Source organism: Sciurus carolinensis, chromosome 19 (assembly GCF_902686445.1).
Source record: "Sciurus carolinensis chromosome 19, mSciCar1.2, whole genome shotgun sequence".
NCBI lineage: Eukaryota > Metazoa > Chordata > Mammalia > Rodentia > Sciuridae > Sciurus > Sciurus carolinensis.
In genome coordinates this window covers 14,449,047-15,022,698 of record NC_062231.1, presented here as the reverse complement: position 1 = coordinate 15,022,698, position 573,652 = coordinate 14,449,047, and the positions used below count along the sequence as shown (strand labels likewise).

Here is a 573,652-nt window from a genome sequence, read left to right as displayed (position 1 = left end):
CAAGACCCTAGGCAACTCAGTGAGACCTTGTCTCTGAATAAAATGTTAAAAGGGGCTGGGGATATGGCTCAGCGGTTAAGTGCTCCTGAGTTCAATTCCTGATATCACAAAAAACAAACTTCTCTAACCAGATCTGAAACTGATTTTCTCATTCCTAGTCCAGTGCCTTTTCACTATACTCAGATACTTAAAGCAGTCACATATCCATGCAAGTATTATTAACCTCCACACTGTCATTCTTTTATTTGGCTTGGGATGAAACCCAGGCCTCAGCATGCTAAGCATGTGCTCAACCTGAGCCACCCCTGCCTATCCTCATTCATTTTGTGAAGAAGTTTTCATGAATTTTCCTTGCAGAATCTGTAATACTGCTTGCACTGGTGGTCTAGTTTCACTTCTGCCAGCTTTCTTTTTCTAGAGGTGTAATCGTATGCTGTCTTTTTCTTTTTGGTGTTAGGGATAGAACCCAGGGCCTTGCCCATGCCAGGAAAGCGCTCTACCTCTGAGCTATAGCCCCATCTCACTGTGTTGTGTTTTCTGAAAGTCTTGCCTAGGGAATTTAATCCATTCCAGCACTTCTGTAGCTATCTCTGAGTTACAGATGCTTCTGGAGCAAAAAGCAGCAGCAATATTTGGTTGGGCTCCAGGATCTGGGATTTTACTCACAAGTTACATCTTTGTTCCCAGCTTGTTGCAGTTCATAAATAGTGTTATGCTAAACCACCATTTATTTTTGTCCCCAGTATGTCACTAATCAGTTTTTGCAGGCATGGTTTTAGAATACTAACATCTCACCCTCACTGAGGACAATAAAATTGCTTTTTACATTTTAATCTAAGTTTGTTGAACTGTTCCTTTTTCTCTCTTTTTAAACATTATTATGTCTAATCCTTATAGCAAAGCTAAGATGTTGACAAGATGGTTATTTTAAACTAAGGAGACTGAGTTTCAGGGGTTAAAGTGTCTAGAGAGATTCTGAATTCTGTTATTCTCAGTAGCTTCATCATAATGGAAAATTGGATTGAGTTTCCTTTTCCTAGGTCTGACAATATAGAGAAGTGACCCACATTGTGCCTCTCTTTCATCACAAAACCTTAGTGCTCTCTGAAGAAAAAGATGCTAAAAGACTTTCCTGTTTTCTGCTGTTAAATGAGAAATGAGCTAAATATAAAAAATTAACCATCCGGTTGGGTGCAGTGGCACATGCCTGTAATGCCAGTGACTCAGGAGGATTGCAAGTTCAAGGCCAGCCTCAACAATTTACCGAGGCCCTAAGCAACTTGGAAAGACCCTATCTCAAAATAAAAAATAGAAAGAGCTGGGGATATAACTCAGTGGTAAAGGACCTCTGGGTTCAATCTCCAGTAACAGATGAAAAGCTGGGCTTGGCGGCCCATGCCTGTAATTTTAGCAATTCAGAAGGCTGAGGCAAGAGGATTGCCAGTCTGAGTTCAATCTCAGCAATTTAGTGAGAGCTTTAGCAACTTAGCAAAACTCTGTCTTAAAACAGATGGGATATAGCTCAGGAGTGGAGCGCCTCTAGGATCAATCCCCAGTACCCACAAGAAAAAAAAAAGCTTGAACTAGATTTTAGAAAGCAGGAAAAGAGGAACTGATCATTTGGCATTAGAGGAAGTATCTACTTCTCTGCCCTCTCTTGTTACTCAAGCCTTTAACTACATCTTGCATCAAGCTAAAGAAGTATACATAGGAGCCAGCTGCCATAGCGCACGCCTGTCATCCCAGTGACTTGAGAGGTTCAGGCCAGGAGGATCACAAGTTCAAGGTCAGCCTCAGCAACTTAGCGAGACTGTTTTAAAAAAGAAAAAGGACTAGGGATGTAGCTCAATGGTAGAGTGCTACTGGGTTCAATCCCTAGTAAAGCCCCTCGACCCAAAATATATATATACATACACATGTAATTTTTATCCTATGAATGGTATATACTGTAAGTCATACTAAATGGGGTAGAAAGTCTGTTTATCTCTAAGCTCCTTCCACACATTCGTGTTCCATTTCAAGCAGTTACCTGCAAAAAAAAAAAAAAAGTTTGCCCCCACTTGTCTCTGGAGAATGATAGAGGAAACTTGTTCTGGCAGTTTGTAGACAGTTGCTGCCATTAGTAACTATAAAAATGGCTGGTCTGAAGGTGTAGTTCAATGGTAGAGCACTTGCCTAGAATGCTTAAGGTTTTGGGTTCCATCCCCAACACCACATAAGAAACAATAGAAGAGCTACTGTTACAGTCAGCTTTTCCATCAGTGTGACCAAAAGACCTGATGAACAATTTTAGAGCAGGAAAAGTTTTATTTGGTGCTTAGTTTCAGCAGTCCAGGGATGCCTGGCTCCATTGCTCTTCACCCAAGATAAGGCAGGACATCACAGGAGGATTGTGGTAGAAGAAAGTGGCTTAGGATAGCCACCAAAAGCAACACGGACTGGGGCTGTAGCTTTTCATGTGAGGCACCACATGAAAATAAATGAATAAACATATCGTGTCCATCTACAACTAAAAAAATACACATTAAAAAAAAAAAAAAAGAGCAACACAGGGAGAGCTCTCACCAAGGACAAAATACAAACCAGAAAAGGAGACCCCCAGTGACTTACCTCCTCCAGTAACACCCCATCTGCCCGCAGTTACTAATACACTGATTAGGTCAATACTTTCAGAACACAATCATTTCACTTTGAACTTTCTTGCATTATATGAGCTTTTGGGGGACATCTAATATCTAAACCATAACAGCTGCTTGCAGACTAAGTTGTCAAAGTTTAGTATTAGCTACAATTAGAACATTATGGCAGGAAAGAGTAACTTCAAGATAATTTTTGTTTCTATGAAAAAAGCAAACCCAGATAGGCCAAGTAACATACCCACTGCAATGGCAAAGCCAAAACTAGAACACTGTCCTTATTCCCAAGGTCAGCGCTGAGTCACTCATGTCACAAGTGAGTTTTCTGTACCATGCTGGTCATCTATGAGCCTCTCCCTGGATCTCACTGACCACTTGAGAGCAAAAGGGCAGTTGTCCATGGCATTTAGCCAAGTGATGTCCATTGGCATAGGCATTTGCATTTGAAGGTATCTGGAACAAATTTACCTTTGGCACCTTTGGGCTTATAGAGATTAAGGGGAGGTTGGTATTGTGTCTCACTCTGCATCTCCCAACCATAATCTATTTTAAAAAGTAATTTTATTGTGAAGCATTTTTCAGAGTTAAAGAAAAGTTGCAAGAACAGCACAAAGAATATCTGTATTCATCACAAAACAGTTTTGAATTGAGATTATCCTCAATCTGAACTCATTCAATGTGTTTCTATTCACAGTGAACATGGGCCAGGCATGGTGGTATACATGTGTAATCCTAGCGAGTCAGGAGGTTGAGGCTCGAGAATCACAAATTTGAAGCCAGCCTCAGCAGTTTAGCTAGGCCCTACGCAACTTGGCAAGACCAAAAGATAAGTGTAGGCAAGGATGTGAGGAAAAAGGGACATTTTGTTCATTATTGGGAATGTAAATTAGTATGGTCAATATGTAAAACAGCACCGAGGTTCCTCAAAAATTTAAAAATAGAACTACCATGCCATCCATAAGTCTCACTTGTTATGTAGATGGTCCATGACTTAGGATGGTTTTGATACCACCGTTTACCGGTGAGTTCTGCTCCCTCTAATGTTGAGGTTTGAACACTAGAGAAGCACGCCAAGGCAAGCATATTAAGCAGGTTTTATTTAAAGGTAATAATACAGACTTCTCCCAGGAGGGAGAAGGGGGCCATGGCTGATGTTCTAAAGTCCCCAGAAGTGAGGGCACCCTACATCTTTTATACGTTAAGGTCTCATGTGTTCTCCAGTTGTCTCCCCCCTTATCTCTCCTTCCTGTTTACGTGACTAGGCCTGGTTTTGCAGGCGAGATGTATAAAGGGAGAAGTGGATGGGGCAGGGGAGGGCCAAAGTGATTCAGCCAGGCAAGGGCCCAAGGGGCATTAATTAGTAGCTCCTTGATAAAGGCAGATAAATTTGGTAATCAATGGGCTCCGGAGATCCTTGACATTCCATTCTCCCAGGGGCAGTCTCCAACTTCCAGAGGCAGATGGCTTTCATGGCCTTCATTTCCTCCATTTGACCCGATCCCCTATTTCTACACTAACTGCCTGTCCCCAATTCTGGCTTCAGTTTTACGTACTATTTTTCAACTTTACAATGTTGCAAGACAATAGACTTTTCAGTGGAAATTACATTTCAAGTTTTGAATTTTGATGATTTCTGGGCTAGTTATATGCAGTAATATGCTCTCATGGTGCTGGGTGGCAGCACTGAGCTGCAGCTTCCAGTCAACCGTGCAGTCATGAGGATAAACAACCTTTGCAGTGCACTGTATTGCTAAACTTTGTGTGTTTCCAGTAGTGGGGAATGAACCTAGGGACACTCTACCACTTAGCTACATCCCTAGCCCTTTTTATTATTTGAGACAGGATCTCACTAATGTAGTTGCAGGCTGCTAGTAGTTCACTAGCTGTAGTGAAGATTGTAGGCCGCAATCATCCTGCCTCAGCCTCCCAAATTGCTGGGATTACAGGGGTGTGCTACCATGCCTGGTAGCTGTGATATTTGATAGGATAAATATGATTAAATAATTTTCAATTGAAATATTTTCAACTTTGAAAAGTTTATCAAGGTATAATCCTGGGCACAAGTGAAGGAGTATTTGATATACAAAGGAAATGAAATCAGTATGTTGAAGAGATATCTGTACTCCTATATGTAACCAAAAGCTCTGTCCTTGTCAATGCCAATCATTAACGAGGACATGGTTTTGAGAACAGGATAAAGAAGTTTTATGGGGGACTTCTGTCCTAGAGACTGTGATTCTGCCCATCAGGAGGAACAGGGGGCTTTATTTATTTATTTTTTTTCACATTGATAGATCTTTATTTTATTCATTTATTTATAGGTGGTGCTGAGAATCAAACCTACTGAGTGCCTCACACATGCTAGGCAAGTACTCCACCACTGAGTCACAACCCCAGCCCGGAACAGGGAACTTTTTTTTTTTTTTTTTGCGGTACTGGGGATTCGAACTCAGGGCCTTGTGCTTGCGAGGCAAGCACTCTACCAGCTGAGCTATCTCCCCAGCCCGGAACAGGGAACTTTTAACCTGACAAGGCCCCAGGGCGCCCTGATGATGTGTTAAACATTCACTTGTTAATATAGAAGATATTCACTTCCTAGATTCTCTGGCAGGTATCTCCTTCCTGTGGAGACAGACAACTCAAGGTAATCTTGTTCCCACCCCCAGGTTAGGGAGGAGGAGAGGGAAAAAAGAAAAGGGAAACCCTCCCCTTTAAAAATAAGCCTCAGTTATATTCAAAAGGTGAAGTGGACCACTGCTATACATGTGCAGTAGTATTACAATAACCAAGATATGCTCTGGGTGTGGTGGTGCACACCTATGATCCCATTTACTTATGCGCAAAAAAAAAAAAACTTATTAAACTTGTTTAGTTTAATTGCTTTCATATGCTTAAGTATCTTTGAAAGGAAAGCATGCCTGTAATCCCAAGTGGCTCAGGAGGCTGAGGCAGGAGAATCACAAGTTCAAAGCCAGCTTTAGCAATTTAGCGAGGCCCTAAGCCATTTAGTGATCTCAAAATAAAACATAAAAATGGGTTGGGGAGTGGCTTGTTGGTTAAACACCCCTGGGTTCAATCCCTGGTGCCAAAAGCAACAGAAACCGGTAATACTTCTTGTTTCCAGGAACTCTCTTGGGTGACTGGGGGTACAAATCTGGGAGGGAATTTTTTCCCCTTTGGTACGCTGTTGCACATGTTAAATTCTGTAACCCAAAGCAGAGACAAAACAAACGATGAGTTAAAAAAAAAAAAAAAAACACTTTAAATTATATCGCAGATGGTAAGGAAAACGGCAAATACCTCGAAAATTTTAAGAGCGAAAGAAGATTAAGAGAGGGATTGGCGGTGGAAACGCGATGAAGGAACACCGCCCCCGGCTCCAAGATCCACCTGCGCACGCGCATAGTCTCAACCGGGCCATTTCTGCGGCTGCGTGTTCTGTACCTGACCCAGAGCGCGCTCAGAGTGCGCAGGCCTGCCCGGGGGCGAGCACGCACGCCCCGCCCCGCGTCCGGCCCGCGAATCCCGAGGCGACTGGGCTCGGGTTGTCTAGGCGGCGGAGGTAATGCCCCGGAAGGCGGGGAACCGGGAAGAGGCCGAGGAGGCCGCCGAGGAGGCGGGCGCCGAAGAGTACGGCCCTGAGGAGTACGGCCGGGAGGAGTCGGGCGCCGAGGAATCCGGTCCGGAGGAGTCGGACCGGGAGGAGTCGGGAGCTGAGGAGGAGATGGAGGCTGGGCGGCCGCGGCCGGTGCTGCGCTCGGTGAACTCGCGCGAGCCCTCCCAGGTCATCTTCTGCAACCGCAGCCCGCGCGTGGTGCTGCCTGTGTGGCTCAACTTCGACGGCGAGCCGCAGCCCTACCCGACGCTGCCGCCGGGCACGGGCCGCCGCATCCACAGCTACCGAGGTACCAGGCCGGGCCGCGCCGCCCGCTTTGTCCCCGGGGTGCGAGGCGAGCCCTCGCGGGTGCTGATGCTGAGCGGTAACGCTGTGCTACTCAGTCCTTTCCCCATCCTGGAAAGCAGGCGAAATTATAGTTTTTCCTATTCCAGGGTTGAGGAGCAGAAGCCCCAGAGAGGTAGTGACAGATCCAAGCTGATGCTGCAGGTGGAAGAACCTTCTTCTTTGTAACACTGAATGATTTACATTCGAAGGTGGCTTTTCCCCCTTTCAAGTGCATTTATTTCTAAAAATGTACTTCATCTCTAAGGCCTGTCCGTTCAGTCCTGATATCCCCAGTGCTTCAGTTTCAGTGGTCCAGTTCAGCCATCGTGGAGACCATAGTCCCGTCAAGGAGAGATTCATGAATAGGCAAGAATAAGCCAGTGTCATAATTGCTGCGATAGGAACGGAGCTCAGGGGGTTGTGGGAGCGTGGGAAGGGATTGCGGTTTCAGTTAAGAAGCACATCCCTAAGAGAGCAGGGTGAATAGAAGTCAGCCAACCCAAGATATATGAGTTGTAGACAGAGGGAACCACTTGTGCCAAGACTGGGGCCTTGCCAGAAGGGACGGCGGGTATGGAATGGTGGGAAAAGAAGCTCAGAAGTACCCCTGTTGAAGTAGGGCCATTTGACATAGTCAGATTTACATATTGAGAAGCTCACTCAGGTTGCAGAGGGACTGGAGAGGGAAAACTACTGGTCTACCAGTTAGGAAACTGTTGTAAAAACTCTGGTGAGAGATAGCCAGTCTTTACCTAAGGTGGAGTCTATAATCTTCCCCTAGCCTCAGGCAGAGAGTAGTCCTTGTCTGGATTAATTTTCCTACCTTTCCTGTGCTGATCCTGATGAATCTTTTCTTCTTTTAGGGTGGCATAGTTAATAAGATAATGTTTCTCATTTATTTTTATATTTTTTGTGGTACTTGGGTTTGAATCCAGGGCCTCATGCATGCTAGGCAAGCACTGTACCACTGAGCTACATTCCCAGCTGTCTTTTTTCTTTTCTAAACTTATATAGAAAAGAAATGTATTTCTTATAGTTACAGGCTGAGAAATCCTCAGTCAAGGGGCCACATCTGCTTTGCATCTGGTGACAGCCTTCTTGCTGTATTACCATATTAGTTGTGTCTCGGCGTTTTACACCAAACTAATGTGTGAAGAGGAAGAACACAGTGCTTCCAGGGATCAACATTTCTATACAACTTATTTTATATAAGAAATTGTGTGAATTTTGTATTCTTCCAGGTTTGCCGGACTTAATACAAAATTTTTTTTAAAATGTGGATGTACTTAATGCCACTGAATTGTACACTTAAAATAGTGTTAAATTTTATGGTGTGTATATTTTGCCGCAGTAAAAAAAATTACCAGAGTTCTTAAAATTTCCAACCCAAATTATCAAGTAGGCTTATGCCCAAGGAAGGAGTGTGATATTTATTCTGAGGTTCCTTCCTTAAACGGAATCTTAGTTGTCAAGGTTTGCCTCCTTCCCTGTGTGCCCCCCAACTTTTTTTTTTCCATTTTCCATACATTAGTTCCACACCATACATTAATTTTGCCTGTTCATACAGAATGCAACCTTTTCTGTCTCACTTATATCTCACAACATGCTCTTTTTGTACCTCCTTGTTGAGAAACAATGTGAAGAGCCAGTGGCCTATTCTTTTACTATTTCCAATGTTTGGTGTGACTTCCAGTTTATTACTTCCTTGGTTTTGCTTTTCTGACCAAATTGTAGACTTGGAGCTCCAGGTACGTGTTCTGCTTTCTGTCTCTGTTGCCTAGAGCAAGTTATTGCCTTCTTTAACCAGTTTTCTTATCTGTAAGTAGATCCTTTGTAAGGATCACTGTTGTAATGCTGGTGGAAAGATTTTGTGACTTGTAGGTAGAGCAAGAGGCAAGCGCTTCATGTACATCAGGGGAGAGAGAGAACAGGTATGTTAGCTCAGACCAGTGTGGCTCCTTAACAGCCTCTCCTTGTGTTAACAGGTCACCTTTGGCTCTTCAGAGATGCAGGCACATACGATGGGCTTCTGGTTAACCAAACTGAACTATTTGTGCCATCTCTCAATGTTGATGGACAGCCTATTTTTGCCAACATCACTCTGCCAGGTACTGATGCTCAATCCTTTAAAAAAAGATAAGTTTGTTCATTGGAACAAGTAGAGGATAGGTTACTTGAAGTACCATTTCTTTGTTTTTTGCTAGGGGTAGGCGAGCCTTTTCATTCAGTCTTTTTATGCTTTGTTCTCTACCGTAAATGTAATTTTTTCCATATGATATATGTGTGTGTATATATATATGTTGGTACTGGGTATTAAATCCAGGGTCAAATCCCCAGTCCTTTATATTTTTTATTTTGAGAGAGGATCTGACTAAGTTGCTGAGGTTGGCCACCAATTTGTGATCCTTCTGCCTCAGCATCCTTAATTGCCAGGATTACAGGTATGCACCACTGTGCCTGTTCAATAGCATCTATATTGAACAAAGATGTTGTGGTATCTCAAAAATACTTTGGGCTCTTAAAAGATGGGCTAAACTGAATATCTGATTGTAGAATTATGGATGCCTTTTGGAGCACGCTTGTCCCCTACAGTCCCAGAAGAATACAAGAATAAGATATCATGGCTTATTTGTTGACTTCTGGTGTTATATTTTTAATTTAATCCAGTTAAACTCACAGTATCAACCAGGGATTGATAAATCAATGAATTGAAGATTAACATCATAGTTCACTATTTGTTTAAAGCTCAAAATATTTTATTAGGTTGAACCCTATGAAACAAGTTCTTCAGGAAAAAAAACCCAAATACCTATGGGTTCACTGGGTTAAAACTAAAATGTATGTATATGTACTGTTTCAAAGAAGTGGGGCCAGGCTCAGTGGTGCACGCCTGTAATCCCAGCGGCTCAGGAGGTTGAGACAGGAAGATTGAAAGTTCACAATCAGCCTTGGCAACTTAGCGAGGCCCTAAGCAACTCATTGAGACCCTGTCTCTAAATAAAATGCAAAATAGGGCTGGGGATGTGGCTCAGTGGTCCAGTGCTCAAGTTCAATCCCTGGTCTTCACACCCTTCCCCTCAAAAAATAAAGACTGGGGAATGTAGCTGAGTGGTTAAGTGTCCCTGGTGCTAAAAAAAAATGGGGGCGGGGTGTATAAAATGAGTAGTTAAGTTGAACTTCACCTCATATGATACCTTTAAAGAATTAGTTCTCCAGTGAGATTAATATAGAAATTGACTTTCCCCCAAATCTGTTACACACTGGTTTTGATATCTATTGCCATGTGGCAACCACCCCCAAAACTTTTATTAAAAAAAAAAAAAAAAAAAAGAACATTTGTACAGTTCTGCAGTCTATACTGAGTTCAACTTGGTGTTTATTTTGCTAACTGGTAGTGTCCATGTCTTTTGCTGGGCCTCTCTTCCGGGTGGTATCAGGGATTGTCCCTCCGGTGTGCTCTCTTCAGTGTGAAGCTCAGGGCTCCCAAGAGTGTAAAAGCAGAAGTCACTAGGCCTTCTTAAGGCGTAGGCTCAGAGATGCCAGCATTGCTTTATCTGCCTTTGTTTAAGCAAATCACAGTCTCACTTTCAAGGGGAAGTTACTATATGAGGGTATGAAACCTGTGAGGCATCCATTAATGTCACACTACCACAGTAATGCGTTCACCCTCTTCTTTTTTATTAACCTAATGTGAGGTCCACCTTTAGTAAACGTACTTGCTGGAGTTGGCAGAGCTTCTTGCCCATCCCTTTTTCTGAGGCCTAAATCTGCCACTGAGGATTTGGTTTCCTGCCTTACAGTGTATACCCTGAAAGAGCGATGCCTGCAGGTTGTCCGAAGCCTAGTCAAGCCTGAGAACTACAGGAGACTGGACATCGTCAGGTCCCTCTATGAAGATCTGGAAGACCACCCAAATGTGCAGAAAGACCTGGAACGGCTAACACAGGAGCACATTGAAAATCAGCGATTGGAATAGTAGGAGACTGAAGAATTTAATTGAAGTTAGCATTCCTGCATCTCAGCTTTTGATCATACTGATGAGGCTTGATCTAGATATAGGACTGGTCATTACCCTCAGTTTTTGGAGTAAAATAAGCTCCCATTGCCTAAAAGCACGTTAACTGACTTCACTAGGCATTGTGATGCTTGGGGACAAATGTTGGAAGTGTCACTTAATACCTGCTCTTTTGAGAAATACTTACCAGGAGAAAATACTTGCATTTTTGCCTCCTAGTAAGTCAGGAAAGTTTCAGTGTAAGGATGTTTGTATAAGTGATCCAGTGGCAATTGCAGCATGTCCTTTAATTGTAAGAAAATGGCAGTGTCTGCTTTTAAGGGACATGTGATTGGGGATGTGTCCACCTCCCACTTCGCAAGACTGATGTCCTTGAGACAGGGACAGGTTTTCTCCTCTTTGAGACCCCAGTGCCTCGCACACTGTGCGCCTGACCGTGTTTGTTGCTTGAACAAACTGGTGGATGCTTTGGAAGGAAGCTTTTGGACGGTCGGCCTCTTCTCTTGTTGGGGGGAAGGGAGGGAGGCCTTAAAGTGTATGCAGTAAACAAACATCCTAAAGGGAATCATTTCTATAGAAAGCACTTTTTCTAATTTTCTAAGTGTTGCACTTTTCTTTGTACACTCTTGTTGCAATACTGTTTTATTAATGTTTCTAAACCAGGATTGACTTTCCACAGCCACTGTGATAATAGTGTTTGTGCTTTTTGGTTTTGTTTCTGTTTTGTTTTTGGTATTGGGAATTTAACCCAGGGGCGCTCTACCACTGAGCCACATCCCCAGCCCATCTTGTTTTTTATTTTGAGACAGGATCTTCTGAAGTTGCTGAAGGTTTTGCTAAATTGCCAAGGCTACCCTCGAACTTAGAATCCTGCCTCGCCTCTCAAATTGCTGGGATTACAGGCATATGCCACTATGTCTGGCTGATAATAGTGTTTTTGTAACTTGTCATGTATCTAGAAAATAGCAGAAAAGAGCCCTCCTTATGTTTAATTCTAGTATGGAAGAGCTCCTAAACTATAAATAAGTTGTTGCCAGGCATGGACATCTGTTCTTTTCTGTAAATCCATGACATTTCTGTTTGGTTCAGCATTCGCATCAGCAGGACCTGGTCACACTTTTCCCTGGACTGTGGAGAGGCCAAAGCCCTCCATCCTCAGGCCAGTTACTCCCAACAGTGGGATCATTGGAGTAGCCTGGAATGTTTTATAGTTTTATGAATGTTCACATCCTTCTTTATAGACTGGATTTCAATTCAGAACTCAAATTCAAAACTTCAGACTTACGTCTTTGTAATAATTTTTTTAAAAATAATCCAGGAAAGAAAAAGAAAGATCACTGTAGAAACACTACTTAAATACAACCACCATTGACCTTTTCAACTATTTTTCTTCAGCCTCTTACAGGGCGTATTTGGGTTGGTTGCTTTTGACATAGTTGAGATCGTATGGTATATACAGTTTTGTATCCTACTTTTTCATTTAACTTCATAATAAATATTTTTCCACATTATAAGCTTTTCATACACATTGGTATAGTCTTTCTTTATAATTAATGTTAGGGGTATTTCTTGGCATCATTAGTTCTTTTGGGCACAATCCTATGTTCTAAAACCAGAGTGAAGCTAATGAAACAAATGGGAATAGTTTCCCTGTGCCCTTTAAGTGTCACCTAATCTTAGTCCCCTCTTTCAACTTTCAACAAATAAATTGACTTTTTTTCATTCAGTGACACACCTCTAAATATTTAATTTTTTGTTGAAATGTGGGGGTAAGGAAACACATATGGAGGGGGAGAGTTCCCTGTGCAGCTGTGGGTGGCGTGGAGTTGGACTGAGTGGAGATTGAAGGATGTCGGCCAGTGCCACAGTAGTTCGATGTTGGTTTTATTTTTTTAAACCTGTCTTTGGTCAAAATGGCTTTCACATTCCTCTCATGAGAACACACAGATTGAGTACTGTGTTTTTTGTGTTGTCCAAGATTGAAAATGTGTAGCATGAGTCATGTATGTTTTTCACTTGGAATCCTGTGAATGTATTAAACGTATTGTTCTTAAGAGACTGATGTTTTCTATTTTGACTCTTTTTTTTTTTTAATGGAGGAAACAGGTAGGGCGTATTATTTTAACCTGATTCTTCTCTGTGAGTTTTGAAAGCTGTTTGTTTAATGGCTTAGGGTGGAGGGGGAAGCAAACAAGCAACTAACCTCATTCAAGTCTCCTATTCCAACCCTAGATTATATATGTATTTATTTAACATTGCTTCTTCTAGCCTTTTTTTTTTTCTTATTAGAATGAGATACCACTGTAAAAAACAAAATTAAGCACTGCAGAAAACTTTTAAAAGGGACACTGGAAACAGTTTTTCTCCCCCCCCCCCCCACAGGACCCAGAAAGCTAAGTAGTTAATATTTTCACCAGCAGCTACACTGAGAATCAAAGGAGAGGGAGCTGGGCTAGTAATTAGTGCACTGATAAGAAAGGAAGTAGGACCGGGGCTGTACAAATAGCTGAGCGGGGAAGCACCTGCCTAGCACAGGAGGGGCCCTGGAATCCATGCCCAGCAATACACGAAAGATAGGAAATAGAAATCAATGCCTTGCCATCTTGATTCATGAACACCAATCTGCACCTTTTAGATTTTTGACCTTATATTTCTAAATCTTGGGCTGGGGGTGTAGCTCAGTGGTAGAGTGCTTTCCTAATGTGCAGGAGACTCTGGCTTCCATCCCAAGCACAAATAAATAAATAAATAAATAAATAAATAAATAAATAAATAAAAAGTTGGATATGGTAGCCCATGCTTGTAATTCCAGATACTTGGGAGGCTGAGGCAGGAGTACTGAAAGTTCGAGGCCAGCCTGGGCAACTTAGATGCTGTCTCAAAATAAAAAAATAAATTAAGAGGACCGGAGGTGCCCCAGATTCAATTCCCAGTACCACCAAAGAAATAATAATAAAAGGCTGGGATAAGCTAGGTGAGGTGGGCACACCTGTAATCCCAGCGGCTCAGGTGGTGGAGGCAAGAGGTTTGCAAGTTTGAAGCCAGCCTTGGCAACTTAGTGGAACCCTGTTTCAAAATTAAAAAATAAAGGACTGGGAGTATAGATCAGTGGTAGAGTCCCTGGTTCAATGCCTAGTATCACTGAATAAATAAGTAGGAAAAAGAGGGATAAACAGGGAGACACTGCAAATAGAGAAAAGGAGAAAGATGAGGGCCTTGGTTCTCCTTTGTCCCCTTGTGCTGGGTTGTAGGTGCTTTCCCGTTCATCCTGTCAACATCCTCGTCTGCCCCCTTAGAGTTCACCCTGCTGAACACCCTAGCAGGGCATCTCAGCACACTGAGACATACCCCACTTTTTGCCTCAAGGAATAAACTCCTGAGTGATCCTTGGTCCAGCACTTTCAAGTCATCTCCACCATTTTGGGGTCCACTGAAGCCTCACACCAATCCTTCCAAGTGGTGGGGCAGGATACCAGATTTGTAAAAGAAAAAAAAGCCAAGAGTTTGCTCAAGGACTAGAGCCCACGAGGGACAGCTAGGACTGAAATGTCCTGGTTTTGGGGATTGAAACCAGGGGTGCTACCACTAAGCTATACCCCTAGCCCTTTTTAATTTATGTATCTCCACAATTTTTTTTTTCTTTTGGTACAGGAAATTGAACCCAAGGGTGCTTAACCACTGAGATACATCTCCAGCCCTTTTTTATATTTTATTAGAGACATGTCTCGCTAAGTTGCAGAGGCTGACTTTGAACTCCCTATCCTCCTGCCTCAGCTTCCCCAGCTGCTGGGATTACAGATGTGTCACTGCAGCTGGCTCTTTCCACATTTTCAATTGGTGCATTATAGTTGTACATAATGGTGGGATTTGTTACATATTCGTCCACGCACACAATATAACAATACAATTTGCCCAGTATCACTCCCTAGCATTTCCCCTCTCCCTTCTTCCCTCCCCTGGTTCCATTCCTCTATGGATCTCCCTTTGTTTTGTTTTCCCCTTTTTAATTTTTTTATTTTGAGACAGAGTCTCACTAAATTGCCCAGATTGCCTTAGAATTTGAGATTCTCCTGCCTCAACCTCCCAGAGTTTCTGGGATTACAGGTGTGCACTACCACTGAAATCTTAGTAGGAGTCCAAGGCCAGTGGGCTCCCTCTTCAAGAATATCAATGACATGCTCAGTGTCAGCTCAGGGTTAATTGTTCCTGGTTCAATCCTCAGTACAAAAACAAGAAAACAATGCACAACATGAAAAAAAAGTTGAATGAGACAAACAAGAAGAATATCAATGGCAATTACCATTTATTTAGCACATTCACTATACAAGAAAGCCTTAGGTCTTTCTATTTATTTATTTATTTATTTTTTGCGGTGCTGGGGATCGAACCCAGGGCCTTGTGCTTGCGAGGTGAGCACTCTGCCAACTGAGCTATCTCCCCAGTACCCCTATTTGTTTTTTTGTTTGCTTTTTGATGTTATTGGGGATTGAACCCACAGATGCTCAACCTCTGAGTCACATCCCCAGTCATTTAAAAATTTTTTTTTTAATTTTGAGATAGGTTGTTGGTAAGTTGCTTAAGGCCTTGCTAAATTGCTGAGGCTGGCCTCGAATTTGCCATCCTCCTGCCTCAGCCTCCTGAGAGACCAGGATTACAGGTGTTTGCCACCATGCCTGTTTTTTAATTTATTTTCAAAACAAGGTCTTGCTAAGTTGTCCAGACTGGTCTTGAACTTTCAAACCTCCTCCCTCAGCCTCCTGAATCACTGGAGTTATGCACATGCATCATTGTGCCCAGCTTATTTTAGTTCGTCTCTGTAGGACTTCTTTCACTCACAACTCATGGGCTTCTTTCACTCAACAACTCAAAGCAGTAGGGGGAGGATTAATCCACTTGTGAAAAACAAGGCTTGATCAATGAAACTGTTACTGACCTAGTCCTCTTGGACCCAGAGTTGTAGAAATAAACAAAGGACCCTGAAAGAATTTAAACATGCAGGGGTTTAAGTTCTTCTTGCCAGAAGGGAGATAGCTTTTGGGGGAAAGAGATCCCTGGAGGGAAGAGCTTTTACGGCATCTGTGGGGCATGCAGAGCTCGGCCACTTGATGTCATTGTGCATATAGGTGGCACTGCAGTTACATATTTGCACATGATGTTACATCATCATACCTGCATAGAGGCATTGTAAGGAGTAAGTAAAATAATCTGGGTGCAGTCTGTATATGGTAAGTGCTCAATAAGTACTAATAATTATTAGTATAAATTCCATTCCTCCTACTGTTCATTTAAATAAATTTTTAGTATCGGGGATTGAACCGGGGACACTCTACACTGAGCTACATCTTTTTTTTTTTTTTTTTTTTTTCACTTTGAGACAGGGTCTTGCTAAATTGCTGACACTGGCCTCCGACTTGCGATTCTCCTACCTCAGCCTCCTGAGCATCTGGAGTGACAGGTGTGTGCCATATGAGTACTGGATGAATGCATGAGGTGGTGTAGTGCCCAAAGCCCTGGAAGTGGAGTCACAAGGCTTCCCGCGACTGGCACGGAATGCCCACGTGGCCTTAAACGTGTTCCTTCTCGTGGCTGGCCTCAGTTTCCCCGGTGTCAGCCCCTGCGTCGGCCTGAGCAAGGACGCGCTGTGCCGCTGGCGGCCGCTGGGGGGTGCTGGCGGCCGGCGCGCCCCGCCCACTTCCCGCGCCGCCCGCCCGCGCAGCTCTAGAGACGAGGCGTCCGCGGCTCCGGGCACAGTCTGTCCCGTGCCCGCCAGCCGGCCCGACATGGCCTGCTACATCTACCAGCTGCCCGCCTGGGTGCTGGACGACCTGTGCCGCAACATGGACACACTCAGCGACTGGGACTGGATGCAGTTCGGTGAGTGAGGCTCCAGGAGGGCCGCGGCCACCGGCCCCTCTAGCCAGCCCGCTGTGAGCCGCCACCTAGCGCACTCCCGGGCTCCGGCCCGAGGGCTGAGATTCCTGCGCCCGCGCCTCGCCGGGTGGCCCCAGGCAGGTCCCCCGCCCCCGCCCCGGACCTCCTTTTAGGCTTCTGGAAGGTGGTGTGGCCTTTGAAGACTTGTCGTTAGGTAGTCATCGCCTACAGTTTACAGTAAAACAGTTCCCGAGTGCTTACTTTGGGACAGGCGCTATTATCTCATTTAATCCCCACACCGCCGATGAAGTGCGTCCTTCTTACCCGGAGTTACAGATAAGGTGGAGCAACTTGCCCAGGGGTGCCGTGGCTGAGTGGCAGAGTGCGTGGGATTGGGAGCCAGGGCTCACTACCTTGTAAATCCTTGTGTTTTGCTTGTTGTTGGCGGCTTTTGATTGGCTGAGAGGGTCCTGGCAGCTAGGAAGAAGATACCTGTGTGGTCATCTCAGCTTCCAGGCTCCATCACTTGTCAGCTGGGTGACCTCGAGCTGGTTGGTTAACCTCTCAGAGTCTCAATTTCTTAATCTGTAAACGGAGATGATAATTACGGCTTCTTTGTAAAGTTGTTATAAGGGAAGAAAATACTGAAATACTGTGTAGAAAGCACCCAACACCTTAGTGGTATTCTTAATAAGGAAGTGAAAAGAGCAATTGTTATTCTTGGCTGTATGATTTAAACCAGTGTACAGTGGCACTTAATTTTTAAAATAGTCATTTTTTTTCTTTCCAAAATTTTTATCGGTGCATTATAGTTGTACATAATGATGGGATTTGGTGTTACATATTTGTACATGCACACAATATAACAATGTAGTTTGGTTAATATCCCTCCCCATCCCTTCCCCCCACCTTCCTCTACTTCTACCCCTTGGTCCCTTTCATCTACTGATCTCCTTTTGCTTAAAATGTAGTTATATATTTTTAATTAAAATTTTTATTTTATAAAATACACCATTTATCCAAAAAAGTATATAATGCATATGTACTACACACACACACACACACACACACACACATGTCAAAATAATAATAAAATGAATAAATAAATGTGTTATCCATCCAGATTGAACAAATTGTATATTTTAGGGCTGGGCATGCAGGTCAGTGGTAGAGCACTTACCTAGAAATGCAAGACCCTGGGTTCCATCCTCAGTAAAACATAAAAACAACAACCAAAAAGAAATAACTTGTATTAGAACCTAGTGGTTCTTACTTAGAGTCACTTTTGCACCCTAGGGGACATTGCTAATGTCTGGAGACACTTGGGTTTGTCACAGCTTGGTGAGTGCAGTGGGTCGACACTGGGAATGTTGGTGTCTCCCAACATCCAGCCTAAAGCATCTATGGTGCTGAGGTTCAGGAACCCTGTTCTAACCCAGTAAAAGCAATACACACCTCTTGCAAAATACTGTGGGAAACAAGCAACAAAAATATTAGCTCAGACTCAGGGATAACCACCCTAAGTATTTGGTGCAAATAGTCACAAATAGCAGCTAAGGTTTCTTGGCTTCTTACTGTGTGCCAGCAGACTGCTAGGGATGTTAAACCTGGTCATTTTGTAAACATTTATATATATGTTTGTATTTTTCAAAAATCTCCACTTTGTACATTCATTACATGTACTAGACTTTTTTTCCTCCCCCACTTAAAATGTACCACACTCATTTCTCCTTGCCAGGCAATAATCTAGAGCAGTGTGGATGTAGGTTTTTATTTGCAGCATGCATTTTTATTTAGCTATTATTAGTTGAAAAGCAGAAAATGCATAAGGTTAAATGATATGGGTACCACACTTAGGATGGGGAGGTGTCTTTCGCCTCCCTGTTTCTCATGCTTCCCTCCCTTGAAGGCTCTGCCTAAGGCTGAGGGCACCTGTGAGGATATCTTGCACCTAATTTTCTAGGTGACTCAGTGTCCCATTTCTTAGGTGACTTTATTTGAATGTTTACTGGTCAGTGACCAGCTGTGGGTCGGACTCCTTCTCATTTCTTCCATGTTAGTCCAACTCTTATTTGCAAGCATTAGAACAACTTTTCTTCCTAGGAAGTTAATTTAGAAGGCACCTGTATGACTAAAAAAAAAAAAAAAAAAGAAAGAAAAGATTTATTATGATAAAATTCACAATGGTTCATACCTGTAAACCCAGCAATTTGGGAGGCTGAGGCAGGAGGATCACAAGTTTGAGGCCAGCCTTAACAACTTAGCGAGGCATTAAGCAACTTAGCAAGACCCTGTCTTGCTGGGGAGATAGCTCAGCTGGTAGAGTGCTTGCCTTGCAAGCATAAGGCCCTGAGTTCGATCCCCAGTACCGCAAAAAAAAAAAAAAAAAACCCTGTCTCAAAATAAAAAGGGGATGTAGCTTAGCAGTACAGCACCCCTAGGTTCAATCCCCAGTACCAAAAACAAAACAAAACCAAAAAAAACCACCATACAATTCACAGAGCTGAAGCACAACTTAAATAGAGCATGTACTTTGCATATGTGAGGTCTTAGATTCAGTCCCAGCACCAAAAGCAAAAATAAATAAATAAATAAATAAGAAGGCATAATTTACATTCCATATAATTCACCCATTTAAAGAGTATAGGGTACAGGTCAGTGACTATCTCTACAGTCTTAGAATATTTTTATTACTGCAGAAGAAACCCTGTACCCCTTAAATGTCACTCCAAACCCCTCCCTCATTTTTTTCCCAGTATGCCTATTCTGGATATTTCATATAAATGGAATCATATAATATTTATTGTCCTTTGTGATTGACTTCTTTCATTTAGTGTGTTTTAAAGGTTTATCCATGTTGTAGCATGCGTTAGTATGGAATTCCTTTACTTTTTACTTTTTTTTTTTATTGCAATGCTGGGGATAGAACCTAGGGTCTTGCGTATGCTAAGCAAGCACTCTGCCCCGGAGCTACACCCTCAATTTCTTCTTAAAACCAAATAATGTTGCCAGGCAAGGCACATACCTGTAATCCCAGTGGACTTGGAAGACTGAAGCAGGAGGATCACAAGTTAAAAGCCAGCCTCAGCAATTTAGCAAGGTCCTAAGCAACTTAGTGAGACCCTGTCTCAAAACAAAAAAGGGAGTGGGGAGGAAAAAATAAAAAAAATAACAGAATGAACCAAACACCATTACCCTATGTAAATGAATGATTACACAAATGGTATGCCTCTACTTCATGTACAGAGAAACAAGATGTATCCCATTTGTTTACAATAAAAATAAATTAAAAAAAAAGAGGGTTGGGGTTGTGGCTCAGTGGTAGAGCACTCGCCTGGCATACGTGAGGCACTGGGTTTGATTCTCAGCACCACGTATAAGTAAATGAATAAAATGAAGGTCTACTGACATCTAAAAAATATTAAAAAAAAAAAAAAGAAAAAAAAGAAAAACCATGACTAGGATGTGGCTTAGTGTGCCCTTAGGTTCAATTCCTGGTATCAAAAACAAACAACAAACAAACAAACCCCCACAAAACAATCACTAAATGATGTGGGGATACAGGGGTGCATGCCTATAATCCCAGCAACTCAGGAGGATAAGGCAGGAGAATGGCAGGTTTGAGGCCAGCCTCAGCAACTTAGTGACACCCTGTCTCAAAATAAAAAAAGAAAAAAATGACTGAAGCTCAGTGGTTAAGTGCCTCTGGGTTCAATCCCTAGTACCTGATAATAATGATGGTAATAATAGTACCACGGAGTGATAGTCCATTTATGAAAGTACCACATTTAATTTATCCATTTACCAGATGATGGACATTTGGGTTCTTTCCACTTTTTGGCAATCATGAAAAATGTGCTATGAACGTTCACATAAGTATCAGTGTGGATGAACTTTTTCATTTCCCTGTGTCTGTGCAGTATGTACCTAGGAGTGGAATTGTTGAGTCATGTTGACTCTTTTGAACCATTTGAGGAACTGCCAGATTGTCTCCAAAGTGGCTAAACTGTTTCACATTCCCACCAGCAGTGGAAGAGTGTTGGGATTTCTCCATGTCCTTGTCAACCCGTTATGGTCCTTCTTGTTCTCACCATCTGAGCAGGTATGAGGTGGCATCTCACTTGTGATTTTGATTTGCATTTCAAAGATAATGTTGAGCATCTTTTCCCCTGCTTATCAGTCATTCATTTATCTTCTTTGGAGAATACCTCTGGGTTTGCAGTCCCTGGAGATACCAGAATTTCCCACAGGAATTAAGGATGTAGTTCACCTTCCTCACCTGATCTGCCAGCTCTGGCCCCTCTGACCTCTCCTTCCACTCCCTGCTCTCTCTTCCCTGCCTCAGCCTCACTGGCTTCCTCTGTCTAGACTACTCAGGGCCTTTGCACTTGCTGTTCTCTCTGCTTGGAACATTCTCCCTCCCTGCCTTCTCTATGCCTGGCATTCTAGTCTGTATGAGTTTCCTCTTGCTGCTATAACAAGTCACCACAATTGAATGGTAACTCAAAACTGCACAAATTTATTATCTGATAATTCTGGAGTCATCTTTTTCACAGCCCCTCCCTCCAATCTTCAAAGCCAGCAATGCAGTATCTTCAGATCTCTTTCCAACTTCTGCTTTTGTCATCACTTCTCTGAATCTTACACGCTTTCCCTACCTCTTATACTGGGAATTACACTGGGCTGATCTGGGTCATCCAGGATGACCTTCACATCTCTAAATCCTCACTTCATCTACAGAGTTCCTTTTGCCACTCTGGGTACCACATTCACACATGTCTGGGAGTTTAGGACATTGATGTCTTTGGAGTGGGCATTTTTCTGCCAGCCGGTGCCCTGTGGGTTAGCTCACTTAGAGAAGCCTTTCCTGCCCCCACCCCCCACGTAAGCTCTTTATCCCATTGTGGTTTCATTTCCTCCATTCCTCTCAGTGAGCTGTGCATTACCTTGCTCCTGATATATTTACATCTGTCTGTCCCTGTGAGGTAAAAGTGCCACCAGGGCAGGGACCTTGCCTGTTTATTTCACTCCCATATCCCCAGAGCCCAGGACAACATCTGGCAAGTGAGCAGGTACCCAGTGACTGCTTGAGTGAATGGTGACCTGAAGGACATAGGTATTGATCAGGACACAGGGCATGTCCGCTTCTCACCCTGCAGAGACTGCTTTGAGCCCATGGCTGGCTGTTTGTCTTGGGTCAGAAGTCACTGGTTGGGCACTGGCTGAGCAGCCCAGTCAGTTCTCTCTCTGGGTCTCCAGACTCTGTTTTCCTCATTAGCAAAACAAGAAGTCCCTCTAGTCCTAAAAAGTCTTTGCTGCTGTGAGTCATTTTAGAAAGAGACAGTCCCTCTGAGATGACTGTGGTCCTGGAAGGAGGGTGTGGGGGCGTGGGAAGAACGCTAGAGTGAAGCCAAAAATCCCACAGCCACAAATATGCATGCGCTTCTGGATTCAACACTCGTTGCCTCTTGATCATTTTTCTGTGATTGCAGCTGTGGCCCTTTTTGCTCTTGGAGAAATAAATGCTGGAGCCTGAGCCCGTGTAAAGTGGGCATCTTGCAGCTTCACCCCCGAGGGTGTGTGCAGGGGGCCGTTTATTGGACCGCCCTCTGTCTTGTTTGCTGTGACAGCCTTTCACAGCCTGCTCTGCCTCACCCAGCTGGGTGACTTCAGGCCTCTCTGAGCCCTTACTTCCTCCTCTGTAATGCCGCCCGCACAGTCCTGGAGAGGTGGAGGGACGCCATGGTTGCAGAGGCCCTTGGGGCTTCCCCTCCCCCTCCCCAGGGAGGTCTGGTTGGTCTGGAGCAGGGGGCATTTGACTCTAGGACAGGCCATTTCAGGAGGCTGTGACATCCCTGTTGGGGCCTTTGAGGAAGGGCAGGGTTTCCATCGGATTCAGGGCCTCGGACATGAAAGGACAGCGTGATGGTCCATGTGGAATTCCTCATTGGCTCGATGACAGGCCTTCCCAGAGCCTGGGTGGTTTAACACTGAGAGCTGATGTAGGTGTCATCTTTACTTCAGGTGCTTCTGTTCTTTTTATTATTATTATTATTATTATTTTTATTGTAAACAAATGGGGTACAACTTGTTCTCTGGTTGTACATGAAGTAGAGGCATATCATTTGTGTAATCATACATTTACATAGGGTAAGGGTGTTTGATTCATTCTGTTATTTTTCTTTCCCCCCACCCCTCCCAGCCCTCTTTTCCCTCTATACAGTCCTTCCTTCCTCCATTCTTGAAAAATATGGAATGCTTCACGAATTTGCGTGTCATCCTTGCGCAGGGGCCATGCTAATCTTCTCTGTATCGTTTCAATTTTAGTATTATATGCTGCCGAAGTGAGCACCAGGTGCTTCTGTTCTTAGAGCTCATCCCGTGCTTGTTCAGCAGATGAGGAAGCCGAGGCCAGGGGGAGGCTGGGGTTCACACCTGGCCTTGGAACCAGGGTTTGGCCTCTGCACCGCCTCGGTACTGTCCTGCTGACCCTCGGTGTCAGGCAGTTTCAATTCCCGTGGCAAGTGCCTGCAATCATTCACTTAGAAGTAGAAAAACTTATTTTAACTCATGTTTTCAGAGATTGCAGTCCACGGTCGGTTGGCTCCATTTCTTTGCGTTCCAGGCAGCACATCTTGGTGCTTAGCCTGTGACCAGGTCTTCAGACACACTTACAAACTATAGCACTATCCTTTTTTACCTATAAGAAAAAGGTCTAGAAGATGCGATGCTAAAATGTAACCAGTGGTTTTCTCGGGGGTCTTCCAGGTGGTTTGATTGTGGGTACTTTGATTTCTTCTGTTTTCCTAATTTCCCAGTGACCAGGTGTTACTTGCTCATGCTGAGAAAAAAATCTGTGATTTAGCAGAGGCCTTAGTGACTCATCTCCTCTAGATTTCTGCCCTGCCCTGACCCCGTTTCAAGGGTGTTGATAGAGGCTAATGGGCCAATACCTTAAGATGTGGCATGTTCTTGGAAACTTAAATGTCCAAGCCGAGGGCTGGGACAGTGCAGCCCTCACTCAGCACATGCAAGGCCCTGGTGTCCATCCCCAACACTGCAGAAGAACAAAAGGAAAGAAAAAGAAAAAAAAAGTTCAAATTGGAAGAACCCCAGAGTTTAATTCCTATTTCTCCTGGATTAGTGTGTGTGTGGGGGGGGGAGGGGCGCAACCAAGGAGGGAGGGTGAGGGCGGAACACGAGTTCCCACTGCGGGCAGGGCAGCCGCAGTGCGGGTTTGTCTTCCCCATGATTTGGGGTGGGAGGTGATCAGATGACAGGAGCTCTGTGTGAGGACAGGGTGCTAGAGAGGGGTTCCTTCCTCTTCCCTCTACTCTTTTCTCTGTAGGCTGGAAGCAGCCTCTGTCCCCGCTGACCTCACTTCTCACGACCAGGATTCTGGCCTGGGGTTTCCAGTGACTAAAGTTGTAACTCCAAAACTTTCCGTTCCTAACAGGGCACTTCTTCTGGGGGCTTTCTTCCTGTGGGAGGCCGTCAGAGTTCTTCCTCATCTTCCAGAGAGGAGAGAATTATAATCTAATCATGTTACTCCCTGACTTTTGATTTTCCATGATCACCCAAGGCTCTATTTTCTTTTTTGGTACTGGGGATTGAGTCCAGGGGCACTTAACCACTGAGCTACATCCTCAGCCCTTTTTATTTTTTATTTTGAGACAGGGTCTTGCTAAGTTACTGAGGTTTTTTTCTAAATTGCAGAGGCTGGCCTCAAACTTGCAATCCTCCTGCCTCAGCCTCCCGAGTCTCTGGGATTACAGGTGTGAGCCACTGTGCAGGACTTGATTTTATATTTTCCAAGCAGAAAAGCTCCATGGGGTTTCAGTTTACTCACTACAATATCTCTAGGTTTGTCACAGACCAAGTATACGGCACAGGCTCAATGATATTTTATTGAATGAATGAGTGAGTGAATGAACTTCTCGATGTTCACATAGATTTTTGCTCCATGATTTCTGAAATCCTGAAACTGAAGCTTTAGTGTTCTATCCCTCAGTTTTTTTTTGTTTGTTCTGCCGTGTTAGGGATCACATGTTGGGCCTTGTACATACTAGGTCAGCACTCTACCAGTTAGCCACACCCCCAGGCCATTTTATTCTTGGTTTTAAAAAGTGACTCTTTCATGTCAGTAAATTTAATGGAATAGTGGTTTACCATTAAAAATGCCATTTATGAAGAGCAGTAACAACTTGCCAAAAGTTTATGCCATGCTGTTAATAAGAGCAGGATTGAGGTCCGGGGTCATGGCTCAGTGGTAGAGCGTTTGTCTAGCATGTGTGGGGCACTGGGTTTGAGTCTCAGCACCACAGAAAAATAAATAAATGTCCATTGATAACTAAAAAAAAAAAAATACTGGAAAAAGTTAAAAAAAAGAAAAAAAAAAGCAGGATTCAAAATCTTGCCTACAGTCTGGCTACAGTCTTAACCTACAGTCTGCCTACAGTCTTAGCGCTATGCCTAAGTAGCCGGGGTGATTTTTGGAAAGGAAGAGAGTACCCGAGTGGCCCTTGGGGGGAGGGTGGTAGGATGCTGTGTGTCTTGCCCAACCCCCTGCATTTTCCATATTTTCTTTAGTTTTCAACTGTTAATTATATGAAAAATTTACCGTTACTAGCTAATGGTGGCTTCCTACAGATTTTGTATGGTACTTTGGAATTTAAGGAGGCACTTACTCTCAGCGTCCTGCAAGTGCAGGATGAGTCCTGAGAGCCAGGGCCATCTCAGGGACCTCCCTTGCCCCACCTCATGCTGACCCAGCCCAACTCTGCCAGGCAGTGTCCTCTGTACAGTAAATAGGATGAATGGGGCGTCCATTCTAGAAGGGAAGGTAGGAGGAGTTGTGTTCCCCACTGAGGTTCCAGAGGGTGAAGTGACAGTCCCTAGCAAAGAAGCAGCAAGCATTCAAGACTCCTGTCTGTCTGCCTTTCGTCCTGCGATCTTTCTCCTGCCTTGGGCAGCAGCCACACTGATATTTATGTGCAAGTGCCCATGTGCCAGTGCCCTTGGGTATTCAGCAGGATCAGCGTGGAGAGTGGCAGGTGGGGCAGTACTCTGCATGGTGGGAGTGGCTACACTATTGTGGGGACCCCTTGGGAGGGATTGCCGCTCAGACTTTAAGCAGAATCCTTTCTCTCCCTCCAGCCTCCAAAGTGATCCCAGACCTGACCCAGCTGCGGAAGATCAAGTCCATGGAGCGGGTGCAGGGCGTGAGCATCACCCGTGAGCTGCTATGGTGGTGGGGCATGCGTCAGGCCACCGTCCAGCAGCTGGTGGACCTCCTGTGTCGTCTGGAGCTCTACCGCGCTGCCCAGATCGTCCTGAGCTGTGAGTAACCAGGTGGCTTCTGCAGAGTTTCGGCATGGCTGCACTCTGGCCTTAGACCCTTTATAAGCTCCCCTGCAACCGTTGGTCCTGGGAATAGAACCCCAAGCCTTGTGCATGCTAGGTAAGCACTTCACCATTAGCTCAGCCTTTAAACCTTTTTAATTTTGTGATTAAAAAAATTGAGAACTTAGCACTAGAGTGCTTATCTAGCATACATGAGATCCTGGGTTCTAGCATCAGTACTGCAAAGAGAGAGAGAGAGAAAGATGGGTTATCTATTTTAAAAACAAGTACTGGGCACGGTGACACATGCCTGTAATCCCAGGGGCTCAGGAGGTGGAGGCAGGATGATCGCGAGTTCAAAGCCAGCCTCAGCGAAAGTGAGGTGCTAAGCAACTCAGTGAGACCCTGTCTCTAAATAAAATACGAAGTTGAGCTGGGGATGTGGCTCCGTGGCTGAGTGCCTGAGTTCAATTCCCGGAAGGTAGGTAGGTCGGTAGGTAGATAGAAAAAGGTTCAATAGCTGTTACACAAAAATTTGAAAAAAAGGCATAGAGTAAAAGTGATTCACATTGTCCTGTTTCCCTCTTTTACATCTAAGTGGTAATCACTGTTAAAGCTTCTCGTCTGTGATGGTAGAAACTGACTGTCTGCCTGGACAGCCCCTTTTAACACTGTTGTGCACCGATGTTTCAACCTAGCGCTGGACTTTGGAGAATGTTCCATGCTGAAGAGTCTTTTGTGTATTTATTTATTTTTTTTGTAGTGCTGAGGATTGAGCCCAGGACCTTGTGCTTGCTGAGCTATATCCCCAGCCCCTGACATATTCTTTTATTTGATTGTTAATTTATTTATTTTTTGTGGTGCTAGGAATGGAACCCAGGGCCTTGCACATGCTAAGCAAGCCTTCTCTCACTGAGCCACATCCCCGGCCTTGACTTATTCTTTTTTTTTTGGGGGGTTGGGGTGCTGGGTATCGAACCCAGGGCCCTGTGCTTACAAGGTAAGCACTCTACCGACAGCTATCTTCCCAGCCCCGTGACTTATTCTTTTTTTTTTTTTTTTTCATTTGTTTATTCTTTTTTTTTATTGTAAACAAATGGGATACATGTTGTTTCTCTGTTTGTACATGGAGTAAAGGCGTACCATTTGTGTAATCATAAATTTACGTAGGGTAATGTTTGATTCATTCTGTTATTTTTTCCCTTCCCCCCGTGACTTATTCTTTTTAACAGTTAAGTGTTTGGTTTGCTTCTAGCCTTTTCCTTTTCTATCCAGCATTGTGATGCACATCCCTGGATGTAAGTAACTGTGTTTTGCACACGTTTTGAGTGTAGCTTTAGAATGACTTTCTAGCATCAGGGTAGCTAGGTTGGAGCTTTGCATATTTAATTTGCTGTTGATATCAGTATTACTAAATTGTTCTCCTGCAAGAGGCTATAATCATGGTGGGACATATTTAGCAGTAATGATACCTCCCTGTTTTGAAGGGTAGCTATGGAATCGAAGGGTATAATGTGACAGGTGTCTGGTGTTGAGCAGAAGGCAGTAGGGATGGGGGGCCTGGTTACCTGCACCCCTCTTTGTATCCAGGGACACCCCTTCCATGTGGGCCAGGGAGCCAGTCTGAGCCCCTGCCTGGTATCTAGTGCTGTCTTTAGTTCTGGAAATACTGCATAGGTGACGCAGTTGGTCCTTTGCCCTCAGAAAGCATTGTCTTCTGAGGAGGCAGTTAATAAGAAAAGAAGTAAAAGTAGATAAACCAGTGAAAGAAAGAGGCCAAGAGGACAGAGTGACTAGGTAGGGGAGCCTCCTAGGACAAGTGGTCAAGGAGGGCCTATCTGCTGAGATGAAACTGCAGGAGTAGGAGGAGGACAGTCACGTGGAGTTGGGGTAAGAGAGCCCAGGGAGAGGGACCAGTTTGTACAAAGGCCCCGAGGAGCCTGGGCTGTGGAAGGAGATGGAGCCGTCTCACGTGGGGTTCCTGAGCTGGGGATAACCTGGCTGGACCAATAAACCCAGGTTCAGCACTTGTCTGAATGTCTCTGAGACCCTTCTGGAATCAGGGAGGGCTTCCAGAAGGAGGGACTTAGAGCAGGGGACCAAGGGTGGGGGCTTAGAGCACCAACCTCAGATAAACTGGGGGCATCTAGGACTGCAGCCCACTTGGGACTTTCAGGGCTACCACGAGCCGACCATGCTGGGTGGGGAGGCCTGGCAGGGCTACAGGATTGTCACTACCCTTCAACTGCCAGGGGACTTCCCAGGATGTAGTGTGCTGGGGGGACCCAGAGCTTTCACACACTAAGACTTCCTGTCAGAAATGGGGACAATCCTGCTTCCAGTGGGTGTGGCACCCCAGCCTGAGAGACTCCAGCCAGGCTTGTTTCTGCACAGGCCTGCCATCTATAAATCAGGCTAGTGCTCTTCCCCAGGCTTCTGCCTGGCCCACCTTGCCAAGCGTCTTCCTCAGCTTGGGAAGTGAGCTGGTCAGCACACAGCCTGCCCACCTTCTGGAACCCACCTGAAGCCCCTCCCTGCCCTGTTCTGGGGCTTTGACCCATGTGCCGGGTTCAACCAGAGAGGCTCAGGTGCTTTGTGACCAGTGCCGTTTGCTCTCTGGTGACTCTGGGCTGGCCGTGCTTCCTTCCCCAGGGCCTCGGCCCACACCTTTTTCCAGTGAGGGGGCTGGGCTGGATGACGTGCAGAACCCCCGCATGGCTCCTGGTGGCCTGGTCCCCATTACCACTGGTGCCACATGGCATTTCAGCGTGACCAACACCGGGGACCGCCCCCAGCACTAGCTTCTCTGTGTTCCCAGAACCTGGCATGTGGCAGATACTGAGAGGTGACCATGGACTGGATGAGCCCTGAAGTGCTTTCCACATTTTGAGAGAATGAATGGCAAACTCCGAGGAAGTCTGAAGGAGGCAAGGAGAGGGCTATGGGAGACGACAGGAAGAGCTGCGGGCTCACGTGTGGTCAGGCGCGCAGGGCTGGAGGCCAGGCCATTGTACTTTGGGGAGGGGGCCAGTGAGGTGAGGCCTGCGCAGACCCCTCTGTTGCCTCCAGGAGTGGGCTGAGGTGTCCCAGGGTGTCCTTTGTGTGAAGGCAGTTCTCTGTGGACTGAGATGCACGTCCCTGCTGGACACCCCCTCATGGATGTCAGAGTCTGGCTACTGACTAATCTGAACAGATTTTTAACCATTTGAGGTCAAACAACAGCACAGCACAAGATTTAGGAAAAGACACACTTATGTTACCAGGACACTTAAGCTAACACTCAGAGCCAGTCACAGTGGTGCACACCTTTAATCCCAGTGGCTCAGGAGCTGAGGCAGGAGGATTGAGTTCAAAGCCAGCCTCAGCAAAAGTGAGGCCTGTCTCTAAATAAAATACAAAATAGGACTGGGGATGTGGCTAAGTGGTCAAGTGCCCCTGAGTTCAGTCCCTGGCACATCCCCCCACCAACAAAAAGCTCCCACTCAGGAGCATTCTCGAGGTGCCTGGTCCTCTTTGGGGTACTTGGCTCCCTCCAGTGGCCCTGGAGGGTCTCAGGATCCCTTCTCTACCCCAGGAATTGAGGCCCTGCATGACTTAGAGCCTTTTTTTTGTGGTATTGGAGATTGAATCCAGGAACTCACATATGCTAGGCAAGCACCCTACCACTCAGCTACATCACCAGCCCTTTGTCTTGTTTGTTATGAGGCAGGATTAAGCTAGGTTGTTGAGGGTGGCTTGGAACTTGCCATCTTCTTGCCTCAGCCTCCCAAGCAGCTGGGATGACAGGAGTAGCCATCTATCCCACTGACCTCCAGGGATTCTGTTGCTCCTTATAGTTTAAGGACATCTCAGATACCTGGTTTTGTGGTTTCTGACTTCACCACAGTGGGCAGCAAGAGTGAAACTTCCTTATTCTTTACTTCCTATAGTCATCTGAAGTGGAGCATATGCTGTTACTGAGGACTCCTTGACTTTCACTTCCATTTCCTGCAGTTGTGGCTTTGAGGGCTCAAAGGGGGCTGCAGGGGCCAAATAATCACAAGGTTTTTTCTTTTTTTTGAGGTACTGGGGTTTAAACCCAGGGGTCCTTTATCACTGAGATATATATCCTCAGCCCTTTTTTATATTTTTATTTTTTGAGACAGGGTCTTGCTAAGTTGCTGAGGCTGACCTTGAACTTGGGATCCTCTTACCTCATCTCCCAAGAGACCCGGATTACAGGCGTGTGCCACTGAGCCTGGTTGTTAATCACAAGCCTTTATCAGAACAAGCCTGTGGTTTCTTTGGTAATACAGTTCTCACGGAAACTAGAAGCCTCCAGTCTCTTGGTTTCTAATCATTTCTACTGCGGTTATCGCAGCCAAAGATCCAGTTTAGACATATGTTAGTACTAAACCCTGACACCCTTTGTCTTTCCTGCACTGGCTTCTGGGCTCAGCTTGTCTGCCTGTCCTAATTTAAAGCACTTACCAGGAGCCTCCCTTGATGCCGCCCAAAACAGTTGGATGGAAAGTGTTAGAGGACAAAAAGCATAATTTAAAGATTTACCTGACTTAATTTTTGATTCTAGAGTTGGACATCATTTACTCTATGTAATAGCATAAATATACTTATGAGGATAGCGGAAGGTTGGACTTGAAGACAGACAAAGCTGAGCAAAAGAAACAGGGAGCTGGGGGTGTGGCTCAGCAGTGGAGAATGTACTCTGCAGGCATGAACTCTGGGCAGAACAAGAATTTTTTTTTCCCCCCTAGTACTGGGGATGGAACCCAGGGCCTTGTGTGTGCTAGACAAGCATTCCACCAGGGTTACATCCTCAGCTCTTTTTTATTTTTGTTTTGAGACATGGTCTCACTAAGTTACCAAGGCTGGCCTCAGACTTGGAGTCCTCCTGCTTCAGCTTCCCAAGTTGCTGGATTACAGGCGTGCGCCATCATGTTCAGGGTAGGGTAGAATTTCTCAGACCATGCTCTCTACAGGAGAGGTGTTCCCCACTGCAAACAAAAGGTTTATGTGTAAGAAAATGTGGGAAACTCAGCCTGCTTTGTCACTGCACCCTGCCTTTAGAGATTCACTGTGCATACCAGCACATCAAAGCTCTGATAAGTTCTGCAGCAAAGAAAACTGTTTAGGCCATTGTTTTCCACTTATGGTAAAGCACAGAACCCCTTTCATTTGATTCTTATTAATATATTCACGAAACTAACAATATATTTTGGAAATTCTGACGGTGGGGAAATGGAGACCATGGCGAAATGATTGGGCGTCTCAGGGGAGCCCTATGATGGGAGAGCCTAGGGGATCAGGCAACTTTGGGTGTTAACCTGGGATTCAAAAGATGATGGTCCTGCTGTGTGTGATAGCACATGACTGTAATCCCAGCAGCTTGGGAGGCTGAAGCAGGAGGATCGAGAGTTCAAAGCCAGACTCGGCAACTTAGTGAGGCTCTAAGCAACTTCGTGAGACCCTGTCTCAAAATAAAAAACAGAAAGGACTGAGGATGTGGCTCAGTGGTTAAGCACCCCTGGGTTCAATCCCTGGTACAAAAAAAAAAAAAAAAGATGGTCCTGCTCCTGAGAGGACTTTATCAGGTTCCCAGGCCTAGGTGATGACTGTGAGGTAGCTCTAAGCCTATGAGCGATATCTTGGAAGCTTAAGAGCAAGAATTGGGGCAGAGGCCATGGTATCCCACAGTGGCTTCCAGTGAAAGAAGAATTCACAATGATCAATGCAGAGCTCCAGATGATTGACTGCCACCAAAGGAGGTGGTACCACCGGCCTAGAAGCTGAGCCTGTGAATGGAAGTGGACAGTGGTTCTGGCTGTGAAGGTGGATGCTGAGACCTAACGTGAGGTGACCTTCTCCATCATGTCTCCTACAGGGAGTTAAATCTTGGAAGCCTAAATGGAGAGTTAATGCTGAACTAACAAAATACTTACCAGTGCTTACTGGGGACACACCCATGAAACCATAGACAGGGTCCCAGGCCTCAGGCAGCTTTTGTCTGGTAAGAGAGACAGATACAATAATCACAAAGATGCACTCAAGCAGCCACAGTGTAAGGACAAAGAAGTGTACAGAGAGTGGTTTGGGTAGGCAGGACAGAGGGAAAATGGAGGACTTGATCTGTCAGGGGACACTTCCCCAAGAAAGTGGGACTCGAGCCTCCAGCTGAAGCCTGAGTGGGACTGCTGAATGGGGGCACCACAGACATTTATTTTTAGGCAGCGGCACAGGATGTGCACAGGCCTGGTGGTGGCAGGAGGCATGTTTGAGAACCAAGGGAGGCTGTGGAGGCCTCTGGCAGAGGACAGTAGGGAGTGTGATACCGAGGCTGGGCAGAGGGCAGGCCCAGCGTAGGTTCGACATCTCCGCCAAGGTCAATTCCTTCCTGGCGCAGGGCTGTCTTTGAGAGGGGAATTCTGGGCTGCTGATGAAATGAAACAGAATGATACCTCCATTTCCCAAAGAGGCTGGGCTGTTGCAAGGTCCAGAGGGTTCCTGGGTTTGCTCTTGTAGAAGGTTCTCCAAGCAGGCCTCAGTCAATCAGTCAAGAATTTGCTTTCTAACTTTGAAATAGCTAATCTGCTTTTTGTTTTTGTTTCTACTTTCTTCAATGCCTTCTCTGGCTATAAAACCAAACTCCTTTACTTGGACCCTCAGAACACTTATTCTTTTTTTTTTTTTTTTTAATATTTTTTAGTTGTAGATGGAATCAATGCTTATTTATTTTTGTGTGGTGCCTAGGATCGAACCCACTGCCTCACATGTGCTAGGTGAGTGCATTACCGCTGAGCCACAACCCCAGCCCCAACACTTATTTTTTATTTATTTATTTATTTATTTGTGGTACTGGGGATGGAACTCAGGGCCCTGTGCTTGCAAGCCAAGCACTCTATCAACTGAGCTATCTCCCTAGCCCTATTCTTTTTTATAGAATAGAGTATTGTTCAATTCTAGAACCCGAAATGAAGCCATTTGAGATTGTTTAAGGCTGGGCACAGTGGTGCACACCTGTTCCCAGTGACTCAGGAGACCACTGCAGGAGGATTGCAAGTTTGAGGCAGCCTCAACAATTTAGGAGGACCATGTCTCGGAAAGGGCTGGGGTATAACTCAGTGGTCGAGCACTTGCCTAGAATGTGCAAGACCCTGTGTTTCCTCCTTAGCACTGTGTACATATACATGCAAAATTATGATATGAAAATTTAATACCACTGTGTGACTCTTAGGTTTCTGATGCTTCAGGTTGCTAAAGGAACTTGGGAGGTGTTCAGATTTTTATCTTCCATCTGTGGTTACCATCTTCCTGGGAGTTTTGCAATTTTCACACAGTCTGTTGTTGGTTGTGCAATCCTGACGGTTTTAAACTTGGGTTTGGTGTCTCTGCCAATGTCATTTCCTTCCTGGCTCCGGGCTCTTTTTGAGAGGGGAATTTTGGGCGACTGCTGACATGAAACAGAATGGTGCCTCTGTTTTCCAAAGAGGCTGGGCTGTTGCAAGGTCCAGACGGGGTTCCTGGGTTTGGTCTCCTGTAAGGTTCTGCACATCCACCTCTTTCCAGCCTGTAGGGAACAACAAAATGGGGAACAGATTCTGACCCTGGGGCTACCAGGTCGTTGCTACTAGAGCCGGAACTGAGTTGGGCCAAGACTCAGCAGGCAAGGACTCCAGGGTCTCTAGATTCTAGGAATAACTTGTATTTAGCACCTAATGTATGCCAGCAAGCATCTTTTCTTGTTAGCTTTATTTTATAGTTTTGGAAACTGAGACTGAGAGACAAGGACCTTGCCCCAAACCACATAGCTTATGAGAAATGGGCCTGAGATGGGAAATGAGGTCTGCTTGACCTTAACCCGTATTTGAGTAAGTTACTAGAGGACATGATTCACTTTTCCCTTCTGAAAAATGGGTACAAACATTTCCCTGTTTACTTTGCTTGTAAACCAGAAAGCTTCACACTGGCAAAAGATAGTAAGGTCTGGGGCCAAGATTGTGGCTCAGTGGCAGACTGCTGGCCTAAGCACATGTGAGGCACTGGGTTCAGTCCTCAGCACCACATAAAAATAATAAATAAAATAAAAGCATTGTGTCCATCTACAACTAAAAATATTTTTAAAAAAGATAGTAAGATTTTTTTTTAGTTATTGTCTTGACACTCAGGACAGATCACCTGACTTTTCCTTCCTTGTATTAGTTCTTCCATGGGGGTGGTTAATAATAGGGCTGGGGATATAGCTCAGTTGGTTGAGTGCTTGCCTCGAAAGCACAAGGCCCTGGGTTTAAATCTCCAGTACTGCAAAAATTTAAAAAAAAAAGTTTTAATCATTATTGGTTTCTTGGGAGTGGTGTGATAATGAACAGAGGGGCATGTGCAGTGTATTCAAACTGGTTCCCAAGTTTTCAGAGGGAAGGTAAGGTGAGCGGCCATTTATTTATTTTATGTTTTTTGCAGCCCTGGAAATTGAACGCAGGACCTCCCGCATGCTAAGCAGGCGCTCTGCCACTGAGCCAAATGCCCAGCCCAGCTGTCACTTATTGAACTGCTGTGCACTAAGCTGCCTGACTGGGCTCCTCTGTGTTGCAAGTTTTGGACACAGATTATGCATTAATCAGGGCAGGCTAGGTTATGCTGCAATAACACAACCCAGGAAATCTCAGTTGTTCAACACAATAAAGAATGACCTCTTACTCCTGTGGTCTGGTATGGGTCAGGCCACCCCCTGCTTTGTTGTGTAAGTGACAGCATCTTCTCTTAAGGCCTACTGGCCAGACCAATTATGGGCTCCAGTCTAATTGCAAGGGGAGGCTTGAATGATGTGAGAGGGAAATGAGTGGGTGTTTGGTAAGCATTGTCTCAGCCGCAGGTTATCTCACTGCAAGGGGGTTTATGAGAAAGTCCTGCCTGGGACAAGGTCCCCTGGGTCTAACTCTTGCCCTTCTTCCCCTCAACTCCTTCAGCCCTACCACTAAGGTCTTTATTCAAGGAGATGTGCCAGACTGTTTTCTGTCTCAGAAAATAGAACCTTTGGACATGCTGCTCCTGCTCCTTTGAACCCTGGTCTCTCCCCACCTCTTCTGCATTCTACCTGTGACTGGTTTTCTTCATCTGGGTCTCTGCTTAAATGGTACCTCCTCACTAAAGTTTTCCCTGGCCACCCTATAGAAGTAGGCCAACCACACCACCCTCCCTGAAGTCTTCTACCACTGAACTATACCCGAGCCCCTAGAGAGCTTTTATTTAGCCAGCTTAATGTAGACTCTGTCCATTTTGATAAAGGGTGGCATCCCCAGTCCCTAACAGCGAATGAGTGAGGCACCTTGGTCACCTTGGCCGTGAATGAGAGTCTCTGGAGAATTAGGGTGAGAGCAATCCAGGAAGACAGATCCTGCCCTCATATTTGCCTGATTTTGTATCTGGCTTGAGCTGGGAGTTGGGGGTTGTGTGCCGTGTGCAATAGACTGGGGATACCCAGGAGGATGGAGACTGGAGATGCGGAAGGGAGGGAAAAGCAAGGACCCAGAAAACTGCCTTTATCCCTGACATGGGCAACTGGCCCCCCGGGATTAAGCTGTGTGCTTGGAGGGATCCATTCCAGCCAGGCGTCAGCTTCAGGATTAAAAACAAATACACAGGTATTGCATCACTGTCTAGCTCGAGGGTGAAGGGTGGGGGATTTCCCCCGAGTGTGCTCACCAGAGAAGGACCTTGTGACCTACTGAGCCCCCTCTGCCTCAGTGAGGGGGCCTGGATTTGCCATTGTCCTAAGTGTCCCCAAGCAGCAAGTGGGGGCCCTGGGGTCACCTAAGTCCTCAACATGCATAAACCTCCTTCATTCCTTTCCACTGAGGGAAGTGGGAATAAATACCAACTGTAAGTCCCTATTCTAGCTTCCGCTTTCATGGAGTAAAAGACAGACCTTTGCCCCAGAGCTACCATTTGAATTAAGTAGGCCACACTTAGGGGAACATGCATAAGAAAAGAAGGCCCACCTAGTTGGGGAGGGCCTATGATAATTTTAACTGCAATAAATAATAATAGCTCCTATGGTTGCTAAAAACTCTGTCCTGTCCCCATGCCAATCCAATAATGAGGACATAGTGTTGAGAAAAAGGAAAAAGACACTTTGCTCGCAGAGGAGAAACACAGGGGACTGCTGGCCCAAACATTGTGATTCTGTCCATCATGGGGAACAGGGATTTTTAAAAGTGATTCAGAGAAAATGAGATTAGGGAGGAGAGATCAGGAAGATCAGGGAAAAGAAGATCAGGGAGAAGTTTAGGGAAAAAAAGATCAGGGAGAAGTTTAGGGAAAAAAGATAAGGGAGAAGATCAGGGAAAATATTGGGAAAAAGAAAAAAAAATGTAAGTTTCAAAGCAATAAGGGATATGGTCAAAGCATCAAGTGAATGTCTGTTACAGTGTCTCTATTTTTTTTTTTTAACTCAGGGGCACGTGACCACTGAGCCACATCCCTAGCTCTAGTTTGTATTTTATTTAGAGACAGGGTCTCACTGAGCTGCTTAGCGCCTTGCTTTTGCTGAGGCTGCCTTTGAACTCGAGATCCTCCTGCCTCAGCCTCCTGAGCCGCTGGGATAACACTCGTGTGTCACCGCGTCCAACTTAGCTTGTATCTCTTGAGCATTTATTCATCTCATGGCAGATCTCACTTGGAGGAGGGTCCAGTTCCTTGTCTGATTGTCAGAGGAGGGAGCTGAGACTGGGAGAGGCCACCTTGAGCAAGCCCAGCTGCAGACTACATGCCAGAAGGCTGGGAGGCCAGTAACTCAGTAATTGATTCATGCTCATTAGAGAGAGAGAGAGAATGTGGGACATTCCCAAAATACTAAGGAGAGAGAAGGAGAAACGCCCATCAACCAGCCATAGTGAGCTGTGACTGGGACACCAAGAAGCGTTGCTCCCTCCACCCTCTGTTTTCCTGCTGCCCGTGACTCCACTGCTGCTCTGGGTTAGGTCTGCTGCTCAGCCTCAGCTGTCAAAAGCACCCGGATCTAATCTGATTGTCTAAGAACCAAGTTGTCAACCCCTTCCTGCTCACTGCCACCAGCATCCCCCTTACTTAGGGGTCCCCAAATGGCCTGACCTCCTGAGTGCCACAAGACTGGCCACAAGTGCACAGGCAGGGGGGAGCAGGTCCCTGCCTGACTCCTATGTCACTTTGCCCCCATGGCCACTACCTCTGGGGCCACCCACCAAGTTGCTGCCCACCTGGATTCAGTTTCGAGGAGAGCATTTAAAATGTGGAAAACCCTTCTCTCTTCCATGACTGCCTCAGAGACCCTAGCTGGGAGCCAGAGGTGTGTTTCAGGTAGTGAGAAGGGACAATCCATGACTGCTGTCTTTACATTTCTCATCACACTGAGCCCAGGATGGGCCCTGGAGGAGGTGGGTTATCATTTATTCCAGCTCCTCTGAAACGGGCAGGAAGCTCAGGGGATTAGGAAACTAATGCAGACATTCAGCTGCAGCCATAGAGGCTAAGGTGGCTCAGTCTGCAACAAAAGCTTCTTGTTTTTAGTTGTAAATGGACACAATACCTCTATTTATTTATTTATTTTTATGTGGTGCTGAGGCTCGAACCCAGTGCCTCACACGTGCCAGGCAAGCTCTCTACCACTGAGCCCCCGCCCCAGCCCCTCACTTATTCCTTGAGAGGAAAAAAAGTGTACTTCTAGAAGTGTGAGGCTGTCCTGTGTGTCAGGATGAAAACTCTCACCAGCCTGCTTCCTTCGCCTCATTCTGCCGTTGCTGTTCTATTTTTATATTACCAGCATCCTGGGGTGGCAGCTTGAAAGAGTGGGCGTTGTATCTGCTTAGCAATCAGAGAGCTAGTTTCCAGAGAACAAGGGCAGAGAGGCCACATTTTCTCTGTCTTGTGGTTTTTTTTTTTTTTTTTTTTGGTACCAGGGATTGAACCCAGGGGTGCTAAACCACTGAGCCACTTTCCCACCCCTTTTTATTTCTTTTGAGAGATGGCCTCACCACATTGCCGAGACTGGCCTCTTACTTGTGATCCTCCTTCCTCAGCCCCCCACCCCCGAGCCATTGGGATTGTAGGCGTGTGCCACCACGCCCGGCTGTCCTGCAGCTTTGATGGTAGGAAAAGAGGCAAAGACCTGTCCTGCCTCTTCCAATTCAGACATATATCAGCAACTCCAGGGCAGAAATGAAGGTGTTTAATAATTTTTGCTTTGGTTTCTTTTTTTGTGTTGCTGGGGATGAAATCCAGGGCCTTGTTGCTTGCTGAGCCACACCCCCAGCCCAAGTTGTTTGATGTTTATTCATATTATTTATTGTTTGCATTTAAAAGACATTTAGCCAGGCCTCATAATTCATGTTTGTAATCCCAGTTACTCCAGAGGCGGAGGCAGGAGGATTGCGGGTTCAAGGCCAGCCTGGACAGTTTAGCAAGTTCTGTCTCAAAATAAAATAAGAAGGGCTGGGGATGGAGCTCAGTGGTAGTGTTGTACCTTACTAGCATGTATGAGGCCATGGGATCAGTCCCCAGTATTGCAGGAAAAAAAAAAAAAGACATCTAATCCCAGAGCACACTGAGGCAGGGGTTTTGAGAAACTGAAACTTCTCGTGGGGCCTGACATTGGCTGTCAGCTGATGTCTGTGGCTGGGTGTGGCCCTCCAAGTGTGACTAGGTGCCTCCTGTGTGGGAGGATGGCTGTCATCCCAAGTGAGCCAACCAGGTTCCCTTGAAGGCTGAGGCCCTGCCAATGCAACTCCTCCCCATGTGTGTCCCCACCTCCGTGCCCTTCGGTGTGACCCAGAGTGCCAGGTGTAGGCTGCTGTGTGTCACTGAGGAAAGAAGAAGAAAAAAAGAAGAGCTGGACTCTCCCTAGGATGAAAACATAGAGAAGGGAGCTTCCTGTATTCCACACGGGTGGAGCCCTCAGAGGTCACCAAAGGGTCTGGTGGCTTTGATGTTCCTGACGATTATGACTTGATAGAGGCAAAGGTTTGAACTGAGCAAAGCCGTCATCAGTGGGTGGGACACTGAAGATAAGCGAGGCCGGATGGTCTCCTTCCCCCAGTGGAAATTAAGGCTCATACAGACAGGGCCAGGTACCTCGTCTGTGGCGGCCAGGGCTGTGCCCAGTGCAGATGTGACCCTTGGGGAGCATCGCATACTGTGGGCCTGGCCTCTGTAGGTCACTGTTGGGACCCTTCCTCAACCAGTATCCGGGAGCCACCTCTGCCCTTGGGCTTCACACACAAGGTCCCAAGGATGCCACCAATGTGGCCGTTGGAGGAACATGACATTCCCACCTGACATGGTCTGTGGATGGCAGTTGACAGGAGAGAGGCAGTGTCCCTGGAAAGAGAGCCGAGGCTGGGAAAGAAGAGGCCTTGGAGCAGCATGAGGTAGGAGCAGGCAGCTCTGTTGCAGACCCGCTCTTGAATCACTATTCTGCCGTAATTGTTCTTTGTTTTCCTGTTTGGGGACCCATTGTTCCGAACGTGGGGCCAGGTGGCTGCCGGGAAGGAGCTGCTGCTAGAGTCCCCTCTGCACTGTGTGAGGACCCCAGGGGAAGGATGACGTGCTGCTGCCCACCCTATTCTGGGAGGACCCCACTTTCCTGACTCAGGGCCTCCTCCTTGCCGTGTCCCTGGTCTGCTCTCGTGACTTCCCTGATTGTTTCCTTACATCAGATGTCAGGTTAGTGTGTGTGTGGGGGGTACTTGGAGCGAAAAATAGAACATACTTGGAGAGGTGAAGGTACAAGTTAGTCAGATTGGAGTCACTGGAGGGCTGACTCACGAGCTTGCTGGCTTAGGAACTGGGCCAGCAGCGTCCCCAGGCAGGCTGCTCACTGCAGTGTGGAAGATCCATCCTAGTCATTATGTGAACTCACTTGCTCACTAGTTTTTTTCTTAACAAATATTCTTTACTATGCAAATAATGCATGATCATTGTTGAAAAATTCTATGATATGAATAAAGCTAAAAGGAAAAGAAAACATACAATATGAAATCCCTGCTACTCTCTCCACCCAGAAATAATCACTGTTATAATATTTTGGTGTGTATTCTTCCGGCTCCTCTTCTCCTTTTCTCTTTATTTTGTTTATTTATTTTTATTTTTTGAGGTACTGGGGTTTGAATCGAGGGCCTTGCATATATGCTAGGCAAGTGCTCCACCACTAAATCACATCTGCAGCCCTTTTTATTTATTTTTATTTTTAGGCAGGGTTTTGCCAAATTGCTAAGGCTAGCCTCTAATTCATAATCCTCCTGCCTCAGCCTCCTGAGTGGCAGGGATTACAGGTATGGCCACCATGCCTGCTCCTTTTCTCTTCATATATAGATTTCTTCTATACTTTTACACATATTTTACCCCAAACTACTAACATATGACATATGCTTTTCTGTTACTTTTACTCTTTTTATTCAACAGTATGTTCTTGGCACCTTTCATGTCAATGGATACAGTCATACGTCTTTTAACTTATTATTATCCAGAGTTCAGTGAACTATCACCCATATTCCAAATCTGGCCTGCCTCTTGTTTTTATAAATAAAGTTTTATTGGAACACGATTAATTTACATAGTGCCATGGCTGCTCTTGTTGCTTTGATGGCAGAGGAAAGTAGTTGCAGGAGAAACCATTAGAGGCCCACGAAGCTTCTAGTATTTTCTGCCTGGTGCTTGTCAGCCCTTGCCCTATTTCTCGTAACTGATTTGGTGGGTTTCATTCTTACTTCTGTGACTGCGTCAGCACCCCCTCACAGTACCTTTGGGGTTTCCCAAATCCATGCCAATGGGAAGTGATTGCTCGTGAGAAGGCAGGAGGCTTCTGCAGCCAGCCCTGCCCGCCTCTGGCTGTGTGATCGTGGGCAAACACTTACCTGCTCAGGTCTCCCATATTTAACAGGGATGAAATGCAAAGACATGAGGATTTAATGTCTCTGACGCTGGGTCTGGACCTGGCATGGTTGGTGCTCTGTAGACATGCTGCTGAGTAGTATAGTAGTATAGACTCCCATCTACAAACTGGGGAAGGATACATGTGTTGCATGAACTGTGGAAGGGAAGCTGTAGGACAGCAAGAACTTTTATGCCTCTGGGTGTAAGGAGCAACTTACAAGGACAGTTTTTTTTTTTTTTTCTTTAAGTGCTGGCGTGGAACCCAGGGCCTTGTGCATGCAAGGCAAGTGCTCTACCACTGAGCTACATCCACAGCCTGGGAATGGGTATTTTTAAGTTGCTCATGTGTTCAGGGGAAATGGCTAGTCTTCAAAGCCTTTTCACACCTTTGTTCTTTTCTTGCTTACAAAAGTCCTGCAAGGGAGGCAAGTGGATATCATCATCATCATGATCTCCCTTTTATAGGTAAGGAAGCAGGGCCTCAGGGATGGAAAGTGACTTGTCTGAGGTCATACATCTGGCATGGTCAGAAACCAGGTGTGTGCAACACAGAACGTCAGAGCAGCGCATCACCAGGCATCTTCGTGCATTGACGTGGTCCAGAGAGAGGAAGACCCTTCTCCCCAGGCCTTCTGTGACTGTAGGGCAGAACCAGCCTCTACATGGCTACCCTACGTCAGGAAACCAAAATGACCTTCTTTCCACCTTGTTTTAAGGGAAACCAGTTCCTGAAACCAGACCTTCTCTCCCAGCCTCCCCAGAGATGGTGAAACCAGGACCTGTGGCAGCTTCTGTGAGAAACACCCAGGATGAGCAGGAAAGGGGGCAACCCATGAGGCCTGCCACCTTCCCAGGCCCAGGTATCCTCAATTTAATTTGAATTTTTAACAAAGCAAATTTGTTTAAGGAAACAAAGGTGTATCTAGAAGGATATTCAACTCAGCCTGTCAGATCAGAACTTTAGCAGTGGGGGATAGAAAACTGACAGACTGTCACAGTGATAAAGTATGGTTCACGATGACGCAGACACGTGTATACACATGGAGATGCAGTCAAATGTGATGAGTTAAAAGTGGGGGAAAAGCCACCCCTGTCATCCCAGCCACTCGGAGGCTGAGACAAGAGGATCTTGAGTTCAAAGCCAGCCTCAGCAGCTTAGCAGGGCCCTAAGCAACTTAACGAGACCCGGTCTCAAAATAAAAAGGGTTGGGGATGTGGGTCAGTGGCTAAGTCCCTTTGGGTTCAATCCCTGGTACCAAAAAATAAAAAATAAAATTGAAAAAAAAAATTGAAAAAAAAAAGCTGTAGTCCCAGCACTTGGGGAGGCAAGACTGAAGGATTGCTTGAGCCCTGGGAGTTCCAAACTAGCCTGGGCAAAACAGGGAGACTCTATCTTAACAAAAACCAAAACCCCAAAACGAACAAATAAGAAACAAAAAGTGCAATAAATCGGTAACAACAACGACAACAACAACAAAAATATATACATGTGTAGATGGCCTGGTGGTGTAAGTCAATGATAAAGCATGTGCTTAGCATGTGTGAGGCCCTGGGTTCCATCCCTAGCACCTAAATAAATAAATAATCCAAAAGGGCATATAGAATTCGCTCCCGTATTGTGTGGTGCTGGGGATGAGCCAGGGCCTAACAGGTGAGGCAGGCACTCCACCGCTGAGCTACATCCCAGCTCTTGTTTGTTATCATCTTTGTCAAAAAAAATAACAGCTCAGAAATTGAGGACCTTCTGTGTGCCAGGCCCTGTTGTTGTAAGATGCTGACTTATTTACTCCTCAGCCAGTGGTGTGAGTTAGGTATTGTTCTTACCTCCACCGATGAGGCTTTGAAGCTCCGCCTAGCCAAGGTCAGTTGCTGCCGTGTTTTACTGGTGGCCTTCCCAGTCATCGGCACAGGTTGCCTCTGCGTGCGGGCCGTGGGCAGGGTACCTGACTCTGTTTTCGTCCAGAGCCCAGCTTTCACAGCCCAGCTGTGGGGAGAGGTGGGGTGCCACTCCCCAACCCCTCCCCTCTGTTAGTCACAGTTCTGCTGCTTTGTCTTGAAGTCCCTGAGACAGAAGGAGAGTGACTCCCTGAAGGGCACGTGAGTAGGAAGAAGTGATGGAGTCATGGGATCTGGTCGCACATGTCCCTAACTCCTGCACATACTGCTGTCCCAGAGCCTGGCAGACCACTTCAGATTCGTCTCCATCCCTTTGTGTCCAGACAGGGGCTGGGGGACAGTTCGCCAAATGAGAAAAAGGAAAGGGAAACCCATACTTGGCCTCTTGGTCTCCCTCTCACCCCTGGAGCTGAATCTCACCTCCTCTCTCTCCTGTGACCTTCTGAGTGGCACGCCAGAGATCCCAAATCCATAAAATCTCAGTTTACTGACCCAGTTTCCAGAGGCCAAAGAACGCACTGGCCAAGAGGAGCAGGTTTGGGACATAAGGCAGGCTTGTCTTTGAATCCTCTTGTATCACTTTCTAGCAGGAGAATGACTCAGCCTCCCATACCAAAGTTTCTTCTGTAAAAATAACAGAACCTATTCCATGCTGTCAAAGGATCATACGCTTCAGTGTTGTCACCTAAATCAGTAGTGCTCACTAAATGTTAGCAGATACTAGAAACATTCCAGACACTCTAGCTAGGTTGAATATGGGAAGTTAATTTCAGACCACTGAGTCTGGATAATTTCCTGTAACTAAACATATATTTTTAAAGTACGTCTAGGTGTGATGGCACCTGTGTTCCTAGCAACTTAGGAGGCTGAGGCAGGAGGATCACAAATTCGAGGCCAGCCTTAGTAACTGTGCAAGACCCTCAGCAACTTGGCAAGACTCTGTCTCAAAATAAAATAAAAAGGACTGGGGCTTCAGTTCATGGTAGAGCATTTGCCTAGTATGGGCACAGCCCTGGGTTTGATCCCCAGTATCTGTGCCGCCCCACATATACACACACAAAAGAAAAGAAAGAGGAAAAAAGTGCAGACCTTTGACCAGCAATTAAAAATAAGGGGACCGGTCCAGTGGCCAAAGGGAAAAATAGCAATAAGATAGGGGAATTCTAGGGGAGCACCCATCAGAATGGAGCAGGTAAACAGGTATAGCAGTTCCTTTCAGGAATCATTATCTGAGTTACTATAAAAGCATGCGTCACCTGGTCACCTTCACTACCAGCCTTTGCAATGTTTACTTTCTTGCATGGCCCAGGGAGCAGATGTGCCTGGGCAGGACCGGGTGATCACTGCATTGTGAGACAGGAAGTTGATGGTCTGTTTGCCCAAACTGAAAATGGGAGAGTAATCACTCACGGCATCAGATCAAAGCCTGCCTTGGGAAAACCCCAAGGTTTCACATCAGAACAGCCACGTCAGGACCTAGCACAGAACTTGCGCCACCCTACTTACACCGACAGCAGGCGAACCTGCGTTCTACCCGCAAAAGCAGGTATTCTAGAAAGAGTTCTGAAAGAAGTGTCTGCTGTTTTTTTTTTTTTTTTTTTTTTTTGGTGAACAGTTTTCAGAGGGTGAACTCTCAGTGTTTCGGAGACACTTCACGTAGATGGTGCCTCCCCTGGCCTTGCTGGATAAATGAGGCACAGAAGTACATTCTGGTCCTCAGGCCTTCCAGGTCCTCTGTGAAGCTCACAGCAGATGCCAGTTGCTTACTAGCTGTGGCACACACCAGCCCTGCTCCCCAGCCCACAGCCACAGTGTGTGTGCACATACACAGGCACGTACGTTGCTTTTCTTGCAGAAGATCTTCAACATGCACAGATTCCATGAAAGCAGCACAGCAAAATCTCCCAACCCCCAAATCCCGTACCTATCACCTACCCACAGGTCACCCATGGCCCATCTGGCATGTCTGCTATTTTGACCTCCTCTTCTACTTTTCTGTAGATAATTATTTGCAAACTCTTTTTTTTTTTTCCAGTACTGGGAATTGAACCCAGGGATGCTTTACCACTGAACCACATCCCCAGCCCTTTTGATTTTGATTTTGAGACAAGGTCTTGCTAAGTTTCCCAGGCTGGCCTCCACCTTGCCATCCACCTGCCTCAACCTTTTGAGTCACTGGGATTATGGGTGTGTGCCACTCTACCTGGCTTAAAGCATTTTCATATGGGAAATTCCAAACACTGAAAAAACAGTTTAATGACCCTTCCTGTCCCCATCAGCTCACTCAGTGGTGATCAACGGATGATGAAACTTCTGATTACAGTTGTTCCTTAATTACCATGGGCTTGGTTCTAGGACCTCCATGGCTGCCAAAATTGTGGACAATTACAGTGGTGTTTGCAGATAACTTGTGCAGGTCCTCCTCCTTTCAATCATCTCCAGATTACTTGTAATACCTAATACAATGTACGTGCTGTATTAAATAGGTGTTACACTATTTTCCATCTGAGCTTGATTGACTACATTGGTGCAGAACCCACAGGCATGGAGGTCCCGCTGCGCTTCCAACCCAACCCTCGTGGCAGGAGAATCCCTTCTCCTCCTCTTCTCCCTGCTCTTTAGACATAGAGGGGGGGTCTTTGAAGATGACTGTTCTGGGGGCTGGGAGTGTAGCTCAGTGGTTGAATGTGTGCTTAGCACATGCCAGGTCCTAGGTTCCATCCCCAGTTCCATCTCTTCTACCACAGTCACCCCTGTGAGGAGCTAAGACTAAATCCCAGAGGAGGTGAGGGGAGAGCAAGCAGAGATGCGGGCTGAGAGCTAGCGCTCCTTGTCTAAGTCACCTGTTGTGGTGTTGACCCAAACCCCATTGCCTTTTCCCAAAATCACCCGGATAGAGGCAGCCTCTCCCCCAGCTAGTAGCCCTCTTGGCGTGGGGACAGACCTCAGTGATCCACCCAAGTCAGGAGATGAATTACACATGTGAAGCATTTAGAACAGGGCCTGGTGGATCCACTGTGCTGGGCCCGCCTGCTGCCCTGCCTCTGCATGGTGGATCCACCGCCTCAGTCCCCCCCACCCCACATCCACTTACCAAAAACATTTCCCTATGGGGTATTCGGAGCAACTTGGGAGGCCGAGGCAGGAGAATCCCAGCCTGGGCAACTAGTGAGACCCTGAAGATTGTTGTTCTTGGGGCTAGGGCCATAGCTCAGTGGTAGAGCACCCCTGGGTTCATCCCCAGCACTCCCTGCCACCCCATAATATAAAGCTTCCCATCTTTCAAGGACAGGTTGAATGCCTCTTCCCCCCTGAAGCCCTCCTTTCTCCCAGCCCTCTGTGGTCTCTTCAGCCTCCGACAGCACTCTCCCATGGGCTTTGTCCTCAGAGGTTGCTCACTGCCTTGTGAGCTGCTATGGAGGTTTCTGGAAGGCATGCTTGGCAGCTGATTAGCCTGAGTGGGCGTTGGCACAGGGCAGGGGGATTTCCAGCTCCACCGCACACCAACCATGTGTCCTAGGTGTGTCCCCACCTCTAGTGCTTCCGTGTCTCCACCTGTCAAGTGAAAGGGTAAATAGCACCTGTGTCACAAGTTGTCACATGGCTTAAATGAGGTATGTTTACTGTCATGTGGTGAGTGGCAGGAAGTGGCAGCACTGAGAGAGCTCTGGGCTTGGTCTGGGTACTAGATGGGAGCCTACCCCTCAGCTCCTCCTGCTCCAGGCCAGTCCTGACCCTAAGTCCTTCCTTTCCAGGGTCCGATCCAGCCAGAGACCAGCAGCAGGCCTCTGTCCCGCTTTCTTCTCAAGAGGCTGTCCTTCATTCCTTACGACCTCAACTCCCCACCTCCCTGGATTCAAAGGTAAATCCCCCTCTGCTTCTACCTCGGCCTGCATCGCCCAGTTCATTTCTTTATCCAGAGACCAGTTTGGGGGTGGGGAGGAGAAAGGGGTCCCATCAAACCCATCAAATTACTTGGGGCCTCCAAGACTACAGGCATAGGTGGGCGACAGAACCTGCAGGGTGAAGATGAGTGCTCTTTGCTGAGTGCGTTTTTCTTTTCTTTTCTCTTTGTGAGTTGCCGGGATGGATCTCAGCCCCTCACACATGCTGGGCAAGCCCTGCACACTGAGCTACTCCAGCCCCAATACATGTTTTTAATGGATTTTCCCATCATTTGTGTCTGAATGAGCTGAGTTGCTCATTGGCATCCTTCCCCCTCCAAATGTGTGGGCACTGCGGTCATTTGCTTATAAACCCTTGCCCCTGACTTTTTCAACTCAGTTGTCCTGGGTTGAGTAACTCAGTCTGAACTAGCCTGTATTTTGAATGATTTGGGTTTTAGGATGCACTGACTTGGGTGGGTCTCAAGGACTTTTACCTTTATGGGCCCCTTCCTTTGTTAAAACAAAAACAAAAACAAAGAACCAGAATTGCTTTTTCTGACAACATTTATATTCAGATAAATATTAATCCACATTGGATTAATGAAAACATTGGGCTGGGGATATGGCTCAGTGGTGGAGTGCATTCTTATGCATGAGACTCTGAGTTCCATCCCAGCTCTGCAAACAAAACAAAACGAAACAATTTTTAAAATTCTGACTATAAATTTATTTTCTTCTAATTTAAAAGAAATTAGGGCTGGGGAAACAGCTCAGCTTGTAGATCGAACCCTGAGTTCGATCCCCCAGTAACCGCCAAAAAAAAAAAAATAAATAAATAAATAAAATAAAACAAATAAAATAAAAGAAATTAAAATGTTTTCATGGTCCTTGAAAGTATTACAGGCCCAGTGTCTTGGGTAGGAGGCAGCTGCGTGGATATGGCTAATGAATCTCTTCCGTAATGAACTCTTCTGAGCAGGGTTTTTCATTTTTAAAACTGTTTTTAAGCCTGGTGCAGTGGTGATGCCTGTAATCCTAATGACTTGGGAGACTGAGGCAGAAGCATCACAAGTTAGAGGCCAGCCTCAACAACTTAGCAAGACCCTGTCTCAAAATAAAAAATAAAAAGAGACTGGGGGTGTGGCTTAATGGTTCAGTGTCCCGGCACCCCCCCCAAAAAAAAAGTTTTCCAAGGTGATCTAATCCCTCAGGAGAATGATCATGGTATAATATCAAGAGAAAAAACCAGAAATAGGAACTTTGAATAGTGTAGAGGAAAATGGGGTGGGAGAGGATGGGGGACAGAAAGAGTAGAATGAAACAGGCAGTATTACCCTATGTGTATGTATGAGTACATGAATGGTGTGAATCTACATCGTGCACAACCATAGAAACGAAAAGTTGTACTCCATTTGTGTACAATGAATTAAAATGCAGTCTGTAAAAATAAAATATTTTAATAAAAAAACAACAACCCCTCCCCCCCAGAAATCCAAGCTATATTTGTGTGCAGCCAAGTCCCATTTTTGCTAAATAAATCCTGTGTATTTATCTGGCAGGAAATACACTAAACTTTAATAGCAATTAAATAGATAATGGGTTTATGGAGAATATTGTGCCCCTAATTTTCTAAAACTGTTAATAAGAGCATGTGTAACTTTATCAAATTTCAATTTATATGTACTTTATTTTAAAAAGCGGAGGGACTGAAGCAGAGCATCTTTTTATAGGCTTCCATGTGCACCAAGACTCCGAGACTCTAATTAAAGAATTGTGCTTGGCTTTATGAATTCATTTCCCACTTCCAGAGGCCTGGGGGCCCAGCATCATACTATGTTTAGGACTGAGAGCACCACGCGTGGCTGTTGACCGGATGTGTGACCTCACTTTAGTTCTTTGACTCTCTGACACTGATATCTTAGTGAATCTTCAAAATGACCCTCCGGGGTACTATTATTAGCTTCCTTTTTACCAGTGAGGAAATTGAGGCTCAAAGGGGTTGAGTAATTCATTCAAGGTCACAGAGCAAGTTCAAGGTGCAGTTGGGGTATGAGCTCAGGCCCATCTGTGTCCTTTTTACCACTTCCTCCTGAATAAGATAACCACTCCACCCTCTCAGCTCTGGTTTCCAGGGTCCCTGGAGGTAGCAGGGAAAGCCAGCTTCCATGGTAATCTCATTCTCTTCTCTCTGAATTCTTAGGACTTCAGCACCTCTGTTCCACAGCAGGAAAAATGTTTGAGCATGACTGAAGAAAGCCTTTTCTGGAGTGAGGAAGATGTAGTCCAGGCAACCGATGACTTTGACCAAAGCCACAGAATCAGTGAAGGCACCTTTGCTGATGTCTACAGAGGGCAAAGGCATGGGATGCCCTTAGCCTTCAAGAAGTTCAGAGAGGTGAGCCTGATGGGTTTCTAGAGAGGAGTGGAGGCTGCCCAGGGGAGGCTAGGTCTTCATGTTCCCGCATGTTTCTCCACAGACAACCTGCTCAAGTCCAGGGTCAGTGGAGAGATTCTTCCAGGCAGAGGTGCAACTTTGTCTTAGGTAAGTTCCCCTTTGGAAAATATTTGTTCAGTTATAATAACTGGCAGTCCCTATATAGTGCTTCCTATGTGCCAGGCGGGTGTGGTGGGAAGCACTCTGTTTTCTCTCTTCCTCTTATAAAGCCTCTAATGCCATCATGGGGTGGGGGTGGCACCCTCCCGACCTCATCTAGTCCTAATTACCTCTCAAAGGGCCTACCTTCAAATACCATTACCATGTGGAATTTGGGGATTAAGTTTCAAACACATGAACTCTGGGGGACACATTTAAATCAATATATAAACTCATTCAGTCTTTGCAAGAACACTATAACATAGCTACTGTTATCATTTTGTTTTATAGATAGGTCAGTGGAGGCACGGAGAGGTTAGGTGTCTGGTCCACAATCACAAAGCTAATAAGTGGTAGAACCAGGATTTGAACCTACGTGGTCCGTGTCCAGAGTCCATGCTTTTCCTATGTAGCAAGTATGTGCATAGGTTAGAATTATAGAGGAAACCTGGCTCACTCCATACCCTTCTTTTCATATGGGAAGAAATATGTTTCTATCCCATTCTTTGAGATAGGCAGAGAGTTATGAATTGCAACTCTGATAAATCCATCTTAAAGTTGTAGCCCAGAAGAACTAAGAATGGACTTTACAATTTTAAATGGTTGGGAAAAAATATTCTATGACACAGGAGTATTATATAAAATTCAAATTGTGGTGCCTATAATAAAGTTTTATTGGGAACATAGCCATGCTTACTTATTCCTAGATTATCTGTACCTATTTTTGTACTACAGGGTACAACTGAGTAGTTGGAACAGCGACCGTATGACCTACAAAGTCTAACCTATTTACTAACCAGTCCTTTGCTGGAAAAGTCTTCTGAGGGACTGGGTAGTGCAGTGGTAGTGCATGTGTGAGACTGAAAAAAAAAAAAAAAAAACAGATTTACTGAACCCCAGTGAAAAGTAATAAAGGTCTTCAAAAGTTATTTTCAGGGGCTGGGGAGATAGCTCACTCGGTAGAGTGCTTGCCTTGCAAGCACAAGGCCCTGGGTTCGATCCCCAGCACCCAAAAACAACAACAACAACAACAACAACAACAAAAGTTATTTTCAGCTGGGTGCAATAGTTCATGCATGTAACCCCAGCTACTTGGGAGATTGAGGCAGGAGAATTGCAGGTTTGAGGCCAGCCTCAGCAACTTAGTGAGATTCTGTCTCAACATAAAAAACAAAAAGGGCTGGAGATGTAGCTTGGTGGTAGAGCATCCTGGATTCAATCCCCAGTACCACAAAAACAAAAGTTATTTTCAAATCTGCTCATTTTGCAAATGGGTAAACTTGGCCAGAGACGTGAAATGGGCCTTCCAATCCCAGAGCTGGGTGGGGACTGGGAAAGCTTGTTCACAGTCCTGGGAACGTTGTCCTGGCTCTCCCTTCATGAATTGATGAATTTAAATGCATATTGACCCCCTATCACATGCTGGCCACGCGATGCATGATTATTATGGAGTAATGCATGATTACAATGGCGTATTTTAAGAAATACAATTTTGAGTACTGGGTGTGTAGCTCCATGGTAGAGCACTTGCCTAGCATGCATGAGTCTTTCCATAGGTTCTATCCTTAGTATAGAAAAAAATCTATAAATAAGAAAATATAAAGTACATGTATTAACATTTTATTTTTTTATTTGTGATAGTGGTGATTGAACCCAGGGTCACTGTACTACTGAGCCACATCTCCAGTCCTTTTATTTCATTTTTGAGTTAGGGTCTTACTACATTACCCAGACTGACCTTGGAACTCATGATCCTCCTGCCTCAGCCTTCTTAGTAGGATTACAGGTGTGCACCACTGTGCTCAACACCTTTTTTCGTTTTGCAGTGCTGGGGATGGAACCCAGGGCTTTGCACATACTAGGCAGGTACTGCATCACTGAGCTGCACCCCCAAGCTTTCTAAAAATTTTTATTTTGAGATAGGATCTTGCTCAGTTGCCTAGATTGACCTCAAACTTGTGGTCCTCCTGCCCTTATCTCCCAGGTCACTGGAATTATAGGCAGGTACTGCTATGTCCAGGATTGTTTTAATATATCTTTCATTCTTTCTCTTTTCATTTATGGATGTGAGTGCACACATACACATACACATCTATACACACACACTTCATCAAAACTGTAAATATAATTCTGCTTCCACTTTGGCAGAGTGCCTCAGTGGAGTCGGCAGTCACTCCTCATTCACTGATTGAGATAACGGGAGCTGTCCAGCCCTTTCCTGGGCTCCAGGGCGTGCAGACTTGAAGCTGTCAGTCCCTGCCTTGGAGAAGTTAATTCCAGTGGGGGACTGACCTGTAAATAACTAAAGGTCATGATAATTGTGGAAAGGAAATAGAGGAGGGTGGAGAGATCAGGCTGCGGGGAAGCCGGGAGGCGATGGGATGGGAAGGGGTGTGACCCAAGGCAGAGGAGAGGGGAATGAAGGGGACATTCTGAAAACTGCTGGTGGCGAATGGTGACGCATTAGATGCAGGACGTAAGAAAGCATCCAGGAAGTTGGATGGGTGGTATGCCCACTGCAGACATAATAAATAAAGGTGGAGAAGCAGGTTTGGGACCTGCTGAGACTAAGATGACATTGACTTGAGCATCAGGATACAGTTAGACATTCAGGTGTGGAGCTGAAGATGGGGCCAGGAGTTTAGGGGTTTGGGATTGTTCCTAATAGCAGCAAATGGAGGCGCTCAACTGCAATAAACTCTTATTTCAGAGAAAGGCAAAAGAGGAAGGTCTTAGTAAAAAAGACCAAGAAAGAGCAGCCAGAGAGGAAGGAGGAGATTCAGGAGGGAATGGTGACTGAGACCCAGGGGGAAAGGATTGTGGGGAAGTACCCCAGTCTCAGAGTCAAACTGACGTGGACCTGGGTCCTGGCTTCATGGCTTGCTGGCTGTGGCCTTGGGCACGTTCCCTAACCTCGAGGCCCCTGTTCCTGGAGATTGGGTGGTGAAGGTGTCACACTGCAGAGCAGTGCAGCAAGGCGAGGCCCTTAGGGGTTGGAGTGAGTGTAAGGCCCCTGGGCGGTTGCTGGTGTCCTTGTGGGTGGAGAGGGCAGAGAGGGCAGGCGGTGGGGATCCGTCTTTGACTCTTCTTGCTGTCTGACTCGTCACCCTGCACTGACGCCTGATTTCAGATGTTGCCACCCCAACATCTTACCTCTGCTGGGCTACTGCTCTGGAAGACAGTTTCACAGCCTGATCTACCCCTACATGGCAAATGGTTCTCTACAGGACAGACTCCAGGATCGGGTAAGGGACTGGGTCACAAAAAGAGATCAGGAATAGGTAGCACCCAGTTAGGGAATCAAGTTTAAAGACTTACAGGAGGCCAGAGGGGAGAAGGTCACTCATGGAAGACCAGGGAGGTTCAAGAAGAGAAGATGGGTCAAGGGAGAGAAGATCGGAGTAAATATCTTCAGGAAAAACCTGCGTAAAAATTATTTGACAAGAGGCAAGTCAAGAGCAAGCCAGAGGTATCCCATGGTACTAATTATGTTCATCATTGTTCTGGAGGTATTAGCCAATTTAGCAGGATAAGAAAAATAATTAAGAAGAAAGAGTATGGAAAAGTGGAGGTGAATTTTTATTACAAATGTTCATCCAATATATACCTTTTTGCTTATGTTTTAATGGACTGTAGATGTAAGAAAGATGTAAGAAACTGGTCTGACTCTGGGTAGGATAACTAAGCAGCTGGGACACAGAATGGAAGGAAAACTTACACCATCTTCCCTTTGATACCTATTACGTCATGTGAATGTAACACCAGCTAAAATTTATAGTTGCTTATAAGATCCTCAGACAGGTTAGGGAGTTCCTCCACAACCCAGTTGTTGCTTCCTTTAGCAGGAACCAGACGAAACAATTAATCATGGTGTACAAAGGGTCGCCAACTATTCTGAGCTCTCACTGTTTGCCAGACATGTGTCATTTCTTTTTGGCCTTGCTACAACCAAAGAGGTCCCCCCTTGCCCCCATTTTCCAAAAGAGGGGTCTCTGGCACAGGTACAAAGTGACTTGCCTGAAGAGGCACATTGCTAGGCCAGTTGTTAGGAGATGTGGAAGCCAAAACAGTGATTGAAAAACAAGTGGTGATTTCACCTGGGAGACTCAGGCTCAGAGTGGCAGTGGCAGCTTCTGGGAGCAAGTGGGAGGCTTCAGCCCATTCTCCACTCCTCTCGGTGCTAGTGAGGTACACACGAGATGGGCGTAAGGCCCATGTGCGTGGCTTGCAAACACCCTAGCTTCTTTTGCAAGAGGGAAATCTGAGTGCTACCCCTGTCATCATAAAAATGACTGCTCTTGATTGAGCACCTACTGTAAGGCAGGCACTATGCCTTGCAGTCCTTTGAATCCTTAAAATGGTCCTAAAGCAGGGTAAACCTTTCCATATTTTTCTTTTTCTTTGCTTTTCTTTTCCCTTCCTTTCTTCCTCTTTCCCTCCCTTCTCTCTGTCTCTTTCTTTCTCTCTCCCTCCGTTTCCCCACTTGCTTGTGTATCATGGTGATTGATGACATCTTCCTTCCTTCCTCCCTTCCTCCCTCCCTTCCTTCCTTCCTTCCTTCCTTCCATCCATCCATCCTTCCATCTGAACCCAGGACTTTACACACACTAGGTGAGCACCCTATCACTAAGCTACACCCCCAGCCTGACATTTCTATTTTTACCCAGGAAACAACCTCAGAGGCATTAAATGTCTTTTCCAAAGTCGCACAGCTAGTGTGTGTCTGCAGTGGGATTTACACACAGTTCTGTCTGATGCAGGTGTCATAGTTCCATGTCAGTGGATCACATGGCTGAGCCCTGTTGTGAGGATAGACGTGAAGGACTAGGGGAGAGAGGAGACTAGGATCAGGCCATCAGGACCTTAGGAAGGGGCAGGCATGACTGTTTCTACTCCTCTTCTTTCTTTTAGGGTGGCTCGGAGACCCTCCCCTGGCCCCAGCGCATCAGCGTCTGCTCGGGGCTGCTCCGTGCTGTTGAGCACCTGCATGGCCTGGAGATCATCCACAGCAACATCAAGAGGTGAGAGTCAGGCTGGACCTGCCAAGGGCCTGGGCTGCAAGGCGGGGCCCAGCTCCTGTTCTCGGGTTCCCCTTCCTCTCTCTGCCTCTCTTCTCTTTGCTTTTCTTTCCCCACCTTTCCTCCCCTGGGTGTCTTCTTTCTCCTTGTTATACCCTCAAAGACCATTGCTTCTGGGCCGTGCCTGCTGGTTGCCCTCTACACGCATGCCTGCCTGTCTCCACATTTGTCTTTCCGAGCTGCTCTTTTCCCAGCAAGCCCTCTGCACCTCGGTTCATTTCTCTCTCCACTCAGCAGCCAGTGTGGACCCCATCCTTGAGCTTTGGGCCATGTCTGCCAGCCCCTCTGGAATTTTGAGTTCCCTGATCAGGCTCTTCTTGGAGACCCATGCCCTGCTGCTTGTGTATCATGGTGATTGATGACATCTTGTCAGGAGAGCTTCCTGCACCCCAGCATTTCAGGATCATGTGTCCAAGAATAAGAGATCACAGCATGAGTTTCATCATGGGTGTGATTTCAGAAAATCTGACAGTACCAGCTCTGGAACCACAGACCTCACAGTTCCTCAAAGGTTTCTTTCCATTTGAGACATGCAAATGTAGAAGCCCTTTCCTCTTTTCTCTCCCCTGATTTTCATGGCATTGCATTAGCAATTGTATTATTAAGGAAGGAACCGGAAAGGCTAGAGGTCATCACTGGCGTACTACCCTGACTCATCAGTGGGCCTGTGGTCTTTGTTTCTTTTCTTTCTTTTTGCAGTGCTGGGAATGGAGCCCAGACCCTGGCACATGCTGGGCAAATGTTCTACCACTAAGCTGCATGCCCAGCCCAGCCATTTTTTAGTTTAATCCCTTCCTACATAGATCCTTAGCTGTAGGGTGACAGTTGCCTGGTTGCCAGTTCATCTTCTGTTCCCCCTCTTTATTTAAACATGGTGAATATCTCCCCACATTGAGTATCATCCTGGTTTTAGTGACTACTTAATCTTCCTTTGAAGGGAAGATTTGAAAATATACACGTAGCCTAACTTATCTCCCCTCTTTCAAATTCTTTGAGTTATTTCCCACCAATGCCCTTTTTATTCCCTTAGGATCTGGGTGTGTTCAGTCCCAAGGGATGCTGATATTTTGACTTGCATCAGCCAGGCAGAACTGGGGTCAGAAGAGGTTTGGAAGGGACCAAATTGGCATACTGCCTGGGCTTGGCAAGCTGAACTGATCAGAGTTGACAGGCTCCACCTCTGTGGCCACTTTCCTGGGGCAACCAGACTAATTCTTAACTCCATCCCCATTTGCTAGAGGAAGTGGGTTCTCAGCACCCTGCCTTTGCCTGACTGATCTGGCTCAGGAGCTCTGTGTTGAGGGTCTTCAGTGACCCCCCACTTGCAGGGGCTGACATTGCCCACCACTAAGTCATCTTCCATGGCAACCCTCCAGGTCAGAATGAGAAGAGTCTCTCTGCTTTTCTACAGCTCCAATGTTTTGCTGGACCAAAATTTCACCCCCAAGTTGGCTCATCCAGTGGCTCACCTGTGTCCTGTCAATCAAAGGTCAAAATACACCATGATGAAGACCCACCTTTTCCAGACCTCCGTGGCTTATCTGCCAGAGGATTTCATCAGGGTGGGGCAACTGACGAAGAGAGTGGACATCTTCAGCTGTGGAATAGTAAGAACTTCCCTCTCTGCTCAGACTTGGGCCGTACTCATTTGTCTTCCCACAGCTCCTTTGTAAGCCCAGGACATAGTGGGTTCTACCCCTGGCACGGGGCGGGGTGGGGGAAACCTATGTGACAGACTGTATGTGGTTCTAAAAGGCTCAAATATTCCCTCTGTGGCCTGTTAGAAAAATATTTGCCAACCCTTGAAGTAAAGGCATTCCTGATTGTCGGGGTTCTAGAAGGCTACAGACATTATCTCCTGACTTCCCTAATTCTATGTCATTCATCCAATTGTCTGTGGGTTTTCGCTCATTTGTTTGTCCACTGTGCAATCTTCTATCCTGTGTCCAGCAGTCATTCAGTGTCCATTTACCCACCTAGCATCCCTCCCTGCCATCACCTCCAGACTTGCTCTTCCCGACTGTGTGGCAGGCCCGTGAAGTATAATGTAACTACAACACATTTCCTCCCCCAGGAAATATAGCAATCCCCAAGGTATATCTCTGTAGAACACACCCCAGTTCCTTGAGATCTCTATAGAATCCATGTGTGAAAAGGGTTTTGTAGCCAATCATGTTTGGAATATACTGGGTTAAACAAAGTCAAGCAAGTTTCTTTATCATTGTGAATTCATCAGAGAAAGGGGTCGGGGTTTCCTGAGTTCACTGGACCTTGTTTCCTCAGAGTTATCTGTCAGCATCAGTATTCCATGGAACCCAGTCTGGGAAACACGGACTAGAAAAGCGGCAGCCCGTTTGACCTCAGCCAAGCACAGACCTTGGGCCTTGCCCTCTCTTCTACTCCAGTCTTGAAGTCTGCATTTCCTGTCTCTGATCATGGTGTCTTACCCAGTCACATCTGCCACCAGAGCCCTCATCCGAGCCTCTGTGTGCCACATGCAGCTTCCTTCTGCCTTCAGCTTGTCCAGCTCTGCCGACTTCCTTCCCTCCCTTGGCCCATTTTGAGTTTTCCTGCTCCTTTAAGAACCAGTGGGCCTGGCATGGTGATGCATACCTGTAATCCCAGCTACTCAGGAGGCTGAGGTGGGAGGACTGGAAATCTAAGGCCAGCCTGGGCAACTTAGTGAGACCCTGTGTCAAAAAATGAAGAGTGGGGTGGGTGTGGGGGTTAGAGCTCAGTGGTAGAGCACCCCTGCATTGAATCCTCATTCCTGTAAAAAAATTTTAAAAATTACAAAAAAAAAAGTAAAAAAAGAACCTCTAAGACCAGACTGCTAACTGCCAAGTACCTAGACTAGCTGTTACTTTCAGTCCTGTGGCCTAGATTACATCACCCTTATTTCTGGGCCTCAGTTTTGTCTTCTGCAAAATGGAAGTAATGGTACCTATGGAAAGTAATGGAATTATATACATAAACTGGTTAGCACAGTACTCTGCACTCATCAAGGTATTTGTTTATTGATTTATTTATTTATTTATGCTGGGGATGGAACTAGGGACCTTGTGCATGATAGGTAAGTGCTGTACCATTGAGCTGTACCTCAAGCCCTCTTCGTTGTTGTTTCTTTCCTTTTTCCTTTTTTTTTTTTTTTTTATGTGGTACTGGGGATTGAACCCAGGGACACACTGAGCTACATCCCCAGCCCTCTTTCAAGGTCCAGACTGGCCTCCATCTTGCGATCCTTCTGCCTCAGTCTCCCAAGTAGCTGTGCCACTGGGACCTGCTCTCAGCATTTTTTGTTGAGCACCAAATGACTGCTGGAAAGGGCTCATCCATTACATCTGTGCAAGAGGCAGAGGAAATGTTTGCTTATTAATTTCCCCTTGTTCTCTCTCTTCCTGGAAGGACCTGGACTTTCAGTTGACTCCAGTCCCACTTGCTGTGGTGGTGCCCTCTTCTGCACCCCCGCCCCCGGCCACGTCCAGTCTGCTTTTAACCCTCTGACCCTGGGTCATTCTGCCAGTAAATGGGACCCCATTCCACCTTGACTGGAGAAGGGTTTTGGGAGAAAGATTTGACCCCGAGGGTCGAATGTTCATTCCTGTAACATTCACATATGCTTGATCCCCATTTCACAATGAGGACACCGAGGCTCAGATTTTAATTGTCCAAAGATCACCTGAGCATGTGAGGAACTGTCACAGAGTTTGAACTCAGGCCTGTCTGACCTTAGAGCCCTTTACCACCACACTTATCTCTGCTGCAAATTGTTGTTCAAAGGTTTCCTGTTTATTAAGACACTTGCCACAGTTTATCAGTTTTGTGGTAGCTCATACTGGCACAGGGCTGCGCTTGTTTGCAAGTAGATGCCTTAGTGAATAAATAATGGTAGTAAGTTCCGTGGAAGAGATATGTCCCTAAGACTTTCTGTGTAGAGCAGACACCTGTACCTGGATTCCTTCTCTCCCTGAGATTGACACAGCAACGTCAACTGGCCATTTCTGGTGAGGTTTTTTGTTTTTTGCTTTTTTGAGAGTTCTGGGGATTGAACCCAAGGATGCACTACCACTGAGTTACCTCCAAGCCCTTTTTATTTTTTATATTTTAAGACAGGGTCTCACTAAATTGCCCAGGCTGGCCCCAAAATTGCATCCACATGCCTCAGCCTCCTGAGTCACGGGGATTATGGGTGTGTGCCATTGTGCTTTGGTGCTGATGGCATTTTTTTTTATGGTACTGTTTTTTTTATTGGTGCATAATAACTGTACATAATGGTGGGATTTGTAATTACATGTCATACATGCACACAGTATAATAATTTGGGCAATACCATTCCCCAGTATTTTCCCTTTCTCTCCCTTCCTCCTTCCCCTGGTCCCTTTCCTCTGCTCTACTGATTTCCCTTCAGTTTTCATGAGACAACCCCCTTTCTTTTCCTTTTTCTTCTCTAACTTCTACATATGAGAGAAAACGTATAGATTCTTGACGTTCTAAATTTGGCTTATTTTGCTTAACATAATGGTCTCAAGTTCCATCCATTTTCCTGCAAATGACATAATTTCGTTTTTCGTTATAGCTGAATAAAACTCCATCGTGTATGTATACCACAGAATGAAGTGATCTTTAACAATAGCAAGCTGGAAGCCAGGCAAAGTGGCACATGCCTGTAATGAGCGACTCGTGAGGCTGAGGCAGGAGGATCTCACGTTTGAGGCCAACCTCAGCAACTTAGTGAGACCCTAAGCAACTTAGTGAGACCCTCTCTCAAAGTTAAAAATAAAAAGGGTTGGGATTTAGCTCAGTGGTAAAGTGCCCCTGAGTTCAATCCCAGTACAAAAAAAAAAAAAAAGGTGTATTCGAGATGGGCACAGCATCATACACCTGTAATCTCAGCTAGTTGGGAGGCTGAGGCAGGAGGATCGAGAGTTGGAGGTAGCCTGGGCAAGATAGCAAGATGCTATCTGCCAAATAATACACACACACACACACACACTTGACTTTGAATTTCATCCTCCCTGTTTTGCTGCGAGACTGCTAGCAGCTGGGTGACGTCTTTAGTTGGAGGAGTATTCAGTGATATTCCCACGTCCCAGACTGAGCAAGATGCTGCTGGCTCAGACTCCACTACAGAGAAGCTTCTGTTATGGCCAGGTTCTCCTGCTGACCTCGTGCATGAGTGTCAGAGCTGAACCGTGGTAACTCCCTGTTCTGCTCTTTGCAGGTGCTGGCCGAGATCCTCACTGGCATCCCTGCGGTGGATAAGGACCGCAGCCCAGTTTACCTGGTAAGGGACACAGTCACTTCTGGCTAGCAGGCTGGTACCTGTGGGCCTCACTGCTGCGTGTACAGAGGTCTGGGTCCTTTTTATACCCACTGATGAGGCCTCAATCCAGGGTTTGATTTGCATTTGCGCAAAATAGCTTTCACTACCCACCCCCACCAGCCAAACAATTGCTTTCTCACGATTGAATTTAGGATGGGTAGGAAAGGCCCATTTCTTCTCCACCTACCAGGCAGTTAGATAGGGTTTGTCCTCAACTTGGTCAAAGTTAATTTCTGCCCCTTTAAACAGGTTCCTATAATAAAAGCAATACTTTTTATAGGTTGAAGATCACACAGAGACACACAAACACACTGTCATTCCAAAAAGGTGCCGGCACAGTGTGACTCTGCTCTCTGCTAGGCACTTTACATGCGTAAGCTTTCAGAATCATCTCAAAATCCCCACAATGGGGTCATGATGTTGGTCTATGGATGAGGAATGTGGGCACTGAGATCTACCTGGGACCTCAGAGTCCTACATGTCAATGCCACAATCCTGAGTTGGGTCCTCTGTGCTCCAGATCTTAAGCTCTTGACCGTGACCCTTGGCCGACTGTTTAATTCTGGTGACAGTCCACCCACCCAAACTTGCCATTACCATCCCCACCTTACTGCTGAGAAAGCTGAGGCCAAGGTGTGGTGCCCCACAGAGGTCATGGCAGGGCTGAGATTTGAGTCCTGCCTTCCACAGCATTGTTCAGGGTGCTGCACCAACCTGGGGCTCTTTCCCTGCCCAGACGTTGAGACGATTAGAAAACCAGCTGTGTGTGTGTGTGAGACCCCAAAACACCCTCTGGGATCTGGGGTGGGTAGCCCGCAGACCTCCCTGTCTATACAGAAAATCACTCCTTGTCCCTTTGCTGAACTCTGTGGGCTCCGCCCCTTTGGGCTCTGGATCCCGGATGCTGCAAAGAGGGCACAGCTTTGACATGGATGTGGTTTGGGGCCCTTTAGGGGTGATTCGTTCTTTCCTGACTTTTCTCAAGACATAGTCTCTAGCAGTCCTCTGGGACTCCCTGGAGAATTTCATATGAGGAGGGGGGTATTATGGAGGATATCATCTTTTAAAAATGTAGTTTCAGCCGGGCATGGTGGCACACACCTGTAATCCAGTGACTCAGGAGACTGAGGCAGGAGGATTGCAAGTTTAGAGTCAGCGTCAGCAACTTAGCAAGGCCCTAAGCAACTCAGTGAGACCCTGTCTTTACATAAAATACAAAAAAGGACTGGGGATGTGGCTCAGTGGTCACATGCCCCTGGGTTCAATCTCTGGTACTGAAAAAATAAAAGTAGTTTCAAAAACATATTTTCTTTCTCCTCTCTAGACCAAGTATGGGCTCCCCTCATGTCTCAGGGATGGTACATGCAAGTCGATAGGTAACCGAGATTCAGTCAGAGTGAGACTCCCTGACACTATGGTGGGAGGAGATGGCCTCTCCCGGTCCTTGCTCAGTTGCTCAGTGGCTCAATGGGGTGTTAGACATCTTAGTATCCAGAGGGCATTTGGGGTTGGTTTCCATAACAATTTAAAATGTACGTGCTGGGCTGGGGTTATAGCTCTGTGGTTGATGGAGCGCTTGCCTTGCTTGTGGAGGCCCCAGGTTCCACCTTCGGGGCCACCAGAAGGAAAAATAAAAGTGTGTATCCTTTGATGTAACTATTGAATTTGTACTCAAGAGGGATATGCACACGTTTTAGGAAAGACCTACAACAGGGACATTTGTTGTAGCTGTGTTTTATATAGTAAGGCACTGTAGGCTAGTGAAATATTAATGGGGAATTGGTTAAAGAAATTATGATGCAGTCATATATACCACGGAGTACTATGAAGTTATTTATATATAACTTTAAACTATAAATTTATAAATATTTATAATGAGAACAAAGAATACGATGATTTTTTTTTTTCTGTGCTGGGGATGGAACCCAGCCTCATGTATGCTAAACATGTACTACCACTGAGCTGCACTAGACCCGTAGCCCAAATATGATTTTTTTTTTTTTTTTTTTGGTGGTGGTACTGGGGATTGAACCCAGGGGTGCTCTAGCACTGAGCTATGTCCCCAACCCTTTTTATTTTTTATTTTGAGACAGGGTCTTGCTCAATTGTTGAGGCTACCCTTGAACTCACGATCCTCCTGCCTCAGCCTCCTGAGTTACTGGGATTACAGGTGTGTGCCAGCACACCCAATCCTGATATGATACATTTTGACATACAAATGAATACCTGAAAGGGCAACACCAAATCAAGATGATGAACATATCCATTTCTGTCCTCCTTTCTGTCCTGCTGCCATCCTTGGCAGCCAGAGACCCGCTTTGTGTCAACACACAGAGGTTTGGAATTTTGCAGTTCTGTATAAATAAATCACATGCTTGTGCTCCTAGTTTGTCGTCTTTTCCTCGCTTGGCAGAGTTGTTTGAGCCTCACCTGTGCTCTGTGTGCCTGTTGTGCACTGAGTTTGTGACTGAGCAGTGTAACTGGATGGACATGTCAGTTTGTCCATTCATTTATTGATGGGCATTTGGGGTGTTTCCAGTTTTTGACTCCTGCAAATAAAGGTGCCAGATGCAAATAAAGGTGCCAGATCCATTTGTGTGTAGGTCTCTGTGTGGACAGGTATTTCTTTTGAGGGTCAATTCATACTTCCAAGGTGGAAAAAATTGTATGAGTTTTGATAAATATATATAGACATGTGACCACCACATGATCAAGATAGCGAATGTGTCCATTGCTCCAGAAAATTACCTCAGGCCTCTTTGTAGCTGATCCCTCACCCCACTTACAGCCCTGGTGAATACCAGTCTATCTTCTGTTCATACAGATCTGTCTTGTTTCAGGGTACCATACAGATGGAACCATAGCCAGGTTCCAACTCATGTCTGGCATCTTTGGCTTGGCACAATGCCTTTGAGATTCATCTGCATGGTGCATGCGTCAGGGGTTCATCCCTTTTGATTGGTGAGGAGTGTATGGATGTGGGAGTTTTTTGTTTTTTTTTTCCCCCATTCATTTAACAATTGCTGGACATCTGAGTTGTTTCTAGGTTGTGGTGATTTTGAATAAAGCTGATAAAAGCATTCTCATTAAAAAAACAAAAGAGAACATGAGGGTCTAGAGATGTAACTAGTGGTAGCTTGGCATATGAGAGGTCCAGGGTTTGACCTTTAAAAAAAAAAAAAAAAGGAAGAATAAGAAGAAACAGGACAGGGTGACCCACACTTGTAATCCCAGCGACGCAGGAGGCTGAGGCAGAAGGATCACAAGTTCAAGGCCAGCCTCAGCAACTTAGTGAGGCCTAAAGCAACTTAGTGGGACCCTGTCTCAAAATATAAAAGGGCTGGGGATGTGGCTTAGTGGTAATGCATCTCTGGGTTCAGTCCTTGTACCCCCCAAAAAATAAATAAATAAATAGGGCTGGGGCTGTAATGCTGTGGTAGCATATTTGCCTAGTGTGCATGAAGCTTGGGTTCCTTTCCTAGTGTGCACATGTGCGCACACACACACACACACACACACACAAGAAAGATAGAAATGAATAAATAAAAACTAAAACAAATAATAAACATGAGCAGGATGTATGTTTGGACAGAGACCTATCCCCACATGCAAAAAAGCAAGTTCAGAACAGTATTATAATCCCATTTTTGGTAAAATATAATGATAACATCGTGTCATATATTTTCTTTTTTGGGGGGGGGGTACTGGGAATTGAACTCACAGTCACTTACCACTGAGCCACATCCCCAGCCCTATTTTGTATTTTATTTAGAGACAGGATCTCACTGAGTTGCTTAGCGCCTCACTGTTGCTGAGTCTGGCTTTGAACTCACAATCCTCTTGCCTTAGCCTCCCAAGCTCCTGGGATTACAGGTGTGCCACTGTGCCTGGCTTGTCATGTATTTTCTTAATTGCAAATTTGGGATAAAAATAGGACCTACCTGGTCCTAGGGATATAGCTCAGTTGCTTGTTGCAACCACAAGGCCCTGGGTTCAATCCCCAACACCACAAAAAAAAAAAAAAAAAAAAAAAAAAGAAGAACCTACCTGATAGGTATATTATATATATAGGTATATTATAGTTATATTTTTGTGTGAAATGTATAAAAGAGTGACTACAATGTGATAAGCACAAATTTATGTTAGCTATTGTTTTGATGGCTCTTAGGCTATTGCTCGCCCTTGTTATAAATAAAAATATGATAAAATGTTAGAAGCTGCATAGCAGAAAGTAATTTAATGCAAAATATTCATATATATTGCATTTGGAAAGGGGAAATGAGGGGACAAGTTAACTTTCAACCCCCAAATTTAACCACTTTGTTTAATTTTTTTCTTTTTGGTGCTGGGGATTGAATCCAGGGCCTCTTGAGTGCTGAGCATATACTTTACCACTGAGCTGTACCCTAACCCCTGTCGTATTTTAATTTTTAACAAAAACTTCTTGTAATAATGATACTGCTTCTGTCGTAATGATTTCTACTTAACAACGTTTTTTTATTTCAGTCATTCCACACTTGGCTTAGAGAACCCAGCAGCACAGGGACTCCAGTCTTCTCTCCCCATCATCCCTTCCTGCTGCAGGGATGGTCACTTCTCCAAGCCCCTTGTGATCATGGACAGTTTGAAAGCAAATCCCAGATCTTATGTGACTACACCCATAAAATAGTTATTTTCTTAATTCCTTGCTATGATTTAATAACCACTCCTTATTAAGATTTCCCAAATTGTCTCAAAAGCTTTGTTTTTCTGCATTGCTGGGGATGGAGCCAGGGCCTCACACAGGCTAGGCCAGCACTCTGCCCCTGAGCTGCACCCACAGCCCCACAGTTCCTTTTTTTTTTTTTTTGGGGTGCTGGGGATCGAACCCAGGGCCTTGTGCTTACAAGGCAAGCACTCTACCGACTGAGCTATCTCCCCAGCCCCCCACAGTTCCTTTTGAAAGATAGTTTGCTTAGCAGACCCAAAGAAAGTCCTCAGTGCTATTGTGTTCTCTCAGGGCCCCTCCTGCCTGTGCCTTTTGTACCATCATTGCATTTTTGCATAAAGTGAGTCAACAGTAGACTGCTGCTGCTCTGGTCTTACTCACTGTGTCCTTGTGGTCTCTTTCACTTGTTCCTCTGTTCCCCACATTTCCTTTGCCCTGGGGGCTGGCGCTTCAGAGTTGGTGGAGGTTCATGTCAGAGCACTTCCTCCAGGTGCCCTGGGCTTGCCCTGGGTCCTACTGAGCGCTGAGATTAGTGCTGACTCCTCAGTTGTGAAGTTCCATCATGCTGTCACAACCTGTTCTCAGCACTTCCTGCGGAGGGTGACTAGATAAGATCTGTCTTTCCATCAGGGCTGCTACTCCTATCAGTCTTTCAGTCGAACCACTGGTTCCTTTCCAGTTGGTTGTAACCTACATGCAGTTTCTGGTTCCTTTCCAGATGGTTGTAACCTACGTGCCTGTCAATCATAAGCTTGACTATTGCTTATTCATGTGTCGCCTTTGAACACCATCCTGTATTCAGTTATTTATTTAATTTTGTGGTGCTGGGGATGGAACTCAGGGCTTTGCCCGTGCTAGGCAAGTGCTCTACCACTGAACAACACCCCCAGGCCCACTTTTTAAAAAGATAAACATTTAAAAAGCAGAGCTCACACAAGGGAATTGTGCAAACGTACCCCTTGCCCGCTATAGATTTCTCCCCAGGTGTTGATCCTGTGGCTGTTCCTTAGATCCTCACACCACCCATTGCCTGGATGGGGAGACTGTAGCAGAGTGGTGTTTATTTTGTTTATTTTGAAGTAAGCATCACAACCCATGGCAGATAATCTTTCAGAGTTATTTTTTCTGAATTGTAAATGTATTTGTTGTGGTTTCTTTTGTTTGTTTGTTTTTATACCAGGAATTGAACCTAAGGGTGCTTAACCACTAGGCCACATTCCTGACCCTTTTTATTTTTTATAGAGATAGGGTCTTGCTAATTGCTTAGGTCTTGCTAAGTTACTGGGGCTGGCTTTGAAGTTGCAATCCTCCTGCCTCAGCTTCCTGTGTCACTGGGATCACATTGTGCAGCACAGTGCCCTGACACTCCCCACCAGCACTCTTGTTTCTTTTGATGGTTACAGCCTATGTACTGAAATTCCCAGCTTTTCCATTCATTTCGATTCTCTCTTGGAGAACCTGGTGGCAATGGCAGCGCCCAGGATTCCATCTTCGGCAGGGTAAGCACAGGCAAGGGTTAACTTCCGAGCCTGCTGCTTCCCACCCCTGACTTTGATCACAAGTTTTTTCATGGAGACCCTGGTGGCCATGGAGGCAGAAAGAGCCCAGGTCATTGTTAACAAGGCTTAAGTCAAGAATGTGAATCAAGCGCTCAGCTGGCAGTAAGTGGTGTGCAAATGATAGTTGTCACTGGAGTTTACCACCAATGGGCTATTGAATATTGATTCTGCATCAGGTTCCCACTGTGCTGTAGGTACATTATCTCGTTACTGTTTGTATACTAGGAGTGAGGTATTTTTGTTACTCTAATTTCCTGAAGCAGTGAGGCCTAGAAAGGTCAGGCCCTAGTGGTTGCAGGATGAGTGCACTATGGGATGCCTTAGGAGTGTAGGGAATTTAGATTCTCCAGTTCCTGGGTGTTTCTCTGGTGTCTGGGAGCCGGGCATTGTTTTTTGTTTTTTTTTTTTCTTTTCTTTCTTTCTTTTTTTAAATTTATTTTTATTATAAACGGGATACATGTTGTTTCTGTTTGTACATGAAGTAAAGGCATACCATTTGTGTAATCATACATTTACATAGGGTAATGGTGTTTGATTCATTCTGTTATTTTTTCCTCCCCCCCACCCCTCTTTTCCCTCTATACAGTCCCTCCTTCCTCCATTCTTGCCCCCCTCCCACCCCCCATTATGTGTCATCATCCGCTTATCTGTGAGATTTGTCCTTTGGTTTTTTTGAGATTGGCTCATCTCACTTAGCATGATATTCTCCAATTTCATCCATTTGCCTGCAAATGCTGTAATTTTATTATTCTTTATGGCTGAGTAATATTCCATTGTGTGTGTGTGTGTATGTGTGTGTGTGTGTGTGTGTGTGTGTGTGTGTGTATATATACACACCACAGTTTCTTTATCCATTCATCAATTGAAGGACATCTAGATTGGTTCCACAATCTGGGCATTGTATTTTATTTATTTATTTATTTGTACTGGAGATTGAACCCAGGGGCACTTTACCCTTGGGCTACATCCCCAACCCTTTTTATTTTTTATGTTGATAAAGGGTCTCACTAAGTTGCTGAGGCTGGCCTCAAACTTGGGATCCTCCTGTCTCAGCTTCCGAGTTCCTGGGATTATGGGCATGTGCCACCATGTCAGGCCTGGCATTTATTTTTTAAATGTCCTGTGGGGTGTCTGAGAGGGTATTGGGGCTCAAGGGTAGTCCTGCCGGTGGGCAGGGCATGTGGGTGGCTGCCACAGCCTGCAGCTCACAGGGACCTTTCCACCCTTCTTCCCACAGAAGGATTTACTCCTCAGCGAGATTCCTAGCAGTACCTCCTCACTCTGCTCCAGGAAGATGGGTGTGGAGAAGGCAGTGGCAAAGGAGATCTGCCAGAAGTACCTGGAGAAAAGGGCGGGGGTGCTGCCGGGGCGCTGTGCGGAGGCCCTGGGCGCAGCCGTCGGCCTCTGCCTGCGGAGGCGTCACGCCAGCCTGGCGGAGGTGAGCCTCGCCCTCAGCTGGGCCCCACTTCCCGGGGCTCCCTGGGTCTGCTGCCTGGGTCGGCCTTGCCGGGGCTCGCCAGGGCATGAGCTTATGAACCATAGAAACTACTGGAGCCCTCACAGGCAAAAAGGGGCAGCGTGCGGACAGTGGGGGAGCCTGAGAGCAGGTGTGTTGCTGGACCAGACTCCCTGATGCTTACCCAACTCTGCTTTCTCCAAAGGTACTTCATCCCCTCTCTCCTCTCTGGGTCCCCCTTTCTCTTTCCCTCCGTCTTCTTTGTGAGGGTGGCATGTAGCAGGATCTGGAGGCCTACATGAAAACTCCTGTGTGTTGTGTGTGAAATCTGTAAATTCATACCTGAACATATATATATATATATATATAATATAATATAATATATAAAATATATATATATATATTTATTTATATTTTTTATATGAGTTTATAGATTTCAATACAACACACAATGAGTATATATCTATCTATCTATATATATACACACACACACACACACACACAAATATATACATATATTATTTTGAGACAGGGTCTTGCCAAGTTGCTGAAGGCCTCCCTCAGTTACTGAAGCTGGCTGGCCTGGATCTTGTGATTCTCCTGCCTCAGCTTCCTGAGTTACTGGGATTACAGGTGTGTGCCACTGCACCCTGACCATACATTCAGCTTTTACAAGGCACTGAGGAAATGTGATTTGTTACTATAATTAGAAGTCTGCATGGCCGAGTGTACCCCCCTCAAAAAAAAAAAAAAGATCTTCACGCCCTTTGTGGGTGTGTGCATGTACACACATGAGCATGCATGTGTGCAAAAGATTGCAATTAATGAATTTAGTGGTTCACTTTACCAAACAGCAGAGAGGACCAGTCTTGCTCTGCTTTCAGGGCAGTTAGACCTCTGGTGTGTCACTGTCAAGGCTGTGTCTCTGGCCCTGTCTCCATCTCTTGCTTCTGCTCTGCTCTCTGTTGTGGCTTCGTGTTGTCTTTCTGTAAATGGATTTCCTGTGTTTGGTGGGGACTCTGGTTGTGCCACTAGAAAGCAAAGGGCAGTTTTTGAGCTCTAGGTGTAAAATCCCAAGGGAGGGTTCCAGTTGGTTGGTTTGGGTCATGTGCCCAAAGCTGGACCAGTCAGGTGGCCAGAGGAATGGGGTTCCATGACTGGCCCATCTGGGCTCGTGTGCTGTCTTTCATTTATGGCTGTGGGGTGTGGGAGTCAAGTTCAGATTTTTTCAAAGGCAGGATGCTGTTCTTCCAATAAAACAACAGCCATTTGATGGCTGACTGTCTCCCTCCCGAGGCCTGGGAGACAAGGTTTTTGGCTTTCGATTTTAGAAAGGGTTCTTGACAAGTGCTCTCCTCCCTCCTCCCCAAGGCACGTGACTCTGTGGCTGCAGTGGAAGAGTGGTTCCGAGGTCAGGAGACCTCGATCCCTTGGAGTGGGTTCTCTGAGGGCACAGGTGCTTCCTCCAACACCCCTGAGGAAACAGATGACGTGGATGATGGTAGCCTTGATGCCCCCTCCTCTGTGAGGGCCTCTCCTGTCCCTGCAGAGAATGGAGAAGGAAGGCTGCAGGACACCAGGGGAGTGGAGGCGGACTCCTCTGAGGCCTGTGCTGGCCCCTGGGCTCCCGAGGATGGTAAGCAGGGAAGGTCTTACGCACCGTCATTGGTGTGTCTCTGACTTCCACCCAGCATTTCTTCCTCTGTTGCCCTCTTTCACTCCTTCATTTAGGTATCCACCCATTCACTGACCAGCCAGGTGCACAAAGAGAAACCCAGGAGTTATCCTGATGCTTCCCTCTCTTCCCTGTGCCCTCCTCCAGCCAGTCACCCAGTCCTGTCCATTTGCTTCCTGAACCTCTCTCATCTCCATCTCCCCTTTCCCCCTCCACGGTCTAAACTTCTGTCCTTTTTCTGGGACTGCACAGCCTACCCTCATCTTCCTTTATCCAGTCTAGTCCCACCTTTACCAGTTCTTTCTCTAGAAGCCAACAATAGTGGTTTCTATGTTTATTTATCCATGTATTTATTTCTGTGGGGTTGGGAATGGAATCCAGGGCCTCACATATGCTAGGCAAGTGCTCCAATGAGCTACACCCCCAGCCCTAGAATGTTTTTTTATTTTATTTTGTTTGTTTGTTTGGCACTAGGGAATTGAACCCAGGGGTGCTTGAACATTGAGCTATATTCCTAGCTCTTTTTATTTTTTATTGAGAGACAAGGTCTTATAAGTTTCTCAAGGCCTTTGCTACGTTGCTGAAGCTAGCCTTAAACTTGTGATCCTCCTGTCTCAGCCTCCAGAGGCACTAGAATTACAGCGCTGGCCCTTAGAGTGGTTTTTAAAAACAAAGTGCTCACGACACACCCTTGTTTGAAGTCCCTAACTCAGAGACCCAGTCAGAACTCTTCCCCAGGACCATCAGGGTCCTGTGTGGCCTCTCCGTGCCTACCTCTTCATCTTTACCAGCCACCTCTAAAGAGAGCTTCCATCCCTGCCACTTGAGTCCAAATACCCCAGGCTTCCTTCTGAAATAAAAATTAGGAAGACCTTTTCTATGAAGTGGCCTGGTCCCCTTGAATACCTAGGTGTGGACCACTCCTCCTGCTGCTCTTCCCACAGTGGGGAGAGAGAAGCTGTAGTGTTGTGGACTCCAAACCTTCCACTGTGGAGAGGAGCACAGGAGTCCCCTCCTGTCTGGAAAGGTGGACTTCCCTGCTAAGGAAGAAGCCATGAGCATGCTTGGTATCTGAGACCTGACTGAAAAACCTGATTTAAGGGAGATTGTGATTAAATCTCACTTTCAAAGAATTGTAATAACTTTTATTCAGGTTGCTCTTTTTTAACTTTCCATTGATCTGTAGCTACAGAGACTTCTTGGAAAGTTGAGATCAATGAGGCCAAAAGGAAATTGATGGAGAACATCCTGCTTTACAATGAGGAAAAACTGGACAGCACTGAACTTTTTGGACCTTGATGACTGGAACACAGCGGAGGACCCTTGTCCTCAATTGGAAAGAGAAGTGACCAATCAAGGAAAAGGTCTGAGGCAGACTCCAAGTTCTGCCAAGAGGAGAACATTAACTTTCCATTATGGAAGGGAAGGAAACTTCCATTTCACCAGAGTGAGTGAGAAGACCAGGGACCTCAGCTTTTACAGACACAAAAATCCACAAAGTGTTCTTCCTGTCTGGGATTTGTTAGTCAGAGCTGGGTATCAAGAGATGGAAGCTGAGGCCTGGTACATGTGCCCAGGATGTGGGTGATTTTGTGGTTCTGGGGAGCCCATGACGATATCCACACCAGTAAAAACTGTCACCCCAGCAGCTCTCAGCGCTTGGCAACTGTCAGAGCGATTCTGCAATGCCGATATTGATTTCCAGAGCTAAGACCTGCGTGTCACATTTGCCAACAACCACCTGCAAACTTCCATACCCTGAAAGGTATTCAACTTGTGTCCCAATGAAGTTCTTGACTCACTCTCAAGGTCTCAGATGTTACAAATGCCAGGCACTTGGCAAAGGACTCTCTGGGCTTTCTACTTCCTCCCGGTAATGTTGTAACTCGCAGATATTTATTAAGTGCCAGCTCAGTACCTGTACTCTCCCCATCTTACTAATGTTTGTATTTTTAATGGAGCTTTTATTCTGAGTCTTTGTGTTATTTATGACTGGATGAAGAATCAGGAGAAGTAACCTCATATTTGATTCTGCTGCTATGGAAGTCAGTTTCTTTGTAAGTAAGACACCACCTGTTCATTCTCCCTGCCTCAGTTGTAGGGAGGAACAGATGCAATGGCTACAGAAGCACTTTGAAAATGCACTTGTCCTATTTTATAAAATAAGTAAAGTATTAAGTGTATATTTCTGCCATGTCTCCAATGTTTATGCATTGGGTATATTTTTGAAAAATCATGTTGCAAATCTGTCCAGGAAACAAATGCTATTTTTACTGCACTAGGAAAAATGTCATATTTAAAATAATTCTATTTTTTTTTTGTAAAATAAAAAATATTTGTAAAAACAACATATATCTTATAGTTGTTTTTGTGTCTGGATGAATTTAAGGTGCTTGCCTTAATATTTTCAATTTATTTTGGGTTTAATCGGATGTAAACCTCACCATAAGTCAAGGAATATTTATATAACCAATTCCTCAGTGGATATTAAGGTTGTTTTAATCTTGCTGCTTGGGTTACCTTCCAAGGATCTTGTACTAATATACACATCTATCAGCTCTGTAAGGGAGGGAGTGCATTCCCCCACATCTCAGCTCTAAAGTATATCATGCTTTGATCCCTGCCAGTCTAATGGGTGGAAAATTGTAATTTTATCCATAATATTTATTTATTGTGGTACTGGGGATTGAACCCCGAGTACCCTATCACTGAGCTACAGTGCCCCCAATTCCTTTTGTTTATTTATTTAAATACTTAAAAAAAAGTTTTTGGACTTTTATTTTACTTATTTATATGCAGTGCTGAGAGTCAAACCCAGTATGCTTCACACATGCTAGGCATGTCCTCTACCACTGAGCCACAACCCCAGCCCTCACTTTTAAATGTTTTATTTCGAGACAGGGTCTTGTCCAGGCTGGCCTCAAATTTGCCATCTTCCTGACTAAGCCCCGAATCGTTGGATAGGTGTGCACCACTATGCCAGGCTTATTTGTAGTTTTTAAATGACTGAAGTTGAGCCATCTTCTCATGTTTAAAAAGCTGCTCCTAATTTAATCATTGGTTATCTTATGGGGAGTATTTCTATCTAGTGTGAATATCAGCCTTTGGTAATATGATGCAAATCTGTAAATTTGCCTCTCCTTTTGAGATTTTTGTGCCAGGCGGATATTCTACATTTTTGTGTAGCCCCTCTCTCTCTTTGTTTGAGATTTCTTATGCTAATCCCAATTCTGTCACCTTCTGTGTGTGTCACTTGATCTCTCTGAGCCAGCTTCCTGCTTCTGTAAAGTGGGTGATGATGCTTAGGGCTTGATGTGGGTTCGATGTGCGAATCCGGATGTGAAAGCAGCCGGCCAAGGGGGCCAGCGCTGAGACGCGCGGCCGGGGTTCGCGGACGCCCCCTATCCGCAGAGGGCTGGCCTGAGGAACTGCGGCCCGGCCTCAGCTTCGCGCTTTCCGGGCCCACGTGAGCGGCCCCGCCCCGTCTGGCTTAGGACCAGTGCGCGAGCTTCGTAAGGCGTAAGGTCCCGCCTCCGCGCCGCTTGGCCAAGAGGAGCGCTCGGTCTTGCTCGGAGTCCCGCCCCTTGCCGACTCGAGCAATGGGCTCTCTCCGTTCGGCGCAGGCCCCTCCCCCGCCGCTTGCCGGGCCGCGGGCCGCAGGGCTCGTTCCGGGGGGCGGGCGCCGCGGCGGCCGGAGTGGTCGCAGCGCGGGCGGAGGCCGGGCCTGGCCGCAGGACCAGGGTGGGGGGCGAGTGGGCGCCCGGGCGGCGCGGCCGGGCTGGCGTCTGAGCCGCGGCGGCAGGGACGGCTAGGCGGCCGGGTGGGGTAGGGGTCTGACCTGAGGCGGCGGACGGGGGCGCCGCCGGCTGCCGAGCGGCGGCGGCAGGGGCCCTTTTCGGCTCGGGGCGGGTCGTCGGGGCCGCTGGAGCAGGGCGGGCTGTCGCGCGGGGTCGGGCCCTGCCCTCCGGCCCGCCCTCGGCCGCCAGGGCCTCCGGGCCGCGCGCCCGGCCCGCGGGCTGCGGTTCCGGCCGCCATGTGTGGACCTTAAAGCGTCTTTGGAAGCGCTTTGACATCTGTGAAGGGCTTTGTATTGCAAACTAAATTGAAGCGCTTAGCAGTCCCGGAAGCGCTTTGAGGTCTCCGAAGTAGCGCGGTGCAAACAGAAGCGCTTGGTGATCACGGAAGCACGTTGTGGTTTTGGGAGCCAAACCGAAGCCTTTAGTCAATCTCGAATCGTTGGGACTTCTCCGAAGCGCTTTGGCATCTCTGAAACCTTGAGAACTGTGATGGGCAGTGGAAAGAAGAGGGAAAGGTCAGTGAGGCCAGCCCCTGGCCTTGACCTTCTGGCTTGCTTTCCCCAGAGGGTCGGGGGTGGCGGGAGGGCTGGTGTTAATCCAGGTCCCCTTTGCCTTGCAGGTGCCCATGGCGTCGGAGCGGCGCAAGGTCAAGTACCACTGGAGCAGCACTTCGGAAGGGTGTCCCAGCAAGCGCAGCTGCCTCCGGGAGCCCAGTGATGTGGCCCCCTCCAGCCGGCCAGCCCACAGCTCTGCGTCGCGTTCACGAGGGGGCAGCAGCTCCAAGCGCCTGAAAGCTTGCAAGGAGGACGATGTGGCCTGCTCGCCGAGGTTATCCAGGAGCTCATCCCGCCGCAGACATTCCTCCTCCTCCTCCTCCTCCCATTCCTCTGGCCCAGGTGTGGGCGGGGCCGCCTCCAAAGGCTGCCTGATTCGGAGCGCTCGGGCGTTCCTTTCGTCGAGGGGATCCTCTATGCGCCCTACCAACCCCTCCCTAGAAGAAATGGCTTCTCTAGAGGAGGAAGCCTGCAGCCTTAAGGTAGGTGGCTGCCACGCTGTGCAGTCGGCAAAGCTTCTTCCACGTGGCTTGAGAGGTTGGGAATGGGAACTTTGGTGGGAGGAGACTGAGAAGGATCTTGTCCTTCAAGGTCTCTGGGTCTTCCCTACTCCACCCGAATGCGGAATACCAGTCTGCCAGGGGTGGCCTGAAGTTCCGTAAAGAGGTACTTTTCAAACTTGGTAGCCTCGTGGAACTACTTGGAAAGCTTTAAAATACTTGTGCTTGCTTCCCACCCCAAAGAAAGAGATTTCACTAGACCGAGGTGGGGTCTGGGCTTCCACATTTTTTACCTGCTCCTTAGATAATTGTAAATGTGGCTGAAGAATCACTGCAGTAGGAAGTGAATTGCATGCTCAAGAGGCAGATGAATCTGTTTTGGTTGCTCATTTTAAGGAATGGTTCCTTTGTACTGGAACCACTCTGAAGAGCAGAGCCAAGGAATTTGGTTGTTTTCTTGGTTTTGCACCAGAGTCGTGGTTTCCAGCATTTGGGGATTTTGCTTGAAGGTGTTTTTTTTTTTTTTTAATTTTTAAATTTTTTTAAATTAAAAAAAATTTTAATGTTATAGATAGACTCAATACTATTACTCCATTTATTTATTTATGTGTGGTGCCCACGGTTGAACCCAGGGCCTCACATGTGCTTTTTTTTTTTTCCTTCCCTCTTTTGGGGGAGGAACTGGAGTCTAGTTCCCCAGGGGAAATACACAAGAGGGTTTCACATGTGCTGGAGGCCCAATGAGTGCTTGAAACAGACTTTGAACAGGTATTTATGGAGGGCCTAGTTTGTGTGGTGCAGTGTCATAGGTGTGTGGGAGTCTCCTGTAACAAAGACCAGTCTCCAGTTTGCATTTTAAGTTTTGGATCTTCAGGCTTGAAAGAGGGAGGACTTTGCATGTGGCAGAGCAGAAAAAGTCTTTCTGGGGTGAAATGGATTTCCCCTGGAGAAAGTTGTTATACAGAAACAATAATAGCCCCTAAGGAAATTAGGGTCCCCCTCCCACCCCCCAGAAGACTTATAGGGGAGTTTGTTATGAGGGGCTGAGAAATGAGACCGTATTTGGCTGTTAATCTTGGGGGGCCCTTTGCCCAAGTACCAAGTTTTATCTGAACTTAGCATGTGGATTTTTTTTTTTTTTTTAAATACTAGTTAATGAGTTGAAAAGCTGTCTTTGGCATAAGAATATGAAATATGATTTAAATGTAAATCAGGTAAATATGGGGCTTTGCTCATACCACTTGCCATTAATTCCTCCAAGTGGACTTGGAGGCACATTGTCAAATAGTCGATTACTGACAAGCCTCATGTCAGGTGGAGAAATTTAAGTCTTGCCAGGTGTGCTGACAGGAAACTGGTGTGGGGCAGGAATTTATCTTAGTTTCAGGTGTGCTGTATCCCGGGCTAAGGCTGTCCTGATTGGTATTTAAGACTGGAGGGTGTGGCCAGGGTTGGAAGTGCACACCTGTAATCCCAGCTACTCTGGAGGCAGAGGTAGGAGGATTCCAAGTTTAAGGCCAGCAATTTAGTGAGACCCTGTCTCAAAATAAAAACTAGAAAGGGCTGGGGGTTTAGCTCTGTGGTTGAGTGCCCCAGGTTCGATTCCTAATAAAGGGGAAGAAAAAGTTGAGGGTGTGGCCTTTGATCTGGATGGGTCTAATCCTAGGGTGAATCCACCTTTTTCTTATTAAAGTCAAAGGAGTTTTAGCCATGCAGGGCACACCTCTAATCCTAGAGACTGAACAGTGAGGCAGGAGGATTGCAAATGCGAGACCTGCAGCCTGAGCAACTTAGACCCTATTTCAAAATAAAAAGGACTGGGATTGTAGCTCAGTGGTAGAGTGCTTGTGGGTTCAAACCCTATTGCTGTTTAAAAAAAAAAAAAGAGAGAGAGAGAAAGAAAAGTTAAAAGACTCTTGATGGCAGAACCCAGTTCAATAGTTTCAGTAAGCACCCGAGGGTAATTGTTTGTCAGGTGCCATTGGATCCCTGAACTCTGATCACACTGTGGTGGGAGGACTGGAGATGAGGTCATGTGACTATCCCACAGTATTGCTGCAAGATTTTATTAGCCAAGGGAATTTGGATCTTATTCTAAGCAAATTTGGATTGTATTCTAAGCCATTAAAGAGTTCCTGTAGGGTTCTGTACAGAGGAAAGGCAAATTGGCATTGTAGAAAGATCGTCACGTTGAGGGAACGTATTATCAATCTAATTGTCCATTTCTCGCACTGCTGAGGTCTCTGTAGAGTTGTGTTTATGCCTCTGGTACCTGTCTCCTCTGTCCACACCTTTTGTCTTGCACTGAGGTCCTGCGGGAACTCGTTTGTCTATTAAGTCTAAGGTTTCTGAGCAAGCACACCTGAGGGGCACTGATGGAAAAAGCACACGCCCTTCCAAGATCACCTTGCCACTGTCCTGTCTCTACCTGCCCACCTGTTCTCCTGTGTCTGTTCTGTAAACTTCGAGGGGTACATATTTGGCTTTTAGTGCCAGGACATGGAACATTCAGAAGGGACAAAGTTTGAATATTTTTAGCGGTGCTGGGCATTGAACACACAGCATCATAACTGATAGTTTTGGCACTGAGCCAAAACTCAGCTCCTGGGCATTTCAGAATCACTAGAGATTCCTGATGCCCAAGCCTCACTTTGTTCCTTTGTTGGCTCTAGGACAATTGAGAAGTTTTCTCAAATTCTGATGTTCATAATCTTAGTTCTTACTTTTTTTAAAAAAAAATTAACATTGGCATATTTATGGGGCAATTATAATATTTCAGTGCATGTGTACAATATAAAATGATCAGATCTGGGCAAATGACATCCATTGCTGCAAACATTTATCATTTCCTTGCGTTGGAAACATTTAGAATCCTCTTTCTGGACTGGAGATGTGGCTCAGTGGTTGAGTGCTTGCTTTACCTGTGTTCAATGCCTAGCATTGGCCAAAAAAAAAAAAAAAAAGTAAAAAAGAATTGTAGACCTTACATATTGAATTTTAAGTTTATCAGCCATACAATGTAAAGTAAATAGGTGTTACTGAGTGATAGAACACATGCTCAGCATGTGCAAGGTCCCGGGTAGTAAAAATCCTCTTTACTAGCCACTTGGAAATACACAGTTGTTAGTCAGGACCTTTCTTTATGCCCTGGATGCTGGGGAATTGGCAGAAAGGTGGAAGATGATGCTGAGAAGTTTGGGATTTATTCTACAGAAAAATGCAGTGCCATCGAAGGGTTGTAAGCAGAGGCAGGACATTATGGGATCTGCTGTGCAGAGCTTCTGCCATGCTGAAGGGAGCTGGTTAGGAAGCATGGAGATTGTTCTAGGTCAGGAACGTGGTAGCCATGTCTCCAGTCATCTTGCTTCCTGTCTTTGGAGACTCTCAATTCACCATGCATGCTGCCAGGAAAAACAGGAATTGCTCCTTTTTGACGCCAGGTAATTTCCTCTTTTGCACTTCCTGCCCAGGGTCTGCCTTATCCTAACCTTCATGGGTTTCTGTCACCTGTTGAACTTGCCCAGTGACCCTCATTGGTTCTCCTTATCTCTTGCCTCTGCAGCCTTTGTTAGGGTATCTCACTCTTATAGTTTTTCTCCTTGGCTTCCAGAGTGTTAGGAGAACTTGAGTTTGAATCCCATTTCTGCCACCTACAAGCCATGTAGCAGTTTTCCTCTCTATAAAAGAGGGATGGCAGCCGTGGCAGCTCTGTTCATTATAAATCCACATGCTAACTAGGAATTAGCATATTCCTACTTTTTCTTTTTCCCCCCACTATAGTCTTGATCTTTATACCTAGAGTTGGCCAACAGCTGGTGCATAGATTGAAGGTAGCCTACTGTCCTCTCTGTATTTAAAATTTTGGAAGACTCACTTTAAAAATTTAAATCTGGGCTGAGGTGTAGCTCAGTGGTAGAGAGCTTGCCTGGCATGCAGGAGGCCCTGTGTTCCATCCCCTGCAACACAAAACACACATTTATTACTCTGGAATAGGGGTGTGGCTCAGTAGTAGGAAGTGTGCTTAGCATGTGGAGGCCCTGGGTTCAGTCCCCAGCACCACAAAGAACCACCAGACCTGGAACTTCATACTGGGATAATGCTCCCCCTCTAGTATGTATACATGTATATATATGCACATAGTATATGTTTTATTTTTGCTGGGGTCAGGGAAATGGAGCCCAGGGTCTTGCATGTGCTAGGCAGGCGCTCTACCGCCTAGCTGCACCTCCTTTTTTATTTTTCTTCTTAGCACTTGTCACCCTCTGACATAGGTTTTGAAAAGTGAAAAGGCGCCCAGACAAACCACTCTGGACCCGAACTCACGTAAGAGATTCTATTCAGCAGACGAACAGCGTCTGCCCTGAAGACAGAGAAAGCACGCGGGAGAGAACATGGTGGGGGAAACTTCACTTAATAGTTGAATTTCCCGGGCTCAGTACGATCTGGCCAATCACTGAACAGTTAGAATTCGCGGGCTACGGGTTAGCCAATGGCTGCCGAGCACAGGCTGACAGGTGGACCAATGGCTGACTAGGATGGCAGACAGCTGGGTTGCTGTCATGCCTCCTTGTCTTTCCTCTCAGGCGCGTCCTGCCGACCACCTAGGAAGGAGCGCCACAAGGTCGTAGGATTTGCTGGTCTTGGGCAGCCCAAAGCGGGAGCCAGACTGCTGCCTGCGGTAGCAAGCCGACACCTGGCTGGTTCACATGGGCAGAGAGCTACGTCAGCAGTTTTGGACCTGCCGCGCCATATCTGCCCGCCGGGCAGCCCACTGAGCACTACAGATTTCACTTGTTTGTCTTGCCAGTCCTCTGGTTTTTCCTTCCCTCACCAACTGCAATAAGCTCCAGGAAGCAGGCAATTTTGTGTCTGTTATTGAATGCTAACCCCCCAGCTCTGGAACAGTGCCTGCTGGTGACAGTTAATGCTGAGTGTTTGCTGAATGACTGAGAAGTACATTAGGCATCACTGGTTTTGATTGGAAAAACCCAAATCCATAACTCTGCATGAGTTCTCCCAAATGACCACAGTTGACTTGAGGTGAAGAGCAGCTGCCCCTTGACGGGTCCCCTCCAGCCTGCCAAAGACCTCACCTTCTATATTGCCTTGCACCTGTCCTGTGGGGAGGAAGAAGGCAGAAGTGAAGAAGCAGCCAATGGCAGGACGGGGGCTTTAAAGGATGAGTAGGAGTTTATCAAACATAAAATGGGACTGGAGCAAAGGTGTTGACCTCAGTGGAATAGGCATCCCAGTGACAGTGTCTAAGAGGCTGTGATGAGCTAAGGGTGGCAGGGAGCTGGTGATGGTGAGAGATGCAGGTACTGCAGAAGCAGACGTGGAAGTTGGCTGTACAGCAGGCCCAGAGGTCATCAAGTTTATTTTTAGTATTAGATTTTCATTTCATCCTTTTTTTTTTTTTTTTTTTTTACAATGCCCCGAATGGAACCCAGGACCTTGTGCATGCCACACTTCTACCTTTGAGCTGTAGCCCCAGCCCAGGGCTGCTTATTTTGCATTTATTATAGCATTGGCATCAGAGCAGTCTCATGATTTTTCTTTTTCTTTTTTGGTAGTGCTGTGACTGGAACCCAGGGCCTTGTGCATGCCAGGGGTGCACTCTATTACTGAGCCATACCTCAGCTTGCAACCTCATTTAAAAAAACAACAAAACAAAACAAAAAAAACCTGGTATTTTGTAATGTCTACTTATTTAGCCGATTCTGTATTGATGGACATCCCTTGGAATAGATTCCCCTTTTCTGTAGTTAAAGGGAAAAGATTAGTAATTAAAGTATAGGGTTCCTTTTTTTTTTTTAAAGAGTGTTTGCTCTTTAGAAAAAAATTGAGAGGAATTTAATGAGAGTTAGAACTGCAGATTATAGGGGCTGTAAAATGCATTGGGATAATGGTTAAGTCCAGGTCATAACTAGGAAGATTTGGAGTTCTACCCTGTTGGAATGGTTCTTTGGGGGAGATTTTTATAGTGTTTTTTAAAATTTTTTGTACTGGGGATTGAACCCAGGGGCACTTAAACACTAAACCACATCCTCAGCCCTTTTATATTTTATTTAGAGACAGGGTCTTGCTAAATTACTTAGGGCCTTGCTGAGTTGCTGAGGCTGACTTTGAACTTGTGATCCTCCTGTGTCAACCTCCTGAGCTGCTGGTATTAAAGGTGTGCACCATCACGTCTGCCTATGGAGTTCTAACGTCAAGCTGGGATTAGACTGGATCTGGGTTTCACAACAGATTAATATTACAGATAGTGTAGTTTCTTTTTTTTTTTGTTTCTTGGTACTAGGGATGGATCCCAGGGGTGCTTTACCACCGAGTTACATCCCTAGCTTTTGTTATTTTTTATTTTGAGGCAGGATCTCGTGAAGTTGCTAAGGCTGGCCTAGATCTTGTGATCCTCCTGCCTTAGCCTCCTGAGTTTTGGGGATTACAGGCCTGCACCACCACGCCAGGCCAGCTTTCTTTATGACTTCTGGAACGAGTGAGGCCTGAGGCTGAGGTTTCACTTAAGTCTCTAAGGACATGGGCAGGGAGGGTCTTGAGAGAGTGGTCCTCCTTCCAACACCAAGGTTTTGGTTTGGGGGAAGGTGATGCAGGGCTTTAAGGAGGCTTGGGGTATGGTGGGAAAGCTTAGTGAGGACTCCAGAGCCCGGAGTCTGTGAGAAGTTGGAGTTTCTTGGAGCAGCTCTTCTGGAAGCTCACTGGGTTCTCAGGTTTCCTTGGATCTTGCATGTGGACTGGGCAGACTGGTTTCTAGAACTCTTTCAGTGGGGATCCTGTGATCTGCAGTTTGGTGTCTGTTGTGAAGTGTGTGCTGGTCTTGGGCTTCCAGGAGCTGCAGTCTTGTACAGTTTGACTATTCATCTCAGCTTGTTCCTTCCCGCTGCCGTAAGAGGGGATCATCTGATGAGTTGAGGAGGTGGATAGAATAGTCATCCTGCAGTTCAGTTCCTTTTACAGTGGCACTTCTCACAGGGTGGGACAAAACCACCCTCCTGAGAGTGTCCTGTTTTAGCGATGCTCACTTTCTCTTTGACTGGTAGAACCACTACTGATGTGCCATTTACCAACTGCTTTGTGTATGAAATGCTCTTGGGACCACCTTTTCTAAGTCTTTGTGTGTCGCTTTTTCCCCCCCCAGGTTGATTCCAAAGATGGTTCTCGTAACTCCATGAACTCTGAATTTGCAGCTGAAGCTGAGGGTCAGAATGACGGGATGGAAGAACCAAACAAGGTCCAGAAAAGGAAGAGGAATAGGCTTGGGGACCAGGGCTCCACGGTGATCTACCTGAAGGCACTACAGGGCATCCTGGGGAAATCCATGCCCAGGAGGAAAGAAGCTGCCACCCCTAGGGTGAAACCGAGCCCAGGAGTGCGTCCCAGCCGTGCTGAAGGACCAGCCAGGAGTGTCTCGGTTACTCCTCCTCAGAAAGAGAAAGAGTCGCCCCCAGAGGTCAGAGTGGAGGAGGATCAGCTTGACAGGAGCAGCTTCTGTGACAGGAGAGTGATTGTGGACCCTCAGGAGAAGTCTGCTGAGGAGCCACTTGGTGACCGAAGGACAGTCATTGACAAGCCCTCTCCCCCGCTAGAATTTTTGGATGACTCCGACACTCATTTAGAAATCCAAAAGGTAAGTATAGGTAAAGTGTGCACCAAGCATCTGGGTTTGAAGATCTGGAATAAATGAATTTGTTTTTTCTAGTTTGATCCTGCATGATATTTTATTTTTATTTATTTACTTATTTTTTGTGGTGCTGGGGATCAATTCTAGGACCTCAGGCATGCTAGGCAAGCACTGTACTCTGAGCTATGTCCCCAGCCCCTTAAATCTTATTAATTAAAAGCAGAACTTGACTTAACCAAGATGCCAGGAAGCAAGGTGGTGGTTGTCTTGCAACATTCCTTTCAGAGTTAATAATAAACCTCAATTCACTGCTCCCCCCGCCCCCATTTATGTGTTTGTTAGAATATGAGTTTTTCTGCTGCAGCCCAAAATAGAAGTGGCTTTAATTGTAGAGGTTTGACTTAAGAGTGGTGGCTCCCCAGCATTGTAGCTTCTGCTGCCACATTGTCCCATCTTTTGGTGTGAGATGGCTTCTCTGATAGGGCTCAGAGTGTAAGATATGAACACTCAGCCAGTAGGAAGAGAAAAGTACTTAATCCCTCTTTTTTGTTTTTTTTTTGTACCAGGGATTGAATCCAAGGGTGCTTAACCTCTGAGCCACATTCCTAATACTTTTTATATTTTATTTAGAAACAGGGTCTAAGTTTCTGAGGCTGACTTTGAACTCATGATTTCCTACCTAAGCCTCCCCAGCACTGGGATTACAGGTGTTCGCCACTGCACCCAGCCCTTCCTCCCTTTTAAGAGCATGGCTCCGGAGGTGAGGATAGGAAGTTTGAGGCCAGCCTTAGCAATTTAGCAAGGTCCTAAGTAACTTAGACCCTGTCTCAAAATAAAAATAAAAAGTGTTGGGAATATGGCTCAGTGCTAAAGTACCTCTGGGTTTAATCCCTGATACCAGGGGGGCGGAAAAAAGAAGCAAAAGTGTTTTGTGTCACATCTGCTCAGACCTACTGAGAAGAGCTGGAAACCTGGCTAACACCTAACTGCAAGAAAGGCTAAAAAATGATCTTCCTCAGCGCAGAGTCACACCCAGATCAGCTTCTGTGGCTGTAGAAGAAGGGAAGAATGATACTGGAGGGAAGCTAGTGATTTCTAACGTAGCTTATGTAGGGGAACGGGAGCATTCCTCTGTTGTCCCCATTTCTGCCCATTTTTCACCGCTGCTTCTTGGTGGCAGCCTGTTTCAGTTAGCTTTCTGACCGCTATGACCAAAAGGCCTGATGAGAACAGTTAGAGAAGAAAAAGTTTATTTGACTCATGGTTTTGGAGGTCTCAGTCCTGGGATGACTGACTCCATCATGGGGGAAGAGTGTGGCGGAAGGGAGCCCAGAACATGGCAGCCAGGAAACAGAGACAGCCCCCACTCACCAGGGACAAAATAAACCCCAGAGACACCCCTGTGAGCCACCACCTCCAACCACACCCTACCTGCCTGCAGTCACCACACGGTTAATCCCCATGAGGATTAATGCACTGATTAGGTTAAGACTCTCCTAACCCAATCATTTCACCTGAATTTTCTTGCATTTGTCTCATGCATGACATTCTGGGGACTCCTCGTGACTGAACCATAATAGCCCTTATCAGCTCTTCCAGCTCTGTTTTAGAGTTGCCTCATATTTCTAAATAATATTCTCTGTTTACTGATTTTTCAGTTTTAGAAATCTGGATGTCCCCCTCAGGGCCATGGGAATTTAGTTTTCTGCTTCCTTCAGCACCCACACTGCAGCGTCTCCATGGCATTGTTTCTGTGTGTGTGTTTTTTGCAGTATTGGGGATTGTACCCAGTGGTGCTCTACCATTGAGCTTTTTTATGTTTTATTTTGAGACAGGGTCTTACTGGGTTGCGCAGGCTGTCTCCTAATTTTCAATTCTCCTGCCTCAGCCTCCTGACTGGCTAGGGTTACAGGTGAGCACCACTGCGACTTGCAGTTTCTGTCGTTTGTGGTAAGGTCTGCCTGTCTGCCAGGAAGTCCTGGAGACCCAGCGTAGCTGCTGGTGTTCTGGGAGTCAGGCTGAGGGCTGTGCATGAGTTTCACTGTCTAGCAGGTATGTCTTTTCTCTGACTATTGCATGGTTTCCTTGGTCATCTTTCCCAAGTGTGAACCTTACTCTCTTATTGTGTGGAGAAAGGGCAGACACATCTTCTTGGGGAGGACCAGGTAATTGGGGGTCTAACTCCACCGACCAATTTTCCATCTTTACCTTATTTTTCAGGTCTGGTACCTTCTTAGTCTTCTGTAGTCCTGTACCCTTTCTGGATTTTCTCACTCTATTCTTAGATTTCGGCCATCTGTGATCTGCTAAGCCAGGAACCATTAATGTATCTGCTTTCTAGCATCCAGTTTTTGTTTAGTTTGCTGCTTACTCTTTCTGCTTTCTCCATATAGCTTTATCAAGCCTTTTCACATGCATTTCCTGTGATTTTAAAAGTTTTTGGGTGGGAAAGACAAAAACCACATGTGCTATGTATAATTGGAAATCCTCACATTGAAGGTTTTGTAAGCTAATTTCCCCACTACATGTACATGGTGGCTGTGTTTTCTGTCCTATAGATCTTTGTCTTTGGTTGCCTACGGTCTCATCATATGGATGAGAATTTCCAAAGTTATAACCACACTTCTCTATTTGTCCAGTGGATGTTTGGGTGGTCTTCCTTGGGTATAGGGTGGGTTAGCACATGCATGAGTGTCAGGATAGGGATCAAAGCATTTGGATCCAGATCTTGGCCCTGCTGCTTGAATTGTGATACTGAGAAAATCACTCACCCTTTTTGAGCCCTGGTTTCTTCCTTTGTCAAAAAGGATAGTTCTTCAAATGTGATCACAGTTAAAAAGGGGTCAGCATGCTTTTTCTCTGAAGGGTCATATAGTAAGTATTTTAGGTTCTGTGAGCTGTGGTAGCTCTTTAGCTCTACATGAAAACAGCCAAAGATAATGTGTAAGTGAATGGTCTGACGGTCCTAATAAATATTGCCACATGGGCTTGATCCTAAGGCCATCTTAAATACAGGCAGTCCCTTATTTTTCTCCTCCCCAAACCAAATACTTTTTCTTGGTGTACTTGACTATATAAGTCCTTCAGGGGTTTAGATGACATCGTGATAAGTTTGCGATATATGCTTTTAATTAGATTGTGGTTTTAAAAATCACTTTTCCCCCCACTGTGTCATTTTCCCCATTTTTACATTTCCTTAAAAACTTCTTCAAACCTTTTCACATGTCTTTAACATGTGTCTTTGTAGTCACTAGAGTTACTTTTTGAATTATTTAATGTGATTTCCTGAACTTCCTTGAGAGAATGAGAGATTCTGACTCAGACGATCTTGGATGAGATCTGGAAATTTTTCTTTTAAATGGATCCCCCTGAATGATAGGGAAATTTGGGGTACAGTCAATAGATACCGTCTTCCCTTCAATTTGCACATTCCCTTCCCTTCAGCTTGCACATTTATTTTTCATTTGTTTTTGTGGGATAGAACCTAGAGCCTCCTGCATGCTAGGCAAACCCTCAGTCTCTTTATTTTTTAAAATATTTTTTAGTTGTGGATGGACACAGTATCTTTATTTTTATGTGGTGCTGAGGATTGAACCCAGTGCCCCACACATGCTAGGCGGACGCTCCACCCCCAGCCCTCTTTATTTTTTTTGACAGAGGGTCTCACTGTGTTGTCCAGGCTGGCCTCAAATTCCTGGGCTCAAGCAATCCTCCCTTTGCCTCCTAAATATCTGGGATCACAGGCATGTGTCACCATGCCCAGCTGCAGTTTTTTTTTCCATTTTTTAAGTTGGTATATTATGTACATATCAGTGGGATTTGCTGTTACTTTCATACATGCTGACAGCTTAGTAGTGTAATTTGACCAGTATCATTTCCCAGTACTTCCCTGTTCCCTCCCCACAGTCTTCCTTGGAATTCGATTTTTTTTTTTTGAGGTGCTGGGGATTGAACCCAGGGTCTTATGCTTGCAAGGCAAGCACTCCACCAACTGAGCTATATCCCCAGCCTGGAGTTTGATTTTTAACTCTTAAATTTTTAAACCTTTTCCTGGAAAATTTAAAATATTTATGAAGTATAGCTACATACCCATTACTCATCTGCAGTGGAACTCCCTCTAGTTTTGCATTACCATATCCCTTTTCACAAAGTATTTTAAAGCAATCCTATTTCTCATGTCCTTTCATCTATAAATATTTCGGTATGTATTTCTAAAAGATAAAGGTTTTTTTTTGGGGGGGGGGGTACTGGGGATTAAATCCGTGGGTACTTAACCACTGAGCCACATCCCCAGTCCTTTTTTAATATTTTACTAGAGACAGGGTCTTGTTGAGTTGCTAAGTGCCTCACTAAGTTGCTGAGACTGGCTTTGAACTCTTGATCCTCCTGCCTCAGTCTTCTGAGCTGCTGGGATTATAAAGCATCCACCATTGCTCTGGGCTCTTTAGCTCTTTTCTTTTTAAAAAAGAAAAACCCAAAGCACCCTCACAGGCTTATCATACAGATACACAGTCCTTGAACGATCAATCACCCAGTCAGTGATTAAATATCCCATTTTGTTTCAGTTTTTTTGAAACAGGATCCAAATAAGAGCCATATGTAGCAATTTCTAAATATGGCAAGAATTTAGTATCTCTAGATTCTCCCTTCTCCCTGTCCCAACATGTTCTGATTTGTTTGTTGTAAACAACAGAGTCATTTGTCATGCAGAGTTTCCTGTAGCTGAGATTTTGCTGATGAGATGTAGCATTTTTAGAATCTGCATATGGTGCTGTTCCTGGAAATTTTACTCCCTGTTGCTGATAACTGTTCCCATCACGTTGCAGGCAGACTGATTTTCCTTCTTCCTGGAGGTATTTTTGGAATTTTCACAACAGCACCTCCAATTGGTTTTCAGGTTACTCCCTCCCCCCCCTTTTGGTGTTGGGGACAAAACCCAGAGCCTCATGCATGCTGAGCAAGTGCTCTACCACTGAGCTATACCCCTAGCCCACGTTGTTTTGAGTGAATATATTCCTGTGGTTCAAAAGTAGAAAGAATTTAGTGAAAAGGAGCTTTCTAACTTTGTCTTGTTTTCCTCTTCCAGGGTAACCACTGTTAAAAGTTCAAGTATTTTGCTAGTGTATCTTTGTGCTTTGAAAAGTGATGCTTGCTGGGCACTCTGGTGCATGCTTGTAATCCCAGTAACTCGGGAGGCTGAGAGAGGAGGATCACAAGTTTGAGACCAGCCTCTGCAACTTAGTGAGGCCCTCAGCGCCTTAGACTGTCTCAAAAAATTAAAAAAGGGCAGGGGATGTAGCTCAGTAACCCTAGTCTCTATCTCAGTACCAAAAAAATTAAACTAAAAAAAAAAAAAAAGAAAAGAAAACCAGTGTAGGGAATCTTTGTCAGCATCAAATAGACTTGATTAAGGTCTGTTTGGGTTCTTTGTCTTTCTTAAATAAAAGAGGACATGTTGGTGTACCAGAGACTTCAGAAGGATCCAAAGTTAAAGTCATGCCTTATTCTCTCTCTCTCTCTTTCTCTTTTTCATATTTTCAGTTGTACATGGACATAATACCTTTATTTTATTTTTATGTGGTGCTGAGGATTGAACCCGGTGCCTCATGTGTGAGGTGAGGCAAATGCTCTACCACTGAGCTACAACCCCAGCCATGCCTTACTCTCTAGAAGTATAAGTTTTGGGGCAAAATCTGACACAACTTTTGTATCTTGGGCCATTCTAATCACATTTTGTTGAAAAAAAAAAAAAATGTAAAATGTCGGAACTTGAGTTGGAAGAGGTGAGTCTGGTCTCAAAATGGAGTGCCATGATCCAAAGGAACCAGAGCAATTGAGGAAGCTGTTGGTGGTCTGAGCTTTGAAACTACAGATGATAGTTTAAGAGAACATTTTGAGAAATGGGGCACACTCACAGATTGTGTGGTAATGAGAGACCCCCAGACAAAACGTTCCAGGGGCTTTGGTTTTGTGACTTACTCTTGGGTTGAAGTGGTGGATGCAGCAGTGTGTGCTCAGCCACACAAGGTTGATGGGCGTATGGTGGAACCAAAGAGAGCTGTTTCTAGAGAGGATGCTGTAAAGCCTAGTGCCCATCTAACAATGAAGAAAATTTTTGTTGGTGGTATTAAAGAAGATACAGAAGAATATAATTTGAGAGGTTACTTTGAAAAGTATGTCAAGATTGAAACCATAGAAGTTATGGAAGACAGGCAGAGTGGGAAAAAGAGAGGATTTGCTTTTGTAACTTTTGATGATCATGATACAGTTGACAAAATTGTTCAGAAATACCACACTATTAATGGGCATAATTGTGAAGTGAAAAAGACCCTTTCTAAACAAGAGATGCCGTCTGCTGGATCACAAAGAGGTTGTGGTGGTGGATCTGGCAACTTTTTGGGTCGTGAAGGAAACTTTGGAGGTGGTGGAGGTAACTTTGGCTGTGGTGGAAACTTTGGTGGAAGAGGAGGCTATGGTGGTGGAGGTGGTGGCAGCAGAGGTAGTTATGGAGGAGGTGATGGTGGCAACTATGGCGGTGGTCCTGGTTATAGTAGTAGAGGAGGCTATGGTGGTGGTGGACCAGGATTTGGAAACTATGGTGGTGGAGGAGGAGGATATGATGGTTACAATGAAGGAGGAAATTTTGGTGGTGGTAACTATGGTGGTGGTGGGAACTATAATGATTTTGGAAATTACAGAGGACAACAGCAATCAAATTATGGACCCATGAAGGGGGGCAGTTTTGGTGAAAGAAACTCTGGCAGTCCCTATGGTGGTGCTTATGGATCTGGTGGTGGAAGTGGTGGATATGGTAGCAGAAGGTTTTAAAAACAGCAGAAAAGTGCTACAGTTCTTAGCAGGAGAGAGAGCAAGGAGTTGTCAGGAAAGCTGCAGGTTACTTTGAGACAGTCGTCCCAAATGCATTAGAGGAACTGTAAAAATCTGCCACAGAAGGAACGATGATCCATAGTCAGAAAAGTTACTGTAGCTTAAACAGGAAACCCTTCTTGTTTAGGACTGTCGTAGCCACAGTTTGCAAAAAAGTGCAGCTATTGATTAATGCAATGTAGTGTCAGTTAGATGTACATTCCTGAGGTCTTTTTATCTGTTGTAGCTTTTTCTTTTTCTTTTTCTTTTCATTACATCAGATATATTGCCCTGTAAATTGTGGTAGTGGTACCAGGAATAAAAAATTAAGGAATTTTTAACTTAAAAAAAAAAAAAAAAGGTAAACTGTCTTAATATAGAAGAAGATTTCTAAGATATTAAGATTAGTTTATAAGTGGTAAAATGTATATTATATGATTTGCCTGTATCTATACATCAATAAAGAGCTGGATTGCAGTGATACTAATTGTGTGAGCCCATATGAGACACACCTTCTAGGTTCACATGTGCTAAAGCAGAGTGATGATTCCCATGATTCCAGTGTTTCTTTATGGAACATTTAGGAAAAGCAAAGCAATACTCCAAAACTTATTAAGCTCAGGCAAGACTGCAGCATTTCATTATCTAGGTTGATGGAAATTTTTCATTATAGCAACCTAGACTTTGAAGGATTTTTTTCATGTATAGATTAATTTTTAAAACTTTTTTTGTTTGTTTTTTCATTTGGCAGAGCTGGGGTTGGAACCAGGGCCTTGTGCTTGTTAGGCAAGTGCTGTACCACTAAAGCTACACCACCAGCCCATTTTATTTTATTTTATTTTTATTTTATTTTGAGTCAGGGTCTTGCTAAGCTGCCCAGGTGGCCTGGGATTTGTGAGCCTCCTGTCTCAGCCTCTCAAATAAATGGGATTTCAGGCAGGAGTTTAATTTTTATAACTCGTTATGGGAAATGTCAAACATATTCAAAGTAAATAGAATAGTGTATTGAATCCCCAGGTATCTATCACCCACCTTCAGGAAATCAGTTTAAAGTTTAAACTTGCTGCAATTCAAGGTATCTCGCCTTTTTTTTTTTTTTTTTTTTTTCCTGAGGATTGAATCCAGGGCTTCTCGAATGCTGATAAACATGTGCTCTGCCACTGAGCTAAACCCTCAGCCCTTCTTTCATTTTAGAAAAGATTCTAGTTTTGACATTTCTGTTATTCAATAAGGCAATAGCAGGAAGAGAGCTGAAAAGTATAGAATGGGAAATTTATAATTCATTAATTTTTGTTGCCAATATTGATTTCTTTTTGGAGTATACAGATACTGAGAATTAGTTTAGACCATAGAAACTTGTTTTTCTGTTTTAAGTCAATTTATCTGAAATGCTCCTTTAGTAGTGATTTTTTTTTTTTTTTTTTTTTTTTTTTTGGTGGAGTGCTGGGTATTGAACTCAGGGGTGCATTAACACTGAGCTACAGTCCCTGGCCCTTTTTATTTATTTTTTATTTTGATACTGTCTTGCTGAGTTGCCTTGAACTTGTGATCCTCCTGCCTCAGCCTCCTGAGTAGCTTGGGTTACAGGTGTGTGTCATTGTGCCCAGCTAAATTTATTTTATGTGTTATATTTACTTATAGAAATATTAAAGGAAAGGTCTCTTGCTCAAGTTATATGGCACTGGGGTTGTGAATGACTTTGTTAAGAAGAAACTTTGGCACTGAAGTAAAGTACTTTTTGCATGAATTGATATGTTTGCTTAGTATATTTCTTAAAGCCTTGTCTGCATCAAAATTATTGGAGAATTTAAACACAGACTCCTTTGCCTCCTCTAGACCTTTTGAATCACAAAGTCTCAGGGAGGCGTGGGTGTTGATTTATTTTTAAGATGCCTCTGTTGGGCTGGCAGTGTAGCTTAGTGGCAGAGCACTTGCCTAGCATGCAGGAGGTGCTGGGTTCCATCCCAAGCAATGCCAAAAAGGAAAAAAAATGATCTCTGCTGTTGGTGGGGGTGTGAAGCTTAGCTCTGGAACCACTGAAACATTTATTTGACAGATAAGTTCTGTGGATATTTATGGGCATTTCCTGCTTGCCCTGCCCTGTTCCGGGTGCTTGGGAGGCATCAGTAAAGAAAATTAAAATTTCTGACCTTGTGGAGTCTGTGTTCTATTAGGGCTAAATTGATTTAATGCAAGCTATTGTTGGTTGGGTAACTTCCTGGTTAGTGGCTTTAAGTGACAGTTTTATTTTGCTTTCAGTTTTGTGGGTAAGGAATTAAGGACAGTCTGGACTGGGCAGATCTCACGGCGGGGGACAGTGTCTTTCTCGTGTTTTGGGGGCTGCAGCCTCTGGCTTACTCATGCTGAATGTCCAAAGTACTCACTCAGGCTGTCAGCCTGGTTGTAGGCTACCCTCCAACACCTGTGTGCAGGCTTTCTGGCAGGGTCCTCTTAGCTCCTAGGATGGTGTTACTTCTTCAGGAGCAAGTGGAAAGCACCAGGTGGGAGCCCCATGGAGGTATACAACTTCTCTTTTTGCATTCATTCTAGTGGTTTCAAGGGAGTCACTAATAACCCAAGGGGAAGGGTCACAGACCCTGCCTCCCAATGAGGGGTAGTGTCAGATAATCGGGGGTCCATTTTAGACGGCTTCAGTGGTTGTGGATTTGTGTCTTAAAAGTATTGGAGCTGTCTTTTGGTGCTTCACTACTTTTCTCTCAGGTCCCCAACATGTTGGGTGTTATGGAGAGCAGTGTTTCTCAAGAAGGGATCATTAGGACAGGGAGCACAGGTGGAGCATCTCCTTCAGGATGGCATCATGACACCATGGTCACGGTTTATTCTCCGAGCCTTATGTGTGTGTTGCAGCTGCAGCCTGGCCCACTTCTGAGAGTTGTGAACTGCTGAGCCATTGCGAGGCCTCCGGTGGTCCTAGGAAGGAGCCAGAGTTGGTGTTCTGGTGCCTGCATGTATGAGTCTGTTCGCTGCTGCTAATAGCACAGGGCCACAGCCCGAGTAAGTTATAACGAGGCTTATTTTGGCTCAGTCTTCTGGTTCAGGATCAAGGGACCATGTCTGACATTGGCCTTGCTGGCAGAGTCCTGAGGTGGGGCAGGACATCACAGTCACGTGGTAAGAGATGGGGAGCCATGTCTTCCGATCTCTCCCCTCTGATGAAGCCATCATTCCTCCATCGTGGGGGCTCACCCTGAAGACCTCACCTAATCCCAGCCACCTGCCAAAGGCTGCACCCCGACAGTTACGGTGGCTGCCGTGCACCCCCAGCATCCAGCGGGAGTTGTGTTCCTGTGGGAAGGCTGACCTGTTGCTTTTCTTTTCTTTTCTGTAGCATCAAGATAGGGAAGTGGTGATTGAGCAGCCCTCCTCAGGAAGCGACTGGTCTGATGTGGACGAGGTCTCCACGGTCAGATTCTCTCAGGAGGAACCTGTCTCGCTGAAGTACTCGGCAGTTCCAGAGACTTCTTCCTTTCCCACTGACTACGTCATGTACCCCCCCCACTTGTACAGTAGTCCTTGGTGCGACTATGCCAGCTACTGGGCCAGTGGCCCCAAGACTCCTGGCCACCCCTCTGTGGGCAGCAGCCAGGACACAGTGCCGGCTGGGACAAGCAACCGCAGCCTCCTAAGTGATTATCCCCCCAGCTCCGCAGTGAGCTCCCAGAGCACCTCCAGAGACGTGGAGGCTGCAGACGAAGGCAGATCCCAGAATTCCCGTTCCCTGCGCTTCTCCAGAAGCTCTGGAGAGGAAGTGAAGGAAAAAAGAACATTCCGAGAGGAGACGCCACCTCGTCCCTGTGGTGGACAGGCATCCAGCTCCCTGCCACGGAGCCACCGGGAGCCCAGCCTGGAGGAGGGCTTCATTGACACCCACTGCCACTTGGACATGCTGTACTCCAAGTTGTCTTTCAAGGGGACCTTTACAAAGTTCAGAAAAATTTACAGCAGCTCTTTCCCCAAGGAATTCCAGGGCTGCATCTCTGACTTCTGTGACCCTCGGACGCTGACGGACTGCCTGTGGGAGGAGCTGCTGAAGGAGGACCTGGTCTGGGGGGCCTTTGGCTGTCACCCCCATTTTGCACGTTACTATAGTGAGAGTCAAGAGAGAAATCTGTTGCAGGCCTTGCGGCACCCCAAGGCCGTGGCCTTCGGGGAAATGGGCTTGGATTACTCTTACAAGTGCACCACGCCCATCCCAGAGCAGCACAAGGTAACCAGGCTCTCTTGTGGTCAGCTCGTCGCGTCTCTCTGCCTTTTGTTGTTGAGCCCTAACACTGAGGTTTCTCTTTTCTAGAACTAATGAATTTGTAATTCCTAAAAGTTTCTGAGCTCCTGTCCAGATCTGTGGGTGTTATTGGTCCAGTGCTTCACAAGCCATTTCTTAACTTTCAGCCTTTTTTGTTTGTTTGTTTTGTTTTGCGGTACTAGGGATGGATCCAGGCATGGAGCTGCACCCCAGCTCACCAACGTACTTGGGGGCCTGGGAGGAGAAGTGTCTTATGACTTCTCATGCTAACATCAGCATGACTCTTTCCTTCTTGGGAGGCAACCAATTTTGGGTTTTGTTTTTGTTTTTTAAAGTGAAATAGGCCCATTGCAGAATATTTGAAAAATGCAAAAAAACAAAACAAAACAAAAACACCAAAAAATGTGTAAAGATCATTCTCATTCACCCTAAGATTTTGACTTGCTATCGGGATGTTCTTTTCCTCCCAGTGCTTTTTGAGCATGGTGTTGTGGGGGTAAGAGTCCTTGAAGCATTTCAGTGGAAGTTTCTGATTGAGGAGGAGAAAGACTATCTCCCCTGGTCCTACCTGGGCCCCCAGGTGGAGTTTGTAGCTGGACAGTGCCACTGTCCCAGAGCTGTACGGAGGCCTGCTGGGGTTGGTCTGGGTGCCAGCAGGCTCCAGGCCTGGGGTGGAAGGTGCATGGGTCCCCCTGTGCAGAATTTCACTCGCCTGCTTTTCCTTCAGTGCTGTCTGACATCTGACTTGAAGTGTAATTTATTAGCCAGAAGTGAAGAGTAAAACAGTTAAAGGTGAACACAAGGGGAAAATAGGTTTTTAGGAAAGTGAGACAAATATTTGATATTCTGCTTTCCCAACTGGTGTTTATGGTTCAGGGTAGGAATGGTATGGAAAGAGCAACAGTTCAAACAAATACTCAGAGGAGCATTGTACTTAATGGTATAACTCATGCCCAGTGGGTGCTTGCTTGGTGCCAGGAAATGTGCTAAGTATTTCATAGTAATTCTTCTTCTTGAATTATGAGAATCAGTGAGTGTGGTGGTGAATGCCTGTGATCCCAGTGACTCAGGAGGCTGAGGCAGGAGGATCACATGTTCAAGGCCAGCCTCAGCAATTGAGCAAGACTATGTCTCAAAAAATAAAAAGGACTGGGGGTGAAGTTCAGTGGTAGAGCACCTGGGTTCAATGCCCTGTGGGCACCCCCACAAAAAAACAAAAACAAAATACCTAATATTTTCTGGAAGGATTAGGAGGGGGTGGGGAGAGGGAGGGAGGGACAAATGCAAAAGAATTGAAGTTAAAATGGGTAGTTATTTTGCTAACCAGAGCTAACCACTGGTAACTTTTCCCTTGTGTATCTGTATTCTCAGATTTATCTAACCCTCAAGGGTAGATCCTAGACAGTTGATGTCTAGCTTGTATGTTGCACACATCAGCCAATAGGATCATAAGAATTCTTTGTTTCAAAAGCCAGACCAGAGCTTTCTTCCCCTGCCTGGATGCATCTGCCTCCACTTTTCTTGACTGAAATTAATTGTGGAGGTAGCAAGTGTGCATGCGGTGCACTCCTGGGGCTCCCCCTAGGAGAGACGGGTTAACTCTGGATCCCTGGAAATAGTGGCTTAGTTGGAAGCAGAGTCCAGGCTGGGTAAATAACTCACCTGCCCTTCATGAACTCCTTTTTTCAACTGGTGAAGAAAATGCTTATAAAATAGCTCTAATCCAGCCAATAAATTCCTGCTATGCTAGAGAAATCTTCTTCCATCTTTAACATATTTGGATTTTTCTTTTTTGGTACTGGGGATTGATCCTAGGGATGCTTTACCACTGATCTACACCCCCAGCCCTTTTTATTTTGAGACAGAGTCTCACTAAGTTGCTGAGGCTGGTCTCAAACTTGTGATTATCTTGCCCTCTGCCTTTTGAGTTGCTGGAATTACAGGTGTGTGCCACTCTACTGGGCAAAATTGGGATGTTTTATGAAACATTATACATGTAATGTTATTGTCCCTTGGAAAGTTGGTGGACAATTGGTGGCCCTTTTTATATTTTATTTAAAGACAAGGACTTGCTAAGTTGCTGGCTTTGAACTCGTGATCCTCCTGCCTGAGCCTTCTGAGCTGCTGGGATTACAGGTGTGTGCTACCACACCTGGCACATATATGAGCTTTTTTTAAAAAAAATTACAAAAAGGAATAGTTTTAAATTTTTTCAAGTTTTAAGTTTTCCCATTTCATAAACTATTCTTTGAAAAATATACTTTTTGACAACTCTGTAATATTCCACCACAAGGCTATCATAGCTTGTGTAACTACTCTGTGGAATAACTTTTTAGAGGCAACAATTAGAAGGTGGAATTGGAATCTCTTGAAACCTGCCTCTGAATGGTTCAGGGAGGGGCAGATGAGCAGGTAGCAGATGCATCTGGGAGGGATGCCAGCCCCACCTGTAGTTTCTACCTGCCCTTTAAAGCACCAAGTGAGCATTCTATAATTTTGGTGTTAGTGGTTATTTTCCTTTAGTTGAAAACATAGGTTAAACTAAAGGTACATCAGAGTTGGTATTAGCTAGTGTTGCTATTGTAGGAAGAGGTGGCATTGTAAATGTCATTCTCAGGTGGATATCACTTGACTCCATTACCAAAAATGTTTCTTATTTGCTGCTAAAATTCTAAAACATGAATTATATTCCACAATTGAAAAAATTGCTCATGGAAGCATTAGATTCCAGACATGATAATTTGCTCATAATTAATACTTGTGTTCTTAATAAACCTGGCATTGTTATAGGACAGAACATTACATTATTAACAACTTGTGCATTTTACTAGTGAGGATTTAAAAAGTGGCTGGAGTTGAAAAGAATGGAGTGCTGTGTAGGTACTGACCTAGAAGGGTGTGTCCAGCGTGGATCAAGCAGAGAAGGCAAGCTGTCATAAATAGTGTTTGTTTCTTTCAGTAAACATTTGAGCACCTGTTGAGAACCAGGCATTGTGCTGGAGGGTCGTGGGCTTATGGCTCTTTTGTGCAGGGAAAGGTCCAGAATTTGGTTCCTTCCTGAGAGTGGAGGTGGGCACTAGCCAGGTGGAGGACATTAACTGTCCTTTATATTCTCCATCCTTGTCCTGCCACTGCACCCCAAGTAAGCCCTGTGAGCAGTGACTGGGTGCCTGCCTCCCTGTTGGCCCCTGGCTCTACAGCTTCTAGCTGCCTGTCACTTGCCTTCCCTGCCTGCTGGGCCCCTGCAGCGCCTCCTGTAGGAGCTTGTGCACACTACAGGTGTTTGGAGCACTCTCCAGCTCTATAGAAAAACCTAGTACGTGTCTGATTGTCATTGTATGTCATTTGAAAATAAAGAATTGGGAACCACAGGGGTTGCAGAGGCAGTGGGCCTCTGAAGTGCTACTAAGCAGCCGTTGTTGTCCCTTTGTCTCCTCCCAGGTATTTGAGAGACAGCTGCAGCTGGCCGTGTCTCTTAAGAAGCCCTTGGTCATCCACTGTCGAGAAGCTGATGAAGATCTGTTGGACATCATGAAAAAATTTGTACCCTCCGACTACAAGATCCATAGGTCAGGAGGTTGCTGCTTCAGCGGGCATACGAGACTCTTCCCTGTCTGGGATGTTAGTTGAAAAAGAGGAGAGCTTAATAAGGAAAACAGGGGTCATGTGTCTTTTCTTCTCTTTTTTTGAGGCCCCTTTGGGATCTGAACCCATATATGTCTTTATGTAGCATCTTTTCTGGGGAGTCAAGTACTGAGTTGAACCATGTGAAGCTTCTGATGCTTGAGAAACTTACCTGTTGTTGCTTATAAATGATGACTTTGGCCTGTGGTTTGGGCTAATACCTGTAAGTTGCCAGTGAGCAGGAAGGGACTTTCGGTTCTCAGAAATGAGGACCATTGACCCCAGGAGAGGCTGTGGTGGGGTCCAGCACAGCATTCTGGGGCATCAGAATGAATGTTTCTTTCCTGTTTTGAATTTGAAAGCCCTTTTTTCCCCCAGTTAGCATTAAAGTTCAGGATGTGTTTTGTCTGAATGGCGTCTTAAGTTCTTTAGCTCAGTTTGGTAAACTCCCTTGAACTCCTACTACATCTGTGTACTGTGGTGACCTGGTTCAGGGATGTCCTGGAGGAGCTTCCCAGACACACCTGGGTCAGTTGGTGGCTTTTGTGTATGTTGAGTGTGGCAGAGGTGCTGAGGGAGCCATGGCTGGGCCTTTATTTTGCTGTGGCTGCAGGTGATGCCTGAGCTGGCTTTTTTAGGTACTGGGGATTGAAACCAAGGGTGCTTAACCACTGAGCCACATCCCCAGTCCTTTTATATATTTTATTTTGAGGCATGGTGTTGCTGTGTTGCTTAGGGCCTTGCTAAGTTCCCGAGGCTAGCTTTGAACTTGGGATCCTCCTGCTTCTGAGCTGGCTTCCTAATGATGGACAAGAAGGGTTAGTCAAAAACTAATCTGAGCCCAGACTAATCAAGTCCAGAGCCCAGACCAGGCCTTGCTGGAGCAGAAGAGGGGTGGGAATTTCAGGCCTCTGCTACTGCCTTTTGGATGCCTAAGCAAACAGAGCAGGGGTGCACCCCAGAAGAGGGACACAGGCCCTCAGCTCTTGTGGGCGGGTTGGATTTTCATTGCGTCCTTTTGGGCTGACTTTAAGAGAACTCAAGTGGTGGCAGGCAAACCAGTGAGGTGGTGCTGGGGGAAGCCCTGAGTTTCTATGTGGGTCGACAGCATATGTTGCAGTAGGAACAAGAGCAGCTGCATGTTTAGAGAAGAAAATTCTCCAGTGTTTTTATTTTTTCCCAGTGTATCTGACTACATAGTTGTCATTGTTCCACCCTTGGGAGGACTGGTTTTTAATTCTCTGCTCCTTTGTGCTCTGCCGGGTGTTCTTTAAGTGGTGGTTTTAAGTGGCTGTACCGTGTGGTGCTGTGGGAGAGGGGCTGGTGAGCACGGCTCCCCCGGTGGCATCTTGGGTCTTGTGTGTGTCCTTATTGTGGCGTCCTTCCTTTGGATGCGGCCTCTCCAATTCTGGACTCCTTGAAGGGGATGATCAACCTTGGGGCTGCTGCAGAGGGAACTGGGGACAAGCCTGACCCAGAGCTCTCCCCACAGGCATTGCTTCACTGGCAGCTACCCGGTCATCGAGCCCTTGTTGAAGTACTTTCCCAACATGTCCGTGGGCTTCACGGCAGTCCTGACCTACTCCTCCGCCTGGGAGGCCCGGGACGCTCTGAAACAGATCCCATTGGAGAGAATCATTGTGGAAACGGATGCCCCCTACTTCCTGCCTCGCCAGGTAGGGGTGTCTTCAGGCTGAGTCGAGGCACTGAGGAGAGAGGGTGGGGAGGGCGGCGGTCACCCGTAAAGGTTGGCAGGGCCAGAGCCCCAGTGACTTCCAAGCCCTACCCTGGGCTGTGTAGATGTCTCCTTGTTGCTCTGCAGAACCGAAAGTCAAGGGGGCTGAGAAGCTGAAGGGTAACCACTCTCTTCCAGGCAGTGCAAAGCCCTACCCTGTAGAGGGCAGTCCACGGAAGCGTGGGACCCTGCTCACCCAGAGCCCCCCTGACTAGGACTCTCCCTGCACCTGCAGGTAAAGGGGTCTCTGCAGGGCAGCCCCGAAGAGGTCCTTGCTGGGGAAGGGACGGGGGGGAGTCCTGCATTCCGGCTGTGCACAGAAAGCACAGTGATGTTCTGAATGTTTGGTGTCTTCCAGGTTCCCAAGAGCCTTTGCCAGTATGCCCACCCGGGCCTGGCCCTGCACACGGTCCGAGAGATTGCCAGGGTCAAAGATGAGCCACTCTCCCGCACGCTGGCCGCCTTGCGTGAGAACACCAGCCGCCTCTACAACCTCTGAGCAAGGAGGGCGCCCTCAGGAGTCTCCCAGGAAAGGTCATGGAATTCACATGATGTGCTCTGTAAAAATCAGAACCAGCAGGTCTTTGGCTGCATTTTCTTAAAACAGAGAATGTGAACACCTGTGAGCATGATGCCTGACTTGCCCTTAAAGAACTCGGCTTGGACTGTCTTCCTTCTCTTTTCTAGATCCTGCAGGGCGACCAGCAGTCCCTCAGAACGTAGGCTGCGCTCCAGCCCCACCTGTGTCCTGGGTCAAGGATGTTTGCGGAGCCCACTGGGACAGAGGCAGCCAGGACAGGCTGTTTTCCCGAGACTTTTCCTCAAGGCTTCAGCTTCTGGCTGGCAGATGGGTGGCCGTGGAGGGTAGGTGCTGCGGGAACAGCATTGGGCTCTGCCTGCCAGCCAGGCTGCTCCAGGGCAGTCAGCAAGAGGAGAGAGTGACCTGAGGGTACCAGAATATGCCAGTCCAAGTCCCTGTTCTCTGCAGCCTGTGATTTTTAAGCAGTCTGTGAATAAAGTCACCCTGCTACCCACCTAAGCACATGTGGGCGTATAACCGGGTCCCCGCTTCTCATGGGAAATGTCTTGGAAGCTCGCTGGAGTTCTGTCTCCGAGGTTTGTTTCTGGGAACCAGCGAGGCTGCCCCCTTCCCTGGATAGCTCTGGGTTTGCCTGTCACTGTACCCTTGTCAACTCCAGTATTGGCACAAGTGGGAGGACTGCAGTTGTGCTCTGGTTTCACTGCACGTGCGGAGGGCTGCAGAGGGTGCTTGTCGTCCTCGGGAAGTCCTGGCTGGCGGAGGTGCAGGACAGACGGGGGCACTGAAGAAGTGTCCCCACTGACGGAAGCCCCAAGGCTGCTGCTTGGTGCGTTAAAGGGTTGGGGTCAAGTCTGTAGTACAAGGTCCCTGCCAGCTGGGGATCAGGAGCCCAGCTGCCCCTGCTTCGTGTGTGTACCCCTACTGAACCGCTTGGCCATGCAGCCACCTCTTGAGTGCCCTACCCAGGTTGGCAGCTCAATCCACACAGTTCTCGGGGCTCCTGGGGCGTTGCGGCATGAGCAGGCCTGTGTCTTGACCTGCGAAATCCCCCTCTGCCTCTCCTGGCGTCCTTGCCTTTGCCTCCTCTCTGCTCTCTGTTTTAGAAGAGAGCCTCTCCTTGGACTTACAGCAGCTGAATCATCTCAAGTTCAGAGCTCTGCTCTGCTCTGCTCTCTGCTGTGCCTTGGAAAGGTGTGTGCCTCCCAGGCCTCAGAGTTTATGATGGCCAAAGGTCAAGTGTGAGCAGACTCCTGAGCTTTGTCCAAGAAGGTCCTCACCCTAATCTGCAGTGAGACAGGTCACCTGGAGTCCCCTGTTTATTGAAGGCTTACATTATACAATCCGCCCCTTACTGTGGATTCCTCTAGGTGTTTCTGGAAGCACATCTGAACCTGTAAACTAAAATGGGATGGACTTTATATTTCCTGTGTGGAATTTGCACCGTGCCCCTGCTGGCCTAGGAGGCAGGCCTTGGTGTCTATCCATCTCCCACAGGTCAGTTGCTTTTTGTGCCTCAAAGGTGCCAGTGTGGGGAGTCAGGGGGACTTGATCACCTGTTAAAGATTTGGCAGACTGCCAAGTCTGTCCGTGCTTTACTGTCACCCAGGTGAACTGCAGCATAGCCTTGTTCTTGAGGGACAATCCCCGTAAGTCACATTGCCTGCTTGTGAGACAGACTGTGTGACATCTCCAAGCTCAGTCCCCTGCTGAGAAAGAGCACAGGGTGTTGTCCACCCATTTTCCCTCAGGACTTAGGATTGTCATGTGTGTTGGTCCCACAGTGAGACCTTGCCTACGTGGGGCTGACATTGGCTTGACCTCAGGTTCCGTTCTGTTGTTGGGTAGCTGACTTGATTGCTCTCACTTGCTGCCAGGGTGCCTCTGTGCCTCTCCCCGACTTCGGCCATCTCTGAGAATAAAGTGGTGGATCCTCTCGCTGAGTCCTGTGCGTCCATGTGTGTCCAGAGTTCTCTGAGTGTCGCAGCTGGCCAGCCCAGTGTTGGCCAGCTATGTGACCTGGCATCTGATGTTGGGAGACTCTTCAGTACACGCGTGCCTTGCTGTCAAATCAAACCGGATGCGAGAACAGGTTGTGCCTTCCTAAAAGTGCTGCCTGGGAGCATTATCGCTCAGTGCGGCCTGGGAATGCGGATGTGCCGCTGCTTCCTAGCTGTGAAGAGGACATCAGTGACTTTCCCCACCTGGAGAGCAGTGGGAGGGAGACTCCGGGACTTGGGATGTGATGAGTTTGTTTGCTTGTGGGTTTGGCTGTGATCTCCATGCTTCTGGGTGAATGCTGGAGGAAGTTCTCTCTCACTGTTTGCAGGCAGTTGTCTAATTTGGGATGAAGGTATTGCTGGTAGGCTTCATTGTTTGGGTGCTTATTGGCCCAGGGCCTGGAGCCAACCCCAGCCCCGTTCCAGGGTGCTCCCGGGCACAGCTCGTGGCTGGAGGGGAAGCCTGCATGGGCAGAGAAAGGCTCCAAGCAGCGCCACATAGGCCGGGCCTGTGCTGCAGCTCGCCTCACACGTGGTCATGTGTTCTCGGCAAGTTCTGTGACTTTCAGCCTGTTCCTTCCTGGTCAGACACACCCGCTGTCCCGTCAGTGCTGGTCTGTATAGAGCTGGTGATCTGCCTGCGGCTCTCCTGGTGTCTCCATCTTCCTTTCTGTGGTGAGTTTGGGATTGATGCTGATCATGTACAGTTGGCACTTTGCTTTCCCCATCATTCATTTTTATTAAATAAGGGCAAATGGCCATGGGGTTGTGTAACGATGGGACACCAGACTCTGTCAGATGGTGCTCAGTGGTCGCCAGCCTCACTGGTCCCTATCGGTGCTCCTCAGTGGAGTTTATATATATGGGTTCAGCTTAGGTGGGCGCCTGACCTCTGCTGTTGGTACACAGTTTTAAGAGTTTCTGAGCACATACCTCTAAGTGTGTGATAAGTTAAAGTTACATACATGCTGCACTATTACACTGATCATAAAACAATGTACCAGGGTTGAACCCAGGGTTACCTAACCACTGAGCCGCATCTCCAGCCCTTTTTATTTTTTCTTTTGAGACAGGGTAGGTCTTGCTAAGTTGCTGAGGCCGGCCTTGAACTTGTGATCCTCCTGCATCAACCTCCTCAGTTTCTGGGATTACAGGCATGTGCCACCACACCTGGCAAGAAATTTTTTCACAAGGACTTTTTTCCTTTAGCACATAATCTTGCTCACCCCAGGGGTGCTTATACCCCACTTCAGAGACCCTTAAGTTGATGGTATCATTAAATAATACATGAAGATCTGGACATGGTGACACACACCTGTATTCCCAGTGAGTCTGGAGACTGGGGTAGGAGGATCTGAAGTTCAAGGCCAGCCTCAGTGACTTAGACCTGTCTCAGAATTTTAGAAAAGGGCACAAGGTATGTTTAAGAAAACTAACATAGGAACATGCTTAGAGTGATAGGTTTTTATGAGTGTGTCCCCTAACCATTCCTTCAGTAAATTTCATTTCTGCTACTTAACTTAAAACCACCCTCAGCTTACCACCAAGTTCACCCCACATATTGAGGGAAAATGAAAAATAAAAACAGAAGTGGGGCTGTTGCTCAGTGGTGGCAGGCTTACCTAAGAATCCCAACCCTGGGAAACGACAGAAAATGAAACTTCCTCGGGCCCCAGCAGCAGTGCCAGGAAGCAATGCTGATTGGGAGTTGGAGGAATAAGATGGAAGGAACTTGCACCTGAGAGGCTGCTGTCTGTGCTGTGTGGCCCTGGGAAGCTTACTGCCTTCTCTGAACTGTCGATTTCTCCCTCCTAAGTAGGCTTGCTGTTAAGGTGAACTAAGATTTCGCTGATCTGTGCAGATATTTAGAATGGTGCCTGGTGCAGGGCAGGACGAGTCAGTGGTGGCTGTTGCTGTCACCTCCTGTGTGCCAGACCCTTGCCAGCCCTGTGACATTCAGTGTCTGGGTCTGGATCTTGGGGCTGGTGCTCCCCTTCCGGCTGAGTCCAAAGCCCCCAGTTTTGGCTGGGGAGATAGCTCAGTCGGTAGAGTGCTTGCCTTGCAAGCACAAGGCCCTGAGTTCGATCCCCAGCACCACAAAAAAAAAAAAAAAAAAAACAAAGCCCCCAGTTTTGCACCACACAGGGCCTCTGGCCCCGCAAAGAGGGTTGAGTCCAGGTGCCACTGCTTGAATGAGGAACCCAGCAGGTGGGAGAGGCAGGGGCAAGTTCTTGTCTCTGTGGGGAGCATCAGGTGACCAGCAGTGTCCCCAGGGCCAGGTCCCACCCTCCTTCAAGCCCAGGCACTGCACTGTTTTCTTCAGGTCACCTGGTTTCCTGGGCTGCTTGGATCATACTGTGGCCACATCCTTCCTCTGCCCTGGAGGGGAGGGCTGTGGGCAGGCTGCGTGGCAGAGTGTGGGGACGGGTGTGGCTCTCTGCGTGGGTGCTCAGGGGTCCCGGGTGGGGAAGGCCCTCTCCCGACTTCTGCCCTCTGGCCACTTCACCGAAGCCCCAGTCCCTTCAGCTTCTTCACTCGTGACAAAACCTCCCCTGTGGTTGCTACTGAGGCCGAGACAGATGCTTTTGGAGGCAAGGACAGTGAAGTAAGCCACTGGATGTACCTGTCAGTAGGTACTTGCCCTAGAGATGGGAGAGTGTGTGTGTGTTGTCTACCGAGGGGACAGACGGGAGAGATGGGGAGGTGGAAACAGGACACCTTTTGTGTGTGTTCCCAGTGTTGTCGTGGACCTGCAGGCCAGGGCTGTGTCCATGATCACTGCTGCCCCGTGTGAGTAGGTGCCTGGCGCTGTGCTGTGCTGAGCTTGGGGACAGGGCCCACTTGTCTCTAGGCTGTGTTGTGTAAGCCCTTGGATGGGCTGGGAGGTGGTGGAGGTGGTGGAGCCCCAGGGTCTGGTTTCTGAGGCGGTCCCAGATGGGGACGAGGACGCATGGACCACACAGTTCCTCAGTGGGGGTGGCGGTTGGACTGTAGTGTGAGGGGGTGGCCGGGTGTTCCTGGAGTTGGGCGGGGCGCTCCAGGCTGTGCTTCTACCCGACCTGGTCCTGGCAGGGTGTCCTCGTGCTTATTCGTCTGTGTTGGGAGTTTGGAAGGGGCTAGTCTTTGGGCTCCCCCTCCCCTTATGTGGCCCATGTATTGTCACCAGCACTGGGAAATCAGCCCTTGGACTCACACTAAGGTGTACGTGACTGACGGGGACCTTCCTCCCAGGGAGAGTAGGGTCTTCACTGGAATGCAGAGGTGGGACTGAGGTCAGGGCTCATCTCTGCTGCGAGCTGGAGTGGGGGAGGGTTTGGCAGAGCTAGCTGGTCCTGTGACATAAACCAGGTGATGGCCAGCCCTGCCCAGGCCTTGGCCCCAGGGTGAGGAGGAAGAGGGTGGTCAGTCCAGCCCTGTCTGGGATGACTGAGCAGTTGTTAAGCGCTTCCTAGTGTCTGACTTCAGGTTTATTCTGGAACTTTCTCATGGTCCTGTTTTAATCCCCCGGTGACTGATCTTGAATGGGAGTGACTCCTGCTGTCACCTCGGGTTTCTTTGTTCATGGGTGGATGCTGGTTGTGGACGAGCGCCCATGCAGCTCTGAAGCCCGGGTAAGTGCCGGTGTGGAGTCCAGGCCAGGCTCCCTCTTCCCTTCACCCCTCCCACTTCCAGGACCCCGTCCCACGCTCCACCCAGTTTGCCTGCTTGAGTGGGCGGACTTCATTTGGTTTTGTGGGCAGTCGGGTGTTCTTTTCTCTTCCCATTGACCGTGGATTAAAAATTTTCTTTCTCTTTCTTTCTTTTCCTTTTCCTTTTCCTTTTCCTTTTCTTTCCCTTTCTTTTGTGAAATAAATCCCCCTTTTGAGCATTTGGCTTACGTTTTGACATTTATTCACTCAAGCTAGCGAGGGGCACCGGGGGGCGTTGCAGAAGCAATCCAAACGCCAGATTGGGAGGAAAGGGAAGAGCAGGCCAATCCTGCAGTGGTCACTGGTCAGCGGGGGCCTCTGAAAAGCAAGAGGTTGGGTCACCACTCCAGGTCCACCATCCTGCTGGCCTTCCACAGTAGTGACGTGGGAGGTGGCATTGAAGCTGGAAGGTGGCGCCAGAGTGTGGACTGTGGCCCTGGGCAAGTCCCCTCTTGGTGTCCTGGTCTCTGCAGCAGGGGTGAGTGCCACCTGCCTGCCTCACGTGGGGATCGTGTGTGAGGAAGGAGCTTGGTGGGTTGTCCTGTGCTCCTGTGAAGGGTGGTGCTTCTGCCGCCTCGGTCAGGGACAAGCTGGGTCTTTTTACAAGACACTTGGGGATGCAAAAGCAAACTCGAAATCCTTCGCTTGTCTGGCTGTGGAGCCTCTTCTGAATGCGGCTGTGGCACCGACTCCCTTTGATGTGAAGTTATACGGGCAGGGCGCTGTCACCCCAGGCAGTCGTGTGCACTCGTGGTGGGCGCTGGCACCACTAAGGAAGCTGGGGCTCACCTGGCGCCCCAGAGCTAGCCACGGTGCCAGTGCTTGGAACGTGGTGTGCTCTGACAAAGGCTTGGAGCTCACCCCCCTCCTTGTGGCTCGCCAGGACCGGCCTGGCGGCTTCCTGCAGGGATTTGGGGAAGAGGAATCAGGAGGTCTTTCTGAGGGGGATAGTTGAGGAAGGAAATGTCCTGCGTCACTTGTCAGGCGGGCTCTGCTCCCATTTGGGATTTAATGGCAAAGGGATAAACCTGACCCAGGAAAAGACTCACCTTTGGCCTCTTCCCAAAGGATGTCCTGAAGAAACTTCCCCAGGGCCCGGCTGTGCTGCTGGTACTGAGCCCCGGACAGCTTGAGTCCCACGTCAAAGGGCGCGTTGAGCTGGGGTAGAGCAGGGCGCCAGGTGTCAGGGTCTGTCTCAGCCCTGCCCCTCCCCCCACGCCCTCACTGGAGGAGACTGTGGGGGGTCGCGCGCTCCCCGGGGGTTCAGGGTGGCTTTTCTTACTCTGCCTCCTCAGGCCCCTGTCTCTCCACTGCCATCTTGAGGATGGTCACTGGCCTCTTTCATGTGACCTGGCCTTAGCCTCGGGGTTGCTGATAACAGCCGTGGGGTCTCCTAGACTAGGTTCCCAGCCCCGCACAGTTTTGGAAAGATTGATTCACTGTGGTGGTCGCATTTCAGGCCCGTGGGGAGCTGTTGGGGGCAGTGTGTCCAGGCATGCAGGACACTAGCCTGGCCGTGGTTCCAGCCCCACCTTTCTCCTTTCTGCTGCCTCCTGCTCCTTCCTCAGCTGCTCCTCTCCTAGACACAGGAAAGCAAACCGGAAGCTGACTTTCCCAGAAAGATACTCCAAGCCAGGTCTTTTCTTTGCCTCTGGTTCTCCTGCTCCGGGGAGAGTGTCCCCCTTCCCTGTTCTCAGGCGTCCTCTGGGATGGTTTACCGGGGCTTACGCTCAGTAAGTGGGAATGACCTGCTTTTGTGGCTGCATGGTAGGTCTTTCTGGAGAGCAGGCACTGTACCTTTCTCCCTCTTCTGCCAGTGGTCACCTTGGTGCCTGACCGTGGTGGTCACCCAGGTGTCTTAATGGGTGGGGGGTGAAATCTTAGTGCTGGAAGGGAGTCCAAGCTAGTCTGGTCCTTCCTGTCCTCACAGCAGGGGCCCAGACAGACGTTGAGACCCACACTGGTGGGCTGAGACCTCAGTGTCCCAGACCTCAGTGCCCTGGGAAGCAGGACTGGCCCTGTCAGGTCCCATGTGGAAAGAGGCTCTGGGGGTGGCTGCGGGAAGTGGCCGCCGCTTCCCACTGCTGGCTCAGTCTCGCTGCAAAACTGAGTGGGGAGTGGGTTGGTGTCTTTAGGGACTGGAGCCTTCAGTGTCCCCCACCCCACCCGCCGTCCCTCCGGTTGATAAACACCTTTTTTTCCCTACTCCTGTGGCCACAGCATGTGGTCAGGTCACCTGGCAGTCCTCTTGGGAAGCAAGGGGCGCTGATTGTGGGGACTGCCAGGCTGCTGTGACATCAGGACAGTGCAGTGAGGGCAGGTGAGAGGTGGACTGGCTGCATGAGACCTGAGAAAGCCCTGGTGTCAGTCTGGGTTGCCCATCTGTTCAGTGGAGGTGGGGGGCTTGGTCTAAGGGAGGGGCGCCCTGAGGGAGGGCTGGTCAGTCACACCCAGGGCTGGTGGCTGCTCTGTGCTGCCCTCTTCTGGGCGTTCCAGGCTGGGGCTCCAGTTGAGGCGATGTGGGTCCTTTCTTCCAAGACCAGTGTTCACAGGAACTGGACGCTTCCCACTACCCCAGACCTCTTCCCCATCTGCACCAAGGCAGAATGCTCTGCTGGCTGGGTGGTGCCCCGCGGCTGGGGTTGGCTGGGCCACAGGAATGGTCCTGGGCTTGGCCTGAGCATGCATGCCATTCCTGTAGGAGCCTCCTGGGCTGGGGGGCCTCACTGTGTGGCGGACGGGGCTGAGAACACGCCTGGGTCCTGGTGAGGAGCAGAGCAGGGTTTTGGGAGCTCGAGGTTGTCATTGGCCCTTGACCAGAGAGAAGCGTGGGAACAGGGAAAGGAGGCTGAGGGGAGGATGTGCATCTGTGTTTCTTGGGCAGCCAAGGCCACTCCTAGGCCACTGTGTTCACTGTGTGGCCCCATCTCTGCCACTGTGACCCTGGCCCCTTTGGACAAGTGAGTTCATCTGTCTGAACTTCCTGTCTGCACAGTGTGGATTTTAGTGTCACCTTGCTTACCCCACAGGTTGTGGTGAGATGAAATGGCATGGAATGAGGGAGACCATGCCTGGGGCCCTGGGTTGGATCCTATCGCTACAAAAAACAAGGGTAGAACCATTTGTGAAGGAAATTGCGGCTCCCAGGCAAGCTGTGCATTAGGTAGCACCCTTAGGGGAATCCTGGGGTAGCTCCAGAGGTGCCCACTTGGGCACGGCCCCCTAGCCAGCGGGGAGGTTGCACAGACCCACCGTGTAAAATCCCCTTCTCCCTCCTCGCCTGGAACTGTCCTTGCCCTGTGCGAGACTTGTGAGAGCGAAGACCAGCCGCCCTGCTTCCTCCCTTCTGCAGGTGAGGTCATCCAGATTCTGGGCCGGCAGGCAGCTCACCGGTCCAAGGTTCTGTCCAGAGCACGCCCCGCCCACAGCTTTTACTCCTGGTGTCTGCTCCATGCCCACCAGTTGCCTCTGCAGTCACCTGCAAACCTCCAGCACCTTCTCTCTGCAGGGGCTCCTCAGGTTCCCACGCTCTTGTAGCAAAGTTACCTTGAGACAATTTTCTCTTTGACCAAAACACCTTGTAGAGCCCAGTGCAGAGCTCAAGTGTTTTGGTGTTGATCTCTAATTATAGTTTATAATTCTTGAGCCCCTCTCCCTGCCCAGACCCCTTACCCCTGCTTTAGGGCCACAAATGCGTAAAGTGCAGAGATACCAACCCGGATCTCCAGCTCCTCCTCTGCCCCGTCTGCCTGGTCTCTGTCCTCTGGGTGGAGCCAGCCTTCGATAGCTCTGGGCTGCAGCTTGGCTGGTGGCTTCTTAGACTCCTTTCTTTGCTGGAGAGGAGGGAGTTCTGTTGAGTCCCAAGCCCCTGCCCCTGTATACTTCTAGAAACAGAATAAGGCCAGATCCAGAGTCCTCCTTGAGCTTGTGCCTTCTCAAGAGGCACAGCCACTGCCCCAGCTCATGTGGCTGGTTGCTGAGTGGGGCAGGATCCCTCCTCCCCCCAAGTCAGGTTGTGGGGCTTTGTGGAGGAGGGGCTCACCTGGGCTTTCTGATGTTCAGGGCTCAGGAAGCTGGAGCCCGCCATGGCCACGTCCACCCAGAGCACACTGAGGAGCAGCAGGCTGCAGATGGTCCCCGCAGAGAGCATGGCCTCAGCTGGCTGGGACAGGTGGCCCTGGGTGGGGAGAGGGTCTCAGGCCATATGCCTTCATCCCCTTGATTCTGATCCTCAGAATCACTTGGGAAGGAGCCCACCGGACAGGTGAGGACACTCAAGGACCTAAGAGGTGACTGGAGCAGGGAGGGTTTCCCTCCCAGGGTTGGGGAGAACTGAAGGTGCTGTGAACCTTGATGGGGTGGAGGCTTGGGGTGTCCACCCCAGTGCTGGTTGTCCAAGGCCCTGATGATGAAGCTGAACCAGCAGGGTCTCCAGGGGACAGCCTGGGATTGGACCAGCTATTAAACCAAACTTTGTCCCCTAGCTGTCACAGTGACCTTGGTTGTCCACCCTCCCCTTTGTAGAGATGGGTCTGCCGAGCCCAGAGAGGTTAAGTGAATGGCCAGCGGGCACGTGGTAAGGCAAGCCTGTAAACGCACAGACACGCAGAGAGCCTACCTGGATTCCTGGTGAGGTGTGCCCAGGGTCCCTCTGGTCCTTATATAGCAAACCTGGTGTTTGTTTTAATCCAGTGACCTCGATTCAGAGGCAGCTGGCTTCTGTGTGGGCTGATGGACATTCCTGGGGAACTAAAAATGCTCCTGTCCTCTGGGTGGGATCAACAGTGGAGGTCACCTGCCCTGCGAGATTGCAGGGTTGGCCCAGGTGGGTCTGCTCCAGCCGCCCCAAGTGGCTTGGGCTTGGACTGGTCCTGGTGCTCTGTTTTCTCAGCGAAAGCTTCCGTCAACCCCAGGAGCACAGTAGGAGCCAGGGTCACGGAATCCTCCCCAGTGAGCAAGGGTCCCATCGCACAGATGAGGAAAGGGCTGGGCATCAGGCGCTCGCAGCTCTGGGAGGAGCAGGTGTAGGGCGGCTTCATTGGCACTGCACTTGGTGTTTGGCTGGTAGTGCGAGCGGCCCTGGGCTTGGCCTTGGCGCTCCTTTTGTTCTGTGTTTCATTGGTGGTGCTGGGATGGACCCTGGGCCTCCAGCATCCAGAAACGGGCAGCTCTGCTCAACCACATCCAGCTGCAGCTCGCCTTTCCCTGGGGGTGATGGGCACCTGTTCTGGGAGGGAGACAGAATGGACCTAGGGAAGTTCCCAACCCAGTTCTGGTGTGGTTCCTCGTGAGCTCTTTGGCCACAGGCAGATGGTGACATGGTGGGAAAGCCTCATAAAACCCATAAAGCCTCCCGCAGTGGCCACTATTCTGAACCAGGCACACAAGACTTCAAGCAGGGGCCAAGGCCATTGCCTCAGGCACCACCAGCTCAAGGAGTTCCTCACTCCCAGTGCTTCATCCAGATGCTGCAGTGGCTCCCAAGGGCTGGGCCAGTTGTCCTGTCAGAGGAAGGACACGCTTCAGCCTGGGGCTTGGCGGGATGTCGCGGGGTTGTGGGAAGCCTTCCTGGTGGCCGGGGGCTGCCTGGGAGGGAGGTTAGGGCGTCGCAGCAGGCTGTGTGAGAAGGTGCAGAATGGGCGGGGCAGCAAGGACAGGGCTGTGCAGCTGGGAGGACGGTGGCAGCAGGGGTTAGTGATCAAGGGCTGGATGGTGGCTGGGGGTTGGGTTGTGGACAGCCTTGAAAACGGCTCGTGGGAGAAGTTTGAGCTTTGTGGGAGGGCGGCCTTGAAGGCTCTTGAACCCTAGCGTGGGTGAAAGAGTTGAAAAGACTGCAAAGTCCCCGGAGCCTGAGCCCTTTATTTTACTGGGGGAAAAAAAAAAATGGAAGGCAATAGGCCATAGTTTGCCCAAAGCCGTGCAGGTCTGGGATAAAGACAGGACTCCTCCTCTCCGTGCGGCGCTTTCTGATAGCCATCTCCTTCCATGGTGACCGTGGTATTCAGGAAGGTGGCCTTCTCTGAGAAGGACTGGGGCAGGCCATCCTTTTGGGAGGATGAGGACAGCAGAACAGATGATTGCCAAGGTCCACCCTGACTTAAGAGATGGCTCTCTGCTGGGATTGGGCCCTTGTAGAGACTCAGGGGTCACAGTCTGGGCTGTGTCCTTAGGAGAAATGTGGGGGTCTAGGACCTCCTGGGAGATCCAGTGGTGGCCTCTGTCTCCATGTGTCTCCATGTGTCCCAGCAATGCCTGCGCCTTCACAGCCTTGACCTGAGCCCAGAGGGGCCTGAGGTGGAGGTGGAGAGAACTCTGGAGCCCTCGGAGGGGGCCTGCAGGTTTTCCAGAGCCAGTCCCCACCTCCCAAATCCTTCAGAACAGGCAGCACCTGACCATGGTGACCCGGGCACCCGCAGGGACATGAGCCGCCTCACTGTGTTGATCTTAGATAAGGCCACCCCCGAGCAAACACCCCCTGCTGCTGTCTTATCTTTGGGACACTCGGGGGTGGCAGGGGGTTGAAATCCACACATACCACAGAGTCCCGAGAAGACTCAGGAGGAGGGAAGAGTCGAGGGAACGTGGAGGGAGAGGCCCAGGAAGCAATGTAGACGTGGGGACGGAGGTGGGCTGGGGATTGCAGATCTGACCCAGAGGATTTGGGGAAGACCATGTGATGGGGGGACCAACACGTGGCTTATTTTCCTGCTCTTTCAAGTTTGGATAATAACCAAGAGCGGCGAGACAGCTCCCTGAGGGTGGGGACCCGACCTGCTCTTTCTCTGGAACTTCGTAGGGTCGGCGTTTGCTGGTGTCCTCCTCGCGGGCGCTCCCTGGAACCTGTCCTCTGGGAGCCGCCGCTGTGCGTGGCTGCCTTTGAGAACAAGTTACCTGTGCCCACCCCTCGCGGCAGTGTCTTCTGCTCTAATGAGGACTTGGTTTAGCAAGCATTTGTTTGTTTTTTTAACCAATTTGGTCAAAGTACAGTCTGCTTGAGGCTGATTTTTTGGGGTTATAAGAGATTTTATTCTTTGAGTTAGGTTTTTTTGGTGGTTTTCCTTTTCTCCTAGAAGTCTCCTATGACTTCTAGATTGGCATTTTCTAATAGAAACATAATGCTATCCTCAAATAAGAGTTTTATGTGTACTAAGGGCCACATTAAAAAATGCAAAAAAGAAACAAGTGAAACTAATTTTAATATTATATTTTATTTAACCACTATATATAAAATATTATCACTTCAAGGTATAATCAGAGCAACAAAATCATTTAGTTAATTTTTTGGTACTTGGGATTGAATCCAGGACACTTAACTGCTGAGCCACATCTCAGCCCTTTTTAAAAATTATTTTGAGGCAGGATCTCACTAAGTTGCTTAAGGCCTCACTAAATTGCTGAGACTGGCCTTGAACTTGTGATCCTCCTGTCTTAGCCCTCCTGAGCCACTAGGATTACAGACATGCACTGCTGTGCCTGACTCAATGAAACACATTTGTTAAGGTAGTTTGACCTTTTAAAATACTTGTCTTTGAAGTCCAGTGGGCATTTTATTCTTCTGGCACATTTCTTTCAGAGTAGCCACATTTCCCATGGTCAGTGGCTGCACGTAGCTCCTGACTGTTGTGCAGGGCAGTGCTTGTCCTTCCTGTCCAAGCCGAGCCACTGGACTTCCCTGCTCAGGCTGTCTTGGGATTGTAGCCCTAACAATTTGCTTCTGTCCTGTCTTTAGTCTCTTTCTTGCCAGTAGTCTGTGCCCTCAGCCTTAAAATATGTCAGGTCCCCTATCTTGGAAGAGTCTAATTTAACCCCACCTTCCTCACATCACCACCCCAAGCATCCTTTCCTTTCCCTCTGGCTACTTCTGGCCCCTCGCCCTGTCACCTGACTCTTTTCCCCATCACCATATTGAAGTTGTCCTCACAGAGTTGCTGGTGATCCACACCAGGCCAGGGACCCCTGAGGCCATGTCCTCTCACCTGGTGCAGACCTGTGTTGGAACACACTGGGTTCAGGGGAGGGCTTGTAGAAGCCAGATTTGTAAGATCTCATCCTCAGATTTGGATCTAGTAGGTCTGGAGTGGGCCCCAGAATTGATTTTAAGAAGTATCCCAGGTAATTATTATTTTTTAAATTGCAAATGGACACAGTATCTTTATTTATTTTATGTGGTGCTGAGAATTGAACCCAGAGCCTCACACATGCTAGGAAAGTGCTCTACCACTGAGCCACAACCCCAGCCGCCAGGTAATTCTTCTCTGATGATAGAATAATACTTGCTTTCTAGTGGATGATTTGGACACAGAAGACTCTGTGTTCTAGGAAATTTCAGATGTACAGAAGAGCAGGGCAGTGTGAGGAGTCTCCAGGCTTCCATGTCACCACTTTATCTCATCTGTCCCCAGCATGACTGCTTCATTCCCGGGACTCCTACCCCTGGCCATGTGTGCAAGGCACGAACTGGGCTTGGCACAGACTTGCAGAAAGCAGGGATAACCGAGAGGTCCTATTGACCCTGGCTGATAAGGGATGGTGCCACCGACTCCACGCTTTACCTGGATCGGGGACAAAAAGGACCAATTAAAATTCTTTTGAAATTTTTGGTGACTCTAGGGATGGAACCCAGGGCCTTTTACCTGCAAAATTAGTGCTTTCCAGCTGAGCCACACCTCAGCCTCAGAAGCGTTTTTAAAGCAGATACCAGCTTGTGTGTCAGCTCATCCCACAGCAGTGCTGACAGGTAAAGATGCACATGGTGGTTTGAGTGGGGATCCCAGGTTCGTATTTTGTTGAGACACCCTGCCCTCCTCCACCCTTCTGTCTCAAATCATTTATTTAAAAAAAAAAGTTGTTTTTACCATGTCCCACACTTTCTTGTGGTATTAACTTCTTCCTGCCCCCAGTGCTTTCTGGAAACACCTGCTCCTGGACACTTGGATCCAGATGCCCATTTTCTTTTGGTGGGAATACTTCTTCCTGGTGCCGTGAGTTTACTGCTGCACCGCACTGCAAGGCTTTTAATATCTGCTGGTTCCATTTTTCTGATGTTTTAAGGATGATCCAGGGGCATCACCAGATCCATGCTTGTTGAGGTTCTCCATTACCCTTCCCTTCTGTTCTACCTGCCATTGTTGACAGCCACGACTAGGGATTACAGGACCGCGCTCCCTGCCACGTTTATTAGCACTCGTTCCTTCAGCAGTTATTTTACTACCTGGATATACCGTTTGTACAGGAAAGGCAAGACAACTGCTTGATATTTTTTCTGTTTACTAATTTTCAAAGTTAAGGTTGGCCTTCCAGCACATTCTGTCATTTTTCCCATCATGAAGTCATGGATTTTTATGTATGTTGTGTTTCAATTACAGTCACTGGTCCTTTCGATGCTTCCCTATATTACTGGTAGATTCCTGGGTGCCTTTGGAAGTGACCCCAGTCTTTTTTTTTTTTTTTTTTTTGGTGCTTGGGATTGAACCCAGGGGCACCCAACCCGAGTCACATCCCAGCCTTTTTGCTTTTTGAGACAGGGTCCCCCTAAGCAGCTGAGGCTGGCCTCGAATTTACAATCCTCCTGCCTCAGCCTTCTGAGTTGCTGGGATTACAGGTATGCGCCACCAGTCTTAAATAGCCTTTCTTGCTTTCTGTCCCAGTGAGACATCTTGGGCTCATTCTGTGCATTTCCTGTCTCAGACCAAAAACCAACCTTTTTTTTTTTTTCTTCTTTTAAAGAAGTCTTGGTTCTTATCAGTGGGAAATACTTTACAGAAACGATCTAGGTGTCACATATTGGTATTATTGCTTGTAGGACATTTTAGTACATACAGGTTAGAAATGCATATTTCTATGTCATGAGTTCTGTAGTCCGTTATTGTAGTCCCCTCATCTGCAGTTCCACTTTCCATAGTTTCAATCACAAGAAGTCAACTGTGATCTGAAAATACTACATGGAAAATTCCAGAAATGATTTTTTTCCCCCATATTTTTTTGAACTGTGGGGGGGGTCTCACTGTTGTCCAGGCTGGTCTTTCAAACTTGGGCTCAGGTGACCTACCTGCCTCATTTACAGCTGGGACCATAGGCATGTGCACCTAGCTCATACATTTTAAATAACTTTTACTGCATATGTTATAATTCTAGTTTTCATCATTATTGTTGTTGATCTCTTAGTGTGCCCAGATTGTAACTTAAACTTCATCAGAGGTGTTTGTATGGGAGAAAAATTTTGTAGAGAGCTTGGTCTTGTTCGTGATTTCAGTCATCCACTGGGTTCTTGGAACGTGGCCTGTGGTTAAGGGGACAACTGCAGCTCCAGTGGACTTTAAGGTCACAAGTGTAAGATTTTTGCTTCTTGGGTTTTATACTTTCTTTATCCATTATTCCCTGATATTGATTTGTGTTACCTTCACAGGGTATCAGGTTGCTATTTTAAGATAAAGCAAGATAAAAATTTTCAAAATAAATAATACTGCAGTTATTAATAAGCATGAAACTATTGCAGCCACTAGGGGCATATAGTCAAAACATCTTTAAGGTCACTTGCACATTTATCTTTTTTTCTGATGCCATGAGTTTGATATATGGCTTAAATTTCAAGGGTTTTCCAGTTTTAGGGAATTTTTCTTGATTCATTTTGTTATAAAGCATTTATGATTCCAACCTATAAAACAGACATTTGGAGAGTCTGTCTCTGCCCATCCCTTCTACTCTTCCTTCTTTCCCCTGTAACTATTCTTGTTGTGACTTTGACCCACGAGTAATTCAGAAATGTGTTGCTTAAATTTCCAAATATCCAAAGATTTTTCCATGTATGTTATTGATTTTAGTTTTTTTGAGATTTGTTTCAAGGTCCAGAAATTGTAAGTATCCAGGTGCATGGTGTGTGGAGGGCAGTTGGGTGGGGCTGAGAGGTGGGTTTGTGTCTTCTGTAACCTTGCAGTAACCTTGCAGACATGTGCTGAAAGAGGGGTATGGAGATCGCCTCTACCCTCATTTCAACCAAAGCAGTTCTACTTTCTTCCATTTTTATGTATTATGGTCAAAAAAGATTTTGCTGAAGGATGGAGTTGATGGAAGAATAGGGGCCATATTTGCCTGAGCACCGCCACATCACCCCTGCCCTTATTACCACTTGGCAGGTCCTGGTCGTGTGTCAGGGAATTGGGGACAAATGGCTACACAGCAACTCTACAATTGTGACTGCTGGCTCAGCTCAGGCCTCTGGCTGATGGGCCACCTGTGTCTTGCATCACCTGCAGGGCCAGGTCAGAGTCCGTACCACTGTGCTGCCTTCACCGTGAAGCAAATCTTGATGATGCTCACACCAAGGAGGCAAATGGAGCTTTGCCTTCTTAGTGGGGCGGGTGTTAGGAAAATGCAGGAAGAAGTATAAGCAATATGATTTTATTTAGTTTGGGAACAACCTCCCCCCAAATAATGCCCAAACCCAAAGGTACATAAAAATGGCCAAAAGTATTTCAAAATAATGGATTTGAAGTCATTTGTAGGTTCTTCATGACATGAATGCTTTGAGCCAGACAGTAAATTACAAACCTCAGGGAGTCATGTTAAGGCAGATGATCGATCTGTGGTTGCATTTGTAACTGTTCCTGGGAAACTATCCTGGTGGAGCAGGGAGCTCCTCTTCCAACGGGCTTGGAAAGGGGCAGTCCTGGAGTGGCAGGTGGGGGACCAGGCCCCACCTGTGTTGTCACTGCTCGTTCTGCTGGCCCTCTGTGACCGAAGCTGACACGGAGCCCTGGCCCTTGTTGACGTCACTGATGCAGACCCATTGCCCGTCCACAGACTCTTTCCACAGGGTCACCTGCAGGTCAGCACAGAGTATGTCACAGGCTGGCCCCCCCTCATTAGACCACAGGTAAAGGCATAAGTATTTAAAAGAGTGACCCCTCAACACTAATGCAGCTGGCAATCTCTTACCAGTGCTAAAGTTTAAGAACCAAACAAACAAACAAAAAAAAACCACTAAAAACTCTTTGGTGACAGACTGTCTTCCCAGGACACACACTGCAGAACATGTGGTAGGAAGAAGCCTCCAAGTTCAGCACCTGTGCCCCCACTGCCTTGTGAAAGTCACCGAAGACAAGTCTAGGCATCACTCGACTAGAAACAGAACAATTACTTATCCTGGGAGGGCCATCTGAATGCGACCGCTGTGATATGGGACCTCTGGCCAGAAAAAGCTTCCTATAGAAGGTCCCAGACATCTACAGCAGCAGGTGGGAGCAACCCCAGTGTCCAGCACAGGGTAAACAGTCAGCTTTAGAAGGGGAGGTCTGACCCCGGCTATCGTATGGCTGGACCTTGAGGACATTATGCAAATCAAAGTTACCAAAGGACAAATCCAGCATGGTTCCAGTAACCGAGGGTGGTGAATCCTAGGTACACTTGACCGTCCTCTCCTAATAAAGCTGTGTGCAGAAGGGCTGAATAATGGCACTGCCCTCATGCAGAGGACCCCTAATTTTACAGGGAGGCCCAAAGCTTTCTCAAGTCCATTTCTTAGTGTGGTGCCCTTCCAGCCCTCACCACTCTGGCTCGGTGGCTGTCAGAGGGAGACGTGGCAGGAAGGCCTCAGGTATCATACTTAGTTTTACAAATCCAAGTGTATTGGACAAAACTGTTTCTGTAGTTTGAACATCACCATGAAGAGGTAGCCCGATGGTTAGGCTGACAAACCATGAAAGTGGCTGGTGAGGTTTACCCATCTAATTGAGGGACACAACAGTCCTCTAAAGTTCCTTCCACGTCTGTCAACAGCGGGAGTGTCTACAGGGCCCCAGCAGCGGGTGGACGTACCTTATTGTCTCCACCAGAGACAGCCAGGATGTTGGCTGTGATGGACCAGCTCACGTGCCACACGACATCGTTGAACTTGTGCAGTAACTTGGGTGACCACATGTTGCCTGAGGCGTCATCACAGGTCCAAATAAAGACACGTCCATCCTGGGAAGAGAGGCTTTTGAGTCAGGAGGTGGGGCAGGAGCCTCCCATCCCCCCTAGCTTTGGCAAGCAGCCCCCTTAAGCTTGCGTCTACCCCGAGGAACACACCTCACAGGTCCCTCTGGCCCTCTTGGTTTGGGATGGCCCTTGCCAACTTCTCTCTAGGGTTTTCCTCGTGCTACTACTTCAACAGGCACAACTCTCCAAAAACCAAATTAAACATTCTTGTGTTAGAGGAGGCGGCCTTGTTCTCCAGGTGGGGGTGTAACTGGGAAGGGTGGCTAGATAAATGAGTCCAAGGTCCCTTGCTTAGGAACTGCCCCAAGAAACCTCCACCAAGGTTGAACTTGGCCCCTGGGGGTGCTGGGTCCCTTGTAATCGCTTTATCTCAGTGGTGGCAAGCCACCTCTGGCTTCTGACCAGGACTAGTACAGGCATGGTGACTTGACCCTGTGTCCTTCCAACAAGGAAGACGGAGGCAGCTCCCACTAGGCCACCAGGGAGGGCCCCATAGGTCTGGGCAGACCTGGGAGCAGCTGGCGATGGTGCTGGTGGGCAGGCCAATGGAGGGGGCCCAGGCGACGTCGCGAACCCAGTCACTGTGTGCCTCCAGCTTCTGTTCCTCCTTCCACTGGCCGTCCTCCTCCTCCCTGCGGGAGGAGCAGAGAATTCAGCAGGAGGCTGTGCCGCCTCTGTCCCCATCCCACAGGCCTCATGGGACACCTCTATAGGACAAAAAACCCCAACCAGTCCCAAAAACCCTGAGGGGATGCTCTGACAGGTTCTGACGTGTCCTACTGGTGGTGGGGTAGGGAGGGTCCAAGAGTGCCCATGAAGCGGGTCCATGCAAGCCACTCACTTCCACAGCTTGATGAGGTTGTCGCAGCCCCCAGACGCAAACTTCTTGATGTAACTGGGCTTCTGCCCTGAGGGCTGGTCTATGAGGCTTCCGGGGACCACGGCAGGGGCCCAGCTGACGGCATTGCAGCCAATCTGTGAAGAGGGACCCAGGTGACCCTTGTGCCCTGCAGCGAACACGGCTGTATACACCCAAGGCTGCTGGTCACTTCTCTCCAGTTTTCAGGACAAGACGACAAGGCCCATGAGAGGAGCAAGAATTAGCCACTGACGACGCTCCCTCAAAGAAGCTTAACTGCTTCTCTGCGCATGTGCAATTAGGAACCCAAATGTTACCTTTTTCAGGTACCTGAAAGGAGGCCACGCTGGGTCTACTAAAGCCACAAAAAATGAGCACATGGCTTAATGAACTCTAAAGGACTCTGGTCACCCTGTCAAGAAATGACCATCTCGGGCTGGGGTTGCCGCTCTGGCAGAGCACTTGCCTAGCACGTGAGAGGCACTGGGTTCCATCCTCAGCACCACAGAGAAATAAGTGAAATAAAGGTACTGGGAAACAAAAATGGCCATCTCCTTCCTACTGGAGAGGTCTTTGTGTCCCCTCTGAACCATGGCCTTGGCCCTCAGCTCTTCCTCCTCTCCCGACACTGCCACTTGGTGTGCCACCCATGTGCCCATTAGTTTCTTTTTTAAACATCTAATGTGTACAGCCCTTCTGGGTTTTTCGCTTTCCAGTTTTTCAGCTGAAGACCCAGAGTCACTGACCCTTGGTCTCAGGCCAGCTTCTCCGACGCACACCCAGTTCAGGTGCTCCTTTTAGTCCTTGAACACTGAGCTGGAGCCAAGGCTGACCAGGGTGAGGGGCTGCACCCCTTTGCAAGGCCACAGGTCTCCAGCACAGGTCTCATCAGGAGGTGTCAGGCTATTGATATACAGTGACTCTGGTTGGCCACTCTGGGTTTCATTTTAATTTCATGTGCTACTGGATTTATGCATATTTGATTGGTTTTAGTTCACTGTAATTTTTTAAATTTTGGTACTAGGGATTGAACCCAGGGGTGCTTAACCACTGAGCCACATCCCCAGCCCCTTTTAAAAATTTTTATTTAGAGACAGGGTCTGAGTTGCTGAGGCCTTGCTAAATTGCTCAGGCTGACTCAACTCCTGCCTCAGCTTCAAGCTGGGATCACAGGCATGTGCCACTGCATCTGGCTCATTGCAATGATTCTCACCCTCAGACTGCCTATCTTGGCAAGGTCAGCCAGGTCAACTTGGCTCCTCTGATGACCGTAGTGTGTTCAAGTACAGCTCTGACCACTTCTGTAGATGTGACAAGATGTTCCAGGCTCACCCTGCACATTTCCTGCATTAGACCTGGGATCTCTCTGGTTTGAGGAACTATATTTTAAAATTATAATCTGGGTTCTAGGGATGCAGACAGCCGCAGAATTACATGTGATTTTATCTCATTTCACACAAAACTTTCTCAGAATACAACTGCCAACATGATTACTAAAAAAACATTTTAAAAGATTTTGCGAGGGCTGAGGTTGTGGCTCAGTGGTAGAGCACTTGCCTTGTATGTGTGATGCACTGGGTTCAATTCTCAGCACCACATATAAAGAAATGAGTAAAATAAAGGTCCATCAACAACTAAAAAAAAAAAAAAAAAAGATTTTGCAAATGTTCTCCCCATCCTCCCTCACACTGTTCACCCCCAGCTACTGGGGTGGGAACCTAGGGGCACTCCACTACTGAGCTAGCCCCACCCACCTGCCCCACCTCCCTTTAATTGAGATAGTGTCTTGCTAAGTTGCCCAGGCTGGTCTCCAACTTGTGATCCTCCTGCTTCAGATTCTCAGTAGTAGGTGTGTGCCATTGTGCCCAACTCCCTTGAATATAATTTTTTTGGTACCAGGAGTTGAACCTGGAGGTGCTTAAACACTGAGCCCCACCCCCAGCCTATTTTATTTTTTGAGACAGGGCCTGCCAAGTTGCTGAGGTTGGCTTTGAACTTGTGATCCTCCTGCCTCACCCTCCTGAGCTGCTGGGATTAATCTGGCACCACCACGCCCTGCTTAATGTTTTGAATATGTGGCCTTTTCTGGTGTTGGGGCTCAAATCCAGGGTCTTGTGCATGCTAAGCACATACTGTATCTCTGAGCAACACCCCCAGTCCTAAACTCCTTTTTCTTACGCATGAATCATTAAGGTTGAAAAGTCTGATGATAATCTAACTTGGTTTTGCCCAAATAATTTGTTTACAGTCATAATTTTACTAGAATTATGTCTTTTTGTTGGTGACTCTGGGTTGATGTTCTTATTTTTGGTACTGGGGGCTGAACCCAGGGGTGCTCTACCACAGAGCCACATCCTCAGCCATTTCCATTATTTCATTTTGAGACAGGGTCACTAAGTTGTTTAGGGCCCCATTAAGTTGCTGAGGCTGGCTTTGAACTCACGATCCTCTTGCCTCAGCCTCCCCAGCCAATGGGATTACAGGTGTATGTCATTGTGCCTGGCGTGGGTTTATGTTCTTAAATGTAGAGTTAGATCTCTCAATCTCACGTTTCAAATCTTTGTAAAGTTTTCTTGATTTTTTTTAGTATTTCCTTTTTTCAGAGACTTATTTGTATACTTCCTATTTGTTTACTTTTTATCAAAAGCTTTTCTTTTTTTTTTTTTTTGATTTTTGAAAAATTTCCTCCTTTGCACACTATTTTTCTCCAGGCGTTACTGTTTTACCTGTTCTTGTACTTCTGATTTCGTGTTTTCTACTTCTAATTCTTTCCTGAGTTCTGTTTTCTCATTTTTGAGTTTCTCTAGTTTTGACGTTTTTTTGGTACCAGGGCTTGAACCCAAGGTTGCTTAGCTGCTCAGCCACATCCCTGGCCCTTTTTAGTTTTTTGTTGTCCTTTTTAGATACACAGCAGAGTAGATCTTGTTCAGAGCGCTCTCTTGTTTTGGCACGGTGATGGCTCACTCTCAGCAGTTCCTGGCCCTGTTCTTCCCAGTGCTGGTCTAACCTCTTCTGTCCTTCTGTGTCCCTAACTGGCTGAATTCTGATTTCACCCCAGCAGCTTCCCCTTGTGAGGGACTCTGTGCAAGCCCTGGAGGGTGACAGGACTCGCATCACTTTAGTCTTTTGCTCTGGCCCCTTACCTGGCTCAAGAGAGTGCAAGACCCCTCCCAGCCATTTCTCTAAAGATGATGTAGAAACAGAAATGTCCAGAACCACAGCAAAGATGGCCAGCATCATCTTTGATGAGCAAAATGTAAATAAAAACCACAGCAACACACCACCTCACACCCGCCAGGACAGCTCTGACCAAAGAGGTGAGAACATGGAGAATGAGAACCTTGAGCTGCTGGTGGAAACAGAACGACCACGTGGCTCAGCAAGTTCACACCTAGGTGCACACCCAGGGAAACCCACGTGCTGATGCAGAAACCTATCCCTGAATGGTCACAGGAGCCTCTGGTCGTGAGAGCTGAGGGGGTCCATCAGCCGGTGAATGACTAAACTAGACGTGCACAACCACAGGGGAGTATCACTCGGCCACAGAAAGGCACGTGGAGACACGCTGTGATGTGGACAAGCCCCGAGACTCTCACAGCTGCTCGTTCCTTCTTTCATTCTGAGTCTTGTGAGAACAAGGTGTCTCCCCACCGTCCACACCGTTTTCTGGACAGTTTCAAACTTAAGGTTCAATGCCCAGGAGCACAGGGAGCTCAGCCCCTGTGACGCTGCAGCAGCCTCAGTTGCAGGGGTCCCAGTGGCTGCTGCGGGGCGTGTTGACCGAGGCATCCACGGCTAAGGTGGCAGCAGGTAGAAATCCGGGCAGAGGCTGTGCAGCTGCTCGGGCTTCAGAACAGGAGGCTCGAGCACATGATCGCAGCCCTCCCGGCCCACCCCGCAGCAGGGCCGCAGCACCACCCTCGGCACGGAGGCAGGGCTGGACTTACCGTATGAGCGTTGTTGATCTTCTTCACTTCCCACTGGCCCTCCCCGGTGTAGGTCAGCAGGGAGATGGCCCCATCCGAGCTCCCACAGGCCAGGATCAGGCCGTAGTCGTGGGGGGCCCAGCACACAGAGTTCACTGCGGGAGGGAGGGAGCGGCGAGCTGTAGAGTGTCCGTTTCCGGGATCTACCGCTTTAATACATTTCTAAGATAACTGCAGGGATCACTGTGGCAGTTGTGATTTTGTGACTTAAAGATGCTGTTATCTACTAATGTCATCATTTCATAGACCATCTTCAAAAAAGTAGGACAACCACCTGAGAATAAAGGCTGGCACTTAAAGTGAATAAACCTTAAGGAAAATTCACTGTCGTGTTTACTCTTCTCATTTTGCTTTGGACTGGCTTTGGATTTGGGGTCTTAACTGAAAGGGCACGTCAACCAGAGGTAGCCACAGATAGGATGGCAGATGACAGACTAGGAGAAAGCCAACCAAATCCCAGGGACAAACAAGCCCCAGCACAAGAAGGGAGCAGGACATAGACCCTCTTCCCACAAGAGACCTGGTCACCTGCCAGCCCCACGTACCTGAGGAGTCATGTCCTGAGTGCTCATGGGTCTTCTCCCAGGTGCCATTTTCCTCTTTCCAGATAATGACTTTCCGGTCGTAGGAGCAGGATGCCAGGATATTGCCATACATGGGGTGGGCCCAGGCCACCTGCCACACAGGACCCTCATGCCTGCAAGGGGAGGGGTCAGAGCGGCTCAGGGGCAGGTGGGATAACCCAGGGCTCTGCCAGGCCCTGTTCCGGACAGAACTGAATAGACAACATCTCCCTAAGAATTCCATAGGGAGAGTACAGAATGTCACTGTCACAGGGACACTGACTGGACAGTAAGGACCCTAATGCCCTGAGAGGTTGAGCACCTTGAGGTCACAGGGTTGCTGACAGATAGGACTCCAGCAGCCCCCGACAGCCAGGAGAAACCTCACTCCCCGGCTGCAGCCAGCACTGCCCAAGTCTACCACTGTCTACGCCCACAGGTGCTCAGCATTTGCAGACCGAGTCACGACCCACTCTCCACACGTCACCTTCTGAGCAGGCAGTGTGTTTACTTTGATATTTCCCACCACTCGTCATCTGTTCAAAAGGCATCTCCCCATCTGTCCACTCATCTGACGACAGGTACACCTGCACACACACGGTGGCAAGCCTTGCACAGGGACCCTTCCTCTGCTCAGGGAGGGCTGTGTGCTCAGCACAGGAGGCAGCCTGTGGGTGCTCAGGCCCCTGCCAACCCACTCCCCAATTCACTAGCTCTGGACTGCAGGCCAGGGTCAGACCTCCCTGACTTTGTTGCTCTCTTTTTTTTTTTAAATTGTTTTTCGTTGCAGATGGACACAAAACCTTTTTTATTTTTATTTGGTGCTGAGGATGGAAATGGAACCCAGGGCCTCACATGTGCAAGGCGAGCACTCTACTCCTGGGCCACAACCTTGGCTCCCTGACTTTGTCTCTTAATCTGAAAATGAATGTATCAGTAAAACTTCTTTCACAAGGTGGTCATGAGGGTTAAATGTGATAAGTCACACACAGAGCTTAGAAAAATGCTTGGTACAAAAAAGAAAAAGGATGTGGAGAAAAGGTACACTCACACTGCTGGTGGGAAAGTAAATTGGTGTAACCACTCTGGAAAGCAGTGTGGAGATTCCTCAGAAAGCCAGGAATGGAACCACCATTTGACCCAGCTATCCCACTCCTGGGTTTATATCTAAAGGATGTGAAATCAGCATACTACAGTGACACCACATCATATGGCAGCTCAATTCACAATAGCTAAACTATGGAACCAACCTAGATGCCCTTCGACAGATGAATGGATAAATAAATTGTGGTATATGTACACAATGGAATATTACTCAGCCTTAGAGAAGAATGAAATTATGGTATTTGCAGGTAAATGGATGAAGCTGGACAGTATCATGTTAAGCAAAATAAGTCAATCTCAAAAAACCAAAGGCTGAATATTTTCTCTGTTATGCAGATGCTAACTCACAATAAGGGAGAGGGGCTAGGAAAGATCAGAGTTATTTTGGATTAGGTAGAGGGGAATGAAGGGAGGCTCAGGAAGAGGTATGGGGGTAGGAAGGACAGTAGAGTGAACCCGACATTATTACCCTATGTGTATATATGACTACACGACCAGTGTGATTGTACATCATGTGCAACCAGAAGAATGAGAGATTACCCTCCACTTATGTATGATACATCACAGTGCATTCTACTATCATGTATGACTCATTACAACAAATTTTTTAAAATGCAAGTTTTCAGCTCTGAAACTTAAACAAACCCCAACCCCAAATAAGAAAGTGTTAAGAGTGTGTTGAGAGTCCCTAGGTGCACTGAAAGACAATGAGAATACATGAGGTGCTCCTGAATGCCAGCTGTGTGTCACCCATGACCCAACACACCTGTGGGATCCTCATGGCGACTATTTCAGAATCTCACCCTGTGGATTTGCTTTCTAGAGCTACTTATGATACCAATATCTTGGTTCAAGTTCCTCCAAAGAGCAGACCTTAGAAAAGGGCTGTGTGTAGGCAGTTCCTTTTGAAAACAATCCTCCTAGAACTAGGAAAAGTGAGAAACTAGGAAAAGAAAAGGTGAAAGGGAAAACCAATCCACTGTTATGGTTTTGAGCTGATTCCTACAGTGTGGATTTGGGAGTATCTACTACTGGGAACCTTTGCAGAAACATGTGGAATGTACCTCATCATTGTCTAGCCAAGGCAGGGAAGCAGCAGCATTGGTCTATCAGACCTAATGCCATAATTTTGTTAGGGACACCAGTGACCTGGACCTCAAGGTTTACATAAGACTTAGAATGTCGAGATGGCTCATCCCATGATTCATCTCTACCACCCCTTGGTACTTCTCTGAAGTGACACATGCATACCCATGTTTACAGCAGCACAACTCACAAGAGCCAAACCATGAGCCAGTCTAGGTGTCACCAACAGATGAAGGGATTAAAAAATGTGGTACATACACACATTGGAGTTTTATTCAGCCTAAAGAACAACAAAATTATGTAATTTGCAGGAAATGGATGAAACTGGAGAGCATGTGTTAGTTGAAATACACCAGACTCAGAAAGTCAATGGTCATATGTTTTCTTAATTACGTGAAAGCTAGAGAGAAAAAGGGGAGAAAGGATTTCATGAAAACAGAAGGGAGACCAGTAAGGCAGAAGTGAACAGGGGAGGGGGAGAGAAACCGAGGTACTGGTGACTGAATTTGATCAAACGGCGTCATGAGCGTGTATGAAAATCTCACAATGAAACAAACAGAAAAGAAATCCAAACCCAACCCACTTGGTGCTGGGCGAGCCCCTGGTTACTCTTTTGCCCTAGGGCAGCAGCCACTGCCCTCGGGCTGGGACAACACTATAGTCCCAGCGCCTACAAAGCAGCCGCTGATGAAACTGAGCAGACTCAAGCCCCAGCACCTGGCACAGTGCTAACGGAGACACGTTCCACCTGGCATTCCACATCATTCAAGCATGAGGAAAATGGAGCTCCCAGGGAACTCAGCTCCTGCACAGGGACTCTGGCAGCTGGCTCCTCAGTCCCTCCACCCTCAACACTCAGGAAGAGGGCGACTTTTAGGCCCATTTCCCCAAAGGGTAACCTAGTCTGCTTTAATGCAGCTCAACCGGTCCTGTGCACCCGTTGTCAGGGCTCCGCTCTGTGCAGTCTGGCCAGGTCAGGAATGCTCAGAACAGTGCACTGAAGACAGAAGCAAGCTGACCAAGCTGACTGAAATCACAGCTGCTAAACGCACGTACGATGGGACTAACTCTAGTGGCACATCTAGATTAAAGTCATGATATTCTAAGAGCTGTAACTGTAATGTAAAATGAAAATTCCGGTGACATCTACTGGTAACCAAGTGACAGGCTCTACGAACACTACTGTGGTTTCTGTCCCACCTCCGAAATTGAACAAAGTGTGAAATATCAGAGTCACAAAAATAAAGGTGCTATTTTTTCCCTTGCCCCAGTTCCCCAAACCCCAAGTTCTTCCCACAGCACCCTGGGGAGCTCAGGTTAAAATCCACAACTTGGCGAAAGGCAGTGAACTTGGGGTAAGCATAAAAATGAGTCAGGATCTCAGTAAGGAGAAGGGTAAATCAAACATTTGTCAAATCCAATATTCATGCAACACCTGCCACTGGCAAACAAAACAACAGATTAAAAAGTTTATTCTTACAATAATGCTCTGGAGATCACAAGGGCTAAACAGTGTAAAATGGCATTGTTTACCACGTTTTTTTTTTTTTTTTTTTTTTTTTTTGGACCAGGGATTGAACCCAGGGGTACTTAACCAGTGAGTCACATCCCCAGCCCTTTTAATTTTTTTGAGAAACAGGGTCTTGCTAAGTTGCCAAGGTTGGCCTCAAACTTGTCATCCTCCTGCCTCAGCCTTCCAAGTTGCTGGGATTACAAGCAAGTGGCCCCACATCTGGCTGTTTACCAGTTTTAAATGTATCAGTACCTGCCCACACTGAAGGTGAACTGGGGGATGGCTGTGTCACACATACTACTTGGGAAGGAAGCAGGATGAGCCCATCTTGAGGGTAAGCAGATGAGGATTCAAGAGGTAAACTGTCTCACTTGCTCCAGGTCCTCTAGTGGGAGTGTAGGTGCAGAGCTGGGACCCATGGCTGGATCTACCTGGGCCCTTTGCTGCATCACCCCTGGGGACATATGCTGAGGTAAACTGGGGTGCTGGGACCTGGTCATCTTTGCTAAATGTACTTTGGGGTTGCTCTGAATCTGGGCTCCATCCTCCTCTCTCAAGCTCAAGGCAGGGCATGAGATGGCACACGATCCTGGCAGACCTTTCCTGCGCTTGCCCACACTTACCCCCTGAGGTCAGCGATGAGGATCTGCCCGCCGTTGCGCACATCAAAGATTTTGACGGACCTGTCTGAGGAGCAGGTGGCCAGGCGGGTGCCATAGTAGTCCATCTGGGCATCATGCTGCAAAGGGAGGACAGCTCAGGAAGCCTGCAGGCTGGGCAGGCAGGGTGGGGACAGCCACCAGACAGAGGCTAGTTTGGACTAATCTACCTGGAACAAACTTGTTTTTTGGTACTGAACCCAGGGGCACTTTACCACCGAGCCACATCCACAGCCCTTTTTAAAGACAGGGTCTAAGTTGCCGAGGCTGCTTTGAATCTGCAATTCTCCTGCTTCCACCTCCCAAGTTCCTGGGATGACAAGCGTGCGCCACTGCATCCAGTCATCCTAAACTAATCAATCTCATACAATTGCCATCACTAGGCAAGGAGATACTCTATGCTAGGTGACGTCTTTCTGAAAGGGACAAAGTAAACCACACTCAGCTGGTTTTATACACCCTTTACACATTCCCAGGAAGATCCCTTTAATCCTGTTACGTTGGGTGAAGATGGGAAAACAAAAGTTGGGCAGGCCGCCCTGTTCTCAGGCCCCTGGTGTATTGGGAAAGGTACCCTGAGGTCCAGCTCAGCCTCAGAACCCAAGGTTAACACTTGAAAGCAGCCCCAGACAGGTCCTCTGTGCTGTGCCTCTGGCCTGGACACAGGGTTCCATTCAAGATACCTGGGTTCCTGACTCCACCCCAGCCCCTGGGTTGGTTTTACCTTCTCCATACTGGTGTGCCTAGTAACTCTGACTCCCCACCCAAGGGAAATAATACCTTAGGTGTCACTGGCTGTGCCACTCGTGAACCAAATTCCTGATGCTGCCTGACTGTCCAGAGCTGGGCTGGCTCCTGTCCACAGTCCCTTTCCATTTAGGCAATGGTTCTCTGTGACATTGTACCTACTGCCCCCTACCCTAGCACTTCTGCTTGCTGGCTCTCCCTATTCCAAGGATGCTCTTTCCCAGCTGTCCCATGTCAAGGGTTTCAGAAGTGATTAGCTGTCACCCTTGTAGTCACCAGGAGCAATCACACCCTGGGAAAGGAAGCATTCCCTGTGTCTGCCTCAGCGTTCCTTTCTCACCTCCTTACCCAAGGAAAACCGACTCCTCTTTGGGAGTCAGCCCCTCTGCTACTTCAGACTTGGCTTTCTCAGGGGAGTGGGGGACAGGCAGCCTAGTGCATTTCCAAGGCTCTTCTCCAGCAGATGCTACTATGCTGTGGGAGGAAGTAGGGTATAGTACCTAAGACTCAAATCCTAACTCCTTAGCTTATCTGCTATGCAAACTTTGAGTAATGACCTCACCTCCTTGAGCTTTAATTTCCATATTTAAAAATGGGTTAATGACTGTTACCTGCTTCAAAAGTTGTAAGGCAGTCTGAAGGAGCTATGAGTGAAGAGTACTTAGTATGGGGTCTGATGTTTAGTAAGCAAATGTCCATAATTACTATGTTGCCTCACCTGCTTCCTAGATCCATGCAAGTAGGTAGCACAGCCACTATTCCTCCCATGAGGAAATTGAGGCTGGCTCACAAAGTTAAGATACCAGCTATGGAGCCTCAGACTGGATTTTCTTGTCCATGGTGCTGGGCTGTATCCAAGGAGGTGTGTCTTATAGCTAGACTGCTTGTGACTGAAACCAGGAACAGATTAACTCTGTTATCAGGCCAATTCTCAGAAACCTGAAAGCAGCTGTTGAGTGGTCAGGCTGCAGTGGCAACCTGGGCACAGAACACTGTAAGCCTGGTCTTGCTCAAAGGCTGCTTGTACTACTTGGCCCTGCACGAAGCAGCTGGGATTTTTTCCTGCTGGAGACTTTGACCTCTGGACCTCCTCCTCGGTGGTGAGCCTTGCGTTTGCCTCAGGAAACTGAGGAAATGCCCTCAGTAGTGACTTCTGGTTTGAAGGGTCTTGTCTGGCTACCATCTGTGGTGGTCTGACCTGCTCTGCCTCAGGCTTTCACTGCAGCTGCCCACCGACTTTCTACTGAGTCATCTTCCTTCTCTCTCCTCATTTAACCCCCCTTCCAGTGGGGCTCAGAAGTGAAAGCAGGAGGAAGACATAGGCCAGCCTCTGACCCACTCGGCCTCCATCCTAGAGCAAGTTACTGTGTTGGCCAGACCAAGGGCCCTGAGTGACAAACTGCTCCCAAGTACCCCTCAGCAGGGCAGCCTGACTGTCAGCCCTGCTGACTCAGAGGACACTGCTGGGAGAATGACCACACCCCTTGAGGCTACAGCCTGACTGGCAACCACTGCAAAGTCACACCTGGGTTCAGAAGTGATCACTAGAAAAGGGAATGAAAAGTCCAAACTTTGTCCCTCCCACAGAAATGCCCATGCCCAAAGCCCCCGAGGGAGGACTAAATACTCACAATCATATCCTCATGGGAGGTGTCCACGGTGTTAATTACTGACACCTGGAATCAAAGATGGTGCTGGTAAATTAACTGATGGCAGAATGCAATCACCTCATTAAATCCACCTGTTGTTAACTTCTTGACTGCAACTGTTCACTCACTTAGTCAGTGAACATGTGCCGAGGATGGCAGATGGACAAAATCTGTCAAGAGCTAGTTCTTATCTTTGAGAAGTTTGCACGTAAAGAACCCAACATGATAAGATGAATCCTTTAAGATGGTTAAACTATTATAGGGACCTGAGGGGGTGGCGGTGGACATGAACTGGACTTAGATGAGGAAGAGGAATTGGCCAGATTACAGGTTGGGGTGAGGTCTGGGGTTTGGGGGACTACTGTTCAAGCAGAGGGATAAACAAGCAAAGATAGAGGTTTGAGACATCTTGATGTGAACTGCAGAATGGCAAGCAGTCTGCCTTTGAAGGCGAGGCGGGACCTAGAGGGAGTTAGAGCTGATGTTCCCTTCCTGGATGATAGCCTCTGATGTCCTGGGCACTTCATGCATAATAGGGTTATTATCTATGACTTGGAGACTTGATTCAAACTTCTCCTGAGGCAGCTCCCTCATCTATCACTTGTCATAGACTCAGCTGTCACACCTAGTGGCATCCAGGCTCAATAGTTTGAGGGGCTGGTACACAGCTGTCATGGCATCAACTTCTCAAATCCTTGACTGGCTGGACTCTTGTGTAATTTCAGCCCTGCATATCTACAACCCTTTATGCTGTTTCTTCTTTCCACTAAAGGGGAGCTCCCTGGATTCCTGTGCTTAGTCATGAGTAGTTTTGAATCCCTTCAAATCATCTACTACAAACCCAAGGAACTCAGTAACTATTTGCTGAATGAACACAAGAACAAAAACTGACTTTTTCTTTGCTCAATCATTATTCTCTTTAATTCTGTGGATGGAAAAGGGGACTGAAAAGGTTTCATTTTGAAGCTGACATTTTTGCTTTGGTACTGGGGACTGAACCCAGGGGTGTTTTACCACTGAGCTATACCCTCCCCAGCACTTTTTACTTATTTTCATTTAGAGATAGGGTCTAAGTTGCCCAGGCTAGCTTTGAGCTTGCAATCCTCCTGCCTCAGCCTCCCCAGTTGTTGGGATTATAGGCAGGCACCACAACAACTGGCTGGTACTGACATTACTTAACCATTTCATTCTTTCCAGCACAAGCCCTGCAGGTATAAAGTCTGACTTCACTTTTCAGAAAGATGCACCATGGGAGAGGATGGTGGCAAAGCAGGTCAGAGGTGCATACTGACTAAGCACCAGTTCTCAGAAAATTCTACATGCCCCAAAAGTGGGCTCCCAGAGGCTGTAAATGGAAGAAAGGAAAAGGAGCCTCCTGTGGGTTGAGTGGTCAGGTTACAAAGTGCTTTCACATGTGCACTGGGAAGTACCAGGAGCAGTCAATTACAGTCACCTGATAGACTAAGGCCCTGAAGAAACCCAGGGAAGAGGAAACACTTGCCAAAGTCACAGAGCTAAAGGCAGAGCTGGGGATAAAGCCCTCTCCCCTAACCTATCAACTCCCAGCCACAATCCATTCCACCAGACTGCCCACTGAGAACATAAAATAGTTGTTACACTGAATTCCCTAAATCCAATGGCTGAGAGATAGGTAGAGTCAGGAAGAGGGTTTGCTGAGAGAGTTTCATACTGGATTACTATTTAGAAGCAGCATCCATTTCTAACCACCCTCACCCACAAGCCAGGATTGGTGAACGGTGCTTATAAACAAGTATGTGTTTTAAAGCCTTTCATCCTCCCAAGCACCTGAAATTATCTGTTGTTATTACTGTTATAATCACTGTTAAACAGTAAGCAGCACACTCAGAAACAATTCACCTCTTCAGAATCACGAATTATAAATGAATTTAGAATGAGATGAACACTGAGGATAAGTACTCCCAATTCTATTAAGGCTAAAAACCAGAAGCCAAAGGGGAAGAGTAACACCTAGCTCCCTGCAGAACAAGAACTAATCCCAGGGCTCTGATTTTTCGGTTCACGCAGGCTCCCTTGAACCTGCTGCTAAGGCATATCCATTTTCCTAAGAGCATGCATTTACCACAGGGTACCAAGCTCAGTCTGGAGACTGCCATTCATTAGTTCATTCGTTCACTCAATCGGTATGTACAGTAAGCTGTAGATACCCCAGAAATCTTAAACAACGGAGACCTCGTTCATTCAGTTCATCTTTCCTGAAGAGCCCATCATACCTGGAGAACCTGTGCTCAACAACTGTTCAGCCATTTCTGCTGGGAGAGGTAGTAGGAGGCAGAACGGAAGGGTTAGGAAGGTTCGAAATCTCAGCTTTGCCCCTAACCAGCTGTGCAAGAGGCTTCGCCTCTCAGCGTCAGGTTTTCTCGTCTGCAGTGTCATGACAACAGCACCCCTTCACGAGGCGCGGCAGGCGGACATTACGAGCAACACTTGGGACTTTTTAAGGGCTCGGTATACAGTAGCTCCCATGGCGTTTTCGGTTTTCAATGGCGGAAGGAAAAGGAGAGCGACATGAGGGAGGCAGGGTAGAGGCGAGGCCCGCAGAGTCCCAGGAGGTTCCGCGGCCTCACTCCAGTCTCTCGCTCTGAAAGGTCCACAAGGACAGGGACAGAGCACCCAAACCTGCCGGTAGTGAAGGGGAGCAGAACGGTCCCAGTCCAGGCTTTGCGCCTCAAGGTGGCATAAAGGCCGCGAAAGTGGCCCAAACCCTGCTCCGCGACCCCAGTCCCCGCACTCACCATAGCTGCAGCGAGAGCGACTCCAGGTCTCGGACGTGGCAGCTTGAGGCGTAGCGTCCGTACGGCTCACTTCCGGCGCCGGGTCGGCAAAAGTAGCGGCCCGTCGCTCTGAAGCCTCCGGGTAGCAACACGCTCGGCTTGCGCGGAGGTCCGGCGTCTTCCACGGGCCGCGCCCCGCCCTCCTGTGGCTCCGCCCCCTTATCCTGGCGGAACGCGGGAGTTCCACGGGGCGGAGCTCTGGTTGCCTGGGCGACCCGTGAGGAGGGCGGTTGGAATCTGAAGCTGTAGTGAATATCTATCCTGACCAAGCCGTCCCTTTTTCTGAGACCTAGAAATGAAAGCATTAATAATGGCAGCTTCACCGACCTCTCGGCGGTTCTGGGTTCTGGTTCTGGGCTTTTTGGTGAACACTGGAAGATGATTGGTTTTGTGGGAGTTGAGTAGACCCGTCTTAGCTCCTCCTTGTTAGTCCCACCTCAGGGCCAGGGCCTTCCCTAAGCCCCAGGACCTATGACTTTGGAGACTCCAAACTTCCCCTTAAAAATGGGTCCCCCTTGGGCTGGGGATGTGGCTCAGTTGGTAGCATGCTTGCCTCACAAGCACAAGGCCCTGGGTTCAATCCCCAGCACCGCAAAAAAAAAAAAAAAAAAAAAAAAATTGGGTCCCCCTGGTATGGGCTGAGGCTGGCTTAGCAGGTAGATTCCCCCAGGCATGGTGGCACCTCAGCCAAGCTCTTGTATCTGGAGTCCAGGAGCCCAACCCTCAGTATCCCCAACTCCTAGATGCCTGGCTTCCCAAGGGAGGGCAGTCAGGGTCTCCCCACAAGCAAATGGAGAATTTCACACTGCAGGGCAGAGCCTCGGGGCTCCCCTGGGCCACACATGGTCTAGCTCTGGCCCCACTCTAGTATTAGGGTGCAAGTAGCTTACAGTGCAGCCTTGCTTTCTTTAGTGAGTCATAGTCCTTAAGTTTCCTCTGTTGAAACGGGCTAAAAATCCTAGCCTGAGAGATATCGCCAGGAAGATGTTGATAGGCCCAGGATGTCAAGGAACATTGGAGAGGGGGCCAGGGGAGTTCCCTGTTAGTAGAACTAAGTTCCAGGCTTCAGGAAGCAAGCCAGCCTTCCACCCCCACCCCAGCTTCTGAGATTTTCCCACAATAAAGAAATATTGCGGGGGCATGAGGGGGTGGTTCCTAGGGTAGAGCAGGGAACAAAGTCATGGGGGACAGCTTGCTCTCCTGTTCTTCAAGGAATCCCTAGTCTTGGTTAGGTAGTTGCACCACTGATCCTCTGGGTGATAAGATCAAGTCAGTTCTTTCTGAACCTCAGTTTCTTCTAGTGGGAAATAGGCACAGAGGCATATTAGATATAAATATAATGCAGAGGTGTACTTGTTATTAATGGAATTTCCTAGTGTAAACATTGAAGCTGAAGAAACAGATTTGGGACAAACAATGGGTATGTATTTTACTCATTAAGATATTTGGGGGTGGGACTGAAAGACATTGTTATAGAGAGGTTTAGGTGCTGACTCTGGTGTCAAGATGAACTCGATTACTTATTATGTGGGAAAGGTCTTCATTTACCTCTCTGTGCTGCTGTTTCCTCCTCTGGTAAGTGAGAAATATAATACAGGTTGAGCATCTCTTATCTGAAATGCTTGGGACCAGAAATGTTTGATTTTGGGAGTTTGGAAAATTTGAATATTTATTGTGTATGTGTAAACCTCAGCTTTTGAAGCAGCATTGGGAATTGTTTCTTGGTCTGAGAATATTCTTTTTCTTTTCCAATCCTTAGCAGAGGTTCACAAAGCTCAGACTCCCTTTTGCCTTCTCCCTCCCCAGTGGAAGATGCCACCTACATCCTATATTTCCCATCTCCTCCCTCTGACTAATCCCACACCCCAAATCATTCTTAACTTTCTCCAACCTGTGCCCTCCACCTCCCAGTCCCTTTGCTCCAGAATCTCCTGATCCTCCTGAGGCCCTTCCCCCCCACAAAGTCTTCCTCTCTGAGATGGTCAGCCATTTATTTATTTATTTATTTTTTTTTTTGCAGTGCTGGGGATCGAACCCAGGGCCTTGTGCTTGCAAGGCAAGCGCTCTACCAGCTGAGCTATCTCCCCAGCCCGGTCAGCCATTCTTGATGGGTTAATGGCTCATGACAGGTTAAGTGTGCCTCCCTCGTTTGGTGGGTGGTCAAAAGGTGTGACCTGGTAGAGGGAGAGCAAAGTGTCCTTCCCAACCAGGGGCTTGATTTCCCCGAATTCAAACCCGCAGAGGGTGGGGGCCCAGGTGTCCTGCAGAAAAAGGCTTTGTGATGGGAACCGTGCCTGCATTTCCACGTGTGCGTTTATTGTTATTGCTCAGTATAGTGTTGAAAAGGCAGACAAATCCCATTCGTTACAAAGAGCACAAGCCAGAGATACAGAGAAATAAGGAGTGTACAGTAAGAGCACAGTCCCTTCCCAGCCCCAGTTGTCCCAGAGCCCCCCAGAGCCCGGGCAGCTTGTGGAAGCTGGAGGCGGCACCAGTCCCTCACTACTGTTATAAAAGATGTGCACACAAGAGTTAGCAAGTGTGGCGACCCCCGAGAGGAACGGCTCGGGAGGGAGAGCACCACAGACATTACAAAACAGACCGAGGGGCTGAGGGGTGGCCCCAAGAAGCCTCGAATCTCTTGTTTTTGGAGGGGGTGGTGATGGCAGCTGCCCAGGACCTGGGATCCTTTCCCCTACTCCATTCCCTGCCTTGGGTGGTGGGATCTCTACATTTAAAATCAGGAGCGCTTGATTTGGAACCTGGAAAAGAACTGGGGACTTCCTGTTGTCTGATTATTGCCTTGGCTCTGGAAGGTTCCAAAGCCTTCAAGAAGCAGCCCTTTCCTGCCAGATCCTCTGAAGTGGGATTTTAGATGCTACTGCAGGGGAGATTTGAGGGGGAGGCTTGTCAGATGCACCAGGTTGGCAGCCTCCGGTAGGCAGAGCAAGAATGGCGTGAGGGGAGGAAGCAGGAAACCTCCGTATCCCACAGGCGCTGAAACTCTGAATCAAAGAATAAGAGGGGACTGCCCCCAAAACCCCCTGAAATAGAATAACCAAAAACAATTTAAGGAAGTGGAGACAGGAACAAATGTTTCTCCATGAGGATCGGCAGCACAGCGTGGGCCCCATGTTCTCTCCGAGGTCACCCTTGTAAAGCTCTGGGTCTAGGAGAACCCCTTTTTTTCCTTCTGACTGGCGGCAGGCGGAGGGTCCACCTCTGCACAATCACGAAGTGACTTTGGTTCCTAAGCTAAGGCTGGGTGGGGGTTTGGTGGACTCTTCCTCACAACTCCCAGGCCTAGGCAACAGGTGAAATGACCGGAGGGACATCAGGCTTCCTGCAAGATTCAGGATTTTTGTCCCTCCTGACAGGACACACTGTATTTAGCAACCCTTGGGAGCAGTAATTACAATGAGGGGGAGGGGGATGGCACATAGAGTGACAGGGCCCAGAATTGGGTGGGAGGAGGGCAGAGCGGGAGGTCTTGGCAAATTCTTAACATTACCTCAGAAGAACAGGTTGAGAATAACCAGGAAATTTTGTTAAAGCAAAGTGAAGGAGACTTTCCCCACCACATATAAAAAAAAAGTGACAGTAAGTAAAATGGTGTGGCTGGTGCCAGAGGAGACACCCAGATGAGAGAGCAGAAGGGGAATTGCAGAAGGAGGCCCAAGTCTACAAAGGATGTCAGTAGGGGTAGAGTGGCATTTTAACAGGGTTGGGAAAAGAGGGGCTCTTCATTAACAAGGTCCACAGTCCTGGCTCCAGAGCAGTCTGGTCTCAGAAGCAGGGTGCCCTCCCTCTTGTCGGGTCTATGCTGTGGCCGCGACACCGGGCCATGATGAGGGTTGATGGAGCAATGGAGGCTGCTCCAGAGTTAAGGAGAGCTCCAGATTGCAGGAAGAGCCCTCCCTTCCCTCCTCCAAAGGGAGATCACTCTGTAGCATCAGGAGTCACTGAATGGGTCCCCGCTTTTCCTGCATCTCTTTTGCGGTGGGGAGCTTAGACCTCAGAGTTACCCCTGCCACCTTCTCCTGGAGCCCGTGACTAGAGGACAGGACAGAGGCTGGGTGGTGTAGTCCAAACTAGAAAAGAGTACACATTACACAGTATATATTTACTATGTTCCGCTTGATGGTGTTTCCTTTTCTTTTGTCCTGAAACCACATCTCAGAACCACATGGTGGGAGTCAGAAGAGTCGGCAATTGAAAGCATACCCATTGCATAGTATTAAATGAACAGAGACGGTGAGTTCTTTATTTACAATTATTGTCTAGATAAAAAAATTCATAAAAACAGATGAATGGTCATAAATTATTTACCCCCCTAATGGGGTGATCTGCCAAACGTACCCCATGCTGCTAGATATAGGACGCAGAGTGCAAGCTTTGTATACTACAGTGAGTTGTGACAAACCAACCATTTTCTGTGTGTGTGCGTGTGTGGACGTGTGTGCCAGTGTGAAGAGTGAGGGGTGTGTGTGTGCGATCATCCATCCTTCCTGACGAGAGGAGACCAGACGCTAACGTCAGGCCTCCTTGGTGGCTTCCATGGCTCCCATTACCCCAGCTGGGATCTGCTCGGGGTACCCCTCCCATTCGCCTTGCATCCTGGCTCTAGAAGCACAGGGAGCCTGGTGAGCAAGCACGACCATCCTGATATCATGGAATGAGGTCACAGATACATGATTGAACAAAGAAGGGGAAGATGGAAAAACGCGAGAAAGGAAAGCTCCAAAAGAAACCACCATGTTCCAAGGCTGCCCCAAGTTTCACGCGCGCGCTGGTCTCTCCTTCCTCGGAGGAGCGAGTGGGCTGGCTTTGGTGGTGTTTATACTAAAATCCAATAAACACATCCGAGGGCTGTCCCCCAACACTGGGGGTTTTCCTCTGCTGGATACATTCAGAGAGATTTCTTCACGACACTCAGGCAATGCTCTTTCACACAGAAGGTCCTTCTTATAGAAAGGTTTTGCCAGGTGGGATGGGCTGACTCTGAACCCCAAAGCTGTCAGGTTTTTCCATAGCTGTGCAGACACGGGCCCTCCCAGCTGACTATGGCTCTTTTCCCGGTGGCTCTCATCTTGGTAGTGGAAGAGTTCTCTGGGCCTGGAGAAGGGGCAGGGGCCGGGCTGACACAAAACGACTGTGGGAAGGGTCAGCGTGAGGAATGGACTTTGCAAGCGAGGCGGGAAGTGTTTGGTTTTCCTTGAAGCATGGGACATCATCAATCATGGTATTCAAAATGTCTTTTGCACTGTACAAGTTTATGGAAAAAGATTGTATGCTGAAAAGTCTCAAAGCAAACTTTGTATTAAATACAAAAGTTCTTTTATGAAAAAAGCTGAGACCCACAAAGTGCTTAGCAGTTAAGAGGCCGACAGACAATTAAATAAGCTCTTATTAAGTGGGATTACTAGTGCTGTTATTGTCTTGGGGGGAAAATAGCCACCTTTTCTCACCTGTGATATGGGAGGGTTTTCAGAATGGCTTTCGGTCTGGGGAAGCAAGACTTGCTGTTACAGGTTACAGTATATATTGTGGCTAAAGGAAGACAATTTGGTTTAAAAATCACACTGAATACATCTCAATATACACATCATAAGGTTCATTCGGATCTAAATAGTGCAGAGAAAAAGGCTATTCTTCTTCAAAAATAAAAATAAAAGCAGCAAGCCATACCGATCTTCATCCAGTGTGCCAACAGCTCATATGCTGCCATTTATAAAGAAATAAACCTCTAAATTACTAACTAAAAAAAAAAAATCAACACAATAGCATTTATAATATTTCAACACTACCTCAACCTCTGTGCAGACAGTGCCAAAGACAACCTATGTTGGAAATGCTCTTGGTAAACTCAAGCGAGTTTCATTGAGAGAAAAGTCTTGAACCAGTGCTTTGACGTCCTTGGGCTGGGACAGCCACTGGTGTTGCATACCCAGGAAACCTTCTCTCCTCTTCTCCCTTTGTCTACGGAGCATGTGGCTGAACACCTTGGGATGGATCCTCGTTAGCATTTGGCTTCTGTCTGAGCTTCCCACGGTAGTGACATCATTGAACGGAAATAGCAGGCAAAAAATCAGAGCATGGCTATTGTAAAACATTGAGGATGCAAATCCAGGGGAAGTGTCTGTGGGGCTGAGCTATTTTTATAGCATCTCAGCCACCAGTGTTCTTGAACCGTACAAATAGCCAAAGACGTTATCTACAGGTTTGTAAACAAATTACATTCTTCTTTTAGGACATAAATAAGTTAAAATAGAGCAATTTAAGCAGAAACAAGGCAACATGCCGGCAAAGAAACTTTATATATCCATGTATATATATTTATATATATATATATATATATATCTACCTATCTATATGGACGTATACAGTCTTGGAAAGTATACGTTGATATAGATACAAAGAAATGGATATAACCTTGTGAGTGTCTATGAAGTTCTTCGGTTCCATTGGTGCAAATCTACTAGGCAAGTTAAGCTCTGCGATTTCAAAAAGTTATTAAATTAATCTATACAACTGAGACCATGCTGCGCAAGCATTTCAAAAACTCACAGACCAGTGGATTGGATAAATAGTCTCAGAAAAGAGTCCTGTTTGCAGTTCCCGCCTAAGAAAACAAACAAACAAAAAAACCCTCCCCCTCTCCAACCCCCCCCCAAAACCAAACAAGGGGAGGATGGAAAGTGTCCAGTACATTCATGCGGGGGACGTGGTGGCCGGGCGGGTGCATGGCTGGTCCATGTCTGGGCGGGAGCCAAGAGGGGCTCCTTTTGGGAAAACTGCTCACTCCTCCCAGAGGCCCCCGGAAACCCGGCCTTTGCCTCGAAGTGAAAAATTGTTCAAACAGCATCGCAGCCAGAGAAAGGTCTGTGGGTGGAAACGTCGGTTTTCTCTCCAGTATTTGGTTTCCTGGGGTTGCTCCTTGCTGCGTGGGTGAGTCGGGTGCCTGGAGGGGTGGGTGCCCGGGAGCGGAGGCAGCGGGTTCGTGAGGGCGGGCCGGCGGGCGGGCAACAGGGTCCTCAGCTAAAGCGACGTCTCCAGGCTGTGGATGGGGCTCCCTGGACTTGAAGAGGTAGCTGATTTGCTCGTGTCGGTCGTCAGGTTGATCCCGCTGTCGATGGCGCTGTTGTTCTTGTTGAGCGATGACGGCGGGCTGGAGTTCTGCTTGAGCGCGGCATCTTCTTCCAGGTCGGTGTCGTCGATGAGGGGGATGTGGGGCTGTGAATCTTCGATCCGGAATTCAGGATGAGCCATGAAGTTATGGATGGAGGTTCGAGACTCGGGCTTTTCTAACCCTTCATAGAGAGAGCTACGGAACGCCTTCACGACGCGGATCTGCAAGGGAAGCACAGGGCTCAGGAGCAACCCTGGGGCCTGCAGGCTCCAGGGGCTCGGAGGACGGGGTGGGAGCAGGGCGAGGGCAGCAGGCGGCTGCAGTCCACAGTCGCTGGGTGCTATGCGCATCGCAGGGAGGGAAGAATGGCAGAGGGCTAGGGGATATGCATCCATGAGCTGGTTCTTAAAAATGGCTTTGATTTTGGTCAAAACTACAGTATTAGGACAGGAAGGGTCATCAAGCACCATAAAGAGATGCTGGGACACAGTGGTGAACGGAAGCATGGTCCACTCCGACGGGCACCCCGACCTAGTGAGAGACTGAGCCTGGTTAACTGGACAGCAGAGGTTCGACCATGCAGAAGGGGACTGGGGCGAGGGGAAGAAAGGAGGAAAGAGGAGAGTTTTTTTTTTTTTTTTAAAATCTTAAAAATAAACCAAAAAACCACACACGGTTAAGAAACCAAACCACATGGAACAGATTATGTGTCACACAGTAAAGGAACAGGAAGGAGAGATGGCTGGATGAGTGGGGATGGGAGAAGACACACGAGGCCAAACAGAGAACGGGGACATCAAACCCAGGCAGCAAAGCGGACTGAAGCCAACTCAGGGCTTTCTGAGGCGCAGAGCAGAGGCAGCCAGAAAGCACAAAGGAGCTGCAGACCGGTGACATTCAGGGGCAGGGGGCATGCCACAGCGGGTCGGGAACCACACGGCACACACAGACGGACACACGGCTACACTTGGAAGCCTGGACAATGTGAACGGAGGTTGTTTGTACCCAGCGTTTCTTTCCTTCATGCATTGGGAGGTAAACACTCGAGTATAGACTCACAGCCCTGGTCAGTCAGTGGAACTTGCTTTGTGGGGGGGGAGTCCCTTGTTTCCTGGGGTGTTTTGTTCATTTCTTTGTGTTTTGAAAACACAAGACCAAAAAATGAGGCCAGAAGCAGATGGCCACACCCATCTGAGGCTCAGCCTTCTCTGAGGAATGGAAGGAGGTTGGTCATTGGGTCTTCAAGGACAGTGGGTGGGGACTTGGAAGCAGGAAGATCCAAGTATGGGTCTTGGCTCTGCCACCTTTTGTGCCTTGGCTACCTCTCTGGTCATGCTCTGTCCTGCCTCACTGGGTGCAGAGGGGCAGGACCCTCACCTGGGAGAGAGGGGTCCTCTCTCTGGGTTCCTGGGAGAGGGAACACCTCAGGGGACTGATAGGCCTCAGGACAAAGGTGCCTCATGCTCTCTTCCCAGCCCCAACTCAGAGCAGAGCGAGAGGTGGAGAAAACACAGCGGCTGGGTATGGATTGTGTCCAGGGTTGTGGGGCCAAGGGGCAGGGCCTTGGCCGACACCCCCAGGCCTGCAGGGAAGCAGAGGACCGCAGAGACGGTCGTGGGGAGGCCCCGGAAGTCCCAGACTGAGCTCTTGGCTAAACCCAGGGCTGACTCCGCTGGGGCTCTGTCGGGAAAGCCTATTCCATGGAGGTGAATTTTCTGGGTGCCTCTGGTTGGTGAGTCTCTAAGCGTCATAACTGAGGCTCACTTCCCTGTTTCAGAGGGGAGGATTTCTACAGCTCATGTGCTGCTCTGCCTTCTGCAGACAGTGCGCAGGGAGAGTCAGCTCGGGTTTAGCAGTCATCCTTCTTGGTCTTGGACAAGGCCGCGCAGTTTGGCTTTTCCCTCTCCTCTGGAGTTTTCCTCCTTGCTGTCAGCCATCTCTTATTAATGCTGACTTTCACTTGTTTTCCAAAAGAGCATCTCTCTCTGTTCTTGTGTGCTATGGGCTGGAGACTCCAGTCTTGGATCATGCTTTAAATAAGAAGGCAAGCAAGAGTCGACCAGACACTGCGTCAGTGCCGGCATTTGGTGATGGCCACCTTGGGGGCCCTGGCTTCCCTACTTGTGGCTCTGAGAGATTATTCATACTCAGATCTCTGGATATAAGGGCTATTACACTTTGACTGAGAGAAAACAGTGGAACAGAACCAAAAAAGGCCTCAGTTTTCTCATCTGTGAAATGGCCATGGTCATTGGTGCTGCCCTAGTGCGTGTGCGTTCTGAGGCCTCTGCAGTGAGATGCTGGCTGGAAGACCTGGTGCATGTGTGGGGGAAGGGGACGGTGGCAGGCCCCTGTCATGTGACTGACAACAGAGGGGACGACACACAATGAGATGAGGCCCCTCCACCCTCCCCCTGGGATGGAGACAACAGAAAGAATGAACTGCTCTGGACAAGACTGTGGGGACAAGACTTTTCGGGACACCCGCCACGGCCATCTCAAGTCTCCACTTCGGTTCTCTCTGTGGCTGAAATGGAAAAATATATATATACGGGAAGAAAAAAATGCTCTTCCATCTCCCCTCCCTGCCTACTGTGGAGTTGGGACTTGGGGGCAGAAGCCAAGTTTGGGCACAGGGACCGAGAAAGAGAGGAAGGGCCCAGTGTGCAGGATTCAGCTGTTTGGCTTGGTCAGCACAGAGTGCCTGGCACTACAGGAGGGCTCTGGGGGATGCACAGGCCCCGCTCTGTGATGCTTCCGGGGTTCCACATACTCGAATGTTTACCCGGCTTCAAGGAAGCCAAGAGTCTGGGATTGATTCACATTCATTTCAGGCTCAAGGTTAAAGACTCACAACCTGTTTTAATTTCACTCTCTCTTGCTGAACTCTGTGTCCAGGGTTCTCTAGCCCTCTAGGGAAACAAACACATGGCATATTCAGACAGCGGAGAGGTCTAGGGCCCCCCACCCAGAAGCAAGCCATTTTCTCGCCAACCCAAGGTCACACTAAGTGAGTTACCGATGCTAACGAGAGGTCCAGCTTTCTGTCCTTTTCATTATCTTGGTTTCTCTTCCTCACTCCACACTCCTTGCCCTACCAGTCCTCAAAACCAGGAATCTGAAGGGGAGGCAGGGACAGATGGCGCCCTGTCTGTCTAGTGAGGTGTGGTGTCCCGAATGTGGCCTGGGCCTGGCTCAGGAGTGGGTCTGAAGGAGCAGGACGTTCACTGGTGAACATGGAACCTACTGCAGACTTGCTCGGGACAAAGGTGGCTTGAGACGAGTTAGGATTTGAGGGGGAGAAGAAGAGGCTGTGCAGCTTGGTGTTTGGTGAATGAGCTGAACAAGGTCCTGGGTCACGAGTGGGAAGTCAGGCTTTGTCTCAGTCCCTGCCAGGCTGGGGGACTTTTCCCAGTGACCCTGTGGGTGTGGGCACAGGCTGTGGATGGAATTCAGCCTCCGTGCCTCCAGATCTATGCACTTGTCTGGGCGGTGGTGTGATGTGATGGGACAGTGAGGGACTGTGGGGACAGACCTCCTGCTGCTCCCTCGCTGTGGGTCTCTGCTATGTCAGTGTCTCTCTCTGTTCTGTTAACAAGCTGGTAGACTGTCCTTTCTTCCTAGTCATTTTGTGACAGGGCCTTGCTTTGTTGCCCAGGCTGGTGGTCAACTCTTGGTGGCCTAGGGACAGTGGTCTGACTCCTCCAGGGGCACACAGACCCCAGCTCTTTTTTCCTCAGCAGGCACATGGCGCCATCTTTGGCTGAAGAGCCCCCAGCGTGCAGATCCTGCTGTGAGGTGGGGGCAGCCCCTCTCCATCCACCCAGTGGTCTGTCCTGGCCACCTGCTTCAAACCACCCTGTGGGAAGGAAGCATCTGGCTTCTCAAGGGACCTTGCCTCATATCTACAGGGTTCTCAGAGTCCTTGGGAATAGAGGCAGGTGACATTGTTATGGAAACTATTCAAGCAAAGGACTAGGGGATATTTACTTAGTGTTTGCATTGTGACCATCATGATCAAATGTGTATGTTGACACTACAGAGGTTGTGATCCCTCTGGGAGCCAGTGCCCTTGGGCAGGAAGATGGTCAGGTTCTTTTTGGGACCCCATGCCCAAAGAAGGGTCCCAGAAGGGACCCAGTTATAGGCTGGACTCTAAAACAAAGGGTAGGAATGTGAGGTTCCTGGAACAGCAGCAAAGTGGGGTTGGGTGATGGGCTTGGGTAAGGGACCTGGCGTGACCAACCCCACTGGGGCTTCTGGGACAATGAGGGGTCAGGGCTGAGGACTAGTAGGTCAGCTTTGGGACAGCCTCTGCCTAGGCTTCCTTTCAGAGGCTTTTTCCAAAGTTGAAGTCAGTTGGGATAAGGGGGACTGATCTGGGCTGGAGGGAGATCAGCTTAGGGACAGGAGGTTAAGGGTGGGCATAAATGGACATTTGTCTGAAGGGACAGTGCTTTCCTGGGACTTGTCTCCTTGAATGGTTTTACTAATGACACAAAAGAAAAGGTTGAGAAGAAAGTGCGGAGGTGTGAGAGGACTGAGCTTTCTTCCTGATTGTGAGGGCTAAGCTGAGGGACTAAGCCCGGGAAGGTCTGCCAAGGCTGCGTGGGTGCCCAGGAGTGTTGGATGAGCTCTGTCCTGGCTGGTGTGAATTGCTGTGCTTCAAGAAAGAGGCTGAAAGAGTCTGGGCAAGGTGGCACACACCTGTAATCTCAGCGGCTAGGGAGGCTGAGGCAGGAGGATCTCAAGTTCAAGGCCAGCCTTAGCAACTTAGCAAGACCCTAAGCAACTTAGTGAGGCCCTGTCTTGAAAAAAAAAAAAAAAAGGGCTGGGGATGTGGCTCAATGGTTAAAGGGGATGGGAAAAGAACTGAGCTTGCACCCAGAAGTCACAGTCCTGGCAATCAGGGTCACCCAGAGCAATGCTAGAGTCACCAACAGGGGTGTGTCCATGCCGGAGCATTTGGTGACTGCGCTTCCAGACAGGTGGTGTGCTGCGCGAGGCCAAAGCAAAGCAGCTGCAGGGACAGGAAGGCTAGAAAAGTCACCTGGGTGGAGGCCACCTGCTGAGGTAAGGGCTCTGCGGTCTGAAGACCAGAGAGGATGGGACCAGAGAAAGCCTGGCAGTGATCTCCTAGTGACAGTACCTCCCGGGAATGTGACTCAGACACCATCTGCTCCATACGTCTCCATGTCCCCTGGAGTATCTGGTCACCCCATCGCTGTGTTTTTGTGCTAAGGAATGAACAGATTCTGCTTCCTTCCTGCAGTCTTGTGAACTGGGCAGGAGAGCATCACAGAAAGACCATGGGACATGAGCACAGGCCGTGGACAGGACCAGGCTCTTTGTGGGCACAGTGGAAGAGCTCCACACCACACACAAGTCCCTTCCTGCTTGTGGAGGGGTGTGCTGGGCTGTCGTGTTTTGGGTGGGAGGTAGAGGCACTCTCTGAGACATCAAGAGGTAGGCCTGGAGTCTGTTTCTCATCAAGGAAGCCAAGCCTGGCAGAGATGACAAACAATGTGTCAGTTTGGGAACACTGGAACCAGGGACTGCGTGAGTTTGGGGGTCCAACGGGAGACAAAACCAGGGAGGCAGACGGGGAATACGGACTGACTCCTTCTGGGGCCTAAAGTCATGGAGAGGCCCAGGAAAGCCAGAGATGAGAGATGAGGGACTCAGGTCAGAAGGGGTGGCATGAGGAGAGGAGGAGGGAGATGAGGGAGGGGGCTGCAGTCCCAGGCTACCCCTCAGATAAAGAAGGGAAGGATGCCAAGGTTAGAATTGCTCCCTCTGGTCTGCTGGCACGCAGGTGAGACGTGAGGCACGCCCCAAGCTGATGGTCAGGAGCCTGGTCCTTTTTAAGAAGGGGTCAGGACGTCAGCACATCCCAGCTTCTAGTAGGGGAACGGTGGGAACGGTGTTTGTGAGGCCCCTGATGCCATCATAGAGCCAGGGGAGGGACAGTCTGGAGGGGAGATTTCAGAATTTGGGGACTCCTGACTGATGGTGACCTCTGACCTGCAGTGACCTCTTGACTCATCTGTCCCCCTTGGTCATGACTCCCAACACTAGTAGGTATTATCTGATGACTTGACATCTCTCTTGGTGGGGTCCCACTCTGACCCCTGAGGGGCTCTTAACCCTTGACCCACAGTACCCCTTGCTTGACTCTGACTGCAAGATTGTGACCTCCAAGTCAACTCTGACCCTTGTCCTCAAGGGCTAGGCTTTTCCTGACAAAGTATGACTAGACCAGGGGACACTCTGTGGCCAGCTCTATGACTGCCTGTCTATGACCTGTGGTGGACTGGGACCATTTGATCACTGAAACCCAAACCCTCCTGACTGCTGGTGATCCTTTGACTCAGACCTTTGGACCCCCCTGACTGGCTGGTTTTGACCCCCTGGCCCCAGCTGACCCTGGCCTGCTAAGTGACTGGCTATGACCTCCTGACCAACTGGGACCCACTTCAGTGGCAGTGACCCTTCAGCCCCCTGGGCCTGACAGTGACCAGCTGCCCCCCATGTCCTCTGGCACCCCGGCCCCTGCCCGCCCCGGGGGCTGGCGTTGGTGGCGCCAGCAGAGGCGGTAAGGAGTCACACTCACGCCCAGCTGCAGCAGGAGGAAGGCTGGTCGGAGAGGAAAGAGCATTGGACAACGACACGCGACTAGGGCTAGAGAGATTGGCTACGTCCTGGCTCTGGCTGGTGACGGAGGACTGTCTCCGCAGGGCCCCCTGAAAGGAGGCCCCGCTCTTGAAAGTATTGACTACTTCAATCTGCAACGGAGGAGAGAACGAGACAAGTTGCGAGAAGAACAGACACGACAGCTACACAACTGACAGGCGCAACGTCACGAGAACAGCTGCAGCCATGGCGACAATGACAGCGTCACTTAAATCAAAACAAAAATACCAGACACACTCCAAGGCTCTGAAAGATGTCTGCTCAGCTCCAGGCCCATCTGTAGGCCCCAGGGTCCCCGGGAGGACACAGGGTTCTGGCCTTCCCCCGTACTAGGGGCTGGGAGAGGCTGGGGAGGTCGGGTGAGCGTGGTGTTTGGCAGGAAGAGCTGCTGCTTAGCCTTCCTGGGCCAGGCCTGGCGCCAGAGTGATGTGTGGAGGCCCTGGGGTGGGCAGACCTCGGTCCAAATTCTGGCTCTTGTCACTACTAGCTAGGTGACTCTGGGCAAGTTCCCCCTCTGAGTCCTGTTTCTTGTCCTTAAGAAGGGGCAATGCCATCTACCTGGCAGGCTTATCTGCAAGTGGCAAACACCAGGCCCACATTAGTGCTTGGCAAGAGACTGGCACAGGAGGTGCTCTGCTTGTGTCCACTTGAGAGACTACATTCTTTGCTTCCTCCAGCAATCTGGAGATCTGCAGGGTAGTGACAGCAGGGCTGGAGCCGTGGAAATGTCCCACCCCCACAGGAAGTGAGGTCACTGGGGTCCCGATTAGGGAAGGAGAGCCCAGGCCTGTTTAGGCAGCTCTGGGTCTGAAGCCCACTCCCTGTCCCGTCCTGGTCATGCCACCTTGGCAGAAAGGCTCATCTCATGGCCTTAGTGGCTTCTAGACCTGGGGAGGCAGACCCACCTGTTCTCTCTCTCTCAATGAGATGAGGTTGGGGATGGGCACCATGGGGTGAGAAGCAGCCCGGGGGAGGCACCTGCTCCACGGGATAGAAATGAAGTTGCTAGCCCACCTCTGGAGACCGAGGAGAGGCCAGTGGCGCTGCCAAGCTTTCCCCGAGTGTGGGGGAGGGATCAAGATGACCTTCCCAACTGCAGCGCCCCTGGTGGTCTCTCTTGGTTTCTTGGTCCCCTTTTGACCCTGACCTCACAGAGTAGTGACAGCATGCCTGCACATAGCTTCTGACTGGGGGTGGGGGCTGTGTGGGGGGCATGGTCATTACATGCCACATGGGGAGGGCAGCCTTTGCTCCCCAGAACCTCCTTGATACCCTGTGGTGGGTCTGGGGTGTCTGAAGCCCCTCATGGGGTGGAAGATGTGCATGGGGGCATAAATGGCTCACCTTGGGGTCCTGAGAAAACCTGGGGCAACCCTGGCCTGTAGCTTTCACCCAGCCTTGACCTGCCCCTCATTCCCCTCACTCCCCTCAGAGCTGCCCCCTCCACCACCCTCCCAAGGGACTTCCCCTGGAAACCCAGGGTGGGAGTGACCCCTAGGACATCTACAAGTCGAGGTGTGATGGAGTCTTCCCGAGGAGGCTGCTCCCTTGCAGCAGCATGAATGTGCAAGTGGCTGGTGACACAGGAGGGCTGGGCTGGGGCCCTGAGGTGCCCTGTGTGCCCTGTGGTGCCCTGTGTAGGGCGCCATGGAAGCCCCCAGGCCCCTCTGTGGCCACCCTCAGTGCCAGAACCAGCCCTGGGGGCGGCAGGCACACACTGGCCACCACATGCCAGCCAGCCCGGGCCCGCCTGGGGCTTCCTGTACCTGTGTCTGGATCCGATTCAGGCCACGGAACCACAGGATCTGGCCGCGGCGCAGCTCCCTCTCGGCGTGATCGATCTCCTCCACGTCCTCGTTGAGCTCCTCCTCGGGGATCTCCTCCTTCTGTGTAAGCCTGCCTGCCTCCTTCAGGAACTTGAGCCTGCTCGTGGGAATGGTGGCAATGACCTGCAAGGGACACCACCCGACAGGGGGTCAGGGCAGGCTGTCCTTCCAGCTTCTCCTCCACTTCCTCTCCCTCTTCCTCTACCCGCTTATCTAGCCCCGGGGCCCACTCACTCCTTAACCCATCTCTCCCTTTTACAAGTTCTTGTTAACTTGCCTTTTAACTCACTCGTCTAGAGTCTGGGGCACAGTAGGACATCTTGGCCTTTACAAGTTGCATAAATGTAACTTGGAACACATCAGACTGTGCTGGTTGTGTAACCTGGGCAAGTCAGGTCACCTCTCTGAGCTTTGGTTTTCCCATCAGTGAGTATGGAGCCAGGCACGTAAGTTGCTGTGGAGAGCTTTGCCTGTGGCTGGCCCTCAGGTCTCCTGGGTTCATTCCCCCTGACGTCACCGGGTCATGGGATCCCCAAACCTGGGGAATGGAGGCATAGATCTGGGTAGCCTGGGGTCAGCCAGTTTTGGACTGGGAAGACAATACAGGGAAGGGACCTCCTTCTCCGCCTAGAAGGCTTCCCCAGAGGGCTTGTCTACGGGGCTGGGGCCTGAGAGTCGGGCTGAGGTAGCAGATGTAGACCCCCTAAATCCATAAGGACAGACCGGGGCTGACTAAACACTCAGCCTAAGGGGTCCCTGGGAGTTTAGGGTTAACACTGTCCATTGGTATTGCCCTTAGTCCTCATGCATCTGCTCCTCCAGATACTGAGAGCTTAGGGTGTGGGCCCCAGTGTGATAGAGATGGCCTGGTCCCAAGGGGTGCCCAGAGAAGGGGGTTCCTAGGTCAAAATAGGTCTATCAACTTTCCAAAGAAGTTCCAAATTTTAAAGAAGTTCTTCTGAGATGAAACTCCTGGGTGTGATAGTCATTTTGAAATGAAACCAGTCATTCTAGCAACGTGGGAGCCTGAGGCAGGAGGGTTACAAGTTGAAGGTCAGCCTGGGAAACTTAGTGAGAGAGCCTGGCTTGAAATTAAAAATAAAAGGTGCTGGGGATGTAGTTCAACCACAGTTCCAGTATTACTGATAAAATAAGAACAAAAACAAACTAAACTTTCTTCTTTATCTTTTGGTTAATTTTTGTCATTGGCTTCTTACTCTAGCTTGGGGACAGCCATGAAGGAGAGAATGATGTCAGAGGCCCAGGGGGTCCCCACTGCTTGGGTGTCTGAGCACCTTGGAAATCAAGGCCTTGGGTCCAGGATGGGCTCTGGATACCTCCCCAGCACCTGGGTCAGGAGCAAGCTGTCAGAGTTGTGATGTGTGTGTGCGCGCACACGCGTGGATACACCCAGTGTTCATGTGTGCATGGAACTCAGGCAAAGATAGGGGAAGGAACTGGCACAAGAATGTCCTGGGATCAGAGCTGGAGGGGCCACCAGAGAGCATCCCCAAAGCCAGGGAAGATCTCCTGCGGCCCCAGGCACAGCACTGCGTCACACCGCGACATGGCAGGATTTGTCCCTCCGAGTCCTCTGAAGGAGACTGCTTGGTGCCAGCAGGCCATCAGCACCAGGACACCACTGACTAATCTCCCTTTTCAACACGCTGGCTTCAGGCCCTGAGCCTTGGCAGGCCACAGCGTCTAGCTAGCACTTAATAACATTGTGCTCATGACATTAAATTTTTTGTTAGTTTCTATTTATGGCAAGTGACTGATTTTCTAGTCATGTTAGTAACATTGCCTTTTGAAGTAAATTTGTTAAAAAAAAATCCTGAAGTGATTAAAAATATCGATAACAGGAGCAACGGTAAATAATACAAGGCAAAATTCAGAGTGGTGGTAGGCACATGTCTAGGATTTGGGACCTGGACAGGCCCCCACTGCCCAGATGCCCAGAAATGGCAAGGGCCTTGCCCGGAGCGGGCAGTGAGTCCATGGCAGAGCAAGGACCCATCCCTGGCGACTCACGGATTCCCTGTCCAGCGCTCCTCCCCTTCCCCTGCAGACAGGCACCTCCTGCAACCCACTGGAACCCACCTGGCCCCAGACGAGCTCTCCTAACCCGATGAATATGCACCACATCCACTGGTCCAGCTGCAGCGGCGAGCAGCTGAAGGGCTTCCCTCCAAACTGCACGATCACTATCTGGAGGTCAAAGGGAGCAGAGACACAGGGGACAGGCCCTCAGCGGCTGGCACAGAGGGCGGGGTGCTCACTGCCCAGCCCAGCCCAGATTAGGGCAGGGGCCTGGTTACCTGGATGGCGAAGGTGCCCAGCACGATGGTGCAGAAGATGGGGTTCCGGAAGATGCCATCGAAGACGTTGCGCTCGCCGTGGATCTTGCGGGCATTGATCTCATTGAAGAGCTGCATCATGACGAAGGTGTTGAAGATGATGGTGTAGTGCTCCGAGGGGGGCGAGTGCAGGGGCGCGTTCCTCCCGCTGTCGATCTGGAACATCTTCTCGCCTGCCAAGCCGAGAGGGCAGGGGCTGGGCACGGCTGGAAGGGCAGGGTGCAGCCCACACTGCTGCCTGGTCAGTGAGGGAAGGGTCAGCAAAGCCCTTTCTCCTCTAGGGGTCAGGGACCAAAGGCCTTGGGGAGCTGTCTTCCACCTTTCCTGTGGAAAGCTGAGAAAGGTGGAATGCCAGCTACGTTACCAGGTGACACTGCATATAAGAAGTGACCCTAGACTGGCAAATGCATCTGGACTGGGAGGACAAGAACAACTGTGGGAAGCTGCTGTGGTTTGCCAGTGTCCCCCAAAGGCTCATGTGATGAAGCCCATGGTGCCAGTGGAAGGTGGTGGAACCTTTAAGAGGTAGAGCCTAATGGGAGATCTTATGGCCCCTGGGATGTGTTATCAAAGGGTATTCTGAGACCTCAACCTCTTCCTCTTCCTCTCTTTCACTCCCTGCACCCTCCCCACCCGCCCCGCCATTGGGCAGTTTCTTCCAGTGTGTACTCCCTCCATGATGTATTTCCTCACCACAGGCCCAAAAGTAATAGACTGACTATAGACTGAAACCACCAAAACTGTAAACCAAAATAGACATTTCCTCTTTTTAAGTTTATTATCTCAGGTATTTTGTTACAGCAACAGAAAGCTGACTTAACCCAGAGGTCATGGATTTGAGCTTCCTTGAAAACTCTGCTTCTTGGAACTGAGCATGTCCCTTGCTGAGACCTCTGGAAGCTCATGGGGCTGTTACAAGAGATCTCAATTCCTATGTGGAGTTGTGGGGGTTCTAGGCTGGGGTGGCCTTGGAATCATCCCTTGGCTTCATCCTTTCACATCTGAGCTTTTGCTTGGGGTGGGGAAGTGGTCCCTAGATTGCTATATGGATGCCTTTTGGTGACATGTGTAATGCAATCTGTATCATTTTGTAAAACCTCATGCCAGGAAGGTGGGTAGAAGGTGTCCAGCCAAACTCAAGAACAGCAGGTGATGAGGTCGGGGTGGGCTAGGGTGGCAGGCAGCCAGTTCTCCCTTTCTCCCACCACTTTCTCCTAGTGTCTCAAGGTTTTCTTTCATGTGGCTTCTGCAGCTTTTCAGGGTAATTTTTACAATATTAAACTGCATCCTGACAACATATTACTTTCCAAATCTACGGAAGGTGATTGCCCTTTCTGGACTGGGACCCTTGCCGCACCACCATGCACGCTCTGGGCATTGGAGGGCACATGCTCATTAGCACTGAAAACCCTTCTCCAGGCTGGGGATGCTGCACTGGCCTGTCTTTGTGACCATGGGCCAACTCCTTCCCCTCTCTGGGTTAGAGACCATGACCAGGGGTAGGCTTTGCCATGATTATCTCTGAGGCTCCCCAGGAACCAGGCCACTCTTAACCCCAACCAAACCTGATTCTCTTCCCAGGTTCCTCCTCAGACGGGCTGTATGTCCTTAGGTAAGTCACCTCACCTCTGTGAGCCCTGGTGCCCTTGGAAATAATGGGGAGGGGTCAAGGTGCTATAATTTGGATTTGAAGTGTCCACCAGAGGCCCATGTGTTAAAGACCTGGTCCCCAGGGTGGTGCTCCAGGCAGGTGGTGGAAGCTTTGGGAGATGGAGCCCTGTGAGAGGCCCTTTGGTCACTGGTGGCATGTCTTCAAAGGGGAACATGGGACCCTGGTCTCTTCTGCTCTCTCTGCCCTCTGGCTCCTGAAGTGATCAGTTTTGCTCCACCCCATGCTCCTGCCATGAAGTGCTGCCTTGCCATTAACCCAAACAATGGGGCCATCTGACCATGGGCGGGAATCTCCAAAACTGTGAACCAAAAAAACCTTTTCTCTTATAAGTTTTCTCAGGCAGTTCATCATAGTGACAGCTTCCTAACACAGGAGCAAGGGCGCCTGCCTCATGGCGCGGCTGGAAGTCCTAAACAAGGCAGCCTCAGTGGAAGCATTGTGCAAGTGGCTGGCAGTTACACGGATGAATCCATGAGGACGCCTTCCCTGGGGCAAGGAAGGTGCTGGAAGAGGTCAGGGAAGGGGCCCCGGCTTGGATGAGCTGACACAAAGTGCATTCACCAACCTGGATCCACCTTGTGTGATGCACACTCAGGCCTGGGAGTGGACATCGATGGAAAAAATCCTAGCTTTGGGTTTGGCCAGACCTGTGACAGGGACAGGCTCTGCTTGAGGCTCCCTCATGTGACATGTCTCATGTGATCTTGAGCAACTTACTTTACCTCTGTAAGCTTGAGCAAAATAGGAAGGTGACTGTGAACCCAGATGCCAGGTCTGGGCCATAGTGTCCCTGGAAGGTGGTGACTGGGCCACTGAGGATGTGGGTGGGGGGCTCACCAACGAAGAGCAGGGTGAAGATGAGGGTGAGCTGGTAGACTGCATGGCCCAGGATGTTCTTCATCATGGTCCGTGAGATGAGGGGCTTGTTGCGGCCATAGGGCTTCCTCAGAAGCAGAGTCTCAGTGGGTGGCTCAGTGGCCAGAGCCAGGGAGGCGAACGTGTCCATGATGAGGTTCACCCAGAGCATCTGCACAGCCTTCAGAGGGGAGTCCTGGGGAAGTGGCCCAGGGAGAGCACTGTCACAGGAGCCAGCCCCTCCTCTGCCATAAAGTGCGGGGTAGGGTGTGGCAGGGGTCTCAGCAGGCTCCTGCTGGGGCCGTGGTGCTGGCCTGCCCGGTAGGTTCCTGAGCAGGTGCACGGCAGGTTTTCTAAGCTTCTGGAGGACCTCACAGAGCTGCTCACCTCAGCCCTGTCCCTCCACCCTCCTGGGAGGAGGCAGAGCCCCCAGGCCCAATAGCCACCAGCTCCCTGCCTTCTGGTACTCTTAGCTGCATCCCTGCCACTCCCTGCAGCCGCAAGGACATCTCTCCTGGCTCAAGCCAAGCCAGTGCCATGTCTCCAGCACAGCCCGGCTCCTCCCCTTCCTCTGCACCTCCCTTCCTGCCCCTTTTCCCTTAACTGTCAGTGGCTCACGTCTTTTCTTTTCTGCAATGTCCATGACCCCTGTCCCCAATTTCGCCTCTTATTATCCTAAAAAACATTTTTGTGTTTCTATGACTTTAAAAATGACACACTTTCACACTGGGAAGCTAAAAGTCTCTGGGGATCTCAAAGGTTCCCGCTGCGCCCACTCTGGTGTGAACCCCTCCAGACCTCTCTCTGACTGGGATGGGATGGCACAATCACGGCACATGGTCGCTGTCTGAAGGAGCTGCAGCTGCTTGTCGCCCTTCCTCCTCCTGCCCAGCAGGTCTTGACCACAGCTGCAGGCTCGGCCCCCTGTTCCCTCACATGCCTGTCCCTGTCACCAGCCACTCCTATCAGATTGAGCCTCACAGCAGTGTCAGGCCACTCTGGACCCCGCTCTCCTGGTCCGCCCTCTCGGAGGGCTCCTCCTCCTCGCTCCTTTTAAAATCGGGTTCCTGTGGCCCCTTCCTGGGTCTGGCTCTCCTCTACATTCCTGTCTCCCTAGCTTCAGGGACCTACCTCCTCTCATCTGGCCTCTGTCCAGCCCAGACTCCCTGTGGCTTTAGCCTCGCCCATCTGGTGGCCATGGAACACAGCCTTCAGGAAGCCCACCCACCCTGACCCTCTGCCTGCACCCCATGCATTCGCTGGCCTCCTGGGCATTCGTCACAGCCCCTCCTCCTGGCCAGCTCCTGACCTCCGCCCTGGCTCAGCCATCCCTCTCGGGCTTCCTCCTGCCTGTCAGCCTTGTCTGATTAAGTACGCCTCGGGCCGGTCCGCCCATTACCCCTGTGCCCCTGTCCCCGGCTCAACTGATAGTTTTCTTGGAACCTCAGTTTCCCCACCTGGCACCAGTTGGTATCCAAGAAGCCTTTCTGTTACCATGGCAGTGTCCCCAAGCTGCCACTAGAGGGAGCTTCTCATCCACAGGCGAGAAGAGAGGACTCTTCCGAGCAGAAGGGAACCCACTACCCGCATCTCTGCCCTCCACCCCACAGGGCTCTGACTCTCAGTTGGGGCAGCAGTGGCCATCATGAGTGTCCCCCTGACTCAGGATGTAACAGAGGGGAGCAGTGTTCCCAGGGTCACACTGTTGTGGTGGCAGTGCTCCATTCTGGGCCACTGGGGGCTCATGAGGGCAGGGGCTTGAATACTTAGGTGGCTGCTGGAAGGGATCAGGCCTCAGGGGCCGGGGCACCCCGCCCCAGGGCTGAGGACGCCTACCCTCTCTTCCCAGGCCAGGCTGGTTACAGTACCAGGAGGTGTCAGGAGCAATGGCAGGCACCTCTCCTGCTCTGGGCCTCAGTTTCTGCCTCTGTCAAATGGGAATCATCCCAGTTCCTGCCTCATGGTGAGGAAGCGGTGAGGCTGAAGACCTCCAGGTCTTGCTTTCTGCAGGCCCCCGCCTCCCCCCCGCCCAGCTCAGTACAGGGCAGCGTGAGACCCAGAGGAAGTGATCTGGATAAATGGATTACCACTGCCCGTACTGTCCCCATCCTGCCTCTCCCAACACTCACTGCAGAACCCAGGCCCCCAGGGGCCCTGTGACCCTCTGTCCTTGGCCAGTCACGTGATCCACCTTGGGCCCTGCCCTGGCCCTGCCTCCCTCTGGCCCTGCTTTTCCCACCTCCTGGAGCAGGAGTCTGGCCAGTGCCTGGGCCAGGCAGGTGCGGGTGCCCACTTACTGGGCCACCTTAGTCACGCCACCTCTCTGGGCCTCATTTCCTCCACTGCACTGGGGCTGGCACCTGCACAGAGACCCGTGCTGCGGTTCCTGGCAGGTGCTCCATTCACGGGTGCCCCAAGCCCGGGCATTCTGACACAGATAGCTTAGGAAGCTCTCAGTGCTAGGGGTCTCTGCCCTCCCCCAGCCTTTGATATGCCCCCCAAAGACCCACCTGCGTGATGCAGGCGCCCGTGAAGGCCACGATTACAGCCACCACGTTGACAGTCAGCTGGAACTGCAAGAACTTGGAGATGCTGTCGTAGACGTTGCGACCCCACATCACCGCCTTGACGATGCTGCTGAAGTTGTCGTCCGTCAGGATGATGTCTGAGGCCTCCTTGGCCACGTCTGTACCTGCGATGCCCTGGGGGGACAGGGACAGGAGCCTGGAGGGGTGGCCGGGGGAGGTGAGTGGCTCTATACGGCTGTCCCCACCCCTGGCACATCCTCAGCCCGCTGCAACCCCTCCCCTCTGCCCCCACCCGCAGTGGGCCCAGCGCAGTCAGACCACACGCAGGGACACACACACACAGACACCCAGCCCAGAGGAGGCCTTGCTCTGGCCCCTTTCCTCCCTCACCCTCCATCTCCCCGACCTGCAAGTGCCCGTCCTTGCAAAGCTCTCCCTGAGCAGAGGGCCTCTTCCACCCTTCCAGGAAGACCTGGGGCCAGGCGGAGGCTCGAGAGCACTAAACGCACACAGCGCTGAAGGGTCAGCTGGGTGTCCACGGGGGGTCCCACAAGCCAGTTCAAGGCTACGTAGTCCAAGCCCCCCAAAGTTTGCCTACGTGCTCCTGCCAGGTGCTACCCCAGGCCCCGAGAGCGGCTCCTACCATGGCGAAGCCCACGTCAGCCTTCTTGAGTGCAGGCCCATCGTTGGTCCCATCCCCTGTCACAGCCACCACCTGCCGCTGCTCCGTGTGTGTGCTGTCGATGATGCCTGTGGGGACAGGAGTGTGCTCAGGGCCCTGGGCCAGCCCTGAGCCCTGGCCATGGCCTCCTCTCTGGCCCCTGCTCAGCCAGCCCTTCCCGATGTGGCCCCTGCTCAGCACCTGCAGGGTATGCCGGGCACCTGGTTAGCCCAGGGCTGGCCTGAGGTCCTCTGTGGCTTGGGTCCCGTCCACCTCTCCAGTACTGGCTTTGCTTCCTGCAGACTTTGGCCACACTGGCAGCCACCCTAACCGGGAAAACTGTCATCTTGGCCCCCTCTGCTTATACGCAGGGTCCCCTCCGCTTCTCCAGGGATTTCTGAGGTTTCTCTAGGGTCTTGCCATCTGCTCTGCCAGCACCTTCTCCCCGGGGAGTCCAGCCATACCCGAAGAGGGCATGGCTATAACCATTTGCTGGTGACCCCTGCCCTCATCCTCAATAACACACACAACAAAAAAGAATGAGCAGATGCCACATAGTCCCAGTGACTAGGGACCACTGGGCCAGTGGAAGAGGGTAGATGAAAGGTGTCATCAGGGACCTGTGGAGTTTGTAGGACTTGTCACTCATGGAGCTACCAGGCAGGACAGATATTTGGGTGTTGACCTTGACTCTTACTCCCCACAACAAATGCATCACCAAGGCCTCAGATTTCTGATTCCAAAATTCTCCTGAAGTCCTTCCTTTGCTTTCTGTCCTGATCTCTGCGACTGGCATCTCTACCACCCCCTCGCTAGCTTGGGGCTACCTCTCCCACGTTCTCCAGGACCTGGTTTGAACATGTCCCCTGTATCCCTAGGAAAAGCCTTTCTCTCACTTCTTCCCTGGGCCTCTGAACCCCCATGACTAGGCCTCTCCACTCTGATCTCCTCTTGCCCCTGGCCACGTCCATCTCTGCCACATGCCTGGCTCCCACTGGCCCCTGTCCCCATACAGGCTGTTTCCTGGGTTGGATATACTCCTGTCACCCGCCTATAGCTTTAGCTCTGATGCCACCATCCCTAGGAAGCCCTGAGGACCCATCACCCCAAGAGCACCCGGCAGCTGCTGCTTCCCCTACCCCTGCCTGTGCCCTGCAACCAGCAGCTCCTGTGGAGGGAGGGGATGAGCTCCCTTACTCGGGGCACTGTCCCCTCTAAACTGGTCCCCTCAAGACCTCGCTCCTAGGCCTGGTGCCCCAGGAACTGTCCTGAGCTGCTGCCCCACAGCAGCCACCCTCTGCCCTGGACCAGGTCTCTGGAAGCCAGCCCCCCAGGGCCTGTGAAGCCTCTGTCCTCACTGATTCCCTCAGCCTGAGGAATGGAGGTGGACTCCTTTGCTTCGTGGCTCCCTGGGCTGACAGGGGCTTTTCAAAGCCCTCTTCCTGTTCCCAACAGAGCAGAGATCTGGGACAAAACCCTCCTGGGGCTGTCTCTTCTCACTCCGGGCGCAGTGTGACCCTGCCCTGCGTGGCCGCATCTCCATCCGTCCTCCTCTCCCGCCGGCTTCCTTCCTGGCTTTGCTGTCACCCATCACTCTTGCTCCTCTGGTCACTTCTCCATGGTTCCGCTGGCAGTCTTGGCTCTTGCCACCACTCAGCTGGACGCTCCTGGATTCGGAAGCTCCCCGGCTCTCCCCTCTTGTAATCCCTAGCCAGACCTGGATCTCAGCCCCGCACTCTCCTGACCTGAGGGCCAGCCACCTCTGGACAGCTCTGCTCGACTCTCAGAGGCCCCAGCTCAGCCGGTGCTACACTGGAAGCACCAGTTTTCCTCAGATCTGTCTTGTCTCCTGTGACTCCTGGTGCCCAGCTGCCCACTCAGAAGGCACTGAGCCTGTAGCAGGCCCTCCACAGGCAGCGACAGCAGAGATCCCGGGCCCCCACCCCTTGACCCCCTTACACTGTCCGAACACCCTGCTCAGACTGCAATCTGGAAGTGTTTCTCAGATCCCTAGATGGCTGGCTGCCCTGCCCTGCCACCATCATGTGGCGCCTATCGCTCTGGGCAATCCTGGTGGTCCCTCTGCCTCCGGGTCACTCTCCCAAAGCAGGCAGGTTGTTGCCATCCACGTGGCAAATGTGTCGGTCTGCAGGAAGTGGTGCCGCCCGCCTCCTCGTCTCCTCCTCTGTGTTCCCTCTTCCAGGGCTCCCAGCAGAGCAACTGAATTTCTGTTCATCCCTCATGTACTGGGGAAAATTTTTTCTCTGGACATTCCCAGTGTGCTTTCCTGCTCTGCCTGTAAAACAGACCCTTTCCCCTGGAACACCCCCCACTTTCCATGCCCTGTGACCTGACACCCTACCCAGCCTGTCGGAGGCCAGAAGCAGACCCCAGAACAGCCTTCTCTGCCACCCATGCAGCCTTTCACTCTCTGCAGGGACACTGCCCATTAGTGTCCACTGCATGGCACCTGCACCATGAATTCTAGAGGGAAGGACCACACCCACCTAGATCAGGGCCTGGCATATGATGGGACCTCAATAAATGGTTTTATTGAGAGAATGAGTGAATGAATTGATGAGCAAATGAGTGAATTAATAAGAAATGAGCATGGGTTGGAGAACTTTGCTTCAGGATCTGTGTCAGGGGTTGTTTCTGTCCCCAGGCTAGATCTGCCTCCATTAATGTCCCTGGGTGAGACCTTTGAGACAGGAATTCTAGACCGAGGGATGATCTCAGGCAGGAGCCTGTCTCCCACAATCAATTTACAGATGGAAAACTGAGTCCCAGAGTGGAGAGACTTGTCCACGGCCACAGAGCAGATCAGTGGCAGAGCCAGGCCACGAACCAGGAACACCTAGAACCTGGCCCCCAGCACGTGCGTGTTGTGCTCTCTCTGGAGGGACACAGAGAGGGAGAAGGATTATGGCTTTGGGCCTCATCACTCAGATTGCTAAGCTCAGGATAGGCCATCCCTGAGTCTCAAGATGCCAGGCAGACCAAGGGTCTCAACCTCATGAGCTCTGGGGCCAGAGAGCAAGTGAAGGGGGTTGACTTTCAGATAGTGATTAGAAGTAGTCTGTCAAACAAGAGAGAGAGCAAGGCCTGTATAAGTCATTCAAACTCAACATTAAAAAGGCCCCACTGGCCAAATAAAACATATCCATGGGCCCCGTATGGTCCCAGAGCCTGAGTTTGAGACCCTAGGTGGGCCCAATCCTAATGCTCCTTGGAGGAGTTGGAGGCCCAGCTAAGAAGGCTCACAATCTCCCCATCGCCTCTGGGCCCTTAACAGGCATCCAAAGGCTAAAAAGGGTGTATGGACTCCCTCCCCTCCTGTCCAGTTGCAGAGAAACACCAAGTGCCAAGAAAGGAGGATCCAGTTTCTGGCCTCAGAATTTCCCATGACCCCCGACATCTCACCTTTGACCAGGGTGTGCTTGTCAGTGGGGGAGGAGCGAGCCAGCACCCGCAGTTTTGGCCAGATCTTGTCGATTCGCTCCTGCTCAATCTGGAGAGGGATGGGGGAGGGAGAGGGTCAGCAGGATCAGGGAGAGAAACTGAGGCTTGAAGAAGAGCCCAGAGGACACTGGCTGGTCTCTGTCTAATCATGCATCACACGGCACCTGTGCCTCCCAGCTCCGTACCCCACCAAATCTCGTCCCTCTGAGGACCCTCTATCCCGGGCCACGCACCTCCCCCTTCTCGTTGCGGATCCTCCGGTTGAACTCTTTGCCCTCCAGACAGAGGAAGTCTTCCCCGGGATGGATGATACCACACTTGATGGCGATGGCCCGGGCCGTGTTGATATTGTCACCAGTGACCATGCGGACGGTGATACCTGCCCGCTGGCACTTGCGGATGGCTTCCGGGACCTAGACAGGAGGGTAGGAGCCATGGGGGAGGTCACCACCCCTGGCAGGCCCTCCCTGACTTCATGGATTCCAGAGTTAGCCCTTGTAGGCAGCTCCACTGAAAGGGAACTAAAAACCCCACGAGATACTGGTGGCACAGATCCTATAAAGGCCATAGCTTCCCTTCCTGTGCCCATGGCAGACATTGTTAATTGATCACAGTATCCTGATTAAAACTGATGTGGGCTCAGAATTCTTCTCAGCCAGAATTCTGGGCAGCCAGCACCTAGTGCCCATGATAGTCTCTTCTGAGACCAAACCATTTACTCCCCTGAACTGTGTAAAGACTTTGGAAAGACACTAAAAAAACAAAACAAAACAAAACAAAAAAAAACCACTTTCTCAGATCAGGCCCCAGGCCAGAGTGCAGAGTACCTAACAATATTTGAACTTGAGAAACTTCATCCACAACCTCCGTGATAAATCTGTCTGTGTATTTTCAGGGTTTTTTTTGAGGGGGGAATGTTTGCATTTGGAGGTATTTTATTTACAGAATGTGACACTGGATTAGAATAAATCCGAATGACTTATGATGTCACTTAAAATAGGACATTTTGTGGAGAGAGTAAGGACTGCATCCTGCCTCCTCTGACTGTAATGATAGACTGATGTCTGGACCAATCAGGTCAGGTCAGGCCCAGCTTAGCCAATCAGAGGGTGGCAAGGCCCACCACCGGCTCCTCCCCAGGAGCCTCCCCTTGCAGAGCTGTGGATTTACCCAGAAACCAGGATGCGGAAATTAGCCTGGAGCTGTGGCAACCCTTTATACGCAACACAAATCAACTGAATGAGTGATTCTTACCCATGGGCAGTGACAAATAATAAAATAATAAGACCAAATTTGCTGCAAAATGTCTTTGAGGGGGAAAGAACACATCAAGGGCAGTAAAATCAGTTCTACAGAAACTCCAAAGCACATTAGAATTCTGGACCCAAGGGTGGAGTCTTGCACACCCTGGTGGCTGGGGGCTCACTCCTGTGCCTGCTCTGCCAAGCCACTGGTGAACTTGGAGACTGTATGGATTGAATTGTATTTCCCCACAAAGTGACCCTGAAGTCCTAAGCCCCTACACCTGTGAAAGGGACCTTACTTGGAGAAAGGATCTTTATGAAGGTAATTACACCAAGATGAGGTTCTCAGGAAAAGCCCACATCCAGTATAACTGTGTCCTTATGCAGAGGGGAAATCTGGAGGCAGAGACATGCACCCAAGGATATGACGGTGAGGGCAAAGGCATGCCAAAGAACGACAAAGATGGTGGGCAAACCTCTAGAAGCTAGGAAAGCGGTCTAGAGCAGGCCCTGCCCAGACCCTGATCTTGGACTTAAGCCTCCAGAATTCTGAGACAGATTTCCATTGCTTGAGCTGCTCAGTTTGTGGTCTACTTGCTGCTCAACGGGGTTCAGTCCTGATAAACCCATTATTAAGTCAAAAATACCATAAGTCAGCAAGACACCAAATATACCTAACCTAATGAATAGCCTAGAGGAACGAACTCAAATACCATGGGTCGCTTCCCCTCAGATCGTGGACTGACAGGCAGCTGCCGCTCGGCACCAAGAGGTTTTTCTGCCCCATACTACTAGTTTGGAAAAAGATCCAAATTCGAAATTCCAAGAACAGTTTCCATGGAATTGCTTTCACAACTTCATGAAGTTTTAAAAAAAAAAATCCAAAATCTAATCATCGTTAGGTTGGGGACTAGCTGTACTTTGTCATGGCTGCCCTGGCAAAAGGGTACCAAGAGTTAAAACACTGGACCAACTTCTGAGGGTGACGGCTCTTGCCTGCAGCTCCTCTTCCCGCCCTCAGCAATCCTGCAAACGACCATCAGCTTTGGACGTATCTCGCCTGTATCCACCACTCTCATTCTTCCTTCAACCCTCACCCTTGGCCTGGTCCCTCTTTGTCTTGCCCCTGTCCTGGCCACCAGAGATGCGCCTAAGCGCCAGCCTGTGGTGTGGCTCTCCAGGGACTCCATCTTGACTCTTGCAAGAGAAAATCCAGACTCCTCTGCGTGACAACTCTGTGGTGGAGCAAGTAACACCTGCCCTGGGAGAGAGCATCCAGGTCCAGGTGAGGAGCCTGCTCTGGCTACCGGGGTGGTCCAAGAAGCAGCTCTGCAGGGACAGGGAGCGTTGTGTTCATGGGATGAGCACAGGGCTGCCTTGGGGGTTATTTCCAGGGGCTGGGGAAGAGTCTTCCTCTGCCTGTGCCTGGGCCACAGCAGCTGGTGACAGAAGTAAATGGAGCGGAGCAGGACAGAGTGGGGATATGGAATATCCAGGATCCCTTTATGTAATCTACTGCCCACACGGTGGCTGCAGCCTTGGCTGCGGCCCTCAGCTACCTTGTGTTCCACAGGACAGGAAAAAACTGCTGCTTTTCCGATCACACGACTTATTTGGCTTCTCTCCCAAAGGAAAAAAAGGGGGTTTTATTTGTTTCAAAGATGTGTAAGATCCTTGAGTTGGAGCGAACTTTGTGTCGTTTGACTCTGACTCTCCGCTCCCTGCACAGATCTGCTTCTGTGTGTCCCCAGCAGATGTCTGGCCAGCCTACATTGGCCTCTGATGATGCCTTCTAAAATGAAATTTGGCTTATTCTTTCATGCAGCATTAAAAAAAATTTTCCCCCATATTAATAGTGCTACTGTGTGTTAGAACTGTACATGTGTAGGATGACAGGGTATTTGGGATAGCTAGGCCTAGGGCTTTGGGGGCACAGGGAATGCACTCTTACTTTAGAAAGTTGTAGGTGGAGAGGAGAAATCGGGGAGAGCTTCCTGGAGGAAGGGCTGTTTGAGCCAGTTCTGTTGAGGCTCTGATGCTCACCACAGTGCTGGGGCTGAGGCCACAAAGATGAACTAACTCAAAGTGGTCCTGGTTGCAGACAGCCACCTGGGAGGTGCACAGGCAGACGAGGCTTGGGGTGTGTAGGGGTCTGGGGGCATGTAGGTTATCTGGAGGGGCTGGAGATAATGTCAGTGGGGGCTGGTGGCGAGGGGACTGTGGTCGGAAGGTGCTGAAACCAGGGCCTGTTCCTTCAAGTGTTGGGAGCCACACGAAGTGCAGAACTGGGAATGAGTTGGTCGGTGCTGTGTTTTAGAAGGATTCCCACTTTAAGACTATCTCCTGGAGTCAGAATCGGCCACCCTCTGGGCTTCTTCAAACAAGCTGACTCTGTGGGAAAGGGGGGGATTCTGTGACAAGGCGTAAAAAGACTAACGGGACAGGGGCATGCAAATCCTCCACAACCTGGCTCCTAGCTTGCTTTCTAGACTATTTTTTCTCATAAATGCAATGAGGTAGTCACTGGTTCCCACATACTCAGCATCTACTATAGTTTAGACCTTGTACGTCCCCCAGAGGCCTGTGTGTTCAAGGCTTTGTCCCCAGACTACGGTGCTATTGGGAGGTGGTGGAAGCCATAAAGGGTGGGCCCTAGTGGGAGGTCTTAGGTCACTGGGGGCATGTCCTGGAAGGGGACTGTGGACTCTAGGTCTCTTCCTCTTCTTTCTCTTTTGCTTCCTAACTGTGATGTGAACTGCTTTGCTCTGCCAGGTATTCCCACCAGGTTGTGTTGCCTCGACACGGGCCAAAAAACACAATGGGGCCAACCAACCGGGGACTGAAACCTCCAAAACTATGAACCCAAATAAACCTCTTTTCTTTACAAGTTGCTCATCTCAGGTATTTTGTTACAGTAACTGAAAGTTGACCAATACAGAATCCTTTCTCACCTACTTGTCTTTGCCCATTCTGTCCCTTCTGTCCCCCTTCCCTTAACCTCTATGTGTCATATCTTACCCATCTTACATGTAAAATGCTCTCAACTCGCAAAGCCATTCTGAATGCTTCCAATTCAGTGGGCTATTTCCTTAAACTGTCCTCAGTCGTTTCTTGAATCACTCATTCATTCATCCATTCAATAAACAGTTATTGAACATCCTGTTCTGGGCACTAAGGATCCAGAGATGATTAAGACTGAAACCCCAGAAGCATTGATCTGGTTAAAATATGCTTTCCACATAAATAAAATTGCTGTTAATTTTTTTTTGAAAAAGGCTTCATTTGCTAAAATTATCCTAGATATTTCTCACTGAGGAAAAATAGCCAGGAAATGGGTGCTTCCTGTTTTCATTAAATAAAGGCTTTTAAACATCTGTTGTTTCTGGTGACAGCCGTTGTCTGACTCTGAGGGCTCCAAACACCCCCAGATAACCCAGCAGGTCCCAGACCGTGGCTCTCCTGATGGCTTCATCCATCAGCCTCAGTAATGCCTTAGGGTGAGAGTTCTGGCAAATGTGTTTTTAATCGGCTCTGGTCTTTGGTGACCTCCAGGGAGGAGGGCAATGTGGAGATTCACCCCCTGGACAGCTGGGGAAACCAAGGGAGGTAGAAATTGTTTCCCTGCTATTGCAAAACAAATCAGAGCATGTCTAAGGACCCTAGAGGTGGCCCAGGTGGAGGCTGTCCTTTCTGGGCCTCACTAAGCTGGAGGCAGCATGCAGGGCATTTGCCCAGGAGATTCAGGGCAGGGTGACCAGGAAGCTGTAGAACAGAGCCCAGGAGTCTGTAGAAACACACCCACCATAGGTATGGATGCTCCCAGAGGGTCACCCACAAACCTGGTGACAGTGCTGGCGTGGAGGTGGAACTGGGGGACTAGAAGTGGCAGTAGGGTTAGTTCACACTTCTGTACTTTTGTGAACCTTTTGAATTTGGTTCCATGTCCACAGATCACCGATCCTAAAAAGCACATCAATAAGACCACTGTACCCATGGGCTCCTTGGGTCCTGCACCCATCCCCCCGGCTCCCAGGGGGAGACGCTGAATCAACAGGTCTGAGCTTTTCTACTTTCAAGTATCATCCCTGGCAGCCTCGCCAGGTCCCTCAGTTGTGAACATGAGATGGTCCGAGTTTCTTGTTTTTCAGATGGGGAAACTGAGGCTAGAGGAAGGGATACACCTGAGGTCACCTAGGAGGAGTGGCAGGGGCAGAATCAGAGCCCACGTCCCCTGACTCTGCCAGGTCACTGCTGTTAAATGCAGTTTACATCTTCTGAATACCTTTTGAGGGCAAGCCAGGGGGACAGAGAAGGCCAACAGGGGTGCCTTGAGGAAGGAAGGACAAGCAGACGTCAGCATTGGTTTTCTAGGCTGCTGGCTCTCAGTCTGCAAAACCAGAGTCTGGCAAGGAGGCCAACCTCCCATTTTGCAGATGAGAAGACAGAGGCACAGAGAAGGCCAGTGGCTTTTTGGTGGCAAAGTTGGGACTGGCATCCAGGTCCTTTCCCGGAGTCTGTGTCTGAAGCCACTTACTCTGGATGACCATGCTGTCAACAGCAAATGCCAGGGGCCCAGCTTTGCTCCTCAGACCCTGGGCATGGGGAACTCTTTCTCCTTTCCTCAGCCTCCTGATGTAGAAAGATTTGCCCCTTCTTTTTTGTAGCATCCAGGCAAAGGTCCTGGGACAGGAAGGCAGAAAACCTGGTCTAATCTGGATTCACTCAGCCATTTCCAGGAAGCCTTTGGGAACATCCCTGTCCCTCTGTGGGCCTCAGTGTTTCCATCTGCAAATTGGGATGTGCAGGAAGATGTCTGGGTGAGATGAAGGTTCAAACCTCTCATCACTCATCTTGAGTGACTGTAAAGTCAGTTAGTGGATGATGATTGGCATTTGCAAAAAGAAGGTAGGACAGAAAATACTTCAGGACATTGCATTACTTTGTGGAATTCTTAGGTTGGTTAAGTGTGTGTGTTGACTTGAGTCATGACATAAAATAGATTTCTTCTTATTGTGAGTTTTAGCCAGAAAAAGGTTTCCATTTGATCCTCTTTTCCATCCCACCTGAGATGTATTTCCAAAGCATGGTGAAGAGCCAGGAGCTCGGGGAGGGGATGGAAGGAGGCTCTGGAAAGCAAGGACAGGGGAGTCCCTGAGGCACGGGTAGGCCGGCCTTGTACCTCATGGGGACCAGCCTCTGCTGCCTGTTCTGAGCAATTTCCAGTAAGGAGGTAACGCATCGCCATGAGGCCTGAGCCCATTAGCGGCTGGTAATGAGCGGGCATCCCCCGGGGAAGCTGATAAACGGCCTGTCTGCCCAGGGAGAGCTGAGCTCTGCAGAAAAATATATGTGGGCTCTTGTGCCAAGCTCCAGGGGTGGGAGTGTATTTGCTGTTTTAGGATCTGGGTAGGATGAGGAGGCCAAGTGAAAACCCATTGGTGTGTGTGTGTGTGTGTGTGTATGAGAGAGAGAGAGAGAGAGAGGGAGAGAGAGACAGAGAGAGACAGAGAGAGACAGAGAGAGATTTGGTATCAGGCATGGTGTTGGAAGACTTGGGTTCAAGTCCATTCATTCCCATTCATTTCCCAAATCATATCAAGCACATCCTGAAGGCTCAGCTGTGTGTCAGGGGATGCAATGTGTCACTGGATCCAGAGTAATGAATCTACTGGGAAAGGCATGAAGAAAGGGGACCTTCATTTTGGGGCCATCTACCTCATGCCAGAAACTCTGCTTTTGCTCGTTCAAAATGGGGCAAACAGACCCTTCACAATACCCCAGGGTGTGCGTGTGTGTGTGCGCATGGGGGAGGATATTATTATCCAGATAAGGCTCAGAGAGCTTATGTAACTGGTCCAATGCCACACAGCCAACAATTCTGGCACTTTGGATCTAGGGTTGGTCTGATGCCCGAGTTCACTCTGACTCCTCCCCCTGATACCTACATGTGAAAGTCAAGGCCTGTGACCTCCAAGTTTCACTTGTTATTTGGAATGCAGAATCTTACAGCATCAGGCCCAGCAACTTGGAGGGCAACAGTTCTACCCTGTTTCCCTTGAAAGAGGGGAAACAGGCTCTAAGAGAGCAGGGATGAGCAGAGGCCTCCAGAACATGGTGTCAGGGCAGGCGGGGACACTGAGGCTGCCCCTGCTGGACACACCGACCACAGCCTCGCTCCTCCCTGGGCAGCCCATCCTGCCCTTCCTGCCACGCTGCAGCTGGGGATTCTTGTCCTTCTCCCCGCAGGATGCAGGTTCAGCTAAAGGAGACTAAAGACCTACTGTGTGCCGAGTACCTGTTAGGGGCACTCCCACGCATCACCTCCCTCCCTCCATTGTGAGGAAGGTGCTGTCCCCCCTGCCCTACTGCTAGCCTGTCACCTGCCGTAACCTTGCGAGCTCTGTTCCCCTGGACCGTCAGAGGCGTTACCAGGCAAGCCGGCCAGGGGATAGTGATTGCGCAACTGCACCTGGACAGTATAAATACTGATGGGGTCGCCATGCTTTGTGTTCTCCCAGGAGCAATGGCCCTGGGAGTTGTTGGGTGTGTCCTTTGCAAGGTCTGGAACCTGGGCTGAGGGACTTGTTTCCAGAGGGTCTGGTTCCTGTGAGGTAAAAGGCTTCTAAGGCAGGGGGGGTCCCCACACCTGTCCCCTGGGGGGTCAGAGGGAACAGCCCCTGGTGGCTGGGAGGACGGGCTCCACAGCAGAGCAATGTCTGCAGCCAGGCCGTCCCCCCCACCCCCGAGCGGACAATGGCCAGTGCCGACCGCACTGGCCTTACCGGGGTGAATGTTCAGGAGCCCTGAGGGCACTGCACGGAGACTGAGCCGCAGGGAGGTGACAAGGCTTATTCCAAGTCGCCCGCTGGCTGGATTCCCAGCCTTGCCCCCTTCTCCTGATCTCGCTGACCCCGGGGGGCCTACCTCAGGCCGAACGGGGTCCTCGATGCCCACCACGCAGATGCAGGTGAGGTCGTTGAGGATGTCGTTCTCGTTGTCCCAGTCGGGCTCGGGGCTGCTGGGGAAGTCACGGTAGGCCACGCAGATGGTACGGAGCCCATCGCAGGCCATGGGCTCGATCACCTTCTTCACCATCTCGTCCCTGTCTCGGGGCCGGAAGACCCGGGGCTCGCCTGCCCCGTTGAGGATTTTGCAGCACCTGGGGGAGGGAGGGTGAAAGGGAGATGAATAAGGTCCAGTTGAGGGCCCAAGGTAGACCCCTGCCCACTGGGGATGTCCAGTTGGCCACTGAGGTCAGCCAATGCCCACCCAGTCCATCTCCCATAATGCCTCAGGACTACGTTCACCTAGCGAGCCCCCAGGGCCCAGGTAGGGGTAAAAATCAGATGATCTTGAAATATCTGCTCAAGGTCATTCAGCAAGAGCAGTCCTGCTTTGCTCAGATATATATATTGTATCCACAAGGTTTCATTTGGAAAAGAAAAATGGTTTTTAAAAGTCACCATACCTACCTGAGCAGTTTCTAACTCCACTTGCACATTAGGAGGAGCATTCAACAAATACCCACGTGTGCACCCTGCCCTAGGGTTTCCAATTCAGGCTATCAGAAGTAAGTCCAATGATGGAGGGTTCTCAAAAAAAATCTCTATGGGGCAATTCCAAGGCACTGCTAGTGTTGAGAACCACTGAGCTAGATCAATCCCTTCAATGTACGAGTGGGCAAACTGAGGCCCAGAGAGCAGAAGTGACTTGCCTAGTTCCCCAGGCTTATTTCTGGCACAGAGAGTCAGAGGAACTTGCCTAATTAAAAAAAAAAAAAAAAAAATAACTACCATCAACAACCCTATGAGAAGGGAAGCAAAATCTAACTGGGACTGTGGGTAGAACATCCTGAGGAACCAGTCTCTTAGAAGGAAGGGAGGACTCTTGTCTGCAGACATTTTTAAGAGGAAAGAGTAAAAAAAGAAGTGGGCAAGGGGCTGGGCCTTGCTGTGTGACCTGGTGCTCAACGGACTCTCCAGTCCAGGGATGCTGCTAGGTCCAGCCTGGACGATGCCTGGCACAGGCCCACACCTCCCTCTCCAGCTCAGCCCTCAGCCAGTGCCCTAGTGGCCACTTACTTTTTGAGCACGATCTCAGAAGCACCCTTGCTGTACATGCGGAAGCTCTCGTCGGGCATCTTGATGACGGTGCTCATGGACTTACGCACGGAGTTGAAGGTGTACACCTTGTACAGCTTCTCCTCCGGCATCTGGCTGCGCACGGGCTCATAGTCCTGCTTCAGGTCCAGCACGAAGCCCAGCAGGCCGCATTCTGTCTTGTTGCCCACCTGCCGAGGCAGGGCACCCTCCTTCTCTGGGGGCTGTGGAGAGAGGCAGGCGTGGCTCGCACAGGGCAGGGCCTGCCCCAGGGAGCCCCTGCCCTGGCTGCTGCGTGATGGCCCTCGGGGAGGGGGCTGAGCCCTGGGTCCACCTTCTGCACCTGGCCTGGGATGCAAGTCACTGTATCCTAGGTCGAGTCCTGACTCCGGATGCCGATCATCAAGCAAGCGAGCTTTTAATAATTATGAACAATTTCAAACATAAAAGAAGATAATGATAGAAACAGTGACGGACCTCCCACCCTGCTTCATAGACTCTTGACATTATGCCATGTTTGCTTCAGAATTTTCTTTCTTAAGAAGCAAAACACATCCCAGAAAGTTGAATCCCCTCTCTGTATCTCTTCTCATCTGCATACTTCATCCGTGACCCAGAATTAAACTTTATGTTAAATTTGACTTTAGCCTTTGCCATGTATGCATTTGAAATTTTTGTTTTGAGATAACTGTGGCCTTGTGTGCAGTAAGAAATAATACAGAGAGCTGTCTTATAGCCTTCATCCAGTTTCCCCCGAGGTTAACCTCTTGCTTCATCAAAGTACAGTGTCACAAACAGGATTTCCACACCGACACGATCAAACCGGCCTTGTTCAGATCTCACCAGCTTCACTTGCTCTATGTGTGGGCGTGGGCCACCAATAATCTATCTCTACCCTTTCATCATTTTTGTTGTTGTTGTTGTGCTAGGGAGTGAACTCAGGACCTCATGCATGTTAAGTACCACTGATCTACAACCCCAGCCTGCTTCTGTCATCTGACGACATTGAAACATGGAGTTGCACAGTAGGTTAATTTGGGAGATTGGCTTTGTTCACTCGGCATAATCCCCTTGCGATCCAGGCAAGCTGTTCCATGTGGCAATGATTTATTCTCTTCATTGGCTAAGTAGCGTTTCCCGGTGTGGATGTGCCATCTCATGTGATTTCGACTCAGGTTGAACCAGATGAAATGGCTAGTTCTGCAGGTCAAAAATGGCCCAATGGTGGCAGGCAATTTCATGCCGTTTAACCTAATGTCTATCCGAGTAGGGCTCTTTTGCACTCTGAACACTTCATACCAGGAGACTGTACACATTCTTTTGCAACTTGCTCTACTCACTCTGCATTCCACTGGTGAGATTCATTTGTTTTGGTTCTGGTTCGTTCTTTTCAACCGGTTGTGTAGATTTCATTACATGAATAAGGTGCAACTGATTGACTTATCCCTTTTGGTCCCTCCCCTTTTTTCTTCTCACTTGTTCTTTAGTACTTGCCGTGTCTTGGCCCTGTGCCAGCAACGTCTGCTCCACAGATGCTCAGTAAAACAGGGGCTGCTCCTCCCCAGCCCCCTTACTTCCTCATGTAGCCCATTTCTGCCTCTGAGCCTTTGCCTCTGCTGTTCAGGGCAGTCCCTCTCCCGTCCCTGCTGGGCAAAGTCCTTGTGATTTAAGGACCAGCTCAAACATCTCCTGTATTTGAAGACTGTCTCTGGGGGTCCATCTCTATTCCTCTCTGGGTTCTCAGGAGCAGGGCAGAGCCCAGCACCCAGCAGGTGCTTTCCAACTGCTTGGATGGCTCAAGGCAGCCCAGTCTTCTGGGCAAGATGCTCCACAGGGGCACTAAGGTGGGATTAGCCCCTCGTTGTGGGAAGGGAATATCTGCAGGTGTGATCCACTCCCTTGGGTGCTCCCACATAGGTGCACACCCACACATACCACTTGAGATTAATATGCAGCCACTAGATGTAGGTGGCTTTGGGAGCAGGAAAACCCCCCAGAGATAAAACCAAACCCATAGCAACAAACATGCCTGTCCTGCTCCATCCCAGTAGTGACATTTTATGGGTCTCAGATTAGCCTTGAGCAAAGAACCCTCTGGATCCTGGTTGGTCCTCAGTCTCCTTCAGATTGCTCAAAATAGCAGCCTGGGCAGGAAGAAGAGGGATTCCAGAAGAGGCCAACAGAGGCCAGTTGTATAGGGACCCTCCGTGGTCAGTTGTGTCCTGGGCCTATTCTCCCCTTCTGCAGTTAAGGTTCAGGCCCAGGAAGCAGGTCCCAGTCACAAGGGGACACAGGCATTAACATACCCAGAGATACACAGGGAGGAAAGAGACTCAGAACCTAAACATGTCCTCAGTTTCCCCACCTGTGAAATGGATGGGTGGGAGCAGATGGTTTCTGAGAGGAAATCAATGCTTTCCTTAGAGTAGACCTTGGTGAGGGATGGTGGAGTGGAGAAGGTCTGTCAGCAGGTGATTTGGGGACCAGGGAAGGGGACAAGGCTCAGAACATCTCCCCAGGTCCTATAAACCACATTAACCTCCGTCTCAGCATCAAGCGCCTTACAGTGCTTCCCTCTCCACACTCTCCGATGAGATTTCACTTGGAAGCACAGAAATTTCTGATGCAATTTCCCATTTCTGGCATTTAGGAAAACAAATTCTAAGAGCTTTTCTTTGTCTTCACAATATGTTGTGTGTGTGTGGAGCTATATATATATATATATATACAATTTCATAATTAACTTTCTAGAATTTTATGTATTTTCCAAAATCGTTTTTTCCCCCCTCTCTACTAATGAAAGAAAACGACGACACCAAGGACTTAAATAAAAAAATGCCTAATTACTTATTTGCCCAAGAGAGCTGAGCAGTCATGCCTGCAAAACACCCGGCATTTTATTACCCTCTGTGAAATATTTTAATTTTCCTCTAAAAGGATTTCAAACAATCCACGGTTGCAAATGGCAGCGCTGCCTCCTCCGTAATTCAATTTGTTTCCGTGAACTCGAGCTCTGAAATCGCCTACACGCGTTACTCAGAAGCGGGTAACCCTCCCCTTTTCTCTTTCGGTTTATTTTTTTTTATCCTGACAAACTCAGAGGTTCCGCTCCTGCTGTAGGCGTTCCAAGAGCCTTTTCGGCTCCAGGACTCCAAGGCTGTAAAGGAGTTAAGGCGTCGGTATTGTTCCTGTTTGGAAGGACAGTAAACAGCCCAGGAGGGAAGTGTCACAGATTTGCTGAGGGCTGGGCCCTGGGACTGTCCTGGGCACCCTGATTCCACGTCGAAGCTTCATCTGGTACATTTCCCTGCTCAGCTGTGGAGCCCTCTGGGAGTCCTGGCTGCGGCCATGGGCGTCACTTGGGACAATTCATGCTTCTGCTTTGGGACGCTGGATGTTTTGGGAGTGAAATGGGACTAAGGTCAATGACTGATGAGGAATTATAAACCACAAATTATAAATATACGTGATATAAATTATAAATAACACCTGCAAAAATGAGAATATAAAAACCCCATAGCATGTATCACCTCATTTCCGTTAGAATGTCTATTATTTTAAAAACACCACCAGGGGCTGGGGTGGTGGCTCAGTGGTAGAGCGCTTGCCTGGCATGTGTGAGGTCCTGGGTTTGACACTCAGCACCACATAGAAATAAATAAAATAAAAAAAGATCCATTGACAACTAAAAACTATGAAACAAACAGAAACACCACCAGGGGCTGGGGTTATGGCTCAGTGGTAGAGCGCTTGCCTAGCACGTGTGAGGCACTGGGTTCCATCCTCAGCACCACATACAAATAAACAAATAAAATAAAGGTCTGTCAACATCAAAAAAATATATTAAAAAAAAAAAAACCACCAACAAAAGAATCCCAGGAAATAACAAGTGTTGGCTAGAATGAGGAGGGATTGGAATGCTTGTGCCTGGTTGGTAGGAATGTAAAGTGGTGCAGATGCTACGGAAAACAGGATGGCAATTCCTCAGAAAGCTAAACATAGACTAGCCATGTATCCAGCAAGACCAAATTCTGGGTATACACCTGAAATAACTAAAAATAGAGACTTAAAGAGATATTTGCATACCCATGTTCACAGCAGTAGTATTCACAATAGCTAGGAGGTAGAAGCTACATCCGTGCCCATCGACAGGTAAAAGGTAAACCAAACATGGCCTATGCATGCTAGGGAGTATTATGCAGTCTTAAAAAGGAAGCAAATTCTGACATAGGCTACCACACAGATGAACCTTGAGGACATTAGGCTAAGTGAAAAAAGCCAGATTCGGAAGGACAAATACTGCATGGATCAACTTATATGAGGGTTTTAATCAATGTTTTTTTTGCTGCTGTGACTATAGGATCTGACCAGCACAATTATAGAAGAGGAAAAGTTTATTTGAGGGCTAGTGGTTTCAGAGGTCTTAGTCCATAGAAAGCTGGCTTCATTCCTTGGGGCTTGAGGTGAGGCTGAACATCGTGGCAGGAGAGTGTGGCAGAGGGAAGGAGCGCACATGATGATCAGGAACACAGAGAGAGAGAGAGAAACTCCACTTTCCAGATACAAAATATATACCCCATAGCCACGCCCCCAATGAATACTCCCTCCAGCCACACCCCCCTTGCCTCCAGGTACCACTCAGGTAATTCTATCAGGGATCAATTTGCTGATTAGGTTAAAATTCTCACAACCCAATCATTTCTCCTCTGAATCTTCTTGCTTTGTCCCACACGTGAGCTTTTGGGGGACATCTCACATTCACACCATAACAATGAGATACTAAGAGGAGCTAAATTCATAGTCAGAAAGCAGAGTGGTTCCCAGGAGCTGCAGGCAGCAGGGATTGGGAAGTAAGAGTTTAATGTACAGAGTTTCAGTTTTACAGGATGAGAATTCTCTGGATGGGTGTCAAGGTACTTGATGCTACTAAAGTATATATTTAAAAGTGGTCGAGGTGGTAAATTTTGTGATATGTGCATTTTACCACTATGAAGGAAAAAAACCCAAAACAAACCCCATGATAATTGCTATGGTTTGGATCTGAAATGTCCCTCAAGGGTCCATATCCCTTGCTTGGTGCTATTGGAATGTGGTGGGGACTTTGAGAAGTGAGGCCTAGTGGAGGTATTTAGGTTACAGGGGGCATGCTCTTAAAGAAAATATCAGGACCCCAGTCCCTTCTTTTTCCTCTCTCACTTCCTGGTTGTGAGCCGGCAGTCTTGCTCCCCCGAGGTGCTCCTACCACCATGGGCTGCCACAGGCCCAAAGCAATGGTGCCCATGAATCATAGGCTAGAGTCTCCAAAACTGTGAGCCAAAATAAACCTTTTTAAAACAATAAGCTGATTTACCTCAGGTATTTGTTACAGTGACAGAAAGCTGACCAACCCAGTAGGGACCTCCATGGCATGGTAAGCTGCAATGTGAGTGAAGCCTCTCTTGATGCCCAGATTAACCACCAGCCCCACATCAACCGCAGCAGCCACGACCAGCTTTCTGAATGCCTGCTCTGTGCTCACGGCTTCCCTGAGCTCTTCACGTGCATCCTCTCACTGCACCTTCACAGCTCCCAGGGGGCAGGGACGGTTAATCCCTTTTCATAGTTGTGGAAATTGAGGTCCAGCAAGATGAGGTGACACTGCTAAGAAGTGGCTGGGCTAGGACCCAGGTGGTTCCCCGATCTGCACCCCACCGCACATGCTTCCCGACAGTGCCCACCTCTGCTCTCTAGCACTGGAGCCCATTGGTTAATAGCTAAGTGGGGGGGACACTGCAGAGTCTGGGGAGCACAGGGCAATCTGCCCTGCTCCCCTCCACGGCGGACTATCCAATGAGTGTCAAATGAACTGATGAATCACTTTGTGTCCACGCCTGGGCTGCTGCCAACCAGCACAACCAGCAGGAAAGGAATTTGGGGCAAAATTTAGCTCCAGAACTGTCATCTAAGAAGCTGCCTCTGCTGGAGCTTCTCAGGGGCCAGGTCTGAGGAGAGCAAGGTGGCCAAGGTAGGCCAGCAAGTCACAGGACCTTCCCTGGAAGTTATGTAGGCAGCGTGGGTGTCCAGGGTGACAGAATCCCCCTGCAATGTGGAGGACCACGTTGGAAAGTAAACTCTTTGGGGATCTTCCCAAGTTCATGGGTGCATTGCTATGTGGTGTGTGTGTGTGTGTGTGTGTGTGTGTGTGTGTGTGAGAGAGAGAGAGAGAGAGAGAGAGAGAGAGAGAGAGAGAGAGAGAGAGAGAGGAGGCCAAGAGAAAGGGATCAATAGCTCACATCACCCCCGTCTCATGTCTTACAAAGTCCCTTCCAGAGCCTTCCATACAGGTTCTAATGTTCATGGAGAATATAATCAAGCAGATTCTTCCTGCTGTTTTGGTTATTCTTGGGGCTGGGGACCTGGGGTTTCATTTTTGGTTTGTTTATTTGTTTTTTGGTACTGGGGATTTAAACCTGGGGTGCTCTATCACTGAGCTACATCATAAATCCTTTCTATTTTTGAGACAGGGTCTTACTAAGTTGCTGAGGGTCTTGCTAAGTTTCAGAGGCTGGCCTTAACTTTGGGATCCTCCTGCCTTAGTCTCCTGAGTGAGCTGGGATTTCAGGCAAGTGCCACTGCACCTGAAATCTAGATTCTAACTAGATGAATTTGGCTTATCTGTTCAGGAAAACCACCCTTCTAGGGTGATCCTTCCTCCTGAATCACTTTGGGGGTTCCAGGGGGAGATTAGTTTTTCTCTCCATAGTTTATGTTTTTAGATATATGACACTCTCTTTCATCAGTTCAGCTCAACATGTATCCATCCTCATTTTAATAATTCAAAGGTCACCTGCAGGGTCACCTTACTTTATAAGAGGTTTCATAAGACACAGCACTCAAGTCTGCTTGGGTGGTTTCGGTATGCAGGCTGAACATGGGCAGAAAAGGAAACTGTTTTCCCAAGAAAGCTCAGTGTCTCAGGAGTGTGAGGAAGGAGCTATTTCCAGCTAAAGCTCAGCTGTGGCTCAGAAGAGTGGCAAATAAGCAGGGAGACAAGTAGCAGCCAGGAGAAATCTTAGTATACGAAGAATTGGAGGTCACAAAGCAAATCTGAGGCGGTGCCAGGATATCTGAGGCAGGAAAACAATTTTTGACAAAAAGAAGACTCATGCAGGGGAAAGGGAAGTTCCTAATGGTTAGAAATAAGAGTGGAGGGGCTGGGGAGATAGTTCAGTTGGTAGAGTGCTTGCCTTGTAAGCACAAGGCCGTGGGTTCGATCCCCAGCACACACACACACACACAAAAATAATAATAATAAGAGTGGAAAGAAAAGAGCATCCCCCCGATCTCAGAAGGGATGTGCATGGGGCTAAGGCTGGCATCCTGGGCCTCCTTTTCTGGCCTCCCTTCCTGCAACCTTGGCCCTTGCATCCCCTTCACCTGTGCCTGGAGTGCTTCTTTTGCCTAATTTTGCATTATTTTGGCTCCCAAAGAAATAAACCATGAATATTAAGTTATCTGGGTCTTTGTTGGGCTGTGCCTGCCTAGAATTTCCTTTCCTCCTTACCACCATGGCAAACTTCTCTGGCAGTCTCTGGATTCAACTTCATCACTGGTGGTCAGGAGTGACTGTGGTAGTTTACTTGATGTTTTTGCAGCTCAATTTTCCTAGCTGCAAGATGGGAGGGGTTTTATTTGGCCTGATGAGTTGAAAGGGATGTGTAGGGTCAAGCAAGACTGACTGGCAAAGTCAACTACAGAGAGTAAGGCTCAGAAAGAATAATGGTGGTAATGAGAGTAATAACTGACATGGACAGAGAGCTTGTTGCACTGTGCTGGGTACTCTGCCTTGATTAGTCTTATCTACATGTCACAGCTGGCTGGGCTTGGTAGTACATGCCTGTAACCTCAGAACTCAGGAGGCTGAGGCAGGAGGACTTCAAGTTTGAGGCCAGTCTCTGCAGCCTAGTGAGATTCTGCCTCAGAATTAAAAAATAAAAAGTCCTGGGGATATAGCTCAATGGTAGAATACCCCTGGGTTCTTTACCCACCTTTGCAAATACACAAGTAGTTTTGTTCATGTTTTAAAGAAGAAAAGGCATCAGTAATTAGGAGCTCTCTGGTTCAATGAGCACAGTTTGGATGACTGAGGGAAATTGCAGAGACCAGCTTGGTAAGTTGGAGGAGTTGACAAAGCACTCCTGTTGTCCATGGAACTGGACCCAGGTCACCTCTTACCTCTGGCTGTCCCAGAAAGAGGTTATCAGTCCTGTCCAGAGACCCCTATTAATTCATACTCACCCATTCACTTACCTACCCCAACATACACCCATTTATCCACTTATCCATCTACCTTCCATCCATCTCCCCTTCCATTCATCTATCCATCTGTTCCTCCCTACCTATCCATCATCTCATTGATTAATTCACTTAGCCTACCCACCACCCACTATTTCCCAAAAGCCTATGCTGGGGGAACTAGAGAAGACTCAACTGTGTCTCTCACTCTCAAAGAGCCAGTAGCCTGCATCAGATAGCGAACAGAGACAAAGAACTGGTGCTCACACGAAGTGGAAAACACAGTGTGTGTGAGCCTGGCCCTCGCCAGGGTCTCGATTTCCTTGGCCAGGTCCACTTTTGTGTCTAAGCAGATGGGTAGTAAAAGTAAAGGACATTGCGTATACTTCCTGCCCCATCTCCTCTTGCATGATTTCAGCTCATCCTGCAGTCTAGATTTCCCAGCCTGGTCTGGGATGCCTGGATTTTTGCTGTGGACCAAGCTACCTCAGCCTCTTTACTGTCTTCATCAGGACCAAGAAAGGGTGACCCGAGAGTCCCCTTGTTCCATCTGATTGGCAGGACCTGCACGGGAAACTGACCCTGGATTCCAAATCTTGTTTCCAAGACTACGTAGTCTAATGGTGTTGCAGGATTGGTTTCAATGACTAGGAACCTGGCTGGGCCCCCAATTCAACAGCTGGCTTTAGGGTGACCAGATGTTGACTTTGCTACTAATTGGCTTTGGACAAGACCCTTTCCCTCTATCCTGATGTCTCTGCTGTCATTTATTTACTTGTTGGTCTCTGTATTGCCACAAATGGAATCCTCTTTTAATGGGTAATTTTATTGCTGAAAAACTACCTAGTCATCTTGCATGATAATTATGTGCCAGGGCATAGTGCTCAGTACTTCTCACTTACTGATTTTATCCTCGCAATAATCCTATTATTTTCCCCAAGAAACTAAGGCACAGAGAAGTTAAGTAGCTTGTTTATATTCACACAGCTAGTGAGGGATTTGAACCCAGGCCGTCTGGTTCCAGAATAGGAGTTTTGACCACTGTCCACTCATACCATGGGATCTCTTGTCCCTCTCACATTGATGGCTGTCAGCAAAAAGAACCATGTGGTCATGATACTTTCAGGAAAGAGCCAGAAAATACAGGTACACGGGTTCTAGGATCCCAGGGTTCAAAGTTTAGCAACGGGGACCCTATGTGACTTCTTGACTTGGATTACAAACCAAGGACCCCGATTCCCAGGTCACTGGCCTATTCCCAGCTTTAGCAGCTGGGAATGAGTCCACCTTCTCCCCAGGTGGACTCACTGACCCTTGTCTTTTATGCCACCTGGACACAGCCTCAGTCCACCAACATTTGGAAATAAGATTTCAGCTTCCCAAACACCACTGTTCCAAAGATCACCCGATGCAGATTTAACATCATGGTGACGTTTCTGCAGCCCTCCTGATAGATCCCAAGAACTCCCTTTGACTGTAATTGAATAATATACATCTCAACCCAAGCCCACCCCACAGGGCTGTGCCCACGTGTCCGTCCCCATAGCCAGAAGCCTGTTCTGGGAATCGCCTTCTACCCTCTCTGCCACATCTGCAGGACCAACTCGTTCACAGCAACTCGGTTATTTTAGGAAGGACTGCGGAACCAAATAAAGCATCATCGCTGATCTCTTTTGATTCCCAAATCAGGGGAGAAAGAAGACAAAAATGTCATTTCTGGCATCAGCCGCAGGGTTCTCTATCGCTGGTCTGCACATGTTCTCCAACCTACTTTCCCCTTTGTCGATTCTGTCTCCCTTGGCATGCAGCCCCGGGGTGACGTGGGTGGCCGTGAGAGGCAGGGAGCAGCCGCCGCCTCCTCATCCCCGCAGCGACCCTAGGTCCCTCGCTGCTGACTCCTGCTGCTGACTCCCCAACTTGGCGGCTCCCACAAATCCAGCCGGATTATGAAGGCTGCAGCTGGCTCAGCGCAGAAGGGGAAGGTTGGGGCACGGACACATGTGGAGGGGAAGCAGAAAAGCTCAGTTGATTTGCCCAGATGCACATGAGGCAGAAATGCCCTGCATCTGGGAGCTGGTGGACAGTTGGATGAATGATCTCTGGGCTTGTCATCCATAATCCAAATACTGGTTAATTACTAAGAGGCAACCTGTGTTTCTAAGCCAGAGAGGGATCCCAGCATGGTAAGACTAAGCAGTGTGGCTGAGAGAGTAAGGTGGTTTTCTTTTTCTTTACCAAAATGAGTAATTTTGCTACTACTAGTAACAACGATGGTATTGCTGGTGGCAGACTGTTTATGAAAATGGTCACAATTATTTCCTGCTATGAATCCATGTCCTATGTGGCACCTCCCAGCAAGAGGTAGAGTCTCTAATTCACTCTGTGAATCTGGGCTGGCCTCCCGACTTGCACTGGTCAACAGAATGTGTCAAAGTGACCATGTGCCCGTTTAGAGCCCAGTTCTTAGAAGACCCTGCACACCTCAGTTCTAAGATCCCTGTTATCACCATGTGAACAAGCCCAGACTGGCATGCCAGAGGAGGTGAGACCACCGGGCAGAGCAGAGGCAGCCTGGAGGAGGCCAAGCCTGATCAGCCAAGAGCAGCAGAGTCGACCACTTGAAGCTCTGCAGACATGAGGGAGCTCAGCTGAGACTGGAAGAGCCACCTTGCTGAGCCTAGCCAGAACAACTGAATTGCAGGATTGCTAACTAAATATAGCCAACTCTTAGTACCTGTGGGGCATTGGTTTCAGGACCGACTGTAGATACCAAAATCTGTGGATGCTCAGTCCCTTAAAGAGGATGGCCTAGCATTTACATAGAACCCACGTAATTCCTTCCCATATTTTAAATGGTCTCTAGCTGATTTATAATACCAAACTAAATATTACATGTAAAGAGTGGTTTTACTGTATTGTTTAGGGAATAATGACAAGAAAAAAGTCTGCACAAGTGCTGTATAGACACAACCAGTTTAAGTCCTAACTAGAAAATTTTTTGCATATTTTTGACCCACATTTGATGGAATCAGTGTGTGCAATCCACAGACATGGAGTGCTGACCGTGCAGTTTCGTTTTGTGCCACTAAATTTTGAAGTGTGTGTGTGTGTTTGTTTTGGTACTGGGGATTCAACCCATGGTTGCTTAACCACGGAGTTGCATCCCCAGCCCTTTTTATTTTTTGAGACAGGGTCTCACTAGGTTGCTTAGGGCCTAAATTGCTGAGGCTGGCCTTGAACCCTCAATCCTCCTGCCTCAGCCTCTGGAGTGACTGGGATTATGGGTGTGCACCACCACATCTGGCTTGAAGTATTTTGTTTTGTTAAAATCTAATTAATGAAAACTTCTGTTTTGGTCAAGGGGGTCAAGGGCAGGATTTAGAAACAATAATCGATGATAATAATTAACAGTCTTTTCTGTTTGATGACACAAACATTAAAGTTAGCAGAATATCGAATCCAACAGAAATGAGTTGCTTATTATCTGACCATCCGGGAATGTATCAGCAGGGGTTGAGAACACCAATGCCATTGTTTAACCTGCCCACTACTTCTGCCTCATGCCACGGACCAACGCGTCCCCTAGCGGAGGATGCCGCAGGTGCACCCCCTAGCGGAGGATGCCGCAGGTGCACCCCCTAGCGGAGGATGCCGCAGGTGCACCTCCAAGCGGAGGATGCCGCAGGTGCACCCCCTAGCGGAGGATGCCGCAGGTGCCCACTTACCAGAATCTTGGTGGTGTAGGCGCTGTTGATGGCGATGGCGTTGACCAGCAGCTCCATGGTCTTGGCGTTGATGGAGCTGGGATCGGGGATCTCCTTGTAGTGGACGTCGCCGACGTAGGCCTGCACCACCGTCATGCGATTGGTGGTCAGAGTGCCTGTCTTGTCTGAGCAGATGGCCGTGGCATTGCCCATGGTCTCACAGGCGTCCAGGTGGCGTACTAGGTTGTTGTCCTTCATCATTTTCTGGGAGAAGGGGCAGGTAAGAGGGCGATGGTGAGGAGGGACGGTGGGGGAGAAGGGGTGCCTGGGGGCATCGGGTGATATGTCATCACTGAGGCGGGGCTGCCTTGGTTTCTGATGTCCTTCTGCCCATCAGAGGGTCTTGGACGTCAAAGCCTTTTACACCTGGACTTCTTTTTAGTGAACGGCCCTTTCTTTCTCTTTTTTTTTTTATTTGAACCATTTTAAAGATTAATTTCTGACTTTAAGGGACAGAAGTAATCTACACTATGGAAAAAAATAGTGGAAAAAATAAAAAAAAATAAGGTTGGGTCCCTCTCAATTCCTAATATTTTACTCTTAAAAAAATTTTTTTTTAGTTGTTGATGGACCTTTATTTTATTTTTGAAATTTATTTGTATGTGGTGTTGAGAATCGAACCCAGTGCCTCACGCATGCTAGGCAAGCGCTCTACCACTGAGCTACAACCCCAGCCCAATATTTTACTCTTAACCAGACATAAATAATTATTCTTCATTTGGTGATGGATTTTCTCAAATGTATCATCTTCTACTAGTGTCTGGTTTTTACTGTCATTTCAGTTTTGCCAAAAGTAAATAAGTTTCAGATACATGTGTTTATAGGTATAGGGGAACATTTGGAAAACTATCAAAATATTAGTGTCATCTCTTGGTGATAAACTTTTAGATTTTTATTGACTTCTTTTTAAAAAAATCTGTAGATTCAATTTTTCTATAGTGGACACATAAGTTTCACCATAAAAATTATGAATTTCTTTTAAACAAAAATACACAAAAAGGGGGCTGGGGTTGTAGCTCAGTGGTAGAGCGCTTGCCTAGCATGTGTGAGGCACTGGTTTGATCCTCAGTACCACATAAAAATAAATAAAATAAATGTATTGTGTCCATTTACAACTAAAAAAATATTTTAAAAATACACAAAAAGGAAAATTAAAAGTAAACCATAAGCTGCCACCTAGAACAGCTACATCTTACATATCAACATTTTTTTCTTTTTAAATTTATAACAAAATGGAACCCTACTATACATATTATTATTAATATATATATATTTTTGTATAGCCTCCCCCCCTCTGGCTCAGCTCCACACTCCTTGCTTTTTCTAGGTTCTCAAACAAGTGAATAAAATAAAGTAATTTTCAAAGAACCACCACCATTTTTCATGCAGGTGTTCTGACATGTTGACACTACCTGGTAAGGAAGGGTGTGCAAAGCTGCCTGAGGCTGAATCAGATGGAGTCTTAGTCTGTGCCTAGAGATTTTTGTTCTCCCCTTTGGTACCAAGGATTGAACCCAGGGGCACTTAACCCCTGAGCCACATCCCCAGCCCTTTTTGTGTTTCATTTAGAGACAGGGTTTTGATAAGTTGCTTTGGGCCTTGCTAAGTTGCTGAGGCTGGCTTTGAACTTGGATCCTCCTGCCTCAGCCTCTGGAGCTGTTGGGATTACAGGTGTGCGTCACCTTGCCCAGCTGGGCTTAGAGATTTGATTTCCTTTATTTTTGTTCCTCGTTATAATTCTTTATAGCAAGAGTAAACTCAGAGTGCAATTTGAATAATTTTAATAGAGGTTTAAGTTAAATATTGGTAGGATTATGTGCTAATGCATTTTTCTTATTATAATCTATGGTAATAATGCCAATAAATGTATGTTGAATGGTTGATCAACATTTGGAATTTGCAATACACTTTGCAGTCTGCCAAGTCCATTTGCATTTATGTTCTCATATGATGTTGTAAGAATCCCGTGAACCCTGAGAAGATCTGTTTTGGCAACTGAAGAAATCCAGGCAAAGACATTGGACCAGGATCACACACCTGGTCCAATTGGACCTGGTGGCTCCCAGGTCCAGGGAGGTTGAAGGCTGGTGTTTGAACCCAGCTCTGCTTAACCGCACAGCCTGGATCATTCCATGGAGCCTCAGCCCATCTTCTCTCTCTGAAGAGGGTGGTCTATGGGCTTGAGAATTCCTAAGTTTGGGACTGTCCAATAGAGTAGCTCCATGGGGCTACTACTGAGCACTTGAAAGGTGACTAGTCCAAAGTGTAAATGCAAGAAGCACATTGGATTTTGAAGACATTATGAAAAAAGAATGTGTAAAAGAAATATAATGTGTAAATCAAATATATTGATTGCATGTTACATTAATAATAATTTGGATATATTGGGTTAAGTGAATTGCATTATTAATGTGACCTTCACCTGTTCCTTTTTTACTTTTAAGAAAATGTGGCTACTTGACATTTAATGTGGTTCACATTCTGTTGCTCCCAGGCAGCATTGATCCAAGTGGTCATTGCTGGGCTCTTGATGGTGGCTCCCAGGTCCAGGCTGCCTCTTGTGGGCTGGGTGCTCTAAGTTTATCAAGTGACTGCGTAAGTAACACGACCTAAGATGACCAAAGCCAACAGGTGCCAGAGAGACAAACTGTAGACAGCACAGAGGCCTACGATTGTCTAGACACAGGACTCCTCCAAACCCAGTCTGTGCAGGTTTCAAGGGGATCCCCAGCGCAGGGGGGTGGCTGTGGAGCCCCTACTCATGGCTATGTAATGCCGCCCCTCTCTAGTCCCTGGGCTCCCGAGGAGCATCTTCACGTGACCTGTTTGGGCTTTTGTGTGTGGGATGGAGTTTCTTTGAAAACCCTAAAACACAGAGACGATAAGGGCTGTATACTTTTCACAGAACTGCTACTTCCTGGCACCAGCCTGGAGATCTCTTTTCTGGATGAAATTACATCGGAGAGCCCAGCCCAAATTCCAGCTTGGAAACAGATGCTCACTGTGCCCTCCAAAGACCCTGCCAATTTCTCAGAGTGGACACCTTGTTTATAAACACAACCACGCCTCTGCCCTCATGGGGATACTGGGCAAAAAAACCCAAAAAAATAAAAACCAAAAACCCAGAGTCCTGCCCTCTGAGACGGGGAAAGCCTGGGGCAAAGGGAAGAAATGGGCAGGATGTGAGTGCCTTGGAGTGACCCATAGAAGGTCAGACTTGTGGCGTTTGGGACCCACGGATGACCACTGCCTGGGCAGGTGCTTAGGAAAGCCCCCAGACCTGAGCTTCCCCAATGAACATCCACTGCCCAACAGCTCTTCATTTAACTGCTTTTAAAACCTCTTATATTTTCAGTCTATATCCAAGGTGAGGAAGCTTCCACTAAGTTAGGCTTCCTTTTGTTTTCGGCCTACCTCGTTCACACTTTAGATCGCGACCTCTGAGATTAGTTGTGTAAATGCTACGTCTACGAGGGGCCGATTACTGTGGCTGCCAGACTTTGACCTATATTCAGTGGGATGGGGATAGGTTTTAACCTCAAAGCGAGGTCTGGGTTTTATTTAACTTTTGCAGTATACCTCATGCATGCTAGGCAAGTACTCTACTACTGAGCTACAACCTCAGTCCTATTTTATCTTGGTGGGGTGGAGACGATTGTCAATACAAATCTGGAGAATGTATATTAAGTTCAGATTGATTTTTTTATTTTTTGCGGTGCTGGGGATTGAACCCAGGGCCTTGTGCTTGCGAGGCAAGCACTCTACCAACTGAGCTATCTCCCCAGTCCTATTAAGTGAAGATTTTTGACTTCTCTTGAAAGAACTGAAGGTCTGACCACCCTGGGCCTGCATTCCTACCAGGTGACATTTGGCTGGGTGGAAGTGGAGACCCCTGTGGCTGGGGTGCAGCTCTTGGGTTTGCCCCCAGCTTCCGCAGGTGTCTGAGTTTTGGGGACAGCAGATATCTTCTCTGAACCCCTGGTGTGTCCAGATGCTTCTTGGCTCATCTCCCAATCCCAGCACCAACCCCCTGGCCCCCCGCAGGCTCCCCAGAGCTGGGAGGCATCAGCTGACTGGTCCTGCTCTCCCCATCTCACCTTCACCGAGTAGGCCAGCGAGATGGTGACAGCCAGAGGGAGACCCTCGGGCACAGCGACCACCAGCACCGTCACACCAATGATGAAGAACTTGACAAAGTACTGCACGTAGACGGGTGTGCACTCGGGTAGCCACGGCTTCTTGTTGACCACAAAGGTGTCCACGGTGAAGTAGAGCACCAGGATGATCACCGTGATGGCCGACATCACCAGGCCTGCAACGGGGGGACACCTGCTCAGAAGGTTCTGGGCGGGGTGCAAGGGATCCTGGGAAGTGAGGTGTGGACTAAACCCTTGGCTAAAAGGGCCCCGGGGTCTGGAAGACCCCAGATCACCTCCCAGCTCTGCTACTTCCTTGCTCTGTGGCCTAGAACAAGTCCTTGGTCTTCAGCGAGCCTCAGTCTCTCCCTCTGTACAATGGGCATGTGGACTTCCTTCATGCAAAGTGCCTAGCACAGTGCCTGCCTGACACTTAGCAGGTGCTTCAGAAATGTGTGGCAAGGACTGGGTGGTGCCTGAAGAACCATCTGCATAGAGTTTTCACGGAAGAGGGAGGCGAAGTTGGAATCACTTATTTCCTTACTTATTCGATAAATACCTCGTGCCTAGGCTAGGAACTCGGGGCACAGCAGCTACAGAGTTCCTTCTCTTGGGAACCTGATGTTCTAGGGGGACAGGCAGATAAGCAACAGACAACACAGCAGCAAGATGATTTCTGACGCGGACTGATGCTGCAAAGGAAAACACCAGGCTGGTGTGGCAGAAGGTGACGTGAAGTGGCAGTTGCTTTATCCAGGATGGCCAGGGAAGGCTTCCTGGAGGAGGTGACCTTTGGGCAGACACAGGAACAACAGGGGGGAGCATCCATGTGGTGACCTGGGGGAAGAACATTCCAGGTACAAGAAACTACAGGTGGGTATTTTTTTGGAAGAGGAAACTGGGGCTCAGACAGGGAAGTGTCTTGCCCGTGGTCACAGAAGCCAGGAGACACTGTAGCAGCAGGGATGTAGTTGACAACCTCCCTAGATCCTCTGGGGTCCCTCTCGCCCGTTCGGCATGCCCGTCTCCCACCCGTGGCGGGTGCTGCAGAGACTGCTTACATCTGTGGCCTCTGGCAGAGGGAGGTGGCACTAGGGCGATGGGAGGCCCCTTGTCGTGGGACTGTATCCTAATCTGATACCCAAAGCCCAGCCCCTGCTGCAAGGTGGACAGGCCCTGCCGTGTGGCTCATTGTCCTGTGGACTCAAGCGGAGGCCAGGAAATCTCAGGGGCATCTGGCTTCCTCCCCTTACTCCTTGCAGGCTCCACCTGAGAACGTCTCCTCCATAAACCCCTCACCACCCATCTCAGAGCTGCCTGCACAAAGTTCAACCCATTGTCTTCGTAGTCCCCTCCCCTCCCCAGTGCCATGTTCCCATGGAGTCTTGTGCCTGTGACACAATGGTGGGGACAGAGGAAATCCCTGGGCCCGTCCTTCCCCACCCCCACCTCCAGCTGTGGCGCCTCAGAGCCCGGCTCTATCCCTGTCTGACAGTCACAGGGGCGGGAAGCCAAGCTCCCAGCAGCTGGGAGCTATCACCAGGCCCCCGGGTTTAAATATAGACAGCCAAGCCTATAATTTGCCTCCCTTCCCCTGCAGTGGTATCTATAATTAGAGCCAGGGAGACAGCCACGGAGGAGAGAGCAGCCAGGTGGGGAGGCCTTGGCATTGGCTGTATCCTTAACCAGGAGGGGAGGCCAAAGCTGTGCTGGAGGGTCAGGGCTCACCTTGCAGCTGGGCTCAGCTTCCTGGGCCAGGGGGCCATCACCAGCCATCGCATGCAGTCACTACCTCAGCAGGGAAGCCCCACTTGTTCAGTTGGAGCACAGACAATGGGCTTCTCCCTGGACTCCTGGTCCGCCCTCAGTCTCTTATCTTTCCTCTGCACTGCAGCTGGTGTGGTCATTATAAAGCGCACATCCATCCCTGCCCGCCCTGGCTCAAACCTCTTCCATGGCTCCCACTGTCCCCAGGATAAAGTCGGAGCTGCGTAGAACTCCAGGCCCTGCAGAATCTGCTCCCTCTTTAGTCACCGCATGTGCCAAGTGCTAAGTACTTTATATGCCTAATTCCCTTTAATCCTCACAGCAACCTGTCATGTAGGGAAGACCAGTATTCCCATTTTATAGGTGAGAAGACAGATTCAGAGCAAGTTGAAGATACTTCACTCACTTCTCACAGTCATAGATTAGAATGTAGGCAGTCTGCCCTGAGTCCAGACTTTTACCTTCCCTGTTCTGCCTCACTAAGTGCTGAGTGCCTACTGTATACAGGACTCAGATTGGTTACTATGGGCAGGCTTCAAGGATCATCTCTCTCTTATTTATTTACTTACTTACTTATTTGTACAGGGAATTGAACCCAGGAGTGTTAACTACTGAGCCACAGCCCAAGTCCTTTTTATTTATTTATTTATTTTATTTTATTTTTTTGCAGTGCTGGGGATTTGAACCCAGGGCCTTATGCTTGCGAGGCAAGCACTCTACCAACTGAGCTATATCCCCAGCCCCCTTTTTATTTTTTATTTAGAGACAGGTTCTCACCAAGTTGCTTAGGGCCTTGCTAAGTTGCCGAGGCTGGCTTTGAGCATGCAATCCTCCTGCCCCAGCCTCCTGAGCTGCTGGCATGACAGGTGTGTACCACCCTGCCCAGCAGGACCATCTCTTTCAAGGTGGCTGAGGCTCTGCCTGGGGTCTCACCGGACGCTTCCGTCCCTCGCCCCCCACAGCTGCACACTCACCTGCCTTGCCGATCTGCACCGCCAGTTTGGTGAGCTTGCCCTGCAGCACAGACTTCTCCTTCTTGTGCATGTTGGCCTTCTTCTTGTCGTCCGCGTCGCCGCCCTCAGCACTCTTGAGGGGCTGCATCTCCATGGCGGCTGCCCCGTCCTGCTGTTTGGCTGCAGGAGGCAGAGCACGCACACGCACATGCACATGCACACAGACACACAGACATGCACGCAGGTCAGCCTGCAGGGTGGGATGCTGGCACCCACCCTGCCTGCCCAGGGGAGGCGTCGGCTGCCCCGACTGGGCCCCTGCATGGTCGGCACAGAAGCCCAGGAATGGGACCTGACTCTCCTGGTTGGAGTCTCTGGTTCCCAGGGGATCTCACTGCCTCAGATAGCAGGGACTGGCAAGGCCCTACCCTGCCTTCCCAGCAGGAGTGGACTGGGGTCCCCCCGGGACCTGAACAAACCCATAGACTCTACCCCCAAAGGACACTTGGTCAAACAGGAAAGAAAGCCTTGGGCTTTCCCAGCATGTCGCTGGGGCCATGCTATTAGGATATTAAGGATCCAGCGGATAGGAGGGTCAAAAAATAAAAATAAAAAATAAAAAAGAGACTTAAAAAGGTGAAAGAGGGTGAACCTGGTCATAGGTGCTAGTCCCCATCCCAGTCAGTATGGCCTCTTCAGCACAGGAGTGAATGGAGGCCTGGTGGCCCTTTTGAACAGAGATTGGGCCAGTGCTTAATCTACCTTACCCTTTGACCTCTAAGGATCTCAGAGAAACAGTTTTGAGTCTGCAGCTGAATGGGCCGGGAGCTCAAGGGCTGGGGAGACACGGGCCCAGGAGTGCCCTTCTTCTCCCCAGGGACACCTCTTTATTTGACCTGGCACCATGCGTAAGTATCATAGCGACACCCCCAAAGACGCCAGGTCTGGCCGCTAGCCTCCGCCCCTGGTGCCTTCTGGTGTGGGTGGGGAGGGGCCGCGTGGACCACAGAGGCCGGGGCAGAGGTTTACCTTTGCTCTGGCTGGAGTCCACATTGCCATCTTGCATTTTACCTACACGACAAAGAATTTTAACAGACAACAGAGAACAGACAGCACAGGTTGGTCATCACAGAGACACAACAGGCCATGGACATTCATGTCACAGATGGAGGAAGGGCAGAGCTGTTCAGGGTGATGAGGGGGCCTGCAGAACCAGGGCAAGCTGGCCGCCATGCCAGCCACGGGGGGCTGTCAGTCCGAGCGACTCTGGATTCTCCCGGGGGGCCCAGGAGAGAGGGTGTCTGTTGCAATCATCTTGGCCCTGAGCGTTTTATAGATTCAAGGACCATATTTGAGAGTAAAGGGGACAGAGTCTGCTGGCAGGAAGCAGAACTCCAGACCCTGCTAGTGAGGCTTTTATAACTTTTTGATTGTTGTATTTTGTGGGCTTGGAGGAGGCAAAGGGGAAATTGTTCGGCTACAACTTTTTGCTTTCTTGTAAAAGAAAATGTGCAAACACAATGGAGAAAGAGAGAAAGAGAAGTGGGGAAGAGGGAGAGGGAGAGGGAGAGGGAGAGGGAGGGGGAGGGGGAGGGGGAGGGGGAGAGACAGGGGAGAGGTTGATTCTAGAATGAGTGGAGTTTGGATGATGTACTGAGGCCTGTGTCCCTTTGTTTCTGGCTCCAGGAGGACAAGTCTACTCTTTCCTCATCTTTCTGAAGGGCTGAGAAGCCACTGCATGGATGACACCCTGCCCAGTGTTCCTGACAGTGACCAGGGAAAAGAGTGAGCATGAGGTCCCCAGCAGTGGTCTTTGAGGGGCCCTTCGTATGTCTGAGGGCTTCGTGAAGCATCCTCCGTCCCTGGGGAAGCCACTGACCCTTGGTTAAGGGGACTTCATTCTGCAGCTGCGGCCACAGTAGACAGGCTAAATAGAGTCAGTGGGTTCCCCTGGGCACCTCCTTCCATGCCAGGGCCTAATCCTGCCTAGTGCAGGGGAAAGGGTGACTATGGAGGCCCCTGCCCACTAAGCAGGGCTGCCTGGAAGGCCCTCCCCAGCCCTGGCACTGGTGGCTGCTGCCTCTCACCTGAACCCTCCTGTCCCCTGGCCTGTGCTGCCCATCTGGAGCTGTTCCTCTGGACCTTGCCACTATGGGAGGGGTCTGAGGAGGTCAGCCGCCCTTGGACATTTGCTGCCAAGTGCACCAGGTATCAGGCTCATGTGGGCTCCATGATTTCATGTGGTACTCTGCTAATATACCCATTTATAGATGAGAAACAGAGGCTCAGAGAGGGAGATGGCCCAGTGATGTCTCTGTGGGAAGGCGGACAGCTGGCCCCAAAGTGTGTGCGTGTCTCCACTCTCTGCTCTTTTCTTGAAGACCCTCTGAGCCCAGGGGGAAGGGTGTCAAGGTGGGACCGAGTTCCTGAGGGTCCCTGTTTTGGCACCAACTAGTGATGTGACTTCACATCTCCTAACCTCAGCTTCCACCTTCATATTATAGGACCCCATGGTCACCTCCCCAAGTGCTCAAAAGTCACCTTCAGCTAGGCACAGTGGAGTATGCCTGTAATCCCAGCGACTTAGGAGGCTGGGCCAGGAGGCCGAGGCAAGTTCAAGGCTAACCTGGGCAACTAAGGGAGCCCTACACACCTCAGTGAAACTCCACCTCAAAATAAAAGGTAAAAAGGGTTGGGGAAGTGGCTCAGTGGTAAAGCGTCTCTGGGTTCAGTACCCAGTATGTATATGTAAAAAAGTCACCCTCACAATAACCACTTACATAGTTCAGCCTTCTGCCATTTAAGAAGGTTTTGGCAAGGGTCCTCTTTTCAGTCCCCAAGAGGAAGGGCAGGAGGGACTGTCAACACTCATTTTACAGATGAGGAAACTGAGGCCAAAGGATGTTCAGAGGCAGCCTGCATTTAAGTACAACCTCAATATCACCCTGTAGCCTCATGATTAGCTTGTTGCCATTACTGTACCCAGTTTTCAGGTGACACACAGGAGAGACACCCTGCCCATCACGTTCTGTTCCAGTGTCTGTGCTGGGCTGTTCTCACCACCCCTCATGCTCTATTGTCAAAGTCTTCCTACTGGATTTATAAAACAACAACCAGAGAGAAAACTTTTCAGAGCAAACGGGAACGAACAACAATTATTTTCATTTCTTAAAATAATTTTACTAACTAGGCTAAGGGGCACCAGAGGACTCGGCTTCAATAGTCTCTTTTAGAAGGCTCAAAGGGACCTTTATTTGCATTGCATATTATCAGATGTGCTAGCCGGTGTGCGCCCATTACACCCAGCTAGCAATTTCCTCTTTTATTGCCACAATGATCATGTGACTAGAAAAATAATCGCCAATGCATATGTTGGAGGGAGGGAGCTATGTTGTGGGAGTGCTTTGGTGCAGATGGCCTGGTTTCTCAGAAGCAAGGGACTTATTTGGGACTCCTGTTGCCTGCCTGGCTCTGCACTGCAGTGGGACAATCAGCTCTGGCCCCACGTGGGACCAGAAGGGTGGGCTGTATTTCAGGGGAGCTGGGATGTGGGGCGGGATCCGAGAGGGGGGCCAGGGAGGGGTCTCTGAGGCCCTTCTCCTTCAGATGTGGCTGTTTCCAAGGAGTCCATTCTCTTTGAGCATCAGGAGGGATATAGGTGAGAGGAGCACAGGTTTAGAGGAGAGAGACCACTAGGTAGGAGATCTGGGAAATGTCACTTCTCTTCCCTGTGCCACCCTCTCCTCCTTTGTGAAATGGGCTCATATCAACTAAGGTGATGCTCGGGAGGCACCTGCATAAATGTCAGGAGAGTTGATGGCGATGCGTAATGACTCCTGATTATAATGATTTAAGTGGTGTATTACATAGCCAGATGTGGACAAGCATAAAAAAAAAATAAAGCAATAATTTATGGGCAATCCCATCTCCAGGATGCATGGAACACACTGCCTTTGAGATGTGGCACTTGGGGAAGTAGAGTGGGGAATGTTGGTACCCAAGTGTTTTTTTTTTTTTTTTTTTTTTCCCTCAACATCTGAGTCATCAAGATTTGGCTCAGAGGAAGGAGATAAAATTACGGTTAATTCTCTCGCTTATCAAGGCTCGTAATCTTTCCTGGTGCTCTTTCCTAGAGTATGGAAGATTTGCTAAAATTCAGATTCTCCTTGTGTTGGTCTGAGATTCTGCATTTCTAATAAGCTCAAAGGCGATGCCCAGACTTTGGGTCCTCCGGGCACAGGGCGTTTTCCCAAAATATATTTATGGGGCATACTAGTCCCCCACGATTCAGCCAGGAAGGGTCCTGCTGTTAAATCAGCCTGGAAACCCTTTATGAGTCTACAGCCCTCCGCTACCCACCAGCAGTCCTGCAGTGAGGAAGAAATGAACAGATCAGTGGTTCTCAAATGTCTTTGACCACAGGATCCTTCTCTTAGGGGAAAAGACCTCTCCTTGTAAGTTTCACTCCATCAGGAGATCCTGGTTCAGGAGGAGGGTCTTGGATCAGGAGGAGGAGCACACGCTTTGGAGCCAGCCAGGTCTGGGTTCTGGGTTGAAATCCCAGTTCTGCTACTTTCTAGCCCTGTGTTCTTGGGCTAGTGTCTTGGGTCTCCTTGAACCTCAGTCTCCTCATCTTTAAATTAGGGACAATAGAGCCTGTGTCATGGGGTTTAAATAAGATGGAAATCCTGCAACAGCACCTGGAATATAATAGATGATTAAGAAATAGAAGTTCCTTATTTCTCCTGCAGTTTTTTCCTCTGGATGCTGTGGGTTGGGGACCACAATTTGGAAGTGAAATTGACCTTTTTTTTTCTTTCTGGCCTGGATGGGGTCTATATGCTCATCACCTGGGGATAAGGGGTACCAACACCTGGTTCTTTCTTGCCCAGCTGGGGGTTTGCCCATCTCTGTTCTGTCACCTCTCAGCCAGCCCTTCTTGATATGTGACACCCTCCACATCCCAAGCTGTTCTCCTTTCTCATCCTGGGCCTGAAATAGACCCACATCCAAATTAGCACACTGCTTGCAGAAGTGCCTTATCTAGCCCCTGACATCTCCTAGGATCTTCCATCGTTGGTCACTTTGAAGGCAGAGGTCTGGGGCAGAGGTGGGGACAGTGACAAGTCTCCATGCTTTGCAGGAGCAGAGAGGAGTGAAGGACACAGTGGATGAGAGACCTGTGGCCCAGGGCCTGGTGTGCAGTGACACTGGAGAAGAGATATTTCTGTTCCTTCCTGGGCTTCTCGGGGGCAACGTTTTCATGACTGAGCCACAACAGCTCTCAGCAATCCAAGGAGCAGCCTGGTTGATTATCATGTTTGCTAACTTAGAGACAGGGGCAGTATCTGAGTCAACAGAAGCCTCATCTGTCCTGAAGAGAACTAAATCTTGTGGAGGCAAGTGCACGGAATTCCTCCCTGGCCGTGCATAAGGAGGACAGACGCAGACCCCAGCTACATGGGGCACCCCCGCCCCCATCCACCACCCCCGGGGGCAGTAAGAATGCAGAGTCCCACAGATGCCCCAGCACAGGCAACAGCAAGAAACACCAGTCCACATCCGAGGGACAGAACTAGGCCCGAGCCCAAGCAAACCCCCTGCCCATTAGCTCCATGAAGAGAAGAGGAAGAAAACTCTACCAGGGGCTCAGCCATGCTCTGGGGTGGGACCGAGGAGCTGAACCCTGGCCCGGGTCCCCCTGCTTCCAGGGAACTTTAGCGGAGGCTTGGAGCCTTTGCTGGGGACCCGGATGCTGGCTTCAGCTCAGGTCCTGGCCCCAGGCCATCTTCCCAAAGCCAGGGCAGAAATGCGCTTAGGGGAGGGCCACGCCAGGTGGGACACTGCTTCTTGGGAGCCAAATCTGAAGCCAAAGTCATATGTCCCGCTTTGGGCTCCCCTGGGGGTCCAGGGCCCAACAGGAGCCAGCACCTTTGTGTAGCTACAGGCAGGTGTGGAATTGGTTTCCAGCTGTGGCTCTGCTCTTAAGCGCCTGCCCCATGTGAGAGGGTGACTGTCCCAGTGCGAGATCCCATGCACATCCGAAATCTGTGCAGTCCAGAACAGGGAGAGAAAGCCCAGAGTTGGCAGTGGAAGAGAGAGAGGCCCATCCAACCCAGACCAAGACTGGCCATTGCCATCGGAGACGTACCATTGACTAGGCTGGCCCTCGCACTATCTGCAGCGTTTGAAGCTGCCACACCGTCTGCTGCTGCAGGGGGAGGGTTGGGAGGGATGGAAAATGCAGTGTGTCACAATGGAGAAAAGCAACAAGGATAAAGACATGAACCCACTGGCGGGAAAACCATGTGACTCTATTCTTAACAAACAAAAAAACAAACAAAAAACCAAACCAAACAAGTCACCATTGGAAATTAAGAAACTCAAATTTGGGGTGGGGGGGTGAAATGTTGCCACAGGAGCATGTGGGGAGCAGCTCAGGCATGAAGGGTCTTGAAATAAAACATGGAGGATGAGCAGGGTGGCCGGGAGGATGGTGTCCTTCTGTGGTGAAGTCTAGACAATGTGGGCCCCACAGGTCAGGTGGGGCCCAGGTTGGATGAGGGGTCTGGCTGCCCATCAGGACCAGGGGGCCCCATGACTGGGAGTCAGTTCAAGTTGTTCAGTGAGGGGTGCAGCATGTGCACCAGCCATGCAGAAGGGATATTCACTATGACGGCCATCACGGTGACCTGGTGGGACAGCAGTCAGGGGTGGTGACAGCTGTTAGGACCCTGCCTCTCTCAGGGAACCTCTCACCACTATCTCTTCCTTCTCTAACCAGCATCCTAAAGATGGCTCTGATGGTCTTATGTTTTAAAAGGTGGCATCAAACGTGTCACATTTCGCATACAGGAAAAGGCACTAGTGAAGTTTACTTAATTTAGAAATTAAGAATGATTTGAGATGTCGCATCCTGGTGTGCAGGGCTGAGGGGGCTGGGCAGAGGGGGGCGGTACCATATGACCCTGGCCAACAGAGTGAAGTACTCTAAGGCAAGAGGTGGAGTGGGGTGCTGGTGTGTCCTGCTGGGCTGGCATCACATGAGGGCACAGAGGGGCATCTGTAGGGGCAAAGCCTGTAGCAGGCACAGGGCCATTGCTCACTGGGTGCTGGTGGTCTAGGGGCAGGCCTTGGTAGCCAAAGGCTGCAGCTATTTCTAAAAGCCCCATCTACTCTAAGGGGTGTCTTACTGTACCTGGTAGCTGAAGGCCATCCCCCTTCTTCACACCTGTGTGATGATTTTTGAGACATGTTAATGATGGAGAAGCACACGTGGCCTCATCTGCACGCTCACATGCACATACACATGCGCAAACACACACACACCCAGGTCATCCTGAAATGGGAAAATGCAGTTGGCAGGCTCTCAGCCTTGTCTCCAGTTGAGATGATGGGATGGAGGGATGGAGGAAGCTCAGCCCCAGCTGGGCTGCTCATGGTGGCCTGAGATGCTGGACCACCTCCCAGGCTTACTGTGCCATGTCCTCTTTGCATCCCACCTCTTCTCCCTCCATGAAGCTGAGTCTTTCAATATTTCATCTCCTTGGTACATGCTCAGAGAGGGACCTTGGCTACACTTTTGGGTCCACTGAAACCTGCCTTCCTTAGTGGCTTTTCAAAAACACAGGTCTGGCTTGTGGGAGCTTCTGGGTGTTCCTGCCCCTGAGTTGAGACCAAGGAGGTGTGTACAGGCCACAGCATCCTGTGCAGCTCCCTGCATCCTGTGCCAGGCCTGGTCACCCCTGCCAAAGATTCTCCCCTTGGTACATGGACACTGTCCTGATGCCCTCTGGATGTTCCTAGTTAGGACTCTCTCCTCCATTTCAACCTCTGCACCCCCTTGCTCTCTCCAGCCTCTTGACTTCCCAGATAACAGCTCAGATCCACTGTTGCCACTTGTGGGGGTAGGTGCAGAGTCATAATCTCATAATTTTAGGGGGAATCCACTGAAAATGGGTTTTGCCCTCAGGAACAAGTAGCCTTAAATCCTGTCCCAGACTCTGTGCTGAGAGCTGGAGATAGCAGAGTTGCCCCTGAAATCCAGGCAGGGACCATCTGCCCTCTTATCTCTCTTCTTCCCAGGCTCCAAAATTTCTGGGTGTTGGGGATCCTCCCTTGGAGCTTAGGGAAGAAGGTAAAAGACTGAGAATATGAAAGGGAGGCTGATGCTGAGACTGATTATGGGGTCAGATAAGGAGGGAGTTGTGCTGGACTTCTGGATTTGGACCTGGCCTGGCGGGATTGGGGTTTCTCATGAAAGCATCCCTCTCTGTCCTGAGAAGCATTTCATCACAGGTCACATCCATTTCACTGATGGGAGTCTAATGAGTAAGGATTCTTATTTTTAAGGGGGAGGAAGAATCAGAACCGGGGCAAGGTAGCAGCTTGAGGGGAATCAGAGAGGTGGCTAAGAGCAGTATATTTGCAGCCATGCTTTTGTCCACCTTCCCCAGAATATCCTCTGCCCACGTTTGGGACAAATCTATGCTGGGTAGCTTTTCAGCTCCGCCTAGTGGAGTTGACAATGGTGGCAGGAATAAGAGTCAGCAGGAATTTCTACTCAATATCAAGGTGACAAGACCTGTTTGTGCTGGCTGTTTCTACTGCTTGAGACAGAAGACTCAATCACATGCTCAGCATCCTGGCCACAAGGGGAAGGAGGGGCCTCTGTGACATGACTGGACAAGACGGAGACTGGGACAAGACCCTAGAGATGAGACAGACAGAGCCCACCTGGCCCCAGCAAGGCCTTGAGGATGGAGGCATCTGTCGGTACAGGGCGTGGACACAGAAGGCACTCAGGAACTATTTTGCTGACTGAACAAATAAACAAAAACAACAAAAAATGTGGCCTTAAAAGCTCCTCTCCTGGTCTGCAAGGGGGTCGTGCTTACCTTTTTTGTCTTTCTTCTCTTCCTCTTCACCACCAGCCCCTAGCAGGGTAAAGATGATGCCAGTCTGAGAGTTCACACCTACAGCAGTCACCACCATTCGTCCTGAGCCCTCCATCACATGGGTCCCTGGGGAAAGGGACAAAAGCCAAGTTATCATTACAAGCCCCAAACTCCCTTCCCAAAGGAGTAGAAGAGATAAGGTTTAAGTCAGTTCCAAGCTTCTTTGCTAGTAAGATTCAAGGGTACCACCTATGGTTAAGGTTCACACTTATGTGTACAGTGGGTTCCTTAAGATGATTTCAACTCAGGGTAGTGCCAGGATGGGCCTGGGGCTGAAGCACTGCTGTTCCTCAGTCCTCAGTTCTCAGGCCCCCCAATCATCTTCAGGCTCACCACATACTACCCTGGTCTGGAAGGTCACTTTCTTCCTTTGTCTCCCTTTCCCCCTTCCTTTCCCTCCCTTAGAGCTCAAGTGGTGATGGGGATACTCTTTCTTTTCCTTATTGATAGTATTTGGAGCTAAATCACACCCTGCTTAATCCTGTGATTAGTATAGAAGAGCTAACTGAAGACTGGACACTGCTCAAAATGGGGTCCACCTTCCCTCCTTATTTGTGGAAAGAATTCAGAGGTCTTTGGGTTTGGATGAGAAAAAAATATGCCTTTGTTTTCACAAACCTCTGGCTGCCATTTAGCATTTCTTCCCACCACAAATGTAGGAATACTGTGGGTGCCCAGGACAACATCACACACATTACAAAATTCTCGGGGGTTTTTTTTGGTATCATTTCATAGCAATTGCAGATTTTGCGGTTGTTCCTCCCTATTTTAAAACTTTGGTGGTTATTAAGCATCCTGACAAATCTTGTTTCAGTGTGTTAATCAGGAAGTGCATACATTTCTATACCATTCATTTTTATACTTCTTTATTTCAGCATAATTGGTTGTATCCAATGTGTTTTAGGCTATGCACTGCAAAACTTTATTCAGAGCAGAGGTGGCACTTAACAATACCACACTTCCTCAGGGGTCCATGCTGCAAGAAAGATTAAGGACCCTCTTCTCAGAATTCCAGATTTCTCAAACTGGTTTCCAAAAAGGCACTAGAATTCTTTCAAGGATCTGGAGGGCCAGCTGTAAGGGATGAAGCGTCTCTATTTTTCTTCATAAGTTTCATTTTACTACTTTTTCTCTCTCTAGTTTTCACATATGAGAAAACATGTGACCCTTGACTTACTGAGTCTGACTTATTTTGCTTCACATATAATCTCCAGTTCCATATTTTATCTGCAAATGACAAGTTCATTCTTTCCTTATGGCTGAATAAAATTCATGGAGTATACATGCCACATTTTCTTTATCTGCCCATCTGTTAGTGGACACCTAGGATAATTCCATAACTTGGCTACTGTGAATTGTGCTGCCACAGACATGTCAAAAATATGCATGTATTGCTATAGCAAGCTGAAACTCTGTCTATACAACAGAGTATTATTCAACCTTCAAGAGGAAGACACTTCTGACATGTGCTGTAACATGGAAGAACTTTGAGGACATTGTGAACTCAGCCAGTTGCAAATGGACTATAAATACCATGTGGTTTCACTCATGTGAGGTCCCTGAGAATAGTCAAATTCATAGAGACAGGAAGTAGGATGGGGATTACCAGAGGCTGGGGAAGAGGAGCAGGGAGTTCATGTTTAATGGGGACAGTTTTAGTTTGGGAAGATGAAAAGTTCTGGAGATGGATGGTGATGATAGCTGCATGAGAGTGAATATGTTTAATGCCCCTGAGTTGGATGGCTGGGTCCAGCCCGGGAAGCTGACAGATCTGCATAAGTGAATTTTTGCTCTCCAGACACCCATTTTTCCCCCTGACTTTAAATTTTACCACTCTGGGTAGAAACCTTTCTACAATGCAGCTTGCCCTTCCTTTTTAAATGGAGAAGTAAGAACCTTGTCCCAGCCTGGTGCTCTGTCTCAGGCCACGCTGTGCACACAGTATACCACATGGGACTTCCCCTTCCCAGGGGGAGGCTTTGGGGACCTCTATACTGATGCCCGACCCTCCAGGACTTGCTTCTTGAACTCGATTCTGCTTTTTAAAGTTTTTCTGCTTGCCCTTCAACACTGGGTGCCCCTTCTCCATGTTTCCAGTTGCAACTTGTCTCTAACACCCTTTTCATTGCTTGGGATTTGAAACCTAGGTCAGCAAGTTCATTAGAATCGTATCTAAAATACGAGTCGATGCCTTGGGTCATTTTCCTTATGCAAGAAACTACTCTCTCTTTTCAAAGGGTTCACCTGCCTCACCCCTTTCCTGCCAGGACCTGTGATATCTTGAGGTTTTGTGTGTATGTGTGTGTGTGTGTGTGCATGTGTACACACGTGCACATGCATGCCTGTACGTGAGTGAATGTGTGCCACACTAGCATCTTGTCATGTGAATCTCAGGACCTCAAAGTGCTCTGCAGGAAGGCGGAGAGACACTCTCCAGTGAGCTCCCTGAAGACAGGCGAACCTCAGCCTGTCCAGGCACAGATGTGGGAAGCACATCACCGAGGCTCACAGAGTGGGCCCAGTTCACTGTCATGGAACCCAGATTCTCAGACGGGAGAATTCTCCAGACAGGAATCTCATGTAGGGAACGGGGTGGGCGTAACCCAGGAATGAGTTCAGATACCGGCTCTGGGCTGAGCAAGCTGGCCCGGCGACCTCCCATCTCAGGTTGATCCAGGAGCTGCCCAGTCCCCACAAGGCCCCGAATCAGGACGTCGGTCATTGTAACAACTTCTGACAAGACACTTTCTGTGACGGCTTGTGTGGGGCTGGCTCATTGCCTACCACCATTCAAGCAACGAGGAAACTGACATGTGGGGGGCGAGGGGGTCACTGGTGACTTCAAAAGACAGAAAGGATCATGGCTGCATTTACAGAGTGGAGATGGCAGTAACAGCAACCCAGCTAGTTTCTAAAACACACCTGCTGCGTGGCAGGCACGGTGCTGCCCAACACGAGCGATTCTACCTCGTGGAGCTCACGCTGGCCCTCAATTTACGCAGGAGGAAACTGCGGCTGGGAGGGGAGAGGTGATTGTCTAGGGCCACCCCCACCACTGGCAAGGGGCAGAGCCAGAGCCAGGAACTGAAGTCTCTGCCTCTTGTCAGGGTCACACGTCATTCCGTCCAGGAGACAAGTCCCCGGGATCTGAGTCTTCGACGCATGAGTAAAGAAAGCGGGCTGAGAAATGAAGGTGCTGGTCCCCTGGCTTGGGTGGTGACAGGGAGGCTGCTCTTCACCTCCCCAGCACGGACGACGGAAAGAGACGCAGGGGCCAGTTTCCACCCACGATAATCAGACCTCAAATCGCCTTCTAATCTAATCACTCCCATCTCAGCAGGGAACTGGCAGCTCTGCCTCTGTATCCGGAGGCAGGAGGAGGGAGGAGGAAGCCAGAGGCTGACTTGGGGTGACGGAACTGCACACCAGATGGGGCAGGGGAACTGGAGGCCTCCACCTTCCCCTCTGGTCCCCTCCTCTGTCCCCGCAGTCCCCCCAGAGGCCACTCTGATGAGTGTCCCCCAGCTCAGGTACCCTGCTGAGGGTTTGGGTAGCTCCCTGAGATCCGAATCCCTCAGTCAGCACCCGGGGGTCAGGCCCCAGCCTCCTCCTGGTCCTTTACCACTGACTCCTACTGGGTGGCCTTTTCCCGCCGAGCCTGCACAGCTCCCTGGCCTTTGTGTCCAGGCCTCTGCCTCCACTCACCTCCTCCTCAAGGCTCAGGATGAATGTCCCTTCCCTTAGCTGGCCCTCCCTTCCCTTAGCTGGCCCTCCTGACCCTCGCGAGAAGACTTCACCTCCCTCCTCTGACCTGGCTCTGCAGTCTTCCTGGGGGTGTCCCAGGCCTGGCTCCCCAGGGAGCCCCTGGCAGGCAGGGCCTGTGCGCAGCTCCCTGGGGAGCCACTGCAGTCCCCTCCCCGGGACCTCCTTTTTCGGTATCTCCCCTGGGGGGCATGTACTGCACTTAAAATGGAGAGTAGACGCCATGCCCCGCCCCCAACATCAACTTTATGGTCTTACAAAGGCCACATTGGTCCCAGCTTGGCCCCCACTTCTCATGCCTCCCTGGGCGCTACCCTGGTCCTCCAGCAAGGCCCAGAGCACGGGCTGCCCTCCTGCTAGAGGAGGCATGGCGTAAACCTGCCCGTGCTCCCCAGGCTGCTCCGGATCAGCTCTGCAAGTCCCTTGCAGAGGGCGATGCTGAACACCACGGCTCTAAAGGTGGGGCAGCAGGTCTGGAGTTCAAGGTCAGCTGACTGCGTCACTCAGAGGAAGGACTGCGGGGTCTCTGTGCAGGGGCAGAGGCGAGAGCCCTTTGGGTATGGGGGCCCCTGCAGCGGGACCTCACTGTGCATGGCCCCTGAACACTGCCCTGCAGCTCCCGCCTCTTCTCGCTCCCCAGGGAGCCCCCCAGAGCTCACAAGCATCAGGGCGTGGGCAGAGGGCCCTGGGCTGGAGAACCAGTCTGCTGTCTGATTCTGATTTGCTGTGGGGCCTTAGGTCAGCCCCTCTCCTCTCTGGGCCTCAGTTTTGCCCTGTGAAGTGGGGAGGGTCCTGGCTGAGGTCACCACCTCTCAGCAATGGTGGCTGGGCATTCTGGGCCATTCCAGGCAAAGGTGGGAGTGGGTCATGCGGCAGACACTCAAGGCTCACGAAGGGTGGGGTGGCTGAGCGGAGAGTGACGGAGTTGGAAGCTTGGTGTTCCATAGAGGGCCGCTGAAAGCCCTGGGGGGAGAGGGAGGGGAAGGGAGGAATATTAACTCCCGACGTGCCACAGACAATCCGGGCGCCTTTTGTCTGTGAGGTCGCGTGAGGCCAGAGCTGGGATGGTCAGCCCGAGGGTGAGGTGGGGGAGCTGGGTCAGCCAGCCATGCAGGGGGTGGCTCCCATCCACCAGTGAGAGGAAAAAGGGAGCCCAGGGCTGGGGAAACCTGGGGCCACTGCCCAAGGGACTGTCAGTTCTGCCTGACCCTCATCTTGGTCCCCTTGTGGGTTGTGCTGGGGTTGGAAACCAGGGCCTCACAGCCACACCCAGCCCCTCCCCTCAGTTTCTGACCTGGCAGCGGAGAACCAGGCCAGGACCCTTCCCCAGAGCATGCTCAGGCCCACCCTGAACAGTGGAAGCCGGTTCCCCCAGGCTGGCCCAGATGTTGGTCATCTTGAGGTCAAAGCTTCGTGGTTTAGAAAGCGGGGCGCAGTGCACCCTCAGTGGCCAAGTTAGAGGGGCTTTGCTTTACTCAATGGGTCTTCTGGGCCCAGAGAGGGCAAATGACCAATGGAGGTTGCACAGGGTATGCAGAAGTCAGGCCGGGAACCCAGGGCTCCTTGACCTCTTGTTTGACCTCCTAGGTCTGTTTTTGCCCAGGGAGAAGGGAGAGGCAGCCATATCTGCTAAGGGCCTTCTTGGTGAAGAGAGATCGTGAGGAAGGGAGGGCCAGCTTGAGGGCTTAGGATTCACCTCCTGGCACAAGCACCAAGCGGAGCCAAGAGGATTCCCTGCCAAGACACTCTTCTCCCACCCCATGTCATTGACACAGTTAGTAATAACAGAGGTTCACAGAGCGCTAGACAGCTGGCAATGTATCCCCGTCACAACAGCCCTATGAGGTAGGTTTTGATGCAAATGCAAGCCAACGCCCTCTGCCCACTGTGGCCTCTCTGACTCAGAGAGGCTGAGTGACAGCCCAGAGTCACACAGCAGTAAGTGGTGGAGCCGGGACTTGAACCCGTGCTCTATCCACTACACCCCCCGCTGCCTCTCATGGAGAAGAGGCAGGGTAGTGTCATGGAGAGAGCGTGGGCCGAGCGGCAGACGGGGCCTTCTGCTGTCATGGTGTCGTCTTATGCTCCCTGCGGTGGTGGCCATGGTGGCAGGTCTGGCTCTCTGCTTGGCCTGACCTTCAACTTGGTGGGGTGGGCAGTAGGCATGGGATGTGGACGGAATCCCCAGAGGGTTTACTGATGTCCTGTGCAAACTTGTGCTGTGACCACTCTTTGTGGGGGGGATGATGGAGGATGGTGGGGGTCCTGTTGGAGCCAGGCCCTGCTGCCTGTGGAGGACACGCCTCTACCCTGGCCTCCTGACTCCGGCCCCTTCCTCTGACGTATTGACATGGTCTACTGTCTCCCAGGGGAAGCTGGAGCAGGTGCTTCCAAAAGGCCGCGTTACTGGATAACTGTCCATGCAGACCTTGGAGGTGAGCTCGGGCTGGGGAAGATCATGGGGCTGGGGGGAGACCGAGGGTCTGAGTTTATCTCTAGCTCTGCCTCCGTCCTCTGTGTGGCCTGACACTCCTTCCCTGGGCTTTAGTTTCTTCAGCTTCAAATTGGGACAAGACCAGGGTTCTCTAGGGAATTTATGAATCCCCTGAAATGCTGCAAAAATCACAAGTCTGGACATCTCTTTCTTGTAAGAGGGATCGTTGCTTTGGGGGACTCTCACAGGGACTCACTGATGACAAAAGTTTAAAAACAAAAACAAAAACGCTGATTTTCCATGAAAAACAAAGCAAAGGTGAGGGTCTGTTTCATGTTAAGGGAGGCTGGAGAGAGAGGAGACATTCCAAAGTCCATCCTGCAGGCCTGCTAGGTGTACTTCTGTAATCTCAATGATTCAGGAGGCTGAGGCAGGAGGATCGTAAGTTTGAGACCAGCCTCAATAACTTAGCAGGGTCCTGAGCAATTTGGTGAGAACCTGTCTCAAAAAGGAAAACCATGAAGGCCTAGGAATATGGCTCAGTGGTAAAGCACCCCTGGGTTAAATCCCTGGTACCAAAGAAACAAAAATAAAACCAAAGAAAAAGTCCTGTAGGTCCTGCCTCCCACATCCATGCCAGTCTGGGACAGGGACAATCAGTGGAATGTGACTATGGATGGCTCACTAGGGAATCATCTCATATCAATGTCAAGTTTCTTGAATGTGATGGCTGTGGGCACAGTCACCCACGGGAGTACGGTGGTTCTTGGTGATCCGCCTGCAGGGCCGAGGGAGAAGGGCCACACCTTCAGGAAGGGAGAGACTGAAGGGGAGCCAATCACTTGGACCACACCCCGTTCGCCTGGACCTTTCTTGCCATGTTTCTCTAAGTTTGAAATGATCTTAAAATACAAAGCTGAAAAAACAGACCCAGGTCAGGGTGTGCTCTTCAGGGACCATCTGCTGCTTGACCACATGGACGTTGGAAAAAAAATAGAATTTCGTCGATTCTTAGACACTGGGGGACAGTCCCTGCGCATCTGGATTTCTGGCTCTTGCAAGAGCTCTGTGGCCCAGGGAGGTACCAGGAGCAGCTGTGTTCTTCCTGGGTTTTCCCACAGACGTGTGGGTCTGCCATTCCTGAGCCTTCCTCCTCGGGCCAGTCTGCGGATGCATGGACACAGGCTTGCTTAAGATTGTCCGTCGTGGGGGACGGCGCGTGGCTGTCTGGAGCCTTCCCGCTCCATGCAGCACCCCAGGTCTCTGGCATTTGACAAGGACAGTCACCTCCATGCATGCTTGGGGTTCCCATAATGCCCCTGCAGGGTAGGCGACGGGGGCCGGGGTGGGGGACATTGCACAGTCACGGACGTGGAGGCTCAGGAAGGTGAAGGGACCTGCTCAGGGTCACAGGTCAAGTGTGGCTGGGACAACTGACTAGAACCAGAGAGTAAGGCAAACCAATGTGTCCAATGTCACTAGGGGGTTCCTGAGCCACCACGAGGACCCCGTGAGCACCCTAGACTGGTCCTGCTGTTTCTCGGGGGTTCAGCAAGGCCTCTGTGTGTAGGTAAGGGGCTGGTGGCTGTCTGGTCATTCACAAAAATTAGCATCCATATGGCTGTTTTGCAGGGGGCGGGGGAGGGGGTCAGGGCCTGGGGAAGACAGCAACCAGGAAGACCCCCTGGTGGAACCTGGAAACGGGAGGAGCTGGAGGTGGAGCAGAGGGGGCCGCTAGAGAGGCGGGAAAGGGAGAGAGGGCGATGGGTGCTTCGGAGGACTCCACACGACCTCTCCCACTGGGGTTACCAGCCTATTTTAGACACGAGGAAATGGAGGCCCAGAGAGGGTAAGAAGATCGGCTGGAGTCTCCAGCGAAGGAGGGCAGATCTGGGATAGGAACCCAGGACCGTTTTACCCCAAAGTCCGGGCTCCCTTTACGGACAGGGAAAGGAACCCACCGAGGGTTGAAAGGGGCAGAGCCCTCTCAGGTTAAATAGCTCTGTGCCAGTGTGATGCTTGGGACTCCTCCACCATCTTAACACCAGTGACATCCCTAGCAGCCGCACAGGTAAACTGAGGCTTAGAGAAGTGAAGCAACATGCCCGAGGCCACACAGCAGGTTCATCCCACAGGGCAGGAATGGTTAAGCTGGGCCTGGTTCTCAGTTTTTTCTCTAACTCCACACAGCTCCTCTGTCCTGGGAGTCCAGGGGTGAGAGGCTGGGCACGACCTCCTGGCAGGCTCGGGCTCAGAGCTCCTGGGGCTTGGACCTGTCTGGTAAGAGGACCGGTGTAGGAGCACCATGACCATGGCCAGGTCTGTCTGTCTGTGTATGGCCAAGGATGGAAAAAGGCCCTTAAAAGGGAGACTACTTAGATTTGGTTGGGTGACAGGACCACAGTGGATTTTGTTGTTTATTTGGGATGGTTTGCACAGTGCGAAACATAGTCCACCTTACAAGGCTGTGCCCAAATGGGCCAAGCACAATGTGGAATGGCATGAGCTAAAAGATGCACCCCCAGGCAGAAAGGGGGTGATGCCAGGGGTCCGTGGTGGTCAGGGAAGTCTTTGTGGGGGAGGTGAGCAGATGGTCAGGAGTTCTGTGAGCAAAAAGGAAGGCAGAAGAGCATCCGGGACGAGGGTCTGTCCTTTGAGGCAGGTCAGAGGGGACGATCAGGAGGGCCTGCAGGGAGGGGCAGGGTGAGGGCCTGGCGTGGTGAGCCTGTGCCTTCAGGGTTGGAAGGGGCAGTGCCCTCTCAGAGGCCACTGTAGCCCACACGATCGGTGACTGGGAACTCACGGCAGCCTCTGCTGTCCCAGAATAATTCAGAATGTTCTAGAATTACTGCTTCCTACTGGGCCAACTACACCCGCTTCTGCATTTTCCTGGGGAGCCTGGACTGAGCCGCATGCCTTTGACCCTCCTGGAAACTGGGTTTCTGATCGCCAGTGCTGCAGGGTCACTGTTTCCTTCCATCTGGTCCATCCTGCACCTGGGGGGACTCTGGGGATCCTGGATTTTTTTCTTTTTGCCACCCCCCCTGTGCTCATGGGCTCTGGAGCTCGGTGGGCACAGTTTCCACGATGCATCGGGACAGCCCTCCGGACCAGGCTGCAGAAAGGCTGCCAGGTCTCCAACCAGTGTAAACCACAGACGCCGCCGGCCGGTCAGCATCTCCCCACGAGGACGTCCCCGAGACCCTGGCGGGTATCTCCTGACATGCAGAGGCCAGAGCCCCTCCATCTACGTGGGCTTCCAGCGAACTGGACAGATCAAGACCAAAGCCTTAGTTCAACGTGGGCTCAGGGGACGCAAAGTGGTTTCCTGGAGCTCGGTGCTCACAAGCCGCCTCCTCCTGAGCCGACACCAGCCGGAGAGTCACAGGATTCACTCGGATCCCTGCTGAGACCCAGAGCGTGCCCTGGGACAGGGACCCAGTCCCCTGTCCTGGCCCACCCAGAGGGGAGGAGCCTGCAGGATCTCCCAGGGCCTGTAGGCCTCGGCTCTCTTGTGGGATCCCTTGGCCTCTGGGGACTTCTGGCCCCCTTGGAGGTGTCCAGAGCATATCCCCGGCTATGAGGCTCCTCCTAGACAGGGAGAAGGGACACAGAGATGGAGAGATGCTCCCCAAACCTCCTCACGGCTCCTCTTCTGCCTCCTGCCCTGGATGGCCTCCTGGATTTCCCCTCTGCCTCCTCCAGTGTCATGTGTTGGGCTCTCTGTTCCCTTTGGCTCTCCCGCCTCTGCTCAGGGGCCCTGCGGCCCTGTGATTCACCTAGGCTGGCTGCCTGGCTTCCTGTCCGTCTCTGCCCGTCTGTCTTTTCCAGGGTCTCTTTGCACCTGTGCTGACCTCTATGGCTGGTTTGTGATGCTGTCGGTGATTCTGGACATTTACTCTCCCCAGACCCCAGTCAGCACCCTCCCCTCCCACTCCTTCTCCAAACTGTCTGGAATCTTCACTGACATCCACTCAGGTCCATGCCTGCCCTGGGCTCCCACAGAAGAGAGACTCACCCAGATGTTTCCCCCAGGGATGCCCACCTTGCCAACCACCTCATCCCAGAGCTCAGAGCCAGCGCCAAAGGGCTATGACCATCTCTTGAGCTCTCATGTGACCCTGTGTTTCAGGAAGGCACTTGGGACCTTCAGTGGTTGCTTGGTCAGACCCCAGGGCCTTTGCACTTGCTGTTCCTCTGTCATGGATGACATTTTCAGTGTTCTACTTTTACAAAGATAACCTTCTCAGAGAGTCTTTCCCTGAGCAGTTGAGGTTCTGACCTCCTTCCTCAGGGCCTCTTTCTCATTATAATGGTATGTCTTCATCTAATAAATCATTAGCTGAAATAAAATCACCTATTTGTTCCTTTAGTGGCCATTTTTGTCACTAGACTCTCAACTTCAGCACGGAAGGGACCTGGTTTGTCAAATTAACCACTGGCACAGGGTAGGTGCGTACTAGATGTTGGTCGGATACATTCTGGATGAATCAATGCCTCAGCCTCAATCTCACTCCGTTCTACCCGTCCCCCGCGGCAGACCTGTGCGTCTTCCAGGATTCTGCACATTCCTTCGGACCTCTGGGTCTCTGCACATGGTTGTCTCTGCTGGGAGGGCCCTTTCTCCACAATGAGGCTCAGCGAGCTCCTACTCAACCTTCAAAACCCAGCTCAACACCACCTCCTCTGGGTGCTCAGCTCCCATCCTGGCTTTCTCAGTTCTGCTGTGGAATAGAGCTAGGTGTAGGTCTGTTGCCCCAAGTCTGACGGCTCCCTAAGGCAGAAGCCAGGTCTGCATCATTGTCTGTGGGTGTCCTGTGCTCAGCCTGAGCCTGGTCCAGGGCAGGGGCTTGGGAGATGCTTATTGGGCACGCTGGACAACGAGGCCATTTGGTTTCCCTGTAGGAGTGTGTGTTACCTGGCCAGCGCCTCCTCCATGCCGGGTCTCCCCCACCCTTTTCTTGCCCTCAGGCAGCCACAGTAACCTTTTAAAAATGCAAAGGTGACCAGCCATCCCAGGGCCTCCCCATCACACCCAGAATAACGAGACCCGAGACCCGATGGCTGGTCCTTCCACCTTCTCCATTTTGCTCACAATCCTCTAGCATGGCCCTGCCTCTGGGCCTCCAGCTTGCTGTTCCCTCTGCCCGGTGAGCCCTTTCCTGGTAGTCATGGGCCAGCTCCTCCTCACTCAGCTCAGCTCAGCTCGCACGTGGCCTCTGGAGAGAGGCTCTCCCTGACTCCCCTGCCCTCATCCGCGCGTCCTGTTGAGTTTCTTCAGGCACCTGTCACTGTTCACCTGGCCTCTCTCTCCTCTCCGGCCTGTCTGCCTTACCCACTGCGGTAGCCTGGGGACCAGGCGCACGCTAGGTGTCCACAGAGATGGTCACCAAACTGATCCCTTCTCATGCCTGATGAGAAGCTTTGGTGTTTGGCTTTGAGTAACCCAAGTCACTAGAAGGGACATTCCACGGGACGAGGAGGTGCGGTTGACTTTCCGTGTGGTGCCAACCCCGGGGTTCTGAGCACCGCCGAGGGCCCGGGTGGGGGGTTCACTGTTTCCCCGTGTAAAGGGACCGTGTTCTCAGTGAGGCCTGAGCTTCAGAGACCCCAGAGCCCAGGGCCAAGGTCTCTGAGCTCCTTTGGCCTCATGCAGGGGACACTCAGGCAGTGCCCTCCGTGTCGGGGTGGGACCCAGCCCGCTGCGGGGCCCCAGCTCACCTGACAGCAGCATGGGGTCTTTGTCCACCGACTTGCGCACCTGGTCAGACTCGCCGGTCAGGGAGCTCTCATCGATCTTGAGGTCATTGCCCTGGATGAAGAGGCCATCCGCAGGGAGGAGGTCACCTGGTGGAGGAAGGGCAGCCGACTCAGGTGGACAGAGAGGTAGGACATTTCCTTAAAGGTGTGATTGTGAGGGAAGGTTCTCTACTGAGAACCAGGTGCCTAGAATCCCCTGGGTGTCTGAACCAAAATGGCGCCCACCACAGGCCAAGGCGCAGCTCAAGGTCTGGAGAGCAGAGGTTGGGCCCAGGGATACTGCAAACGCAGATGGGCAGGTACCTCACAAAATTCTCCTCTTGGTCTGGCTTAGATTGGGATCCCAGTTTTCCCCATGATTCACTCTTTTCCAGTCTCAGTCATGCTTGGAGAGATTCTTTTGGAAGAGGCCAGTCTGACATGGGCAGGCTGAGGAGATCCCAACCAAGACACCTTATTGGGGAAATCAAGCCCTCTAGGGCTGAGTGAGGAGGGGCACTCCTATCTCTCTTCCCACCATGGTCTGCCTCTACTTACCCAGAACATATCTAGTCCAGACTCTCTTTGGTGGCTCCTGCCCACTCTCTTACTGGTAGTATTTAGGACCAGAATACTTGCTTATCTGCTTCTGCTCCCTCTAACACCTCCACTAGCCCAGCAACCTTCCACCCACAGCCAAATCAGGGATGGGAAGTAGATTTCATCTCATAAACCCATTCTGAGTAGAAACGGTCCTTGGAATGTTGTGTTGAGAGGGCTTCAGAGGCTGTCTTCAGTCTCTGAGCTGTGATTGATTGGTAATGTCTGCTCTGGGTGGGAGTTTGGAAAGAAGTGATACATGTGCTAAGTATTTGCCATTTCTGATCTGAAGTCCAATCCCTTCTAGGATCTAAAGGACCTTGGAACACAGTCTGCCTTGGGATGTGATCAGGGACCCAACCCCTTCCCTGGGTCAGCCTCTCTCTGCATCTGCCTGTCCTGTCCCACCTCTGCCCAGACTCCAGCTTTAGAATGTGGATCTGTGACTGAGACGCTCACCATATTTGATCTGGGCGATGTCCCCAACCACAATCTCAGCCACGGGAATCTGGACCACCTGGCCAGCCCGGACCACGGTGAACTTCTGCTCCTGCTCAATGCGACTCTGCAGGCCCCGGAACTGTTTCTCTTTGCTCCAGTCATTGAAGGCTGTGACCAGGACCACGCAGATGACAGAGAGGAGGATGGCAGCCCCCTCGATCCAACCTGCTTCTGCCTCTCCTTCATCCTCTGCCCCACCCTGGGCCGTCGCACACCCTGCAGAGAGCAGAAGGAAGCGGGTTGATGGGGTCGGCAAGACAGGAGGGGTCTCTTGGTCTGGATTTAAAGTACAGCTCAAGTAACAAATATTAATAATAGGATGACAGTAATCCATGTATTCAGCTGGTGCCAAGCCCTGGACCAAGTGCCTCCTGTGGATCAAATCACAGAGGACTCTGCCCATTTCTCAGATCTGGAAGCCAAGAGTTCTTGCCCAAGCAAGGAAGAGCAGGCAGGGAGCTAGGATGTGACCCCGGGCAGTGTGGCTCCAGGGTCCATTGTCTCAGTCGCTCCGGTTTCCTGCCTCTGTTCGAGCTGTGAGACCCTAGAGACCTGACTTCCCCTCTCCAAACCTCAGCTTCCCTCATCTGTAAAATGGGAAGCATATTCTTTATCTCAGGGGCCTATTACGAAGGTTGAAATTTAATGAAGGTTGAAATCTAGCACGGCCTGGCACAGAGAGGTCCCCTCCTCCACTTGCCTCCAACACGGGGCCTAATTCATGAGAACTTTGAAAAATTGAGGTTGGGACAGAATGAAGGCAACCCCATATTTGCCCCCAAAGGGTGGTTTTGTCCCTGTCCCCTTTTTATTTATTCAATAACTGTGAGACAGGTCCCCCAGAGAGCAGGGCCAGCGGGGTCACCAGGAGACAAGAACCACAGTCCTGGGCCTGCCCTCCAGTGCCCTGGGTCACCCTGGGGGAGTCTTTGTCCTCCCTTGGATTCAGGAGTCTCGTCTGCAAAACGGGGACCACTGAGACCACCTCCCAGGGCGCAGGGGGAGGAAGGTAGGAGCTCCTGGCCCGGGGGACTCAGTACCCGGGGATTCTCACTCAGCCCCTGTCGGATGAACGCAGGAGGGGGCCCATTCCACGGTGGGGACCCCGACTCAGGCTGCAGGTGCTGTTTGACCCGGTGACTCTGCATCCCACAGCCTGGCACCGCTGAACCTCCAGGCTGGGCCCTCGGACTGCTTGAGGTCTGCCCGGCCACGTGGTGAAGAGAGAAAGAAAACACCAGGTGCTCCCAACCCAGGCCTCAGACTCGGGGCTCCAGTCCCTGCTGTGCCCAGCTGCAGTCTCTCTCACCTCTGCTGGTCTGCACCCCGAGAGGATCCTGAGGGCAAGAGGTGTTCCCCCATATACAGATGAAGAAACTCGGGCCCAGAGGGGTGAGCTGCCATAGCCAGAGGAGACTGGGCCCTTCTCCCCACTGGGAGTTGGAGAGTGACAATCTCCAAGGACAGGGCCCCTGAGCAGTGTCCGACCGTCCACCCCTGGGAAACTCCATGGGAGCTAGACAGGGGCTGGGGCAATGTGCAAGGCCTTCGGAGGGTGTGCCAAACATTCACTTTTACCCTCACTGACTGAGAGAAGGAAAGTGGTTCAGAGAGGGACAGCAACTCACCAGGGTTCACACAGCAACAGATCTGGGATTTGCAACCAGGGCTTGGAAAGTGACACCAGACCAGGTCTGCCCACCGCCTGTCGGTCACATGCTGGCCTCCCAAGGGATGGTTACCCCAAACTCCTTGCTGACTGTTTAGAAGCTCAGTTTGGCTCCAAGGAAAAGGTAAGAGTAGTTTCAAGAGACCCCGACAGAAGTTTCTGGAACACCAGCAGTTAGAAGCGATGTGACAAGAAGACCACATGGGAGTGTCTGCTCTGGGGGAGAGTTCTGGGGTTAAGCTGGCAGGCCCGAGCCCATGAAGGTGAAGCATCATATTGTGGCTAGGCAACAGGTGCCGCTGGAAGATTCCAGGTCTCAGGCTGCACCAGCTGCTTCCTGCAGGCTAGTGGATTATGTCACCATGCCGGGTTCTCAAAGCCCCTTGGGAGTTTCAGGCACTTCCAATAACTTTAAACTGCTGGATCAGACCAGCCTGGGGGTAGGGCTTGTCAGGCTGTGCTAACGAGTCTGAGCTGTACCTCGGGGAGGCCTCCATGGGACACCCCACTGCCCGGAGCACACAGCGGGTGTGGCATGAAGCTGCAGCTGCTCGTTTTGCGGCAGATGGGCATGCGCGGCTGCCTGCGGGTTCTGGGGCCCATGAGGGCGGAGCCTCGGGTCACCTAGTCCGGAGGGGGATCCAGCTGCATTTGGGTTTGATGGAGGGAGGAAAGGAAGGGGGTTTGGTGGCCCTGGACCACCACCAATGACATTCGCAGAGAGCTCAAGAACTGAGAAACAGCTGGGCGTGGTGGCACCTGCCTGTGATCCCGGTGACCTGGCAGGCTATGATGGGAGGATTGCAAGTTCAAAGCCTCCGCAACTCGGCAAGACCCTGTCTCAAAATAAAACAAAATAAAAAAGGCTGGGGATGTGGCTCAGTGGTTAAGGACCCTTGGGTTCAATCCCCGGTAAAAAGAAACACAAACTGAGAAACACGGAAGTGCCTTGCTAAGTGAAGCTTGGAGCTCTTGGCCTTCCATGTTGGTGGGTTCCAACCAACCAGAAGGAAAGATAATAAAGAAAAATAATTTGGTCTGTCCTGGATGCTTCGTTGATGTTTTTTTTTTTCCTTGTTATTATTCCCTAAACAATACAGCATAACAACTATTCACCTGGCACTTCCATTTTATTAGGCACTGTACGTCACCCAGGGACAATTTAAAACAGATGGGAGAATGCCCATACTGGGACACTGTACGTGAGAGACTTAGCATCCTTGGGTTTGGTGTCCACACGGGTCCTGGAACCAATCCCCCACGGATCCTGAGGGGCCACTATATTGGAAATTCATTTTGGGGGGCTGAAAGGTGGATAAGGGGAGGTGATACTCTAGATATAAGCCCGATGCTTTGTTTTACAGGACTGATTGTCACTGCCTTTATTCATTCTGTCATGGAGGGGCCACTTCCTCTGCCCCCATGAGAGCAGTCACTGGAGGATTCAGACACCTCGAGACGAGACGGTGGACAGCTCCTGGGCTCTGGAATGGGGAAGACCTGGTTCCGATTCCAAGCTGTACCATGTGACGTGGCCTCTCTGGGCCCTGGCTGGGAAGCCGTAAAGAGGGACGGCCTGGGGATCTGGAAATCCAGGGGCCTACCATAGGGTGGACGGGTAAGTGTTGTCCTCCCCTTCCCATGAGCCCCTCTTCTCCAACTCGCTCATAGAAGGGTACAGTGGTGGGATCTGCACCCCGTTCCTTCCGCTCTCTGCCTTGAAGGGCACTGGCTCTGCCAGCAAAAATGGATCTGCTTTATTTCCCTTGGCAACTGTCTGATGGTCCCATGGTGCCTTGGGACAGCCAGAAAGTGGGTCCCTGAGATAGGCCTTCAGCCACCTAGGATCTGCAGGATCCTGGAAGCAACCCCTTGCTGCCCTGGTGCAAATAGGGGGAGAAGAAGGAGGGAAGAGGGGGTGGGCTGGCCCTGTGGAGTCTCCCCTGGGCCCCTTGGACGGGGGCGGGGACAGGATTTGGGGACAGGAGTTGGAGACGGTGGCCACAGGGTCCAGGAAACTGCAGGTGCTCTCCCTGGAGCCTCCTGTGTATATGACCTTGGGGAATTCACACGGCTCAGTAAAATGGGGAGTTCGCCACCTCCATGGCTGCTAGCGCCCTGCGTACAATAAAGGCCCTCAGAATTGTTCAAGCTGCAAACATTTTATAAGCATGTATTAAATGCCTGTCGCTCTGCTGGCCCTCTGGGAACTATCACTGGCAGGGAGCTGAAGCACTGGGTATGTCCCAGTTCTACCCTTTCCATGAGCATGCTGTGTGACCTCAGACAGGTGCCTAGAGGTCTCTGAGCTGGGTCTCCTTCAGGTATAAAATGATGTGGGTGAGGGAATCACAGGCTGTGGAGTGTCCACAGTGCCATAGCCCTTCCGTTTGCTTTCTTGGTGGTGACCGTGATTGCTTTATGCTGCAGAAGTCATAGAGCCAGCCCTCAATCCCTGGTCTGCTAATCCTAAATCTGGGATCCTTCCAGACTGCTCATTCCCACCCTGGAGGGTGCATCCATCTGGCTTAGTGCCTCTTTCGTGGTTCGGGGGAGAGAGGATAGGAGCCCCAGGAGCCCTGGAGTTGAACATCACGTCAAACGAAGCAGCGTCCACAGAGTAACCATGTCCCTACTGCACAAGGGCTCGGGGGTCAGTCAGCACATCTCTTCTGAGTCCCGACTATGGGCCAGAGGGCGTGTTCCGCTCTCCGCGCACACAAATTCGAATTGCATCCTGTATGTTCACCCTGCTGGGCAGGCAGCACCTGCCCCATTCTGCAGATGGGAGGTCGCTGGCTGGGAAGTCCCAGCGCTGGATTCTAACCCTAACCCTCTGGCACCTAAGCCTCCACTCCTTGCACGTGCCCAGAATAGGCCTCCTTCCTCCGGAGGGCGTGTGGTCTGGTGGGGGACGGCCGGACCCCAGAGCTGCCCCGTATCCCTCTGCCCGCCACCAACCCTTTGCTTGGAAATGATCCTGGACACGCGTGCCTTTCCTCCCTGGCCCTTTGAGACGGTTCCCATCCAGGGAAGCCCAAAGCCTGGCTTGGGGCCACCGTCCCCATCTCTGGGAACCACTCCAGGCGAGTGCCCTCTCCTCTTGGAGGGCTAGTTCCCTCACCTACCCAGAGGTGGCAGGTGGGGACACCCTGTGCCCAGCTACCGTCAGAGCAGGGGGCTGCACCAGTGCATGCTGGGGACTCGGCAGAAGCTGGTGGGCGCCGTCCAGCTCTCCTGGGCGCCGTGTTATAAAGAGCCCTGGCTGCCTTCCCTCCCTCTCCCTCCTCCTGCCTGCACGGCTCCTTCCAGGTCTGCAGGAGGAACAGAGGTTCCTCTCTGGCTCAGGCCGGAGGCTCTGGACTGGGACCAGTGCGGACGGGAGATTTGTGGCCTAACCTGCTCACACCGTCCCTCTCTGCTGTGCCGCCGAGGACCCGTCCAGCTCCCGAGGGCTGACTCTGCTTGGGGCTCTGCTCCAGGTTACTGCATTTCCTCCGGAAACGGCCTCCCCAGGGTGGCTTCTACCCTCTTTTACAGACGTAGACACGGAGGCTGGGAGCGCCGGCTCGCTGGGCCTGTGGTCCCGCGTGGGACAGGCTGGGCTGGGCCCTGAGCCCAGGCTCCCCCTGCCCCTGGCCTCTGGTGCCCACTGAAGTTTGCAGCTGGTGTCGAAGGGAAACTGAGGCCAGAGCACGGGCTTGCAGGAGGAGCACCTCAGGAAGCCCAGAACTTCACCCTGTGGGGCCGCGGTGGACGCAGCCACCTTCAACCCAGAGTGAGGCCTGAGCCAGGGCCCCAGCCAGAGGCAGGCCCTGCCACCTATGGGCTTCAGGGCCCCAGGCAAGTCCTGCCCCTCCAGGGCCCTCGTTTCTGCACCCGAGATGGACATGATGGCAGCCGGGCCTGGAGCTCACTAGACGCCGGTCGGTGCTCCGCCCCTCTCCTCCACCACCTGCCCGCTGAGCTGCAGTCCTGCATGCCACCGGGTCACACGAGGCCACGGATCTGGGTGGCAGTGACTCAGCCCTGTCCCTCTCTGAGAAAATGCAGCCGAGGGACAAGACCGAGGAGCCAGAGCGCCTCGATCTGAGTCATGGTTCTGTCACTTCCTCGCTGTGTGATTTAGCAAGTCATTTAGGACCCCAGGGCCTCAGTTTGCTGGGTAATAATAGGACCTACCCACAGGGCTGTTGTGAGGACTGAGGATGAAATGAACTTCCACCACCACAGCTCCCAAGTAGCGGAAGCTAGAAAAACGTGGCAAGTATTATTATCACTATGTGTCTGTGTTGTGTGTCCTAAGTTTTGTTCAAGGCTTATTCAAGTAGCTATATACAATCTTCTTCTATTTGCTCTAACATTTCTGCAGAGAAAGCTGCTCATTACGCATCTCTGACAATGTCCTGAGTCAAAGTGTGTCCCAGAATTCACTGTCAGGAGAAATGCCATCTTCCTCCTTGTGGATAACCTGAGCTGTGCAAATCATCTGAATTCCCTTTCTTCCCTTGCTGCTGGGAAGCTCATGTCAAATGTAAATCTCAATCATGGTAGCAATTATAGCTGGCTTATTTGCTTCCATCCAATTTCTGTTGGCTTTCTATGAGATGTGTCCCTCTTATGCCTTTATATCCACTATGGAAAAAGTTCATGTGGGGAAAAATTAATTTATTATTATTTTTACAGGGTTGAAGTAGTTGGCCTAATAGATTTGGTTATCCAGTTTCTTGGGCAACTTAGGTTTGGGAGGCGGGAGAGTAGCACATGCTCAAGGGACCTCAGAGACTGCATCTTTACTTGGAGAAAATGAGGCCCATTATGGTTATTTCTTACACACTATTAGCATTTTTTCCACTTGCCTGAAGCAGTGAATGTAGAAGGGTTATCTACGTAGGCAGGAGATGCGTCACCGTAATCATAAGAAAAGAAAGTGTTTGCAAGTTCTTACTGATTGAAAAAGCAGATTATAAAGTGATCGAACAATAAAACACAATCCCACATATCCACAGTGTGTGTCTACCTACCTGCCTACCTATAGGTCTCAGTGGGCTCTCTCTGGGTGGCAGGATTACGGGCGGCTTTATTTTTCTCCTTTGTGTTTACCTACATTTTAGTGAGCTTGCATGGCTTTTGTAATGTGCTAATTATGTGTGTGTGTGTGTGTGTTCTGTTTAAAGAAATGCCCATCAGGGGAGGCTTAAAGTCTTTGCCACCAGGTTGGAGAGCAGTCACGGCAATGGTGAGGTGCCACCGGTTAGCTGGTGCTCAGTGACCATCCTGCAGTGAAAGGAGGCGTGGTGGCCCAGGTTTCCCGTGCAGTCAGGGGTCTTGACTTTGAGGAGAGTGGGGTTTGCTCCAGCAACTCCCTGAGAGCACAAGCCCTTCCTTGGTCCTCAGAGCACCGTCTCTATTCAGGATCCAGGGACAGATTTGGAGATGCCCCCTTAAGATGGAAATTCTGCCTGTGAGAAACGTATTCAGCACCCAGCCCAGGGTGTGTGGTACGCAGGCCAACCTCAGGGACAGGACCACGGAAGAGGAGAGGTGCAGAGGGACCGAGTGGCTTTCCTACAAAGGAAGCGATTTCAGACGAAGACCAGAGAACGAAGCCTAGGGCAGCCACACCTGAAGTAGCAGGTTCAGCACCCGCCACGAGACTCTTGGTCACCTCTGCATGGTGACCCTTTGAGAGAGGATCACTTGTCCTGTTTTGCCGAGGAGGAAACAGGATCAGAGAAGGTAAGTGACTTGGTTAAGCTGGGAAGCAATGGAGGCAGGATTTAACCCAGGGAGGCATGTGACTTCAGAGGCTGAGTTTCATATTTGGTGGTGGGGAAGGGTAACTGGGAATTGAACCCAGGGGTGCTCTACCATGAAGCTACATCCCCAGCCCTTTTAAAATTTTATTTTGAGAGAGAGTCTCACTAAGTGGCCTCTAACTTGTGATCCTCCTGCCTCAGCCTCCTGAGCAGCTGGGATTACTGAGTTTACAGGCGTGCATCACCACGCTTGGCCAGAGGTCATGCTTTTAATCATTTCGTTTTCTTTCCATGCCCAGAAGGGTGTGTTGGGGGCCAGGGCAAGAGAGAGAGAGAGAGAGAGAGAGAGAGAGAGAGAGAGAGAGATATCAAGATAAGAGTGGAAAGGGGAGAGAGAGAAAAAGTGAGAGACAGAGATTTCAAAATTTCCCATCCTGCTCTTCTGGGCAGAGATGGGCAAACTTCTGGAAAAGGCCCAGGAGGAGGCACTTCAGGCTAGCCACTGCCGCTGTTGAGTGGAAGAGACAGGTGCCACAGGCAGGTGGAAGAGAAACCAGAATCATGCAAGACGGGCCGCCCAGACCCGGCCTGTGGAGCAGAGGGTACCAATCCTTGCTCCAGGAGGTGAGGAGCAAGTACCTCTGAAGTCACCCCCAAGAGAGCCGGTGACTCGGGGGTTCTGGGGAGAAACCCGGTTTTGGAGTCTCCCTCAGAGGTTGGCGTGCCCCGAGGGTGGCGATCCAGGGGACCCAAGAGGGATCTGAGAACAGGGCTGAAGCACCATCAAATCAGACCACGCCAGAAGCCCGCAGGGCAGGCAGTTCCGGGGCTTGTCCCCAGCAGTGAGAGCGGCCTGGATGGATGTCAGGTCACCCTCACGGGGGCACTGGTCTGATCCCAGCCTGCAGCACCCACCTTTCTGGACAGTGTGTGACTATCTCAGGAGGAGCCCGGCACCCGCGTCTTAAATGCCACAGCAAAACCCAGGGACGCTTTTGAGCTGGGGGCTGTGGTTTGGAAGCATCTCCCCAAGTTTTTGCTTTTAGGAACTTAATTCTCACGTTCACGTGTTGAACGTGAAGGGCAGGCAGGGCCTCTGGGAGGTCATGATGAGAGGTGGTCATGAGGGTGGGGCTCCCATGTGGCATGAGTGGCTTTAGAAGAAGGGACCTGAGCTAGCAGCTTGTTCTGCCTCACTGTGTGCTGCCCTCCGCCACACTAGGCTGCCGCAGGGAGGCCCTCAGCAGAGGGTGCCGGACTTCTGGCCTCGAATAGAACCGGGAGAAATCGATGTCTTTTCTTTAGAAATGACCTCGTGTGTGACATTCTGCTATGGCAACGTAAAACAGATCCTGGGTATCCTGGAGCAGATTAACCCACCTCTCTGTGCCTTGGTTTCCTTGTCTTTCCAATGGGCACCACCATGGTCCCTTGCTCTTCCAGACACCCCAGCTCAGAGCCCGACATGCTGTAAGTGCCTAATAAGTGCTCACAGTAATTATAATTACTATTGGTCTGATCCTTGCATTTCACATAAGGAAGACTGGAGACGGGTTTTTGAACTGGCCCTCACTGGGGTGTGTGAGGCCCTGTCCCTTAGGCCTCAGCGTCCTCATCTGGAAGGTGAGCCGTGAGCCCTGGGGGTCCCGCGGTGTGGCCCTGTGGCCAGGTGTGCATGCTCCATGCAGGGTGGGGGGCAGGGGTCCGAGGCCCCTGACTTACCTTCATTGCTCTCGCCAGGCGGGTGGTAGAAGGACAGCCCCAGGGAGATGATGGCCGCGATTTCCAGGATGATGAGCGTCACATCCTGTAGCGCTTCCCACACCAGCTGCAGGAAGGTTTTTGGCTTCTTGGGAGGTATAAAGTTTTGCCCAAAAATCTGCTTCCTCTTTTCCAGGTCTGGGGCGGTGCCTGGTAAACCTGTGGACAGAGTGCAGAGAGGGTGGGCTGGGGGCCCCGGAGAGACTCAGGGGTCCCCAGGAGCCGTGGGGCAGAGTCGGGGTGGAGTCGGCAGGAAGGTTCGGGGCACCTGACCCCGGAGCCCAACAGCTCTGTGCGCTTCAGGCTCTTGGTGGGCTCCTGCCAAGGGCCAGAGACACGGGGCAGTGGGCCCAGCGGTGGTCCTCCCAAAGATGCAGACCCTCCTGGGCTCACGGGGGGCTTCCCTCCCAGTCCATGGGATGTTGAAAATACCGTAAGTCAAAATGCGTTTGCTACGCCTGCCCTACGAACACCGGGGCTCAGCCTTGACGCCCTAAACGCGCTCAGAGCGCTGACGTCCGCCTTGAACCGGGCAGAGCGTCTCACGCGAGCCTCTCTTACGAGAGAGGAGTGAGTGTCCCCTGTCGTTTGTGGAAGGCTGAACTGAGAGTGAGAAGGCGTAGCCGGGTGGGTGGGTCCCCGCGCCATCGCCCAGGCGAGAAATGGTCAAAGGAGCCGAGGGCACTGCATGAGGCGATCCAGCATGCGTTTATTAAGCACCTACGGAGTGCTCAGCACTGCTGCAGACCTTGGGACAGGGCTAAGAACAAGACAGACAAAGTGTCCCGATCGGGAGGTGACTTCCCAGCGGCCACATACGGAAGGTGCTGGAAGCCACGTCTGGTGGGTGGGAGATGCTCAGCTGGGCTGGACCAGGGCAGCTGAGGGGCAGCCGGGTGTCAGCCTCACCACGCCGGGCCCGATGGATGGGGTGGCAGGGGTCCACTGCCAACCCACCAGCTCCTCATTTCCGGACGGTTCCTCTGGCCTCGTGAACCCCACGCCCACCTCCAGCTCAGCGGTCTCGGGAGGCACCTCGTTATCTTCAGATAAGTCCGCGGGTCTCGGCCGCCCCTCGGGCCTCTTGGTCTGAACTCTCGCCTAGGTTTGTGACCCCAGCTTTCCGCACCGAGCCTCGCCCCACAGGCCACCTGCTCCTGTCATGATCTGCTGTGCTGCTGGGTCTCCCGTGCCCTCGTTCCTGGTCTCGGGTGACCTCAACTCATCGGCACCAAGACACGGACGACGAACAACTGGAGAGTCCCCCAGATCTACTCCCCTCAGGAGCAGAGCCTGGTAAGGTGACGCTCTCCTGGGAGAACTCAGGAGTGTGACAGAAAGAGGCAGCTCTGGGGGGAGGCTTCCTGTGCCCAGGCCGCTGCCATTTTATTTTTCTGTGACGGCGGTACTGTCTCACTCCTGCCTCTGCTCCCGTGAGCCAGGGACGTCCTTGTCTCCCACCTACCCCGCCATGCCCGTCCTCAGCCCTTCTGAGCAGCTGTCCCCTCTGCCCCAGGTAGAGGGCGGCCCCCGCCCCTCCCCCTCCCCAGTCCTGATCCCCGCAGAGCTTAGGGGTTTGCCTGACCAGCTTGCTTTGGGGGCCACGCCTGGCCTGATGCCTAGTTCTCAGAGCCTGGCACCGTAGGCTGTAGCCGTGTCCCATCCACTGAACGCAGGTCACGTGCCCGAGCGCTACAGCCTGGCCCAGGAGGCAGCTGCAGAGAATGTAGCATGAGCGGCCCTTGCAGGTGGGCAGGCTCGGCCGCGTCTCCCCTGTGGCTTGATGGCAGCTGGATGCAGGCAGGGACGGAAGAAAGGGGTGCCCACCTGTCATTGGACCTCAGGCCTCCAGTCCACTCCCGAGAAGGGAGAACTGGAGGAGCCCCAGGGGGCTGGAGCGTTCCGTTGTATTTATGGGAACTTAGTGGGCTAATCTGTGACAGGGCCCTAGGATTTTAAGTCTGTCGTTCATTGTCTCATTCAACTATTCATGGACTCAGTTCGTCTTTTCTTTCTTTCTTCCAGGGATTGAACCCAGGGGCACTAAGCCACTGAGCCACATCCCCAGACCTTTTACGTTATATTTAGAGACAGGGTCTCCCTGAGTTGCTTAAGGCCTTGCTGAGTTGCTGAGGCTGCCTTTGAACTTGCCATCCTCCTGCCTCAGCCTCCTGAGCTACTGGAATTATAGGCATGGGTCACTGTGCCTGTCTCCGTCTGTATTTCTTTTTTTTTAAATTTATTTTTATTGTAAACAAATGGGATACATGTTGTTTCTGTTTGTACATGGAGTAAAGGCATAGCATTTGTGTAATCATACATTTACACAGGGTAATGGTGTTTGATTCATTCTGTTAGTTTTTCCTTCCCTCCCACCCCTCCTACCCTTCTTTTCCCTCTATACAGTCCCTCCTTCCTCCATTCTTGCCCACCTCCCACCCCCCATTATGTGTCATCATCTGTTGATCAGCGAGATCATTCGTCCTTTGGTTTTTTGAGATTGGCTTATCTCACTTAGCATGATATTCTCCAATTTCATCCATTTGCCTGCAAATGCCATAATTTTATTATTCTTTATGACTGAGTAATATTCCACTGTGTATATATATATATATATACACCACAGTTTCTTTATCCATTCATCAATTGAAGGACATCTAGGTTGGTTCCACAATCTGGCTATTGTGAACTGAGCAGCTATGAACATTGATGTGGCTGTATCTCTGTAGTATGCTGATTGTAAGTCCTTTGGGTATAGGCCAAGGAGTGGGATAGCTGGGTCAAGGTGGTTTTCTCATCTTGGTAACAGAGGAGTTCACTATGATCGGTGAGCACCAAAGATCCTGGGGTTCCAAGGTCCACAGGTCCTGAAGTGGTCTTCCTGGGGTCTGGTTTTACATTTAGGGGCTCCTTGTGAGGTGTGGTAAATAAAGGGCTTTGATGAGAAAAAGATTGGTGGGGGCAGCTCAACTTCTCTCCTTACCCCGCTGATTCACAGAGACACGAGTCTCTGAATCTTCTGAGGCTCTAGGTTCAAATGTGCGGCCGTCTGCAGTGTGGATAGTTGGTAATACTCTCTGTTCTCAAAGTCAGGTCACAGCTCTGGGGGTTTTGTCATGCTGGGGACCTACACACTAGGCCTTGAGATCTGGGGTCCTGGGACAGCACACAGGGCAGGGACTCAAAATTCAAACAGCCATGGGGGCTGGGCAGGTTGGGGAGTGAGAGAAGTAGCTGGGTGGCAGATAGTGGGGAGTGGTGGGAACTGGGGCAAAGGGAACTCTGGCCCTTCTAAAGGGACAGATGTTTCTGAGTTCCTGTGGGGGGATATGTACCCTGCGCATCTTCCAACCTTCTAAGAGAAGATAGCTGGAACTTGACAGAACATCTCCCCACTGAAAACATTTCAGAGCCAAATACAACAAATCTATGGATGGGATTCTGCCCTGAGGCCACCAGTCTGAGACCCCCAGGGCTGTGGGTCAGGAGGAGGAGGAGTCTGGGACCGGAGGGGCCAAAGCAGGCAAGCGTTTGCTCCTGCCTTCCTCTTTCCAGGACCTAACTCCCGGTCCTGTCCTGTTCCTCGCAGGTTTTCTGCGGGCCTCCTGGATTATTCTCATGGTAGAAACTGCCAGGAAGTCTTCGCATCAACAAATTCATTAGAATATAAACCTTCACTCAAGTGGTGAGGCTCATAGGGTCTCAGAGATGGCTGATGGTGGTCCTGACATCTCACTCATGGGAGCTGGGGACCCCCCAAGAATTTGGGTGTGGTTTAGACTTGGATATCCTGTGTTCAAATCCCAGGTCTGAGTTACTATGAGTAAGTGATTTTTGCCTCCCAGTGTCTCAGTTTCCTCATCTGTAAAACGCAGACAACGCCAGTGCCCAGTTCACAGGGTTAGGGTGAGCCTGCGGTCTCCACGTAGGGACCCCAGTGCTGGGCCCGGCACCAGGTAAGCATACTGTACTTATCATCAACTAGTTTTGGGCTCTGCGTGTGATTGGCGGAAAGATGGCTTGGACAGACAGGATTTTGATAGGAGAGGGGACTCGAGGTCAGCTGAGGACAGCAGAAGGGCCTCGGGACTGCAGAGAAGCCACTTCCTCTCTCCAGGCCTCAGTCTCCCCACCTGAGACATGAAGGGGTGGCCTGGAAGGGGGATGAGGGCGGGTGACTCTGGCACCCTGTATACAAAGGCAGTGGTGCTGCCCACCCATCATGGTCGAGCCCACCCATCATGCCCTTCCCAGGGTCTCAGTCTCCCTACCGTCCTGCTAAATACCAACACGCCTATTTTGGGGAGTAGACACATCGGAAACTGACGCGAGAGATGAATGGTGTTAGAGATTCAATTTAGATTGCTGAGCATCTCGCTGCTTAGCATATTAAAAATTAATACAATGTGTCAAATGTTGCTGGACACAGCCAGCAAGAGCCTAAAAATTCGGAAAGAAAATATTGCTCAGGACAGAGGCTGCATGGGGTGTGGGTTTTCCAATGAGAATTTTATTTTCCTTTATTGATTTTTATTTTTTTGGTACTGGGGATTAAACCTAGGGGCTCACCACCACTGTGACTCATCCCCAGACCTTTCTATTTTTTATTTTGAATCAGGGCCTCACTAAATTGCCGAGGTTGGCCTCGAACTTGCGATCCTCCTGCCTCAGCCTCCGAAGTCGCTGGGATTCCAGGCATGAGTCACTGTGCCTGGCTGAATTTTCTTCCTATTCAATTATAGAGCATTGGGCAAGGAGTTAGGTTTGAGTCTTGTTTCTACCACTGACTTGTGAGTGAACTTAAGCCAGTTGTTTCAAGCCTTGGAGACTTGGTTTTCTCATCAATAAAATGGGAGTAAGTAACCCCTAGGCTGTGGTGGGCCACTTTCAGAGGAATGGATGTGAATGCTCTCTGTAAACTGTGGGAACACACGCCGTGTGCCCTCATGGAAAAAAAAATTATTCCAGCCATTGTCCAGATTTTTCTGCGAGGGCCAGAAAATGGGTGTCCTATTATTTACGTGAGAGAAGAAAGCCACAGCGCCAAGTGGGGGATTTTGGTTGTACAGGATTATGTGTTGCAATGGCTGCTTGCTGTCACTGGGTATCTGGGGAGTGTATCTCCAGCTTCCTGGACAGACTCAGTTTTCTCCCAGTCGCTGATCCCTTGCCCTGTCATCCTCAAATCTTGTCTCCAGTGTCTTCCTCTCTCTTCTTAGTCATTTCAGACTCTTCTTTGATGGCTGCTAACAACTCTCCCAGGCCGTCAGAGAGGTTTTTTAGTTGGCCCAGTATTTTTTTTTTAAATGCAAATTTGTCACAGACATAAAAAAAAAAAAAAATGCAGGCATTTCTAAATAAAAGTCCCCCTGTCGGGCTCAGGGGGTCTTGTGCACCTGCCTCCGGGAGTTGGAAGTGGTGATTGACAGCTCTCTGATGCAAACACCAGCCCCGACTCTGTTCCCATAAGGAACACTGGGGTAGGGGACAGTGAGTGTCAGCTCAAGTTCTCTTGGGGGCGGAGGACTCTAACTGCACCTTGTCTGGCCCAGAGGATGGAGCTGGGATAGGAGGGGAGGGCTGTGGAGGTAGACAGAGGATCCAGGGAGAGGGAGGGAGAGTGTTCACGCAGACATGGCACAATACACTGTGGGCGTCCTGACACCAGGTGCCAGGTCCCCAGGGGCTCAGGATCCTCCTGGAATAGGACGGTCAGAGTCGCCCCCACCCTATTCAGGACCTCTGAAGGTAGATGAGGTACCCAGGGTTGTGTTAAATGGTGTGTATCCAATCATCATTCATGCAGTCGATCAACTAACAGATATTGATTGAGCACCTACTATAAGCCAAGCCTGGTTCTATGTGTTGGAGATACTACAGTGATGAAGACTCGGGCATCAGGGAGGATTTTTTTCTGGCAGAAAAACAATTGGGTGAGAGAGTTAATCAGGTGGAAGGATGTGGGCCAGGGGAGAGGGGGTCTGGAGGGCTTGGGAGATGCCTGCATGACTAGCATACTTTATTTGTACCTCAGGAGGGGGTCTGAAGTGGTCCCCAAGGAATAGGACATATCTGTCATATCCTCTGCCCCAGTGGTTAGAAAAGGTTGGAAAAGAAGCTGAATTATTTGAATGTCACCTAAAATCAGGTCCTTTGGGTGAGGGTGAAGCGGATTTCCTAATAGAGTCTTTATTCTTGGAACTCATCTTGTTGCCCTCTTCCCCTTGCCTGCCTGGCAGCTCAGCACTGAATCTGTAGTTTGCCCCTTGAAGCTGCACTGCAGGGTTCAGCAGTATGCACTGTGCCTGAGAATCTTATTTCTTCTCTCGTTCCTTTGTATTTCCCCACTTAGGTCATTTTAAAATCTTTTTGTGTGAGATAAACTTTTATAAGCAGCTTTGAAGGTAGGTATGTCAATTAATTATTCAGACTAAAGAAAGGGGACTGAAGTAGGTAAAAGGCTGGGTTAGAGGTCGGGATGACGAGGGAGATGATGGCATGGGGACATTTAAAATACGACTCTGTCCTGGCGATTGAGGACGGGGCAGGGTTCTGCTCTTGCCATGCGTGGGGCACCTCATGCCAACAGCCTGGGCTCTATGGCAGCAGGGGAGGGGCTGAGGGTGTGAGCCAGGCCACCTAAATGACCTCTGACCCCTCCTCCCCCGTTCAACTCCCCGCAAGGTTGAGCATGTTTCCGGTCAAGGCCCCCCAGAGAACTTCCCCACGCCCCCCGGGGCTGGAGCAAAACCAGCACCCGTGGAAACTGGCTGACCGCGGGACCCGCCCCGTCTGAGCAAAGGATCTGACGCGATCAGAGCCGGGGTCCTGGCCCCCACACTCCATCAGCTGTTCAGCACCAGCGTGACAACAAACTGCCCCTCGGATGCCAGGAGCGGTAGCCAGGGCCGCGGGGGCACCAGCAGGCAGGTGGGGCTGTCTCCAGGCACAGTGCAGGAAGCCAGGACCCTGTCTGCAGGGGAAGGGGCTGCCCAGCAGGCCATCCGGTGGCCCCAGACCTGGGTGCAAATCTCGGGTGCTCCCCAGTTCAGAGCTGGTGCTTCGGACCAATCACTTTCCCTCTCTGAGCCTCAGTCTCCACCTCTGTGTAATGGGGGGTAAAGGCACACATGGCAGATGGATGTGTGTCAACAGTGCCGGGCACACACCGGCCCTCAGGACCGATGGATGTGGTTCTTACTAGTTACCACCACTGCCACGCACTACCAGGTTACCACTACTGCACGGTGGGCCCGGAATGTGCGTCCCAGGTATTTCCATCTGAAAGGCCACCTAGTAGATTGCCACCCTGTCAGAGATGACCACCTCGCCATATCACACCTGTACATAGGTCCTGAGACCTGGTTTGAATCTATCTTTCCTTGCTGTGTGACCTTAAGTAAAGGGCTCACCCTTTCTGGGGTGCTTCACTTGAAGATCAAACAGAACCGAGGCTCTGAGTGCTCTGTGATCACCCCATTATGCAGATGTGTGCACTGAGGCTCAGAGTCTCCTGTTGGGAAGGCAAGCAAGCCAGGCTTCTTGCCGTGGAGCCCAGTGGGCAACCTGCCCTGCTCCAGCCTGATCCGGTCAGGGATAGTCTGCGCCTGCTCCCGATACACCCCGACAGTGACCCTACCTGATCAAACTGAGCAGAAATCTCAATTCACACCAGCCTGGTCCCTGCTACTCTGGGGTGCTCAGGAAATCTCAGACCAAACCAAAGAAGAGTGTTTTCCTCTGTGGCTTCGCCGCTCTGCTATCTGCATTTACAAAGCTGAGATGGGGTCCAGCTGAGGGGCACTCAGAAGGCAGGTGTGTGACTCAGCGCATGCAGGAACTGTAGGTGCACAGTGCATGGTTGGGAGTGTGGCCAGGGGTGAGTGTGTGGCACAGGGCTGCCCACGTGCCTGTCTCCTGTCACAGGCCAGGCAGAGCGGGCAGCTTTCAAAGGTGCCTCTGCTGGAACCTGGGGACTTCACAGTGGTTCAAGATAAAACAGTGAAATGGAACAGGAGACTCGAGGCTGCCTCCTAGCTCTGTGCCCACGGGCAGGTGGCTTCCACTCTTGAGCCTCAGTCTCCTCATGTGTGACATTCCAGTGACGATAGTGTCTACCTCAGACTGCATGACTCGCGTGTGCTTAGCGAGGCGCGCGTCCCGGTGAGGACCTGATTAATGTCAGCTGCTGCTGCTGCGGCTGTTTTGACAGAGCCACCTTCGAGGCCCTGGTTCCTGACTTGGTTGCACGTTGGCATCACCAGGAAGCTTTGAAAATATTCCTGCCGGGGCCCCAACCCAGAGGTTCCAACTCAGTCACAGCCCAGGCCTGGGGGTCTGTAGAGCTCACCAGGGACTCCGCTGTGCAGCCAGGGGTGGGGACCACATGGTCCCCCATGCAGCAGCTTCAACAGCACCTGGGAACTGGGTAGAAAGGCCAGTTCTCAGGCTCCACCTGGACCTGCCAAGGAGAGCCTGTGGTGTCCTGGCGTGGAGTGAGCTCTCCTCAGAGGTCGGGTGGGGCAGACAGAGAGGGAGGCTGCCTGTCAGCTGCTTGGGGGCCGTGGTCCCCTTTGAGCCTCGTCAACACCCCTGGGACCTGGGGTTCTTGCCTGCACCCTGAGAGCCGCGGCTGGTCCAGATCACACGGCGGGGGCAGGGCCGGGGGGACAGAGCCTGGGCCAGTGTGGTCAACCCGTCACTTTTCTGTAAGGTTTGCCGGCTCTGCGGGGCCCGTCTCCCTCCCTGAGAGCTGACCACAAGGGACCCGCAGTCCACAGCCTCCCTGGAGGCTGCAGTGGAGGGAGAAGCCGGCTCGGTGGGCTGGGGCGGAGGGGAATGGAGCTGAGGGAGGCTGGAGGAGGATCCCAGGAACCAGGAGGGCAGAGAAGGATCAGAGGAAGAGATCCCGTCAGTGTGGGACCAGGGGCTGATCCTGCAGGTGGCTCCCTGCCCTGCTCCACAGACTTGCCTGGCTCCCCGTGCCCGTCACGGCTGCCCAGCTCCTGGGCCCTCCGAGCTTGTCACAGAGCCTCCTTCTGCCTCACTGCCAGCAACTTCACGTTGATCTCACTCTCCTACCAAGTCACAGGCCCCATCCCTGTCTGGCCTCCGTCCTGGCTCCTCTGGCTCCTAACCCAGGGCACCCCTCTCCCCTCATCTTCTGACCTGTTTAATCCTCAGAGACGCACACAGGGGTTTGCCGCTTCCTGCCGAAAGCCTTCCCCGGTTTACCCAGCAAGCGTGGACTGGCCCTCCCCTCCCCTGACAGCGTTTGTCACCCGGCTCTTTCATTTGGTAGCACACATCCGTCAGCCACTTCTCCTGCACCAGGGTTTGGCCCTGAGGGTCAACCAGCGACTGCTCCACCCTTCTGGTCACCACTGCCCTCTGGACCTCCTGGAGGCCACCATCCCCTAGGGGAGGCTGCCCGAGCTGGCACACAGCAGGTCTTGGAGGGCTCCCCTCCTCTCCTGCCTCTGAGGACCAGAGATGGAGATGTGCAAGCTGAGGCTGCTCAGGGACCCCCGCATGGTGATGGGTGCTGAGAAACGACCTCTCTGCAGTGAACCCGCCATGCATGGGCCTCCCCTGTGGCCTGCAGGATGTTAAGTTTAGGACAAGTCTGAGGGCAACATCCAGCCGGGCTACTGCCCAATGCGCCTGCCAGGCATGTATGCAGCTTACGATCATGTGCGTGTACCGATGGTTCCTGACGGACCGGGTGCAGGGTGGGGAGGGGTCTCTCTGACACATGGCGGCCCCACATGGGGCTTTCTGTGGACCCAGAGTCTAAAAGTTACCCAGAGTCACATAACCAGGAATCACGTGGGGCGGGTAGGATTCACAGGTCACGTGCTCACGTGCAGCTATGGTGCACAGCTGTGCACGCAGCCTTGGACTGTGGACCTGAGGAAGCGTGGTCTCAGCACGGGGCGGTCTTTCTCTAAGTCCATAGACATGGCGTCCACTGGACGTGCTGTGGGCCTCTGACCTGACCCACAGGCGGATACAGGTTTCCACCCATCTAAACCCATCACGTGTCTTTTCGCTCAGTCGGACCGAGTTCCTGCCCCTCTCTCCACCGTGGGCATATTCCTTATGAAACCTCTTGGCTCTGAGCTCCAGAATTTCCACTTGGGCAGGGAAGGGGGCAGGGATTTGGAGAGAGGGTGGAGGGTGGTAGTGGGGGGTCCGGTCAGAAGCTGTGAAAATATGAATCATGTCTACTAAAGAATGGGGGCCTATTGGGGCTGGGGTCCTAAGATTGACCAGAGAAAATTTAGTACGCCTAGTTCCATTTGCATTTTAGATAAACAGCAAATAATTGTTCAGTGTAAGTTATGTTCCATGCAATATTTGGGACCTACTGCTAATAAAAAAAAAATGGATTATTTGTTGTTTAGCTGAAATTCAGCTTTCACTGGATATCCTTTATTTCTCTTGGTTAAGTCTGACAACTCCACCGCAAGGTTCCCGCAGTCCCCTCCCTTGGGTCCACTGTTGGATCAGAAGTCCTGTGGCCAGCGAAGCTCACCCTCGCATTTGACAGGCGGGAAAACAGAGGCCCAGAGACAGGGAAGTGACTTGACCCAGATGCAGGGTGGTCCATCTGCAGAGCAGGCTCCTTCCTCCTGGCCCTGGCCCGTCTCCCCATGTCCGGCAGACGTAAGGAAGGGAACGCTCGTCTTGCTTATAATGAGCCTTATCACACAGAAGTCACGGCCATTGCTAATCCTCCTCTGTCAACCTTCCTGAACGTCTTGGACCCAACCTGTGTGGAGGTGGCCTTTTCCTCAGCCCCTGAGAATTCGGAAAAGCCATTTCTACCTCCTTCTGGGGAAGGTCCCAGAGGGCGGCGCAGAATCTACGGGGAGCTTCCCCGCGCCCTGGGAGCCTCCCCAGGTGGGTTTCAGAGGCAGAAGGCACTAGAGTGCGTCTCCCCCGCCACCGCTCAGTGAGCCCTTGAGCAAGTGGTGCTCCTTTTGAGCCTCAGTTATCTCATGCGCGAATTGGGCCCAGGGAGAGCCCAGCTCTACCCACTGGGTCAGATGAAAGAAAGTGCAAAATTAGAAGCTTCCAGAACCTGGGCACAGTGTCCCTTTCCTCCCTTTGAACTCAAAAGCCACCTCCATGCTGCATCGACAGCTACCGTGTTGTCTTCTCATTGTTCCTGACTATAGTTGACCCCTTCAATGATGCAGAACCGACCTCCTGCCACCAATGTCCCTGCTATACTGGGGCTGCAGACACTAAATATGCACATGTGGTCTGATATGACCATCACTTTATACATGTAGCTTGCATTTAATTTTCTTGACTGTTCTGTAAAATCGGAATTAAAAATAACTTCATTTTACAGATTGGAAAAACTGAAGCTCAGAGAGGTAAAGAGATTTGTTCAGGGACACACAGCTAAAGCCAGGATTTGCACTCTGCTCCCTGAGGCTCAACAGCCGTATCCTTTCTGCATCATGTCAGGCTGCCTGAATTAGGATCCAGCGCCGAAATCAAAGCCAACAATTCTGCCATTCTCCTGTTGCTCTCAAGACAGCCTTTTGCTATAAACAGAGATTTGGCAATGGACAAGAGCTAGCTCCCAGGGATGCCAAGCACCTGAAGGAAATTGGGAAAACTTAGTCACCAGGCTGGGTGTTGCTAAATATTTGTGTTGTCAGCGTGATGTGGGCTCCTCCATTAGCATCAATAAAAGTCTTGTATTTTGAAGGGGGAAAAAAAAAACCTACAAGCCCTTCGGAAGCTACATTTTTAGAAAAATGCATTTCTGTCTTTGGAAAGCGAGTAGGCTAAATAAACTGCGGTACATCTAGTTCACGATATACTAAATGACGTTCAAAAAATGAGATCCGTTTAGATGTTCTAACAGAGAAGGCTCTTTAAGACAAACTGTTGAGTAAAGACAAAAACAAGGAGCAGCAGAGTATGGACAGTTCAGCGCCATCTACGTAGAACAGGAACCTCTATGAAAATAGTCTGTGTTTTCTATGGGTGTACAGGCATGTGTGTAGCAAAATGTCTGTAAGGATCTGCTCCAAACTCACGATAGTGGTCTCTCTGGGAAAAGGTGCAGTGGGATCGGCTGGAGGGGTCAAGTTTTCACAGTGGTGAGCTTTGACTCAACTATTTTAATTTTTACCATGAGAGTGTTCGTGTTCTATTTGAATCATTCAAAGTTTAATTTGAAATCAGTACAGACTCAAGTTTTGTTCTCGTATCACCTTTGGATGAAGGGACAGTCATTCCCATGTCCGAACTGTGGCTTCCTATGTGTCCCTGACTCGGTTACTTTGCCTTCTTTCTATTGTGGGATACGGTGCCCAGCCCAGAACCCGGCTGTGAAAATCGATACCAGGCAAGGAGCACAGCATGCCAGACACAGAGCAAGGCTGGACAGACGGCCCCCGTCACCTCTTCTTTCCCTGAGTGTCCCGCCTGTGTCTCTCGTCAGGGTCTTATGCCTCCTGACCCTGTGTGCAAGCCTGTAATCTTCTTCCACCCAAAGTAAAACTCATCTCGGATCTAACCACCCCCCTCTGCCACCTCCCCGTGGGTCCACCTGGATGACTTCGGTGGCCACTTCTCTGATCTCCCTGCTTCACTCTCCATTCAGGTTCCATGCAGTGGCCAACGGGGATGTTTTCAAAGCATAAAGGTCACTGTGTTCGTGTCAAGCTCTTGCTGACTGCACTCAAGGGCTCTCATTACGTGCAGGTGAAATCACTCTCTTTAACAAGATCTGGATGCCCCCTGTGGAAGGTCCCTGCCCTCCTCTGCAGTCTCACTGTCCCTTATCCACCACTGTGCTATGTGTCCAGCAGTATCTGCTTCCTTTCAGAAGCTTCCACACAGTGTTTTCCTGCCTCAGGACCTTTGCATGTGCTGGTCCCTCTACAGAGAAAACTTCCTTGTATTTGTACCTGACTTAGCACTTCCTCTGGCTGAGACCCCCCACCCCCGGCTAATATTCACATAACTCCCTGAAAATCCCTTTTATTTTAATAATTCATAGTGCAGTTGGCTTTTCTTAGTGTTTGGCTCCCTTTATGACTGTAAGCTCCATGAAGGCAGGCACTGCCTATCTGTCCTGGTCTGAAATATAGGAGCTGCTCAATAAACTTGGGGCCGCTCCTAGATGAATCCATACAGGAAGACAGGGAGTGAGGAGGGGGCGATGCTGGACTCCAGAGCAATGTCCACCCTGACAGGCATCTTCAGGCTGAGGACTGGGGAGCGGGCGGATCCTCAGGGTCTCCTCAGATCACTTTCTTCTTTGCCTGAGGCCATACAGCAAATGCCTCAATGGCCTCCAGTGATCTTCTGCTGGCAGGGCAGACAGGGGAGCTCCCAGCTAGCCCCCCAGGCCCTTGAAGGCCATGAAAGGGCTGGCTGGGAAACACGCATCCACAGCTCGGGACGTCCCTCCAACTTTCCATTTAGGTGCCTGAAGTTACTGCCGGGGCGGGCAGGGGTGGGGGAAGCTGCTGGTGAAACCCAAGATCAGAAATCAATGCCAGGAAAGTAGAGGCCCTCATCTCTCCTCCTCGCTCTCACAGGAGGCAGCTCAAGGAACAGCAGGGTCCGACTGATAGACTCTCCCGGCCACAGAATTCTGGGGAGTGGAGGGAGGGGACGGGGGAACGGGAAGGGGCTGAGAGGGAAGCTGGAGTGATACAGTGTGAAGGACAGAAAGCCCAGGGAGACCCCAGGAAACTGAGCAGGTCCCTTGGGAAGGCTGATTTAGAAACTGCCTTTACAACTCCCCATTGTGTGGGAGCCTACAAGGTGCACACGATGAAGTCTGTATTTATAGATGAGGAGACCGTGGTTCAGACAGGACCCGAGGTCACACACCTACTCTTCTGCCCCATCACGACACAGTGCCACTGAGCACTTAGTCTGTATGGGGTTTAGGCTGTTGACTTTTCATGATTTCCTGTGACCTCACTTTGTTAACTTTATTTGACAAAAGGGGAAACCAAGGCATGGAGCTATAAAGACACCTATCTTCTAGATTTCCACTCCAGAAATTTAGAGTCCAGACCTTAACCATTACCTCCTAACCCCCAGCACATGAACCTGGGCTTCTCTTGCTCTATATAACTTCATGAAGGAGACTAGAAAAGGATTACAGGAGACCCATTTTATGGTTGAGGATCAGAGGCACAGAGAGGGAAAATTGCTTCCCTAAGACCAGCTGTTAAGGGCGCCTGGACGGTTTGCTCTGCCTTCTTTGGAACAGACTCTTTTTGAGCCTGGGACTCTGACGTGTTCCTTGAGGTCCGCCGACTCAGGCTGCTGGCTTAAGGGGCCCTCTGGAGTCAGAGATGTGTCAGTTTGAATGCCGGCTCAGTCACTTACTAGCTGTACGACTTTGAACAAGTTATATAAACAGCTCTGGGCCTGGTTTCCTCATCTTTAAAATGGGAGTTAATGGTCCTGACCTCCTAAAATGCACCTGAAGATCGAATGCAGTAAAGTAAATGATTTCCTCAGAATACAGGGAAGTGCATCAATGAACCGAAGCCATTGTTTGCACTATTCTGATCTAAGGAGCTGTGACATTCTCTTCCTGTGTCCAGTACCAAGACCCCCAGTCCTCCCTGACTCCACGGTGTGGGGTACAGATCCTGAGCATGCCAGCCACATCCTCCTCACACACCCACTGGTTCCATCTTCTCTTTGGGGACTTATTTGAAGCTGGGAGGTCAGGAAATCCCCACTTAATGGAGTGCTGAGTTTCCCAGTCCCTCCAGCAGGGGACGGGAGTCAGGATGACAGCTCCAGTCTTACACTCTTGCAGAACCATTTGGAGGTGCAGTCCACGTGCTTCCCGCAAAAGTCACCCTGGGGCTGAGCTCCAGGTGCCCGCAACAGCAGCCAGCATGACTGCGGTCTGACTTTGGTGTCCTCTCTCCCCTGTCCAATGTCCTCACTCTTGAGATCACTCCCCAAAACCACCTGCACCCCATCCTCGGCTTAGGCTGTGCTTTTTGAGAATCCCAGTGAAGACAGATGCCGGGCAGGGAGGCTGGAGCCCGCCAGGGATTTCCCCAGGTTGATGGATCCTTCCTTGCTGGGCCACTGCTTCCCTGGGACTCAGGGGCTTGGATTTGCTTTCTACTCCAAGGGCCCTTCTTGCTTAAAAATTCTGAGATCCTCCAGCACGCTTCTCTTGGAATTGTATCAGTCACTCATGAAGCCATTAACCTTTCCTTAACCTAGAGGAGAGTGCTGGCCAGCTGAGGGAGGGGCAGAGAGAGGGCCCCCTGCCCACAATGTCATTTAGTGGATATCTTAGGGAGGCGCACCTGCTGTCTCCTCCTCTCCAGCTCTGTCTCGCTGTCCGCCTGCCTGGGTGCCCTTCTGGTAGAGATCAAGGCTTGAGTCCTGTTCTAGACCATAGTATTTGGTTTCATTCATTCATTCACTCAATAAGTTGTGAGCGTGGGTCATAGACAGGTGAGCGAAAATGTCCTAGGTGCTGTGCTGGGCAAAGCTACAGTACAATTCCTACAATTTTGCAAAGAGATCTTTCTCTTTTCCCTTTGGGGCTGAATGCATTCTGTGTGTTTGGAACTGTTACCCTCTTCTGTTTGTATAGATTTTGTATTTTGTCCCCTTCCTCTGAGTCCCTGGGGTTCTCTGGCTGCCTGGGAGGGGCTGTACTTGGGGGCGTGTAGGGAGGGAAGGAGATGAATCACTGTCCCCTCCCCAACACTGGATTATACCTGGTTGCTTAACAACCAGGAAGGCACATCTCTGCCACCACTTGCAATTTTAGGGGGAGACAGGGTGAGACACAATCTTTAGGATGAACCCTCAAATCTCATTCTATTGAGTTCTTTTCAGCCTGAGGCCCAGATACAGAAACCAACTGAAAAGGACAGAGAGCTGGGACATGTGAGGGGTGAAGACGGTGCAAGGAGCCCGCAGCTGGGGTCCTGTGCACCCTGTCCCCTGGCAGACCAGGCAACAGTGGGCAGCAAGAGGCGAGAGGAACCCCCCAGGTGTGAGTTCAGAACTGACTTTGCCCTGTGCTCATGGCTTAGCTATTTCTTCTCTCAGACCCCAGCCTGGCCTTACCTGCAAACCTGGGGATTTAGTACCTGCCTTTCAGGCCTTTGGGGAAAATGACATAATCATCTATGAAGCCACCCCGGGGGTCCCTTCACCTGAGAGGAGAAGCCAGGCTTTGGCTCCTGCCTTATCTCCTCAGGCCCCAACTTGGGTGCTAAGCTCTGCTCTGCCCCTGATCCCCGGTTCTCAGAGGCCCCGCTTAGGGTTTCCCAGCCTGGCCCCTTGCTTATTCCTCTAGACTCTTATTGCAATTGACACCTCTGTCATTTTTCTCTCTGTGTGTTTTCGTACTTGCCACCCACACTAGAATGTAAGCCCCCCGAGGGCAGAGACCTTTACGGTTTTGTCCCCTATGGTATCTATTCTCCCAGGCCCAGAGTGTGTCTAGCACATAATAGGTGCCCAAGAAACTCCTATGGAATGGGTGAATTCTAAAACATTAGCTTGCTGGGGCTAGAGGTATAGCTTGGTAGTAGAGTGTGTGCTTAGCATGAGCAAGGCCGTGGGTTCTATCCCCAGCGCCAGAAAAAAAAAATTTCCTTATACCTGGTGCTGAGAAGGTGTTCATAGGCCTTAGCTGACACCCTTCAACTCCATACTGCTTGGAGTGGCGTCTACTGAACACAATTTTTTTGGGGGGGTACCAAGGGTTAAACCCAGGGGCGCTTTACCACTGAGCTATATCCCCAGCCTTTTTATGTTTTATTTTGAGACAGGGTCTGACTAAGTTGCTTAGGGCCTTGCTAAATGGCTGAGGTTGGCTTTGAACTTGTGATCCTCCTGCCTTAGCCTCCTGAGTCCCTGGGATTCCAGGTATGCGCCACCCTACTCGATTGGAGGCAATTCTTCCGTTTCGCTTGTTTTGTTTTTGTGGTACTGGGGATCGAACTCAGGGCCTTATGCTTGCAAGGTAAGCAAGTTACCAGCTGAGCTATCTCCCCAACCGGCAATTCTTTATCACATTATTTATAGCAAAAAAAAAAAAAAAAAAAAAAAAAATCAAAATATTCCTTAGTGGAAACATGCTAGGAAAAAGTCATCCTCCCTGGCACTTCTCTGGGGTTAAACTTCAGAACGGAGCTGGCAGGACATGCCCCAAGAGTTTCTGAGGTCTAAAGGTACCTCGTAGGGAAGGAGAAAAATATGTGAGATCGGAGGGTGACAGGAACCGATTGGGAGGGGGGTCCTGGCCAGGGTAGTTCTGACCTCATCTCTGCGACCCACGGATGCGTGACCTTGGGCCCTCTGTCCTCAGCTTCCTCATCTGTAAATGGGGATAATACTGAAAGGAGAGGTCACGATAAAGGGCGTGTCCTCCTGGGCCCAGCACACAGGACCCACCTTGCCTCCACGGGCCTCTCACTGATGGCTGTGCAGTCTGCATTATTAAGCCTCGATGGCTCTGGACATGGGACTTGTTAGGACCATTTAGGGAAGGCTTAGCGGGTGGGGCAATCGGCAAGCTGGCAGTTCCAGATCAAACCGTCGGTAGTCCCGGGGAGTCAGAATATGAGAGGGACGGTTTTGCAGCCCGGCCTTGCATTAGTGACATCAGTCAAAAACCTGATTATTTCAAACGCTGGTGCTGGGTGCTCCACACTCTCCCAGGGTCTGGGTAATTAGATCTCCCAGGACTTCAAGAGGAAGCGGCCGCTTCCTGCCAGAAGTGAATCTCGCTCAGCTTACATGTCCCTGAGGCTAACAAGGGCCTGCAGAGGGGTGTCTCTGCTAGCTCAGGTCACACACGCTCTGGGGCTGGGGTTCTTCTCCCACGACTCCACTGGCAGTGGGAGTCAAATGGACAAAGTTTTCCTCATCAGGGACAGAGGGAAGGACAGGGGAGCCCGGCCAGGGTATGCATGGGGCTGAGGTGGAGATGTTGCCGTTGGCCTTGGCCAAGGCTGGAGTCTCTGATGTCTCCCGACTCCCCCAAGCAGAGCTGGGCTGTGGGTTCTGGGCGTGGGTGAGGGGACATGGGGGACCTCAGCTCATGCATGTGCACCATCAGGCACACACTCAGTCCTGTTCCCAATCACTTCAAAAATGGAGAGCCCCTGCCAGGTGCAGGGGGTTCAGAGGCAAATGAAACCACCTCAACTTTGAGAAGCCTGGTATGCATCTGCCCATGGGATGTGCTAACTGCCTCTCTCAGGTGAAAGGGAAGCCCCTTAGCCCGTCAGGAGTTGAGGTCAGGTGTGGGAATTCACAAAGCTGCCCTCGGCATGCAACAGATTGCCTTTGTGGGAATTTTTCCCCCCTGCAATGGGGTGTACCCCGGGCTTTCCCCACACGGCCATTCCCCAGGGACTGGCCAAAATATGTGACTGCTTTTTCCTTATTGAATGCCCAGTGGCCTCTCAGGACTTGGCTCTTTTTCCCAACAGTGCCAGGCCCTGACAGAGCAGCCCCAGCCTTTCTGTCTCATATTTGAGCCTGATTTCCAATGTGCTTTAGAAAACTCACAGTGTGCTAAAATCTCCCCCAGACTTCCTATGATTACACGAATGGTGTGAATCCACATCTTGTACAACAACAGAAATGAAAAAGTTGTACCCCATTTCTGTACAATGAATCAAAATGCAGTCTGCAGAAATAAAAATAAATAAAATAAAAACAAAAACAAAAACAAAAATCTCCCAGGCTTCTGAGCCAGAGCCTCATCCTTTTTTTGACCGATGGCTGGTTTCACCCAGGCCTGCCTTTCATTCCCACAGCTGTGTGACCTGGGCAGTCAGCCAGTCAACCCCTCTGTGTCTCAGTTTCCTCATCTGCAAAATGGGGTTAATAGTGAGCTGCCGAGAGGCAGGAGCAACTGGTATACTGGGGCTGTTCCTGGATGATGTGGCAGCACCTGGCCTTTGTTCTCTTCCTAAATCAGATCCGGAGCCTCTACGGGCCACCAGACGATCCTAAATAAGGAGGCAGCAGGTGGAGCTGAGGTTTGCTGTTGGCATCTGATTCTTCACTCTGCTCACCTGAGACCTGCACCTTCCAGAGGGTCAGCGGCGCTTCTGGGAGGTCAGGCACGCACCAGGCTGAGCAGGCCAACCTGCCTGTACCTTGTGTGAAACCTAAGTCTACAAGGGCTCTTCCCACCATCCGAAGACCCCCGAGGTTCCCACTCACCCTCATCTATCCTTATGGGTACTCAGAAGACTCTGTCCTAAGAGATCCTTCAACTGGGGTTTCTTTCAGAGACAGGTGGATCTCTAGCTGTGGACACCCAAGCCACCCAGGCAGCAAGACTGGTGGCGATTAGGAGCTTCCACTGCTGGAAAAGGTAGAGGACTAGAATGAGGCTGCTCTGAGCCCCTTTTCCTTTCCTGGCTGGGTCCTATGGTTTGCTGTCTTCTGGATAAAGCCCTGGGCCCACCCTGCCCCATCTTTTATTGTACCAGGTTTTGAACCCAGGGGCACTTAACTGCTGAGCCACATCCTTAGCCTTTTCATATTTTTATTTTGAGACAGGGTCTCACTAAGTTGCTGAGGCTGGCTTTGAACTTGTGATCCTCCTGCCTCAGCCTCCCGAGTCACTGGGATCACAGATGTGTGCCACACGACGACACCCAGCTCCAGCATCCTTTTTAAGGATTCTGGGATTTTAAGTAATCGGAAATTTTTAAAAATAGAGATATCATTAAGAAAAAAAAAAAAAGTACAACTTAAAGAAATCTTGAGAAGAGAAACAAAAGCATTTGCTGGTTTCGGCTGTCCAGGGGCACACTTCTTTCCTCTTTGGAGGTTAGGTTGCCACCACCGTGAAGATTCTTGTGGCTGTCAATCAAAATGTCTCCACCTTCCTGTCCTAAGAGTGGGCGGGTCATCAAATTGGGCCAATCACTTCCCAGGAATGATCTCCCTCCTGGATATGGAGGTATGATTGGCTGGAGCCGGCTCACACCTGCTTTTTAAATTTTCAGGTATTTTGTGAACTGGTTGCTAATTACAGCCATTGCTAGAATTCAATTTATAAAGTTATAACAGTAAGTACCCCACACTCTTCATTTCCTAATTATTTTAGTATATTTTACTCTGACTTATCCTCTGGAATATCCTACGGTGCTTGGCATCTCTCCCCAACTCTGTTTAACAATGCCACTTTGGTACCGTGGTGGCAGTATTTACACCACAGAAATCAGCACACACTACATACAGGTGAGGACTCTCTCCCCACACAGAGGGCCAGAGGGCTGAGTGTTCAACATCCACCAGCGCAGCTCCCCTGGGAATCCTGAGTGATACGACAGCTGGAGCGGATGGCTTCCATCCCCAAACTCCCCCAAGGGACTTTGGCTCTGTCTGTCCTGCCACCGATCAGTGCATGCGTCAGTTTCCTTCTGAAAACCTGAACTGGTTTTTCCAGACTTTGCTCCATTTGGGGAGACACGTCCATGCCCCCACCCCATGTCTCCATGACACTGAACAGCCAGCCTGCAACCAGCAGCCCCAGGGGACCCACTGGGACGATGCCACAGGAGGGCAGAAAGAGAAGCTGGGAGAAAAGCTGAGAGCATGTACCCAATGCAGGGTACATTCTAGAAGCTTTCTGGCAGTCTCTTTTCCTTGCCTCCGTTCTTAGGGAGTCGTTACCACTGTCAGAAGACACGATACTACACCCCACAGTTTTTATCATGCTGTTGTTTCATGCTTAGCATGACGGTTGTTTGCCGGGTTGTTCCAACAGGTCCGTGGAGAAACCGAAAGGGACCCAATTGTTCTCTTCAGGTGGGGCATTTAGAAATTGTTCCCTCCCCTGCCCCTTCATATCACACAGGGATGTGATTACAAAATCTGTGACTGTGGGTCAGGGGACCCCAGTCCCGTCTGATTCTAAGTCAGGTGGCTGTGTGAGCTTGGCCCAGACCTTTCCCTTTCTGGACTTCAACTGAACCTGTACAATGTCCAGGACGATGCTGTTGATGATAAGAGGAACCACAGCACCAGGTGTGCTTCCTGTGCTAGGTGTGCTTCCTGTGCCAGATATACTTCCTGTGCCAGGTGTGCTTCCTGTGCTAGGTGTGCTTCCTGTGCCAGTTGTGTTTCCTGTGCCAGGTGTGCTTCCTGTACTAGGTGTGCTTCCTGTGCTAGGTGTGCTTCCTGTACTAGGTGTGTTTCCTGTGCCAGGTGTGCTTCCGGTACTAGGTGTGTTTCCTGTGCCAGGTGTGCTTCCTGTGCCAGGTGTGCTTTCTGTACTAGGTGTGCTTCCTGTGCCAGGTGTGCTTCCTATGCCAGGTGTGCTTCTGGTACTAGGTGTGTTTCCTGTGCCAGGTGTGCTTCCTGTGCCAGGTGTGCTTTCTGTACTAGGTGTGCTTCCTGTGCCAGGTGTGCTTCCTATGCCAGGTGTGCTTCCTGTACTAGGTGTGCTTCCTGTGCCAGGTGTGCTTCCTGTACTAGGTGTGCTTCCTGTGCCAGGTGTGCTTCCTGTACCAGGTGTGCTTCCTGTACTAGGTGTGCTTCCTATGCCAGGTGTGCTTCCTGTACTAGGTGTGCTTCCTGTACTAGGTGTGCTTCCTATGCCAGGTGTGCTTCCTGTACTAGGTGTGCTTCCTGTACTAGGTGTGCTTCCTATGCCAGGTGTGCTTCCTGTACTAGGTGTGCTTCCTGTACTAGGTGTGCTTCCTATGCCAGGTGTGCTTCCTGTACTAGGTGTGCTTCCTGTGCCAGGTGTGCTTCCTGTACTAGGTGTGCTTCCTGTGCCAGGTGTGCTTCCTGTGCCAGGTGTGCTTCCTGTGCTAGGTGTGCTTCCTGTGCCAGGTGTGCTTCCTGTACTAGGTGTGCTTCCTGTACTAGGTGTGCTTCCTATGCCAGGTGTGCTTCCTGTACTAGGTATGCTTCTTGTACTAGGTGTGCTTCCTGTACTAGGTGTGCTTCCTGTACTAGGTGTGCTTCCTGTGCCAGGTGTGCTTCCTGTGCCAGGTGTGTTATGGTTTGTACCAGCTCATTTATTCCTTTCAATAGCCTGGGCCTAAGGACTGTGTTACAGGTGAGTAAACCGGACCTGAGAGGTGACATCATTTGCTCGGCACAACACAGGTGTGCAGCTGGACTCAGAACCCAGGACGTCTGTCTGTCTCTTAACGGTCACGCTGCATGGCTACTTCGTAGCACCCTGTGAGTGTACTGGGAAATAGGGTTGCCCTAGAGGCAAGCAGTTACCAAGTTAGCATGAGGCCGTTACCGTAACCCACCAGGAGCGGTGCCCTTGTCTCAAGGGGAAATTTGGACAGAGAGACAAACATGTGGAGAGGGATATTGTGGAGAAACGTAGGGAGAAGGCAGCCACCAAGAAGCCAGAGAGAAGGGTCTGGGACAGAGTCTTCCCCGGGGGCCCTCAGCAGGAAGCGGCTGGCCGTTCAGGTTCAGGTGGCTTTAATCGAAACCGAGGGCTGGTAGGCTTGTGGCCAAAGGACATGTACTTCCTGTGGTGCTGGAGGCCGGGAGTCCTAGGTAAAGGCCTTGGGGTCTGGTGAGGGCCCACTTCCTGGTTGTCTTTGTGTGGCGTCCTCAAAAAGGATGTGCCCCACAAAGGGAAGGGCCAGGGGCCTGGGTCATCGGGGCCTGGATCCCATTCACGAGGCTCTGCCCGCATGACCTAAGCACTTCCCAAGGTCCCACCTCCAAGTGCTGTCACTCTGGGGGCTGAGGTGTAGCATGTGGATTCTGGGGGACACAAACATTCCCTCTGAAGCCCCTACTGCTATCTTGACCTCAGCCTCCAGGACCGTGAGGATCCCCTTCTGTGGTTTAAGCCACCTGCTCTGTGGGGCTTTCTTGCAGCTCCCTGGCAAACGAGTACAGAGACTGGAAGGGAGGGCGTGAGCGGGAGGGGAGGGCAGGAGACCCCGAAGGCTGCAATGGAGACCAGGGAGGACAAGACTCAAGACACCTTCACACATCCAGGGATGACCCTCCCGGGCTGGGGCCCTAACCCACAGTGAGCTGGAGCAAGTTCCTTCTGTCCTGGGCCTTAGTCTCTCCATGTGTGCCTGGGATTGCAAATATGTCCCAGAGAGCTCATCCAGATCCACAAGTCCTCTGGGCTCTCCTCCTGGATCCAACTGAGCTGGAGTATGGAGGGGAAGCCCCTGGGAATGCTCTTCTGCTGTTCTGGCCTGCACAGGATTCCCAAGGGACCATCCAGCAGCCCTCCTGCCTCAGCAAAGGCTATGTCTTTCCTACTTTCTCACAGTCGCCATGTCTAGTTGAATGCCAACCTAGCATCAGACACCCTGATCATGCCATACCTGCATGCAACACCACCATTCCTTAACAAGTGTCCCTGCTGAATTTTCCTCTTGCACATTTAGCGGGCACAACAAAGTAGTGAGGGAGGCCTGTAGAACCCTGCCCTCCTGTGGCTGGCCTCCCTCTCTGCAGCCTGGGGAGTGGTCAGCAGAGATAGGACTCCTCCATAATCGTCTTTGTCACTAGATGTCCCACCTCCAGGTCCAGCCTCTCACCAGGTTCCGGGCTTGCTATCCTCCCCCGCCCCCCGGGCCTGCAAATGCAGGTGCCAAGCCACAGACCTTCATCTCGCCTCCCACTGTGGGCCTCTCCTCTGTCACCAGCCATCAGCTGCTGTCTTGTGAACTGCTTCCACATGGACACCTCTGTCCCTCGACCTCCACCCATGGCCAGAGTTCTGCTGCTTCACACTCAGTCCCTCCTCTCTGTCACCCCAGCCCATGTTCAGTCCTGTTCTCTCTCTTTCAAATGCCTGCTCCTCCCTCTGAGCACGGGTGTCTCCTCATCCCAAATTGCACTCGCCACCAGCTGTCTCAGCCACACTACTCCTCTGCTTCACGACCTTCAGGGGCTCCCGTCTGCCTCTTAATTTAGGCCCAAACTTTCTGAATCAACATTCAAAGAGGTTTCCAAAGTGGGCTCAGGAGTTGCCTGCCTGAATTTGAATCTAGGTCCTCCCCTCATTAGCTGTGTGACCTCAGGCAGGTGATTTAACTTCTCTGTGCCTCAGTTTCTTCGTTTAAAACAAGGGAGGTGATACACCTTGCACTTATCTCCTAGGGTAGTTGGGGAGACTAAAGGAGGTAATGATGTGCACACAGCTTTTAGGGCAGTGTCTGAATGTCTCTAAAGCTCGATTGCTTTACCCTCTGCTCCAAGGTCTTTTGCATCCCTTCCTTCCTTGCCTCTGTGCCTCCGGCCATGCCGCCCCTTCCATCTGGGGTGCCCTTCCTCACGGAAAACTCTGTTCACCTTCCAAGTGTTTCTGTTCTGATACTGCCTCCTCCGTGCAGCCCTCCTGGGTCCTCCAGCCAGAAACGTCTCTCAACGCTGTGTCGTGTCCACGGCTGTGGCACAGGGGGGAGCAGGGCCTGGCAGTCCTACACTGTCCCCTGGGGGATCCTGTGGGCCTGGGGACCCTCTCTTCGGGGCGGAGGCTGGCACCAGCAGTGGGTACTCGGGAGCCACCACTGAGGTGCTCCTTGCCACTGACTATAAATAACGCTGGGCCTGAAACCACAGCGGGGGCCTGGCCGCACCAGGAGGGGTCAGGTAACCGCTGGGAGGTGAGGGGCACGTATAAGTATCTTCCCCGCCCTGTCTGGGCCTCTCGGGTGACAGGCGGGCCTGGAGGCACAGGCCCTTCTCGCTGTCTCCAGCAAGGCCTCGGGCGCACGGCTGGTCACTCCGACATCGGAGGGGGTCCAGGCTGTGGTCACTCAGAATGACTCTCGCCCCTTGGTTCATGTGACGGATGAGGAAACCGAGCCTCGGGGAGGAAAAGGAATTGAAAATGGGGGTCCAGGCTCCAGCTTCCTGTTGCCAGGAAAGGCCCATAGGCTGGTCAGCTGTCAAGTCCAGGCCTTGGGAGCCAGCAAGAGGAGGGTCAGCTCTGGTCCGAATGTGTCCCCAGAGTTCCTGTGTGGGAAGCTCAATCCCTAACAGTGTTCAGAGGCGGGGTCTTTAAGAGGAAATGAGGTCACGGGAGCACAGTCCCTGGGATGCCGTTATGGGGGGAGGGTTAGGAGCCGTGGGGGTGGGTTCCTGATACAAGGATACCTTTAGCCCCCATTTTTCTTCCTTTGCCTCTTCCTCATCTCTCAGGCATGTGCGCATGCTCTGGCCCTCTTCGCCCTTCCCCTGGGGACGATGCAACAAGAAGGCCCTTGTCAGGTGCCCCGCGACCTTGAACTTCCCAGTTTCTGGAACTGCAAGAAATGAATCTCTGTTCCTTGTAAATTACCCAGTCCGAGGTATTCAGTTAGAGCAGCACAACAGGGACTAAGCCAGACCCCACGGTCGCCTGGCGGGGACTGGCTGCTGGGCAGAGGTGTGGGGTGCCCGGTCGAGGGCATTGTCTGGGCCCAGCTGTGAGGGAACCTCGGTCAAAACCCCGGGCTTCCAGGCCCCAGGCTTCCTCGACTTGACCAGCCTGGTGTGTGCCCTGCGGGCGTCCTGAGGTGGTGAGGCTCACAATTCTAGAATGTGGGAGTCTGGAGGGGTCTCAGACACTACAGACCCACCCCACTCTATTTTGCAGAGACTGAGGCACAGAATGGTGAAGACTTTTGGAGAGAGTCTTAGGAAGTAAGGGCCAGCGTCAGGCAGATCCCTGCCTCTGCCTGTCCTCCATATCTAAATACTGGAGGAGGCCCGAGCACCCTTTGCCTGCCCAGGTACATACATCCCTCTGGGGTCAGACCGTGCTCAGGGTGGGGAAGCTGCAAGATGAACCTCCCTTAAGGTCCCTCCATGGGCCAGATCCACCACGTGCATCTCCCATTTAATGCACAGCAAGTAGGGGCCCTGGGAGCTGGAAATTATCTGCTCCATCTCACAGATGTAAAAACTGAGGTGTCTGAGAACTTTTATGGTCTGGCATCCAACCCAGGCTTGTAGATACTCTCGTTTGGCATTTTTTCTAGTCTCAGAGCAAAATTTTTCCTTTCAATAGTGCATGCCTGTCATCCCAGCAGCTCTGGAGGCTGAGGCAGGAGGATCGCAAGTTCAAAGCCAGCTTCAGCAACGTAGCGAGGCTCTAAGCAACTCAGTGAGATCCTGTCTCTGAGTAAAATATAAAAAGAGTTGAGGGTGTGGCTCAGTGGTTGAGTACCCCTGGGTTCAACCCTCAGGACCAGAAAAAATAAATTTACCCCCCCCCTTGCCAACAATTCTGTTTAAAAAAATATATTTTTTAAACCAGATGCTTCACTATGCAAAACAGACTTAAAAAAAAAAAAAAAAGGAGCAGCTTTGGTCTTCTGGTCTGTGGTGGGCTGGGATCCCCAGGGACCCATCCATTTAGCATTCCCCAGGGCACTCAGGGAACCCAGAATGAGAACCGCTGCCCCCATCCTTTTTCCCTGCGTTCAGCAAGTTCTTTGGCTCATCCAGTTCCTGGAAGGGGGCTTAAAACCTAAACACTTTGGCAAGGTGGCATTCTGCATATATAGCAGGAAGAAACAACTGAAAACCAAAACACTTTGGCAAGGTGGCATTCTGCATATATAGCAGGAAAAAACAACTGAAAACCAGTTTACAAAAATCAACCCACAGTCCATGGTCAGAATCCTCGACCCTGTGAGCTGGCCCTGGGCCCTGTTCCTCACTCCTCCCTCTGCTACCCCAGGGCCTTTGCCCCTGGGCTTCCCTGTTAAGATTGTTCTTTTCTCCCCCTTGTTGCACATTCCACTCCTCCCTGTCCTTCAGGACCTAGCTCAGGGGAACCCTCTCCCAATCTTGTCCCCCATCAGGCAGATGACATTGCCTCTGACCTTCCCCCTGTTCCCTCTTGCTGCAGTTATTTCTGTCAACAGCAGGCAGTAGGTTCAGGAGATGGTGTGTGCACATTTAGGAACCACAGCCTGGGGACTGCTCCTGTCTAGGCCAGGGTACCAAGGATTGAACCCAGGGCCCCTCGACACTGAGCCACATCCCCAGCCCTATTTTGGATTTCATTTAGAGACAGGGTCTCACTGAGCTGCTTAGTGCCTCGTTTTTGCTGAGGCTGTCTTTGAACTTGTGAGCCTCCTGTCTCGGCCTCCCGAGCTGCTGGGATTTCAGGGTGCACTGCTCTGCTTGGCTAGGCCACTTTTTAACGGAGGTGCTCTGAGCCTTGGTTTCCTTCTCTGTAAGCGGGGGTGACAAGAGCTCCTGGTTCACGGGGATGAGAGGGAGATCACGGGAGATAATGCCTTCGCAGCTCCACCGCCCCCTTTCCTGGGGATCTTTAGGAAACTCTGGGGCAGGGATTCCTGCCTCCTCCCCTCTGGCTGGGCTGAGGTCCTGGCTCCCTGTGCCCCGCTGGCTCCCGTTCCCTGGGTGCAGCCTTGGAGTTGCTTCCCGCCTGACTCCTTTCTCCTGGGGTGGAGCAGCATTGTCTCAGGGCAGCCCATGCTCACCTCCCCCTCCGCTCCAGGTGCAAGTCACATCATGCAGGCACTGCTCCAAGGGATCCCTTCCCAGAAGGGGACCTGTGGCCCAAACCCCATAGTACCACACAGAGCACACAGTAGATGCACAACACATTTGTTCACCCAAGTGTGTCTGCCTCCATTACTGCTTGGCATAGAATAAGGGAGAAGTCCCGGGGGTGCCCATCAAATGCCTGCAGGCAGTAGCTCTGGGAGGTGGGTGTTGGGGTCACACGATTTACAGATAAGGCGACTGAGACTCGGAGAGAGCAAGTGACTTGTTCAAGGGCCTAAATGGTGGAGCTGGACTCAAAGTCAATTTCTCATTTTTTTCTTTTTCTGAGCACACAGTGGGCACCCACTGTTTGGTGCACATTTATTCTGCCCAAGGATGGTGTCCTCATTGTAAGAATCAGGCCCCCCTCCCTCTTCAAGCCTTTGTTCCCTGCTCAGGGCGCTGTATGAGGATGTGCTAGGAGGACGTGGCCCTGATATGTTTGCAGACAGTGAATGACAGTCATCCAGTAGCCTCGGGACTTGGGCTTTTTGCATGGCGGGTCTGTCTAAAGTGAGGTCCCCTGTAAATCCCCCTCCACATCTCTTCCACTACCTCTCTGAGTACCTGGCTGCACAAATTACCTGCTAGGCCACGCTGAATCGCTGGCAGGCAGTGGAAGGTCCCTCATTCTGCTGGAATCACCTGGAAGCCCACTGGTCAGCTGTAGGGTGGTCCTTTCCTCTAACCTTTCTGTGCCCTCCCCTGCAACCCCCTGGCCTTCAGACTGTCTGCCTGGGACAATGCATAGCAAGTATTGATCGACTCGTGGGTTTATTTTATTGATGATTCAGAAAGACGTGTGGGTGGCGTTCTGGAAAGCTTCTACACGTGATTCATCAAACCTTCATATCAAGCTGCTTTTTAAAGGATTTTTTTCCCCATGGTGGTGGTGGTGGTGGGGTGTATTTTTTTTTTAACCCAAAGACTCCCATACTGTGGATGCACCCAGATACACTGCCTTCCTCTCTTCACTAATTAAAACCCAATGTGTCCCTTAAAGTCACCCAGAGCTCTCAGAAGAGAATAATGACAACAGCTTATGCCGATATAACACCCACCGAGTGCCAGGTATTAAGCTGAAACCTCGTGGCAATACTACGAAAGAGGAACCGTTATAATCCCACGTTACAGATGAGGAAACTGAGGCAGGGAGGTTAGATAACTGGTCCAACATTCTACAGCTGGGTAAGAAGTGGAAGCAGGATTAGAACCATCACAGGGGCTGGGGAGATAGCTCAGTCGGTAGAGTACTTGCCTTGTAAGCACAAGGCCCTGGGTTTGATCCCCAGCACCCAAAAAAGAACCATCACAAAGTCAGGCTCCTCCCTGCTGTGACACGCACCTGCCTGGAGAGTCTCAGCAGATGCCCATTGCCCTGGTGTAACTTCAGTGTTGCCATTTGGCTGGTGACACTACGGTTGTGCTAAATCTGGCACTCCTAAATAACTGCTTGTGTTCCTCAACCATGTTTAGGCCCAGCCCTCCTGGAACAGGTTTGCTCTTCTTGAGCACAAAGTAGGAGCCTTCCAGGTAGAAGGCCCATGAGCACCTGGGGTTTGCATGGCTCTTCCCCTCCTCCAACCTCTGGGTGGACTGACCTGCCTCCTCTGGGTCGAGCATGTACTGGGTCGGACCAATCAACCTTTTCCATTCCATAGCCTCAGGGATTGGTTTAGGAGTGGCCATATGACTCCAGGGGTCCCAGTGAGAGTCTCTTCTGTGATCTAAGGCAGGGTCTATGAGGAAAGAGGTGCTTTTGGCTGCTGGGGTGGTTGGGATGGGAAGGTGTTAGTCTAAAGTTGTTGGGGTCCTAATGTAGTGGGTGCCTGCCTGGGAATGAAACCAAGACAAAGGACACAGGAAGTGAGAAACAACAGGAGAGGTTTGGACAAAGTCCTCTAGATAACACTAGAGCCTGGATCCAGCCATTCCTGAGTTCCTCCCTACCCACTGCCCAGAACATTCCTTTTTGGCATAAGATGGGTTTGTGTTCAACAAAACCCTCATGGAACAAGATGATTCCTTTGTGGAATACTTTCACATTTCCAACTCACTGAAAGTGGCCCAGTTCTTGTTTCAGAGAGAAGCAAACAAGTTGCGAGCGTCTTACAAACTTACTTGGTGACAGAGGTGAGACTGGGACACCTCAGTGTCTTATCTTCCTTCACCCCTGCCTTTATTTGAGAAGGTGGCTAGGTTTGCTCAGCCTCCAAAATACTTGGGTGAGTTAATTTTCCTCTAAGGCCTTACATCTGACAGAGTCCAAAGCCTTAAACAGGTGCATGGGCCACTTCATATGAAGCCCCCAGGGAGGGGGGAGTTCTCGCCTTTCTCTGACCACTGGGCAGATTCTCTACCTGGACGCTGCTGGGACACTGCTGAGCCTACAGGTGGTTTCCCCACTGACCCTGCAGGGGCCCAGTGGTCCTTGGGGAGAGACAAGAAGACATGGAGAACTGGCCACACAGAGGTCCTGGCTCACTGCCCACATCCTCCCTGGTGCCAAGCTGGCCAGAGCTCATGGATGACGTGGTGCTGCCAGCTCAAGGGGCGTTCTCCTTTAATATCGTAGGTAACACGAAGCAGCCTCCTCCCACAATCTGCCTCCCGTCCACGCCGAGCCCCTCTCTCCCCGTCACTTGGGCAGCTGTGGGATTCATACAAAATTAACCGGAGGTTCCGTTTCGCAACACACCACAGTATCCGGTTCCCACCCACCCCTCCGCTGCCCTGTCTTCTTTGTCCCTTTTATCCTCCTCACCAGGAAACAGACAGAGTGGTGGACAGGGACCTGTGTGAGCCATCCTTTCTGACAGCCCGAGGTGCAGGTTCCAGGAGGTGAGGGATGAGGGCCACCGAGCTGTGTGTGGCTCAGGGCAGCACCACACGGGACCTGGGGAACCCAAGCTGATTGTTCCATGGGTGACGCTGGGTGTCCTGTGTCCTGTCCCTGGGCCGCAGGGAGGCACGCCAGGACACCCCCTGTTCCTTTCTTCTCCTTTCCTTCCTTCTTTCTGTGACTCGTTCTTAAGCTCCTGGGCGCTGAACCAGGTGCTGGGGACCGGCCCCAATACTGCCACCCATTAATGCCACTGACGGCACAGTGACCAGGCACTGTCTCATCCGATTGCCTCTTTCATGGGGAGGGGGCCCATGCACGTTGTTTTTCAAAGAATGGTTTGGGTCTAATAACAACAAGGTCAATAAACGCCACCTTGTGAGCATTGAGGGTCTGCCTGGCGCTGAGCTTCTCCAATCTGATCCTTGGCGCTGAGCTTCTCCAATCTGATCCTTGCCACGTCACTGTCAGGTAGGTACTGTCATCATCCCCAATTCACAGAGAAGTCGACTGAGGCCCAGGGAGCTGTGATTTAACTCTCTTAGTGCCCCTCCGAAAGAAGTCACTCAAGACTGAAGTTTTACTGCCCCAGGCTGGAAGAGTGTGGAAGGAAAGGGAAAGGAAGGTGAAAAGGGAAGGCCAAGATTCAGGAAGGAAGGGTGCTCAGACGGAGCAGAGTCGGCCAGGTTTACCCAACAGGTACCACCCCAGTTAGGTCCCCAGGTGGAAAATCCAACAGCTCCAGGTTGGGGGAGCTGCGCTCCATTCCTTTGGTGCAACAGGCAGTGCTGTGGGTAGGATGTGATCACTTGTGGCCTCAGACTCCATCCGTCGCAGAGATCTTTTTGCCTACATTTAGCTGGACGTGAAGGGGAAAGCTAATTTATGCGTGAGTGACTTGGAGGCCAGCTCCAGATCACATCAGCAGGTAAGTGGCAGGGGGTGTCGAGAGTGGCCGGAGCCAGCACGGCCCAGACGACTTGGCTATTAAGTTGGAGCAGGGGCTGGAGGTTAAGTACTTCTTTAAATCACAGGAGGTCCAGACAGGCAGGACAAATGCAAAACAAGAGACAAGGTAAAGAAAAGTGTCCCTGGTGGCCCCTTTCTACTCAGGTCTGTCCCAACCGTGGACACCAGAGAGGAGTGTTCCCAGGTGGACGATGCTCGGCCTGGGGCATTGAGTTGTATGGAGCTGTGTTCAAAGCCTGGTCACCAGTGATGGTGACCTTGGGTTCTCATTGCTCCTTGTCTATAAAGCGGGGAAACTCCTGCCTGCAGGAGCATGCGTAATGACGGACGCAGAGCAGTCTAATTCCAAGTGTTGCTGCATATGAAGACATTGGCCAGGGATCCAGAAGAGTCACATTCCACCTTTCTGGAGACTGGGACTGCTTCTTCCAGAATAATGATACTCATGATGGTAACAACAAGAAGAACTAACACGAGCAGGCACTCAGATGCTGGGTTCTCGGCCTAATCTTATTCCATGCGCACAGTGTGTCTTATTGATGGGCAGATGGAGGTGCCTATTCCCTGAGGCTGAATCCTAACACAGAACCACCCACATGTCAGCATAACTCCAAACCACCTCACTTTGTCCTCACCACAACCCTAGGAGGTCATTGCTATTATGATTCCCATTTTACAGATGAAAAGCAGAGGCACAGAGAGAGGTTGAGGAACATGCCCAGAGTCCACAGCTGGTAAGTGGCAGAGCTGGGATTTGAACCCAGCCCATCCGTGTCTGGGATCTATAGCATTCTGCTCTTCTGCCCATCCCCAAATCTCTCCCAGTCCTACCCCCTACCACAACCTGGAGATCCTTATAGAGACCAAGACAGCAGGGATTTGAGCTGATCCTACATTGTACTTTCCTCCTCAAAGATCTTCCTCTTAGAGATCTTGATTGGTCCTCATGAGAAATTAGGAAACCAAGATCCAGAGAGGTCAGACACAAGGCTCAGAAGTACATGGCTGGCAGGTGGCACAGCAAGTCAGAGATGTCATAATTTTCATTTTACAGAAGAGAAAATTGAGTACCTTAGCTTTTACATGATGCAGAATTTCCTGAGCATGTCAGTAGGATGCAGAATTCTAAGACAGGCTGCTGGAGGTCATGCTACAGGCTTCACCTTCTATTTCCTCCATAGCCAAGTGTAAACACCTCTTCCTCCAGGAAGGCCCACCTGCCTTGCCCCGCTGTGAGCCCTGGAGTCCCTGCTGCTCTTGGTCCCAATAGTTTGCTCTTTTGGGCCCCTTGGTTGCTCCCCGGGGCTGGGGATTCAGTGGATGCATCTCAGGGTTTTCCTGGGCACTTGCTCATCCTTCCCAGGCTGGTGCTGGGTGAACAGAGAGCAGAGAGGGTTTCTCCCCTCAGGTTTGTGGGTGCTTCTCCCCAGCAGTGGAGTTGGGGAGGGGGTCCAAGGAGGCACCTGGCAGTGGCGTTGCACAGTGCTGACCATGTACTGCTCAATTCCTTGGGGCCTGAGAGTTCTTCTTGTGGGAAGGGAGGGTGGGTTTCTTAACTTGGAGACCATAGCCCAATTTCAAGGGGATCTGGAACCCCCCCAACATCTGTGGCAGGCAGTGGCTCTTCCTGGGGACAGTGATCCCGGCTTTCCTCAGCTTCTCCCCAGATCTGACACCCAGAGACATTTAAGAATGTCTAACTCAAGGGAAATTCCAGGTTCCCGAGCAAAAGGCAAAGGCCACTTAGGCAGCTCTGCCTCCTAGCAGGCCAGGGTGCCACCCTAATAGTGGGGGTGAGCATGGTCCCTTCTGCCAGGGATTTGTGGTCACATGAGACTGGGACCCAGGAGCCTCCAGCAGAGCCTGTGCCCACCTTAGGGCCATACATGGCCCTTTTCAAGCCTTGAGTTAGAATTGATGCTTCCCTTTTCCCCACCCTCTCCACTGAACTATAGCCAAACGGCACCACGGGAGAAGATACACTTCGAAACTTCTGCCTGGTTCATCCTACAGGCAAAGTCTCAGTGAGAGCAGTCAGTATGAGGAGAACAGATCTTAGTTTTGCCTCCTGACCAGAGACACCCAGGAGATGCAGGGTGCAGCAAGGGTGTAGGCATGTGTGACCACTACACTGCCCAGCTGGCCCTGGTGGGCCCCAGTTGAGCAGCAAGGTTCATGATGCAGTCTCTGCAGAAATGAGTTTGGGATGAGTGACCAGCAGTCCCCAGGAATGGGGACTAGGGACAGATATCTTCAATCCAGGTGTGATTTACACTTGGGGGAAAGACTGTCATTTACTTCTAGAATAAACATACTTATTGAGCACTTACAGGGTACCCAGGCCTGAACTAATCACTTTGTAGTAGACCTTGACCTCATGTGTCTGAGAACAGAACGAAGCTCAGCACAGCTTTTGTGCAAACCACAGGACTGGAAGAGTTAGGCGGAGTCTCATACCCATGCCTTTGGGACCTTTGGTCCCCTCCAGAAAAGCCCTAGAGCTAAAAGCCTTTCTCTGGAAATCCCAAGCCTGCTCATTTTGGCAATTGCAAGAAAACTCCACTTCCGCCCTCACAGAAGGACACGCAATGGTATCTGTCACCCTACCCATCATGGCCCATCTTCTTGCTGCCTTGTCTGCCCAGTGGTTTCACAGTCCACAGCTGCCCCAAGATCCCCAACCATCCCCAAGTAGAGTCTGGATTTGGGGGAGAAGGACGCGACTTTAGCCTGGCAACAGGGCTAGCTTGGGCAGCTGGAACTGGAAGCACCCGCAATGCTGTGGTTCCTGCCCAAGCCCAGATGAGGGCATTCAGGGGGCCTGGGATAAGTGGGGGGGGGGGTCCTGGGGGCTGGACTTCTAGATGCAACCACTGTGGCCTGATCAGAGAAAGCAGGAGCCTCTCCTGGGCCTGGATGCAGGCAAGCAAGGTATGGCTCCACTTTGGTCCACTTCAGTCCCCCTCCTGCCCCACCTTGAGGACCGGATGTCTTTAGGGTTCCCAGGATGAGGAACCCAACCCACTGCAGTAGTGATGTACTGTCCCTTTGGGTTGAACTGGCACCTTCTCTCCAGAACATGGTCTTAATCCAGCTCTCTTCCAGCAGCTCAGACCTTGCTAACCCATGAAGAAGCTCTTTCCCCAGGTCTCTCCAAAGTGGCTGACACCCGGCTAGAACACACTAGAAGGGCAATTCTGGTATTTCAGTCCATTTCTGACACATTTCTGCTGCTAAATATTATGAATAGAGTCCTTGGCATCAACTCAGATGGCAGCCAACGGGGCTGCAGCCCTGGGTTCAAGTCGCCCACACTTACCTTCCACAGGTGAGGTTTTGAGGCGCCGGCAGATGGCTTCAGTGTCCCCATAGGTCTCCTTGATCTTGACTACAGCCTCGGTGCCCCGCAGCTCCATGAGGGAGCGGAGCTCCTCCATCGTGCACCCGAACTCACCCCCATGGCTCGACTCGTTTCTTTGGTTTTTGGAGTAAAAGTCGCTGTTGGTCATATCACCCATGTTTGCCGAAGTCCCTGCTCAGGGTGGGCCCAAGGGTCAGCACTGGACAAGAGGCTTCTGGGTGATGGCCGCGTGTGGCTGTCCACAGCACACCCTCACTGGACGGCTGCAGCTCCAGGTGGCCGACTCTGGGTCCCAGGGGGAGGGGGCGGCTGAGGTGGGCTGGCGACAGCAGTGGTGAGCTCCAAGGGGTGTCCCCAAGTGTGGGGCAAGGTCCAGGGGCCAGAGGGGCTCAGGGCTGTAGACCCAGGAGTCTCCATTCAGTGGGGTCCATGCTGCTACCTGGAGCTGGCATCTACATGGTCAGGGGCGGTGGCTCCTGTGGGGAAAAGCAGAGAGCGGGTCAGACACTGGTGTCAGTCCTCATCAGACAGGTGCTGGCCAAAGTCCAGGCTGTAGGTGTGCACACATGGTCCCAGGTAACACTGAGTATGTCCATGTATACCCTAACTTAGGCACTATGTTCAATCATCACTAACCCACGAGCAACACTGTACATCCAAATGGTTAGCAGCACCCACCCGGATGCCCCACAGTATAGCAGCCCAAGGCACAGCCTGGCGGAACCTCATAACATATCATGATCCCTAATTTTCCATGCCGTATAACACACCAACTTCCTCACAACCCTGTCGCACACACCCTCTGCCGTGCAACACCCAAACTGCATATTCCTAGGCTTTCCCCACTGCCGGACACACACACCAACACACGGGCTCCCCTTCACACCACTCTGAGGGGTAGCCCCACGGTGCACACTGTCACACACAGTCACACTTCTAGGCAAACAATGTAATAAACCACCCCTTCCCCGCCAAACACCTGTGTGACAGGCCTCTCTGTGCACACCAGACCGTTCCCATTTTTTCTCTATGCTTAACCATGCTTAACCTGTTTACCCACATCCCAGGCCCACAAAATCTGAGACATGCCCTCCCTCTCCAAGGTACACAGGCTTCTGGATGCACATATTGATGGCCGCCCCCACCCATGCCACCTCCAGCCACAAAGCATTCTCTTCTTCCCACATTCCTCCCCCACTTGGATTTCATAGGCACAGGGAAGGGGAGAAGATCCCCACCTCCACCCCCAGCCCCCAGCCATGTGAATCAGGGCCTGTGGCCTGGCCAGAGAAGCCGGCCATACATATCCATGAGGAACAGCACTGAGCCTAGAGCTTCGCTCCTAGGATGAGCTCTGCTCACGGAGCCCTCACCTGGAGCCCCCACACATCAGCACCACGGACAGCGGCCGATTGTCCCTCTCAGGAGCACAGGAGGCCGGAGTGCTGGCTTCTCCCTGCCCGCCAGGCCACCCTTGCAGGACTGCGGCATTTGTGGGGCTGCCAGGAGAGAATCCAATCCTCCCAGACACCCAACACCAGCGACCGAGGCCCCGGCAAGCGTTGGGTGACAAAGGGCCCCCGCTGAGCTCGGCTGAGCCTGGCACAGGGACCAGCCCCACCCAGCAGCCACAGACAGCTGGCCATCTTGGGCTCAGGACAAAGAGGGAGAAGGGGCTCAGGAAAGGAAGAGAGGACCAAGTCCCCCACCCCAGCCCCAGCTCCCAGCTGCCTGGTGGCATTCCACACTATCCTTCCCTCTTGCACACATTTTAGAGCTGGAGGTATTTAGGGTTAATTTGATTTTCCCAGTGGGGAAAACAAAGCCTGGAGAATGAAAGGAACTTGTCTTAAGCTACAGAGGACAAGAAAATGGAGAAGCCTAGAGAGCAGGGAGGTCTCCTGGCTGCCAGTCCAAGGGTCTTCCCCTCCTTTCTCTCTGAAGTGTCCAGCTGGTGGGCATACTATATAGGCTGCAGCCCAGACACAGGATCTGGAATCAGAGCAATCCGGGTTCAAATCTGAGCTCTCCTACATCCTGGCGTGGGACCCTAGGTGAGTTCCTTCACTTTTGGAGCCTGGGTTCCTTTACCTCTAAGATGGGGATGGTAATAGTCACTCTCCTCTATCCCCTGGCTGCCTCCCAATTTACTGCACATAATGAACTGTGTTAAAATCCACTTTTTTCACCCTGGCGCGAAGCCTCCCAGCCATGGGTCAGGGGATGCTGGAAGCTTTGGAGAAGCCCACCATACCTTACAAAGGGATGCTTTTACTCAAGAATGTAGGAAGAAGCAGTCCCCCCAACCCCACTCATTTGCCCACTGGGACAAACAGGTGTCTCATGGAGTAGACCATAATAGGGACACACTGCCTAAAGAAGAGAGCACATATACTGTGCGCGTGGTACTCCCCCTTCTTATTATGCAGGAGTGTTCCCACAACTTGACCACTGGAGTATGCACTGTCCCCAAACTTGTGAGTTGTGACCCTAACAAGGAACAGGAGAGGTGTGGCGTGGCCAAGTACATCTGTGAAGAAGGACAACAATCCAGATCCATTTTCCCCACTGCTTAAGCATGTGCCATGAATCAGGCCCTGTGTGCTCTGCATGTAGTCTCAGCCATGTGGGGGTTGGAGGTATAGTTAGTGGTAGAGTGCTTGCTTAGCATGTGCGAGGCTCTGGGTTTGGTCCCCAGCTCAGCAGAAAAAGGAAAAGAAAAAAGAAAGGTGCCTGTTCATACAGTATCATCCACTGAAGGTAAATTCTCAGGGGGCAGGTGGCCAGTACATTTTACATGCTACCCTGACTAGAAAAATATCTCATTCTTTGTAAGTGACCAATAAATAAGTGTCAAATGAATGAATGAATAAAAAGCAAGCAAACAAAAAAAATCTCATTTTTACCACCCTGCAAGGTGGACTCTGGGATGATACCCATTCTACAGACAAAGAGAATGAGGTTCATAGGAATGAAATAATTGGCACAAGGTACACAGAAGTTTTAGGGAGTGAAAGGTCTTTTGGACCTGAGGCCTTGGGCCCTTGTCTGCTATCCCCCAAGAAAGGGTTAACTGGAGCCTGTTCCAGGACCCCAAGCCTCTCAGGAGAGAGTGCTGGCATTTGGATTTGGGTTGGATGTTCCTTTCCCCCTTTCAGAAGTCAAAGGGTCCTCAACATGCCCATCCCCAGTTTAGAATCAGCTGCAAGGGGAGAGCTATCAGAGCACGGGGGCTCATCACCCAGGGTGGGATGAGGCGTTGGGCCCAATGCAAAGAGGGTGCAGGGGCTCTTATGTTAAGCAGTGCCCTCCCTGCTGCCCACCATTTGAATGTGTCTTGTGTAAGTTCTGGAAGCTGTATGAGAGAAGATACATGGATGGAGCAAGACAAGGATAGAGACCATGCACACGAGGGCATGGTCATCAGGGAACAAGGTTAGGGTCCTTTCAGGCCAGTGCAGGAGGGTGGGTCCTTGCTGGTATTTAGAGAGGAGAGAAGAGATGGGTCTGAGATGCTCAGGGAAGGCAAAGCCCTAGCTGCAGGGGTTGATTGCAGGTGAGTTGAGGAGACTTACAACTGACTTGTAGCCCATGGAGGCCTCAGTCCTCATCACCTAAGCAATAAGTGAGGGCCAGATGAAGGCAAGTGCAGGTGACCATTTGTGGCCCCCAGAATTACCTTAACCTTACTGGTGGAGAGGGAGATCAGTCTGTGATCCTGAGCTGGCCACCTAGCTTCTCCTGAGTCTTAGTTTCAGCATCTATAGTTTGGGGATACTAACATGTAATACTACCTAATTATTGGTATGTGGTAAGCATTTGTTGAGCACCTGCTAGATGTCAGGCACTCTGAAGTCTTTACAGGGACATTTCTTTCAGAGATGCTATAAGGATGGAGAGTAGGGACAAATTCTGGTTCCTTCACCTCCCAGTAGAATGGGAAGCAAATAAATTTTGCTTTCATTATCTTAAAAAAGCAGGGGGGAGTAAACAATACTATCTACCTCATTGGGGTTATGAGACTTAAATGAGTTGTTTTATGTAAAATGATTAGAACCCAGACTGGCACATGGTAATAAGCACTCACTAATTATTGTGATTATTATTAATCCGTCCAACCATTTTGTGAAACTGTCTTGTTATGTCCACAGACATGCAGAAATAGAGGCCAAGAAAGGTGCAGTAAATTAGCCAAGGTCACCATTGCCTGATAGTGGTGGAACTGGGATTTAAACCCAGGCGGTCTGGTCCCAGAGACACACTCCTAGCCAGCATGCTTTGGGGCCTCCCATGGTGAATTTCCCTCAAGGGGTTCTTATGAGGCTTAAATGAAGTACCATATGTGAACCAAAGTGCTCTGAAAACCACAAGGGACTTTTTAAACCTGAGGTGCTGTTTTCTATCTGTCCCCCCTGCTACCTGCGGCATGGCTTACAGGCACTGATAATTACATCTCTGACAGCACGAGCTATGAGAATTGTTAGCAGCAATTATGTCTGTGATCACAATAGTAGGCATGAGTTAATGGTTACTGTCAATAGTAATGACTATTGTGTTAAGATGAACTGTGATATTCAATCATCTATCTGCCCACTCACCCACTACTACCTGCCAATCCATCTACCTACTCACCCATCCACCCACTCACCCACCCACCCACCCTCTATCCATCCATCCATTCATCCATCCACCCACTCACCCATCTACCCACTTACCCACCCATCCCATCCATCCACCCACTTACCGATCCATCCATCCACCTACCCACTCATTCATCCATCTACCCACTCCCTTATCCATCCATCCACCCACTCACCCATCCCACCCACTCATCCATCCATCTCCCCACCTGTCCATTCATCTGTCCATCCGTCCATCCATCCATCCATCCATCCATCCATCCATCCATCCATCCTTATACCCACCCATATGTCTGTCCATCCATCTACACATCCATCTATCTACCCACCATTTGTCCATCTATCCACCCACCCATCCACTCACACATCCATTCAATGATGATGTTTTGGAAACTACTTGGTGCCAGGCATCAAGACATGGCCTCTGCCCTCTAGGAGCTGACAGTAGTGAAGAGACATGACTAAATTAGTGATTTCCATGACTTGGTGAGTTTGCCATCATGGGGAGTCCCAGGTGCCATGGATGCCCAAAGAAGGAAGATCTGACTTGGCCTAAGGTATTGGGGAAGGTTTTTCCTCTCAACTCCAAGTAAGAAATATTTTCCCTGTAGGTTAAGCAGAATTTAAGCAAAAAAAAAAAAAAAAAAAAAAAAAAAAAAAAAAAAAAAAAAAAAACAAAAAAACAGATCAGGGAGAAACAGAAATACACAAATTTCTGTTAGTGAATGTTGGAGGGACATAGTAAAAGATGCAGGAAGGGACTGGAGTGAGCAAGTATGGAGGGAGAGAGCCCTACCCAGTGCCCTGCCCTGTAGGTGACTGAGCCTCTACCTCTTCTGATACTGCTCATCCTCAGCCCCTGCATCTCACAGGTACACACACAAGGTCACCTTTGTTCTGGGTGTCTTGCCTTTTTTTCCCCTTCTAAATTGCATAAGCATAACTCATTGTGGTTACTTTCTCTGGCTGGGAAATTTGCTCAATTCAAAGACATGGGTTCCCCAGGTGCAGAAGCATTTCGTGACATTATACAAATGGTCTTCTGACAGATGGACAGAGCTGAAGACCCAGGAGTTTGTAGAGACTCCTCCAGCTTCCTGAGTCCTACCAACCTGCAACACTATCAGCCTGGGCCTCTGCCTACCTAACCTCTCCTATCTTCCCCTGCCCCAGTGCCCTTTCTTGGAAGCTTCTCTACCCTGTGTTCCTGGTTCTCAGATGATTCCTGGATTGTAGCTCTTTTCACATTCACTGCTCAGGCCTGCTTAACTCCATCTCCTCTCCCCAGGAGCCTGGGAGCATCATGTGGGCCTCAGTCATGCCTGTTTTGTACCTAGTGCAGTGCCTGGCACCCAGAAGGAGTTTGAGAAATGTGTAGTGAATGAATGAACATCTATCTGGGCCTGTCATCTATGAGTACATTAGATAGATCTCAGACCTCAGTTTTCTCATCTGTAAAATGGATGATTCCTATCCTGCCTACCTTATGGGTGTGCTAGGGGTCAGGAAAGATATCAGAATTGTTGGTAAAGGTTTTTTTCCTTGAGCTTCATCCCTTCCCTCCTCTCTCCAGCATCCCTTCTGAGTAAGAGGTAGGGGTGTAAGACTCCACCAGATTCTGATGTTCTGTTGCCTTATCAGGTGTCCCACCTCTCTGTGGCTGAGGGGTTAAATGAGTGGTGACCTTGGAGATATCCCTTCACCTTGCTGAACCTCATCTGTCCTACAGGCTGCTGTAGGGACCCAGTGAGACCCAGCGCCTGACTCAGGCCTGATGCTCTCTTCCTTGAGACCCCGCCTTCCCTGATTTTAGCAGGTGCATCTTTCTTATGGGTTCTTCACCAGGACCACCTAGAGCCAACTCTCAATACTGCCTGGGTGGGCACACTGCCCTAAGCAATGGGTATAGGGCCTGGGTGGGGCAAGCAGCCAGTCCTGGCCTGGAGAGCTTGAGCAACCCACTAAGGGGCCACACAGCCAGCAGAGGCCATGGTCCAGTGAGAAGCTCCACCCCTTCTTCCCAGCTCCAGTGGAGTGACCTTGAATAAGCCTCCTTCCTCTCTGGGCCTCCCCATGTGGCAAGTGAAGGAACTGGACTAGTGCTCTCTAGGGTCCCTTCAAGCTCTGAAGCTCCAAGCCCTTCAGAATTCAGGAGAACATTCTGACAATATTGGATTTATGCATTTCGGTTTCATCTTATTAGCATTTAAATGACTCCGTATTGTTACATTTCAATGACTCAAGAATAGGTTAGGGGCACCTTAATAAAAAGTCTTTGCCAGGAGGGATGCTGGCAGAGGAAGGAGCAATATTTTGGGAGGAGTTAATTTAACAAAGAAGGAAGCTATCTTTCAAAGGCAGAATTAACACACACGCATGCGCACGCGCGCGCGCACACACACGCACCCCACAAGCCAACAGCTTTTCAGATCCTAACTGAAAGATGGAGGCTGGGACAGTTGCAAATGAATTATGTGCTAAAAATAACTTTTGGATGCCAAATCCTTCTGTTTTAAGATGTGCTGAATTTAAATGCCACCTGAATATGTATTTTTAAAGTCACCATTTCCTTTGAATCATCACTGGTAGCAGTGACTGATGTGGGGACAAGACTAGAATCGGGGGGAGGTCCCTGATAACCCAGGCCTATTTCTGTGGTTACTGGTTGTGTAAGTTGGGCAGGGCTCTTAATCTCTCTGAGCCTTGGTTTCCTCATCCATAAAATGGGGATAATCCCACAGTCAGCTTTATGGGGTTTTGTAAGGATTAATTGAGAAACAGCTTAGCATGGCTCCTGGTCATGTTACATGGTGACTGTGATAACGATATGATTCTAACTATGTTGTCAGAACTCAGATCTGACTTTGCCACACTCTCAAAGCTCCCTGTCCTCTCTCAGATGTCTGGGATCTTTGCAGCTTATGGGCTCAGTACACAAGGCTGGTCTGCCCTGTGTTCTGGTCTGGAAGAACTAACTATAGTTTCCATGCAGGAGAGCATTCCCTGTCCTCTCTTGGTTGCCAGTTTTGGCCTTTCTGTAGGGGCTGCCCTGGCTCAGTGACGGGGAGCCATCCGCTTCTGTGTTAAGCTCAGTTAAAACAGTAAGCTCAGTCTGGCAGCCAGGGACAGGACAGCTCCTCCCTTCTCCTCACCCAGAGCCTCAGCCACCTCTGACACATCTCTCTGCACACGTGAGTGAGGAGAGAGCCTGATGCATGCAGGGTGCATGAGAGTGTAGTTGTGTGGTGTGTGGGATGGGTGTGGGTGTGCAGTTTGTGCCGACGTGCTGGGTCCCTGGGAGTGCGTTAGGGTGGCTTGTGTGCATTAGTGGGGCAGCACTTGGGGCCACAGCTGAGTTCGAAGGAGCACAAAAATGACGGCGTTGGGTTGGGTCTGTGGTCAGTGTGTTTGTGTGTGAGAGAGGGTCTCCATGATGGTGTGAGTGACCCAGAAGGACAGGGTCTGCTGGAGTATGTTATCATGAGTGTGAATGTGAGCCAGCCAGAGACACCTGTGCCACCCCCATCTCTGGGTGTGCAAGCCCCAAAATGTGCATGTGCATCAAAGCTGACAAGGACAATCTCAGCTCTGTTCTCACAGTTGAGGAGAGAGAATAGGGAAGGAGGGAAGGAGTTGAAAATGTATACCCCAGAAGCAAATTTGGTGCTATTTTTAGACAACTCCTATTCTGTTAACCAGAAAAGGAACATCTAAAAAAGCCCAGAAATCCCACAGAAACAGCCTTGCATCAGCCTTGAAGGCACAGGTGACACAAACAGGGCTGGGGGTGGGCGGATAGGGACACAGGGCTTTTTGTGCAGTTTGCCATTATCAGTTAACTGTCTCCACTGCCCTCTGCTCTCCAGAGGGGCCACCAATGTTAGATGGCAGGAAAACCCCTCTATGGCTGGTCTCTCAGATGCCTGGCACAATACCCATCTATCAACTCATCTACCCATCCATTCATCTGTCCATTCAGCCTTCCATCTGTCCATCCATCCCTACCCCCACCTACTCATTCATTTGCCCACCCAACCACCCACTCATCTGTCCATTCATCCATCCATCCATTAGCTGTGTGTCCAACTGTTCATCTCTTCAACCATCCACCTACCCACCCAACTAGTAATTCTAACAAGGTGCCTCTCAGGCCCTGGTCTGAGCACTGGGATTATACAGAGTGAAGGAGAGATGCTTACATCTTCCTTCCTGCTGTACAGGGTCTGGTCACTCTGCTACAAAGAGCCTCATATGACTCCAAAGTAAGGATCTGCAGGTTGAGTTGGGTAGTTCCTATACAGGGTTTAGTTCAGATTGTGGGAGGATGGATCCCAAATGGCCCTTTCCTGGGACCAGATCCCTTGGGTCCTGATCTCGGTTTGACCACTACTGTTAACAGCAATTGCATAGCAAAGGCCTTCAATGAGCTGTGTCTACTTTATAGACAAGAGAGATTATGGACGGCCAAGGCCATCTGGGTAGGACTTGATATAGTTTAAATATGTCTCCTCCAATCCAAAGCCTCTGTGTCCCCCCACCCTTCTTTTTGGTACTGGGCATTGAACTACATCACCAGCCTTTTTTATTTTTAATTTTGAGACAGGGTCTCACCAAGTTGTTTAGGGACTAGGTAAGTTGTTGAGGCTGGCCTTAAACTTGCTATCCCCCCGTCAGCCTCCCAAGCTGCTGGGATTACAGGTATGTGCCACCATGCTTGGTCCTCTGTGTCTCATTGACATTTACTAACTTATAGTTTAGCCTTGGGCCAGTGTTTTCCCCCTTCCCGCCTCAGTTTTCTCTTTGGTAAAGTGAGGATGTGGGATGGACAGATAGTCCTCCCATTTTAGCACCTTCCTTAAGGACTCTCTCATCCCAAGACACTTGCTTCTTAGGAAACACACTGGTCCTTGGCCTTCCTTGATGCCACCTTGTCTCCAGCAGAAAAGAATGTCCCAATTGCAAGTCTACCCCTGCTTGGCTGGAGGCTGAGGGAAGGAGAAATGCCCTAGAATCAGGGAGGCATGAGCTGATTATAATTCACCTTCTTCCTTTGACATCCACTTCCCACCCCCAGGCCTTAGCATAACAGTGTCTGCCTTTCAAGATTCGTATCCTTTTTGTGCTCCAGGTTTAGAAATCTTTGCTTTAAAAAAAACCTTTGTGAATTTTCTGATGAATTTAAAATAGGAAAGTCACTAGCAGATGGATATGAGAAAACCTAGATGAGGAAACAAGGGGTTGGGGGACAACTGTCACCTTGGGCTGCAAGACAAGGGCATGCAGTGAGAAGGCTGAGGTACTGGCCTCTGGGGTGGACCAGCTCATCTCCATACTGATCTTTGCTTCTACCAAATGCCTCTGCCAACTCTCTGTTCTTCCCTCACCCTAACAGCAGCTCTGAACTTCTTAATATCCCCTTTGCAGCTTTGGCTGCTCCCAGCCTCTAGATCCTAGCTGGCCTAAGTGACCAAAGTGACCCTGTTCCTTTGCGCATTTAGTCCCTCATTCTTTCCTAGCTCTTGCTCGGTCCCTATAGACCACCATCAGAGACTTGAAGGAAGGACAAAAAATGATGGCAACACTAATGTCATTCCCACTACGTGCCAAGCACCACTCCATCCATCTCATCTAATCCTTCACAAGAACCCTATGACCTAGAAACTGTCATCACTCCCCTTTTACAGAGAAGGCAGAAACAGAGCAAGAGTGTAGTGACTAGCCGAAAGCCCCATGGTAGTGTGGCCAGGCCACACGCAGGCACCCTGGAGTTCCGCAGGCTTGCTTACCACCCTCCAGCCAGCAAATCGGGCTCCTTCCCTTCTTTCTAGTTCCTACAGTAAGGTACAGGGTTCCTCTGTGGCTATCACTCCACACACCACACGCCATACGCCACAAGCTGATGGGGCCTCAGGCTTCACCTCTGACTGTAGAAGGACGGGGCCCAGGGAGCTGTATCTGGGGTTGAAGTGTTGATGGATAGATGGAGGTGGGTGCAGGGGAGGGATTGGGTGGCCAGGGCCAGGGAACCTGATAACAGCAGACCTCCTCTACCCTCTGCAGGCTGGCGGGAGAGGCTGGGAGTGAGAGCTGTCCATGTGGTCCTGGTGCTGAAAGACAGCCTGCCGAAGACAAAGAAGCAGGCACTGGCTCCACTGGGAGCTGTCCTCAAGGCCATGGTGCTGACTGGGGAGGTAGGGGTGGGCTTTCAGAATGAGCTGTCCATGTGCTGTGGTGCTGACAGAACCAAGTGTTATGAGTGCTCATAGGAGCTTTCTAGGACGGGGCTGACATCTGGAGTGTGGGGCAAACAGGTAAAGCCAAGGTGCATCCCTGACTCTGGGGAGTGGGGTGTGGGCGCTGGGAATGACACTGAGCCTTTTCCATGAGTTCTTGAGCAGGCATGGGGAGCTGATCCCCGATATCACAGGCTTTGTTTTCAGGCAATGTGACTGTTCCAGTGCACAGACCTGGGCAAAATAAAAAAAAAAAACAAAAAAAACAAGAACTTTGCAAAAGATCACTCAGGGTCACTTAAGTGCCTGGACAGAAAGCCCATCTTGGTCCACCAGTGCCATCTGCCCCCAATGCCAGAAATTCCACCAACTAGTGAATCATTCTTTTGTATGTGCCTCCTCCATTCCCTCCGGTTCCTGCCAGGACTGGGAGAATATTTAGGTGATGGGATCTCAGTTTGACTGAATTTAGTAAGTTCTCTCCTCCCTGGGGTGGAGGAGAAAAAATTCACTCACAGAAGTGCCAGGGATGTGCCTAAGTTTGGAGCTGACTTTTGAATAGCTGAGTGGGTCTTTTGGGTTCAGATCAGAGAAGCAGGAAGCTAAGTCTTGGGAGAAAGTCCCTCTATGTGCCCTGAGACTGCCGAGGCCAGGGCATCTAACTATAGTGAGAAAGAGAGGGATTAAAAAGGCAGAAAGTAGGACTCTTGGATTTAAGGGAGTGGAGGAGTCAGAATGACAGATCCCAGCAGGGATTTGTGCATGTGTGTGGGTGAGCTGTCTTTTAGCTCCTATTTCTCACTCTTGTGGCCAGTCACTGTCCTATCTCTTCTAAGCTGGAGCAGAGGTGTCCCTGGTTTGGTGACTGTGTCCTCATTGCTCTCCATGCCTTAGCCCAAGCTATCTCCATGTAGAGTCTCTTTGGTGGAAAGCCAGTAGTCTCTGCGATGCCCCTGGCTTGGCCTCAGACCTGAAGGAGGTGAATGAGGAGGCCAGGAAGCCCGAGGAGGAGCCGGGAGCAGGTGAGAGTAAGTTTAAGTTTGCACGTGGGCTTAGTCCCTCCCCCAAAGCAAAGGTGTCCTTTTCTTCCTCTCCTGATAAGGGCTTCTCCAGGTGGAGCTTGGGGCCCCCATTACTGCTGCTCAATGAGGGGGTTCCTGGAGGGGGTCCCTGCACTGACATCACATGGGGGCTGATTGAAGCGCAGGCCTGCATGGATGGATGAGCATGTGGCAGTTGGGGTTGGGGATCTGAAACAAGCACAACATGTTCCAGTGCTTTGGGGTTTCCACCCGCCACCACATGCTTCGGCTCACTTTCTCTTGTACCCAACACTCTCCTGGTCTGGGTTCTGGGGTCCTACCTTACTCCTGTGGCTCCTGACTTGAAATCACCCCAGTTCCCTTCTCTGTTCATCCAAAGGGCACTTCCCAATAGGCCAGGCTCTCAGTGGCTTCTGAGATGACTTGTACCAGCCAACTGCAAGGCCCTTTCCAGTCCTCACATCCTTGACCACAGTAGATGTCCCCACCCGCTTCTTCCCACTCTCTGGGGCTTCTGTGAACATGTCTTCCCGGGCTTCTGTGGTTTGTCTATTTTGGGTCAACTGCAGGCTTTACCCATGGTCCTGTCTGTGACTCGTGAAATGCCTGGTCTGTTCTGGGTGACGCCACCCACCTGGTATCAGCTTGCATCCTAACACGAGTCACTCCCAACCTGACCCATCCACCTTGCCCTCTTTCCCAAGCTCCAGAACTGATCTTCCTGTGGCTGCCAAGTATCCTCTCTGAAGGTGTTCCAGGCTCTCAGACTCCCTTAAATGTCTTTATTCTTCTGTGGCTCCTGTGTTCCATAGAGCATCTAAAGTGCCCTATCTTGACTCTAGGGCACTTTGCTTGACTCTGCTCCCTCCCTCATGTTCAGTCAGGTGCCCAGACCCAGAAGCACAGGGTAAAGGCCCATGTGCCCTCCTCTTCCTCCTCTCCCCAGGACCCTGACCCTGCTTCAGGCTACTCATTTGCAACCCTCCCACTCGGACCCCCAGCTCTACATTCCCCTACCTCCTCCAATGTCCCCAGAGTGAGGCTGATGATGACCACCATGTACAGAGTGGCTTCTACATGTTAGAAGCTGCGTCAGGCTCTGCAAATGCCTTACCCTGCAACTTGAAGATGTAGGCACTTAATACCTACTTTACAAATGAGGAAACTGAGGTTCAGAGAGGTAAAATGATGTCATGCACAAACTCATAGAGCTGATGGGTTGTGGAGCCAGGAGCAGCACAGTGCCCTAACTCTAAAGCCACCACATTATGCCATCTTTTGGGTTTGAGCATGCCATTTTCTGGATTAGAAATCATCAGTGGCTCCCTGGTGCCCATTTTAAAAACTCGGACGATGACCTCCAGGATCCTGACCAATTGGCTCCAAGCCACCCTCCCTGGGCTCTGGTCTAATGCCATTTTCTGAACAACTAATGCAAGCTCCTGCCTCTTAACTTTTGTATGCATACTCCCCCTAGTCCAGAAAGGTCTGCCACTTGCTTTTCTATTAATTAAAACATGATCCTCAAAGACCCAGCTGTAATTCAACTTCTCCCTGAAATTTTAGTACCCCAAACTCCAAATTTCAACCCCCTTCCACTGGCAGCCCAACAAAGATGGCTCACCCCTTGACACCACATCCTCCACCCTCTGTTGGAGTGGATTTTGCCGGCTTGCCTCCCTCATGAACCTCCAAGAACAGGACTTTCTCAGTCCCCAGTATAAGATGGGCCTTCACCAATGCTGGCTGCATGACAGAGGAAGTCACTGGATGGGGGAAGGACACGGGAAACAGCGAGGCCTAGGGTGAAGTTTGCATTTCCAAGGGGAAATTAGCCAATCAGATGGTAGAAATAGCTCGTGCCCAGGGTACCCTTACTCAGGGCCAAAGACTGTGCTGCAACCTTCTGGATTTCAGATCAGCAAACCCAAGCCTAAATCCTATGAAGTAGCTGCTACTGGAATCCTATTTCAAAGATGGGCAAATAGAAGTTCTCCAAGGTGAAAGGAGGTTGCCCAGGGTCACATAATAGTTGGATGTGAACTCAGGCAGACTGCTTTCAGGGGGTCTGTTCGAGTAGTGGTACACTGGGGCCACCTAGGTGGTTCAGCATTTGGGATTGCATGGGGAGTATTCCCGCCCTTCTGGATGACATTCACATCTCTACTACACCCACCTCGTCACTCCTCCTCTGCTTCTCCATCCTCCCCTATGTCCTAGAGGTCAGGGCCAGGACACTCCAAATCTGCCAGAAGGCAGCCTTGGCTCAGGTGCCCAGGCCTGGGGGGTGTGATGCCCCCCACCTTGAGCTCATCCTCTGCAGTGTCTGTGCTGGCCCCAGAGTTGCCCCACCGACAGCCCCAGCCTCCAGCCACCAGAATCGCAGGTGCTGTGGGCTTGTGGCCTCTCTCCAGCTCCTGCATCCAGTGGGCCAGCCTGAAGATTAGCGACCATCCCATCCAAAGTGTGGTGGAGGGGGTCCCAGTTAGCTCTGCAGCTCTTGGCCTGACTTGGCATGGTTGTCCCTGGCCACTGCAGAGATGAACAGAATCCACTCGGCACCTTGAACAGATGGTACCACTTCTAAAAATAACGTCGCACCACGTTCCCCGGCGCAGCCGAGTCCCCGCGACAGAAGGGGGTGCGGGTGGGGGTGGGGACCGCTAGCTGCTCTCACCAGCCATCTGCACGGGGACAGATGCAAATGCAGCCTCCCGGGGGATGCAGGCCCAGGGGACCCCAGCCTTGTTAAAGACATGCAGAGCCACAGGCCTGATGTTCAGGCTCTGAGCCCCCCAAATGAAAGTAAGCCAGGAAACTGTGGGGGTGAACAGCCTGGTTCCTCTCTACGCCCACCCTCGAGGGCCCCTGCAGCAGGCCCACTCTCCCCCCACTGCATCCTGGCTGGGATCCCTACTTGGAAAGCCCTCGCCTCCTTCTTTGTCTGTTACTTTTTACACCATCTCTAGGTCTTAGATCTGCAAGCTCTAGTACCATCTCCTCCTGGGAATTTCTCCATTCCCAGACTTCTTCCATCTAGACTGATGGCTTTTCATTTGACTCACAACATAGCGGGGTCAGAACTCCTTGTTTGAGGCTTAGATTCAGAGCGATCTCAGTTAGAACCCTCACTTTGACACTACCAAGTGGCTGTGAAGTCAGCTCTCTGGCCTCAGTTGCCATGTTTCTAAAAACAGGAGACCATAATGGGTCCCCTCTCCCAGGACCATTGGGAGGAGAAAGTTAATCCAGGCTCAGGTCACAGCCTGGCCATTGAAAGACATGATAAACTGGAATGACTGTCATTTCTAGAAGGCTAGAGACCCTGAGATTGAAGGCACTGGCCGAAGGGAACAGAGGAGGTGCCAGCAGAGCTGGGCTCAAGACTGATGCCTGTCAGAGATGTCACCACCCTAACTCACCTGTCTCCCTCTACTTGCAGGATGCTGCAGTGTAGCTGGTCTGGGCAGGCCTGAAGAATCCCTGAAGATATTCACTTCCTCATTTCTTGCTAAGAACCACTCTGAGCCTCCTCTTGCAGAGGTCCAAGTCTTACCCCAAATTCTCAGTCAGAATGTTCAAGAGTTCCAAAGTCAAGGTGCTTTCAAAACCCCAGGAGACCCCAAACCTGAGACCCTGAAGGTGTTCTCATTCAACTACCCCCACTCCAAGGCTCCGTTCCTTCTCCTTTTTCAGCCCCATAGTCCTCTCCCCGCCCAAAGCTCCAGATTCAAAGAGAAGCGTAGTGGTAGATGCCGCAGGGACTATCTTAGTTTCCCTCTTCCCCCAGGGGATGTGGTTCCAGCTGCTCCAGCGGCATTATTCTGCATTTCAAAATTGCCTTGAGGGCTGGGGTTGTAACTCAGTGGTAAAGCGCTTGCCTAGCACGCGTGAGGCACTGGGTTCAAACCTTAGCACCACATAAATATAAATAAATAAATTAAAAAGGTATTATGTCCATCTACAACTAAAAACTTAAAAAAAAAATTTCCTTGAGTGTTAGGCCCCTATTGTGCTGTCCCAGGGCCTTCTCTCCTTGGAGTGTCAACCAGGGTAGTTTTGGGGTGGGTTTTCGATGCGGTCAGAGCCTAGGTTCAAATCTCTAAGTTAGAGATCCTTCTCCAGCCACCACACCTACCCCTGCCTCTGTGAAGACTTCAGGACCTGAGACTCCCCTGCTCTGCAACACCCAAATCTGGGCCTTTGCTGCCTCTGATTTCTTGTTATAAGGGACCGACAAGGTCAGAGCTTGTCCAGGGTCAGAGTTTCTTTCTCCAGGGTCACGGCTAGCATGAAATGGGTGCTAGTTCTGTGGGCTGGGGTGTGTGCATCTCTAGGGGCTGACTCAGATCCATGAAGGCATCAGGCCTGCACTGAGTTGGTCCCTGACCACTGTCTGGTACTGCGTTCCCAGGGTGCTGTGAGGGTACCCTGCCCAGAGCAGAGGCTACCAAAAGGCCTGTGTTTACAAAGCTCAGAAGGGGCTCTGGTTCCCCGAGCTCACTTGAATCCAGAGACCAGCGGGGACCTTAGAGGTCAAAATTCCAGTGATGCTCGATGCTCCACAGCATCTCTATTAAGTCCTGCTTCTGCTTGCTTGCCTCCCTCTATAGGGATTCATGCCTCCCGCCATGACAGTCTTATGCCAGTGTGGTGGTTATGAGCTCTTTAGGTGGAGCTGGGGTCTTCTTCTTGCTGATCATTTTTATTATTTTACAGTAATGGGGTGTTTTCTGACCTGCTCTCAGCTCTGTGGAGAATAACCCCACTCTCTCTTCTCTACTGGAGGTTCATGTCCACGTGGGCATGCACACGTGTCTGTGTGGGCCAGGCCAGGAAGGATGTATATGCATGGATGTGCAGCCGGTGTGCCTGCACAGACGTCAATCAATGTGTGCCAGGGCAGGACAAAGTGCAATTGTGTGTGCATGTATACAGATGTGTGTGAGTGTGTGTGTGTGTGTGTGTGTCTATACGTGCAGGGCAGGGCAGGTTGTGCACAAGCTTGCCTGAGTCAGGTGGATGCTGAGATATGCAGAAAGTATATGTTGCTTAGAAGTAAGACTCTAGGTTGTATGTGTGTGTGTGGGGATGGTGAGGAAGCCGGGGGTCTTGGCAAAGAGTTTTACTATCTGGAACAGGGTCAGTCTCCCAGTCTAGGAGGTGGCTGCGTAGTGAAAGGAAGCATCTATAAACTCTCTAGTACAGAATAGAAGGCTGACCTTTATAAGATGCCTCTTTGCTCTCTCTGGGGCTGTCTGAACTCTTGGACCCTGGAACCCCCAAACCATGCCAGAGGATGACTTTAGCTTTCAGGGAAAACTGCCATTATGTTCTACCCTGAAAAAAATGTCAGCAATATTAAAATGGTCTTTGGAAAGAGTACTCATAAAATACTTTCCAGTTTGAAGCTTGAAAGAGCCCAGTTATTTTTTTTTGACTCACAAGTATTAGGAAACTACAGCTAGAGAGATTCAGAGATGTGTGGCAGGTCCTTTAGAGACTGGCATTCCAGGCTTTGACCCTGGAGGCTCGTGTGACCAGTTCCAGCACATGTAACTCAATGGCTGGTCACCCTAAACCATGGGTGGGTTGGCCTGGCTAGAAGGTCCACTGTTAACTGTCCCTGTTACACTTCCCCCTTTGGGCCTCAGTTTCTCCATCTGTAAAATAAGGAAGATGAGCTGATGGTTTCCAAGAGACCTTTGCACAAGGACTTGGGCTAAGTCTTTGAGCTCTGGGAAAGACTCAAGGCACCCCTGCGCCTGACTGTAAAGGGCACATGTGTGCTCTTGTATCAGTCAGTGTTACCTTCTGACCACTAAATATCTATGTGGGGAGAATTTTTTTTTGTTTAATCATAATAAAAAAATCGACTCAGATCTGCCCTGTGGATCACCTGCTATGCCTTCTGCATCTCTGTCTGGCGGACTCCTATTCACCCTCCAGAGCCCAAGTCAGAATGTCTCCTCCTCAGTAAACCCTATATAGACCTCACTGTCCAGGTAGAGTCAACTGATCCCTCCATGTGGCATGATCATTTATGCCGTTTAAACTTTATCCATCTCTGGGTCCCCAGCACATCTGACAGACATGATGGTTCCTTGGCAAACAAAAATTTGCCAAGTGGAAAAGTGGCCATGGGAAGTTGTGTCTTAACCCCAGAAACCAGAAAAGCACCAGACAGCCTGGGTCTCAGACCCACCCACCCCTTGAACAAACACTTGTGTTTGAACACAAAGGTGGAGAACATGCACTGGGCACTGAGCAGCCTCCAGTTAGAATCAAAGTTAAGGTTGAATCAGAGGAAAGGAGATAATATTTCTGGCAGGGCCACAGCCAAAGCCATGAAGTCATCGGAGTGGCAATAGCAACAGTAAGGGAAAAATTCCTGAGAACAGCTGGGTTTCACTGCTACCGAGGGCTGCTCCTTGCATTCACCTCTGTTCTCACATCATCTTGCAAGGACCCACAAACACCCCCTGAGGTGTTTGCTGCTATTCTCTCCATTTTGCAGATGAGAAAACTGAGGTTCAGGCAGTTGGAATGACAGACCAAGGTCAGACCGACAGGAAGGACTTGTCGGGGATTTATATCAGGGCTTGAGTCCTGAGGCTGTGCTCTTGACCTTGGCACACAATGGACTTCTGGACCTGGACCCAGCACACATGGAGCTGCCTTGTGGTGAGGACATCAGGACACTGGACTGGGATGTCCTTGGGGGAGAGAAAGCCAGGGCTGCCCCATTGCCCTCCTCCCCACCCAAGTGAAGGAACGTGGGCTGGGGGACGGGGTGGGGGAGGCTTCTTCAGGAAAGCTGCGGCTTCAGCATCCTCCAAGGAAACCCCCAGTGGGATTCTTCCTCCATGCACTGCTGACAGGTGCCAGGCCAAAGCCCAGGCAGGAAAAGGCATGGGGGCTTTGGCTGACCTGGCAGGCGGGGTGTGAGGGGCGGCAAGCAGATGGCAGCCCCTTCCTGTGTTTGGAAGAAGTCAAGGATGAAATTCTGGAGCCGTCAGCCTGGCCGTATCACCTGCTGTTAGAAACAGCCCTGGGCCAGAGGCCTGGCAGCCACCCAGTGCGGATTTGCTGACGAATGACAGGCCCTGGGGAGGCTCGGCCACCAGCTCAGCCCGCTTCCACAGCATCATTAGCATGTTATAAACAAGAACTGTTATTTGAAGGGACTCTTTATGGTCATGCTTCCTTTGTCTCCAACCCACGAGGGGACTGACTCCTCAAGGGGAGAAGTAACTGGCTTGACAGGGGTCACTCAGATACAGTGTCAGGGCTAGGGTGAGGTCCATGAGGCACCTCAGGCCTAAGCTGTAAGGAGGCACTCCTCCCAGGTTCCCATTGGTGCCAGATCCGGCCTCCTCCGCCATCTGTCTGCCTTGCTATTTACTGCCCAGAGCAGCAATGGGTCTGCTTGCTTCAGCCCCAACCCCCACAAAGGGCAGAGACTGAAAACCTACAAAGAGATTTCAAGCATAGTTTGGTAACTTTGGGGATGGGATAGCCACAGAGAATCCAAGGAACACCTGGAGTTGTAAAGGATGTTTAAAGCAAGTGCCTTGGTGCTCGGTGCCCTCAACAGCAGTGAATTCCAGGGGATGTGCTTCACTTCTCACCTGCTCATTTGATAACATTTGCAGAGGACCTGCACTTGCAGCAAGGGTGGAAAGGGACAGAACTCAGCCCCTGATCTCAAACAGCTGGGCCTTGTCTCCTCCCCACCTGGCATGGTACCTGCACATTATAACAATTTAATAAAATGAATGAAAAGCTGATACTCGTGGGGCATTGCCTACATGCCAAGCCCTGTTAACATTATACCCGTCACCTCATTTGATCCATACCACAACTTCACGAGCAGGGATTCTTATTATCCCCACTTTACAGATAAGGAGACTGAGGCAAGAAAGTGTAAGTAGCATGCTCAAGACCACTCAGGAGAACACAGCAGAACTGTGGATACTCAGTAAGATATTTGCTGGGTGAAGGAACTAAAATGTGGAAGAGGTTGTGCAGGGAGGCCAAGAATAGATACGGCTGCACATAGGAAGGCCAAGAATAGATAATCCAGCTGGGCGTGGTGGTACACGTCTAATCCCAGCGACTTGGAAGACTGAGGCAGGAGGAGTGCAAGTTTAAAGTCAGCCGAAGCAACTTAGTGACACCCTGTCTCAAAAAAAAATTTTTTTTTAAAGAGTTGGGGATGTAGCTCAGTGGTAAAGTACCCCTGGATTCAATCCCCAGTAAAGGAAGGAAGGAAGGAAGGAAGGAAGGAAGGAAGGAAGGAAGAAAGAAAGGAAGGCATAACACATAAGGGAAGTGATTACTGAACTGTGGCCTCGAGATCCACGCAAAGCACTCTGGGAGCTCCAGGAGCTGGCATCAGGTCCCCCAAGGGGTCAGGGAATTCTCCAAGCTTTTAGGTAAACTTGGGCTGCAGACTTCCAGGAAGAGGGGACAGCGGCAGCCGCTGTATCAGCTAGCAGAGAGGAGGCTCCGGTTTCTCTTTCTGAGCCGGACCACATGCTCTACCTATAAATACACCCCAGGCCAATGGCCCCTTTCACGCTCAGGAAGTGGGTTCTCAGATAGGCTGGGCCTGGACAGGTGTGGGAGGAGGGGGATATTCCCCTGCGCTGGTTCCAGCAAGGGTCTCCGGCCTTCCTGCTTCCTAGAGTCTCTCGGGAGGGGGCTGCCGCTGGACACCCTGACACCCAAGCCTTCCTTGCTTGCACCTCAGTTGCCAGGCAACCCTGCAGGACGTCCCTTACCCCAGCTCAGGTTTCCTGTGCCCAGGCCTGGTTGAAGGTGTGGGTGTATAATAACAGAAACTGCCCAGTCCCATGGGGGCTGCTGAGACCTATGGATCTCAGAGCTGGGCAGGGCCTGAGTGGTCCTGTGGTCATTTTGCAGATGGAGAGACTGAGACTGGAGAGGGACAGGGAGCTGCCTGAGGTGACCCAGAGAGTTAGTGAGGTCGTCTCTGCCTCTCTGATGAGGAGATAGAAACAAGAGTTTGCCAATGGCAATCACAAGTCTAGCTGCTGCATGTGGGGCACTGGCTCTGTCCCTTCTCCCCAATAACACAGTGAGGTGTGTGTTGTTTACACACCCATTTCATAGATGGGAAACTGAGGGTCAGAGAGAGATCAGTGAATGGCAGAGACCAGATAAACTCAGGTCAGCATGACTCTGAAGTCTGCGGGTTTCTCCCTCACCCTACATTGCCCTCAGGAACCAATAAGAGTTAAGTATGGGACTGAGGGCCCTGCCTCCCGGCTGGGTGAATATGGATGAAGGATTTGAACTCATGTCTCTCTGGCCTCCAGGCTTGGGCCTGACCCACTGTGCCTGGTCACTGGAGGACTCTCAGGGCTGAACCCTTCCTCCAGGCCGCAGGGCCTCCCGTCCTCCCGTGCAGGGCGAAGTTTCCAGGGGACAGGACCCCACTCCCCAGCACCCGAGACAGCAGGCAAGCTCCAGCATAGAGAGGTGACCTTTGATTCCAGGCCACTGAACCTTTCTTGCTCGGCCCCCCCTACCCAACCCCCACCTCCCGCAACTTGAGCCTGGGCTGGATGGGGACACACAAGTTGCCATGGCGACAGCACATCGGATACTGACCTGGGGACCCACTGGCTGTGCAGGGGAGGGGCAGGCCTTGCCTCAAAGGTATGGCTGGAGGGGCGGAGGACAGGGGGCCCTGGGGCCCTGTGGCGGCCGTGGTTACCGTCTGGGTCAGGCTGGGCATAAGCTGCTATTTATAATTCTGCTGAATGGGCCCAATGACCTGATCTGCTGTCCCACCTGCCTGGGAAGTCCAGCAGCTGTGCCCACGGAGGAACAGGCCCAGAAACGTCCTGGCCACCCCCAGCACTGAGCCTTCCGTGTCCCTGTGAGAAGGTGCAGGGACCCTTACCTCCATTAGCTTCGGGGCCCTCCCCGCTGCACCCAAGCCCACCCTTGTCCCTGAGTTCTGGGGTCAGGACAGACCAGAGCCTGGGCTCTGGTCCTCAAAGGGCTTCCACAAGCCTGTGTCCATCGCGAGCATATGTGTGTGGGCGCACGCATGCATGTTCTAGGAATTCTCTTACTAGAGGGAGGAGCGGGGAGGGGACCAAGAAAGGGGAGCAGGAAGCTGAGGGACAACAGAGAACCTGAGAGGCTGGGGTGGGAGGGAGAGGGAGGGAAGGAAACGAGGAGGAGGAAAGGGCTGCAGAGTAGAGAAACAGGCGGGCTCCGGAAGAGGCAAATGGAGACCCAGAGGAGGTGGGGGAGAGGGAGGGAGAGACACGGTGACAGGTCAAGATGCCCGGGAACCAAAGCCAAGACACAGAGACCAGCAGAGATGGAGCCGAGAATCACAGAGGCAGGTGAGAGGGGAGATGCAGCCCTAGGGCGTGTCCTCCTGCCACCTGCCAGTCTTGGCCCTGGTGGTCAAGCTGCTGGTCTGGTGGAGAAGCTGAAAGGCAAACCCCAGCCTCAGACAGCTTGGTGTCAGGAGGAGAGGGGACTCTCATCCTGGCCCCTGATCCGACTGCCCAGCCGCTGGGCCAGGGCCAGGGTCAGGGCTCTGTCCCGGGCATCCCTCCTCTGCCCTTCTTGCCCCCTGGGGCCCTGGGGTAGGGCAAGGACCGCTCCAAGGTTGTCGAGATCCGGCTGGGAAATGGCAAGGCTCTCATGGCTTCCCGGGCTGTCCGCCCTCAGATCCGGGTTATTTTGGGAGCTGAGCAGCCAGAATGCGCCCCTCCTCCCTTGTTCACGGGCCAGTGGCTGCTGACTCAAATATTCTCTCAAGGAAACTGTCTCCCCGAAACCTAATGTCACTTCTTCTGGGAGGCCTCCCCTGACTCTCCCAGGACGGACTCTGTCTGGGCTGTAGCTTCAGTGGAGGGCAGGTCCCAGGGAACCACTGTCAGAGTCTCTGCCCATCACCCTGGCAGATGGCGAGCTTCCCGGTGGCAGGAGTGGTTAGGTTCCAGCCCCGGGTACAGGGTTCGACGTACACAGCCTTGCTAAGCCACGACAACGACTCGACAGCAGCAGATAATGCTCGTTAAGCACTCACGAGTCCCAAGAACCTGACGTGCACCATGTCATTTTACATCACGGTAGCCTTGTGTGGAGGCTTCATTAGCAGCCCACGCTTACAAAGCAGGAAGCTGAAGACCCACGGTCTCACAGTGGGTGAACTGCTGCGCTAAGCTCTGACCTAAGGCCACTCACCCAATCCCAAAATAACGCGACCACAAGGCACACAGCCTCCCTTGCTCTCATTATCGCTTCCATGACCATGTCTCTGCTCAAGAATGTTCTATGACTCCTCAGTTCCCCCAACATCAAATCCAAACATCCTTCCTGGTGCGGGTCCCTTTCCTCTATTTGCTTTATCCTTCCAGGTCTCATTCTCTCTCCCTCCTCTGATCTTCTAGGCCCCACCTCTATTCTTGAATGGATTTCACTTCACTGTTATTTATTGAGCACCTGTTATATGCCAGGTACACTGTACTTGCTTGTTACGACGTTCTGTTGGGGAAGACAGGCTGTGAAAAGCTCCATGAAGAGAATAAGGTATTACTATTACGACAGTCAGGGAACCTATTTTGCAGAATGGATTTGCAAAGAGCTGGGGCAAAGGGTGTTGCAGGCAGAGGGAAGAGCCAGGCAAAGAGGAGGCAGCCGGGGGCAGGGTGTGCCCTCCGTAACTCAAAGATGATCGAGAGGGGCCGGGGCCAGGTCACGCAAGCATTCAAAGCCACGGCCAGGAATTAGGATTTATTCCGGGTGCAGAGGGACTCCTCTGAAGAATTTCAGGTGGTGGATTTGCATAAAAATTTGCTTAGTTTTGTAGAGCCACCATCCACTAGGGAGTAGATGGTCGAGGTGAAGGTGAGACAGGGAGAAAGGGAGAGGCTACTGCACCCTTGAGGTGAGCATGGCGGCGGTCATGGTGAAGAGATGGGGCTGGTGTTGGCAGGTGGTTCCACTGGGACACTGGGAGAGGGGGCGGGAGGGGTGGGTGCTGCTGCCTTTTCCCAGGGTGGGGAGTTGGGGAAGGAGCCAGTTTTCTGGGGTAGTTAGGAGGCTTGGGTGGGAATGACCGAGAATCTGGTTTTGAACTTGGTGACTCTGAGACGCTTTTGAGATGCCAAGTGGGCAGCTGGATGTATGTATGGGTCGGGAGCACAGAAGAGAGGCCCCGGCTGAAGATAGAAATGTGGGAATCAGCAGCTTAAAGGTGGTATTTACAGCCATGGGACAGGGTGAGATCATCAAGGGAGGGAGCTCAGAGAGAAGAGCAGAGCAGACTCAGCCCAGCTCCCAGCACTAGAGGTCAGACAGAGGAGGAGAATGGAGTCGTGTGGCCACAATAGCAGACTTGATGAGGTGGCTGCCCTGCTCAAGGGCCATCTGTGGCTCCCTAGTGCCCTAGGAGCAAGGTTCAAAATTCTTAGCCCAACACATAGGCCCTGTTTACTTCTCCAGTCTCATATCCTTATTCCTCTTCCTTGTAACCTTCCTGCAAATCACAATAAACACCATTTAGGGTTCCACACCTCTAGGTTTTTGCCGGGGTAGTTCCTCCTGCCAGAAATGCCCTCCTATGGGCAAAGGCTAATACTCTTTTAACATGCTGCCCTGAGAAGCTTCCTCTAACCTCTTGGACGAACCTAGACACACCACACTATCACTGTCTTTCTGGGAGCTCCTGGGAGGGAGGGGGCTGGTGCGCCTTGGTTCCTGGACCCAGCCCAGCGAGCTCCGGCCTCACAGTCAGCTACCATGTCACCCACCAGCTGGAAACGCAGAACAGGAGTGGGCGGAGCCTGGCTTAGCCAGGGGCAGCTTAGCCTGGGCTGCAGGAAGGAGAGGGGGGAACAGGGAGGAGGCAAGAAGGCGGCAGCCTGAGGGGAGGCCACACCGTGGTTGTGGGTCCTCCTGCCCACCTCTGCAGCAGGAGGGGAAAAAATAAAAAGACAAAAACAAACAAACGGAAAAGAGCAATTGGGTTCATCTTCCTTCCTTCCCTGAGCTCATGACGTGAGACGATTATGTAGGAAAACAAACTCTGCAAGAGGGGATGCCAGACTTTGCCTACAGGGGTCACGTCAGACCCTCCACACCTTCCCCAGTCCACTGTCACTGGTCTGTTGTTTAATGTGACCACCTCCTGGGAAAGCCCAGCAAGAAGACCCGGGAGGGAGGAGGAGCAACTGGCCTATTTATTAAACAACTACTATGTGACAGATACCACTCATTAGGTCAGGGGTGCAGACTGGGGCTAGGCAGACCTGGGCTCTGATTCCTGCTGGTTCCAGGGCCTCAGGCAGCCCACTGCTTTGTCCTGGGCTTCACTTTCTTCAGCTGTGAGATGAGTGACTGGCATGGGGAATCCAGATTGAGCAGGAGGGGAAGGGGGGCGGTTTGAGAATTCCCAGCTTCTAAGCCAGTGACTTCTTTAGGGACCAGGCAGGCAGCTTGGGCTGTCCCCTGAGCCTCAGTTTCTCCATCTGCAAAATGGGCATAACCATATCTCCCCCAGAAGATAACCAGAGGTGGGGTAGGAAAAACACTTGGGGTGACCTTGGTATCACTGCAGGCCAGGTGAGGTTGTCGCTAGCTGAGGCCCACGGAGGTTGTCGGAGGGGTCCTTGTGCCTGCTGACGTTCCTTGGAAGTTTGTGTTTCTTACGGGGAGGAAGCCTCTAGCTTTCACCAGCTTCTCAAAGGAGTCCCTCACCCCCTTAGTCAAAGAACCAGTGCAACCAAGCCAACGCCCTACTTTCCAATGAATGCAGTGTAGACATCATACCAAGATGGCAGATGCAGGAGGCATGGGAAAATGGGTCTGGGATGGGGAGAGAGATCAAAGTTCAAGGATAGACGCCATACTTGGAGGACCCAGAACTAAGAAATTGCCCCTCCGCCTGGGGCCTCTGCAGGTTTTCTGCAGCCACATGGTGAGGGATCCTGGAGCCACTGGTTGCCTGCATCGCCAGCATGGCGGGAGGGAGGAAGAGGAGGGACGGCGCTCTTCCCCAGCAAAAGGCAAAGCTGATCATTCCCGAGTTCCTTTCACCATCCTGGATCAATGTGGAGTTTACAGGAAGTGAGATTCCATCTGCCTCTGCCCTTAGCCCCAGAAAGGGACTGAAGGCCACAGAGCTGAGCAGAGAATCGTTGACAGGGAGGAGCCCTGAGGTTGTCCAGAGAGGAAGGAGCTGGAGAGAAGCAGCTCTGTCTCAGTGGGGGCTGCCGGAGAGTGTTGGGCTGGTAAGTCGGGGAAACACTCAGGGCTCTCCTTCAGAGCATCCCTGACTAGAACATTCTGGAAGCAGCCCAGAGGCTGTGTCTAGTCCAGTGGGTCATAAGTGGGTGGCCTAAGATGGGTTCAAAAGGCAGAAGGTAGCTCAAGAATACCAGCTGAACACAAAAGTCTGACGTGGAGCTTCCTCTGGCCTACGGACTCCACCTCTCCAAACCCCTCATGACACACTCGACAGCTTTCAGGGTATCAATGTTTTCTGAGTCTTCTCTGAAACAACATCCCCTACTCCAAGAAGGTGAAGATGTTCTCTTATTTTCTTGTAGAAAGTTCATGGTTGTAACTTTTATATTTAGCTCTCTGAGCCTTTTTGATTTATATTTTTTTCATCTATTTTCATTGTGGTTAAAACCATGTAACATCAAGTTACTATTTTAACCATTTCTAAGTGTACAGTCTGCGGGGTACTGAGCTCATTCACATCGTTGGGCAACTGTCAATACCATTCATTGCCAGAACTTTCATCTTGCCAAACTCAAACTAAACACTAATGCCCTAATCCCCTCTCCTGGCTCCTGACGATCCCCATTCTCCTTTACATTTCAATGAATTTGACACTCCAGGTACCTCACGAGAGTGGAATGGTACAGTATTTGTCTCCTTATTTCAGATTTATTTCACTTAGGGTAACATCTTCAAGATTCATCCATGTTGTAGCATGCATTCCTTTTAAGGCTGAATAATATTCCACTGTACGGATAGAGCACTTGTGGTTTATCCACTGAGCTGTGGATGGACATTCGGGTTGTTCCCAATTTTGGCTATTGTAAATAATGCTGCCATGGACACCGGTGTGCAAACGTCTGCCTGAGTCCCTGCTTTCAATGCTTCTGTGTAAAAACCCAGGAGTGGAATTGCAAAAATCATGTGGTAATTCCATGTTTGATTTTTGGGGGAGTTTCCATACTGCCGCACCATTCTTCATTCTTACCAGCAATGCACAAGTCTGCTATTTTCCACTCACTCTTGCCAGTACTTATCTTGTTTTGATTTTGATAATGGCCCTTCTAGTGGCTGTAAAGTAATATCTCACTGAGGTTTTGCTTTGCATCATTTCTCTAACATTTAATGACGTTGAGCCTCTTTTCATGTGCTCATTGGTCCTTTGTGTATCTTCTTTGGAGAAATGTCTAGTCTGATTTTTTTTTGCCCCCACTTTTTTTGGTACCAGGGATTGAACCCAGGGGCACTTCACCACTGAGCCACACCCCCAGCCCTTTTTTTTTATATTTTATTTAGAGACAGGGTCATGCTAAGTTGCTTAGGGCCTTGCTAAGTTGCTAAGGCTGGCTTTGAACTTGTGATCCTCCTGTCTCAGCTTCCCAAGTTACTGGGATTGTAGGTCTGTGTCACCGCACCTGGTTTCTTTGCCCATTTTTGTATTGGGTTGTCTGTCTTTTTGTTGTTGAGTGGTAGGAGTTTGTTATGTATTCTGGAAATTAATCCCTTATCAGATCAATATGTGTTTGCAAATATTTCCTTCCATCCTGTGCCTCTTTACTCTGTTGAGAATGGCCTTTGAAGCACAGAAGTTCTAATTTTTAAAATTTATTTAGAAGTTTTAAATTTTGATGAAGTCCAAATTACCTACTTTTTCTTCTGTTGGTATCATATCCAAGAAATAATTGCTCAGCCCCATGACATGAAGTGCTTCCGCTATGTTTTCCTCTATCTTGGTTTCATTTTGTGAGTGGTGTGAGGTAGGGATTCAAAGTCAGCCTATGGGAAACGCAAGCTCTCAGTCTCCCCATCCAATCTCATGCTCCCTGGGGCACACTGTTGCCGTCAAAAGCCTCGTCTTTCCCACAGGTGGCTGCTTAGAAATCAAAGTTACCCTTGTCCTTTTCCTCTCCATCACCCACATCCTGTTGATTTTGCCTCCTTCCTGCATTTCCTGGAAACTCCATCTCCCAGTCCCTGGTCTCACCCAGTTCTTTCCATCTCTTGCTCAGACAATGACTGAAATGGTGTTTAATTGCTTTATCAGGTTCCCTGCTGCCACTTGGAGAAGGAACTCTGATCGCATCACAACGGCTCCCACCTACCTTGATCGTAGAATAAAGACAAATTCCTTAATGGGATCTTCAAAGCCCTGGGCTGCAGGCCCTTGCTCCTCCAGCCTTCCCAGCACCCCATTCTCCTTACACCTTCTGCTCCAGCTGCACCACTTGGTCTCGGTTCTGTTCCCTGTGCCCAGAACGCTGTTCCCTCCCATCATCACCAAGTAAACTCCTATTTACCCTTTCACTCTTGGCTTGCTCCCTCCTCCTCCAGGAGGCCTCCCCTGATTTACCTACTATGTAGTCTCCATTGTTGCATTTATCATGGCTGCATTTTGTGTTTTTGTGATTCTGCTACGTTGCTGTTGGACTCTGGGCCACTGAAGGCAAGGCCTATGTCTGCTTTGTCATCATTACCGCATTCCTAGGGCCTAGTATGGTGTCTAGCAATAGCAGGTCATCTGTAAATAGTTTGACCAAGAAGCAGGGGAAGGGAACACTGATGTGCATGGAGCAACAAGACCAATTTCCCTCCCAAAGTAAGAGTTCTCAGATCCCTTGAAGCTATGAATCTCGGTGGCTGGCCTCCAGGTAGAAGGGGGTGACATTCTTTTCCTGTCACTTTGGGGGACGTTATGATGTGAAATCCCATGAAGGGGCTGGGGAGATAGCTCAGCTGGTAGAGTGCTTGTCTCTCAAGCACAAGATCCTGAGTTTGAGCCTCAGTACTGGAAAAAAAAAAAAAACAAAAAAAACGGGAAAACTGGAAATCCCATGAAGACCCTTTATCAGCCTCAGTTTCCTCATCTGTAAAGTGGTAATGACAACACTGCTTTGCAGGCTGACGATATGAGAAGAGATGGAGTCTGTAAAAGCGCTGAGCCCCAAATAGGTGCTCTGGAAATGACCTTGTGCCTAGCTACACTTCCAAACAGAAAGTTCTCTATGTCACAATCTCCTTTTCATCAGCTGCCAGAAGTGGGTGTGGACACATCCCCAAAATGATATGATGAGGACAAAGCCTCTTCTGAAGCATGGAGTCTTCCAGAAAAGCCTTAGTTATGTGCCCTGAGGAACTTAACTCAGTTACCCCAGGATCTGGCCATGCCTGAAGCAGACATGATTCCTGGTCACAGCAGGAAGCTCGTGAAAATAACCATGTCTCATCTGCTTGGGCATTCATAACTAGATCCATTCCAGAAGGGCCCCCAAGTCATTTAGCCTAGTCTGGTGGTTCGGACCCACTGCCTCTGGCATGCCTAGGCGTGGGGCAGCGCTTCCCTCGCACGTGGCTGCAGCACATGCCACATGTGGCACATGGTCAGCAGGGGAGACCTCTTTCCTGCCCTTGGTTGACCTAACACCCAGTGAAGGGCAGGCCAGGTCCTGGGGAGCTCTGAGACCCCACCAGGATTCATTCTGAGGTTCTCAGGGGAACATGGTCTGCCTGGACCCAGGACCAGAGGAGTGGGTATGACCAGAGCTGAAGCAGGAGGTGCCCTCCCCCTGGGGCCTCCTGAAGTCTGCTGCATGGGCTTGCTGCCCTCTCGGTCCTCCTTTCCTCATGGCCGGCCCATTAGGACCCCACTCACGAGCTCTAGACTCAGAGGCCCAAGTTACTGGGAAAGAAGCCGCTGATGCTAGGCCTCGAGCTGTCTGGGCAAACAGGTCCCAACTCTGGAGACCAGCTCCTGCCTTGCCTCTGGCACAGAGTCCCACCCATACCTCAGTTTCTTTGAGACTGAGACACTTCCAAGTTCTTGTGGGAAGCTTAGCCCCGCCACCCCACACCCGCTAGCCTGGACCCCAAGCTTGGGCTCTCCCCCGAGCCCCCCCCAAGTCCAGCCTTCTGCGTGTCTCCATTTGTACCCACTCTCCACCCAGCGCCAGGGTGCTCTTCCTAAAGCATGAATGGGGTCATGTCACTTCCTTGCTGAAAACTTCCAGTGAATTCCAGCACACTCAGAATGAAGTTTGTAGTCTTTGCTGGGATCCTCCACATGGCAGCCTGGGTGCTCTGACCTGCTAATTTTCCCACCCCTTCATCTCACACACTCTTGCTTGAGCCACCCTAGACCTCGTTCTCGCCCACCTACCATGCCCGGACCTCAGAACAGTGCATCTCTTTTTGCTCAGTTGTAGACAGGTAGGAGGTCAGGCTGGGCTGCTGGGACCTTCCTGAGAATGAAGCTAAGATAGTACCAAGCAGAAATGAGAAATGAAAAGACCACATTTGAGCACCAGGATACAGCCACACCTGAAGCCAACTCTCCTTCTGCTCTTTTTTCCTGTTAAGTTAGTCCATATATTTTTTTCCCCCTTAAGTTAATTTGAATTGGTATTTCTATCAATTACTTTTGAAGGGAGTCCCAATTAACTCAGATTAACTCTGGGTCACCTTACTCCATCTCCTTCTGTTCTTCCAGCACATCAGCACACTTCCTCCTCAAAGCTTTTACATATTCTGCTGCTTCTGCTTAGGTGTCCACATGTCTCACCCCCTCAACCTTATGAGATCCCTGCTCAAATGTCACCTCTTTGGAGAGGCCTGGAGAATAATAAGCCTTATCAACACCCCTACTCCTGATTCTGTGTTATTTTTTTTTAAATAACTTTTTTTTTTTTTATTGGTACTGGGGATTGAACCCAGGGCTGGTCCACCATTGAGCTACATCCTCAAGTTCTTTTTAGTTATTATTTTGAGACAGGGTTTTACTAAGTCTCCTGGGCTGGCCTCAAATTTGCAGTCCTCCTGCCTCAGCCTTCTGAGTAGCTGGAATGACCACACCCAGCCTAAAATAACACTTAAAACCACCATGCATGTTAAACCATTTAAGTCAGAAGAAATTTCTACAAACACCTCCTTAGCAACAATACAAACCAAGAGGATCTGTTTGTCTGAATTTAGTTATTATATGATGTAAAAATGTGACAGTCCTAAAATCTTAGAACCTTCTTAGAATATTCTTTTCTCATTACAGGACACACACAAATGTGACCTAGGGAGAAATCCTGCCTAATTTTTAATCAGACATTTGGAATGCTGTTGACAACTTTTGGTGACCTCTACTTTAACAGAAAAGCCAACTTGGAGTATATCCAATTGTTTTCTCCCATATTTTCCTTATTCATATCAGTTTAGGATGAGAGTTTTTAATATATAGCCCCAGGGGTAGGCTAAAAAAAAAACAAAAAAAAAACCCACCATGCATATTATATATCCATTTATTGTCTGTCTCCGCCCACGAGGGCTGAAACTATCTTAAGGCGGTCCTGGTTTGCCTGGGACTGAGGGTTTTCTTGGGACACAGGACTTCCCCTGCTAAAACCTTAGGCTGCTTTGCTCGTTTACTGTGCAATCCCACTGCCTGGATCGGTGCCTGCACCCAGTAGGCGCCCCACACGCAGCTGAGTGGGTGAGTACGCAGACAGGGGCCAGGTGGTCCACAGAAGTCACAGCAGCTTTGCAGTCAGCCAGTACCGGGCCTCTTGTCCCCATTTTACAGATGAGGAGTCTGAGGCTTGAGCTCCTAGCTCAGGCCACATCACTGCGACAGTGGTGAGGCCACGCTGGGTACCAGCTCTGCCACACTCGAGGCCAGGACCCAACTGCTCTGCAGCCCGGGTCTCTGTCACCACCTGCTCCGCCCACACCAACAATCCTCAACCCACATCCCCGTGTGCCCCAACCAGGCAGGAGAGAAGCGACCCCAGGGCAGCCCACTCCTGCCGAGAGGTAGAGAGGGCGGATGGTGCAGGAGCTGGGGTGAAGCTGCCCTAAGTATGGGGTCCCCGACTGTGTCCCAAGGGCACCTCTGGCTGAGGCCACCAGAATCTGTCTCCCTGGGGCCTCAGCCACTGCAGCCACTTTCTCAGTGGCCCCTACCCCTGGGCCTGAGCTCCAGGAAGCAGATTCGGCTCCCAGGAACCCGGATAGAACACCCTTCCCTCTGCAGTTAGGAAAGGTCTCTCATAGCCTTTCCAGCCTGACGCCACACTCGCCCTGTTGAACGTGCCTGGCCCCCAGGGCCCTGCTTCCCTGGGAGAAGGAAAGCTTCTCCCCACTCAATCCTGACAACCAACCTTTAAGTAGGCGCTCTTTCTTCTTCCTATGGATAAGGAAACTGAGGCCCAGAGAGGTGAAGTCGCTTGCCTAAGGTAACACAGCTCCTAAGGGGCAGACAGGATTCTCAGAGAGATTCAGGGCTGTCTCCCAAGCTCACATGCTCCCTGTTCCACCTTGTCTCCCTGGAGAGGGCGATGCTGGAGATGATAAAAGATGCTGTCACTCATGGAGCCAGGCGCTACGCACACATTAGTTCTCATTTCACACTGCCTCGTAAAGTAGGTATAATTGTCCCCATTTTATAAATGAGGACGTTGGACAACAGAGGAGTTAAGTGACAGGCCAAGGTCATATGGCAGGAGCGATTCCTAATGGAACTGTCTTACCAACCCCACCCCCCATCGACCTGCCTCCTTACCTATTTAACAACTGACGGACGTTTTTCCAGTGCCACAGACACACAAGGCCCTGACTGACCTGTGCCCACCATACCCAAGCTGTGACATCAAGATACAATCCTGGGCTTCCGGCAGCCACCCTGGTTCCTGGCCCCATGGCTGGAGAGCCCTGGGATCCAGTGGGAGGTGGAGTGGACTTCCATGCCAGGTTCCCTTGGGGATGATCAGAGATCTACTTGGGACTCTCTCACTGGGGAACGAGGTTTAAATCTGGGATCTCAGCTGCTCTGTCCCCTGCCTGGGCACCAAGAAGCTGTTTTTCATAACAAACTGGGGCGGGAGAAGGGCCCTGGGAGGTTTTCATAATTCCATTGTTGGAAATTTCCACGGTGGTGGAAAAGACCGGCTGGCTGGTCTCCAGCTACCTCCCTGAAAAAACCTTCCAAAGTGAAATTGCTGGAAGGGTCCACTCTGGCCCGAACAGTCACTGGAGCCACCCACAGAAGGGGTGGGGCCAGAGCATCGGCATCGGTGCCCAGCACAGAGCCGGGCGCCTAGCGGTTCCAGCATGGGGAACCCCCTGTCCCCAACCCCCAGAAAAGTGTAAAAACTCGTCGGAGAGCCAGTCACAGGCCCGGAGTGTGTTTCTCTGCCCCGGTTTGCTGTGTGACCTTGAGGAGTTATTAGATCTCTCTGAGCCTGTCCGAGGAGGCAGACGGCGGGCAGTGTGCTCCCTGAAGCGGCAGGCGAGCTGCCTCTGACTTTGGGGCTCCCGAGTTGCTGGTGCTGAGGACAGAGGGTTGCCTAGAAACTGGATCCTGCAACCCTGCAGGCATCGAAGGGCCCGGAGGCTCCCTGGGCAGGAGAGGACACCCCGCGCCCTGCCAGCAGGGCCTGAAGGGTGCTTGCTGGGGTGAGCAGGGTCCTCCTCACTGTGCAGCCACGGTGTCCTTGCTCATGGGCATGTGGCTCCTAGGGCCTTCCCATGAGATTTCTACAGGGATAGGCCGAGTGTCCTGGGGACAACCTCAGCGTCTCCCCCACTTTTACAAGCTCCACCTCATCCCACTATTGGCTCTGGGGGTCTCCGTGGTGTTTTGAGCCCCCACAGTCGGCTGTTGGAGGCACGGCCTGTGCCCACCTGGGCTCATTCCTCGGCCCCTGTCCCAGTTCCCATTCTGGTTCTCCTCTCACGCCAGCCAGGCCATTCCCAGTACTCCCCGTCCTGAGGTGTCCTGCTTACTGCCCTCAGGGCCCCCGAGCCCGGGGAGCTGAGCCTGACCCCATGGCCATGGCGGAACTGGACAACAACCAGGGCAGCGGCTCCCCTTCCGCCTCTCCACCTCCAGCCTAGCATCAGAGGCCCGGATGACACAGCCTCCACCAGCAGCCCAGGAGCGGCCCCTGAGGGCAGGGAGGGTTGTGTCCTGCGCTGACCTCTCTGGAGCGCCCACCCCTGGCTGCTGGGCACAGCTGCACAGTCCCGAGCCTCCATCTCCTGGGCTGTGGGGTGGGAGCAGGCCACGTCCTTCACGCTTGTCGGGCACAGAGCTGGGGTGCAGCGGACCCCAGCACACCTGGCTCGGGCGAGTCTCCGTTCTGAACCTGCGCAGTTTGTTGGATGGGGTGGGGAGGGTGAGAGGAGGGTGGTGCGGGCAGGGGCAAGGGCGGGAGGCCAGGGCGGATTCAGCAGGCCGGGCAGCCAGGGCCACCTCCGCATTGTCAAGTGCCATCTGCTTTTATAAGTGGACGCTACTAGCTGCAGGCCAGGCACTGAGGGAAGGGCTGCGGCCACTTCCTCATGGAAGTCCTGTCGGGGGAGGGTTATTATCCCCATTTTACAGCCATTGAAACTGAGGTGCAGAGAAGTGAGGTTGTGCAGCTGGGATCCTGCCCTCGGGCTCTGTGAGGAGCAAGGGTGCAGGAGGGGACCAGTGGAGTGGCTGGAGAGATCAGAAGAGGGGGTGGGAGATGTGTGGTGCCCCTCGCCTGGGTGAGGGCTCAGGGAAGGCTGGGGGTACTGAGCGCAGCCTCCTTCTGGCGTGGTGAATCCAGGACAGGCTGCTGTCTTGCCCCCAACTCCGCTGGCTCATCTCCTCGAGCAGGTTTTCCACATCAGGCCTTTGCAAGTCACAGCAAAGAAATCAAATTGACTCTGGCCGGCACCCACTTTTTCTCCAGAGAAGGAGAGGAGAGAGGGGTGGGGGATAAACCTGGTCCCTGTCACCAATTCAGCTCTACAGAAAATCACCCACAAGACCAGAGGCCTGGCTGCTCATGGATCTTGGGCAATGGAAGTCCTTCTCTGCACCACAGCGCTGCTGCCTGGACCGACCCTGGCCCAGGACTCAGCTCAGGTGTCATTTTGACAGGCGGACAATTTTGCAGAAGCTTCTGGTACAGGCCTGTGAGATCCATGCTTCCTGCACTCATCCCTCAGTGGCCCTGAGCCGACGAGGGTCGTTCCCACTTCAGGACCTTTGCACATGCTGTTTTCTTTGTGGGAATTGCTCATCTCCCAGCTGGAGACACAGTCAGCCGCTTCTCGTCTCCAGTGTCACCTCCTCAGCGAGGATCTTCCTGCCTGTCATGTTCACGCTCCCCCGCCCCCCCGCCGCGGCCCCTTTGATTCACTGCCGCCTTAACATTTTTCTTAATAACAATTATTAAGACCTGGTGGTTATTAGTTTAGTTCTTGCTGAGACCTCTGTCTTCTTCATCACTATATTCTCGCTGCCATGAACTTCCCTGATATGGAGCAAAAGTGCAAGGAATATTTGCCCAATAAATAAATATGTACTAAGCCAGAAACACAGTAGGCATTAAATACATACAGATCCCTTTTCCTTTACCCCTTCCTAGCACGGCCTTTACCCTCTAACTGTGTGCGTGCATGCACAGACAGGCAGGCAAACACAGACAGACAGACAGACAGACAGAGAGACACACACAACCACCTCAGATGAAACCCAGGAACAAAAACTCCGACAAGAAAACCCTGTGCTGGAAGGAGGATGCTAGGGTCACTAGGGTTCAAGGTCAGTGGCAAGGCCCTGCCTGGCTCACCTGATGGTCTCTACTGAGGCTGCAGGAAGTCAGGTTCCCTGCTCAGCATGACGCTCATGGGCCACTAGGCCTCTGGTTCTGGCCCTGGTAGGGGCTGGAGAACGTGTCTTGAGGACAGGGACTGCATTTCGTTGACTCATTCCATGTGTCCCTGTCCTCAACTCAGAATAAGTGCTCAATAAAAACTTGTTAATGAACAAATGAATAGGAGTGGGGGACTTGGACAGCAGGAAACAGAATTGGCTATCAGTGTCCATGGGAGGGAGCAGCTTGGGGCATGTTCCAGGTACCACGTGATGCCATTATCTGAGATGACCTCCAATGCCTCCCCCCCTACCATGCCCCTGCTCAAGAACATGCAATGGATCCCACTGCTTTGGAGAGAAATTTTGGACTTTTGAGTTGGGCATCCTGGGCCTATCTGCTTTCCTCTCTGCCTGTCCGCCTGCGTCTATGCCTCTATCCCTCCACCCACCATTTACTTACATGCTTGTCCACCCACCCGTTCATCCTTTTGTCCACTATGTGCTGAGTGCTCACCAGGTTCTAGACCATGGGCGAGGAGCTAGGGTCAACCCGCTCCTCGATCCTATAATAAAATGATCTCATCGATGATTTACCTGCACATCCTGCCTCTTCTACCTTCAAAACCTACCCAGAACACCACGGTTCTCAATTCTCAAACCCCCACAGTGTCGCTCTGGTCCAGCTGCGGGTGCCTCGCTCCACGCCCACCGCAGAGGCCCCCCCACCACAGAAGCATGTTTTCCACACACGTCCAGAGACAAATCAAGCCCCTGTTCTGCTGGGAACACTCCCGAGGCTCCGTTAGTCTCTGAGTAAAAGCCAAAGTCCCTCTGATGGCCGGCGAGCCCCTGCCCGGCCTTGACCTCACCTAGTTCCCCTCCGACACTCTGCCTCACTCCTTCTCCACTCCGTCCGCCTCCTCGCTGTTCCCTGCACCCACCGAGCGTGCACCACCCGTGGCAGGGCCTGTGTACCAGCTGATCCTTCTGCTGGAAAACATCTCCCCAGACCCACAGGCAGCAGCCTCGGGCCCCTGCACACACGCCAGCTTCTCAGGGGAGCCTCCGCCTGGCTGCTGCACATGACCCTCCTCCTCTTCTGGAGTCTTCCCCATGTGTGGGGGCTCCCTGCTGAACCACCCACCATGCCCTTGTGAATGGCTCTGCTGTGTCGTCCCCAGGGCTGGGCACACAGTAGGCCCTCAACCACGGGATGAATGGATGCGCGCCTTCACCTTCATTTTACGCAGGACTTGGCATTCCTTTTGCTAGTGGGTCCCAAACATTTCCGCTTGCGATAGCGATACCCCTGCTGGCCTCTTGCTGAACAGGCCCTCCCAGGGTGGGGTTCAAGGTTCTGCCCTCCCTGCTTCCCCTCCACCAGCCAGGACTGCCGGTGGCCTCCCCTCTCCTGGACTCCTATGGTCCCCAAGCCCCATTATCCATGCCATCTTTCCTCTCCTGTCTTGGGAACCTGCCCTCCACTCAGCCTCTGCCCTACCCATCAGCACCACAGGCCCCCAGCCTCCAGTCTCATCCGTCCAACTCATTAGAGCCACAGGACTGTCCTAAAAGACCAATCTGGTGACATCACTCCCTAGCTTAAAACTGTCCAGCGGCGCACAGCCCTGGGCCTGGCCCAGCTACCTCTCCCGCCGAGTGCTCACTGGCCCCGCCTGGTGCCGTCTGCTCTGCAGGGCTGGTGGCCTGGGGACTGCAGGCTCCCTCTCACCCTGCTCAAGCTGTCCTTGCCTGGAGCCCCTCCCATGACCCACCTTCCTTTCAAATAACTGGCTCTCCTTTACCCTTCCACTGGGCCCTTCTGAGGTTCTTGCTTCCTGACAGGCCCGCTGATGGGGCAGGGCTTCCCTGGGCTCTGCACCCGCTTGGCTTCCCCTAGCCCGGCTGGCTCACAATTACTGCTCTGGGACAGGGCACCATCGGTTCAGTGGCTAAGCTGGGGACTCTGGAATCCCTCGGGCAGGTCATGGATGGTAATGAACCTTGGTTTCCTCACCTGTAAAATGGGCATACCGATGGCTAGAGGGGCATTTATTTAGCAAGCTCTGCAAAGCACTTACGGCAGGGTGTGTTCCACGGCAGTCGGCTGCCTTCTCACCCAGGGAATGCTGGGAGGTTATAGGAGGCTGGGGTGCCCGGGTGCATGGCCGTTGGGCAGGTCTCCTCTACTTAGCTGGGACTGAGCCGGGGGGGGCCGGCAGATTGCCTTGGCCTTTCTGTGACTTTCTCCTTAGTAAGAAGCCTCTATTTGCATCTGTTGGTATTTAAAAATTATGGATTCTTTGCTTTGGGGGTGAGGGCAGCATCTTGCAGTTTGTGCTTTCTGCTGTCATTCCGTTTTCTCTTTTGACCTTTGGGCTCAGGTTTGACTTTGCCTTCTGCCCTCTTGTTTGTGCGTGGCTTTTTTTAGCTGACCTTTTGCATTCAACCTTTTTATCTGAGCTCAGACTCCCTGCTGTGGCTCTGGGTGTCAGGACCATTCAATTGGGGAGGGGGCAAGGGCTTATCCCGGGATGGCGTGCTGGCTGCAGGGGAGGCTTGGGACCCCAGGCAGCCACTGGGTACCAGCCTGTGCTGGGCACTGCACGTGGCCAGCTACTGCTCTCCACACGGGGGCACAGAGCAGGGGCACTGGAGTTGGTGAAGGGATGGCAGGGCTGACAGCTCAAAGTTCCTGTCGTCTAGACTCTGCTTCTTCTCATTCAGATTGCTGAACCCCCAGGATGGCTACAATACACTGCTAAGTGACAAAATGAAGCCTGGGGTATACATCAAATGATCCCAATTTAAAATTAAAAAAAAAAAAAAAAAAGCCTTCTAAATTGACATCTGCCAGTATGCAAAAGAACAAGCAGGAGAAAGAAACAGCAAGTAACTGATTTCATCACATCTCCATTGTCTCGATAAGTCCAGCCATGATCTTCCAGACCACTAAAACAGGAAAAGGGTTCCTGGTAAAACCACGATACAGTGCCAACTGCAAGAGGCATCCTGATCTCAGAGATGTTAAAATGGTGGTGGGGGGTGTGCAGCCCCAAATCCACGAGATAGGCTCCAACAGTGTCACATCAGGTCCAACGTGGGATGTGAGGAGAAGAGGATTATGCGTTCTGCTGCAGACCCTTCTGCATCGTTCCATTTCTTGCCACGGCATGCATTATTTTTGTAATTCAAATGGCTGTGGTTTAAAAAAGGAAAATAGGATTTTCCGAGCAGTTTGCGCCTGGTTTCTTTTCTGGCCACCTTATGGGTTGGGGACACGGTAATTGGCAGCTCTGGGGTGTGCTCTGCTTGGGGAGAAGCCTGGGGGCTCTTGGATGGGGAGAAATAAGTGTCAGGCAATGGGCACAGGGTGCTTTCCAGACTCCAGTGAGTTCCTGTGGGTCTAATCAGCAGAAATTTCCCTTTATTATGGCCTGGCCCCCAAACCCATCATTAAGGGCTCTTTTAAGCTTGAAAGTACATAGAGATGCTACAAACAAAATGGCAAAACCCAATTTATCAAAAAACAGGACCATCAAGCTGGGCGCAGAGGCACAACCATGTAATCCCAGCAGCTCAGGAGGCTGAGAAAGGAGGATCACAAGTTCAAGGCCAGCCTTAGCAACTTACCAAGGCCCTAAGCAACTTAATGAGATCCTGTTTTAAAAAAACAAACTAAAAAGGGAAGGGGATGTGGCTCAGTGGTAAAGTGACCCTGGGTTCAATCCCTGGTACCAAAAACTTTGGGGATGCCTTCTCTGACCTCACACCCCTAATATAGCCTCCCCCGATTATCCTACCTCATAAAACCACTGTTAAGACACGATGGGTGGGATGCACAGTCTCACTGACCTCTCCAAGGTCCTGCACCCCAGTCAGAAAGCACATGGCAAACCCGGCTGTACCCTCTACCCACTCCCTCCCTCTCTCCACCTTCCCTCCTTTCCTGGGGGTACAGGGAGGCTCACAAAGGGCAGGCAGAGCACCTCCCTTTGGACTAGGCCCTGGGATACAAAAGTGAATAAGACAGATAAGCTTCTGATTGTCTACTAGGGAGACAGATGAAAAACAAGGAAATGAGTACAGAAAACCGTGTGCATTGCTAGTGAACCGTGATTGACACCAGTGAAAAATAAGCCCCAGGATCGGGAATGCTGGGGAAGAACAAGGTGCAGGGAGTGCTTTTATGTAGATCGGTCATGGCTTTGATGAAGAAATGCTGCTTAGCTTGACGAGAATGCATTTTTCATATACACAGAAGGAGAAAGAAAATTTGAAATGGGGAGACAGCATGTGCAAAGAGCCTGAGGCAGGAAAGAGGCTCATGAATTTGAGGAACCAAAGGGAGCCAGTAAGCTAGAGAAGAGTGAGGAGAGAGGGCTGGGGCGAAAGGCCAAACCTGGAAGGGCTTGTAGGCTGCAAAAAAGAGTCTGGGTCTGATCCTGAGCATCATGGGAGACCTGTAGAATTTTAAGCGGATATACCACAATCTGATTTATATTGTTAAAAGGAGTCTTCTGGCCACTCAGGAAGAACAGATGATGGATGGGTCAAGAAAGAACGGGGGGGGGGGGCAGTTTGGAGGGTCATCTCTTCCTTTCTTCAACATGTGTTCATTCAAAAACAAATAAAACAATTTGGCTGGAGTGTGACTCTGAGGGCCAGGGCTGCTACGTGGGAGGCTGTGACCCAGGGAGAGGCAGGGAGTCCTCCCACGGGAGAGGGTACTGAGTGGAGCTTTGAAAGATGGACATCCAGGGAAGGGCACAACTTGGGCAAAGACTCAGAGGTGGGGAAACGGGTCCGTGTGAACCAGGGCTGCGAATTCCCGCGCTGGTGATTGACAGGAAGGTGGGGAAGCAGGGAGAAGATGCTGGGAAGGTGGGTGGGCTGGGGGCCAGTCACACACGGAATATGGGCTCTGGCCACCTGCCAAGGGGGAGCAATGAAGAATCTGACCAGAGTGACAGGTCTGAAGGAAACCGTGAGAAGTTCCTTCCCAGTGGCCATGGTGGGCCATGGAGGAGGCTGGGGCAAGACTCAGGGAGAGATGGAAGGCCTTGCTTCCCTTCACGTTCTGATTTCATAATTAAGAATAACAATAGTTGACACTTCACAGAGCTCCCTAACTCTCAGGGGCACTGTTCCAGGCTCTTTACAGGTCTATTAAATTAACTTAATCCTCACTAGTATTGTTATTTACCTCTGATTTTCCAAGTGAGAAAACTGAAGTACAGAGAAGTTAAGTTACCTGATCAAGGTCACACAGTGAGGAAGTTTTGAGGAATCGAGTCCAGGCCCTCAGACTCCAGGGTCAGCTCTCAACTGCTGCCCTATGCTGTCTCCTCTATCTAAGACTCTACAGTTCGACATACAGTAATTTGTCTCCATGGCAGAGAAAGCTCTCTCTGGATGCTGGGCCCTCAGGCGACATTAACTGACAAACACCCATTCACGCTCTGTTGCTCACCTGCTGTGTGACTGGCAGCAAGTCCCTGGACCTTTGAGGATCTGTGAAGTAATGTTAAGACACATGAAGGCCAGGAGGACCATGTGCGGCTAGCTGGGTGACAACCACATAGCTGCCAGGCACTGGGCAGGGCCATTCACGGTCCTCTACCCACATCTCCCTCTCCACGATGGCAACGGCCATGTCTCCCCATTAGGCAGATGAAAAAACAGACTCAGCGAGGAACAGTAGCTCACCAGGGGACAGAGCTGGTTGGCGGTAGTGCTGGGATTTCAAGCACGGTTTCCTCAATAGTAACTGGCAGATATTAAGAAATGAAGCACCTGGCCCTGAAATGTGGAGCCAGGGTGTCTGATTCCTGGAGGGTCAGCCAGTGTGTTTTAGGGAGAAAGGAGGAAGACCAGGGACAGGAGAGATCCTGAGCCAGCCTCAAGGATGCCCTGAATTTGCCCCTGAGGGCAGCTGTGTTGGGGACAAAGGCCTGGAAGGACCTGCCCTATTCCTGTCTTGAGGCCTGGCCAGGCCAGGGCCCTGCTTTTTTCTTGGAGGCCTGGGGTTGGCATCTGGTACCATGGACAGAGCCCCTGTGGCCTGCAACCTTAGGCAACCGCGCGCTGGCCCGCAGTCACCCAATCCAATGCATGTGGCAAGATGAGGAGGAACTGGGGTTTGGCATGTGAGCTTCCTGGGTCCCCGAATCTGCTCTTCTTAACTAGCTGTGATAGCCTTGATAAGCCATCTGACTTCTCTGAGACTGCGTCTGCTCTTCTGAATATGGGTCCAGTGAGGGCGGATGGGACTTATGTACATGGAGGTCCTGGCACAGGAAGTGCTCGGCAATCAAGAGCCCAAGGTTACCCAGAGGGCTGCAGGGAAGCTCAGGGCATCAGCGCCTGCATTCATCTTTAGCTGTCTGGAGTTCCACCTCCCTGAAGACGGGAAAGCTGCAGTCTTCATTCAGCTCAGAATTCTCTTTCCTGAGGCAGTGGGGGAAGACCCAGGTCTCAGAAGGCAGAGAAAAGCCCCCCAAACCGGCCTGGGTCCCAGTGACCAGCCGCATGAGTGGCCTACATCACTGATTCTTCATAACATTGGCCCATTTTATAGATGAGAAAATCAAGGCCCTGTAAAATCCAATGGATGTGATTGGCAAGGCCAGGTCTTGGTCCTGGAAGTCACTCATGGCCCAGCACTCCAGCTAGGTGCCTGTGAACTACTGCCACCATGAACCTGGGTCTGTCTCCTCTACCCAGCAAGAGTCATCACAGGAGCTGATTCATCGGTGGGCTCAGTGAGCAGCCCGGCACCTGGCCCAGCACACACCAAGCACTTCTTCAATATTGGTTTTATTGATTTACATTCTATCCCCTCTTCAAGATGCTGCGCGCTTGGGAACCTGAGTTGGCTGGGGTGGGATGAGGAGAAGGGCCTCATTTTCATCTGAAGTGAGTCATGAAGTTGATAAATTTAGAAGAGGCCTAAAGAGCTCTTAATCTCCTGCCTTCAGATCCTGGCAAGGAAGAGACTTTGCATCCCAAATACACACGATAGAGTGGACAGTGTTGATGGCCTGCCTGGACCCCCCGAGCAGCCAGCAGCTCCCACACCCAGGATGCCTGCTAGAGTTCCAGGCTGCCTCCTCTGCACTGGAGCCCCAGGAGGAGAGGGAGCGACCGTCCCTGCATTTGCACACATCATTCTGCACCGAGGGTGCTGCAGCCATCCCTGTCTGGTACCGGGTACAAAGGGCCAGCTAGTTGGCCACAAGGCAGGGAAAACCCCGGGGTGCAGGGCACGTCCCAGAGTTCTGCATGCATCAGTCCGAGGCTCTGGCTATAGCACACACTTGCTCAGCTGCCTGCTTTCTGCCTTTTGCTTCTTTCCTCTCAACACTGTCTCAGCCCAAGATCCACAACATGACGTGTGCTCCAGCCATGGACGTGAGCTCCCTCCCTCCCTCCCTTTCTTTCCCCCATGACCTTGACTATCAGCAATGTTTGGTCAACTTCAAAGTCACAGGGGACCCATCTGGCTCCCCAAGTCCTTATTTCAAAGATGGGAAACTGATGCCCAGAGAGAAACTGTGACTTGCCCAAGGTCACTCAGAGTGTTTGTCAGAGCCAGGTCTCCTCTGTGGTCCTGGCACTGTCTGGTGGCTGGTTCAGCTGCCCAGCCAGGGCTTCTGCTCTCTCCAGGAAGTTCTGCTGTGTCAACTCTGCAGCAACCTCCCAGAAGCCAGGAGAGCACTGGTGGGGAGACTGGCAGGGTGGCTGGAAGCCCTATGACCTTGGGCAGGCGGGCAGGGTGCGGCCCAGCTCGCTGCTTCCCCAGTGTGTGGGGAGCAGGCAGCGATGTGAAGGGAGGTGGAAACCACTGCTGGTTGAGAGCCCTGACTCCCCAGTGGAGCCCCAACCCAGTCGATGCTGCGTCTGGTGACAACTCCTTCTTGGAGCCCTCTCTGTGGCTGCGTCTGGTGACAACTTCCTCCTGGACCCCTCTCTGTGGCTAAACTCCCTCCTCCATGAAAATCACATAGTCGGAGCTGGACATGAACAGGGAGGCAACATGGGGGTCAATGCCCGAACACGGGGGGCTGGCTGCAATCTGCTGAGAGCCAGCTGCGTGACCTTGGGCAAACCAACATGTATCTTGGGCCTCAGCTGTTCCCGCTGAAGACAAGGGCAATCTCCATTGCTCTAATAGTTTGTTGAGCCTCGTGTTTATTGTAGCTACCATTTATTGAACTAGAAGAAACCCATTAGAAGTTCATCAAATAATAATTGCCTATGCTCTTGTCAAGCACTATCCTAAGCACTTTGATTTTATTCAATCCTCATAATTCTAGGAGTTGGATACTTGGGTTACGCCCATTTTACTGGTAGTAGGATGAAGGCACAGAGAAGTTAAGAAACTTGCAACAGGTCATACAGCAAAGAAGTAGTGGGGCAAGAATTGGAATCCTGGCACCTGTGCTTTCAATTCCTCCCTATACTGTGGACTTTGTTGTTTGCTTTGAGCTGTTCTTCATTATGCACCCACTGCATATGGGCACTCTGCTGGGCATGTGATACATAAGTCCACTGACTTCTCACAAGGGCTCTGGGAAGCAGGTATTCTCTTGTTTATTGTTTCAGACAAGAAACAAGCACTGCTGTGAGGCCCACTGAAACTGACCTGGGAGACAGAAAGGAACCCTGTTTGTCCCCAGCCTGGTGTCCTCTTCTAAGCTCTTTGGAAGTTTTATCTTATTCACCATACATTGTTGGACCTATGTGGCATGGATAGTCGGATGCATTACTATGAAGTATATACTTAAGAAGAAAAAGGTGTAGTTAGTCCCACTGTGGGGAGCTGCCAGTCTAAGGGGCGCCCTGGTTTCTGAGACGTCAAAGCTTGCAACACGGAACTCACGCAATTCAATATCATCTCAGCACCCGAACACGGCAGGCGCTCCTCCTGTCCCTATTTCACAAAGTAGGAGAAGCAAGATGTGGAGGCGAAGGACATGCCGCTGGTTGGTGCCAGGCCTCGGATTTGAATCCCAGTGGCCTGTGTCCAGACCTTGTCCCTAATCACTGTGCTAGATCACTGCTAAGTCAAGCCCACATGGGTGGCGTGCTCAGCCCACAGACTACAGAGCCTGAGAAGGCCCAGGCAGCTGGAGATGGTGGCCTTGCTGTGGATGAGTTCTTGCCCTCACCAGTGTGGGCCAGGGGGATGCCCCCTAATGGCTACTGAGGACCCCTCTCCATGGCCTCCATGGCTCAGCTCTTCGTGCCACCCTTGGGCTCCAACCCAGCCAGGCAGGAGCTAGGCTGAGCCAAACTCATCTCCTGGGGCAGCCAGATGTGGTCCCTGAGCAATCCTGACCACAGGATAGAAAACCGCCTCTGGAGGTGGCTCAGGAGACACCTGCTTCCTTCCTTCAAAGTTTCACGGTGCTTGGACCCAGAACGGGGTCATCCATTCACAGCCTGCTCCCACGGGCACCCACCAACCCCAAGCTCCAACAGCATCCAGAGCGTGGGAGGCAGGAATGTGGGTCTTTGCAAAATTCAAATCCACTCTCTTTGGACTAGGGTTTGCCCCTTTCCCGCGACAGCTTTGAGGTGCTCAGAGGCAAGACAGAAGCTTGACCTATTTCAAATGTCTGGTATGACTGGGGTCCCATTCGAGATGGATTCCTGTCTGTCAATTGAGGTCAGACACGGTCTTATGAGGCAGGTTTCCTCAACCCTGCGTACCAGCTCAGGATGCTGAGCTCAAAGAAGCAAAGCTACCGGCCCAAGGTCACAGTGCGATAAACCCTGGTGTTAGGATTTAAATTCAAGTCTTCTGATGCCACTTTAACAACTGGTGTCTCTGGCCCTGAGCCAAACGCTTCCTGTGTATGACTTCACCACATCCTCACACAACAAATAATAGAGTCCAGTTGTTCCCTGGTATCTTTGGGGAGCTGGTTTCAGGACCACCCCCCGACACCATGGATGCCAAAATCCCCGGATGCTCAAGCCTCTTACATAAACCAGCATAACATTTGCATGGAACACATTTGCACACTGTCCTGCAGACTTTAAATCATCTCTAGGTTACTTAGAATACCTAACGCAACATCAATGCTGTGTGAATAGTTGTTCTACTGTAATATGCCGGAAATAAGGACAAGAAAGAAGTCTGTACGTGTTTAGTACAGATGCAATTTTTTTTGCCAGTTTTTTTTTTTTTCCTAACACGTTCTTAGTTGAATTGACAGATGCAGAACCCATGGATAAGAGAGGGCAGACCATAAAAAGAAAACCATAACAGACCCCATGTAACAGGTGAGGAACCTGGCTCCGGCTGGGCACTTTACTTGAAATCTCTGGGCCTCTCACAGTGACCAGGCAGGGGGCAGGGGTACTAATGTTGGCCCCATTTTATGGAGAAGAAAACTGAGGTTAAGTTACTAATTTAACCACGTGTGACTACTGAATGGTAGTGCTACTTATTAGGAAGTGGCTTGAAATAAGTCATTTCCCTCCCACACATCAAATGGAAAAAAAAAAATTTGTAAAGTGCTTGAGGGTATGTTTTAGCTGCTAGGGAATGACTACTGCGATTAGCATTTTGGAACTTGGCAATTACCCCATGAGGTCAATGCAGCTCCCCCATTCCCCAGATGAGGATACTGAGATCCACAGAGTCAGCAGTAGAGATTCTTAGGAAGGGACTGTGTCTTTTAACCCTCTGCCATGTGTTGGTCTCCTGGGCCCAAGGAAGACCCCACCTACCTTCAAGCTCCCCCACCTGCCTCCAACTCTCCTTGCTGGAGCCCTGGAGTCCCCCTGGGCCCTGGGTTTAGATGGGCTGGTTTGGGTTCTTAGCTATGGGGCTCCCAAAGGTCTCTGGGCATCCCTCAGCAAAACCCCTAAAAGGTGGAAAGAAGAAGGAGCACCCGAGACCTAGGTTCAAATCCCAGCCTTGCTGTGTGACTTGAACGCATTATTAACCTCTCTGGGCCTTGGTTTCTTTTTGTATGATACAGGTGACAATGAGAAAGAAGAGAGACACTGAAAAGGTCTTACTAGAAGCAGGCATTCAATAAATATTAACAATGGCAGGGGGAGGCATAGCATCCCCTCCTGAATTTATGTCTGCCTGGAACCTCAGAAGATGACCTTATTTGGAAATAGGGTCTTTGCAGAAGCAATCAGTTAAGCTCTTGAGACAAAGTCATCGGAGATGTAGGTGGGTCCTAAATTCAACGACGAGTGTCCTTATAAGAAGAAGAGAGGGCACAGGGACACATACAGAAAATCAGGTGGCATGGTGCATCTATGAGCCAAGGGACACCAGAGTTTGCCCACCAGTACCAGAGGTCAGGGGAAACACAGAGGACAGCTTCTCTCTTAGTGTCCAGAAGGGACTGACTCGTCAGACCCCTGATTTTAGACTCCTGCCCTCCAGAATCGGCAGGCCAGACAGTCCTGCTCTAAGTATCCAGTTGGTGGCAATTTGTCGCGGCAGCCACAGGGAACTGACGTCGCGCTACACGCTGCCATAGCCTCCACTGTGATAGCTGAGGCTTGCAGTGCCTCAGTGCCTTCACTGCCAGGTCAGCTATCCTCAGCAAGGACGTCCCCTCTTACAAGGGGACAGCTTGAGACCACTGGACACCAGCTTAAGAAGACGTGCTCAAGGTCACCTGCCAGTGACTGAGCAGGCTTGGTGGGGACCCAGCTAGCCCGACCCTCGGGCCAAGGTTTTCCCCCATACCTTGGGACCTCTGTGGCATCAGGGGACCCAACCTGCCCACCTTAGACCTGGCAGTCTTGCCCCACCCCACAGCCTTGGCTCTGGAACGCTCTGATCCCACAGAGGATTCCTGGTTATGTATGATGCTTCCAAGGCCTTAAAAACCCTCCTGCCTCCATCCTAGGGTTCTCCATTGGAGACCAGGGCAAAGCCCTTAGCACACTGTCTAACAACAGGTCCTCGAAGTTTTTATCTATAGCAACACCCTTTTTTTGGTGGTGGCTGGGGGGGTCATCCCACAGTAACCCTCTGAAGCGGGCAGCTTATGTAGCATATTCCCATTTTACAGACCCAAAAACTGAGGCTTACAGTGGTAACGTGACTAGCTCCCAGGCACTGGGCTCCCCCTCAGTGAAGGTGGGTCTCCAACTCACACCCTCTGATTCTCAATCCAGACACGTTCCAGTCTCCAAGGCTTCCATCACTGGGCCATCAATAGGGACCACACCCTGAGCTCAGCATGGCGATCCTATTATCTCTCACATCAGCCCGAGAAGTGGATCCTATATTACCCCATCGTCCAGATGGGGGACTGAGGTCCACCCTACTGCATCCAACACCAGGTCTGGTCACCTTCCCCATCTACAACCAGCTCCGAATGATGGGTAAAGCCAGCCTATCTCTGTCCAGGGGGACTTTCTCCCTGCTGGGAGAAATCCTTGCTGGTTCAAGGTTCCAGCCCTGGAGAGGAGCAGAGTGTAGGGGGTACCCAGATTCTGGGCACAACCTGCACCCTGCTTCCCACGCTGCTCTGAGTGCCTGGGGTGGGGGAGGCTGCCCGCCCACCACAACGTGTGTGCCTTTGGCACCCAGACAGCTTGGTGGCAGCCCTTGGGAGTTGAGGGCAGTTGAAAGGAGCATTATTTTAGGCCTCGACCTTGCACCTACTATGTGCTGCTGCTTCTCATGCAGAATTTGAAATATTCCCAACAGCCCTGCTACAATTCTATGGTTTTAGAGAAGGAAGACAGGTTTAGAAAAGGAGCTGCCATTTTTCCCAAAGTCATAGGGTTGGGGAGAGGCATCCCTAGACTTGAACCCAAGGTCTGTGCTGAGGACCAAGGTCTAGGCCTGCTGAGAAGGTAGCTCCTTTTGGATTAGAGGGGTTTGAGGAGGGTGGAAAGGGGGCTGGTAAGCAGGAGATGAGTTCCCGACTTACTCTGCCACTGTTTTTCCAGGAGACTCAGTTTCCCCAGGTGTAACAGGTACTGGGAAACAGCGCAACATTCTGGTCAAGCTGGGCTCTGAGAGCCCTAAGCTCCCTTGAGCTCATTCCCAATCCCCTCAGCTCCCTGGGGGAGAGGGGTGGAAACCCTTTAGCATCTGAGAACATGTAGCTCCGGACTTCCTGAGTCATGAGGAGAGACCCAGCACCTGTCCCACCAGGAGACCACTAGGGCTTGAGACCCATCAGCCTAGGGATCTCCCTTCCTTTCTTCTTCCTGACCTTGGAGTTGGCCACCTCCAGTGGCAAGGCTCCCCTGCTCTAGCTCCAAGTCCCAATGCCAATACAACTTTGAGCACAGCACTCTACAGTGACCAAGACTTCAGGATAGTTACAGGATAAAGAACGGACACATCTGGTCACAGGTAAGGAGACTGAGGTACATGCAGGGAACTCAAATGACTTGCCCAAGGTCACACAGCTGGTCAGGAGCATAGGCTGGGGCTGTTTGATCTGGAGTCAAACACCTGGTAGGGACCCAAACAGGCCCCTGCTACTTTTTGCCTGGTCCTAGAGAGAACTTGGCAAGATCCCCAGTGCTCCTGGGAGCATGGTGTGACCTTGGAAAAGTCCTTTCACCTGGGTGGGCCTCGGTTTCCCTCTTAAAGATGGGACTTTAGAATGCAGGTATCTGCTTTGGCTTTGTAGGTAAAGTGGTGGCAGAGCTGTCTAGCTGCCTAGGACGGGACTGCACCCGCTCGGAGAAAGCTCTGCTTACGACCACAGGACACCCTCTCCACCCCTGCTTGGAGTTTTGTCCCCAGATTCCAAGTTCTCAGTCTATTGGTTCCCAAGATGTTGGAATTGGCCTCACGCCAGAGGGTCTAAGTGGGTAGGCCTGACTTCTGCCTCACCTCTGCCACTTCCCAGCTGTGTGACCTTGAGTGAGTGACTTCATGTGTTGGAACCCAGCTTCCTCATCTGGGCTATGGGGATGACAGGACAGTGGGTGGCCCTATGGAGGTGGCATGTGCAAATCAACGAGCTCAAAAAATGCTAGCTAGGTTTCTGCCCAGGTCCCCTGACCCATGCCTGTGGATGGCTGAGGGGGAGGGGGAGGGAGAGGGGACAGTGGGAGAACAGAAGCAGGGGCCAGCATCCCAGGCTTTGCACATGCATCAGTCACAGACACCTTTTACACTTCCATCTGGAGAGGACTATGGGGGATGCTGGAGGCATCCGGGAACCAGCTCTTAGAGACCCCACCCTAGTGGGCCAGTTCTGGTGCTAGGAAGGGGTGAGCAGGGCCAGACTGGGCTTCTGGTGACTGGGCTGTGCATAGGCAGCAGCTGTGCCTGCCCCTCCTCGGTCTCCTTTCCAACTCTAAGCAGTGATCTCTGCAGAACATCAATAACCCAAGATGGCCTTGCTGAGCCCCAACACGGCTCCCTGGGAATGTGGGCTGGCCCGCCCTCAGGCCTATGTGACGCGGTGGGGGCCACATGGGACCCAGCATCCCTCTGTCCTCGTGGACAGTCCCCTGAGGAGCCTCTCCCAGGTGCCCACCAAGCCACCTGCACTCCTGGAAGCTGAGGGGTGTGTGTGTGCACGCAGCTTCCGCAGAGGTGCTGCCGCTGTGTGCCTGCGGCCGTCTTGTTGCGTGCGCAACTGACATTCACCTGTGAGCACATTCCAGCGTGCTGTGCACCTGCCAGTGCACGGGCAGCCATGCAGATGGCACTTTGAGTTCCACATGTGTGTGCCTGTTGTTTTCACACCTGGGTCAGCCCTCACACCAGCACATGCATTTGTGACTGCTGCTTCAGGGCTCTGAGTGCAGCCTGCTGTGTACCTGTAAAGATGGCAAGCGGATGTGAGCAGCCTGAGTTCACAGGTGTGCGTGCGTGCATGTGCGTACATGTGTGTGCTGTGTTCTGCACGCAAGTATGTGGCAGTCAGGGATGTGGGTTGTATTTGCAGGTGCTGGGGTGTATCTGTGAGCACAGGCATTTCAACTGTGTGGGTGCTATACTTGTATCTGTGCATCTGAGTGAATTTGTGGACATGCATGTGTCCTGACGTGAACGCAACTGGGGGTTTGAAGGTGGCTTAGGTAATAAGGGCCATCGGTATCTTTCCTGGATCCTCCGTCTCCCAGGAGGACTCCTCAGCTGCAGCCCCTTCTTGCCACTGCTCCTTCAAGGAAGTTAGCAGGCGGAGGCCCCACAGTCTGCCTGCGCTCCAAGCCCCCTCCTACTGCTCACGTCAAAGGAGAATTTCTCCGGATGGCGCCCGCTGCTCCTGGAAATGCCCCAAACGTCAGCTCTGCCGCCTCCCAGCAATTTGGAGAACCATGCAGGAGAGGAGGGGAGCCCCTTCTGTACTGAGTAGCGTCACTCCAAGACCCTCTGCCTACCGGCTTGCCTGCTCACTTACCCTTCTGAAGGTCGAGTCAGGAGGAGCCTCTGCATGGGGTCCCCCAAGACCCCTGGGGCCCTTGCCTGATTGGGGCAGGCCAGCCACAGAGACCCCTCCCCATGAAACCTGGGTGAGCAGAGGAGAGCTGTGGGTGTAGAATGGCCATTTCGCTTAAAAGGGGTGGTTGCTGGTAGCAGCCCACCCACTGCAAGTCTTGAACCCCCCCGGGCTGCATTTCCTGACCATGCAGGGGGCAGGGAGGAGCCCCAGGTGTCCTAAGACTCAGCCAGATGCCACCAAGGCTAGCGAGGAACTCGGCTTCTGGGCCAAAAGTGCCAACTCCACCACCCAGCATGACTGCTGCAAAATGGCCAGGCCACCCCATTCCTGCCCCCGCTGCTGCCATGAGGGAACTTGGGGACACGTCCCTGCCACCACATGCCCTAGCTGACCTGACCCAATGGCCTGGAAGGCACACAGCAACCCACTCCATCAAGGGGACCCTACGCTGGAGCCCCCAGCTGCCTCTTTCCTGGATCCCTGGCCAGGGTGGGCAGGGGCACCCTCCTGTCCTCTTCTTCTCCCTGGGACTAGGCTGAGAGAGGAGAACCTTGCCCCTGGCCACTGCCACCAGCTTGCTAGCCCTTGCATAACATCCTTTGGGGGCATTTGCGGTCCAGAGGCTGCCGGAATCTACCTGAGACTCCAGGCAACCGCTGGACTCCTCGGAGGCCCTCCTGCTCCTGTCCCCAGCATCCCAGCCCCCTACCCTCAACACACCGACCCTCACACTAGTGTCTCCCTGAGCGGCGGCTCCCAGTGCAGCCTCGGCGGCAGCCGGATAAACAAGCCCTGCTCCCCCCCTCCTCTCCACGCCGCCACCACCATCAGCACTGAGAAAAATCAAATGAAATGAAACAAAATAAAATGGGTGCGGGAGGAAGGGGAGAGCGGAGTGGGGCGCTTTTTATTTTTTATTTGCTCATGCTGGGGGATGCCGGTACTTACTTGGCTACGAAAATCACCACCAATCCTGCACGGGTTCCAGGCGGGCAGCCCCGTAATCGCGGTGCGGCAGCTGGTGCCGCGGCTGAGCCCAGCCAGCGTGCCCGGGTCCCTCTGCAGACTGTACCATCCTGCCCGAGCGGCTGGGGGGGCGGGGGGCGGAGGCGCGGCGGCTCTAGGAGAGCATCGCGCCCGCAGAATGCAATCCCGGGGGAGGCGGAGGCCGCCCTCGGCTGCCGGAGGCTGGGGGAGGGCCGAGGGGCGGGCCGGGCCGCTGGGGGCGCTGGGGGTGCTGGGGGCGGAGAGTGCGGGCCGGGGGTGTGTGGACCGAACCACCGCCGCCGTGTTGTTTGCGGTTTTAATTCCTCCCGTGGGATCCGGAGGAACCAAAGCTGGCAGAGTCCCAGGAATATGCCCGCTCCCCAGAAGCGAGAGGGAATGTCAAGGGCATGGGGACGAGAGGGTTGGGGCTGAGCGCGAGGAGAAGGGGTCCCGAGAGTGGTGGGAGGAGAAGTGGGAGCAGAAAGGGGACGGTTTTGCTCAAATAGCCCCTAAGTCATCCTTCACTTTCTGGGGACTTTCTTAGGTTGGGCAGGGGTTCCGGTCCCCCTCTTGGTGGCCATGATGCCCCCAGACCCGAGGGGCAAAGGTTGCATGGGGGACAAGTAGACTCAACACAGCCGAAATCCATCTGTGGTTGCAGGGCTAGTGGGGCAGAGACTGCAGTCAGTTCCCTGCGGCCGCCTCTTCATTACCTCTGAAACCGGCCACCCAATTGTGCACCCCCCACCTGCCCTGGGAGTGGGGCAGGGCTGGCAGTAGACCCCCTCAAGGGGTCATTCTTTTGCTGCCAGGGGCCCACCAGGAGGGGTATATGCATGTGTCTGTATTTTCACATAATCTCCAGGGATATCTGCATCGAGCTGGGGGCTGACTGCACTAGGGGGCTGGCCATGTGGGGGACCCCCAGGGATCCCCCAGTGAGTAGTCTGCAAGAATGCAAACCCCCTAGCCAGCTACCCACTTCCTCCAGTCCATCTCCTCCAGATGGACTCATCTCCAGTCCATCTCGGCCCCTTTAATTCTGGGCAGGTGAGCTCACCACCTCAGCAAGGTTAGGAGGTCAGGGTGGGAGAGGGAACTCTCCAATGTTCTGGACCCCCCCCCCATTGCTCTGCCCCCACCTCCCCAGGGGTGCCGTGCTGGGAGGGAGGGGACGTAAGGTGGGAGAACCTTCAGGACCAGTGTCTCATGGCACCTGTCGGTGCGGAGGGGGTACATGGGGGGAAGGGGCAGGCTGGGGGTTGCCCCAGGAACCAGCTCCAAGCGGAGGCAGCCTCCTTCCCCTGCTCCCATCCCTTGCCCACCTCTGAGCTGCCCGCCCAAGCGTCCCGTGTTGCCGCTCCATCCCTGGGCTGGCACAGAATATCAATTTGTCTCGTTAAGCTGAAAGTCTGCACTGCACCAAAATCAGAACCCGGCCGTGCAGAGGGGCCGCAGGAGGCAGAAAGCCAGAAGCACCCGCGCGGGCCTGCCGGCAGGACCTGCTGGTAGCCCATTCCTGTTCAGCCCCCAGCCTCACTAAAGGGTCCCATCGGCCCCTGCCAGTGGCCTCAATGCTCACAGGATGCTGAGAAGTTTAGGATGCCCAGCACTGGGTTCTCATTCAAGGCTCTGGGCTGTATGTGGCAGGGCTGTGACCACACACCGGGGAAGGTCTCCTGCTGGGGTTCCCTCGGAACAGTCCAGGACCCCCGTCAGAGAGACCCCTGCCACCTGCCAACAGCCAGGGCTTGGGAGCTTCCAGAGCAGCCTCATCTTGGGGGTGTAGGAGAGAGAACGCTACCCTTTTAGAGAGGGAAATGGGGGGATCTGGCTGGCCAATCCTCTGGGTGGACTTCCAAGTCAACGCTGGCCCTGATCAGCCCCTTCCCCAGGGGCTGGGGCCAGGCCAGGTGCCTCCCCTTCCCCAGGTCTATGGACAGTCCTACTTCCCACAGTGGGGCCGAGAAAAGGTGTGCTGGGGTGGTTAGGGTGAGGGTGGGCAAAGGGCAGTGGGTGAAAGGCCCCCGGTGGCTCACATCTGGCCAAGCGAATGTGTCTGTCCAGGAGTGCCACCATTATTAGTGTGCCCTCTTTGCCAACTGTGTTCTCTAAGCACAAAACAAACAGCCCCAGAAGTAGCCTACTAGGAGCCACCCTTCGTCAATACAGTCCCTCTGTGCCCGGCACCCTTGACAGTTTGTGCAGGCCACCTGCAGAACACTGAACCATTTCATTCTTACAACTAGGGTGACTAGTGTGGGCACCAGATGAGTAGGCCGCATGTGGCTTAGGAGAACGAGGTGGTGAGGGTGAGTTTGCACAGCCAGTAAAGGGTTTACCACGCGTGTGACCGAGGTCTGTGGTTTCCAGGCCCAGGGTTCCCTATGTGGGAAGGCCAGCTGGGTGTGGGCTAGCGAGGAGCCCTGTATTTGTCCACTTGGAAGTCCTGTGTTCTGTCTGCCCAGGTGGGCTGGACCTCACCAATAAGATACCAATAGCCAAACTCTCAGGCCTTAGAACTGGCACCAGGCCAAGATCCCATCTCCTTGCCATTCCAGGCCCTATGTCCTTCAGTCTCAAGCGCATGCTTCAGTGATTGCATGCTACCCATCTGCAGGAGCAGCCCAAGTGTTGAGTAGTGTGGTGTGCAAGTGTTTCCTTGCATATATTCTCTGCTTCCAGGCCTGTGAACTCCTATTCATCCTTCAAAGTCCAACTGAAATGCCCCTTGGCTACATAGTCCTTCCCGATTCCATAAACTGAGTTGGTTCCTGCCTCTGTCCTACCTCTCTGACCACAATGGTTTCCATGCTTGTCTCCCGTGGCTGTGACTACATTGGATGTCTCCAGGGTCCCGGGTGCTGTCTCCCAGCAAGTGGTAGGTACCACAGTGAAGGCTTGAATGAGTCTGCTGCTGTGTGATTTTGAGTCACCAAATGCTAGAACCAAAAGTACCCTGGAGAATTCACACTCCATCTTCCCATTTTACAGGTGAACAAGCAGAGACCTCAAGAAAAAGAGGTGAGCTCTCTGTCTAAAGTCATTCTGAAGGCTGAAATCTGGCCACAGGCACCCATCTGCTGTCCCTGCCCTATCATTTCCTGTAGCACATACATGTGGGTCATCTGGCCTGTCCTTCCAGGATATGTTAGGGGACAGAGGCTGCTGGGCAGGCAGAGGTGTTGGGAAATCAGACAAACAATGGCGCTAGTGTTGCAACTCTGGGAAGGTTGGAAACGACAGGTCAGGGTCATTCGCAGGGAAGAGGGAGGAAGAGGCAGGGGCCAGCAGGAGGGACACTGACCGTTCTGTCTCCAGCCTGATTTGGCTCAAGGTGGCAGACTGAGCATCGGGCTTGGGGAGAGGCACGGGAAGTTGGGGAAGGGTGGGGAGAGCCAGTCTTCTCTGGTTTTCGGACAGTGTTTAGTTGGCCAGACCCTGTTTTGTCCCTGGGGGAGAGGTCTTGGAGCCGGGGCAGGGAGCCAGTGGAAAATGTCGCTCTGCGTAGGGCCGGGGTGGGGAGTTTGGGCCAGTCTGCTGGGGCAGCACTGCCCAGGTGATGGATGAGGTAGGTATGGACAGGTCTGAGGGAGGAGGATGGAACGCAGGCAGAGGCTGGCAGCGTCCCCTCTGAGAGGCACGAGCTCTGGGTTTCCCCGCTTCTTTCAGGAAGCGTGGCTGGGGGCTCACCTGTACTTGCTTTTTTTTTTTCCCTGGCTCAGGGTCTTAAGACATGCAGGCAGGGGTCCTTGGTGGCTCTTGGGTGGGGTTGGCAGCTGCCGCAAAGAGCTGCTAACTGGCCCCTTAGGTGCCCAGTCTTTTCCTAGGGCCCTTCACATCTCTCCTCTGGCCTCCTCGGAGCACCCTCGGATCTGTGGGCATTTCCCTGTTCTACAGAAGAGGAAATGGAGGCCTGGTGATTTCAGGGACTTGCTTCAAAGTTCAGAGCCAGTGAGAGCTGTAGCTGAGAGAGAGCAGATTTACCCAACTCAAGCCTCAGTTCCTTCCCTCTGCTCCTGCCTGACCTGACCCAAGTTTGAGGCAACGATTCATCATCTCCTGGGTCTGTGACCTTGAGGAGCTGTGGCCGCAGGCTATGGGAGACGGATGGCCTAGCTTGTTCCAAATCTCCCCTCCAGCTGCACAGGAGCCCCAGACTTACTCCCTATGCCCACCAAGGTCCAAAACTCCCTTAGCCAACCAGGTCTGGGGTGAGGGTTTTGTGGCCACCAGGCCTGGGTTCAGCTCCTGATCCCTGTTTCTTGACATGTGACTTGGGCAAATGACTGGATGTCCCTGAGTCCCGATTTTCTCATTTGCAAAATGGGCACCACACTGCCTATCTGTAAATTAAAGGAAAACAGCAGCTGTTTTTAATAGAAGAGACACAGGGCTGGGGTCCCTAGAAGGTCCCTGGTAAATGCTGGGGGCTGGTTCTCCTCTGGTCCCTCCTCTCTGTATATGATGGTTCTCGGTTACCACCAGGCCCCCAAACGTCCCCTCCTGCCACTGTTCCCTCAGTGAGGAGGTGCAGGCCTGGCTTCTGACGAACTCAAGCCAGCCGCCGTTCAAATCAACCTGCTATATATAAGCACAGGGCCTCACACAACCCCGAGAGGTAGGTCCTTCTCCATCTCCATTTTACAGATGAGGAAACTGAGGCACAGCAAAGTGAAACAATGTTACTCAAGGTCATGGAGTGAGTAGGGGAAGTGGGACTAGAAAGTGCAATGGCATGAGGCTCTGCCCCACCCCAGGGACCCTATGGGAGGTGAGTGTGAACCTGGGTCCAGGTCAGGGGGGACCTGGATTTCCCACAGCTGTGGCCACACAGGTCAGAAAGCAGCAGCTCTGGGAGAGCCCACTCCAGCTTCCCACCAGGGCTGGTTGCCTCTGCCTCCCTTTTGGGAGGCCAGAAGCCAAGGTAGGGTTTGAGCTCACACTGCTACTGCAAATGGAGCCTGTGAAGCCAATTGGGTGCTGGGTGCCTTCCCTCCTGTGAGAACAGAAAGTCTGGGGAGTTGGGAGTGGCTGGGAGGACCGCCTAGGGGAGGCCGCCTTTTCCAGGCTGGCCTGGGGGACAGTCTCACCCTGCTACCCCTGCAGGCCACCGCCCACTCCCATCCCTCCACCGGCCTCCTCTCCTCTTCTGCCACACCGCCCCCATTTACCCACCCCCTGCAGCGCTCTCTAAATCCCCTTCAACCCTTCTTTGGCTGCCCTGTGTCATCCAGTGTAAACCCTGAGGCCTGTGTGACTGTCCGGACCCCTTCCCTTCCCCTCCGCCCACACCAGTCTCCTCTGCTCCTCAAGTGCCTCTGGATCTTGGCACGCGCCAGCCCCTCTGCCAGGGATGCCTTCCCTCCCGATGCCTTCCTTCCCCACGTCTGTGCCTGGCAGACTCCTACTCATCCTTCAGGAGCCCGCTCCAGCAGCTACTTCTTCATGAAGTTTTCTTGATTACCCCCCAAAGTCCCTGCTCCCCACTAAGAGTTTGTCTCAATTCACTTTTTTTTTTTTTGCTATGGGGAATTAACCCAGAGGGACTCAACCGCTGAGCTACATCCCTGGTCCTTTTTATCTTTTATTTGAGACAAGATCTTGTTAAGTTGCTTAGGGCCTCGCTGAGTTGCTGAGGCTGACCTTGAACTTGCAATCCTGCTGCCTCAGTCTTCTGAGTTGCTAGCGTCACAGGTGTGCGCCGCTGCACGCGGCTTTGTGCATCTGTCCCTCTGGTTAAGGTATTCCTAGAGGACAGGAAATAGTCTCACTTGCCTTGGTATCCCTAGTATTGGGCAGAGAGTCTCAATTCCTTTTAGTGATTGAACTCATGATGATAAGTTTGTTGAATGTAAAAGCAGTCCCCCTTGTAGTTTTGAACCATGTTTGCATCTCTATTACTCTGGAAATGTTTTTTGGATTCGCTCAGGAGTCCTGGCTTAGGATTTGCTATTTTCTGAGCCTATTAGTGACCTTTGGGAAAAACAGAGAGAAACCCCAACTTCATTCAAATACTCCTGCTCAGAGATGTCCTAACTGGAGTTAGGGTGCCTGAGTCCAGGGTTGTATTCCAGGCAAGCTGAGCACTCAGGGAGGAGCCCCTGTCCCTAAATGCTCCCATCGTGGCCTACAGCTTGACATTCCACCATTAGGAATTCATTTTTTTGGATCATTCGGTCAACAAGTATTTATTTAGCTCTCACTGGATGTGAGGCACTGTGCTGGATTCTTGAGTCGACATTTAAGTGTGGATGTGCTACTTCAGTTTCTGGAAGACTAAAAGAAGAAGAAGAGGAGGAAGGAGGAAATGAAGGGGTAAGGTTGATAAATGCAAGAATGTCAGGAGAAAAAGGGGGTGAACTTGTCATTTGTTGAGCACCTGCAGCGGGCTGGGCTTCTCACGTGCAAACTGTTATCAACTCTACTCCACCACCCCAGGAAGGTTTGGTGTTATCAGCCCTCAACCTAGAGATGCAGAAACAAGCCCAGAGAGGGTCAGGGGACTGCTCAGGGGCACACAGCTATGTGTCACAGGACTGAAGATTCAAATGTGACATTGTCTTGCACTCTTTCTGTTCACCCTATGAGGACACTATGGGGACCCAGCAGGGGAAGAAGGTCCCCACTGAGGGCAGGAGCAGAGGGTGACAATTGAGAAGGTTATGAGGTGACAGGTCTACTGGGCATTCCTGGGATCATTAGGGAATCAAACAGCCACCCCAGTCTCCATGTCCTGTCCGAATTGCGGAGAGGACACAAGGCGTCTTCTGAGCATGCTCACACACAAGCACACACAACAGCCCCGCTATGTGGAGTGTCACTCTCAGCTGAGTTTGGAGCGGGGAGGTGATGAGCCAGGACAACAGAGCTGGAACCAGAATCAGAACTCAGATCTTGCCTGGGCTCACACAGGTGCAGAGGTCACCAGGTCACCCCTTATTGGTTTCCAGGTGGCCAGGGCTCTCAGAGCCCCCACAGCTCTTCCTTGCCACTCAAGCCCCACCCTCTGGGGCCCCAGGTCACCCAGGCGCCTCTTCGTCCTTCACTGCACCGGGTAGCAAGGGAGCAGGGGTGGGTGTGGGGAGCCCGGGACGCGGCTGAGGGGCCTCACTCAGAGCCCTGCTCCAGTTGATGGGCTGTCTGACTCTGGACAAGCTCCTCAACCTCTGGGGCCTCAGGTTCCTCATCGGTAAAGTGGGTAGGATGCTGCGTGCCACCTGCCTCTCCATCTGCTCATTTATTCAACAAATACCCATTGAGAACCTAGTACTCAGCTTCTGTGCCATGTGCCAAGAATACAGTGCAGGCAGAAAAGCCCCTGCTCTCAAGAGGGTCTGCAGACAGGAGTGAAATGACATGGTTATGCAAATCAGGGTGGAAGAGGCCGTGAGTGTGTTCAGCAGGGGACCAGGTGCCTCTGGCAAGAGCAGCAGGAACCACAGAGGGTCCCCCAAGGGGGATGATGACTGAGTGGGGCTGAAGGCTGAGCAGAAGCTCACCAGGTAAAAGAAGAGGGTGGTTTCTTGGTGAGGAGAATGGCGTGTGCAAAGGCCCTGAGGTTGGAAAGAACTTAGCAATTCAGAAGAAATGGAAAGAAGGCCTGAATGACTGGAACAAGAGAGTAACAAGGGGCAGAGAGGGGCCAGAACCAGGCACACGGAGTCCTGTGATTGATTCATAGATTCCTATTATTCTGGGAAAGGGGTTTAGAAGGGTTTTAAGAATGAAGTAGGATGGTGAATGGGACGGAGTGGGCTCTGACAAGGGGCCTGCTGCTAACAGAATCATGCACCAATGTCAGCCACACTGCAGTCACCTCCCACCTTCATTGTCACTGAGAGGTGACACTGACCAAAAAATTAGCACGTGTTAAGTGCTGTTTGCTTTAGAATTTCCCATGTGTTGACTCTTAATTCTCCCCAAGACCCTTTGAGGTCCCTTTGGTCACCATGGTGAGATGGAGGCACAGAGATCAGGTGACGGGATCAAGGGGGTCTTGGTGAGTGTGCTTGGGATTTGAATTCTGAGACCCACCCTGAGCTTTTGGGGGATGCATGAGTCCTGCCAGGGGGTCCAAAGAATGGCCCTGGGGAGCAGAGCAGGGAGGAGGGGAGAGGGGGCCAGAGCTGGGCCTGGAGGGGGAGGACAGGCAGGAATTGGCTGCCCTGGAGAGACTGGGGTGCTGATGGGGCCTTGCTGGGTTCCTTGAAGCTGTTCCCACAGGAATACTGTGCATACTCCCCGGTGGCTGCTGGGCCCAGAAACTTCTGGAAAGTCCTTCAGGGATGTGCCTTTGGGCTGGTTTATAGGCTTTTGTGTCCCTCCAGCCAATCCTACTCTTCCATTTTATAGATGGGGGACCCAAGGCCCAGACAGGGGCCACCTCTTGCCATGGACACAGAAAAGCCAGGGTTGGGAGGTCAGACTTGCAGCCTTTTAACCCCATAAAGAACGCTCTGTTCACCCCGTGGGGCCTCCTTGCTCAGAACCCACCCTTATCAGATGTGGCTACAAAGAGGTGTGCTGTCCAGGGAGACCTGTCACCAGTGGGATCGGTGAAGGCCCAGGTGGCCACTCTGCAGGCCCTATGTGGATGAGGATCCCCAAAGGCTGGGCCAGCTCTCTCACCAGCCCACCAGCAAGGAGCCCAGAAGATGGGCGGAGCACAAGGCCTGCAGTCAGCAGAGCCGGGACAGGAAACACTGGGACCTGTTCCCTCCAGCCCTCCTGACCTGCCAACCCCACAGGCTGGTTTACAGTGACCAAATCAAAGAAGGACATGGAACGGTCTTGCAAACCAAGCAGCTTCTCAGATGTAAGGTACGATTTCTCTGTGTGTCTGGGGGTCACAGAACATAAGGCAGGGTCTTGGGGACCAGAGAGATTGAACGCAGCTCTGTCACTTATTGGTGGAATTCCTTGAGCTGGTCACAAGGCCAATTTGAACTTCAGTTTCTACACCTGTGTAATGGGAATAATGTATCTGCAGCTCTGGGAGATCTGGGAGACATGATTTTGTACATGGCGCAAAGTAGGTGCTCAGCCAAGTCTAGGTTGCTCCTCCGTCATCTCTATTCTGCAAAGTCAGCGACACTTTTAAGTCATAGGGTTATCTGGTCTTTGGTTTTAAACAAAATGAAAGAGAACTTAAAGGCAGCATTGATTCATTCTTTAGCATTAATTGAGTACCTACTACATGCCTAGCGTGGGGGACAGTCTCAAGCTTGGCAGAAAGACATTCAGTTGCAAAGGACAAGAAGGAGAAGGGGTCTGGGGAGCCCTCTGGGGTGTTGAGCGGTGCGTTTTCCCTGAGGAGAGGGGAAGGTTGCATTCCAATTTTGTTCCTTCTCTGCAAGGGTAGCTGTGACCTCCCAGGACCTCCCCCAATGGTGGTAACCATCTCGCTGGGACTTGGCGGAAACTCTCGGCTGCCAGCCCCACAGACGATCCCCCCATTGGCCTCCACTTGAAAATCCAGCTCTGACTTGGAGCTCCCCTGGCTGGAGGCCAGGTGGGGGATGCCCAGGGCATGGGCACTGAGCACACAGACCTGGGTTTCACCATCACTGGACTCTATGACCCTGGGCAAGTCCCTTTACCTTTCTAAGCCTCATTTCTCTCAGTAACATGCCAGGCATATGTACCTCACAGTCTTGGCCTGGCAATGGACTGAGATGCTACCTGTAAAATATTTTCCCTGTCCTGTTATATGTACCACAAATAGTCTTTTAAAAATTACCCACAAGTCCCTCTTCTGTCCCTGAAACTAAGACGACACAAGTAACTCCATCTTGTGGCTTGGCTTCGAGTGCTCTGGAATTGCTTGGCCTGGCTCACAGAGTCAGCTGTGAGCATCAGTGACCCCACACTGAGCTTACACTCTGCCTCCATGGGACTATTTACACCAGAGAGACTGGCAAACACCATAAACCAGGATACCACCCCGCAGAAAGCCTGCGTTAGACATGTTTCTACAGCCCACAGAGCCCTGGGCGGGACCTCGATAGCTGCCTGGAGCCCATTACCTTTCAAGTCTCAGGGCCCTTTTCTACCTTGGTTCCCTCCATCTGTCCCTCCAGCAGATGGCCGCCCTGGCCCTGGTCTGGTACTGGTTCCCATCTCAGTGATGCTGATTTCTCTTATCTCTCTCTCTCGCCACCAGGATTGCTGATGGTCACCAATTTTCCTAAAGGTATTTCAGTGTCAGATGAGGTGACCCTGGTAAGGCACTGTCCTAAAAATCTAATAGCCATGAGCTCTCTCCTTCTCTTCCTTTATCCTTTCTCGTTGCTGAACCCAAAGGCCCTTCCCCAGCTCTTATCCTCTCTTCCTCGGGTATTCCAGATAGTTCCTCATTTAAATACTCATCCTTAAATCTCCAGAACATTCAACACCCACTCCTTGGACCTTCCCTTTTCAGTCCTGAAAGCCCTGGAGCTGGTGTGGTCCTGGTCCTTCTTTCTCCCTGTGTGGCACTGGACAAGTTACTAGACCTCCACAGCAACCATGGCAGTATTTATAAGGCTCTCACCTCCTGCCAGGCACCACACCCACAGCTTTCCAGGCTGATCTTCCATTTCCTCATCTGCAAAATGGGGGCAACCCAGCGACTCAACCCATGGAATTGTGGGATGCTCTCCAGCCACAGATTTGTGAGCTCGGCGTGCTGACGGGAAAGCGGCATGCTAACGCTGTTACTCTACTTTGAAGGGCAACGCTTGTTTAGATCTACAATTTTTAGATGTGTTTAAAAAAAAAAAAAAAAGTGCCACCAGCATGTTATTTATAGTCAGCTCCCGTACAGGTTTTGATGGCTCCTAGCCTGCTCTGCTAAAAATAACCAGCGACAAAGGGCACCGCCGCTCTCCCTACCTGAGGAATCTACAGAGCAAGGTTTTTGATTCTCTGCCTTAGCGATGTGAGTGCTCCTGCCGGCTGAGGGTCAGGCCACGGTCCCTCCAGTGCCTCACCGGAGGGCCTGGGCACACAGGAGGAGCTGAGGGAGGCTATGGGAGACTGTGGGTCTCTGGAAGCCTGCTAGTGACACTGGGCAGGCACGTGCTGGCCTCGGTCACCTCTTCCCCTTGCCCAGCAAGAGGGGATGGTGGAACAACTATAGACTAAAGGGCAGGAGTACTGGGCCTGGTCCCTGGGGTACAGCGTGAGCCTCAGTTTCCCCATATTCAAAAGAGAGGGCTGGAGGTAAGAGCGGTGAGAAGGGTCTCTCAATCGTAAATGCACACAGTCGCTGTTCTTTCCCTCCCTCTGACCTGCAGACCTGGGGACTCATGTAATGCACATCTGCTGGTCCCTGATCATGGCAATGGAGACGACAGAGACACTCAGTCACATCTGTGGAGTGCTGGTGACCAACCACACAGGCCAAGATGGCCTGCAGTGGGGATTAACTCACTGCATCCTGGTAACCCTGCTGAGGAATCGTGTTGTCCCCTTCTGACAGATGAGGGAGGAGACTAAGCCCAGGGAGGTGATTTCACAGCAATCTGACACCGAACAGTGACGGCTCCATAATGTGGGCCAGGTATCACCTCCTGGCCTGCTCTTGGCTCCAGGCACTGAGTTAGGCATAGTGGGCAGGAGGCCAGGAGGACCAAGATCTTGCTTTGTCCACAGCTGAGGGAGTGATGGTCACAGACAGGATGACTCTCCTGCAGGCAGGGAGTGGCAATAGATGGACAAAGTCTGGGGCAGCCCTTGGGGGTCCAACAAGGAGCTGTTTCACATGGTCCTTGCCAGTTAGAAGATGGCAGGGAATGGCATTTCAGGGCTGGGGCATGGAGGTGGGGGGTTGGGGTGGGATTCACAGAAGATGACGGGGGTGGGGTGGGGTGGGGTGAACACACAACCCCACAGCAAGGAGGTTCACTTACCAGGGACCAGAACTCCTCCAACTTCAATAGTGATGTTTGCCAGACCACAAGTACTAGCATTGCTATAGTCTGAATCCTAACCCTACCCCAAAGGCCTGTGTGTTAAAGTCTTGGTCCCCAGCATGGTGCTCTTTGGAGGAGGTGGGCCCTTTAAGAGGTGGAACCTAGTGGGAGGTGCTTAGGTCACTAGGGGGCGTGCCCCCGGAGGGGGTTCCTGGAATTCTGCCCCTCCTCAATGACACCCAGGTGAGAAGTTTTGTTCTATTCCTGTTTCCCCACAGACCTGCAGCAAAGAGGGTCACTTAACCACAGGCTGGAACCTCCCAAACTATGAGCCAGCATAAACCTTTCTTCTTTATAAGTTGATTATCTCAGATATTGTGTGATAGGAACAGAAAGCTAGCACAAGCACACATTCAACTTTTGTCTTTAAATCGACTTCCTTAAAAAATACCAGACACCCGTTTAGTGCAAATGGCCCTCTGTATCCATAGTTTTCCATATCTTGTATTCAACCAACCACAGATCAGACATGTTTTACAAATTAACTCCGTACTGAATACGTACAGACTTTTTTGTCTTGTTATTATTCCCTGAACAACGCAGCCTAACAACTATTTGCACAGCATTTACACTGAATTAGGTATTATAAGTTCTCTAAGGGTGATTGAAGGCATACAGGAGGATTGTGTAGGTTCTATGCAAAGAATACACCATTTTCTAAGGGACATGAGTATCCATGGATGTGGGTTTTTGCAGGGGATCCTTGAACCAACCCCTCTCAGATACCTTGGGATGACTGCCTCATCTTAAGCCTTCATAGTCACAATATCATGGATTCACTTGGCCTTGTGTGTTTTCCTCCTAACACATTAAAATAAATATTAAATAGAAAGGGTGGGGCTGGGGATGGAGCTCAGTGGGGTGTGGGCTTGTCTAGAATGTGCAAGGCCCTGGGTTCCATTCGCAGCACCACAAAAAATAAAATAAAATGAAATAAAATAAATAAAATAAAATAATAAAGTGAGAACTTATTCACCCACTAAAATGGTAGATCTACCCTTTGGAAACCGTGCCCATGACCTTGGCCCCAGGTAGGTTTCAGGCGACTGAAAGGCCTCTTAGAGCTTCGGGGCAGGGGAAGCATGCCTGAGGGTCGCCCCTGCTCCCACAGGGGCTGGGTGCGCACAGCCCCGAGCTGAGGGCGTGCCCGTCCCTCGCCTAGCCACGCCTCCTGCTGGCCTCATCTCTCCTGTTTCATTGGGCCCAGCCGGTCCCCAGCCAAGCGCTGCTGTGGCCCGTTGTCCTGACCTCAATGACTAACACACATTCCTGGCCTAGTTAGAAAGCCCCTCGCCTCTCATATTTATAGCCACCTCCCGACTCCACCTGCGCCTCTGAGGGAGGCTCAACCCTTCCTAGAACCTTCTTCCTCTACGTCCTCCCTTCCCTGAGCCCTGTGTTCCCCACAGGACCCAGCACGCCCTCCTCTTTGAGGACAGGAGTAGAGCAGGGATTTCAGTGCTGAGTGACCATGGACAAGTGGCTTCCCCTCCTTGAAAGGAATCTGTAAAATGGGAGCCAATGTGTGCTTGCCAGGCTGAGCTAGGAGGAGGATTAAATGAGGTCCTCATTCTGGAATTGTAATACTTGTCAAGAGCCAACAGTGCACTAGACACCTAGAAACTCAGTTAATTCGTACTACGACCCCAGGAGGGGTGTACTATGGTTATGGTGTCCATGTTGCCGAGGAGGAAACTGAAGCACAGAAAAGTTAAGCAAGTCACCTAAGGTCACACAGCTAGCTGGGATTCAAAACAGACTCTAGAGTTTTGGCACAGAATGGTTCCTCAGTCAATCAGTTTGTCACCATTTGCTTCCTGCCTTTGGGGGTCTCCTTAATGACTTAAGCACCTTGCTCATGGTCTGCAACAAAGTGCCTGGGGAAGGAGCAAATAAGGAAGGTCAAGTGCAGGTCACAGACACAGTTCCTTCGAGGCCTGGTCCTCTCAAGGAAGTGATGGAGAATGTGTCTAATGAGGGACAGAGCAGGTGGGGGATGGGAATCACAGCTGGGACAGGGTGCCCTTTTCCAGAGGGGGTTGCTGAGGCCCAGAAAAGCACAAAGCAGCCTGGCGTCCGCAGGAAGTGAGGTGCTGGGGCTGCAGGAGTGGAGTCCTCCATCCTGGCCCTCACCCCACCCCACTTCCTTTCACCCCTGAATCCAAAAGGGGGAAACATCCAGCACATTTTTTCACATAAAGGTTTTGGGAACATGTATACATTGTCTCATGAGTGGGCACAGCTCTGAAAGAGGATTTCAAGAGGGAGAAGGCATATTGATTGTCTGGACCTGTGCTCGGGGTGCAGCCCTGGGCCAGGCAAGTTGGAATCACTTATTCACTCAACAAACACCTTCACACCAGCAGCCATGTGACTGCTTTACGGGGGGGGGGGGGAGCGGGGGGACTCCTGTTCTGGGCACAGGGCTGGGGCCAGACACATGGACTTTTCCCTATCCCAGTGGATGCAGGCTGTGCAGATCTGGCTGCACCCTAACCTGATCCCACATCATCACCCTGACAAGGTAAGAAGGGGCCGCTGGGAAGGTGTCCCTAAATTCAGCCCTAAGATAAAACTGTTTTCACATTCAAACGAAGCTCCGAGCCTTGGTGGTTTGGGGATCATGGAATTGAGAGAGGTGTCGGGCTGCTTGCCCTTACCCAGAAAATTGATGGCCGACCCTGATTTAATTAGCTTTTTCTTACAGTGATTTAAGGAGGCCTGTAATTAGCCCAGGGTCCACAGGGAGAGGCCGGGGTGCTGGAGCCAGCGCTGGTGCAGGCAGCAAGGGAGGGGCGGGGGCTGCTTGCAAGATGAGGCTCCTGGCCTTGCCAGGTAATGGAGGCTGGGGGAACCCCAGCTGCTGGAGGAAGTGAGTGGAGAGAAACCTTAACTAAATGCAGTGGAAGAGACGGGGGCTGGAGGGGAAAGGGGGGCGCTTAGGAACTGTGCCTTTACGTTTTGTTTTGTATTGGATCAGGTTATGCAGATGGTGTGACTTCAACAGCCCACATCATGGCAGATTTAGGGGTGGCACTTAGACTGTGTCACCGCAGATAAAGTCTATGAGGCCTTTACAACGGCTGAGGAGAGACACCTGCCCCCCCCATGCCAGAACTTTCCAGCTAGTAATGAGAAACTGTTCCCAGTTATGAGGAGAAGCTTCCAGAACAGGGTATACATTGCATGAAGGGTATGTGGCCATTAGCCAGGCACTGGACAAGGTCTTGCCTGAGACCCTTGGCAGCTCTGGTCTTCAAGGGCACACATCTTTCAAATGGGTAGTGCCGTGATTTGAATGTGGTTTGTCCCCAACAAAAACTCACATTAAGGGTTGTTTCCTCAGTGTAGCTGCATGGGAGGTGACCTCAGGGGGATGCTTGGGTCATGGGGACAGGAAAAGGTGAATGGCTTTCTCCTGGGAGCAAGTTCTTGCTCCTGCTGGATCAGGTACCAAGGGAGCAGGTTGTTAAAAGCAAGCTACCCCTTGCCCTTCCACTTTCTGCCATGAGTTGACTCTGCACAAGGTCCTTGCCAGATGTGGCTGCCCAATCTTGGACTTCCCCAGCCTCTAGAACCCTAAGCAGAAAGAAACCTCTTTCTTTATAAATTATCCAGTCACCAGCATTCTGTGATAGCAACAAAAAGTGAACCAAGACATGTTGATTGTCCCTCTGGGCCTGTAGGCCCTGCAGGAAACACACTCCCCCCACCCCCGTCCCTGCCTCCTCCAAATCCTCAAAGGAAAACAGAGTCAATCCCACCTTGCAGGAAATTCACCTTGACCTTGGAGATGAGAACATCACCCATATCGGTTGACCCAGGATCTAGGACCCGATAACTCTTTATCCATGAACTTTGAACTTGCAACCTTTCACAGCCAGGAGTAATGCGGATGGTGACATTATCAATGATGGACAGGTTGCTCTGGGCCCTGAGGGCCCTTTGTTCCTTTCATCAGAGTGATTTGTCTATTGATGTTCATTTCTGAGCTGCTTTGTGGGTGCTGTTAATAACCCCACCCTGTCCAATCAAACAGCAGCAGTAAGGTTGTAGGCACCAGGGGACGAGACTACCGGAGCCGGGTAAAACGCCACCTGTGGAGGTAGATACACCCTGGGTGCTTGTGTTGTGTCCTCTGAGATGCAAAAGTCATGACCGGGAACTGATTGGGAACTACCTGGGAAATTAGTCTGAATGAAAATAGAGAAGTCAGAGGCCGACCACAGGCCACACTTGAAAGGAACAGCATTTGCTGCTGCCACTTTCAGAATCCCTACTATGTGTCAGAGAATGTGACCAGGTACCTCCACATCCATTATCTCTAATTCCCACTGCAGCTCTGCTAGGGAGGCAAATGCTGGCCCACTTACAGAAGAGGAAACTGAGGGTCAGAGAGGGGAGGGAAACTTCCCAAGACTATTCAGTCAGAAAAGAGCAGAGGTTGGATTTGAACCCATCGGCGGGGCACGAGAGCCAGTGTCCTCCTGCAGCTCACCAAGGTGGGGTGGTGGGGCTGGGGATTAAAAGACAAGGAGGATGAAGTGGGCGGACCCGAGGCGGAGAGGAATGCGGACATGCAGTTCAGTTTGTTGAATGCAAGCTGCCTTCCTCCTGTGAGCAAGGCCACCAGATCAAAGTGCCCTCTAGCAGCCCCTGTCCAGTATGCCTGCAGTGATGAGCACCCTCGACCTGTCTCCTCTCCAGTGTGAGTGTGCTGCTAAATCCCGCTTGTTAGCCTTCGCCTTCTGGGTTCAGCAGTGAACCCTTCTCCCCAGGGCCCCTTGCTGGGTTTCCACCCTGCCCCTGACTCCCTACAGGTTCTGTCCCCCCACCTTAGGCCTGGTACTATTGTCATGAGCGTTTTCAGACCCCTATCTTTGCTCACCCCCTCTCATCATGACAAACCTCTATGTGAGGCTCAGAGAGGTAGGAAGACCTGGGATTAGATCCCACACCAGGCTGAGGTCTCCCCTGTGACCATCAAATCCCTGTCCCTCCTTCTCTCACCATTCCACTGGAATTGACTGGCTTTAAGCTCAGCCCACGCTGAAGCCAGCACCGTGCTTGTTACCTGGAGGCAGGTGATGAATTTTGGGAAACCATCCAAGAAAAAGACACAGAATGACTTCTCTCTGTGGCTCTTGCTGCCAAAGTGTACTGAACCCCGGACAGGAGCAGGCCTCCAAAGGACCCACGGTGACACTGTCCATTTGGCTGGGATTGGCCGCTGACAGGGTCCTTTCTGAGTCACTACCTCACAGAGTCCCACGGGCAGTCCTGGGTGGGCATCCTGAGCCTCTTACAGAGGAGGAAGCTGGAGCCTCGGGAAGGTGCTGGGGCTTGCTCAAGGTCACAGTCACACCTGGAGTGACCTTGGATGTGCCATCGTTCTTCACCTGCAAGTACGATGATGCAAGGGCTGCTCTGGGGGACCCGGGGAAGGGGGAGAGTCGGGGACAGGACCTGGCCTGTGAGAGGAGCCCCACAGCTGGTAAGTTTGACTCTTCAGAGTGAAGGACACAAACATGTGGGGAAAGATGAAGAGCCAGAGCGAGAGATTCTCAGACAGGCGCTTGTGCAAACAGGGAGGCTGGCAGCTGCTGGCATTGGTCACAGTGGCTGATTTTTAACACTTTAATCCTCTACATGTGTTGTCCCATTTTATTCTTATTATAAGGCTGTAGGAGGCGGGTTTGATCTTGATTCCCATTTTACAGATGGGAAAATGGAGGCACAGACAGGGTTAGTAAGTGGGAGACCCAGAGAGCAGTTTTTCCAGAGAAAAAGAAAAAGCAACTCCAGGGCAGAATATGATAAACCTAAAAATTAACCCTCTCCCCGGCCAAATACCCATCCCAAACTTCTGGACATGCCTCTTTTCTTTCCTCAACCTCTCTAGTCACTTCCTTTATGACAGAACTCAATACCAGCTGCTCCCTGGCAGGCCACCTTAGCCACCTCTGCTCATGGCAAATGCTGAGGTCCGGGGAATCCATTGGAATCCTGCCTTTAACCTGCCAAGCTAGGACTGGGGATGAAGCTGGGGCTCTGGAATCTGTGCTTTGATTTTGTGGAAGTGGTGGAGACCCCCTGCTTTATGCAGAGCAGTATCTCTGATGCGTGGTACAAATGGTGTCTGGTGACATCACATCACCCTTCAAGTATGCTATGTGGAAGAACCTGGTCCAAGGTTTGCTTGATCGGGTGGATCTCCTGAGAGGCTGGCAGCAGAGCAGAGGGGGTCTAGGAGACTTTCTTCCTGGCTCCACTACATGATCAAATACAATGGGTCCATGCCTTTCTCTCTGAGCCTCAGTTTCCTCTTCTCTAAAATGCAGGAAAAATAAATCAATAAAAAAGAAGCAAAGTGGCAGGGCTAGACTAGAGTAGAAGCTGCAAAGGAGCCACTTGTGAGCGGAGCCAGCTTAAAATAAATTTGTTTGTTTTGCTCAGAGCTTAAAATAAAATTGAATTAAATGCCAATGTTTAAAAATTGGAGGACTGTGCCGAAGAATCCAGATTTCTAGCTTCTCTTAAAATGTTGTCAATGCTGCCCACCCTGGTGTTGGCCGGGCTGGGGGAGGTCACAGAGCGGGGCCTCTGGTCACCAGGGTTACCCGCTTCCCATCCCACTTCATCAAGGGCGGCTTCTCACCTGGACTCAGGCTGGGCGAGTTCCTAGTGCCTGCGCCTCCACCTCTCCTGAACGTGAGCCCTTCCGGGAGTGCGGGAGTGCGTTCTGGGATCAAACCTCCCCCCTGCGCTTCCTGGGTGCGCGCTCTGTGCCGGTTACTCTGAATGAGGGTACCGCCCTGAGCACGCTGCACACACCAACCAACCATGTCCTCTCCCAGCCTCCCAGCAAGCACCCTCGTCATCACACTCCCTGCACAGATGAGGACACGGGGACACCAAGGGTCACATCATCAGTAAGTTGTGGCACTGGGATTTGAACCCTGGCAGCCTGGTTCCCAAATCCGTGCTGTTGCCCTCCCCCTTTCTGGGTGGGAGGCCATTCTTACGACTTTTTCCAACCTCTGTTCCTCAATGTGGAAACACAGTCCTCGGCCTCCCCGTCCCTCCTTCCTTGCTCGCTGGTTATGACTTCCCTCCATCGTACATCAGACCACTCCTTTAATCTTCTCCATGGGCACCAAAGGCCTAGGTACCACTGTCATCCATGTTTTAAAATGGGGACACTGAGGCACTTGTTCGAGGTCACATGGCTAGAGGTGGCAGAGCTGGGACTGAGCCACCCTCAAGCTCCCCTGTGGGCCCCCAACCGTCCACTTGCCATTCACGGCTTCCCTCCTCCGTTTCTGTCTGCCCGTCATCCAACCCTCAGCTGAGGCTCCGTGCTGGAGCCACCCTTGCGCTGGTTCAGGAGACCCAGGCACCTTCGGCTGCGTGGAGCAGGCTGGGGTGGAGGGTGCAATCTGCTCCCAGTTCAGGAAGTGCCCGTGGACACTCCCTCTGGGGCCAAGGCCCACAGGAGAGCTGGTTTCCAGTCCACAGCTCGGCAGAGTCCAAGGGGCTGTGAGAGAAGGAAGCCAGACTCAGCCAGACACCGTCACACCCAGGGAGCTCCTGCCAGCCCCCCAACCACACCCCACCCTTTACTGCTAGAGCCTGGACCAAACTTTTGATCCTAGATTTGCCACTGAATTACTATGTAGCCCTGAGGAGGGGTTCCGGCTTTCTGGGCCTCAGTTTCCCCATCTGCAAAATGAGGGCATTAGTCACTGGAGGACTCAAACTGCTCAAGGCCAGATCCAGTCCTTGGATATACTCTGTGTGGGTATTCGCAGCATTGTTTTTTTTTTTTTTTTTCTTCTTTAAATACATTTTGGGTTTTGGAACAGCTAAAGTACTGTAAAGATAGTACAAAAAGTTTCTATCTACCCCATATCCACTTTCCCCTATTATCACCCTCTCACAGAAGTAGGACCTTTCTCATGAATAATGAATCAATAGCAATACACTATCATTAACAAAAATCAACACTTCATTCAAATTTCCTTGGTTTTCACCTAGCATCCTTCTACTGTCCCTGGTCCCCATGTTATATTTAGTTATCATGTCTTAGCTGTGACAGTTTTGCAGAAGGTTTTTTTTTTTTTTTTTTTTTTTTTTGGGAGGGGGGAGCTGGGGATCAAACCCAGGGCCTTGTGCTCACAAGGCAAGCACTCTACCGACTGAGCTATCTCCCCAGCCCCCCCCCCTTTTTTTTTCAATTAAATTTGATTAACTTAGCACAAAAGTTTTGGGCAACAAGAAATTTCTATCTGTGTGGCGGTTACACAGGTGCAAATGCATGGAATATAATCAAGTGGTTAATGTGAGATTAGGCACTTTACCTACTTTAATCAATAAAAAATCATGATTGAACCAAGTGTGGGGGTGCACACTTGCAATCCCAGCAACTCGGGAGGCTGAGGCAGGGGTATCACAAGTTCAAGGCCAACCTCAGCAACTTAGTGAGGCCCTAAGCAACTTAGTAAGACCCTGTCTCAAACAACACAAAACAAAACCAAAAACCAAAAACAAATAAACAAACAAACAAAACCACTCCAAAAGAGCTGGGGATGTAGCTCAGTGGTAAAGTGCCCATGGGTTCAATCCCCGGTTCCCCCACCCCCTCATACGATTGACTCTCCAAATAACCACACTCTCCATTGTGTTCTGCTCAGAATCTATCTTCGCTTTGTATCATCTGCTTGGTGCCTATAGTCACCATGTGGCATATTAATAAGCCTCTTCTAGTTTACTCATCCGTAAGATGGATATAGTAACATCTTCTACCTGATCAGCCTGAGATGGAGATGAACCAAGGTAATGTGTGTAAAGTTCTTAGCTTAGTGCCTGGTGAACCCTAAGTGTCCATTAAATGGGGAAGATTATGATTATTGCTTGTGTTGTGGTAGCATTATTAAAACAGGTGCTCTCCTGCTGGGCATGGTGGTGCAGATCTGTAATCCCAGTGACTCGGGAGGTTGAGGCAGGAGGATAGGCAGTTTGAGGTCAACCTCAGCAATGCAGGGAAACCCTGTCTGGCCTGGGGTGAAGTGCTGTGCTTCAAGAAAGAGGCTGAAAGAATCCGGACAAGGTGGCACACACCTGTAATCTCAGCAGCCAGGGAGGCTGAGGCAGGAGGATGGCAAATTTAAGGCCAGCCTCAGCAAGTTGGCAAGACCTTAGGCAATTTAGGGAGATGCTGTCTCAAAATAAAAAGGGCTGGGGATGTGGCTCAGTGGTTAGGCACCCCTGGGTTTAATTCCCGGTACAAAACAAACAAAATATATAATAAAATAAAAATAAATAAAACGGGTGCTCCCCTAGGGTCTCTCCCTGCTCGCCCCACCCTGCCTCCTCGAATGCCTCTGTCCCTCTCTGCCAAGGAAAGTCAAAGGGTGGAAGGGACAGAAGCAAGTCTGACAAGATGGGTCCCACCTGTTAAAAGAACCAGAAGATCCTTGAGGATGAACCCCAAACTTGCCCCCATGTGCACAGAAGTTGGGAAGTTAGGGTCCCATCTTTCCCCTTATAAGGAGCCCATTGGGGTGCAAAGAGCCATGCAATGCCCAGAAACCTGTCACCAAGAGCTGCATCCTGTCCCTTAGAGACTCTCCCCTGAGCCAAGGACACAGCAGAGACCTAGAGGACTTTTAGAGAGAACAAGATAACTCCCACCTGACTCTCTGCTGGCCCAGGCTTTTGGGGGCTCGCTTTCTCTGTGTGGCACCTCCAGGACCTGAGCCTAGAACCAACGAGGTCAGAAAGTGATGAGTTTCCAGATGTTCAGGGTGACCTCTTACAAGGATAACACCAAGAAGGACAAACAGCTGCCTATAATAACACCTATGTAGCAGGACAATGGAGGCCAGTGAGGGTCAAGGAGCGGGTAGGGCTGGATCCTGTCTTGTCCTCTGACTTGCTGTGTGACTGCTGGTAAGCCCCTGCCCTCTCTGAGTCTCCCTTTCCTAGTAACAATAAGAGCAAACAGTAACAATAAAAGCAAACAGTAACCATAGTGATGGTCATGAGAATGGTGGTTGTTAGTGCAACAGTAACTCCCAATTTAAGAGCCAGCTATGGGATAAGGTCATGGTGGGTGCAATATTGTTTCTCCTTACAGCTACCCTGTGAGACTGGTCCTATAATTATCTGCCTTTTGCTTGTGAAAAAAGTGAGGTCGGTGGGTGAGAACTTGTCTGTCTTCCCAGGTGACAAATTTGCAGACACAAGTTTCAGACTCTGTTCTGTCGGACTCAGAGTGTGAGACCTTAACCTGGTCCCCACCGCTGGAGTTGCACCTGGGAACCTGGCAGGTCACCTCATGGATGGGGGGCTCCTCATCAGTATTCCCCTCCACGGCTCCTCCAGCGCAGGACACAAAGCTTCCCACATCCCTCCCCTCATGCCACGTTTGCAACTCAGCCATGCACCTTCCCTGGGGACCCAGGCTCCTGAGGGGACCAGCCAGCCCACGAACCCGGCCTCTCATACCTGGGCCAGAGATGGATAGTGACAGATCCAATGGTGTCCCCTCTGGGTTCCAGGCGACAGAAACACACCCACACTCCAACCTCTCTGCTTCAGCGCCACTGGCTACTGCGGAAGTCTGCAGCCTATGGCGACACCCTGTGAAGTGGCCACTGGGTCTGGGTCCAGCTGCCAGCAGGGCTGCCTCCCTTTCTGGCCTGGAGACCGGCGAGGAGGGGAGAGGCCGGGGAGGGGAGAGGCGGGGGAGCGTGGCTGGTCACCAGAGGTTGTGGGCTCGCCTCCACAGCGCCATGGACAAAAAGGTGTCTCTGCCAAAGTCAGTGTGAATGGTGGACATGTCTCTGCGTCCTCGGCTTCCTCCTGGGCCACTGTGCACCTGCCCACGAGGCTCTGATCCTATCAGTGACGCCCTGGCCTCTGTCCTGCTTACCTGGAAATTCTTCTGTTCCGAGGACTCCCTGTACTGATGGCTGGGGAAGAGTGGCCCTGCAAACACGAGGAAAGGCTGGCCACTAGGCGTGCCTCTGGCCCAGCCCACGAAAAGGGTCACGTGGGGGTGAATGGCTGGCCAGAAGCCAGGCCAGGAGAGAGGAGCACCCGGCCCAACAGCTGGGAAGGTGGCCTCCCCAGGAAGCCTCTCTGAACTACGGGGAAAGTGACAGTCTCCGCCCACCCCATCTCTGGCCCCAAGACACTTCTGACTTCTTCCCTTATAACAGGCCCTGACGCTTCCTGTGTATTGAGAACAGGAGGAAAACATCCTTCCCGTGGAGCGACAGGCCCCTGCTCCACCATCGCGGGGGAAAGGGCACTTTCCACGTGAGCTGGTTCCGCGTCCGTGGTCATCTCCCCCTCCTGTCCTCTGTATTGATTTTATTTCAGAAATTTCAGGCATAAAGAACTTGCCCCTGAGTATTTTCTTGCTCTTTTGTGAATTGATGTTTGGCTAATCACAGCTCCTGTTTGACAGTGGGTACCTAAGCGGCAGACCTGGGATGGAGTCGACCCAGGGTCCTCCTCCACTTCCCAACCCTGGGCTTTTTTAACTGTGGCTGAAGCCAGAGACGGCGGTGAACGACTCCTCCTCCTTAGACGCAGCCCGTCCAGGAGCACAGGTGAGGGAGATCGCTCCGGGGTGATCCCTGGGTGGCCGCACCAGGTCTCAGTCACGTGACCTAGTCTGACCGTTTTCATGTTTGCACTGGATTTTCAACCCTGCCTTGACTTTAACTCTGCAGTCCCTCCAAGAATGCACCATGTACCTGCTTCTGGTGGCAAACTCTCTGCCCTGTGAGCTCATGATTTAATCCACCTCGAGGCCTCCTTGTACTTTCTCTGCAAGTAGTAAGCACCTGCTGGATGTGTGTCACGGGGTAGGGTTACAGAGATAAGCAGGACCTAGATTCTGTGCTCAGGGAGGGACAGAAGCTCATAAAGACACTGACATTCACCGTGTGCTCAGAGAGGTAATGTCTGTTCCTCTGGGTCACACAGCTAAGGAGGAAGTGGGGTACTGATTTAAAGTCAGGCATCTTTGAGGATAAAGTGGGGTACTGATTTAAAGTCATCCTGGAGGATAAAGTTCAAGGCTTTTTTCCAGGACCGCACGCCTCCTGGGGAGTTTATGGTCTGGTAGAAGACAACGTGATTCTCCAAAATTAAACTAAAACACAATCTGAAATAGTCTACAACAGAGGCCTCTCTGAAGAGCTATAGGGACAAAGAGGACAGAATGATACATTTTTAATGAGGTGCAAGTGACGTGAGAGATGTCCAGCATTCCATTTGGAAGCCTAAGAAACCAGAGCGCTCTCACAGGTAGAATCCTGCTGGGCCGGAGTCGGCACGTCCCGAGGGAGGCGGGTCTCTGCACACACTGCACCAGCTTCGCTCCTTGCCACACCCTCCCAGGCCACCCCTCAGGGAAGGAGGTCCCTGCTCCTGGAATTAGCCAGGGCACAGAGAGGGCCCCACAGTGAGTGGCTGACACCCCTGGTCTCCCCACGTCAAGCACAGGGCAGCTCCCGCAGCAGTACCAGCATCCCACAGAGGACAGAAGAAGGGGAGGGAAAGACCCAGAGGTCAAGGAAGCCTCCCCCACCTCCAGGGCCCTAGGGTGAACAGGGTTAGGCCCAGAGGATTCTGCTCTTGGTATCCGAGTCTGGATAGCTGCCCCAGCCTGCCCAGGGGCCCAGCAAAGAGGCTAAACCTGATGCTCCATCAGTTGGTAGGACTGGGGTGGGCACGTGGCCTCTGGGAGTACCTTTGGCTCTCACGGCAACCTGTGATGCTGTCCATGGTCTGTAGATGAGTCAGGCCAGGACCAGAGAGGGGAAGTAACTCACCCATGGATGCACAGCAGAATCAGATTTGAACACAGAGTTCATGCTTTCTCTACTATACCACATACCCACTTCATTTGCCATGTGTTTTCTTGTTTCAGCCTCACCTTGGTGTAGAATCCTTCAGAGCCAGCAAAAAGACACTGACAGCATCCCCCTAGGCTGGGGGTCAGACCTCACCCCACGGCCGGAATGACAGAGGAGGCAGATTTGAATGCGGCCCACCCTGACCTTCTTGGCCACAGGTGTCCACAAGGCCACCCTTAACATGCCAGTTGTACCAGCATTTCCTCCTCCTGAAGCACTCTTTTGAAACTGTGAATGTCCCCGGGAATAGCTCCCTCCCACTCTTGCCTCCTGGTGAGACATTTTTGTCCCCTGGACCTCTGTCTGGGTGAGCTGATCCAGCAGTGAGTTCGGCTGGACAAACATGAATTGGGTCTGACTAGGAGACCCAGCCATGCTAGTGGGGGTCCCTGTTAAGAGGCTCCAACATGCAGGCGGGGCTTGGGGATCTGGAGCAGGGTGGGCAGCTTTGGATTTGGCAGCCTCAGTCCCGGCTCTGCAACTTGGCGTATCTCAGAACACCTGCGAGTGGCAGGATGAGGGACAAGACGTGAGGATTTATGACACCTGGCAAGGCATCACACAGAATTCTGGATGGCTGGCTCTTAGTCAGAGGTCTGGCCACCTCACTACAGCCACCCTGAGGCACAAGGGAGCCAGAGAGGGGGGCAGGTGCCCTGTGTCACTCACAAGCCCGGAACAGTAGCCCTGCTGCCACATGGGGGGTGGGGGGGCAGGCAGCATTGATTCCCTCAGCTCCAACTCCCTTGTTTGCAGGGGAGGAAAGTGAGGACCCAAGAGAGAAGGAGAGTGTCTACTGGATGCCAAGCTGCACCCAAAGCCCTTCACAGATGTCCCTCATTTGTGAGGTGGGAATCATCCCTACTTCACCACACAGAAACCGGGGCTGGAAACATGGCGAGACTCAGCTAGGACGGCAGAGCACAGACGGAGACTGGGAGCGCTGGGATTTGAACCCGGCACCTGGGTGTGCTGGTGCCTGCTCTGATGCGCCCTGACCAGCTCACGGAGCTCCGTGACTCCTGGAGTTGGTGTCAGAGTGGGAATACAGATTGTTGGTTCTCAGTTCAAGCAAGGTAGGAACCTCTAGTGTTTGGGATGAGGAAGCTTGTTTTACTTTCCTGGATCCCTGAGATGATTGGGAGGAGGGGGATGGGCAGCGGGCAAGACACGGAAGGTCTACCATGATGGCGGCCCGGCAGGGGTGATGGGCTTGGGTGTCTGTGTGCTTCTTACCCTCCTGTGGGGAGACTCAATGTACAAGGAGAACAGAAGTGGGTCTCATCCCAGAATGAGAGCGGAGTGCCTGGCAAGAGGGATAGGGGCTCAGAGCACCTGGGAAGGGCATTTTCTCCTTCAGGGAAGCAAAGACAGGGAGTGACTTTGGAAAGAAGCCTAGTTTCCTTGCCCTTTGAAGACCAGTGCTGGGGAGAGCCTGGTGGTCCCAGCATGTCCAATGTCAGCCAGTTGCATGCCTACCTGTCCCACGGTCATCCAGCCTGTGACCACTGTGAGCTCAGCCCTTGGCTTCCCATGTGTTCCCCAGAACCCAGCACACAGCTGTGTGAAGAAACCACTGGTCTTCGTGTGAGTCCAAGAGACCCAGCTGGGCGGGGTTTGTGGCTCAGTGGTAGAGCACTTGTGTGAGGCACTGGGTTTGATCCTAAGCACCACAAGTAAATAAACTAAATAAAGGTATTGTGTCCATCTACAATTAAAAATATTTAAAAACAAATAAACACAAGGCTGGAGCTGGTGAAGGCCAAGTGTTGATTGATGGACATCTCCTGGAAGCTGGGACCTCTGTGATTTTGAGAGGTACACTGCCCTTTTGGAAAATGATGTAAAATATCCTCTGAGTCTATTTGAGGATCTCAAGGTAATGAGTGAATGGGTGGCCCATCCTTGCAGCCTCAAACAATTACGATGGTGTCAGGGATTGAATTGTGATCCCCAGGTTGGAGTCCTAACCCCTGGTACCTCAAAATGTGACCTTATTTGCAAATAGGGTCTTTACAGCATTAACCAAGTTAAAATGAGGCCATTCCGGTGGGCTCTAACCTGAAATGACTTGTCCCTCTTATAAGAAGAGGAAATGCAGACATGCAGAGGGAAAATGAAGATCGGGGACTGAAGAGAGGCATCTACAAGCCAAGGAATGCCAAAGATGGCCGGGAAACCACCAGCAGCTAGGAGAGAGGCCTGGAATAGATTCTGACACCCCACTGACACCTTGATATCAGACTTCAAATCTCCCAAACCACGAGACAACACATTCCAGTTACGTCAAGCCCCTGGGTTCACGATCCTGCGTTACAGCAGCCCTAGTAAACGAATCTGGACATCAAAATCTTTTCCTGTGCTATGTGGTTGAGAGAGACCAACAGAGTTCTAGAAGAAAGGGGCCTGGGGTCTTCACAATTCAAGGCAATTGTGTCCATGGCAGATCACCAGGAGAACAAGAGCCACTGAGCCACCGGTAGTCTAAAGCCCGTTCTGGGCACAACATATTTTCTCTTCCCACTTAATCCTTCCAATGCCCTCAAATGAGAGGGCTGATCCCTTCCATTCTAAAGGAAATACAGCTGAGGCAGAGGAGCATTTCAATGACGTGGCTAGGACTATGCAGGCAGGACCTGCACCTGGCCAGGTAAGAGGTGCATCGTGCCATGCCACCTCCCCAGGTGGAAGCCATGCAAGACAGCTACTGGCATGCAGGTCCTTCTCAGAGACTCGGGGTGTTGAGCCCACATCTCTGCTCCTGTCCTGGCTGTATTTTATACTAGGGGGGGGGGCAGTCTGGTCAGGGACAGTATGTGTTTTCTGGATTTCTCTCACTGAGAGGCAACATTGCAGGAAAATATCCAAACTCCCTGGGAGGACAAGCTGTTGAAGAATCGTCAAGTACTTTTAAAGCCCTGATTCGTGCCGATTTTCATCTTGCACAAAGCACTTTTGTGCATCTGACCTCCAGTGCCACCACTCAGGTGGAAATTCCAGTCAGCCCTCTGGACCCATGGGTTCCCGATCCACAGATTCAACCAACAGGAATCAAAAATACATTCAAAATGTTGCATCCGAACTGAATGCACACAGATTTCTTTTCTTGTCATTATTCTCTAAACAATACAGTATAGCAACTATTCACCGAGCATCTGCATTGTTTTGGGTATTATAGGTCATCTAGAGATGTTTTAAAGTACATAGGAGGGTGGGTGTAGGTTTCATGTAAATACTAGGACATTTTACATAAGAGAATTGAGCATCCACTGATTTTGATAATGTGGGTGGGGGGGTGCTGGGAGGAGTTCAGGAACTAATTCTCTTGTCTATATTTTAAGGAGTGATGTGTTGCTTTCTGAACTATCCTTAGTTGTGATTGCCTGATACATAGCTCTGACGTGGAAATTCTGCCAATCAAACTCATTTACGAGAACGGATGCCTGTCATTTTTACCTAAAAGGAGTTTCCACTGTAGGTATTTTAGGTGATATTCTGGCACAGAGTTGGGAGTAAAATATTTTCCACAAATATTCATCTTGCAGTTCATTTTCTCTCTGGATACTCCTCTTGGCAGGGGGTGGAATTTCTCAACTCTCTTGTACAAGAGATTATCTTTCCAATCAGATTGCATTGATGTTGGATAATCTGTAAAGACCCTACTTCCAAATAAGGTCACACGGTAAGGCTCCAGGGAGGACAGCTCAGCCATTCCTGGACTCTCTCATGGCTCCTGGGGGGGTCTGCTCCCACCTCACATTCCAAATCCCCAGGACCCAGCCCAGGGGGGGTGCTGCTGAATGCCTGCTAGATAGGCGAGTGGGCTTGACCCAGACTTGGACCTGCAGACAGAGCTGAGTCAGATTGTTGGTTCCTGCACTTCACTGAATTTTGCTAAAAGCCTAGAAACCAGAGCCAGACCGCCTGGGTTGAAATCCCAATTAAGGGAGGTAATTTACCACTGTGCATCAGTTTCTCCTCTTGTAAAATAGGGATCATGGTCACAGGTTGTTGTGAGGATCAAATGATGAGTTTTAAACAATCAGATCAGGGTCTGGCACATAGCGGGCACTATATTAAGTGACTACCCTGGTTATTTGTGCTGCTGCTGCTGCTGCTGCTGCTGTTATTATGAATTCAATTAGCCAACATGGATTGAAGGCCGTATGTGTGGAGTCAGCCGGATAGGGTTCAAATCTCAGTTTTGCTACTTCCTTGATGGGTGACCCTGGGCATTTCACTTAACCACTTTGTACCCTGGTTTCCTGTTCTGTGAAATGAAAATAATAAAACTACATATGTCATAGGCTGGGGGTGAGGATAAGCTTCTCATTGCAACCTCCTGCTCACTGTGATGCTAATATCTCCTAGGGGCTGTTTCTATTATTGATACTGGTGTGACTGTGAAGGATACTACAGCTGCCCTGGGAAAACTTATGTCCACCTTGGGGCCAGAGATGGGTTCACCTTGGATGGGTCTACGTTTGAGACCGGAAGGTCGTCCACAGGGTCAGGTGGCCCCTCTTGTGCGCTCCTGCACTCTCCCTGCCCACCACCAGAAACCCAGACCTAGAGCTGGGAGCCGGCCCTTCCTAGTGACCACGTGGCCTGTGTCCTCTCCCAATTGCAGAGGGATGTTCCTCACACCTTCATCAGATTTCTGGAACCTTCTAGTAGCTTCGCCGCTGCATGTCAGTTACAATCCAGCTCGTCACAGGAGCCCTGTGTGCCCTGCCCGTGGCCCCCATGTCCCTCCTCGGCCCACGTGGCTTGTCAGTCCTGAACACCCCTCTGCAGCCCCACTGCCCTCCTCCCTGTCCGTCACCCCTCCCCAACCCCCAGGACCACTTGCTCCTCAGGGCCTTGACATCCACAGCAATGCTCTCTCCAGACCCAAGACCCCTGCATGCTGGCTGCTCTACCATTGAGACCTCTGGTCAAATGTCCCCTCTTCTGACCACCTGTCACCCCATCCTGCTTGCTTTCCTCGAAGAGCTTATCACACTCTGAAGCTGCCTTCTGTATTTATCCCCTTACTGTTTGCAGAAGTGTCATCACCGTGAGGACAGGGGTCTCATTTGCTCTTTTCAATACAAGGGCACCCCCGAGGGCGGGATGAAAAGGCAATGACTGCACAGAGAGGGTGCTCGATAACACTCGCCAACCAATGAACAGGTAGCCCCCGCTTTCAAGCATCCTTTAGAGAGAAGATAACACATCTTTATTACATAATAAAACAGGTTGCACGCAATGGTGAAATTCCACCATGTGGTTGCCACCAACCATGGGCAAACCCATGAGAAGCCTTTCAATTCATCTCAGGAGGAGGAGAAAGGACGTGCCACCTCCTGCCTCTGTGGGTGGGCTCATAGATAGCTCTCCTCGACCTCCTTCCTCACCCACACCTGCCAAAAACTGTTGGGTTTAGATGCCCATCTTTCTGTTCTGCATTATCAATTGTTTAATATTCGAGAGATGGCATTAAATAAATATGTGAGCAATTATGTCATGTGTTTGAAAACAATCTGGCTAGTCCCAAAGTGCTTGGGCGAGAAATCAAACTTCATGAAGGCAAAAGGTCTGGGTGATCTCCGAGGGAGGAGGAGAGGCATGCAGCAGCCTGCAGGCCTGCTCCTTCCCTGGATCTGCTCTGGGGTTACTCATCTTTCTCTGTGCAGGCGGGAGCAGGGGCAGGTGGAAGCCTGCTGTATTTTCACAGTCAGAATTTCAACATCGGAATCTCACAGTTGCATCCCAGCTGCAAAGTTGCTACTCTGGATCTCAGTTTACTCATCTGTGTAAAGGGTCAACTACGTCTTCCAGGGGAAGGGCAGGTGAGATGACTGTGAACTCTAGCTGGGGGGATGTTCTTATGGAAGTTGGGTCTGATGCTGAAAGATGAGCAGTACAAGCTCTGGGTTCCTGATACAGCGGGATTGGGGGAGCACGGGGTGTGGATCCCAAGGTTCGTATATTATCAGACAGCAAGGTGAGTGGAGCAAGGTAAAAACAGGTTCAAAGGAAGGGCTTCAGGATTCCATAAGAAGACACAGTTGGTCCCAGCAAAGGGCCGAGGAAATCTCATGGAGGTGCCATATTGCTGGCTCTGCAAGGCGAGTGGCATTTTGACCCCAGGGAGAGGACTGTCCCATTTCAGTAGCATAGATTAGATACCTACCATGTAATAAGTATTTATTGAGCATCTACTATGTTCCAGCTACTCTGGATTATCTTTGTGTAGCTTTTGTAAGATGCCATTCTGGTCTCCATTTATGGATGAGGGTGCACAGGCTTAGAGAAGCCTCCCTGGTTGCAAAACTGGTATTTTGTACCCAGACCTGAGTCCATCCCCCAAGCTCTTGATAACATGAGACATATCAAGGCCACCCAGCTGATTGGCACTGCTGACTCTCTTAGCTCAAGCATGGGTCACAGCAAGCCCACCTCTGAGGCTTCCTGTGTAGCACAGAAGGTAGAAGAAGCCAGGACCAGGTGATGTCCCCGGTCTTCACAAAAGCACCAGTCTGTCCTCCCAGGATAGAGGCAATGTCAGAGCTGCCTGGTCCCCCCCCCAGCACCAGTCAGGTCTGGGACGTCTAGACCCAGGGAATAGGAAGACCACCTATCAGTTGATATCCTGCTGCTTTCCACCTCCAAGTTTGATGCCCTACTCCTGATTCAAGTACAAAAGGGATTCCAGGGGGTTTCCCTAAACAGGCCAAATGTTGCACAAATGATACGTGTGTCCCCAACAGGATGGCAGATGGAAGATAGCTGCTTTCCAAACACTCTGTGCACCTGCCCAGTTGACCCTCCATTAGCAACACCCCCCCCCATGCCGCACCTGCTCTCTCCTCAGTCTGCCCTCCTCCCCCAACAAAACCCCAATCTCAACTCACCCCTCCGCGTCTTCGGGTTAAATGAGAAGCGTCAGGGTTTGGAAAATAGGGCCCATGTCTTGCTGGCTCTGGGGACTGGGTGATGAAGTTCAGCTCTGGAAAAGGGGAGAGATGGAATTGATTAGGGGCCACATGACCTGACTCAGGTCAGGCAGTAGGGAAGGGAACAATGGTGTGAGTGTCCCCTGAGTACTGGCTCTGGGCTAGGGCCAGCACTGGGAGTGTAGATGTAGGAGAAACAGGGGTGCCTCCCCACAACCTCGTCCCAGGGCTGACCTGGCCACACACAACCCCACCCCTGTCTTCTGCATTGAGACCTGCCCGGGGGGGTTTCACTACTCCTAGACCCCACGCTCATCTCAGGGGAGCAGGTCCACCTGCTGGCAGGCGTTAAAATGGGATCTCCCAGTTGGTGGCTGTTGTGACCTGTGAGGGTAGAGGTATGGTACAGTGGTCACAGGTGTGTGCTCTGGAGAGACAGAAGCCTTCCCTGGCTAGTGACTTAACCTTTAAATCCACTGTTTCCCCACATGGAGAACAGAAAGAATACCCATTTCTCAAGGTTTTTCTGAGAGGTAACTACAATGCGATATGCATGAATACCTCAGCCTTAGGGGGGTTCAATAAACAGCAGGAGGAACCAAATGGATGCTACATGTGTCTTTGTTAGCCTCCCTTTATTGGTCTATCTATGACCCCATCCATCCATCTATTCATCTACCTACCCATTCACCCATCCATCCATCATCTATTCATCTACCCATCCATTCCATCCATCTATCCATCACCCATTCATCTACCCATCCATCCATTCACCCATCTATCCATCATCCATTCATCTACCCATCCATTCCATCCATCCATCCATCATCCACTCATCTACCCATCCATTCATCATCCATTCATCTACCCATCCATTCATCATCCATCCATCCATCATCCACTCATCTACCCATCCATTCATCATCCATTCATCTACCCATCCATTCCATCCATCCATCCATCATCCACTCATCTACCCATCCATTTGTCATCCATTCATCTACCCATCCATTCATCATCTATTCATCTACCCATCCATCCATCCATCTATCCATCATCCATTCATCTACCCATCCATCCATCACCCATTCATCTACCCATCCATCCATTCACCCATCTATCCATCATCCATTCATCTACCCATCCATTCCATCCATCCATCCATCATCCACTCATCTACCCATCCATTCGTCATCCATTCATCTACCCATCCATTCATCATCCATCCATTCATCTATCCATCCATCCATCCATCCATCCATCCATCCATCCATCCAATGACTCACCCATTCAGCCATCATTTATCTACCATCTATCCATTTACTTATCACTTTTTAGTTCAAAATAGGTATCAATTTAGAGGAAATTGCAAAGAAATGTACAGGAAGGCCCCATGCACCTCCCTCAGTTACCGCCCCCCCCACCATAGCGCATCATCAAAAATGGTCATGTGAACATTGGACAATTCATAGACCTAATTCAGATTTTTATGTGTGTGTGTGGCTCTAGGAAACTTTGCATGTGGATTTATGTAATCATCATCACAATCAAGATACAAAACTGTCCCATCACCAAGAGGCCTCCTCAGGCAAGCTCTCCCTTAGAGTCACACCAATTCCCTGCCAAGTCTCATTCCTGACACCCAACAACCACCGACCTGTTCTCTATCACATTGGTCTTTCAGTGATATGAACATGGAATGAGGTGATATGTAACCTTTTGTGGATTAGCATTGTTTAAACTTGGCTTAATTCTCTGGAGACTCATCCAGGTTGCTGTGCATATCAATAGTTCCTTTTATTTTACTGCTGAGTAATACTTCATACATGGATGTGCCGCAGTGTGTTTAATCATTCACTCATTAAAGGACCCCTGGGTTATTTCCATTTTTTGGAAATAATTATCAATAATGCATAAACAACTGGGTACAGTTTTTTTTAAATGTGAACATAGTTTTCATTTATTTATGATAAATGCCCTAAAGTGCAATTGTTGGATCATAGGATAGCTGCACATTTTAAGAAGAAATTGCTGGGTTGCCATTGCAGCTCAGTGGTAGAACACTTGCCTAGCATGTGTGAGGCACTGGGTTCGATCCTCAGCACCACATAAAAAATAAATAAATAAGTGAAATAAAGATATTGTGTCCATCTACAACCAAAAATATTTTTAAAAATTTTAAAAAGATAAAAAGAAGTTGCTAAACTTTTCCAGAGTGGCTGTGCTATTTTATGTACATACCAGAAATGTAAAAGTGGTCCAATTTCTCTGCATCCTTGTCAGCATTTGGAGTTGTCATTATCGTCTATTTAAGTCACTCTGATAGGTGTGGGATGTTATCTCACTGCAATTTTAATCTGCATTTCCCTAATGGCTAACGATGTTAAACATCTTTTCATGTGAAATGAAAAATGAGTCTACCGAGAGATGACTCTTCATGTCTTTTTCTCATTTTCTAATTGAATTGTTTGATTTTTTTTTTTTTTGTTACTGTTGCATTTTAAGAGTTCCTTTTAAATACCAGGTACAGTAATATTGTTAGATTTTATAGTTTGCTAATATTTTCTTTCAGTTTATATTTCATTTTTTCATCCTCATCACAGTGTGTGTGTGTGTGTGTGTGTGTGTGTCTGTAAAGTACAAGCTTAATTTTGGTGAAGTCCAATTTATCATTTTTTCTTCTCTTATGGACCATGAATTTGGTGTCAAACGTAAGAACTCTGCTTCTTAGCCCTAGATCCTGAATATTTTTTTCTCACTTTTTTTGTAAATGCTTTATAGTTTTCCATTTTACCTTTAAGCCTGTGGTCCATTTTGAGTTAATATTCATATAAGTATAAAACTTAGACTTAAGTTGACGTTACCATTGTTTTTATGGTTTTACCTATGAATGTCCAGTTGCCCCTGCACCCTTTATTAGATAGGTTGTCATCTTTCCTCCACTGAATTGCATTTGTTTCTTTGTTAAAATCATCTGGGCATGTTGGTGTGGGTGGATTTCTGGCCCATCTATCTCATTCCATTGATCTGTGTCATCTTTCCGCCAATCCCACATGGGCTTGACTTCTGCATAGTGAATCTTAAAATCTGATAGACTTATTCTTGTCACTTTATTCTTCTTTTTCAAAATTGTTTTAGCATTCTAGCTCCTTTGGCATACCACATGAATTTTAGAATAATCTTTTCGACATCTACATAAATATTGTTGGAATTTTGATAGGAATTGCAGAGAAGTGACATCTTTATTCTGTCTTCCATTCATGAATATAACGCTACCTCTCTTCATTTACTTAGATCTTTGATTTCTTTCATCAGCATTTATGGTTTTTAGCATACCAATCCTATACAACTTTTGTTAAATTTACACTTCAGTGTTTTATTGCTTTGAGTGTTATTTAAGGGGCACTCTGATTTTTATTTTGGTGTCCGCATGTGCATTGCTAATACAGAGAAATGCAGTAGATTTTTATGTTTATCTTGGGTCCTGTGACTTTTCTAAATTTATCCATGAGTTCTGGAAAGTTTTTTGTAGGTTTGTTCCTGTTTGTTCGTGTGTTTGTATATTCCTTGGGACTTCTTACATAGGTTATGTGCAACCAGGGAGTTTTATTTCTTCATTATATGCCTCTTCTTGTCTTGTCTTCTAGCACTATGTAAAATATAAATGGTGAAATTTGGTATTCTTGCCTAGTTCTTAGATGAAAACCATCAGTTTGTAACTACTTAGTATAATGTTAGCTGTAGTTTTTGTTTTTTGTTTGCAAATGCTCTTTATTAACTTGAGGAAATTCCCTATTCCCATTTTTCTGATGACTTTATCATGAATTGGTTTTGAATTTTCTCTTCATTCATTGATATAATCATTGATATTTCTTCTTATTTGATTAACATGTTGATTTATATTGATGAATTTTTAAATGTTGAACTAACTTGCATCCCTGGAATAAGCTCCCCTGAGTCATGATGCATAATTCTTTTAAAAAAATTTTTTTTTAGTTGTAGATGGACATAATGGCTTTATTTTTATGTGGTGCTAAGGGTCAAACCCAGAGCCTTGCACATACCAGGTGGGTGCATTACCACTGAGCCATAAACCCAGCCCATTGTGCATAATTCTTTTCATACATTGATGAATTCTATTTATTAATGATTTATTAAAGACTTTCACATTTATATTCATGAGGGATATTGGTTGGCAGTTTTTTTTGTTCTTTTTTTTTTTTTTTTACTGTTTTCTGATTTTGATACACTAGCTTCATCAAATCAATTTGAAAGTGTTCTTTCTCTTTTGGAAGACATTGTATAGAAATGGTGTTAAAATTTAAACAGTTGATTAAATTCTCCAGTAAAATTACCTAGTCCTGGGGATTTCTTTTGAGGGAATTTTAAAACTACAAATTCAATTTATTAATGATAAGGAAATTAAGTTCAAATTATTCCTTTCATATTGGATGGACTGGAATAGTTTTGTGTTTTTCAAGGCACTGATCCCATTTTCAATTCCTCAAATTTCTGTGAGTGGTTTTATTCGTGGTATTCATTTCTATTGATGCCTGTAGGGTCTGTAGTGATGCCCCCTATTTCATTCTTGATTTCGGTCATTTTTCTGTTTCTGCCTCTCTGATTAGTATTGTTTGAACTCTGTCAATGGTATTGATCCTTTCAAAGAATCGTTTCTTCATTTCACTGATCTTCTTGTCTGCTTTTAGTTTCATTGATTTCTGCTCTTATCATTTTCTTTCTTAGGCTTTATGATTTCCTTTCTTCTGATTAAGTTTATTTTGCTTTTCTTTTGTTCTCTCTCTCTCTCTCTCTTTCTCTCTCTCTCTCTAGTTCTTAAAGTGTGAGTTTAGACTATTGGTTTGAGGCTTTTTATCTCTGCTAATAATGCCTAATGCTATAAAATTTCCCTCTCGACATTGCATTAGCCATGTCCTACAAACTTTGATATGTTATATTTTTATTCAGTTCAACATATTTTTAAATTTACATTTAGACTTTCCCTTTGAACCATGAGTTATTTTATGTACACTGTTTAGTTTTCAAGAGGTTGGGGATTTTCTTGATCTCTTACTAGATTTTTATTTTGATTTCATTACGGTCAGAGAAAACATTCTCTATAATTTCAATTCTAATTTTGCTGAAGTGGTATGACCTAGCTTATGATCTATCTTGGTATATTATCTGTGAAAATTTGATAAGAGTATATTCTGCTGCTATTTGGTGGAGTATATCATAAATATGATTGGTTCATGGTGTTGTTGAGTTCTTCTATATGCTTGCTGATATTCTGTTAGTTGTTCTATCAGTTACTAAGAGAGGGGTGTTGAAGGCTCCAACTGTAATTGTGACCACTTCTATCAGTGTTTGCTATATTTATTTTGTAGCTCTGTTGGTTTGTGTATACACATTTAGGATTGCTATGTGTTCCTGATAGACTGATCCTTATATCAAAATAAGATATCCTTCTCTATTCCTAATAATTTTCTTTACTCTGAAGTCAACCTTTTCTGATATTAACAAAGCCACTCCTACCCTCTTTTGATTAATGTGTGCATGATAGAATCTTTTACTTTCAGTCTTCCCATATCATATTTGAAATACTTCATAGCATATAATTGGTCATGTTTTTCAATCCACTCTACTAATCTCTGTTTTTTGAATAGTTTTATTTGATCACCTATATTTAATGTAATCGTTAGCATGTTAAGGTTTAAGTCTTCCATTTCATTTTTGCTTTCTGTTAGCTCTTTCTATATACCTCTACAACCATATCAGATAGTGTTATAATTTTTACTTCAAACTTCAAACATAATTTAGGAAACTCAAGAAGCAAAGGAAAGTTTATTGCCTATTGCATTTTATATTTTATATTTTTATTTAAAACGTTCTTTTTTCCTTCTTAATGATGTCTCCAAATTCCTTTTAAAAAAACTGCTGACTTTCTGTTTGGAGAAGTTCTTTAGTCTTTTCTTTCTTCTTCTTCTTCTTCTTCTTCTTTTTTTTTTGTATGAGGGATTGTTCCAAGGGGTGTTTTATCATTGCACTATATCCAAAGTCCTTTTTATTGTTTTAATTTTGAGAGTCTCTCTAAGTTTTTGAGGTTGGCCTTAAACTTGCAATCCTCCTGCCTCAGCCTCACGAGTTGCTGGGATTACAGGTGCACCACTGCACCTAGCTTTAGTTTTTCTTTAGGGTACATCTTGTGGCAACAAGCTCTCTTAATTTTCCTTCATCTGAGAATGTCTTAATTTCCTCTTCATTCCCAAAGAAGATTTTTGCTAGATACAGGATTGATAGAGTTATTTCCCCCTCTCAGCATTTCAAAAATACTCTAACATGGTTTCCCATGAGAAATCTGTAGGCATTCTAATTGGCCCCCCCATATATGAGGTATCATTTCTATTTTATTGTTTTCAAAATTTTTTGGTTTTAGTTTTCAGAAGTTTAACTATTTTACATCTTGTAGTGGTGGATTGTTTTGAATTTATTTATTTGGGTTTGCTTAACTTCCTAAGTCTCTGGGGTTTTGGGGTTTGGGGGTGTATATCTGGGGAGTTTCAGCCCTTGTTTCTTCATATGCTTTTCAGGCCCACCCTCTCTCTCTTCTGGGAGTCCAAAGACATGAATCTCTTTTCTGATAGTTCCACAGGTCCCTAAGGTTCTATTGACTTTTTTCTAATCCATTTTCTCTTATTATTTAGATTAGGTATTTTCTATCATTCTGTATTCTAGTTTATTGATTCCTTCTTTTGTTCTCTTCAGTCTACTGCTAAACACATCCATTGGGTTTTTACAATTTCAGACATATTTTTCAGGTTTAAAATTTCCACTTGGTTCTTCTTTGTATCTTCTATTTCTCTGCTAAGACTTTTCATTTTTAAAAACTTGATTCAAGTGTGTTCATTGTTGTCCCTCGGAGCATTTTTATGAGGACTGATTTGAAATCTTTAAATCATTCTAGTGTCTCTGCCATTGTAATGTTGGCACTTATTGACTATCTTTTTATCCACCATTCAGTTGGTTGTTACCAGACTATGGATCTTGTTTTAACCTTCTGTTTCAGCTGACTTCCTCTGATACCACTCCAGCAGGGCAAGAGGATGCTTGCTGGTTAATTCCCAGTAGGGGGTACAAGTTCAGGTTTCCCGATCAATCTCCACAGACACCTGAGGGGGAATTCCTTGCTGTTGGGCAGGACAGAGGAGGGGGATTCCAGCTCCCCACGGGGCCTTCACTGAGGCCTCCCTGGCTGGAGAGGCGGTTAGGAGGGCCTTGTTACAGCTCCCAGTGTGGTTTCCTCTGGCACCATGGGGGTTTGGGGTGAGGTCTTATTGCTAACTAGTGGGGATCAAAGTCCTGACTCCCTACTTGGCCTTCTCTGGCACCACTTCAGTGGGGCTTGGGGATTTGGGTCTCCTCATTATAGCCTGGTGAGGGTATAAATCTAGTTTTCCTGCTGGGTCTTTGCTAGCATGGATGGGATCTCAGCATTTTCTGTGGTGTTTGGCTGAGGCAGAGCTGTTTTTGCCTAAAAGTGTGTTTGGTCAGCCCTTCCTGATTCTTTAGCTAGAGAGAGTAGGCTTCTGTTGGGAATGGTTCTGGTCTGCCCACGGTATTTTCTCATTTCAGGTCCAACTCTGGGATCTATGAGGTAAAAAGAGAACCCAGAGAAATCTCATACTATGTCCAAGGTGGTTTTTTTAAAAATTATTATTATTATTAATGCTCTTGTTGTACTTAGTGGGAAGAATATAGAAAAGTACCTTGACCTCATCATCCTAGAATGAGAAGCCCACCTGCAGCCCCTCAGCAAGTGCTTTCCACCTGCCTGGAGTTTTCCAGAATACCGTCTATGTTTTTCACACTGCTAGTCAAATCATAGTTTCTGAAATATCTGTCATTTTTCATGGGCTCCCAGTTTTCTAGTTGACTCAGGTGATTACTCACCTGTCCTGCCAGGAGGCAAGCAGATCTATGAACTTCTAGGAGGACATACAAAAATGGGAGACTTGGAAAAGATGCAATGCTGTTAAAACTAGAAATCCACGTGGGTATCTTCTTCCAGGACTCAGGGCCTTGCCTTGCCATCTATCCTTCAGGGAACACGGGTATCTGAGCTTTCCTAACTCTGCCTCATTTTCCATTTATTGCCAATTCCTCTTCAGAGGTGTGCATGTTCATTTATAAGGAGCTCTCAGGCCTGTGCTTTATTTCCTCCCTTCCCACAGTTCTTGGAGGCAGGAAGCACCCACTGTCCTTTGGTAGGTCTATGGTTTGCATATGGTTTGAGTGTGTCCCCCAAGGGTTCATATGCTGGAAGCTTGATCCTCAGTGTGGTGATATTAGGAGGTGAGGGAACTTTAAGAAATGAAGTCCAGTGGAGGGTGTTTAGGTCACTGGGGATGCTACCCTTGGAAGAGATTAAGGTAGATTTTGTGTGAACCCTAGCTATTCAAACAAGAGTGAGTTGTTATAAAAGAGCCAAAACTGGTCCCTCCCTGTTCTCTCTGGCTTACTGTCTTACCATGTGATCTCTCCCTCTCACTCTTGACTTTGTGATGTCATCCACTGTGAGTCTCTTACCACAGTCAAGCTGCTACTGGTGCCAGGTCTGTGAACTTCCAAAATTGTGAGCTAAATAAATCTCTTTTCTTTAGTTATTATCTAGCCTCAGGTATTTTGTTATAGCAACAGAACACACATGAATACATGTGTGAAGCATCCAGCTTCCAGAAAGTTATGACTTGCTCAAGGTCACTTAGTTTCCTACCGTCAGAGCAGGGGTTATATCCAGGACTTGTGACTCCAGCTTCAATGTCATTTCTGAAACTCTGAACTGTCTGGCTGTAAATTCTTTCTGTAGCATTTTTTTTTCTAGGTCAGCAGTTCTCAAAGTGTGTTCCACGGTCCCTGGAGGGTTCTCAAGATCCTTTCAGGGATCTGAGAGGTCAAAACTGTTTTCCTAGTAACACTAAGATGTTATTTGTCATTTTCATAGTGTTGATATTTGCATTGATGGTGGTATAAAAGTAATGGTGAATGAAACCACTGGTTGCCCCCCACATAAAGTTAACAAGTGGCTCCAAACTGTACTGGCAGTTGTTATATTTTTCATTTGGTGTGCACTTGTGGTTAAAAAAAATGCCAGTTTCACTTAGGAATGTCCTGGGGAGTGAAGAATGTCCTGGGGAGTGAAGAAAATTATTAATTTTATTAAATCTAGACCCTTGAGAGCAAAGAATGGGAAGTTTCTGCACACCGAAGTCTGAAGGTTACTAGAAGTAAAGCATTTGCATGGTCCTTGTTGTTGCCAGTTGAATTAATTTCTGTTTTCATAGAACAACATTTCCCATGAAAGAACCACCTGCAAATGATTGTGGTTCTGACTTGGATCAATTTGGCAGACGTTTTCTCAAAAATGCACCAAGTGAGCCTATCATTTCAGGGAAAACAACTGACAGTATTTGATAACAAGGACAAAATCTGAACGTTGAACATGAGAACTTTGGGAAAATTTGTATCCATCATCATGAGCTTGATGCCTTCCCAAACTTTGAGATACTTCTGATGAGGTCAGTATGAGGTAACAAATGCAATTTTTTGGAGACAGTATGACAAAATGTGCGAACGTTTAGATGTGCATGACTCAATGAGCCAATATTTTCCAAATGAACAAAGCATGAAGTTACAAACCATGCATGAGTAAAAGAGTCATCCAAGTGTAAATTTTAAGAAAGGGTGGGGGTGAATTTTTTTTTTTCTTTTTTTTTTTTGCCATGCCAGGGATTGAACCCAGGGCCTTGTGCTTGCAAGGTGAGCACTCTACCAACTGAGCTATCTCCCCAACCCTGGTGGGGGTGAATTTTATGTATACTGGTTAAGCATCCCTAATCTGAAAATTTGAAAACTGAAATGCTCCAAAATCTGAAAGGAGCATATACTGGAAAAGTTTCAGAATCTGGAGGATTTCAGATTAGCGGTGCTCAATCTGTAAAGTCAATGCAAATATTCCAAAATCTGAAAAACTCCAAAATCTGAAACACCTCTGATCACAAGCATTTTGGATAAGGATACTTAACCTGTAGTATAAGAAGTTCATTGTGATGGCTTCAGATTCTTCATTACAGATGATTTTAAAGATCCTATTTCTGTGAGCTGAATTGTGTCTCTCCCAAATTCATAGGTTGAAGCTCTAACTCCCTGTACCTCAGAATGTGACTGTATTTGGAGACAGGGATCTTAAAGGAGCAATTAAGTAAAATGAGGTTGTTGGTGGACGCCCTCATAAGGGGAAACGTGGATACACAGAGACACCGGGGTATTTGTGTGAGGACACAGAAGGAAGGCAACCATCTGTAAGCCAGGGAGAGAGACCTCGGGAGAAATCAAGCTCAGAGATACCTAGATCTTAGACTTTCAGCTTCCAGAACTCTGAGAAAATAAATGTCTGCTGTTCAAGTACCCCTGCATGTGCTATATTGTTACAGCAGCCCTGGCACACTTAAACACTATCCATAGTTGAGTTTGGTAGAGTGTCATAGAAGAGTATCTATGATGGTTGGAGGTGGTTATGAAAGTACCACTGATGCTCTTTGGAGCCCCGTGCCTACATCACACCAGTTCCAGCCTGCAGACAGCTCTCCTCAAGCCTGTGTATGCTCAACTCTTGGTCTTCCCCTCACCCTGTCTGTTTTTTTCCCCTCTATTCTTTTCTTAGGTGAATGCTCGATAGTCAGGAATGTTTCCAGTAACATTGTTTAAAAAAGTAAAACCCTGGGAGCAATCCACATGCCCACCAGCTTGAGAACAAATGTGACATGATCATACCAGGGACCAGCAACAGCAACCACATAGATCAATCTGGGAAACTCCACGTTGCCCTAAAGCAGCAAGTCTCAGAAGGTTACATATAGTATGATAAAATAAAAGCAAAACTCAGCAATAGGTGGTGTGAAAAATATACTCACGAAATAAAGTATTTTTTTTTTTAAAGCAAGGAAATGGTTGTTTCCTCTGGCAGAGGCAGGGGTTTGGGATGGGACAGTACTCTTAATAGCAAATTATTGGTGACATTCTCCTTCTTGGGTTGGGTGGGTCACAATATCCCCTGCATTATTAAACTAACATACACATTACATAATTTCTTTTGTATATATCAAATATATTTTTTTAAAAAGACAAAGGAAAAAATCTGCAGTTTCTGACTCAGTCATTTCACTTTTCAGGAACTTCTTCCAAAGGCAAATGTAGCCAAAGTCATGAAGACATTTCCTATCCTGTTGTTGTTTGTGAAATCATGGCAATAATTTGGACATAACTTTAATATCCAGTCTGAGGCAATTAGTTAAGTAAACTACTGAGCATCTATATGATAAAATATTGTGCATTTTCAAATAATATTTAATGACCCAGGAAGATATCTTGACTTCAAGTGAGAAATACAGATTAGTGAACTGAAATAAAATAGGATTTCACTTTACATGATCCCAACTAGATACTTCCTATTTTTATGGGTTAGAAAAACAAGGATAATGCTGAAAGATAGAGTGGTCCCCAAGTGTCAACATTGGGAATTAAGACTTGAGATCCTCCTATAAAGTGCCTCCCTTCTGGGCTGAGGTTGTGGCTCAGTAGTAGAGCACTTGCCTAGCATATGTGAGACCCTGGGTTTGATTCTCAGCATAGCATATAAAATAAAGGTCCATCGACAACTAAAAAAGTATTTTTTAAAAAACGTCTCTATTCCCTTATTTTCTATGGTAAAATATCACATTAGTGCTGGGAGACCAGCCTCCCTTTGTGTGGGACTCTCTTCCACATCCCTCTCCTGGAACCCCACAAGTTCCTACCCCTCAAATGACTACCCAATGACAGCTGGAGTTGAGAAGCCCCCATAAGCCTGACTTGAGCAGGGGTGAGAACAGGAGGGAAGCAGGTGGAGACACCCTCTCTCCACCTGCTCTCCCTCCCAGTCTCTGCTTCCTGCCATGGCCGATGTCTGTATTTCCCTTTCACCCACCTCAGTCCAGAGCTCTCCGTCTCTGGATACCATTTACCCAGCCTCTCTGCCCAGGGCTGGTAACTTGGATCAGAGAAAGGGTCTGGGTCCCATGGCATGGCCTGGTCCTACCCCGGCCAGCAGCCTCTCCACCCAAGTGGGACCACTCAGCTCCTACTTGGGGGATGGCAAGTCTGCACCTTGGACAGCTCCTGCCAGGGACCCTGCCTCCCGAGTTCCCCACCTTGCCATCACTTTCCTTCGCCAGAGACGGAAGTCAACTCCCAAAGTCCCACTACCATATCTGCATTTTCTCCCACAGAGAGGTCACAAGCCTGTCAAAATGACGAACTGTAATCCAGAGACCTCACTGCCTCCACTGGAGCACTTAGAGCAAGACTGCTGTATCTGACGGCGCACAGCTAATGGTGGCAAGGCGGGAGGCAAACCCGGGCCATGGGGCTCCTACAGCGATTAGATGAAGGCTGCCCAGTGCTCCGGACCCGCTGTCCCCATCAGCGAGTGCTGTGCACTTGCGCGATGTCCTCTTTGAGTCAAAAATAGACCCCGAGGCTCAGTTCTGCTGTACCATCTGCCACACACCAACTCAGAGGCAGAAATGTTGACTCGCTGCAGAGATGGAACACTCCAGCAGCCGGGAACTGAGCAGCCAGAGGCCCCCGCGATCTTACACACTTCCCTGGTTTGGGGGCTGGTTGATCACATGGGTGCCGGGAAGGGAGAGGGGCTTGGGTCAAAGGTCAGGGCCCAAGGCCCAAGGTGGGTACAGCTCTTGGCAGATGGTAGGGAAGGTTGGTGAGCTGGAAATTAGCCCAGCACTGACTGCTACTGAGGCTGTGTGGCCTCAGGCAAATCCTCTCCCTTCTGGGCCTCAGTGTCCCCTACAAGAGGTTTGGGATCTATGAGTCCTTTCAGGCCTGACAAGGCCATATTGTATAGCTGTAGGTCACAGGGGACTCACACATTCTTGGTCCTGTGGGATTTGATGACAGCTGGTGGGGAGAAAAAGGAGTCTTAGAGACTCAAGATCATACCCTTCCTGACAACATCTGTGACAATGATAAAATTATTCCCTCCCCTTCAGGCATGGGCAGCTTACATCTCCCAAAGCACTCTCACGTCTATTATTTCATTCACCATCTCCATTTTATAGAGGAGGGAACAGACCCAGAGAGGGAGAGCAAGTTGCCTAAGGCCACACAGCTGGCCAGTGGCAGGGAAGACAGATCCTTATTGTCAATCATCTGTTACAGGAAACTTTTAAATTATAGTCCCTAGGGAAGCAGCAGGCATAGGCTTTGTACACCCTGACCTGGGGAAGCTGAAGCCCCTGGTAAGGCAAAAAGCATCTTGTGCCAAAGCAGGAGAGAATCTCCCCAGGAAAAATGTAACATTTAGACATCTGCTGATCATGTTACAAAAAACAGTCCCTGGGCATCTCAGTGGGAGGGCTGGCCCAATGCCCTCCTTATGGTGACAGGCACTTCCAAGGCAGCTGGGAGGTGTACTGGATGGAAGTCCAGTTTCAGTGCACTGGGCACTGCCCTGGCATGTCTGTCATTCACCTTGAATGACATGTCTGTCATTCTGCTGCCTGGAAGGGCCAAGAATGCTGATAGCCAGGACCCTGCTGATCAAGCTCACAGCTGTCTCCCGTGCCTGGCACCTCAGTAGCACATTGCTGTGTGTAGATTGGAGACTGGGTTCTATGGAGCACATGGGCATCTGTTTTGAATCACACACGGAGTTGCTATAATAATTTGGATCTTGAATCCAAATTAACCCAAAATGAACCCAAAGGCTCATGTGTTAAAGGCACTGTCCCCAGATTGGTGCTATTGTGTGGTGGTGGGAAACTTTGAGAGGTGGGGCTGAGTTGGAGGTCCTCAGATCATTAGGGGCATATCCTTGAGGGATATTGTGGGGCCTCCTCTCTTTTGCTCCTGGTCATGAGGGGGAAGCAGCTCTCTACAACACACGTTCCCACCATGCTGTGCTGCCTCGCTACAGGTCCAAAGGCCACAGGGTCAACTGATCATGAACTGAAACCTCCCTAACTGTGAACCAAAATAAACCTTTCCCCTGTTTCAGTTGATTATCTTGGGCATTTGTTATGATAAGGGAAACATAATAATATATCTTGCTGGGAAAAGTCCCTCCAAGGCCACCACACATTGAGTGCTTAATATGGGATCATTCTCGAAGCTTGATATAAAGGAACCTACTTAATTCTCAGAGAGACACCCAGTGGGTGGAGCTCTGCTGTGGCTTTCCTGCCCGTCATCCCACAGATCTGACTTCTGGTGCACGTGGGTTCCATTCATACCCAGCATCTTCATCTCTTCACCTGAGAGCCTTGTTTGGTGGGCAGGTGCCCCTCCTTGGAGTACAAATATCTTAGCTCCCCTTCCCTTCCAGTGGGAAAACTATGAGCTGTAGGTTTTGCACTGGCTGCCAGAGTCCCCCAGTGCCACAGAGCCCCAGTTGCCCACAGTGGTAATTAAGTTGCTTAGTAATAACTCCTTCCTTTTTCTGTCTCATTTTCCCTCCCTACCAAGATGTCTGTGCCTCTCCAATAAATTCCTTGTGTGGGAATCCACGTCTCATGGTCTGTTTCTGGGAGACCCCAGCCGAAGACAAGAAGGCACTAAGATTAGTTCCATTTTAGTGGAATGATTTCCCCAAGGTGAGAGGCAAAGCTCAGATTCGAACCCAGGCCTATTTAACCTCAGGGGTTTTGTTTTAATCCTCCCAGGAAGAAAGAACTAGAACTGAGATTGAAGTCCAGAGGGAGAATAACCGAGGAGGAATAGCCACTCATTCATTCATTTGTTCATTCATAGGTGCAAAGAATTTTTTCATGGAAATCCATTACTTGTCAAGGTCTGAACTGGGGATTCTGAGGGTACACTGATAAGACACTCTGGCTCTGTAATCATGGGAACCAGGTTCTAACCATGTCAGCTGTGTGACCTGGGTGATTGGACCTCTCCTGTGAATTGCACTTTGTCATCTGTCACGTGGAGGATTGCTGTGGTACCTGCCACACTGGTTGTGGGGAGAGCAAAGGAACAAGTGCTCAACATGTGCTGGCTGCAAGATGACAAGGATGCTAGTGCTAAACACAGGAAAGTGACATGTGGCAGGAGTACTGTCATTTTTTAGCATGTCTTATCACTTAGGCCAGCCTATGTGAAATAAATAATTATGAGTTGCAAAAGGGTTTAAAGTTTGCATTTTTCCTTACTTTTCCTTCCTCCCTCCTTCCTTCCCTCTCTCTTTTTCTCCTCCCTTCCTTGATCCCACCAACCCAAAACCCGGCCTTCTGCTCCTTGCCAGGCTCTGTGCTGGGCACAGGGACATAGAGATGACAAAGACTCCACCCTGAGGGATCTCCTGGGACCTTGGAGACAGAAACAGGTGAATAGTACAGCACAGTGTGGTGAACAAAGTCCAGCCCAGGAGAAAGGGACCAGAGGAGGGGCACCTGATTCACGGAGGGTTCATAGAGATTAAGTCACCTATTTACACCCACACAGTTAAAAAAAGAAGAAGAAGAAGAAGAAGGCCTGACTCCAAATTCCACATGATTTCTAGTATCCTGCTATGCTATGGGATCACATTCTGTTGAGGGTCCCAAGGAACCCATAGTAACATTGACTTTTATCACAATACAGATTTTGGGAGCTCAGTCCAAGGGAATCTCTGGTGACTAGCTAGCCACAGCGAACAGAGTCTCTGAAGCAACATGGAAAGAGCAACTGATGAGCTGAGAATAACATGAAAGCAACAAACGTTTTCTACAATGGGAGACTGATAAGACATAACTTTCTAAAACTAAGAACTTTAAGCAGGAGAATCATGACAGAATACTTCACTGAACCAGGAATCAGAACATGAAGGTACGTGAGATGTTTTACCTTGTCATGCAATATTGTTTTTTTAGATTCCTCAGGATGACTTAACTACATAACAAATTTTCATTTTTCTTCTGCTTTTTTTCTATTTAACACATAAATAAACTGGATCCCAATTTTATGACCTCAGGAAAAGGTATACTTTTCTCTGTGTGATACTTTATAAGAAAAGATGGGAGTAATCTGAGGTACGGATCTCTTGTCTTTTGGCATTGAACACTCTTCCCTTCCAGAAAGACACATTCTCAATGCTGAAAGTCAACAAGCACATGGGCTCTGATCTACAGAAAGCCATTTCACAGGACCCCTGTCAAGACTGAATATATCCATGCCAGGATCCCCAGCTGCCTGTGTGCTGGCATTGCACACCCTTCTGATTACAGCAAGGAGCAATGTCACCCCAAAGTCTATGGAATCAGCTGCTGAAGAGTTTTAAATAGTAGGAAATCCATGCTGGGTGAGGTCATGGCGAAAACCAAGGGGCAATATTCACAGTTGTTCTGGGAGCGAAGGAAGCTGTTACGCAGAGTGGCACGGCCTGGCACAAAGCAAACGTTCCAACCAGGCCAGGGCTGCTGGCAGGACCTGATGGGGCCTGCTGTTTCTTTGGCTAAATGCTGCAGTCTGGCTTTTCTCGACTTGGGTCCAGCAAGTCTGGGGCTCAGACAAGACTGAGATACGCGGGAAAGTCCGTGGACCCTTCTTGCTCCCCCTAGTCTGTGCCTGTGTCTCTTGGCCTGGGCAAGAGTTTCATTACTAGGACTGTGGCCAGAGCAGTGGATATGACCCAAATGACTATGCAAATATTTTGTACTTGCCCCTTCTCCCAACACACAGCTTCCAGCAGCTCAGCCCCGATTCTTTTTTTTTTTTTGCGGTGCTGTGGATTGAACCCAGGGCCTTGTGCTTGCAAAGCAAGCACTCTACCGACTGAGCTATACCCTCAGCCTCCCAGCCCTGATTCTTAATTAGCTCACAGGACAGTTAGAGTACCTGATAGAAGAAAAGTTAGTGGATTCAGTGGGGAAAGATGAAAGGCAGCCCACAGTGAAGCAGGCGGTGCGGCTCTCGGATCGGGCAACGCAGCAGCGTGTGCATGCGCTGATTTTTAACACATATGACGGGCACAGTGGAGGTGTGGCCGAGGGTGCTAACCTCAACAGAGATCTGTGACCATCATCGCCACACTCCTTGCAAAACGCAATCCTCAATACGGCGCCTTTCTCTTTAACACCTCAGTCACACACATCCATCTCACACGGCCCTGCTTTGGCAATTCAGAGTTTAGTATAAAGAAATAGTTGGCTGTAAACATGCGTTTCTAGCCTACACTATTATATTTAGAGACAGATTTTTCTTTCTTTTTTAGAAATCAGAGTTCAAACCTCCAGCCTGACAGCTAGATAGAATTGCTCAGGATTGTTTCATTCAAAAAAGAATAAAATGTATCATATTTACCTGTTTGGCTCTGTCTCCAATTCCCAAAGCTAACTGGGCTGGCCAAGAAAGGGGAACTCTGAGGACTGAGGCAGGGAACCTCTGCTGAGGGTGTCCTGGCCATGTGATCTCAGGCACAGCTCAGTTTCCCCAGGACTCTCAGCTCTGTCTGGGCTGCTGGGGACTTGAGGTATGTGCTGGGCCGGTTCTCTAGGGCCCTCAGCAAATGGAAGTTGTGAACCTTAACACTGCTTTTGAACAATGCCAAAGGTTACATAAGAAACGTAGCTGTGCCTGTCGTGGGGCCCAGTTCTGGCTTTCTGTAACATTGATTTTGAACAATGTCAGAAGTTGCATAAGGACCCTGGCTGTGCCTGCTGTGGGGCCCAGTTCTGGCACTCAGGAGCTTGCCTGCAGTGGCATTTCTGCAACCAGAGAGGGAACACCCTTCCCACGGCGCCGCCTCGGTGCAGTGGTGACTCATGCACTGGCAGGGGTGTGGGCGGGAAACCACTTAGGCATCACCATGGAATCTGAGAGATTTGCCCCCTTGGAGCTACTTTGTAAAGAAAAGGGGAAGAGGGGGCTCCCTTCTCCTCCTGTAAGGTGAGTGGGGCATAGAGGGGACAGTTTTCAGCAGCCAAAGCCACCCACCATGGATGTGGCTAGAAGCCAAGCCTAGAGAAGGTGACGGTGTCCTGTATTCCGCCCAAAGTGGATGCTGGCATGGGCTTCTGGGGTGGGGAGCAAACCCCACCTCGTGGCTGCTGACTCCAGTCCTGTCCACTCCATCACATGATCAGGTTCCTGACATACTTAAATTCAAAGGTGAGTGCTGTCTGTGTGCTGGGCTGGCTCTGCCAAGTGCCTCCATTAGTTTTACTCCATTCCAGCCTCAGAACAGCCTGCTCTTGTTCCCACTTCACAAATGAAAAACTGAGGCTGGAAGTTGCCCTTGGTCACATCGCAGCCATAAAGTGGATCTGCGATTTCAACCCAGAGGTTCTTCCTGGGCTCTGAAAAGGGTCAGGAATCCCCAGACAGGTGTCTGCAGGCAGATGAGAAGCAGCTGAACGGTTCAGGAAACTGCAGGGATCTCACACACACACACACACACACACACACACACACACACACACACGCACACACGCACACACACGGCTCAATGAGGAAGTGCTCACTTTTGGCATCTGCCACTTTTTAAAGGACATTCTACATGTTGCCTTGTTTCCTTTCCAGAACAATCCTAAGAAGCAGGTGCTAGTATCTCCATCTCACCAGTGAGGAAGTTCAGGCAGAGCCATTTCCCAAGACCCCAGGCTCTCTGTCCTCATGCCCTCTGAGCTCCAGCTCCCTATCCATGCAATGGGGCTATATTAGGATCGCAGCGTCTGATGATGTCAGGGTTAAATGAGGAAACAAGGGAAACGCTTTAGGAGCTGCAAAATGCCACTGGAATACTAAGGAGTATTATTATTTACTAAAATAGCTTAGTGGGGACAATGCAAGTGAAGCAGAGAATTACAAGGTTCTGGATTCAATCCTAGATTTCTGTGTAGTGCTTGAGTGGCTTTCTTCCAAGGACTGGAAGCTCCTGGAAGCAGAGAGCAATGTCTCGTCTGCCTCAGTTTCCCTAGTGCCTAGCTTCAGGTATGGCAAAGAGAGGGTCCTAGAAAACCCGTGGCTGAATTATTCAGCAATAATTCAGGACTCAGGAAGAGGGTGGAGGGGAAGAACAATGGAATCAAGGACTGGCAGTGGCCTTAGAGGTAGGTGACCAGAAAAGGAGCCTTCTAGCTGGGCATACTTTTGAGAATGAGGAGGAACAAGGACACTTTTAATAGTGTTGATAAAGCATGACATGTGATCATACTGTTTACTGCTTGTTTCGTCTGATCTGCATATTGTGTGGGAAACTGAGGCCCAAGAGGTGAGCAAAGCCGGGCTCCTGCTCCTTCCAGCTTGCTCTTGGAAGAGGGGACGGCAGCTATGAGTGGGTGGGGCTTGCTTATGAGGCTCTGCCGGTTCTCTGGAAAAAAAAATTGGGCATTATAAAGATAATCTAAAGTTTCTGTTGGATAAATATCAACACTTCTGGGCTGGTTACTAAGGGCCTGAGCAGTTGCTAAGCGGCCGTCTGACCTCATGAGGGGCCATTGTTCAGTGCTCAATAGGCATCCTTGAGTGACATTCCCCAACTCCTAAATCCCAGGGGCCCCTGGGGTTCTGTGAAAAGAAGCAAGAGATTATAATGAGCAGGAACAGTTCACAGAACCACAGTTTGTTTTCTGGGGGGTGCTGCATGGAGGTGGGGGGCAGTTTTTCAGAGCAAAGCAGAGGAAGGCATGAGTACCAGTGAGAGGTCCTCAACTGCTGTGACTAGTGACAGAAATACCCCAGAAATAAAGAACTAACCCCATGGAGAGTGCCTGACCCTTTATAATCCACTTGAATACACATCATCCCACTTTGTTTTCAAAGCAGCCACACGTGGTGGGGGTCGTAATGGTCACTTGCATTTCATAGTAGAGAAACGGAGGTTCGAAGAGGAGGAACGGCTTGCCCAAGCCCTCCCGGAAGTGCCTTCGTTTCTAGGCATGGTCTAGAACAGCAGCTACCCAAAGAAGCCCACAGCCAAGTTCCTGGAACTATGACTATGTTATGCTACAAGCAGAGGCGAGCTGAGGTTGCTCGTCAGCTGACTCCAGGTGACCTGGGAGTCCGGCCTAATCGCAAGGCATCTTTAAAAGTGGGAAAGGGAGGCTGTGGTGGTTTGGAACTTGAGTGTCTCTCAAATGCCCGTGTGTTAAAGACTTGGTCCTCAGCATTGTGCTACGAGGAGGTGGTGGAACTTTTAAGAGATGGGGCTTAGTGGGGAGGTCTTCAGGTTGCTGGGATCATGTCCTTGAAGGGGACAGCAGGATCCCAGACTCTTTCTCTTCCTCTCTCTTGGCTCCCTGCTGGGGTGAGCAGTTTTACTCTGCAACATGCTCCCTGCTGTGATGTACGGCCTCACCAGGGCAATAGGGCCACTTGTTCCTGGAGTGGAACCTCTGAAACCATGATCCAAAATAAACCTTTTTTCTTTATTAAGGTGATTATCTTGGGTATTTGTTATAGTGATGGAAAGCTGACACTCAGACAGCAAGTTGGTCTCTAGGAATCAAGGAACACGGGCAGTCCCTAGAAGCTGGAAAAAGCAAGGAGACACATTCCTCTCTAGAGCTTCTGAGAGGAACTTGACCCTGCCTTGATTTTAGCCCTACGGACCTGTGTCTAACTTCTGACCCAGAGAACTGGTTGATTTTAAAGCACTTGGTTTGTGGCAATAGAGGACTCACACACCACAGTTAGAAATTCGCAAGTCCTAGAAACAACATGTATCCCATTTGTATACAATAAAAAAAAAAAAAAAAAAAAGAAATTCACAAGTCCTAAGCCAGAGGTGGGGCTCAGAGATCATTCAGCTCCTTGGAGTTAAGGAAAGAGGAGGCCTAGAGAAATAAAGTAATTTGCTCAAGGTCCTACAGCAAGTGACAGAAATAGGGGCAGACCTCTAGATGTGGGGCATACCTTCTGAAGCAACTGAGAACATTGTCAACCAGAGTGGCAACTGGTAGGATCCTCCTCTGCTACTCCACCATCAACCAGCCTAATGGGGGTTCTAGGCAGCAAACCCCCTCCCCTCTGTATCTCTCCTGGGCAGAGGCAGGCAGAAAGCCCATCTTACGACAGGAAAGAGGGCATTCTCTTCTCCTACCCCACTGCCACACATAGGCAGCCTCGAGCCCACCACCGGGACTGTGATTTCCTCGTCTGAAAACGTGCGCATCACCTTCTACGTAGAGCCATGCGAATGAGGTAGGACAGCAGAGTGGGGCTCAGTGCCTGCTCCTCCCTGTCTCTCAGCCAGGCTCAGGCCCTGCCCTGTGTCTCAGAGGCCTCTGGCTCCTCAGCTTCAGCTTCCTTTGTGATTTGAGGATTCCTGCCTCACTTGGCATTACCTTGGGTTGGCACACAGAAGGGACTTGCTGGAGGCATGCTGAATGGACCACAGGGTTCATGCCTGAATGTCCCTCTCTCTCCTCTTCCACCTCGAAAGCTCTTATTCCTATTGATTTATTCTGTCCTATTTTGTTAGTAAGAAACTCACATTCATCGATCTCTCTCTTCTATCAAACTACTGAGGATTCACAGGAACCCTCTGCAGTGAGGACAGTTGTCCCCATTTTGCAGATGCATAAAACTGAGGCCCCGGGAGGTGAAGTGTTTTACCTAAGGTCACACAGCTGGCAGGTGCCTAAGTTAGGATTTGAACCAGAGATTGTGTGCTATATCAGTTTATGCTTTTTCTACCAGGACTCTAGGCTGTGGCAGTGCTTAGGCACCCAGATTCCTGCTGTCCCACTATGAGTCACTGATGATCCCGTGGATAATCTGCTCCATGCCTTCCGGCTGGGCATTTCTAACTAGCATCCTGGACCTCCCAGCCTGGGTCTCTGTTCTGAGATGAAGAGGTGAGTGTGTGGCTTAGGGTGGTCACCACAGGCTCAAAAGGCAGTTCCAGGGGCCCCAAAATGTCACCCACTGAGGAGGCAGATGAAGACGCCACACAGCAGGAAGATGTTTGGAAAGGGTGAACTTTTGAGAACTTATAAAAAGTTCATCAGAAAAGTGGAACTGCCAATGCTCTGCTGGGTCTGCTCGGGTTTCTCACAGCCCATGCAGTATCTGTGTTGCCTAGAAAGAGGCTGGGTTCCCAGGGAGGCCACGCCCCATGCAGTGCAATGGGAGGAGCCAGGGGAAGACTGGGTTCCCAGGAGGCCATGCCCCTGCAGTGCAATGGGAGGAGCCAGGGGAAGACTGGGTTCCCAGGAGGCCATGCCCCTGCAGTGCAATGGGAGGAGCCAGGAGGAGACTGGGTTCCCAGGGAGGCCACGCCCCATGCAGTGCAATGGGAGGAGCCAGGGGAAGACTGGGTTCCCAGGAGGCCATGCCCCTGCAGTGCAATGGGAGGAGCCAGGGGAAGACTGGGTTCCCAGGGAGGCCACGCCCCTGCAGTGCAATGGGAGGAGCCAGGAAGACCTGGTAAGAGACTGAGGTAAGGCAGTGATCTCAGAGCAGGGTCTCTGGAGACATCACTCTCAGTAAGATGCAGGGAGAGGGGCTCAGGGTGGGATTCTTAAGAGGACAGGGCATTGGCGTTGCCTTCACTAGATTGTAGGGCAGAAGGAATGGCCTGGGGATCAGGGGGTCTTGTGGGGCACAGCTGGGCACAGCAGCTGAGGCATGTGTTCAGGGGTGGGGAGAGATAGGAGGCAGTTGGAAAGAGGCGTGTGCCAGAGGGCAACCTTCTATACTACCATTCTCTTTTTCTCTCTCCCTCAGTCATCGTTTAACTTGGTAAGTGGCAGAGCAGGGTTTGGAACCCAGGTTCAGCAGTCCATGCTGTTTCTATGCCAATGTGCCTGCAATAGGAGTGGGGATCATCGTGATGGCAGGATCCAAGGTGGCTGGGGAGGAGTAGAGACAGAAGGTTGAGTGAGGGGCCCACTCAGAAGCTGGGGGTATGGGGCTGCCTCCTGGTGAAGATGGTGCCCTGAAGACGCAGTGGCCAGTTACATGCAAATATGACACAGGAATAAGGTGACAGAGGGAGGAAGGGACCGTACACTGAAGAGCACTGTGGGCCTGTGGGGTCTCAGCTGGCACCTGTGCTTCCTCCTTTGGGTCAGGGCAGCTTGAACTGCTTTTGAGGAACTGCTCACCCCGCCTCAGCTTGTGCAGTTTTGAGGGGGCTGACTCTAGCTGGGGCTCCGAGGATGGGGATGAGACCCAGCCGTGGTCGAATGAAACTTTATAGTATCCAGCTAATGATCACTTGGTGGATGTGCATGTGACCTGTAAGCCTCTGAGTCATCTTAAGGATTTTCTAGACCTGCAAGGAACGAAGAACTCTCTTTTCTCTTTCTGCTGGGGTAGCTGAGCCACGAGGCTGTAAACCTGAAGCTACTAGAAGGGCACTTTTGCCACCACATAAGAAGCAGCTGGCCTCAGGATACAGCCAGCACAGGGGGTAGAGAAGTGAGAGAGGGAGAGAGAAGGAGAGAATAAGTGCTGATGACATTGTTCTACCCCTGGATCCAGCTGGGCCTGAAGCCCATTACCTTGCCACTTCTCAGTTACTCAAGTCAATCAATTCCTTTTGTGCTTAAGCCAGCACAAAAGGAAACTGACTTTTTGACAGAAAGTACTAACTCGAAAGAGCTCATATCCTTCTTGGAACAAAAAACAAAACAAAACAAAAAGAAGGAGGGTGGGGAGGATTCAGGAAAAAAAAAAAGAGAAAGATGGGTGAGGGAAGAGAGTAGAACAGGAGAGGCCGGCAGGAAATGGGCAGGGAGGGGGAAGAGGAGAGGAGAAAACAAGAAGAGGAGAGTAACAGAAGGTGGCCCTGCACCCTCCAGGAGTGAGGCCAGCTGCTCCTGTCACCTCCTCTGCTATTTATATACCTTGTGGCTCTCCACAGAACTTCACACCTGTTATCCCTGCCCTTCAAACACAAATTTGTTTTCCAACATTTTAGAGATGCTTTTCCTCTCTGAGAAACACTGTCGGCTGCCCTGGGCTCCTTATTTTTGAAGTAGGAGTACCCCTGGGTTGGGGGTTGGGTAGTAAGACCCACGATGTTAGCTATTAGCGACAAATGGGTGTGATGCTTTCCTTTACAAAGCTCGCTCGCACCCACTGCATCTGATTTAAGCCTCTCAAAAGCCTAAGTGAGGCTGACAGAGAAGTTTCCAGCCTCGATTCACCCATGGGGCTCCAGGCACAGAGTGACTTGCTCAAGGTCGGCCAGCCTGTGCTGCTCCGGTTTGCATCCAGGTCCCTGGTGGGATGGGGAGCCACGTGAGATGATGATGTGCAGGACTCGGTGGCTCTTGGGGGACCCATCCTGCGCTTGATGTTCAGAGAAGGTCCACAGAGACCCAAGGACCATCAATGACAGCGCCGCTTGCGTCCCTCCGTGGTGAGCTCAGGACGCATCCTGGGTGGTCCAATTTCAGATGCAGCCAGCAGTTCAAGTGCTGGGAACTGCGGAACACTCTTCCTTTCAAGTTTCCACACTGAACCGTTTGGTTTCCATTTGGGGAGGAGCAAAGTGGCTCCGACTTTAAGGAGCTGTGACAAGAACGATACTGGCCTCTTGCAGCCTTTGATCATGGTGTGTTTCACTCTGACTTCCCAAACCTGAACGGCTGGTCCAGACCCTTTCAAATCTGGCAGGCAATTAAATTTCCACCAAAAGAAGTAGGAACTCCAGGGATAATGAGATGGGAGCAACTCAAAGGCGGCAGCTGAGCTCCCGAACCAACTAGAGAAAGCAGAGTTGACGCCCTTTATAATGAGTTGTCACCGGTAGGTCTGGACAGTAGATCAGGGTGGGAAACCCTCAGAGCAGGGACTCTGCAATGGGAGTCTGCCAGACGTCTCCTGATGGCTGTGGCCAGGTGAGGGACTGGCCTCCCACCAGGAATGGAGCTGGGCAGGTGTTGAGGAGAGGTGACCACAACCAACACTTCACTGAGACTCTCTGATGTCATCAGAAAACCAAAAGAACACCTCACAGCTGGTCCATCTTCTGAGCCCCAGACTTTTGCAGCTGAGAAGCTTCTCGAGTGTCCCACGGGACCCCATCTGGACTCCATCTTTCCCCCGAGTCTGCTCCCTCTTGTCTTCCCCATCTTGGGCTCCTGAAACCTGCTGCCTCCTTCCCTCTCCCCCACCCCAAGTCCATCGCCAAGTCCTCCAAGTCCACATCTGACACCTCTCACACTCTCTCCTCCTCTAATAACACACCCTCGCCGGTCATGCATCCCCACCCACCTGCAGGGATGCAGTCCCTCCCCGCTGGCCTCCTGGTCTCCAGTCTTGCACCCTTCAGCCACTCCCCAACAGAAGGGTCTTCTGGAAGCCAGATCCTATTACACTGAAGTTTCAACCCCTGGATGGCTCTGCTGCAGTGAGGATGAGACTTCACTCACTTCCTATCTCACTTCCCTGTAGGCATCTGCCCACCCTCCCCATAGCACCATCTCCTCCCTAGGTTCTGGAACACTGGCTCTCCTTCAGTGTCTCCAGTGCCTAAGAAGTGTTCCTACCTCAGGGCCTTGGCATATACTACTCCTGCCTGAAAAGCATGTGCCCTGCATTCTTCTTCTCAAAGCATCTCACCTAGAGCGGCAGTTGTATAGTCGCCTGTGTGACATTTTAGTTCCTGTCTCTTGCCCTGGGTTGAGGAGCACAGAATATTTGTCCTGTTACAACTATAATGCTCAGTGTGTTAAATGAGTGACAGGGAGAAGTCTTTCCACCTGTTCACCCACCCGTGTATCTGTTTCTCCACTTATTTTGTCTGTGTCTCTGTTCACTATCCAGTCACCCATCCATCCATCTACCTACCTTCCCATTTATCCCATCCATCCATCCATCCATCTATCCATCCATCCATCCATCCATCCATCCGTCACCTGTCTATCCATCCAAATGCCCATGACCCACTATCTGTCATCACCCTCTTCACTCAATTGTCTAGTGGGGGAAAGAAGTTAAATGAATGAACTCAGTGGCCTGCGGGGCTGAGAACTAATGTTCACACTTAAATTTGCTTCCCAGCTAATTAGAGGACAGAATTTAGGGCAGAGACCCCATTTCTGTTCAGTATGCTGGTGGTTCTCAGTCCCATTGGATCCAATACCCATTTTACTATCTTCAAAGCAGATTCACAGATAATAAAGACTCCCAGTACACATAATTTTTAAAAGGCACATAATGTCCCCACCGTAGTCTATGAGATAAAAGGAAAGCCACTGGCGACTGAACATGCATTTCCCCATCACGAGGCCTGTGTGCGACTTCACTAGGAGAAGTAATGAGTCGCACGACTCTAGGTCCTCCCTGGGCTGAACTGGTTCACACTGAAAAGAAGACCGTGTTCAACTGAGGGTTGTCAATGCTTCTCATTATATGTGACATTCTGAAGTGAGGGCTGAATATGCATATCAGTAGATGTATATCAAGTCACTAGGACTGTGACAGCTACTAACACAGGGCTGTTGTGCCAGTGTCCTGGGAATCAGCAATTTTTAAAATAGGGACACCTGATGGTGAAATTTTAGGCAAAATGAGGTACAGTTTTCTAATAGTTTCCTAGATAGTTTCATTCCTGGAAATCCCAGGGTATATTAACAGGTTGGGATGTCACGGTCAGGCTCTGGGCCCAGATGTGCAGAAACAGGGTTTTCATTGACATCTGTATCCAGTGGGACATTGACATTCAGTGCTGGCTGCAGGGTAGATGTTCCATGTGCCGGGCTGTCCTGTGCATTGCAGGGGCAATGACAATTTAGGTTCTTTTGTGACAACCCAGAATTCTCAGCCCATCCCCAGAGGTGTGCAATGCAAGGATAGCCAGATTGGGCCCCCTCCTCCCAGAGCTGTCTCTCCTGGTGGCAGCCCACCTCCCAGCCAGTCTGAGAGGGCCAGGGGCTTCGGGTTAGCCATAGTCAATTAAAGCCTACCAAAGGACAAAATGTCCTTTTGCAATTCAGGGGCATACATGCAGAAAAAGTGGACTCACAACCTCAAGTCCTGAAACCAAAGCTGGTGTTGAATGACCTGGGGGCAGTCTGGTGGCCTCTCTGACTCCCAGTTTTTTGAATTACCAAGTAGGAAGAATTATCTCGCCTGTTGGGAGTTGGTCAAATCCCACCTGCACTTTCTATTCCTAAATTGGGTTCATGCTCATAGGAGAGGCAAAATGGTGGGACAGGGCTCAGGAGCCTGCTGATTGTGCTTTGCAACCCCACTTATCAGCTAAGCAGCCTTGGGCAAGATGCATGACTTCTCTGAGCCTCAGTTTCTTTATCTGTAAAATGGGAATGGTGGTAGGGGCTAGCTCACATGACAGTTGTGACATTTTTGTTAGAAAATTCATGTGAAGTGCTTCTCAGAGGTACTTTCCCTACAGCAAGCCCTCAATGAATGTTAGCCATCCATGTTCTCATGATTTCTGTTTATTAAGACTTAGGGAACCTGAGAAATAGGTATGGGTTTGAGGAATGGGATGTGGTGGTAGAAAACCCAGCCAAGCCAACCTACTTCCACAGCGCCAGAGTCTTCACCCCTCTGCAAAGGCCCGGTGTTCAGGAGGACGGCTCCAAACCCACCCCCCGGCTTTCAGTTACCTGCTAGGAACAGAGGCAAGGAGTGGCCATGGTGTGAAAGCCCCCACACTTGACATTCAAAGAAAGAAAAGCCTCCTGAGCACGAAGCTCACTCGGCAGGGAAAGTCTCAGAGTTCTGAGCTGCAGAGATCCAGGTGCAGGGGCTGGAACTCAGAGGAGGAGGTCTCCTTCCCATGCCTCTGTTCTGGCTGGTGAATGATCACTCCACAACTGGGTATTTTTGGCTCCAACTGCTTCGCAAATGCTGTTTTGGAAGCAGGGCCTCGGGGAGCCACGGCCTCCTGTTCTGCTTGAACATCACGCGTGACTTCCCCGATAAGATCAGGCAACATCCCTTAATCGCTGCTCAAATGATTCTCGTAATGCGCTCCTAGCCCCCGCTACTTGTTCGGATCCCAACACGGTGTTTCCATTTGCGTGGTTCCCACCACTCAGCACGCAGACGTGCTGGCTCTGGCTGTCACGTAGCCTTGCTTTTCCATTCTCCCTGCCTGGCTTTCGTTTGAACAACAGGCAGGCAAAATTAAAACCCACCTACTGACCAGTATCGGGGGAGAGGGGGAAGAAAGGATATATATTTTCCATCGACTGGAAAAAACAGGCTGAATATAACCTCTGTAGCTGCTGCTATCTGCAGAGACTTTCTCCACTCCTACAGAATCCTGTTCACTCTGTGATGTAGTATTGCCCTCCTCTTTTCACGGATGAGGAAACTGAGGCTCAGAGAGGTGATGGGAGTTGTCAAAGCTCACCCCCTAAGGAACATGGGAGCCAAGCGTGGAAATTGCATGTGGCTCCAAAGCCCATTTTCTACCCAAGAGTAACAGTGATGAAAGTGACAATCAGGAAAACAATAGCTGCCTTTTATTGAGCAGCTACTGTAGCAAATGCTGTCCTAGCTATCAGGTGACCTATCTGAATTGGAGCCACTCCTCATTCACATCCCCCAATGGAAGAATGAACCCTCTATTGCAGGTGAGGACACCCAAACAGAAGTTTGGGAAGGCAAAGTGACTTGGCCTAAAGAGCTGGAGCCAGCTCACTTTACTCTTTTCTTTCCCAAAGAGTGGCACAGGAGTTTCTAGATGGCACCCAGACAAACTGGTTTTTGTTTTTGTTTTTCTTATTTAAGTAGTTGAACCAGACCAAAACATACAACTAGAACTTGACCTCAGGGATACTATTCCTTAGGACAAAGCCAAAGATGGAATTCAAATGACAAGGCCAAGGGAGTTCAAAGAAGAATGTTGACCTCTACCATTGAAGCCTTTTCAGGGGTCAAGCTAGAAGGGGGCTTGGGGGTCAATGCTCTGAAGTTTTGGAGGAGGTGAGGCCTCAGGATGGAAGGGGCCTGCTAAGGTCAGCACCTCGAGGTTGAACCAGAACTTGATCCCAGAAGCTGGGTTAGAGCCCCTGAGTCTGCCTCCACCTACTGACACTGTTTCCCAAACCCAGATGGGGGACAGCAGGTCAGCCAGAGGATTTGGGGTGGGGCAGGAATTTTTTCCAGAGTGGAAAGAGAAGAAATGAAATTGGGAAGCTAAACTAGTAGCCTAGTGAGGGGCCACTTTGATGGTTTCTCTGGACGTGGGAAGAATATTTCAAATACAGCCTGGCCCACCACACTACGCCTGGGGCCTTTGTCATTTACTCTGGATGCCTGGAGTCTGAATCCCTTCCTCCATCTGGGGAGCTGCCCATCCTGAGGCTTAGAGCTCACCTTCCTCTTCTAGAAACTAAATACCTCTGCAACTTGCCTCCCTGACTGCCCTGGGTGGGTGAGTGCAGGGCAGTGGCCTTGGGGAGCAGCTTCTTCCTCAAGCTGGTTTGAGGCCGTGATCCTCACAGTCCTGAGCTTGGTTTCCAATCCGTGCCTAGGGCTCCTACAAGGCCCCATGGCTATTACTAAATTTTCCCCTTTGCCCAAATCTCTCAGGGTCAACCCCTGATACTTCTAAAATCCTGGCAGATTCAGTACGTCATGGGTCACTTGCCCAGGGGCATTTACAATTAAACCAAGAGGCCCCACAGGAAGAGGTCAATGCTTAACTTCCACTGAGGGAATGCTCATGACAGGGGAATGGCCAGAACAACAAGAATCACAGGGACCCAAGTTCCAGTACTATTCCAGAGCATTTTACCTCTGAGCTACAGCTCAATCTTTTTATTTATTTTGAGACAGGGACTCACTAAGTTGCTGAGGGTTTTGCTAAGTTGCTAAGGCTGGCCTTGAACTTGGAATTCACCTTCAGCCTCTGTAGTTGCATGGATTATAGTCATGCACCATTACACCTGACCATCTTTACTGTTCTGTAGCTTAAAATTCCAGCACTGGTCTTGCTGGCCATAGTGTCAGTAAAACTGCATTCTTTGGAGTTGCTTATCTCTCTGACTTCTGCAGCTGTCTACTGAGGCTGAGGCAGGAGGGTAGAGAATTCAAAGCCAGCCTCAGCAAAAGTGAGGGGCTAAGCAACTCAGTGAGACCCTATCTTTAAATAAAAAAAAAAAAAAATAGGGCTGAGGATGTAGCTCAGTAGTCAAGTGCCCCTGAGTTCAGTCCCCCCACCCCCCACCAAAAAAGACTGCAGATTCCTCACTTTCTCTGGTAAAATTATCTGAATGCAAAGGTTGGCCTCTTAGTGGAGAGAGTTACAGCTCCCTGCTCAAGCCTCTTCCTCCTTGGTCAAAGCCAGCAAATGTCCTCTCTCTCTGATTCCCCTTTCCATGTCCAAAGTGCTCCCTGACCGGAGCTGGGAAAGTTTCTCCACTTTTAAGGACTCAGGTGCTTAGACGTGGCCAGCAGGATAATCCTATGTATTTCCACACTTCAGGTCCTTTAATCATGCCTGCAAAGTCTTTTTCGCAAGATAAGGTGACATATTTATATAGGTTGTAAGGATTCGAGTAATGACCTCTTTGAGGCTGTTATTCTACATACCTAAGCATACCGAATTCTATTACCTAAACACTGAGGCTGTTTTCTCATTTATGAAGTGGGGCTATTAAGGTCCTTCCTAGCATTACCAAGAGGTTTGAGTAAAAGCACTTATCAGAAACGCAGCATTTCAGGTCACTCCCCAGAATGCATTTGTAACAGCATGCCTAGCAGGTCAAGGTGTTGAGTTTGAGACACATGGGCACTGAGGATTGCCAGGGTGGGACTGAGAATCTGATCACCTAGACTGCAATTCTAGCCCTGCCACTGATTCATTCTAAAACTGGGTGAACAACACTTTGAGCCAGGATGTTGAACCAGATGGGGTCCAAGCCTAATTGCAAACTGGCATTTTATGATTTGGTGATGAAAGTGTTAATTGCAAATAAGGGATTTTCAGCAGGGTGAGCTTCCTGGTCCTCCCTCCTCAAGTCACATCCCTAAGGTGACCACCCACTCTGATTAGCCATGTGGACGGCCTGGTCCATTGTTGAGACTTTAAGAAACTCAAGCCTTTCCAGCTGGCTGGGCTGGAGCTATAATGGATCCTTCTTATAGCTCTTGAAACAGTGTAAGTTGTGAAATATCTCCACTGATTTTCCCCTATAATTAAGGCGGAGTTAAGAAAGCAGATTCCTGGCTCTGGAGGCTGAGGCAGGAGGGTAGAGAATTCAAAGCCAGCCTCAGCAAAAGTGAGGGGCTAAGCAACTCAGTGAGACCCTGTCTTTAAATAAAAAAAAAAAAAAAAAAAATTAGGACTGAGGATGTAGCTCAGTAGTCAAGGGCCCCTGAGTTCAGTGCCCCCACCCCCCACCAAAAAAGACTGCAGATTCCTCACTTTCTCTGGTAAAATTATCTGAACGCAAAGGCTGGCCTCTTGGTGGAGAGAGTTACATGGAAACCCCCTGAAGTGTTGAGCAATGAACTGGCACAAGTCAGTCCCCACTGGAACCAAGCCCAAACCTCCACTGGCTGAGAGTCAAGGACTGTCTGCCCCCTCCCATGACAGACCCACTTTCCCCATGACTTCCAGCCCCCCAACATGGTGTCATCTTGATGGAGGTTTGAAAGGCCCTTCCCGCCCCCATGTTTGAAAAGGCCCACTTGACCCACCTAAGGCTCCTGCTCCCCAATCCTTAATGAAGATAAATTCTCACATACAGAAAGCTGGGTTTAATATGAAATTCTGGGTCACTGAACTGGCTAACTTCACTTTTTTCATTTATCACAAACCCTAACTAAAAAGAGAGAAACTGCTCTGCGTTTTAGTTATAAGAGTCCACAGATGTGGGGGAGGAGGAAGGTGTTCTGGAAGTTTCCTCAGGCTGGAGTTGCCCCAAGTGAAGAAGGGAGAGTATTTCCAAAACGGACTTGGTGCTGACAGGGTCAATGCCATTGCCTTGGGGTTCTCCAGGTCCTCCAGATGGGAAGAAGCTGGGGAAGGCCCTTGTCTGGGGCCAGGAGGACTGCCAAGCAGTGCCAGGACAGGGTCTCTAGCAGGGAAGCCAGGGACTGGAGTAGGTGACTTGTGCCCCATGGGCTGTGAGAACCCACTGGGCCAGGGAAACCAGCATCCTGCCTGGAGTCTCTTATGGCAGACTTCCTGGAGGAGAGATCCTCTCGTTGGATTCAGAAGCCTCCACGGTACTCATGAGAGAGTCCATGTGAGCAGAGCGTGAACCTGGGTGTGGGGCAAACCGTCCAGCAAGAGCTTGGGCTGGAAGGGACTCGAGCTCAGCAGAACCAGCTCAGCTCCCAGAAGCCCTGAGTGCCAAGCTAAAAGCTCTGGATGGGCTGGTAAACTGTTGCAGAAAGCCAAAATCATTGTGGTAGGAGGTGGGGACTTCGGTACTTAACAACACCCCGGACAAATCCTTTCCTGAAGGAAATGAGCACTGCGGGCTCCTACCCAGCAGCCTGTAGTATCCCGTGGAACTTCCTAAGGCACCTCAGATAATCCTTTGAACAGTTTTGTGAGGTGGAAATTGTTAATCCCTAAAATGGGGCTCTGGAAGATTGCATAATTCACCCCAATTCTTGAGGTAGCCCATAATGTGTGTCTTTGTTAAGTTTCTCCTGTTAAAAGAATGGAGTCCAGTTCCCTGTTGCTTGGATTTCCATCAGCCACGCAACTTGTTTTGCTCAACAGAACAAGAGGTACCAGATGGAATCTTGACCTTAAAAGGCGAGGCGGGTTTCCACCTGTCCCTTGTGCCTCTGCTGTGTCCATGAGAATATTGCTATGATGAACTTGGTGGCTCCAGGAAGAGGCTCAGAGACCAAGGAAGCCAGCCAAACCCAGTCCATCTGCAGACTGGTGAGCTGAAGAAGTGCCTGTGATTGAATCATTGTGTCTGGCTGAGAGACTGAAGTTATTTTTGTACAGCATTAGTATTTCCATGGTTAACCAATATGCAGGGATAACAGCGCCTACCTTCTAGAGTTCTAGGGAAAATTCTAGGCAGACAATGCCTGTAAATTCTTAAACAAGAGTTTCCATAGGGGAAGTTGAAATATTTCTGGAGATGGATGGTGGTAATAGTGGTGCAATAACATTTAATGGCACTGCACTGTATATCTAGAAATGGCTGAACTGGTAAATCTTAGATTGTGCATCTTTTACCACCATTAAAAAAACAACAAATAATAATCCTGGTTGGCACATATGGAAGTGCTGGGTAAATATAGCAATTATTAGAAGGTTCCAAGAGTGTGCTGAGATTACATTCAAGTCAGGGGAACCAATGGATTTGGAGAGAATGCCTAGCCTCTCCACTCATCTCCTGAAAGAAGGGGTGTTCACTCATGCCAGTGAATTGAGGGGCATCAACCATGATTGCATGACAAGGAGAATAATGTCAGAGTTAGGAGACTTCTTGGTAGTGTCTAGCTTCAACCCCCTTTTTGCCAGAAACTGAGACTTTGAGAGGCAACTCAAGGTCACTCAGGAACTTGTGGCCAATCTAAAATTGGAAGCTGGACTCCTGACTCCCAACCCAGGGCTCTTTCTGTTCTGCTACAGACAGGGGTACCAGGACACTTCATCTAATCGCTAATGGTGGAATTTCAGGTCCCTGCAGAATGGATTTGGCCATTCCAGGCGCATCTCAAACCACACAAGCAAAGGCAGCAACCACCACACAAAGCAATTCCTGCCTGCGGGTTCATGAGGTGAAGCCTTTTTTATTCTTTTCCCTTCCTCTTCCTTCTTCTTTCTTTCTTTTTATTTATTTATTTTTTTCACAAAACCAAGTACATTTCTTCATGGGATCTTTACTCGTTTTTGACAGCGTTAATTAAAAGAAAAAAATACATATTAAAAGGCCAATTTGATTACTGCTACACATTACTAATGTAATGAATAATTGATTGAATGTCTATGTTAATTGCTTCCTGAATCTGTGATTTTGCTGCTAAATATCGAAGAGCTGTTGCTATTTTGAAATTAGTAATGATTCACCATGCCCGATGACAGAGCCTGCCACATAAGCGATCCCCTCGGGCTTGAACCTACCCCTCCTTCCTGTTCATCTCCATCCCTGACAGCTGGTTCAGTTTCCTCCCTGGATCCTCGTCCACTACCTGCAACCGAAACCAGCAGGTCTCAAACTTTGGTCTATGTCAAACTCCCCAGGAACCTGTTAAAATGATATTCCTGTCCCCACCTGCCTGGGTTTTCAATCTGACATGCCTGGGAATCTGGGTTGCTAGTAAGTGTCCCAGAAGCTTGGTTGGGGACTTCTCTTCCATAAGAACTGGCTGAGGTAGAGACACCCTGTGGGCACCAGGCACCAAACTGAGAGCAGTCTCTCCTCTCTCAGGGTCCAACCCACTGCTTTCTAGCTGGTGGGCAGGCTGTACCACCAGGAAGTTTTCAAGCCCCTCAAACTCCAGTTCTCTTCAAATAAATTCACTGTTGCCCTTCTTCAACTTACCTTCTTTTGCTGTCAGCTCCCAAATATGACCTCTGTCGCTCCCTCTTTACTGAAGCCAGAAGCCTCTTCTACTTCCCAACCAGCCCCTCTGCAAAAGTCCATTCAGGAGCCAGATCCTACCAGTTGCCCTTGTAAATCCTACGGGACGTGCTCATTGCCACCCCTTTAAAACATGTGCTTCCAAGAGTTCTTTTTGTTCTCTCAAAGGTCCTCTGATTGCTTCACTGGTAGTATGCAGTGTCCTCTCTCTCAGAGATGTTAATTACACTGGTGTTGGAAGTTATCTTCTGCTAGCTGCATCATCTCTATTTTCTCCCTGTTCCTTTTTTTGTCTTTTTTTTTGGTCCCTGCTTCCCTCAGACAAAGGAGTAGACAATCTGCTGAGCCTGTATGTCTATTTCCACTTGAGGGAGAAGCGCTCACCAGCTGGTGAGGTGATGCCGGATGGTGGGCTTTACTGAAGGGGCAGAGCTGGGCCTGGGGAGGCCCCATGTGGCAGTGGCCAGGGGTGTTTCTTTGGGGGCTGGTGAGACGTCCGAGTGGACTCCTTCAGCCCTCTTCCTGATGGGGGAATCTGCCTGGCACTTCAGAGCACCCTAGGCAAGGGGCTTTCCCATGCTGACCTTTGCTTCTGTTGAACTTCACACCATCTCATCCTTCTGTCAAGGTCTAGGTGATGGCCGCCTCTCTGGTGAATATTCTGAGTGATCATCATTTTATCAATTTTCCTCTGTCTAATTTCTAGTGGGTCTATACATATATAAATTGTGGAACATGGAGAACAGATATTTTTAAATAATAGTATTTTCTTTGACTGATGTTTTTAAGATTAAATTAGGTCAAGAGTGGAAGGAGCTCAGCAAAGCTTACATTATTAATTTAAAAAGTAAACAGGTCTCAGCAGGGTGGAGGAGGAAAGTGTGCATCACTTAGGGGATAGGAGGCTTGAGGGTACAGGAAGATGTGTCAGGGTGGGGAGACCTGCTGAGGACAAGGGACCTGGAGGTGGGATTCTTGGGCAAGGTATGTGGTGGGAACGGCCAGCTCACAAGTGGCTGGCTGATTTGCGTCTCAGAGCCTGTGGGGTTAGGACACACCTAAGCCCCTCTTACTAACTCCCTTGGAGAAGCCACCTCCTCCTGGCTGCTTGGTGCTTGGGGTCACAGGACTTTGACTCTCCTCTCCTCCCTGAGAGAAATCTAAAGAGCAAGCAAGGGATGAAGGTCAGGTTCTTCATCCCCTTCCACTGAGGAGCCATCATCAGACAAAGCCACCCATTTTAAAGATGAGAAAATGGAGGCAAATGGAGCTCAGATGAAATAATGACAGTAAGAGGTCATTGGGAAAAGCAGTAAGCATGATTCCAAAATCAGGGAACAAGTGTGACAGAGACAGGCCTTGGCAAAGACCAAGAGAAGGAAGGACAGCACTTTCAAGCTGTGGGAAGACGGGCCAGCAGCAGCAGAAATCTGGAGATGGGCAAGTGTAGGGAATGTTCTAGGGTAAGCAAGTTTCTCCGTTTGATTAGGAAGTAGGCTCTGAGGAGGAAGCAGGGAGGCATAGTAGCTCTGTAGAGGACTTCAGAGGCAATGGGGATCTATTGAAGGTTCTTGAGCAAGGGAGTAGTAGGCGGACACTGATTTGGGAAGTCTTAGCTGGCAGTCTGTGTGAGCACATGGTATCTGGTAAGCATCAACTGGTGGAGAGGAGAAATTCCCCTGGGCTGGTTGCTTCTGCAGTCGCTGAAAAAACTGAATCAGAGGGAGGCTCCGACTTTATGCAAGGTCATGTTTTGGAGTTTTGCCCAAATCTATAGCCTTCGAGGATAACCTAGAGGTGGGCTGATCATTTAAGGGAGAATCTGGGTCTTAGATCCAAACAAGGCAGGGGAATTTGAAACCAGCCTTACACACAGGTGTGCCTTACCCTTAGTGAGCCCTGGGTGTGGATCGTCTCTTCCGCACACTGGCTCTGGGTTGTGAGCGCTGCTAATGTGTTCATTTCACAGACATAGAGGCTGAGGCTTTGCACGGCCCTGGAACTCACTTGCTGGTGGAGCCAGGCTTTAACCCCAGATCTGCAGACTATGCCTAGGCCTCCAGAGAGACCTGAGACCCTGTGCTGCCTTCCTGCATAGACAGACCTGGATGGAGAAAAGACGGGCAAGGAGGTCCACACAGGTGTGGGCGAGCTTCTCCTGCTGCCTTCCTACCCCAGCTGCTGGGGCCAGGGGTAGAGTCAACACTGAGCTCAGTCAAAATCTTCATTTCAAGGTCTACGCGTCGTTTGGAGAGATGGACAGCGAGATGTGTTTGGCTTCAGGTAGGAAGCCATCTTCCTACCCGTCATGACATGTTTGTCTCATTGTGCACTTGGCAAAACGTATACCTGGTACTTCAATCCAGTGGTGCATCTATATTACTTGTTAGGATGCATCTAAGTTTAAAACGATGTGATTAAAGACAAACATGGTTTGGGGAAGAAGGACTGAACTGCTGGTACCCAAAGTGTGTCCGCAGACCAGCAGGATCCATACCAGCCAGAGCCAAATGGAAGTCCAGGACCTTAGACTCCAACCCAGACCCACTGAATTGGGTCGTGCATTGAATAAGACCCCCCAGGAGAATCAGAGGGGTGTGGGAACTTGAGGAGCTCTGGTCACCAAATTGCTGCAGGAATGCCTGAGATGGGTGCAGGAGTCCCAGACACTAGGACAGACGGGGACTTCTTAGGCTCTCCATGTTATGGGTAGTGACTAGAGCTCAGAGAGCAGATTGTTTTCCAGAGAGGAACAATTGGTGCCTTTGGGGACAGCAGAGCCTTTGGGATTGGGACTCCACAAGGGTGGAGAATGGGCTGCAGAATGTAGACTGTGTCCTGCCAGCTCCCAAAAGAACAGTTTCTCCTGGCAGGTCCCTGGGCTTGGTTGTATTCCCAGCAGTGTGACAGGGAAGGTCACGGTTACTAGGCAGCCCGGGATCTCCCTGGGGATGCTGGCGGGGACCCAAGGCACCATGCCACAGGAAGATGAGCACGGAGCTGGGAGTCCACGGACCAAGAGCCTGGTCCAGTGCTGCCCCTGATGGTTCCCAATCACCCGTTTCATGTTCAAAAAACATTTGTAAGTGCCTCTTATTCTAATTCTGTCCTGAGTTCCAGACCTTTAATTGTGACTGCATAGTTCCAGGATTCAGAATCTCACAGAGCAGCAAATCTCTGCTCTGTTATCAGAAGCTGTATGATCTAGGGCAAAAGACTTGTAGCTATGAGTCTTAGTTTCTGATTCCATGAAATGGGCCTAGTTATATGTCTACCAGAGAGGCTACAATTAAAATGAATGGCCGTGCCAAGTGTTGATAGGCTGTGGGGTTGCAGGAACTCTCACGCATTGCTGGCCAGCATGAAATGGAAGAGTCATTCTGGAAAAAGATGTGCTAGTTTGGAGTAACTCTAATCCTACACCTGCCCTATGTCCCAGGAATCCCAAGAAAAAGGAAAATAAATGCCTGCACAAAGACTTCCACACAAATATTCATGAAGATAATTCATAATAGCTTAAGACTGGAAACAGTCCAAATGCCCACCACAGAACAGATGAACAACTTTTGACATAGTTACACAATGAAATATTATACAGTCCTGAAAAATAAAGGACCATTGATATGATTGCCTTTGGAGGAGCTGGCAATGTGTTACAGCTAGGACTGGGTGAAGGTTATGCAGCCATGGACAGGTAAAGTCCCCCCAGTCATGCACTTGTGATGTGTCCATTTAACTGTGCCATTTTACTCAAAAAGAGAAAGAGAGGGTGAGGGTGTGCGTGGGAGGGGAAGACCATCCCTACTTCTTGGGGGCCCTGAGAGCAACACAGGAGACAGTCGCATGTCCGACTCCCAGTGGGTGCCCAATTGATGAGTGCTACAGAGAAGCTGGAGTCTAGCAGGGGAGGTACCTCTCATTCCCTCAGACCTCGGCTTCTTGTTCTGTAAAATGGGAATAATGAGGGGCTCACAGCTCATGGCACTAAGGCTGCACAGGTGCCCAGTATGGGGGCTGCCACCTGGCTGGTCCCAGAGATCTGCAACTGCACTTCACTCAGAAGGAGGCCCAGAATGTCTGCTCCAAAGTGCCACCTCCCATTTCATTCCCTTTATAAAAGTAGACAGCTTCCTCCACTTCGCTCAACACGGTTCTAATACTTCCTGGCAGTGCCCTGGACCCAGAGAGCCCCAGAGGGACTCGTGATGCCCAACCCAGGGGCTCTAACAGCAAGGACACTCTGAAACCCCAACCACAAGGGCCATGCTCCCAAGAGCCTACGTCAACAGGGAGAGCACCCAGGATCCTCTCCCCCACGGGGGCATTAGAAAGGGGATGCTTTCAAACCCAAACACAGCTCCTGCTACCGGACCCCAGACTCTCTGGGTCTGCTTCCCCCCTCCACTGTCAGGGAAGGCAGGGGTTTCAGGGTCTTGCTCCCCTTGTGTTCTTAGCACTCGGCACAGTACGTGGGACATGGCAGATGCTCAGTCCCGCGGAATCGGTGATGCTGTGATTCACTGTGCTATTCAAGGTCCGCGGGCCTCAACTGATGTTCCCAGGCCCTGCCCATGACAGGCCACACATGTGCCCGTAGGCTCCCCTGCCCCACTTTCTGATCTTTGGGCCTTATCCCCACAGGCAGCACCTCCCAATGCCTCCCTCTCTCCATCTCCCTGCCTTGTCCTTCTTGGAAACTTTCATGACTGAGAGGAGGGGAAGAAATTTCTTTTCTCTCATCATTTGTAGCATTTCAGAGATAATAATAAAGGTTGCTCCGTAGACCAGACGCTGGCAAACCGTGGTCTGTGTCTAAATCAGACTGCCATCTGTTTTTGTAAAGTTTTATTTATTTGAACACAACCACATTCATTTATTTGCGTGTCTATGGCTGTGTTCACATATAAGAGCTGAGTTCAATTGTTGCAACAGAAGTCATCCAAAATAGTTACTATCCTAGCCTGTTAGAGGAAAGGTTTGTTGACCTCTGCCCTCGATAAGGTTCAGACTATGAGATTGTACATGTACTCTTTTATTACATCTTTACAGGAACCCTATAGAAGATCAGGTGTTACCGTTATACCCATTTTATGGATTATGCAAAGTGAGGCTCGGAGATAATGGGACTTGCCTGAGCTCATGCAATCAGTAGACAGCAGTGTTGGGATCTGAATCCACCAATGTCCACCCCTGTAATTCTGGAGCATGCACTAATTACAAATCCAAGACAAATACAACAGGACTAGTTTGCCTGTTGCAAGCAGAATCCACAAGCAAAAGGGAAGTTTTGAAGAAGAGGGTAAATGGGGCCAGAGAAGCCCCAGAAGGCTCTTGGAAGAGGTGGAATCTGAGCTGAGTCATTCAGGGAGAAGAGATTTAGCCAGATGGGAGGAGGTTGAGAAGAGAGGTTTGGAAGAGCCCATGAAGGAAATCCATAAGAGTGGGCCAGATATTTGGGGCAGGGCCAGGGGACAAACCACCCAGGCTTGGTGGCTCAAATCTGGTGGACACTCTGAAAATGTTGTATGTGAGAGACTCACTTTCAGGGTCCCAAAAGGTTGCCGGGTCTACAGGCTGGCTGGAGAAGGAGAGAAATGGGGCAAGAAATCTGTACCTATGCATCGGAAGGAATTTCAAATTCCCCAGAAGGACCCAAGTCAAAGTGGGTAGCTTTTGGCAGGGTGGGTTACCAGTAAGTTCTTCCCTGTGGCCAAAATGTTAGCAAAAACTCCCCTGAGGTCACCAGGCACCTGAACTTGGCAAAGCAGTTTAACTCGCAGCGCCTCAATTTCCTCAAATGTAAAGTGGGGAAGGCAGGGGCTCGTGCGAGGCGCCAGGCACTGATATTTGCAAAGCACATGGAACAGTGCCTGGCACAGAGTAAATATGGAGAAGGGCTTTTAGGTAAATACAGAACACAAATAAGATCCAACTTCAGCAAATATCAACTCCCAACTTTTTGCCCCGAATGATTCACACGCTGTTCGGAATTCGCTGGGCGCGCAATGTGGTTAATTTAAACACTGCGGCAGCGTGGCGAACCTGAGCGGCATTTCAATGAACACAAACCTTATTTTTAACAAGACACACTTTGGCACTTGCAAGAACATTTAAAAATACCTTCCCTGTTCCAAAGCAGCATTGTGTGGCAGCCAGGTCCAGGGAAAATTCCTTAGTTTTGGGGTCACTGTTTTCTTTGGGACTCAGGCTCCAGGGTATTGGCTCCAGGGTGTCCCACGTCCAGGGCTGAGCAGGTCATTGTTTCAATCCCCAGGATGATAACCATCAGTCTGTCTGCTCCTGTCTGGATGGAGGGACTTTGACGTCTTTCAACAAACACACAGGGACACTTGCTATGTGCCGCACTGCGGATCAAAGGATGGCAGAGTGGAAGGGTCTTCGTCCTCAAGGCTGATGTGCCAGCGTGGAGACAATGACATTGGAGATGAACAAACCGGCAATGAAGATCGCTACAGAGAGTTGTATGTACTTTGGAGAAAATAAAATAGAAAAGCGGCACAGAGGACTGCTGTCTCTGTGGTGGCAGGAGAGTCTTCAGGTGGGCAGAGAGGGCCCCTTGGAAGAGGTGACCTCTGAGCTGAAAATGGAATAGGGAAGAAGAGTTGATCACACAAGAGCTGGGAAGAGTGTCGGTGGCAGAAGGAACAGCAAGTGCAAAATCCCAGGAGGGGACCGAGTGTGCGGAACGGAGAGGAGGGCGCCGTGGTGCCCAGAGATGTGCCAGGTGAGACCAGGTGAGATCCAACAGGAGAGAGAGGCAGGCCGAACCCACGGGACAGAGACCCATCTGGGGGTGCTGGGTGGCCCGGGTGGTGTGGGGACCGAGGCACGGAGAAAGTTGGGAAGCCACACACACTGCACTTGGTGCGGATGGTGGTCCTCGTCTTGCTCAACCTGACAGTTGCTTTTGGTGCTGCCCTTGACACGCAGAATGTGCTTAATGAATGTTTAATGAATAGACACAAAACCCAGCTGGCTGCATCTTCTTTCAACAAACACAGGGACACCTGCTGTGTGTCCCCACAGCGGACCCAGGGACGGCACGGTGAAAGAGTCCTTGCTCCCAGGGTGCAATAGGCCTTCAGTCCCTAGTATGTTTGCCTGTTTTTAAACTGAGCACGTGCTTCCTGAATTTTCTTTCTTTCGGATGGTTCATGTGCTTTTCTTCTCAAGACCTCGTGTGTCTTGACTGTTGGGCGAGAGGAGCCCTTGATGTGACCTAAACCACGCAGCACCCTGAAGCCCTGGCAAGGAGGCGGGAGATCTCGGCTTGGGTGCTGACTACCCCGGTGGCTGGGAAGGACTGGATTTGGATTGGTGCTTGGAATTGCAGTAAAACGTCGATGTCCAAGCGTTTAAGGAACAATATATAAAAGAGAGCCTGTCCGCTAACAAATTATTTCTTTCAGAACTTCCTTAACATCCAACGAAGTACCTGTGGAGTATTTAATTTGTCCTTCGATATATCCAAACAGTGCCTCATAAAGGAAAAGTTGATTCCTTGACCTTAAGTCCCATTTTTACTCCCAGCATATTTTGGGCCTTCACAGCGAGAGAGGGCTAGGATCTTAGGTTCCCATATTTCATTCAGGCATTTAGTATTTCAGATGGCTGATTACAAATGATGCAAGTTATTTCAAATGAGTCTCAGGAACAATATTAGGCAGCTTTACCAATGGAAGCCAACTTAATCCCCCTATCAGAGATTCCCAGTTTAAAGATGAGGAAAGTGAAGCCAGAGGAAGCTTAGGGATGGATAGGGGTGGTGTCCAGTAGTCTCAGGCTGACCCGGGTCTTCTCCCTCCCAGTCCTGCACTCTTTTCCCTCACAAGAGGCTAACACTGTGCAAAAGCACCGTCATGCTGTGAGGCTAGGAGAAGGCTCTGCAGGACACTGACCCTTAGTCACTGGCAAGACCTCAGCACTAAAAGGAAACCAAGTAGAGGGGCTGTGCCCAGAGGCCTGACAACAGCTCTAGGGAAATTCAATGCTGCAGTTGCTAGCCAAGAGCCTGTTCCTTGCTGGGCCCTGGGAACACTGTGGCCACTGCCCTCCTACAAGGGACAGTCTGACCAAACAGCAGCTATTAAGCCAAAGAAACATGCTAGGCATCGAGCTTTCAGCTTGGACTCTGGGGCAGAACAGGTGCTGGCCAGGTGACAGGGCAGGAGGCACAGGGAAGGGGTTGGGGGGATGCTGAGAGAGGGGCATCAGCCAGCCCCGGAGGCTGCGAACAGGGAGGACCGGCCAGGGAGGAGGCCCCTGCTGCATTTCTGCAGACAGTCTGGTAGCCCCTCAGGGAAGGGAGGAGCATGTGGTGTCCTGGTCACTTAGTGCCATGAGGGTTCAGAGAGGGTTCCGGGCCTTCAGAGAACCTTTCTTGTTCTCGTCTGAGGTTCTGGCAGAGCTCACACATGTCCAGACACTTGGAGGCTCCACAGATGATGCCTGGGAGCTTTCTAGGTGCTTCCTAACACCTGCAGGTACTTCTGGACCCAGTGGGAACCTTCACATGCTAGAAGACAGACTGCCTCTGTACATCTGTGCAGAGCTGAACTTCCTGCCCTGACTCCCTCTTTACGACCCCCCGCTCTGGGCAATCCGAGGCTCACCATTCCATGCTGCCGTCCCCCGTGTCCACCCCCGATGGCGCCTGCCTGCTCTGCCTCACCACAGGGCATCCAACAGGCATCCCAAGCATAAGATGATCCCACCAGCCACGCCCCCTCCCCACCTCCCCATTTTGACAAATGGCCACCATCCTCCCAGACAAAACCCCGGAAGCTGTCCTTCACTCCTCTTGGTCCCTCCTCCACCAGCCAGTCCCATTACCTCTATCTCCAAGAGCACTTGAATCTGATCCTTTCTGCCTCCTTCTCTGTCCTACCCAGGTCCCAGCTACCACTGTCTCTCATCTAGGTGTCTGCAACTTGCTCTGCCTTGCACACCTGCATAAGTGTGGACTAGTTCCCACAGAGTATCCAGAATGGGTCTTTCCAAAGCATAGGTCAGTTCGTATCACTCTCCTGTTTCAATCCTTCCAGCGATGAGAATCCAGTGGAAGCTTCATTTTCTGGCCTGCAAGACCCTACATGAACCAGCCTCCAACCACCTCCCCAGCCTCTTCTCTACTTTATTTCCACAATCACTTTTTACACCTGATTGCCTTCTGTCTCACTGACATGCAAGTTTGCTGCTGCCACAGGACCTTTGCACTTGTGATTCCCTGTGCCCAGAACATTTCCCCCAGATATGTGTCTGCCTCCTTCCCATGACTCAGAGTTCAGCTTCAGAGATCCCCCATCATAGAGACCTTGTCTTAACACCTTGCTTAATGCTGTCTCCCTTGTTATTTTCTCTCACATCGCTGTTTTATTATGATCTTAAAATCACCTCTGCATTTGTCTACATGTATACCTCTCTCCCACTGCTAGAGAGCAAGTTCTATAAGAATGCAGACTGTTCTCTCTGATAACCACTGGGGTTTCTCTAACGTCTATTATTGTGCCTCACAAATAAAACAGCAGGTGCTCAATAACCGTCTGCACACTTACTGACCCAGCCCCGTGCTTTGGCTCAGGCTGCTCCCTCTCCTCGCCGCTCTCCCCTGAGCTCTCACTTTTAAGAGCAAAAGACATCCTTAGAGAAGATAAGCAGTGGCATTTGTTTGCTTCTGATCAAAACCACAACATTGTCACTTTTACCCAGTCTTGTCCTTATTCTGCCATGACTGAAAAAAGTCACCAGGCACGGTGGCCCCTGCCTGCCACCCCAGCGACTTGAGAGGCTGAGGCAGGAGGGCCGTGAACTGGAACTCAGCCTCGGCGATTTAGTGAGATCCCGTCACTGAATAAATAAATAGAGCTGGGGATGTAGCTTGGTGGTGAAGCATCCCTGGGCTTAATCGCCAGTTTAAAAAAAAGAAAAGGAGGAAAGAAAAAAGTGGGATTGGAAAGTTCATTATCCCACATCTGCAACTGGGGTCTCTTCACTCAGGTTGTCAGCAAGAGTGAGGGAGAAGCGGGTGGTGGATTTTAGCACCCCGTGTGCCTGACTGGGAGCTCTCCTCCCGTCATCTCATGTGAATATCTATCATCCCAGTGGAGCAGATGCTGTTGCCATTCTGCAGATGAAAAAACTGAGGCTCAGAGGGGGTTTAAGCAAGCTGCCCCAGCTCTGCTGGCTGGGGGATGGTGGGATTTAGATGCCAGGCTGCCTGTGCAGGAGGAGAACCTCTGAGGTTCCCTGAGAGAATCTTCTATTTCCATCCTCGAGGTTCCTGTTTTTAGACACCTGTGCATTCTCTGGCTCCTTCTAAGATGTTTCTAAGACAGTCGCCCGCAGGCTCTTCTCAGAGGTGTTCAGGGAGCATCTTGATGGATTGCAGTTCCAAACAAGGATCCCGCTATTTCCCGAAGGAGGACAGGGACCTTCCAGAGAAGATGGTTTTGCTTAAACGCACGTCACGCCCAGATGTGCGCCATTTATCTTGTCCCTTTTCTCTGCTTCATTCAGGTCCCTGCTCACATGCCACCTCCTGGCTATGTCTCCTGCAAGTGACCAAACGGCCCCTCCCTACCTGTTCACACTGCCCCTCACCCCGCTTGACTTGCCCCCACAGCGCTTACTGACCATCAGCTGATTCTGTTGCACTACAAGCATCCTACATTTATTTGCTTGGTTCTTTACGGTCTCTTGCTAGAATGGAAGCTCTAAGAAGGCCACTTTTTTTCTGAGTATTCCCTGTTCTTATGTCCCCACTGCCTAGAACTGTGCCTGGAGCAAATTCATCACTACTGGTCAAGTGAATGAATGACTTTAATTACTATATGATATTCAGTACATACGTGATGCCTTTCTGACGTTATTCTGATTTTACTTCCTTTAAGTGAAGGTTTTATTATATAAGTCACAGTGAGAAATTAAAAAAATATATATCGTATAGGTAAGCCAAGAGGAAAGTAAGATTCTATGGTATTCCCACCATGCCCCTGGTCCATACATGCAGGAGTACTCTCTTCCAGATTTTACTTATCCATAGTTGCATATGTATATTTTTGTAAATTCCTTCATTGAGATACTACTTATCACATGTTCTTATCACTACTGTGATGCTACTTATCACACTGTATTGCAGGCATGGCTGTAAGTACTGGCTCTGACTGAAATCCTAGATTAGAGCAGGATTTCTCAACCATGACATGATTGGCATTAGAGGTTGGATAATTCTTTGATGTGAAGCCACCCTGTGCATGGCTCCTACCCACTAAATGCCAGTAGCATCTCCCTAGTCATGACAATGATAAATGTCTGTAGACACTGTCAAATGTCCCCAGGGGCAGGAAGTAGGCAAAAACCACCCTACTGAGACTTGTTGGTCTAGAGGAGGAGACAGAGTTTTTAAAAGGACCGTACTGTATGTCGTCTCCAGTGCCCAGCAATTTGCCACTTGCTGTTATTTGTGACCCTGTTTCCACATCTCCAGACATGTTACTGATGGCTCCCTCTTCCACAACTGACACCACAGTCTCATGGCTGAATACTTAGGCTGTGTACCTGCCTCTGTTTCAAAGTCAGACCTAAGAACACACACAGCCCCTCTGCCTAGCCGTGCCCAGCCTGACCACTAGCACTACCACAGATTTCAGAGGGAAGGATCTCAGGCCATGCACCTCTCCCTCAGCACCCCCGAAGACTTCTGCTGGGGCTCCCTTGCTGAGTGACTGAGAGGCACAGCTTCACTACATCTCTACCACAGTCCTCAGGGCCATGTTCTTAAGGGGTAGTGATTGACTACAAAGTGACCAGGGGTATCTGGGGGTGATGGAACTGCTCTACACCTTCACTAGGGTGGTGGCTGCACACTTACATGCATTTGTCAAAACTCACAGGGCCATACACTAAAAGGCGTGGATTTTACAATATGAAAACATATGCCTTCATTTTTAAAATTGAAAAAAAAAAAAACAAAAACAAAAAAGTCCTCTGGTGTCTCTTTGTTGTACTGAAGGCTCCAGAACCCGTCTCCCACTCTGGGCCAATCCCTGCATACCCTGGGCTGCCCAGGGCTGGGGGTCCCTCCCTTTCCTTTCTTGGCAGCCCACCCTTTTCCACCCAGGGTGAAGAAGGAGGGAGAGTTGCTCTCGGGTGCACTGTGTCCCCTCATTAGCATGGGCCTTCTGTCAGTGGCTGTCCAGGGCCATGGGAGCAAGGGGCTGGTCCTGCTCAGAGCCCGAGGTGCCCTCCCCTAGTCTTAGAGTCCGTGTTTACAGTTGTGCTGCCTAGGATGGCAGCCGCTAAGCACACGGCTAGGCTATGGAGCGCTAGAGATGTGCTTTAAGGTAAAACACTGAGGGACTCCAGGTTTCAAAGGCTTAGTACGAAGAAAGGCAATGTAAACCATTTTATTCTTTTTTTTCTTTTTCATAATGTCAACTACATGTGGGGTAATATTTTGGGTATGGCTAGTTAAATAAACTATTGCTGGAATCAATTTCACCTGTTTCATTTTACTTCTTTTAATGTGGCTGTTAGGAAATTTATTGTTACTGCTATAGTTTGGGTCTGGACTATCTCCCAAAGGCCCCTGTGTAAAGGTGTGGGCCCCAGGATGGCACTAGGGGTAGGCATGGAACCTTCAGAGGCGGGGCCTAGCGGGAAGTGTAAGGTCACTGGGAAGGAGATTAGGGGACCCAGGTCTCTTTCTATGTGTGTCTTCTGTTTTCAGGCCATGTGCTCCCACCGTGATGTGCTGCCTCATCATAGGGCCAAAGCAATGGGGCTGGTAAGTTCATTGCTTCAGGTATTTTGTTACAGTAATGAAAAATTAACCCAAGTCCTGACAGTGGCTGTTTTCAGAATTTGTAAGTAACATATGTTGCTCAAATTAATTTCTATTGGATAGTTCTGGTTTACAGACTAAGATAATTCACATAAAATCTAGAATTCTGAATCCTCTAGGAAGCTCTGGGAACTGTGGGCCTGTAAGGTCATCAGTGAGCTGGGGCTGGGTAGCTTCCTAAACTGGGAAATGGGGATAATGGTGACAGCAGAAGCCTGGGGTGTCTGGGAAATGAAGGAAGAGAAGGGTCAGGTCCTGACAGTGGTGGTTCTTAATTTTCTGTGACTTCCCTTTCCTTTCCTGCCCCTCATCTGGTAGATTCCTGGATGGGGGCAGGCTTGAACATGTGATGTTCACATTGAGGTCCTCCTGCTCATATTTGACCTCCACATGCATACCTACCATCTGAATCTTGCCATTATTCCAGTTGCCCCTTACCTTTGGGTATCTGATTTCAATACTTCTGGTTTGCCCTGATCCAAGGCTAATGAAGACAACAAAGAATTGCAACTCAGGAAACATGGATTTCTCTCACCTTAGCTAAAAGTTTCCTCATCTGGAATAGTACCAACTTTGTAGGATAAAGCACTTTGCGAAATTAAAACCGTTAAGACTGCTACACTGCCTGATGTTCTGCTCTTTATCTTCTTTGGAGTAAGCATGGTAGGAGAGGACTTCAGTCATTGAGGGAAAGAGAGAAATGGAGCAATAGTAGCCCAGGATCAAGGGACAGAATGTTTCAGATGGGAGAGAGCACAGCACGCTTGGAAGCTGATGGGAATGATAAGCAGAGAGGGAGCCAGAGGGATGATCCAAGGTGGAAGGGAGCCAGGCTACCGCTAGCTGAGCTCTCATATGAGGCTTAACTGTCCACAGGCCCTTGGTCATGGAGATTTCAGGGGTCAGCTGGTGTGCTTGACCCTGCTCATGAAATCATTGGAGCCATTGGTGAGTTTTGAGCAGTGGGTGACAAAGTTATGCCTGTGGTGTGGAGGACAGGCAGGTGAGGGTGAGGCTGCTTGAGGAGACCCACTGGGGAATATGCTTGTAAAAAGACCTGTATCCACTCCTCACTGACTCCCATGCCTGGAACATGCCAGGAATCCAATTAAATATTTATAGAAGAAGTATGGGCAGGCTTTGGGGATGTCCTCTGGGGAAGTGCATGCATGGTAGGAAGGCCAGGACAGGTCTTCTCAGCAGGGAAAGTTGACCTGAGGGGCACCGCACTGTGGCTATTTCACCTGTGGTTGCACCTGCATCCTTTCCTCTCTGCCCCACTGAGACTCTGCCCATCTCAACTTTGTGATTTTCTGCTGGAAAATTCTATGCATCCAAATGACCAATGATCATTGATTCATTATTTTTTCCTTTTGAGAATGGAAACTTGAGTAATAAACCTTGGGAACCTTTCTTTTCCAATCACATCCTAGGGCATTATCCCTTCTGAGAAGAGATTTTTTTTTTTTTTTTTTTGCTGGAATGAAACACAACCATGAAACGCCAATGGTTAGGTGTCTTTGATGCCACCCAGGGGTGAGGACATTTCCACAGTGGCTTTGCCCCACCCAAATGTAAATCAGTTTTTATTTTCTTTCCCATTGCCACCCTGTGACATAACCATGTGCCTCCATGTACTGTCTGTCCCTTTTAATGGGGACTCAGGGAGGCATCACTGCAGGGTTAGAGATTAATTTCAAATTCAATTCTGCTTTAAAAAGAAAAGGGAATATTTAGGATGACCTAAAAGTTCAATCCAAATCCACAAGTCTCTGTTGTGTACTTGCTGAATTCTAGCTATTAGACCCTATTAAGTATGTAGTATCAGTTCTCATTTACAGATATAGATATTAAGACTGGGGTGGCTAAGTCACTCACAAAATCAGGAGGAAACAGATGGAATTTGAACTAGATCTGAGGGACCCTAGTGCACATACTTGTCATAACCAAGACTCTGGTCCAGAATAGGCTTCTCTGAGAGTTCAGTGCCTAGAAATGTCTACTGAAGGAATAAACATCATTGTGTCTTAAGCAGGGACCACATCCTTAGATTTAGATGGTGCAGGTCTCCAATGTGTCTTGGATTATTTTGAGGAAGATGCCAAGGCTTTGAAAACAAAATCCTTTTTTTAAAAAAATATATTTAATGAGCATATATATCTCTTTGGCATTGTACTAGGTTCTTTCAGTGAATTTATTTATGTACCCCACAAGAGAGGTATCATTGCCCCCATTTTATAGATGAGGAAATGGAGGCTTATGTGGTTAAGCTCTCCAGGGTTTAGTGGTCTTAACTTAGGTGTGCCTTATCCCAAATGCAGTTATTTTCCAGAAACTCATTCTCTATCCAGGTATGGCAACCACAGACAATTGCATGGCCAAAGCAAAGACAGAGCTACATACTGGGAGAACAACAGTGTTCTGGGAACCCTTGGCTGATCAGGACCCTGGAGAGCTCCACGTGACTCCGTGATGATTGGTTCCAGGATGCTGACCTCAGGCTCTCATAGGCCCACTCTGGACAGGGTCCTCTCACTCCAACCTGGAAGCCTTTCAAGGGCTGGCATCTTCTGGCCTTTACTTAGAGGACACCACCTGGTACCTGGGGGCCTTTAGGGAAAAGAGGGATGGTGAAGATCCTCTGGTTGTGCATGAAGCAAGGTGTTTGATAATTAGATATATTTCTTATGTACCCCAGGAGTTGGGCATTTGAAGACTTTTTGTTTAATGATATCTAGTGGGCATTGGTATGACCTAAGGTTTTAATTAGTAACGTGTGCCTTAGTGGAGAGCCCCAATGGGATAATACATGTTTGCAGCTGCATACCACCTGTCAGTTCATAAAATGCTTCTTTGTGGCATTATCACTTCCATTTTCACAACAGCTTGTAAGTCATATATTACCCCACGGTGCAAGATAAGGAAATAGGATCAAAACAGTAGATGACTTTCCCAAGGTCACATAGTTAGGATGTCAAGGAACTGAAGCTTAAACCATGGGATCATTACCCTAAGTTGTCAAGACTCATTTAAAGAGACCCTGTTGGCTTCCATTAAGGATATGGTGCTCATTAAAATTGTTTACTGATGCTTGAGAATTTTGTTTTGAGAGCAAAAGAGTAAACACGACCATATTCTATTGCCTCTCCTGCATTCCAACATCAATAGTCATCAGAAATGCAGCCTGCTTAATAGAATAAAATAATACTTTTTCCTCGTGGCTTGCAAAACTCATCCTGAATTGGCCCCCACTCCACTCTCTGACCTTATCTCCTATTGCTGTCCCCTTCAGGCACCAAACTCCAGCCACAGAACTCTCCTGGCTGCTCCTGGAAGTCACCAAGCTCACTTACAACCTGACACTGTTGCACCAACTGTTCCTTCTGCCAGGGATTCTCTCCTCTCAGATCTTTGCACAGCTGGCTGCTAGTCACTCTCATCTCGAAATCTCCTCTTCAAGAGGCCCTCCCTCAGTTAAGTAGCCTCTGTTACCCACCTCACATCACCTTTATCCACACCCTCCCTGGTACCCACTGGTATCTGAAATGACCAGTTCAATCTATGACTACATCTTCCTTCTCTTCTGTTTAGAACCTACACTTCAGGAGGGCAGGGACTTTGTGGGTCTGAACATCAATAGGTCTCCAGCACCATGCATAATATAGACACCTGATGTCTACGGAAGGAATAAACATCATTGTGTCTTAAGCAGGGACTGCATTCTTAGATTTAGGTGGTGGAGGTCTCCAATGTGTCTTTGATTATTTTGAGGAAGATACCAAGGCTTTGAAAATAAAATTCTTTTTTTTAAAAAAATATTTTTTAGTTGTCAATGGTCTTTTATTTTATTTATTTATTTTTATGTGGTACTGAGGATCAAACCCAGCCCCTCACATATGCTAGGCAAGCACTCAACCACTGAGCTATGGCCCCAACCTCCCAAATATTCTTAAAATATTTTTTTAGTAACACACCTCATAGGACAGTTGTAGAGGGTGGGACTGTCACATTAGTTGTAGTCAGAAGAGTCCACATTTCTTCAAGGAGGAGTAAAAAACAGCCCCAGACAAGGCTGTGAATTCCTTGGCCATTGATCTTCCCTGACTTAGTTTGAAAAGGAGACCAGAGTTTCCCAGAGATGGGCCACTACTAATTCTGCAGATGGAAACTCCACAGTCTGCTGCCAGCAGCAGCTCAAGAATGGAAGAAACAGCTGAGAAAACCTTCAGCCCCTTCCAGAGCAAGGAGGTTGCAGCGAGTCACAGAGAACTCTGAGGGACCTCCCTTCCCCAAGCGCACTCTCTGTGAAGGATTCTCGGCAGACCAGGGCACATGGCAGGCACCCATGTAAGTGTGTGTGTACACACACACACACACACAGACACCGTTGTCATCGTCATTGTCATTGTCATCATCATCATTGTCATCACAGGACCTATACCTAGCCCCCTCAGCACCCAGACTTCAGGTCTCTCAGGGCAGTCAGAGGGCGACACTAGGTTGTGAAGAAAAGAAAGAGGAAACCAGGGACAGAACTAAAAGAGAGGTCAGAGATGAGCAATTAAGTCATTTCCGAATATTTGCCACGTGCACCCTTGCCCCCATGAGCCAGCCCGATGGCAGCTGAATGAGCTGGTTCGGAGTGTGGATTCTGGATCCATCCTCCCCGAGTTTGAATCTTGGTTTTATATCTCACTAGCTGTGACCTGGGATAAGTTACTACAGAGTTCCGTGCCTCAGTTTCCCCATCAACTAAAATCACACAACAATAACAAGAGTATCTGTTGTTTGTAAAGCAGTTCTACATCCAGCTCAGCTGGTGAGGTTTTTATTATTGTCCTCAAATCCCTGAGCTTTGGTCTCCTCCTCCATCAACTGGCCTCTAGCCACCAACCCTCAGAAGGACATGGCAAAGATTAAACAAGAGAAGGTCTTGCAAATGGTGAACACCCCATCGTTAGGGATGGGGAGTTAGAACAGGACCTTGGCTGAGACAGCAGGCTGGGCTACAGGGAGGAGAGGCATGGAGATCAGAATTTCTGCTCAAAGGCAATGGTGCTCAAATAGCAGGGGCAATGGTGGTCATCATCAGGATGTGGTGGACCAGAGTCCCTGGGTTCAAATCTCGGTTACTCTGCTTCTAAACTGTATGATCTTAAGCAAGTGACTTTACCTTTCTGTGACTAAGTTTACTCAACTATAGATGCAATTAAAATACTTTCAGGGGTTGATACAGAGATAAAGAAGGGAGATATCCCTTAAGCACTTATTCTGATGTCATGAACTTTATATTCTTAAATGACAAAATTTCAGGGTAGACACGAAGAAGTGTGGTGTCCATAGCTCCCAACTTTCAACCTTAGAAAGAGAAAGCTTTACCCCAAGGCTTCAGGGATTTAATATAAAAGATCCTTAATCACCTCCTTAACTTATTTCAGACCTATTCTTATCTCTGTGCTTTTGTCTATACTATTCCCTCGACTTGTGTAAGTTCTAGAAGGATCTTTAGTTGAATAAAATTTTCAAACAAGTAAGCAAGTCAACAGAAATTGTTTGTTGACTGACTATAGAACACATGTGATCAAGGGCACAGAGGATGGCATCTCTAAGGTGGTGTCTGAATCCTAGGACAAACCAAGCTGAGGGTGATGACCTGCAGTCCCAGGTTATAGTGACACCATTCCTACCTTCTCAGCTGCTAATTTAATAAGACATTTATCCCCTCTAGGGAAGGCATATCTTATAACAGGTAAGTGATCCCCCAGCCCCTGTATTACCACCTCAGTCCTCTGATGAGACAATCATCCTCAGAGAGGGACCTGGTGCCCAGGATCATATTCCATTTCCCCAGGGGCAACAAAGGGAGGCCCTGAATCCTTGGGCACGTGGTCCATACTCTGGGCTACAACTTGAGTAATCCTCCAAAAACGTAGCTCTGACGGGATCTTACCCCAAGTGAATGACCTCTAATGGCGTCCCACTCCCTGCAGGATAAAGTCTGGAGTCTGGGTGTGGCATCAGAAGCCCCTTAGAGTTGGTCTTCACCTACTCTACAGCTGTGCTTCCCTCAATCCCAGATTTCTCAGGGTTACTTCCCAGAACTGGCTGCATCCTCCTGAGCACTCCATCTCTGGCCATGGTCTCTTCTTTCCCAGGTACTTTGGCTCACCTTCCTCAAGGACCCCACTTCCTCTTCCTCTGCCTGGATTCCCTCTTTCCGCCATGATGGCCTGATCCCACTGGACTGTGATTTCCTGTCCGTCATCCCTCTGGACTGCGTGTAGGCTATGGGCTTCTACCAGCACCACCCAGCACAGGCACAGGCACAGAGCAGGGCAGGGCTCAGGGGCTCTGCTGATTGGATGAGCCCCTGAATCACAGAGTTCCAGATGGACTTTTATACTATTGAAGTTGAGTCACTTTTATTTGTTTGTTTGCTTGTTTATTTTTGGTGCCAGAGTCAGAACCCAGGGCCTGGTGCATGTTAAGCGCCTGATCTGCCATGGAGCCAAACCCCCAGCCAGGTCACATTTTAGGTGAAGTCTCTGCCCACAGTGTATTTATTCGACCATTTCTGAATTCGTGATCTCTGACCAGGCACTGAGCACATAAAATGGCATCCCTATCCTCATGGGGCTTAGGTCCCACCAGGGGGAGATAGTGAATATGCAAGAATTCAGGCAAGTACACAAGATCGGATGAGAGAGATAAGTGGGGGGTGAGAAGGGATAATCGGGATTCCAGAGGGCTTCTCAGTGGAGAACCTCAAAGACACAGGAGGAAGAAGAAGGGGAACAGGTGAGTGGGCTGGGGGGTTCCCTCAGGCCTCTTGGTTCAGAGATCTGACTGCACTACTTTGCTGAGCAGTGGATTCTTTCAGGGGTGGAAGTCAGCATATGGCTGGTGTAGAAAAGGGTACTTGAGAGCCGAGGGCTGGGGCCCGCGGGGGTCCACAGCTGCCCACCTGGGGAGTGAACAAAAGAGTCACCCCCGGCACAGGTGCTACCTGAGCCCCTGCTGGGCCTGTGTAACATGATAAAAAAAAAAAAAAAATCCTTCTCCTGCCCTCAGGTTCAAATTCCCTGTGTACTAGAAGATGTGTTAATCAGTGGATGCCCAAGGAAGGCTGGCATCCTACAGGGTGAATTCCTCTGCACTGAGCATTAACCCACTGTGGACCAGCTCACAACTGCTGCCCCTGCTTGCTCCTGACAACCTCCCGCTTGAAATTTTCTGCATTGATGGGACCTAGATATTGGGCCACATGTCACCCATCCCTCCTCCCCAGCCCTGGAGCAGAGGACCAGGGCATCTTGCTCAGCCCCAGCCACTGCATATTTAATTAAAATGGAATCACAGCTCACCCAGGAACCAGGGAGGGAGTGGGATAAAACAAAAGGCCCTTTCACGGTGGGAGCTGGCTCCCCTTACAGACTAGGCCCTGGGTTTATTCACAAGCCTCTGGTTTCAAGCTCCAGACAGGGACAGGCAGCTTGGTTCCCAATTAGTAGGATCTGCAGCCCTCTCCCTGCCTGGGGCTGAGCCACACCCACCCTGCTTGGACAGGTGGCCTGTGAGTGCCTGCATACAACTACCCTGGGGCACCTAGGGGTCACTTGGCCACTCACCTTGCTTTCCAGAAAACCCACTTTTTGTGTCCAGGCAGAGAGCTGAGTGAGGACATGGAGGAGTGTAGTGGGGTGGAAGGATGAGTAGGAATGAGGGGGGTGACCACAAAAAGCAGACAGAGGTCACACAGGAGCCCAGGAGAATTCCCAGGGCAGGGTAAGGCTGAGAATCCCCCAGGAAGGAGGTTGGATCTGTAGTCATGGTTAATCACCAGGTAGACCCACCTGACCTGCTGCCCTGCATTCAAACAACAACCCCAGATTCCAAGACCTGGAAACTCCCTGAGCCTGCAAAAGAGAGGAGATACCAAGGTAACCAAGGGTGCCAGCCGGCAGTTCCCTCATGGGTGCTGTGTGCCTACTGTGCACTGAGCATTGCCCTGTGGCTGGCCCCAGTGGTCTCTGGGGCGTCTCTAAAGAGCAGACCGGCTGCCAAGTCTGGCAAAGGGCAGGGGAAGTAACCACAATCTCTAGGCAGGAAAGGGGAAGATGTCCCCAGAGGCCATGATTGGAGCTGAGTGTGAGCAAGGACACTCCAGGAACACTCAGAATTGGCACAGATGAGTCAGGTTGGGTTGTACCTTATGCCTGAGGCCCATAAAAATGGGAACACCAGCTGGCTGGTCCCCAGGACAGGCTCTGAAGCCAAACTTGGCATAAGAAGCATCAGCTCTCTGAGAGGAGGAGGGATCATGGAGGGAGGGAAGACTGGGCTCTGGCCTGGATCTGCCCCGTAGCAGCTCTAAGGTCTTCTTCCCCTCCCTGGGCCTACCTCAATTTCTTCATCTGTAAGATGGTGGCCATGATTTGCACACCTGGATGTGGAGTACCAGTGAACTCAAGGGTCTCTAGGAACCTTGCAATCTCATGTTCAGTTGGTCATTCAGAATTAATCTGTCTCCCCTCACCCTCCTCCGCAGCTCCTCCTATGGCCAATAGCTGACAAAAGCCCAGCAGGTGAGGAGGGAGCCACCCATTAGCACACAGCTCACACAGGATGGCAGGGAAGCCTGAGGGGAGAGACCAGGACCCCAGAATTTAGAGCTCAGATCTCAGAACAAGCCAGAACTCAGACGTAAGGGGAGAAGTCAGCGAGACCGATCCCACAAGAAGCCACCCAATTTCTTGCCTCCCTTTTCTCCTGGGGAGAGAGGAGGAGCTAGATTATTTTTCATTTCACCCCAACCGAGCCTGTTCTTGGGAACATAATTCATTAATATGGGATTAAAGGGATTATAGGCTGCTCCTGCCTACGGTGACCCAGGGCGAACCTGAGGCCAAGCGTGAAGGGAGCCTCAGGGATGTCCTAACTCTGCGTGCTGAGGGACAGGCTGCGTGAAGGGAGGCTTGAGCGGCCCTCCTGGATGGCAGGGGAGGCACTGTGGTGATGCCTCCTCTGAACCCCCTTCCTGCCTCCCGCCCTGGCCTCTGCCCCTCACCACCCTCATCAGAAGGGACGATGCACCAAACACGTTCTCGCTTTCTGAGTCACAGAATGGAGGGGCCTGTTCTGCCAACCCACCCACTCCCCGCTCTCTTTGGTTCTCCTCTTGTAGGCTTCGCTGTCAGCTCTGGAAGGGTCATGAGATCCCTTCTGGCAGGGGCTTTCTGTACAGCACGACCCCAGACCAAGAGGTTCAGAGAGGCAGTGTTTGGAGATGAAACGATACCAACCCACAGCGTGGGAACGGGTTCCTGTTCCCTTTGATGCTTGCTGCTTACCTTCAGGAAGAAAGACTCACTCAGGGGTAATGCACCTTTTATCCCTCCACCCTTGCCGACCCCTCCCTCCTAGCCAAGAGAGAGCACAGAACCCAGGCCACAATACCAGGTAGAACTTAATCATATTATTATTATTTATTTCTCTGAATTGGTTTTAATGGTTAGCTTCTACTTTTTAAAAAAATATTTATTTTTAGTTATCCATGGACCTTTGTTTATTTATGTATTTATATGTGGTGCTGAGAATCGTACTCAGTGTCTCACACATGCTAGGCAAGTGCTCTACCTTGAGCCACAACCCCAGCTAGCTTGTACTTATGACAAGTGATATTATTTCCATTTAAGTTGCATAATAAAGTTTTGTTTTTTCTTTTTAAATAACGGAAACGAGTAAAGTGGTGACCTGGTGAAAAGAATAAAAGGGTAAGACCGGGGATGTGGCTCGCTGGGAGTGTGCAGGCCTAGCATGTGTGAGGTCTTGGGTTTGATTACTAGCACTGCAATGAATAAATTAATATAAGAATAAATGGGAAATAGTGTGGGTGGTTTGAAGATATCAACAAAACAAATGATTGATGCTGGGAAAACCTGATAAGAGGTACCAATGAACTCTACCTTTTGCAGACCTGTTTAGGACCTGCCCCAGGTGAGCTGGTGACACCTCTGGGATTTGGGTAAGGCCACACCCTGCATCCCCCCCACCTCCAACCTTCCCTTCTCCTCCACTCCGGGGATTGTTCCATTCTTCTCTCTGTTCTGGGCCTCCATCTCTTCCTGACTGCTCAGCTCCTTCTCTTCCATCTCCCCATCTTCTCCTCTGTCCCCAAACCCTCTGAAGCTCTAGTTCAGACCATCCTTGCACTGATCAAGGGGCAGAAACCCGAATGAATGAGAAACCACTGGGAGACTGTTAGAAAGAATGAGATCTTGTGGCCAGCCTCGGTGACCCGGGCCCTCTCTTGCTGAGTGAGCCTCCCCGGGTGACTCACCTTCTTCAGGCCTGCTTCTTTTCCTCTGTAAGAAAATGACAACGACTTCACCCCCTAGGGACTACTGTGAGGCTTAAATGAGCCAATGCCTCCAAAACGCCCAACCCCCCGTGCCTGGTGTACTTGGCAGATGCTGGCTACGGGCTGGTTCTCTAATAGAATGCAGTCGTTTCTTTTTCGAAGGATCCAACGTTGCTGTGAATGCCCTTGCTATGTTCAGTGACACTCTTGACAGCAGATGAGAGTCTTAAAACTGCTTTAAAAATAGATACGAAGCCATTTATAATGTGTACACTCATTGTTGGAATGCAAATGTCTCTGGAGAACCTGGCCTCCTAAGTGGGCTTGTTAAGCCATCAATCTGCTTAGCACACCCTTTTGTCCTCTCAAGTGCAGGTAAGACCCATACTTGCAAGAATTCAGGATGACAGAGCTGAGGCTGGCTCCTGGGAAGGAGATGTTATTGGCGTGGTAACTACAGGGCCTAGGTAACCAGGTGTTCTCTGCCCTATTTCTTCTAGTTACCCAAATCATGGAGTAGGAGGATGGCGGGTCAGGTCTTTGTTCTGACTTTAAGTATCAATCCATCTTTTTGCTTTCAGCCTTTCTAGAAATAAAACCCAAATCCAAACCCAAGAAGGAGGCCTCTTAACCTTCAGGCCACAAAGCAACAACAAAGACCAGGATCTTAGGGGCCCTTGAGAGAGGGGGAGGTCCCGCTGGGTGGGGGGGTCTGTGTCTTTAGCTCCCTGTCTCCCGAGAGCTGCACGTTCAGCCAGGGTGGGTGTCCCATGGGCACTGAGACTCAACACGGCCCAAACCAGAGTCACTGCCCCTCCTCCCACTGTCCCCACTCTTCTCCCAGATTCCACACCTCAGTGAGCAGCACCATTGAGCCACCCATGTGGGCCTGGGAACTGGTGGGCACCCTGGTCTCCTTTCCCTTGGACTCTGTGAATCAATCTCTTCTTCTCCTCTTACCCCAGCTAACAGGCCCAGGCCACCACTACCCTCCACTTACAGCCCTGCTAAGCATCTCAACCCACATCCCCGTCTCCCATCTCCCCTTCCCAAGTACCCTCCACATAGCAGCTGGAGAGATGGTCATGTGACAGCTGCCTATCATTTCACAACTTTGCCTCCAACCTTACAGTCTCCCTGAACCTTCCAGATGAAGTCTAGACTCTCTAGCTTATCTGTAGAACAAGTGTTGACCGGGCTGGAATCCATAGCTTCACCTCTTCTCCTGCCACCAGCTACCACCTGCTCTACTGCTAGGCCCTAAACCAGAGCTGCAAACTGGCAGCCCCCAGGTATATTCTATTTGACTTCCCTAGTGTTGGTCTCAGGTTTCTAAATTGGGAGATTTCACATAAAACCCTGGATTCTGGCATCTCTTGAAAACTTGGAAGACCTGGCAAGACAAGGCCCTTCAGAGCAACGACCGCATGGAACCGGGTCCTACTTTCCTTTTAGAGCTGGTAAGTACTTTACAGTCAGCCACAGTCCCCACCACTCCGTATTGTCTTATGCCCAGACTGTTTTTCTCACTTAGCTCATATGTGTGAGCCCTGGGGATACTAGCACCTGCCCCCTCTGTTCCATGTACAGTGTACCTCCTGGAACGTCCGTTTTTTTCCCTGATGGTCAACATCTTCCTCTTACAAGACTCCTCTCCAGGGCTCTCTGTGCCTCTTGACAAAACACACTACAGCCTTCTGTGCCCCCACCAGACTCAGTATACGTCTCCTTCCAAGCCTGGATTGTCGCAAAACACACTCATGTGAATCCTTGCATCTTTCCCCTGGACTGTGCACCTGCTCCGTGTCTCTGGGCCACAGCACGCGTACTGCCTCCCGTAGCAGGCCTTCAGGAAGTTGTCAGTGTTGCAGAGCAGGTGCTGAGGGTGATGACGGTCACACACACACTGTAGTTTGTGCCTGGCTCTGGGCTAAGCATGTCACACCTGCTCTTTCATCTGGGGTTCAGAAGGACCCCACCGGGTTGCTATTTATCATCCAGTTTACAGATGAAGAGGCTGAGCCGGGGGGCAAGGGTCTGATTCCCAGGCCGGCCTGTTCATCACCCCTGAGCAGCAGCAGCCTCCCCACTGCTCCATTATTAGGCTCAAAGTCACCACCCAGAGGGATAGGCTGGGAGGAAACCAGACAATGGCCCTGGGAATGGCTGGGGATGCTCAGTTTGTCAGGATGTGCTGGGAAGAACTAAGGACTCCACCACCCAAGGCCACCCCATGCACCAGGAGCCTCCTGAGCAACACTGGCACTGGGCTGCTATTTCCAGTGGAGAAGCCCAGTGGGCACTGCCACTCGTGAGCTGCGTCACACCCCAGCTGTGACACCCTGGCTCTCTGAGCCTGTTTCCTCTGTGTGAAACCAGGGCATTCGGTACCTAGTACCCACCTCCAGGGCCAGAGTGCGGAGAGAAGGAGACACATGCGTGTCAAGTGTTTGACAGATGGTGGCAGTGACTCTTAGCAGAGTTCCTGGGAGAAGCTGAGTCTGTACCATCTCTCTGCAGAAGCCCAGCTCTGACTGGTGACGTGGAGGTAAGAGCCAGATTAAGGGTCTGTGCTGCTCTGCAGGGTGAATCACGCTCCTGCCTACTGTAATGGGCTGAAAAGGCAGTGCCCTTGCCCCAGTGAACTCCCGAGGTCAAGCTGAATCCCGTGGGCTCCTACATCTTGCTGGGAACACATATGTATGTGTGGTCACTGGGACCCGCATCTGTGTGCGTCTGGGCTGGGTAGAAGTGTGTCGATTTGTACATGGGCGTGGAGCGGTAAGGTGCACGTGTATGTGTGTTTGTGCGTTTCTGCTTATGTGTAAGACCCTCCCTCCACACCCCTCCCCCATGCCTCCCTGGGAGTCTATGCTACTTCTGCCTCAGTCACTGCTCTATCGCTAGGACCAGGCATAGAGTAGGTCCTCAATGAATGTAAACATAGAAGGGGAGTCACACACGCACACACACACACACACACACACACACACACACACACTCCTCCACTGTGGCCATCAATCTTTGTTTTAACTAACAATTTGGTAATTCAGGTATAAATCTCATACTGGTTTTAAATGTCTTGCTCAGCCTCACCCAAGGTGTGACTTGACCTGACAGTGGGACAGGGGCCGGGTTTGGTGGCAGGCTGCCTGGGTGCTTCACCTCTCCGAGGTCTTCTCGTGTGAGCACTGAAGAAAAGGGGAAAGCCCGACCAGAACCCAGAACAGCAAAGGGACTGGGAAAGGGAGTCTGTGACTCAGCCTAGGGACCCGCCCTCTGCGAAAGCTGGGCACCACAGGCCTTCAATACTGTGCCTCCCGCCTTAGAAACAATCTCTCTGCCCTGTTTCTCCTAACCTGAGGTCTGTTTCAAAGCCAAGCAGAGGCCTGGACTCCCTGGGGTGCGATCAGTGCTGGACTAGCCAGCCCTAGGCACCTTCTCCTACACTCCCAGGGACTGAGGCCATTTCAAATGTCACGGTCAACTGTAGACTTTTGTGCACCACCAGCCTTCCCATTCAATATCTGGAAAATCTGCAGCGAGGGTCGGACCAAGCATGCAAGAGGTGCAGGGTAAGATGCCACTGTGTGAGCAATGGCTGATACTACGAGCTCAGTGACTACAAGTGGACATGCTGAGACTCTGGAGGGTGTGTGGGTGATACCGCTGACACTGACTGAGCATGCCCAGCAGCGTGCCACGGAGCCTGCCAGGGTACGGCACTGCGAGGGCCCTCAGGATGAGACCGTCTAGAAGTCACGCCCCACTAGTGTGGTCAGATTTGTCCTTATTACCTCCACCTGCTCTTCCCGTGTCCCCTCTCTCATTAAGAAGTCCCTTCACATACCCCAGGCCCCACTGTCCACTTCGAAATCGCCTCAGACGCTCCCTTTTCCCTCACCATTGGTCTCTGTCTCTCAAACTCAGAAGAGCAGAGCTGTCCTCTGCCCTCCACCTCCCGCCTCCACTGCCCTGGTTCAAAGTTAAGGCCTCCTTGAACGTGAAAACATGGCTTTCTCTCTGGGAGTGTCTCTCTCTCTCTCACTCCACTCATGTGGCAGCTTCCTGTGATACACAGCTGACCACAAAAAAGCACCTGCTTTAAAATGTTCAGTGCCTCTCGCCTGCCTAAACATCAAGTCCAAGTTTGATCACTGGGCATCAGAGGCCCTTCAGCATGTAGCCCTGTCAGTCTTTGAGGACTTTCTGCTGCCTCTGCTCACAGCTGCCAAGCCTATCACATTCTGTATGTCCAGATCTCTTTATAGTCACTCATAATGTCTTGGCTGTCTTTGGTCCTCTGATGAGCTCCTACTCATCCTTCAAGACCCAACTGAAATGGCCCATCCTCTGTAACATCTTCTCTAGCACCCTGAAGATTCTGTGCAGACTTTCTCCCATCACAAATCACATGACACTATGATTATTTAAATAATCACCCTCCTGGCAAGCTATGGGCATTTCTGGGTACAGGTTGTATATTATTGTCCTCTTTGAATCCCGTAAAGTCTAGCAGGGAGCCTGGCATGTCTAAGGCCCTCAATAAACATCTGGCAGAGAATAAGGGAAGGAGCTAAGGTCATTCAGGGAAGTCCTATAACCGCCTGGTTTTGGGTGCCAGCCAACAGCAACCTTCCTTCCCCAGAATTCTGGGCCACCTCAAGATTGGGCAGAGCCAAGTCTTGCCGCTGCTTCACAGAATCACCAGGAAAGTCCTCCCGAGCTATTTCCTCCTTCAATCTCAACAGGAATAGTCCAAACACTAACAGCTTTATCAGCTGTGTTTTTCTGGAAGTCCCGGAGCTGGTGGCTCCTCCTGGCCTCTCTGGGTCCGCAGCACCCGCAGTCCCGCTCACTTACCCTCCAGAGTGTGCACTGGGCAAGCTCTGCAGGAGGAGTGGGCTTCTCCCAGCCCTGGGCTCCAGGGCTCCGAGGCTCCGGCTGTGGGGTCTGCAGGGCCAGGAGCTGTTGGGCACTCTGGCTGCCAACAGCAGAGGCACTCAGAGTCGCTGCTGCAGAGCCCGCAGCCGCCCCCACCCAGGACTGCGGCTCTGGCAGCCGCAAGGAGCCTGGCGGCATCGATCAGTCCTGCTACTATGAGCCTTCTCGGCACGCCTGGCTGAAGCCCGCAGCTTTCCAAGTGTGTGAAAAGAAAGAGAAAATTAAAGAAACACATCTAACAAAGACCACCAGAGGGGATTCAGACAGCAAACTATTTGCCAATACACAAACGCCACCAGACAGGGTGGGGGAGGCCCTCTGACAAGTATGTGCCAGGGGAGTGGTGGCCGCGGGGCTCCAGAGAGCAAAGGTTAACCTTGGGAGAGCCAGCACTGCCACCCTCCAGGGTCCCGGCCCTGTTCCATTTTCACAGGAATGCTCTCAAACTCAAGGCGAGCAGCGGCCCTTACTGGTGACTCCAGCATCCTTTACTGTCTCAGGGATGAAGAGGTGCACAGAATTATCATCGAAGGGGCTGGGTCCCCGCAGTGCCTGCCATAGACTCTGTTCGGCCAGATGTGCAACAACCCTGCACAGCTGGATCACTCACGTTCCAAGGGCTGGAGCTCCCTCTGTCTCAGCCCCTACCACGCTGTGCAGCCTCTGAGGTCAAGTCATGTTTCCAATTTCCATCACTTCTAGAAAAATCTAGGACTCAGTCTATAATCCTACCATCCCAGTCAGAGTGTCTGCCCATTGCTGACTTCTTTGTAGATGTGATAGGAAAAAATACATAAAGTCTGCATACAAATACACGTGCGTACACAGACACACGCACCTGTATTTTTCTGGCCCACTATTCTAGGCTCTGGCCTTGACCACTCATCTGATGGACATTCCTTGAAACCCATGCTCTCTGCAATCGTGAAGTCTTCCTTCCCTTTGCTTAGAGTATGTCTGGGATCTTTGGGGCTCTTCCAGTGTTTGAGGCCAAGAGATTCCTAAAGGGGGGCCGACATGCACTGCATTTGAGGAGACTGGACCATCGGGGCTTTGTAAAGATGGACCATTGTAAAGATGATGGAGTGGGAAGAGAAAGGAATGGAGGGACCATATGGGGAACAATGTCCACACTGGCATCCAACATTCACCTGAGGGAGGACGTGCCTGAAGGTGGGTAGCTGCACGCTCCAGACCCAGGCTGTGGCCCCATGACCAGCTTCCCAACCAACACTGTTCACTGCTCACTAAGTCATCCAGGGCAAGCTGTGGAGCCTCTCTGAGCCCGAGCTGCCCACGAGTGCACCAGAGAGTGATGCTGCCCCTTTGAGAAGTGGAAGAAGTCTTCATGAAATCACCAGCATCCAGCTCCCTGCTCAGGGCTCTGCAGCTGCTCCACAGACCTGATTTCCTCTTTCCGAACTGCCCCCTCCCCCAGATCTCCCAAGAGGTTCGTGGAAGACACTGAGAACCAGGCAAGGAGGTTCCAGAAAGTTGTGAAATACGACCACAGCCAGAAACGGGCCAAGGAGGCGTGTAAGTCAGGGCTTCCGGCACGCGGCATGGAGCCCCCTGGGAGGGGAGAGCAGGCTCTGGCTTTTTAAGAACAGGCCGTTGCAGTTGCCAGGTGAGGGTGGCCATAAGAGGAGGGGTCAGGGAGTTCCCAGGCCCACGCGCTGACTGCCTGCCTGCGGATCACACAGGTTTTCAGATCCAGTCCCCCAGCCCAAATTTCAGAACCTCTTTCAAAAGCACATGTGGGGAGGTATGGCAGGATGTCATGCCCCCTGCCCACATCACTCCGTGCTTCTCTCCTTCTACATGCTTCCCCTCCTCCCCTGTCCCCCAACCCCAGAGGCTGTGAGAATACAACTGGCATGTTCATGGGATGAGGCATGGAATAGGAGGGTCATGTATTTCCAGGTAAAGCAACTGGCTGGACAGGTTCCACACTGAGAATGTTCTAAGTCTTGTTCACTCTCCAGATGTTTGATGGAGCCAGGATTCCTAATCCCCTCCTTATAAGCAAAGGTGAGTCTTCACCCTCCCCAATCCCCAATCCACCCTGGGTCTCCTCCCTCTGCTCATTGCGATCTCCCCTTCCCTCCCTCCCTCCTTCTCTCCTTCCTTCCCTCTGCTTCTGTGGTATAGAAAAAGATTCAGGGAGTAAATGGGCAAGAACTGCTAAAGGGAATGTTAGGCCAGTTTCTCTGGGTCTCAGTTTCCCCTCTGTGAATGGTGGCCTGGGGAGGGGCCCCTGACCGCCTGGACATGTCACGTGTCAAGGCAGGGAGAGCTGTGCACACTGCCAGAGGACCAGCAGAGCGCCTCTTTGAGTGCTCGCGTAAGGTTATATAAGCACATCCAGCCCAGCCGGGCTCCCCAACAGTCCCTCTCAGCCTTACTCGGCTGAGATGCACCCCCTGGGCAGGTGGGGAACAGGACTTGTGGGCTCACAGGAGTCCATAGAGCCCGGACACCGCAGGATCAAAGAGCTGCTGCAAGTGACCACGTTGCTGGTCTCCTGACTTCTCAGTCCGACAGAACGGGTGGCTTGCCCCACTCCTGAGTGACAGTCATGACGCTTGGCTTTGGCTGGGCACTTTTCTTCCCAAATATCATTTTAGGTCATACTTATGCACCCTGGCAGAGGTAGCCAGGGCCCACTGCTCCCATTTAACAGACAAGGAACAAAGAGGGTTGTGAGCAGAAATGCACCCGCCCCTGGCATGTTTCTGGAGGTGGTGTGGTTGCTGAGTGTAGCAGGAGTGTGCGGGGGCTACAGCCTCCCCCCAGGAGGTGTCAGCCCTATCAGGACCCAGCAGCACCGTTCCTCTCAGTCTGCCCTCTGCCTCAGTCCTGTCCTTGCACCATGTCCTGACCTGGAGGCAGTGTCATGCTCCCCCTGTCAGATGAAGTCAGGCCAAAGGGTAAGAAGCCTGACCGAGGCCACACCTCAGGTGACCTGAGCACAGTGTGCTCCAGGGGGCTTGTGTCACTTTTCTGAGCTGCTCAGGTGGGATCTAGGAACTGTCCCACATTCGCTCCACATGCACTCTGCACTCACTGTCCCTGAGTCATTTTAGCCTGTCCCTTTTCCCCACTAACCTTTGTCTGAAAAATCCCTAGAAATTGACCTTCATCTCTAACTCTGAAAATCCCTAAGGATGGGACCTGGCATGTAAGCCTCTGTTTTCTCACCTGTAAGTGGAGGCCATGCCAGGACCCTATGGATGAAATGAGAATGGATTTCAAGGGCCCAGCCTGCTCCCAGGCACACAGAAGGTACTGCATGAGGATAATTGATGTAATTGTGATGTCTGCCCCGATCACCCCGACAGAAGTGATTTCTCCTTTTCTGTCACCACATGGCATTTCTGACACTCTGTCCTATAGAATGGATAGTGACTCCCGTCTCTCCAACCACTCTCTGAGCTCCCAGAAGATACCTATAGCTCCTGGCTCAGAACTGGGCACATAGGAAGTGTCAGATCATACTCTCCAGCTACCAGACATGTCATCAGAGCTCCCACATGACCCCTTCCTGGGCCTACAGTCCCTCTGGGGTCTCTGTTCCCTGCCTCTGCTTCCTTATTAACCATTGCCACCCTGGACCCCTCCCCCTCCAGTTGACCTTCATCACTTTCCCTTTCCTGAAGTCATGTAGCTCAAGGTTTCTGTGGCCTTCATCTGGTCAAGTCCAGTGGCCACTGATGGCCCTCTTCCTTGACTTGCAGCAGCATTTAACATCACTGGTCATCCCTCCCTGAGGACCACTTGCTTAGGGACCCTCCTCCCTCTCTATCCCTCCTCCTTTTTCTCTGTGGCTGCTCCTTCTTCTCTCTAACCTCTAACTGGATACCTCCAGTGCACCCACCTGCTCTTTTTTTTCTTCCTGACTGTACTCACCTCCTGAGTTATCATCTCCAGCCCCATTTAAATATGATCCATATACTGATCTTTCCCTGAACTCTGGACTCCTAGATCCAACTGCCTACTGAACCTCTCCACTTTGATGTCTAATGAATGCCTTGGAGTTCACACATCCAAAACATTACCCTCCATTTTCCCCTACCAAACTTAGTCCCTCCTCTCCCAGACTTCTGCTAGTCCTGGTCAATGGCACCACGATCCATCCTGTTAAAGAATTTGACTGTTTTTTGTCCTTGATTTTTGGAAGGAAAGACTTTACATCACCTGGAATTTCCCAAATGGTAAAATCACACCTGGGTTCACGCGAAGGTGCAGGATGTAGAGCTGAGCACCAGAAACGCCAACCATGCAATTAGAAGGGAGGCACTTTAAGCCATCCGATCTTTGGGGGAGGAGATGCACTGGAGATTGAGTTCAATCTCATGGCCAATGAGTTCATCAACCAGTCTATGTCATGAAACCCTAATGAAATCTCAGGACACCAAAGCTCAATGGAGAGCCTGACTGGAGAACACATTGATGTCCCAGGAGGGTGTAGCCTGATTCCCTGGGGAGAAGGCCTGGACACTCTGCATTCAGGACCCCTTCAGACCTCCACCTGTGTGTCTCATCGTTTGTCTGTTCCTGATTACTATCCTTTATAATAAAACTGCTATGACAAGGACAGTACTTTCCTGAGTCCTGTCAGCTGTCACAGTGAATTATCCCATCAGAAGGAGTTGTAGGAATCCTGGAACTGGTCAGAAGTGCCAGTAGCTTGGGTAGCTGCCACCTAAGAGGGGGAAGTCTTACTGGAGACTTAACCAGACCCTTTAACCAGACCCTTTAACTGGTTCCTGGTGGCTAGTGCTGTACTTGAACTGCAATACACTAGATGGTGTCAGAGTATACCCCAAGAGTCACCCTTGATCCTTCCTCCCTCTCCCCTCACACCCAGTGTAAGAGCGGGTGCCATCAGTTCAACCCTCACCTCTATTCAGAACATGGCACTTCTCGCCTCCACCGCCACAGTCCTGGTTCAGCCTCCGTCATCCTTCGCCCACGTTACAGCAACATCCTCCCTGGGCCTCTGTCTCTACCCTTCCCCCTGCGATCTGCCTTACCAACAGCAGCCTGGAGAGCATGCATGCTCCCTGCTTGAAGCCCTGGCGTGCTCCATCTCCCCTGGAATTAGGACAGAGCCCTGGGGATCCAGCGACTCGCCTCCCTTTCTGACCTCGCTTCCCATGACTCTCCGCCCTGCTTTGTCTCTTTGGCATCCTGATTCCTCCATGTTCCCCAAACACCCCACGTTTCAGCCTGCTTCAGGGCTTCTGCTTTCCCTTGTGTCTGGAATGTTCTTCCGTCACCTCATTACCCTTCATCCCAGAGAAGCCCTCCATTGGCTGTCCCATCCCTTTTCTCTCTCCTGACCCGGCTATAGTCTTCTCAATAGCCCATGGGACATACTTGTTCATTTGCTTACTGTCTACCTACCTTAGTGGAATGTCAGTTCCCTGAGGAACAGGACCTTCCTGAAGGCAGGTTTATCACGTTCACTGCTGTATTTCCAGTGTTTGGTTCAACACCCACTTGTCTAATGAATAAATGAGTGAATAATAAAAGCCACCAAGAAACTGGGCAGCCAGAAGGAAAGGCATCCTGTCAATGATTTGGTGCCTCATGGAAAACTCTGCTTTCCAGCTGGTTGTTATAAAGATTTATTTACACAGATGTGGAAGAAATCTCAAAAGGGCTTATGATTTCAACAGTGTGAGCAAAAGCAAAAAATATACATATATATGTTTGGTTAGTAGGTAACAAACAGACATTCTCAAAGCAAAATGTGCCAGGTCATTTGCTTCCAAAGTTACTGAGAGATTAAAGACAAAAACACAACTGAGAAAAATATATTGTACCTGTCTCATGAGTTGGATTTCCACCTGTTTCTCCCATTTCCTAGTTTTGTGAATTTGAGTAGTAGCATCCTTACCTCAGCCCTCAGTTTTGTTGTCAATGGAATGGGGAGAACAATAACATCTCCCAGCCTATGTCCCAGAATCCCTGAGAGGGAGGTTCTCCAGTTTCTCATCTGCTTACATCTAGCAGGGCAGGAAGTCCCAGGACATTTGGGCAAGACATAAAGAAGTCAAGACAGAGTGGATATCTAGGAATACTGGCCAATTTCCAGCCTCCCAGGAAAATGGCTGAGGCAAAAGATTTTGCTGAATCAGAGGGAAATGCTGAGACTAAGTTGTGAGGTGTCATGGGGCCAAGTTTGTTCAATCAACTCTCCCCTCCACAATGCGAGGATCCTAGGCACAGTCCTGGGTCCCACCCGACAGTGAGCAGGAATTTTGGAAACACAGAAGTTGAGTATCACTAGAACACAGAGAGCAAGGGGGTGCTGATTTGGTCAGGGGTCAGAGGTGAAGGCAGGAGGGTAGGATCATACAGTCAGCAGCAGGAGCAGCAGGAGAGTTTGGATTTTTGTCCAAATACAACAGGAAGCTTTTGGAAGGTTATATCCAGGGGTAATGTGAACAGGTTTGTAATTTTCAGATTGTTTTGCTGGGGGGTGACGGAATGGTCTGGGCCAGGAGCGGAAGGAGGACCAGCTGGGAGGCTGAGTGGGGACCTGGACTCCAGGGTGGCCATGGGTGGAGGCAAATGATGGTCAAGACAGGGCAGAAGTGGAGGGCGAGTCAAGGGTGATTCTGGGTTTTGGGTGTAGGCAAGGGTAGGAAGCAGGGCATTTGCAGATATTTAGGGGTGTCATTGCCAAACTCTCACCCCATGCTGAACTCCCACAGTCCAGCTGCCAGCCCCTCACCGTGGTTTGACCCACAGCGACCCTAACGGGTTGTCCGTCAGGGCTGGGGAGCTCCTTAGAGCTTGCCTGAAGGTCCTGAGGGGGTAAAGCTTTGCTTCTCTCCTCCACATCCAACTTCCTGTTGCTATGGCTCCAGCATATCCCCCTCATGGATAGCTGCTAGAGCCTCCATCTCTAGTACAGGGGCATGGAGAAGTGGCACCTTTAGAAGGTAGAGCCTAGAGTAAGACGAGAATAATACTGGGGCACTGCCCTGGACGGGATTAATGTCCGTCTCGAGGACCATGGTTAGGTTAGCTCCTGGGACCGTGGGTTGTTACAAAAAGAGCAGGCCTGGCCTCCGAATCCCCTGGCTTCCTGTTGTACCATGTGATTTTTTTCTGTGCATGTTCCCACCATTGTGCTCCCATCTACCCTGAGGCCCTTACCGGAGGCTGCACCTAATCTTGGATTTTCAACTTCTAAAACTGGGTGCTGAATAAGCCTATTTTCTTTTCCTTCTCCTCCTTCTCCTCTTCCTCCTTATTTTTATCCTTTTATTCTTTTGACAGTGATGGGATCAAACCCAGGGCCTTACGCATGCTAAGCAAGTACTCTACCACTGAACTATGTCCCTGACCCCCAAGCCTCTTTCCTTTATAAAGTACGCAGCCTCAGATATTTTGTTATAGCATCAGAAAAATGACTAATGAGATTGTTCGATTCCTTCTCTGCACTACTGATTTTATCAATCAAAATCACTTTTGAGTTGATGCTCAGAAATATTAACTTATATGTTCAAGTTTGAACATCTAGAGCCCCTTTAAAGCATTCCATTGTTTATAGCTAACTCCGTGCTTCTCACCTCAGCCAAAGTACTTGACAGTTTCTTAGTAAAATAAATTTTTGCAGGCTGAATTATTTTGCTCTGATCTTGAGCAGCCCATCTATGGTGGAGGGGCTCAGCTAGGGATGGCCATACTATTGCTTTTGGATCTTGCTGGAGAGGTGAGGGGTTAGCCGGGTGAGTGGCTTTCCTGGGCATTTGCATTATATCTCACTGGGGCTTCTTAAAAATGGGACAATGACTCTCTATCTGCACTCACCTCCCGCCCTCAGTCCCACTCTAGCTCCAAGCTCAGTGTTCTGCAAAAATAGATGGCCACAGTCACCAGAAGAGGCTGCCCCTATTCTGGGCTGAACTGTGAACCCTCCAATTCATTCGTTGAAGCCCTAGCCCCCAATCCCTCAGAATGTCACAGCACAGATGGTCCCTGACTTAAGAAGGCTCGCTGACTATTTTTTGACTTGGTAATGGTGCGAAGGCGACATGCATTCACTGGAAACGGTACTTCCAGTTTTGAATTTGGCCTCTTTCCTGGACCAGCCTTATGTGGTACAGTCTTTTCTCTGGCAACGCTGGGCAGGAAAGCGAGCCGTGGCTCTCTAGCCAGCCCCGCCATGACAGAGCGCTGTGCCGCTCAGCAGGCTGGTCAACTTTCAATATGGAAGAGCATCTGTATTTGGAGGGAGGGTCTTTAGAGAGGTGATTAAATCAAAAGGAGGTTCTCAGAGTGGGCCCTGATCCAATCTGACGGATGTCTTTATAGGAAGAAATTTGGACACCAACATACACCAAAGGAAGATCATGGGAAGACACAGGAGAAGGTGCCTTCTGCCATCCAAGGAAGGAGTTCTCAGAAGCCACTAGACCTGCCAACACCCTGATCTTGGATTTCCAGTCTCTAGAATGGTGAGACAACCATTTTCTGTGGTTTAAGTTATTCATCTGGGGTACCTTGTTATTACGGATGCCCTCGGAAACTAACACGGACCCCAAAGCCAGCACTCTCAGAACCAGAGTTCCAGGAACAGAAGGGAAACAGTGTGTCAAGGACACTGGCTTTGGTTAAAAACACATTTTGAGAAAAAGCGCGCTCTAGAATAAAAAGTGACAGCAGGACCATTTACCTTGCATAGGAGATTGGCGAAAATGTATACAACATGCACACGTGGGTGGGAATAGAGGCATTATTCTTGATGTTACTACTCTTATGATTATATATACAGCAAACATGTCACTGCAGGTAACAGAGGAAAGACCTAAAAGTACAAAGAAGGGAATACACGACCTTGATCCTCCTGCGCTTCTGTATCTGTTTCTCCAATATGCTCTTCCCTCCCTCCTCTCTTCTCCTTCTATCTTACTCACTTACTTTTTTTTCTACATATTTATAAAAATATTTAGGGCTGACTTTGGCAAACTCCCTTTTCCCTTAACACTGACAAGTGAAGATTACCCTCCACGTTATTAAAAAATTCATCTCAAACACAGTTCTCAATGGAGGCCGGGAACCTCCATTTCCTCATGTGCCATGTTGGCCTCTGCCTCCCCAACTGCTGAGCCTCCTCATTGTTTTCTATTTTTAACTAATATAGATAATGCTGTGATAAATATCCTTGTAGATAAATCTTTGTACACATTTTGGGCAATTTTCTCAGAGCAAAATTTCCTAGAATTGGAATTACTAGTTACTCATATTTTGAAAGAGGAAAAAAAAATCTTTAAAATGTTCTAGTCGGTTATGCACTTTCTGGGGTACCACCACGTCTGACCACTCATGTTCAAAGATTCTCAGGGTCCCTGTCATAATTTTAAACATCCGCCAAAAGGAAAAGAAAAGGGAAAAAGGGAAAAAGAGGAAACCTAGTTTATCTGTCCATAGCACAAGAAAGTGACATCATCCACCCTGGCTGAAGGGGAGAATTCCCTCAGGTGGGAATCCCAGGAAGGGAAGAGGAAGAGGGGATCTAGCTACATTTGCCACACTCCTTGGAGTGGGCGCCCATTTTACAGATGAACAAATGGAGGTGCAAAGTGGTAGAGTCACTTCCTTGTCGAAGGACACAGCTAGTCAAGAAGCAGAAGTCAGTGCTCAACTCAGTTTTTCCTGACTCCAAAGACCAAGGGCTTAACCATTAGCCCCACTATCCTGGGCCAGGGTCTGTGACCACTGGTCTCCCCACAGCACAAGCAGCTGGACAGGGTGCTCCAGGACCAGCCCACATCAGTCCTGCTCTGCCTTCCCATCATGCCAGCCTGGCAAGGATGTGGGTGTGCAGGCCTGGGAGGGTGAGGGAGGCCACATGCCGTTTTCAGGGGAGCACATGCTGACAGTGGGTGCAACTGCAGTGACCTCACTAGGCCAGCCACCGCCGTGTTATGGAAGGATATACCAGCAGGACTGTGTCCTACACGTGAACGCAGGAAGGAAAACAAGAATACCCCAAAGAGGCTCATGGCAAGAAGGAGGCGAAGCTGAGTCATTTTCTCCATTTCCTATTCTTTTAAAACCGCGATGCTATCTTACAGGAAGGCAGTGGGTCTGTGAAGTCAGGAGGTCCTAGATTCCCGTCCTGCCTCCTACTCATTCTGTCACCTTGGGTAAGTCACTGCACTTCTCCAAACCTCAGTGTCCTCCCTGCCGGATAGGGATGATCGTTCCAGCTCATGCTCAGGATGAACAGAAAGACCATCTTCCTGTCACAACCTTATCACTGGGCCTCGCATGTGGGAGGAACTCAGCAATACCCGTTCCCACTCAAATGAGCACCTTGCTGGCCCCTGGAAATGCAAAGGAGACGGCCCCTGCCCCAGGAGGAGCACGGCGTGGAAAGGGAACGCTAAGGATGGGCTGAGGTGACGAGCGCGGGAGCAGAGATGACAAACCGAGTCCACATCATTTTCAGAAAATGATCATGATTTGCTCCTGTTTGCAAAAAAACGAAAGGGGGAGGCGTGGGGGGGAGGGGGAGGTGAGAGGAGGTACTGGGGAGTATAAACACGCCACAGAGAAATGCACCACGCTGTATGCTTAATAGGTACCCATGAGACTAAAGGAGGCTCAGGCACCTTCCCCCGTTTGCTTTTCCGTCAAGACTTACCTGTCCCAAATCCCAGCCCCAAGCCCTACTGTCATCTGGAGCTAATCTGATTAGACCATTTCTACCACACACAGTGGTGTCCAGGGGTTCCTAGACTGCCTCAGATAGCACTTGGGAACACACGAATGTAACATGCGTTTATTACGTAAAACTTGGAAAACACCGAAAACTCAAATTACCCACAATCTCTTAACTTAGCTAACCCACGGATGACATTTTGACGGAAGCTCTCAAAGCTTCTTCCTCATCCCCTCCCGGGGGGATGACGCAAATGGTGGTGATTTAGGTACTGGCTGGGTCAACTGGGAGGGGGGTGTGGGATGCGGAAGTCTCCCCTCCTGTCAGACTCCCTGGAGCAACTTCTGATTCTGTCCAGGAACAAATCCAGCTCTGCCCACACCCACCCCAGGGATGGAGGGTGCCAGAAAAGTAGCAGCCTGGGGCTGCTGGCAGCAGTGTGCTGGCTTGTCCCAGAGGACTCCCAAGGCAGCCCCCAGGACAGGGGCTGTCTCTGCAAATGTTTGTTGGTAAACAGATGTTCTGGAGCTTCAGGCAGGCTTTCCGAGGATGGTGAGGGTTCCAGGCTGCACCACAGAGTTACCCACTGACGCAGGACAGCGTCCAAAGACAACATCTCCAGAGCCAGCTCAGAGTAGTCGCTGAGCTTCCAGGAATGTCCTCTGCAGGCTCCCAGACCCTTGTTCTGTCCCAGGCTGAGCCAGTGCCCTGTGTATAGTGCTCCCCCTTCTCAGTACCCCCCAAAATGCCCCCCTGTCTGCTGACCTCAATGAGTAATAATGGACGATTGATCTGATGTAATGAAAAGACACTACAGTATGAGTGACTGATAGGATAACCATATAAACCACATTAGAGTATTGTTCTTTATATCAATAAGACATTTGCAAGTGTACTTTTCTTTTCATGGAATACCATACAGAGGTAAAGCTGTTAACAGGTAGGCTCTGGGGTAGGGGGTGGGGGACTGGGAATTGAAGTCACCAGCAGGAAACAGGTCCACACTGCAGCTTTCAGACCACTGTCCAGCTTCCCTCTTCCTCTCCTGCTACCCACAGGGTTTTGGGAGTGGCAGGAGGAGGCGGGGAGGCTGGGGTGGTTTGGGCACGGGGGTGGCTGACTATACACACAGGTGGTTTGCAAACAGGGCCTCTCTAAATCTGGGCTATTGCCATTGCTAAAGTGTGCACACAGGGGCAGATGGGATTCTAAGAGCCCCCAGGTGAACCAGAGGCTTGGGCTCTTACACTCACCTGTCTTTTTCGCTTCTCCCAGTCCACGCTCCGAGTGTGGGGAACCCTACAAGAAAACGAGATCAGAGAGGCACATTAGGGGGGCTTGTATTTTCCAAGTCACAGACTGGTGGCCAGGGATTCAGATTTAGCTGCAATAATGTTTAGAATTTAATGCTTGAAGCAACTCTAGCATTTAGAAACTGAGGGATTTCAAGCAGAGGCCAGGCTTTTTGGGAGATCTCTTGGGAGATGTGAACTACAGAGGTTCCCAGTGTGCAGCTGCTCAGTCCCTGGAGGCTGGAGTCCACAGTCCGTGCAGCAGCTCTGACTCTGTGACCTGCACAGGGCAGGTGGGCTTCCCTTTTGGTAGACGCCTCTCCTGGGCTTATGGGTTTCCTCCCTTCTCTTTTCCTTTCTCCCTGCCCAGACTTAGAAACCTGGAATTTGGGAGGGAGAAAGCCTGACCTGTCCCTTGGAGAAATTGAGAGTAAGAAGATGGAGTCACATTCTGCACAAAGCTGGGTAAGGGCACCGCTGTCCCCACTCTGGGTCTCTTTTTAAAATCCCTCTGCCTGCAGCTTTAGGGAGCTGAACTGGTCAGGGTCCTGGGGGCACCTGCATCCTTTGAAGAGTTTAATCAAGACAAAGCTGTGGGCAGGAGCAGGGAGACCTCCAAGAACAGTGCAGCAACCTGGGAGAGCAAAGGTAGGGGGCGGGATTGGTGGGAACCGCCCTGACTCTGGAGTGACATGAGGAAGGCCATCAGAAGGCTGAGGGCAAGCCAGCAGCCTGGAGTCATCCCGGCTGTCAGTCCCTGCTGCTCCCTTTCTACCTTGCAGGTGACTGCACCTCTCACCCCAGATCCTCTTACGGTCAACAGGCAGAGAGAGAGCTGAGCTCAGAGACAGGTCCCAGGCTGCAGGCCCTGCCCCCAGCCTCACAGAGACCAGGCCAGGTACACCACTGCCTCAGAAAGGCAGGATGCTTTGGGGATTACCCCAAACCCAGCTCCACTAACTAACCAAGAAAGAGAAACCAAGGCCTGGGTATGAATCTTGGCTCTAGCATTTACGGAAGCAGGTCATTTCAACCTCCTAAGCCTCAGTGTGGTCCTCCATAAAATGGGGATGGAAGTGGAGGGGGTTGTTGGTAAAGATAGATGAGAGGACTACGGAAAGCACCCAGCGCTGATCCTGGTGAGTAGGAAGTTCTTCATAAACCACCATCATGAGGAAAGAATGGGTTCCAGACCCAGGCACAGGGAGGGCTGTGTGGAGAAGACCCCCTGACAGCAGTTGTCTCTCGTTGTCAAGACATGCAGCTGACCCTAGGTGATCCTGAGGGGTGAATCTGGGAGACTAACCCCTGAGCATCTCTGCCCCACCACACTATCTCCTGCCAGAGCTCCCCAATGGCCAAACCTAGCAGCAAGCCAAGGAGCAAGGAAGTCCAGTGATGTAGCCCACCCAGGCCCCCTCCTGGGGCACAAGGAGGCTGTCTGGCCAGTGGCTCTGCCTCCCTATACTGTCTTGCGCCACAGGTCCACATCCATCAGGCTTCAAGCCAAGGCTAGCCAGTCCAACAGTGTCTGAAGGCTGATTCCACCCCAGTGACTATGAATGGCACTACGTGCTTGGTGTCCACCCTCTCTGTGACTCTGCTCTGCTGGCCTGAGCCTATGTGGCCTGCTCTGTCCTCCAGGAACCCATCTTCCAACCCCACTCTGGCACCAGGAGCCCAACCTGTGCCCTTATCGTTCCTGACACTCCCCCAACCTGTTCCCTTCTAATGCATATCCTACAAATTTCTCTCTCATTGAGCCAGGCTGTCCCTTTCCTGGAAAAACAGCCCAGCCCAGAATTCACAGAGATCCTGGAGCAGAGGCTGCAGGGAACCCACAGTCACAGGGCCGAGGCAGCAGTCACAGGGCCAGAGTGGGCAGCCTGGGTGCTTCCTCCCCAGATCTCTTCTGGGAAAAACACAAGCCTGACAAGAGGCAGTCGCATATAGGGCTTCATGGAACCCCAAGTTAGAAGGGATCATTTCATCATTTTTTCAGCCCCCGTTTTTTTTTTTTTTTTTTTTTTTACAGATGGAGAAACTGAGGCCAGGAGAAGGGTGGACTTGCAATGGCCACACAGCCAGAAAGCAGCAGAGTCAGTGGTGTGTTTGCCTGTCTGGCTGTCCCTTCTTCCTGGCCTGGGACACATGAGGCCATGCTCATGTCAGGAGACTGGAGCTCGGTCAGGATTGTTCACCAGCAACCTTACAAGCAAGGCCAACCTCCAGTGATTCCTCTGAGCCACACTAGGCTAAACCCCAAGTCCCAGCTCCTTCGCTCCTCACCCCTCCTCATGAGGCCCGCTGTTATGCTGCAGAGGAGTAAGCTGGGTCCAGAGAAGTTACATCACATGCCTAACTCGCACGGCAGGTGAGCGCTGGCACGGAGGCAGCTACGTCCTGGTACAGCCAGAATATCAACGAATGTCCCCAGCTGGTGTGCTTTCCCAACTGGGCCTCAGCTGGGTCCTCGTATGCATTGTCCCATTCAGTTTTAGTGGGGAAAGCAGAAGCCACATGGTCAGTTAGACACTTCCCGATCATTTTGCTCCACGTGCTCATTTTCTTTCTTATTTTTTAAAGGTACACTTTAAATCTTTAATTGATACCTAATGATTATACATATTTATGGAGCACAGCATGATTTTTTTTTTTTATTTTTTAGTACCAGGGATTAAACCCAGGGGTGCTCTGCCATGGAGCTATATATACCCCAGGCCCTTGTATTTTTTATTTTGAGACAGGATCTCACTAAATTGCTCAGGCTAGCCTTGAACTGGCAATCCTCCCGACTCAGCCTCCTGAGTCTTGGGGATTATAGGTGTGCACTACCACATACAGCCGTGGTGTGATATTTCAATACGTGTGAACCGTGTGTAGTGATCAGATCATGGTAACTGGTATATCCATCATCTCAAATGTTTATCATTTCTTTATCTTGGGAACAGCCATACTTCTCTCTATTAGATTTTTTGAAATCTGCAATTAACTGCTGTCAACTGCAGTCACCCTATGATGCTACAGAATGTCCAACCCCACCCCATGCCCATTCATTATCCTCCTTCCTTCCTCCCCCAACTTCTATCCTCTCCCCAGCTGCTACTATTTTACTCTCTGTTTCCATGAGATCAAGATTTTTAGCTTTCACATATAGGTGAGAATGTACAGCGTCTGACTTACTTTGCTCAACATTATATCCTCTGGGCCCATCCCTGTTGCTACCAATGACAAGAGTCCTTTCTTTATGTGGATGAATAATATTCCACTTGCACATTCTTTCTCTAACTGTCTGTAACCTTTCCCTAATGTTTCAGCCCATATGAAGCAGAAAGTCTGGGTGCATCCACCCATCCTGCCCAGTGCCCTTTCTGTGATGTTCAAGGGGCTTCCACAGGCTCTGCTGGGCCCCTCTGCCCTTGTCCAAGGCCTTGAGCTCATGCGGATGATGGCAATGTCCCCAGGTTATGGGGTAGCCAGGTCATCATGTGTGCCCCCATCTTCTCTACCAAGGATTGCTGGGATGAAAGATTGATGAGTGATCTGTCCTCACTGGTGAATTTTTCATTATGGAAGAAAAGAGACCCCAGCCCTCAGCCCAGGCCAGAACTCTGGGAGGAGGACTGCTGGATGTTGTTGCTGTTAAAATTCCATCCATGCTGCCAGCAGCCATGAACCCTGCAGCTGAACGTGTCTGTCCATATGCAAAGGGGAAGGTGGGATGGGGAGCGACTGGTGGGAACCGCCCTGACTTTGGAGTGACATGAGGAAGGCCATCAGAAGGCTGAGGGCAAGCCAGCAGCCTGGAGTCATCCCGGCTGTCAGTCCCTGCTGCTCCCTTTCTACCTTGCAGGTGACTGCACCTCTCACCCCAGATCCTCTTACGGTCAACAGGCAGAGAGAGAGCTGAGCTCAGAGACAGGTCCCAGGCTGCAGGCCCATAGAGACCAGGCCAGGTACACCACTGCCTCAGAAAGGCAGGATGCTTTGGGGATTACCCCAAACCCAGTTCCACTAACTAACCAAGAAAGAGAAACCAAGGCCTGGGTATGAATCTTGGCTCTAGCATTTACGGAAGCAGGTCATTTCAACCTCCTAAGCCTCAGTGTGGTCCTCCATAAAATGGGGATGGAAGTGGAGGGGGTTGTTGGTAAAGATAGATGAGAGGACTACGGAAAGCACCCAGCGCTCATCCTGGCGAGTAGGAAGTTCTTCATAAACCACCATCATGAGAGAGAATGAACCATCATCTCTGTTCTCAAACGACATAAATTAGAGAGCTCTCACAAAGTCTAAAAACAAAATGTGCAAGGAAGAATGCAGCAAGGACAGAACAGCACCACAAAGACCCAGGTGAGGATTCTGAGGCTGTGGGGAGGGGTCACTGTGGTGTGGGGGTGGCAACCAGGTGAGGCTTGGTGGAAGAGGCCAGGACAATGCGTCACTGACACTTCCATCCCTGCAAGGTCGGAGATTATTAATCTGCTGTCTTTTACGCTGAAGTCCTCTCTAGGAAAACTGGGAGGTAAAGAGATTCCAGTATGTACCTGGCTCACTGTGAGAGCACTGTTTAGTTGCTAACACTATGAATCACTGGCTCCAAGGGGCTCCCTGGCTTTCTAGTCCAAGTCCCATCTCCCCCAGAAATTTTTCCAGAATTGTTTCATTCCATATGAATCCCATTATTTTCAGGTGCCAGGAGAACCCAAGACCCAAACTGTGCCCTAAACGAGTGACTTGCAAGGGAGGAACCCTGGGTCTCTACCCAGTTTCTCCCTCTACTTCTTGTGAAATACTGGGCAAATACCAGCCCTTCTCTGTCTTGAGTTTCCTTGTCTATAGACAAAGGTCTTCAACCTAGAGTCCCCTAGAGTGAGCTCTGGTGGTGGGGGGTGGGGGACAGTCACCTTTCAAGAAGCCCCCTAAACCAGGCACCATAGTGGAACATATTTGGGAACTGGTTCATGCCATAGCACCCCGCCTCCCTTTTTAAATATTCCACAAGGCAACAAATACATCAAAGCTCTGATAAGGTCTGCAACACAGAGACCAGCTTAGTTTAACTTGACCCAGCCTTTACCCCATGCTAACTTAACCTTGGATCATTTTTTTTTGGAATAAACTAACATTCCTCAGGATACACACGGTGGGGAATGGTGGCCTCAAAGATGTCTCCGGGACCTTCCTGCTCTGTCATTCTCATTCAGGAATTCAATAAGAGCCTGAGGAGTGAAATTTCACCTCTGGGTAACTTTTCCAAAGTGTCTCTCTTTCATTTCTGGCCAAGGTGTGAGGGCACCTCTTTCGGCTCTCAAGGCGGGCAGCACGCTGGCGTTTCCAACACAACAATCTTTGCGTTGCAATCATGAGTGTGTCTCCTCTGCAACAGACCATATGCTCTTGGGGGAGGACTATGCGTGGACACTAGGGTTTGACAAGCTCAGAACCTAAAACCCACAGTGTGTGTTCAATAAATATTCTTGAGTGTGGGGGCAAAGTTGAAAACATAAAGCAAGCAGTACGGCCTTGGCACGGACCCAAGGAGGAGATCTTGAAATAGCTCACAGGGCTTCTCCTGAATTGCTTGCTGGGGAAACATCAGCCCTGGTGGAATGAATGGATGCACCAACGAATGACCGAATGAACAAACAGCAAGACCTGCACAAGTGACGGCAACTATGAGTCACTGAAAAAATGCATTTTCTAAGACAAAGCCTGGTGCTGGGTTGTGAATGTCTTCCCGTCTTTGGGGCATTTCCTGGCTTGGCTGTTCAGATGTGAGGATGGGAACTAAGAAGTGCAAGGATGACCCTTCCCCTCTTAGTGGCACCTGCTGAAGTCAAGGTGAGATGGCAAACTGGGCTTCTCTGTGTCCTGAACGGAGCTGGCAGTGGCTTTAGTATTTCAAATATCCTTTTGAAATCGGAATCCAAAATGGAACATTTTTTTAAGTAAGTAATACTGGGGATATCAGTGTATCTGCAGGAGGTGCCACAACCCCCAGAAGCTCAGAGGTGGGGTTGCAGAGAGGCCTTGGGGCAGAGTGCCACTTCATCTTGGGCCTCCTGGTTCCAGCGGGCCACCTGCCTTCCAGGGCAGTGAAGAGGCAGCCGAGCCCTGAGGACACTGGCAGAGCTTAGAAATGCATTTTTTTTTTTTTCTGATTATACTTGATAATCCCACCGAGGCATTCAGAAATGCCACACTCTGGGGACCCTCCGCTGTCATGGGCTTTGGAGACCTGGGTCAAGGGTGGAAGAGATGGAGCCAGGGGGTGGCTGGAGGTAAGATTAGACAGGGTCAGGGCTGTCTCTGAGTGATGGGCTGCACCTGATGCCCACTAAGCTCCTGGACGGGAAGGCTTCAGATTTCCATATTGTTTTCCTTCCTCGGTCAGGATTTGACGCAGATACGGCTGGCTTGAGTTACAGAATCCGGCTCACAGCTTCCTGACCCCTGGCTTCTTAGGAGGCTTGTGGAGGGAGGGGACAAGGTTTCAGGAGGGACTGGGACCCGGGTGCATCTAGAGGGCTCAGAAGAAGGTGGCCAGGACAGTACCTGGGCCCCCCCACCACTGGAGCAGGAGGAGTACCACCATGTTCATAGGGACCCTTCGGTGGTGACCCTTTTCCTACTGCCACCCAGTGATAGTGAGGCACATTGCAAAAACCCCTCCCAGGAGAAAGTCTGGGTTCAGCGTGAGCATCCTGTGCATTTGACACCTCTCCAACACTTGCGAAATTCTCTCTTGAACAAGGAGAGCAGGTCTCCACTGACAGGAAGCCATGTCTCCCTAGAATTTAATAACATCAGCAATCTGCCTCTTTTTTTTAAAAGAAGTTTTTATTGATCCTTTCTTTTTAGACAGTGGTTATTCTTTTTGTCCAATTATGGTAGTGATAAAGTGCCATTCTAAAATAAGTTTATTTTGGTTAGCAAAAAAGTGAACTAATTTGAATAAAAAGATTAAGGGCTTTTCAATACAGGTGATCTGATCTGAAGGTGTGGAAGGAGGCCTGTGGAGGACCAGAGTCTGGAAAATTCTTATCTAGTCCAATCCCCACATCTGAGATGGGTAAACTAATTCTCAGAAGAGAGGGGCCAGGTCCAACCATACAAATTCATTTCGGAGCTAAAGAAAAACTGCAGAACCCGGGGCTGGGGAATGGAGGCTTACCGCTTGATTGCCTCTGCTTTGTGAAGTCAGGATATGAAAGCTTCCCTTAGCGAGGCCCTCACAGTACGGGGAAATGTGGGCTTTCAGACCTGCAGCTCTTGGGGTACTGGGGGCTCTGGAGAGGCAGGAGCAGAGCTTTATTCTTCTCTATCTCACAGGGCCAGTCACAATATTGGTGCTCAGTGGCAGCTGGTCAAAGGACGGACGGATAATGACTGGATGGAGAGATGGAGATGCAGACGGGGAGAGAAGGGGATGGAAGGGTGTGGATGAATGGAAAGGTAGATGGATGAGGACATCATAAAGTATCTGGCTGATCACTTAAGGTCCCCCCTCTGCTTCAATTCACCTATCCATTCCATTAGGGAACTAGCAGAAATTTCTCTAAGACCAAAGAATTAAGGACGGTATTTCATGATAGACTGGTGGGGAAGAAGGAACTTCCTCTAATCCATTCACCAGTGAGACGTCAACCCAGAGAGTCCAGAGTCTTCATTTCTCCTTTAGCTTCCGAAATTCATTCTCTAAACTTGGATGAGCTGCCTCCCTGCTCTGGGCCTCACTTTCCCCATGCATAAAACAAGGAGGTGAGCCCTATTATCTCAGTATTCTGTGGCTCCCCGACAGCCTACCAAACAGCAAACCTCCCCAGCTGGCCTGGTGCTGATGACAGACTGTGAACTCAGTGGGACACGGCTCCTCTAAGAGGGGAGCCCCTTTCTGCAAAGAGATGTGTAGAAGACAGCCAGACAAGCAGGCAGACTCCAGGACAGCACTGGGCTGGGCTCCATCTTGCTTTGCCTTCAGAGCAGAAAGGCTGGTGACAAGGTCAAGTCCACAGCCCCTAAGAGATGCATCCCTTCACATACAAATCATGATGAAGAGACACAGACAAACAAAACATGACAGGGAAGAGGCAGGAGGGACAGCTCAGAGCACAGGCTCCTGGGTCAGCCAGTCCTGAGTTCAAATTCAGCCCCTGTCCCTTCTTAGCTGTGTGACCCTGGGCCTGTTCTTCCTGTCTTTCAAAGTGCAAGAAGCATGACCTCTCTAGCTCATTGCATTGTTGTGCATGATTATTGTGCAGACCCTCCTAGTCTGTGAACTTCACCCTGGAGAGCCTGGATCTTGTTCCCTGGGATCTTGCCCAGGGGGTAGTATGGGATGGGTGTCTTCTTACTACCACGTGTTGACTGAGAACCTACAGTAGGCCTCCCCATACTCTGAGGACTCGGTGGTGAGCCAAGGCAGCCCCAGGCTCTGACCTGCTGCACTTTACAGTCTGATGATCATTTAATAAATGGTCACTCGAGTAAATATGAAAAGTTTCTGAGACAGGAAACCCTGTCTAGGAGCAGTGTGGTGGCCATGTTGCAGTCCAGGCAAGCCACCAAAGACACAATGGTGGTCTGGCCTGAGTGGCAGCCACGGAGCGAACGGCAACCTGGAACAGCCTTCATCCAAGCTCTGGCAGATGACTGGGATGCAGGCAAATGAGGCATGTGAAGCCCAGTAGGACCTCCTCAGCCCCTCAGTGAGTCTCTTACAGCCTGAAAACTCAACCTCAGTATGAGAATCCCAGGTAGCGCCTCCTCCCCTGGAGCCTCAGCACAGGACAGCTTCCCTGGAGCAGGGCTGCCCATGCAATAGTTAAGGCAATGACATTTACAATTCCAATCCAGGGACTTTACAGTCTATAACTTCCTTCCACAACCTTTATTGTATTTGATCCTCACAGCAACTATCAAGATAGGAGAATCCTAAACCCCAACCTTTTTCTTGACTCCCTATGAAGCATAAAAACAGTCATTGTAATAACTAGCAGTGCAGTTGACTCTCCTATTCAAGGAAGTTCTGTTCTATCGTCTCTGTGAACCCTGAAATAGTGAATGCTGAACCACTGTTCCCCCAGGAAGTACAGAGCTAGGTTCCTGGGAGCCTCTGGTCACCACAGTTTCATCAATTGATAGATAACCTTATTTCACACGTTAACCTGTTTGAAGACACCTCATTCACGATCTATTGTTGATTCCGTAACCCTGAATTCACGGCTGACGGCACTCTCACTCATGCCGTGCAGAGCCTCCCGGACACGTGGATGCTGTCTGTGAGGTACCCGGCACCTTCTCAGCCAGGCGACACGAGGATGAACTTCGGCAAGGCTCTTGGGGGCCACTTGAAGCAGCTAAGTCATCAACAAGAAGCACCAAATGCGAAAATCATGGCACCAGACAGTGCACCAAAGCACAGGTGCTCAGAGTCGGAGCAGAAACACAGAGGCAGAGCCCTGCCTGGTTCAGGCCGGCTGGGAACGTGCGTGCCGGGCACCTTGAAGTTTTCACTCTGTGCATATTCACAAATGACGATGAAAGCATCGCGAGTATTGATTTGGGAGTTACAAATAATTCTATGAAGCAGGTGAGTTTGCAAATACAGACCCTGCGACAGAGGAGGATGGGCGTGCCTGCTTTCATTTGTTGATGTGACAACTTTCTGTTGAGGGTTTTCAACATGCCTCTCCATTGCTGGGGAGCCCACGGTACTCTGGGAAAGTCATTTGCTTGCGTGCACAGGAGATGCCAGCGTTGTGCTGCCCTGCCACGTGCATCATGTCCCTCACCCCCATGGTCACTGTCCTGTGAGTAGGGACTCTAGTTTTCTAGGAGGAGAGGGAGGAAGGCTTGGTTGCAAGGATCCCACAGTGCAAAGTGGGATGGAGCTCCAGGTGTTACCTGCACGTCTTCATTCCAAAAACTGTTTTCATACCGAAGTTCTTAAAACTCTGTTGATGTCCCACTTCCTGCCAAGTAAGCAGTTCAGCTCACAAACTATATTAATCCCTGGCATAAATTCATTTAAACAAAATATTGCCAAGCAACGCAAAAGCAGAAATCCTCTTACAACCCACATGGGTATTGATGCTATGCATAGACGGAGGACTGAGCCTCTTAGCATTGAATCGCACACGCACCCAAATCCTCCAGCAAAGACTCCAGGCCGTGCTGCGGGGGACACCATCAGGACAAGCCCCTCAGCCTGAGAACAGACAGATCATTGGCTGCGAGTGGCTGCAAGTGAGGGTCTCTGCTCTTTGCTTGTTGGTTTGACTGAGTCTCTGATGGACAGTGGTGGGCAATGCTTAAGTGTGACCGCTTTAATGACAGCGGTTTTATGAGTCTGGCTAACTTCCCCGAGCCCCAGCCTTCTCACCTGTAAAACAGTTTAGGGGAAGTTAATGCCACTCATATTATTATTTATATGGTACCATAAACTTTATAAAGCACTTTCCTATCCAGTGGTGGACTCCACTGTCCTCCAACTGAGATTAGCTCAATTTAGAGATGAGGAGAGCAAGGTTGGGAGCAGGTGGGGGACTTCCTGCCAGTAGCATCACACACCCTGCCAGAAGTGGAGCTGGGATTTGAACCGTGTATCTCACCTCTCAATGGCACAGTCTAATGTCGACTCCGAGGGAGTTGTAAGCAAAGAATGGCTTCTTCCTCTTTTTTTTTTTTTTTTTTTTTTTTTTTCTGCTTTTAGTCTTTATTGGTTGTATTCATTTGCAATCCCACCAATAGTGTAAAAATGTCCCTTTTCTTCCACATCTTCTCTAGCATTTATTATTATTAATGGCTACCATTCTGACTGATGTGAGATGAACTCTCAATATGTTTTTTTTTTTCTTTTTTCTTTTCTTTTTTTTTTTTTTTTATTGGCTTCTTCCTTTTTAATGCCTCAGTTCCAAACTGGAACTGTTTCAGAACTAATCAAGTAGAAAAGGAGAGGGCAAGTGGTGTGAGCCCAGACCCTCAGCCCCGCAGCTTGGTTCTGCAGCCTGACTGTGTCCTCAAGCAAGTTGCTGCTCGTATGTCTCAGTCTCCTCAATTGGGAATTTGTAAAATAGCACCTGGCAGTCAGGGTGGTTGCAGGATGAAGCAGGTCAATATCTGTAAAGTGCTTAGCACAGGGGGCCTGTACTTAGTAAATGCGATGTAATTCTTTGTTATATTTTGTTAAAAAAAAAAAACTAGGAATAAATCAGAGAGCAATTTGTTATTGCTTAACTCTTTGTTTCTTATTCGGTTGAACTGCAGGTTGATATGCTGTCATTAACATCATTATTAAAATCACCATATGATAGGCCCACTATTCCTGTCTTCAGGAACTTTAGGTAGGAGAAAATCTGCAGTATAACTCTGCATGCGTATATTATGAATCCATTTTACCAATAAGGAATCCCGAGGCTCAGAGACGGGGAAGTGATTTGCCCAAGGTCATACAGCTGGCACGTGGGAGAGCCAGGGCCCAAATCCAGCTCCACCAGCTCCATGGTCTGCTTTCCATCACTTGGCGGGCCATCTGCAAAGGCTCAGTCACTGACCAAGTCTTGGCATGGTCTCTCCAGTGTCACTGGTCCTCTTTGCTGTGAGAGCCCAGGGAGAGTGAGACCCAGTAAATCTGCTGCTGGCCTCTGCTAACCTGGCTGGCTCTCCCTGTGCTGCTTGGCTGGAGGGCACAGAACTGCTGTGAGGGCATCTGAGGACATGCTAATGGAGACAGCAGTGTCTTTTTGTGACTTTGGATTGGGCCCTCAAGAGACCCTGGCTGAGTCAGAGCTCCCTCAAGCTGAAGAGGATAAAAAACAAGGATATGCAGGTCCTGGATGGGACCAGTGACTCTGAGCAATAGGGGACTGGGGTGGGAGTCCCTGCTTAACCACTTCCCCACTGTGTGATCTCAGACAACTGACTTAACTTCTCTGAGCTTCTCTCTCTTCACCTAGAAAACAGAACATCTAATAGCTGCTTCATAGGGTCACTGTGAGAATTAACACACACAGATGTTTTTCTCTACTCTGCCCACATATTTCTAAAAGTTTTCCCAGGTCAGGTTGCTGTCCACTGATGGAATACAGCCGATACCATTCCTTCCATCCTAGATTTGCCACCTTCCCCCAGAAACAATATTTCTCTTACCCAAGTCTCATCCTGCTGGAAATCTATGACCAATGGTTCATTCTTTGAAGTTAACAAGTCCTAATTTGTTAATGGACATAGACCAAGAAATGAACCTATCAGTCACTAATGTGTGAATTTGTTCAAAATCAAACACATTCTTCCCTGAAAGTGAGATACGGGGATGGGGATTTTAATAAACATCATGATACTGAAGTGTTGTGTCCTTTCAGGATTAGTGGGGTGGGTAAAAAAAACTATAAACCTGCCAGGGAAGGTGAGCTAACTTAACCTTTCACATTCTAGCACTTTCTGAAATAATAACCCTGAGCATCAAAGCTTAGACAATGAGCATCCTTAGGCATCTGACAGGAGCCACAAGATCCTCAGCCCAGCCTCCAATCTACAGTTGAGAGAGGGCAGCCTTCATCGGTTGTCCACCCAACAGTCATTGTCTCCTCCTTCTTTTCCATGCTGCCAAGACCTAACAGAGGCAAGAAATGCCCCGCACTCTTTATCCTAAAGTCCCTTCCAGTTCAAGAAGCTCAATGAATCCATATTAGCTGGTAAGACTTCTGCTAAAAGGATCCCAGGAAAGATTTCCCTCCCCAGTCAAGAAAGAATGGCACAAGGAGAGCCCTTCCCTCTCTGTTTCCTTTCTTCCTGTCTTTGGATGCTTCTCTGTGAAGCGAAGACTTGAAGTGAGGGAAACCACTTTGTAACCACGAGGCTGACACAATGAGATGGCATTTGGGTTCCTTCTGAATCAGTGCTGGAACACTGATTCAGAAACACAACTGTAATAAGTCATGAATCACAACACTGATTCAGAAACACAACAGTAATAATAAGTACTCCCAGGTACTTATTACTTTAGTACTTCCAGTCAGATGCTCTGCTACCTACAGGCATAATGGTCCTAAGTGATGTACAAGGCAACTCCAGCCACATGACTTGTTTACACCTGAGTCAACGTTGGCTGATGGTGGCTGTGTGGTGAGACCCTGACTTCCCTAGTTCTAACACCTGTTATATCCCCAGGCAACCCCAATCAACTCAACCTGAGACGCATCCTGAGGGGTGGCCCAAGCTACAACTTCACTCAGGAAATGTGCTTCTATGGCCTCTTAAAGATGTCCCAAACCATCCCCAACCCCAATCAACTGAACCATCTCCCTGAAACCCAAGAGTCCCAGGGTCCTCTCATAGGGAAAATATGTCTTTGGGAGATGGGGGTCACTGTGACATTGAGAAAACATAAAGCACATCCCCTTGGGAACCTCTTATCATAGGCTTAAAGAGCTAAGAGCCTAGAACAGGCCATTTAAGTCACCCCCCTGCCTTCAGAGGGGTGACTTGTCCTTTCCAAGAAAGAAGAGTACATGACTACTTTCTGTACCCTGACACCATGACAGGCAACCAGAAAAACTTCTGCCTCCCAAAGTTCCCCATACCATGAACCTCTGAACACTTAAAAGTCCATTAACAGCTCGTACCTTCAGATTAGGGCTTTGCCTGCTGCCAAAATACCAATCTCCCCTCCCTTCCTGGGAAAGAACCTCAGATGACTTTCAGGAGGGGCAGGTTGGGTGGGAAGACACCATCCCAAGTATAACCCTGTTCATATGATCAGAGGTTGGGATGGGGCGTATCAGGCAACATGACAGCACAGAATCAGCTTGAGGCTGTCACAGAGGAAAAGGGCATGATCCACATGGGAGACTGTGGCTTCAGGGACCCTTGAGTGGAACCAGAGGGGGAGCGATCCTGCAGGATAGAAGATGTCACCTTCCGACACTCATAGGGCCATAACATAAATGCCAGCAGGAAGTGGGCAGGTAACAGGTATGGTTGATCCTGGCCTCTGCATGGGAGGCGACAGGGAGAGGTACAGACTAGGACAATGCCAAGTCGGCTCTGCTTCTGCTCAGGGTTGCAATGAGCTTGTAATTATCTAGGGAAGTCAGAAACCAAAGTTCTCACATGGCATCTTCCAATAAGAAGATGTTGGTAACTAATTCCAGTTTAAAAATCCAAGGAGAACACCACACGCACACAATTAAACACATGCCACATAATTAGCCCAAGGACCCCCATTTGGAATTTAGGGTTTCAGTAGTTAAGAATGTTGCAGGCCACGGAATCAGGAAACAGCTTTAAAGGCCACGGGCATTTCCCTTGTCTTTGCAAGGCACCCTGAGGACACCAGGCAACACCACTTTCTGGTTTAGAGGTGTCTACAGTGGTGAAGTGACCCATCCTGCCCTGTGCCAAGAGACACAGAATGGTCTCTCGGAAGTAGTACCTGCTCCCTTCCGCTCCCTCTCTGGTGTTCTGAGCACCCAGGACAGCAGGGAAAGTCAGGGTCAGTGGCAACAGTCTAGAATGGTCTGCCACCATTTGGTCTTGGTGGAGAGCTCATCAGCACCTTCAGGCAGTATTTTGCACATGACGATGACCACAGACATCCGTTCATACATGTCTGACTAGCACGGCACCCTGTGGGTCACGTTCATCAGTCTCTGCCAGCTCTGCTGTGACCAGGTGAGGCCACCTCAGCTAACGGTCCCCCGGGGGTGTTTCACCGAGTGCTCCCTAGCCTCAGTTCAAAGCGATCCCTGCCAGCAAGGGCTAGAAAGGCAGCAGCAGTGACTCCCAGGCCTTCCTGTTGGGGTTCTAAGGGACATGAGCAGGGATGGAGGACCCCTTGGAGCCACCCAAATGGGATCCTGGGCTCCAAATCCTGTGCCCATACACTCTGCCACTTGGCAGCTGTGTGACTGCCTTCGCCTTCAGTCTTCTACAAAGGGGATAAACGTGGTGGCTTCCCGACCCCCATGTGGATGAGCCTGCCATGTGATGTGCTGTTCCCATGTAAAGGTCATTGTCTCCTCCTGGGGCCCACAAACGTCAGCTCCCCAGCTCTTGCCAACAGAGTGACACATCGCGTCACTCACCCAAGCACTCCCTGCCCCGGAGTGCCAGGGACCTGCAGACAGAAATGTGAGGTGACAGCAGGGCAGGCTAGGCCACCTCCCAGGAACTGCAAAGCCTCTCATCTTAGGGCTGGTCTTGAAGTGCTGGCTTCATGCTGGAACCACCTTCTTAGGCTGCAGAGACCAGGAGAATTCGCCCACTCAGGCCAAGGGGCCTGCAAGCTGAAGGCAGCAGGGAGGCCAGGAAGAATCTCCAGAAATGGATTGTTCTAAAAGGCAAATCTGGTCCATTGTTTCCCCTATTTAAGCTGCTCATGGAACTTCACTTTCAGATAACAGATTTACCCTGCCACCTGCAAAACACTAAAAATGAACAAAACACATGAAAAGATAGTTGGTTTACCAGATCCTGAGCATTAGACAATAATAGTCGACAATAACTGAGATCAAGAGATGAGGCCAGTGACTGCCCCAGATCAGTGCCTTGAGAAAGTTTCTAGACTGTAGCCTGGGGAAGGGGCCCCCAGGGGAGATGGGCAGATTTTCTGAGCCTAGGAGGCAGAGCTGAGAGTCCAGGACAGAGCATTGGAGGGGAGAGGGCTGCACGGAGAGAGCCCTGGACACCTGCCTCGGGCCCCTAGAATATTCAGCAGAGAGTTACCTAATTCCCCAATAGGGTGAGGAAGCTGTCCAAGGCCAGAGGGAGCAAGGCTGGGCACTCAGGACTGGGAACAGTGCCTTCGCCATCAGCCAGACCAGAAAACCTGAAGATTCATGAGAGATTAAGTCAAGTTGCTCCTTAATAACCATGGGGGGCAGGTTCCAGGATCCCCACAGATACCAAAATCCTTGGATGCTCAAGTGCCTTATGTTAAATGGTGGGTATCTGCATGGAACCTATGGGCATCCTCCTGCAAACTGTAGATCGTGTCTAGATGACTTAGAACATCCAAGACAATGTAAATGCTGTGTAAACTGCTGCCACACTACTGCTTATGAAATAATGGCAAGGAAAGGCAGTATGTTAATGTGTGGTTTGGACCTGAAATGTCCCCAAAGACTCGTGGTTTGGTCTCCAATGCAGCAATGTCTAGAGGTGGGGCTTTTAGGAAGTGGTTGGATCACGAGGACTCTGACCTCTCAGTGGATTTATCCACTGATAGCTGTATGGACACCTGGGATATAGGACCTACCTAGAAGAAGTAGGTCACTGGGGTGTGCCCTTGGGGACAATATCTTGTCACTGGCCCCCTCCCCTCTCTCTGTTCATATGAGTTGACACCTTTCCTTTGCCATACCCTTCCACCATAACGTTCTGCCTCACCTCAGGCCCCCTGAAACCTCTGAAACCATGAGTCAAAAGAAATCGTCCCTCCTCCAAGTTGTTTTTGTCAGGTATTTTGATTCCAGCCATAGAAAGCTGACTAACACACAGTACATGTTCAACAAAGATGAAATTAAAAAAAAAAAATTTGATCTATGGTTGAATCCAAGGATACAGAGGGCTGACTCTACTCAGGAGAGTTTTGACTTAGCACTAAGGAACAATTAGCCCTATATTGAGCATTGTGCTGGTCCTACCTAGCAAATGTTAAAAACAAGACCCAGGGCCAGGGAACAGATCAGTGGCAGAACAGTTGCTTAGCATGTCCAGGGTCCTGGGTTCAATTCCCAACAGACACACACACACACACACACACACACACACACACACACACACATCCAGGAATGGTTAAAAAAAAAAAAAAAGTCATAAGACTCCAAAGAATAGAACTGCTTCCAAGTAGCAGTTCTATTCCCATACAAAACTCAAGAATCCTTAAGGGAATGCAAAAGCGTATCACTCTCAACAAGGTAAAACACACAGTGTCTGACACCTACCAAAAAATCACCAGGCATGAGAAAAAACAGAAAACTGCAATCATAATGAGAAGATAAACGAATTAATAAAAACTGACCCCAGAACTGATACTAATGTTAGAATGAATAAAGACATTGCAATAGTTGTTTTAAATATATCCCATTCTTTCAAAAAGTTAAGTAGAGTCATGGAAGATACTTAAAAAAAAAAAAACACAACACAAATTGAACTTCTAGCAGTAAAAACTACAATGTATAGCATGAAAAGACATGGGATGAGATCTGCGGAGGAAAGTGCTAAATGCAAAAGGAAAGATTAGTGAAGTTGAAGACACCAAGACAAAGTATCCAAGATGAAACAGAGAGAATAAAAACCTGAAAAGGACATCAAGTGAGCTACAGGATGCCTTTGAGTGACCTAGTAGCCTAACATAGGTGCAGATGGAGCTCCCATAGGGGAGGAGAAAGAAGAGGTAGTACCAAAAAATGTTCCCAAACTTGAGTTTAAAAAAAGACAAACAGGATTAAGAAGCTCAAAGAACACCCCCACACAAGAAGCATTAAAAAAATTACACCAAGCCTCATTATAATCAAATTGCTCAATGTGGTAAAATCTTAAAAGTAACAGAAAAATGCTTTATGACAGAAAAAAGATAATGATGGATTTCTCATCATAAACGATGCAAGTGAGAAGACTGTGAAATATCTGTAGATGAAAAGAAAGAAAAGAAAATATAAATCTACTAGTGAAAATAGCTTTCAAAACCAAAGGAAAAATAAAGGCATTTTGAGAGACACAAGACCTGAAAGCACTCATCACCAGCAGACCCACATTGTACGAAAAGTTAAAGGAGGTCTCTAGGGTGGAAGGAAAATGACAGGTGGAGGGGCTGGGGAGATAGCTCAGCTGGTAGAGTGCTTGCCTTGCGAGCACAAGGCCCTGAGTTCGATCCCCGGTACTGCAAAAAAAAAAAAAAAAAAAAAAAAAAAAAAGAAAATGACAGGTGGGAATATAGATCCTCACAAGAAATAGAGGGCACTGGAAACAGCAGCAACTTGGCACAGATAAGATCCTTCAAAATTACTCAAAACTTTAAAAAAGATGATGGACTCTTCAAGCAAAAATAATCACAAAGCAGCATGGCATTAAAATATGCAAAAACAAAATACATGAGCAATAGCAGCACAAAGGTCAAGAGGAGAAAGAAATAGGAGTATACTACTATGAGGCACAGTGCATGTGAAGTGGTTTAATATCATTTAAAATAGACTTGATAAGGTAAAGATCTATTCTATAGATCCTTAGAGCTCATAGGCTAACTAAAGAAACAGAATCATAAAAGTTATTCATTTAATCTAAAAGCAAAAAAGAAAGGGAAAGGAGTAAATAATGGATGAGACAAAGAGCACAATTTGACAAATCTAGACAGAGTTAGAGACAAATAGATTTAAAGTGAACCCTGTTGATGATCTCAATAAATGTAAGTGGCCTAAGTCCCTGATTAAAAGGCAGAGACTTTATAGATATACATAAAGGTAGAACTCACTGTGGCATGCACCTAGCATAATTTGGTCGATTTCATTCTGCAGTTCCTCCCTTTTCCCATCCTTCTCTCTCCCTCCTCAATTCCCCTCCTCTACTTCACTGATCTCCTTTCTATTTTTATGGCCTCCCCACCCCCATTTTTAAAGTCCTTATTTCTCTCTAGTTTCTGTGTAGGAGAGAAAACACTGGGCCTTTGATTTTCTAAGCCTGGCTCACTTCACTGAGTATGATGTTGTAATCCATAAAGCACCAATTAAAAAACAGTAACTAAATCAGTAAAGGAAGGGGGAATGGAGAGAGAGAGAGAAGGTGGAAGTACTGGGGATTAAAATGGAGCAAATCATATTCCATGAATGTGTGATTATGTCACATATGAATCCTATCCTAATATACTAATAAAAACTAAACAATACAAAAGGCTGAGACTGTCAGACTGGATTCAAAAGCAAGGTACAATTCTACATTATCAACAGGAAATACACTTCAAATATAAAGACACTATTAGGGTCAAAGTAAAATGAAGGGGCTGGGGTTATGGCTCAGTGGTAGTACACTTGCCTAGCATGTATGAAGCACTGAATTTGATTCTCAGCACCACATAAAAATAAGTAAAATAAAGGTATTGTGACCACCTACAACTAAAAATATTTTTTTAAAAGTGAAACTATGCTATATTTTAAGGACTGCAGTGATGATATTGATATCAAAGTATATATCAGAGAAAAGAGAATTATTGATGAAGACGGTCAGGAGGCCAAGAGAATAGAAGGGAGGTGAGTGAGGTAGAGGAAGGGAGGAGGAATGGAAAAAGGGAGGAACTGCAGAATCGGACCATGTGCATAAATGAACCTGCCACAGTGAATTCTACCTTTATGTATATCTGAAAATTCTCTGCCTTTTAATCAGGGGCTTAGGCCACTTACTGAGATCATCAATAAGGTTAGCTTTAAACCTATTATCTTTAACTCTATCAAGGTCAGTTAATAATGATAAGGGAGTCAATTTGTCGAGGACATAATAATCATAAATGTGGAAGCACCAAAAACAGAGCTTAAAATGCACAAAGCAAAAACTGTTGGAAATCTGCAATCACAGTTGGAAATTTCAATATCTCTTAGTATATAAAAAGTGATGGAAACACAGGAGAAAACCTTTGCAACTATATGCAAAAATTTACGGAGATATTTCTTAGGTATGACTTCCATAGCATCATTGATAAAGGAACAAATTGACAAACTGAACATCACCAAAATGTAAAACTTCTGCTCTTTGGCAAATGCTGCTAGGAAAATGAGTTGAGTCACAAAGAAAATATGTTTCTATCATATATCTGATAAAAGACATGAATCTAGAAAACATAGGAAACTCCCAGAACTACATAATAAGAAAACAAACAACTCAATACAAAGTGGGAAAAAGATTTGAACAGACACTTCACCAAAGACATATGGGTGGTAAAGAGGTATGTGGAAAGATGTCTGCATCTGTCATTAAGAAGATGCAAATTAAAACCACAATGAGCCAGGCCTGGTGGCATGCACCTGTAATCCCAGTGGCTTGGGAGGCTGAGGCAGGAGGATTACAAGTTTGAGGCCAGCCTCAGCAACGTAGGGAGGCCCTAAGCAACTTAGCAAGATCCCATGTCTAAATAAAATATTAAAAGGGCTAGGGTTGTGGTTCAGTGGTTAAGTGTCCCTGTGTTCAATTCCTGGTACACAAAATGAAACAAAACCCACATTGAGGGGCTGGGGGTATGGCTCAGTTAGCCCCTGGGTTCCATCTCCAACATTGAAAAATAATAAAAACAAAAGCTAACAAACAAAAAAATACCACAATGAGATACATTACCAAAGAATGAGAATGACTCAAAAGATCAACAATGCCAAGTGTTGGTAAGAAGGTGAAGGAAGCAGAATCCTCATGTAGGGCTGGTGGGAATGTAAAATGGTGCTACTACTTTGGAAACCAATTTATCAGTCTCTTAAAGAGACAGGCATACATCTATGATATGATCTAGTCATTCTATCCCTCTTTACCCAGGAGAAATGGAAGTATATGTCCACACAAAGATTTACACACAAATGTTTATAGCAGTATTGTATGTAATATTCCCCAAACAGAAACAACCCAGTTGTCCATCAGCAGATGAATGGATAAGAGTGGCACATCCCTGTTATGGAATACTACTCAGCAACAAAAAGAAAGTACAGACATACGCTATGACAGGGAGGAAGATTAAAATAATAATACATTATGAGTGGAAAAAGCCAAATCAGAAAAACAATTGTCCAAATTGTATGACTCCATTTATATAAACCTCTAGCACATGCAAACTTGTAATTTAAAGGGATAGAAGGCTGATTAGTAATCTCTAGGACAAGGGAGCTAGAAGCAACAGGAGTGGGGGCCACAAAGACACAAGTTAAACCTTTGAGGTGATGGATGCATTCATTATTGACAGTGGGTGATGGTTTTATATAACAACACTTGCCAAATTGCATACTTCAAATAAATATATGCAATTGGTTGTATGTCAGTTACATCTCAATACAGCTTCTAAAAATAAAATAAAAATTTAAACAATTAAAACAATCTCTTCAGGGGTTTGCACTATGCTTATGCTGAAGCCAAGACTCCTACAGGAGGCGCAAGACCCTGGGAGGACAAACTGGTGTCCCACTCTCTTCAGCCTTGCCACCCCCATCCCCACCTCCCTACCGGACCTCACATGCCAGCGTCCAGCCAGACTCAGCTTCTACTTGCACAAGGATGTGTTCACGGTCTTGTTGCCAAGCCTTTGTGTCTGAGGTTCTCTCTGCTTGATACCCCTTCCTACGTCCAACTTCACCAGGTACCCCCAGCTCATCCCTCAGTTCTGGAAACCTCATTCTTTATTCACCAGGAGTCACATTTATCAGTTTGTATTATAATCATTCAATTGATCTCTCATAGTAGGTTCCAAATCAGTGTTGATTAAAAGAACCCCATTCTGTCCCCTGAGCTCTGTAAGTCCAGACACCAAAGTCTGATCAGTTTACTCTGGAACCCTCAGCACCATGAACGTGCATAGAGAATTTATTATGTACCAGACTCTTTTTGTAAGCACTCTGCAATGATTGACTCATTTAACCTATAAAGCATTCTTACAAGGAAGAAAGGATTATTACCCCATTTTTCAGATGAGGAAACAAACTGTAGCTTGGGGAGGTTGATTAACTTACTGAAAGTCACACAGTCAGAAAATGGTATGTCCATCACTTGAACCCAGGTGGTCTGGCTCTTAATTACAGTACTATGCTGCTTATGAGGTGCATAAGCTTCAAACATTAGAGCTCAGGCATGGTTTGGTCATCAACTCCAACTTGTTAATATGGTTCATGGTGGGAGGATGCTGGCTCCCTCTTGTGCCAAGTTGGGTAGGAGGTCCCGGCTAACCAGATCATCATATCCTGCTGGTTAGGATGGTTGGTTAGAAGTGGTAACATGAACCAAGTTTGTTCAATTAGGCTCAACAAAACAACTGCTGGATTTTCGCTGGAGTACTGAATAAGGGGGTCTCGCTGGTATAGCTGAGTGGTTAAGATGTAAGCTTGCAGCTTCTGGGGGGCATTTGTATGACACTGTGGAGGGAAATCCTGGTTGAGCAGGAATCCAGTGCAGAAGAAATCAGAGATAACAGGTGGAGGCAGTCAAATAGGTAGCAACTGAGCTGATGTCTCTGAATCCAACCTTGCCTAAAGCTATCCATTTTAGCTACAAGAACCCTTATAATCCTTTTTTAGCTCACAACAGTTGAAACTGAGTTTGTACAGCTTACAATGAAAATGGTGAGATGCAAGACAGGGCACGATTAACAGAAACTAATGCAAAAAGGGACAAAGAACCTCAGAATCTCAGAGTTGGAAGGAATCTTAGAATTTAAAGTGCATACTGTGTGCTAATCATTACTCCTTCAAGGCCCCATCAAAGCCACTGAGCTGGACGTGAGGAGGGTATTTTCTACACCCATGTTCATCCCTGCACCCAGATATTTTCCCCACGCCTCCCCAGTAGACACGCTGGTTGTGTTTGTAAAAGAGTGATCCTCAGACTCAGCTCCCGCTGACAGAGGGAGCCCTACGGAAGTGCTGCAATCCCAGATGCTCAAACAGTCCCTGGAAAACTACGTTGACCAGGAAGCTGGCGGGAATTGACAAGTCGCACCCTCCCCTTGACCTGTCAGATGGAAAGATGGGTGCTGCTGAGCAGGTGGAGGGCAAGAGAAGCTGCGGGTTTGGTGACAAGAGAGACACTTTGGCTGTTGTGTTTGCCACCAATGCTTCCATGAGAACAAATGATGTATTTTGGGGGGTGGGTGGCAGAGGAATCCTCATCTGACTCAGAGCAGCAAAAGGCCTCTCACTACCGGTTTTTGGACACAGGGTACGGATTTAAAAAAATATACCGACATGTCTGAATTCTTCAGTAGTTCAATTTTTAAAGAAAAGACTGGATATCAAAATTCAACTCCCTGTCTAAATGTTTTTATGTCATTGTTATGCTTCGTTGGCCAAAGAGAATAAAATAATCATAGGCCAGGTCTGGCTCTCAAGATGGTGGTTGGCAACCTCTGGTCTAGAATAAAGGCGGTGGTTGCCCCCTTGACTCTGATCAGTTCTAACTGGGAATGCAGTTTGGGGAGCTGAAAGGGAGTGAGTTCAGAGGGACTGGGAAAGGAGGACATAGATATACTCCCAGCAAGGAACCAGTCAAAATGAGTAGGAAATGGAAGGGCCACCATTTGGGGTTGACTCATCTATCTACTCCTCCACCATTTATCCATCCATCCATCTTCCCACCCACTTGTCCATCCATCCCTCCCTCCCTCCACATACCTATCCTCTCATCCACCCATTCACACACTCGGCTATTTGGTAGGGCACGTCACAGCCAAGGGCATCAACTCTGGAGCAAGACTGCCTAGGAGCGAGGTTGACTCTACCACTACTTGGCTCTGTGAACCTGGGCGAGGTACTCAACTTCTATGAGCCTTCATTTCTTCATCTATCAAATGGCATTGATGACCACAGGACTCTTGTTTGGACTGGATGAGTTAACTCATGGAAAGCACGTTGAAGCATGGCTGGCGGGTTGTAGAGTTGGGGGGTTATACTGGCTATTGTTGTTCACCCTACAGTCATTTGCAGAGTCCCAGTCACATGTCAAGCACTGTATTTGGAGCTGGGTGGTGAAAAAGACCCAGTCACAGGCCTCAGGAACTGATGGTCTCTGGCAAGCACAGATCAATGGAACAGGTAACTTCAAATCTCATTCTATGGAACAAAGAAGACAGTGCACACATGTATACCCCCACTCTCTCGCTCAAGCACACATGATGTCTAGTCTGCGTAAAACTCAGCAGAGCCCTCAGCTCATATCACTAAAGTACTCTGTTCTTACGTTTAAAGAACACATGATGTTTCATGGCCCATTTCCTGGAAATAATCCCAAGTACGCACAGAGCTTTAGCAAATAAATAAGTAAATAAATAAATGCGAAGTGATGCCCACATTCAACTGTTTTCAGTACTTGCCATGGTGAACTGGGTACCACAGCCTGTGACCTCGGAGGATTCCTTCAGCGTCACAGTAAGGTAGGAGAGCAGCTCTGGCCCACAATCCTGAGCTCAGTGCCCCCGGCCACTCCCCATGGCACCCAGATCTTGGTCTGATATCACTTCCCGTCTAACAGGAGCCAGAGATCCTGGGAGAAATGACAGCAGGGCTGGGGAAGAACAGCTTCGAAATGAGCCAGGAACATCCTGTTATGCCAGAAAGTTAGGGGGAGCTTAAATACACCCACCGCCACAACAAAGATGTAGGCACGCCACAAAGACACACCCCAGGTTGTAGAGGCTCCCACTAACCAAATAAGGAATAATTTGGTAATTAAATAGGGTAAAGAATGATATGCTTTTGGTGGGGGGCAGGGGACAAATTCACGAATTCACCCAGAAAAATGGACACATCAATGAATCCCTGAGAGAAGGGAGGGCTCTGGCTTAAAGCAGAATGTGGAGGTCTGTCTGGTCAATGCCAAGCAATTGCTGGAGCGGCAAAAATCAGTAAGATGCATCAGGCAGAGTCACCAGTGCAAGCTGATCTAGGGATTTAGAAGCAGGATTGTCTGCATGGTTTTTAAGGGCCTTCCTACAGACTGGAGAGAAAATAGAAATAAGACAGTGGACAAAGCAAATTGACACCTTGCCTAGGTAATCAAAATAACCATCTCCAACGCTGGGTATATGAGCATCGTGTGGCTGTGGCGGTGGCTGTGGCTGAGGCAGCCGGGGAAGAAGAGTCTAGGCAGTGTTCCAGCTGAGAGTGCATAACTGGAAGCCAATCCTGAGGAAACATCGGACAAGCACGGAATGAAGGACGTTCTATTAAAAAAAAAAAAAAAAAAAAAAAAAAAGAAAGCAAAGGGACTGTATTCAAAAATTTTCAATGTCCAAGGAGCCTGCTATAGGTTTGAATGGTGAATGTCTCCCAAAGATCCAAGTGTACTTAAAAGTCTTGGTTCCCAGGGTGGCATTATTGGGAGGTGAGGCCTATGAGAGGTCCTTAGGTCACTTGGAGTGTGCCCTTGAAGGGGAATATGGGACCCCAGTCCCTTCCTCTTTGCTCCCTGACTCATAATGTAAGTGGTTTTGCTTTGCCACATGCTATCTTCCAATGACATCCAGCACCCCGGAAGCAATGAATCCAAAGCAATGGGTTTTCCTGATCACAGACTGCAACCTCTAAAACTGTGAGGCACAATAAACCTTTATTCATTATATGTTAATTATCTCTGATATTTTGTTATAGTAACAGAAAGCAGACTAACACAGAGGCTAAGGAGACATGACAACAATCAGATGCAGTATCTGATCTTGGCTTGCACCCTGTGCTGGAGGGAAAGTAGAGTCAATTGGTGAAATTGAAATAAGGGCAGCAGATTAGATAGAAGTAGTATATCAGATACCCAAAGCAGAAGCAACAAAAGAAAAATAGATTAAATTGGACTTCATTAAAATGAAAAAACCTTTTGTGCATCGAAGGACATTATTAAGAAAGTGAAATGGCAATCTACAGAATAGGAGAAAATATTTTTCTGGTGAGGATCTATTATGCAGAGTAAATAAAGAACTTCTGGAACTCAACAATGAAAAGATAAGACAGTTTAAAAATAAGTGAAGGATCTGGATAGGCATTTCACCAAAGAAGGTAAACAAATGGCCAAGAAACATTGAAAAGATGCTCAATGTCTTAATCACCAGGGACATGCAAACTGTAACCACAAAGAGATACCACTTCACATCCACTACAGTGGCTATAATAAAAAATGCTTTGGTGACCAAGTGAAGAAACTGGGAATCTTATACAGGGTTTGTGAGAATGGAAAATGGCAGCTGCAGGAAAATATCTGGAAAGTTCCTCAAAAAGTTAAACATTGAATTGCCATCTGATGAAATTCCACTTAGGTGTATGCCAAAAAAGATTTGAAAACAGGGACTTGAACAAAGACGTGCACATGTTCACGGCAATAACAGTCACAACAGTCAAAAGGCAGAAGCAACCCAAATGCCCATCAGTTGAGGAGTGGATAAACAAAATGTGGTATATGTACAAATGGAATACTATTCAGTCACAAAAGGGAAGGAAGCACTGATATATGTCACAGCAGGGATGAGCCTTGAAAATATCATGCAAAGTGAAAAAAGTCAGACATGAATTGTTACATTCATATGAACTGTTCAGAAAAGGTAAGTCCATAGAAACAGAATGCAAATCAGTGGTTGCCATGGGCTGGAGGGAGAAAGAATAGAGAAACTGATTAAAGGATATACAGTTTCCTCATGGGGATGAAGGAAATATTTCGGAACTACATGGTGGTTAGACAATATTGTGAATGTACTAAATGCCACTGAATTGTTCACTTTAAATGGTTAATTTTATGTTATGTGAATTTCCCTCTCCATAAAAGATATATCAATGTTAATTTTATGGCATGTATAATTTGTACTATGGCTATATAGAGAATGTCCCTCTTAGGAAATACGCACTAAAGTATTTCAAGGTACAGGCATATGTTGAATGCAAATTACTCTCAAATCGTTTAGGAAAAAATACTATGTACATGGATAGATACGTGAAAGGCAGACAGATGACTGATAGATGGCAAACAAATGATAGATGATAGGTGACAGACTGATAGATGGATAAATTGAGATACAAATGCAGGAAATAATGTATGTACCTGATAAAGCAAGTGGAATAAAATCTCAACCACAGTTAAGTCTAGGTAAAAAACAGGTGTTCTCTGCAGAATTCTTGCAACTACTTTGTGAGCATAAATTACCACCAAGTTAATAATCAAAAATTGGGGGTATGCTCAAAATAAGCTAGGGGAGGAAAACTTCACAGGACATTATTTAGGCAATGGGAGGTGTGGATACCAACAGTGGGTCAAGCAACAGCACTGGACTCATGAAAATTTCCCAAGTTTGAGGCCCACACACTCATCTGTGTGACAGGAAGTCTTTGTTCTCAGGAAGTGCATGCTGAGACATTTTAAGAATGAAGGGTAAGGAGCTCTGCAATTTACTCTGAAGACGTACCTACACACATGTACACACGTAGTTTAAGCAAGTGAGGAAAATGTAAATAACTGATGCTTCTGGTTAGAGTCTACAGGAATTCTTTATATTATTCCTGCAATCTGAAGTTACACCAAGACATAAAAAAAAAAAAAATCACAAAAGGGGAAAGTTGGAGTTGGGGTAAGAGACAAGGCCTGAGAATGGGGTTTGCATTTGTCTCCCCACATGTGGCCCCAGATGGTATCTAGAAAAATGGTAAACATGTCTCTCAAGAGCCCCCCATTTCTTCTATATCTTTGGTTAGTTCCAGATGGGTTCTAGATGGGGTTTCCTCCTGTCCTTGAACATTTTAAAGCCTCCTATGTGACTAGAATAGAAACAAGGGAAGGCTGGGAAGCGTCAACCTACAGCATTTGCAACAGAATGCCCACAGCCTTGGGGTGCTCACAGCATCTTTGACACGTTCCCACTGAACCTGAGAGGACTCTCTTGACCCTGGGCAGGACCCCTGTTGCACACATGCTGACGCATGAAGTACTGCTGGTGGGCAGATATACTTGTCCCTCAGTATTCCTGGGAGATTGGTTCCAGGATTCCCTGTGACTCCCAAATCCGCAGATGTTCAAGTCCCTTATACAGAATGAGGTACATACTCCCACATACCTTAAAATCATCTCTAGATTACACTCAATACCAAATACAATGTAAATGCTGTGCAAATAGCTGTTACTATATTGTTTAGGGGAAAATGTCAAGGAGGAAAGTTTAAACATGTTTGGTAGTTGCAATTTCCCCCCAAAATATTTTCTATGCCCAGCTGGTTGAATCTGCAGACATTGAGGGCCAAATGCACTGTCTCTTCCAAGTGCCTGAGAGTCCCAGTCAATGAGTTCCCTAGAGGCAACACAAAACCTGTCTCTTCTGCATCTCTGGATTCACCTGCCTTGGAGACAGGAGAACTGTGTTGACAGAGGGTACAGAGAGGCCTGTATCCTTGTGAGAGCCTGAACTTAGGAGTCAAAAAAAATCACTTATTTTGGGACATCAATGACCCCCCTGAAAACTATAAAGACTCCTAGATTTCTGTGGATGAGAATGGTTTCCAACCTTTTGACGTTGTCCTGGGGATGCCCCAGAGGGCACCCTGGCTGAGATGATGATGTTGGCACATGAATCTCTTTGCCTGGGTGTGCCAAGCCCTAGGAGCTCTTATAGGATGGGGGCCTCTCTCCCTCTGTTTCTTCTCTCAACCCCTCCTCATCCCCAAAATCCCTACTGGGTACCACCCACCCGGTGGACGTTCAATACTGCTAAGTGACTAAAGCCAAATGAGTTACATAATGAGAACAATCCTTGAGAAAGATTTTTCTGACAGCAGAATAAAAGATGGGCTGGAGAAAGATCCATGACGAGCCCATCCATCGTCACGCATGCCTTGAGCGTGGCGTGTGTGAGCCACCACACAGGAACTGGCTCAGGTGCTCCCCGCTCCCACCGGAACCTAAGGCACCTCGAGGAGACACCACGTGGGGCGTTACGCAATAATACCAGGCAGGAAGCGCCTGCGCGCGCACAGCATCGGGATGGCGCGGCAGTGTGTAGTTAATTGCCAGGTAAGTGATGGACTACAAAGGGAGATGAAGTCATCTGTGATTCAGCAGAGCCGTGGGGCTTTGGTGCTCGGTGGGGCTCTGGGGGGTGAGGGTGGGTAGCCCATGCTGCTGTACAAGGACTCAGAAAGGGAAAGGGAATGAATGGAGTAGGTCCAGCCCCAGGGGAGGGTTTTCGTAGGTGAAAGTGAGCAAAAGGCATGCTAGAGGGAAATGGACCCATGAGAAATAAAACCAGGTGTGTGTGTGTGTGTGTGTGTGTGATGTGCTTGGAGGTTGTTAGCAGGTGAATCAGCAAAGAGAGCGGCTGGTAGGGCAGGACAGGGCAGATGGGAAAGTGCCCTGATGCCCACCTGTGACATTGGAACCGTCCTAGTTTCTCTGCTTTGTTTTGGTTTATTCTGTTTTTCTCTGATCATCTAAGTTTAAAATTTGTCATCCCAGCAGTGAAGAGCAGTTCTGTAAAGAAAAGGGTAGGCAGGGCCAACTCCTGCTTCACCATGTTGTGTGAGCTACTGTGGGGAACTGAGGAGGATGGACATGAGGAGGGTCCCCAGGACTTGGGGAGGTGAGTCCTGCTAAGACTTCGGAGGGAGGAGCAGGGATTTGAGCAGCAGATTCTGAGTTCCCATTTGGAAACCCAGGGCTGGGAAGCCAAGGAGAGGGTAAAAGATGATCTTTGGGCAGTGAACATATCAAACAAAGGAATGCTTTTCACTGAGTAGAGGAAGCCCAAATAGGTGTGGGAAGAGAGGAAGTCAGTGGTGATGAATAAAAGAGTAGGCAGATGAGGAAATAAAACTCCAGGGTGAAGACCAGAGAAAGGCACAAAAAGAGAAGTCTGCCCTCACAGGAAGGAAACAGATGGACTCTGGACCAGGTAAAAGGGAGGGTGATGAATTTCCACATGCTATGGTCTTATCATGCAATTAGGCTGCCCTCTATTTTTCCAAAAAGAGAAGATGATCCTGTAGTCAACTGAATAAGGAAGATCCCAAGAGCATTTTCTGCAATTCTGGACCAACTGAGGCAGGGAAGGGAATGGCGAGGAGCTATAAAATGGAAGGCACTCATACCGGCATTTTATGGTCCATGTCTATCTGGCCAGTCCTTCCTCAGGAAAAAATATCGCCTACTCACAGGTGAATCTGAGTTTGAAACCCCTACTGGACACCTATTGGTTCTGCCTCACTTCTCTCTGCCCACAGGGTTACCGAGGGAGCCGCCATGTAAGTATAGCATGACCCCACTCCCAGGGAAAGCTGGCGCCAGCTGGCCCAATCACAGTCTTCCCTGAGATTTTAGAATCTGAATTGAGAAAGTGAAGTCACCTTTCTGTTTTTGTGGCCAAAAAAATGATGACTAGGGGCAGGAAGTGAAGTCTAGTGGTACAACACTTGCCTAGCATGCACAAAGCCTTGGGCTCCATCCCCAGCACTACACAAATAAAACAGATGACTGAGTTGGTGGAGATAGATGGAATTGGGGACAATAAAGGATAAATGATTTCAAGAACAAAAAAATGAGAGGGAGAGAGAGAGATGGGGGGGAGAGAGGGAGAGAGGGAGAGAGGGAGAGAGAGAGAGAGAGAGAGAGAGAGAGAGAGAGAGAGAGAGAGAGAGAAATGAGAACAAATGAACACAGATAGAACCAGTCAGAGAATCTTTCTGGCTTCTTGGTTCTCTTCTCTATCTACATCCTCTACAGACATGACTTCATTCCATGCTGAGACATAAATGCTTTTTCTTGTTTATGACTCACTAATATCTCCAGGATGGACCACAGTATCTACCTGCCTGCTCCCCATTTCTTCTTAGTTTCCAGTAGGCATCACAAGCTTAATATATGCTAAAACAAACTCCTGATATTCCTCCCCTATCCAGCTTTCCTGGTCATCTCCATCTTCGATAATGAAATTTGCGTCCTCCTGATTTCTCAAACTCAAAACCTTGGAGCTGTCCTTCACTCCTCTCCCACATCCAATCCACCTGATCCGGAATCTGGCCCTCTCTTCCTCTGCCTACCAGCTCTTCCTACCACCGTCATCTCTGTCCTAGATTATGGCATCACCTGGTCTCATTATTTCTTCCCACGTCATCATGTCACATGACTCCTTGACTCAGAACCTCTTTTGGCTCCTGGCTGCTTCCAGAATGAGAGAAAAGGGCTTGCATGGCCCCTGGGTCCCTGTGTGATCTACCCCCATTCCCATTCTGATCTTTATACCATCCTGCTCTCCCCTCACTCCATATGCTTCACCCACACTGGTCTTCCCCCTTTCTAGGCTTGGTTCAAAAGTCACATCCTTCCTGACTTATTCAAATGCAACCCTTTCCCTTATCCTCCTGATCTTTCTCCTTGCTCTAGTCTGTCTACATAGTACTTATTATCACATAATATACAATATGCTCCATTTATTTATTATCTGTCTCTAGGGTCTAAAACAGTGCATGGCACATAGCTAGATCCCTAAATGAAGAAATGAATGAATGCATGAATAAACGAACAAATTCCTTGTAGCATGTCAGTCCCCCTGTTTTGGCATATGGAAAACAGATTCAGATTTATATCCAATCAAGATATGTTCTAACACATATGGAAATTACTGGGAAAATAAGATGAATAACACATATGTGGAAGCAGAAGACATAGGGGATCAGATGTGGAGTTCAGAAGGAAGTTCTCAGTCCTTCTGGCTCTAGAAGGGAATAAGGATGGTGGAAATGCAGATTAAGCTAAATTAAGAAAATCAAGGGGCAGAACTAGCTTCTCTTTATAATGGGATATGGAGGACTTCATTTTTTCTTGAGAGAGAAAAGCTACTGGTACTGTTTCTAGAACTTGGGTGCTAGGTTGCAATGCCTCCAAGGATGTGGAAGGAACTGGATGCTGGCCAAGAGCCTTACTATAAAATTGACACCCATCAGGACTGGGATGTACAAAGTCACCTTAAACTAGTTCTCAAGCCTACAAGACTTGGGAAAGTAGCTCAGTGGAAGCTATGAACAACCAAAGAAGTGAAGTGTGGGCTGAACACAGGCAGGCAGATGTAGGAGGACAGGGGCAAATATGGCTGTCCCCAGCTGACTGTCTTTGAGCTTGGTCACCATGACATCTACCTTCCTACCTCTGATGAATATGGTCCTGTCTTCAGCCAAACTGACCTCTCATCAGCTCTCAAGCCAATCCCCACCCCTCCAGCTGGAAACAGTCTTTTTCCTCCTACGTCTATCACCTTCCTGGTTTTCCTCCTCTGACACCTCCTTTCATGCCCTCTCCATCGCCTCTACAGATGTCCCTTTCTGCACCCAGCAGCTAAGTAGGAGGCTCTTGAAGCTTGGACCTAGACCACCTCCCCTTCCCATCCAGGATGTGGCTTCAATTTTACATTTTCACAGGTGACTCACAAGTTTCCCTCTCCAACCTGCACTTCTCTCCAGAGCTCGAGCTTCCCCATTGACACCTCCTCTCAGACAACTCAAAAACCACTCACGCTCAATGTGACCCAAGCAAATTCTCCAAACCTGGTCCTCCTTCATGGTTCCCTTTGTCAGAGAGAGCATCTCTCACTGTCCTGTTGTGCTGGCCAGAGACCTAGGGGCTATCTCAACACCTCTGCTTCCAAAGCACCAACGCTTCCCCATGTTCCAGTGCTGCTGATTTTCCACCCCTGGCCTCTCCCAAACCCTCCCTTTCTCTCTCTATCTCCAGCTCAGGTCCCCATCCTGTCTTCTCTGGATGATAGCAGACGACTCCTTGCTGAGTTTCCCTGTGTCCTCTCATCCTCCTCCATCTGTTCTCCACACAGCAGCCAGAGACAACAGTGACCTTGTTGAGTCACCCCTTGCTAAGCCCCTCCATTTTGCCTCCCACTGTTTCTAGAGGATAGATCTGTTCTGTTCAATGCAGCTGTTACCAGCCACTTAATTAAGTAATTAAAACAAAATAAAACCAAAAGTTCAGTGCCTTAGTCATACTGGCACTTCAAGCGCTCACCAGTGATACATAGCTAGTGGCTAATACATTGGACAGCACAATATAAAACATTTCTATCATCACAGAAAGTTTTGCTGGATATAGGCAGAACTCCCCGTGGTGTGCCTCATGCCCACATCACCTGGCCCCTGCTCACCCCTCCAGCCTCATGGTGGTCATCCTCCTGGATGGACCAGCCTCTTTCGTCCTTCTCTACTGGCTGAGCAATTCCTCTTCATGGCCCCTTTGCACATGCTGTCCCCTCAGCTCGGTGTAACCTCTCTCTTATTAGAAGAGTTAATTCCTATTCATTCTCAGACCTCAGCTCATCTGTCAGAGTCCACCAGGGATGGACAGAAGGACAGGTGGGTGGGTGGACAGACAGATGGATGAATGGGTGGGTGGAGGAAGGGGGTAGTATATCTAGCTATTATTAAGGATTGGAACTTTCTGGAAAGTCTTTGCCTGCTTCTATCTCACTCCCCTACCATCTTCTGATGCCCACACAGTTTTTTTGAACCAGAAGATAATGGATGATGACAGTTCTAGGTTTTCATTTGGGATGATGTTAGTTTCCTGGCAAGTCAATACAATATGGCTTACTCATCTCATTTTGTTCTCTGCAGAGACAAGGCTCAAGGATTGTTGGGATTATTTTTCATGATAAATAATTAGACTATTTTCCATGGTAAATGAAAAAAGGGGCCTTCCTGTATCTACTCTGCCCCAGAGATGGCCTGGTTGGTGTGAATCTACCTCTATGGGCCAAGGACCTCATGCTCTGGCCAGAGGAACTCCCTGAGCCCCTGAGAAGAAGGCAGATGCTCTGCATCATCTTCCAGCAGAAATGTTTCCATGTTTTGCATGCAATCCATTACCCACCCATCACACATCCGGGAACATAGAACAGCGTGGAGTTGTCTCTAGAAGCCAAACATGAGGTGTGGCTATCAGGTAACATCTTTCAACTCACACACAGTACAGTTGTCAATTTCTGGTTGTGCTCACTTTAGCAAACTACACTTTAGCTGTTAACAGTCATTTAAACAACTAGAGTAACACCATGCACCAATGTCTCAGGGTGACCCGAATCCAGGGAAACTGTGGTGAATCAGTTCTTGGATGAATGCATCAAAAGTCCATCTCTTTGATATAGCCACTGTGAGAACCAGTATGGAAGTCCCCCCAAAACTTAAACATATAGTTACTACATGATCCATCAATGCCACTCTTGAGTGTAACCCCAAAGAATGGGAAGCAGGAACACCAATAGATTACTACATTTATGTTCATGGAAGCTTTGTTCACAATAGCCCAGATTGCGATCAACTTTGGTTTTGAATGAAAAAAAACCAAAATGTGGTATATATATATATATATATATATATATATATATATATAGTCTGACACATGGTGCAACATGGATGAACTTGAGGATAACAGGCTAGTGAAGTAAGCCAGTCACAAAAGGACAAATACCATATAATGCTACTTATATGAGGTCCCTAGAAGAGTCAAAGGCATAGAGTGGTGGTACTGGGGGCTGGGGTAGGGGGAATGGGGAGTTAGTGTTCAATGGGTGCAGAAGTTCCAATTTGGAAGATAAAATTTTCTGGAGACAATGGTGGTAAAGGCTGCCTACTACTGTGAGTGTACTTGCTGCCCCTGAACCGTACCCCTAGAAATGGTTAAGACAGTAAATCATATGCCTATATGTATTTTGCCAAAATTTAAAAAAAATTTATAAGGAGATTATTCTTTTAAAAATTTAAGGGAAGTTCTTTAATAGGTGTATCTAAGGCCAGCACCCAGAGCCAAGGCTGGGTTTGTACCAGGCTGACCGGGCCGGCCACCGCTGACCTCCCTTTAATGAGGGTCCCCCACAGCAGTTACGTGCAAGCCACGTGGTGGCTCTGATTGCATGGCTGCTGCCTATGACCACTTTCTTTTAAGAAAGTGCTCAATCTTCATTAGCTATCAGTGAACTTGCTTTCTGAAGAGCCCACAGACGTCCTTAGCCACCTGTGACAGAGACAGGTGCAGAGAGGGAAAGGAAGGTGCTAGAGCTGAGTGATCACTCGGGGTTCAGACACAAGGCCAGGCTGGGATGCGATGCACTCACTGTCCCCCACCCTCCCCTCATGACTTTTGCATCTCACCCTTGAGGTGATGCCCAATGCAGTTTCCAGAATACTCTGCCAAAGATAGACTCCTTGAATGTAAAAAAGTGCTCGGTGGTACAGAACTTAGTGAGCATGCATTAGGCCCTGGGATGGATCCCCAAAACTGCAAATATATAAACAAACACACTTTATTCATTCACTAAAAAGCATATGTTCATCTTGTAACCTGTGCCTAGCTAGAACCTGACATACCAAAAGTTTTGATAAACATTTGCTCAATTTTGATGAACACTGGCTCAAGGAAGAGATGCTTAGTTTCCTATAGCTCTGAATCACCCCAGAATTGTTTCACAAATGGTATTTCATCACCTCTTCTGAAATGGGAACAGGAAGGAGGGGGAAAGGCAGGTACGGAGGGCCAGGAAGGCTGCCTGGAGGAGGCAAGTCCTAAAAGAAGATTCCCAGGTGTCAACCTGCCAGGAAAAGAATGTGGAAGCAGAAATTCCAGCAAGAACCTGTCAGAAGAGAAGCTATAGACTCAGCTCCCTCCAGCATGGAATTATCTTGTGCCATCTGGGGTGGAAGGAATGTGGTAAAATGGATCCTGGGAGTCCAGCTGAGTGTGGCTGGGAGGCTGTCCCTTTAGAGGAGTGGCCCTTAGTGTATTAGAATCTCCTCAAAAGCCAGTAAAAAAGAAAAAAAATGCCAACTCTGGGATTCCCTGGAGATTCACAAGGCCCAGGGCCAGGGAATCTGCATTTTCAGAAATCCCGAGAGAGTGACAAAGCTGTCACAAAGAAAGCTGTCACTTAGAGAAATGCTGCCCTGGTGACTGTCCTAGCAGCTGTCACCAGAAGCCTCTCAGGTCCGACCTGGTTTAAAAATGTCAGAAGAGCACAGGATTCTAGTTTTCCTATGATCTGGAACTAGCAAGTAAAACCACAAATGTCCGGCAGATCACAGCTTGCACAGAGGTCCAGCACAATGGAAAGGCCAGGTGAAGTACCCTCTCGCTCGACTTCAATTGCGCCAGTCGCTGCCTGTCTGACCTCTGGGATGCGATGCACTCACTGTCCCCCACCCTCCCCTCATGACTTTTGCAACTCACCCTTGAGGTGATGCCCAATGCAGTTCTATCTGCTCTATCTGACTTCTGCTCCATCCTGGCTGTGCATCCTGTCTCCCACTGGGATTCGAAGCCTGTTAGGAGAATCTCGCCTCAAGTCATTTCTCTCCCTAACCCATCCTTCCTCTGCAGCACCCAAGCGTGGCCTCACTTGGGGCTCAGAAGACACACACGTCCTCCAGCCCTCCCCAGACCTGTTCAACCAGAATCCCCCGGTTAGAAAAGAATGAACTCTACTTTGTAAATCCTCCGGGTATTCCAGAGGAGCCCAGCCTGGTTGCAACCACTGTATTCTAGTCTTCTGGACCCTTGCTACTTAAAGTGTGGTCCAGGGAGCAGGAGCCACAGCATCTCCTGGGAGTTACAAGAAAAGCAATCTCTCAGTCCCCTCCGAACCTGCAAGGTAATGAGCTCCGTGTACACACTGTAATTACAAATGAACGAGCCCCGAGTTGCCTCATTTGTTGCGAGTCACCTGCCTTCCACAGACTTCTTTGTCCCACCCTCCCCGCTTATCCAGTTTAGAAAAGAATTCTCTCTGTCTTATTACCAAGAGACATTTCTCCTTTCCCTTCTTTTAAACAATACTTGCTTTCAGGAGTAACAAGAGAAAACCTCCCTCAAGATCAACTGTGGAAGCCTGATTTAAAAAAAAAAAAAATCAACCCAACCTCTTCATCAATGCTTGTTAATGAGTTGGGAGATTTCAGCTCTTTAAAATCCAGCGCCAGGAGCAGACAGAACATTTGCCCTCTTGGAAAACACATGTCAGGGAGGGGAAAGACAAACCTTTGAATCTTGATGGAATAAAGTCTTAAAGCCCTCAGGAAAAGGTCTATGCTGGAAAAACTTGAATAAGGCTCCTTCCTGGCTTACCAGTGAGACAGTTGGGGGATGGAGTTTGAAAGCAGAGAGAAAAATACCATGAGGAAATAAATAACTGGGAATGAAAGAGATGAAGGACGGAACATGAGGGAAGCTGTGGAATGATCCAAAGCATCTCTCCGTGGGTCTGGTCCAACTTCTGCCTATCATTTGTCTTCTGTGGCACTCTAAAACAGGAAGGGGTCAGGGAGAAGCAGGCACAGATCCAGAGCCAACTGGTCTAGTCCTCCTCGAGCCTCCAGGGTGTCCTGGGGATGTTCTCCTTCCTTCCTCCCCACCAGAACTGGGTGAGGCAATGTCCTTAACTGACAGGTCCCCAGTACTAGAAGGACAGTGTCTAATACCTGAGCGTGCTATTCTGGGCTTCCTAACACCTATCCTGTGCCCACTTCAGACCCCTCCGCACCCCAGTCAAATGCAGCAAGTATTCATGAGCACCTATTATGTGCCAGGAGCACATATTAAAGACACTTGGGATAAAGAGGGTGAGAGACAAGGGTCCCATCTTCAGACAGCTCACATGCCAGTGGAGAGACTGCCCAAGAGCCGCCTCCCTAGCATCTTCCTGGAACAGGGCTGCCCCTGGGGTGCCAGCACCACAAAGACCCTACAGGGTCCCTTCCTCTTTGTGTGTTTACTACTCTGATGGTGGAGGGACATTATTGTCTGAGGGAACACCTTGCAGTCACCACCAGTGTTTTACAATGATAACAACTTGCCCCCAAACCCACAGGCCAGGCAAGATGGCAATCAGTTCACAGATCTTGTGGATGGTTCCCATCTATACCAAGGGGTCAGGAGTACCCGTATGTTCATTTCACTGTTGAGGACGCTGAAGTTTAGGGAGAGGCAAGGTTGCAGAGCCTGGGAGTGGTTCCTGGGGATCAGAACCCAGAACTGCTTAGCTCTGGAGCCAGGACCTTGCTTCCTTCACCCTTTGTCCCTGACACCTCCTTGGCAAGTTTCCCAATGGGAGATCACATCTCCCCCTGCTCAGAGGCCACCCTGGACTCTACCCCATGGTGGCGGAGAGTAGTTGTGTGGACTCAATTTGTACTTAACAACACAGCAGCTTCTGGGTTCCCAAGGAGACCAATCCCCACCTATCTTTTCCCCCAGAGCAAAGCCCCTCTCCCCTGGTCCCCAAGTCCAGCCGAGCTACTTACAAAGGTTTGCAGCTCCTTTTTGGAAAGATTTGCCTCCAGCAACAACCAAGTGTCACCCAAGGGCACCTCTGCAAGTCTCCGTGGTCATGGGACTCGGCTCTCCTCCACCCAGCGTGGCCCCGCCAGCTTTGCTGGGACTTAGGGACTAATCCTATTCACCAAAACACTTGTGAGTCTCGGACCTGGGTCTGTGGGGCGTATTTTTAATTTGCTTGTTCTCAGAGGTCAGAGAGATGATAACAGATTGCTGGAGACACATGAGCAAAGGCATTTGATCTGCATGGTGCCTTGGAAGGAGATGAGAACAGCTACCTTTGCCTAGTTGGGGTAAGAAGAAAAACTTGATCCTCTTTTCTACAAATTCCAGTCTTCTTCCAGTCTCCCCCAGCAAAGGAAGAGCCATGAGCAACCACCCAGATGCCTAAACCAGAACCTGGGAGACATCTGGGCACTGTCCCCTCAGCCTTGCCCTTGAGCATCACCAACGTCTAAGTTCAACTCGCTCTGAAATCCAGCCACTCCTCCTCATCTGAGCCACTGCCCTTCTTGACAACTGTGGTGGCTCCCTCCTGGGTCTCCCGTCCACCCCAATGCTTTACCGTCTGATTGTTTTGGCGGAGAAGGGGAGATGGGGGTACCAGGAACTGAACCCAGGCGTGTTTAACCACTGAGTCACATCCCCAGTCCTTTTTTGTATTTTACTTAGAGACAGGGTCTGAGTTGCTTAGGGCCTCTCTAAGTTGCTGAGGCTGACTTTGAACTCTCGATTCCCCTGTCTCAACCTCATAAGTCACCGGGGTTACAGGGATGCATCACTGTGCCTGGCTCCATCTGATCTTTTGATAATGCAAATTGAACTGCATTCTCATATGCCTGCTCCCCAGTTCCCCTGCTTTGAGCCCCCATGAAGCTTCCTTTTGCATTGGGGATGAAGGATCAAATCCATACACATCTGGTTCCTATCAACCTCTGCCTGCATTGCCCTCAACTCCCTCATGGAGCTCTGGCCACAGGTCCTTTGCACAAGTTGAGCTCTCTCTCTTCATTCTTCTTAGACTAACTCCTCAGACCTCTACTTGATCACTTAACGCCACCCAACAGGGAAGCCATTCCTGACCACAGTGTCCTGGCTGTACTTCTCATATCAGAAAGGAGAATTCTTCATGGTGGGAGGGACTTTTTTTTTTTTTTTTTTTTTAACCAGGGATTAAACTCAGGGGCATTTAACCACTGAGTCCCATTCCCAACCCTATTTTATTTTTCATTTTATTTTGAGACAGGGTCTTGCTAAGTTGCTTAGAGTCTTGCTAAGTTGCTGAGGCTGACTTTGAATTGGGGATCTAGGGAAAGGGCTTCTAAGAGCTGCTTGAAGGACCCGCCTATCCATTTCATACAGAAAGAAAACAAAAGTCAAAGAAATGTAAGGACTTGTGTTTTGTTTTATAAAGTCAGCAGCAGAGAAGGGAGATGTTCCTGTTCAGCTTCTTAGAGCTTCCCTGCTGCACACTGCTCCCTGTGGTTCCACCTGGGCCCTTTGGGCAGGGGGTCCCCAAGGACATTTTAAATCATCCTTTACTATCTACAGGAGACTGGTTCCAGGACTCGCTGCTTTCCTGAGGAAGCTCAAGTCCCTTATACAAAATGGCACAGTATTTGCACTGAAGCACACGCATCTTCCTGTGTACTTTAAAGCATGTCTATTAATACGTTAATAGTTATATTGTTTAGGGAACGATGACAACTGAAAAGTCTGCACATGTTCAGTGTAGATGTAATGTTTTGTTTCAAACCTTTTCTATCCACAGTGGGTTGAATCTGTGGATGTGGAACCTGAGGGCCAACTATAATCAGAAGTGCTGTGGGGTTTGGGGGTCACACATTCCCTCTCCCTCTGCACCTCGCCCCCCAGCTGCTTCTAAAAGGAAAGACCTGGTAATGGCCAAGAGGCAACCAGAGACGGGGGAGGGCAGTAACTTCCATTGGGGGTGAAAATATCAGCCTGGCCTCCAGCCAACGCAGGACATGCCCTGCTCCTCTGCCCCCAGAGTGCCTTCCACTCCGCACACCAGGTGCTCTGCATGTGAGTCACTACTCAATGTGTCCTGGTCCTCCCGATCCTTCTCCCCAAAGCCCCTCAGGCCCTGCCTCTGTCAGGAAGCCACCAGAGGCGAGAGGTTCTCGATTGTCACTGGTTCACCATCCCCGTGGCCTCTGCTTCACCAGGAATTTCCATCTGTACTTCTGCTCTCCCCAGTTAAAGAAATTTGGAGCAGATTTTATCTTCTCTGCTGTCAACGCAGCACCCAGCAAGATGCCTTGGTGGATGCTCAGAAAACAGGTGGATGGATGAGGAAACACGTTCCCTGGAAAGTCCCCGCCATGTTTCTCCTACTCCCCTCCTGTGCCTATGGTTTATGTCATTTCCTGGAGAGCCCACAGGTGGCTGAGAGGCACAAGCCCCCAGCCTGGGGTCAGGGGAGGGATGTCTGGCCAGGAGTCATGTCTCTTCCCTTCAGGAATGCCCTGTTCTGCTCACTCCACTCTCCAAATTTTGAAATTCCACCACCTGATGTGTTCCAGGCTTCCCACAGTGGGGTTGCCAGGCAACAAGGACTCTTGCTTTTCCACCCCTGGAGCCTCTTGTAAAGGTCCAGGCAGGGCCTCCACCCTTACTGGGGTTCAGAGTCCTGGAGACTCTGGAGGCCCAGCTTGTCTTCTTGCCAGCTGTGTGTCCTCGAACAGAGCCTTTCCCCTTGGAGGCCTCAGTTTCCCCACCTGGCAAATGAAAAAAACTAGGCAGGACCATCTTGGAGGGAGTCCTTACCCACAGCTTTTCTCTGGTGGGTACTTTCAGTGATCCTTACGACAGCCAGAGGAGTTTAGATATTTTCCTCATTTTTACAGATGAGGAAACTGAGGCAAGGGGACCAAGTCACTATCTGAAGGTCACCAGTTGATCAATGATGGCAGGGGATTTTCACCTGGGAAAATAGCATTTCAGGGACCACAGCAGGATACCCAGGGGCAATTCTGAGACATCTCTGGGTACAGTGGTGGGGTGGGGTATGAGTCCCTGAGGCCACACTTTCTTAGTATAAATGCTCCAGAGAAAAGGCAGTAGGGAAGGGTAACTTTAAAGTGTGGCCTTTCTGGGTTTCCTGTACTAAGCATATCAGCTTGGGCTGCATTCCACCTCTGAAGTCCCACCAGAGTGCCACCATGTTGGGATGCTCCATCCACTCAATACTGACTGCAGCTGTCACACCAACCATCTCTGAGCCTCAGAAAGAGCTCCTGAGTGGCAGCAGTAGGGCTGGTGAAGGGAACCCCCTTTTTCAGATGGGAGAATGAGGTCCACAGACCTGCCCCGTTGACATGTCCCCAGTTCAAAAGCAAATCCTTTGGTGCTAGATCCTGTATGCTCTCCACAGGAGCAACATTCAGAATAAGCAAGATGGAGAGACAGGCAGGCAGGACAGTGGCTAGAGGAACTCTATGAACTCGGTGCTCTCTCCTGTCTTCCAGGTAAATTCCAAGCTCCCTTCCTCCCCATGCAAAATGAACAACCATGACAACCTAATTAGAGGGAGCAGAACGCAGGGATCTATTTTCAAAATCAAGGGCTGCCGTTCCATTTTCAAAAGAAATAGCTGAACTAGGATGACCCCCATGGGGTGAGCAGGGGTTGGGGCGGGGGAGGGAATACCATCCTGGCTTCTGGCCTCCTGGTGCTATGTGACCTTGGGAATGTGGGCTGAGGTATCGGGGTATGGTTTCCCAGCCTCCAAAATGGGAGTGTGACACTGGGGACTCACAGCGGCTCACTGGTATCCTGCACGTTAGGGTCAACTCCATGCTTCCGTGCACTTGAACTGTAGGTCTCATCGTTATCACCATTGGGGGCAAGTTCAGAGAGGTTAAGTGGCTTGGCCATGATCCCACAGCTTGAAAATTGAAATCCAGATTGATCTAACTCCTGAATCGCTCCCTAACTGCCACATGCTTCCAAAGTGATATCCTAAGACTCTACTAATAAGGATAATAATGATAGTGTTGAGCAATTTAATCACATACTATGTGCCCCTTGCCTCCAGGCCTGCCCCTGCCTCAGGGCCTTTGTGCTAGCTGCTCCCATTTCTGGAAGACTTTTCCCCAAATATCCTCATGGTTATTCCTCTCGTCTTCTTCAACTCTTTGCTCGGCCGTCACTTTTCCTGATCCCTCACTTAAATCTCCGTGCTGCCACTTCTGCGCTCCAAACTCCCGATCCCCTGGTCCTATTGCTTTCTTTGTGGCACCTCTCAATGTGGATATGCCCATGGATTTTGTTGGCCAATTGTCTTCATGAGACGCACATAGGGCAGGGGTCCTCATGGGCTTTCTTCCTGCTGTTTCCCCAACCCCTAGGACAGAGCACAGCACCCACAAGCCAGCAAACAGTAGGTGCTCAGGGGATTATGGTTAAGTCGTGACTGCTCACAGCAACTTGGGAGGAGGAGAGAACCTGTCCTGAGTCACGGGGACAGGTGGTATGACCCTCTGTAAATGGTAGAGCCACTGCACTCAATCCGGCCTTGGGAAGCAAACATCCAATTGCTGAGGTGCTAAGGAGCCAGGGGGGATGCAGGAATCCTTCTCAGAATCAGGGGCAGGAGAACGCATGTGAAGATGCAATTCTTGAAAGATCAGAATTTGGAGCAATTCTTCAAATGCTTTTCTCTTCCTGGCCAATAGAGGGCTCAATTTGGAAGACCTAGAGCAACAGTGATGGGATCCTGGACTCAGGATCACGTCTTTGTGGTAAGGCAAGGAGAGGCTGCAGGATTCTCCTGAGTGAGGCAGGGTCAGGGTACAGGCTGGGTACCGATGTCTTCCAGCCCACCCAGTGCAATCTCCTGGGAGTCCCTCCCTGGCCCACCCACACCCCATTCCTATTCCATAGCTCTTGAGGACCCTGCTCTGCCCCTTCCCAGCTTCTCTCCAGTCCCAGTTCCTTGATCCCTATGTCCTGGATTCCCCTCTCCATTGCCCTCACCTGCTTCAGTCCTAGCTGTGGTTTCTAACTGCAAACACAGGACCTGGGGTCCTCCACCAGACTCCAGGTCAGACATCTGAGTGGGTCTAGGTGTCTGTACTTTTGAAACACTCCCAGGAAATTTTTATGTGGGTGATGCATGGACTCCCTAACTGTGGGTTCCCTCAGAGATTTGTGCCTCAAGATCCTGGCCTTGGTTTGAACTGATCTCTGTGCTCTGGAGGTGAGCTCTTGTTTTACAACCAATCCGTAAACCTCCTAAGAGACAGGAACACACGCCAACACTATTATTCTCTCACTCTGACCTTCAACTCTCAGTAGGTGCTCAATAAATTCCTGTGGGTCGGCTGAGGTCAGCCCAGCTGGGAAAGATGACAAATTCACAAGGTAAAAGACTTGAGAGCCAAAATTATCCCAACAGGCAGAAATGCTGGGCCAGCCAGAGAGAAAATGATATTCAAGGATAGATGAAAGTCAAGCATCTGGACTCAGAAAATTAAGCACAAATCAGTGGGGAATCTGCTTGGTAGTAGTTTATGTGAGAAAGACTTGAGAATTTGAGAGGCATATTTGACAGGGTTACTATGAGTTAACCCAATGTGATATGGTTGCTTAAAATAAAAAAAGCCGAGTTGAAATTAGGTTGTGTTAAGAGAGGTAGAGTATTTAATCAAGGGAGGTGACCATGCTCCCCTTTGTTGAACTAGGCAAACCTCAGCTGGAGTATACGTGACTCCTGTAAGACGGAGGTTGGAAGGCAGCTATCACTTTGAAAATAATGACAGATGGCAATTGGGAAGTGTGGCTTCTAAGTATCATTTTATTCAGCAACTAAAGTTTAAAAAATGGGGCTGTTTGCCCTGGAGAAGGTAAGTCTTGATATTAGGTTTTTAATATCTAAAGGATTCTAAAAGGAAGCGGGCATGGGCTTTGTAAACTACTCAAGACAGCAGAATTCGGATCAGTGGGTAGAAGCTGCAGCAAGAAGGAATGAAATCTAATACTAGACAAGAATACGAAAACAATTAGTGGTTTTCAAGAAGGCAGTTGGTGCCATATGAGATGGTGACTTCCTGCCACGACAGGTACCCAAGCAGAACTGGTGGCCTTGATACAGGCATGCTACGTGGGGCTTTCTGCATTGAATGGGAGGGCACTGATCAAAAGACGTCTCAGCCCTCAGACACTCTCAGGTCCAAGCATGCATTTCTCAAGTGAACAGAGTTCCCTCTCTGAGCATGGGGTGAGATCAGCAGGCCTGCCTAGAGACACCCGAGTAATTCAGGATGCCCCACCCACCATTCTCCTGGTGACCCACAGAGCACTGGAGAGAGTCCAGTCGGAAGGCAAAGGAGAGAGAGGCCGAAAACCAAAGATCCCAAGCATGGGCTCCAGTTCAGCTCCTGACTTGCTGCAGTCTGGGTCCTTCTCCGTGCCTCAGTTTCCAAAATACGCAGTGGGTTTGCTGCTTCTCCCACTTCCTAGTGCACAAGGATCACTTAGGGATCTTGTCCAAGTGAAGATCTGGCTCAGTTCGGTTTAAGCCCTGAAATCCCTCATCCTAGGAAGTCCCCATGGTCCTGGGCAAACAGAGAGGTGGGTAGTCACCCTGGGGAGGGGCTGAGCTTTTGCATGTAGGGGGATGTCCCTACGTAATGGCAGTGGGACTGGCAGGAGGAGGCTCCCACTGAGAGCAAGGATCTAGTGGTCTTGAGCTCTCTTGTCATTTGGACAGTCTGTGGGTGTAGAATCCTTTCCTCTGCCACACAGGAAAGACAGGGCTCCGGGCGGGTGCCAAGGTGACTTGCAATTGCCCCTTCTTCAAATTAGGAGCCGGGTGGGAAGCTCAGTAGCTCCCTGGTGTAGGGTGAGGTTGACAACCACCTCTGCAAATGAGAAACCCAAGGACTCACTCTGGTGGCTCAAAAGAGCCCCAAATCCCTAAAGTCACCATGACTTGACATTTCCACGAATTCCAAGTTATGGAGAAGGCAAAGGTGGATGGGACCCCGGTGGTGTGCGTCATAGGCAGAAGGTCCTGAGTGACACCGTAATATTTACGCAAATATCTACATCTGCTTGCTAGAGAGCCTCAGAGCAAAAGCAATGTCATTTTATGCAACAGCCTGGCGAATATCCGATAAGGTGTTTTGGGCCTGAAACTTTGTGGTGATCTTTCAAGATAACACTCCCCCACCAGTTAAAACCACAGGCTTGAGTTTCTGCTGAGAAAGAACCATGAACAAACAAGGTGCCCAAAACCCAAGCTGACCTCCGCTTTCCCAGCTTCCTGGCGCTCCAGTTCTTGACCCCGTCAGCGACGTGTGGACAAACCCGTGAGCTCAGGACAGGCCCTTGGATCTGAGCCACAGTAGCGGCAGGGGTCAGTGCCTGCTTAATTTGGGACTCCTAGCTTTGATGATCTTGGAGGGACAGAAAGGTACAAAAAGAAAAGGTCAGGCAGGTGCAGCTAAGTTTAGCCAACAATGGGTCTCACAGGCTTTCCAGAAAGCCCGAGCGTCTCCCAGTGCCTGCTCTTTCTAGGATTCCCAGCCCAACAGCCTGCGTCAAAAACACAGCTTTGCCTTCTGCACAAGGCGGTTTGGATTAATCATTACTAAGGCCATTCTCATCACTCGGAGGGGTACGCCTGGCGCGGGCCCAGGACGCAGTCACTGCATTTTAAAGGTTTGCAGATTACTGGCCAGCGAGCAGTAATCTGACCAGGGTGTGCAGAACGAGATGATTAGGGTCATAAATTTTTATTAAAGGTCACTAACAGATTTATAGAAAGCGCTGTAAAATGACACTTGTTTTTGTTAGCATGAATCCAACCACTTGACAGAGAAGTTCCTGGGTTGAAGTGAAGCCCAAGAGATTTCTCTCAACAGAGAGCCTTTGATTCAAGTTCTTATTGTCCACAGGGGATCAACGCTGAAATCGCCAGGCTTCTGGGTGGAGGGGGAAGGGTACCCCAGGATTATTGAGAGACCCCCCCCACTTCCTGACTGTGATGTGCAGAAACAGCACCAGTGGGGCTCAGCTCCCGTTTCTGCGACACGCTGGCTGGGTGACCTGGGGGAGTCATTTCTCCTCTCAGAACCTCAATATTACCCTCAAAAAAATGGGGCAGTAATGTCCACCCTTAGGAACGGTGTGAGGGCTCACATGACTGCCGAGAAGGAGAATGTCCACAAATATGAAGGGCGTCCCAACAGTTTTGCCACTACTGCTTTTCCCCGTGTATGGGTCAGGTGCCTGAAGAGCATGGGAAAGACAGAGCTGCACCCTGTGCTGGAAAGGGTTGACCTCAAATTCAGGACATCTCTGGGCAGTTGACACTAGATGCTCCTGAATGGAGGGTGCCAGGTTGCTCCAGGGGTCCTCAGGAGTTCTTACATCAACAGGAAGGAAAGAAAGGAGGAAAGGAAGAAGGAAGAGGGGAAGGAAATTCTAGACAGGCATGTGGAGCCTACAGAAATGAAGCTGTCGGGCTACAGGGCAGGTGTCCTTCTTTCCTGCTCTATTTGTCTAGACTTTCCATAATAAGAGAAGTGGTTATATAAAAAGGAGCCAGTCTTTGATTTTGGGAGCAGGAAGATTGGGATTCAAATCTCAGAAGTCCTTTCCTCATAAAGTCCTGGAAGAATCACGCAGTCCCTGGGTTCCTGAAAGAGTGAAGTCAGACCATGAGCCTCAGGGATGACGTCCAAGTGCAGGAGCCACTTGAGGTGGCCTTCCAGCATCCTCTCCCTCCTCCCTTTGGAGAATTTTCCCTCTCCCTGGTTGGTCCTGAGAGCCGTCTTATTCTGCCCAGGAGAAGATACTATGTTTGACAATGAAACCAAACCAGAAAAAGCAGAGCTGAGAAAAAGGAGAGAAAAATGGGTCACCTATTTTAAGTCCTGGATCAAACCTGACCTGAAGCTTATTGCTACTGGATTGTTCAAATATGTGGGTCAATGAACATCCACTTCAGTTATTTGATTGGATTTTTATGACTTATAAAGACCTAACTGGCTCATGAGTTTATATACAGTGCATACAGAGTATGTGATATGGCAAAGGATACACAGCTGTAACATGATGATAGTTGTTTCAAGTTGAAATAGGAAATACTATTTCATTTCTCAAATTTTTATCTTGAAAAATTTTAGTCCTGCAGATTTTCAAGAAAAGTTCAATGAGTACTTACGTCAATATCCTTCACCTACATTCACCAGTTGTTACCATTTTACCCCATTTGGGCCTCCTGTGTCTCCCCAGCCCACCTGCCACACACATACATATGCCCTTGGCAGCTGTCAGGCCATTTGAGATACCAGTTCATTTCAATCCGACTATTTCACCATAAGAAAGAACCAAGACATTTGCCCACACGCTCACAACTCAACCATCCCACTGGAAATTCAACGTGAACACAGACAGAGCGGAACCCACAGCCCATATTAAAGCCTCCCCAGCTTCCTAAGGGCTTTGCAACATTCTTCTCCCCACAGACATGCATTAGGTTTAGCGGTCATAAATCTTCAGTCTTCTTCTTCCTTCTTGCATCATTGATACTTCGGGGGAGCCCCTTCATTTGGATGTGTCCTGCTTTCTCATGGACAGACTCCTATTAAACATTTTGGGCAGGAATACTACACAGCAATGTTGAAGATGGGGTTGAGTTGTAGCAAATATTTCATGGAAGTATCACAGACACACAGGAACGTGACAGATACTGCATTTTTACAAACAGAACACCTCTGTGTGTCCAGCCCCTGGGTTGAAATGGAAGTGGCTGGCATTGTGGGTGCTTCATTTTATACCCCTCTGCCTGTGCCCCCTGAAATCTCTGTCATTGCACGCTAGCTTCACCTGCTCTTGAACATCAACAAAAGCAGGGTTGCCTGTTTGATGTTCACCGTTATGTTTGTGAGATTTCACCATGTTGCTACATACGTCTGTGGTTCATGCATTTATGACTATTCATATATTATTCTCACAACACTAAAGAATAAATGAGGTCACATATGTTTGCAGCCATAAAAATAAATTTGAGGCTCTGTTACTGTCCTGGTCCACCACTCAATAGGTACCTCTTTGTTCATGAGTCAAGCAGCAATTATTACCAGAGGCCTAGGCACAGCCCAGGAGGCCTGCTGTTCTGTTCCTGGCCTTCTCTTAACTCATACCAGCTTAACTCATCTTGGCCTTGACCCTGAGCTAGGCCACGCCTCTGCCTCTGGATTTGCTATTGAGAACCACAAGGCCCTGGTCATCTGCCCATGTCCCTCCTCACTGACTAGTTCCTCCCCTGGTGCACTCTAGCCACATGGCCTCCTTCCTGTTCCAACCTCAGGGCCTTTGCACACGAGCACTTAACTGCTTGAAATGAACTTCTCTCACTCTTCTTGTGATCTCCAGTTAATCTTTTGGGTCAAGGCATAACTGTCACTTCCTTAGAGAGCTCTTCCTGGATGCATAAGGTGAAGGGAGCTTCTCCATTGCTTACTTTCATAGCAGTACCAACTTTCCTTTCAGGATGTGATTACAATTTGCAATGCTGTATTTGTGAACTTACATTTTTGCTGTCTGTCTCTTCCACTAGTTCCTTGGGAGCAGAAGTTGTATGTGTTTTGTTTTTATGGTGTGTTGAACACTTAGCACAGGATCTGGCATTTTCTAAGTTCAGTGAAGATGGGAAAATGGAAGGAGAGAGCTGAAGGAGGGAGAAAGTAGAAGGCAAGCAGGACCCTGGGCTCTGGATCTTGGTTTTTTTCCCTTTGTGGGTTCCAGTCACTTCTGGTGTGGCTGGGATAGTGGTCTAGCCTCAGACCCTTTAAGCAAGATAGTGGCAGATGGCTGATTCATGAGCTATTTCCCCCAGGGAACAGCATACCCCTCCCTCACCTATTAGGCAGTCAAGTTTGGCCATTGATCCCCTATGTGGGCACTGAGGATGGACAGAACCACTCACACTCCTGGTGAGAAACAATCCAGAGATAGACCCCTGAGAGACAATCTGACTCCAAATTCCAGCAATCAGTAGGGATGCCATAACCACTTCTCCAATGAACTGAATGTCTCTCTGGCCCACCAATTCCATGTCTAGGAATCCATCCTAAGGAAGGAACATCAAGGATTAAGGGTGTGCCCGAAGACCTGCACCCTGGCAGTTCCCTACAGCATTATAATGGTTAAAGGATGAAAATGCATCCAGATCAAAAATAAAGTCTTGTTTAAATAAATTATGTCTAAGGTGATTTAGCCATTTAAAATTATGGCAAGGCATGGAACTACTAGCCTGGCTAAAATCCAGGACATGGACAATGCCAAGTGCTGACAAAGATGTGGAGCCCCAGGAACTCTCACTCATTGCTGATAGAAAGGCAAAATGGGACAGCCACTTTGGACGACTCTAGCAGTTTCTAACGAAACTAAACCCGCTCTAACCATAAAGTCGAGCAGTCACACCTCTTGGTATTTGCCCAAAGTTGCTGAGGACTTCTGTCTACCCAAAATTCTACATGTGGATGCCGACAGCAGCTCTATTCATGATTGCCCAAACCTGGAAGCAACCAGGAATCCCTGCAGGAGATGAAAAGATAAACTCTGTACGTTCAGAGAATAGAACATTATTATCCAGGACTAAAAACGAAATCAGCTATCAAATCACGAGAAGACATGGAAGAGCCGTAAGTGCATATTATTAAGTGAAAGCAGTCAATCTGGAAAGGTCTTATGGTTTATGATTCCCGCAATACAACGTTCTGGAAAAGTCCAAACTCTGGAGACAGTGAAAAGACCAGTGGTTGCCAAGCACAGGTGGGAAGAATGGGTGAATAGGTAGAACATAGGGATTTTTAAAAAATTTTTACAGACTGCATTTTCATTGTGTACAAGAAATCATTTCTATAGTTGTACACGATGTAGATTCACACCATTTGTGCAATCATACATCTACATAGGGTAATAATGGGGCATGAGGATTTTTAGGGCAGTGACACTACCTCCTGTGAAACTATAATGGTAGGTCGGTGTCATTATGCATTTGTCCAAAACCAAACAACGGGCAACACTGAGGATTCTCAAGTACAGCAGCGACTTTGGGTGATAATGACATATTGCTGCTGTTGGTTCATCCAACAAATGTAACAAATGGACTCCTCTGGGGGATGGTGTTGTAGATGACGGATGTGGCAGGGTGGACAAGGGGTCCATGGGAACTGTACCCTTCTCTCAATTTTGCTGTGAACCTAAAGTGGCTCTAAAAATAAAATGAAAAATTATGCTATCAGTGGGCATTTATTGGCAAGGAAAGATATGTGATGCAGGCAAAGGTTATAATATATTGAATACAATCCTATTTTTATCAAAACAACATTAATGACTTTGAATTACATCACATGGACTGTCGGTCAGGCCCATTCTTAGCCCTTTCCATCTGTCATCCTGTTTACTTCTCCCGCAGCCGTAGAAGGCAGGAACTGTTGATGTGTCCATTTTACCAATGAGGAAACTGAGGCACAGAGAGGTTAAAGAACTGCGTGGGGTCATCACACACAGGCTATGAGGAACCCAAATTAAACCCCAGGTAGTGTGGCCCCAATGTGTGTGTTCCTAACCTCGAGTCTACACTGCCTGCAGGAAGATACTAATAAGCAGACAGTGGTTCTGGCTGTGGAACAGAACTCCAAGAACTTATACAAAATTTTAATTACAATTGATCCCCCATGTTCATGGGCCTGCATCCAGGGATCCAACCAAAATCAGATTTAAAATATTGGCAAAAATGTGTAACTGTACTGAGCATGTATAGATTTTTTTTTGTCACCATTCCTTTAAAAATATACTAGAACAACTATTTACATAGTATTTATACTGGGTTAGGTATTATTAGTAATCTTGAGATGATTTAAAGTATACAGGAGGAGGTTCTAGGTTCTATGCAAATATTCCTCGTTTTACATGAGGGTCTTGAGCATCCACAGATTCTGGCATCCACAAAGATCTTGAAACTGATCCTGCGTGGATTCCCAGCTAGGGAAGGAGGCGTCTATTCTCTTCACTATACATATTATAACATGTATATTTATTGTTTTTATAACTTAAAAAACTGTAAAAGGTTTGATACTGGCTGATTTTATAATTTAAAAAACCTGAAAGGTTTGATAAAGTCTGGATGCACATCTGTAAGTTAACTGGATCATCATGTCCTCATCACACTGTGAAATAAAATGCTGGTTCAAAGTGGGTGTTCTCTGAACTCTCATTGTGGATCAAGAGATGTACCCAGCAGCCCCCAGGTTAGTTGGCTAGCAGGGAAGAAAAATAAAAGAGAGAGAGAGAGAGAGAGAGAGAGAGAGAGAGAGAGAGAAAACAAACTGTCCACAGAGAACAGACACCTACAGAGCTCAGCTTTGGGTCTGGTGGCCAACGTGCTGGTCCTGCCTCTGGAGTCCACATATAGCTGAGCGGCCTGGGAGCGGGGAGAGCACATGAGGCCAGGGGCCCTTCTCCGCTCTTGGAAGGTGGGTTGATTGCTCCTAGAAGCAGCAGACAGCTTGCGCTCCCAAGTTAGACTTCAATTTGACTCAGCTCCACCCACCTGCTCCACGTATAATCTGGGTTAACTAACTTAGTGAGTTAAAACAGTAGGGTGACTGTGTAGTTCATAAAAAAACTCTCATGTATTTTGTGAATAACTGAAAGAGAAGAGCTTGCAGGTTCTGAATACTAAGCAATGATAGGAGATGGAAATGTTCATTACCCGGATTGGATCAGTACATATCATAAACATGCACTGAAATATGTGCTGTACCCCATAAATATGTACAATGATTACATGTTAATCATAAATTTTTTCAAAGTTTAAGGAGGTAAAAATGCTAACAGCCCTGATTTGATCATCACACAGCTTACACATATCAAATTATCACATTATATCCCATACATTTGTACATTTAAAATAATAATTAATAAAAATAAAGATGCAAACAAAATAAAAGTGGATATCAACTTGCAGTAGGCACAGTTTTAAACGCCCCCAGAAATCCCACCCTATGGTGCATACACCCTGAATAATCTTCTCCTCCCCATGAGCACAGACATGGCTGGTAAATATGATATCACTCCTGTGGTCATTTGACGTTACATAGCAAAGATGAAGGAATTTCACAGATGTAATTAAGGTTCCTAATCAGTTGTCTATAAAATAAACCAAATGGAGATTACCCTGGGTGGGCTTGATCTAATCAATGGATCCTTAACATTGGGTCTGAATTCAGAGACTTCTAGCCTCACTCCTCCTGACCTCAGACAATCAATGCACCATGAGTTCTATATCTGCAAGGAAATGGATTCTGTTGACAACCACATTAACTTGGTTGAGGTCCTTGAGTTGGTAGATGAAACCCCAGTCCCAGCTGATTACAGGTTTGTGAAACCCTAAGGAGAGGATCTAGCTAAGCCTTGTCTGGGATCCTGACTCATGGCAACTGTGAGATAAGGCATATGTGTTGTTTTAAGCTGCTAAGTTTGTGGTGATTTGTTATGCAGCAATAGATAATCAATGCACTCTGCCACAGCACTGTTACTGAGGCTCTGTTTCACACACACACCTGCCCCATGACCAGTGATTTAATTCCCTTTCCCTTCCTCTAAATGACAGGAAGCCAGGGTACCTCTGGGGTCGTTAATGTTGTCATATCCTTATGTTCTCCCATCAAACCCACTACCTCAACTACCTGAGACCCTTGAAGGAGCCTCCAGTTCCTGTCCAACTTGGGGGATAAACATTGAAGTTAAAGCTGCATGGGAAGAGAAATTCTTGCCCGTTTGCCCAAGGAAATGCACACAGGAATATTCACTAAATCTGGATCATTCTGAAACAACAGGAAATATCTCCAGCAGGAGAACAGATGAATAGTGTCGCACACTCACACCATAGAATGCTATTCAGCAGCACAAGATAAACTTGAGCCTGGAGTTTTTGTGGGAATACATCCTCACACAATAATGACTCGCAGAAAGATATGCACAGCCCAGTGCCATTTATGGAAAGTTTAAAAACCATTCCTGATGCCTAGGAATGGTATCTCAAGGGTGGGGGAAGAAGGGATGAAATAAGAGATTAGGAAGATTCAATGATATCAATAATGTTTTCTTGTACACAGTGCGAGAACGTTAATAGAATGTCAGCTCCATGAGGAATTTTTGTATTCTTCATTGCTGAAACCCTAGCATCTAGAAAGAATTGGCACATACTAGGTGCTCCATAAACATTAGTTCAATGAATGGATTGTGCTGGTTACATTATCCTCTACATTATCCTGTTAGATCCTGACACACATCTTACGAAACAAATTTGATGGTCCCCTGCCACCACAGACATCCAATTTCCAGCCACCAACTTGCTCTATGGTCCTGGGGAACAATGCCCTTCTCAGGGTCTCCACTTTGCCATCTATGAAATGGGAGACTCCATAGGCTGGTCTCAGTTTCCTCCTGCTGCAGGGCTCTGTGGTTCCTGAGGATTCCAGGGTTCTGAGGAATGGCAGGCTGGGCTATGGGGATTGTGACAGACTAGTGCAGCTGAGGTCTGTCACTCAGAAATTTACTACTTTCTTGAGCCCTTAGATACCCTCCCTCATTTTTGCAGGGTGCAGGCCAGACTTTGTGGGGGCATGGGGTGGCAAGTGCCAGCTCTGGTGTGAGTGGTGGGACCTCAGGTCAGTCACCTCTGAAGACCATTGTGTTCTTGTCCAGAAAATAAGGACTGTAACCCGTCCTCAACATGCCAGTCAAGCGCTATGGCCTATGTGACATTAGGTCTCACTTCCTGTCCCCCAAGAGTAAGGATTGGAGAGGGGCATGCTAATCCTCTCCCACTGATCAGCAGAAACTGCTTTGCACATACTTGTCCACAGCAGGGGTCCTGGACGTACAGTGGGGGTGCTCTCAGCACTCAGCTGAGGTTGGCCTCCTATGGGCTGGATACCCCCGTCAGCAGATTCCTACACCCCTCCAACCCTCCCTGAGTGTACACTTCCCTGGGCAGCCCCACACTGGGGTCCTGGAGGCCTGGTCCCAGGCCACTGCCACCAGAGGCATAATGATCTTGCATAATCTCTCCCGCTAGCCACTTCCTGGTTTCCAAGGCGCTCTCATGTCCCATGTACCCCTATTAATCCTGGCAACAAGCTGGAGGGCAAACACCGCCCCATTCCATATGTAAGGGGATTCAGGCACAGAGGGTGAAGTGGCCACTGTCACTCAGTCACCTGATCACACAAGCATCCATGGGGCACCCACTGGGGACAGGCACTATGGTCCTTAAGATACAAATATAAAAAGCAATTTATAACCCTCAGTAACATTTATGAAGCACCTACTGCCTGGCAACAACTATTTGGCACCTACTCTATATTCAGATGTATTAATTTCTATACTCTGCGAAGCACACTCTGGGAGGCAGGTACCGATGCACTTCCAGAGTCTGCTGGGTGCACTTCTCCCCATTACCTTCCTGGATCATCATGGCACCTCAGCCAGGCAGGTGCTGATATTTGTTCTCTTTTAATTGGGGCTCAGAGAAGTGAAACCACAGAGGTCCATCCTGGGCTTCGAACCCAGGTTCACGCACATGTAGCTGTGGTCTATAATCCCTTGGATGAGTCAGAGAAAGAGGCACAGGGGAAGAATGGGAGGGAAGACACAGCCCACATACAATGATAGAGGAAAACTTCCTCACAGGTTGCAAAGGAGGGACCAGGTCAACACTGGTTAAAGGTAAGTTCTGCTGATTTTGTTTTTTTTTCTACTTATTTTTTCATGTGAAGTTGGGGATGGGATGTGACAGTGATAGGATGAAATGAATGCCAACCTTAAGGTTCTCTTAGAGCCAAAGGCATTCCCAGGAAGGAGCTACACTTGTTCTTTTGAGAAAATATCATTCCCAATACCACTTACAATATTGGCGGTAAATCACTCATGAGACTATGTCTCATTATGTTCTTTCTTTTTTTTTTTTTTTTTTTTTTTTGCGGTACTGGGGATCAAACTCAGGACCTTGTGCTTGCGAGGCAAGCACTCTACCAGCTGAGCTATCTCCCCAGCCCTCATTATGTTCTTTATCTTATTTTGACCTAAAGCCTTATTGCTAGAATTATTATCTTTGTTAGATTGTTCTGCTGACACTTTGCTCTTTCTAGAAACTTCTTCGGCCTTTGCAGTGAGCATCTCTGGTGGATAAGGATCCCAGGAGGGAATTGGGCAAAGCTGTCAATACATAACCTCCCTTACCCTCCAGCCTCATGGCTGGGCAAGTGACCTCACCTGGCCAATCACAGCCATCTCTATCCTCAGTGATTGGTCTAATGGGAGGACACATGACCTCATGTGGACCAATCCCTGTACTCAAATGATTTGTGCTAGATGAACAGGGAAGAGAAAATGGGTCTTAGTCTAAGTGAACTGGCCAGAACCCGATCAATCTCAGAACTACTAGAAGCCATCTGACCCACCAAGAGGAAAGAATGAAGCTAACACTAAAAAGTAGAGTTGAGGGGAGAGAAAAACAGAACCCTAGCAATACGGTTTGAGCCTCCGAGTTCAGCTCTGACTGATGCCTTCACTCTTGTATTTGGCCATCGTGTGAGCCAATAATTTCATTTTTTTGCTTAAGTGAGTTTGTGTTGTGATCCAGTCCCCAGCAACTGAAAGAGTTCTATTAAATACCACCCTCCAAGGAATCATCAATTGTCGATTCATTCAATAATTATCTATTCAGTACTCATTCTGGGTCTGGCACTGATATGCTGTCTGGCTTTAATGGAAATTAGGATGAAGATTTATCATTGATAGAGTCTTTGGGGGGAAAGGGACCCAGTCTCTAGAGGCAGTTTCTAAAGAAAAACGTCTAATATGTCTGATTCAAGTCTGGTTTGATAGCAAATGACAACTATGGCAATGACCACAACAGGGATCATGCTAGCAACAAAATCTGAGTTCATGGTAACAAGTTCCAATGGATCACTGCCCACTGGTTGGCTATTTTACTTGAGACAATACACAATCAAGAGGACACTTCAGTCTCTGCTGTTCTAAGTTCATTATGGAAGATGGTTGGTCAGGATGGGATTCATGTCAGGGGGACAGAGGACAACAAGCTAAGCCTGAGAGATCATAAAGGGCCATACTTTCCAGGGAATTGAAGACAAACTGAGTCATAGAATCACCCAAGGTGACAGAGGGTAGACCCTCTGCATCCAGGTCTCCTTCTCTGAGGTTCTTAAGTGACCATTTCCTCATCTGTAAAATGGGTGTGTTAATTCCCACGGTTTCATCCTCAGGCCCTTGGGGAGGATCACAGGAGGGACACTGCAGGTGGGAAAGGCCCACAGCTTGTTTCCTAGCACAAGCAGGTATCTGTCCAACTGAAGAAATAAAAGCGTTCTCTGGAGTCAAACCAACAAGTGTCCTTGCTGAGACCAGATGGGTGGTGAAGAGGCACAGGACAAAACAGATTATCTTCAAGACGGTGGCTGAGCAAGCAGAGTGAAGCTGTGGGTTTTGCAAAAATGACTCTTAGAAAGCAAGTACTGCTGGCATCCTGTGGAGATGGGCAGAGGTGTCTCCACTCCACTGTGAGATTACCCGGGCTCAGGGACACTCCACTGTGAGATTACCCGGGCTCAGGGAAAGGTGTCTTCACCCTCCTGAGAGAGGGAGAGAGTGTGTGCCTGTGTACACACACACACACACACACACACACACAGCTCCGCACAGGGCCAGGAAGACCAGAGGGGCTTCCATCCAGCTGACTGTCCACTTGCCAGAGTGCGCCACCTTTTCCTAACGTGCCACAGAGTACCATATGGCCTCGTGGCGGGCATGTGTGTACACACATGAACGTGCACATGATCCCACAGATGTGTGACTGCAGCAGGGACCTCTGTGTGAACCTTTATGATGGGTGGATAAATCTTTGGCTACAGGAATTCTAGCTCCACTCCTCACTGATTTCTTCTGTGAGCTGCAATGAGAGGGCTTCCCATTTCTATAAATCTCTTCTTAAGTGACATCTGGGCATCTAAGTGAAAGTCTTGTGAGGACCACCTTCAATTAGAGGGATCCATCTGCGGCAATGGTGACTTTGTTTCAATGAGCCTCACCTTCTCCTCTTGTGGCTAAGTTGCAAAAACGCTTATGCCATCGCTTCCTCCTTCTGTTCCCTTGTCCCCCTCCCCCTCTTTCTGACTCCCACTGGCTGGAACCCTGTGATTGCCCTACTTGAGGCACGTAGGATGGGGACTTTCATTTGTTTCAGTAGTGATAGGTCAAAATGCTTCTCTGACACAAGGCAGCCCAGCCATATGGTTCCCTACAGAAAAGCACCTAGAGATCTGTTAACCTCTGTACGAATGGACGTTAGGCTTGTGGACAGCGGCAGTGTACTGGGACCCCCATGGGTATCTGTGACAAGTGTCTCCATAAAGCAGTACTAATCCTGTTTTCTAAAGTGAGCAGTGATTAGTCAATTTTTGTATTATGGGCACCATACTAAGCGCTTGTCACAGTCCCACTAAATCCTTACAACAACTCTATTTCACAGTTGAGTAAACTGAGGATACTTTGTAACCCTTTGTTTCTATACCTTCTAACAAATGAACTAAGAACCAGGGAAGTGAGGCTCAATCATGAAATCGACCAGCTCTGGGACTCTGGGGTGAGCATGGAGTGCATTACAAAAGCCACCTAATGCATCTGATTTCAAATGCGGATATTGAGGCCCAAGATGGAGGCTGGGATGTTTAGCAAGGCAGCGTGGAGTATCTGGAAGCCTGTCTTTTGAAAGCACAGAGTCTGTTAGAGTATGGGGTTCAGGACTGACATGCAACATGAGTGACCCACACAGGCAGGATAGAGAAGCGGCAGCTACGTGGAAGACCTCCTCACACGCATGTTGGGAAGCCAAGAACCGTTCGGCACCCAGGTCTCCTCCTACGTGAAATGGAAATGACACAGATACCTTCCTCAAAGTGTTGCTGTGAAGATTAAATGAGAATCTTCATAAAAGTTCAGCACAGTGCTTGGTGCCTATAAGTGCTCAGGTATTGTGAACTTTCATGATCTCAGGGGGTGCTAATGACTGTTTTTTTTTTTTTTTTTTTTGGTGCTGGGGATCGAACCCAGGGCCTTGTGCTTACAAGGCAAGCACTCTACCAACTGAGCTATCTCCCCAGCCCCCTAATGACTGTTCTTAATGATTCCACTTCCAAATGAATCAAATGTCCACTGCTATTCCAATGCTATTTCAGGTCAATACCATTTTCTTCAGTTTAGAATCTGCTAAAAACAACTGTGGAAGAAACATGCTCTGTGGAGATTCTTGAATTTTAGGAGAAAAACAACAAATTAGGTGATAAAATGGTTGGAATAGAAAGGGCCATTGGGACTCAACAACTCATCTGCCAGCTGCGAGTTGTGTGACCTGAGAAATAATAACAGCCAATAGCCAATATTTATTGAACAATTCCTACCTGCCAAGTACTTATTTTATTATATATATTCATGATATTATATTAAAGATTAATAATTAACATTTTCTATATTCATTATATGACATATTAAGCACTCATGAATAAGTAATACTCATTAAATAATTAAAATAACCCACTCAATAATTAATATTAAATATATTCATTATCTTTATTCATATATATTCATTAGATTCTCACCACAATCCCCACGAGGAAGGTATTAGATATCATTTCCACTTCATAGAAAAGTAAGGGAACTAAGGCTTTGTCCTGCTTCTGGTCTCAGTGTCTCCAGTTTTGTGAGGCCAGTCCACTCCTACCCACTTCGTGGAGTTACCAGGAACACTCAGAATCTAATGCACCTGAAGTTGATCCTCAAACCCAAAGTCCTGGAAAGCCAACAGACACCAGCCACTCTGAGCTGAGGCACTGCCCTGCAGGGAAGGCAGCGCTGTTCCAAGGGAGCCCTTCCCCTGACAGCATGGACTCGCCTGAACACACACTTAGCAAGAGAGTACATCTGCTTTCTTTCCTTCAATGCACTTCTTGGTTCCTTGTCTCTAACTCCTACTATTCAAGTTCAGCAGGGAAAGTGTTTATTTAGAAATCGGTCCAACTCCATTTCAGTTAGAGATTTGTTCCTGTGGATTTACACCCAATGACCCAAGTCTTCTATGAGAACCACAGAGAAAGAAAATTTTCTCTCAGACATGGTTGGGGTTCACCTTCTTGCCATGATACATTGGTATCATGATCTGTCCCTCACTAGGCCATTGGTGGCCAGCCAAACCAACAGGGTCGCTTTACCAAACGCTTGCAGTGCTTACTCCCCAGAATGCAGGCCATTCGCTTCCCCTGCACATCAGATGGGCCTCGTGGGACCCCTGGCTTGACTGAGGACGAAGTGCAGTGAAGACCAAATGGGATGCAGCCCCAAAAGGCATTCGTGAAGCCTCCAGGTGAAAAAGACAAAGCAAAGCGATCGTGAGAGTCTTTCTCTTTTCTGTACCTGTGTGGAAACCACCTGGGTAATGTTGATCCTGCTGGGCATTCAACCAGGGAGGAGGGCAGGCTCATGACTCAGGGAGGGATACCATCTGGGCAAGGTGTGAGGGTTTGGCTGAGCCAAAGACATCAGATTTGAAGATCCGACGCTGTCACCTCATTTGTTGGCACAGTGTGCCTAAAAGGGCTTCTTGGACCTTCTCATGGAACAAACCCTCAAGTTACCTGCTGCAAATCTCCATATATTCCACTGGGTTCATCACCCTGGACCACCCTGAACCTCTCACAGAATAGCCCGGGGCTGGAGCCCTTGGCATGCATCAGAACCATGTTCAAGACTTGCCCTTGCCACTGTGGGCTCTGGGGAAAACCCTCGCTGTACCTGAATTACCTCAGTTAATACAGTTGGGGAAAACTGAGGTTTCTGTAGTTTGTCACTTGCCCTAGTCACTCACTCAAGCTTTTGAATGACTTTAAACTCTTTCCCTTTTGAGGAGTGGGAACAATAATATCTATTTCAGGAAATCGTCAGCAAAATTAAATAACTATTCCTCCTGAAATGGAATAACTCAGTATTTCCCAGATTTAGTGATGTCCTGGGTCAATAAAATGAGCACAAAACAAAACAAACAAAAAATATATGAGGTGAGGCCATCTAGAGTTGCCCAATCGAAAAACAGGGAGAAAACAGCAAAAACCTTCTGGCAGCAGAGTCACAGAAGAAAGGCCATTTTAACACAGAAAGAATAGGAAAGTTGTGATTTTAGAACAAAATGGCCTCTTTTGCTTAGCTTTATGGAATAGTCCCCACTGTCCTCCTCGTCCTCTTCCTTATCTTGCGGTGGGCCCGTTCACCCAGCCATGAACTGGTACTGCACCAGCCCTTGTTTGGTTGCTGGGAAACCACCAAGATGATGCACTGGACACACAGAGAGAGCTGGTGGGTACTGGTTCCTTCCCTGCTTATCACCCTCTGCCATGCTGTTAAGGTGTTGGCTATGCATCCTCCCTCCAATGGTGGGCGTGTGAGGACAGAACCCAGGTGCCCCACAGAGGAGGGCGTCAACGAGGACGGGGTGAGCAAACCAGAGGAGGAAGAACATTCCAGAGAGATCAAAATGGAAGGGAGGGAGAAAAACTGCTGATCCACTCACTTCCCATGCTGCTCCCCACCCACAGAGGATTCTGTCCTCAAATGGCAGGGCAAACCCAAAGGCTCCAGGGGCAATCAAACTGGGACAATAATGGTTGTGTCAAAAGAATACCATCCTTCACTCTAAAAAGGCAAAGCAAACAAGGCACTGGGAGGAAGCCGCATCACAGCCATGACTTTGTCCACCATCTGGGATTGACAGAGACAGGGACAAAGCTCTGATTCTCCAAGAAGGTCCCTTTAAGATTGACCAGGGGCATGACATTGAGTCGGCTGGGCCAGCAGCCATTGCTGTGGAAGGGCACAACTCGCACTTCTTGAGCGTGTGCACACAGTAGTGTAGACTGAGTGACCGACAGACAGACGGAGAAGAACAGATAACGAGCACATGTCTCCACATCTCCATCGCTCCTTACAGGAGTTACTCTTTGATCCCCAGAACCAGACATGCAAAAAAGAGCTACTGCTTTTCTACTTTACAGATGGGGGAAACTGAGGTTTCTATAGGTTGTCACTTGCCCAGCTCATGAAGGACTTCAAACTCTTTCCCTTTTGATGATCAAACTGCAGGAGGCAAGTTGCCACCTCTAGAGACAGAAGAGTGGTTTTGATGGGTGCAGGGTCAGCCAGAGTGTAACGATGCTAAATGGAGAGGAAGGGAAGAGAGGTGGAATCAGGTCCTGGAGGAAAACAATTCACTTCAGGACAGGAAGTGGCATGGCCCACTGATTCTTAGTGGGTTATGAATTACAGGTTAAGCATCCCAACCTGAAAATCCAAAATCCAAAGTGCTCTGAAATCCAAAACTTTTTGAGTGCTGATATGATGATCAAAAGCACTCAGATTTCAGAGCATTTTGGAGTTTGGAGTTTTGGGGATTAGGGGTAATCAACTGGTAAAATCTATGCAACTATTCCAAAATTCAATAAAAAGCTCCAAAATCTAAAACAATTCTGCTCCTGAGTTCTTTGGACAAGGGACGTTCAACCTGTACAAATAGCCACACCATTTTAGAAAAGCCTCAGAATCATATATTTAAACTCAAATCCATAACCACCCATTGAACAACTCCTTTGTTCACTGATGAATCCCAAATTCCTAGTACAGTGGCTGTCATGTGATAGGTGTTCAGCAAAGTACTTGTTGAGCCTCAGTCAAGTTGTTTATTCACATGACAGTCACTTTCTGAAGTCCTGCTCAGGATACTCAATTCTTCCTAACTGAGGCTTTTAAGTCAGGATGAGAATATTTCTTTTAAAACAAGAATATAAACAGTAGGGCTGGGGTTATAGCTCAGTGGTGGAGCACCTGCCTCGCACATACTTGGCACTGGGTTTAATCCTCAGCACCACATAAAAATACATAAATAAAATAAAGGTATTATGTTCATCTACAACTAAAAATATTTTTAAAAAAAGAATGTAAACAGCAGAGGCTGTGTGTGTCGGGGGGTATCATTCCAGCCTAGGTATATGTTGGCTGTGTGGTTTCTGGAAGGTTCCATAATTCCTTGGAGCCTCAGGGGTCTCATCTGCAATGTGGGATAGGGATAACTCTACATACTTTGTTGATAGAATGACTTTTGTAAAACAACCATACAATAGATCATGCTATGAAGGAAAACATTCCACGTCATGAGCACCATGAGGTATGTCCCAGGGCTACCAAGTTTGATCCCTCCCTCTCTGGTTTCCAAGTCCCATGTACCTCTGTAGCTAGGGAAGGATTAAGACGAGTGGTCCCATCTGGCCAGGAAAGGGCTGGGCTCCTCCATTGTTCCAGCTGTGGTTCTCTGTATCCTAGTCAGCACTTGAGTCCTATCCCCGGCCTATGCTGTTAGCATCCAGAAAACATTTACTCCATTTCCTCCACACCAGCTCCTCTACTCCAGCCAAATACCAGGAGGCTTAGCTTTATCCATGAAAACAAAACTGCTGCTTTTCAGAGAACAAACATCACATTGAACACGGGTTGATTTCCATTACACTTGGACCCAGCACTAAGGTCCAGCAGAAGTCTCCTGGATCTCCACGTGCCTGCACACATAGAACATACCAGAAAAAAAATATCTGCTCATCAGTGAATGTTTATTTCCATTTCTTTGCCCCAGACTTGGATGGTGATGCAGGAGGCTGGAGATTTCCCATCCTCCTGTATCATAAGCTGGTGAACCAGGTAATGAACAATTCCCCAGGATCACACAGTAACTCACATGCAAACCTCGAAACCCAGACACCATGCTCTTCACAGGAAGGACAGTCACTTTCGTTGCAGAGGGTGGTAATGATTTGCTTTAAAAATAATCTAACATCAACTAAGGGGTTAGCAGGAGCTGGGAGCTTTCCCAACGGTATGGATTCTTGCTGAATCTTCCAGGGATGCTATGGTCCAATCCCCACCTTACAGTTGAGAAAACTAGAGCCCAGAAAGATCTAGCTAACAGAAAGTGGAAAAGCCTGGATTTGAACTCGGGTCGTTCCAACCTCAGTCTATTTTACTCGCTGGCTCTGAGAAGGTTCTGATGAATCATATTAAGTCAGAGAAAGGGGGGGTGGGGAGAGAGAGAATTGGTCTTCACAGTAACTCTATTTTTTTCATTAGTTCGAAATCTGCATATTTTTATAAGACACACAAGTCTGGAGTTGGCAAGCAAACAAAACCCAAGCCAACATGATTTTGATTTCTGCTCAAAGGGCGGGCAGAGTTAACACACAGATGCAGGCATTAGGATCTGCTTTGGCAGAACAAGCCTAAAATAGCTGCTGTCTATTCCCTGCCTCTCTTCCCAACCATCATTCATTAATTTTTGCTTTGCGGGCACCGAGGCTCACTGGCTGCAGACAAGTCATCTGGCCTGGCAGGCTTTTTCTGCAGCAGGGTAATAAATGTTCACAAGGACCTGGAGGGAAATGGATAAAGGGACACGTCGAGGTCATGACCATAGCTATCGCCTGCACACGTTCTGGGGAGATCCCTGGGTCTGAAATGATTGTCTCAGTGACCCCAAGAGCATCTTCATGTTTCATTGTCTTGGTTGGCACTTGGAAGGACAATCTGCAGTCCTCTGATGAGGACAGCAAGGCACAGCACCAGCTGGTGGGGTGTGACTTCTAGGATGTAGGTTGCTGGGCTCCCCAGGGTGACACTGGGCCACACCTCGTGCCTGTGTTCTTTATCCTTCCCACTAACCCGCAAGCTCACAAGTGCTAGGCTTGGTTCAGAGTCAAACGTCCAGGAACACAGGGCCTGGCTCAGACCAGGCCTCTAAGAGACATTTAGTAAGTGAATGAATGAACAAGCAGCTTTCAGTGTTAGTTCCCTCCCTGGTTTGGTTTTACCACCACACAAACTCTCCAGGTAGTTGAACGGAGACAAACATTCTTTTTTCTTACTTCAGATGCCATGTACGATTCAAGAGTTACTTGTGATTGAAAATTCAATACTTGTCTTAAAAAAAAAAAAAAAAGCTCGACTCATATCAACTCAACAGACAGTCCCCGGGGTCTGTTCTGAGGTGTGCTAAACCACACATGGGGACATGTGTGGTGGCTGAGAGAATAAGCTGAGCAGGAGCAGAGAGAGATGAGAATGCACACCAGCCTTGAAAGGCCTCCGTGTGGCTGGGCACAGTGGCACACACCTGTAATCCCAGGGGCTTGCGAGGCTGAGGCAGGAGGATCGTGAGTTCAAAGTCAGCCTCAGCAACTTAGCAAGACCCCATCTCTACATAAAAAGTATATAAAGAGCTGGGGATGTGGCTCAGTGGTTAAGAGTCCCTGGGACCTTAAAAAAAAAAAAAAGGCCTTTGTACATGGGCCACGTACTCTGTCACAGACTAGGTGGGCAGGTGGAATGGGGAACTGGTCTTCACTGTGGCACTGTGTCCCTTACTTCCTGTTGTCTGTCACTGTGTGCCTATGAACTTATGTGAAGGGCTGGAGACCGAGATCAGATAGAACGCATATATGAGTAAACATTTCCCCCAAAGAGGATTGAGAGCAGGATTAATGAGATAATGCAGCTGCTGTATCCCAAAGCACAAAAGTGTGGAATCATTCTACAACCAACATCTAATGGACTTAGGTAAGACCTAAGATTTTTGGGGATTGGGGTAGGAAACAGTTTCCTGATGAAAAAGTTGAAAGAAATGGTATCTGGTGTTCTTTCTTTCTTTTTTTTTTTAATTTGTTTTAATGTTAATAGACCTTTATTTCATTTATTTATATGTGGGGCTGAGAATCGAACCCAGTGCCTCACACATGCTAGGCAAACACTCTACCGCTGAGCCACAATCCCAGCCCCGTATCTGGTGTTCTTGACATCATGAGTTTTGAATCCATACTCCGCAGTTCTTCATGGAAAAGCTAATACGTCATTGCGAAGGACCTCCCATTTCTAGCAGCCAATCTGCAAAATGGGCGCAATGTCCTCTTTGCTTCAGTAGCTGTTTGAGTGCCTCCTATGTACCAGCCTTGCTCTGGTGTGGGGGCACCACAAAGAAGAGAAAGGACAAATCTGCCTTCCCTCATGTGGCTTCCAATCTAGTGAGGTGGATGGGTTTGACGGTGGCAAAGAGCACACCAATGCTTGGCTCTTCCTTCATTTGATTGTGGTTCTTTGTCCTTCTTAAAATGAATAGCACAGCAAATGCCCGATTCTGCTTCTTGCTCTTTCCTTGCAGAGACACAATCTGGAGATAGAACCACATTAGCACAGAGAGGTGGATCTACCTCATTTCCTGGCTTCTGCAGTGTGGAATTCTTTGGTGTGGCTGCTCCAAGGAATCAGCTCCCTCTTGTGACAATCATCAGAATGAAAACTCCACAGGGCAGGGGCTTGGCCTGTGTTGTTCACTGCTTTATCCCCAGAGTCTGGCACAGTAGCTGGCCCACCACGGGCACTGGATGAATGATCATTAGGTGACTGAATGCACGCAGGGTGCTCTCAATCCTTCAAAGTCCAATAGAGTTCAGTGATTATCTGCATGAGCCTCCTAGGTCTGTCACAGACGCTATGCAGTGGACTTACCAGGCCACAGCACCTGTGTCTTTATAACTTTTTATTTGGAAATAATAATAGTTTCATTGAAGATTGCCAGGAACAGTACAGGGGAGGCCTCAGCTTCTCCCAGAGTTAGCATCTTGCATAAACAGAATATAATATCAGTTCCAAGAAATGGGCATTGGTACAATCCACAGAGCTAATTCAGCCAGTTCTACAGCCAGTGATACAGGCATCCATTTCTGTGTTTGTGTGCAGGCGCATGTGCACACATGCACTGTGAAATTTTATCACATATTATCTTTGCATAATCACCACTGTCAAAGTACGCAACCAAACCATCCCCATAAGACTCTCACACGACCACTAATCTGTTCCCTTCTCTGTAATTATGTCACTTCACTTATGTTACATAAATGAAATCATGCAGAAGGTAACCTTTTGGATTTTGTCTTTTTTCACTTCTTGAGGTTCATCTAGGTTGTTGCCTATGTGAATAGTTTTTCCTTTTCATTGCTGAGTAGTATTCCATGGAATGGATATACCACAGTTTTTTAACCTGGATTTCGGGTTAATTTAAATAGATGCTCCCCGGTTTCTATTGCTCTAGCATAGAAACTTCTCAGCGGAGCACACAGTACCTAATTCTTCCTCATTCTTACCAATACTTGAAAGAATGAACATTTTTAACCCCTACCAGTCTGATAAGCAAAAAGTAATTTCTCAACGTTTGAAGACATACATTTTCCTAATTCCACAGATAAGACTCTTCTGGAAAACTCATTTCACATCAAGGGAGTCTTGGACATCACAAATACTTGAACATCACAAAGAGGATGGCTACCCACCCTGACATCCCTGAAGGTCAATGCTCATGTAAACTGAAGGCACAGATGGTCGCACTTATAAAGTCTTCCTGGATTCAAGTCCTCTCCAGTCTGACTTTGTGGTTCCTTGCCATCCAGAAGGGAGGTCTATTCCCCTTTACCTTGAATTTTTAGTGATTATGGGACTTACTTTGGCCAACAGAGCATGGAGAAAGTGACCCTGTGCAAATTTTGAGCCCAGGTCTCTTCAGTCCTAGAGTGCCTCTGCTCTCTGTCTCCGTCTCTCTCCCTCATAACTCTGCTGTGAGCAAACTCAGGCTAGCTGCTTGAAGGATGAGACCATACATGGAGCAGAGGTACGTGGCTCCAACTAAGGTCATCCTAGATTAGCCTAGAGCCAGTCACTCTCACGATGTGAGAGCCCACCAGGATCTGCGGAGCTACCTGTGTGACTTACAGCAAACCACAGAAAAGCAAGGGAACCCAGCCAGTACCTGCACCATTTACCTGACCCATAGGTTTGACAGTAATAATATATGCTTGTTGCCTTCAGTTTGAGTTTAGGGCAGCTTGTTGCACGCCAAGAACAAAGTCATACAGTCATATAGGAGGAAACCTCCAGCCAAACCAAACTCCCCCAAAATTGTGATATCCCCACAAGAGGCATCTAAAGGAGTTTCTGGCAAATCGAGTTTCAGATATTTTGGTTTCAATGTACAAAAGTCCCAAACAAGTTCTCTGGCTCCATCCCCGGCCTCCAGCCACCCACTCTAAGTAAGAAATTTGAACAACTTCTGTCAAAGACATTTCGCATCTTAACACGACAGTGGGTGAGAAACCCAAAGTGGTGAGCCGGCCTCCTCCCTGGCCTCACCCTATGAGGCACGGGGTTTGCAGATAAAAATATTCTCCCCTCCTCTCCAGCATGGAAGCTGTCCAGGGTCAGCCTCCCACACACTTCCACTCAATTTCTGACTCTGGTTATAAAACCTTGTGCCCAAAAATAGAATTCAAGGGGATTTCATAGACATGTTCTCTGGCATAATTGCAGCGTTCCTGCAAACTTTGAGAAATTCAATTTCAGCCTTTGAATACGCACTCTTCAAAGCCCTGCCCCTGAGGTATTAGACATCAGGAAGAGCTGATTGATTTCTCCCCCATCCATTGTCCCATGTTGAGGGCAGCTGTTCTCAACTCGCTTCTGCTTCATTTGGCTTCCACTGTTCACCCCGGCACACATTTCCAGATTGCCGAGCCAGGATGATCTTACCTGCCTAGTCCTGGCTGGCTGCTCAGACTGCTCTGGCTCCCAGTTACTCTTCTGTCCTTCTTCTTCCCTTGCTCTTTCTTTGCTCTCCCAGGAAGAAGGCAACCACAGACACCCCTAGGTTCTGATCCCATTAGTCACTATAGACTCCCTTATCCACTTCACACCATGTAGGATTTGGAGCAAGGCTGAAGATAGAAAACATCCAACACGCCTCCCTTATTTTATAGCTGAGGACTGAAAAAGCCTGGAAGGGAGAAATTCAAGGTCGAATGTACAGGTAGTGACAAGGCAGAAGAGGAGCCCAGGAGCACACACCAGGGATTCAGCTCTAGATCCAATTACCCCCCAAATTACAAAACAAAGAGTAAAAATAAGACCAGTCATAAGAATATCCCCATTTATTAAATTCTTATAATATGGTAGGCCTTGAACACATTCAATTATCATCATCATTTTACAGATGGAGAAACGAAACTACAGAAAAGGGAAGTGCCCTGTCCAAGGTCACACAGCTGTTAATTGACAGAGCAAAGATTTGAAATCAATGCCACAGCCTTAAGCCCACCTTGACTCCTGTTACAAATGCCTCTCCCATCAGGCCTTTTTTTTTTTTTTTTTTTTTTTTTTTCTTTTGTCTGCACTTTTGCTGAATCAAGTCTTTCCCAGGTCCTCTTGTCAACTTCCAGGCTACCCTTTGCACACTGACCTTACTATCTGCTGGTCTTTGGTGGGCCCTCAATGGCCATCACTTCCCCTTTGCAGACAGGAAGGAGCTTTACTGAAGAGATCTGGATTCGCAACAGAACTCACCTCTTCTTGGCTGTGCAATGTTGTGCAAGCAACTTGATATTTCGTTTCAGCTCCCCCTAATCCCTGGGACATAGTAGTTCCTCAAGAAGACTCCCCCTTCAGGCTCTCTCCCCCTCTCATCTGCTCTCTGAGGATACAGGTGATTTTTCCCACCACATACCTCTGCTCACCACAGTGTTCTGTCCCTGTCTCCTCCTACTTCTCTGGGTACTAGTGGACACCCCTGTTGCACGTTCAGTCTGCATTAGAGCCCAGGCCCAATTACACACCTTTCTTTCTAGTGTTCACCACCTAAGTTGCAATGTCCTTGTAGCCAGTGGCATGCCTATGCTCTCTGAAGTACCTAAACCATCCTCCCAAATTGCCAGAACATTGAGCATGACTGGTGCATCAAGACTCCTAAATATCAGGATTGGGTGGAGAAACATCTACGGATGCATTTCATCCATTCATCCATTCATTCAATCAGTCAGTATTTTTCTCAATATCTACCATGTGCCAGGTCCTGTGCCAGCACTAGGATATAGGAAGAAATATGTCCTAACCTCTTTTCTTGCACAGCTCCCTGACCAGTGAGCAGTCAGTTAGCAGTCACTTGGTGATGACTCCCCAGGGGCTTCTCTCTCCACCTTCCCAGCCGGGAGAGCCCTGATTGTGATACATGCTCCTAGGTCCCTAGCTCACTCAGATAAACCCTGGTCCATTTATGCCCCATGGGTCCCATTCTCTTGGCAATGATTGGTTTGGGCATGGCCACGTGACCCAATTCCAGCCAATGAAACACAAGAGGAAGTTGGCTGGGTGCAACTGAAAAAGAACTCCTCCCTGATTAAAAAAAAAAAAAAAAAATGCCCTCTGCAGTTTTTCCCCTAGGTGCTTCTCTGCAAAACAGAGATGAAGACTTTCCTCTCAAGGTAGGGTAGGCTTAAATGAGAGTACATATTTGAAAGTACTTGTAACTGCCCGGCTTTGCATAAATTCTGTCACCCACACATACCCTTGGCCTGGAGAATGGCTCACCTAAAACTGGGCTGGAGCTCTCTTAAACCATCTCCCTGTACTTCCTGCCCACTCTCTTCTACTCTCTACATCTGGGTTCCCACTAACCTTCCAGCCCAGGCATAGTCCCCCATTTACCGCTCTTTCTTCAGACACTTTTGCATGATGTCCCTCTTTTATCCTTTCACCCCAAAGAGTTTATCTGATTCAGTGACTCTGCTCTGGGAATTCATCCTCAGGAGATGCCTGCCCACGTGCCCAGAGGTTCACATCGGGAATGTGACAGTGTTGCCTTACAATAGCAAAATTCTAGACGCAACTTAAGTACCCATCTTTTATTAGAGCCACTCATAAAAGATGAATGGAGATATATTTATTGATATTTAAGATGCCCATACTCTATTATTATCTGTGTACCTATCAGTCATAGAGAAATATCTGGAAGAACATTTGACAAAATGTTAAAGGGAGCTGGCTGTTCTGTGGCATTTCATCTGAGTTTTTACTTTCTTCTTTATACTTTTTGATACCATTTGAATTTTATATAATCATTATGTAACAGCTCTATAACCAGGGGGAGAAAAAGCTACTTTTATTTTGAAAAGAGAAAAAATACATATAGACTGGCAGCCAAGATCCACCCTCTTTGGGCAATCTTCCCTACAGTCATGTGAGGCAGGATTGGAGAGTCTGCCATGCTCCTGTTAACCTAGAGCTCCCTCCATGATACCTGCCTCTGCCTGGAAACTTCCTAGTGCTGTGAACACAGTACTGGGCCAGGCCAAGCTCTATGGGCTGGAGAATTCACTCTCATTGAGCAGGAATCGCTCTCGGTCCTAACTCTGCCTTCTGGGCTTCAAAGAAGAAAACCAGGGCTCCTCTCTCTCCCTCCCCACACTCCCCTCTCTAGGCACTTGTCACCCTCCAACTCAGACACTCAGCAAGTGACATGATTTTCTGGGGGATGCCCCCTTCAGGGCAGAGCATGAGCAAAAGCCTGGAGATGTGCAAGCACAGGGCCCTCTGTGGGGATGCTATAGGCTAGTGAGACGGCATGGGGAGATCAAACCAGGGCAAAATCAGAAAAGTCCACGTCAGCCATGATGGGGAGACTGGCTGTCACCTCACAGGGCAGTGGTTACGGCATATTCAAACACTAAAATTTTTGGCACCATAGTTGAAGTAATTAAGAGACTCAAAAGTATCTCAATAAATGCCAGGCATGGTGGCGCACACCTTGTAATCCCAGCGGCTGGCGAAGCTGAGGCAGAAGGATTACCAGTTCAGAGCCAGCCTCAGCAACTTAGTGAGGCCCTAAGCAACTCAGCGAGACCCTGTCTCTAAATGAAATATTTAAAAGGGCTGGGGGTGTGGCTCAGTGGTTAAGCACCCCTGGGTTCAATCCCTGATACAAAAAAAAAAAGTTGTTTTTTTTTTTTCAACAAGATGGTACTATTTCAGCCTACACTCTACCTGAATTAGTTAGTCTGGGCTAAGTGTGTCTGCAGTGACAAATAAATCCAATGTATCAATGGTTTAAAACAAAGGTTTTTTTTTCCTCACTGATGCTACAGGGCCATTACAGCATGACTGGGGGCCCTTCCCTCTGGTTTTGACTGAAACAACCAGACTGAGAGAGGCTCCATCTCCATGCTGCCTTGATTGCCAATGGAGAAAAAGGGGGAAAGTGACCAACAGCCTGTTGGTTATTAAAGCTTCCACCCAGAAAAGATGCATCACTTCTTCTCAAAGTTCATTTGCAAGACAAATGGTTATAACTAATATCAAAAGGAGAACGTTTTCCATTTATCATGTGGCTAGAGAGGAAGAAGTTGTAGATATTTTGATATTGCTAATGACTAGCCAGATTCCTACTTTTAAAAGAAAAGAGAGAAGAGGAAGAGGGGAAAAGGAGAAGGGAAAGAGGTGACTTGCATTGATTTTTGGAGGCAGTAGAACTTCCAAGACTCATGCTCTTAACTACTCCTGATGGCAATGTTCCAGAGATTCCATTCATAGAGGCATTGTCCCTAATGCCAGTTCTTATATAGTGTATCTCTTACAGACCCCTCCTACATACTGTGCCCTCTTCACATCCTCACCACCGAAGGCTCGCCCATCATGACTACTGGGTGTTTACTCAATACTTCATTTTCTCAAATAGCATCAGAAGCAGATTTTTCAGTTGATCACAGTTTGATGGTCCATGCTGATATCCCTATGGAACACTGGACAACAATCACAATCAATGGTGGCCTTATCCTAGAGTTCTGTGTTGTTGTTAATGTCACTGTTGTTGGGGGGGTGCTATCTGAATTCATAAGAAACTTTAAAAATCCATCTTATTTTCATTAACCACCTACTTTGTGCCAGGGCCCAAGAATGCAAAGAAGGACGGAAGGAAGGCAGACAGGCAGGCTGCCCCAATCAGTCCCACCTTCTCTAAAGCACAGTGACAACTGGGCAACAGATGTTGAGACCTGTTTCCTTTGGGAGCAGAGCCTATTCTTCTCACAACTTCCCCCTATGAAAGTCTAAAACTTAACTGCTTTCCAACCCCCAGCTCACGCAACCTGGAGGAACCTGACAGCAACATCCTTGTACCAGTGGGCTGCTGGCTGCCCAGAGTGGGTGCCAGAGTGGTGAGGTCAGCTTGGAACAAGAAATCCACAGCCTGGATTGGAGATCTGGCTTCATCAAGCGAAACCACCTGATGAAGAAAAGAAGCTAATATTTACCAAATCACATCACAAGCTTGCGGTGAGGATGAAGAGACCGGCATATTGGTTGAAAGTGCCCCATCCAAGACAAAGTGCTGTTGGTAAGAAACAGTAATGGCGGACATTGTGAAGAGCTTCCTGGGAGCTGTTTTGAGGACTTTTGTCTCATCCATGAGAGAGGTACTATTCATATCCTTTTTCACAAATGAGAATGAGAGCCCAGAAGCCACTTACCCAAGATCACATGGACATGATTATAAAGTGCTTTGCTAGGACTGTAATCCCAGAAGGCTTGGACGGTAGTTGCTGCTTTACCTTCAAACTATTTTCTCTGCAGATGTGGACTAAATGGCCATATTCCTCCAGACTGCTGCCATTCCTTCCACCCAGGATTGAGCCTGGCAGCCAAGTGCCTCCTCAATCCCATACCTGCACCATTCCCTTTCTCTATTCTGTCCAGAGCTCCAAGAAGGATACCCATGACTTCAGAATCCAGAAAAGTCCCCACCAGGGATGGTGTGAAATGTTCAGGAGCTGTTCAGAGACTCTGGAGAGATGGGGAGAGGGGAGACAGCACCCTAGGCCTTGGGCATCAGAAGGGGAAATCTGAGACACAACAGCAAGAACAGCAGAAGCCAAACGTCCAGAGGTTAATCATAGGAGTTAAGAGGGCAGGGAGGTGTTGCCAGGATGCCTACAATCTCATTTGCCATGTGACCATGGGCAATTTTCGAAACCTCTCTGGTCCTAAGTTAACACTCTCTGCTTTTATTCAGTAAAGTTGATGATAAAAAGTATATGGCATAGCCTGGTACACAGCAAGCCCTTGATGGAAGCTACCTGGTTATAGATCCAGGACCATAGTCTTCTCCTGGGGAGGTGGGTGGGGGCAGGAGAGAGAGAGAGAGAGAGAGAGAGAGAGGATGGAACAAAGAAGAAACACTGAATGGTGGCTTTCCTGTGATTAGAACTACCCATAAAGCCATTGTGCTACTACTTGCAGTCCCTGCTTCATTTCCAGGTAGAAGGATATAAAGAGGACAAAGCATCAAACGGTACAGATCATTATTTTCACTTTTATCATTGAACAAGGACACACAAACTCATCTGCTCAGTCTTTGTCATGTTCACCTACCAAACCCTCCCCTACTCCATGGCCATTTTCTTAGGCTGAGCCCAGTACGAGTGTTGGTCATTTTCCTAAGTGCCATCTTTTGATTTTTAAATAAGGAGGGAGGTTAACCCATCACTACAGAATCCTGCCTAGATGTTACATTACAATGTAACAATGTTTATAGCACCTGAGCTGGTGCCAGAAAACACCGGGAGGCATTCTGTTTCATGCTTTTAAAACCAAAGGGTCTTCTCCTCACTTGGTAATGAGGTTAGACCAGGCTTGCTCAGCACCCAACCTGCATCCCCGACATTTCTTTTCTAACTCAGAGTTGCTTCCTGTTACTTAGGAATCTGATGAAAGCTATGGGGTCCCCTCTCCTTATAGCCCACAAAATGCACAGCCTTATAAGATAGTATGTTTGGTGGAGGGAAGGGTTTTACAATCTTCTGCAGGAACATCCCTGGTCCTTCCAAACTTCCTCACTCCCCTTCCCTAAGAGGAGAATCCTCCTCAGAGTTCACTCTGCCTTCCCAGCCCCTCCCTAGCTCCGCCCCATGGAGGAGGAGTCTTATCTTATTGGCCAACTTGGGAAGAAGGATGGGGGCGTGGTCATCTGAATTGCCCCTCCTCCTCTTGGGAGGGAGCTTGCTGGCCGGAAAGCTTGTGCTCTACTCTACCCTCCTTACCTGGGCAGGACCTCCATGTGGATGCCCTCCCAGAGGTTGCTTCCAAGGCCCCCACTTGACACCTGTCCCAAAATTGAAGCCTTGACCTCTAACTTCACCTCTATTGTATCCAGGAGAAAAATCATGCATTTGTCTCTTGGTATCATCAGGACATTGGTTCCTGGACACTCTCCCATGCCAAAATCCACAGATGCTCAAGTTCCCTATATGAGGGAACATTGTGTATTTACACTGAACTTTCACACATACTTTAAATCATCTCTAGAAGATACCTAATATGAGATAAATGCTATCAAAGTAGTTGTCGTACCATATTGTTTAGACAATAATGATAAGGAACAAAATTTGTACGTGTCAATACAAACAATTTTTTCCCCCAGTTTCTATCTGTGGTTGTTGGAATCCACAGATGTGGAACCTGTGGATGGGGAGGGTCAACTGTATTTTCTTCCTCCACTTTCCATCCCTCAAACTACTGTAGATATGTAGAGATCATAGTTATGAGGGTCCCTCATGCACAGTTCCAACTCCATAGCACACACCTTAACCCAGCATCACCTCACCAGGTGAGTGATTTTTGTCTGAGCTCTTAAACTTAAATCTCTTTGAGTTTCAGTTTCTTCATCTGTCAAATGGGGAATTGTAATAACTGTTTCTTAGTTTCTGCATTTGGTGCTTGATGTCCTGGGGCTTTGCTGACCCAGGAGGAACTTCTCCTCCCCACCCCAGGGCTGGTCAGTTCCTAGAAAGAGTAAAAGCAAGGCACCAATCCAGAGCCTACAGACCCAGACACCTTTATGGAGCTCTGGTATTCTGGGTCACTCTTTTCCCCCCTTCGTCATCCAGGGCCTGGTGCCAGACAACTAGGGACGGCCATTATGCCCCAGAATCTGCTGAAATGATAAAAACTGCCTCCCCTGCCTCCCTGGTGCCTTCCCGAGGAAGCCGCAGCAAAGGCTCTGCCCCTACTTTCTGCTTGCTCCCTCTGCCTCCTGCCTGCCCCTGGGACTTCCCCAGGCCTTGCCTGGTGTGGCATGCCCTCTCCTCTTGGGAACTGTAACCGTCTTCTCTATGGCAGCTGTCTCCTGATCTGTTGGCCTTAACACACCTGAATAATAATACACCTACATTTTAAAACAGGGATAAAGATCACCTCCCTCATATGACTGCCATGAAGATTAAGACAGATAAACAGAAAACAGTTTCACAGAGCATCTGACATATAGCAGGGACTTTCATTTGTTTTGTAATTTTTTAAAATTTATTATTTTTTTTTGCAGTGCTATACCCCAGCCACAGCGGACCATTTAAAATTTACTTTCTTTTTTTTCTCCTACCTCTATCTTTTCCCCCTCTTTCTCTCTCTTCTGACCGTCGACTCTCTTGCTCCCGAGATAAGCTACCTAATTTGTAGGACCCAGTGTAAACTGAAAAATCTCAAAAATTACCGAAGTTTGCAACATGACGACTGGAGAACATTAAATCAAGTGCAAGGACCCTTTTCAGCACCAATCTCACCCACAAACTGGCCCTGCTCCCTTCTCTTTCCCTCTCCTTCGACTTTTCTTCTGCTTCCTAAATCTTTCTAGCCTGACTTTCCAATCCCAGGTCCTAAAAGTTAGCACCAAAGCTCCCTCTTTGTTCTTTGTTACCAGATTCAAATTTTTAGATACCATCCAGCTTTAATAATTCCACTTAATTGGAGAGGGAGGAAAGGAGGTCAGTCTAAATGAACAAGAAGTCTGAGAAATAAGTCATCACTAAAGAAATGCAGTTCTACTGCTCTCAGATTTATATGGCAACAGAGGTGACATAAAGAGGAGGGAAGGGAAGAGGAAGTCAGAGTTTCTGGTATATGATTTAATAAATGGAAAAGATTTAATTTATAATGAAACTATTTCTTATTTGCAAACGATGCTGCTAAAACCCCTCTCCCTCAACCAGGTTAATATTTCTCTTCTTGGCAATCAGTTTGCTTGGTAAAATCTCTTTGCTGCTACAGGCTGATAAAATCCATCTGCACTGATTCTGTATAACAAAATGACTTCCATGACCTTGCAGGTAGTCCATAGTATAGATTAGGTTATGGAAAAGTCAAACAGAAATTCTGTATAATGAATTCTCTCTCTTGCTCCCTCCTACCAAATAGTTAAATCTTCAGAGCATTCTAAAATTCAGAAGGTCTCACTTGCCATCCCAAAACCATGCTTGGACTTAAACTCTGCTGGCTTCTAGTGTTTCAGAGCTAACACCTGTCCTATCACAACTGGATCTGAACCTATTTGTGGGGTGGTGCCCCCCGTCTGTATACCTCACACCTCTAAGCTTCAGCACCCCAGGCCTGGAATGATTCAAGCCACCCACCACTACCATCACCAACCTCCGACCTTCACAGTTCTGTCAAATCCTAACTTACATTTCAAGGTCCAGAATAAAGGAAGGGCCCCTCCTCCACAAAGCTATCTGATTTTTCCAGGCAGAATTTGTCTCAATGGCTGCTTCTACAACACATCAATTACAGCATTTTTGCTACTGGCTGCCAGTCATCTGAGGACCTCTTTGAGAGAACTATGAGCACCCTGGGTTCTGGTGTCACCATCTTTGGGAGGCTGTGCAGCCCATCAGTTAAGTAGTGGAAGAGATCCCAGCACTACAACTACCAAGGACATGCTCATAGTAATGCCAACTTCATGGCCTGGTGCAGATTAAATCAGTTGACAACCCAAGCGTGCTTAGCCACAGCGTCTGTCAAAAAGTAAATCCTCAAAAAATATTAAGAGCTCTCCTGGACACGGGCCTGTAAACTCCTCAAGGTTGCAGGGGAGCCATGCGTCCCAGTGTGACTGATCCTTCCTGTTTATGCCTGTGGTCCTGGTGCTATTATTGGTCATGCCCCTCTTACTCAGAAGTACCTCTGTTTGGATGATAAGTTATATAGCCAGGTTACATGACTGGAACTTGGGTCTGTTTTACTTACCAATGTGTCCCTGGCATAGCAAATAGTGCTTAGCACATAGTAGGTACATAATTCAAATTTGTCACATGAATGAATGTATCTCCAGTGCCTAGCAAATGCCTGGAATATGGTAGGAACTTTATTGCTAGTTATGGTTGATCTTTGGGTTAACTCCAAGTACTTTTTCATTTAGAGAAGACAAGAATCAAGGTTTGGTTGAGTGAGTGAGTGAATGAATGAGCCCCACTCCCCACCTTCCTACCATCTCCTCTGTTGCCAGGAGCACCCTGGTGGCGGGGGAATAGTGTCAGATGGAGGGTGTGGTGAGGGCATGCTCCTCAGACTATGTGGCAAGAGGGTCTCTTCCTGGGGCTGCAGCAGGGCCCTGTCTTCATTTCCCAGTTAGAAATAAGGTATTGATTTCCCTACGGAAGCAACAGGAAAGCACAGCCCAGAGTTAGCTAGGTACAGCGGGTTCCTGAGGGTGCTGGTTCTGGAACATTGGAGAGACACAGGTTCCAGCAGGGGCTGCCCACACCAGCCCACACCACCACAGGGGAGAACCTGCCTAATCTAGGTACCAGAAGCAGAAGGAAGAGAATGGAAATGATCAACCCTCTCTGCCCTTCCTTCCAGGCTCAGAAGGGAAACTCACATGCAGGTAGCCAAAATATTTTGGCCACAAACCATGCATTAAGCATGATGGTAAGAACATTAATTACCTCAATCATCAGAAAAGCCCAGTGAGGTGGCTTCTCCTGTTTGACATGGGGGAAACTGAGTCAGAGCGAGGGAGCAATTTTTCAGTCACATAGCTAGTAAGAAACAGTGTCCCAGAGCCCAAACCCCTCAGGTATTAGAAACCAAACAGGAGTCTTCACCATATACCTTAACCCATCACAAGAAAGCCCAGTTTTCCATGTTCTTCTGACTGTGTGACCTTGAGGTGGCTCACCCTCTCTGGGCCTGGTGTCCCTTTTCTGAGGCTAATGTTCCAGGAGGCTTTGTTTCTAGAGCTAGGACAGCCCTGACCACCAGGATGTCCCTTTCTCCTGAGGCCACAGGGCAGTAGGGATGACCAGGCCCTGGGTGAATCCAACTGTTCAAGAACTTAATGGTCCACTGTGAGTGCAGGAAGCATATCTGCCCAAGTCCCCTTTTCCAAGGAGTCTTTGACACCCGCCTGAAAAACATGACATTGCGGAGGATCTGAAAGCTCTACTTACTAAGGAGGGGCTTCTGAGCGCTTGTCACCAGGTGGAGGACTGGCACGTGTTTAGGGAAGGGAGGTGAGCAGGATGGGGAATGCCTGGAAAAAGGAGGTGAGGCCAGAGATGCAAAAGGCACTTTGCTCTGGGTCCTCAGCACCTCCACTCTTAGAGGCTGGAAGGGAGAAGACCCCGGCCCAGGGTCAATGTCCATAGCTCTGGACATGTCCCCGATCTGAAGGAAATAGCTAGAAAGAAAGGAGGGGAGGGGAAGTCAGGTAAAGGAATCAAAGCCAGCAGGAAAGGAGGAAATTGGGGGGTTCTAGCACCGTGGACGACCCCCCCGCCCCCCCCCGCAAGTTCAGCGCAGCTGCTCAGCCCAGAAAGTTTGCGCGCGACAGGCGCGAGGCGCGCCCCCTCCCCGCAATCGCAGGTGCTGGGTCCACAGGCGGGCGCCCACCCAGGCTGGCCCCGCCCGCCTTTTGGTGCCCGCTCAAGGTCACTGCTGACAAGGCGCCTGCCTCCGCGGAAAGAGGGGACCCAGGACCAGCTTTGGATAGAGCTCGGACTCTTGACTGGTGAGGGTCCTCAGGGCGAACGCCATGAAAGAGAAGCCAGCAGGGAAGGAGGTAGAGACCTAAGGAGCAGGGAAGAGGCCCAGAGCCCCGGGCGGGCCGCCCCTGCCTCACCTGCGCCGGCTCCGGGAGCAAGATGCTGCCGCCTCCGCTGCCGCTGCCGCTGCCGCCGCCACTGGTGCGCGCCCGGCCCGGCCCGGCCCCACTGCGGCTGCGGCTCCTCGGCCGCGGCTGCCCCGCGCTCGCCTCGTCCCGCGGCCCCGCCGCCGCCCGCCTGCCTCCTTCCCTCCGCCGCCGCCTCTGCCACCGCTGCACTGCGCTCTGCCCGCCTCCCTCCTCCTCCCTCCTCCCCACTCCCTCCGCCCCCGCGCGCTCCCCTCAGGCCCTCCCCAAACTCTGCACGGACAGCGCCCCCCTGGACCCAGAGCGCACCGTCCCATCCGCGCCCCCTCCACTCTCGCACTTGGGGCGTCTGGAGATGGGTCTCCAGCTTCTCCCCGGGGCGCCATCACCAGGTACCTCCATCAGCACCAGCCCCTTACCCACCCCACCCCCACCCGCAGCCTGGCCCTTAAAGGCACCCCTCCCCACTCTTCTCCACGGGTCATAGTGCCCCAAGGCTCCCCAGCACACAAAATCTGTGGACCGGTCAAACGGGGTGGAGCGCACAGGGGTGTGGAGCTGACATAGGGAGGCTAGCTCTGGAGCAGGAAACTGGAGGACCACTCCTAGGGAGTTTAGCCCAAGGGTTCTTAGACCCCCCAGGAAAGGAGAGGGGAAGGAACAAAGGTACCTGCTGGCCCCAGCCTCCTGCCTGGCCCTGGTTAGAGCCTGAGGAGTCCAGGACAGAGGCCCCAGCCTGAGGAGAAAGTTGAAAACCCCAGGCACACACCGAAAGCACCTCCCCAAGGCAGGCTTCCCCTCCTTGGCGCAGGCCCCAGTAGCTGAAAAGCTGAGCTCCACCAGGAAGCCCGGCAGGCCACCTGACTCCCAGTGCCTGGGTCTGCTCCATGGCATCAATTAATCATGCCCACTCGCTTATTTATTTATTGGCTTTATAAAAAGCCGAATGCACTACTCACAAGGAGAGAGGAGAAGATGGGTCCCCACCCAGTGGGGTGGAGTGGGGAGAACCAGATCATGGTACACTCCCCTCCTCTGCCCTTGACTTAATGAGGGAGGATCTTGGGGTCTGGGTGTCTCCAACACCTGCTTCCTGAGAATGGCTGGGACCTTGCTACCATTCAGAGCACCCAAATTGACCATGGCCTGCATTCTGCAGTCCTAGGATGAGGCAGGGTTATTCACTATTGGGGGCTTAAGTTTACAAGGAAAAAGAGGTGGCCTGAGAAGCCAGTGACCAGAAGGAAATCCCACAGGTGTGAGTGGAGGTGTCTCCTGGCTCTTCTTGGCTCAGAGCACGACCTTCTCACTGTTCCACATTAGGCTTGGCAGGTGGCACTTGCATCTCCTGCTGTATCCAGGGGCACCCAGAGGGCATTCCTTCAGAGATGCCCCACCAACCCACATCTCCCACTTTGCTATTCCAGTTAATGACACTGCAGTGCCTCCTGATGGCCAACTGTAGCCACTTCCCAGGCCTTCTCTGCTAGGGCCTCCGCAGTCTCCCCATCCACCTGCTCTCTTCTCTGTTGAAGAGCTCAACACCTCTCTTAGATTCTCACAGTGACATGCTCTCAGCCTCCCTTCTGCAGCCACATGGATTATTCCCAGTCCTGCTGTAAAACCTTTCACAGCTCCCCACTGTCCACGGAAGTCCCACAGCCTCAGAATGTCATTCAAGGCTTTTCCATGCCTTTTCTACCTTGATTAACAATGTCCTTCCCCATGTGCACTTAGCACTGTGCCATGTCATCCTTAATGAAAATGTCATTCCTCTCTTTCAAGCAGCCTGTGCCCAGTCATGCTGCTGAGGCTTGACCTTAGTAGCGATCTCTTTCTACGAAAACTTTAGAAACCAGCAAGTAGGTTGAAAAGATGAAAGGAATGTGCACCAAAAGCCACAAAACGAGAGGAATCTCAATGCAAAAGTGAGTGACGTCATAAAAGTTCCAGAGACAAAACTCACTAGCTGTGTGACTTTGGGCATGGCCTCAATCTCTCTGAGTCCGCTGGTGCATCTGTTGAAAGGGTAACCAATTCCATAGCCTCATCTGGCTATGGCAAGCATTCAGTAAACGCTTGCTACGGTTGCTTGTGAACACCCGTTCTATGCTAAGGCAGGGGGGGATTTTCAAAGATGATTGGGTAGGGATTTGGGGGACAGTAGGGATTATTAAATGCCTGTAAGGACTATGCAATACCAAGTGAGGTGGGTTCACTCTGGCTTATAGCTCTCTTTTCCGGAATCTACAATAAGAGAAAAACAACAGTGTATGTGAGGTGACCAATAGCAGCTGGCAGTGCCTTGGTGTTGAGAGGCATGATGGGGGGACTGTGGCATCACCCAGTGGAATGGGCACAGCCACAACTCAGTGCTGCCTGATGCAGTCAAGCAGAGTCACTAGATTGCCACTTTTCTGTGTTTTCAGGAGAAGGTAGACATCTGAATTTTTCATGTGAACATTCTTGATTTTTAAATGTCATCAACTAATTAAAAAAATTTTTTTAAACTCTTAAGAGGACCTAACACAACATAACTGCGGTCAGCTTCTGGCCATCAGGCTGGCACTCTTAGCTAGTAGGTGGACGATCCACGCTGTTTACTGTCTCCCCTGCCACCACACAGACACCCATTCTCTCCCGAGAAGACCATGGTCATGTCCGTTTCAGAGACACCGCAGACCTGGGGAACGGAATGAACCAGGCACCTCAGTACAGAGTGCAGGATGGGAAGGAGAAGCAGGTCGGGTGCAGGAGCCGCCTCAGAGCAGACAGCCTGCTCTGTTCCTCCTGCATGTGGAACTTAGACAAGTCCCTGTCCTCACTGAGCCTGTTTCCTCACCTGACAGTGGGCAGGCAGTGGGGCAGGGGAGGGCGCAGACCTGCTGGGACGTGGCGAAGGTTACATGAGGCGACCAGCATGTGAGAGCTGAGGACACAGGAGGCTCCACTCACAACTCAGAAGCCCATCTGGCAGAGAGGAAGCGCCGCCAATCTGGACACCCAGGAGAAGTCTTACTCCACTAAAAATAGGTTCTTGACAGACTCTTAAAATTTGAAGACTTCTTGAGAGATGAAACTGGCAGCAAATGCCAAGGGAGATGGCCGCTTCCTCTGCTGGATGAGGAAGAAGGGATGGGGAAGCGGCTGGCACTTGGCGAGTCAGTGCGCATGTCGTCCCGGAGTTCATAAGCAGAGAGAGAAGCTTACGTCCCCCCTGTCATCCTGGGAGCAAGGCAGAAGCCAGAAATATCTAAGAGCAAAACCAAGGATGGTCGGGCCCTCTCGGGGCCAGAGTCGGAAGGTAAGCACAGGCCTCCCTGGAAGCTCCTCAAATCTGGTTCTGACGTTCTGGGATTAAAGATGCCTTTGTAAATTTCTTTACTCCTCACCATGATGGTGTGTTGCTATTTTAGTCTCACCGAAAGTAAGTGCCCATGCACAAAATAATCTTACTAACAAAAAAGAGGAGCCGTCTAAATAAATTAATGAGCTAGACAGTGATCAGATGGAAGCCACCTTTAAAAACATGCTCTCAGATAGGTTTTTACCTAACGTACCCAGAGAACTTCTTACAGGACCTGTAAAGAGATCTCTGGGCCTGAGGCAAGTCTCCTTAGGGGAATCTCCAGGAGGAGGCTGGACAGGTGTATCTGACACCTCACTCCACCCCATCCTATGATCTAGAAAGTTCAGTTCACATGCTAAGCAGACATTTCTTAGGAAAACTGAACCCAAATACATATTCAAGGTAAAAGTGCCACTCATAAAGATTTCACAGGGCTTCCCGCCTGGTAGGACATAGGGCAGGGGGATATCCTTTCCTATATGTTTCAGATGCTGTGAGGGTCTTTTACAGGCATGTTCTACTTGTGTAAATTTAAAACTTTCATGAAAAGGACAAAATACTAAGTGCTGAAGCAGCCTCAGGGAGGAACGATTCAGTCTGCAGACAGCCATTGAGGAAGACTTCAGAGGTGGAACTTCAGCTGGGTTTTGAAGAAACAGTGACAATGACAGAAAACACAGTTAAACACTGTCAAGGATTATGCTTGGTATTTTCAACATGCTGGTTTCACCCTCCTAACAATTCTGCAAGGCAGGTGTGTGTGAGCAGATGCTGCTGATGGCCCACCCTGCCCTCTACCTGGCAGGTACACCCAGCCCCCAGCTCTGCCGGTGCTGCCTTCTCTCACCTGCACCCTTCTCTGGAGGGTATTCTCCTTAGCCAATGGGAACCACTAAGTGGCAAAATCCTTTGAGGTGCCATTTACACTACAGGGCTCCCCACTGGATCAGAATGAGAGTGGACTTCTTCATCCATTTATTTAACACATGTGCCCCCAGGACACAGAGTACACCAGGCCATTGCAGGTAAACAGGGTTCAAAGGGGAAAGTGTGCAATGCATGGTCTCTAAGCTGAGATGTAGAAATGGATCTGGGAAGGGGATAGGCCCGTGGAAGCTCTGGTTTGCTCAGGAAAGCAAAACCGGGCCAACTTAGTAGGATTCTGAGTAAGAGAAGGTAGGCACAGGTGGACATAGGGGGGCCTAAGGTAGAAAATGAAGAAATGCTTGGAACTCCACTTCTCCATGTAAAAGAATGACCTTTGGGCTCAACTTAGACCAGTGTGGCAAGGAAGGACAACTCCAGGCTTGCAAGTATCCTGAATGACTGTTTCCTCCATGGTTCTGTGTTCAGGAAGGTGAAATTAAACAAGAACTAAGAGTTGGTCCTGTGGTGTAGTTCTAAGGATCCAATCCCTCAAGTTCAGATGGAGACTCTTCATCTGACTTGAAAGTCACAGATTTGATGGAGAATACTGGGGATTCAAATTGACTACAGATTTAATATTCGCCAGGGATGGCTGTGGGAATAGCTAACATGCTTGTGGGCAGGAAACCTTGTCATGTCAGGGACTGCAGATAATGCTGAGGACGGAGAGGAGTTTCCAGGCCACTTCTGGATTGTGATGTACTAGAGGGACCAACTATGTTCTGTGGGACAAGAGAGGGTAGGATGGGGCTCCAGAGTTCAGACTGCAGCCCCCAGAGGGCATGATCTTCCCAGAGACCTTAGTCTGAGCCCTTCTGCTGGGAGAGAAGGTGGACCAAGTAACCTCTAACTCTGTGTTGGGAAGTACAAGAACCAGTGGGGGCAGCAGCATCTGCCCTGTTGAATGAGTTCAGTCACTGCTCAGCTCCATGTGTCTTTGGCCAAGCTAGACTACCAGTTTTCAAGAGAAGCTGGACATCTGGATTTTTGTGTAAATACTCTTTGATTTTTAAATGTCATTAAATAATTAAGAACTTTTTAAATTCTAAGACGACCAAACACAATACAGCTATGGTAAGCTTGACCCTAGGATGTGATTTAAGCCAGACCTCGGAGAACCTGAACAGCCAAGAAGTAGAAGAAAGAGGGTGGAGTGCGGAGGACTGCCGAGAAGGAAAGGACTTTCTCCCATAAATATTTGGTCTTTAAATGTCATCTTGGAAGAAGATGCAGCAGCCTTTTGATGGTGAGACTCTGTGTGGCATTCAAAAATGTGCTGTTAGTGCCTCTCTGCCTTCCCTCGGCAAATAAGCTCAGCTCTTAGCTGGAGAACTTTTGTCTGACCCCCAGCCCACGTGCAGGGCAAGCCTGCCTGTGAGGGAGCTAACATCTGCTGTGAGCCACCCCCAAGGAGGAACTGAGGGGAGCAGCTGCCTGCGCTCTTCAGCTCTCTTGTCCTCGGGCAGGACGACTGTGAGGTTTGTGTTCTCCATCGGACCCTCCAGTTGCCAGGGTGGTAAACTCTTTGGCTGGCTCTCTTCCCTACCTCACTCCCTGCTCCCTTTCTGATGATTCCTGGAATCACTCCCTGCAATCACCTGAGTCTTTGTGTGAGGGTCTGTTTCTGAAAGAACAGAAACAGTAGAGCCTCCCAGGTAAAGTCGTGGGTGTTGAAGTCCAAGGACTCAGGTTCAAGCCTCAGCTCTGGCCTTTACCTGGAGCAGGTTCTCAATTTTTCCAAGCCTCTGTCTCCTCGAGCTACAGCTGGGTTCTGGAAAGTCCCCCAAAGTCCCGTGTGCTGAAGGCTTGGTCCTCAGTGGGGCACTACTGGGAGGCAGATGGGAGCTTTAGGTGGTGGGGCCTGGTGGGGAAGTTAGGTCCGGGGGGAGTGCCTCAGAAGGAAACATTCAGACCAAAGTCCCCTTCCTGTCTCTCTTTGCTTCCTGGCTGCCATGAGAACAGTCCTCTGCAACGAGTTCCTGCCATGATGTCCTATGCCAACACAGGCCCAAGAACCATGGGCTAAAACCTCTGAAACTATGAGCCAAAATAAATCTTTCCTCCCTTAAGTAGTTTGTCAGGTAATTTGTCACAGTGACAGAAAGCTGACTAACACAGCTGATGTTTCAAATGAAGGTGACCTAGCAACTGTACCTACTTCACATGTTTATAATAATTTGTCCATTTATGTATTCACTCATTCCACAAATATTTATTATACATCTGTGATGTAACAGGCATTGTTACAGGCTGTAGAGACACAGAAGGGAATAAGATAAAATTTCTGAGCTCATGAAGTTCACATTAGTGAGGAAATCAGACACTAAATAAACATGATAGCAGGCAGAGATGAGACGCTAAAGAGAAAATATAAAACTGAATAAAGAATGATTAGGGTTATTTTAAACTTTAACAAATTAAAGGAAATAATACATACAAAGTGTTGCACACACTGTATGACACATAATAAGCACTCAATAAATGTTTGCTAATAAAATATTCACTGTCCTTATTATACCCTCTCTCCCCAACTCCCTCCCTGCCATCTGCTCATTGATTCAGCTAAGAAACATTTCTTGGTCCCTCCTTAATGTCAGGCCCTCTGCTAGGCTCTAGGGATACTTTGATGAGCAAAATGAACATCATTTTGACTTTCTTGGACTCATAGTCTGTGGAGAAGATGGTAAAAATACAGACTGCTACACATTTGCATACTGAAAAAAGGAGTCAGTGGGAAACTAAACACAGCACTATGAGGGAGGAAATGCAGACCACAGAGGCCTCTCTGACAAAAGAAGCCTTGGGCTAAAGACTAAAGATGAAGAGTTAATAGTGTGTAGGGATGAGAAACTTCCAGGAAAGAGGAATCAGCATGTGTAAAGGTCCTGGGGGTGCAGAAGGAGTAAGGCAAGAGGAAGAATCAGGAAGAAGGTCAGTATGGCTAGAGCAAAGAGAGCAAGGGGGACTGTGGACAAGAATAGGTAGGCAGAGGCTAGACCATTTTATCAGGTCATTTTACTTTTACCGAGCACCAGTCAATATGTCAGTCTTTGTTCTAAGAACTTTGTAAATATTATCTCATTTAAGCCTCAAGCTACTCTTTGAGGTGAGTTCCTTTATCATACATCTTACACCCAAGGAAACAGGAGGGTTGGGGAGGCAAAACAACTTTCCAAATTCTCTCAGTCAGTGATGAAGGCAGGATTTGAACCCAAGTCTCTCTGGATCCAGGTCAAAACCACAATCCCTATTTCCATCTTTCTCTTAAAAGCAACAGAGAAATGTGATTTGAGATCATATCAATGGGGGAAACTGGATGGAAGGGACGCAGGGCCCCTACAGAGTTTCTTACAGTTCCATGCAGATCTATAATTCTTTCAAAACAAAAGTTTAAGTGAAGGGGCAGGGTGGGTAAAGCAATGGGGAGCCATTGAGAGTTAGTAAGTAAGAAGATGATCTGAACAGAATAGTGGTCTGAAAAGATGCTGCTGATTTCCTTGAGGATATGAGGGTGGAAGCAGGTGGGAGGCAGGAAGAGGATTCAGGTGAGGAAGGTGCTGGCCTGGACCCTGGTGCAGCAGCGGAGGTGGTGGGAGAGGCGGGGGACGGAGGGGCCTTGGAGGTCTATGGTGGCCAGTTGTGGGCTGGCGTGGTTGGAAGGGAGGAGAGAGGGGAAGACAATGATGCCAGAGGATCCGGTTTCAGGCCCCAGGACTCGGCACTGCATCTGCCCCCCACCCCCCTGTCCTGGGACCCTGAGTGCTGTTGCTTCCTAGCTTCAGTGTTGTCACTGGTACTATGGGGTGACAAGGTAGGAGAGATGGGCTCCAGTCGACCCCTGCTTGAGGAAATGCCCCCAGGCTCACCTTTGCATAAGAAAGGGGAGCAGGGACCCCCAGACTGCCCCATGCTGGCCTTGGGGTCTGAACACCGCTGTGTGGGGCTTTGTTTTCTTTGTTCATCCACACACGCTAGTGAAAGTGAAGCCCTCTGAGTTCAGACTGGAGCCATCCAATGTCCCCTGGCACCTGGCACAGGTCTGGAATGGGGGTGTGGGGGATCAGGCTCCAGAAATATTTGTCAAAGGCCGGGCAGCCCTTAAAGCAGGGCCGTGGTGTTTTAAAAGAGCTGATAGCCATGGACTGGCCCGGATTTGCAAAAATGTCTCTGGGGTCAACAGAGAAGTTTTTTTCCCACGGTTGTGTCCTAGGTGAGGCATGGCCACCCAAAGCAGGGCAGAGTGCCCTTCTTGTCACGCTGACAGAAGAAGAGTAAACAGGACTCAAGCGCCACTTTCTACACAAAGAGAGGAAACTCCCGCTGGACACGGAACAGCTGGATCAATGGGGCCTGAAGTCCGAGAGAAGAGAGGAGGGGCAGGTACCTGGGGGCCCTTGAGCGTCCCAAGCCTGAAGAGGACCCTCAAGTCCTGAAAAAATGCTCAGGTACACAGCAGAGCCATCACCTGGGTCCAGAAATATCTCAGAGGACTCTGGGAGAAATGCCAGAAGGCTGGAGGCAGAGAGATCTTGATTTTCAAAGAAAGACAAAGGCGACATTCTAGAAACTACATCTATTTCTGGACACTTGACTGACAGCCATTATTGTGACAAGAGGGACCCTTGCGGGTGTCAGTGGCTTGCTTCATGCTGGGCCCCACCCAGGTGTCCACTGCAGGTGGAGAGTGACGGACAGTCACAGGTGGCGGAGCTCAGAGTCGGACGGAGCTGTGTGGTACACTAAGAGACGGGATGCAGGGAGGGTCTATCTGTTTAAGAATATCTTGGAAAGCTTCACAGAGGAGATGGAGTAAAATTGGATATACACTGTAAAGCCTCAATTATTACGTCAGCGTGGTACCTGCAAATGGAAGAGCAAGGCATACCAATGGTACAGAGAAACAGGCTCCAGTCCATACAGGAAGCTGGTCGAAAATAAAAGCACCTCAAATCGGTGGGGTTATTAATAAATGGTATTGAGACAAATAAGTAGTCATTTGAGGAAAGGTAGGGTTTGATCTATATACCACAATATACATTAAATCGGTCAAGTGGATTACAATTTTAATTTAATTGCAAAAATATGAACCTATAAAGTACCAAAACAGAATAAGGGCAAACCCCTTTAAACTTAGGAGTAAGACTTTTCTATCACTCAAAATCCAAAGGCCAGAAAAGACAAACTTGATGAATTTAACAAGATAAAAAAAAAAAAAAACTTAAAATGCTATGGGGGCAGTCAAAACAAAACATCATAAGCAAAGTCACACAATACAAATGACAAACTGGAAAAAAAGGAATATCACAAAGAATTTAATATAAATACTTTCTAGAAGTCCAGATGGAATAGACCTGCAGCCTAATAAAAATGGCCAAAGGAGCTGAAAAAGTAGATCCCTCCAAAACAAATGCAAAAGGTTCTTAAACATAGGTAAAGCTCAAGCTCACTCATAAGAGACACGTATTTAAAATAATTCTGATCATACCAGCGAGGCGTAGGGACTCTTGTAGGCTGCTGGGGGGAGTGCCTACATCAGCATGGCTCTATGGCGGGGGCTTTGTGATACCTGTCAGAATTACAAATGCATACTCTGACCTAGCAGTCCCACTTGGAGAGGTCTGTTCCATGGTTACGCCACCCCACCCAGGGAATATGTCATTCCTGCAGCATTGTCTGGGATATCAAACGTGCTGGAAACACCCCAAGTGACTGTCAGCTGGAGACACAGTAAATAAAGGCTGGTCAGCTCACACAATGGAATGCACTGCTGCCGTTTGAAGAACAAGGAAGCCCTGAATTCGGTGATCAGGAAAGAGCACAGGCTACATGGCTATGTGAGAAAATGCAAAACTGTATCTGCCCATATATTTAGCAGTCTGCCTTTTTAAAAAATGGCTCTACTGAAATATAATTTGCATACCATAAAGTTCACCCACTTCCAGTGACAATTCAATGGCTTTTAGCATTTTTTACCAAGTTGCAACCATGATCTCATAACATTCTCATCATCCCCAAAGAAACCTGAGTTATAAGAAAAGGGGGACAAAACACACACACTCACTCACAGGCGCACACACACACATATACACAAGCATGTCTGTGCCCACACCGCATGTGTTTGCACATGTTTGTGCAAGGAAACAGCAGAAGGTACAAGAGTTGGATACAAGTATGGTGGGGAATTGTGCTGTATGTGAACAGGCTGATGGGAAATGAGCCAGACAGGCCAGATGGGGCCAGATAATTTGAGGCCTTATTTATCTGGCCAAGGAGTTTGGGGTTTTACCCATTAGTGTCTTGCGCTGTCCAACAAAACTTTCTGGAGGAGGTAAATATTCTGAATCTGTGTTGTCCCATGGTAGCCACTAGCCACATGTGGTTGCTGAGCCCATGTGATGTGACTCGTGTGACTGAGTAACTGTATTTAGAATTTTATTTAACTTTATTTGATTTACCTATCAATAGCCATGGGTGGCTAGCAGCTATTGTACTGCACAGTGCGGCCTAGGTCTCAGGGAGCCACAGAAGGTTTTGCAGGCAGGGAGTGACATAGCCAGATTTTTTAATTTGAGGGGTTTTGTGAAAGATAGATTCCAGAGAGGCCAAAAGATTTTAGGGTTGTAGGAGAAGTGGCAACGGCAATGTCTTATGAGGCATTATGGGGGAAGGGTGGCCACTGATCCAAATTAAAGGCCCAGAGCTTGATGAGAATGTTCTTGAGAAACTTCTGGAAGGGAATAAGGACAAGATGGCAGCTGGTTGGGGAAAGGGAAGAAGTGAAGACGACTCTAAAGTCTAGTGTGAGTGACTAAGGAGACCAGAAGAACATGATGCAGGGCTCCTGGGGGCAGTGGATCTGCTATGAGCAAGAACACTAATAAGCTTGGGGTGAAGAACATTCCCTGAGGACAGCTACTTAAGAATATATAACCCAGACTCTTCACAGGGATTACCACCTCCTCATACTTATCTTCTTCCACTTCCCCAGCCTCACCCAGCTCTGGTTATGATGCTTCCTTACTGTTCCCCCAACAAACCAAAGTTGCTCCCACCTCAGGGCCTTTGCACTTGCTGCTAGGCACTCTCTTTGTACTTGCTATGCCTGGAACACCCTTCCCCTAGATCTTCGCATAGCTGATGTCTTTGTTTTATTCAGATCTGAGGTCAAATTTCATCTTCTCAGAAGAGCTACCCCCCAACCACTTTTTCTAAAGCTGCCTTCTGTACCATGCTACCTCATTTTTTTTCTGTAGTCCCTTTCACTTAGATCTTGGCTTGTTCTCTTCCTTCTCCTGTAAGGAGGGGACTATATCTTTTTGGCCCACTTTAGTATCCTTACCACTTATCACAGGGCCTGACATAGAGTGGGGTTCAAAGGAGAGCTGGTGAGGAGCGAATGAGGGCAAAGGAAGGGAGGGTGGAGAAAGACTTCTACTACCACTTTTTCCCAGAGAACATTCCGGAGACCTGGGCGGGGGGTACTATGGCCATTATGGTGACCACACATCTGTGCTGAGGACACTGGCTCCAGCTGGGAAAGACCCAGGGGTTAGGGACCTCCCTGTCCCAGCCTCTCTGACTGACAGTGACAACGATCAGCCACTAACAGTGGTCGTGGGTCTTTGTTGAAGGAGGTGTCACATGATCGGAGTGAGGCTTGAGCCCCATCAGAATCCGCAAGGAAGAGAGGCCCCTGTAGCCTGTTGGCTCCATCCACTGAGTACCACATCACCCAGTGACAGCGTGGGGGTGAAAGAGGAAGCCCTGGTCCTGCCACCTCTTGCCCCTACTTTGCTTCCTGATTCTGCCTCTGTGCGATTGAGAACCTCTCTGTTCTCATCTGAAACTCTGGGACTCATACCTATTCTTCACAATTGTCATTAGTGGTACAGTAAAGGCTTGGCACACAGTAGGGCTGCAATATATGTTATTAATTGGGAACCTCTATGGCTGATGGGGCCTCATCACTGAATGAAAAATGAAGCAGAGAGTCCAGCAGAGAAGGGGTGAGCATAGTTAGCCTAGAAATGACATGACATAGTTAGAGACAATCATCAACATCACCATGTTAGACACTATTATAATAATAATAATAAATATATAGAAGATATCATCATCGTTATAATAATGGCTATTATGCAGAACTATTTTGCAGGTACTTTTGAGTGCTTTGCTTTTACCAGCTTATTAAATCTTCAAATAGCCCTGTGAAGTAGGTCCCATTCACAGACAAGGAAACCAAGACAGAGAGGTTAAGAAACCTGCCCAGGATCACACAGCCTACACTCAGCAGAACCATCCTGACCGTCTGTGGCCTCCATGAGCTCAGCCCAGGCTTCCCCCCGGATCTGAGGAGACACAGACTGCCCAAATGGGGCCCAACTCTTCCCATGAGCTGGAGGACTTCCCTGATGAGGCCGCACATCAGCCATCTGGTAATCCCTTGGTCAAGAACGGGAATGCCAGGCAGGTGACTGAGCAGGGATTTAGAATCAGCTGATTTGGGAGAAGCCAAGATCCCAGGCCTCGGACCCGGAAAGCTGGGCTGGTGGCCAGGCTGCCTGACTCCTGAGCCTCGGTTTCCACAACTTCAGGGTGAATGGTGCCGGCTTGCAGGGCAGCATTCAGGGGTCTTCCCACCTGTAGCACCGGGCAGGCAGTGGGGCTCCCTAGGGGTCCAGTCCCTCCCCCTCAGGAACGAAGCCAGGTGTGTGGAGATGGCCTTGGGGTGCTGGAGACAGGAGTGGAGGTGGGACTGGAAAGGGACCAGAGCCCAGGCACCAGTGGGGAGGTTTCCGGACGGGGCACAGAGCTCAAGGCTGCACCAGGGCTGAAGGGAGGCTGATGTGGAGATGGAAAGCCAAGGTTTCGACACCCTGATCACGGCAACATAAAATTAGGCATCAACGTGGACAATGAGAAGGAAAGCGAGGGAACAAACATAGTTTTGTGTCACATCCTTTGGAAATGCTATACCTTTATTAGTTATATATTTTCAAGAGAAATAAATCAGAAAGGGAGGATCATGATGGCCTCTATCCTTCTGATGCCTTTCTGCCGACTGACTGGGGAGCACAACCGAGTCTCCTCCGAATAAAAGCCGCCAGGAGCCAGCCCTGTGTGCCTACTGACTTGCGGGTGACATCTGAGATGTGGTCCAGCGTGGGGGACCTCGGGAGCTTGGACACAGACACCAGGAACCCTTGGATGGCTTCAGGCTTCTGCTGGATGTGCTCCTGTTTGTGGGGTTCCTTCTGGGGCCAGACCCTTTGCTGGGTAGATGGAGAGACAGGCCGCCTATCCTGGCAGAGTTCTCTGGCCTGTGTTCCTTGTCTTACCCTTAGGACAGCGGGGAAGGTACTGAGGAGACAAGCTGGAGTCCAGTCTGAGATGACCGTTGAGAACACCCTGGAGGACAGTGTGTGCCTGAGGATGTGTGTCTGAGTCCATCGGGGCCCCTGAGATAAAATACCACAGACTGGGTGGCTTATCAACAACAGAAATTTATTGCTCACAGATCTGGAGGCTGGAAGTGCAAGATCAAGGCGCCAACAGATTCAGTCTCTGGTGAGGGCCCACCTCCTGGGTCATGGCCATCTTTTTCCTCATATGACTGACAGGCAAGGGAAGCCTCTTTAAAAGGACGCTAGTCCCATTCACGAGGGAATCCATCTCCATGACCTAATCACCTCCCCAAGGACCCTTCCTCCTACTACCAGCACTGTGAGGATTAGGATTTCAACAGAGGAATTCTGGGAGGACGTAAGCCTTCCGTCTGTAGCAGGGTGTGCTTGCGTGTATGTGTGTGCGCTTGCACGCATGTTCCGGCTGCAGTGGACGGAAGGGTGTGCCCGGAAGCAGGTACAGCAGGAGCAAAGGCAGTGGGGTGGGAAGCAGAATGGCACATGGAGGTTTCTAGAAGAAACTTGGCTTTCTGGAGTTTGAAGCGGGAAGTATGATGGGAGATGAGATGGAATGATTAGTAGAGGTCAGAACGGCCCCGGCCTCAGGAAGCCACATGAGGAGGCTGGATCGCACCCTGAGGTGGCAGGAGTTGTGGGTGACGGCACGGGCAGGGAGGCTTCTCAGGGAGAGCTTCTGCGACCCCGCACCCTCCTCTGAAATGAATACTCGCGGCCCCAGGACCAAAAAGTCCTGTCATCCAGGTTCCCACACTTCCCCAGCGGTGGCTGCCACCTCCGACCCCAGGCAGCACAACCTGAAAAGTCTTGACGTTCAAAGCTTCAGGTTCCATGAAACAAATCAGTGACCTACTTCTTATGTGCTGAGTGATAAATTTGATAAAACAGATGCTCCTGTAGATTGTCCCAGGGAAGAGAAATGGGGCGGAACTAGGGCATGTTAAGTGCCAGGACCAGGCGGGCAGACGTGGCACCAACACTAAAGGGAACTTTCTCACCGTCAGAACTGCCCAGAGACAAAATGGTCTTCCTGAAGCAGGGAATCTAAGCACTTCTGTCTCCCTTGACTTCCCAACAGGCCAGGAGGTTGTCTGCTAAGGTTCAAGGACTATATTCAAGGACTTCCACAAATTCGGAGAACCGTATTCAGAACAGAGCCTCTTAAAAGTTAAAAGCCAAGAGCAGGTGAAGACCTGTGAACAATCTCCAATCCATTTGTTCGAAGTATCTTGTTGAAAACTGAGCTTGTTTTTATCCCCTTTCTTTTTGTTTGGCTTCCTCCTATAAATATTTATTATCCCCTCTGGGATTCAACTACACCAAAAAAGAAGTTGATGGTGGGGGAGGGGGTGGGGAAGAACTTCTGAATAATGAGTTCTCTGCAGGGTGGAGAAAATGTTCGTTTCAAAAATAACTTGAGAGTGCAGAGCAAGAGAGTCCTCATTTCTTCAGGAGCAGGCAAAACCTAAACGACTCTCTGGAGTGTCCAAGGGATTTTTGTGAGAGGCCGCCAACAAAATTAAGCCTCGTTTATTTATTTATTTGTTCTGATGGGGAAATGGAACCCAGGACCTGGAACAGGCAAAGCATGCACTCTACCACTGAGCTTCACCCCCACCCCCACTGAGCACCATTTGGAAGATATCTCCCTTCTTCACCTCTGATTCTAATCATAAAAGTAGCCATTCTTCCCAGTGTGGCGATCTCTTCCTGTGACCATGTGAAGACGGCAGAGACGTGTTTCTCTGGTCGCCACCAGGCTGTGTCCTTTTTTCCTACCCAAGGTCCTTCCTTGTCATGGACATCCCTTTGGCTCTCTGTACCCGTGGGCATCTGGACCCCGGTGAGGAAAGTGCTGGGGTTGGTGATAAAAAACAAACTTGCATTCAAGTCCTGGCCTTCTTCCTAGCTTGCTATGTGAACTTGAGAAAGTGGTTGAATACACTGAGCCCCAGTTTCCTCTTCTGATACCTGGAATGAGTAATTTATACCTCCCTGAAATGCAGCAGGGTAAAGAGTAGGAGCGAAGTCTTACAAAGTCCCTTGGGCAGTGACTGGTGCCTAGGCTGCCCAGTGAGCCTGAGCTATACTCTAAAAGGCTGTGTCCAATGCATGCATGGGACAGCAGTTAGGGGGTTCCAAATGGTCCAGGCATGCCTCCTTCCCCTCCCAGTCTCAACTTGGGACCCTTGAGTAGCTCTGACCCATGGACTGGGGGCCAAGGAAATGCATGCCATTTCTGAAGGGATGCAGGCAAGAGCCAACACACAGTCTTCAACTCTCCACTCCTGGCTACAGAGATGTGTGGGGCCATAAGTTGTGATGATGGAACCCAGTGGTCCCTGAGTGACCAAATGCAGAAGAGACTGCAAGAGCAAGAAATGAGCCTTTTGTATACAAAGCCACAGAGATTTCAGAGGTTTGTCTACTCCGTTAATTAAAACATCAAGTGAACTATGTAACAAATACACATTTTTTAAAAAAACAAATACTTATTGAGCATTTACAACACATATGCAATCAAGCATCACTCCAAAATAGGGATATGCTCTAAGAAATGCGTCATTAGGTGATTCTGTCACTGTGCACACTTGGTAAGAGTGTGTTTACACAAACCTAGATGGTCTAGCCTACTACGTACGAACATTACCTATTGCTGCTCCCAGGGCCACACAATGAACATGAGATTAGATCAAGCACAGAAGAAAATAATACCAGGAAACAGTAAACACAAGATGCATGAGACTGTTGCCAGCAAAATGCAGCATAGTTTTATGGTCAACTTTCGTTTTATAAGTAGAAGCAGTGCATTCTAAAATAATGATTACAAAGTACGGTATAGCAAATACATAAATCAATAGCATAGTTGTTTTACCATTGTTAAGTATTATGTACAGTGTGTAACTGTACACACTCTGTTGTTATACAACTAGTAGGTTTATTTGCCCAGCATCACCACAAACTCATGAGCAAGGCTGTATTACGTTACAATGGCTACACTGTTGCTAGGCCAAAGGAATTTTTTCAGCTCCATTGTAATCTCATAGGACCACCACCGCTGTAGGAGGGCCCTAGTGCATGGTTTTGTATTTGCCAAACGTTGATCGAGGTGCCAAGGATACAACAGTGACCGAGGCAGATGCAGAGCAGAATGGCATGCACTGTGGAGGGGGACAGGGTCTAAGGCAGGTGCCTGAGGAGAAAACAAGGCAGGAAACCTGTTCCTTGCGGAGTCTAAGTGTTGCACAGTTCTTGAGAGCACAACTCCGTGTGCCTTGCTTTTGGGTCCTGTAAAGTTTGAGAACCAGTGAGTGATCTAGAGGAAGAAATGAAAGGCAGGTCTGGACACAGGGCCCGGGTGTTCTCAGTCTTTGAAATGAAGCTCATGAGCTTGGAGCCAGTACCCCTGTTCACAGAGGTGTTATAGCTGGGCTCCTGCTAACAGAGGAGTAGATAGGTAGAACTAGGATGAGACAGGCTCAGAAGTTGACCTCTAGTTGTACATGATGTGTGTCATACATGCACATAAGGTAATAATGTCCAATTCCTCTACCATCTTTCCTACACTATTACTCCCTCCCCTCCCTTCACTCCCTCTGTCTAATCCAAAGTGCCTCTCTTCTTCCCTAGCCACCCCTCTTACTGTGAATTAGCATCTGCATATCAGAAAAATCATTTGGCCTTTGTTTTTTTGGGATTGGTTTATTTCACTTAGTATGATATTCTCCAGCTCCAAAGTGCATTCTAGTGTCATGTATAACTAATTAGAACAATTTTTTTTAAAGTTCACCTCTAAATTATGTGAAGAAAATATAATTGAAGATCTTTGTCTGGAGATCATGGCGTGGTGGTTGCCTGCAGGCAAGGTGTGGGTTTATTTGCCCTTTCCTTGTGGGATTGCTTGGATGATATGATCTTTGCCATTGTAATGGTGCCCTTGTGTACCCAATGATGGGTCGCTTCTGAGAGCCCACTATGTGCTGAGCCTGCCTTGGAAATTAAGGGACAGAGAAGAAGGCACATCTCTGAGACCCAGAAACCCAAAGTCAGCTGCTTAGAGATGAGCTTGGAGCTAATGGACATCCCCTTACACATCACTTGTGAACGTGAAAACACACAGAATGGCCCCATACAATTTTTATTTGATGTAAAGAGTTCGACAACAAGCTTTGTGGGGCGCCTCATGTTTGCTTCTGAGACTAAAGTCTCCATCTTGCAAGTGAGAGGCAGAAACTTGAAGAAGCCACACAGCCACTTGGAGACCCAAATGGCACACCCCTTAAATTTCTAATCCAGGCTTCTTTCCAACTTACCAAGAGGGAAATAAAACCTCAAATGCACCTAAAAAGAGATGAGGACAAGCTCTGTGTCCCGCTCCAATGCTGAAGTGTCCTGTTTACCCAAAGGAGTGGCCAAACCGAAACTTAGCAAATCGAACCAAGTCTCTGCGTCAGCCTCAGCATCATGTTCCAAAGTGCTGAGGAGGCCACATTCTTTCCCAAGCAACCCAGAAGCACCGGAACGTAAGGTACTATTTGCAGCCTGACACATGAATCATTTAGAGCCTGAGATCCAGTTTGGAGAGTGCCTGGGTGTCCACTCATCCATCCTCGCAAAGCACAAACCAGATCGATGTTTGCCTCGGAGCCTAAATCGGAAACGCAGTCGGCCTCATTGGGCAGGCCATTACTGGGAGCAGCTGAAAAGTGGAAAGATTCAGAGATTGCAGATTCTGGATGGGGGCCAGCACTGGGTGGTAATGCCTGATAACAGTGCCCTGCATATGCAAAGTACTACCAAGGTTAGAATGTTCCTTCGTGCCCATTATCTGGAGATTCCTCCCAGCAACTCCAAGAGAGATGAATCCACCAACCACATTTATAGACAAGGCTGCCTGTGTGGCTGCTGGTCTGCAGAGCAGCCCTGGAAAACAGGCACTTAGCTCCCAATGGCTGCTCTGCCCACTGATTTATGCCACTGTTGTCTGCAGGACGGTCACAGAGACCTTCCCTGCACCTGTGCCTCTCTGCTCTTATCCCCTGGTCACTTATGGCACCATGATATTTCCTGCATCCTATCTGGGGCTGTTGATGTGTACTCCATGTGTCTGGGGACCAGTCCATCCTCCTTTGTCCCACTGGTGATCTGGTCTCATCCTACCCTGCTCTTCCGCTTTTCTTAGCAGAAGCCCATAACCCCCACAGGGCGGGCATTGGAGAGAATGGTGGGAAGAGACCTAGAAGATAGTTTGGCACAAAATGCAAGAGTGCAGGGGAGAGGTGCCAAGGAGAGGGCTCTGGGCTGTGGATGCGTAACCAAAGTTTGGGAGGAGGATCTAACTAGATCCTTGGGAAGCCAGCAGTCATACTGCAGGGGCTGGATCGGAAGGGACGAGACTTCAGGTGACAGGATAACAGTGGGGTAGTAAGAATCAGGGCAGTCATCCAGGTGGGGTGCCTGGAAGATGGAGGGTCAAACAGGGCTGTGGACAGGAGCTAGGAAGAACACTTAAGAGGAGCTGTTGTCAGGTTGGTTGGATCTGAGCAGGATGAAGGAGCTGACCATCAGGCTAACTTCAGTTCCAGCAAACAAAAAGGAGAAACCTTGTGTGAAGAGAAATGCTTCCCCCACATCACATTTACAGAGTGCCTACTCAATGTCAGGCACAGTGGTTATGACCTTAAAGTCTAGGACTAAAGACGCTTGGAGAGCAATTGTTCAGATCCAACATCATACAGGCATCACTGAGCTCAGAGAGTGACAGAGCTTGACTCTAGCCTACACAGCAAAGGGAGTGAGCCCAAAGCCCTCAACACCCCAAGGCTCCCCTTCTCAGCACCTGTCTAGTGTGGATTCTGGAAGCATTTTGGGGTCTTGGATCCAGCTTAGCACCTAAGAAAAGGCCCTGCATTTGCAGGCAAGTTTAGTGCCGGCACCCTGATTTGTAGGTGCAGGACTGCTTTGCTTGGATGTCTCTGAGATTAATCCCCCTCACATAGGACACTGGCCTGTGGGGCCCTGTTCCTAAACAGTGAAAAATAACAGTCCTGTGAAAAACAAAAGTAGAAGCAAACAGACACTGTACACAATTCTTGGAGATGGAAAAGCAACGATACTGACAGTGGGAGATGGAAAAGTGATACCAAAGTGGGAACAAGCCCAGGTGCACAAGAAAAAGAGCCTGTGGATCCCAGAGGTTGACAAATTGAGTCAACCACAGGGTGCTGTTGCCATCCTTAAGGGGTTCCCCCTCCATCAACCTTTCCCTGAGTAGCACCGCATCTTACCTCCCCTGTAGCCCTCAAGGCTCGCTCCTGTTGACAAACCCTCTTTATTTCCCCTCTGCTTCTGGCCAAGTCCAAATGGAGCCCTCCCAACCCGCTCTCCCCTCCCAACCTCTACAAGCTTAATTCCTCAAATTACTGAACAGATCCCCCTTTGTAAAGTCAAAATAGTCTCCTGAATGTCCCCCAGGCTTGTTGTGACAGATCGCATTTTCCAAAGAGGAATGCAATACCCCCCCCACTCCCCATGCGCTTTTAACATGTGACTTTGACGCTCCTCCCATTGAAGGGTGGACCTTATGTCCTCCTCCCTCAAACTAGGTAGGCTTTTCTGGCTGTTTTGACCAACCGAGTTCAACAAAAATAACATTATTTGATTTCCAAGGCTGGGTCAGAAGAGGTAATGTGTTTCCCTTGGTCTCTCTGTCACCCCTCCCCTGCAGCTGGCTTCACGTACTCTTCCTTGTCCTCTGTTCAAAGCACCCGGATGCCTGGGTCTCTACAGGTCTCTCACTGTCCAATACTGACTTTCAGCGAATCCCCTCTGTCACCCTCCTTATTGAGAAGCAGCACCTCTGCTGCTCAAATCCTGGGGCATGGAGGAACTGGAAGGCAAGTCCATTCTCTAATTTGCCGTCTTTAATCCTCTCCCCTCTTTAGTCATTCTCTTAGGAATGTCTCTTTAGACATTGGCCTTCGGAGCGCTAAGCCAGTGTTGAGGCCGCCATGTTGTGAGGAAGCTCAAGAAAACCCATGCGGAGAAGTCTTGAGACGACGAGGTGCTGCCAAGCCCATTGCTCCAGCCCTGCTCCATCCCAGCTCGGTCACGGGCTCACTGCAACCACATGTGAGACCCACAGCACAACCATCGAGCTGAGACTTTCCCAACACCCTGACTCACAGTAAACGTAGTTATTTTATGTGATTGACTTTGGGTGTGGTTTATTATGGAGTCATAGGCAACCAGACACTTGCCAGGGACATTTCATCCCTGCACTTCCCTCACTTCCCCGCTCCCTTTCTTTTCTCTTTTTGGTGTCCTCTTGAGTGCCTTTTAAACCTAAGTTACTCCTCCGCCAGGCAGACCTTCCTGAGTGCCCCAGTTCTTGGCCCTGTGCCTTGTGTGAACTCTTCCTACTGCTCATCTGACACTGAGCAGATAGAAGCACCTTCCATAATCATTGCCTTCTTATGTTCATGTGCCAGCCCATCTGAGGGGCCACATCTTTTCTCATCATTTCTAAATTCCAATATTGAGTGAATTCAAAGGCCCAGGGATGCCAGCAGCTATGAAAGAGGCTGATGGTCCATACACAGTGCTTCCCTAAGAGGTCCTCAGTGTCCAGGGTAGGACCATGTGTGAAGGTCACAGGAAAAGTGAGAGAGTAAAAGTAAGACCCTGCAGATGACTAGAAGGCAAGATGAACAGGCCAAGAAGAAAGAAATGAGGACCAGATGTCACATGAAGGTCATATGTTCCGAGAAGACTACAAAATATCCAGACTGGATGAGTGGGACAAGATCTCAAGGCACTAATGACATAGCTCAGGCTACCTAAACTTGCCTAGATGTAAAAACATAGAATACTTGTTGATATACAATTTACTGGTCTTTACTACAGATCTGGGATGGCACACCTAATTCTGGATTTTTAAGAATCCCAGTTGATTTTCACAGTAAAGAAAGTTTGGGAAACATTGCTCCCCATTGAAAAGACAACACATAGAAACTCAAATGAGCAGTGCCAAGCATTCGTTTAATAATCCACCCATTCATTCATCTAGGATTTAATTAGCATCAGGGCCTATGTATCAGGTCCTGTTTCTGGTGCAGAGGGATGAATAACAAAAAAGAAGGCAATATGTGCTTTCAGAGCCTATGGTCTCATGGACAAGACTTTAATGACCTGAGACATAGATAATTAATAAGTGCTATGAAACAGTCAATACTACAAGCATATAAGCAGGAAACTTAAAACATTTCCTTCTTCTTTTTTCCTTTTTTATATTTCTATACAGCATCTGGGTACCTTTATTTCCACACATCAGCCAATCAAATGCTTCCACCAAGAAGTTTTTATGAGTGACCAAAGATGCCAAAGGAACAAAGACAGTGGTGATTCGTTCTGAAGGGGAAAGAGGTAACCACACCTCATCGTCTAGTGACTGGGGCTTCCTACAATGGTGGTACACTATAATTGCTATCTATTGCTGTATAACAAATTTAAAAGAACATTTAATTTAAAAGAACAATTTAAAAGAACATTTTCACTCTCACAGTTTCTGTGGGTCATGAATCCAGGCAAAACTCACTTGAGTTCTCTGGTTCAGGGGCTCAACTGAGGTTGCAATCAAGGTGCTGGCCAAACTGCAGTCTCATCTGAAGGTTTGATCGGGGAAGGGTCAGCTTCTAAGCTCATCCATGGTGCCAGTAGGATTGTGTTCTCCATGGAATCTTGGAGGGAGGGTTTTGGTTTCTCAATGGCTTTTGGCTGGAGCCTCCTTCAGGTTTCTGCAAGTGGGCTTTCCCACAGGTCAGCTTGCAACATGGCAGCTACCACCCATCAGAGTTAGCAAGCAAGAGCAAGAGAAGGTGAGGAAGACAGAAGCCACAGCCTTTTTATAACCTCATATTAGAAGTAACACCTTCCCCTCCCATCCCCAGAAGTGAGTAGCAACAACTGAGTATGAACTCCTGGCCCAGTCCTTACACAAGGAGAGGGAATTACACAGGAACAAATACCAGAAGGTGGTGACATGGAGCCCCATCTTAGACTCTGCCTATCCCATACCTCGTATGTCCTATGGTTGGATTTGAGATGCTTCTATTATCTTCCTTCCTTGATCCTAGCCCACTTTCCAAGACTCCCTTTCTGCCCTTTCAGGAAATTTCACACACTGTTCACCTGTTTAGTCCTCTCCTGGTCTCTGTCACTGGAAATCAAGAATGTTGATTAAATGGGGGAACTCCAGTCAAGGGTAAGGATTTAGCATCCTATCAGGCAAATAAAGCAGAAAGATGCTGTATTCATTTCCCAGGTCTGCAGTAACAAAGCATTACAAACTGCATGGCTGAAAACTATAGCAATGTATCCTCTTTCAGTTCCAGGGGCAGAAGTTCAAAATCAGCATATCAACAGGACAATGATCTCTCTGGAGTCTTTGGAGGAGGATTCTTTTTTGCCTCTTCCAGCTTCCACTGGTTTGCTAGAAATCCCTGGCATTCCTTGACTTGTAACTGTAGTACTTGGATCGCTGTCTTCATTGACACATGGCTTTCTCCCATCCCGTGCCCATGTTTCTCGGACTCCTCTTATCTTCTTACAAGAACACCAGTCTTATTGAATTAAAGGCCCAGCTTACTCCAGTAAGACCTCATCTTAATTAATTACATCCACAATGACCCTATTTTCAAATAATGTCACATTCTGAGGCACAGGAGCTTTAGGACCTCAACATATCTTTTGCTGGACATAATTCAACTCATAAAAGATGCCAAGATGAGGCTGGGTTTGGTGGTGCATGCCTGTAATCCCAGCCACTCAGGAGGCTGAGGGACGAGGATCACAGATTTGAGGCCAGACTGAACAATTTAGCAAAGCCTTTAGTAACTTATCGAAACACTGTCTCAAAATAAAAAAAGATGAGAAATGTATCTAGTGATAAAGGGTACCTGCACTCAAAACAGATAAACAAATGCCAAGAACCAGACACAGTAGGTGCTCAGTGAATATCTATCCAATCAGTGGATGAATAATGTTAGAAAATGAAGGTCAGAGCTGGCCTCGGTCTTGGAATGGGCATCCAGATACAGAACTTATCCATCCAATCTACTAATATTTATTGAGTACCTACTATATACCAGCCAACATTCTAGATGTTGGAGACAAGAGTCTAAATGGGGTTACACTTTATTGGCAAGAATTGACAATATATATAGGCTATAATGGCAGGAAGTAAGTGTTAGAAAGAAAAATGAAGCTGGAAGAGGGATGAGATGAGGTCATGGAGTAGTTATGGGATGGGGCATGGGTGGGAAAGCCCTCTCTGTGGAGTTGATGTTTGCCTTCATCCTTAAAATTTGCTAGGAGCTGGGCCCACTAACATACAGGAGAAGATAAGAACTGAGTCTCTGGAGCCACAGTCTGGGCAACTGAAAGTGCATGGGAAGAAAGAAAGAGAGGGGTGACAAGTAAGGCCAGCCTTGGTCCAGAGCAAGGCTGAAGCCAAGTTCTCAGGAGGGACCACATGATTAGGATGAATGCAGCCAGACCCTCCACCCAAGGGTCTCTCCTCTCCTAGTAACAGGAACTGTGAGCTGCTGCTGCTGAGGATCTCCACCAGCTACTGTATTGTCATAATGTCATTTAATCCTCACAATAACCCTGTGAGTACTAGGACTACTGCCATTTTATAATTGAGGACGAGCAGACCAGAAAGAGGAGCAACTTGCCCAAAGCCTCACAGTCGGTGGCAGAGGTGAGATTCTAATTTGGACTTGTCAAACTCCAGTCTCTCTTGGAAAGGACTCTTGGGGAGAGTGCATTAAGAGATCTCAGGCATGAACACTGGGAGGCATCTGCAGCAGAGAATTCTAAGCATGCCTTGATTTTGTTACCTGTGCTTTGGTTTTCATGGAGGAGAACCCAATCTCCCTGTCCATGCTGGACAGAACAGGAAGCAAAAACTAAGTTTAACTGGGTATCAGAAGGATGGGATGTGGTCGCAGGCAATGAAACATTAGAACACTTATGCTATAAACTTGCATCCATACATGTGGGCCATTATAACAACATAACCAATGACCAGGTAGCTTAAACAAAAAACATTTATTTCTCAGTTATGGAGGCTGGGAGGTCCAAGAAAAGGAATAGGTAAATTGAGTGCCTGGTGGGGGCTCAATCCATGTTCACAAATGTTTTCCTTCTTTCCATGTCTTCAGATGGTAGAAAGTATCACAGAGTTCTCTGGGATCTCTTTTTTTAAAAAACGGCATGAATCCCACTCATACCATCTCCACCCTTATGACCTAAATCATCTCCCAATATCATCATGCTGCAAATGAGGATTTCGGCACATGCTCATAACAATGGTATTAGAACAAAGATAGGCAAAAACTCCTATGAAATGGAATGGAGCTTAATAAAAAGAGCCAGATCAAGCATACAATCACACAGGGTAAAAATAAGCCTACTTCCCACCATATGCAAAAATTGATTTCAAATGAGTTTTAAGATCTAAATATGAAAGATGTAACAAAGCAGTGTTATTCAAAATAGTCCCATAGTAGTAGCAACTTAAATGTCCATCAATAGTAAAATATAGGCTGGGTACGGTGGCACACACCTATAATCCCAGCGGCTCAGGAAGCTGAGGCAAGAGGATCACGAGTTCAAAGCTGGCCTCAGTAAAAGCATGGCACTAAGCAACTCAGTGAGACCCTGTCTCTAAATAAAACACAAAATAGGGCTGGGGATGTGGGTCAGTGCCCCCTAGTTCAATCCCTGGTACCCCACCCAAAAACAAGTGATCATATATTCATACAACAATATAAAGGGACAAATTACTACCACATGCACAACATGAATGGATCTCACAATAACAATGTTAAACAAAAAAAGTTAGACCAAAAAAAATACTACACGATTCTACAAACAACATATATGACATGATTCTATCTATATGAAGTTCAAACAGGCAAATCTAACTGATACCATTAGAAGTCAGGATATTGATTATCTTTGGGGAGGAAGATGAGGATGATGAATAACAGGTGCAAGAGAAGTTTTCTGGGATGCAGGTAAAGGCAGTCACAGAGGCATATTCACTGTGATAATTCATCAAGTACTTCCTTATGATTTGAGTACTTTTCCGTATGTATACTGTAATTAAATTACCTTTAAAAGTATCAAATGAGAAATTATCTGCAACAAATTAAAAAAGGGTAGAGTAGTAGCTTTAAATATAAAGCAGATAAAGACCCAAAGCAAACACTAAGATAACTCCACTGGAAAAAATATTAGCAAAGGAGATGTGAACAAATGATAAAACAGGCATTATAAATGGCTTTGTACATACTAGAAAAAGAAATCTTTTGTACATACTAGAAAAAGAAATCTTTAACCTGGATAACCATGAAGCAAGTTAAATGTTTAAAATAATGTCATGATTTATATTCACACTGGCCACAGTGGAAGGATTTTATAATACACAGGGCATTTAGTAGACTGCTCAGAAGGTCACTTCCTCATTAGTGGCGCCAAATTAGGTCTAGAGTAAAAGATATTCTGTTCCCACATAGTGAAGTTTAAAAGCAAGCCTCCAATTTAGCTGTATCTCTGACCAATTTCAAAATACTTAAAGAAATCTATTACTATTTTATCTAACAAAAAAAATTCACACAAAAATTTAAAATTACCTGGTAAGCACAGAAGCAAGAACATGTGATCCTGCTATGCTTTAAATATTCTTTGCTCCCCCAAAACTCATGAATAAATTTAATCTCAAAAGTCAAATGTGAATGACATTAACAGAGAGGAAACTGATTTTGGCTTTGGTGTATGGAGGTAAGGGCTTTTTGAAGTAATGATTAGATTAGGATGTTAGGGTAGGGCTCCCATGACTGAATCTCAGTGGCTTTATGATAGAGGCCCCAGTTGGATAGAAGTACATATGTACTCCCAAGACGATGTGATACAGGCAAGAGAGACCTTTCCCAGATCCTGTACCATGCAGTTTAGAGTCCAGCCTCCAAAACCATGAGCCAAAATATTTAGCCTATTTTCTTTATGAAGTATCCTGCCTCAAGCATATCATTATAGTAATAAAAGTTGACTAATACAGATCCATAAAGAGCAGAAAACTCACCCAATTGAAAAACACAAATTATGCAGATGGTAAAATTAGCAGAATGTCATTACAGCAACTATTCAACAAATACTCTATGTGTTCAAGAAAGTAAAACAAGCATAGGCACGTAAAGGGTAGATATAAAAAGTTCCAAATCAGACATCGAGAGATTAAAAGTGGAATGTCTGGGATATGGAGGGAATTAACGGCAAGTTAGGTCCAGCAGAAAAAAAAAATATTAGTGAAGTTCAGGAATAGCAATAGAAACTATCCAAAATGAAACACGGTGAGAAAAAGGAAGGAAGGGAGGAGTAGAGGAGGAGAAGGAGAAGGAGGAGGGACAGAGGAAAAGGAGAAGGAGGGGAAACCTGTGAACCGTGGAATAAGAGATCTAATATTCATAAAACTGGAGTCCCTCAAAAAGGGGGAGAAAGGGATGACAGGGGCCAATAAATATTATATCCAAAGAAATAATGGTCAAATATTTTTTAAATGTGATGAAAACTATAAATACATAGGCCCAAGATACTCAACCAAGCCCAAACACTAGAAAAAATGACAAAGCTACACTATAACCACACTGCTTAGTAACTACCGACAGAGAAAAATCTTAACCAACAACCAGTGAAAAGGCATAGATCAGACAGAGAATCAAGGGAAAAAGAAGACTAACAGGCAACTTTTCCCTGGAAACAATGAACACCAGAAAAAAGCGGACCCTTTTTAAAGAATTGAAAGAAAATTGACAGCCTAGAATTCTATACGTGGTGAAAATGTCTTTCAAAGATAAAGGGAAATAGACAAAAGGTGTTGATGAAGATGTAGAGAAACTGGGACCCTAACACATTGTTAGTGAGACTGTAAGATGGTATAAGCACTAAGGAAACAGTCTGACAGTTCTTCACAAGGGTAGACAGAGAGACATGTGTGATCCAGCAATCTATCCCTAGGCAGAAGAGAATCAAAGAAAATTGAAAACAAATTTCCATACAACATTGTTGTTATGTTCTTACACTCCATCATACTGATTATAAAATTTAAGATAGAATGTAAACCCTAAAGCAACACTAAAAAATTAGGTAATACAAACCATCCTCAGATGGTCAAAAATGCAGGTAAAGAGGGAAAAATAAATCTCATAGAACAAATAGAAAGCAAATAACAAGATAAGACATTTAAACTGAATCATACCAATAATTACATTATATTTAAATGGTATAAATACTCCAGTTAAAAGGCACATGTTGTCCAACTGGATTTAAAAAATTAGACCCAACTTTATGCTATCTGTAATAACCACTTTATACTATAAAGGTACCAACAGGTTTCAAGGAAAAGAAGAAAAGAAAAGGATATACCATCAGACATTAACCTAAAGAAAAATTGGAATGGGTCTATTAATGAAGTGGGATTCCCTGGGGGTAAGCTGGTCAAAATGTGGATTCTGGGTTCTACTTGGGGACTGGACATCCCACAGGGCTAGAATGCTGTGGGCTCTGAATGGCAGGCTGAGGACCTGCTGTGGACTTTAGCATGCAGTCGATCACAGAGGGTTTGGAATGCAGTGTGTGGACTACCTAGGTTTTGTCTCAGAATGGAGACGGAACCAGTGAGGGGTCCATGCATGGAGTAATGGAGGCTCCAGTCCATTGTAGTGGCAGTTAGAGATATATTTATGGGCTTGAGAAACCACCGAGGTGAGACTGAAAGGCAGAAACCCAGGACAGAGGAAAAACAGAATTTGAGTCATAGGAACTAGGAGACAGGTCCATGCCTAAAAATGGGAAAATGAGGAGAACTGAGGAGAAGCAAGTTAGAGGAAGGAGGAGGATTCATTTATCTTTACTATGCATCTATTATGTGAAAAGCCCTTAGCTAGTGACAATGCAGAGAGTTTAGAGATAAGGAAGGTTCAGATCCAAACATACAGAAGTAAAATGAGTCTGCAGGATCAGGGTCTGGATTATCCTAACCTGCATCACTAATCTCTAAGATTGCCGTGGAATACAGCATTCTCCAGACTTCATCAGCCATTTGAAGAACAGAGATACAGCAGTGGTTATCAATCACTGAACCTTACTGCAGGCCAGTCACTTTACCTGAAGCATACTCTCAGTTTGCAGTACATCTCAAAGACATGACACACTCCCTACTTAAAAAAAAAAAAAAAAACCCTCAGCTGCATGTGTGTCTCACTCTTACAAATGTCCATCACTGCTACCGATAAGGTTGGAAGACAGGGAATCAATGTCAAGTCCCGCTGCAAGGAATGAGATGGGACTTCCCACAGGTATAAAGTTGAACCACAGGTGAGCTTAATCAAGTTAGGGTGTCTAACTCAGCTCTATCCATCTCACAGGTACCAGAATCCCCTCCATCAATTTCCTAGACTGCTGGCTACATGGTTGTGCTGGGGTAATGTGAAAAGAACAACAGTCAACTTAAAGGTGAATTCTAGTTCACCTTTAAGAAAAATTGCCCTCACTTCTTCCCTTCTGAGACTATAGGACTATTATGCCCATTTTATAGATATAGAAAGGCTTATGGACAAAAGAAACACTAATAAATGGTAAGATCTGAACCTAGGTCACAGAGCCCGACCTGTGTAGTATGGCTTCCTAGGGTTGGGAGTTAGAGGGACAGTGTTTGCAAAATGCTTCTGTGCAGGATAATGAACCCATGGTCCTTTTAAATAGGTTACCCAGGGGCAGGAATACAAGATGAACCTGGAATATTTTGTGCCAGAAAATAAGGAGATGTTCGAAGAATGAGGGGGGCATGTGAGAACAGCTGGAGAGACTCCAACTGGCCACATCTGGGACAATGTGAGCATCAAGTAATGGATCATAACCCATTAAATAAAACTGGAATCCACGAGTCCTTACAGGACACATGCATAGAAAAATGAACAGAAAGAAGAGAGGGCTTTTCCTTATGTGGGCTTGGTGAGTGATAAATGGAGAAGGAATAACAGGGTCAGAGAGCTCACTGCTAACCATCTTAATACAGACCCTCCCTGGCTTATGATGGTCCAACTTCGATTTTTCAACTTTATGATGGTGGGAAGACATAAACATGCCATCACTGTTTTTCACTTTCAGAACAGTATTCAATGAATCACATGAGATGCTTAAACTGTATTACAGAAGTCTTCATGTTACAGGGTTTTGCCTAACTATAGGCTAACATAAGTGTTTTGAGCAGGTATGAGGTAGACTAGGCTGAGCTATGAAGTTTGGTAGGTTAGGTGTATTAACTGCATTTTCATTTTACAGAATTTTCAACTACGGGCTTATGTGGAGGTAACCCCATCACAGGTGGAGAAGCAGCAACACTTGATTTAGACAAAATCCTCTAAAACAGATGAAAGTTTGATGAGGAATGGAATATTCACATCGTTCCAAAGTATTACCCCCACAGAATATTTATTAATGACAAAGGAGACAAGAGTAACTTTGCTACAGAGAAACCTAGCAGGTATCACTGTAACTGAATGATCAAAGCAAAAGTGACTAGTAACAGAACAAAGAGAAATTGTGTGCTGCCTGAGGATGCTATAAGAGCATAGCACTGTTTCTCTTCCTACCAAAAATAGGCAACCTGAATCCAATAATGAAGACATAGCAGCCAAACCACACTTGAGGGACATTCTGCACCATTTGTGGTCCATAATCCTCACAAGTGTCAAGGTCGTGCAAGTCTGTGGAAGACTGAGGAGTTGTTCCAGAATGAAGGATCCTATAGATACATAAAAATGAAATGGGCAGCACATGGTCTAGACCTGGACCCCTGGCACTGAGGGCATCTTTGGGATAGTTGGTGAAACATGGAAGTTGGTGAAACATGACAATTAGATAATTATAATATAATGATGCCAATCCTGATTTGGGTGCTTGTCGTTATACAGAAAATGTCCTTGTTTGTAATAAATACACATGAAGTATTTGGTGGTGATAGGTTAGTAACTTACTCTCAAATGACTGGAGTTGGAGGAGCTATTTGCACCACAGGTGAAATTATTTAAAGGGCGGGGGCAAAGTTTCTTTGGGGAACAAAGGTGTTTCCCATGGAAAGAAGAGAACTCTCTGAGGAGAGACCAAAGCTTCCTTTCTGTCCCACGCTGGGACTGGTGAGCTCTCTGTGGGTTCCTCCCACAACAGACAGAAACCACTGCCTCCACCAATGGTCAAGGAGGCACCTGGTCACAAGCATCCCAGGAAAAGGCCCAGTAGATTCCAGGGATCTGGGCTGTGGTCACCTCTGCTTGCACACCTGCAGCAGCTCAGAGCTCATCATGTCACTGTAAGTTGATTTTCATATGAGCAAATTTTCCTTCTTGTAACCTGTAACTTCTTGCTAAAAGAAGGCTGATCTTTCTGATATAATCATCAGGTCGGTTTACCCTTAGGTGTCTCCTTCCTTCAACCTCCCAAATGCCAGGTTTGGCAGGGAGGGCACCCCCTTGTGTCCAAAGAGGCAGGTGCAGCTGCCTCAAGCCAAGCTGCTTCCAGGATAGAGGCATCTCTTGCCCCAACCCCAAAAAACTGCTCCTTGAACCAGTCAACTCATTTACTCCCATTCATTTAGGCATTTGTTCTTCATTTTGTTAGTTCATCTATTCAAATACCCATTGCATACCATGTACTGAGCTCTACTCTGGAAGTAAAAGGATGGATCATCCTCAGACTTTAGCATCCAGCTCTCAGTATGATGGAGGGACAGACTAACTGTGACCCCTAAAGGTAAGTGCAAGGGACTCTGGGAGCACTCATAACAATCTAAGAAGTATTCCAGGACAAAAAGGATCATAATTCGTCTCCTTTTGTTGCTGCCAGTGTGGAGTTCTCCAAAGCTCTGTCCCTCTGCCCTTGAGCCCAGGGCCTCACTGACCTGCCTGGAGGATATTCTACTCTGCCTGTAACTGGCTGACCCAGGGATGCTCTCCCGGGGTCCTACAGCTGGCCACAGAGGTCTCACTGCTCAGTGGGTCCCTCCAGGCAGCCCTGAGAGTTTCCTCTGCTCATAGGGGTATTGATGACCATAATGATGTTGATATTGATAATAGTAGTTTCCGTCTAGTGAGTGCTGAGCTCTTCCAGGAGCTGTGCTAAGAACTGTACATTACACCATCTAATCCCCACAGAAGCCCGTGGATGTGGATTCTGAGATTATACCCATTTCACAGCAGAGGAAGCTAAGGCTCAGTGAAGTTAAGACAGAAAGGATCTCACCAGTCACCTTCCAGTCACTGAGTGTACAGCTTCTCGTGATCTACGTACTCTGCAGGCTCCCCACAGTTCAACCACTGAAGATCCGCACTCGCACCAAAGGTCAGCTCTGGATCCCATCCCTGGGCATGTTCTAGAGGGCCTGACTCTATAAATACTTTCTGATACTTAACTACTGTTAGAGAGTGTCCTAGTCCATTTTGTGCTGTTATAGTAGACTATCTGAGAGTGGGTAAATTACAAATAATAGAAGTCTATCTGGCTCCTGGTTCTGGAGGCTGGAAAGCCCAGGGGTTTGGTGCCAGCATGTGGCAAAGGTCTTCATGCTGCATCATCCCATGGCAGAAGGTGGAAGGGCAAATGAGGGCATAAGACAGAGAGAGAAGGGGGTCAAACTCACATAGAGAACTCGCTCCTATGATAATGATATTGATCTAATTATGGGGCATAACTTCATGACCAACTCACCTCTTAAAGGGCCTACCTCTTCAAATAACTTTCAACATGGGTTTTGGAAGGGACATTCCAACCAGAGCACACATCGCACCTCCCTTCAGGAGACTCTTGTGTGCAGGGATCTGGGACTTCCCCAAAACGCAAAGCCAGGCAAGACCTATGTTATCCTGGGGATAGAGACATTTCCATTGCCCCAAATGCCCAAGTGTCTTGTCCTTAGTAGATACTCATTGAGTATCAATCACTTGAAGGAATTTGCTTCCTGTTTTAACACCTGGCAGTGGTCTAATGTCATCAGAACTGTTATTTCCAATGCCGAGGCTAATTTTGTCTTTGATATATGGCTAGACTCCTCAGACCATGCCCGGGAGATACTGAGCCGCTATCAGAGGGCAATGGTGCACACTCTCCTAGTGCCACTGTGTGCAGACATAGTTACATGCTTTGTATCATTGATTCCTCATGGAGTTCACCTGACAGATAAAGTAGAGTTAGAGAGCTGAGGACCTCCAGTGCCCCAGACACCCTCAGGTCCACTCCCCCAAACCCCTGTTCCCCTCACACTCTATGCTCATTCTATCTCCAGGATTTTGCCTGCATGCTGCGCCTTTGGACTCTTCAGTAGGTTGGCTCCTTCAATGGAGCCAATCTTCAGGATTGGAGCTCCTTCAATCTTCAGGTCTCCACTCAATGTCACCTCCCCTGACCAGTCCCCCTACCCTATTTCACCCTCTATCCCACCACCTTTCCCAGCATGGTACTGACTGTGCTCTGAAACCCTCCTTAACTTATGTGTTTGCTTGTTCATTGGCTTTATGACCTAAAAGCATACAAGCTCCCTAAAAACAGAGACTCTATCTATCACTGGTGTCCCCAAAACAAAGTCTGACCCATTGTAACTTGTCTCAGTCCATTTTGTGTTGCTAGAACAGAATCCCCAAGATTGGGTAATTTACACAGAAAAGAAATTTATATCTTATAGTGCTGGAGGCTGGAAGGTCCAAGGTCAAGGGTCTGTAAGTGATAAGGGTCATCTCGTCGGAGGGGATCTTACAGAGTCTGGAAGTGACACAGGGCATCGTATGATGAGAAAGATCAAGTGTGCCAGAAAAAGCTCATTTTTCTAACAAAGCCAGTCCATGGATGACCCATTAATCTATGAATCCATGAAGGCAGAGCCCTCATGACCCAACCGCCTCCCAAAGTCCCATCTGCAAATACCATTAACATATGACTTTGGGGATTAAGTTTCCAACACATGAATTCTGGGAAAAACCTTCAAACCACAGCATAGACACTCAGTACGTATTTGTTACCTGAGTTAACTCCTCCCCCATGCCGTCCACCTTCCCCATTCCCTCCCCACCCTTCTCCTTGCCACCACTCTCGTTACACCTGTAATCCTGGGGGCTCTGCCAGGTGTTGAGACATCCTACAGTGCACACTATCTTTCTAGTCCACACTGTCTGACCACTCCCCTCCCCAACATTTCCATGCGGATGGTAATGAAGTCTGTCATCAGAGCTACACTAAAAGTTTCCTGAGGTTTATATCATCTCAGTTTAGAGACAGGGGAGCAGACGCTCAGGTGGGTTAAGCGACTTGTGCAAGCTCACAGAGCAACTAAATGGCAGAACTGGGATCTGAACCCTTGGTGAGTCCCAAGTCCCCTCTTCACTGCTGTCTTGGGTAGTGCATCAAACTTGAGAGCGTGTTGGAATCATCTGGAACGTTCATGAAGACACAGATTACTAGGCTGTACCCCCGGTTTCTGACTTGGTTGGCCAGGGAGGGTGGGGCCTGAGAATCTGCATCTCTAGCAAGTTCCCAGGGCATGCTGCTGCTGGTAGTCTCACATCTTAAAAAGCACTGCCTAAAAACATGTATGTAGCTCGAACAAAGGGAACTTCGTCTATGATTTCAGAAGATTCACGGACCTTCTTTCACCTCTTCATGCACTTTGGGAATGGCAGAGTCCACCCTTTCAACAACCACCCCTTAAAGAAACAACGAAAGTCTGACCTATGAGTCTGTTCAGTGAGTTTCTGTTAAGTGAGGGACACCTAAGTCTCTGTCCCTATTCCCTCTGCAAATCTTTAATAAAGTTAATTATCTGACCTTGAAACATACCCTAGCTGACACTCCATGGAAAGGGCCTCAGCGTGCCTTACCGACGCAAATGATAAATATAGAGCCCGGAGCAATTTCTCTTGGAGATTTCGTGTCAGTATTTTAATAATCGTTGAGCAGAGCCTTGGGAGCCAATTACAAAACTAGGACAGGTTTTTTTTTTCTAAAACTATTTGGTTCCCAACTCTGAAAACTTGTGGGCGTCTGATACTGATGGGTCTAGAAGGGTTCTGACATAGTTTCCCCCAAGCATGAGTGACACAGAATCTGAAATTTTGTTCCAGTAAAGCAGAAGCCAGGATGCTCCGCGATCCCAGCCTCCCACCTTAGCCTCCCTTTTAAAGCAGTCTCCTCGCTATACCTAAGTTACCCTAGGACTTGAACCTGAAGGTCGGAAGCCTGCCCCGATGGTGAGCCATAGGTGCTTGGAGCCCTCAGCCTTCACTGTCCTTGTGCTCTCTGCAAGTCCAGAGCTGGGGAACCTGTACCTCACTCAGCTGCAGGGGACAAAGTATGGGGAAGCTCTTGGACTGTGAAGAAGGCCAGGCCTCCTGGGGACAGTCTCAGAGTCCAGGACCCTCAGGGAGCTTGCCTGGCTTCTCCTTTCCACAGGTGATTTCCTGAGTTCAGGTGCACAGCTGGCACAGGCCTGAGTCCTGGTAAAATTAGGTTATCTTCCCAGGGTGCCTGTGGTAGCTGGGTGGAGCCGTCACTGACGTCAGCACAGGTCATCATCGGGCACTTGGTCATCAATGTGAGACTTCAAAAATGTAAATTAGACCATGTCACGACCCACTGTCCCCTGTTTGCTGCCTCCCCATCACACCTGGAGGAAAGTAAAACCTCCTCGAAGTCCAGCTCCAGCAAACTTCACTGACCCCATTTCTTTCCATTATCCCCTTTGCTCTGCCCATTGGCCACACTGGTCTCCTTGCTTCCTGTCCTGTCCCAGGGCCTTTGCACAGTAGTTCCCTCCTCCCCAGAGAGAGGCATGGCAATTTCCTCACTTGATTAAGTCTCTGTTGAAATGCCACCTTCCCAGATAACCCCCCGCCAGCTAAGAACACCCCTCTCCCCATAAGCTGCACTGTTTTATCATGATGCCAATTATTTCCCATGTAATTTGATTTACTGTGTCTATTGTTTGTCTGTCTCTCATGAAGGCTGGGGTCAAGTCTAGTCTTTGCTCACCATGGTATCCCCAGTCTGGGCTTACAAGAAATGCTTGCTCAATATTGGATAGATGGATGAACAGATGGATGGATGGATGGATGGATGGATGGATGGACGGACGGACAGATGGACGGACAGCCCCACTGACAGAAGAGACAGGGAAAATTTGCATAGATTTTCCCACCCACCCTGCAAGGTAGGATTGCAGACTCTCTGTTTAATGTCACAATGGCTCATCCAGGAAAGAAGACTGACTTATCCAAAGTCACACAGTAGTAAGAGGGCCTGGGCTAGGAATCCATGACTTCAGGGACTCCAGGCCTGTGGCTGGGTGATTACCGACTGAAAGCTCAGGTCAGGCCCATTGCAAGAGGGACCCTCCCATGGTGACAGAGCACAGGCGAAAGGTCAGAACCTGGGGGGCAGGCGGATGGGATCGCTGCTGTGAGGGAACTGAGTGGTGTCCCTAAAGGGAGACTGAGGATGAAGGCAGGGATATAGGTGGACTTCATGATAAAACTGGGAGCAAATGTGCAGTTCCCAGAGTGGGAAGGGGGATCTGAGAGACTCTAGGGACCAGAGCTGGTCTGGACAGGCTGGTCTCCAAACCTTTCAAGTCCCACACCCACGATTCATGGAGCCAGCTGGCTGCCATGATCCCACGCTGCCAGGATGGGTTTGGGCAGGGCTGATGTAAGAGGTGGGGGGGACAGAGTGGCTGGACTGGGGCTGCAGACCCTGCTGGTGGGTTATCAGCTTCCAGCCAGGACAACAGCAGACGGAACCACCAAGGGAGAGGGGTACTTGTTCACTGCTCAGAGCATCCCAGAGCAACAGACAAGAGGGAAAAGCGAGGACAATGCGGGGCCCAGCACCCTCCCAGAGGCAGGTGGGAGAGAGTGGTTAAGGTTTCTCCACTCCAAGCCGAGGAGGGTCCATCCAGCTAAGCACAGGAGAAGAGGAGGAGTACTGCTCCAGCCGGCCGAGCCTCCTCCATGCTCACTCCACGATACACTGCAGGGACACTGGTGTCCTTAAAAGCAGGACAAGCCTGCCACCCAGTGCTGCCCAGCATCACCACAGCAGCCAGGCAGCAAAGCTGCTTCTGGTGGCCCCACCTGGTGACCCCAATCCTGTGCCTGGCTGCTGAGAACAGACACGGCCCTCAGGACTCTGTGATGAACCAGAGTTGCCTCATTCCCTCACCTGAGAACGGGTTTGCGCGCCAGATCCATCAATCTCCATCATCTCAGAAGTTCAGCAGGAGGACATGAGACCCCAGGAGGGAAGCCCTGTGGGAGATGTAGAATGTCACTGTGGAGCAACTTAGAGCAACCAAATGAGCAACCAGGGCAGGGGGGGAATGGAATGTCAGGCTCCCAGGAAAAGCAGTCACTGTGAGAATGGGGACAGGATTAGGGGGCTCCACTGTAAATGGAAATCAACATTCTGCCTGGTTCGTCCTTACTACTTGGGGAAGATGGCTTTGGAGTGGTGGAGGGATTATACCTATTTTTTAAAGTTAGTACTACATAAGGTTACATAGCATACATTCTGTTATACTTCTATGTCAAATATAATCACATATTATGCATTTTATTCATATGTTCATAGTGTTTAGCAAAAGGTAATTATATTAAAGATATAATCAGGCACCGCTTAATTTCCATTCAATGATGAACAGCAATACGAGCACCTCGTGAGATTCTATCACACAGTAGCAACATGGCCATCTTAGCGTGAGTATGCTCTGCGATGTTCCCACAATGCATTTATAAGTGTCTCTCCATTATTAAGTAATGTATGAGTGCAATTGAAATAAAATTAATGATAATTTTCCTGCTACACTAGGACCTAGGAACCCTCATTACCTGTACTTTGCAGATGAGGAAGCTGAACCACACAGAGGTGAAGTAATGAGTCCAGGGTCTGAGCTAGGACAAGCCAGAGCTGGGATTTGAACCAGGTCTCTGGGTCCCCAGGGCAGAGCTCAGTAGCCACCATCTCACAGAGGCTTCCTGGTCATCAGTAAAATCCTGAAGAAAAAGACATTGCCTTGAGGAAAACTGTTTCCAAAATTACCACTACGATAGAGTTTCATGCACATGACTCTTTCGTTGTATGTGATAAGTAGTTTTATATTTCAAAAGGAATAAAAAGGAAAGGAAATAACACCACCAACAGGGCTAGCTGATGGTGAATGTGCGAAGTTCTCTCATCTCCCAAACCTTGACTCTCCCCCTTCTCTCCCTGTCTGGGGTCCTGTCCCTATTGCTACATTTTGGGTCTGGACCGTCTCCCAAAAGCCCAAGTGTTAAAGCCTCGATTCCCAGTTTGGTGCCAGTGGGAAGTGGTAGAACCTTTGACAGTTGGGGTCTGGAGAGAGGTCTTAGGCCCCTAAGAGGGTGTGCCCTTTAAGGGGACGGTGGGACCTCAGCCCCTTCTTCTTCCTCTTTTTCACTTCCTGGCCACAGGCTGACTCATTCTGTTCCATGATGCGCTCCCGTCACTGCCCTCTGCCACCGCACCAGAGGGGCCTGGTCTGCCCAACCGTGGATTGAGCCCCCCCAAATCACATACTTAATACCCCAGGTTTGTTTCAGAGATGGAGAGCCGATGGACCCTCCCACCCGGGGCCACTTCTCTTAGTTCTTAAACATGTGCTCTTATTAGAAGACCTAATCAATGGATCAAAACAGTTACAGGCAGTAAGGCTTCAATGGTGGGATTTGGGGACAGGGGGATGGAAGGCAAGAGAGAAGAAGGAATGCTGAAAGAAGAGACCAAGGGAAGGAGGAAAGAGCTGAGGTTTATTAGGCTGTGACAAAGGACACAGGCGTCTCAGGTGTGTTCTCTTATTTGGACCCTATCACCACCTCTGGAATGGACATGATTTCTTCCCTTTAAAAGATGAGGAGGCAGGGGCTCCGGGATATTTTGAAGATGAAGTCAAGCAGTTAGAAAGTGATAGAACTAAGATTTGCATTCAGTTCCCTTGATTTAATGTGTAGAGTTTACTAGGTATTCCTTGAGCCTCTGGAGGTGCTCAGACAAAACCAACTCAATTCCTGGCCTCCAACAACTTGGGTTAGACTGGAACTTACATCCAGTGGGGCTTGTGTGACCAGACATTTTGTTCAGACTGGGCCAATCCTGTGTTTTGGACTGTTGGAATATCACATACCCATCAAAAAGGATCATGAAGGAGACAATACTGTTCACCCAGATACAGTAGAAAAACTAACAAAGGAAGGAGAGAGCATGTACCAAGAAAAAAGATGGGATGTGGTCTTTTAATAAGTGACTCTGCACTTGGTTAGCATATGTGACCATGGGTAGGTCACTTAATCTCTCTGGGCTTCAGTTTCCTCATCCATAAAATGGGTTTTCTTGTCTCAGTCTATCCCCTCATGGTCCCAGGAGAACCGAAATAATATAATGGGCGTGAAAGCAACTATAAACTGAAAATGTTTCAGTATCCCGGTAAAATTATGATTATAATAAAGTGTTATCAGTTGCTTTCTGAATAATTCCTATAAATTAAGCTGGTGCTAAGTGCTCAGTCATTACACATGGAGAATGAGAGAGCAGCTTGGATCATGGGTGACTCTCCTGAGGTCCAGAAACAGCAGAGGGAGTATGGTGCCTTTCACGTCTGCCTCCCAGCCTCCATCATTAAAATACTAATTTGCATATAGGTCCCCAGAACAATAAGCTTTCCCCCAACTTACAGATGGGGAAAATGAAACTCAACCTGCCCGGCATACCTCAGCTTAAAGGTTAGAGTCCAGATATACCAGGTTCTCTGCCCCTTTCTATACCTCACCTGCCCCCTCCAGCCCCCATGTAAAAGATGAAGAAATGGGCTGGGGAGATAGCTCAGTTGGTAGAGTGCTTGCCTTGCAAGCACAAGGCCCTGGGTTCAATCCCCAGCACCGCAAAAAAAAAAAAAAAGATAAAGAAAAGAAGCAAAGCTGTAAGTGAGTCTGCCATAAAAAGATAACCCCACAACCTAGGACGCAGATCCCGACAAGCAAAGACCCCATTTATCCAACCAAAGACAGTCCTGAGAACAGTCAACTAGAGTAACGAAATCCCGAAGAATTCAGCACTTCATTTGAGAAAACTATTTTTGGCTGAACCAAGATGAAAAGACAAAAGAATGTGCACCAAAATTGAAGAGAAACTAATTTGGAAGACATAATAGAGAGCAAACTTCTCAAATTTCCTCAGAGCCCAGGAGACGTGATTATTCAAGAAATAATTAGATGCTATCCTGGGGGTAATGAAAGCTAAAAATGAAGAGGAGAGAAATTGGAAACTGCCAGAAAGGTCACGGGCTGATCTCAATATATTTTTTTTTCCCCTTTACAGATTTGGAGATGCAAGAATTAATTTACAAAAGAACAATAAATGCTGTTTAATCAGGGAGGAAACTGAAGTGGGAGGAGCTAAATATCTCACCCATCTATTCTAGATGATTCTACTGGGAAATCCAGGGCCAGGTGTACCTTGGACCTAGAACAAGAAGACCATGCTTTTCTCAGATGGCTGCATAAGAGCAAAAGTATGTCCCTGCCCAAAGCTGAACTTATTCCCTGACCTGAGGGGTCAGCAAACGTTTTTTCTGCAAAAGACTAGTGAATATTTTAGGACTAGAGGAAATACAGTCTCTGTTCCATAGACTCTTTTCTACTTCTGTAGAGTGAAAGCAATAGTAGTCAGCATCTAGGTAAGTGTGGTCATGTTCCAGTAAAACTTTGTAAAAATAAGTAGTAAGTTAGATTTGATCTGCAGGATATACTTTATTCCATTCACCGAATGACTACAAGAGTTCCCATCTGGGCTTCCCGTTTGCACTTTGACCCACTCAAAAACATTGGTTATTAGAAGAATTTTTTGAGCTGGGTCCACTGGCTCACTCCTGTAATCCCAGCAGCTTGGGAGGCTGAGACAGGAGGATCACAAGTTCAAAGCCAGCCTCAGCAAAAGCGAGGCACTAAGCAGCTCAGTGAGTCCCTGTCTCTAAATAAAACACAAAATAGGGTTGGGGATGTGGCTCAGTGGTTGAGTGCCCCTGTACCCAAAAAAAGAAGAATTTTTTAAAACTTAATAAATGGTAGTGATGATAATGATGATGACGACAATGACAATCACAACAATTATAATAACAACAATGATAGAACAGCTTCTAGCATAGAATCAGAGTACTTATGTGCTAGGTATGGTTCTTAGCACGTATATAACATCTACTATCCTTAAAACAAGCCTTATGAAGAAGACAGGGAACTAAGGCCCAGAGAAGTGAAATAACCTACCCAAGATCATATAGCCAATGAGTGTCCGAGGCAGGATTTGAACCATTCAGTCTGGCTCCAGAGTCCATGTTTTTGACTTACATGTTACTTTTGTTCCTTATATTTTTGGTTGTACTTTACTACCTCAAGTATGATTAGCTCCAAATTCTTCAGTAGGTTCCCTCGGCTTACAGCGTCAGGTCTAAACCCTTTCTCTCGGCATGCAAGGTCATCTCAGCCTCTGCAGCCTCATCATTTGCCAAGTCTCACCCCTTCCCTAAACACCCAGAACTACTTAAAGAGTCCTAGGCTCCCAGGCCTTCGCTCATGCTGTTCCCTCTGCCTGGGATTCCCTTCTCCTCCTTCATTCATTAACACCTATTCTTCCTTCCAGACTCAGCCCCAGTATCGGCTCCTCTAAATAACCCTCCATTTCCCATTGCAGGTAGATCGAGTCACCTCCCTTCTTTGGGACTTAGTTTCTGTTCCTACAGATTGGTGAAGAGTAGCAGAACGGCTTATTCCCCAGTTGCCACTAACACTTTAGTAGAAAGTACCCTATCAGATTAGCTTGGTTGTCCAGGAGTTTTAGAAAAAATGAAAAATGTTAAAAATAAGTGTGAGGAGCTGGGGCTGTAGCTCAGTGGCAGAGTGCTTGCCTAGCATGTGTGAGGCACTGGGTTCCATCCTCAGCACCACATAAAAATGAAACAAAATAAAGGCATGCTATCTACAACTACAAAAAAATTTTTAAAGTAAGTTTGAGGTAGGGGAGAGAAAGGTTGTACATTGTATGACTCAATTTCTGTTAAAACTGACACTATCCAAGTTGGAAGCAACCAAGTTTGCCTGGGACCCTGACCGTCCATCTCCCTGTTGTTTTCCCAAACACGGCTCTGTATTCTGTACCTGTTTAAGAAGAGCAGCTGTTTGCCTTGAACCCAAATTCCCTAACTCCAAAAACAGAGTGATTTTTTTTTCCAGCCCCATACTATATAAAGAAGTTAGATTTGTCAGACTGAGCAGCTTGATTAAAATTTTTTCTTCAGCATCCCAACTTCTTCTGCTCTAATTCTGATCCTCCAAGGAACCTTTAACCTATAAATTAGTTGTTCAAATCTGATCTAAATCTGTTGTCCCCCAACGCACTATTCACTATTTTACTCTTTCATCCATTTCTTGACTTATAAGCACCTGATTTATTTCACTTAGCATGGTAGACAAAGACTGCATGATATTGTATATGTGAAATCTAAAACAGTCCAACTCTTAGAAGTAGAGAGTTAGGATGATAGTTACCAGGGACTGTGGGAAGCAGGAGATGTGGAAGACCTTGGTCAAGGGGTACAAAGTTTCAGTTACACAAGATAAATAAGTTCTGCAGACATAAAGCACAATGTGACCTACAGTTAACGATACTGTATTGCATACTTGAAATTTGCAAGAAGGTAGACCTTAAATGTTATGTTCCTTAGCTTGATCGTGGTGATTCTTTCCCGATGTACATGCATATCAAATCGTCACCATGTTGCGTACCTTAAATATGCAGACCTTTTAATTATCAACTGCATGTCGGGGGGAGGGTAAAAACTAACTTTGAAACTTAGCCCAGGAGGTGGACTCCTAATGTAGCATATCATTCTCCCATTCTTCTCTCCACATACCCGTCCTTGCCGCCTCCCATTGATTTCTCCATCCTTCCCTCTGTCATTCTTCCTTCCATCCATTTTTGACCCAACCCTCCTTCCATGCATTCTTTCACCCATTCATTCACTTGAAAACTGCATGCCACTCTACGTCCCCTGACAGCAGGGTTCAGTACACAGAGGTGGACCCAGCAGACGAGGATCTGCCTTCGTGGTGCCTCCCCTGGAGTAGGGAGGTCAGAAGTGAGCAAGTGCTCGCTCTCCTGCCTGTGGATGTCCCCTCCTTGGCCACTGGCTATAGTCCTGTTTCCTGGGGCATCCAAGGTCCTGCCCCCACCCTCATCGCCTTCCCTCCCTCCTCCCCCTCCCTCCCTTTCCAGGCTAATTCCTTTAACTGGCTTCAGTCATTTGTTTTATCATTTATCATTTGTTTTCTTATTTACTTTTATGTTTTATATATAACAACTACCCCCTTGGGATGAGCTGCTAGAATCTCTGGTCTGGAACCTCCTCACTGGTTTCTCAGGCCTCCCCCCATCTCTTTTCAAGATGCTGATCCCCATAAGACATCCGTCAGATATTGACACTTGACTGCTTCAAACCCTATAGTGGATCTCCATCTCACTTGGAGTGACAGTCAGGGTCCTTACCCTGTCCCTCAGGCTCCAGGTGACCCTGACCCACCACGTCTCTGGTTCTTCCCAGCTGCTCCCCCGACTCACTCACAGCCACCCACACTTGGCTGTTTCTCCAACACACCAAATGCACGTGCTTTCCCTCCATCTGCAGCAGCTCCTTCAAGCTCTCACGTGGCTGGGGCTCTCAACCGACTCGGGCTCATGCACAGGTTCCCCATGAGCAGGACGTTCTGCAACCCTGAAGAACAACAGCACCTCGCTCTCCCCAAGACTCTCCGTCTCCGTTCCCCGTCTTTTTTGTTCTCAGAATACTCTAACTGGACACAGTGCATTTCCTTGTCTTTTGCTTGCTTCCCCCCATTAGAATGCAAACACCATCAAAGCAGGGGGCTTTCTGTTTTTATTTACTGTGGTAGCTCCACTACCTAGTCCCTTCCCCAGCACAAAGTAGGGCTTAACATATATCATAGGATGAATGAATGAATGACTGTCCACCTCCCGACTGAATCTTTCCCCTCAGCCTAAGACATGTCCAAGGCTGCATTCCTTAAAAAAAAAAAATTTTTTTTTCCTTTCCTCTTTGGCTTATTATTATCTTTGTTTTTCCTTTCACAACAAAATTACTTTTTGAAAAATTACTCAAAACATGTTGGTTGCATTCCTAAAAGCATGTCTATTGCAGCCCCCTGTTCACAATAGCCAAGATACGGAGTCAAGTGAGGTATCTGAAGATGAGTGAATGAGGAAAAAAAACATGGCATATACACAATGGAATATTATTCAGTCATAAAAAAGAATGCAAGTCTGCCATTTGCAGCAACATAGATGGATCTGAGGATGTTATACTGAGTGAAAATAAACCAGCCACAGAAAAACACACACTGCATGCCTTCACTTCTGTGTGGAAACTGATCTGAAAGAAGTATAGAACAATAGTTATTCGCACCTGGGAAGGGCAGATGAGAGGGGATTCCAGTTAACAGGTACAGGATACAGCTGGATAGGAGGAATAACTCCTAAAGTTCCATTGCACAGTAGGGCAATTATAGTTGACAACAATTAATTGAATAATTCAAAATAACTAGTAGGGAGAATTTTGAAAGTTCCCAGCACAAAGAAATATATGTCCAAGTTGATGGATGTGCCAATTAACCTGATCTGATAACCATACATTGTGTACATGGGTTGAGATGTCACCGTGTCCCCCAAAATGAAAAGGGTCGCAAGGATACAGAGCAATAAAAATTAAAAATAACTTCATGATGTCATAGAGAAAAAAAGAGCCACCCACGATCCTGTCATGATCCACAGTGACTACATTTGTCTTTCCCTGTGGCCTCTTTCAATCCTTAACCAGATGCGCAACTACTTCCGACATAAATGCTGTCAGCGTGTGTAATTTTTGAGGTCTTCCTCCTCTCTAACCATCCCTGGTGGAAGCTGGCAGATGTTCCAGATGCAAGGTGGCCCAGGACAGCAGCTCCCATGTTCCCTTCATTCTTGTTACACTTCCCATCTCTTGATACATCCTCACCCTCCCTCACTCTCGTTAATTCCATATTTTTCTTTAAAATAACTTATTTTTTTATTTAAATAGAGTTCTTTTTAAAAGAAAAATAAGGTGACCGGCCAACATTAGAACGTAACTGCAAAAATAATGTAAAAATAAAACAATGTGATTAAATTCTAGAGGGAGACTCTTACCTGCTGGGGCGGGACCTTCCCACCCTGACCCTTGGTTCCTCGTGTAAAGTGAGCAGCAAGTGTCAGAGATGCATTAAAATCCCAGGAGCTCCAAACTGAAATCCCCCAAAACTCCAACTCATTTTTCTGAGTGGAGCATGAACCACTTTGGAAGATCCTGCTTGTCACTCTAACAAGTGTCCGGGATAAACCAACTTATAAAGAGAAAAGCTCTAGGTTTGCTGACCCGAGACCTCCCACGGGCCCCAGCTCTTCAAGATTCTATCACCTCCCTGTAGTGCCAAGCCTTGAGGGACCAAGCCTCTAGCGCACAGGTCTCTGGGGGACTATTCCAGACTACAGCAGTCCTGAGAGGTGGGAAGGGCACCAGACTTCCAGGCAGTTTGGGGGTCTAGTCCTGCCCAGCTACTAACATGTGCACAACCTCAGATAAGTCACTTCTGTCCCCTGGAACTCAGCTGCTGTTGTTGTTGTTTTTTTAATTTTTTTTAGTTGTCGATAGACCTTTGTTTTATTTATTTATTTATATGTGGTACTGAGGATCAAACCCAGGGCCTCATACATGCCAGGCAAGTGCTCTACCCCTGAGCCACAACCCCAACCCAGCTTCCTTGTTTTTAAAAAAAGCAAGTTCCTTGTGGGATTTCTAAGTTATAATCCACTGGGTTTTATGTTATCCTTGTGTAGCATTTTAACTGAATTTAATATTCCACCAAATTAATACACCACAACCCGCTTAACCTTACTATAGGACATTTATATGGTTTCTGGTCATTCACAATTTTGATGTTTCCTCCAAAAAGCACTTTTTCCATTTTTAAACTACTTCATAGAATAATTGTGCAGAATTGAGATTCCTGATTTAAAGCATGTGAGTCTTGAATCCCCAGAGGCCAATCTGCCCCCTCCCCCCACAACACACACACAAGGCTTGCAACATTTCAGAGCTGCAGACACAATCCGGGAAGATGCTCTGGAAATAGGCCATGAATGTTAGGAATATCCGACATACTTTTTAGACACACTAAGTCGTCTGGGGCTTGGGGTAAATGTGAGAACTGGAGGGGAAGAGCTGGTCTTCCTTCAGGAAAAGTTGTGCTTGGGCTCAGAGCTCAGCCCTCGGAAGCTCCAATGGTTTCAAATGTTTCCCCTCTTTGCCCAAATCTCTGCTCTTCCCTTTCTCCAGTTCTCTGACACCTAGAACAAAGTAAAGGATTCTGAGAGCAGCTTTCCCTCCTTGCTTTCTCCTTCCACTTGTTTCTTAACCTGCGTTCCTCCAGGGAGAAGGCCCCCAGCCCCGGTGCCCCTAGCTCCCACCAGGATGGGAAACCAAAACTGCACCCAAGACCCTTGAGGTTGGCGTGGATGTTTGGGAATATCTTATCCTTTGTTCAGAAGGAGGATGTGTGATCGTTCTAGAGTTCCTCTTGTTGCTTTCTCAGACTTGATTTCCCAATGCCAAGCAACAGTGGCGAAGCTTTCCTCTAACAGCAGCCCACCATTAACTCCTGTGTGTGTGTGTCAGCTCCTTGGGGAGGGACTCATGTCTGTCTTGTTCACAGCTGCATTTCCTGTACACAGAAAGACCCCTCATGGGGGTTCAGTACACATTTGCTGAATGAACAAGTGCTGCAACCACATTTCTCCACTTTGACGAGGGATGGGGTAGGAAATGGGGTTGCAGGAGCTTGGATCTGGAATGTCATGTGTTAAAGGCTTGGTCCCCAGCAAGGTACTACTGGGAAGTGGTGAAACCTTTAAGAGGTGGGAGGTCTTTAGTCACTGGGTCTGTCCTCTAGCAGGGGATTATGGGACCTATGCTCTTACCACCTCTTTCTGTTTCCTGGCTGAGGTGAGTGGTTTTGCTCTGCCATATGCTTCTGCCATGATGTGCTGCCTTCCTAGAGGTCCCCAAACAAGACCAGTCCATCATGGATGGAACCCTCCAATACCTAAGCCCAAATAAGCCTTTCATTTTATAAACTGTCCTATATTTGTTTATATAATAACAGAATGCTGAGTAACAAAAATCAAGCTGTTTCAAGTCAAGCTCTCAACCTCAAAGGGAAAGGAAATTTTCTAACCACCATGACAGATAACAGAGAAATAAGAATTTTCTAGATAGAATTTCAGGATTATTCAAGTTCAAATTCATAATGTGAACAAAGTGAAATCCACACTAATCATTTTTTTTTCCAGAGGATAATTAGAGTGTATAGCTTTCTGCCCTTGGAGAAAGGGGTCACTCCGTCTAAGAAGAAAAGGGAGAGAAAAAGATGTGAGGGTAGAGAAAAAAAAAGAAAAGCAAGAAGGATAATAGGGAAGAAAAGGAGAATGTTAAAGAATAAAAGCAAACAATGAATAGAAAGAAAAAAATTCCAACCCTAGGTTGAAATCATTAAACAGATTGTTTAAAAAACACTGGGAGGAACTAGTTTTAAACCTGGTTTAAAATAGGTTTCTGAATGTGTTCAGGGTGATGTGGCAAAACTGTCCTGAGCTCTGGATTCTGACATTCGAGGCTGTGCCTTCAGGGGGAAAGAAATGCAGGGATGAGGAGCCAGCATCTGGTACCGGGAACAGAAGCCAGGAACAGGTCAGGACCCTGGAGAGCTCCAAGACCAAAGCCACTCAAAGCTCAGCCTCCTAAGGCAGATCTGACCAAACCAGAAGCGTTTCTGACTTTTAAAGTTCTGAAGCCTTCCATTCCTTGTGTTAATAAGGGATGCCGAGGCTAAAACACGGAATCTTGGGATGCTTGGGTTGAAAGTGCCTGTTGATGATCTCCCTTTGAGATTCCAACCTCAGATCTGACTACATTGCCTGATCACCACCCTTTGGCTGCGAACTCCCAGGTTCAGTGCATATTTGATTCTAGGGACCAGTGATGCTCTACTTTGCCCCTGTTATAGTCAACTGAGTCCCATAGAAATGAAGTAAAGCAATCATGAAATGATGCCTCACATTCGGAATGAGAAGCAGGCTGGGGATATAGCTCGGTTGGTAGAGTGCTTGAGTTGCAAGCATCAAGGCCCTGGGTTCAATCCTCAGTACCGGAAAAACAAAACAAAACAAAGCAAAACAAAACAAAACAAAAAAACAAGAATGAGAAGCAGATGACCAAAGGGTTGGGGGGCTGTGGACTACTATTCCTCCGTAAGAGAGTAGAAAGATTCTTTGGGGTTACCACAGGTATCCCATCTAATGGCCCCCTTCTCATGACCCAAAGGACTCCAATATGTGCAGTTCTGTGTACTTTACTTTACCTTGTTGTCCTCTTTCTCCAGAAGAATATCTAAAATAGGAAAGCTACTTAAAAACCCACAAATGGCCTACTTTCTATGGGTAATGGTCATCATGCTTGTCATAGCTCACTGGATAGTGGCTGACTGCTCACTGCTTAGAGAACATATAAGTCCCCACTCAATACCAAATTTTCCATGGTTTGGGTCTGGCTACAAATGCAGAAGCTGTAAGGCCCAGTGACCACAGCAGCACAAGACAGCTGGATCCTGGTGTCATTTTACAGCAGGATTCACAACACAGTTTAGAGAGAAAAAAAAAAAATGTTCAAGGTCAACGGTAAAGACACAGATCCCAGAGCTATGGTGGGGACAAGAACACAAAGTGCTCTGGATTCTCAAAGGGAGAGCCAAGTCTCAAAGTTAAGCCATCAAACGTGGTGCAACTTGGGCTGGGGCTGGGGCTCAGTGGTCGAGCATTTGCCTAGCACCTGTGAGGTACTGAGTTCGATCCTCAGCACCACATAAAATTAAATAAATAAAACAAGGTATTGAGTCCATATACAACTTTTAAAAAGTTTTTTTTTTTTTTTTAAGTGGTGCATCTCTCAGGACCTACAGGGCACTTCCGTGTGTGTTCAGCATCGGGTTTCACCCCTAGTATATGCTACAAGACGTATGAAAATGCAGTCTCCTGTCACTGAGTGTGCCCTCACCAAGGCATGACAAGGTCAGAAATTCCACTTGCAGATGACAGGTTTTATTTGGGATTGAGCACTACCCTTTCTCCTTGCCCTCATGTGGTAGGCAACCAGTGCCTGGCGGGGGGTGGGGGTGGACCCCAAAATTCCAAAGCTGGCCTGTGGTTTCAGGTGGAGCAGCGCTTCATGAAGACCCCTCTCATGACCCTCGCATCCCATGGCCTGGCTCCACTCCCAACCCTTCCTAACACTGCTGCTACGTTGTACTATTATCTAGGAGGGGTCTGTCCTTCAGCTGCCTGTTGGAACCACGTGGGGAGATTACAATACAACCCAATGCCACGGCCATGCCCGGACCCCTAACATCACTTCAGAATCTCCAGGGATGGGCCAAGCCAACCTCAGTGGTTTTTAGAGCTCTCTGAGTGAGGCCAGTGCAGCCGAGGTCAAGAGCCACAGCCCTCCTGGGAGAACCGAGAGTGGCAATTCAATCACCTCCATCTCCACTGGGCTGAGCAGGTGCTCCAACCACAGAAAGCAGGTTTTTTGTTTTTTTTTTAATGCTTTTTGCACTGACTTCTGTTGCAAGTAAAACTCACGGGATCTTAAATGACAATGCTGACCGGTTTAAGGTTTATTGTAGAAAAAAGATAAAAGACAGGAAGAGCGTTAAAAAAAAAAATAGATTCTGATACGTATGACCTCCTTGTCAGGGATCCTGAGAGGCTGGGTGAGACCTCCAATACTGCATCACATCAATATGCCAGCTGAAAACTGCCTCAGACCACGGTCACAAATCAGGACCCTCTTTGCCTTGATGCAGGGGTCGTGTGTCAGGACTGTGAAGGCCCATGATCTGCAACTTCAGCAAAACAGCCCAGGCTGCAAAGATCTTTCAGTACACCTGAGACATAAGTAAAATGTGTTTTTAAACCTTAATATGCAGAGCGTGGTCTTGCAGCCACGGCATCAGGGTCGCCTGGCAGTTGTAGAAATGCAGAATCTCAGAGCCCCTCCCAGACCTAGTAAATTAGAACCTACTTTTCAAGGATGTGTTCACCCGAGAAGCCCTCTGCACGATCAAGTCTGAGGCTTCATTCCGGTCCCTATGCCCACGAGGTCAGCTCAGGCAGGCTGGGGTCTCCCTTGTGGGCTGATCCTGGGTGGGGAGAGTTCAGGTCCTGTGGCCTGGTCCCTTTTGTGGGGGGGGGGGTCATCATTACCGAGGGTGGGTGACTATGCTGCTGGCCCAGGGTTACTGGTCCTAGGTGTCCATGAGGCCACTCCCACCACTGTCCCTTTTCTTCGACCCAATATGTGAATTCAGATGAAGTCAGTTTAGGGCTACAGTCAGCAAAGCCTTCCAGGAGAAATCAGGATGACAAATTTGCTCTGAATACTACTTGTCACAACAACAGCTAACATTGAACACCCATCCTTGAATCAACCTATCAGCTAGGACTTCTTTGGGCACCTAATCCAGACCAGGCCCTACACCAGGTGTTTATCCACATTCGCCTATTCCTCTGAACAACCCTACAGAGTAGATGGTTGCTATCCACATTTTAGAGATGTGGAAACTGAGTCTTAGGTATCTTGTCCAAGGTCACAGACTAAACACGTAGTGCCAGGACACATATTCAGGTACATTATTTCAAAGACTCCACTCTTATCTCCTGCCCTGCTCTTCTTTGGGAACTGACCCCACTGAACATTCTGGGTTGTGGAAGCAAACATACAGATAGAAGGTGTGCCTTTGTGAATGCTCCAGTCTCAGCAGGAGTCATTTCTGTGCACGTGTGGTATACACTGAACTTTGCTTATATTCAATCATCTATTTATATGACAATCTTAAAAGCTGAGTCTATTATTGTTCCCACTTTGCACACTGAAGCAGGATTCAGAGAGGTTGAGTAACTTCCTTGGGATCACACAGCTGGGTCTAGTAGGGTGTGGAAGGGGAGGGCAACAGCAAAAAAGTCAAAGCTCTGCATTCTTGAGCCAAAATTGGGAATCCTCTACACTTCAATGGAGAGAAGCTAGTGTCCTCTGCCACATTCTCAGGTTCCTTGCCTCACATTGCAGTGCCCTACTTCCTCAACTATGAATCTTTCCCTTTATCTGGCATGGCCAATGTGATGGCCAAGTGAACCAGTCCATGGAGGAGCGTAATCAATAGTGAAATGCTGATACAAGTCAGTTACTTCTCTTCAATCTCATGACAGCTGCCAGGCCATGCAAAAGTCACACCCCCTTTGGAAGAACATTAGCAATAGAAAGTTAATAGGGAGCATGAGAATTTTTGAATATCAGCAACATTCCTTAACATTTCCCAGCTTATAGGGAGCATGCAGCCACAGACCACAGAGACGCAGCCCCTCTGGACCCAGCACTGGCTTCCAGGGGCTCAAGGGGCAGAGGCCAATGTAACAGTGCAATACATTCACTGGCCACATGAGGGCAGCACATACACACAAAAAACCTGGCTCTAGCCACTGGGTTCCTGGGATGGGGATCTGGATGCTTCCGGAAGGAAGAGCTGCTGAGCTCATGCACAGAGCACTCTGGGAGGTGTGCCCCTTGTGCCCATCCAACCTACTCTGCCCAGTGTTCTTTCTCTCTCTCTCCCCTATTCACAGACAGCATCAAATCCTCTGAGGTCAGTGCTTTATTGGAGGGTTAAATCCACAGGCTAAGCACCTTCCTGTCCCTTTCCATTCAGCAAATAGGAACTGCACCTGCTTCATGCCACATCGTGTCACAGGTGCTGGGGATTCATTCATCACAACACAGGCAAAGATCTCCAACCTCACTGAGCTCCTGGTCTAATGGAATTTATTAGCTGACTTCCTCCATACAGTGTACTGTGTAAAATGTTCAAATCTGCAGAAAATCTTTTTTTAAAACATTGTACAATGAATCCCATAAACCTACCACCTTATTAAATAACAGTATGCTCATTTATCCCTCTATCCACACATTCTAATTTTTGATGCTTTCCAAATGAGTTGTAGACCCCTCTAAGTCTCTGTTGTAAATCACCATTACCTAGAGATCAGTGTTCACTCATGATTTTTGTTTTGTTGTTTTTGTTTTCTTGTACTGGGAATTGAACCCAGGGGCACTTTTACCACTGAGCTTCATCCCCAACCCTTTTTAATTTTTTGTTTTGAGACAGGGTCTCACTAAGTTGCTTAGGGCCTCACTTACTTGCTGAAGCTGCCCTTGAACTTGCCATCCCTACTGCCTCAGCCTCCTGAGTTGCTGAGATTATAGGCAAGTGCCACTGCACTGGGTTCTTTCATGCTCTTTTAAAGCATGAATCCAGGTCCAGTGAATGTCCAGACCTCAAGTGCACAGTGGAATGAGTGTTGACAAATGCAAACATTTGTGCTCCTAAAACAATCAAGACATAAATATCATTAGCTGTCTTTGACTAGTTTGGCAACTTTGGAATCATTCAATTTTCGTGAATTAGTTTTCTTATTTAAGAAAACAAAGTTGTTGAGAAAATTAAGTGAATAACATATGGCTACAATGGACGTGGGTCACAGAGTCAGCATGACTGGAATGGAATTCTCACTCTGCTAATTTGTTTGACTTTGGGAAAGTTGCTTAACCTCTCTAAGTCATAAAAGTGGTCATAAAGCTCACTTTTTAGCCCTGGTCTCAACCTTGGATGACCTGAGGAATTTTCAAACATGATCACCTAATTAGTCCTAATTATTTGGAAATGAATAAATCTATGTTCTCATTGGAGAATGACTGGAGTTACCACTGGGTTCAGGTAACTCTTCTGCAGACCTGGCAGACATTGGTTAAGTACACTGAAGCTCTCTGGACCTCAGTTTTTCCATCTTTTAAATGGCTGCATCATGGGCTTGTTATGAAGTGCCCATGAGCTAATAGATACAAGAGGTCAAGAACTAGAAAGTTTCTACCCTTATGAGATATTATTTAGGAACTCTGGGGTCAGAAAGCACCTCCTAAGTCTTAACTTGACAGAATTAACCATTTTAAATAAGGAGAAGTAAGGCACAGAGAGATAGCAAACTTTTGAATTAATCACACCTGAGTTGATGCAACCTGGCCCTGCTAATGCCTCAGGTCCCTGGGGTGAGTGACCCTAAACCACTCATGTCTTCCCTCCTTCAGACAGCTCTCCTAATCACACCAGTTTCTCTTTCCTATTTTGCTTTCTTTACATAATTAAGAAAGAACTTGTTACAAACACTTATGCTCTCTATTGCGTAGAAACAAAGAAATTAAACTTGTGGCACATAAACCTCACTACCCATTTCTGAGCCCTGTCATTAACAATGTATGCTTGCCGACATTTTCCCCTCTGAGTTCATGGCTGTCTTCGACATCTGTTCCACAGACTTCTTAACCAAACATGGCCAAATCATTAGGGCTGACAGATGAAATGAAACCTCTTTTGCCATTTTCCTGATAAGAAATTTAAAGAAATATTAGCTGGCAGTATGAGTTGCCTTGCTTCTCCAAAGAGAATCAACTCTTCAAGGATAGGACCATGTGTTATTTTTTTTTTCTGTATTCCAATAAAGTACCAAGCAGGTTAGGAGTAAGTTGTCCTTAAGTCACCCCTCTTTGGCTGGAGAGGTCATATGCCATGGTGGGGAGCTCGTGGTCTCTGGATAAGACAGTCCTGACTTCTAAACACAGTTCTGCCACTTACTGGGACAAGTGAACTTCCATTCTCCGAGCTCAGTTTCCTTATCTATAAAACACTGTCTCTCTTGAAAGATTCTGTGAACCTATGTAGGTAAAGTCCCTTGCACAGTGCCTGACGCACAGCAGGTGCTCAGAAAATGACATGTGTCGATAGCATGCTTACAGAGGTAGAGGAAGAAAGATGTGAGCCAAGTTAGAACATAATGTGAGATCCACTCACCAGAACCTGATGCAGAGCCTGATCCTACTGCCTGAGATAGGTGAGGGCATGATAAGTACATTTCACTTTACATGGTGGCTAATATAGGTATTTGTTACTACAAAGGTGATAACTTCTGGGACAGAGCTACATCAAGAAATGCTTGGATGAATTTGTGTCTATAGAGCACATGATATTTAGAAGAGGGAGTGAAGATCAGGCCATGCCAATTAGCTCACTGTGTTGGAGAAGGTGATGAAGAAGGTGAGCCTGGCAGGTGGGACTAGGTGTCAGGAGAGGGCAGCTGGTGAGCCATTCCTACCAAGGAGGATGATAGCAAGACATGTCGTGTGGGTGAGCCTACGGGTGAGCAAAACCACACAGCCACCTGGGAGCAGGTAAGATCCAGGGATCCAGGGAGGCAGGCACAAGAGAGTTGTCCCCTCTCAGTATGGAGGTGTGGAGGAGGGTCCCAGGTTTAAGGCCAAGGATAGCAAAGAACAAGAGCAAGGTAGGCAGCAGGGATTTGGGTCAAACAATGAGGCTTCATTCAGGAAAGGCACCAAAGAAAGGGCAAGGTCAGAGAGCTGGGTTACCCATGCCCCAGAACCAGCAGTCAGCTGCATGGGCAACGGGCTGTGCGGGGTACCCACCCCTTCCGCCACTCTTGCGGCTCTTGAGGTGCCTCGGCCCACCAGCTTTCCTGAGCAGCCCCTCTGGCCCAGCAGGGCTGAGCAAACATCATTGGCCTCTCCTTGTCAGCAGCTGTCAGAGCACATTTGTGACAGCAGCCTTCATCCACGCTTCAGGAAGTCAGCAAGGCTGGGCGCTTCGGGGAATGGCCATATTTAGTGATGTCTAATATCCCTGGATGACATCAGTGGACTCATTTTCTGGCCCAAGCAATGGAAAATGGGACTGGGAAAAAAAGAGAAAGAAAGAGAGATATATATAGAGAGAAAACAGAAGAAAGGAGAAATCTATTCAAATGCCACCACCTTGATTGCACCAGGACTTTTTACCACGGTGGTCAGAGCCGAGGGCCCTCAGCGCTTCTCCTGAGCTGCTACTCAGTTGCTGGGTGCTGCAGGAATCCCAGTTTCATCTCCTCTCCTGTGAAATGAAGGTCTCCTGACAAATGAGGCTTGGATGTGAGCAAGCTCTTCATGGAGCACAAAGTAAGACCAGAGATGACAAATTCATGTCCTACTGGGTATCAACTTTGCATGGCAAATGGCTACCTGAGCACTGTGTTGAGAAGGATTCTGAAGTGAGATCATGCTAGGTTGAAAAGAGTGCTGGGCTCGATTAGCTATGCCTGCCATGGGTGGAGGACTGGAGGTGCCCCACCCTACCCTATACTAATCTAATGTATTTGCCATTTCCATCCTAAATGGTCTTAAGATACCATCATTGTTGTTGCTTTTTCTTTAGTCTGAAACTAAAACCACCCCGAGAAGAGGTCAATGTACAAGGTTTCCATTCTAGGATTTTCTCCCTTCCTTTCTCCCTCTCTCCATCCCTCCCTCCCTTCCTTTCTTCCTTTTCCTTTTGCTTTAAGGATCATTGTTAGGTTTTTCCTTTCTTTCTTTCTGAATAGCATAATCAGGTGATATAGACTCAGGTCAGATTCCAGAATCAGGACCAACCATGTCTAGTCTTAAGGTAGAAGAAACTGGAAGCCAAGGTCATGTTGGTAAAAGAGCAAGAGAAGACTGCAGAGGGGCATCAGCGCAGGGACCATGAGGAGAAAGGAGTCCTTTCTTTGCACAAAGGTCAGGCCCATCAGAGGTCTGAGTCCAGGGGCAGGGGCAGCATGAGGAAAGTCATTAATGGAGAGCAAACGGGTCAACTCGGTGGCCACTGGGTTCACACAAAAAGCAAAGGCCCTGCACTCTACCCACCTCTGCCATTTCCCAGCTGCCTCGCTCAGTGGACAGAGTCTCAGTTTCCTCACCTGGAAAGCAGAGATGACAATCCTGCCTCTAGGGGTTGTTGTGAAGACTAAACAGCTCATGTAGGGCCTGCCCGTGTCTGATGGCACCCCCTCCTACCATCTTCTGGAGCCAAGTGTAGCCCTGTAGGCCCAGCCCACCAGCTCCATCCAGGACACCCGGGGTTGAAGAAGTAAAATGGGCCTGGGCAAGACAAGAACATACAGTCTGGGTCATCAACCACTGATGGCCTCACTTGTCCCTGGGCTCTAGATCAACGTTTGGAAGGAGGAAACTCATGGCTCGTCTGCTCTGCAATTGTCCTAGAACTCCAGAGTCCCACACAGGGATGGTCACGATCCATCATTGTCCTTCGGAGTCCCAGCCTCTTCCCAGGTCTCAAACCCATTTAAGGGGCACCAACGTTGGGGTTCGCTCTCCAAGGGTCTTGAAGAAAATGGGGAAGAGGGATGAGGGCATGTGTGTCCGGGTCCATGGCCTGCCAATCCAGCGGGGCTGCTTCCTGGCTCGGAAACCGCTGGGCCTGTCTGGGCCTCAGTTTCTCCACCATTACCTCCCATCCAGAAGGTGACATGACTAAACTAGTGAAAATATCCGCATGGGGTCTGTAGCCTGCAAAGTACTAGATATGGACTAGCCGCAGCCCTCCTCAAAATCCACGTACTACTTCCTAGGGGCTTGTTCAGTCAGGGCAGGGAAGTAGAAGACTGTCTGGGTCACTTCACATGGTCATTTCACCTCAGTGACTGTCCCATTTTTCAGCTGTGTTCCTTCTTTACATTAGTTAAAAAAAAGAGACTTTCAGTTACTCTCTAATCGTACCACATGCGTCAGGCCTCGGGTCTTTGCTCTAGCTGGTCCTCTGGCCTGGAATGTACTTGCCCTCCTCATTTGGCAAACTCCTATGCATTCTTCAAGACCCAATCCAGCCACAGTTCCTCTGGGAAGTTTGTCTGAGTGTCTAAAAAGCCTCCCCGAGGTCGAAGTGGGGAAGCCTCCCTCCCAGAGACCTCCGGTGGGAAAGCTGCACTAGAACAGGACCAGTGAGAACAAACAAGTTGTCAAGATGTGCATCTCCCCCACACTCCCCCAGCCCCCGGGCAGAGTCGACCTGAGCAGCCTCTGCCACCATGATGCTGTGTCTCTCTGTGTTGGGGGTGTGTGGCCATGGAGGGGCAGTGGTCACAGGGGAGCCAAGAGGGAGCACCGAAGGCCGCTTGTTGCCATGGAGACAGGGCCCCATGGGCCAGCCAGGCCTGGGCCGGTCAGTGAATGAATAAACGTGGCCCATTTTTCTGCCTTTGTTTGGAGCCTCCCTGCGGCTTCCTGCTGTCAGCCCCAGCTGTGGGGAAGGCGGAATTTGCCTGATATCGCTGAGCCGCCGCCTGGCAGCGCCAAGCCTGGCCTGGGCCGCCCCACGCCAAGATTCATGCCCAGCAAACAAGTCGTACTTTGTTCCTGTGGGAAAGTCCAGCCTCTCAGGAAAGAGCCCTCTCTCTGCCGGCCCCTGGTCTGGGGACGCAGTGAGGCAAACAAAGCCTCCATCCGCTGGCGACAATTCATGGGCCCCAACGTCCACCTCCGCACCCGGCGAGAAGACGGATCTGCTCTGGGAGGTGGAACTCCGGGCCATCCCTTTGTCCCCCTTATCCGGAAGGCCCCAGATGCAAACCATCTGGCAAAGGGTCTCTCTGGCCTGCCCTTGCCCATTCCTATCCTGCCTCTGGTTGCAGAGTGGGGAATGGATGTGAGGCAGGTGGGCCTGCATCAGGGCTGCATCAGGAATGGAAGCCAGCAGCTGCCTGAGGCTCCTCCCCTGCACCCTGCACTGAGGCCCAGGAGAGTGGCAGCCTGCTCATGCCCTGGTGCTGTGTGAAGTCCCAATGACACCACTGTCCAGATGGGTGGCCTTGGCCTCATCACGGCACTCCTGAGCCTCAAGGATGCTGTCTCCTTGGACGTCTCAGGACCTCCTCCCAGCTGCCTCCCAGGATGTCTCAGTGATCGTTAACATGACCAGCAACAAGAAGTGACTTTACTCAGTACTGGTTGTGTGCTGGGCTCTCAGCCAAGGGATCCTAAGAATCATCCCATTGGAAAGGTTCTCATGATGAGAATTCACAAACTCAAATTCACAAGCACAGGTGTCCACAGGGAAAACCACACTGGTAACGGGAAAGAAAGATGCAACTCAGAGGGAAGGGAGCTGAGGCTCTTGGGGATCCCTGCTCCATCTAGCAGGACCTAATGACCCAGCACTGGCAACTGTTACCATGTGGGAATGTGGATCCAGCTATGTTGAATCTTCTGTTTTCCAAGAAGTTGGAAATATGGATTTTGATGTGAAATTTCCCAATTTGCGAAAATGCAAAACTAAGTAATATATTCTTTATGTCTAAAGTAAAACTGTATATAAAACTTAGGGATGAGAAACATGAAGTTCAACAGGTTGGTAACCTCTTGGGGATGGAGAAGAATTGGGAAGGGGTGTTCAGGGGCTCAACAGTCTTGAGGTTGGTCTGTTTCTTCAGCTGGGAGGTGGATTCATGGATAGTTATTGCATAACTCTTTGTCTTATATGTTCATATATTCCTCTTTGGAATTCATAACATAGAATCAGTAACAAATTATTTAAAAACTACCCGGGAACCAGATCACACTTATTTGCAGGCTACGTCTAATCCCCAGGTCACCTGTTTGTGACACCTCCCCTGTGACTCAGATACCATTTCATGGAGGAGAAAGCTTGGACCTCAGGCATTTAGGTCACATTTAGGACCTCAGTTCTCCCTGATTCTCCCAGAAGCAGAGTTTGAGATGAAGGTCTGAGGGATGTGATCCCAGACAGCACCAACTGCAAAGTGGACAGTCAGAGAGGCAGGGGGAGAAACCAAAGTAAGGGGAGTTATGAAGTACATGCGGGACCTCCAGGGAACAGAACAAGAACAGATAGGACATCTACAGAGACACACACGAGGGGAGTCATGAGGATAACTGGTTCAAGTGATTATGGAGGCTAAGAAGCCCCCCCAGGCCTTATGGCTGGAGCCCCTTGGATGTTGGTAGCATGGTTCTGTACAAGTTCAAGGCTCTGTACAAGTTCAAGTTCAAATCTGGGGGAGGTTACAGGGTAATTCATATTCCAAGGCAGAAGGCCTGAGAACCTTGAGGAGTCATTCGTGTCCAAAGGCCAGAGAACCTAGGGTTCTGATGATCAAGGACTGGAGAAGAGTGACCACCACCAGGGGAGAGAGAGACTTAATTTCCTTTGTCTTTTTGTTCTACCCAGGCCCCTAGCCAATTGGTTGGTACCTGAAACACTCGTATAGACACACCAAAAAATCATACTTTAGCAACTGCCTGGGTATCCCCTAATCCAGCCAAGTTGACACCCAAAATAAACTATCACACCAAGTGAATAGCCCCTTTGGGCAAGCGGAGCTCAGTCCTACCTGGGACTTCTGGGAGGGAGTGTAGTTATCCTGTCAGAGGACAAGGGAACTGAGGTATTTATATCCCATCCCATCAGACATTGGTTCAATGTACCTGCTCCCAGGAGACATGCATTCCACAGTACGTCTGGCTTGTTGATTGCAAGGATAGAGTGTCTCTGGGGCCAGAGAGAGCCTTCAAGAAGGGACACAGTGATGGTAGGCAGGTGGTCAGGGTGAGGAGCTAGACCAGGATGCTGATGCTGCCTCCTACAGTGCTTGAGCCAGATTTGAAAGACAGGTTGCAGAGATTCCACTTGCCTGCTCAAATTCTTGTGCCTGAGTAGCTCCCTACCCTATATCTACTGAACCGTGTACAGGATGGGGGAAGGTCTAAGTTCTTGTGTTTTCAACAGTCTTAGGTAATCCTGATAAACACCGGAGTCCTAGAACCATGGGTATAGAAGAGAAAAAGTGGTACTTAGCTTGGCATCCAAAGTTGCCACCACACTCTGCTTCCACCCTTCCCTACCCTTCCCTGTCCCAGCCCCCTGGGCCACGGCCCCCTCAACCTGCTCCATTATGTCTTAGAGAAACAGCCAGCTCTGGAAAACGCAATGCTTGCAGAAAAGTTCATGCACAGCAATTTCAGACTTGTGGGATTTAAGAAACTGCCCAAATTGAGGGTTTCTGAAATTACTCCACTTATCTCTTCTTGGCCTTAAGATTTCTTTTTATAAATTGGGATGATGGAAATGTTTCTGTCTTCCACAGAGAGGCATAAAGGGAACCAATTCCGTTTTGTAACCCAAAACACAAGCTTTAATTTTCTATTTCCTCTGTAGCCACAGTAAAGCTGTTAATCTTTAAACCTGCACTGATATCCCCATCTTGGATGTTAAGGGGATCTAATAGCTCCCTCTGCTCCCCTCTGGTTTATTTGAATAGAACCCTGTGAAACAGACATGGGTCACTAAAGCCTTGAGATCATTAGGGAGTCCTTCAAGATGAGGAGGGTATCTGTACTCTGAGGTACAACATTTAGTGAACATCTACAGTGTCTCTGGCATGGTGCTGGGTTGTGGAGATACCAAGGTAAGTAAGCACCAGCCCCCACCCACTGCAAGACAGAGGGAGCACTGGATGACTTTCCTGTCATCCAGCAGGAGGGGAGACACAGGTGCAGGGCTGTGAACCTGACTATAGTACCCTGACCCAGTGAGATACCTAGAGTCATAACGGTAACACTCACCTCCTTGTCCCACTTGGGGGATGAGCCACGATCGAACCTGATGCAGAATCTGACTGGGGCAGTTTCTGTGCTAGCCCCTCCCTCACTCTTTTTAGGCTCCTACTGAGTATCTGTAGCATTTGCATAGAATGCTCAAGTTTCAGCCTCGGTCTTCTGGGGTCTTCCAGTTTCTACATGGGAAAAACACCCCAGTCAAGAGCTAAGATATCTTTTATATCAAACATTTTGGTTCTCAACAGAAGATCCCTGGCAGTTTCAGGGATCAATGAAGGGGCCATTCAAACCAGTGGGCTTTCCTTAACGTCAGTCTTTTGGTGATGACTATCTTACTATTCTTGCAAGGAAGGTCAGGGGACACAATTTGAGAAGCAGAAGAGTATCTCAGTTTCAGTGGGTTCCTCAGTTCTCCTCACACACTTCATGACATGCTGGGGATGGAGTATGCACCAAGCACCAACCATCCAGAGAAACACAAATTTTGAGACGAGCCTTTCTTTAGGGTCAAGGGGTTCAAGGACCAGCAGTACCTAGAGGCCTTTTAGAAGAAGGTTTATGATCCAGGAAATGTGAGAACACATACATGGTTGTGAGGGTCCCAGCAGGATGAAGATGATATTGACAGAAACTCACCACTAATATAAAAAGATCTAAAATGTTACTAGAGGCGAAGGACAAAGAAATGAACACGTTTGGTCTAGAATTCAGTGATAAACCTGGTGACAGTACAGACCTCTACCACCTCCTAAGTCCTCATGGGGCAGCCCCCTAAGTGGGGGCTCAGATCTCTACCACCTCCTAAGTCCTCATGGAGACAGTGAGTCATCTATCCCAGCAGCTCTTGGTGTAAAGCTTCTGCCAGCATCAGAACCTTGATTCTTTCATTCTCTGGGGTCAATATTCTCCCCTGACCCATCTGGCTGAAGTTTGTCTGCTCAGCAGGAACAAAAATCTTCTTGAAGTCAACTGCAATCCCTTACTGAATACTGACTGCTATGCTGCTGGACCAAGTTTGTGGAAGGGCGATTTCCAGATTTATCATCCCCCAGCAATGGTTCCCAAAGGCTGTTGCCCATTGGAATAGGAAGGGGAGCTTTAAAGAATACCCATAGAGAGTCCCACCTGAGGGATGCAATGTGTCAGTCCGGGGTATAGCCTGGTGTCATGATTTCTTTAAAAGTGAATCAGGTGACTCTAATGTTCAGCTAAAATTATGAATGCTGACATAGAATAAGAAAGTGGTCCATGTAACTCTCCCTCTTGAAAACTAACAATGTTCATTATATGAAAGGCCCTGAGAGGAACTGAAAGAAAGACCCCCATTTTTGAAACTTATTTAACTGTGGAAATCTTTGGTCTCTAGATACCTACTGATATGGAGGATAACAGTATCTGCAGAACACATGTTAGGACGTGCTGGGGACACAGCCGAGGGACTACAAAATAAGAAGCTTTCAGACAATCTGTAGGGTGAAGGGGTCATCAGGGTAGTGGGAATAAAGACTCTACAGAGGCAGGACATTCTGCTATTTGCCCAAATGGAAAACTGTGAGTTGATCAAAATATTCACTCTCCCTACACTGACCTCTGGGTTGGTCAATCTGACTTGCTCTGGTTAATGAAATGTGAAAAAGAATGACATATGTCCTTTAGAGTGTTAAAATATGAAGAACCACTGCCTGGTGTCACTGAGTTCTCTAATTTTCTTCTATCATGAAGCAGCAACATATAAGACAGAGGCTTCTCCCTTAGCCTGGATCCTAGAATAAAGGAGACATGGAATAGAAGAAAGTGATCCTCAACAGACAAGTAAGACTTGTACAAGAAAGACATCTTTGTAATTCCAAGCCACTGAGATCTGGGGGACATTTGTTATTACAGCATAACTTATCTTAAACTGACTGATGACCCAAGGAAATGACGCTGATAACATGCTTGTTCTTGCCATAAGGAGCTAAGCTTAGACTAAATGTGATTCAAACTATTTGTATGATTTGAATTTTCCCTCTTGAGCATGTATTTCATTAGAAAATTTAAAAAGTATTTAGAAGTGTTTTAAGATTGACCTTCATAGATGAAATCTTCCTTCTCTGACTGGCAGAGTCAATTGGAAGCTCTAAGTGCATTCTTTGCTCAAATAAGACAACAAAATGCCTTTCCTGGAGGAGATGCCTAACCTTTAAAAAATATCCTTTCAGAACTTGGATGTGCAGAAGGAAATGCTTTGGGGGACATGACTTTAAAATCAGTGAATGCTATTTTTGGTCTGTGCCCAACACACACAGGCTCTGGGTCACCCACCTGGAGGGGAAATGGCTCAGTCAAAATGTCAAGGCAATAACTTCCACAAGACCTTTCAGTTTCCTGCTCTGGGGACAATTAGGCAGCAGAGAGTAATGTATACACAACCTCAGAAGAAGTATCCAAGAACAGCATGGAGCTCATTCTTTGACTGGCTTACTTAAAGCCAGCTGGATCCCCTAAGTTTGACCCCTATTGAAAAATATCTCCCTCAATTAACCTATCACAGTGTCTGTCATTCCACCATTAAAACTTTATCCTTCAAAGCCTTTGGGTCTTCCACAACCTCTATGATAGTACTTTGCCAAGTGCAATCTGTGAGGGAGAATGTCTCCTTGTGAATAGGGACATGAAATCGGCATCAGGTTGGGGAACTAAAGGGTGATATTATGGGATGGAAGTGATCCACAGGAAACACCAAGTGTGGCTCCTTCTGTGTCTAGGCAAGGGGGAGCCTGAAGGAAGAACAAGCCTGGCATTGTTTAATGGCCATCTGGACATTCTCTTTGTGAAGGGCTGGTCAGGGTGGTGTTCAGCTGGCATGGACAGGGGAACAAACCTACAGTTAAAAAGCTGAACCAGTTCCCTCGTAGTGTAAATAGGTGCTATCATTGAGGTAAAGCTTGAATGGGGAAAACTTGGGCACAGGAACAATGATGGGACAGCCCTAGATATCTTCTGAGGTCTAACCCTCACCTCACTCTCCCAAGACTCCTCTCTATTGAGTAACCAAAGAGAAGGGAGCCACCTGGCCAATGTACATCTTAAAAGTATATGGGTATTTTGTGTTGTTTTGTTTTCCAGCTGAGAAAAGGCCCAGGGAAACAGAACCAGAGTGATAGGTTACCAAAAAAATTTTAAAAAGAGGCATAGAGAGAAGGTTTAGCAGGAGGGAGTCAGAGACAGAGTTTTCTAGCTTCTCTGAAAGAGAAGCATGAGTCTCTTGAATAATCATACTCAATGGGTTTCCATCAGGACCAGAGCTCCCAAAGTGAAATGTCTGAGTGAGAGGTGGGGAACCTTTGAAAAAGTCCTAAATTCCTGAGGATCTATCATATATAAAGAACTCCTACAAATCAATGAGCAGACAACTAGCCCAACAAATGCCTCGGTAAAGGACTTAAACAAGCCCTTCTAAAAGAGAATTTCCAAATAGCCATTAAGTATCTGTAACAAGGTGCAACCTCATTTCTGATCAAGAAAAGGCAAATTAAAACAACCAACGTAACATCAAAGGACAGAAGCTTAACATGAAACACTATATACTGTAGGTATTGTTCACGTCATGTTAAAAAGCAGAATGGTGGAACACAAGTTCAAAGTTGCAAAAGCTCTTCCTGTGCTCCCTCTCACTCCCTCCAGATACCCTGGTGTTCCCAACTCCTTCTGTCCTCCCACCCCCAGGGAAAGGATTCATTTTCCCATTATGTGATTTGGCCAAGACCCCTTCTCTCTCCAAGCCTCAACCATATCACTCAGAAAACAGGAAATCTGAACTATATAAATTTCACAGTCTCTTTCGGCTTTCCTATTTGGAAATTTCCCATTGAAAATAAAACTCCCAGCCCCTTCCCTACAGATTAAAATTAGGTCCAGGTTCGGGTCAGGGATGGAACTTCTTTAGATTTCAATACAACCCCTGAGCAACTCTAATGCCAATTAAAGGCAACTCTCTATGGCAATGGGTCCCAAACACAGTTCAGAATTTCTTGAGAGTATATGCTGGTAATTGAAATTTTAAAAAAATGTTATTTTGTGCTTTATTGACACATGATAATTGCACATATTTATACAGTGTGATGTTTTGATAGAGGTATACATTATATAATGACCAAGTCAGGGTATTTAGTATATCTTATCCCCACCTACATTTATCAGGTGTTAGCGACTGCAGGTAACAATACTGTAGTGTTATATTCCAAACTAAGTAGAAGAGAGGATTCTGAAAGGAAATTGGCATTTTTAAATACCTCCCAAGATATTCTGATGAATTGAGGTACAAGAAATACCAGCCTCCCATTAAGAAAATTTCTGCTGGCCCAAGCTCCCTGAATTGGGACCCAAGTCTTCCTATCTACCTGTGCCTCAGTTTCCTTGAAGTGGAAATAATGACTTAATTTAACCTCTGACAGGTGGACAGAGACACAGTTGGCTCCTGCAGCAGTGAGGCAGGGTGCCTGATCCAAGACCCCCACCAGGGAGAATTCTAGGCTCTGTGGCTCCTGGACAAGGCTGGCTTGGGGTGGGGAGGAGGGAGGCCAGTCTGGGCCCACCTCATAAATCACAGGCCAGGAAACCAGGGCAAGTGCCCCCGCCTCGATATATACCACGCATTAGATGCTTCACTGGTGTCCCACAAGTGAGCTTTGTGAAGCAAGGCTTAGGGAAGAGGGTGGGCAATTACCAGAAATCAAACTGCAGGCCAGCTCACCCCCAAGGTCTCCAGTTCCACAAGTCTCCTCACGCAGGGGCTTGAAACATGGCTTTTTTTTTTTTTTTTTTGAAGGGGAGTTTTTGGCTCTGAGTTTGAGGGCACACAAAAGGCCCTCAAAAAGAAGACAGAAATCTATTACCCGCCTGGCCAGAAATAGCCCCGGGTGAGGCTGGGCTATAGCCAAGTGCTGAGAAACAGACCTTGGGGAGGGGGAGTCCTCGGCAAGGGGAGCAGGGCCGGTGGCTGTAGGGAAGGGCTGCAAGGGAACGCGTTAGCCTCAGGAAATCTCGGAACAGCTGCTTTCACTCCAGACTCCCCAGCTGTTGAGGAATCCCTCAAGGCTGTCGGAAGCAGTGATGGTCAGCATTCAGGTGCCCAAGCTACACACCAAGTAGTGGGTTCAGGTGAGCCTGTACCCACCAGAGAGGGCGCCCTTGACTCGTCCATCTGCCGGAAGGTGTGCCTTTGCCTCATTTATACAAAGGCTCTACACAGATAGTAGGAAGCTCTGGCCAAACTTACCTCCAAGGCAGCTTTGCCCAGTCAGGGGAGTGTTGAAGGAAAGAACAGGGTGTGCCGAGGTGCTGAGCAGGAATCCACAGACTGGTCAGCACCCGTCAGCATACAGAGAACGTCCAGGTCAAGGTCAACAGCACCTGCCCTGCCCACTGGGTATTATCCTCGGGCTCAGAACTGTGGGGAGGCACTGGATGATGGCACCCAGGTTACTAGCATATTTCCTGGATGGGTTTAGAGACTGGGGTGATCCTGTGACTGCAAGGTAAGTGTATCCTGAGATGGGGGATGAAGTGGGGAGGACGCCTGAGCTCAGCCACCCTCCAGGGCTCCTCAACATCAGAAATCATTTATTATTTTCACTCTTTCTCAACATCTCAGTGCTATCCAAGTCTACATCTAGACTGCGTCGCTCCTGTCCATCAACTTGGCAAGAAGCAGAGGGGGGAGCCCAGAGCACAGCAATTTCCTGCACAGGGATCAGGGTGGTTAGGCAGGTACCAGGAGGTCAGGGGAGGCTCCTTCTAAAATAAAGAGCACCTCCCCCACTGTGGCCGGCCCAGCCCGAGGCCATCCTTGGAATCACACCTCAGAGGTCTTTTCTCTCCTACTTCAAAAGGTTCCATGGGAGACCAGCCAGAATGAATACTCAATTAAATGCATTTAAAGGTAATGAAGTGTAATGTCCCTGCTGGAATTGCAAAGGCAGCTGGGAGACAGGGGGAATAGCAGTACTACCAGCCAATTCTTGGTGTCCCAGATTGGTGGCCAGATAAAGGTGGAGAATTTGGGGGAAGTGGGAAAGGATGGTAGCAACAGGCACATGACTCTGAACGAGGACACCCACTATAGATGGAGGGTAGGGAAAATGTTCTATGGACAGGAAATGAAGGCTGACACCCAGCAGTGGCAGTATTGGAGCCCTTCAACCTGTCTATAGAGGACTAAGGGGAAAAGGACGCTTGGGATGGAGATTCAACTCGGAGAAAGCCTACACGACAACTGTTGAAGAGACTGAGCTTTGAACCAGACATAACTGGGGTCAAACCCTTGGTCTATCACTCACAAGTTAGCTGATCTTGACTAAAAGATTTCATCTCTTGAGTGTCAGTCTCCTTATCCATAACATGGGAACTGAAAGTTTTGTACTTACTTTTAGGGTGGTGTATTAGTCAGGGTTCTCTAGAGGAACAGAATCAACAGGAAGTATGATTATAAAAAGGGAATTTATTAGATTGGCTTACACGGTCAGAAGCTGGATAGACCACAATGGCCATCTTCAGCTGGAGAGCTGGAAGAACCAGCAGCTGCACAGTCAGCAGAAGACCCAGAACAAGAAAGATCAACAGTGCTACTCTAGTCTGAGACCAAGGCTTCTGGAAACTACCTTGAGAATAACTGGCAGAGTCCACTTTGGAAGAGTGAAGAAGTGAGAGTCCAATATCCTCAGATGATCAAAGCAGCCATCAAGAACCCATTCAAGAACCCATTTAAGAAGAGCAGAGTTTGCATCTGCATCTGCTTCCTTGTTCTTCCAACTTTTATTCTACCCAAGCTATCAACCTATTGGGCGGAGCTCCACACGCTTAGGGAAGGTCTCCACTTCAGTTCACTGTCCCACATTCTAATCATTCCTAGACACACCCTCAGTGACACACCCAGAAGCCTCTTAATCACCTAATCATTGACATCTCTTAATCCAATCAAGTTGACAATTCAAATTAACTATTACAGGTGGGCAGGAAGATTAAATGGGAAAAGGTATAGAATACCTAACGTGTGACTGGCACTTAATTATCACTAAGAAAGACAGATGTTTGTGGTCTAATACAATCAATAATAGCATATGGATAGCCTACTATGTGGAGTCCCTACCAAATACTCGATGTGCATTTACTCATTTACTCAAGCAGGGAGCAGGGGCAAGCAGAGCCTAGACAGACTAACTCAGCAATAAGGTCAGCAGGGGAAAGAGAGCACACCACTCTTCATGGGGGCAGTCAGTATGCATCCGTGTCAGAGGAAGAGGAGGAGAATCCAGGTTATAGTGGTCCTTGGAGCCTAGCAGGTAGCAAACATGGCTTCATTGGGATGCCAAATCTGTGTCCTGCATGCTACCACTCTGCAGCCTGTGTCTCTGGTGGGTATAACCAATCCATCACAAAACGTTCCTGCTGGAAGCCTCCAAGTCCTTCTCAATAAGAGTTGCCAAATGATATTCAATCAACTTGCTCTCTTTGTACTCAGATGAACTCATAGGGAAGGGGTGGTGGGTGTGAGAAACAGTTCTCCACCTGACATAAGGGGTGCCGCTCTCAGAACCCCAGTCTTCAACAAAGTACAACCTCTGTGGGTCACTGGGATGCTCACACCCTCTTTTGCCATAACATGTGTGACCCTGTGGGTCAGGATTGTCTCGAGGAGGAGCAGGGACTGAGTCTGCAGGTTTAAGAGCTCTAGGACTGCAGCTGAGCAAAGACCGGAAGAGGCAGTGGCCTCCAACAGTCCCTGGCTCAGTCAGTGCCTCTGTTTCCCCATTTGGAAAATGCTGAGGATGGCACAAGCTCTCAAACAGTCTCTGTTTTCCTAAAACCAAGTTGGCCAACCTTGCTGTGGGGATACTTCTAAAGAAGACATGTATGGCAAGGTGCATACTTGAGACCAGCCCCAAGAGCTTCCCTGAGAAGAACTGAGGGTGCAGAGTCAAGGTTAAAAATCTCCAAATTCTGACAAGAGCCCAGCTGCTTTAAGCATACTGTGGCATTTCTCAGAGGTTTCCCTGTTGTCTAGTTCCAAGGGTGAATTGTTCATTTTATGCTTTCCCTGATTCAATCACTCAATCACCCAGCCAGCAGGTGCTACCTCCCTCCGCTATGTCACCCTTAGCATGACTCAGGAAGAACTAGAAATTTCTGCCCTCCAAGGACTGGCATTGCTTCTGTTTTACACTCTCCAGGAAAATACAGTCCCCTGCCAGTTTCTTTCTTATCACCCCTCATTCCCAAGAGTGTCTTTGTATTTTCTTCACTTTCATTTATCTTTCTCAGCTCAGGGTGGTATAACTTAAAATTTATTCTGCACTATTCTGGGTGCATTTTGACTGGTAATATGTGTCTTGATGCCTTCTTATAGGCTAGTCAATGAATCAGAATGAGTCTATACACAGATTCCTTAAAAAGATGAAAGAATGGTGTAAATTAGATGTAAAAGCCATTATTGAGATTTTTTTTAAAGTGTCAAGTCTTCACTTTTATGGCTAAAAGACTCTTTCAATACTCAGCTTTTGGTTCTCTGGATACTCCTTCCCTTTAAACTTGATCATAACATGACCAGAATGATTTTTGCCTCTTACTACTGTCTGGCAACAGATCCAGGAGCTGGTGAGCAAGCTGTAGGGTACTCAGAGGAACCAGAGCCAGCAGGGGTAAGGGGAGGAGTCTGAAGATTGTAGCCAGGATGGATGGTAAAGCTACAGGTCGAGGCCCAGGACCTGGGAATGTTTAGCTGAGATTGTAGGGTGACAGCAACAGTTAATCAGTCACAAAACAAGACTGGACTGGGTGTTAAAAACCAAGAAAACTACATCCCTCAGTGGTGTCTGAAATCAAAGTCCCCACAATCAAAGTCTTCACTGTGGACTACTCCATACAATTCAGTTCCCCCTAGCAAGTTACACAGGTTTTTTTGTTTGTCTGTTTGTTTTGTTGGCAGTGCTGGGGATCGAACTCAGGGCCTCACACATGCTAGGCAAGCACTTTACATCCCCAGCCCTACACAGGCATTTTTAAGAGCAAAATCCATTCACATTGTGAGCAAGGTATGTTGCCTCACATGGCTCACTGTGTCTACATTTGTGCACATCTCACACTGTAAGCTAGACTATACTGTTGGAGGCAAGGGTGCAGAGTCCCTGCCTCCTTTGTAATGCCCACAGAGAAGGGCAGAAGTAACAATGATCCTATAGTTGGCTGTCATAGGTTTGGGCAGCAGGTCTTCTACTTAAGGTCATTTTGAGGATTGATGAGACTATATGTAAATTACAGGGTAACTGGCTGCACATAAAATTGTCCATTGTCCATTCTTCTTTCTACTAATCAGTATATGTTTACAGATTGCTTTTCTTATTTGTTTGCAAGTGTCAGGGCACAGAAGCATAGGAAATGTGCTTATCCATCAGGTAGCTTCTGATATTTGGGGGTAAAAAAGAGATTCAGAAAACAGGAACTGACTCCTCGTGGCAGGTATAGCAGCATGAATCATGGACACTGTAACTTAATAATTTGAATGGTCACTTTGCCTTCTCTATTAGATTGCTTGGGCTGTTGTAACAATGTACCACAGACTAGCTTCAGTCTTGGACATTTTTTTGTCTCCCAGTTCAGGAGACTGGCAGCTTAAGATTTGAATATGGTTTCCTCTGAGGCCACTCTACTTGGCTGTCTCTCTTGATCCCTCTTCATGTGGTCACACCTCTGAGTGGTCACCTCTGAAGTCTTTGTTCTTATGAGAACACCAGTCACTGGATTAGGGGTCACCCTAATGGCCTTATTTTACCTTAATCACCCTTCTATCAATCCGACCTTCAAAAGCAGCCACATTCCAAGATACTGGAAATTTGGGCTTCAACATAAGGAACAGGGATTGGGAGCACAATTCATCCCCTAACACCTTCTGCTCCTTCTAACTACACCATTGCATGGGTTTTGTGCCCTCTAAGAGCTCTGCAGTTTGCTTAATTCCCTGAAAGTCACGGTAGCCTGTGAGCTCTGGCCCTGGGCATTGCCTTTACCAGGCTCACAGTGTCTGCCTCCGTCCTGCCCTACAGAATAGCTGGGTGCAAACTCACTCTCATACAACGCTTGCAACAGCCCCTGCTCTCTCCCCACTGGGTCTCACCTCAGCCATGCTAACTGCTTATCAAAGAACAGCGCACACCTTCTGGACACCAAGAAAGGGCCAGAGTCAGGGAGAAGCTGGTGTGTGAAACTTTCCATGGCTCTCGGCCCCCTGGACTCTGCTAATCTGAAATCTCCTCCTGCTCCAGAGAGTGGAGAGAGACAAGTATTGGCCAGGCGGATGGGTGGGGCATTTTAGCAGGGGTGGGCCATTTACAGGATCCTAAAATACTCCTGCCATACTGTCAACACTACCAGCTGACCTGGGAACTGCAGAAGCCTGCACTGGAGTCCTGGCTCCACCACTAGTACTCCATCCTAACTTTGGTTCCTTGTCTTCAGAAAAGGATTACAGGTTGCTGTGAGGCCAGAAAAGGATAGTGGAATTTGGATGGAAGGAGCCATTCCTCTTGCTGGGGAGGTGTCCCATGCAAGAGTGAGCACAAAGGAGGTATCGTCAGTCCTGCAATGTAAGGCTGGCCCAAAGACCCACCTGAGGATGGCACGAGAGGCCCTGAACCCTTGGGCTCCACCTGCTTCCTAGACTCATCTGCTGTTCCCCAGCAGGCAAGTCATCTGTCTCTCTACTCTGTCTCAGCAATAACTTCCTCCCGAAAGCCCTTGGCCCTTCCTCCAAATTCCTGCCTCGCCTACCCTGTTCTGCTCCGCTCCTTCAGTGGGACTCCGTGCTTTGGGAGCAGACCTTGGTTCTATCCCCTGTGCCATCACTTACCAGGTGGGTGGCCCTGGCCATGTTACAAAAACATACCAGGCATTTTATCTTTTTTAAAAATAATCCCCTTTTGAGAATACATCTGGAGTTAATTCAGACCTCACATTCAATTTCCTCCATCTTCCTTACTCATCTCTATATCCAACAGAAGGACAAACGCATGACCAACCTTGATTAAGAAAGACAGATCCAGCAACATATCCTGAACGGGTAACATAAAGCCCCGACGACTACCTCGTGACTGGAATAAGGGGATACTCACCCTCAACTGCTCATGAGAGCTTTAGACACATGGTCCCCACTTCCGATGGTTCAACTTAAGACAATTTGACTTCAGGATGGTGTGAAAGCACACCATACAACCATTCTCTTTTCAACTTATAGTACAGTATTCAATAAATCACATAAGATGTTCTCCTTATTAGAGAACAGACTGTGTCAGGTGACTTTCCCAACTGTTGGCTGCCATGAGTATCTGAGCACACTGAAGGTGGGCGAGGCTGAGCTCTGATTCTGGGTAGCTGAGGCATGTGAGATGCAGCGTGGATGTGTTCGTTTTGGATACGTTCAATGTATGACGAGCCTACTGTACTTAAAGAGTATCTGGGCTCTGTCACTCCACTACATCACCCACAGGTGCCCTTCAGTACTCAATCCAACATGTTTTCTCTTGGTTGTTTCACCCACCTCCTCAGATTCATACCCACCATTACTCCGATGACATCCAGTATATTTCCCACACAAGCTTTCCCACAAACCCAAACCCATGCAGCCAAGAGTCACCTGAACACATCTACCCAGATACCCCACAGACAGTACACACTTAACAAGTTCAATGCCAAAGTCATCATTTCCTCTCCTCACCATTGGCTCTTTCTCCTGGGTCCCCCAGGTCAGGAAGAGTGCACCGGTCAGTTACCCAAGCCAGCTGTTCCTTCCCAAACCCATGCTATTTGTCAGGTGGATTTTTCCCTGGAGACTCTTTGTTGGTCTCTAATGTCTCTCCCTGATGTAAGCCACTTATATCTGTTGCCAGGACAACAGTAATAGCCTCTTCTCTCCTTGCCCTTCTCTTCCATCAAAATCTTTTGCTCCGCTGCCATCCAGGTGATTTTTCCAGAACATAAATATCTGATCTGGTCATCCTTCTGCCTCTGCAAGTTCAACATGACAAGATGATGTGTCAAATGAGAGCTGGGACCTCATTTACCATATTTACGAGTCACGGTCCTGGGAGAAGACAGATGGTTCATATACCAAGCTGGATATTGGGGGAAGTCTGATAGGAGAACTAGTGACAACAAAGTGAACAGAGTTTAAAGAGGGCAACAAAGAAGGCAGAGTGCCCGGGGCAAGTAATATTGGGAGCCATGGCCAACCTAGGCCTGAAGGGTGAGGAAGGGAGGTCACCTTCACCCAGAGAGAATGGCCTGCCAATACCTGTGGCCTGGGAGATTGATTCACTGCTGCCCCCCAGGGACAGAACTGGCATGATAAATCTCTCCCCCTTTGCCCTTTGGTCTCTTGCTAAGGCCTTTAATTTGTCACCTCTAATCAGCAGCCAGAGGCATGGATGCCTACTGAGGCAGTCAACCTGCAAAGTAAGCTTTTGGGGACACAGAATAATGCAGAGAAGGGTGCCCAGTGGGCCTGAAGGAGGCAGTGGAAGATGCCCACGATGAGGATGACATCCAGACATATTGGCTTGGCGTTTAAAGTGTTCATAAATCTAACCCAACCCCCGTTTCCACATGTCCTAGGCCCGACTTCCTACTAGGATGCTGCCTCTTGTCCAACAAAATGGCACCCTGTCTAGGAAGCCAGTTCTCACTGCCCTGGAATGTTAGTCACTGTTTCCATTGACATAATTTATTCCTTACAGGATAAATTGCTTTTAATTCAAATTTCTTTACATGTCTCTCTCTCCCCACCATTAGAAGCACCATTATATTTATCTCTATATCCTGAGCATCTGGTACCTATTACATGCTTAGTAAAACATTAACTAGTAAATTAATTTAAAATGACAGAAGAGAATTATGAAATATGATCATTTCTAATGCCTGTGTTGGAGGCAATGAGTTTTTCTGTTCCTTGCCAAAGATGGTAAGGGCTTTTATACCTTCTGATTTTTTTAAAATAGATGCAATATCTCATGAATTTGAGATCAAAAGTTGATTCAATTTTGTTAATGAACAATCAAGGTGAAAGACCCAGAGGGTGCTTTAATTCAGGCCTAAGCAAAGCCACATGCAGGGGAGTTGGAATCAAGCGAAGAGTTCCCTCAGTGGCAGTGGACTGTGCCAGCTTGCAACTCCTGCTTTGGCATCTCAAGCATCATAAATTAATGGAATTGAAAGCCACTGTTCGGAAGCAAAGTTTACAGTCCACTTACCGGTAGAGAGGCATTTTGTGGACATGGGCTATGAAACTTGTTTTCATTTTGATGTTTTTAAAAATCTAATTTCCATGCAAATAGGAAAGGATGTGTTTAAGAGTGTCAACTCTGGGATTTGTTTGAGCGTCAAGCGGCATGACTAATATTTGGGAGTTGGATCATGTCCAAGGACACTTAAGGAATTCCAGAATTACAAAGGAAGCCAAATACGTTGTGATGAGAGAATTCACTGTCCCCAGCAAACAAATGAGCTGGCTCAGAAGAAGAGCTGTTTTGCACTGTCCATTGGCTTCTGGGTAATTTTGTTCCCAACAATCTGAAATCATGGAAGGAGAGTCGCTGTTGTAACAGTGGTTAAAAACTATTTTATTCAAATGTTTTTAAAATGGGATTTTAAATATTCAGATGAAGGAAAAATGCAAAATTTTAGGTCTGGTGTGGGAAGGTCTCACTAATAAAGTTTTAACAAGTAATTCATTTTTTAATTTAATGCAGTGAAAAAGCAACTGAAGAAGAAACCTGAACTTTAACAGTGGGTGGTAAGGAGGAAGGTAAAGATTGAGTCGCCCAGAATTGCCCTCTTGAGTATGAAGGAAAAGAGTCATGAAAATCAGGTAGGAGGAAATTGGACATACAATTTCAGGTGTTAAGAAATCTTTCTTAGAGGATGATACACAAGAATTCAGTTTTGCCCTGAGGTATAAAGAAAGGTCCTTATATTTAAATGAGTAAAAATGAAGTAAGAGAGGTAGGTAGCATTGGAAGTTCTCAAGTTGAAGTTTGAAAAGTGAAGTTACCTTATTCTATCTGGAATAACCAGAGAATACGTAGTTAAAAGACTTCTGAAATAACCAATTTTAAGTCTCCACACAGAGAAGCAAGAAGTTGAGATCACGACTCAGGAAGTCCAGAAAGCACTGTTTCTTCCTAACACTACTCCAAGATCAACCTCAGCATATGCAATATTTGAAATTTAATATGAAAAAGATGCAGCTTGGATTTGTAAGTTTCTGTTATTCTAAATCTGACAGTAAGACCTCATATTTAAGAGTAGTTGGAAGGTATTTTTCCATTGCTTTTATAAACAGTTAGATCTTCCTCAAAGAAATAACAATAATGCATACATACGATTTGTTCTTACTTAATACACTCTGGTTAATTGCCCCAAATCTGCACTCATTGCTGCCGCCCCTAGTGGCCATGTCCATAATTGCAGGCCTGCATCATATTATGCCCCTAGGCAAACATACTCCAGGATCATAACTATCAAGAAATTTGATTTCACAGAGATTCTTGATTTCTAATTTGTCTTAAGGTACACTGACACAGGGGTATGAGTACCAAATAGGCTTTGGATCTTTCTTCCTAGATTAGAAAGGTTGGTTGTATCTGAAATTTCTGTAGCTTGACATCTATTGATCTGATCCTTTGTTTTATTCTTATTCCTGCTCCAAGAACCCCAGGTTTGCATTTCTGTTGCTAATTTAGTCTAGTAATCTGGAAAACACTCTAAGGTACTCTCTGATAAGAAAGGCAGAAGGGATACAGGGAGAGAGGTTTCTTCAAGATATATGTGTGAAAAGGAAGCAGGGTGGACATGAGTGAGAGTAAAGTGGGGAGGAAAGAGGAAGCAAGAGAGGGAGAGAGGAAGAGGAGAGAGAAGTGGGAATGATGAGAAAGGAGATCATTAAGGTATGGATATTTCCCAAGAGCTCATGTGTGAGACAACACATGAACATTCAGAGGCAAAATGATCCGACTATGAGAGGCGTAGTTTAATTCACTGATATGGATTAGCTGGGTGGCACTGCAGTCGGGTAGGGTGTGGGTGGAGGAGGCCAGCAAATATGTATTTGGGGTACATATTTTGTCCCTGGTGAGTGGAGCTCTTTCTGCTTCCTGATTGTCACGTCCTGACCTGCTTTCCTCTGCCACACCCTTTGGCCATGAAGTTCTGTCTCGCCTCAGGCCCAGAGCTATGGACTGAGACCTTTGAAACTGTGAGCCAAATAAACTTCCTCCTCTAATCGGTATTGTCAGGGCTTTTGGTCACAGCAATGAAAAAGCTGACTAAAACAGAAATGTGAACAGAGAAAGTAAATGGAAGAAAAGGGGCTGAGATGGAGAAAGGGCAGGCAGGAAAGAAAGGGCCTATGTCCTTTGAGCTAAAAGTCACCAACAGGACACAACCCCTCACAGTGACCCAAGACCAGCAATGGTTAAAATCAATGCCCTGACATTTACCCTACATAAGGCAGATAAGGATCACCTAGGGACACTGGGACACAGGGATGTTAGAACCCAGGACTACCCCTTCTCCCTAGAGGAGGGTCAGGTAGGCTGCTGCTCAGAGATAGAGTGCCCTCCATTAGGATATGGATTTAGGGCTTTGTGCCTTCCCCTTGTTTGTTCCTGATCCTGACCTTGCTGTCCCCACATCTATATCCTGGAGAGTTCTTCTGAGTTCTGACTCAAACTTTTTACCAATCCCAATTTCTAGGAAGTTCTTGGCTTAAGTTTTGTGGAGATTGAAGGAAAGGATTTTCACAGAGGTGTCTTTACCAACCAAAAAGAGCTCAACTCCTGGCTATTCTGGACCTGGTGGAATATATTTAACAGTTTTCCCTGAATGCTGGGAGACTCCGGCAACCTTTATTCCCATCACATCTTTTTTTTTTTTAATATTTTTTTAGATGTTGATGAGTTCAGCAAAAGAATGCCTCAGACCTTCCAAAATATGTCCCAACAATATTAAAACCAATACTCTTTTTTTTTTTTTGTGGTGCTGGGGATTGAACCCAGGGCCTTGTTCTTGCAAGGCAAGCACTCTACCAACTGAGCTATATCCCCAGCCCAAAACCAATAATCTTTAAACACGCACCTAACAAGTAACATGTTATCACACAGCACTGCAATATTTTCTTCCAAAAATGTTGAGATGACCTTTCTGGACTTGTCTACTGGCATAGTGAGTATGTTGATAAGTCACTTAACATGGTGCTGATGTTCACACCAAAGGGACTGAAATCAGTACGTCAAAGGGATATTTGTATTCCCATGCTGATTGCACCAGTATTCACAATAGCCAAGATATTGAATCAGACTAAGTCTCCATAAGTGGATGAATGAATTTTTGAAAGTACTACATACACACAATGGAATACTATTCAGCCTTAAAAAGAAGAAAGTCCTATCATTTGTGACAACATGGATGGACCTGGAGGACTTCATGTTAAGTGAAATAAGCTAAGTACAGAAAGACAATATCATGATTCACTTATATGTAGAATCTTAAAATATTTTTTTCAAAGAAGTAGAGAATGAAGGTTACCAGAGGTTGGGGGTGGAGCATAAGAAGTGTGGGAAGAGGGATCTATTAATCATCGAGTACAAAATTTCAGACAGATAGAATATGTTTTGAAATATGTTGCATAGGTGGAGACTAGAGTTCATCATAATATATTGGATATTTCAAAATAACTAAATTTCAAATGCTTCATCATAAAAAAATGATAAAAAAGAGAGGTGATGGATATGTTCATTTGTTTTAATAATTTCACATTGCAAGAAAACATTGTGTGAAACAGTATGATTATGATTTGTCAATTAAAAATAATATTAATCCAAAATACCAATCCTACGTATCTTGTACAGAAGAAAATGAATATCCCAATCTTTTATTTTGACATGACATGACGTAACCGTGATACCAAAAACTAATAAGGATACTATTATAAGCAAAGAGCAGGATAGGCCAGTATTGCTCATGAATACAGATGTAAAAATTCTGAAAATAAATTAGCAAATTGTATACAATATATAAAAAAGAAGATATATCATAACTGAGTGAGGCTTAATTTTAAATGTAGGGATTATTTAATATCCTGTCAATATAATTCACCATATTAACAGGAAAAGTCATTTTTCAATAGAATAAGAAAACATCTTCAATAAAATCAACATCTATTCATGATAAAAATCTCTCTACATTAGGAATAGAAAGAAATTTCTTTAGACAGATAATGAGTATGTTTTGTATCTCCACAGCTAATACTGTAGTGAATGATGAAATATTGCACTCTTTTCCCTTGTGGTTGGGAACAAGATAAGTGTCCATATCTGGCTCCTAATCTAAGGGCCAAAGCAAACAATTAGAATAAATAGGTGAAGTTGTCAAGGTTACTAGATACAGAACTGATACACAAAAATCAGTAGGTAGAAAAGAATTTAAACAATATAAATTATGTTCTTAAATCACAATGGAATAAAATCAGAAATTAATACTACAAAGGTATCTAGAAAATGCTTAGTATTAGGAAAGTAAACACACTTCTAATTCATCTATGGGTCAAAGAAAAAATTACAGAGGAAGTTAGAAAATATTTTCAACCAAAGGAAAACAAAAAGAACAAAATCTGTGGATGCAGCTAAAACAGTAATTAATTGAATTTTTATACTGAGAAAAAGGTTACATTAAAAAAGGAGAAAGGTTCCATAAACTAGGGTTTTAATTTAAGAACCCAGAATAAGAACAGAACATCAAATACAAAATAAGCAGAAAAAAATCAATGAAATAGAATAAAAGAAATACAATAAAGAAAATTAAAATCTAGTTCTTTAAGAATATCAATAAAACTGAGAAACCTCAAGCAGACAAACCAGGAAAATAAAAAAGAGAAGATATAAATTACCAATACAGAAATGAGAGAGGATATCACCACTCTACAGACGTAAAAGTTTATTAAGGGGATATTTTATGCAGCTTAATATTGATACATTCAAAAACTTAAATGGACTGGAAAATTTTCTTTAAAGACATTAATTACCAAAGCTAACCCAAGATAAATATATATTCTAAACAACCAAAGTAGTTTAAGATTGAAGTTAAAATCCTTCACACAAAGAAAACTCCACCCAGAGAGTCTGTAAAAATTTCTTAAAATTAATTTAAAAAAAGAAAGATAACACCAATTCTACATAAACCTCAGAAAACTGAAAAGAGGGATCACTTTCCAATAGATTCTATGAGATCAACATTAACCTGATAGTAGACCCAGACAAAGACATTATAAAAACTTAACAACAGGGCAGGGGTTGTGGCTCAGTGGTAGAGCACTCGCCTAGCACATGTGGGGCCCTGGGTTCAATCCTCAGCACCACATAAAAATAAAATAAAGGTACTGTGTCCACCTATTAAAAAAAAAGATTAAAAAAAACTTAGCAACAAAAAACAATTATCTTTATGAATGTTGAGGTAAAAATGCTGATTTTAGTAAACCACAACAATAACATATAAAAATATCATGACCAAGTGGAGTTTATTCTAGGAATAAAATTTTGTTTTTACATCTGAAAATGAATCAATTCACCATATTCATAGCATAAAAAAGAAAATAAGAGTGAAAGCACATTATGATCTCAATAGATGAAAAAATTTAAAAAGCACCTGACAGAACCCAACAAAAATTTATGATAAAAACTTAAAGTAAAATAGGAATAGAAGAAAACTTCCTCAACCTGATAAACATGATTTGTAAAAACCTACAGCTAGTATCACCATACTCAAAGATGAAAGACTAAATATTGTCTCCTGAGATCAGAAGAGAAGCAAGGAAGACATCTCTCACCACATTCATTCAACATTGTGCCGAAGATCCTAGCCAGTGAAATAAAAGGCAAGATAAAGGAAGAACAGGCATAGAGTTTGGAAAGGAGGCATAGAATGTGGAAATAACTGTCTTTACTTGTAGTCAACATTAAAGTCTTTGTAGAAAATTCATAAATATTTACAAAAACAAAAACAAAACCCCAGGAACTATAGGTGTTTTTAGAAAGGTTATAGGTACAAAGTTAACACAAGAATTAATTTTATCTTTATATACTAGAAAAAAGCAATTGGAATTTTTTTCAAAAACACAATTAACAATGGCATCAGAATTATGATATATTTAAAAGATGAAATGCTTACTGATAGATTTGAAAATTATACACAAGCAAAAGCTTCAAAATACTACTGACAAAAATGAAAGAAAACCTAAACAGATGGAGAAATATACCATGTTCATGAACTAGGAAACTACGTATTTTAAAGATATTGATTCTCCCCAAACTGATCTATAGATTTAATCAATCCCAATCAAAAACCCACATGAATTTTCTGGTAGAAATGGACAAATGGATTCTAAAACTCATATGGAAATTCAAGGAATCTAAGATACCCAAGATAATTTTGAAAAAGAACAAGTTTGGAGGACTTGATCTCACTTGATCTCAAAACTTCTTATAAAGTCTTGAGACTTTATAACTGTGATCAAGGTAGTATGATATTATCAAAAGGACAGAGAATCCTATCAAGTCAGAATGGCAATTATCAAGAATACAAGCAACATATTTTTGGTGAGGATGTGAGGGAAAAGCCACACTCTTACATTGCTGGTGGGACTGCAAATTGGTGCCACCATTATGGAAAGCAGTATGGAGATTCCTCAGAAAACTTGGAATGGAATCACAATTTGACCCAGCTAGTCCATTCCAGTTATACTCAAAGGACTTAAAATCAGTATACTACAGTGATACAGTTTATAGCAGCTCAATTCACAACAGGCGAACTATGGAACCAACTTAGGTGCCCTTCAACAGATGAATGGATAAAGAACATGTGATATATATACACAATGGAATATTATTCAGCCTTAAATAAGAATGAAAAATTATGGCATTTGCAGGTAAATGGATGGAGCTGGAGCATATCATGCTAAGCAAAATATGTCAATTCCCAAAAACCAAAGGCAAAATGTTTTCTTTGATATATGGATGCTTATTCACAATAAGGGGGGGCCTAAAGAAGAATAGAGGTACTTGGATTAGGCAGGGTGGAGTGAAGGGAAGGGAGGGGTATGGGAGTATGAAGGATAGTAGAATGAATCAGAAATTATTACCTGATATGCATATATGACAACATGACCTATGCAACACTACATCATGTACAACCAGAAGAAGAAGAAGTTATATTCCATTTATGTATGATGTGTCAAAAGGCATTCTACTGTCATGTATAACTAATTAGAACAAATAAAGGACAGAGTATCAATGAAAGTGAATGAAAAATCTAGAAATGGACCAACTGATATATGGTCAATTGATTTTCAAAAAGATATCAAGAGAAACATTATCTTTTAAAAATGATCCTTGCACAATTGAATATTCAAAAGCAAAAATGAACCCAGGCCCTTCCCATATCACTCTACAAACAAGCAATAATTCAGAATGGATCACTGACCTAGATGTAAAAGCTAAATCTACAAAACCATACCAGAAACCCTGAGAAAAAAAGCTTAGTAACCCTGGGTCTGACAAAGGTTTCCTTAAAAAAAAAACATCGAATGTAAAGGAAAAAGTAGGTTAAACTAGACTCAATCAAAATGTAAATCTAGAGCCAGGCACAGTGTCACACACCTGTAATCCTAGCGGCTGAGACAAAAGGATCTCGGGTTCAAAACCAGACTTAGCAAAAGCAAGGTGCTAAGCAACTCAGTGAGACCCTGTCTCTAAATAAAATACAAAATAGGGCTGGGGATATGACTCAGTGGCTGAGTGCTCCTGAGTTCAATCCCCATTACTGGGGAAAAAAAATAAAGTAAAACTAGGGCTGGGGATGTGGCTCAGTGGTAGACTGCTTGCTTGGCACATGTGAAGCACTGAGTTTGATCCTCAGCACAACATAAAAATGAACAAATAAACACATAAATACAAGTAGTTTTTAAAATGTAAAACTAGTGGTCTTCATTGATACTGTTAGAAAAATGAAAAGGCACTGCCATAGATCAGAAGAAAATACTTGCTGCATATTGTCTAACAAAGGAAGTATACCCATAACCCAAGAAAATAAATGGACGAAATCTTTAAACTGACACTTCGCCAAAGGAGATACATGGAGGGCAAATAAGTGCATGGAAAGATGCTCAACATCATTAGCCATTAGGGAAATGCAATTTCACACCACAATGAGATGCTATCACTATGTAACCACTGGTGTAACTAAAATTAAGATGGATCACTCCAAATGTTGCTGAGGATATGGGCCAACCAGAAATTTCATACTCTATTGGTGGCTTTGGAAAACAAATTACAGTTTCTCAAATTGCTAAATATACTTCTACCATAGGAATCAGTCATCTCACTCCCTCACTCCCAGTTATTTATCCAAGACAAGAGAAATGAAAATAAATGCCAACAGAAAAGCAGGTACCTGAATGTGCATAACCCCCATTGGAAATGCCTCAAATATATATCAGCAGATTTAAGTGAGCTGCGTTGTACCAATGCAATCACTACTCAGCAACAAACAAGGAACCAAGTGGTCACACGAAGCAACGTATGGAATAGGAAGGGACAAACTGCAAAGAGTCACAGGAAGGGCTGGGGAGATAGCTCAGTTGGTAGAGTGCTTGCCTTGCAAGCACAAGGCCCTGGGTTCAATCCCCAGCACTGCAAAAAAAAAAAAAAAAAGAGTCACAGGAAATTGGGGGAGTGATGTTTCCATTATCTTGATTGCAATTATGATTTCTGTGTGTGTGTGTGCGCAAGAGGGGGGGGGGAAGGGAGGTGGTACAATGGTACACACCTGTAGTTCCAGTGAGACCCCCCACCTCAAAAAACAAAACAACAATAACACCCATCCACTTCAATCATATAGAGTTTTTTGTACCTCAATTATACCTCTGTGAATCTGTAACACTCAAT

General features: G+C 48.8%; 7 protein-coding genes, 1 long non-coding RNA gene and 1 other non-coding gene across 29 annotated transcripts; 5 read left to right on the top strand and 4 right to left on the bottom strand.

Annotated features, from left to right (window-relative positions):
* Positions 1-5,919: 5,919 nt before the first annotated feature.
* Vhl (von Hippel-Lindau tumor suppressor) lies at positions 5,920-12,652 on the top strand. The gene is made up of 3 exons (XM_047534461.1): positions 5,920-6,541; positions 8,565-8,687; positions 10,380-12,652. Exons 1-3 carry the CDS (start codon positions 6,202-6,204, stop codon positions 10,553-10,555), a joined length of 639 nt encoding a protein of 212 aa, XP_047390417.1. The 5' UTR covers positions 5,920-6,201; the 3' UTR covers positions 10,556-12,652.
* Positions 12,653-16,341: 3,689 nt separating this feature from the next.
* Positions 16,342-71,223, top strand: Irak2 (interleukin 1 receptor associated kinase 2). 3 transcript variants are annotated; one of them, XM_047535006.1, is made up of 13 exons: positions 16,342-16,468; positions 25,622-25,804; positions 41,458-41,565; positions 46,357-46,463; positions 48,689-48,883; positions 48,966-49,030; positions 52,212-52,326; positions 53,993-54,102; positions 55,571-55,766; positions 59,381-59,443; positions 66,987-67,187; positions 68,577-68,841; positions 70,067-71,223. In XM_047535006.1, exons 1-13 carry the CDS (start codon positions 16,375-16,377, stop codon positions 70,177-70,179), a joined length of 1,815 nt encoding a protein of 604 aa, XP_047390962.1. In that variant the 5' UTR covers positions 16,342-16,374; the 3' UTR covers positions 70,180-71,223. The 3 variants fall into 3 exon arrangements, with proteins under 3 accessions (XP_047390962.1, XP_047390961.1, XP_047390963.1); XM_047535005.1 differs by having other exon boundaries at positions 41,422-41,565; XM_047535007.1 differs by lacking the exon at positions 41,458-41,565.
* LOC124971264 (U6 spliceosomal RNA) lies at positions 22,710-22,817 on the bottom strand. Its single transcript, XR_007106317.1, has one exon. It is a non-coding gene; the product is annotated as a U6 spliceosomal RNA (small nuclear RNA).
* Positions 71,224-72,556: 1,333 nt separating the features above from the next.
* On the top strand, positions 72,557-101,408 carry Tatdn2 (TatD DNase domain containing 2). Of its 5 annotated transcripts, none has more exons than XR_007106233.1 (9): positions 72,560-73,192; positions 73,297-73,713; positions 80,888-81,376; positions 91,587-92,465; positions 95,943-96,070; positions 97,618-97,801; positions 98,219-98,394; positions 98,548-99,895; positions 100,276-101,402. XR_007106233.1 is itself a non-coding variant. In XM_047534554.1 (8 exons), the coding sequence occupies exons 2-7, from the start codon at positions 73,303-73,305 to the stop codon at positions 98,357-98,359; spliced, it is 2,232 nt and encodes a 743-aa protein (XP_047390510.1). In that variant the 5' UTR covers positions 72,560-73,192; positions 73,297-73,302; the 3' UTR covers positions 98,360-98,394; positions 98,548-101,404. The 5 variants fall into 5 exon arrangements, 1 of the variants encoding a protein (XP_047390510.1); XR_007106234.1 differs by having other exon boundaries at positions 98,548-98,724; positions 99,769-101,398; XR_007106236.1 differs by lacking the exons at positions 98,548-99,895; positions 100,276-101,402 and adding an exon at positions 97,999-98,095 and having other exon boundaries at positions 72,557-73,192; positions 98,219-98,360.
* Positions 87,171-88,411, top strand: LOC124970956 (heterogeneous nuclear ribonucleoprotein A3-like). Its single transcript, XM_047534555.1, is given in 2 exon segments — positions 87,171-87,213; positions 87,216-88,411. Coding segments are annotated over 2 exon segments (1,026 nt in total). The 3' UTR covers positions 88,199-88,411.
* Positions 101,409-104,272: 2,864 nt separating the features above from the next.
* Ghrl (ghrelin and obestatin prepropeptide) lies at positions 104,273-109,348 on the bottom strand. 3 transcript variants are annotated; one of them, XM_047534557.1, is made up of 5 exons: positions 108,706-109,348; positions 108,130-108,264; positions 107,804-107,971; positions 105,137-105,245; positions 104,273-104,405 (listed from the first exon to the last, which is right to left on the bottom strand). In XM_047534557.1, exons 2-5 carry the CDS (start codon positions 108,235-108,237, stop codon positions 104,386-104,388), a joined length of 405 nt encoding a protein of 134 aa, XP_047390513.1. In that variant the 5' UTR covers positions 108,238-108,264; positions 108,706-109,348; the 3' UTR covers positions 104,273-104,385. The 3 variants fall into 3 exon arrangements, with proteins under 3 accessions (XP_047390513.1, XP_047390514.1, XP_047390515.1); XM_047534558.1 differs by lacking the exon at positions 108,706-109,348 and adding an exon at positions 108,437-108,499; XM_047534559.1 differs by lacking the exon at positions 108,706-109,348 and having other exon boundaries at positions 107,804-107,920; positions 108,130-108,415.
* Positions 109,349-115,468: 6,120 nt separating this feature from the next.
* Sec13 (SEC13 homolog, nuclear pore and COPII coat complex component) lies at positions 115,469-132,103 on the bottom strand. Its single transcript, XM_047534556.1, has 9 exons — positions 132,003-132,103; positions 129,211-129,255; positions 126,797-126,912; positions 122,453-122,604; positions 121,869-122,002; positions 117,904-118,037; positions 117,571-117,694; positions 116,901-117,047; positions 115,469-115,905 (listed from the first exon to the last, which is right to left on the bottom strand). The coding sequence occupies exons 1-9, from the start codon at positions 132,003-132,005 to the stop codon at positions 115,792-115,794; spliced, it is 969 nt and encodes a 322-aa protein (XP_047390512.1). The 5' UTR covers positions 132,006-132,103; the 3' UTR covers positions 115,469-115,791.
* A 4,170-nt stretch (positions 132,104-136,273) lies between these two features.
* Atp2b2 (ATPase plasma membrane Ca2+ transporting 2) lies at positions 136,274-491,198 on the bottom strand. Of its 12 annotated transcripts, none has more exons than XM_047534510.1 (27): positions 491,051-491,198; positions 412,027-412,072; positions 337,347-337,441; positions 253,305-253,822; positions 218,605-218,802; positions 209,413-209,670; positions 208,336-208,461; positions 196,359-196,484; positions 194,660-194,692; positions 193,613-193,672; positions 188,491-188,532; positions 187,483-187,641; positions 184,703-184,917; positions 180,567-180,809; positions 168,550-168,791; positions 167,393-167,627; positions 159,458-159,637; positions 159,186-159,273; positions 155,745-155,851; positions 155,084-155,275; positions 152,556-152,769; positions 150,008-150,219; positions 149,790-149,897; positions 147,630-147,812; positions 145,780-145,955; positions 142,028-142,082; positions 136,274-139,391 (listed from the first exon to the last, which is right to left on the bottom strand). In XM_047534510.1, exons 4-27 carry the CDS (start codon positions 253,501-253,503, stop codon positions 139,080-139,082), a joined length of 3,963 nt encoding a protein of 1,320 aa, XP_047390466.1. In that variant the 5' UTR covers positions 253,504-253,822; positions 337,347-337,441; positions 412,027-412,072; positions 491,051-491,198; the 3' UTR covers positions 136,274-139,079. The 12 variants fall into 12 exon arrangements, with proteins under 12 accessions (XP_047390466.1, XP_047390454.1, XP_047390460.1 ...); XM_047534506.1 differs by having other exon boundaries at positions 139,305-139,391; positions 145,784-145,955; XM_047534498.1 differs by lacking the exons at positions 142,028-142,082; positions 145,780-145,955.
* On the top strand, positions 378,170-388,579 carry LOC124970942 (uncharacterized). Of its 2 annotated transcripts, none has more exons than XR_007106232.1 (3): positions 378,170-378,665; positions 384,669-384,725; positions 387,134-388,579. It is a non-coding gene; the product is annotated as an uncharacterized LOC124970942 (long non-coding RNA). The 2 variants fall into 2 exon arrangements; XR_007106231.1 differs by having other exon boundaries at positions 378,170-378,675.
* Positions 491,199-573,652: the final 82,454 nt, after the last annotated feature.

What these genes read in the sequence shown, in the direction of transcription:
- Vhl (XM_047534461.1), top strand. Translation starts at nt 6,202, where the DNA reads ATGCCCCGGAAGGCGGGGAACCGGGAAGAGGCCGAGGAGGCCGCCGAG. An exon ending in CCGCATCCACAGCTACCGAG is followed by an intron (nt 6,542 to 8,564) that starts GTACCAGGCCGG and finishes TTGTGTTAACAG; the next exon opens with GTCACCTTTGGCTCTTCAGA. An exon ending in TGCCAACATCACTCTGCCAG is followed by an intron (nt 8,688 to 10,379) that starts GTACTGATGCTC and finishes CCTGCCTTACAG; the next exon opens with TGTATACCCTGAAAGAGCGA.
- Irak2 (XM_047535005.1), top strand. Translation starts at nt 16,375, where the DNA reads ATGGCCTGCTACATCTACCAGCTGCCCGCCTGGGTGCTGGACGACCTG. An exon ending in ACCGCAGCCCAGTTTACCTG is followed by an intron (nt 59,444 to 66,986) that starts GTAAGGGACACA and finishes TTCTTCCCACAG; the next exon opens with AAGGATTTACTCCTCAGCGA. An exon ending in CCCCTGGGCTCCCGAGGATG is followed by an intron (nt 68,842 to 70,066) that starts GTAAGCAGGGAA and finishes ATTGATCTGTAG; the next exon opens with CTACAGAGACTTCTTGGAAA.
- Tatdn2 (XM_047534554.1), top strand. Translation starts at nt 73,303, where the DNA reads ATGGCGTCGGAGCGGCGCAAGGTCAAGTACCACTGGAGCAGCACTTCG. An exon ending in CCATCCCAGAGCAGCACAAG is followed by an intron (nt 92,466 to 95,942) that starts GTAACCAGGCTC and finishes GTCTCCTCCCAG; the next exon opens with GTATTTGAGAGACAGCTGCA. An exon ending in CCTACTTCCTGCCTCGCCAG is followed by an intron (nt 97,802 to 98,218) that starts GTAGGGGTGTCT and finishes GGTGTCTTCCAG; the next exon opens with GTTCCCAAGAGCCTTTGCCA.
- Ghrl (XM_047534557.1), bottom strand. Translation starts at nt 108,237, where the DNA reads ATGCTCTCTGCGGGGACCATCTGCAGCCTGCTGCTCCTCAGTGTGCTC. An exon ending in CTGAACATCAGAAAGCCCAG is followed by an intron (nt 107,972 to 108,129) that starts GTGAGCCCCTCC and finishes TTCTGTTTCTAG; the next exon opens with AAGTATACAGGGGCAGGGGC. An exon ending in CCTTTGGGAAGAGGCCAAAG is followed by an intron (nt 104,406 to 105,136) that starts GTGAGTCTTTTC and finishes CTTGCTTTTCAG; the next exon opens with AGGCCCCCGCTGACCAGTGA.
- Sec13 (XM_047534556.1), bottom strand. An exon ending in CTCAGGACATGACTCCTCAG is followed by an intron (nt 122,003 to 122,452) that starts GTACGTGGGGCT and finishes TCCCTCCCGCAG; the next exon opens with TGAACTCTGTGTGCTGGGCC. An exon ending in TCTCTGGTGGAGACAATAAG is followed by an intron (nt 115,906 to 116,900) that starts GTACGTCCACCC and finishes GCTGACCTGCAG; the next exon opens with GTGACCCTGTGGAAAGAGTC.
- Atp2b2 (XM_047534510.1), bottom strand. Translation starts at nt 253,503, where the DNA reads ATGGGTGATATGACCAACAGCGACTTTTACTCCAAAAACCAAAGAAAC. An exon ending in GAGAGCTCGTCTGGGGCCAG is followed by an intron (nt 147,813 to 149,789) that starts GTGGGTTCCAGT and finishes TGTCCCTTGCAG; the next exon opens with GTCATTGCCACCATTCCCAC. An exon ending in AGAGAGTGAAATTAAAACAG is followed by an intron (nt 139,392 to 142,027) that starts GTTGTGAGTCTT and finishes CTTCCCTTGCAG; the next exon opens with ATCCGCGTCGTGAAGGCGTT.